At 43.2% G+C, this 461,819-nt stretch overlaps 1 protein-coding gene and 6 pseudogenes across 10 annotated transcripts; 4 read left to right on the forward strand and 3 right to left on the reverse strand.

The window, feature by feature from the left end:
• Positions 1-15,110: 15,110 nt before the first annotated feature.
• RAI2 (retinoic acid induced 2) lies at positions 15,111-412,757 on the reverse strand. 10 transcript variants are annotated; one of them, XM_041741693.1, is made up of 8 exons: positions 412,586-412,757; positions 405,942-406,004; positions 405,011-405,084; positions 244,538-244,630; positions 193,067-193,174; positions 162,549-162,723; positions 159,399-159,478; positions 15,111-17,086 (listed from the first exon to the last, which is right to left on the reverse strand). In XM_041741693.1, exon 8 carries the CDS (start codon positions 17,060-17,062, stop codon positions 15,485-15,487), a length of 1,578 nt encoding a protein of 525 aa, XP_041597627.1. In that variant the 5' UTR covers positions 17,063-17,086; positions 159,399-159,478; positions 162,549-162,723; positions 193,067-193,174; positions 244,538-244,630; positions 405,011-405,084; positions 405,942-406,004; positions 412,586-412,757; the 3' UTR covers positions 15,111-15,484. The 10 variants fall into 10 exon arrangements, with proteins under 10 accessions (XP_041597627.1, XP_041597625.1, XP_041597623.1 ...); XM_041741691.1 differs by lacking the exons at positions 405,011-405,084; positions 405,942-406,004 and adding an exon at positions 364,178-364,213; XM_041741689.1 differs by lacking the exons at positions 405,011-405,084; positions 405,942-406,004.
• LOC121482433 lies at positions 149,947-168,990 on the forward strand (annotated as a pseudogene).
• Positions 224,103-225,090, forward strand: LOC121483292 (annotated as a pseudogene).
• LOC121483743 lies at positions 275,248-275,374 on the reverse strand (annotated as a pseudogene).
• On the forward strand, positions 345,717-346,050 carry LOC121483290 (annotated as a pseudogene).
• On the reverse strand, positions 355,674-355,998 carry LOC121483291 (annotated as a pseudogene).
• On the forward strand, positions 383,937-397,908 carry LOC121482434 (annotated as a pseudogene).
• Positions 412,758-461,819: the final 49,062 nt, after the last annotated feature.

The following is a 461,819-nucleotide window of genomic DNA, read 5'->3' on the forward strand; positions in this document are numbered from 1 at the left end:
TTTTGTGTCCTCTCTTTAAAGCTCGGTGTGTATCTTGCACTGAGAGCACATCCCAGTTCAGCCTGGCTCGTTCTCATGCTCAGTAGCCACGTGTGGCTGCAGCGGGGAAAGGCCCCATCGCCTAGCGGACCCGCCGGGCCTCTCTATGCCCCAGACCAGCAGCAGCAGTTTCACCTGGGAACCTGCTGGCCAAGCAAATCCTCAAGCCCGCCCCAGGCCTGTCGAAGGAGAAACTGGGAGTGGGCCTCCCGTCTTCACTCTTTTCTTTTGGAACTTTTCAGAACCTGGGAGCAGGGAAAGGAGGGGTGATATTTATGGGAGTTGACTCAGAAATCTCAATATGCAGCATAAAGTTGGCATCTAACATCCCCCCCAGACACACAGAATTAGTTATTAGGTGCTGTTGCTTCCTTCTGTGCACACAGCTCATTCTATCCCTTTGGCATCACCTCTTGCTGTCCTATTTTAGAAACACTAGTCGCCCGGGTTCATGGTCAATATTTCCTGTCCTCTTTAGGATGTTATTCACTATGGACCTACAGAAAGTTAGGTCAACTGAATACATACTCAGAATCGTGGCCCTTGGAGCTCTAATGTGATTCTCTCCTACCCGGCTGATCTCATTTCTTGCCAGATCCTGTCCCCCACACTGCATGGCCATTAAGTCATCTTCATACTATTTCCATTTTGTCCCTTCTCAGGTCATGAAACTCATAAACCCCATTAGGAATATTTAATGCAGCTCTTTTCTCCTCACCAGTGAAAATGTCCCCATGACCCTTTTTCCTGGTTTCCACACCTTTGTGTCATCTCACATCGAGTGTGGTTGGACTTCCTCCTCTTCTCGAGTGAATAGATACAGGAGAAGTGATGAGATGTCGATTTTGAGACCAGACTGAAGAGACGGTGGCTTCCGTCGTAGGCGCTCTCAGATCGCTTGCTCGGGGGGGAGCCAGCTCCCCTAGCACCAGGCAGCCCTTTAAGGGTCTCAGCTGTGTGGCCCAAGGACTACTAACTACTTTGTGAGTGAGCTTGGGGGTGGATCTCAACTCCACCAGCCATCGAGCCTTCCGATGAGATCCCAGCCCCACTGACAGCTTGACTGCCGCCTAATGACAGGCCTGGAGATGCGGGCAACCGGCTAAGTCACTGCTAAACTCCAGCCCCACAGACAATGTGAGAAAACACAGGTTTGTTGTTTCACGACCGTCTGTAGCTAAAACAACGGTTTCTACTCAATCTGTACTGTTTGAAAGGAAAACTTTGGGTGGATCATTAATCTGTTCCCCTCAGACCTCACTGCCCAACCATTTCCCCGATTCCCTCCCTCCATGGACGCAAGCACAGAATCTGGTGGAAAGCTGTCAGTCGCCCACGGGTGCATGGGATTTCTTGTTAGCTGGTTTCTGTTTAACATTCTACTGTCTCAAATCTGACCTGGGAACGCCTTTGCCCCACATCCCACTGCTGTTCCTTGAAAAAGAAAATATGCAAAATGTCTTTGTGGTGCATGAAGTGCTTGATGTGCGTGACCTGCTCTGGTGGTGGTTTGTAGATCTTCCCTGTGATGGAGCCCGGGCCTTGCTTTCACTTGTCTTTCAATGTGTCTGTGTGACACGATGAGGTCAGCTCCCCAGAAGAAGGCGTTATGAGGAACGTACGTGCGGTCATGCCGATTTAGTTCTTCTTTTTTGTTTTCCCTTTTATTCTTTTAAAAATATTTCGTTGTTGTTGCTTTTCCCATATGAGGATATATCTCATTTCTATATGGGAAATTATAATGTGTCCTCAGCATGTGAGTGTCGCCATTTGGAAAGAGTCACAGAGTGACAATCACTGGTTTCTAATTTGTGCCTCTATTACTTCACGTCCTAATATACTTCAGAAGTCAGCATGGATGCTGGCAAAATCCACAGCGCTCTTTCTGTGTGAAAAAGTGCAGGTACCCAAATGACCCTGGTCAGGGCGTGCTCCGGTACAGTCCCTTCCCGGAATGGCCCATGTCGTCGGTGGCCCAGGAGCCTCGTCCCGCAGCTGAGCGCGGGGAGGCCCGGGCGGCCTGGGGGTGCGGGCCGCCGGCGGGAGTTCCACTCTGGACGCGGCGGGTGCGCCACCCGCCCGCTACCCGCATATACTCAGGACGCAGCGCAAGCCCTTCTGAGCTCTGGCATCACGCGACAGGAAGGAAGGCGCCCGGTGAGCAGGTGCTTTTGGGCGCGTGGCGCACCTTGACCGGGCTACCCTGGGCCACCTGCCGTAACGGAGTCCCCGAGCTCTCCGTGGCTTTGCTCGGTCTCCCAGGCAACGTCCGATGCCGCCCGGCCGCTGCGCCTCTCCCGTGGCCCTGCTCAGGCAACACGTGGCCCCCGAGGACCCGCTCATCGCCTCAGCCCGGGGCCGCCCCCCCCCCACGGGGCTTCTCCGCGGGGCCCGCCCGTAGAACGAGCTCGTGGCCGCGCAGGTGCAGGAGCGCCGGGCTCAGTGGCTCCCCCGAGAGGACGGAGACGGACCTGGGGAACACACAGCATCGTTTGCACAACGAGGTTGTAAACATTGTCCCGGCTGAGGGACGGCAGACGAGCTTCTGGCTGGGCCGGGCTGGTGGCCTCCCCGTGCGCAGCCGGCGGGGCGGGCCTAGACTGCACAGGCGACGGGCCGGGCTGCGTCGGGCTGGGGTTCTCCTGCTCCCGGGGGAGTAGTGATCCTTGCACGGGTTGCCTTGCAAAATTTTGAGTCTAATGCTACAAACCTTCCAGTTTTTCCAAAGCACGTCGAAATGCAGATTTTACCGTGAAATCTCCCAGCGTTAAGATGTAGGCATAAGTACGTGCGAACACAGGTCAAAGAACACGTGCACGCGGGCTCCATGTGACCCTGTGTTGTCAGCGTAAGACCTTAGCCTGTGGCCTAGAGACTTGGGATGTCGGGGGCTCTTTGTTTATCTGTGGGGTGAAGCTAAGCCCTCGGCGCTAGGAAGTCTTGGCTCTGCTGTGAGGTGGCGTCCCTCTGGGTCCAGCTTCAAATCCTTCATGTTCGCAGTAAGCCCTGCTCCGCTGAGCCCTGGAGCCCCAGGGGCCACCCTTAAAGGGGGACAGATGCCCTGCGTTCAGGCCACCGCCGGCTGTGTCATCCCGAGGCGCTCGGTAAACCACGGAGTGTTGAGAGAGTGAAATGTGGGCTGGGTCCTGGGGCGTCCCTGGGAACTGGGGTGGCCCAACAGGCCTCGACCGGGAAGGCCCGAGGTCACCTTCGGGTAGCATGTTCGGGCCCGTGGGAAGCAGTGAAGGAATTACCAACGGGGGCGGGCGTCACACAGGCAGACCAGCATTCTGGAAATTTCGGGCAGAGCATTCCGGCAGCCGCTGGGGGCGGGGGCCGGGCTCTCAGCAACCAGGACCCATCAGCCGCGTGCACAGCGCCCCTGGTGGAATCCCACCCGGCGGCTTTCCCTGGGCTGTCCTCGGAGGAGGGCCCCAGGGTGGCCTGAGCCGTGGGGTTGCTGGCAGCCAGCCGCCCGTCGGGCGCAGCTGGCCCAGTCCCTACAGCGGGAGGAGGAATTAGGGCCAAGACCGTGGGCTCCGGGCCCTCGGCAGGGAGACCCCGTGCGGCGGGCGCGGCTCCCTGAAGGGCCGGGAGGGCACAGGTGCTGGCCGGTGCGCCGGAGGCCGGCCGTGGCCTCCGGGGGCCGCGGGGTCAGCCCGGAGCCGAGGGGGCTCCCAGAGCTGGGCCAGCCTGCAGCCCCACGGCTCCCGGGGAGGCCTCCCGGGGCCCCGACGGCCCACGGCCCGGTCCCTGCCACGGCCCTGCGGAGGCGCAGCTTGTAGTCGCCGAGTCCTGGCGAGTCGTCCCTGATCTCTGCCCCGGAAGCCCCGGCCCACAGCTGTGTCCGTGCCCCGCGCCCGCTCGCACCCACACCCGGCCCTGACCGCCCACCCGGGAGCGGCACCCTGACTAGTGGCGCCGCGGGCGCCTCGAGGGGCTGCCCGAGGCCCCCCCCGCTCTGCGCGCTGCACCCCTCGGCTCGGGGGCCGCATCGCCGGCCCCTCGGCGCCCCCTTCCCAAGGCCCCGCCCGCCAACCACGTTGGTAGCGTGACCCGCCGGGGTGCCGGGAGCCCTGCGTGCCCCGATCCCGTGACCGGCCCCCCAGAGCGTCCGGGCGGGGCCCCTAGCCTGGTGCCCGGGAGAACCCCTGGACCCGCTCAGGCCTGGGCCCCGGGGGGTTTCCGGCGCCCCCGGTGGCCGCGCCGGCAGCCAGGGTGACGACCCCGCGTTGAGAAGGGCGACCTGGGCCGCTGCACCCCAGGCGGGCCCCCTGCCCACCCTCCTCCGCCGCAGAGGCTCGGCTGTGCGGCCCTGCGCTCTGGGAGGCCTTCCCGGCGCCCCGGCGCCCTGCACCTGCTGGGTCTCCCCCCCTCGCCCCCCGAGGTGGGGGCTGATGCTGGGGCTCCATGCTGGGAGCACGAGGTGTCCCCCGCAGGGAGCTTGGCCTCGCTCCGCCCTGGGCCGGGACAAGGCTTTCCGTGCGTCGCTGCCGGGCGAGGAGGCGCCTTCCTGTAGACTTGGCCCCTGGGGTTTTCGATCTGGATCCCTCGCTCGGAGGGCCGCAGATGCCCCCAGGCTGGCTGCTTCCCGAGGGCGAAGTCATTAGCAAGGTGGCGGTGTCAGGATCACCGGGCGGGCGGGCGCCGGGGGGTGTGGCGGCGGCTGCCAGCAGGGGGCACTGTGCCCCCAGCGCACACGGCGTGGATACCGGGCGGTTCTCCCCAGCAGGCCAGCGGAGAGGCGGCGGCGGGTCTGACTTCTTGAAAATTCCCTACTGCAGACGGTCCTATTTCGGTGGCGGAGAGGTCAGTAACTCTTACAAGGATGAGCAAGGGATTCCTTTCCTGCGCTAACCTCACAAACCTTCTCCTGTAGTTATTTCTAATACAGTTGCCCTCAATTTGTATAGTAGCTGTGTTCCTGAGACGCTGCCCACATGCTAGAGCTTGTTTAAAGGGCACCCAAGAAAGCTTTCTTGCTGAAAAAAAAGAAACTGCTGTTATTCTTGTTAAGAGAATTTATATATATATAAAAGATTTTATTTATTTATTCATGAGGGACACACAGAGAGAGGCAGAGACACAGGCAGAGGGAGAAGCAGGCTCCATGCAGGGAGCCGGAAGCAGGACTTGATCACAGAACCCGGGGACCACCACCTGATCTGAAGGCAGATGCTCAATCACTGAGCCACCCAGGTGCCCCAAGACAATTTATATTTTTAATTCAAATAAAAGTTTATCTGCTCTAAGACATGAGATGTTTTATAGGAAGCATTTGATAAAAGAGAGAACAGCTCTATATATTTACACTGGAGGAAGGCCCCCTGGCCCCCTGGCCCACCCGACTGCAGGTTTCTGGGACTGCACAGCCCCACAGGGCCAATACAGAGTCCCTCCCCCAAGGGCTTGGCCTTCAAGGGGGGGCGGGGCTGAGCCACAGCCTCTGGACAGGACTGGCCCTGGGGGCCAATCTGTGGCAGGAGAGGAAGGCAGGCCCCGGGCACATACCCTATGTCATCGATCCCCACAATGAGGCAACTGAGTCATGGTGCCCCAGATGAGGAATCCAAAGGACAGTGAAGTTTAAGCACATGCCCCACTCTGATTCCATGGCCAATCTTGCCTTTGAAGTTTTTTCTCCCCGCCCCGTCTCTCGATCTCCTCTTCTAATTAGTCCCTTTTCCTCTTCATGGCCAAGTGATGGATCAGGCCAGGACGGAAAATGAGATGGCATATCAGTTGCCTTAACAATGAGTCAGTAGTCTGCAGTAGGGCATGAAAGTGCTTGCCTAGCAACCCACCTTTGTGGGCTAAAGTGGAACCCAAAAATATGGCAGCTGCAATGAAAGGCTTTATAACCTCAGGAATTTCCGTGACATTTGTTGGCCTTGGTCTCTATCGCTGACCCGTAAGCAAAGCATAGTACTAATTTACTGAGCACTCCATCCTTGGTGCCTCAAATGTGTTACCTCATGGACTCACACGTATTTTGTCACTCCCATGTTACAGATGAGGAAATGGGAGCAGAGAGACAAAGTGAAGTGCCTGAAGTCACACAGCTAGAAAGAAGTGGCCACTGAATCCAGACCCTGTAGCTCTGAAGCCATCACGCCTCACTTCTACCCAGAGTCCCTGCCCCCCCCACCCCGTCCTGCTTACACTACGTTGAGGGCCCCCTGAATGCCATGCAGTGTGCTAGGTGTGAGAGATGCAATAACCTTGACCTTGGCCCTAGAGCAGTTTATGATATAGGTGTGCACGCTGCCACGCGAGGGCTGGACCCAGCTCTTGGCTTCTGCTGGAGTAGTCACAGAAACCTTTCTGGAGGAGGTGTTATTTTGAGCTAAATCTTGCAGAATGAGTCAGAATGAGAAGGTGAGGAGGGAGTGTCAGGGACCCAGAGAAGCTTATGCTGGAAACCGTTAACCTTCTGTATTCCCGGAGCTTGTACGTGGGGGTGAGGCGGGGAGCTCCAGTCACAGACGTGGTCCAGAGTCTGATCTCAGAAGGCCGGAGATGGGCCACCTCTTCACGGTGTAAGGCTATATCCAACACCAGAAGCTTTTGTAGAGCAGAACATGGGAAGACTTGGCTTTTACCAAAACTGTTCTGGTGGAAGAATAGAAAAGTGGATCAAAGGGGCTGGATACAAATGGAGCTGTGGTCTCCACCCAGTTCTGAGGCCATTTTAAAAGTCTGGGCAAAGGATGATGTGGGCTGGTCAAGGACAGTCAGTGTGGAGGAAAGGAATGGTGCATTCGGGGAATCTCAAGGAGGCGAAGCAAGCAAGATGGGATGTGGGAGGCAAAGGAGAGGACAGAGTCACGGAGGGCAGCCTCACATTTCTCACTTGGGCAGTGGGGAAGGGGGCAGGAACAGAGGGTGTGCAACGTGGCTGGATTTGGGGCAGGGGTGAGAAAGGGAGATGTGCTGTTAAGTTTTAGAGATGGTGAGTCTGAAGCACCTACGGGACCACCCTGTCAGGAGAGCAGGTGGGATCTTGGGTGTTTGAGGCTGAAGGGCTGGAGACTCAGAGGAATCGACACAGTGAAGATCTTGGTAGCAGCTAGGAGAGCGGCGGAGGCCACTGCGAGAGGACACATGGGCGGGAAGCAGAAGTGTGGGCACAGGGGCCTGCGGTGTGGCATCAGCATCACTGTCTGGAGACGGCGGAGGAAGACACAGGACACAGAAGAATGTGGTGAGAGGCGTGCAGGAAAGTTAAGAAGGGATGGGGGTAAAAGCACCCTGAGAGGGCAGTGACGTGGGGCCCGAGAGGTACCATGGCTCCCTAGGTAATTGTTGTCACTTGTAACATGAAACAGAAGCAGCACTTCTAGTTGTTACAAAAAAGAAAAAGAAAGAGAGGTAGGGAGGGAAGGGGGCAGGAGGAAGGAAGGAAGGGGCTTCAGTAAAATACTGATTAAAATTTCATTAATTTGGAAATTTGCAGTGGCTCCAATGGATTCTGCTGGATTTTAACCTTCATGGTGGCAACGAGGGGTCTGGAGAGTAAATAAACAGGACAGGCAAGGTCCAAGTGAAATGTCCAAAATACAGTGTCCTGTTCATCTGGCTTGCACAGATCACTCATGACCAAGATCCAGAACACGCCCAAAGCACAAGGGCCCGACAGTGGCCGAGTCCAGGGCAGGGGCCAGTACAGCCAAGAGGTGATGGATAAGAAAGTCAAGGCGGCTCTCCATGCTCCCCTTGAATGAGCGGCAGTCAGGGCTTTCCCAGCTACTCTGCACCGTGGGCCCCGCGCCGAGCAGTCACCCCTACAACGCGGGCCTGTCTCAGGGAGCTTCCAACACAAGGGCCAGAACATGGTTCCCTCATTCAGATGGGAGGGAGAGGCCTTCCCTCGAGTCTCACTCCCCTGCAGCGGTCTCAGGCAAGTGTGCAGAGGAAAGGAGCTGCAGAGGATCGTCCAGGACGGGGCACTGGGGCTGGGCCTCTCTGGGTGGTGCGGAGGCATGTGCCAGGGGACGGGGGACCACTTCATGCTGTGGGCCAGGTTATGGCTGAGAGCCAGTTGGCCAGAGATGGCCAGGCCTGCCCTGCTGTCACAGAAGAAAAGAAGGGACATGATTGGAAGAGATTTTCAAAAAATGCAAAAGAAGGGAAGCACCAGTGCACACTCGTGGGGACTGGGACCGGAGAGCCAACGCCAGCCCTCAACCCTGGCCGCCCTGCAGGGCATCATGCCACTCCAGCTCAGGCCAGTCAGCAGTGGCCGGAACAATGACAGAGTCAAGGAGGGGTCGTCCCTGCCAGGTGCTTGATGCACTTTGAAAAGATTCCATTGAAAACAGTTGCAGTAAAAAGGTCTCAGATCTTAAAGAATGAGCCCTCCATTCCATTGGCTCTCCCACGGCCTGCCTAGTGTCATTCCGTGGCCACACAGGGAAAACACACGGTTCTCATGCCCCCTCAAGTACCTGGGAGCACCTGTTCACTTACAAATAGTAGCTATGCTCTTTACCAGTAATGTTATCCCTGCATGAACAAGATTCTCCTGAGGACTCCTGCCAGGCAAGACCCCGTTAGCTGGTTGCCATTAGTCTGGTACTCGAAATCATAAAGCTGCATTCAAAAAACATCACTTGTTAACAGCAAACTTTTCTTTTTTAAAAAGATTTTATTTCTTTATTCATGAGAGATACAGAGAGAGGCAGAGAGAGAGAGGCAGAGGCAGGAGAAACAGGCTCCCTACAGGGAGCCCGATGTGGGACTCGATCCCAGGACCCCAGGATCATGCCCTGAGCCGAAGGCAGACGCTCAACTGCTGAGCCACCCAGGCACCCCAACAGCAAACTTTTCACTCCATTTTCTGGCCTTGTCTCAAGGAAGACTGAATTCCTAAAGGCTTTTCCATGGTCTCCATTGCCATTGTGGCCACCTTGGGGACTGGTAACTGCTGACGGCCTATATCGGGGGTGAGTCTTGGCTTTGTGAGGACAGTGCTTGGGTCTGGGACTGTTTCTCCAGCACTGGTACCCAGCCCCACTTCTAGAACCTGGTCTCCTCATTCTGAGCTCCCGGGTCACTGAACCCCATGTGCCTTCGATGTTTCCTCTACTCATGGAGAAGATGTGAGATGAAATAGTAGAAGGCACACGGCCCTGTCATCCAGAGTCGTGGTGGAGAAAGTTCCATGGGGGACGGGGGGTGGCAACAGCTGCAGGCCAGGGCCTGTACAGCACCACCGCCTTGTAGCAGCTTTTCCTCAACTACACAGGCAGGCCTTCCAGGGCCAGGGGGCAGCCAGGTGGGAGCGGCTGCTATTGCATGATTTTTTTATACACTGGTCTTCTTTGTGTGATTTTGCTTGAATTAAGAGGCTATGGCCAGGGGCACCTGGGTGGCTCAGTGGTTGAGCATCTGCCTTTGGCTTAGGTCGTGATCCCAGGGTCCTGGGATCGAGTCCTGCATCGGGCTGCCTGCAGGGAGCCTGCTTCTTCCTCTGCCTTTGTCTCTGCTTCTCTCTGTCTCTCATAATTAATAAATAAAAATCTTTAAAAAAAAGAAATGAGGGTGTAGCCAAATATAGTTTGAACCCTGGAAAAGAAATTGTGAGGACCAAGCCAAAGGCCTGGGAAGGCCCAATCAGGGCAAATTACTCAGAAGAAGGGATTCTAGATTCAAAGAAATGAGACATGGGTTGATGGTGGTCCAAGGAAAGTTCTGACTGTAAAGAGAAGCCTGGGAGAGTCAGATAGGTCGGGTCCAAAGGGAAAAGAGGATGTATAAACAGGAAATAATGAATCAAAGACATCAGGGCCCGATAGGAAGTAGAGATATGTTACCAGACACTAACTGACCAAAGATGGGAAGGAGCCATTGGGTTCTAGGAGGTTTGGCTGGAACCCACAGTCAGTTCCCAATTTCTATCTGGGATTCTTTTATTATTTTTAAAAAGATAACAGCATAAGGGTCAAGAAATGAGCCATAATTCACATACCACACAATTCACTCATTTAAAGTGTACAATTCCACTTTTTAGGTATAGTCACAGGGTTGGACAACCATCACCGCAGTCGATTTGAGAACATTTCCATCACCTACCTGGAGTTCTTGACTCTCCAGAAGAGATGGAGGTACTGGGGGAAGGGCAACCAAGATGGCATAAGGGCTACCTGGTAGGATCTCAGAGAGCCTGAGAGGAGACGGGGCTCAAGTCTAAGGGAAGGAGGCTGCGGAAAGATCTGGTGTTTAAAGAGGGAACTGCTAGGAGGAGGAGGTTTGGCCTTTGTTTCCATTAAGGACAAGCAAAAACCGAGGCTCGAGCGCATCGAGAAGGATTGAGGTAAAACACAACGAAGAAAAACCACACCCAACTCCCTGGCAACGTTTGCCCATCCCTGGGTTATGCTGCCCTTGGGAATAAGACTGGTGAACGTCATCACAGGGTGAGGTTTGAGTAAGGGTCCTTCCAGCTTCACGGTGTTGGTAAAACGTGAGGCATGCCTTCAGAACTGGCCGAGGGCCTGCCCTCTCTGTGAGGTGGAGCAGTTTTGCAGAATCCCGCTTCCTAGGGAGAAGTTTCTAGAGGGCCGTGCTACAAGCTGGATGAGTGAGGTCCCTTTGGAGGGATGAATGGAGTTTCCAAACGGTGGCTTCCCAGTCAGATCAGGCACGTGGTGGTTAGCCAGAAAGTAGGAGTGGGGTACCAGAGACCACAGCTACAGACCTCTCTTCCTGATTGTCTCTTGATTAAATTCATTCCTCAAAGAGATTTTGACCTCCTGCTGGGGACCAGGTATAAGAAGACAAACCCTGGGGATAAGGCAGTGGTTCTCAACCAGGTTCTCAACTTTGCTCCCCAGGGGACTCTTGGCAACACCTGCAGACATTTCTGTTGTCCCAACTGGGGCGATGGGGGGCAGGCGGGAGGGGTGCTACTGGCATCTCATGGGAGAGACCAGAAGTGCCGCTAAACATCCTACGGCGCCCAGGACAGTGCCTTACAACAGAGAGTCATCCAGTCCCAAATGTTGGTAGTGCCAAAGTGGAGAAACCCTGAGGTAAAGAAGGAAGATTCAATCCTGCTTTCACAGAATTTCATCTGTTCATCATGGTATTTCTTCATATGGCTTGAAATGTGCCCTAACGAAAATGTCTGCGTTGAAAAAAACCCTTATTTGAAGCGATTCTGACTCAAACGGAATTCCCAGTGCCCCTCGGGACTGACGGGATAGGTCTAGTGATGGAAAGGGGTTCGTAACATTCTTCCTGACTGGTGATCAGACTTTTGACTTAATTAGTTAGCAAGAGGGAGGGCAGCTTCCAGGTGACTTACCATCTTTGTCAGCAGAGTGAGCCTACACCTGTGAGTGTGTTTCTAGAACATAGGTGGATGGAAAACAACCTACAAGTTGGGTTAATATAGTCAAGCTCAACGGTTCACCTCCTTTAACGTGCACGCTTTCGTAATTTCGGCAAGGCACACAGCTACAATCTCACTTTGCTCAGAAATCCTCAGGTCTAATGGCAGTTGCAGATGGATTATTTGCAGCATTTTGGAACTAGTCCTTTCCAGCACTCATATATACTACTTACTTTAAAATCAACCAATATGTTAATTAAAATAAATACCAATTTATTAAAATGGCACCCTAAGGACCTCAAGTACACCCTATTTTGTTTCGCTGATGTGGGAGGTCAGTTATTTGACCTGGTGGTAGTGAGCTGTTCTGGAAAATTGCCTTTCTTATTTAATGAGGAGTAAAGTCGGCCAGAATGACCTCTAATGCTTTTTTCCCTGCTGTTAAAGTTTTCAGCTTAGCAGCTTTTGAGTGTGGCTGTTAGAGGCTTGGCATCGCCAGTCTTCAGCTTGAAATCTCCCCTTTACGATTGTACCAAGTGCTCTGGGCATTCCAGTTAATTGGAATGGTTTCGAAAATAATTGAAAAAAAAAATCTGTAATTCAGACTCTTCGCTAATTCCTACTGGTTTTTGCCCCCAACGAGTCCAAATTCCTGTGGGTTCACCGGGCTTCAAACCCAATATTTAAGAATCATTGCAAAGTACATATTTTTAAGTTGTTGATACTTAAAAACTGAAAGCAGAAAACTCTTCTGAGCCTCAATTTCCTCACTTGTAAAATGGAATCTAAATCCTTTCCTGCTCTATTAATTATGGTATTTATGAAGATAATCACTGTATTGACATACTCTCTCAGTAATTGGCTACCTTTCCCTCCTTCCCTCCCTCCGTCCCATTTATCTCTCCTCCCTTCCTCCCTCCCTCCATCCCTTCCTTCCTCCCATCTATCCCTCCCTCCCTCCTTCCTTTTGTTTGGAGTTTTCACCCTTGCAGACAAACTTTTTCCTGCTTAAAGTATGAGAGTTTTGCATTTGAATCTAAACAAATCTTTGACCTCACTTTAGAATTTTCTACTCATTGTCAAGGGCTTCCTTGGTTAGGATAGTAACTGTATCGTCTTTAAGTCTCTCATTTTCCGTCTAGTTTTTATTTTGCCAGGAGGATAACTACCCCCAAATATGGATCTTTGTAACTCGTTCCAATTTTTTATCATTTCTGAACTGAAGCCAGCCGAAGCCATCTTGACAAGTCTGAGCAAATATCAACATTCCTGGGGACTAATCCTATTTCCTAAAAGACTCTAAAAAGCTATTCTTTAGGCTAGTTGGTCCAAACATTTTTTTTAAGGAGAAATGAGAAATTAAGTCACGAGAGTCTGACACAAATCCTTCTGGAACCTGAAAGGAGGTTAGCTGGAGATGGCTGTGAGGGGTGGGGGAATAAGTGAGCACGGCTCTCTGAGTCAGACAGAAAAACCGTGGGGCCGGAGTTTGCCAGTGGCCCCCTCTGTGACCCTCGTGGGGATCACATGCCTCAGGCTAGGAACCAGGGTTCTGGGCTGATAATTCTTACACAAGGTTTTGCAGGAGAGGCCGTAGGCCTCTGCCCGGGGAGGGAGCGCAGAACTGAACCACCAGGGAACCCCAGGCTCACCCTGGCCACAGCGACAAGCCCTTTGTTCTCCTTATTCCCTGGCCTGTAGGCAGCCAACTGGATGCCAGTTTCCATCAAAGGCTGGCAAGAGGGGCAGGCAGAGTGGGTCACGGCCCCAATAGCACGAGCCTGAGCCTCGTCACTAGATATCACTCCGTGTAGACCTCACACGCCTCGCTGGGTAAGTCTCCCCAATGCCACAGCGGCCTCTCCCCAAAGGCCCCCGGCCACAAACGGCAGGCCCTGGGCTGGGTGCAGAAGGGTGGTGGGAGACCTGTTCCAGGGACCTGTCCCAGGGCGAGGGGACAGGCCCTACCGACTCAACACCCCGCGGGGCTGTGGAGCCAACAATTCGCACCCAACCAGCACCGAAGTACGGGGCACCTCCAGACACATCAAAGAGAAATTTGTGGCTTGAGGTTTATAATGTAATTACAGGCCGCAAATGCCTTCCTTTCCACCTATACGTCACTCAGCTTGCAGCACCTGCTTCTCCTACCGGCCAGACCGAGAATTCTGCTCCCTGGAGCCAGGTAAGCAGCAGCTCTGGCCGGTATGCTGGGAGGGCAGGGGCGGCACAGGTCACCGCACACGGGCACCAGAGGCATCAGCAAGGCCCCGGGCACATCTGTGTCATCTCCGAGCCCGGAACGTGTGTGCCACGCTCGGGAAACAGGGCCACCGACCCAGTTTGGGCATGAAACTGGAAAAAGAGCGCCCGGTGTGGAGGCTGAGGGACGGAGTGCAGCCGGGCCGTGGAACAGGACAGCCCGGCGAGCGACTGCTGCCTGCCTGTTAGCACCGCGGCGCACTTGGCCAAAGAAGGTTTAACAGCCCAGGACACGGGCAGGAGAGAGAGAGAATCCATCCGGGGTGCACAGGACGGGACCAGCTGAGACGGTAACCCTATCCACAGAGAGCCTGGTAATAAAAGAACAGTCTCGCAACTGCTTTTCCTCCTGTTCATGTTCACAGTAACAGCTGGATACGTGCTAATTGCAAGACGTGAAGGAAAGAGCTCGGAGCTGAAAAGCGGGCCTGCCGTAGTCAGTCTCTCGCCAACACAGTTTCAGACACGAGTGTGACGGGCCACCTAGCAGCTCTATTTTCACTGTGCGCTCACGGTTCCTGATTTGAGTGGGCGGCTCCGTGCTGTTCCCTTCTGCCGGATGCCTCGCTTCCGCCCAACGAGAAACGGCTGAGCCCCGGGTTCTCGGCCTGGCACCACTGGTGCTCGGGCTGGATCACCCGCTGCAGCCGGGGGCGGGGGGGCAGAGGTGTATTGGGGGGGAATGCCTGTGGGATGTTTAGCAAAGTCCCGGGTGTCTACCCACCAGATGCCAGTAGCATCCCCTCCCTGCTCCCCTCTGCTGCCTGTGACAACCAAATGTGTCTCCAGGCATTGCCAGATGTCCCCTGGGGAGGCACCATCACCCCAGTTGAGAAGCACTGGGCTGCACTGACAAGGAGCAAAGACTTTCTCTTCCCTTCCCGGCCCCACTCCCAACTATCTCTACCCCAGGCCAGGAACATCCACGAGACATCTCCTGCTCCACCGGCAAAGGACTTACCTCTGGTCGCGAGCGGTCTTCAGTAATACCTTTGAGTTGCAAGCCCTTCAGTCATTCAGACCAATGCTCTTACTGCCTTTGAAAAGAAGGTCCTTTGCAGCTAAATTCTGGGAGGGGGTGGGGAGGAAGCAGGTAAATTTTCCTTTTAGACACATTTGTCTGTTTTAGTCTACAGCAGGCTCAGACACAGAATTCTCCACACCCACGGTCTATGGTGACCTGGAAGGGGCCTCGGGGACTGGCAACTCACCTCCCCACCCCTTCTCTGTGCCACATTTTTACGAATGAAGAAAGCAAGGTTTAGAGGGGGAAGTGACTCGCTCCAGGCCATACATATTCCAAGTCTTCCTTTAATGGGGGCAGAGGCCAATATAATCCTTCTCTGCCCGATGCGCCCGAAGAGCTTAGGTCTCAAAACACGGAGAACTTGCAGTGCTTTACTAGCAACAGTTTTGGCCAAACCACACCAGTTAAGGAATGCAAATTTAAAAAATGATAGAATGCTGCAACCAATTAGTGCAAACAAACATTTATTGTGAAATATTCATCCTACCCTTTATTAGGTATTACATCATCAAAGCACTTTGTGGCAATGAAAATAGCTTTTTTTTTTTTACCCCTCTGATTCACCCAATATTCCATTAAAGCTGCAAAAAATGTGCAATCTGCTTGAAAAATAGGTTGCTCTTATTTACTCATTTGTGAAAAGTCAAAAATTAAAAAAGAAAACGATCCTAGCTTACAGGGCCTCTAGAGCCAATTCGCCTTCCCGCTTCCCAACTACTCCCCCAAATAATTAACAAAGATAATTTGTCTTAAATGCCTTTTTATAAAACCAATGCACCTTTCCCCATATTATAATCATAAAAATTTTAAAAAGCCATTATTTACTTTCTTGGAAAAAAGGTGGCCAGCCGTTGTTTTTTGATCGGGAGCATGTGTATTTCCTGGGAGTTCACTTTCTTTAACTTTATGCTCCGGTTTTTGACGGGTTTCCTAAGGGGCTCTGTGCTGCCCACGGGCTCTTCTCCTTGGCTGTTGATGTCGTAGCCCTGAAGCACGGAGTCTTCTCTTTTGAAGGAGAAGTTTTTGGTGGACACCCCCGAGAGGCCCTTGATCTTGCCGCAGAAGACGGTGGGCACGGCGTCTTCCACCGAGACGATCACCTTGGCCGCCTGGGACTCGCTCACCACGTCAGGGTGATTTTCGGCCTTGACGTCCCCGCCGGGCTGGCCGGGTGGCTGGGCAGGGTTGCTGCCCCCCACGTGGCTCTCCGTGGCCGAGGCCCCGGGGGCCGTGGCAGGGGCAAAGGGCGCGTCCCCGCCCCCGGGAAGTTTCTCCAGCGCCCCGTGAGCCGGGCGGTCCGCTGACCCGCTGCCGTCGAACAGGGTCTCCACGGGAGGCTCAGATTTTCGGTGGGCCGCCAGCGACAGGTCTAGGGCCGCATCTTCCTGGCAGACGGGGGGACTGGCTTGGCCAGCCTTCAGCCAGGGCACCGACTTCATGGACAGATCCAGGGCCTCGTTCTCACTGCCCATCTTGATGACCGTGTGGCGGCTCAGCTGGAAGTACTCCCTCGGCTGGAGGAGATCGAAGGGCTTCAGTTCCTCCTTCTCCAGGGGGGGCTGGCCTCCTTTAAAGGGGTGCAGGCCGAAGGAAGACGGCGGCTTGGGGAAACTGGAGCCGAGCTTGGATTCAGGACTCTGAGGCACCGGGATGGGGATGGGGATGGGGACCGGCACGGGCAAGGGCACGATCACAGGGTAGGGCACCAAGAGGGTGGCCGGGGGCACCAGGGGGGACAGCGGGGAGTTAAAGGGCTGGGGGGGCACCGGGGCGTATCCAGGAGGAGGCTGACAGGGTGGGGGGCCGAGAGCGCCCTGTGAGGGGAACAAATTCTGGAGCACGGCTTCAAATGGCAACGTGGGCTCCTGCGGCTGGCTGGGGATCCGCAGGTCCAGGAGCTGGGGTGGGGCCTCGGGGTCCTCGGCTCCCTGGAACAGGTTGTTGTGGATGGCACTGGAGGAGCATGGGGCCTCCTGCGGCAGGACCAGAGGGGAGTTGAGGTGCTGGAAGACGTGCTGCTCCAGCACCACGGGCAGCTGCACAGGGCCCTGCGTGGTCATGACATAGGTGGCATTGCCATTAGGGTTGAGCTCGGGCGCCGAGCTTCCCTCCACCTGCATGTGAATGGGCATCACCACCGGGCTCTCCCCGAGGCACAGGGGTTGCAGCACGGTGGCCGCCACCTTCAGAGCCACTCCGCTCTGAGACTCGGCCGGGGGGTTCAGGATGGACGGGGCCGGCACGGTCACCAGGGCCTTCTTTACCAGGTCAGTGGAGTTGATGTTCCAGGCTTCGGTGGTGATCAGCTGGGCCATGCCATTCTCCAGTCTGTTATTGGCCAAGGCGGGAGAGGAGTCGGTCATGTCCATGGAGAGGTTCTGGGACCGCAGGTCATCCATCACTCGGCTCTGATGCCACCGGGCCTGCAACACGGAACGCACAATGTGAATCTTCTGGCAGAGACTATTTATGACCCTCCCCTCCGAACTGCTCGCTCTCTCCGCGTCTCCTAAAAGTTTCCGTATCTTAGTGAACCGGGGAGCACACCCATCTCTCTCTGTATACATACATGTTATAGATATTTCCTAATATATACAAACACACCCAAATGATCAGCTGTGCGCGGAGAGGCCCAATTTAACAGACGATTAAGCTATAAACACAGATGATGTAATGACTAAACAGCCAAGAGAGGTTAAACAGAGTATTTTTAAGCCTAATACTCGGCTTATATGTTTAGCTTTCGCCAAACACAAAGTTCCGTCCCACGGTGCTCTACTGGACGGTCAAGATGTGTGCAGATTTGACTCGTCCACATGCAAATGGGCAGCGAAGACTTACTTCACTTCGAGAACAAAATAAAATCCTGTCAACGTTAGAACGTTCTAAGAGAACCGAAGAGGGCCACCCGGCTTACAGAAAGCATCTTAAAGACTCTTTGTAGCAATGCTTCCTCCCGGGGAGGCTTGACGAAAGGGACGGCGGTGCATTTCCACAGGGATCGTGGCAGCTGTGTCACGACTCCCTCCGACCGGTGCCATCCCCTGTCCCCCCCATAACGGAGAAGCCACTCCGCAGAGCCGGTGGACGTGGACGTGGACGTGGGACAACGGCATGAGTGCTCATCGGGCCCAGGGGCGCTTTCCGCAGTCAGCTCATGTCTGTGACCCGGGACCTCTCCTAACTTCTAGCTGGTCGAGCGGGGATGCTGCTGTTCTAGGGCCGGGGAGATGGAAGACTTGCTGGAAACAAACATCCCGGGCACCTCTGGCCGCCTCCTGAGAGGCCGAAGGAACGCAGTGCGGGTGCTTCCTGGAGGAAGCAGGGCTGCAACTGCGAGATGGCTCTCCATGGAAACGCGTCCATATTTAGCCTGGTTGCCATGGAGAAGGCAGGCACCATGTCTAACTCGGGGATCTGTGCAGCCCTGGAGTCTGGTTGGGCTCAATAATAATTCAATAATCCTCAGGCTCGCCAGGCAGGCCTTGGGCAACTCAGATTCTTGACCTCACCTGTTGGAGCCGTCTGGACTCTAGTCCCGGGGTCACCTCGCGTCCTCCTCTGGTCACCCCCAAATACCGACACAACCTCCACCACGAGGAGGAGAGGCAGCCCAGCAGCCCGCGAGGGTGCAAAGAAACACAGTAGGCCTCACTACGGGAAGGCCGTGTTAACAAATGAACAACTGTGTGGTATTCCCAGACCATCAAAATGTGTCAAGTGCACAGGACAAGGAATTTCTCTGAAGCAGGAGGAGGCGAGGGCCCCGGAAGGATGCCTTGTAAACAACTTTGTGGGGGACGCCCCTCGGCAGAGCGAGCCCTGGTGCCTCTGAGGGAGGGCTCCAGAGCCTGACTCCCTAGACGCAGGGGGTCCTCTGGAAACCAGGAGGTGACCCAGCGGGCTGGCCGATGATACCTTTAGGGCAGGGTAGGGAGGCAGCCCACCCCGGGGAAGCTGAGGGGGCTTGCCCCCAACCGAAGGGGCCTGCTTTTCCCGGCGAGGCATGCCGCCTGACTTAGACCACAAAGTATCATGCCTCCAACGCACCACTGGCTCCCCCATTCCCGGATGCACACATGCACGCATTCATTCGCTCGTGCAAGCACTCCATGTGCTCAATGCCTACTGCACACCAGCGCTTTGCTGGGGGCTGGGGATGCCGGCAGGAGCCAGTCCCACAAGGTTCCTGCTTTAGCGCACATCAGAGGCCAGTGGGGCGCACATCTCTGAGCGAGAGATCTGCTGGCACGAGAGAGAAGGCATCAAGGAGGCAGGAGACAGTGACCCGAACTCCCAGGGAGGGGTGGGAAAAGGTTACAGGGAAGCTGAGATGGGGCCGGTGAGGGCGAGGACAGCAGCAGTGAGAGAAGGCACCCATGGCCACCCATCTGAGGTGGCTTCTGGTGGCCTTTGAGGCAACTCACTGGGAGAGGTCAAGACATGCTCTGTGCCATCTTCGGGCTTCCTGTGAGTTTAGGATTACCCAGCTGTAAGGCTGCTTTCTTGTAACAGCTGCACCTACCTGCCCTTCCCAGCGAGACGGCCTCCCTCCGTCTCTGTCTCCTTCACGCACCCCCGTCCCCTCCCACACAGAGAAAGCCGACTTCTCGATGCTTCTTCCCCCTGCTCCTGGCACACATCTTCAGTTCGGGTGCTAGCGCTCACCTCTTCCCATGAAACCTCACTCCTCTCCCCACCTGGCTCCAGTTCTAGGCCCCCTACTCCCCCAGAACCTTCCTGTTCAGAGTGTGAGGAGGGGACCTTGCCAGGACAGAGGGCCCCTGCTCCTTTCACAGATGGCTGGAGCCAAAACTCACTGGGCATTTGATACATGCTAGGTCTCTGCCAAGAATGCTGAGAACTTTCCATGCATTACTTCATTTAATCCTCAGAACACTATGAGAGGGGCCCTAGAATTATGCCCATTTTACTGATGAGGAAACTGATTCCCTAGGAATGTTAGATGACCATTAGGGACACTAAGGCTGGGATTAGATCCCCGGCTTCTTCTCCCAGTGGGAGCTGTGAGGGCCACACTCCTTCGTGTATTGGGTTTCTTGGCAAGGACAGTCCTCTACAGCCTTCAACCTCAAGTGCATGTGCCTGCAGAGCTGTGTAAATACAGCACTCGAGCCTAAGATTTCCTCAAAGTGGTGGGCAGGTCCTTTCCAGAAAAATCACTGAACTATTTGCTTATTCTCTTTTGTCCACCAGGGCCCTCCTCTGTCCTGCTCAGGGGAAGGAGCTGAAGGGTCACCAGAGTTCCCATCTTTGGGAAACGCAGCCCAAAGCCATGTTACTGGAGGGCAAGAAGGCCGGCATCCTCTACACCTCAGCCTTCCTGGGACAGATGCCATGTGGGCGGGAGGGCACCTCAGAACCTAGGAGTTACAGGGAGGCGCTGAGATCTCCTGCTGGGGACTCAAATCTCTGGAAGCAGGCCTGGGGCAAAGGGGAAAGGAAGCTTGGGCCTAACCTCACTTCACCTCCTTCCACATGACACCTTTGGGCCTGCCTGATTACTCAGCCAAAGTAGGCCCTGTGAGCACCCCCAGACCCCAGTTCCTTCCCTAGAGAGCCACTGGGCTCGTGGAGATGAGGCTTGTATTTGGCTACGCTGGCAAAACACACAGTAGCCCTGCCTTCGGCATGCACCCTCCTGCCTCCCAGAAAGTCTCTAGTCTTTCTCTCTGCTCCTCTTCCCCTGTCGTTCATCCTGCCAGTGGGTGCCCCACCGGTGGGTCAGCTGCTGGGAGCCCTGGCGATGCTCTGTGAGTAACAACCAGCTCATAAGATGAGGGTTCAAAGGGCTAGTCTCTAGCCTCCCGACCCCAGGATGAGTGAGAATCAAGCTGACAGGAGAGAAGGTGTCCTCCCTGCTGGGTAGCATGGGGAGGCGGGCGTGCTAGGGACCTCTTCAAATCATGAGGAATCACAGGAGCCACCAACTAACGTTCAAGTGGAAGGGCATGACATCTTCAGAGATGACGGAATATTTTGTTCAGGTTTTTCAGAACATCTTTTGCAAATGGGTTTAAATGAGGCCATCCATCTGTCCTGCCTACACCATCATGGGCCAGGGGTAGGGGGGGTGGTGGGGGGATGGCCAGGGGTCGGCCAATACAGCGTGGCCAGATGGGAAGTGGGGAGTTGGGACCTGTGGGTCACTCTCAATCTCTTGGCCCCTGGGCAGCTGCTGGACCTGGAAGGTTGGGGTCTACTCCATTAGAGGCCACACGCCCCCCAGATGGAGAGTCTGGGGAAAGGCCTCAGGGCCCAGGACAAATGAGGTGAGGAGAGGCTGTCTGGAGCAATAGTCAGGTTCAGAGACCTATGGGGTCACAGAATTGTTATCTGAACCCCTCACTTAGCTATCACCTAAGTATACCAGAGGCAGGCTCCCCCTAGGATCTGTGCCTCAGCCTGGAGGCCTCTTGGGCCTCTGCCCTCACCCACCCAGCCAACTCCTGCTCATCCGTCAGAGTTCGGGGTCCCAGCCCCTGAGATCTCACCACCACCTCACTGAGCTCCTATGGCACCCCAACTTGCGCTTGTCTGACCCTGAGCCCCCGCTTCGTACTGGGATTGCCTAGTCACTCATTTCTTCAGGAGCGAGGGACTGCCTCATCTTTCTCTCTGTATCTGGTGAATAGTAGGTGCCCAGGAAACACTTTCTGAGGGAAGGGGTGCATGACTGCGCGTCTAGGCCTTCCTGAGTCTGGTTCCTCCTGCCCAGCCTCTGGTCGCAGGCTCACCATTTATAGAACCGTGGCGTGGCCAGGCTGGCAGGGGCGTTCAGGCTCTCCAGACTCTTCCTGACCCTTTTTACAGATGAGGACACTGCGACCCAGAAAGTCTGACGAAAACTGGCCCAAGGCCAGTTATTATAAAAGTCACTGTGCTCTCCCTGTGACAAAAGCAAAGGATCAGGCCCCGTGGGCACCATGGGGGGTCACAGGACAGCTACCCACCTTCAGCAGCCAGCAGCAAGCCTCGGAGAATAAAATGGTAACAATAGCTACATGCCAGCTGTTTTTCTAAGCAGTTTACGTGTATTAACTCATTTACATAATAATCTGATGACTTAGGTACTTTTTTTTTTTAAGATTTTATTTATTTACTTGAAAGAGAGAGAGCACAAGCAGAGGGAAGAGCAGATCCACCCTGGGTCCCCGGGTTCATCTGGCTCCCCCAGGGAAAGAAAGCCAAAGTGAAGCTGCCTGTGTGCTGTTTGCGTCAGCCGGAGGTCCATGCGGGAGGGAGCCGACCTGGGGCCTTCTCCAGGGCAGCCAGTTAGGGACCCACCCCCCATGTGCGCCCCACCAGGTGCAGCTGCCAGCCATGCCTGCCTCCCAGGCTTCCCGCTTCCAGACGGCTGCACAGAGCACTCGCGTCACCCTCCGGGCCTCCTTACAGACTGACATTTTTATAATGAGGATTCGTTTATGGCTTAATATAAAAAGCAAAAAACACTCAAACACTCAGATAATTGAGACTAGCCTCCAGGTCTTAGAGTCCTTCTATTTCCTCATTACGGGCATTTATCACTAAGTCAGTGTCTCCGTCTCCCTCTCTCCCTGTCCCTCCCTCCCTCTCTCACACACACAATCACACTCCCAGACATCCCAATCCCCTCAGCCCAATGCCCTCTGCCAGGGCCCCAGTGAAGCCCCCTGAGGAGCCTGCTGCACCAGCTCTACTCCACCCTGCCCCAACTGAGTCCCCAAGACCAGCTCGCGTACAGTGGGCTCTCTGAGCAGGGAATTTGGAAAAAGCCCCGGAGCGTGCCAGGAGTCCCTCTCGGAGGCCCAGATCGTCTTCCAGGGAGGGCGTGCTGTTATTTTGTGAGGTTAGAGCATTTTCACCACAGACAGCTACCAAGATGATCGCAGGGCCCTGGTGTGCAGAGCCCAGTGCCCCCCAGCAAGCACTCTCCGGCCGGGCCCAGGCTCTGGGGAGCAGAGCTTATTCCAGGGGGCAACCCCAGCCAGGGACACCGTCTGCGGCCCTGGAGGGCCAGCCCAGCCTCAGGGGAAGTGATCTTAGTGCCCCTGGGCTGGCTGGGCCGACTGCCCCCAGGCCCTGCTCCTGAACAGCCCCCCTTCGGCCCCAAACAGCAGGCAGATGTGACCCGCTCTCCTCTCCCGCCGAAACAAGCCCCAATGAGATTTTTCTATCCGGATCAACTTCTTCCTCTAAAACATTCATTTCAAAAATATACCTTGATAATTGTCTGAAGATACATGTTTTCTAACTGTGAGAGCTTTGATTTGTAGGGAGCCTGTAGGCAGCTGTCAATTATTTGGGGTCAAAATTGGATCGTCTCTGTCCTCGTTGCTCACAGTGGGGTCCTTGAAGCAGCTGCAGCAGCATCTCCTGGGAGCTTGCTACAAATGCAGGCTCTTGGGCCCCACCCCAGGCCTCCTGAATCAGAATCTGCACCTTAACAGGCTGCCCCCGGGGGGTTTGTGTGCACACACGTTCCGTTAAAGTCTGACAAGTTCTGGCTTAGCGCTGGTTCTCAAACTTGGCTGCACATTAGAATCTCTTGGGAGCTTTTAAAAACTACTGATGTCTGGGTCTCTCCCTTCCCCCCCAGACTCTGATTTAATCGGTCCGGGGCACAACTGGGGCACTGGGGTTTTACAAGTTTCCCTAGGTGATTCTAATGTGCAGCCAGGTTGGGAACTCTTAAGCTAGAGGCCAGGGGATGAGGAAACCGCCGGCCAACCTTCTGAGTGACTGATCTGGATTCATGCTTCACAGAAAAGAATAAAAGCATCTGCCCAAGCTCCCTCAACTTCTCCCCAGCTCTCACGGCATCTCCCTGAGTTCCTCTGCCCCTGGGAAAAGGTGACACGTCTGACTTCGCAGAGACCTCTGCTGAGAATCCTGCCTCGCCGAGCACTCTCTATTCTGAGTCGATTTTGTTTTTTTTTTATATATACAATTTATTTTTTTAAGATTTATTTATTTATTTATTCATGGAGACACAGAGAGAGAGAAGGGGGCAGAGACACAGGCAGAGGGAGAAGCAGGCTCCATGCTGGGAGCCCAACGTGGGACTTGAACCTGGGTCTCCAGGATCATGCCCTGGACTGAAGGCGGCGCTAAACCGCTGAGCCACCCGGGCTGCCCGATTTTCCGGTTTTTTAAAAAAGATTTTATTTATTTATTCATGAGAGACACAGAGAGAGAGAGACAGAGACACAGGCAGAGGGAGAAGCAGGCTCCATGCAGGGAGTCCGAGGTGGGACTCAATCCCGGGACCCCAGGATCACACCCTGGGCCGAAGGCAGGTGCTCAACCGCTGAGCCACCCAGGTGCCCCCTGAGTCGATTTTCTGCTTTTGATCCAGTACTTCGACTACACCCTGGATGACTGCCTTAATTCTGTATAAAAATCACCTGCCACTTACGAGGAGTCACGTGAGCAATGCGTCTTTGTCCTTTAATACAACGTGGATGATTTCACCAGTCAGGACCCGATCTGCACTCGGTATCTAAGAAGTCATTCCAGCTGGGTAAAACATGGTTTTGCTCTCCCCACAGGGTGTAATAATTGTTACTTACTTGCCCCAGTGATTCCGTTTTCTGAGCTTTAAACACCAGCACAGAGCCGTTCTGCTGGTGCTGTGAACATAATTACCCCATGAATGCGTTCCCAAATTAGTGAAAATACGGAGAATACACAAAATAGTTGCCTGCCTTACAGCTGACTGCCTTTTATATCCAGAGACAGACACAGCCCTCCAAAAGGAATACGGCCACCCAGGTGAGCTTTGGAAATGAGTTCCCCGACACGTTACCCCATTTATGGAAACCGTGGTGGCCTCGTGGTTCAGGACTGAGTCTCTCCTTCAGTGAGATGGCCAGTGGCCCTGGGCAGTTCTGCAGGGTACAGACTGCATATCTCAGCTCTGATGTGATGCTGGTGAAACATGGTGGAGGTGGTGAGTCAGGAGGAGCGAGCAGGGCCCCGAGCATTATGGACACCAGAGGACTTCGAGGTCTTCCTGGGAACAAGGGGAGGTTACCATAAAGCTCATTTATGCTCATTTTGCCCTCTCATCCTTTTTATTCCCATTTTCCTATTTTATAGCATACGTAATAAAAAAAATACAGGAAGACATATAATTGTGTGTGTGTGTGTGTGTGTTAGGGAACTGTGCAATTTTTTTTTCTGATAGGAGCGCAAGAATGAAAATGTTGCAACTCAGCAGGAGAGATGATGATGTTATCGAGGCCCAGTGAAACTTCCAGGTCCCCCTGCCTGAACAAGTCTTGGGGTCACTGGCCCAGTTCACCTCTCCATTGTGCCAAGCAGGAAGCTGAGGTTCAGAGGATGAGTGAGGCTCAGAGGTTGTAGAGCGCACCTACTCCCAGATCTGTGCTCTTCCAAAAGCACAGCCCTTCACCCACTGCTTTGGTTTCAAAGTTCACTTGAGTCGAAGAGGTCCCTTGCTACCTCTCCAACATAACCAGCACTGAACACCGAAGTCCGTGGGATGGTCTGATTCAACCATCAAAATGTCAAGTATCGTTTGATGGGTAAGGAGCTAAATAAAAAGATGGAATAAACTCCTGAGTCCATGAAACCTAATAGACCAGTGATTGAAATAGAACAGATGAGATTCAAGACACAGACACACAGGGGTATCTGGGTGGCTCAGCTGGTTAAGCATCCGTCTGCCTTCAGCTCGGGTCATGATCTTGGCATCCCAGGATCAAGCCCCGCATTAGTCTCTCTGCTTAGTGAGGAGTCTGCTTCTTCCTCTCCCTCTGCCCCTTACCCCCGGCTTGTCCTCTCTCTCTCTCTCAAATACAATCTTAAAAAAAAAAAAAAGAAAAGAAGGGTGGCTCAGTGGCTCAGTGGTTAAGCATCTGCCTTTGGCTCAGGACGTGGTCCTGGAGTCCCCAGATCAAGTCCCACATCAGGCTCTTTGCGTGGAGTCTGCTTCTCCCTCTGCCTGTGTCTGCCTCTCTCTCTCTTTCTCTCTCATGAATAAATAAAAATCTTTAAAAAAAGAAGACACAGAGCTTTTCATGACTGTGGGGAAGTCATTTTATGTCCCTGGAACTCAGTTTCCTCTATTATGACATGGGGTACTGCCCTGCTCTCACAGTGGGGAGGAAAGTTTACTCGGGCCTCCTGTGAATGAGTGGTGTCTGCTAGGAAGGAGTCAAACTTGGCCTCCTGGGAATTGCTGCAGGTCCACGGGAGATGGGGAAGTGTGAAGGAGAAGTGGAAAGAAGGGAAGTGCACAAAGGAGTGGGGGTAGGTCTTTCTGGGCCACTCCCAGGACCACTGAGAAGACTCACTCCCCATCCACCCAACTGCAAAGCCTATGGGGGGATGCGGGGTACAGCCTGTGGGGAGGGACCACGAATGGTGAAGTTCCAGTTTACCTTTTTTTAAAGATTTATTTATTTATTGAGGGAGTGTGTGAGCGTGCAAGCAAGAGGAGGGGTGGGGAGGGGAGGGTGAGAAGCAGACTCCCCGCTCAGGAGCTCAATCCCACGACTCGGAGACCATGACCTGAGCCGAAATCAAGAGTCGGTTGCTTAGCCGACTGAGCCACCCAGGCGTCCCTCCAGTTCACCTGTAAACCAGGCCAGGGAAGAAGCGAAGACTGAAGGGAAGGGGGAAGGTAGGAAGCTTTTCTCAGCTTCAGTCCCAGTGTGCTTTGTCTCTCCCGGGACTCAGTTGCCCACAGTGAGGCAGCGTCTGGGCTGAAGACATCACAGCACTGGCAAAGAACCTGCCCTGTGCCAAACACACCTACTCTGTGCTCTCGGCAGGGTCTCAGGTTAAGGCTGGGCATCGCCAGGTAAACAGTCAGTTGAAAAGGGAAATACTAAAGCTGGACAGATCTGAAGATCACAGGGAAAACTGCACGACTAGAGCCCACAGCTCACAGGCCCGGTCTCCTGTCGATGGCCTTTGCTGGGTTCCCCTAGAGCACAGGAGGGATCTAGGGGACTGGCCAGGCAGGGCACGGGGTGTCCGGCCTCCTTTCTTGCCCAGGTGGAGAATGTCAGAGGTCTTTGCATTTACCATCTCGTTCCAGACTCCCAATTATAGGCTGCCCACAGGGGCAGATGGCAGCCCCTGGGCCATGCAGGACTGGGCGGGGGCTAGGCTAGGAACTAAGTTCCCCTCCATTCATTTATGGATGCTCACAAAACCTATCTGAGCACCTCCTGCGTGCCGGGCATGTATTTCCTATTTCTCTACCTTGGTACTGTTTTCTCCCCAGCCTTGTCACCTTCTCTCGTGCTCCATTCCCAAAGTATTCACCAATTGGTGTTCTCCCAGGGTTATCTGCTTCTATCGGGGCTCTCTCAAGGACCACATTTCCTGCAAAGGGAAAGGAGGAAGTCTCTACAGGAAGAACGCCAGTCCCGAGACAGCAGTGGGAAGAGATGTTAAGGCAAGGACCTCTCTAAAGAAGAGAAGAAATGTTGATTTTCCAGAAACTACAAGGCCAGAAGTGCCCTCCTCAAGTCTTGGGGAACCTCACAATCACGAGGAGAAAAGTCCTGAAGAAGTGCTGTTGGTGGCAGGGGACACCACCTGGACAGTGGGCTGTGAGAGTCAGTGAGTGTGTGTCCCTGCATTTGGTTGAGGTCACACAACCTTCAGCTGGACACACAGAACCCCACACATGCTCAGGTGCTGTCGGAGCGGCCAGCTCATCCAGGAGCACAGGTCACATCTAAGGTCTTGGGCCAGCAGCTGTCATCTTAAAAGGCTATGGTGTTTGGAGATTTTTTTTTTTTTTTTTTTTTTTTGGCAATGAAGAAACCTCTTAGCTACAGAACAAAGAGGGGGAAAAACCTGCCTCTGGAAGAGAAAATACTTCTAATTAGATTGAGATACAAAGGTTAAATTTTTGTTCTGGGAAAAGGACTGTTTATAATCCCGTGTCATTAGCAGGACATTTTCCAGAGACTAGTGTGCCAGAAATAGACCCTTTGAGGGGTCACTGGAAGGAAGGGGTGTAGATTTGTAGAAGTCAAAGGACTGGAGTTCAGATTTTCCCTTCTCCTAATGCATGTGAGCCCCTCACCAACTATCGGCATAGAAAAAGTACCAGCCTCACCTTGGGTGCTGGGCCTCCCAGGAGACTGGTCAGAAGCACAAGTATTGAACTCAGACAGGCCTAGGTTCCAATTTCAGCTCTGCCTAGCTTTGCGAGCTGTGTGGCCTTGGGCAAGTTAGTTCAAAACCTCAATTTCCCTCTCTGCAAAATGGGGATTACAGACCTGCGGTGGTTGTAATGACTGAAGGAAACAGTCCGTGTAGAGTACTTGGCACCATGCTTGGCACATGGAAAGTACGCCACAAAGCATGGCCATCACCACCACCATCATCATCAGCATCATTGACCCCATCTTCATCATCATTCTCATAGTCAAAGCTGTCATCATCATCATCCTCGCTGTCATCTTGTCACCAGTGTTACTGTCATCATGGTCAGATCCACGGCTCATATTTCCTCTGAGCATCTTAAATAGCATTACAAATGGTCCCATTGGGTTTGTACATTAAGCTCCCAAGTTAAAACCCTGTCTGTTCGAAGGTTTATTTTTAAATCAGCTGCAAGGGCCTGGGAAGGCATTTGACATAGAATTAATGTTAACACCTGATGGTGAGGTCTCCATAAAAATTCACTTAGCCCCCACCGTAGCTGAAATACTGAACAGGTGCAGTGAAAACAGAAAGCAACACTGTGGCGCTACTGGAAATGAAAGGCAATGGCAAAACGACAAAATACAAAAATCTAGTTGTCATTCAGGCTGATAGGCTGGGAGGGAAAGAGGCGGTGGCCAGAGCCTTCTGCATCTTGAATATGGACTCAGGAGCATTTACTGCTGATTGGCTACGAAGCATCATTTCACTTTAGGTCCTACAGGCCTCTTTCTCCTTGGCACAAGGGCCCACGTGGCTCTCCTCCCAGCTTATCGACTGCATTCGGGTCATTTCCTCACTCGCCAGAGGAACAAAAACAAAGTAGGGGTGGAGGAGCAGAGGAAGAGGGTAAGGACAAGAGGGACAGAGAAAGTAGAGGGGTTTTCTGAGATCATCGGGCGAGAACTGAAGGAAAGAAGGGGAGAGACTGATTCAAAGGAGGTGTAGGTCCAAACGAGAGGACGGTCGCTCGGCTGCAGGAGAGGAGACACCAAGAGAGAGACGGGGGAAGCCAGGAGAAGACCACCAACTGAGTGCCACTCGTCTGGCCATGAAGGGACACCAGGAGCCACAGCTCAGTCACTGCGCAGCGTGGTGGAGGGAGAGGTGGTGCTGGAGCTCCTCGGTAGGATGAGGACGTGGAAAGGTAAGAAACTGTTCACCAGCGCTAAAGGTACAGAAGAAAGGTGACCCAAGTTTGGGGCAACCTTGTCCCATGCTTCTAAAGCCGCCAAGCACATTCACTTGTGACTCGGCTGGGCTGTCGGCTCTAGAAAAAAACAAACATAGATTTATCTTCTTTTGACACCTGATCGTCTTTTTTCTACCCCTCACTGCTCCTTGGGCAGTCAGTCAGATTTGGGTTCCTCCATCAAAACTGGGTTTTCCAGAAAGAGGCTGATAAAGTCATTCTCACTGAGGTCCATGACTGCTAGGTTCAAGGATTATGTTTCCTTTATTGGTATAGTAAGGATAATCCAATCAGTGGACAAAGTTACGGACAAAGAAATAAAACTCTAATCTAGGGGTTTCAGATACCAATCATGGGAAGGGGTCTTCTGATCTTGAAATCTCTCCGTAGAAACAGGAACCTACAACTATGACCAAGGTTTCTGGCTCCACTAAAAGGCATCTGAAGTTCAACAAGGGGGTGGGATGTGCCCTCTACCTCTAAGCACTCAGAACTAAGAGAGGAAGTGAATGTGAGTCAATTATTCATTTCTTTATAGACTCAGTCTGCAAACACGTATTGTTCACTCACTGGAACCTCAGTAGTATGTGCTTCCCGGATACTGAGATTTTGGCAGCGTCCAAAGTTGCCATTATGTCCTAGTCCAGGGCCCTGCTGCAGAACTGGCTACCCCTTGAAACTCTGTTTCTGTCTTACCAAGTTTCCATACAGAAGTCAGGAGCTCTCAAGGGCCACATGCCCACGTACAACACGCTACTGCAGGGCCCCAGCCAGTGTCAACTTTCTATCACCAATGGTGATGGTGACGGTGTGGGGAGGGCTGTTGGGTTTTCGTGAACCCAACTGGCTAGTTATCTGAGTTTGTGCTGCTCCATGAACAGGCTGATTTGCCTGGAAGTAGTTTATTTGGGAGAAGATCTCAGAAAATACCCGTAGAGGAGTGAAGCAAGGAGACATGGAAAAGAAGGAAGCCAATTTGTCAACTAAGTTGCCATCGTGGGTAACTAGGGCTCGATTCCACTGGGGGATTCTGGAAGGCGGTGTAGAACACATGCTTCCAATTTGGGGTGTCTATTTACCAAACCCCAACCATCACAGGTCAAGGGCTGCTCCTGAATGATGTGTTAAGTCCCTGGCCCCTTGAACTAGCCGGGCAGGTGGCCTAGTGCAATCCTGAGGGGGTAAAAGGTCCTCAAGAACAGTCGCAGCTATTTGCAGTAAGCAGTCTTCAGGGAACAGAGGCTGATCTGAGGGGACACGGGGGCAGGGGACAAACCATGTCTGCTACACCAGCCATGCCCTGGGAAGTGCTTATTATGTGAAGACCCAAATGTCACCTATTCAGGCCACTATGGCCAGGTGTCTCCCCAATGGGTGACACTTTCAATGACTCCGTGAAGAAGACCCTGTGTTATGATGACAATCTCCAAGCCACAGAGGAATCAGCTCATGAAAAGTGTGCTTCCAGGTCTCATAAAGAGCCTAGCACATAAGAAGGCCCCAGACAGCTCTCTTCCCAGAAGCAAAATGGTCCAGAGATGGTCAACTTGGCTAATGTGTTCCTTTGTTAGAATATAACCGGGGCTCTCGGGAAAGTTGTTTTAATCATATTTATGCTGGCTGGAATGCTAGATGTTCCTGCAATGAGTCACAGAGGGAGTTTCTCTTCTGGCGATCTCGTGTTCCAACTTGGGGGCCGAAAACCAATAAATAAACAAACGCCACTTCATCAGCTGCATCTCGCCTAAAAATAAAAATAATAGCAGCCTCGACCTGAGAAGTCCACAGACAATGCAGGAAGAAGAGGGTGGAGGATGCTCATCTTTTAAACAGGGAGCCTTCTTGCTGGCATTCTGCTGGGTCAGAAGCATCCCTCTGCCTGGAGGTGAGCTCTTAGAGCAGAACACCACACACAGTTCAGAATCTTAGGGTTGGCGAGCCTTTTGGAGTTCTATAAATTCGCTATATTTATCTGAAAGCAAATATTGTAATTGCAACTAATAGAGCATAAACAATGCAAGGTTAGGATAAGGGGAGGAAAAAGCGGCTGTGTAACATCTGGCTAGTTGGCAATGAAGATTATAGGTGTTATTTCCTATTTTCTTACAGGGAAGAGCTCTTTTGGAATGCATGTGTTCTCACTCACACACACACAGGCCACACAGCAGGTGAGCAGGAATGGGGCCACCTGTTGTCCTTGTAACTCTGAAACCAGAATTCACGTGGAGTCTACTTTGTCCTCACTTATTCTGGTCATCAAACCTCTAGTGCTGGAGGCGCCGTGTGAACTGTGCCTTGCCACACGCTCCAGATTTCAACACAGAAGATAGTGGAATGGAGTGGGGGTGTTCCAGAAGTGCAGGGGGAAAGGTACAAGAGAAAGGGGGGTGGGGCCTGGCCAGGGCTGGAGCCCAGGGCTGGTGAGGGCCTGACGGAGAGACCGGGCGATGTGAACTTGAGAGGGTATCTGGCTCCTCCACGAGGTGTGAGAAGCGGCCTTATGTCCCCAAAGGACTGCCAACAGGACCGACACAGTTGTGACGTCTTCACAGGTCCTGACGAACAGAACGCCATGATTCAGTAGGGAGACCATTAGGTTGGAAGGAAAAGAGAAAGTAGATGGATTTGCAGGGCTTTGCTACCTCCCTCTCTGTCTCTGTCTCTCTGCCTCTCCCTCTCTCTCTCCCCCTGCCTCCGCCCCGTACACACAGGCTCACAACATGATACTAATAAACTATTTACTGAGTGTTTACTTATGTGCCAGGCACCCTGCCAGGTATTTGACGGTCACTTGCTCATCTCAGTGTCTCAGAAACCCCAGCAGATCAGTATCACCTTGGTGTGAATTGGTTCATTGAGTTTTTTTTTTTCCTTCCAGGAACTGAGCTGTGAATCCCCAGGGAATGACTATTTTGATGGGAAGGAGGGCCAGAGCTTTCCAGAACGTGAACAACACTTAGTACAGAGAAGGCAGGTCTGAGGGGGAGGTTGGGAAAAGAGAGGGCAGAGGTTCCTGGCATCATGGGTAGGGGCAGATGGGGCCAGTGTCTTCTCACCTCTGGCTGGAGCCTAGAATTCCTTGGCCTGCTTCTGCACCTGGGACAGGCCCAGGCCTGAGCTCCTCCCTTCACCAATACCACTGTAGCCTGCCGTTGCTGGCCCCCGAAGGACACGGGAGCTCCCATCTCTTTTGGTTTTTTTTTAAGATTTTTATTTATTTATTCATGAGAGACACACACACAGAGAGAGAGAGAGAGAGAGGGAGGCAGAGACACAGGCAGAGGGAGAAGCAGGCTCCATGCAGGGAGCCCGATGTGGGACTCGATCCCGGGACTCCAGGATCATGCCCTGGGCTGAAGGCAGCGCTAAACCGCTGAGCCACCCGGGCTGCCCTCCTATCTCTTTTGTGACCCAAAACTTCCTTCCTACACCTCTGGACAAGCATGCATCCCAGGCAGGGATTCATTCCCATCCTTCCCAGGAATATCGTCCATCTGTGGCTGACTGGCCAGCTGTTCACCACACCTAGTTCTGCTTGGGCTACATTTCCCAGCCTCCCTTGCAGGTAGGGGTGGCCAAGTGCCCGAGTTCTACCTGACAGAATGTGGGGGGTGATGTGCGCCACTTCCAGGGCTGGCTCCTACAAACCTTCCACTTGCGATGCTCCAATCTCTTCCTTCGTACCTCGGCTCGATGCGCAGGGACCTCTTGGAGGCTACCTGTTGGAGATAGTGGAGCCCCAAGACAGAAGGGCCTGCATGCCTGCATCATAGTTTGGAGGAAGGCCACCTGCCATCGGGAACATCCATTTGGGGGGTCTTGTAGACGAAAAGAATAAACTTACATTGTGTTGGAGCCGTGACACACTTCCGACTTCTGTGAAACGGCGGCTAGCATTACTTTAATTGACACAGTCAATGCTTCCTGGGCCCTGCGCTGCACAGTAAGCGTTATGGGCAGACTGGCTTGCAGCCTTAGAGCACCCTGAAGCCCCACAAGCTGAAAACCAGAACTGCAAGAGTAGCCCAAATGCTCAGAGCACAATCCTGAGCTTCCGCGTGCTAACTTTCCTGCACTAAAAGCACGGACGCCTTTGGCTGTCCTTTCTGACTTGAATCAATTTATTAACGTAGGTTCAGGACAGTTTTTTGCTGGGCTCCTGCATAAATATCCACTGAAAGAGCCCATTTAATAGGCATTCACAGAGCTGGCAGGGTTGAGAGAGAGCAGGAGGTTGTAACTGCCATCACAGAGCAAGAGGAACAGGCCTTTCGGCAGCCTTCCTCCCTGCAGCTCCACAGGTGGCCCTAGCCTGCGTGAGTTGGTGTGGGTGCGGGAGGGAGAAGCAGCAGGGCCCTGGCACCACACAGGCCAAGAGACCTGGGAAGCTGGTGTACCTGGCAGGTGGCCAGAGGAAACTGCTAGCGCTCCAACACCCCTTCTCTCTTTGTACCCTTGAATGTTTTGTTGGTTTGTGGAGCAGGAAGGCCTGGGATTTCTGCCATTTCCCCAGTCACACCAGATTCTTTATTGGAAAGGTCTCTGTGGCTGTGGGTTTTCCTTTAAGGGAACCCACCATGTATGGCTCGAGGGTCTGGGCCAGCTTTCCCTTCGTGCCCTTCATAATTGATTTTCTAGGCAAAGACTGCCCACTCAATGGTAGCCTCCCCTCGCCGGCCACTGAAGTTTCACTGCTAGCAAGCTCTTGCCTTGTGTTCAACACTACTGACCTCTTTCTGGGTTCTTCTCCAAAATACCGGCCTGTCTAAAGACTTTGCCCCTTTGGAGAGAACTGATCACAATATTTTCTACACAGAAGAGGCACCAGTACCTACAGTGGGACATTTCCTGTCCAAGACTCAGGTGAAACCCTAACCCGGTCAACTGGCGTTGTCATCAAGCCCAGCCACCTTGGGGGGGGGGGGAGTGGCAAGGAGGATGTAGGTCAGTTCAAGTTCTAATCAGCGAGACCCATTCCCAGAGTGCTACCGGAGTTCTGGTTATCTCTTCACCTCCACCAATACTTGAGGCTCGTCTACAGAGCACAGGGAATATTGGAATTCACAGGTGGTAAAATGGGTAGCTTGCTAATTAGCATGAGGACTGTAAGAAATGGGTAAAATAGTGACATTTGAGGTATCTGGATTAGCTACAACATTTTAGAGGTGCTCCCTACCTTGTGTGGATAGGGTCAGAGAAGCCAGGCACGCCCATAGCCAGCACCCCGGCATGGTTCTGATGCTTGCCACCAAGCTGGCCCTGCGCCTGGCGACTGGTTTTGGAGGATTTCCAGTCGTCTTGCCAAAATTCTGCCTTGGAAATACTGTCATATCCGCATCGCGTGGAGCTTTCAAGGCGTGTGTGGTCACCGGAGCAGAAAAGACAGCCGGCTAGGACTCCCTAGAACAGGCTTACGAACTGGTCTGTGCCTGCTGGCTACTTACACGTTACTCTCTCACCAGCGGTGTGTGCCCACACATGCGCAGAGCACAATTTGCCCAGAGGCTGGTCCTAGGCTGTCACAGTGTGGTTCTGAGCTCTCGGTGCAGGAGCCCCTCCCTTCTCCACTCTGGCTCTCTTGCCTGCCCCCTTCTCCCGCCCTGCCTTGCCTCTCCGGGGCTCTGGCCTTCAGCTTGCCCTGTGGCAGCCCGTAGACAATGCCCTCAGGGCTGGAGCCTGGGGTACAGGTACAGGGATGATGAGCAGAAACCTCCTGTCCATAGTAACACTTGGCTTCCCCTCTCACAGGATCCTTTCAGTGTCTGAGCTGGCATTGACTGACATGCTTGAAAATTCTTAAAACTGTCCTTTAAAACAAAAAGCTAAGGGATCATACCACATCCATTAGAACAACTAAAATAAAAAAGGCTAACACCGAAAGCTGGCGAGGCTATGGAGCAACTGGACCGCTCGTATACACTGCTGACTGAATGGCACAGTCACTTTGGAGAACCGTCTGGCAGTTTCCAATGAAGTTAAACAACTGTCCACCCTCTGGCTCAGCAATTTCACTCTTAGGGATCCTCCCCGAAGACATGAAAACATATATTCACAAGAGGAGTTGCACACAGATGTCTGGGCATAAGAGGCACGAACTGGAAACTCAAAAGTCTATCGACAGATAAATGAATAAACACACTGCGCAACACCCACACAGTGGACCTCTCCTCAGCAGTGAAAAGCAGTGAGCTCCTGCCACACGCAACAGCGAGTCTCAGAAACACCGTGTGGAGTGAAAGAAGCCAGATACAAAAGTGTACATGCTGCAAGATCTCATTGACACAATATCCAAAAACAGGCCCCAAAAATCTATGCTAGAACTCAGATAGTGCTCGCTCTGGGGAGGAGGGAGGGAGGAAGACTTTTCTGGGGTGATGGGAATGTTTTACAGCCTCTTTCAGACAGTGGTTACCCAGGTACACTAAATTCTCAAAACTGAATCATCTGACCACTTAAGACTCATTTGATTTTATATTAATTACCCGTGATTTAAGGGGGAAAAGCCCACTGAAAATACTATCGAACTGCAAAAAGGGAAAACCACCACCCAGAATGGTAGTGTGCGTGTGCACTGTGAGTTTCCACCAACTCTGAGTGGGGTGGCGGGAGCAGAGCTGGAGCAGAGGCGGGCTGGTGGGGAGGGGGCACCTGCCAGGGGCCCTTTACCTCAGGTATGAACAAAGGAGGCAGCAACGACAGCTCCCAAACAAATGCTCAATGAAATAAAAGAACAGAGGCCCCAAGGAAAACTGGCCTAAGAGTGTGGGATAGCTATCAGGCTTTGGGCCAAAACCACTTTCCAGGAAATGCCAATATTTTTGTGTTTGGGAAAGGGGAGGGAGCATTAAGGCAGGCAAAAGCCAAAACGTGTTGGTCTCTGGACAACACTGCTGCCCAATTGAGGGGCCCTGTGGGAGAGGCTTCAAGATGCTGCTACTGAGATTTCCCTCTGTGGCTCTCTGGGGTGGGGCGCAGAAAAATCCCCGCTGGAGCAGAAACTGGAAGTTCCTTAAGGGCAAAGATCTCCTATTTTGCACAGTGGAGAGGACTCTTCTATTTCCCTAGTAAGAGGCTGCGGCAACGCTCCCATTCCCTGTGTTCAGCCCTCAAACAGCCCCGGGAGGCTTTCTGCTGTGCTGACACAGGCGCGTGCTCGTGAATCAGGCCTGCCCCACATCCTCGCTCTGCCCCTCCCGAACGGTGTGGCCTGGAGAAAGGGACTCAGGCTCTCTGAGCTGCGGTTTCCTTGCCTGTGAAGTGAGGTGGGGCGCCCACTGCTGGTGAAACACAAAGGGCCTGATACCCAGGCAGCGCTCCGCCTAGAATCTTGTCTGGGCTCCAAAGGTCTTTCAGGTCATCTGTGCTGATCTCTCAGCTGGAGTGGGAGTCCCCTCCAGCTGAGTTAGCATTCACTGTAAAATTTCTGGATCTCAGGTGCACAGAATCGGTTTAATCACACTTTTCAGTCCATGACACTATTCCAGGCATGGCTCCCCCTTTTAAAAATTTTCATCTGGAAAAGTGTTTTATTTTTAAGATTAGACAATTTAAAATAAAATAAATACCTACGAAGACATCACCCAACTCAACATGTGGGTCTGTTGGACTTTCTACTGCATTCGGTGAGTTCCTTCACCTATCTACCCCTGCACCAGCATCCCAGTCTTATCCTTTCTGACGGTGCTAAGCACCAACAGGAAAGTAAATCAGGGCCAGTGACAAGGGGAAACTAGGTGGGAAAGAAACTACTTTAGGGAGAGCCAGTGGGTTAAACCTCTCTGAGGTAGAGTCAGTTGAGTAAAGCCCCCGGAGAACAGGAGGCACCACAGTCGGGCGCATTCCAGTGTTCCAAGAAGACCTGCGTGTGCCTGTGAGTGTGTGTGTGTGTGTGTGTGTGTGCGCATGTGCACGTGCATGCCCTTGCATTAAAAAGAGGGAGGGAGTAAGTTTGAGTGGTAGGAAAGAAAAGCAAGGGACCAGATCATACACAGCCATCTAATTTTCATTTTACGAAGACTATCTAGTGCAACACATTTTACAGATGAGGAAACAGAGGTTCATAGAAGGTGACTTGCCTCAGGCCAGGCATCTAGTCAGGGGCAAGACTGCGGTTAGAATTCTAAGTCTTCTCTGTTCAGGGCTGTGTGCATCTTCCATGACGATGTGCTGCCCCTCTGGGCCTTAAAATGGTTTGAATTCCACAAAATGCCTCCAAGTGGCTTTCAGGTAATGAGGTGACAAATAGTATATTGAAATGGTGTTCTTCCAAGCAGAAGTTCTTTGCCACAAAACAGATTATTTGAAGACTAATTAGGATTCTGACATTCTTTTATGGCCCGGGGCCATGTCAAAATCCATGTGACTATTTCCAAGTTCTTTTTTTTTTTTTTTTACCATAGGGGATATTTATTCTCAAGAGAAAAATCAAGGATATGCTAGTGATGTTCTCTGAAATTTAAGTTGGGTGCTACTATGATCATAGAAGCAGAAGCCAGAAGTTTTCTTAATAACCTACAAATAACAGAAATAGACAAGTCATCAATTAATAATTTTCCACATATTTTAATGCCATCCCTTCAGTTCGATAAATGACAAGAGTTCTTATTCTTAATCATGTGGATGGAAATATGAAGTCCAGGGTTTAAAGGCTCACATACCGCCCCCTCCCCTCCTTCTTTTGAAAGTCTGAGCTCGGTCCAAGATAAAACCAGGAGACAGAGCCGTGACTAAAGACATTACAGTAAGTCTGACCTGCATTCCCTACTAAACCTTCAGGGTAAATGGATTTCTCAAATCTGTTTTCCACTTTGACCGGCTAATCCCTTCCTTCCAGGAGGAGATTTCAGCCGCTCCACTCTGCGCCTCGTCTATGGCAACAGACCCACGTGCTGTTTCCATCTCGGGTCCCCACGCCGGGCTCCGTTACAACAGCAGAAATGATGACTCAAGAGCTCACAATCACTGACTTCCGAGAGCCTCTGACTTCCCCCGGGAGAATAAGCAGATGAGAAGGTCTCCGTATTTTCAAAGAGATGAATTCAGGCTGTTTCTGAATCCCACCCTGGCTTCTCTCCGCCGGGAGGACAATTCTGAAAGTATGCAGACGGCAGAGTGCTAATGGCAGTGCTTGGCGCAGGTAAGAACCATCTGCTTCCAGTTACTTCAGCTGTGTCTCACCAGACCAAAACAGCTCTGTCCAGTGGATGCAACCGGAGTGACTCAAACTGTTGGCTGAGAAGCCAGGGGATGACTCCTTGCTAAGCTCTCTGTCCCAAGTCGCTGCTCGCCGTTGTGAAAGTGTCGGGGCCGCTGGGAGACCTCACAGGTGTACCCTCACCCAGCCGCCCTACTTCTCACACGGGAAAGAAAATACAGGGCAGAGGCCCAACAGATCCAAACCCTTCTGACTTGCAGAGAGGAGCCCTACTTGATGAAACAGGAGGGAGATGCCCCCATGGACCGGCTGTGGGGCAGGAGCCAGTTTCCTAACCACTCTATGCCTCAGTGTTCCCATCTATGCCATGGGGATGCTAACAGTATCTATGCCGCAGGGTTGTCAGAAGGAGTAAGAGCTACCATGAGAGACATTTAGAATAGTTCCTGGCACACAGTAAACACTCAATAGCAGTTGGTAGTTACTACAATGATAAAGACAGGGAAGGCGGCCTGGGCGGCTCATTTGGTTAAACGTCTGCTTTTGGCTCAGGTCATGGTCCCAGGGTCCTGGGATGGAGCCCAGTGTCGGGCTCCCTGCTCAGTGGGGAGTCTGCTTCTCCCTTTCCTTCTGCCCCTCTCCCTGCTCCTACACTTTGTCTCAAAAAAAATATTACTTTTAATCTTAAAAAAAAATGATAGGGAGCCAAAGGACCCTCACTGTGGAAGACTAAATAAATAAGGTGAGAATTGTGTTTTTTAATATTTCTTTTTTTTAAGATTATTTATTTATTTATTCATAGAGACACAGAGAGAGAATGAGAGACAGAGACACAGGCAGAGGGAGAAGCAGGCTCCATGCAGGGAGCCCGACACAGGACTCCATCCGGGGTCTCCAGGATCACGTCCTGGGCTGCAGGCGGCGCTAAACCGCTGCGCCACCGGGGCTGCCCGAGAATTGTGTTTTAAACTGTAGATAATAAATAAGATGAAAAGAAGGTGGCTTTTCTTCTCAGCAATTTTAAGCCTGGCATGGTGCTGGTCTTCCATGGCCCATGGTGGCCAAAATGTGCAGGGGAATAGTAGCTGCCATCAAATCTGAAGTGACAAGTATAAGATCAACAGCAGAGGCAGTGGGACTTGATGGAGGGTTTTCATTAGGCCAGACTTCCCAGGATAAAGGATTGTGGAGGGACAATCAACCCAGGCTGCACAGGAGTCTTGAATGGGGAGCTTTGAAAGATCTGGATACCCAGGCCATACCTAGACCAATAAAATTAGAATCTTCCACAGTTTGCTTGGGCATCAGGAGTTGCTAGAGCTCCTTAGGTGATTCTAATGTGTAGCCGGGGCTGAGAACCCCACTTTCGGGTCTGGATCCCCTTCCTCCCAACACAAATGAGTGCTTATTCTCATCAGTCCTCAAGGGGCCCAAACACACAGCCTCAATTCTCTTCCCAGAGACAGGGAAAATCCACCGAGCCCCGTCCAGGGCAGGCATTGATTAGTATTTGTGTATGAGTCCACAGTGCCTGGCATACAGTCTTGGCGCTGGATCAGTAAGTGAATGAATAGATAAATGGATGGATGGATGGATGGATGGACGAGTAAAAACAGCACCATAGCAAATGTCTGCTGATACGGAAGTAAAATTAGTTAAAAACTTTCTGAAGGGCAATTTAAAAGCATTCATACCCACTGACCCAGAAAACCTACTGCCTGGAATCACCCCAAGACAATGCAGGCCCTGGCTGGAGTGCCTGCAGTTCTGATTGGAGAGAGGTCCGTGGGCAAAAGAAGCAGAAGAGTGGACTCTTCAGGGCGACTGTGCCCTTGCGAGTCCTCTGCCGTGGGGAGGTGGGAGGAGGGCACTCTCAGACAAGGCCGACAATCATTTTCTTTCATGTGGGTTCAGCATTTGCATAGACCTTCAGAGAAGAACTCATCTTAGACCCCAGAGATCAGTGGCCTAAGCACAAAGGACGCTCTTGTAGATAGGAGCAAGATCCTGGGAAGGTGCCAGCCAGCACCTAAGCTATTAAAAACAAGTCACAGTAAGGCAGTGCCCGATGCCTGATGTCACACTTTGAGCCCTCTTCTGGCCCCCACCTCCTCAGGAGGAGTGGACTGCAAAATGTGCCTCCCTCCCACCCCCGCACCCGGCTAATGACCAGACTCAATCCCGCCAGCCACTAAGAACAAAGGTGCGAGCGTTTTGGAGCTTTGTCCAACACACTAAACATGGGTATTTAACTTGGGGGAGTTAAAAACCTTCCCTTTCTGAAAATGGGATGGATCTGCCTTTGAGTCCATCCTGAAGACACAATACATTAGGGCAAATCCACTGGTCAGGAGCCAAGGCCCGCCTCTCTCAGGACAGGGTCTCTAACATGCAGGTCACAGGCAGGGGGTGGGGGCCCTTCCTCACTGTGCCTGCAACAGCGTTAAAACGACGGGGCTCTGAAGAAGGGGCTGGCATTAAGAGGAGCAAAAATTTCCAATATGCCTTTAAAAATGAGTCCATCTATCTCGTCTGAAGCTATTAAGCGTGTTTGTATGTGTGTGGACTTCTTGGTACTTAAGAGAAAAATAGAATCATCTTTACATTTTAAACCATTCCCTGGGTAAGACCACTTATAAGAAGCTTAGTCCAGAAAAAATATTATTCTTGTGTTACAAAATCAAAGCAGTGTAGGGAAAAAAAAAATCAAAGGGAACGATCAGTCAGGAAAAATGTCAGGGTTCCAAAGTGCCGCGGGAGACCGCAGAAAAAGCACGGTAAATTTAAGCCTGTGCTGAACATACTTTTTTCTACAGTCACTTTTCACCAAGTGTAAGTTTATATATGCTTTGTCAAATGCCTCTTTAAGGATTTATTCTGAGGGATTTTCTGCCATTCTTGGGCTTAAAAGTTCAGGCCAGGTTAAGGAGATGGGTGGACTTTGGAAGTGCAAGGCCACACAGAGGTCAGCCATCAGAACAGGGCACGGAGGAGGTGGAGGCCACCCCTCTGAGCCCTGCGTGGCTCACGGGCTGCGTGTGGCGGGGCTGGTGCTGTCCCACAACTGGAAAATCACCAAAGCGACTGATGGTGGGCACACAGTGGTGGGTGACATCACCACCACCACCATCACAGGACCACTGCACTAAGTCTTTTAGTAAGAGAGAATAAAACCAAGTAATTCCCTGAAGACCGACAAAGCAGTGTTAAGAAATGTGATCGGAGGGGCACCTGGGTGGCTCAGTGGTTGAGCATTTGCCTCCAGATCTGGTCATGGTCCCAGGGCCCCGGGATCGAGTCCTGCATCGGGCTCACCACGGGGAGCCTGCTTCTCCCTCTGCCTGTGTCTCTCATGAATAAATAAATAAAATCTTAAAAAAAAAAGGGAATGTGATTAGATTATTATTCTCTTCAAATGAAAATGCCTATTCCTTGGAAAGACTGTATGTTCTAAAACCAAAAGCCAGGGAGCGCAGCTGTTGCCCACTCCTCTACTACAGCTGCTCTCACGGGGTCACATCGACCCCCACGCAGCCAGATCCACGGAGAGAGTCTCTTGGCCCTCATCTTACTCATACCAGCAGCATTCCACACAGCTGACCACTCCTTCCTTCTTTTTAGACATAACGCAGACTGCTTTACTCAGCTGCATAAAACGGGCCGATGGCTTCTCATCATACTTTAGAGGTAAAAGCCAAGCCCTACAACGCCCCATCTGACCTGGCCCCACTTTAACCCTTTTCAACCTTGTCTCCTACCATTTTCCACCTCCAGCAGAATATTTCTTTTCCCAGAAGCTACTAAACTCTTTCCTGCCTCAGGGCCTTTGCATTGGCTGTTTCCTCAGCTTGGAACAATCTTCCCACAGCTGGTTGCTTCTCAGCCTTTGAGTCTCAAATCAAAATAGTGTCCTTAGAGAAGATTCCATGACCATCTGGAATCTAAGCCCTCACCTCATCCAGTGATTCTCTCTCACATCAATCTCTGTGTGTCTTTCCTTCAGCATCTATCCCATTTGCAAATTATCTTTTTCTCCCCCTTTGTTTACTGTTTATAGTCTGTCTCCCTCCATCCTATCTGGAATGTAAGCTCCTCCTCTGCCATGCTCATCCCCAACACCCAGGATAATAGTCCATAGACAGTGCTCAATGAATATTCATTTGTAGGAAGGGAGGGAGGTGCGAAGGGAGGGAGGGAGGGAGGACAGTGTTCCTGACTAGTGTTCCCAAAGACCGATATACCACAAACTCCTCACAGAGGTGACCCTAAATTTTGGATGATGGGTTCCATTGATTTTGGCCATAGCTGAGGCTCCATAGAGTTAAGTCACTGTCAAACGGAATGTTGAGTTGATGGTAAGGTAAAGTCACCTTCAATGGATGACAAGTAAGAAAGCACTGCATGGGCGCTAAGGCTGGATGGTGTGTCCCCTGGGGTGAGAGCTTTCCTTCGGGACTACCTATGAGAGCCCGGCCAGGGAGCTGTTCCTTACTAACCCACCTACTAACTTACACACCTAAGTTACTGTGGGCTCGTGGCCAAACTCTGAGCACCTGGAAGGTAGGGATGGGGCTTTGGTCAGCACCCGATAACATCTGGTGAATGGCTGTATTTAACGGAGGTTCTTCATCCAGATTATTTATGCTTTATTTGTGAAATAAAAACTTGTCATGTGCTGGTAGGCTTTCAAATGTTTACAGATATGCAATCTTCACAGACAACTCTGCAAGGGAGATGCTATTATTATTGCTACTTTATAGACAAGGAAACTGAGGCATCAGAAGAGTAGGCAACTTGCTACTTGGTGGCAGAGCTGGGGTCTGAACGAGGCCTCGGCACTACATGCCAAGGACAGGTGGAGGGAGGCCGCACGAAAACAGGGTAAATGGGAACACTGGGGACTTACTCCTTAACAGAACTCTGGGTGGTGAAGACTCACACTTGACCGGCCTGAGGGAGGGTGGGGGAGTGGGGACTATGGGGGTCCTGCCAGCATTTCCAACCCAGGGCTCCTCTCCCAGCCACACATCTCTCCTTCCTTTCCTATTGCTACTATACATCTCAACTGGTGCTATTCTGTCCCTGCTGCAAAGGGGACATCTGGCAGTGCTTGGGGACATTTTTGGTTGTCACACTCGGGGAAGGGGTTTTCTATTGGCAGCTAGTGGGTGGAGGCCATGGATCCTGTTAAACATCCTGCAATGCATGGGACAGTCCCAATGACCAAGAACGATCTCCTTCCAAATGCCAGAAGTGCTCAGGGTGGGTAACCTTGGTGGTCCAGAAACCACCTTTCAGAAAGGGAATGAAAATGGCAGTGAGGCCAGTAAAGGCAGGCCCATCTGGGAATCCCTGAGAAATGTCAGCCTGGACCCTGCTTTACCTCTTCAAGATCTCAAGGGCAGAAGGCTAGAGCCTTCCCTCCCACTGCTTCTTACTCCTGTCTCCAGGCACCATGGCCACTCCCTCCTGCTAAGAAGCTAAGAGCAGCCCTGGCCCACATGGCACACAGCAGAAGCTGCTAATACCCAATTCCTCTGGCAGCTTCTTAAGATTCTTGGCTCAGAATTTGGTATTCCTCGAGCCCTTTTTCTTAATTATGTTCTAGAGATGAAGGGAAACCCATGTATAATTCAGAAATGAGCGGTCTTACCTTTGATTGCTTTCAAGCATGCCAAATCAGAGCAGAACTGTGCTATTCCTCCAAAAAGATTATGGGGGTCTCTGGAGAAGTGAGTGGACCTTATGAGCCCAGCTGGAGCTGAACCAGGTCTCCAAGCTGGACCCCACGGCAGAGCCAAAGAAAATTTAAAATGCTCTTGATAGATGATAAAAAGAAGAAAACTCAGGGTCAGATTCAGGGTGGAAGAGAGTGGGGCAACTGAGTGGCAGAGAACATTCTGAAGGCCTGACTGAATGCTGGCTCTGCAACCTGGGATGATCACCCCATCCCTCTCTTTCGTGAAATAGGGTTTGCAACATCCCCGCAAAGATGCTGTGAGGGTCAGCTGGGGATGTTGTGAAAGGGCCTCTCACTGTGTGTAGATGATAGTGGAGCCTTGTCCAGTTTCTGTTTGCTCACCCACTGACCTTCATCCGTTTATTCTCTTTTCGCCATTCATCCTTTTAACCATCCTGACACCCGGGGGATCCAAAAGCTATTTGTGGCTCCAGCCCACCAACCCAGGAGAGCAGTCAGATGTCCTTAGCACTCAGTAGAATAATAAGAAACAAAATCAACCTTAAGAAGCACTGTATGTGACTTGATTTGAAGTCATTTGAAGGAATCATACTTTACTGGATTTTAAAATTGGGCTTCAGCTAATGAATAAACCTACAATCCAGAGTCAATGGCATTTGCCAAGACACTGTTTCATGGCCATCTGTGTGCAGAAAATTGTCTGGGATGCTATGGATAGGATCCTGTCCAGAGAAATGGACCCGGCCAGCAGTTCTCAGACTGGGCTAATCATCAAAATCCCCAGAAGGAAGGTCACTTTCTGAGAGTTAAACTATGAAATGAGCTCAGAGCAGAACAGAACCGGGCATTGCCACCCTAGAGAGACAGATGGACCCTCAAAAAGACCAAGCATAACCTGATTACAAGTACTAATAATGTGTCCGAAGACAGAATGACTCTTGTCACAGGGGGTGGTCGGCTCTGAAAGCACAGGAAAGGGGGAATCAGCAACAGACACAGACCATGCCCTCCTAAGCAGTGTCCTCTGTTGCTGTCTGCCCAACACCCAAGAGCCTGACCCGACGCATCTAACGGCGTCCAAGGCTATACAGGTCCCAGACTCCCCCCAGGTAATTCTCAGGTCAGTGGACTCGGATTTAGGAGCCTCTTGGCAAGATTTCTCAACTGTGTGGAGCAATTTACCAAGTGCCAGGCACTAACCCATGATCCTTAAATCATTTCCAAAATCCTTAACCAAGATATTTCCCGAGCATTGTTTGAAGCTGCATTTGCTTTTACATCGGAGAGAATATTTTGAGATGCAAGATTTGTTTTCCTTCCAGCAAGATGCTCTACATCACTACTCCCAATTAGGCAAGTTCATCTAAAAGCTTTGAATCCATACTTGAGAAATTCCCCCTTTGCCCATCCAATTTTATGTCCACACAGTGCAGCGGATGGCCGTACAGTTCCTTTTATGAATTCCACTCTTGTGAATGTATTTCCAAAATTGTTTCAGAATCTCTTTGTCTGGGAAAGCCAGGACTGCTGGTTTTAATAAGAACATGGTTTAAACATAGTTATCCAGGTCACTGGGATTTCATGGCTTCCCAGAACACAGCACACAGCACCCAGAGTACCTTTTCTTTTTAAAACAAAGACTGCCCCACCCAACTCCACCCTTTCCTCTTACAAAAAGACTCCCTCCCCGCTGCTTTCTGCACAAATGTTTCTTTAGAAAGAGAAACCTGGCTTAGGAGAATGAAAATGATGTTAAACCAAATGAAAAGCAAGTCCTGCCTCTGGCTAAAGCATCACAAAGTGACCCACAGCAGCAGCTGGCAAAGTGGTGGGCACCTACTAGGTGCTCAATCACTAACCCAATCAACCCCATTATTTCAGAGAACGCCTGCACCACCATTTAAGAAAACCCAAACAAGAATTCTCCAAACAACTGAGACATTCCATAAAGTTCACATCTGAGAACTGTGTTCTATTATGTAATCAGCAAAGTAAAAAGAACTTTATTTTTAGCTACTGAACTTCACAGGGAAGATCCGAGTCCTATTTAAACCTCTCTTTCATCCCTAACCTTCAAATGACACTCATATGATTTGCTTTTTTAATTTGTATTTTTTTAAGAGAAGACTCAAAGATGGCCTCGAGCATATTTAAAACAATACAAAACAACAAGAGAAATAAACCAGATGGCCAAAAAAAAAATCATAAATCTGGACAAGCGTGTTGAACGAGCTACAAAGGAAGGCATTGTCAAACTGTAAAGGGAAGAGGCACTTCTTTCCTCATGGCTAGGTCTCCATTACTGCTTCCTTGCTTGCGAAAGAAAGCTCGGAGGTCATCTAGGGGAGGGTGTCACTGTACCGCCTTAACCTGTCACAAGCAAGACTAGAAACTGCTGCTTGATAATTGGGAACACCCAAAGAGTCAGTCCTCAGAGTAGGTGGGCAGTGCATTGCTTCCCATGCAATAGAAAAAGAATATTCTGGATGGATCTCTGTCATAACTGCACAATGGCAAAGGTAGGGAAAGAAGAAAACCTGACCCAATGTATCCACGTTGTTTCTAACACATAATGAAAACCTTTCTCTAGAAAAAATCTTCCACCCTTATCTTTTCTACAGACATCAGTGAGAGGTTACACCTCATAGAAAGGCCATTGGCACCCTCTAGGCTGAGGAATACAAGAAAGAGACTAAAATTCAAGACTTGTCCTGCTTGGCACCTGCTTTGACACCCGGCTAAATGTTTGGATCTGCCCCTAGAGTGAAGGGCTTTAGTTTCGGGGGAGGGGGTTGTTTTGTTTTGTTGGGTCTATGTGACAGCTAGGTGGAAAGTAAAATATTTAGGGGCATTAACATCACCAGGTATCTGTGGAATGAATCAGTGAATGGAACTGTTTTGGGCTAGCCTTTCAGACCTTACAACAGCTGCCATATACTTCTAATGCATTGAAAAGTTTTTTTTTGTTTTTTTTTTTAACCAACAATAACTGGGCCTCTTAGGCAAGAGCACATGTCCATTAGTTTTAGATACTTAGAGAAGTACATGCTGTTCTGTTGTGACACGACACACAGAGAATCTGGTGCAAACTTTTCGCTCCTACAGCCCTATTTATAAACACACTGCGTTATCAACCCCGGCTCATCATCCCTCCCCGCTCCCCCATTTCATCTACATGACCCCAATACCCAAAAAGATGCAGAAGGTTTGCCAGGGCATGCCTGTCGATGCGAACTCCTGGGGATGGACAACTCCAAGATCTCCTGCTCACCACACAACTTGGCTTCCTTGCACCACCCCAAGAGGTGCCCGGTGCGTGGGAGGAGATAGGCGGCCAGGGGACGCCCGAGGCCTGAGCAGTACCAGGGATCACATGGGTGGACTTACATCTGGCTACTTTCTTGTCACCCCCATCCCTACCTTCTTTGTTCCACAGCCATTTTGAATGCATCAGAGCTTGCTGTAAATTGCTTTTCTGAGCAGCTCTAGAACTCTGTGGAAATGCTAAGGGGCTAAAGGACCGGCGGCGGATTGTCTAGCCCACCTGCTTCCGCAACCTCGAGTATTTTCCCAATTAAGCGCTCATGGCCTTATTATCTCTATCAAAGCCAGCACTGCCCAGGCTTGTAATCACTTCCTTAAATCCCACCTTCCTCTCTAGAGGGAGCAAGTACTCTGGCAGCAGGGCCGATCGCACTTCTAACCCCGCAACCTTGCAAGGTGCCTGGTGTGTAATACGAGGTCATTAGTATTTGTTAAGTGAATGCACAGGTAAGCGAGTGTGGAAAGGTGACCAGCCCTTAGCGCGACCGACCACCCTGGACTGAGGGGCCTTCCAGAACCTGAGGCTTCCAGTGCTCAGCCGGCAACGGGCCCAGGCCGACTCCCGGCGGGTTAAAGGGCTCACCCTCTCCCTTCATTTCCACACCACCCTAAGCGGCTTGCAGACCTGCCCTTCCCAGAGGTCCCCTGCCCTGCTACACCTGGATGTCCAGTTAGTTACTTGCCCTACCCAGCAGCTGGAAGGAGGAGGTGGCCTTCTACGATGACAACCCTTTGAGCCCCGTTTCTTCCCAGTGACAAATGCCTCCCCGAGCCGCACTGCCTGGTCAGCTTCTTTGCAAGAGATAATAATGGTTTGCTTTATTTCCCCCGACTCGGAAAATGGGAAGGTGTCAGAATGATCAGGAAGGATGCCCATATTTAAGCTGTGTCCCTGAGTCCGCTCAGACGTGGGCACGGTGCCAGACACACAGGCATTCCCGAGGGGAACTGCTGCTTCCCCTTCCCCGTTGCCTTGAACCCACCCCAGGCCCACCCTCCCATCTGTTTGCTAAGCTACCTCGACATGACATGACCCATGACCGGCTGCAGGCTCACCTCTCTCTCCTCCATCTCAGGGTTAAAGGAGGCGAGGCGATGAAGCAGCCTTCTCGCCCCACAATTCTGTGGGGAATGGGGTGTGGGAACATGCGACTGGCTTCATTCTCAGCGGAAGAGGGCCCAAGACAGTCCCCTCATTCAGGATACAGAACACTTGCTTATGAGTGAGTGCATTTTGCCTCCAGTTTGGGACAAGTTCCCCTGGGGGTGCGTATCGTTCTTGCTTATTTCTAGGATGCCCTTCTAAAGACTTTTAGAAATGGAAGTTAAAACTGAAGGCAAATAGAGACGGCCCAAACATCCATCAATAATACATAAACTGCGCTATACTTCTATCATGGAATATTACAGAGCAATAACAGAATGAAATACTGATATGTGCGGCAACATGGACAGATTTCCCATTAAGTGAAGGAGAACGGACACAAAGGACATACTGCATGATACACTTTCTATGAAGTTCAAAAACAGGCAACAAAAACTGTTAAGAAGTCGTGGTAGTGGTTACCTTGAGAGCAGGAGAGGGGTGTTACACTCACTGGGAAATGGACTTTTTTGCAGGAAGGAAATGTCCGATGTCTTGATTTAGATGGTGGCTACACACATGTTCGTACTGGCAAAAACTGATTCAATTGCACATTTAAGACAATTTAAGCTTTTAAGTGACATATAAAGTACGTCAAGTGAGTAGATGTGCTTTATGTGTCAGTTAGAAAGTAAAACAATATTGTATGACAACCCTACTTCAGTTAAAAATTAAAAGATAAAAAAAAATAAAATTTCACGTGTGAATGGCAAAACAAAAACAAAAATACAAAAGCAACAGAGGAGATAACTCACTTAAGCTGGATCCGGCAGGCCCCGTCATTTCACCCCGGGACAGCGCTCCTACCTCCTCTGTAAGTACATTACCCTACCTACCTGCTTTGGCTGTCAAATTAAATTAGATGAAACTGAGTGGGGTAGTTGTTCAATCTCATTTGTTAAATGTATGCTCGACAAAGGCAATGCTGTCAATCTCAATGAAATTAGGGTCTGTCAAATGAAGGATCTGATTTTTTTCTTCCTTTTTTTTTTTTTTTTTTTTTTTTTTTTTTTTTTTTTTTTTATAAAAGACAGCTTTCTGCATTTAGGACTCACTCTCAAATATCTTTCCAGCAGCTGTATCTCCCAGCCTACTAGTCAAGGGCAGGCACTCAGCCAGCTAGCTGTTTGCTGGATTCGACTTCCCTGTACATGATCATTTCAAAGGTCGTGTATATGTTAATTTACTACCTGGTTGTTATTTAAGAGGATTTTATGACATCATTTTGTGTTGATTTATTCTTTCTCCTCCTCTAGGATATTCCAATAGTGGGGTAGCTCTGGGTGAGAGTAGGAGACTTCAAAGAAATCACTGTTGTCATTTTTCAAATTAAACATGAACACATACAAGCAATACGTTTTGGCCCGACATGATTATGATTGCCATTGTCTGCAGCTGGAAGAAGGAAGTGGTCTAAACAGAAATTGTTCATCTTAAAAATTGAAGGAAAAAGAATAAAGGAGAGACAGCATGCAAGAGAGACCCCCACAGCATGCCCTATCTAAATAATTACTTGACAGTAGTGATGCCATTTGGTGAACTTGACAGCGTCTAGGTCTCAATAATCGGATTCCATTTGCTTTTTCCCCAGGGGCAACCTAAAGGCTTAACTGTTTCACTGGGAGGCTGTGCAGTTTCATGGGCCACGGCCAACAGCACCCTGAAGGTGAAGTGACAGGGGAAGGGGTGCAAGAGCAAGAGGAGGAAGAGGGCAGTTTGGGAGCAGGTGCGGCCAAGCGGAGGCCTCTCCGGGCGGGGACTGGGCAGCTCGGGATGCTGTGGGCGCGGCTCTCCCGCGGGAGAAGGGACGACAGAGGGGACGGGGACGCGCAAGGGCAGAGGGCCTCGGGGAGGAGAGGGGACCCGGAGGGATCAGGCACTGGACTCGGGGCTCGGTGGCGCGGGGCTCCCGGTGCAGCAGCACCTGTAGTCTCTGGCACCTCGGCCGCGTGTGCTCCCGGAGGATGACTCAGGCCCCAGAGCGGCAGTGAGTGATCACCATTGTTCCCCTGCTCAGATGTCACATGCGGGCGCCCCGCACGCTGCCATTCAGAAATCTATTAGCCGCCTCGGAAGTCAGGAACTTCCCTGACCTACTTTTACCAGACAGGGGAGGCTGCTAATTCCGCAATCAGTGGAACAGCAGAACGATTGGAAAATGCGCGTGGTGGTGTGCTGATGAACCCAGGCAAATACAGCCCCGGGGGAAGATGAATAGAACGCAACTAAAACAGCTCGTGTGCTGCTAAATACGCGGGGTGGTGAGGACAACCAGACAAAAGGGATTCCTCAGCACCCGAAATGCCGGCTCCTCCGCCAGCCCCACCGACCCTGGCGGAGCAAGCTGACCTGTGCCCTCACCCCCCCCCAACACACCTGTGCTGCTCCAACTGCACCCGCCCCAGGGACCAACGGCCACCTGCAGCTGCAGGTTGACACCCTGTCCTCCCTCGATGCTGTGGGCCTGCGGCCGCCCCAGCCCCCGAACACAGGTCCATGTGTTTATCCTTCCAGAACCGAAAATTCAAACCCAAGTCATCAAACGCTCCATCTAATGACAGCCCTCCGCCCCAAGCCCCACCTTCCTATGTTCCCTTGCTTAACCCAAGTGGAAAAAAACACCCCTCCGAGAAAAGATTAGAAAGAAACTGGACAAAGTGCTTTGTGCGTTCATTTTTCTCCCCAAAAGGATTCATTTTAGAATTCTTTTAAAAATGTTCACACCTCCAACACAACCACATTTGGGAAAATCAAAAGCAGAAGGGAATATTCATTCAGGAATTGCATGCTCCCAACAAATCAAAAATATTTATTTGGTTTTATTGTTTTATTTTTTTTTCCCCAGGAAACAACCTATCGTGGTAGAGATAAAATTATTGCCATTTCTTTTTCACTTTCTATTTTATGATAAGCCATTTTCCTCAGGGCTACAGAATAGCTTGGAAGCTCCTTAAAGAGCAGTACCCACCCCCCCACCCCACTCCCCCACCCGTATATTCAACCGACCCCCGGTGGGTGTCTTAAATGATTTCATTAACCCACACTTTTCTGCAGCGTCACATCCATCGTACGCGGTATTGGGAGTGACACTGACAGGGAGCAATGGGACGAAGGCTGTCTGCCTTCACTGCAGCTTGAAAATTAAATACTATTTGTTACTGTCCTCCCTTGGGTCAGCCACTGATCTCAAACTTCTCCACAGCAAATACAGCTGGCCGTGGCCTGGGCTGAACCCCTGAGTGGATGATGCAAAAGGTGCCGTGGAATTTGCAAAATTCCCAGACAAAATCAACATATGTGCCAAAGAACATTTTTCTTGGGGAGGAGGGTGGCTTCATTTGGGAAACCCACAACGGCAGGCCCTGAGACAGAGACTCAAGTGCAGGCAGTTTGTGCAGGAGAGGGTCCCAGGTAGCCCCAGTGCCGGGGTGCAGAAGTGAGCCCGGAAGGGCAGGTAGCCATTCAAAGGAGCTGTAATGAGTGGGTGCCTGCTGCAGGCAGCCAGGGCTCAGTTCTTCTGGGAGTTAACCTCAGAGCTATCCCTGCTAAGGCCAGGGAAGGTTTGCTGGGGTGCCCACCTCCTGACTCCACTGTGGCACTGCTTAGGGGCAGAAACACCAGTGCCTTGGGCAGGCAACAGTCAGGACAGAAATCTTGTGGCAGAGAAGCAAAGAGAGTGGCAGGGAGCGTGCAGGCAGGTGGAACGAGTGCAGGGACACAGGGGTCAGTCCCTAGAGCTTCCTTAGAGAGGAGGGCAAGGGTTTAGGTGCCACAGACACCAGAGTCTGCAAAGGACCACCATGCAGGTGCAAGCCTGTCAGTTCCTCTTTCTTCACTCCCTGGAATCCATCCTGGTGTCCCAGGGTCAGGCAACAGGCCAGAGTTCCCCAAAGTCTGAGCTCCCTCAAAGTCAACTGGGCATCTTTCCAAGTTGTGTACACCCAGCCTTACTGGGACTCCCAATGGGAAGGTCTTGGCTTTGGAGTCCAAATCACAAGCCATAGAGTGCAGTAGCCAATGGCCCTCCCAAAGGCCCCGGTTTACCCCCCAAGGAGTCATTTTTACACTGGGAAACCTCATAAATAAATACTGCAATCCTCACAGATGATGGCTGTTTTGCTGGAGGGCTCCAAGTCCCAGAGAGCCTACCACTGTCCCCCATGTGATGCACTTTTCTCCCAAAGGAAGGGAGATATTCGGATTAAGACAAGCCACTTCAAGTCAACTGCTTCATTCTTCTGGGCAACTTGCTGGAGTAAGTTGGGGTTTTGTTGTTGTATGATTTTTGCAAGCTCTATCTTTGTCAAATGCTATCATAGGCAACATTAAGACAGCTCTACATATGGCCACCAAAAGACATGTTCAAGAATGTTCGTAGCAGCTTTATTTGCAATAGCCCCAAACTGGAAACCACCCAGATGTCCGTCAGCAGGAGAATGGATAAACAAACTGTGATACATCCATACAATAAGATACCACACAGCAGCAGGAAGACACGAACTGCTGATACACGCGGCAACATGGACGGATCTCAAAAGCATTGTGCTAAGTGAAAGCGGCCAGGCACAAAAGACCATATACTGCATGGTTCCATTTATATGAAATTCTAGAACAGACAAAATTAATCTATGGAGACAGAAGTCAGAATTGTGGTTGTCTCTGGGGGATAACGACTGGGAAAGGGCTCAAGGGAGCTTTATGGGGTGCTGGAAATGGATTCTATTTTGAACTGAGAGGTGGTTACATGGGTGTATCAGCACTTAAGATTTGTACGCTCCCTGCACCTTTACTGTGTGCGTTATATACACCTCAATAAAAAGGAAAATAGAATAATAAGTAAAAAGAATAATAAGCTAAAATAAGATGGCTCTGGAGACCACTGCTGCCCTCTCTCTAAGTCTGCCGGGTAATGAGGTGATCAGCGGAAACTTAAGTGTTTCCCTCGAGCTTGGCTCCCCAGGGGACAAAATGGTCAGGAGCATTCTCTTGGGCGAAGCTGGCATTTTTGCCACAGGAAACAGGAGGAAAAACTCAAAGTGAGCAGCCTAAGGCCTCTGGTAGGCCACATGAAGCCCCCAGGGGATTGAATCAGCCTCCCCCCACCCGTTCAAACATATCCCACCTGTCACACACACACAGCACTGCACACATCACACATTCAGTGCACACCACATATATACTTAACATTCACATACACAACCACATCACGCTGTGTGTGTGTGTGCGCGCGCGTGCCCACCCACACGGAAGGCAGCTCTTCTCGTGGGTTCAGCTTTCAGTGTTCCAGCCCGTCTGGGTAGGTAATCATCTCCCTCTTCCCGCTGCCAACCACAGCACTGTCATCATCATTATCATCATCGCCATCATTCCACGAGCATCCCTCATGGACAGGGACATCTCAGAGCTCACACAGCTGTGCCTACGGACAAAGACATCTGCCTGGAATCTCCTGCTTGCCCCCAAAGCTGTCCAGGCACATCAGGTTTATGCCCGGTTCTGAGGAGTGAGTGTCCTGCAGCAGGAACCTTGAGGGACATCCATACACCTTCCTCCTCTTTCTCTCTGGCCTCCTGGCCACTGCCCCCTCCTCTGAAAGGAAGCCACTCCTTAGTGGGTGACAGTGTCTTCCCTGGGGCTCAGATCAGCCCTGGCCTTCCAGACAACACTGCCCTCGTTGCCAGGTGGCTGCAGAGAAACCAGCCAAGGGTGTGAAGGAACCACCTCTTCCCGCTGCGACGTCACGGCCTCCTTACTGTTAATCTTCGCCACGGCGTGGAGCCTTATCTGCAACACTCTGAACGAGATTCTAGAAACCCTTTCTTCCACTGCTCTTTGTCATCTTAACTTGAAGAACTAAACTCATGGAGTCCATTTCAGTATCTGTTGACCATCTGGACTTTCTGCAACAATAGGTCCCCATATGTGGAGGACAGTGACACGTGCCTGTTGGCGGGCTCACGACTGCGCTCTTAGGATTCTACCCTAGAGCTACACACAAGCATGTTGATCACAGCTCTTTTGTGTTACAAAGGCTGGAAACAACCTAAATGACAACCAAGAGGAAACTGGTTAATTATTGCAGATTGTTACACAGAATAGTACTAGTCATCGCAAAGGATGACACAGAATGGTATGTCCTGACATGGAAATAGTGTCCACGGAAATTGTTTAAGAAGAAAATAAATAACAAAATCATGCGGTGGGGAGAAAATATGAATTTTCTATACACAAAGTGAAGTAATTTTTGTTGTATGTGTGTATATGTTAAGAACTTACAGAATAAAGCCAAGCTTGTACCAGTTTTCTCTGATAAGCTTACAGAGAGTTGTCTTTGTTTTGGAAATGTCAATGTTTTCATTTTTAATATGTTACTCTTTCCATTCAGAAATGCAAGATGAGGGACTACAATGTTTTTTCTAAGCCCCATCGATGGCTCCTCACCCATTCTTTTTAAAATCTCAGGTTACGGACACTCAGAGGCAGCTGGACTTTGAAGCCAGGTGGACTTGGGTGAAATAGTGGGTCCTGCATTTTCCAGCTGTGGGCCCTGGGAATGGGACCACCCTATTGGGCCTTCTTTTCCTCCATCATCAAGCCTCATCAACTCAATTCCAACCTCTGTACCAACCCCGGAGCCACCATGGCAGATAAAATACTCACCCCCTTCCCACTTGGGGTTGTGGGAAGTTACAGTTATCTATAGCTGTAAGATGAGGGCAACTTTGTAGGTCTACTGAGGGGATTATAATTAACATAAACAATTCCTGGCACATAAAAGGCCTTTGAAAACTGTCCAGCTACTTTTTTTTAAACATCTAAGGAGTATGATTTTGTTAAGGTAGGATAGGCTGCCTAACTAACTGCTTCACACTTGTACTAGCTCACTAATGGAGGCGTAGTTCTTACTCCCTTAACAGCGTAAGGTAGGGGTTCTTCCATTTCATGCAACCCGGTCACATGGCCACAGGTAAAACTGCAAGGGAGGCTGGGAAATGTAGTCTGGGGGGGGTGGTCTGGGACGATGAATAAAACAGGTGCGGGGGACTAACCAGCAGCTGCTGCTATGCTGAATTAGACGAAACACACCTCAGCGACTATGTGTGTGTGTGTCTTTGCTTGTGTGCAGCCTACAAAAAGTCAATGTTCAAGGAAACCTTTGCTCTGAGACGTCCTGAAGCTCTTCTTTGCTGAGCTTTTAGTTTTCTGGAAGAACTCTAAGAAGACATCTTTTTGAACCTTTCTTTTTTACTATCAAGGTTATCCTGCCATCATCTGAGATATTACTAAAAAACACCACCAGCCCCCAGCTCTGACTTTCACAAGATTTGAGATGCTGTCAAAAATAAATGCCAACTCATCAGATTCTGTGTGAAAGAGATGCCAACACACATATAACTCAAACTAAAAGCTGCAGACAGGAGCTTTACTGCGCACACATTGTCACTCCCCCTCTCCTCAGGAACCTGATCTGCCAGCCAAGGAACTAAGAGGGAATATTTTCCCCCTTAAGCTGGCACTTTCCAGAACCAGTACTTATGGGTCTATCAGAAGCTTACATTTTAATGTAGACATTCAGAAGGCTAGAGATTTAATTTTCTGGTTTGGTTTGCTTTTGTCATCTGGGGATGGCAGAAAGCCCATGGATATGGTGCAGATAAGGCAAGATGTGTAGAAAATGATACTACTCAGTCATTCATTCATTGAACAAATACATACTGAACGACTCCTCAGTCCCAGTGCTGGGGGTCTCTGGTGGAGGATGCCAAGACGGAATGTGCATTCACTGTGTAGTGAGAGAGTCAGCTCTGCGGACACACAACTACAATGCGACAAGGCCTGCGCTGCTGGGGAAGCACACAGGATGGCAGTGGAGGCACAGATGGTAAGAAAGGCCACCCGACTGTTTGCCACTTCTGACTTACTTGGCACAGAAGCATAAAATAACCCATTAGGAACTCTCCTGGACCCATCAGATGGGGCAACTGGAAACGCGAAAGGAAATGTCCAGGGCCTCCAAAGGCTCCTTATTTGTGCTGTCATTGGGAAGAGAAGCAGGAATAACACTAGTGTCTACAGTATACGGGTGGCATCTCTGCCGTGCAGAGAGATGAAGACACATGCCCCATTCTGTAGCAATCTGAAGACCTGGGAATTTGGTCTATTTGAGTGAAGACCGGGTGCTCACCCCTCCCTACCTCCCCACATGGGAATTCAGGGAAAGCAGAGCCAGCAGGCAGCAGTGGGACCCGTGGCTTGCTTCATCGGACTTGTCGGGAGAGGCAGCAAACGAAGGGGGGAAGAGGCTGGCCTCAGGAGTCAGTGCTCACCTCCTGGACGTCATGTGAGGATAAACTCTCAGCATTCATTCATTGCTTCTACGGTATTTCTGAAGCAATGGCTGGGTGCCAGGTGCTGTTCTAGGTGCTGGGGATATGGCAGTGAACGAGACTTGGTGGTGGGGAGCCTGGTGGGGACAGTGAAAGGGGGAGGAGTCAACATCCCAAAACTTGGCGTCACACATGAGAGGTAATAAAATACATACCTTTTCATTCTTGATGTTGATAATTACAGAAATGTATGTTAGCAGAAGTTTGGGGTGGGGGGGGACCAATTTGTGGAATATACCTTCCAAATTCCTGGAGAAGAGAGAGGATATATGTATAGGCAAAAAAGACTCAAGGATTGGAACCAAAGTCATTGATAGTGGTATCTCTGGGTGGCAGGATTACAAATGGTATTTATTCTCTTCTTGTTGCCTTTCTAACTGTATACATTTCCTCAAATAAATATGTACTTTTATTATAACAGAGAAATGAAATACTACAATGTTAAAGGACCTAAAGCCCCGAAGAACCAGAACCTTCCTCTCCTGGCATTTAGGCAGCAACTGACAAGTCAGCCAGACAGGGCGATGCCTCACTCCAACAGTCACGCCGAGTGATATCTTATTTCAACACACTGCCTGATTCTTTCAAAATTCGCTCATAGGGGTAGCCACAGGAGGAAATACGCAGTCATCAGTGAGATATTAAGGACTGAATCCTGAAGCTTCATTTTTCATTAGGGCATTGTGCCATTTTTCAATTAAGATAGGGGTTTTTTCTTGTTGTTTTTTTGAAAAGTGCTGATGTGTAAAACCTCATTTCCTTCCTTAGCACAACTGGCCTATGGATTTTATTTTTAATTGATTTCCACGTGCTCCTAAGAGTGGCAGAGAAACTGGGCTGGTGAGCTGTGTTTGCCACAGTGTTCCTGCTGCTGGAAAGGAAACTGCAGCTCTGCGAGAACAATGCTTTGGAAAATCTGTAAAACCCAGTCGAACACACCTAAGGTTTGTATGAAAGGGCAGGCATTACTCACGGCGGCTTTGACAGTGAGAACGGAGACTAAAAAGCTGGCCAGCCCTTCAGTAATGAATGTGCCCGGACGAATTGGCCAGGTCTAATTTAGAAGCCAAGGAAGAATTGTCTAGTAATGTCTCCATACCGTGGATTCATTGAATTATCTTTTTATTCAAAGTGTTTTCTGTGTTTTTGAAGAAAAGAAGATCCCCCCCCCACCACCTTCTCCCCCACCAAGTCTCAAATCTAGCAATAAAAATACCCTCACTCAAACTAACAGGGTCTGTGAGGGGCTTAGGTTCTTAACCTAAGATTCTGTTTCCGGCTAGAAATATTGTTTCAAAAAAAAAAAAAAAAAGCAGAAGCAATGATAGAAGGACCACAGGAAACATCTGTGTATACAAACAGGCTAGCTCACTAGGAATAAAAATGCATTATGCATCACGAAGGTCTAAATATTTTTATTAACATAGTTTGTTAAGCAAGAACCGAGAAATAAGGTTCCCTAAGAGTCCCCCATCAAAATGCTTTCTTCAATATTTCATTTTATTCTTAGGAGAGAAGTAACTCTGAAATCTTATCTTAGATTTTAGCAATGAGTTTTCTATTAAAAGTTATTTCTTTTCCATCTCAGGCTGAGCAAAGCTCTGGGCCAAGGGGGTTAGGGAATTTGTTTCATAAAACTGACAGCTTGGCGAGCATTCAATCACTCGGCACTACACAGCCCAGGAGAACAAATAAGTCCTTTTCTGATGCTGCTCCAGACACATTACGATGTATGTTCCATAGCTTTATTCCCGCACTCGTACTGCTTGCTTCCTGCAGCAAGAAAAGGGGGCAGAAAGCACGTCGAAAGCTTCGACGATGCCTGCGAAGAAGCGGAATTAATCCATCGCGCTCTCATTTGGAAGGTGGAAAAAACCCCAGCACGTTGGATGTGCTGTTGTAATGGTTGTGACTGACCTCCTTTTCCAGAAGGGCCAATACGTTCAGGGACCTCTCAGCCATTTGTTGTCCTGTCTTCAATGCTTCCAGACACGTGCCTTTGCAATATCTGACAGAGGCTTTCATGGGCCAGATAAGGCGGGCGTGGTGGCTGCCTTTGGCAGAGGTGATGCCAAGGGCAGGCTACTGGCTCACAGTCTGGGCATCGTCTTGGGCAGCAGAGACCAGCCTGCCCCAAACCCTGCACCAGCAGGGACCCAGCTCGGAAACTTCCTGTTGAACAGGCCTAATTCAGGGCAGCAGGAGAAAGGAAACCATTACAAAATTTCTGCCCTCCTCCCTAAAAAAACAAAAAAAAACAAAAAAAACAAGGACTTTTTTTTGGGGGAGTGGATAATCATACACAAGGCTATGACGGAAAAATTCCGTGTGAGACACAACTAATCTATGCTGTTGAAAGACACTGGATACTGTTGGTGAGAAGTAATGAAGAGGCTGTGGGGAGGGGCCCTCTGGGGGGCTGGTGTGGCCCCTGTCTCCATCGGGGTGCTGGTGACTTGGGTGTGCTGTTTGTGAAAATTCTTCAAGCTGTTCACTTAACAGCACCCATACTTTTCTGTATGTATGTTAGGATTTTAGATCAAAATCTGAAAGTAAAGGTCGGTGATGGGTAATTTTTAGGACTTCTCCCATCCATACAGCTGGTATAGCTGCCATGGACAGTCAAACATTACCGAGAAAAGAATAAACCGTACGCCCCCACTGTTTAAAAATTCTGACCTATTTAAAAATGTATGTGAAATAAAAAACCTTCTTAAAATGCTGATACTATTATTTAAGCTTTTACCCACTATGTCCTTTATGCTTGGGTAAGAATATACTGCAGGCGATTTTGCTAGAACTAATACCCACTCCTCATAAAGTGATACAGAAGGGCACAGAGAAATGACAAAGCTCATTTTCACTCTCGGACTCACCGGAGGACAGGGGACTATTGGAGGCTCTTTCCAAAGACCCAAGTCCCGTTTGGGGCCTTTCTGGCCCCTTCACTACCTGAGCCACATGGCCAGAAGAATCTAAACCTTACTTTTTTTCACATGTCCCTCTATTTTTTTCCCTTTCTCTTTTATTTCCCCACACTGAGCTCCTCCTTATTCCTGCTGCTGCCACTCACGAGAATGGACTCAGATGCTTTTCCCTGTCACTGGTGTCACTGGTGTCAGAGGAGTGTTGTCACCTCACCCTCTGTTTCCCTCTGCATTTCTGGATGGAGCTGGAGGCTTGTGCCAGGCCAGGCCTTCACAGGAAAAATCCATTTCGTTAGCTTTCTATTCCAAGTGTTCCTCTGTCCTACCATTTACAACATGTTGTCTGCTTATTTACTGAGGTTTATTTTGCAAGAGAAATACTTGTGGTGGGGGTGGGGAAGGGAAGCTTTTGAAGACAAAAAATTTGTCATTTGGTTTCAAAAGACTTATGAATAATGGAGGGCTATAGTTCCTTTGCAAATGAAGATCCAAATGGTCTACCGCTACAAATGATTTTGCATTTTGCTGCTCTTAAAATAAAAAAAGTCTTTTCTGACCACGATTTCAAGGATGTAGGATTGTATTAAGTAAAGAAACTGTTCTGCCCACCTCAGACCCAGTTTAAGATATTCCCACATCCGATTAAGGACCTGCGAGTCCCAAATGCTGGGTTGGTGGGGGCGGGGGGTGTGCAGCTACGAGGAGGAGGATGTGGCACAAACTAGATTCCAGAAAGGCAGAATGGAGTCTCCAGGCTCTTACTTTAAGATAAGACTTTCATTTGGACCCAGAGAAGATATCTGAGAGGGCTTGGGACACATTCTGGCCTCTTCCATTCCCAAGCTCCCCTTCTGCTCTGTGGTACCATCACCACACCGAGTCCCCAGGTAGAACTGAGTCGTCACTGCTCTGGCCCCAACCAGCCCAGCTGCCCGTGTTAAGACACGTCCCCTGGCGAATGGAACGACCAGCTCACCCCGGCTTGCCCAGGACTGCCCAGGTTTTAAAGCTGAATCTCATGTCTCCAGAACCCTCTCAATCCTGGGCAAACGAAGGACAGTTGGTCACCCTGGTGGCAGGCCATCAGCCAACTCTTCTCCTCCAGCTGGGCCCAGTCAAGGCGTGAACTGGCGGGATTACTCTGTGCCCCCCACCGCTTACAAATTCTGGCCTATTTAAAGTACATGAATTTGGAAAGTATATTTAAAGCTGCTGACTGAAGGTGCTCTGGCTGTTGACTGTATCTGTCAGGTTTTCCTTTTCTCCCCCATTTTTTGGCTCATTCACTGTTTTCAACACACTCTCTTCGGAATTTGGGGCTCAGATGATTACATGGGCCAATGCCAAGAGTGTCTGCTCACTCGCCTGACTGCAAAGGGAGGGAGGCCCCAGATGCCCAATCTCTCCCCTCTCCCAAGTTCCCTGGCCCGTCAAGGGGCCTAAACGACACAAACCAGTGTGTTACCATCATTTACTCTACCTACCAGCCATTACCCAATCCCATAGCCGGTCTCCTAAAAGCTTCTACAGTCCAAGCACTTGCCTCCACCGCTATGCTGCTTCAGTTCAAGGTCACTGCTCTCTGGGATTACTGCAACAGAGCCCTTTTTTGGGTCTTCCTTCCCTCCTGCCCCAGTTCATTCTCCACTAGGACAAAAAACCAAACACAGAGAGTAGATAAAGTCACTGGCCTCTATGAAAGTGTTCAGGATAAAGTTCAAGTTCTTTCTCAAGACTCACTACCATCTGGGCCCCACCCACCTTTTCTGCTCATCATCCACAAACTCCCTTTCCTCATCTACAAATTAAAGTAGCTATTCTGAAACATTCCTGTGTGGTTTAAGTGGGAACATGTGTATTAGATTCTTGGCCAGGTGCTTCAGCTCCATCGTGGACTTGGAAAACCTGAAGTTCTTCACACCATCCACGGCAAGTGGTAAAATGGAATAGGACAGGGGCACCTGGGTGGTGCCGTTGGTTGGACATCCAGCTCTTGGTTTCCGTTCAGGTTGTGAGCTCGGGATTGTGGTGAGATCGAGCCCTGTGTTGGGCTCTGCACTCAGTGTGGAGTCTGCTTGAGATTCCCGATCTCCCTCTCCCTCTGCCCCTCCTCCTGGCTCACAGGCTCTCTCTCTAAAATAAATAATCTTTTTTTTTTTTAAAGAAAGGAAAAGGGCATTTGGCATTGGTCACTACACAGATGGAGGCAAGCAACAGATTTCAAGGAAGGAAAGAAACATCCCATACAAATGAAGGATGAAGAGCTTCATGTTCTAAATGTCCCAAATAGAGTTGAGGATAGGTCCAGTTGACTGGAGGAAAGTGGGTCTTACCCCTGATGAGTGGTGATGACAGAGACAAGAGGGGTGGGGGTGGGGCCCACTGGGGAGCTCTGGTTTGCCGAACTCTTTCATGGGGAGATGGCACAGAGCTAAGTGAGATGACGGACGTACTCAAATCAGGAAATTGACATTTCACCACCGATTAACAGGACACAACCCCTATAATAGCAGAAATGGGCCTGGAGTTCACGCCTTTGAAGACTCGCTTTTGGAAAAAGATAAACTGGGAGAAATTTGTGTGTTTGTACTTTTTTGTATGAAACATATTACCAGCATCTAAGTGCTACAGAGCACATTGCCAGGAGCCAAGGAGGGCTGGGTTGTCAAACATGGTGATTAAAATGAACTTTAGGAAGTGCCGCCTGGCTCAAGAGAATGAAGGCTGGTTTGAGACCAAGCCACAAAAAAAGACACATGATTCCTACTCTCCAAAAATGAAACAACTACAACAACAAAACAAAGAGGGAAAACAGTGAGAGAAAAGAACAGGCTCCATGGGAGAAAACACAGAAGATCTGTGCACACTTAGACAAAAAGTGATTCCACATTGCTCTTTTATTTTATAAATATTCATAAGAAAAACAGCCTAACAGCTACTTTCATGAGTAATCTCAGCTACTTCTTTATACCTGCCTTTAAAAAAAAAAAATTCTCAGCACTGCTGAAAGCTACATCAAGAGCCAAGGTGGCCAACAGGACAGTCCCCTTTCTGGGGGCCTCTCCGGGCCCCCTGGCCGTTCACACCCCCTCACCTCCAATCCTGCCCCAGGGAAAACGGCCTTTGCCTTCCAACAGGGACACAGACTTTAGGATGAAGACACAAGGGCGGGGGGACCCGGGTCTGTTACCTGTCTGCTTCACCTGCCTTGTTTTTTTCGTTCCTAGTTAACTTTTTCCGCTGCGTTTAATTGCAGAGAACAGCAGACTGGACAACAAATGGGCTTATCTGTCCAGACTTATGTCACAGCAGATAATTCCTAGAGATCATGCCTCTTCCTTCACCACGCCTGGCGCTCCAGCCCCTCTCCCAAGGAGCCCCAAACTAAAATGAACGCATTCCAGAAGAATCGCCAAGGGAGTGATCAAACCTAACTGTGGCCCAAATAAAGCTGGGGCTGGTGGAGGGCCAGGTCTCCAGGGCAGCAGCAGGAAGAACGCTTCTCCCCACTCGCCTGAGCCAGCGACCACTGCTCTCCGTGTACCAGAAGCTAACAGTGAACCCCAGGCCACGCCCCTGGAGGATGCAGGAGTTAGTCCTTAAGCCCAGGCAGATAATGTTCAACCAAATGCCCTGGCACCAGCAGCACCAGGGAAATTGTTAGAAATGCAAATTCTTGGGCCCCGCTCCCGACCTGCTCCAGGGGTTGGTCCCAGGAATGTGTGGTTTAGCAAGCCCTCCAGGTGATCCGCATGCACACTGGTCCGCAGGCCTCTGAGAAAGGGAGGAGCTATGTTTGACTGGGAGGATGACGTCGGACAGCTGGGAGCAGAAGGGCAGAAGGGCAGAAGGGCGCGGTGGAATGAGCACGCTCTACAGCTGCGCTGCCCACTACAGTAGCCACTGGCCCTGTGTAAATTCTAAAATTTAGAATTTTAAAAAGGAAAGATAAACATTCATAATCTCACTTAAAATGTGGAATTAAAAAAAAAAAAAGCCAAACTCACAGGAACAGAGTAGAATGGTGGTTATCAGAGGCTCAGATGTGGGGGGAAAGGGGACACTTTTTTTTTAAAAGAAAGAAGAAAGAACGTAGCCTGGTGGTTGCCAGGGACTGAGGGGAGGGGACCTGGGGCATTACCCTTTAATGGGGTACAGAGACTCAGTTTGCAAGATGAAAAGAGTTCTGGTGATAGATGGTGGTGACAAATGCACAACATTATGAATATATTTAATACCACTTAACTATACACCTAAAATGCTAAAGAAAAAAATTAAAAAGAAAATGAGTTAAAAATTAAATTTAAAAGTCAGGTGTCAGCCACACTAGTCACACTTCTAGCACTCAACAGCAACCTCTAGCTAGTGGCTACCATATTGGACAGCCAGTGTCTTACCACATGGTATACGTCTAGTGTAGAATGGAAGTTCTATTGAGCCAGGCTGTAGAGAATCCTAGTTCTACCTCTATAGGCTGTGTGACCTTGTGTAAGCTACTAACCCTCTCTGAGCCCTGCCTGACTCCTCCTGTATGAATTGAAACTCATAGTATTTGTCTATCTTATTAAGGCTGTTACAAAGCTGGAAATATAATACATGTAAATCGCCTGGGACAACTGGCCAGCCTATAGCAGAAGCTTGATAAACGATAGGTAATGTTGTTGTTATTATGATTTTATGAGCAACCATGGAGATATTTCCTAATGGAATGGCCAGTCTGCGTTGGCTAGGATAGACTCTTTCCACTATGTTTCAACTGCAATTTTCAGAGCCTGTGGAAGTGGCTCTATTTTCAGCAGCAGAAGTCAGCAGTACCATCCTGAAGCAATACCCACTTGTCGGCAGGCCGGAAAAGTGGCCTCCTCATCCAGAAGCAGTATGTAAGGGATCCGCAGTCAGGCTACAATTCTTGAAGCTAGAGAGCCTCATTTTGTGTGGGACTTGCTTTGCTTGCTCTTTCCTTTCTCCCTTTCTCTCTTCCTTCTCTTCCCTTCCCTTCTGTAAACCATGAATGTCACGATCCCTGGGATGGTCCATTACATTAGACTCAAGGCTTCAGTGTTCTTCATCTAGAAAGATGCCCAAGAGACCTTGTAACCTTCTTGCAAATCTCTTACAAATATAAGAAAACAAATGAAACCCAGAGTAATTATACAACCCAGAGGCATTCTCCTGACTGAAGGCCAGTCACGACAGGGAGAATGGACTGGGAAAAAGGCAAGAGGGCTTCATATGTGGAGTTTTATTTTAAATAATCAGGAAATAGGGAGTCACTGAATGTTCTTAAGCTGGGGTGACAAGGCTAGAGAGTTTTATCGAGAGGGAGAGCAGCTGGGGGAGCGAGGACAGGAGTACAGCAGACCAGTAAAGAGACCAGGGCCACACCTGGGTGAGACCTGCTGAGGCCTGCTGGCTCATGGAGCAGTGGGCAGGGCTGAGGAGAGGAGGGAGGTGGGTGGAACCCATGTGAGCTGGCAGCAGAGTTGAAAACAGAATCAGGGATGAAAGGTCCAGGCTCCCAGAGCCCAGGCTGCACGCTCAGATGTTATGTCCAAGAGGCCAGTTTTCCCTTTCCAAGTCCTCTGGAGACAGGACTCTGCTTCACGTGGGCTCTGGACAAAGCCAGCTCCCTGCAGCTGATGGGTCGGAAGAGTCGAGTAAGGGAACTCAGAGCAGGGCTCTTGCTCAGGTTGGTTTTTCTGGCTTAGGAATCATAACAAAGGCTTCCCTTCATAAGCTACTTGGGCCTCCCGGGTGAATCCCAGACATTCTAACGTTCTGGATGAGTAACGTTCGAAAAAATGGAGGATCCAACATGAAATTGGACAACTTCTGACTTTGTCAAAAAAGACGTTAAGCTGCAAATGCCAGGTACTATCTTGACCATTCATAAAGAGACACTAACACCAAGAGAAGCAGGAAAGGCCATTTTAGAATAAAGGACAGTTCTGTGAAATGGAAAAGGTTTATTAGCTTTAAAAAAGAAACTCACTACATTTTCACTTTTCTTTCATTTCACCGAGAATGGGTAGAAATTTTGTCCCATGTCTGGTCTGTGGGGACCAATGGCTTATGGGACATTCCAGAACGGTCCCCTGTGTGGTTTGGGCTGTAAGAATCAGCCTGGATGACCCCAAATCCAGCTGCCCAGCTCCTAAGAGCAAAAATAAAGCTTGAGGTTTCTTGGTACGGGCGTGTCCAGCCTTCTTAACATGCAAGTGATAAGCCACAAAGGATCCTAGGACAAATGCTCTCAGATTGATATTTTCACATTCAGTGATTTCATATTTAGTCTAGCGGGTTAGTGATTTTCTTTTTCCTAAAGGGAAATTGTAGCCAGAGCTAATTGCTCAATCTGAAATATATCTGGACATTGTTTAGATGTTGGAAAGGAAACAGTGATGTTGGAGAGATTTAACAAAAAGAGGGGCATTAGTTTAGAAAGAAAAGCAAATGTAAATTAATAGAAAACGTAGCCCCGAATGATTTCCGAAGCTCTGATGTACGTAGCCAAAGAGAGGAGCACCCCTATTTTGAGCTTTCCTCGATATTTTCCCTATTTCTAAAATGCAAAAGGAAATTCAGCAGCACAGGCCCAATCCATTCCCATCCATTGATCTGTTGGCCAATCAATGGCCATCGTAATCTGAAAAAAAAAAAAAAAAAAAAAAAAAAAAAAACCAAACACCAGTTTCTATGAACCTTTCCAAGCGAGGCCGTGTTCAGCTAAGCTTAATAAAGAGAAAAACAGCAAGGACCATCTGGAAAACACTCTTCCGGAGTCGCGAAAGATAGTGGCAGCCTTTGCCCAACCTGCTATAAATAAGTGTCTCAGGAAAAAAAACACCCGATTTTCAAATCTGTTTCTACTTAATACAGCTGCAATGGAGTTTATTTAGCTTTTCCCTATAGCAGGAGGACTGTTTGCATTTTTATGACAAGGGTCTAAATGTGTTTCACAGCCACTGCCACTGCCATTATTTTGAGGAACAACACACCACTTGGACCTGTCTGTCTGCTTCTGCGGCACACGGCGGTGGCCCCGGTGGCCTCTGCGCCACCACCCTGGCCTCCGAAGCCCAGATTTACGGTCGTGTTTCCTCTCCCCGGGCCGCAGCCGCCCCCCGGGCCCGGCCACGAGGGCCGCGCGGGTCACCTGCGCCCAGCTCACTGCCCCCTCCGGCCGGCCGGGGTGCCCCGGGGCACAGCTGGCACGCGCCAGGGACGCCAGGGACGCCAGGCACGGCTGAGCCCGAGCCCCGGAGCTCCTTAGGCCGCCGCGGCCGCCGCGCCAGCCCCCGCGCCCAGCCCAGCCCAGACGCTGGCGGCCCACTGACCTGGGGCACCTGCCCGGCTCACAGCACCCACTTCTCCGGTCCCCCTCGGGGCCTCCCGGCCATCGCGCTTCCTTCTGGGCTTTACCCCCCCACCCCACCCCCCGCCTTCCCCTCTAGCCCTTCTGGGCTCCCCCAGAAAGGCGCTGGCTAAGGGCCTGTCCCCGCATCCCCACGGCGGCGTTGGCGGTGCACCTGCCGCCGTGCCCGCAGGCAGCACCGGGTCGGGCCGCCCGAGGGAGCCCTGCTGACTTCTGCTCCCCAAGCGGAACTGCTGCAAGGAAACAAATGTGTGTGCGAGGGAGAAAACTGGCAGGGATGGCGAGGACCACCTAAATTCGAAGGTCCCATAATCTTGAAAAATGCCCCATCTCCCCACCATTGACATTCTCTCTCTGAACAGGACTGGAAAGCACAGAAATTAGTGGCGGGTAAAGGGTGGCCCCAATCCGAAATGAGTCTATTCCAGTGCTACGCGCAGAGCTCTCCCAAGTACACCAAAGGGCTAAATTAATTGGCTCAGGCTTAAGATGCTACAGGAGAAATGACAGTGGAGAGGGGGTGGGGTAGACGCAGATGCCTGGTGGCTTTGAAGGCATGCCTGAATCGGGTGCATATGAAAAAGAAATTGGGGAGGAATAAACCGGCTCTCTTTATGAAAAGCCAGAAAAGCCCTCAGTTATTACAAGTGTACCCCCAATTACCTATACCTTATTCAGTTGCCTGCCTTAAAAAAAAAAAAGAGCTCTTGTGCTTATACAATCTTACAGACTTTTCCACCAACCTTAGAGTGAAATCAGGCACATGACCCACTTCCAACTGTTAATTCGTTGCCCGCCCCCCGAACAATATACATAAAAATCGGGGGGACAAATTGTGTCTTTTATTATTTCAAGTTCAAGTTGCCAAAACCCACAAATTACTTATTAAACCTTGGCCTAGACCAATGTTTCTCAACCAGGGGCGATCTTGTCCCAGAGAGGACATTTGGTGAGGTCTGCAGACATTTTTGGTTGTCACAACTGTGGTGGCAAGGAGTGATGCTACTGGCATCTAGTGGGTAGAGGCCAGAGAGGCTACTAACATCCTACAGTGCACAGGTCCCCTGACCCCAACAAAAAGAAATCTGGCCTAAAATGTCAACAAGGTGGAGAAACAAGGCCAAGCTGGAGAAACTGTGCTCTATATAAAGCCAAATATGCCTAGCCTTTAATATTCCTATCACTGGCAGTCATCAAAGGGAGAAGACGTGGTTTTCTTTGAAATCTAAGGTTGGTTTACATATTTGTTAGCTTAGGACATGTTTGTTCCTTTTCAAATAAATGCCATAGGTTCTCAGTCTGAACCTAAGAACCTTAAATACTGTGAAGATGGGCACCCGGGTGGCTCAGTTGATTCAGTGACCGACTCATTCTTCAAAAATATTTATTTTTTTGAGGGGGAGGGACAGAGGGAGAGAATATTCAAGCAGAACCCTCCCCACTGAGCATGGAGTCTGACTGACATGGGGCTTAATCCCACCAGCCATGAGATCATGACCTGGGCTGAAACCAAGAATCAGACGCTCAAGCTACTGAGCCATGTAGGCGCCCCTAAGCGTCTGACTCTTGGTTTCAGCTCAGGTCATGATCTCGGGGTTGTGAGATTGAGCCCCGTGTCGGACTCCATGCTGGGCATGGAGGCTGCTTGGGATTCTCTTTCTCCCTCACTGCCCCTCCACTTCCCCTCCCCACCTTGCTCTCTCTTCCTAAAAAAAAAAGAGAGAAAGAGAGAGAGAGAGAGAGAGAGAGAGACCATGATGATGGCAGGGGTAGACAGGGTGCATTTGAAATGCATATTTCATCAGGCTAAATGGATGGAAATTAATATCCCATAAAATAAAATGATTATCTAGTTATGTCCCATACAAAACCAAGATCAATACATCGTATCTTACTTAACCTGCAATTAGAGTTTAAAAAAAAAAAAACAAAAATAAGGAAATGCCACTCTTTTCCATTTCTTGCTAGCTGGGTATGCATTTCTGAACATGAGGCATTAAAAAACAAACAAGCAGACAAAAACCTTTTTTTAAAGCAGATTTTTTTTTCCCACAGCATAAAAAGCTTCCTGAATCATTTCATTTTATTTACTGTAGATTCCATCCTTCTCGGTGAGCAAAACATGCAGCCCATTCTCTTGGCTACGCCTGCCTGGCTTTCCAAATGCCCTCAAAACTGGGATGATGAATCATATACTTTGGCCCCACTGTGTCAATTAATAGTAAGCAAAGAATCCCATACAGCCAAGACAGGACTTTCGGCCTGCTGTTGTGTGCCTGTGGGAGGGCGGGGCTGGGGGTGGGGGTCCCTCAGCCAATTGCTTCCAGAGGGTCTTGAGAGCAGGTGTTGAGATCCTCTGAAATTCCTGCAGGTCTAGAATACTCTGTGTGGCTCTACAAGGCCGCTGGCACAGGGTGGGCTTTGGTCAGGAGGGACGCGTGGTCCTGGGGTCGGCCTAGGGCTTCCAGGCTTGAGCCATGAAGGACATAACGGTGACAGCTACACCACTTCGACCCCCGGCGGCCACCATGCCTTCCCCTGAATTATAAGGCAGAAGTGGCCATACGCACAAAAGCAAAAATAACAACAACGACAAAAACGCCCAAGCACAGCCAGTCTTGGCTGCCAGCGAGGCCCGAATCTGCTGCTGAAAAAGAACAGTTGCTACAGTGCAGCTGGAGGAGCTTTTCCAGGGAACTGGTAATACCCTGGCTGTTAATGAATTATTTTTCGCCAGAATGTCGGATTCTTCCTGTGCTCCAGTAAACAGTCTGCTTCTGCCATGGGAAACAAAACCAGCTCCTTCCGAGGCACTCAAGGGGGTCAGCCAAGGGTCCCCTGTGGGGGCAGCCCCCTCAGGAGCCAGAGCCACGGGGCCTGACCCATAAATCACCGCAGCCCCAAGTTCACTGTTCCAGCTCTTTCCGCCTACTTGGGCCATGCCCGGCTCCCAGGGAAGGGCCCAGGAGGTCCGTGGTGCCTGCTGAGCCCTGGCCGTCCCCAGGAACTGTCCGTCCGTCAGGTTTCCTCATCTGCAGCACCGGGGTGTGTGAGGTGGGGCTTGGCTTCCCTGCATTTACTCTGTCTCTCTCACAGAAACGGTATCTGTCTCCTCGCTCTTGTTTCCATCAAGCTGTCAGGAAACAACTACGTGCATCCTCGTTTTCCTTTCTCCTTCTGAGACTGGCTCCAGCCCCAAATAACCCACTGTTGCCATTGGGGTATCTACTTGGGACACTGTTCTCACAGCACAAATCCCCAGGAAGGATATTCTTAGACCAGGCGTCGAGAAAAGCAGGTGCTCGGGCGAGACACAGCTCTCCGGTGGACCAGGACACCAGCCTGGTGTGGGGAGAGGTGGAGGGGAGGAGAGGCAAGGGCTCATTGTGTTCAAGCCGGCCCTGCCCATCCCCACGCCTGCCTTGCTCTCTCACCTCCATCAAGTCTGGGGAACCCACATTCCTCAGGGGAGCTTGACTGAGCGAACATGCTCGCGGATAGGCTTGGCCAGGCACCCCCCTCCAAGAGACACCTTAGCCACCGAAAATCAAAGTTGCCTGATGCCAGGCTGTTGTGGCCACTGAGTCGGCCCATGCCTCTCACCTGCCATGGAGACAAAGGGTGCTTATGCCCCCTAAAACATCTAGAGGTACTATGAGGCTGAAGGCACAGGCTGGTGCTTAGTTTGCTCTAGACAAGCGCTGCCTAATAGAAATAAACGTGCCACTTAAAAGTTTCGGGTAGACACATTAAAAAGATTAAAAGAAAGAGGTGACATTCATTTTAATATTGTAGCTTATTTGACCAACATATTGAAAATATTATCATTGCACTGTGTGATCGATATGAAAATTATTAATGAGCTGTTTTGCATTCTTTTTTTCTGTGTGCTAATAAGTCTTAGAAAGCACGCACGAATGTCATCCTTATGCACATCCTACTTTGGACTGGCCACCTTCCGATTACTAATAGCCACATGTGACTTGTGGCTACTGTATGGGATGGTGCAGATAATGGGACATTTCCATCCTCATAAAAGGCTCTGTTAGACAATGCAGCGTGAGACCAAAAACCTGTGGGAAGAAAGAGTGACAGGTGAGAGCAGGGTGAGCCATCAAATTATTGGAGCAAAGAATTAGAGCAGAAATCGGAATCGCAAGGATTGGGATATTCTAGAAGCCCAATGGGCTTTCATGAGAGGCCCAGGGCCCATGCTTACATTGTGGGGGGCTGCCCCACAGCAGCGGGCAGGCCAGCGAGTATAATCATTACTCAAGGCATCTGCTGGTTGAGCCACCTCCATCTTAGCTTTTCTGGTCTGTCCAAGGCAGGGGCTGGGACAGAAGATCACCAAAGTCACGTACGTTCTTTCAATAACAATTCTGGGTTTGCAATCTAATTTGGTGAAGCAGATAAAGAAACATGATCAAATTACATGCGCCTGCGTTTGCGCACGTATGTGTGTCTGTGCGTGTGTTCTTGGCTGGAGGGAGAAGGAGGGTCATGTGCAAAATCCAGAAGTACAAATGCAACCACCAAAATCACCTCCTCACCGGCCGCCATCAGAACACAGGAGAGCAGTAGGCTCAAGAGGCTCATGAAAAAATTTGGAGCTACAGAGGAGATGCCTTGAGTCTAGAAAGAACGAGATGATGGGGATCCAGGCAGATGAACAGGTGGGAGGGAGAAGTGGTAATCAGAGGCATCCTCCAAAGACAAGAGCAGCCAACTCTATAGCAAGGATGGCGCCCTGATCCCCGTACCAGGCTTAATTCAGAATCCCACACAGGCTTTTGTGCAGGGGAGAGAGAGTACAATTAGCCATCTTTCCCCTTCCTTGAGAGCCTCATTCTCTGAGGTTCCCCCGCATATTCTGATCAGGGAGGCAAGAGAATCATACGTGGATTCAAATCCTGGTTCTTCCAGCGGCTCCAGAGTTTCTAGCGGGTTAAAGGCTACCATCTGGTTGGAAAGGGGCTAAGGCACTTGCTTACAGGATGCATTTGTGTGGGAAGACGTCATCTCATTTTTATTGAGAGTGTATTTATGCTAGAGATAGTTAAGGGTCAGATATACTTTAGCCATCCTTTGGTCCTACCACAGACCTCGGGCTAATTATTTAACCTGTCTTAGCTCAGTTTCCTCATCTATAAAAACGGGAATGCTCTCGCCCATATCACATGAACTTGTCGCCTTGGACCTACCCCAAGCTAGAAACAGAGCATGACACCAGGAACTCCAAATCTCCAAGAAAATACAAAAATCTCTGGATTTCTCCCTGCCGAGCATCCCTTGACAATGACTTACAGCTGCCGCCCTACCACCATTCACTCCATCAGCTCCATCACTTAGTCACTCATCTCTTATTTATCAAGCAACAGTTGGGTGTTGGAAATCCCAAGATGACGAGGCATTGTGGTTCCATCTGAAATAGTCTGCGACTACCTGGGGTCTATCTACTTGGCACATAAGCATGTACCCTGGGTGACTAGGCTGCCTCACCGGTAGGCTCCCCGCCTCCCCAAGTTAGGGACCATATTTTGTGAATGTGTAGGGGCTGAGGGCTCTGGCCTTTGGGAGAAATAAATAAGAGACTTGGAAGAGGGGTTAGAGGGACAGGTTGCCCCTTTAATTCATAACCACCGAAGTCTGGACTCAGACACGCGACTGGAAGATTCCTTATCTATAAAATAATGCCTCCATCACATCGTGGTTTCCCACATGTGAAGTGTTTGGCAGACAGAGGGCAACGACAAATGGTAATTCCTTTCCCAATTTATGTCCCTCCACTATTCTCTTCTCCCCCGAATCGAAGGTTAGGGAAGGAGCCAGAGAACACACACTTGCTATTTTCTTATTGTAGATTGAGAGCATGCCACGTGTGGAGCTTGCCACGTACAGGATACCTCCATTCAGGATGGGAGGGACGTGGGGAGGCCAGTCCTATCTAGCTTTTCGGGGGGCTGTAGCTAGAGCCGAATCTGTTCTCCTAGTGCTACAGCACTCCCAGCAACACTTCGTCACACACCTCTTACATCTTCTTTTTCTTGCTTGCTTTTCAGAGGCCCTGTCTCAGAGGCTGTTTTCTGGCTACAAGACTTTTTATTTATTTTACAGTTCCTACCCAACTGCCCACCAACCAAGTTCTTACACTGGCAACTGGCCTCACCTGGAAAGCTGTTTCCTCATTTTTTCCTGAGATGGGCAGGTTCTCCTGAGGCCAAACCTCAACAGCTGGAAGTGTGGTGCTTCTTTGCATGATAAAGGACCCCCCATGGTTCCATGGGCTCGTGCCAAAGCGGCCAAGTACCCCAAGTTCAGTCTGACTTGGCTCCCCGTGCCTGGGCTGCCTTGGAATGCCTCTAGTGGGCATCAGTCACGATGAGACACAAGTGGCCATTTGTAGGATATTTCTGGGGGGGAGGGGATTCCGGGATGGGTGGGTGGCCTCCGAGGGCTTCTAAGGAGCAGAGAAATTGGGATGCCACCCGGTTTATGATTCCGTGCCTTCCAGCCCACCCCCGACTTCTGAAAGTGGCACAGCTGCCCGTGTTCCTCTTTGAGAAGAAAACGCAAATGATGAAACAGCGGGTGGGGGCATAATGGTGCCCTGGCCAGTGGCTCCCACACACTAGCCTCTCCACTAGCGCCCTCCCACACCGCCACCCCTCCCCTGTAACAAAAGCACATCACAACACATTTTCAAAGTTACCGTTAAGTAAGTCTCTTGATCAATCAACAAACGATCCTGAAGACTCAAAAGGGGGAAGAGAGCCACCTAGACAACACTGGGAAAGGTTCCCTGGGAAAAGCACAAAAAAAAAAAAACAACCTTGCGAGATGCATGCAAGGCTAAGAATTGTTTTCTCCCTGCTGGCTGCTTTTCTCTGTGTTCTAAAGAGAAGCTTCCAAAAGCAGCTAAATAAAGGGATCACACCAGAGGATGAGAGATAATGCTAAAGCAACAAAAACAAAGACCCAAATGAAACAGAGCGAGCCATGAGAACCCGCGGTTATCAAAACTTTGTTTGGCCGTATCTATTTATCATCGCTGCACACCCGGGCTCTGCGGAATATCATTCTGTTGATGTCACTTATGCTCAGCAAAATATTTACACATCCTTAAAAACGCCAGATGAGGGGGGCCGGCCGCAAGGCGCCCCTCGAGCCCCACCGCCAGGGGCTGGGTAGAGCGTGAGATGGGGGCACGATGGGGGGTTGGGCGGCTGCAGCGGGCTCAGGTGAGAGCTACGGACAGTTCCCCGAACTCGGCCACCCAGGAGCTGCGCTCGGCCCTGCCCACCTCTCCCCTACCTGAGTCTGCGAGAAGCAGCCACATCCCCGACATGGTGTCAGCTCCTCCTCCTCCTCCTCCTCCTCCTCCTCCTCCTCCTCCTCCTCCTCCTCCCCTGCCTTTCTCATTGATTAAGTTCTCAAAGCATTGTTAAAGCCGGGTTGCTTCTCCCTGGAAAACTGGGCTGAATTCATTACGCTTTCCCCTGCCACAAAAGGAATATTCATAAAAGTTTGGCAGGCCGCAAGGGAGGCCGACCGCCCGCCACCGGGTGGGTGACAATCCGCTCGTCCCGAGCCACCTTCCTCGTCCGTGCCCCGCCGCCCGGTGCATCCGTCCGCCGTGCCCCAAACCCACTCCGGGGACTCCTGATAGGGAGACACAAAGCAGCAGCTGTTTGGCAACATCTCGACCCCTCGCCGGCAAGTGTGGGGGTGCCATTTCCCCACCCAGGCGGGGCTTCCGAACAATAGTCGGGCTTTCACGGCGAACAGGCAAACACGCAGAGCACAACCCCAACCCCGAAAACGCCGGCGCGGAGCGAAGCGGGAAGTCCCTCCGCAGCGAAGGGCGCCGCCGAAGCGCACGCCAGAAGCTGCGAGAACGGCGCCCGGTGCCTAACATGGCAGAAAGCCCGAGCCGGTGCGGCCGGGCCGGCTCGGGCGCCGGGGGGCTCGGAGGCTCCGGGACGCCGACGCACACTCACCCGGCTTCGGGGCGATGCGGGGCCGGCCGAGCGTCACAAAGACGAGCCCGGCGCGATCTGGCAAAACCCAACTTTCCACCCGGCTCGCCAGGGCCGCCGGATACGTCAACAGAATCCATCTTTCGAAGGGCCTGGAAGGCGCCGGCTTCTCCGGGCCGGGGCAGAGCGGCAGAGCCGCGGGCGGCCCGGTGCGGTGCCCGGGCGCGGAGTCCGCCGCGCGCCGCCCTCTGTGCCGGTGCCAGCGCCCGTGGCGGCCCGAAACCCACTTCGGGGCCCCCGCCCCGCCGGCCGGCGCCGCCTCTCCGGCCCCGCCAGCCAGTGCGCGGCGCCGGGAGCGGGAGCGGGGCCCGGGGACGCCGCACGGGTGGCGGCCGCGGCCCGCGTCCCCGCCCCCGCCCGGCCCTCCCAGCTGGCCCCGGCCTCCGGGCGCCGTCCTGCCCACGGGAGCAGGCCCCTCCCCGGGCGCCGGGCCCCGCCAGGCGCGCCCAGCCCGGCGCGCCCCCTGCGTCCCGGCGGCAGGTCCGCGCGGGGCGGGCGGGCGGGGGGACCCCGGCCCGCACTGGGGCGCCGCGGCGGCTACCTCGCAATCGCGGCCGCCGCCTCCAGGAAGCCACGGGGTGGTCGCGGGTGCGGGAACTCTCCGGCCTGGCCTCGCCGCCCGCCGCCTGAAGGGGGTGCGCAGCGGTGGGAGCCGCCGTCGCCGCTGTCACCGAGCCGCTGTCGCCGCTGCTGCCGGTTGTGCGTGAGTGTGTGCGCGCCTGTGTCCGGGCGAGTGTGTGTCTGCGTGCGGCGCCCGGCCTTTACTATATACACCAAGGGGTGGGAGGAGGCGGGGAAGGGGAGGGCTTGGGGGAGGTGGCGGAGGAGGGGGAGCAGGAGGGGGGCGAGAGGGTACCCGAGGAGGCGGCGGCGGAGGAGGGACAGGTGATCGCGCCCACGGGGAGGGCGTGGCTGGGGGCGGTGCACGGTGGCAGGAGGAAGGGGCGCCCGAGGCGCGGGCCGGGGAGGGGGTGCTGGACCCCGGGGGGGGGGGGCTGGGGATCCTGCTGCCCACCGGCAGGCCGGGGACCCTTCCACGCCCCAGGATGAAGAAGAGCGAGACCAGAGCCCAGGAGGGAGGAAGTGGCTGGCTGATGGAGGCGGGAGGGCCGGAGAGGGCTCGCGATCACCCCCTAAAATGCCACTGTGATACAGGCACAAGGTCCTTCTCACGAGGTGTCACATTATTAAAGACAAAACGAGCCCACAGACGTAATCTAATTTCCACAAACTTGCCTGAGAGGTGTTTTTGTTTATTAATCTAACATTTCTTAAGCACCTGGTGTTTGCCAGACACCGAGGCTAAAACCTGCAGTTGCAGAGATGACTGAATACATGGTTGCTAGCCAGTAAATACGGAATAGGTATTAGCAGCACTAGTGACCGTTTGAAAATAAAATAAAAACCCTAAATCCTATAAATATTTTAAGAGAGCAAAAGAAGCAACTGCACTGGGTTAAGGAATCCCTACAGATGTAGTTTTTTTTTTTTTTCTGGAAATAAAAACAGGACGAACATATTTGAGAGAACGGCAGAGCTGAAGTTACTTCAATCAGAGCAGAGAGCAGTCTAATTCTAGGTCTCCTTTGCATGATCAATCCTCCATCCCAACACCACGACTAGTAACCATGACTTCCCTCTTGTAGAATTTGGGGTGGGGGATCCCTGGGTGGCACAGCGGTTTGGCGCCTGCCTTTGGCCCAGGGCGCGATGCTGAAGACCCGGGATCAAATCCCACGTCAGGCTCCCGGTGCATGGAACCTGCTTCTCCCTCTGCCTGTGTCTCTGCCTCTCTCTCTCTGTGTGTGACTATCATAAATAAATAAAAATTTATTTAAAAAAAAGAATTTGGGGTGGCCACACACAATGTGAAAGACATAGAGGGCAGCCTGGCAAGTTTATAATTGCTATGGGAACCTGAACTGGTGGCTCAGAGGTTCTATTCTAACTTTGTTGTGTTGCAAGCATGATGTGGTAGAGACCAGGGCCACATATGACTTGTGTGGACGCTTTTGCCTTTGTGGGTTCCCTCCTCCATTAAAAAAAAAAAACCTACAAGTTACATTTTACGATTGCATTGGTGTAAAGACAAATATATTAATATTACACGCTAATACATTTTCTTCGACCTAGAAGATCATCTTTTCTTTTGATTTTAAAAGAAATGAAAACATTTCTATGGGCTCCTAAAAGTATTGTGGGCTCCGGGCACTGTGCCTACTGTTCCTAAGAAAGACACAATCTTGAAGGTACCATTCCTTGATACTGAATTTCCTCTTTTGGGGAAAAAAAACCCCAGTTAAATTAAGAAGTACCGAGTTGACATAGAGGCAGAAAGACACACAGTACAAGTTTAAGAGTTGATAATAATGAATATCAGCAGAAAGTACCGGTTCCTACTTGTTTTGGTCAGGCTCTTGAGGTCTTAAATCAGCTTCGAGTCATTAATGATACCTGTGGAAATATGTCTGTGAATGTGTCTTCAGCCCTTCCAGTAGCCAAAGACTTCCTCTAGAGATCTCATGACGGTCCCGAATCCTTGGAACAGGTATGTGAGGTCTCTGTTGCCAGGACCTAGCCAGAATACAACTAAAGACACAGCTGGGCAATTATAATTGGGCAAGTTCATGGATGAAAGATCCATAAAGGTTTTGTGTGTGCTGAGGGGGTATGTGTGTATAAGGTAGGGATTGATATCCTGGAAGGCAATTACTAGCCTATTTCTTTTGTTGGCCTCATCACAACCCTGGGTTAATGTTTGATCCTCGCTGGCAGTTGTGATTCATATTTGCTGCCCTTTGAGGAGCTTATGTTTTCAGGAAAGACTATATTGATTCAGATTAATGCATAATAAACAGGCATTATGGTCCCACAGAAGTGTACAGTGGCACCCTTCTGTATTTTCATCGCGACTGCCCTTGCAGAGAGACGGAAAAAAGAGAAGTCCATAATTATAGAGCAGGTCTGGAGTGGGGAGGAGATGTCTGGGACAGAACTAAGACATTAATATGGAAGAATTGTATTCATACGGTTAAAGGGATGCCCAAGAAAATGGAGGGAAGAAAGGATATGCCCAAATAGCAGGAAAGAGCCCAAAAAATCTTCCAGGGCTGCCCACGGTGATTTTTGAGACCTCTGATTTTAAGGATTGGGGATTTTAAGTAAGGACTCGAGAAACTTCCCAGGTCAGATCTGATTCTTTTATCTATATCTTGCTTTTCTAATACAGCATCTCCTCATAATCTAGTTTTCACATACTTGCCAGATGGATGATTCCTTTATTTATCCAATCAACATCTATTAAGCACCTGTTGTATGCCAGTCACTGAGCTAAGGGCTGCAGTTAGAGAGATGGTTAACATAGGGTTGCTGACCCCAAGGAGCTCAGAGGCTAATAAATGAACTGTTAATGATGCACTGTGACACTATACGGTGCATGAGAAGTTGTCACATGGACTTAGTGAACCCCCAAAGGAGTGGGGCTAGCCTCATGATGGAAAGAGTCGAGAATGGCTTGGGGCAGAGCAGTCAGAAAGGACTGCACGGAGATGGTGACAAGAGCAGAGCATTGAGAAATAAATAGGAGTTTTTCAAAGTAAGGGAAAGACATTACAAATGAAAGGAACAGCAGGCACCAAAGCTCAGATGCACAGCACATTCTGGAGGCTGCAGATATTTTGTGGGACTGGAACAGAGGCTGTGAAGAATAGCAGGGGTGGAGGTGGAGGAGGCTGGGGGGCAGCCGAGGTCCCCGATCTGTCGTTTAAAGGAGCTTTTTTTTGGTAGTCAACGGGGAGCCAATGAAGACTTTAAGCAAGGGGGTGAACCAAGAAAGAGTTGGGTTGAGGAATGCACACTCTGCTGGTGGGTGTGAAGGGCCAACTGGAGGGAGTAAGGTCGGTAGCAGGAAGACCAGGTGAGAGAGGCTGTGGCAATTATCAGAGTTTGACTCAAGGTAGTACCAGCAGAGATGAAGAGTAAGAACTTGAGTCAAGTTCTACTCAGGCTGCAGAACTGAAAGGATTCAATGATGGAGGAAACAGGAGGAGTTAGGGTCCCTGGCACCAGGCTTTCAGAATTGGTGACAGCGTGGGCTGGGGTGTGGTCACTGCAATAGAGGTCCTAGGGAGAGAAGCAGATTTGGGACTGGCGATGATGAATGCTGTATGTTCCCCCAGAAGCAGATCCTGAGACAAGGATTCAAGTGCAGAAAGTTGATTTGGAAGGTGAAGGGAGACACTGGTAGGGGAGTGGGGGAGGCAGACAGAGGGATGGCAGCCAATGGGGATACGTTATCAAGGCCAGTTACCACTGTGGAGGTTAATTCCATGGGCAAACTCTTGGATATGATACAAAACACCCACTTCAGAACAGTCCCACAAAGAGGAAGCTGGTTGAGGGCTGCCCAGGGAATGCTGGTTTTCTGGCAGTTCTGGCCTGCCACCTAGCATAGGCAGAGAGTCTTTCTCAGGTAGAGAGAGAAGATACCGGCAGCTGGATGTCTGTGGAACACACTAGGATGGTAGCGTCCAGGGGACGTGGGTGGAGCACCATCTGTGTCTGCTCCAGGGAGTTCTGGTTAGGGCCTCCTGAGTGGGAAGTGCCCTCTGGGTAACCACATAGACAAGTCCAGTAGGTATGTGCAGGAGCAGAAGGTCAAGATCTAAGCTGAAGACCTAAATTTGGGAGTTGTTGGGTCCCGTATGCTGGCTGAACCACTGAGTATTAAGCTCTGTGGAAGACATATGTGACTTGAGTCGGTGGCTGAGTCCATCACCCTGTAGTAATGCCGATATGATTTGACATGATCTGCATAAACATCACGGTGGGTTTCTCTAAGGAGTGCCAGGAAGCCCTGGGGTTGTGACTCATGGGTGTGAATGTGTCTGGGGAAAAGGGCCCATTGCTTTCAAAAAATTCTTAGGGAATCTATATCTTACTAAATTTGAATCATGTATTTAAAATTGAGAGCCTTTAAAAAAAATTAGTGGTCAATAGTATTTACCACTATAAGTGATCGAGTGAGGCAGGCATCTGAAAACATGATCACAATGCAAGGGGGCAAATGCTGAAGAAAAAAAATGTGCAAGGGGTAATTAAAGCAGAGGATTGAAATGAAACCCAGGCTTGGGGGAAGAAGATGGAAAGCATTCAGAGAAACAGTCCAGTAAGAAAGACTTTTCTACCTGAGGAACATTCAAAGGCCACGGGGTAAGACAAAGGTTGCCACTATTTGATAGAACCGAGACCTTTAACGTGGTCTGCATGGAAACTTCACTTGAAGATTTTATATGAATTGTATTATGTCTTGATTTTATCCGAAGGGTACAGTACATTCATATGAAGTCTCTGCCAATTTTAGCGAAGACCAGATCAAAGGATATGCCAGCTGGTTCTTCAGATAGGTATCCCACAAGCACATGGCAAACAGTTGTGACTTCGCAGGAGGAAAAGTACACGCTGAAACACACAGAGTAATAAAGTACTGTCCTTGCTCTGCACTGAAGTCTCTCATAATCTAGCCTCACAATCAGGAGAGCATTTGACCTCAGAGGATTTTGAGAAACTGTCAGGAATAAGAAGCAGGCCCATTTTAAAGGATTTTGCTTGTGGCCGCTCCAGTCTGCATTCCTCTTTCCGAAGAGAACCCTAATGTTGTTCAGGTGTCCATCCCTCTCCATGGAACGATATGCCTTGGATCTGAGCCTAGCTTTAGGGTGGGGACCACTTGATCCGAGGCAAATGGCATCCCTCCTTCTATAATGTGGACCAAACAGACGAGAGGAGAGATCTGCTTGGGGCCCTATGGGTGAGTTCTGACTCTTCCAGGAAAGCCACTCTCCCTGACCCAATGGACTGTAGATAATGGAACCACATTTGCAAGTGGCAACAAAAACATAATGCAGGTGATCATATATCTGATCATCCACCCTGGGACACTGCCGAGAGTGAATGGGTTGCCATGACTCATGGTCAGGGCAAAAGGCATAAACTGGGTCTTCCCACCGGAGCAGGATGAATGGTCATGATGATGCTAGGAGCCAGGCCTAGGAGGCAGCTGGTGCTCAAGGTGGCACAACAAAGGCAGAGAAAGAGCCTAAAACTCTGATGATGTTACTGAACAGCTGGAGCAACTAACCACTTCTGGAGCCGCCTGAACTCGCAGTCCCGGTTGTATAGGTTACTACACTGTCTCATAGCCTCAGCTTCTTGGAGTCAGATCTCCATTGCTTGCGATTGAAAGCATCCTAAGACATACGTGCAGTTACAGAATTGTTTTAATTTTGTTTTGTTTTGCTTCGTCCCAGATGGGGTAGGGGCCATCCTGGAATCAAGAGGTGTGACAAAAACAAGCGGAGAGAGGAAGTAGGTGAGCAATTGATATTGTCATCTGACTTTAAGGACAAGTATAAATAAGAAGACAGTTGAAGCCCACAGCTCTGCCCAAGTTGGAAGGGCTGCCCCGTACGTGGTGGTTCTCATCCCAGCAGCGCCTCCCAGGCCCGCTCCTGCCTCAACGAAGGGCTCAGAGTCCTGTGCCCAGGGGCCAGGGGCAGGAGAGCTTAGTTCTATCTCTGGCTCTCTCAGTGCTCTGAGTGGTTTTGCTCTGCTCTCTCTAGCTGTCTTCCCCATGAAGTCCCAACTTTGTGACCTGACTGTCATCATGGGGAGGGGGGCATGGCCTACATCTCCCACAGAACCCACCTTCCTTCTCTCTAGGTAAGACGCCTTCAGTAAGCGATGGCTAATCACGATTCCCTCCCCTCACATTGTGCTTTGGTCTCTTATGCCCAAGGGGCTTCAATACCCCTTACCTAGTACGAGCCTTACAACCTTCCTTTTCCATGTGGAGGAAGCAGGTGGCCAGACTGGGTTTGGAGCCATGTGACTGTCACCTGAGGCTATCAGGGTTTGTCCACATTAGTGGGGAGCTCCGTACAAGCTAAAGGAGGAGCCGGGCTGCATGAGACAAAGAAGAGTGCATGTTTATCAGCAAAAGGGGACCAGAAACAAAAATTAAAGCTGGGAAAGAGACCTGGAGTCATGGGGCATGAATTAATAGGTAGTGGATTTTGATTAAGAGGAAAATAGACTCAGATTTGGTTTTGGAGAGCTAAATTATTTTGCTGGATGGGAAAACAATGCCAAGTATAACACGAGGGTGTTTGAAATACCGGCACGTGAAGGACCAAGAACAGGCAGGCTCAGAGATGACCCCACACGACCCAGCCTTCCGACGGGGAAAATGATGTTCAGCACACACACACACACACACACACACACACACACACACAGCTTTACACAAGCCAAGTCCTCTTCTCTCTCCAGGTGTCAGACTTACCTTTCCTTTCTTAAAAATGTATTCAAATAATGAACCAGATCGATCTCTCAGTAAGAAGGGGAAACTCTTCAAGTTGCCCTGGGTGACGGACATCGACAATCAGACTATCGTCCAAAGCAATCATAACAAATAACTGCGGAGACACTCCACGGCGGCAGTGTTCATGTTAAAGGAGACAGCAAGCAGCCACCCCTAAATATCCCCGCTGGCCTGAAACCACCGTCCCCTGTCCCGGCGCTGTGGTGACAGCAAGGGTCTATCTCTGCCATTGTCTCTTGGAAGAAGAGCTACGGAGGGCTTTCTCAGCCAGCAAACCCGTGGGTTGTTGGGAGTGATTACCTCCCTCCTAGATCCAACCTACCCGACCCAGCTAGCACGCTGTTTACAAACAAACCAGAAGGTGGCCGGCAATGTCACAAATGGTCCCCGCCCCCAGGTGATCGCCCGCTCCCGTAACCCTCCAGTGGGGGCGGCCTGTTGGGTGTGTCCAGTTCACATATGGCAAGTCTCTCCAACATCACTGACAAAGTTTCTGTTGCTATAAGTTCAAGAGGTGAAACAGGTTGACGAGGTCCTTCATTTGGGAACAGGGCAGCGTGTATAATATAGAAGGGGCTTTAATCATGCTGTCTTCAGCAGCTAGAATTTCTCAAAATCTAGAATTTTATGAGCAGAACAATTTCAGAGAAGGAGGAAAAGAGAACAAGAGTGAAATCTCTCTTGCCAGGATGGCTGGCAGCTTTCCTTGCTGTCCTTTGCATTTGTGGCCTCTCTGTGCCAGGTCCACATCCAGGCTCCTGGGAGATTGCTCAGTGTCAGCCCCTGCCCACCTCGGCCCCTCGCAGGTGACTCCTCTCATGCTCTTCAACCCTACAATTATGCCTGCCCAATTTCGGAACCAGACCAGCAGTGTGTCGGGTGGGACATGACACAGGATCTCCCGTCCAAGCTCCTTGTGTTCCCAAGGCGTCGCTCAGCCACCAAGTTGAGTCACAGCACTCCCCAGTCATCCTCTCCGTGACCCCCTCCCACACTGGCCTCAGCCCTAGGATCAGACTTCAGGGTCTGCTTCTCTGCTTGGCTCTCATGCCTTCCACCGAACATTCAGCTCCACCACCTGGTCCCACTCACTAAAGAATTTCCCACCAGTCTGTGATGGCCACGTTGCTGTCTGCATGGGACAGAGCTGGTTTCTCAGTCACGGACATTCCACCTTACAGGGAATGCCCCCAAACTTGGCAAGAGCATTTGCATAAGTTGCAGACTACCACCATCCTCCACTACCTCCTTCACTCCTTCTCCTTAGATGTATCTTCATTAGAGATTTATAGTGATTGTTTTTGCTTTTTTGAAGAACATTTTACAAATAAGGTGACCTTTTGAAAATGACAGTATTGCTTTAGAAAAAAATCATAATACAGAAATACTTTAGGTTACATATACTTTATTCTTTTAAAATGATTTTTTCATTGTAACATTCATTAAAAATTATATATAAGTGTAACAGGCTATTCTATCGTCAGTATAAACATTCACTCATAACCCCTCTCGATGATCTGTATATTCCCTTCAAGTTTTTCTCTTTACAGCACTTACCCATCAGAAATAATATTACATATGATTTTACTCCCGCTCTTGTTTCTTAATATCTTCAACCAATAAGCATTTCCCATAGCATTCTGATAATATTTCATAATCAAAACAGACATTTTCAATGGTTCAGTGAACGGTTTTATCAAGTACATTCATCACCATATACTTAGCTTTTCCCCTACTATTGGAAGTGTGGGCTACTTCCAAATTCTGCTATTGTAACGAGCACTGCAATTAGTTTCTTTGTGTATATCAATGTTCCCATTAATAATTATTTCTCAGAATAAATACACAGCTGTAATATTTCTGGGGCAGACACAGAAACATTTACATGCTGCCAAACTGATTTTAAAAACGATATTCCACTAAGTATGAGCTCTGAGAGTACTTGCTTTACGAGTAAATCATTTGGGCCCAGCATAGGCCAAAATATTTGTCTTATTTTGTTTTAAACTAGATTTCACTGATTACTAGAGAGGTAGTCCATTTTTGTGCTTTCTACTTGTATACCTAAGGTATACTTGTATACCTCATCCGTTTATTGCTTTCACACACTTATTAATTAAATAATAGTATTTGCATCTTATTTGTGTGTATGTGTCCTTTATTTAATACAATGTAAATGCAAGTCACAACAGCAACAAACAAATCCCAAAAGTAGGACTCCTGGATTATATGGGAGCTCTATTTTTAATTATTTTTTTTAAAGTAGGCTCCATGTCCAGCATGGAGCCCAATGAGGGGCCTGAACCTATGACCCTGAGATCAAGACCTGAGCTAAGATCGAGTCAGATGCTTAACTGACTGAGCCACCCAGGTGCCCCTCTACTTTTAATTTTTTGGAGGAGCCTCCATATTGTTTTCCATGAGGGCTGTACCAGTTTACATTCCCACCAGCAGCACACAAAGGGTCTCTCCTCACACTCTCAACATTTTTTATTCTTGTCTTTTTCATAATAGCTGTCTTAATAGGTGAAATGATATCTCATTCTGCTTTTGATTTGCATTTCCCTGATGATTAGTTCTGTTGACCACTTTTTCATGTACCTGTTGGCTACTTGTATGTCTTCTTTGGAAAAATATCTATTCAGGTCCTTTGCCCATTTTTAATTGTATTATTTGTGTTTTTTTGCTATTGACTTATAATGAGTTCCTTATATATTTTGGATATTAGCCTCTTCTATACCTCAGATACATGGTTTGCAAATATTTTTTCTCATTCTCTATGTTGCCTTTTCATTTTGTTCATTGTTTCCTTTGCTGCCTAAAAACTTTTTAGTTAGATGCAGTCCCACTTGTTTATGTTTGCTTTTGTTGCTTGTGCTTTCAATGTCATATAAAAAAATCATGGCCAAGACCAATGTCAAGGAGCTTTTTCTCCATGTTTTCTTTTAGGAGTTTTAGCTTCAGGTCTTGCATTTAAATTTTTAATCCATTTTGAGTTACTTTTTGTGTATGGCATAAAATAAGGGTCCAATTTCATTCTTTTATGTGTGTATATCCAGTTTTCCCAACACCATTTATTGAAGAGACTATTCTTCCCCTATTGTGTATTCTAGGTGCCCTTGTCAAAAAGATTAGTTGACTATATATGTGTGTGGGTTTATTTTGGAGCCATCTGTATGTTCCACTGATCTATGTGTCTGTTTTTATGCCAGTATCATAGTGTTTTGATTACTATAGCTTTGAAATATAATTTGAAACTAGGAAGTGTGATGCCTCCAGTTTTGTTCTTCTTGCTCAAGATTGTTTTGGCTATTTGGGGTCTTTTGTGATTTCATTTATCTCTTGGGTGCAAAGATGATTCAACATACAGAAATCAATAAGCATGATGCACCACATTATCAGAATGAAGGCTAAAAACCATATGATCATCTCAGTAGATGTAGAAAAAAGCATTTGAAAAAATTCAACATCCTTTCACGATAAAAATCTCTCAATAGATGAGGTATAGAAAGAATACACCTTAACATAATAAAGGCCATAAATGACAAGTCCATAGCTAATATCATACACAACAGTAAAAAGCTAAGAGTTTTTCCTCTAAGACTAGAAATAACACAAGGGTGCCTACTCTCTTCACTTATATTCAACAGAGTACTGGAAGTCCTAACTAGAGCAATTGGGTAAGAAAAAGAAATAAAAGGCATCACAACTCAAAAAGAAGATACTAGATTGTCTCTTTGCAGATGACATGATGTTATATAGAAAAAAACCCTAGGGACTCCTGGGTGGCACAGTTGGTGAAGCATCCAACTCTTGATTTCAGCTCAGGTGATGATCTCATGGTTGTGGGGTCAGGCCCCATGTCGGGCCTATGCTCAGCAGAGTCTGCTTGAGATTCTCTCTCTTTCTCTGCCCTTCCCCCTGCTCATGTTCTCTCCCTCTTTCTAAAATAAATAAAATCGGTATGCCTGGGTGGCTCAGTGGTTGAGTGTCTGCCTTTGGCTCAGGACGTGATCCCAGGGCCCTAGGATTGAGTCTTATATCAGGCTCCCCACAAGGACCCTGCTTCTCCCTCTGCCTATGTTTCTGCCCAGCCTCTCTGTCTCTCATTAATAAATAAATAGAATCTTTTAAAAAATAAAAATACAGTAAATAAAATCTATTTTTTAAAAAACCTTTAAAAAAACAAAAAAAAATAAATATAAAAAAATAAAAAAAACTTTAAAAAAGAAAAAACTCTAGACTCCACCAAAAACTGTTAGAACTAATAAACAAATTTAGTCAAGTCATAAGATACGAAATCAATATACACAAACCAGCTGTGTTTCTGTAAAGTAACAATACACTATCTGAAAAAGAAGCTGGTAGGGGGGCATCCCAGTTCCAATAGTATCAAAAGGAATAAAATACTTTGGAGTAAATTTCACCAAGGAGGTGAAAGTTCTGTACATTGAAAACTGTAATACAACAATGAAAATAAATCAATGAAGATACAAGTTAATGGAGAGATCTCCTGTGTTCTTGCACTGGAAGAGCTAATATTATTAAAATGTCCAATACTACCTAAAGTAAATTAAAAATTCAATGTAATCCCTATCAAAATTCCAATGGCGTTTCTCATAGAAATAGAAGAAATCATCCTCATATTCTTATACAACTGCAGAAGCCCCCGAATAGCCAAAGCAATCTTAGGAAAGAAGAAAACACTGAGAGTTCTTTTTGATCATGAATGAGTGTTTAATCTTGTTAAATGTGTTTTCTGGGACGCCTGGGTGGCTCAGGGGTTGAGCGTCTGCCTTTGGCTCAGGGTCTGATCCCGGGATCCAGGTTCGAGTCCCATATTGGGCTCCTTCCGGGAGGCCTGCTCCCTCTGCCTGTGTCTCTGCCTCTGTGTGTGTCATGAATAAATAAATAAAAATCTTTTAGAAATGTGTTTTCTGTATCAATTGCTAGTGATTAACTGAGTTTTTTCTTTAGTCTGTTGATATGATATATTACATTGATTTATTTTTTAAAAGACTATTTTTTTTAGAGCAGTTTTAGGTTCACAGAAAAATTGAGAGGAAGGTATAGATTTCCCATATAGCTGCAACCCCTCCACCTGCATAGCCTCCTCCCCCATTATCAATATCATTCATAAGACTGGTACATTTGTACTGAAGTACAGTACAGTACATTTGTACTGGTACAGTTGTAACTGAAGAACCTACACTGATACATCATAATCACCCAAAGTCTTTGATTTCATTCTTAGTGTTGCACCTTCTATAGATTTTGACAAATGTATAATGACATATCTCCATCATTATAACACCATACAGAGTACTCTAACTACCCTAAAGATCCTACGTGCTTCAGCTATTCATCCCTCCTCTCTCCCCTAACCCCTGCAACCACTGATCTCTTTACTGTCTCCATAGTTTTGTCTTTTCCAGAATGTCATATATTGGAATCATAAGTATGTAGACTTTGGGATTGGCTTCTTTCACTTAGTAATATGCATTTAAGGTTCTTCCATGTTTTTCCATGGCCTTATAGGTCACTTCTTTTAAGTGCTGAATAATATTCCATTGTCTGCACGTAGCATGGTTTATTTATCCATTCGCTTACTGATGGGCATCTCAGTTGCTCTGAGGTTTTGGCAATGATGAATAAAGCTGCTCCAACTATCCATCTGTGGGTTTTTGTGTGGACATGCTTTCCGCTCCTTTGGGTAAATACCAAGAAGTGCGATTGCTGAATCCTAAGGTAAGAGCATGTTCAGTTTTATAAGAAACTACCCAACTGTCCTCCAAAGTAGCTGGACCATTTTTAATTCCCACCAGCAATGTATGAGAGTTCCTGTTGCCCCACATCCTCACTAGCATTTGGTGTTGTCAGTGTTTCAGATTTTGGCATTCTAATAGGTGTGTAGTGGGATCTCACTGTTGTTTTAACTTGCCTTTCCCTTATAACATATAATATGAAGCACCTTTTTATATGTTTATTTGCCATCTGTACATCTTCTTTGGTGAGGGGTTTGTTAAGGTCTTTGGCCATTTTTTAATTTGGTTGTTTCTTATGGTTGAATTTTAAGAGTTCTTTGTATTTTTGGATAACAGTCCTTCATCAGATGTGTCTTTTGAGAATCTTTTCTCCCAGCCTTGTCTTCCGATTCTCTTGGCACTGTCTTTTGCAGAGCAGAACTTTTAATTCTAAAAAAGTCCAGCTTACCAATTATTTCTCTCTTTGGTTTATCTAAAAAGTCACTGCCATTCCCAAGTTCATCTAGGTTTTCTCCTATGTTATCTTCTGGAAGTTTTATAGTTGCATTTTATGTTAAGGTCTATGATCTACTTTGAGCGAATTTTTGTGAAAGGTGTGAGGTCTGTGCCTAGGTTAATTTTTTTGTTTGTGAATGTCCAGTTGTTCCAGCATCATATGCTGAAGAGACTGTCTTTACTCCATTGTATTGCGTTTGCTCTTTTGTCAAACATCAGCATTAGTATGTTTTTGAATGTTGAACCAGACTTGCATATCTGGAATAAATTCCACTTGGTCATGGTGTACTCTTTTTATACATTGTTTAATTTGATCTGCTAATATTTTGTGGAGGACTTCTGTGTCTAAGTTCATGAACAATATTGGTGAGTAGTTTTTTTGGTTTTGTTTTTGTTTTCGGGTTTTGGGGGGTACTGGCTGTTCTAGTTTTGGTGTCAGAGTAACATTTGCTTCATAAAATAAATTGGAAAATTTTCCTCCTCTTCTATTGTCTGGAAAAGATTTGTATAATTGGTGTTAAGTCTTCTTTAAATGTGTGGTGAGATTCTCTTATGAAACTGGGCCTGAGGGGTGCCTGGGTGGCTCAGTCGGTTAAGCATCTGTCTTTAACTCAGGACATGATCCCACAGTCCCAGGATAAGCCCCACATTGGGCTCCCTGCTCCTTGGGGAGCCTGCTTCTCCCTCTTCCTCTCCCTCTGCCTGCTGCTCCCCCTGTTTGTACACACTCTCTCTCTGTGTCAAATGAATAAATAAAATATTTTTTAAAATTTTTTTTAAATTATTTTTTTTAAAAAAGAAACTGGGCCCAAAGAATTCTATTGTAGGGGGTTTAAAATTACAAATTCAGTTTCTTTAGTCATCAGAGGACTATTCAGAATATCTATTTTGTTTTGGTAGCTTGTGATTTTAGAAGGATCAGTCTATGTCTTCTAAGTTGTTAAATGTATTGGTATAAATTGCTTGTAGTATTCCTTCATTAATTTTTAAATGATTAATAAGATCTGTAGTTATATTAATTTACTGATATTGGTGACTTATTTCTTTTCTATTTCCATTCGTATCAGCTGTATTAGAACTTTATCAACATTATTTTTTGAACCAAAATTTTAATTCACTAATTTTTACTGTTATTTTCCTCTTTTCAATTTCATTTCATCTTGCTATTGTTTATTTTGTTCTTTTCCTAGTTTCTTGAGATAGAAACTTTGGTTATTGATTTTTGATCTTACCTTTTTTCTGCTATAAATTTCCCTCTCAGCACTGCTTTAGCTGCATCCCATATGTTTTCTTCTGTTGTGTTTTTATTTTCACTTTTTTTTCTGTAGTTTTTTATTTCATTGGAAATATCCTCTTTGACACTTGAATTATTTAGGAGTGCTTAATTTTCAGATGTTTAGACATTTTCTTGTTCTTTTTTTTCCTGTTATTGGTTACTAGTTTGATTCCATATGGTCAGAAAACATGCTAAGTATGATCACAATGCTTTCAAATTTGTTGAATTTTGTTTTACGGCTCTAGATATTGTCTATTTTGGTGACTGTTACATGGATGCTATTGTTGAGTAGAGTGTTTTATATATGCCAATTAGATACTGTTGGTTGATTATGTTGTTCAGATTTTCTATATCCTCTTTGATTTTCTGACTAACAATTAATTCTTCAATTGCTGAGAGGCAAATGTTGAAGTCCCTGACTCTAATTGTGAACTGGTCTATTTCAATTTTCAGGTCTATTAGTTTTGCTTCATTCATTTTAAGGCTCTGCTGTTTGATGCATACATAGCTAGAGTCATTATAGCTAATAAATGTTTTGACCCTTTCATTATTATATAATGCCCCTCTCTGTCTTTGCTAATTTGCTTTCATCTGATATTTTGCTTTCATCTGTCTACTTTATCTGATATTAATATAGCCTCTCCTAATTGTTTTAATTAATGCTTATATAGATCTGTTTCCCTCTTTTTACTTTCAACCTCCTATAACATAAAATTTGAAGTGATTTTTTTGATAAACTGCATATATTTGGTCCTGTTTTTTAAGTCATTCACAGAGTCTGCATTTTTATTGGTGTATTGAGACAATTTACATTTAAGATAATTACTGATAGAGCTTAAGTCTGCCACTTTATTATTTTTTTATTCTTTCTTCTTTCTCTTTTTGTTATCCTGTGGATTACATGAACATTTTTAAGGAATCCATCTTGCATTCTTCATAGTGTTTTTAAATGTCTCTTTGTATAGCGTTCTTAGTGGTTGCTCTGGATAGTATATCATAAATAGGTGGTGTAGCACAGTCTAACACATCAACATTTTGTCACTTCAAGTTAGGTCCCTTTACTCTCATTACTTTCAGCCATTATTTTCTTGAGTATCAGATGGTGTTATAACTTTTGTTTCAATCATAAAATACAATTTGTAAAATTTGGGAGTAGAAGGATAGTCTACTGTATTCACCCATATGGCTGCTCTTTCTATTGTTCAAGAAAGTAAATAATAAAGTTAAGGGCAGAAATAAATGAGATAAAGACTAGATAAACAATAAAAAAGATCAATGGGATTGAGGTTTTTTTCTTGAAAAGATAAAATTGATGAAGCTTTAGACCAAGAAAAGATTCAAATAAATACATTATAAATGAAAGAGGAGACATCACAATTGATACCACAAAAATAAAAAGGATCACAAGAGACTACTATGAAAAATTATGTGCCAAAAAATTGGATATCCTAGAAGAAATGGATAGATTGCTAGAAAGGTACAACCTACTGAGACTAAATCATGAAGAAACAGGAAATCTGAACAGACTAATAATGAGTAAGGAGATTGAATCAGTAATGAAAAAAACCTCCCAACAAAGAAAAGCCTAGGACCAGATGGCTTCACTGGTGAATTCTACCAAACATTTAAAGAAGAACTAGTGCCAATCCTTCTCAAACTCTTCCAAAAAATTGAAGAGGAGGGAACATTTCCAAACTCATTTTACTATGCCAGCATTACCCTGATACCAAAGCCAGACAAGCACACTATAAGAAAGTCACAGGCCTATATCTTTGATGAACATAGATGCAAGAATCCTCAACAAAATACTAGCAACTGAACTCAACAGCACATTAAAAGGATTATACACCATGGTCAAGTGGAATTTAACCCTGGGATGCAAGGTGGTTGAACATATACAAATCAATAAGCAGGATACATCACATTAACAGCACAAATTATAAAAGCCACTATCATCTCAATAAACATAGAACAATTCAACATCCTTTCATGATAGAAAAGACTCTTAGCAAATTAGGTATAGAAAGAATGTATCTCAATATGGCAAAGGCCATATATGACAAACTCATAGTTAACTCATGCTCAAGGGTGAAAAGGTAAAAGTTTTTCCTGTAATATTGGGAACAAGACAAGGATGCTTACCTTCACTTCTAGTCAGCATAATACTGGAAGTTCTATTGAGAGCAATTGGGCAAAAATAAATAAATAAATAAATAAATAAATAAATAACCGCCTAAATTGGAAAGGAAGAAATATAATTGTCTCTGTAGATGACGTGATCTTATATAGAAAATCCTAAAGACTCCATCAAAAAAACCCACTAGAACTAATAAACAAATTCAGCTAAGTTGCAGGATACAAAATTAACTTTCTTCCTTCTTGATGCTTCAAGATTCCTTGTCTTATAACTTCCTTTCTGCTTGAAGAACTTCCTGTAGCCATTATTTAAGTGTAGGTCTGGTAGCAACAAATTCTTTTGATTTTTCTTTATCTGCAAATGTTTTGATTCCCCTTCACACCTAAAGGGTATTCTTTCCTTCCAGAACTTGAAAAGTATCATACCACTTCCTTCTGTCTTCCATGGTTTCAGATAAGAAATCCACTGTTCTTCAAATTGGTGTTCCCTTATAGGTAATGTGTCATTTCTGCTGCTTTCGAGATTTTATCTTTGTCTTTAGTTTTTAGAGGTTTACTTATGCTGTTTTTACATGATTAAAAAAAAATTTAGCCTGTTGGGGCTTGCTCAGATTCTTGTATCTGTGTGTTTTCCTTTGCTAAACTGGCAGTGTTTTAAGTCATTATTTTTTCTAATATTCTTTCAGCCCATGCTCTTACTCCTTTTCTTCTGGGACTCCAATGCTATGAATGCTCTCTTTGTCATTCCACAGGCTCCTGATATTCTATTTTTTTTCCAATCTATTTTCTTTTTCAGACTGGGTAAATTTTATTAATTTGTCTTAAATTCAATGATTCTATCTGCTGACACATTTACTCTAGTATTGAGTTCATTTAGCAAGTTTTAAATTTTTGGGTACTGTATTTTTCAGCTAGAAGATTTCCATTTCAATCTTTTTCATAACTTTATTTCTTTTCTGAGATTTTCTATTTTTTCATTGATTTCACAAGAATTTGTTATTGCCTGTTGATGCTTTTTGTGATGGCTACTTTAAACTTGTGAGATAATTCTAACATCTGAGTCATCTCTGTGTTGGCATCAGTTGATTGTCTTTTTTTCATTCAAGTTGTGATTTTCTGGCTCTTAATAAAATGAGTGATTTTCTATTTCTTTCTTTCTTTCTTTCTTTCTTTCTTTCTTTCTTTCTTTCTTTCTTTCTTTCTTTTTTACAATGGCTGACTTTCAATTGTATCCTGGACATTTTTAATATTATATTGTGAGACTCGAGGTCCTATTTAAATCTTTTATTTCAGCAGGTAGTTATCTGTTTAGGATTAGCATGCAGGTCTTGACCTATTTTTTTAGTGTGGCTTGATTGACAGCTTAATTTTCAGAGCCTTTGCAGTATTTTTTGGAGTACTTTGTTTATCTGGTGCTGCAGGACCTCCCACTGGTCCCTTGTGGTGCTGCTTGAGGGGAACAGAGGGGTTGCCCCAGTCAGACATCCTGATGTCTCTAGGTTGAAGAAGGGAATCTCTGACCCATTGGGATGAAGAATGTTTCCTGAGCCAGGCAGCTTGTTGTACAAAGCAGAATCTCTCTTAGGTTGACCAGTGTCAACCTAGTACTTGGTGTCTCTTGGCAAGGGAGGAGTCTCAGGTCTGGCAAGGAAGGAGAGCACTTCCTTTAGCTGCTTGCTTTTAGTGGGGCTCCTAATCAATCCCCCCTGCCAGCACTGTCAGGATCACCTGGTGTTGTCAGAAGGCCTACTCTTTGATCTAGTGAAGAAACGAGCCCACCTGGGCTGCCCTGTGTTGCTAGGTTGAGGGTCTGAAAGTTCTAGGCCTGGGCTGCCTTCTTCTCTTGGGTGGGAAGGGGAGAGGGAGATGTAAGTCATTTCTGCTGCTGTATTGTTCCTACAGTCCTAGGATCCCCAAACAGCTTGCCTTTATCTTTCCACCTTCTAGAGTGTTCCTTTGATTACCTCTTGAGTTCTTTCTAGGGTTTATAGTTGTACTTAGCAGGGGGAAGTAGGGAGAAATGGGTCTAACCCATCTTGTCCAGAACAAAATTTCTTTTTTTTTTCAAAATTTCTTTTTAATTTTTAATCATTTATTTTAAAACTAAAGAACAACTGAAGAAAGTATAATTCTGATTATTATATGATTGCTACTAAAAATAATTTTGGATTGGAAATAAAGGACATTAAAAAAAATGATCTGCTCCAGGTATCTAATATACTAGCTATGCTACTGAGAGTGAGCAAAGTTAAAGAGAGATCAGAAAGATTGTGAAGAACAGCCTTGAAGTCAAGGGTGGAAAGAGTGTTAAGAAGCTAAGAGAGGTTATTATTATATTTGCTTTATGATGGGATTAGAAACCAGAGGATCTGAAGCATTAGGTTGCTTGCCCAAAATTGCTTTGGCATTTGGCTGCAGGATGGTTGCAGAATTCGGGATTATGACATTCCAAGACCATGGTAACAGCAAACTGTTTCCCAGGGTGCCACTTTCAAACTCCAAACACAACATTTTCTAGAAGATATACTACAATAGCTAAGTACCTTTTGCCTATCTGGCAAATGAACAGAAAGTTTCAAAAGAAACAAATGTTTACTAAATTTGATTAGTATTGAATGTCTGTTATTAATTGTCACATAATCATCCTGTATGTAGGGGGCTTAATTAATGTGCAAGAATTCATTTCAAGATAATAATTATCAATGGAGTGCTTACTCTTGTAGAGTATTAAATTAGAATTGGCATTTGGATAAGTCTGGAAAACCGTTTCCTATGTCTTTCTTTAAGCGTCTGATTCTCAAGTTTATCTGTGACAATTTCTAATATTTCACATTTCTTCAAGTTTCTCTTGCCCATGATCTCTTTCATATAAGCTAAACCTTTGTTTCCAACAGTACATGCAGGATTCCAGATAAAGCCTAACCACTTCCTGATTAAATATGTTTCAGTCTTTCATTAGATCTCACTATATAGCAGTATCTATATCCCTGCCTTTTTCAGGGTCAATTTTTAGAAATCTAATGGAATCTAATATATATATATATATATATATTATATATATATATAAATTTATAATATTTAGAAGTTTTTTTCCAAAGAGAAATTTGTTTTTAAAGAAACTTAAGATAAGAGGCTTCCTTACCCCAAAAAATCCTCCAGGAAAACTATCTCCAAGTGAAACCAAACTGCAGATAGCATTCTGGATGAAATTCACTACCCAATACAAAAAGTTTATGTATTTTGGCAAGTGCAATTGGGCTGTGATTATTTGTTATATTGAGCCATGGGAAACTACTCACTGGAAATAGATTAAGGTATCTTTGGAAAATCTCTTTAACACTTTCAAGATGTTGGGATGCCATCTCACCTAACCCAAATTTCCTCCAGCATGTGAAATGGCCTCCCAGCATCCGGAAAAAGTGAACCAAGCTTCCAAAAGTGTCTTGCAATTAACTGACACTCCTGCCTGAGGTACAACTGGTTTCAGGGGTCTTAACTTCCTCCCACATGTCTTATACTATTTGTGGTAAAAGTTACAATGCTTTGGTAATTTGAGACCTCAACTCACAGCTGAGCTATTAAATCATGACTCTATGAGCAGGTGAGATGGCAAGGATTTGAGTACAAATGATCAGGTTTATTAATTACAGGTGCAAGAATCCATCCACTAGTGTAGCTATTACTCAGTTTGGAAGAAGCTAAAGGTCAGAGCCACAAAATACGGTGTACAAATGATTTCACCAAGATTTTCACCTATAAATGCACTAATTTATAGGGCAGGTTCTAACATCTATACTCCTGCAACTTGGGGCAACTAGAAGCAAGTCTGCCCCTGCAAACCTGCCTAGAAGCACTAATATTATTAGTTCTCCTCCTCATTTGGTTTTCAATATAAGATCATCAACTAATGCTTTGGAATATTCCCCTGCACCAAAAACTGCCCTCATGTGAAGCGAACAGGTAAAAGGCATTGCTGTTTTATCTGCAGTGTGTCTGGCTTTGTAGTGCCAAGGAAAACTGGAGAAATAGTTATTTGATGTTAAATAATAATTTGCTTATTTGAGAACTAAAAAATCCCAAATTATTATTGTAACCCAAATGTCTCCTGGGGGAAAAGCATGAGGTCAAATTAATCCAAACTCCCTGGATCTTAACTCTACCTGCTTATTCAGAGTCATCAGTGCTATGGTCTGAATATTTATGCCCTTCCTCAATTCATATATTGAAATCCTACCCCCCAAGATGATAGTATTAGGAGGTGGTGGCCTATGGGAGGTGATTAGGTCATAAAGGTGGAGCCCTCATGACTGGGATCAGTGCCCTTATAAAAGAGACCTCACAGAGTTCCTTGCCCCTTCTAGCATGTGAGGCTACAACAAGGAGTCAGCAGTCTGCAACGTGGAAGTGGGCCTTCAGAACCCAATCGTGTTGGCATTCTGATCTTGGACTTCCAGCCTCCAGAATTGTGAGAAATAAATGTTTGTTTATAACCCACCCAGTTTATGGTATTTTTGTTATAGTAGCCTGAACAGACAGCTTTCTGGAAAAGCCCCCTCCCAACCAAGTATTTCTGGAGGGGTTTCACAGGGAGCTCGTGAACCAGTATGGCAGCTGTAGCCCGCACACATCCACTATGATCACATTTTTCTCCTCTCCTGCAATGGCTTCCCCTTGTCAGTGTCATCTACTCAAAAGTGGAGTGAGCGTCCCTTCCCAGTGCTGCTGCTGAGGGTTAAGAACTTCATTTTCCCAGTGAGTGCGCTCTTTTGTCATGCTCTCTAAATGGTCCATGATGCAGTAGCAGAGAGATATTCATTTGGGGGCAGCAGCCTAGAGAATGTCTCTCTTCTCTGTTGTGTGATATTCTTTGTCACCTGAGCCCCAAAGCAAAACTATGTGTGTTCAGTCTCATCAGAGCACCTCATAATAGAGTTCCTTCCATGTTAGATCTCAATAATGGCTTTCTCCATTGAGGCTCAAAACCATTGTACCCAACCAGCAAGAACAACAATCTTGCCTTTTACTCTCTTGTCCTCATTTCCAATCCTCCACACCTCTCTACCTTTGCACTACATGCATCAAACTCCTTTCTTCCTTCAGATGCAAAAGTCAAGAACTCAAGGGCTCATAGGCATCAATTCGGAGAAATGTTGCCCACCCTACCAAACCCCTCTGTTGCCAGTGATGATTTTCTGTGAGATAATACATTCTTCATTGCCTTCAATCCTCCACTTGGCCTTGGCTGTTTCAACATGACCTTGGATTCTCTACAGCAGTGGTCTCCAAAATGGGGTGGTCACACCCCAGGGGTGAGTGAGATAATACACTGGGGTGGAGGAAGCAAATGTCAGAATCAGTAGATAGATGTTCAGTTTTACTATTATTTACTATATAGATCTCTGCCAGTGTCCTCCATCGGTCTGTATGAGAGGGCCCAATGTTTTTCAAGGTATGCTGGGGAAGGAGTGAATGTTCAGGACACCTGGGTGGCTCAGCAGTTGAGCATCTGCCTTTGGCTCAGGGCATGATCCTAGAGTCCCAGGATCGAGTCTCGCATTGGGCTCCCTGCATGGACCCTGCTTCTCCCTCTGCCTATGTGTCTGCCTCTCTCTGGGTGTCTCTCATGAATAAATAAATAAAATCTTCTTTAAAAAAAGTAGTGAATGTTCCATACTAGGAATAGTTGACAATGGAGCCCTCATGTGATCATTTCTTTCAACATATTGGAAAGTATTACCATTGATGTGTTCCTGGTTAGGTGGTCAATTATGCTACCCAGTTTTAACTAATAACTCTCTCGAATTTGGCAAGTAGCTTAAAGAATCCCTGCAAAGAAACACAGATCAAGATATGACAATTAACCCAAGCTCACAAAAGTATAAGAGAAATGGCAGCACTAACACTTCTTCCACCCTGGTAGTAGCTCAGCATCAGCCATATTATATAAAATAATGAATTCAAATCAAATTACTTAAAAATGGAAGTTATCAAGAAATATGTTACTAATAATTATTTTAGTTTGGAATCCCCCCCAAAACAGACCCCAAGACAAGGATTTAGATACAAGTATCTTATTTGGGGAGATGATTCCAGGAAGCACAGTGAGGTAGAGGGAAGTGATGTACAAAGGCAGGAAAACCAATAAAGCATATACTGATAAATGGATTACTACTACAGGTACCCAGGACCCTCTGAGGGATGGTGTAGAACAAAACTGTCCCTCCGAGGTACAAAGAAGTTGGAGTATTTATCCACTGACTCTTGTGGCTAGGAGTCATTTCTGGGGTGTGTTAGGTCCCTAGCACTCTGGTTTCTCCCATTTATACTGGCTACACTTTAATAGTCTAAGAATGCTTTCATGAGGAGAGACCCATTTTGCAGATGTCTGCTAGGATGGGCCAAGGGGATCTGGGTTGGACACTGATAGTGTCTGCCACCACAGTTAAACTTTTTGTGACTGCTTATGATTTCTTGAGCTATTAGATAATTATAGTAGGAAGCCATCACAGATGGAAAAACTTTAAAAAATATTACTCATTTTATCTTTTTCCTACCCTTTCAAAATGTATTTCTTTCCCCAATTTGAACAAGGGTTGATTGACTACCTGTAAAATTTGTTCAAACGTTCCTCTTGTAAGGAAATATAGTAATCTTAAGTTGCAAAAAAATGTATTTTTTGTATGTGATTCATTATATACACAATACATCAGAGCAATCATACACAAATGTAATTTAGAAACAAATATATCTACGTCCGTGATTCATGCCCCAACTATTTTCATTGATACAGGTGCCTGGATCAAATAAAGCCTTGGAGCTCTCTCCTCCTCTAAGGGAAGTTGGAATCTCAGAATGGTTTATGAGCACTAACTACAAATCCTGTTGAAATACCCCAGGCCAAAGGAGAGTCATAGGATAAAAATCATTAAACCTCTTTTTTGCCCAGAAGTATCTTACAAAGGAATGTCTCCCTCTGTTCTCACAAGATTCCTAGCAACTTGGATGCTTAACTTCTCTTTTGGCATCATGACATTTAAGAGCAGTTTGTTTTGTAGATGAAAATGTCAAAATATGGGGTTCATGGTGGGCAGGAAAGGAAGAAAATTATAAAGGAGGATGGTATTGAAAGGATGGGGTTCTCACATTACCAGTGGACCCTAAGAGAGGATGAGCTACCTCTCATGACATTTGACCATGCTGCCTTCTATGTTGAGAAGGGTCACTTCCCCTGAGGAGTAGGGTGGGGGTGGGTGAAGAGCCACAAGGTCCTACAGGTTGATCAGGTTGATCTTTCTGCCTTACCATTTAGGGCCCCTCAGTCTTAAGTAGCCTGCACTGGACCAACAAAGTTTACTAAATCTAGATTTTTCTGTTGTTGGCTTTAGTCATTGGTACTTGACTGATTTTTAGTGTCTCCAGATTACTAAGCTTCACGAAGTACTAGAAGAGTTCTGGCCATGAACTATCTGCCCTAGTATTCTGTTTATGTCAGGGGAACAAAAGGACAAGTTTTGGAGGGATACATCTTTCTTGCAGACTAAGCTAGAAAGATACTACCAAGACATATGAACTCTGCTTAGCCATCCAACCTCAGCCAGTCAGCAACTGCTGACTCAATGTCTGTGCTAGGGCCTGTAGTAGATGAGAAAGGAAGGAAAAGAAGGAAGGAGGAAGGAAGGAATGGGAATCATCCTAGGCTTCCTTACAAAGTAGCTAACCTTAGACAAGGCTGTACATGATAATTACCAAATGAAGTAGACAAACATGGAAACATCGCAAAAGCTTCAATCAAAGGTATGATGATCAGGGAAGCATCCAGAAAGAGTAGAGATCTGAGCTAAAAAGTATCCTCAAACTTGAATACACACCAGAACCACATGAGCTGTTAAATCAAACTGTAGGTCCTCATTCCCCAGAAATTCAGAGTCCCTAGGTCTGTGGGTGAGGTGTAAGCATTTGCATTTATAATAAGTTACCAGGTGATGTGGATGGTACTGGTCTAGAGACCACATTTGAGAATCACTTCTCGGGGCACCTGGGGGGCTCAGTTGGCTAAGCATCTGCCTTTGGCTCAGGTCGTGATCCCGTTGTCCTGGGATCGAGCCCTGTATTGGGGGCTCCCTGCTCAATGGGGAGTCTGCTTCTTTTTCTCCCTCTGTTCATGCTCTTTTTCTCTCACGCACTCTCTCTCTCAAATAAATAAATAAAATCTTTAAAAAAAAAAAAAAAGAATGTAGAGGCCTGTCTGAAGATTTTGAAATTTATCCTGTAGGCAACTAGAAGTCATTGAATATGTTTGAGTAGTGACATGACATGATGGAAACTTCATTTTAGAACTGTTTGTTTACAGTATATTCCATTGTGTGAGTAAGGGAAGGGATCAGATGGGCAGAAAATGTAAAAGCTTGTGAATTTAAGTTGTTTAAAAATCTATTTTGTAGGGCGTCTGGGTGACACAATCCCTTGAACATCCAACTCCTGTTTTTGGCTCAGGTTGTGATCTTGGGGTCGTGGGATCAAGCCCTGCATCAGGCTCCACTCAGCATGGAGTCTGCTTGAGATTCTCCCTCCTTCTTCTGCCCCTCTCGCTCATGTTTGCGCGCTCTCTCTCTCTCTCTCTCTCTCTCTCTCAAATAAATAAATCTTTAAAAGTCTATATTGTATACCATTCTTTCTAAACAGAGGTGAGAAAAGAAGTATTTCTTTGGGGAATCTTTTCTTTCTTTCTTTTCTTTCTTTCTTTCTTTCTTTCTTTCTTTCTTTCTTTCTTTCTTCTATCTTTCTATGAGAGACACAGAGAGAGAGGCAGAGACACAAGCAGAGGGAGAAGCAGGATCCCTGCAGCTGATGCGGGGCTCAATCTCAGGACCCTGGAATCACAACCTAAGCCAAAGGCAGATGCTCATCAACTACTGAACCACAGAGGTGCCCCTGGGGGATTACATTTTGATGAGAAGCCTGGGCCAGCATTCCTCTCAGAAAAGAAGACAGAGGCAAACAAATGGCATTTGAGTCTTGGTCTTCCATTATTCAAACTTTCCTTAAAAATGACAGCATGGAAATCTTCAAGTCTGCTCAGAATCTGAGCCAATTTGATGGGAGAATCTGCAGATTTTCAAGCAGTAAGTTGATCTGTGGTGGCCTTCAACCCAGGAGTGAGGAATATTCTGTTTATAGTCTTGACTCAAAAGAGATCCAAATTTGCCCCACCCTGGAAGTGTATCACTAAGGGGGAATTTTCGGTGTTTAAAATGGCTTGTAATAAAACCACATTGAAATGTTCTTTTTTTTTCTTCCTCTGTGAAGATAAATGTGATGTGTGTGATGCTGATTCTACATCACGCTAGAGAATTGTGCTCTGAGGGCATATGCACATACATGCCTCCCTCCTCCGTGGTATTGGCCAAGAGGTCTGTACTGAAGGAGATGCTCAGGCATATTTCTACATGAAGCAAAATCAATATGGGTGAACCTGAAAACCATCTGCTGGGAACTTTTGGAAAGGCAGATGAAAGAGGAGGTGAGAGACAAGGGTGAAGACTTGGGAAACAGTCCAAGGAAGCTCTTTTGACAGCTCAAGTCATTACTTAACATTGATGTAGACATCTGGGAGGCCCTAAGGTAAGCCCACATGCCCTGCCTGAAGGAGCCTAGAGCCAACATGGGGTGGGTTCAGTTCAAAACAAACCTCCAGCATCTCAAAGTTTCTGCACCTTTGTTCTCTTGGGTTCCACCTTGCTCAGCAACCTTCTTCTCTCCTATTTTCTGCTTTTCTCATTCTTTAGCCACCACCCAGCTCCCTATGGGTAGAATAATAATTTAGTACAAGTTCAGTTTTTTTTGAAAATGTTTTGCAATAAAGTCTTACTGCTTTTGTTCTCTGTGGCTAGAGGGGTGGTGGCCTGGTATGACTGCCCCAATTTTAAAGGCAGGGAAAATAAGGATAATGAATCAAATGATTTGCCAGAGATGAAATGAATGAGATTAGCACTCATTACTTTTTATCCCAGCAACTGAAATAAATACAGGAACTGGATTGTAGCAATTATTTAGGAAAGCCCTGGAAAACATCATTCTTTTGTGATTCTTGTGTAATGAATGTGGTAACAGAGAAGGTGGCTTTGCCAGTTTTTAATTCAGTGAAGGTTATGAACATATTTCTAATTCCTTTGACACATCCCCAGTTTTCTCATGCATAAAATGGAGTTAATACAATAATTAGTATCTATCTTATAGGGTGGTTGTAAGGATTAAATGACTTAAAACATGTCAAGCGCTTAGAACAGTACATGGCATCTAATAAGCACTCAATAAATTTATTGGTATTATGATTGTTGCAATAGCAACAAGTTTATCTTAAAGTGACAACCTTAATATTCAAACCTTCCAAAAAATGTATACCAGACAATGCCTAGCAGCAAAGGAATTGTACTGGTTTGCCTAAGAACCTTATTAGAATGAGAAAATAAGGGGTAGAGATTGAGTTAGTGAGTGGTCCATCAGTCTTCCAGAACATTTTGGAAATTACACTCTGCATTTTAGGGTTTATTTGTATCAGGGCTGGCTGTGCCTTTGAGAAAATGGAACCCAAATGTTGCAGGTGCCATTACTGCCCTTATCTACCTGCTCCCCACTGTAGCACCCCATTTCCCAGCCACTAAGAGTATACTATTATCAGGTTCTGATGTAACACCAAATTTATCTGTGACTGCTAAAGCAGTCAACCCTGCTTGTCACACCTGTGTCACTTTTCAAATATAAACCCCACAGGTCATCTGTCCCCTCCTCTATTCTCAGCCAAGGGTTTCTTTGCTTTCCTTTTCACCTCTCTTGTTCTTTCTGTCCCTCCCAATCCTTTACGCAGTGTCCACTGGAATTCTGATGCCCCCTTCCATGGCAAGCAATCCCTGTAGATGTCTCTTCCTTCACCATCTAGTGGTAATTGAAGCCTGGCTCTCCCGTGAAGCTCTCTATTTCCTCAAGCTCTTTTAGGCAGATGTTGTTTATTCTACTGCATTTCATGAAGATGATGATGATCAGCATTCACCTGTCCTCCCCTCATCTTTATGAAAACTTTTATATTAAAAAAAATCTCGGGGACTTCCACTTTTAGGAAGATGGACTGGATGTACTTTTCCTCATTTGTCCTACTAAATACAACTAACAACCCTAGACATTATATGTAAAACAAACAGAAAAAGACTCTGAAAGGTGGAAAAAGGAAGGTGGACTAGCTAGGGACCTCAGGATCTGAAAAACAAGGTTGTGAATTCCATGTATTTTCTTTTTGCCTCATATATCACGGAATTAGAGCTGAAGAAGCAGAAAATCTGGAACACAAACATGTGGAGACAAAAAAAAAAGCCCAAACAAAAGCCTGCTATTCCCAGCCAAAGTACCAGAAAAGGGACAGCCTCACAAGACACAACCTTTAGAAAATAATTACTTTACTCTGGCCAAACACCACAGAAAACACTGTAGTCTAGACTTCCACCATTGCATGGCTGTCACAAGGCTCACCTCTCACCAGAGTGCTCAGAGGAAGCTGAGTAGGGAGCCATGTCTTTCATTCCTGCTCAGGGGTAACAAACACACATCCCTTGCAGTGTTGGTAGAGACCATATGGGAAGCCTGGATCTCCAACTCCACCTACCCAGAATGAGGCACCTCTCCCTCCTCTTCCCCACTAGGAGACCTAATGGAGAGTCAGGACTTTCACCATCATCCAGTAGTAATGAGACAACTACCCCAAGTGTCAGTGAAGGCTTTGTGGGAATTAAAACTCCCCTAGGATGACAACAGAAGCTCAGTGGGGAACCTAGGCTTCTATGCTCACCTAGCAGGAACAAAGTGGCACTCCTACTTCTGTCAGAGCAGTGTCAGGAAGCCAGCTAAAACAAAAGGTTTATATAAGAGCCAGAGTATCATAGCATAAGTGTCCAGGTCTCAATTAAAAAAATCATTCATCGTACAAAGATCCAGGAAAATCTCAATTTGAATTAAAAAGACAATCAATAGATGCCAACACTTGATGGAAGAGCTGTTAGAATTATATGACAAAGACAAAAGCAGCCATCATAAAAATGCTTCAATGAGCAATTATAAACAAGACTGAAACAATGAAAAAGCAGACAGTATCAGCAAGGAAATAGGAAGTCTCAGCAAATAAAGAGAAGATATAAAGAAGAACCAAATGGAAAATGTAGAACTGAAAATATAGTAACCAAAATTAAAAACACAATAGCAGGATGGAAAGGAGGATAGAGGACAGAGCTGGTGAACCTGAAGAAAGAATAATAAAGATTACCAAATCTGAATAACAGAGGGAAAAATAGACTGAGAAATATGAACAGAGCCTCAAGGAACTGTGGGACTATAACAAAAGATCTAACATCCAGGTCCCTGGGTTCCAGATGAAGAGGAGAAAGAGGATGGAAAAGTGCTTAAAGAAACAATAGTTGAAAACTCTCCAAATATGTGAACTATATAAATCTATAGATTACAGAGCAAGCCTCAAACAGGATAAAACCAAAGAAATCCACACCAAGTCATATAATAGTCAAACTCCTGAAAGCTAAAGCTGAAGATAGATCTTGAAAGCAGTGAAAGAGAGACCACACATTACCTATGGGGGAAATTAATTCAAATAACAACAGGTTTCTCATCAGAAACCATGGAGACTAAAATAAAATGGTACAACATTTTTCATGAGCTGAAAGAAAAAAATAATTGTCAATCCAGAATTCTATATCCAGGGAAAATATCCATCAGGAATGAAGAGGAAAGAGGACATCGAGACATTTTCAAATGAGGAAAAACTAAGAGGAAATTGTCACCAGCAGACCTATCTTAAAAAATGGCTAAAATAAGTTTTTTTTTTTTTAACAGAAAGCTGATAGATGGAGTTAGAACAGCAGGAAGGAAGGAAGTACAATGGAAAGAGTAAAAATGTGGGTAAATATGTTTTCCTTCTCTTTAGTCTTCTAAATTATGTTTCATGATGGAGGCAAAAATTATAACACTATCTGATGTGTTTCTAAATATATGCAGAGAAAATAATTAAAACAATTATACTCTAAACAAAGGACAGCAAAGGGAGCTAAGGTTTCTGTACTTCACAAGAACTGGTAAAATGGCTAGCAGACTGTGATAAGCTATGTATACATAATGTGATGTCTAGAGCAACTACTAAAAGGCTATACAGGGATATGCCTGAAGGTACTATAGATACCCCAAAATCGAATTCTAAAAAATGTTCAAGTAACCCACAGGAGGGTAGGAAAAACAAAACAGACATAAACACAAAGAACAAATAGAAAACAAAATCATGCAATGGAGACTTAAGCCCTAACAGGTCAATAATGATGTTAAATGTAATTGGTCTAAACATACCAATTAAAAGACATGGCACAGTGGATTAAAAAACATGACACAGTTATAACGAACTTTAAATATAATGACGTAGGTAGGTTGAGAAGTAAAAGATGGAAAAAGATATATCATGTAAATAGTCAAAAGAGAACAGAAGTGGTTACATTAATATTAGATAAAGTGAGACATAAATAAAATTACCAGACACAGAGGAGGACATAACAGAACAATAAAAGAATCAATCCACCAGGCAAACATAGCAATTTTAAATGTGTAGGCATCAAATGACAGAGCTGACAAATCTGTGAAGCAATAAAATGATATTACTGAAAGGAGAAATAGACAAATCTACCATCATATTTAGAAGCTACAGTACCCCTCGCTCAGCAATTGATAGAACATCTAAACAGGAGATCAGGAAGGATGTCAAAGAACCTATCACCACTACCAACCATCAGGATCTAATAGATACTTATATAATACTCTGTCCAGGGGCAGTCTGGGTGGCTCAGCGGTTTACTGCCACCTTCAGTCCAGGGCATGATCCTGGAGACCTGGGATCGAGTCCCATGTAGGGCCTCCTGCATGAAGCCTGCTTCTCCCTGTGTCTCTGCCTCTCTCTCTCTCTCTCTCTCTCTCTCTCTCTCTCTCTCTGTGTGTGTGTGTGTGTGTGTGTCTCATGAATAAATAAATAAAATCTTTTTAAAAAATCTTTAAAAAATACTCTGTCCAATAATGGAAAATACATATTATTTTCAAGTGGCCATGGATAATATATGAAGATAGACCATATCCTGGCCATTAAAAAAAACTCAACTTATTTAAAAGAATTGAAATAACACAAAGTATGTTCTCCAACTATAATGGATTCAAACTAGAAATCAATAACTATAAGATAACAGGAAAATCTCCAAACAGTTAGAAATTAAACACACTTCTAAATAATCTGTATTAAAGAGAAAGTATCAAGGGAAAATTTTTAAAATACAACAAACTGAATAAAAATGAAAATATACATATCAAAATATATGAGGCTCAGCTAAAGCTGGGAGGGAAATTTATAGCATGAAATGTTTACATTAGAAAAGATGAAAAGTCTCAAATCGGTAGTATCAGTACCCACCTCAAGAACCTAGAAAAGGAGCAAAATAAACCCAAAACAAGAAGGTAAGAACAACAACAAATCAATGAAACTGACAACATAAAAACAATAGAGAAAATTAATGAAACAAAAAGCTGGTCCTATGAAAAAAATGGTGTAAAAACAGCTCAAAAGAAGGACAGGGGCACCCGGGTGGCTCAGTGGTTAAGGGTCCGGCTCTTGATTTCAGGGCAGGTCATGATCTTGGGGTCGTTAGATCAAGTCCCACATCAGGCTCTGCTCTGGGCATGGAGCTTGCCTGGGATTATCTCTCTCCCTCCCCCCAACCTTGATGCTCTCTCTCTCTTTCTCTCTTAAAGAAAAAAAACCCTGATAAATTGGACTTAGTCAAAATTATGAACTTTTGCACTGTGAAAGGATGCAGAGGCAAGCTAAAGACTGGGAAAAATATTTGCAGAACATATATTCAACAAAGTACAGCATCTAGAATATATTTTTCAAAAACTCTCAAAACAGGGATGCCTGGGTGGCTCAGCGATTGTCTGTCTTCGGCCCAGGGCATGATCCTGGGGACCCGGGATCGAGTCCCACATCGGGCTCCCTGCATGGAGCCTGCTTCTCCCTCTGCCTGTGTCTTTGCCTCTCTCTCTGTGTGTCTCTCATAAATAAATAAATAAAATATTTAAAATAAATAAATAAATACTCTCAAAACCAAGTAAAATACAATCTGATTAAAAATGGGCAAAAGACATGAACAGACATTTCACAGAGGAGGATATACAGATGGTAAGTAAGCATAAGAAAAAGTGTTCAAGATCATGAACCCTTAGGAAATGCAAATTAAAACCACAATGAGATATCACTGCCTCTATCAGAATGGCTAAAATTAAAAACAGTGACAGCACCAAAGGCTGGCAAGGATGCAGAGAACCTGGTTGACTCAAACTATTGCTGTGAATGTAAAATAGCATAGCCTCTCTGGAAAATAGTTTGGCAATTATTTAAAAAGATGAAACATCCAAGTATCATATGATTCAACAATTATACTGCTGGGCATTTATCCCAGAAAAAATGAAAGCTTATGTTCATGCAAAAACCTGTACATGAATGTCCATATCTGCTTTATTCAGAATAGCCCCAAACTGGAAACAACTCAGATGTCCTACCACAGGTGAGTGGTTACACAAGCTATCGTACTACTCAGTAATAAAAGGAATAAACTATTGAGACACAATAAACTATTGAGATACATTCATCTCAGATGAATCTACAGGGAATTATGCTGAGTGGGAAAAAAGCCAATCCCAAAAGATTATAAACTGTATGATAACATTTATGTAACATTTTTGAAATGACCAAAAATTCTAGAGATGAACAAAGTGATGGTTGCCAGTGGTTACGGATGGGGTAGAGGGGTGGAAGAAAAGTAGGTGTGGTTACCAAAGGGCAAAAGAGGGATTCTCGTGGTGATGGCAATGTTCTGTATCTCTACTGTATAAATGTCAATATCTTTGTTGTAATGTTGTACTATAGTTTTGCAAGATGTTACCACTGGGAGAAACCCCAAACCTCTCTATATTATTTCTTAACTGCTTGAGAATCTACAATTATCTTAAATAAAAAGTTTAATTAAAAAATTTTAACTCTCCTGTTTTGAGTTATTATTTTCTGGCTGTTCTACTATCTCTCTTCATCGCCTTCATCTACCAGATGGGAATTGATGGTGACTTGGGAGTACAGAGGAAGTGGTAAAAATGATAAGTGGACGGTTTCTGGGTGTATTTTGAAGGTAGAACCAGAAGAATTTGCTGATGGATCAAATATGTGAAATAAATGGAGGGATCCAAACATGACTCCAAATTTTTCCTGGGCCATTTGAATGATGGATTCATTATTTACTGAAATGGGGAAGACTGAAAGAGGCGCATGTTCAGGGGAAAATTAAGAGTTTGGCTTTAGATATGTTGAGTTTGAGATTCCCAATAGATTTCCAAGTGGAGATGTACAGCAGGCAGCTGGATACATATGTCTGGAGTTAAGAAGAGAGGTTAGATCTGGAGAATCAAAGGGAGGAGCCATCAGCACTTGGGTAATTTTTAGTCATGAGTTTGGGTAAGATTCCCTAGGTAATATGTATAATAGAGAAGCAGCCTGGTCTGAGGCCTAGAACTCCAAAGTTTAGAGGCCAGACAAATGAGGAGAAAGCAGCAAAGACACTGAGAAGCAATGGCCACTGAGATAGAGGAAAGTCACGAGAAAGTGGAGTTTGGGAAACCAAGGCTTAACTCTCTGACTGTCCCTCCTTGATCTTTTTCATGGATGCACTGGCCTCTGGTTTCATATTCAGCCTCTTTTAATCACCATATATGTTCAGGTTCTCCCCTAAATTGTTGTCTTCAGCATTGAGCCCTCCCTTGAAGCTCCAACTCATAAAATCCATTGACTATTGGACACTCTGTTGAGATAGCATATGAGTACCTGTTCTAGTTATTCATTAATGCCTACCAAATCACCCATCAACTTAGTAGCTTCAAACAGTAACAATAATTTATTATCTCTCACAGCTTTTATGGGTCAGGAACTTGAAATTGGCTTGGTCGGGCAGGTTTTGGCCCAGGATCTCTCAGATGAATGCAGATGGCTGGGGTTGAAATCATCTGAAAGTTCATTCATTCACCCTGAGTCTGGCACCTGGGCTGGGAAGACTCAAAGCATTGGTCCAGGTACACCTCATCAATCTTGGAATTATACAATACACAATGCAATTGCAGGGTATGGCATTTTTTAAGCATAAATAAGGTGGTATCCATCACCATCCAAGTCTCCAGGCTGGCACAGTCTAAGTACATACCAGGATTCAGTGGTTTGGAACCAGAACCAGATGTTCGTTTTCCAGATATGGAACAGAATCTTACCAGATAGGATCATATTATCCCTGTGTGTCTATCCCAGGCAGTCTATCTTTCTGGAATGCTATTGTACCACAGCCAAAATGGTTTATCTCAATCCCTAAAATCACTGCATCACCCGTATGACATATAATAAGCAAAATTCACCATGCTGACAATCCCTACAAGCCTTTCTGTGAACTTTGGAGATTACCTTTGCATGAGCATCTATGTATCAGGGTTATCAGATGTTTCACTTTACCAAGACAAAACATCTCATTTTTTACACTTATGGTCCCATCCTAGTTTTTAATAGTGCTCCCTTTACTCACTCTCAAAAGTGTCCAGTTAGTTGATATATAATATTTTATATATTTATAATATTTTATTCTATCTATCAAATGTATTCCTCTTGCAGTCATATCATTTCAGAATTGGGCTGAAGGTGCAAATTATTTCTCAGGAGGGCAATGGACTGATGTGTCAACAAAGGGCTCTGGTAGAGAAAAGAACCAGCCTTTCCCTGAGTGTGGGGGTGGGAGACACATAAGAGTCCAATGTCTTTAACATCAAAAGGGAATCCAGGTAGACACTAAATGTAAAGTCATCACTCTCATTTGACTAATAAGTAAGTCACAGAAGTTCTCTTAACCCATCTCTGCTTATTTGACTCGTCTTATTAACCAATACTCGCCACCGGAAGCAATACTGATGCCCATGGCCTGAAACTGCTCAGGGCTAGAAGGCTACTCTGTAAAATGCCACAGTTCTTCTGTTGCCACTGGTTGAGTTGTATATTTAGCCAAGAGTAAGGTAAATTTGTTCTCAAACCTTTTTTCGCTTATAGCTATTATTAGAACTCTGTAACCTAATTAGATGTGACCTAAATTGATATATAAAAAGACTATAAAAGCTTGAATTATTGGACAGACTTGATTAAAGCAAACTGCTAGAGGTAAAAAAATAAAAATAAAAATAAAAAAGCTAGTGGTCTGGATGGAGTTGCTTCAGATATAAAATATTAGGTGAACATCAGAAAACTCTAGAGAGTTAGTATTCAGATTTCCATACAAAATATGAGGAAATTTTAAGTTGTGGCTACTCAGCATCTTTTTTTTTTAATTTTTATTTATTTATGATAGTCACAGAGAGAGAGAGAGAGAGAGAGAGAGAGAGGCAGAGACACAGGCAGAGGGAGAAGCAGGCTCCATGCACCGGGAGCCCGACGTGGGATTCGATCCCGGGTCTCCAGGATCGCGCCCTGGGCCAAAGGCAGGCGCCAAACCGCTGCGCCACCCAGGGATCCCTCAGCATCTTTTTTTTTTTTTTAAATTGTTTATTTATTTTAGCAGGAGAAAGGCAGAGGAAGAGGGAGAGAATCTCCAGCAGACTCCTTGCTGAGTGTGGTGCCTGACACAGGGCTCGATCTCATGACCCTGTGATCAGGACCTGAGTCAAAATCAAGAGTTGGATGCTTAATCAACTGAGCCACCCAGGTGTCCTGCTACTCAGTGTCTTTGAAAACTCTTCCTATGTTTGGGGAATTTCCCTTCTCAAGGTCAAAGTCAGAAATCTCCCAGCCTCCCTGTGGCTGGGGAGCAGGCCCATGACCTAGGCTAGGCCAATCAGAATTTAAAGTGGAAGTGAGTAAGCTCCATGGGGAGTCAATTTAGGGGTAGGTGGTGGTAGAAGGATCTACCTTTCTGTGAGGCAGTGGTAGCAGAGCTTTTGGTGCTCACTGAGAGGAAGAAGTCTGCAGGGCAGAAGGTTTGTGAGAGATATCAGCAGCTCTGTTTTAGATATGTTAAGTGGAGATGTGTATTAGACCTCCTAATCAAGACGTCCAGTAGGCAGGCAAGTGGATATCTGAGTATGGAGTTTAGAAGAGAGGCCTGAGCTAGAGATACAAATTTGGGGAGCATTAGTATGCAGGTGGTAGTTTAGGCCATGGGCTTGGATAAAATCACCTAGGGAGTAAGAAGGAATGAGAAGAAACATGAAGGCCAAGTCTGGGGTACTCCAAAGCTTAGACGTTGGGAAGATAAGGAAGTACAGGACAGGTGGGTAGGAAGGAGAAGCCAGTAAGAAAGAGGCCAACCAAGACATGGCGGCATCTCAGAGACCAAATGAAGAGTTAACAAAGAGATGGTGATCAACACTGTCACTGTTGCCGATGAGTCAAGTAGGATGAGGCCTAAGAACTAACCATGGGATCTGGCAACATAGAAGGTCTCATCCTTCATGAGAGCAGTTTCAGTGTTTTCTCTTTGGCCACCTGCAGTTCAGACCATTGTGGTTTTCCCATTCAGGGGCTGGTGGGGGCTGTTAGGACAGCTCTATTAGCTCCCACCTCAGTTGGATGGGCCTGTTTTTGAAGCTCATCCCCCAAACTGGACAACTGTGGTCAAGGCTGGCTCCAACATCCTGTTTATTGGGTGGAATGGAAGTCCTTTTAGCCAGTTGACCCTCTCAGACCCTCTAAACACAGTGCCCCACAAGAGGGCCCATGAATCATCCCAGATGTTGGGAAGGACGCAACCAGTCCACCCTCATAGACTCCTTATCTTGTTTCTTCAAACCACAAACACTTCTCCCTCTTCCTCACTCTCACCTGATGGCCCTGTTTCTCACTCCACTGGAAACATATTAGCAGTCAGGGTATAGTCCCTCAGGTTCCCACCACAACATCCTACCTGTGACCGTGCCTTCCCCTCCTCTACTACAAATGAATTATCGGCTCTTAGCTAAGGCTGACCCCTTACTTGTGCACTGGTTCCGATCCCCACTTATAGGACCAGCTACATAATTTGGGAGCCTAGTACAGAATGAAAATGTAGCATCCCTTATTCAAAAATTATTAAGAATCCCAAGACACCAACAGCAGAGCATTAAAGCAAGTAAGATGCCCTTCTGATGCCATGGTCCTGAGTGCACAGGTCATATGTCCATGAAAGTGGCCCTCATCCCTGATCCGAGTAAGGATGCCTTAGTCCTTGGGCCACCTTCTCCCACAGAGAGAGTCCTATGCTGAGTGGGCCCCTCAATGAGGTAATCTGAGGAGATACTTTGGAGAACAGGCATTGTCTTTCAGAGAAGCAGGGAGCAACCCAGGAAACCATGGCTATGCAGCCAGCAGGGAGCCACTTCTGTCTAGGATCTTGAGACACTGCTTGGTAACTACAGCCACACTCTGTGAGTGTGAGAGCAGGAGTTCCTTTGCTCTCAGCCCTACATGCATGCCTTAGGACAACCCACGAAGGACACCGAAGGACTCCAAGGGCACATCTGCCGGCCTGTCTTACTCTTTCCATGTGGTCAGCACTCCAGTATGGCTCCCAGGCTTCTCCCCAGGACCACTGTCTGGTTCGGGGATATCTGGTTTCTCCTGGAGCCTCTTTCCTGCTTGGGGTCTGACAAAACCAGCCTCAGGGCTTCTGGGTCACCCTTTTTTGAAGACTACGTGCTGATGGCAGTTGACACTCTGGCTCCAGCCTCTCATTTGGAGGAATCAGAGGATCTTACTGTCCAGATTTCCAGATTGGCAGGGGTGTCTCTGTAGTTTAGGACAGGGGGAAATGCCATGGCTCTGTTCCCCCTAGACAGGTCACTTCTTCTTGTTCTGGCTACTTTCTCCTTCTTCTTGGGAGACTCAGTCACCAAGGAGACTTCTTGGGCTGGCTGACTTTCCTGAAGCCCCATCTTCCCCAAAAGAAATGGTCTCAGGAGGGAAAATGCCATCACACAAACAGGGGTCCTCCTGTCCCTGGGTTGGGCTGCACCCACTTGCCTCACTGCTTTTTCCTGTAGAGGCGGGTCCAGCTATACCCCACAATCCAGTGTCTCCTCCCTCCTCTTCTTGCCTCCATGGTGGCAGCTTTTCATTTCCTAGTGGGTGCTCTTGAACACCTTATTCCCATACACTTGCTACTTCTCCAGGGAATACACCTTCAGCTACTTCTGGCCGCACTTTTTTTTTTTTAAAACTGGATGATACACATTGGCCAGCAGCCTCCTCCCCTGTGGTATTTCTCTTTCCACCTGGGCCCTCTGTGGTGGTTAGCATATCTCCATCACGTTAAAAGGCAGGCCCTCCATGGCAGCATGGGCTCAAGGGTGACTGTCGGGAACACCTACTAAGGTCAGCTCCAAGCTGGAGCCCCATTGAGCCAGGTAGGGTTTGGGGCTCAGAAGCTTCTACAGGGTCTGGCCCTCTTCTTACTGTGCTGTGACGCTCTTAATAAGAAGGAGCAAGTTGTTCCTGATGCTCAGCATACATTTTGAGGTGGCAGGGAACTGAGTAGAAACAGAGTAAAAGAAGAGGGACCTAGATTTGTCAGGAGTGAAGGTAGAAGGGGCTGAGGGAAGGGTGGTGTGATTCCTCCACTGGGCTCAGTACCCAGATGTCAAAATGGAAGGAGTCCTTGTAGGCACAGGGTACTGGCGGGGAGGCGGGGGGCAGATCTAAGAGTAACTTTGAGCTGTTGGTGAGGGACACGTAGCCTGGGCCTGGGCTCTCACCCTTTCTCAGCCTACCCTCAGAGGCCTTGGTGTTCTGGGACCGCTCCGAGGTGGGTGCCCGCCATCACTGCAGTAGCTCAGCTTGCTGGCAGCTGGAGACTTGGACTCTGGCATCTTATGCCAGTAGCAACCCAGGGAAAGCCATGTTTTGGAGTCCAAAGGGGCTTCCCTGTTGGCAGTCCCTAAATGTGGACCTGGACAGGAAACAGCTCCTGATTCATGTCTAGGCTCTCGGCAGCAAGGGATAGACGTGCAGTGGACTTTGGGTACTGCCCAGTACCCTGGGTATCTGGAGAAGGAAATCCTTTGATGCCCTGTCACCTTCCCTCTGTTCTGAGACTCTCTCCAGGCTCACCTCCCTCTTCTAGGAGACTGCCCACCCCCCATCAGACTCAGAGGATGGTGGGGAGCTGCTGAGATGTGTCTGGATACGCCTGTGCTTATATGCCTGTGCTCTGGGTCATGAAGGCCGAGCCAAAGGTGGCACGCAGGAAGGTCTCCCATGTGCATAGAACTGGATGTGCTTTTCCAGAAAGCTGGGCTTCGTGCGTCCTGGTCACAGTGCCTGGCACAGTATGTGCTGGATTTTTCATCTTCCCTGGGATTCCCAGGCCTGGCACCAGGACAGGAAGAGTACCGCGGTGTTTGTGCTCAGCACTGCGGCCGCTGGCTTTCCCAGTTGGACGGGGCTGGGCCTCTTGGGCCATAGCAGGGGGTGAAGGACAAAGGGCATGCTGCCCCAACCAGGCTGCCTGTCTCTAGGGAAGTATGTGTCTGAACACCTCCAGCTGGCACTGTGTGGTCAAGGCGAATGGGCCTGTGCCAGGCCCTGCTCCAGTACTAAGGTGATGGGGCCCAGAGTTAGGCAGAGGAGGATGGACCACCTTAGGCCCAGGGGAAGCTGGGAGCAGGAGCTATCAGTCCCTGGCAGGCATAGCAAGGCAAGTCAGTTCCAGCACCTCCCTCCCGGGCAGTCCAGGGTGGCCCAGGGTGCTGGGCAAACTGTAACAACAACCAAACGTTCCCGTGGGCGCCTCTCTTCTCTCAACATGCAGTAAACTCTGACCTCGGGCCAGGCACATACATCCCCCTGTCAGAGTCTTACAACAAGCCCTCCAGAAAAGCACAATTTTCTCTACATAAGAAACAAGGACAGAGGCTCTGAGAACTGCAGTGACTGGTCATGCAGCTAGTAAATGGCAGAGCTGAGATGCAGACCTAAGGCTGCTTAGATCCAGCCCCCTATTAACATGCCCCAAAGTGGACCCCTGCCCCTTGCCTCCTGCACAGGCTCCACGGCAGCCTTGTCGCTGGCGAGTCTCCAGCACCTGGCATGCTGCCTGCTCTACAATCAACACTTAAAAGCTGTCTTGACCACGGGGTGGGGGAAAAGACATTCAGCATGTCCAAGATCCCCCTGGAGGCCCACGGGTATCTAGCGGACTGAGGGCAAGCCCCTTGCATTCTCTGGGACTCCATTTCCAGATCTGTAAAATGGGCAGGGACCCAGCAGCCCTTCCCACTCTGGGGTTCTGTCTCTGCCCTGAGATGAGCATAACAAGAAGGGAAATTTGGCTCAAGGGACAGGACGCCTTCCTCAGCCCTGGGATCAGGCTCAGGGCTCTTCTGAAGCCACTCCAGCTATAGGCAGGGAAGAACTGGTTCTCTCTGGCCTGGGGCAGGGCAGCTGGGCAAAAGCTGGAGAAATGAGCAGGAAAGATCCAGCAGGCTCTCCAGATCAACTGGAAAGGAAAATGGGTGCAATGGGTATACATGAGACAGGCCTGGCTAAAGCTCTGAAACGGGGATCTCCACACCCTACTTCCTTGGGCACCTACACCGCAGAAACTCACATGAAAACACCCCCCACCCTTCACCCTACTCAGCTCCTCAGAAGCATTGGTGTGCTAGAGCTGGCCCGTACTGCTTCACACCACTTGGTATCAGCCCGCACTGCTTATACCAGCCCACACTGGCTCACGAGAGCTGCTTGTTAAATTTTCAGGGATTGTGTGAACTGGTTGATTTAAATATGGCTGTTGTTAATTAAATATATTAAGAATTAATTAAATATATTAAGGAGGGTTCTTGTGATGAGCACTGGGTGTTACATGAAAGTGATTAACCACTAAATTCTACTCCTGAAACCAATATTATACTATATGTTAACTAAATAGAATTTATTTTTATTATGTTTTTTTAGAGTTGAGGAGAGAAGAGAGGGGAGGGCAGAGGGAGAGAGAGAGAATCTTAAGCAGGCTCCAGACCCAGCGTGGAGCCCGACACGCAGGTCGATCTCACAACCCTGAGATCATGACCTGAGCCAAAATCAAGAGTCAGACACTTAACCAAGCGCCCCCCCCAACCAGAATTTAAATAAAAACTTGAAAAATGAAAATAAAGAATGAAATTAAATAAACACACAATTACACAAATTATATTAAAAACAAAATAAATTTTTGTATTGTATTTTATATTATCTATGATCTTGAGGGATTTTTGCATCTTACATCTTTATATCTAATGGAAATGCCATATAATGCTAGGCTGCCATGCACCTCCCCCCAACTCATCACACTGGGAGCCTGAAATCAGCCGTGGTGGGAGGACTTACACCAGGAAGACTGGCAAATTACAAATGAGGCTTTTAATTTTGACTAAGAACTGGTGTTTACCATTTACCAGCATCCCACTGGAGAGAAGGGAGGGCAAATAAAGCCATCTTGTCCATCTTCTCTCCAACCAGAAACACCTACCATTCCGGATCTTGCAGTACTGGCCACCTGCAAAGCCCCCTCACTTCTCAAAAACTCTGAGCCCTTATATGTTTTTGAAGGAAAGAGTTAAAAATAAAATTATTTAGAGATTAGTAGGTAGCTACTAAAGATGATAGGCACTACTGATATTAAGATAAAGTCTTTAAAAAAAAAAAAGATAAAGGCTTATCTCAAGACACTGCGTCATTTCTGCTGGCTGGAGAATTTCAGAGTGCTTCCCAGGAAAAGAACAGACAGACCCGAGTTCCCATCCCTCCTGAACCACCGTGCTTGCTCAAGGATGCCCTTCCCTGGCACTAAGAACAGTGCCATTAGGGCAGAATTACCAGGAAAGTCAGATGAGATAATTTATGTAAAAACACCTAGGGGATCCCTGGGTGGCTCAGTGGTTTGGCACCTGCCGTCGGCCCAGGGCGTGATCCTGGAGAACCAGGATCGAGTCCCACGTTGGGCTCCCTGCATGGAGCCTGCTTCTCCCTCTGCCTGGGTCTCTGCCTCTCTCTCTCTCTCTCTCTCTTGAATAAATAAATGAAATCTTAAAAAAAAAAAAAAAAAAACCACCTAGCACAGTGCCTGGCCTAGAGTACATATTCAATACATAATTTGCGGGGCCTGGTGCAAAATAAAAATGTGGGGCACCTTGTTTAAAGAGCCGAGGAAATGGTACTCAAATATAAAGCTTTTTCCTTTCTTTCTCAGTCTGTCTCTTGACTTGTCATGGGGCTTTTATTTGCTATTTAATGTCAGGCTAGATAAGGAAAAATGAAAGGTTTAAATTATTAGCATACATTTTCCTGCACACGCTGAGGCCTGCCGGCTGCTGGTTCCTCCTCCCACCAGCCACCTCGCCAAGCCGCCGCACCCACACTGGGCTGAGCTATGACCAAGTCGAGTCCCACCTCTCACGGGGGTGTCTCCCCAGTCCACAGCAGATGGATGACCCTCCGGGATCTTTGAACCTGTGCACCAGAGCACACTAGGTACCTGGATTGGGGGTGCATAAGAGGCTTGTCTCCACCAGGGTACAGCCTCTGCTAGGCCCTGCGTGGGCCATGGCAATGCCAACCCCGGGCCAAGGTGGCTACCACCACAGCCCCCCCTGAACCTCCCCAGGGTGCGCACACCTGAGCTCACAGAGCCCCTCTGGGCGTGGATGCTGACAGCACAAATCAGGCCTCTCCTCCCCCTCTCCCCCTACTGCCACCAGGCTGCTCTCTGGGTAGAGGGCCAGGGCAGGGGGGTCGGGGCCAGGGGAGGCCAGGTGGGTCCTGGGGCACCAGCGGCTGGGAAGCAGGTGGCGAAGAACGTGTCCTGGGGAGGTGGAGAAGGCAGGACTGTGTGTGAGCCCCTGGCACCTGCTCCCGAGTTCCCCTGGACTTTATCTGCAGAGGTAACATTACCAAGAATCTCCCGAGGGCAACGACGGAGCATTAAACCATGCACAGGGCCTTTCAGACCACCTGTCCCACCCGCCCACTTGCCTCCTCAACCCCTGGGCCAGCCACCCGCTCCTCAATTTCCCTGTCTGTACTAGAAAAGCTGCCCCAGCTTACAAACACATGGTCCATAAAAGCTCCAAAACTTCAAAACACACAGACATCCCCGAATTCCGCATCCGATGCCTCAGGTGGCCCTAACATATTTACTCCCTTTTGCACCTCAAATCGCCGTCCTCTTTTTTGACCCCACTCTGATCAGATTTTATCTATGACTCCATGGAAACCACTACTGTCACTCGGTCTGGAGTGTCCACTTACCTTTCCTCTTACAGACGGGCGGGCAGCTGGGACACCCTGCAGAGCATCCCTGCGAGGGTCACTCGGTGCCACTGTGCCTCGGCGGGCACCTGTGGCCCTGGCCCGGGCTGTTGCCATCTCTCTCTCTCTCTCTCTCTCTCTCTCTAAGCCTGAGAGTGGGATTTGAAACAATCTCTCCAGGACCTGTCTAGCCTCAGGCCTCTCTTCTCGGAGAACATCTCAGCCATGGCAGATTCAAGGGAAGCATCGAGACGTGTTCCCTTTGGGCACTTGCTTGCTTTTCCCCTCCTTTACGCTTCTCCTCAAAGCGAATGCCATGCAGTCACCGTATGACCACGTTCAAACTCTCCGAACTCAGAACATTCTCAAGTTATCGTGACAATGAGATGTTTATCTGGAGACAATAATTTGAGTTCCACATTTTTCTATTGCTGTTTTCTACTTTAAACATTTGCCCTCAAATTCAAATTAGGGCCAAGAGTGTGATACTGTTAGTTATGAAACACCTGGCTTCGTGGATACTAAAATAGCTATCCTCTAATCATGCCACCAGTTACAGTATTTAAAAACCAGAACTATGTCTTCTTTAAGGGTTTTCTTTTTGAGATCACAGCATCATCTTGTTCTTTAAAAAGGAGCTGGTTGGCAAATTGGCTACATGCATTGGCAGCTGGTCTCACTTTAAGGAAGTCCAGGGGGAAAGCCCATTTGATTTGAAATTCTTCTGGAGTGTTAGCCATATGTAGCGCATCACAGCTCTGTTCACACTAGACTTCTATGTGAAAAAAAAGAAATGAGAAAACTATCTTACTTATTTTTCTGTGTGTGACCTAATCGTCTTCGTGTTCCCTCCTGCTTACTGGCAGAGCAAATTCAACTTTTCAATCAATCATGTCTTCATGTCTCCCAGTTTTAAAACTTCTCTTGTAGTCTAAAAAGGCCCCTTTCTGGGCCAATCTCCCTCACATATAGAAAGAGCTCTTAAGAATCAAGAAGAAAAAGACCAAAAGCAAAATTTTAAAATGGCCAAATATAAATAGTCTGGAGAAAAAGATGAACAAATGATTCTTTCTTGATGGGGGGGAGGGAAGAGGGAGAGAAAGAATCATAAACAGGCTCCACATCCAGCAGGGAGCCCGATGCAGGGCTCAGTCTTAACCCTGAGATTGTGACCTGAGCCCAAATCAAGAGTCCGAGCATAACTGACTGAGCCATACAGGTGCCCCCAAAGGATTCTTAAGTATAAGAAAATATGCTCAACTTCACTCATAATAAGTTAAAACTATACTGAGGCTACATTTCTCATCCATCCGTTGGGCAAAAACCCACAGACTTGACGAAACCCTTTGCTGGCAAGGCTGTGGGAAAACAGGCACTCTCCCACACTGCTGGTGAAAGCGAAAACTGCCATAGCCACTGTGGAGGGGGGTTGGCACTACGTAACAGAATTATACCCTCTCTCTTTTTACTGCTGGAAACAGAGTCATTAGCATCTTGAAATCTAATCAGGTTAAAGAGCCAATTCCAGAAGCCCAGAACCATCTCAGAAAATTCACCCTTAAAATTCTGTTCCCCTAGAACTACTCTTGGTACCAAAATGCATATTAGGCAGGGTTCTCCAGAGAAACAGAACTAATAGGATAGATAGATAGATAGACGAAAGAGAGAGAGAGAGAGAAAATTTATTATAGGAATTGGCTCACACAGTTATGAAGATCAAGAAACCCCATACCTATGTCTCCAAGCTGGACACCCAGGAAAGCTGGTGTAGGTCAGTTCTAGTGTGAAGGCTGAGAACCAGGGAGGCCCAATGGAGTAAGTACTGGTCTGAGTCTAAAAGGCCAGAACCAGGAGCACTAATGTCTGAGGGCAGGAGAATATGGATGTCTCACCTCAAACAGAGACAGCAAATACCCTTCTTCAGCCTTTTTGTTCTCTTCAGGTCCTCAGGGGATTGGATGATACCCAGCCACAGTAGTGAGGACAGCTCTTCTTCATTCAATCTACTGATTCAAATGCTAATCCCTTCCAGAAACACCTTCACAAACACACCCAGAAATAATGTTTTACCAGCTGTCTGGACATCCCTTAGCCCAGTCAAGTTGACACATAAAATTAAGCATCACAAAGATTAACGAGAGGAGTGGATTATAACACACATTATGCTGCTTAACTTGCAAAGGTTTTAGCAAAAGGAGGGAGGGAGGGAGACGGAGAGGGAGGGAGGGAGAGAGAGGAGAAGGGAACAGAGTCGAAAGAGAGAGGGAGAATGATGCATAATGTTAGAAATCTTAGATGGAGAAATGTTAGGTGAGTCTTGGTGAAGAGTTTACAGGGGTTGCCTATATCACTTTTTCAACTTTTCTTAATGTGAAACAAGTTTAAAAATAAAAACTTAGGGGAATATCTGAGAAAAGTCCCTCTCTGAGCTCTAGCCAGCATCCTCAAGGGACAGGGGTGTGGGCAGAAAGTCAGAGACCTGCTGTGCCCCCACGACATTCTTTGGGCCCTTGCACGCCTCAGTAGCAATGATGTCCCTGTCCGTTTGCCCCCGTTCACCCTGCTGTCTCTGCTGCTGGCGTATCCGGTTGGCACCTCCCAGAGCTGTGGCGCTCCGCTACTCAGGGCCCTGTTGCCTCCCTCCTGGCTCTTACACATGCTGTGTGTCCTCCTCAAGTCCCGCTGTGACTCTGTACAGCCTCCAGCCTCAGGTTCAGCTTGCAGCCCTCAGCCCTGAGGTCACTCTGCCCCCCGCCCCCCTCTGCTGGTGGGCTCACTAGCCAGCATTATGGTTCCTGTTGGCTTCCCTCAACAGGGCCCTTCTGGATGCCCTTTCTGCTACTCCAGTGTCAGGCCAGCCAGGAAGAGGGCCTGCGTCATTTCCTCCCACATTTCATGGGCCAGCGCTTTGTCACATGGCCCTCAAGCGAACGGCAAGAGAGGCTGCGAAAGGTGATTCCTGTGTACCCAAGAAGAAAAGGTCTGATAAGTGTTTATAGACGGGCTGTATCACCATCCCTGAGAGAGGCCAGGGGAGGCCAGGACTCCCCGGGGGTTCAGGTAACAAGATGCTCAGCAGCAGCCCTGGCCTCCATTTACTAGATGCTAGCAGCACACACTCCCTTGTTGTTGCAACCAAAAATATCTCCAGACATTGCCAAATACCCCCAAGGGGGGTGGGGAGCAAAATCATGCTCATCTGAGAACCAGTGTTTCAGTAGGTGTCAGCATCTCATGGAGACCTTTTTCAAGATGTTTCCCAGGCTCAGCTGTGGGGGAAAGGGGCTGATCTGCAAAAGCTGAGGAGGGTCTGCCCCGTGAGTGAGGCACAAAGCAAGGGGCTTTGCCCTCGCATTAAATTCTAATTTAACTGTAATCTGATAAAATGGGATTTGCAGAGAATGTCTCAGGGCCATCTGCTGCAGCAATGGTTCTCAATGGGAACAGTACTTGTCCCCTGACAACAAGCCTAGGGGAAATGTGGAGATGTTTGAGGATGCTTCTAATCGTCAAAGACTAGAGCCTGTTGCTGGCATCTAGTGGGTGGGGGCCAGGGATGCCAAACAGTCTGTGGTGCACGGGACCATCTGGAATAGCAAATTTCTGTTCCGCCCAAGATGCCATTCGAACTGCTGTGTAGGAAGCACAAGAAGCACAAGCAAATTTAGAGTTGTTTTCACTGCCTCATGAAAATCCTGTTGGTGCAGGATAGCTGTAAATCTAGAGATTACTGGGTTCACTTATGATACAAACTTCCAGAGGGCTTAACTTTCCCGGAGACTTCTGAAAATCATGCAGTGAACAGATGCTGATGCAAAATTCCCTTGCAGTCAGTTTTTCAGGCCCAAAGACAGACCAGGCTTTGTGAGGCCTGAAGCTTTGCAGAATTTCGTGGGAGGGAGCTCTCTGAAAAATCAGACAAAACAGGGGCATCTGGCTGGCTCAGTTGGTTAAGCATCCGACTCTTGATCTCGGCTCAGGTCATGATTTCAGGGTCATGAGTTCAAGCCCTGAATTGGGTTCCACTCTGGGCATGAAGCCTACTTTTTAAAAAAATAAATCATACAAAATGACAAAATTAACAAAAGAGCAAAACTTGCAGCAAACTTTAAATTTCTTTTTTTAAAAAAGATTTTATTTATTCATGAGAGACAGAGAGAGAGAGAGAGGCAGAGACCCAGGCAGAGGGAGAAGCAGGCTCCATGCAGAAGCCCGATGTGGGACTCAATCCCGGTACTCCAGGATCACGCCCTGGGCCAAAGGCAAGCACTAAACCGCTGAGCCACCCAGGGATCCCCCAAACTTTAAATTTCAAATAAAAAGAATGACAAAGCTCCCAAACAAAAATCATAAAATGACAGTATTTTGTATGAATTAGCTTCCTGAAATATATTTATAATACTTTTTCCTTTTTTCTGGCTAGATAATCTGATAACATTTCATGTGACAATAATTTTACAATATTGAGACACCTGTGTGGCTCAGCAGTTGAGCATCTCCCTTTGGCTCAGGGTGTGATCCTGGAGTCTCGGGATCAAGTCCCACATCGGGCTCCCTGCACAGAACCTGCTTCTCCCTCTGCCTGTGTCTCTGCCTCTCTCTCTCTGTCTCTCATGAATAAATAAATAAAATCTTATTAAAGATTTTAAAAATATAATTTCACAATATAATTTTCTACAGAAACAATAGAAATAATTCAACCTCACCTCCATCATGGCTGATCAAAATTTGTCTTTTTACTCCAACAATGAGACTGAAGAAAGAGAAATTAAGGAATCAATCCCATTTACAATTGCACCCAAAAGCATAAGATACCTAGGAATAAACCTAACCAAAGAGGTAAAACATCTATACCCTCAAAACTACAGAACACTTCTGAAAGAAATTGAGGAAGACACAAAGAGTTGGAAAAATATTCCATGCTCATGGATTGGAAGAATTAATATTGTGAAAATGTCAATGTTACCCAGGGCAATTTACACGTTCGATGCAATCCCTATCAAAATACCATGGGCTTTCTTCAGAGAGTTGGAACAAATCATCTTAAGATTTGTGTGGAATCAGAAAAGACCCCAAATAGCTGGGGGAATATTAAAAAAGAAAACCATAGCTGGGGGCATCACAATGCCAGATTTCAGGTTGTACTACAAAGCTGTGGTCATCAAGACAGTGTGGTACTGGCACAAAAACAGACACATAGATCAATGGAACAGAATAGAGAATCCAGAAGTGGACCCTGAACTTTATGGTCAACTAATATTCCACAAAGGAGGAAAGTCTATCCACTGGAAAAAAGACAGTCTCTTCAATAAATGGTGCTGGGAAAATTGGACATCCACATGCAGAAGAATGAAACTGGACCACTCTCTTTCACCATACACAAAGATAAACTCAAAATGGATGAAAGATCTAAATGTGAGACAAGATTCCATCAAAATCCTACAGGAGAACACAGGCAACACCCTCTTTGAACTCAGCCACAGTAACTTCTTGCAAGATGCATCTATGAAGACAAGGGAAACAAAAGTAAAAATGAACTATTGGGACTTCAAGATAAGAAGCTTTTGCACAGCAAAAGAAACAGTCCACAAAACTCAAAGACAACCTACAGAATGGGAGGAGATATTTGCAAATGACCTATCAGATAAAGGGCTAGTATCCAAGATCTATAAAGAACTTATTCAACTCAACACCCAAGAAACAAACAATCCAATCATGAAATGGGCAAAAGACATGAACAGAAATCTCACAGAGGAAGACATACACATGGCCAACAAGCACATGAGAAAATGCTCTGCATCACTGGCCATCAGGGAAATACAAATCAAAACCACAATGAGATACCACCTCACACCAGTGAGAATGGGGAAAATGAACAAGGCAGGAAACCACAAATGTTGGAGAGGATGCAGAGAAAAGGGGAACCCTCTGACACTGTTGGTGGGAATGTGAACTGGTGCAGCCACTCTGGAAAACTGTGTGGAGGTTCCTCAAAGAGTTAAAAATAGATCTGCCCTATGACCCAGCAATTGCACTGCTGGGGATTTACCCCAAAGATACAGGTGCAGTGAAACGCTGGGACACCTGCACCCCGATGTTTCTAGCAGCAATGTCCACAATAGCCAAACTGTGGAAGGAGCCTCTGTGTCCATCGAAAGATGAATGGATAAAGAAGCTGTGGTCTATGTATACAATGGAATATTCCTCAGCCATTAGAAACGACGAATGCCCACCATTGGCTTCAACGTGGATGGAACTGGAGGGTATGATGCTGAGTGAAGTAAGTCAATCAGAGAAGGACAAACATTATATGGTCTCATTCATTTGGGGAATATAAAAAATAGCGAAAGGGAATGAAGGGGAAAGGAGACAAAATGAGTGGGAAATATCAGAGAGGGAGACAGAACAGGAGAGACTCCTAACTCTGGGAAATGAACAGGGGGTGGTGGAAGGGGAGGTGGGCAGGGGGTTGGGGTGACTGGGTGACAGGCACTGAGGGGGGCACTTGACGGGATGAGCACTGGGTGTTATGCTATATGTTGGCAAATCAAACTCCAATAAAAAAAATAAACAAAAAATAAAATAAAATAATAAAACTTTTATCCCCCCCCCAAATTGTCTTTTTATTATTGCTAGCTGGGATGCCTACAGCATATAATGTCACACACATGCTCTTACTGCTTAGAGTATTGCTGTAAGTCTGTGTACACAGTCAGGGGACTTCTATTTCTATTCCAGTTAATGAAAAAAACATAGTATATGCTTGTAATTATAAATGCTGGATTTATTAAGTGTATCAGTTTCCTATTGCTGCCATAGCAAATGACCACAAACTGGGTGGCCTGATATGAGAGAAGTGTATTCTCTCACAGTTCCGGAGGCCAGAAGTCCCAAATCGAGGTGTCAGCAGGACTGTGCTCCCTCCAAAGGTTGGAGGGGAAAATCCTTCCTTGCCTCTTCCAGCTCTTCAGGGCTCCTAGCATTTCTTGGCCTGTGGCAGCATCACTCCGGCCTCTGCCTCGATCCTCACATGGCCTTCCCTGTGTCTCCGTGTGCCCTCTCCTCTGTAAGGACACCAGCCCTTGGATCAGGGCCCACCTTAATCCAGTATGACTTCATCTTAACTTGATTACATCTTCCAGGACCTATTTCCAAATAAGATAGGTGTTATGAGGCTGCAGGTGGACATGAGTTTTGGGGGACACTATTCAACCCAGCACACCAAGTGTATCCCTGCCAGGAGAACTTCCATTTTGATTAGGCATCAATGAGAACTGAATCTTCCACTTGTGTCTGTCAAGTGTCTTGATGGAAGAATTTTCCACAACATCACGCTGTATACTTTCCAGACCTTCTTCCTCCTCCACTACCCACATGTCTTTGGTACGTGGTGATGTCAGCCCAGTTGGTATCCCAGTATGGCTAGGGGAGCCTTTGTCCCCACGCCACCATGTGTTGACACAGAAAATAAGCAGGATTCCAGAGCCACTCTTGTATCGGGATGGCTAACAATAAATTAACTATACACACAAGTCACTGTGAGCCACATAAATACTTCCCACTGAGAGTAGATTAAGTGCACCCTCAACTCTGATCTCAAAAATGTCTGTGACCACTTCAGTGCCACCAGATTTGAAGGAGGCTCTGCTGCCCACAGCACAGAGCTTCCAAAGTTGCTCTGGGTGTCAACATCAAGTCAGTAAGTGGGAGAAAAGAAAAAAATGGAATATCGTTGAAGAGGTTTCTCTGGTCTGTGGGGCAGGGCTGGAAATGGAGTAATCATTTTCACCGGCATTCACCCGGCCCAAACTCAGCCAGGTGGAGGGTAGATGTATGACAGAGGAGAAATCGAACTTGACACAGGGAACTTAACCGAATGTGGTTAGAATGCCTTAGTTTTGCAAATTTTGCAAAAACACATGACACATGAACATGTTGCCAGGGCCACTTCCTGGGGCTTGTTAGGGGTCTCTGCATGTGAGACCTCCAAGCTTAAGCCTTATTAGCTCATGCCAGGTAAATTTTTTGATAGGGCCATCAAACTATTAAGCCTGTGTAAGTGGGTTTGAGCAAAGGACTTAGCCAAGATCTTCATCATTTCTTTAGAAACAAATTATGGCCAGTTGAATGGAAGTGAACAACCACACTTCAAGAGAGAACCTGAAAAGATACCCCTGGGATATCCTACGTCCCCTCCCTATTCCTATTCCAGCCACAGTGCCCCCCTTGATTTTCCTCCTCTATGCCAGATACACTCTGGTCTCAGGGCCTTTGTATTTGCTAAACTCTTCTCCCCTGCCCCCATATCGCATGCTGGCTCCCTCAGTTCTTTGAGGGAGCTGTTACTATGGCAGGCAGCCGCCCACCAAATTTATGCCCCCATCCATTGTGCGGAATTATTGGCAGTGCAATAGGTGCATCTAGGTAAGCATATGTGCTAAGATGGCCAAGTCATCCCGGGATGCCTGGAACTTCCCTGGTTTGGGGACTTTTAAAAGCCCCACATCTCAGGAAATCCCTCAGTACTGGCAAACTAGCTCAGCCACCTGCACCTGGCTGAGCTTGGGGAAGTGAATGTCCGTGAACATGATTACCCCATTTCCAGGCCTACCCACAAGACCAGAGAAACCTCTTCAAGGATGCTCCATTTATTTCTTTTCTCCGACCTGCTGACTTGATGTTCACGGCCAGAGCAGCTTTGGAAGCTCTGTGCTGTGGGCAGCAGAGTCTCAGTTAGCCTATGGCCCCAAATGACCACATAGAACAGATTCCACCTAATGATTCTATGCTCCCTCCTCACAACCCAGGGATTGGAGCAAGGAATAAACTCTTGGGTTTAGTCACTGAGATCTGAGGGCTTATTTGTTATATCAGCATTACGTGAACGAACACAGTCATCCTTTCAGAGAGACCTTCCTAGACCACCGTATTTTAAAACCGCAACTACTTCCCCCCCACTCCCCCACTCCCACTCCCCGTTTTGCACTCTTGCTTAACTTTTCTCCATGAGCTTATCACCATCTGACATGGCATTTAGGCTTCATGGAGATGGGAAGTGTGTCTGTTGTGTTCACTACTGTACTTTCAACAGAACTTTCTGTGACAATGGAAAGACTCTATACCTGTGCTGTGGCAGGTATAGAGTGTGGCAGCCACTAGCCACATGTTTCTACCGAGCACTTGAAATGTGGCCAGTGTGACTGAAGATCGAATTTCTAATTTTAGTTATTTTAAATTTAAATAGCCACATGTGACTAATGGCTATTCCATTGGACAGCGCAGATCTAGAACAATGGTTCAATGTAGCCATCTAATAAATGTTTGTTGAGTGCAAGAATCAGTGAATGGATTCAACCGGCTTTTGCTGAATTTCTGTTAAGTGTCACATGCAAATGAGACCTTCGTGACTCAATGCATTGGTCAGGGGCTAACCTGGGCTATTCACTGAGATCTTCTTAAGTTTATTATTCTATGAGTGCCTAGCTCAGTGTTTGAGAAACAATCCCAAATGATGACTCTTCTCTGTGAGTTTAAGTTGGACAAGACTCATTTCTGGAACATGTTATATTCGATCGAGACGGGGGGGGGGTTCCTTTCCCTGCCATTTACAATAGTAAAGCCGAGATAATATCAGAGAAGAAAGTTCCAGTGCTTTGTGTAGTGTGATTGGAGAATAGTTAGAAGGGCTTCATCTCCCAAGAGCGTCCTTCTTCTTCCATAGGTCTGAGCTCAGAAGGTGATAATTACGCTGTGCCAGAGATGGCATCTGGTCTCTGAAAGCCATGTTGCCATCTTCTCGGACACATGGCCTGACTGCATTTCCCAGCTGTGTTTGCAGTTAGGTTTGGTCATGTGACTGAATTATAACCTGTATGGTTCCTTTGCAGGCTACTTTTTTTTTTTTCCTTTCCCCTCTGGCTTTGAGATTTTCTCCTTTACTGGAGTGCTCTGTAGATTTACCACATTTTTCTAGGTGTGGATTTACTTTAAGTGATCTTGCTTGGGACAAGATAGGCTTTGTTTAGTCTAAAAACCCATGTCTTTTTCCAGCCCCCAGAAAGTGTTCAGTCACTGTCTCTTGGGATATTGCTTCTCCCCCGTTTCCCTTTGATTTTACATTCTGCAACTTTGATTAGACATATGTTGGAACTTGCTCCGAACTACTTTCATAGTTCATTTCTCTTTACTTCTCTCTCTCTCCCACTCTGCCATCTGTGGGGTAATTTCCTCACATGTACCATCTAACTCACTAAGTTTCTTTTGCCGTTGTCTACACTGCTGTTCAACCTGTCCACTAATTTCTGACTCTATTTTTCATCAGTAGAAACTCTATTTGATTTTCAAATTTCTCCGGTCTTTTTTCCCAGTATTTTGGGTTTTCACTTTGGTTCTCTCTTTTATATCTTCAACTATTTAAAATAGACTTATAGTGTCTTTAAGATTATTCTACAATATCCAACTTGGGGTGCTTATTCTCTTGTCTGCTGAATTGTCTAAGTGTCCCTCACAACGAGTGCATTTTTCTATACAATTGTAATCTTTTTTTTGTGAATTCTTCTTTGGCCAGGCTTGTTTCCCTAGCAAGCTTGCCATGCCCCCTTTTTAGAGCCCATCTGAGATGAAATCTTCATGCTCCCGGAGTAACTGTTTGGTCTTAGTGCTCTGACTTTGATTCCTTTCTTCCGGTCTGGCACTTGGGGATTTCTCTTATCCTTTTCTGAGCCCATGTGTGTATTTAAATTCTGGAGATAAATTATTTCAGCATTTCTACATATTAGTAATAGAAGAGAGGTCTTATCATGAGCTCAGTCTGTTTTATTGCTGGAAGAAGTCCTCTGTTGATTCTTTTCAGAATGTCTCAGAAGAACTCTCCAACTTCTCTTTCCTCTGATTTACTTCCAACATTTTTGTGATGGCAGGGGGCTAGTCTATGTGACATTCCTAATATAGACCGAAGACCCCATTATGCAAACAAATCACAGAGACACATAATTTATGTAAAATTAGTTTCAAAAAGACATGATATACTTGTGTATGCTCTTAATGATATACAATGTAAATGTCAGACAGAAGCTTGAAAATTAGGGTCAAAAAACAGTGACCTTTGCATTCTGCCAAATATGTCCTTGGGATAAATTGCATTTTTATCGCATTATATTATATTACACCACTGCAATTATACGAGATTCTTGTCGGAATTTTGAATGCTTCGCTCTATCATTTTAAATATGCATGTATATTATACATGGCAATTTGAGAGTTCTATAAACAAAATTCATCGCCTAAAAATGAAGTTGAAAAATGTGATAACTCAATAATGCATAGAAATAAGTTGCAAAATAATTGTTAGGATATAAAAGAAACTATATGGCTTTTAAAAATAAATATCTACAGCAAATAACACCATAATATTGGGCCTTGGACGAAGGACCACTTTTGTTCAATACATCAATATTCCAAGAGAAAAATAAAAAGAAGAAATTCTCAGAATGATTTTTGAAGGCTTTCACATTTCTACCAAGCAATTTCAATAGTATATAGAAATCATGGCATGAAGCTACTCAGAGTTTTTGCAAACAATAATTAAGGCATAACAGAAGGTTTTATTTTTCACGTTGGATGGTTCTGAAAAAAAAATGGCAAAAAGGATCCTTTTGGCTTTTGTGAGATCCCTTGAGAAAAATGTTGATAAGAAAGAAAGATGGAGAAAAAAAATGCTGGAATTTTATAACACAAACAAGACACACAAGCCATTTTCCTAACTTCACACTGTTCCGGAGAGTGACAAAACACCAATTTCCACAAGATGGTCTGTCTTACAAATATGGAACACTTCCCATTCAAATAGGTATCTGGGGCATTCTGGGTAAGCCAGCCAAAACGGGTAGCAATAGCATGTAAATTAAAATAGCAACCTTCCCCATCCTGAGTATTCACCCGTGCCACTGACACGCTGCAGAAAGGCTGCCAGACCTTCCAATGACATAAATCTCACGTCGGCAGCCTGCTGCAGGATCTCTGAAAGGCATCACTTCCAGCATGTAGGGTTCTTTTGTTGGTGACATGCAGTCGAGAGGAGGAAATAACATAGCATTTGGTGTCCTCTGGGCAGGTCTGTGAACAGACTTCTGCTAGGTCTCTGGACTGCTTTTCCAACATGTTCAAGATCCGCATGTGCTCTGTGCTGCAACACGCAAGTGGCGGATAAACAAACCTGTGCTGATTTCCAGGAAAACGTAATCACCATTTTAGGAGAACCATTATCATCAACCCAAATGATTTGCAAAATGACTAAGTGCAGGTTGTCAGGATGGCTTGTAAGACGAGCACCCGATCTCCGGAAGCGTGGACATAGCCACATCTTGGGGGGAGGCCCGGGTTGGGGTAGCAGGCTCTGTCGGGGTTTTGCCCGCCTCTCCCGGTCCCTAGCGCTTCAGGGGACCCCAGCCTGACTTCACTTGCCAGAACTTGCATTTCTGGACCTTTTCTGGCCCCGGAAATCCACACGGCCCTCTTACGTGGCAGGCCAGAAGTGCCGGGGGTCGGACGCTGGCTGCCCAGGGCGACCAGCGCCTGGAACCCACTCTACTGGCTGCCCTCCCTTCGTGTTTCACTTGCTTGCTCCCCTCCGAGGGTTCCTCAGGTTCCCAGATCAGCTCTCTGTACCCGAGACCTTGTTTCTGAGTCAGCCTCCGGGTGCTCCCAGAGGTCCCCACAACTAAACGTTTGGGCAGGCTCCAAGGTGGCAGGGCTTCCGGTGAGGAGGGCACGTATTAGAATGCTGTGCCGGGGAGATCCTTGGGGAGCTCAGTGGTTTAGCACCTGCCTTCGGCCCAGGGCATGATCCCGGAGTCCCGGGATCGAATCCCACATCAGGCTCCCTGCATAGAGCCTGCCTCTCTCTCTACCTGTGTCTCTGCCTCTTTCTCTCTCTCTCATGAATAAATAAATAAAATATTTTTAAAAAAAGAATGCTGTGCCGGCTGAGCACACATTTTCCAGTTTACCATTCGTCTTAAGAGTTACTTTTGCATTCCAAGTTCACGTCGGCATACTTAGCATGCCTTCCTTCCTTACTGCTTGGGTCAGGCTTGCTGCAAGGTTCCTAATGCTTCTAGATTACCGTGATTTCTCTAGTGCCTAAAACATCCACAGGTTCCCTTCAGATGACAGTGATGCCACTAATAGCAATGACAGGAAACACCTCTTTTAGAGCACAGCCCCAAGAGAGGAAACCAGACTGTGTTCCGAAGCCAAGTTATGAGTAGAGGGAAGGCCAGAATTGAATTAATATTGATCTGCATACTTTGGAATTAAAAATACCAGTTAAAATAATCAGGCCTTTGGCATGAGGGTAACAGAGTCACTCTGATGCCTTGGGTCTTGTGGGCTTAAGATTGCATGTGAAAATCATCAACATTTTCACCATGAATGTCACTAATGTTTCTCGAGCACCTGGTATGTGAGAAGCACCATGCTAAGTGTTTTACATGAATCCACTGATTTAAACTCCATAAAATGCTGAGAAGTAGGCATTATTATGCCTACTGTACGGATGTGGGAACTGAGAGACTCAACAACGGTGACGGCAATCTCGCTCTTGTGCTTACACCAAGAAGCAAGAGCAAGAGGGGCAGTACCCGTGGTCTCAAGGTGGCCTGAGTGGAGATGTGGGGCCTCCTCACGGGGGCTCAGGCTTCACGGCTGCCTTCTCTGGGCTCTGCGTCCTCCTCCTTGGGATTTCTGTGCCTGCTCCTGCCAATCAGCCGCCTCACCTTCTAGCTTGCTCATCTCTTGGCTTCTGCCTATGCCAAGCTTGTTCATGGTCACGGTCGCTCGGGACTCTTCCTCCTCAAGGCTTTTCTGCCTACCTTCTCTTGGGCACCTTTCCTCTTCTGCTCTTACCCACCTGCCCGACTCTGTATCTGTAACACATCCAAGCTCCCCAGGATGATCGGGTTTTGCCAGTTAATCTCCGTCATCTCTATTTATGTGGAACTTTAACGCCAGCCTACCTCTTGGCTTCTGGTCACCTATAGATTTGCTGCTCCTTGGACATGTGTCCACCGCTGACCAGTCTGGTGTGGTCTGAAGATGAGGTCGCGTGGTGGCAGAAGGATGACCTCTGACTAAAGAACTGCCTGAAGACATAGACCATTCAGAGGGGCCTTCAACGTGTGGCTGATGGCCACAGATGTGATGTGTCCAGCACTCAGGGGGACCTGCTAAAGATCCTACCAAGAGTCACTGAAAAGCAGCCAGTGGGCTTAAAGATTATGGCCACGTTTCACCTTTTTCCTCCTTCCCTGGACTTCATGTCTATGAGAATCAGGGATTCTAGAAAAGTCTGAGTGCATTTGAAGTAGGTAGTTGTCTTTCCCCCATCCAGAGACACTGAGTGCAGGGGGGAAAGATCTTGGGGACATGCCCAGCAAAGGATATCGCCATCCTGTGCACGTCTCATGGCCTGAATTGGACTTTGAAAACCATGTTATGCTCCTTATTTGAAGAGGGGTAGATAAAGTGACAAGGGCTTTTTTTTTCCTTTGTAAACTTTTAAAATGGAAGGACAACATCCATAAAGACAAGTGCACAAATCATAAGTGTACAGCTCAGTGAGTGTTTACAAAGTAAACACAACTGTGTAACCATCAGCCAGATCAAGATATGTAACAGGAGGCTCTTCTCAGGGCTCTGGAAGTGCTTGTTACCATTCTATAGTTCATAGGTCAGAGGATCACAGAAGATGCTTTGGAAACAATCCGGCCGCATCATCATTTTTGCATAAACTAAGCCCCAGAGTGGCCAAATGTCAGGCACAAGGCCACGCAGTTAGAGAGCATCTGGCTCTTTTGGTTTTGTTTTGTTCTATAACATCAGGCAGTTTCTCTGTTCCTTAACTAAGTTCATGTCCATGGATAAACCACCCCACAGCCCCGCCTCCACTCCTTTGTTCCACGTGCCTCGTTACTTTTCTTATTTCGTGCTCACTTTAGAGTCAAACCATCAAGGACTGTGATTTCCCCAGGATCTCTGCGTCCAGTGCTCAGAAAGACAGCTCTCCTTGCACTTCAGTAGCCAGTGACAGCCCAGGGCCATGTGGCACAGCTCCGCAGAGAGTGTGGGGTCGGTGCTCTACCCTTCCACAGAGCATCCTCCTCCACCTTTCCTGCTGGCTTTAGCATCCTGAGGACCCAGAACTCATCCCATCTAGGGTTCTCATGACAGAGCTGATGAGCTAGCCACCAGGACTGGCCTTTGCCTCCGTGACATTGAGGTGTGGCTGGAAGCAGCTGCCTAGCCAGGGAGGCCATCTCTCACTCTCGAGGGTGGCCCTTTGACTGCTGGTTACAGGAAGAATATGAGTGCAAATGCACTTTGCACCTCTGGGCTGAGGTGGTGAAGAAGCAAGGGTGACTTCTGCAGGCTCTCTTTCCTCATCCGCTGATGCTCTGGACCTAGCTAAAGATGGGGGAGACCTTGGGCCCCCGAGGGAGGCAATGGAAGGCCACTTGCTGAGCAAGAGCCCTGGCAATGGTCTTGACATTAGTGAGAAATAAACGGCTAGTGGTTCCTTCTACTGACATTCTAGTATTAGCATAACTAACACAGTTAGGGCAGGGATGGTGGAGGGAATCTTAACCTTTTCAAAAGCCATCTTTAAAATCATCTCTTTTGCATTTTCCAGCTATTGAATACCACTACAACCAGATCCCTTTACTTCTTTTTTTTTTTTAAGATTTATTTATTTATTCATGAGAGACACCAAAAGAGAGGCAGAGACATAGGTAGAGGGAGAAGTAGGCTCCCTCCAGGGAGCCTGATGCAGGACTGGATCCCAGGACCCCGGGATCACAACCGGAGCCAAAGGCAAACGCTCAATCACTGAGCCACCCAGGTGCCCCCAGATCCCCTTACTTGTATAGGAAGGACAACTCCTAGACATTATATGTAGAAATATAAGGAACTGATCTTTTTTTATAAACAAGAAAACACTTTCTAGAGTCATGCACCTTTTTTGGGATTGTTTCTAGGAATCCCCGAGGTGGTGGGGAGAGACTGGTCCCTGAAGAGCAAGGAAAGCCCGGAGTTAGTTGCTGAGCTCAGCCTGGCACCCTGGACTTCCTTATTTGCTAGAACACTGAACCATCACCTGTATCTGTGATAGAGTTTTAATCAGCAGAAATGCAAATTTCTCTTTTGGAAAGCTCGTCAATAAAGAAAGTGACCTTTATTCATAGTGTTCTTTGACCCATTTAAATAAGACAAGTTTTTCTATAATGGAAACTAAAAAAAAAAAAAGACACATAGAATATGACAAGGGAGTACCCTTTATAGGGCTGGTATTAGGAGCAAGAAAATAATACACAGCACTGAGGCTACTGTTTTGTTTTGTTTTTTTGAGATTTTATTATTTGAGAGAAAGAGCAGGTGCAGGGAGAGGGGGAGAGGGAGAAGCAGGCTCCCCACTGAGCAGGGAGCCTGATGTGGGGCCCAATCTCTGGACCCTGAGATCATGACCTGAGCTGAAGGCAGACACTCAACCAACAGAGCCACCCAGGCACCCCTGAGGTGACTGTTTTATGAAGAGTTTTCATCTCACACAGTCACAGCAGAAGCACTAAGAGAATGACTTCTGGCCTTAGAGTGCCTGAGTTCAGATCCTGTCTCTACCACGTACAAACCAAATGACCTGGGCAAGTTCTTTAATTTCTCTTATGCCTCAGTATCTGCAACTGTAAAATGGAGACCAATAGATATTACCTCTTAATGGGTTTTTTTCTTAGATATTTTATTTGACGGGATGAGCACTGGGTGTTATACTACATGTTGGCAAATTGAATTTCAATAAAAAATACACATATAAAAATAAAATAAATATTTTATTTATTTATTCATGAGAGAGAGAGAGAGAGAAAGAGAGAGAGGCAGAGACACAGGCAGAGGGAGAAGCAGGCTCCATGCAGGGAGCCCGATGCAGGACTCGATCCCCAGACCCGGGATTATGCCCTCAATCGCTGAGCCACCCAGGCATTCCCCATCTTAGTGTTATGAGAACAGCATTATCTAACACCAGTGAAACTGTCAGAAGAGTGTCTGTCACCCAGGAAGCCCTCAATAAATGTCAACTATTGTAACTACAATGTCTTAAGGCCCTGATTTGTCCATAGTATATCTGGATTCATGTCATAATATAAAAAGAAAACCAAACAATTGCTTCACTGATCTGGGGGTCCTTTCTGTTTCTCCTAAGAATACCTAAGAATACCCAGAGGCATCCCGATGAGGCTAGGGACTGGAAACCTGAGGCCTTGTCTTTTGACACTAACCCTGAGTTAAATGAGTACCGTACATGTTTAAGAATTGAACACCAATAAAAATTAATTTATTTAAAAAATTAAAAAAAATAAAAATGCCAACTGATGAACTTAAAAAAAAAAGAAATTTACTAACATCCATTGAAAATTTCAAATGCTCGATTTCATAACTCAGTTCCGGGGGGTGACTCTAAATATATTCTAATGTGTCTTATTTGTTCTAAATACAGAAAAGGCTATAAGGTTCTAAGGTGTCATTTCCAGGTGACTTACAATAGCTGGAAATTGGGACTGCTCACATTTCTAATAGGATATGTTTTTTTTTTTTAAAAAAAGGTAAATCCTGTTGATGAAACTGACATTGGAAAATGGTGATCAAGGAAACTGTAATAACATGGAATACATTTATGACAGAATATTAAGATGAAAAAAGTAATATTCCAAATCATATCTTAAACATGACTACAACTATGAAAAATGAACCAAAAGTAGGAAAGAGACTGGAAACAGGACTAGGCTGGGGTTGGGTCTTGGGGCATGGGGGCTAGGTACTAGAGCCTGAGACAAATCATTATCTCATTTCAAGAGGTGAAGCAAGGCTATGCTGGTGTCCCTGAGAGGGCCGACAGCCAAATTGAGAAAGGCCAAGGAAAGCATCAAGTCCAAAGGCTGTAAGCAGCTCAGCTTCTGGATGTGGAGACTGGTGCTAGAGACCATGCAGGCAGAGTAGGAAGGTCCTGAGAGATGGCCACTAGCAGTTTTAGGGGGTGTGAGGAGGGTTTGGCTGATTTAAAGGGCCAGTGAGAAGGCAGGGGGGAGGAAATAACCTTAAATATCAGCACGGGTTGTATTTGGGCGATGGGGCCTACCTTTGAAGCTCTTTCTCTATTTGCATCTAGTTTTCCTATTTTCTTTGTTAAACGTATGTCAGCTTTATGACAGAAATAAATTTACTTTATAAAAGCCTATGGTACTCCTGTATAGCTAATACCTCTATACATGTACACTGGAATTGAACAATTAAGTAAATGGATGGCAGATGGTGGGAGGCAGGTTTCTCACTGTTAGAGTGGAAATTTACAGATCAGTAAGGGGAGGAGGCTAGAATGATCCATGTGGTAATGGATTAGTTGGAGACATCAATATGAATTTAGTCTTAGCTTAATATAGATAATACAGATGGATATATACAGAAATATTCATAGAGATGTATGAATGTATGGATTAGTATACACACCTATATTTCTTTGCTATGTCAGCTGAGAGGTCCTAAAAGAAACAACACCTCAATAATAATGAGCAAACCTACTTCCCAGATACTGGTTTCCAATACTACTCTCCAAAAAAGGAATCATGGCTCCTTGGAGAAATGGTTGATTCTATGATTGGAGCAGGAAATACACAAAATGAGCCTGGAGTATCTTGTAGTGCCAGAAAGTAAGGAAATGCTCTCTATCCCTTCTTCTCTCTCTCTCTCCCTCCCTCCCTCTCTCTCTCTCTCTCTTCCTCTCTCTCTCTCTCTCTCTCTCTCTCTCTTCCTCCCTCTCTCTCTCTCTCTGTTTCATACACACACACAATAATGGTCACAAGAATCAACTGAAAAAGTTCCCAATCACTAAAGCTGGAACAACTCGAGCTACAAAATATATAAAGTAGTATTAGATTCTAACACAAAGAATAAAATAAATATCCCTGAGTCCCTACTGATATAAATAAATGATTGAATATCTTAACAAATGAAGGAGAAGAGACAGTCTCCCATGCAGAAGAACCCTAAATAAATTATGTAGATACACACCCCCCAGGACGTGGAGCACAACTCCCTACTCATTAGGTGTGGGCTACCCATAATGACTTCCTTCCAGAGAGGGCAGTATGGAAAGGGGGAAAAAGACTAACTTTACAGTGGAAAAATCTGGCAAACTACTCCAGCCAGGTGACCAAGGTCAATATCATCAGTCATGCTGATAGTATGTACCCTCCATATGAGGCGATAAAAATGGCACTTTATGCTGTGATCTTCCTCCCCAGAGCCATAACTCTAGCTCAACCATGAGAAGAAGATCAGACAAATCCCAGTATGGGAGCATTCTACAACATACCTAACCAGTACTCCTCAAATCATCGAGTCATCGAAAAGAAGGGACATCTGAGAAACTGTCACAGCCAAAAAGAGCCTAAGGAGATATGACAACTAAATGTCATGTGGTATCTTGATATCTGGAAGAGTGGCATTAAGTAGAATAAACTATGGACTTTACTTAGTAATAATGTATAGATATTGGTTCACTAATTGTAATGAATGAACCACACTAATGTGACATGTCAATGACGGGGAAAACTGGGTTCAGGAGGTGGGTATACAGAAAATCTTTATACTAGCTGTTCGATGTTCTTATAAATCTAAAACTATTCTAAAAAATCAAAGCACAGTTGATTCTCATTATTCATGGTAATTATGTTCTATAAAGTCTCCACAAACACGGAACGGGTGAGTACTGAGCCATTACCCCTAGGTGTGAACCTCTGGTCACAACATTTTTGGATCAATACATAACCTTGTTTCATGTGTGTTTCTGTTTAAAGACACTTCATTTAATATATAGTTGACTCATTAACATTGAACTGATGGCGAATGGCACTCTAACTCATGCCCGAAAGAAGCTTATCTAACATACATATTTTTTCCATAAGGCACAGCTCAGCCTTTTTGCGCTACAAAGCACTTCAGCGCTATGCTTGGGGGCCTTTTTGTTTTTTTTTTTTTATTGGAGTTCAATTTGCCAACATATAGAATAACACCCAGTGCTCATCCCATCAAGTGCCCCCCTCAGTGCCCGTCACCCAGTCACCCCCACCCCCCGCCCACCTCCCTTTCCACCACCCCTTGTTCATTTCCCAGAGTTAGGAGTCTCTCATGCTCTGTCTCCCTCTCTGATATTTCCCACTCATTTTCTCTCCTTTTGGGCCATTTTGAACAGCGACATCACCCACAAAAGGCACAAAAAATGCAAAAACCATGGCACTAAACAGACCACAGAAAGGACCTTCTGCTAGTATGAGAGCTGACACAAGAAGGCAAAGCACCACCTTATTCCATCCCAGGTGGGAACATGTGCATTGGACAGCTCAAATGTTTCACCTGGTGCACACGTCTTGTTCACAAATGACCACAAAAGTGCCACATATTTCGATTCTGAGGGTTACAAATAAATTTTAGCAAGTAGGTGAGTTGACAAATATGGAATCCATAAATAAGAAGGATCAACTGTATATTAATTTTAATTTTTAGTTTTTGTATATTAATTTTAAAGTCTTATGAATATGTTCCCCAATAGCCTAAGTTCTCTAAATAACCCACTACAGATTTCTCACTTTTGAATTTGTCTAATTCTCTAAAACTTACTTATTTATCTATCTATTTAGTTATTTAGTTAACCAATACCTGTGCTGTATAATAGCCACATGTGGCTACTGGTACTTTCAATGTGGCTAGTCCAAATTGAGCTGTGCCATAAGGCTCCAAAGCAGATTTTGAAGACTTAGTACACAGAAAGAATGTAATCTCATTAGTGATTTTTATACTGATGACATATATCGAAATGACAATATGTTAATATAACTGGTTAAATAAAGTATATTATTAAAGTTAATTTCACCTGCTTCTTTTGACTTTTATAATGTGGCTACTTAGAAAATCTAAAACCACACATGCGGCTTGTGGTTTATTTCTACTGGACAGCACCAACCTACATCATCTCTGGAGAAACTGAAATCTAACATAATATTTGTGGCATGAGGAAGAACACAGGACTATAAAATCATGTTATCCTTACAGGGACCATTTAATCCCCTCCTTTTAGGACACTAGGGCTGAGACAGGAGAAGTGCCTTGTCCAACGTCACACGGCCAGTTGTTAGTACAGGACTCAGAGCTCGGTCTCCTGCCTTCCAGTCCAGTCTCTTTCCCCTTGATCTCCTCTGCATGCCCCCACCCCACCAAAATAGACAAACAAACAGCCTGCACCATCTTCCAAGGGGAAAACAGCATTGGCTATTCAGAATTGAGAGAGACTATTTCATAAAATCTTGTTATATTTCTACAAGTAGGGCTGTCAGATTTACCAAATAAAAATACAGGATGCCCTGTTAAAATCTGCACTTCTGAAATGCAAGCTTAACTGGGTGTCCTGTATCTATGAGTAGAAGTATATTCCATTTAATAGTTAGGACACACTTATCCTAAAAAAAGTATTTGTTGTTTTTCTGAAATGCACGTTTAACTGGTGTCCTGTCTTTAATCTGGCAACCGTACTATAAAGCCTTTGAGGAAAGAACCTTTTGCTGATTTCTGCCAGGCATTTAGGCATTTATCTTTCTCTGTTCCTCCAAGGAAGAGCACAGCCCAGCGAGTCATTCAGCAGCCCCATAATAAATAAGGGAGTCTCTAGACTTGCCTTCCCCTCTGCACGCTGTTTCGGCTGTCAATGCTATCTTTCTAAACAGCCAACTTACCGGGAATCAAGGCGCAGATCTTCACTGTCCCTCCCAACCTTTATAATCAATTTGAGTTGGGCAAGATGCCAGCTCAAAAAAAAAAAAATGCACAGAACCAACTCTTGTAACTATGGAGATAAGAGCGAGGGAAAACCCCAAGGAAACAGACAAGCTTTCCTTTTCTTTACAGAAGCTCTTATAAACCTAACGGGCGAAAACTGGTACAAACATCCCAGCCATTTCCTGGACATGTATACACATCCAAGAGAGCAAGGCAAGAGGTCGTTGGATTTTACATTTTATGATTTTGCTTTCTCTCGTTACTACCATTTTGTAGCATACCAATGGGGGGGGGGGGACAGAAATGGTCCGTCCAAGGCACAGGCAAAAAGAGGGTACAGGTAATGTGGGGTTCAGTGCCTGTAGAGAATTTTAAAACAATAATAAAACTGACTAAAAGTTGTTCTGCTTTTTATTACCCCATGTGCTGGCAATTCTAAACAGTGTCGTTGATAAAATATTCCTCCTTCTGCAACTCCTCCTCCCCACCCACCCTTGAAAGTTCTGATATTAAGCAAGGCCATCGATCTTTTTTTTTTTTTTTTGAAAAAACCGTGCTCTACTGAGCTTTGCATCTTTGTTGTTTGTGGGGTGAGGGGTCGGAAAGAGGTGGAAAGGAGAGGACATGAGCTAGATGGGGATGCTTAAGCCATCTTCAATGGATGCAGATCTCTCTCTCACGAACATGTAGGGCTAGGTCTCAAGGTTTTCAAGGACGAAGAGGCAATATTATGGTAAAAGGAGCACTGGAATCAGAGTCAGAATGCCTGGGTTCAGGATATGGCTCCATGTCCACAAAGGTATGCGACTGAGCAAAAAACATCTGGCTTCTCTGAACTCCAGCCTCCTCCCTATCAAATAGACACTCTAACCACTCCCGCACCTGTCTACTTCACCTGCTTGGCTTGTGCACTTAGAAGATAAAACCCACAAAACCCTATATAGGTGTTATCCTTATCTTTAAGACTGAAACTGGACTATCACCTATCACAACTTCACTTTTACCCACAAGAAGGGGAAAAGAACAAGTGGAGGATGAACCGTTTCCTTTAAAAGCATGACCCAGACATTACACACATCACTTTTGCTTTCTTATTGCTTAAAAATGGAGTCACGTGGTCTCACACTCCTGCCTCAGAGGCTGAGAAACATAGTCTCTGGCTAGACAGCCAGGTATCCAGGTACAACCACGTCCTTTTTCTAAAAGTTGATAATGGCTATCGTGTAATAATATGCAATTCAGTTCAATAACAGTTCTTGTCCTTATTTTTCAAGCTAGCGGACAAAAATGTATTTGTTGTTTATTGCTCTGATGAATGACACGAGATGAAAAGCCCCATCTTTCCACTGTGGCTGATGAGTTTTAGGTGCATATCAATGTAAATTATCCTCATTTCAAAGGAGAATGAATTCTTAGAGCGGTGGATTTCCAAGCACTTCCGTCTGGGGCCTGTGACTGTTCTCCCAGGAGACATTGTCAGTGTGAATTCAGACCCATCTTCTGAATATAGTCCTGTGCCTCTCAAGGACTGAGCCCAAATCCCAGGAGGAACATGGAATTTAGACCACCGTGCCGCTGGACTGACCCTATGCAGCGAGCTCATAACTGCAAAAGTGGTACATCATCTGGTTAGTGCCTTATCATCCTCGAGGTCTTGTGTCACTGCCTCCATAATTAAACACAGACCATTAGCTCTAACCCACTGCACCCACATCAATTATGCCAGTTTGGATAACGGCTGCAGAAACCCTCCTTTCCTGTCTCTGCCTCTCTGGAAACAATCCTGCTTGTATCACACAGGTATGGTTGGAACTGCCTTGGTTTTTATAAGATATCAAATTAGCAAGGCTGCAGTGCCGCGATGGAACAGAGCTTTGTTCTCCCATATGCTGATTAAAAGGTAATTTAACCTCTTCCAAAGGTGGTCTAGCCAATCCCCAGCAGTATTGACATTGTGTTAATGAGAAATTGCTCTCCAGAGTGATAAATTAGCCCTCTGAGACAAGTGTGCAAACCCATCTTCAGTGAGTGGCCCGGGCTTAAAAAGCAAACTTGGTAGGCCCATCACCCTCTGCCTGCCTCAGTTAAAGCCGCAGGGACTCATGCACCATATCTGAAATCCTGGAGCTGCACAGATTGAAAAGCACACTTGTGGCCTCCTCAGTAATGCAAGCTCTCCCACCCTGCTGGTTTCCTCACATGCACTGGGCAAAGGTGATGGCAGCTCAGCAGCGAGAGAGCTGCTTAATCCACCTCATCGCTTAGAGATAAGAAACTCAGTTTACCACAAGCCAAAGACTCTCAGAATGTGGGAGGACCCTGAGCATTCACTTAATCTAATACTTTGCTTTTACATATGAGATAACTGAGGCCTGGAGAGATGAAGTACCTTGGCCAAAATCGCGGGAAGCTCAAGCAGCAGAGATGAATGAGAACCCATTTTCTCTGACAATGGGGTCACCGTATTTTACCCCCCTCTAGACACCCCACCACACTAACTACAACTTAGACACCAGCTGTCACATCATCTGGAGACCCTCAGGTGAAGAAAACATTCACCTCTCTTGAGGATACGAGCCTCGCTTCCCCTAGCACAGCAGATATAAATCTCAATCCACAAAGTTAGGTGAGCAAGACACACTGCTTTGTTTTCTTTGTTTTCTTTGTTTTCTATAAAGCACAGGCCCATCCTGCCAAGCTGGAAATTCAGTCCCAGGCATTCCTGGGTCCTCTCCCCGACTCTTCTGAGCACTCCAAGGCTCTAGATCTCAGGCAGTGCTATGATATCAGGGTGACCCTCTGGGCCTCAGGCAGGGCCAGAGATATCATTGAGATGGCACAGATCCAGCCCACAGGGTCCCCTCAGCTCCCCAGGCTACTGGTTTGGAAGCCCTGGCTGGCTGAGAGCCTAGGCGTTGGTCCTCCTTCCTTCAGCTTCATTGTCTAAAACCTGCCTCTTCTCCTGGTCCTGTCAGGATAAAGGATGTAGGGAACTGAGGCCTTCCAGGCTCTCAGACTTATCTCTCTTGTCCTGAGCCAGAGGAATTTCTTCCTAGTCTTAGAGAAATCCTTTTTGTGTTCCTCAAAAATGTTCTTTCTCTTGCCTCACACTCTAGGACACCATTACAATTCCCTGGAGGGATCGAGGCTTTGGGAAATAAAAGCCAGGAAGGGAACTGTTTTGTAGGTAACTTGTACTCTTTATCCAATCCCAAACCTTCACCATGACAAGAAAACAGAGTAGGGGAAAGAAAGGGAACTGTGGAGGGAGGGGAAGAATGAATTACTTCTCAAAACATTGTACTGCACAGGGTGACTTAAGGTTCCATGAAAGAATGAACAACCCCAATTCCAGTTCATCCTTTCTGGGAGAAGGAATGCTGGGGGAAATTGTCCCAGCTTCGTCTTGAAAGCAACATGAAGGCAAGGAGTCATTCGTCTACAATGGGAGAGGCCACCAAGTAACCTCAGAATGCAGCAATGACTGCACCAGCTCTTTGGCCTTCCTCATCACTTGATTGTTTCTTTCTTTTTTTTTTTTTTTTTTTGCTTGATTGTTTCTTAACCCTTGCTGCCTACAGATGTCACCACTCTCCAAAACAACTCTGTGGAAGGTCCCTGCTGACCCATTTGTCCAGTCCAGTGGCCGACGCTTCATCCTCATCCTCCCTGATGTTCTCTTCTTCCCTGAAGCTCTTTCCTCCACGGGATGATTGGTAGCACTGGACCTTATTGGTTCATACTCTAACTTTCTGACCATGCCCTCTTATTCCTTTGCTGGCTTTTCTTCCTTTCCTTTCCACTAATCAATGGAATTCTCTAGGGAGCTAATCTTAGCCACCTTCTCTTCTATCTCGATTCCATCTTCCTCCTCATTTCATCCACTCTTACAACTTCTACTGTCTTTGAATCTACATCTTTACCCCACTCAATTTCTGGAATTCTAGACCTAGAATCCCAATCGCCTTTTTGTTGTTTCCCACTGGATGTGCCACCATACCTCAAACTTGCCATGTTCAAAACCAACTCATCTTTCTTCCCTAAATCAGCTTCTCTCTGTGACTTCCTTGCTCCATAAACGAATCACCATTCTTCCAAACTTTGAATCCACTTCTGACTCCTTCTCTCCATTGTCTTTTTACCCCATATTGTTTGAATCTAAATAGATTTGACCTCCTCAAATGGTATACTCCAGGTATTTTATGACAAGTACTGGATAAAGTGGAACTATGCACATGCACATTTATGTTGCTAATGCCATATAACATTAAATTAACCATGGCTGGGATCCCTGGGTGGCACAGCGGTTTGGCGCCTGCCTTTGGCCCAGGGCGCGATCCTGGAGACCCGGGATCGAATCCCACATCAGGCTCCCGGTGCATGGAGCCTGCTTCTCCCTCTGCCTGTGTCTCTGCCTCTCTCTCTCTCTCTCTCTCTCTCTCTGTGACTGACTATCATAAATAATAAAATAAAAAAAAATTAACCATGGCTATAATTTTGGCCTTTATCACTCCATAATTTCTTCTATACAGTTATGTATTTTTACATAAAAGGGATCATCTTGTTTGGAACTTGTTTGTCACCATACCATGAACACTTTCCTATGGCATTAAATGTTCTTTTATAAAGTAATTCTCAAATTTTAAGAGTATATCAGAATAATCTGCAGATGCTTGTTAAAAATAGTATTCCCCTGGACCCTCCCCTAGAAATACTCATTCCATCTTCTGGGGAGGGTCTATGAACCTACATGTCAACTAGCACCCCAGAAAATTCTAATGCATAAGGTTTTCAGATTCCCAGTTTGAGAAACATTGTTAGCACAATTTTAAGGATTTCTTCGTTTTCTTTTATTTACATTTATCATGATTTATTACCAATCCCCACTGACATATATTTAGGCTGTTCTCTACTTTTTATTTTTTTTAACATTTTATTTATTTATTCATGAGAGACACAGAGAGAGGCAGAGACATAGGCAGAGGGAGAAACAGGCTCCATGCAGGAAGCCTGATGTGGGACTCAATCCCTGAATTTGGATCACGCCCTGAGCCAAAGGCAGACGCTCAACTGCTGAGCCACCCAGGGGTCCCTGTTCTCTACTTTTTAAATATCATTTTAGTTCTGCACTGACTTTAATTTCTAGGCTCTCCCTTTATCATTCCCTCCACCCACCCAAACATACAATTTTTCTTTAGGATAAATTCCTAGAAGTAGAATTTCTGGGTCCAAAGAATATATAAAATTATAAGCTATATATATATATATATATATATATATATATATATATATATATATATAGTGATATTGCTATTATAGTATTCATTATATAATTATATGTATTCATAGTATAATTTTTTTTATTTTAGAGGGAGAGAGAGAGATGGGAGGGCAGGGCAGAGGGAGAGGGAAAGAGAGAGAACCTTAAGCAGATTCCATGTTGGGCCTGGAGCCTGAATCTCACAACCCTAAGATCATGGCTTGGGCTGAAATCAAGAGTCAGATGCTTAAACGACTAGGCCACTCAGGCACCCCTATTAATATAATATTAATATATTATATGCCCATATTAGTATAATATAATAAATAACAAAAATTAATGTATTAATATGACATAATAATATATATTCATTTATATATGTTCAGGTGGGGTTTTATTTGGACTCTTGCACACGATTTACATTTATCCATGTTAATTTCATCTGGTGATATTTCACCCATTGCTTCAAGAGTCATGTTATTTTATATCCCTACTCTCCATTGAAATTATTTTGTTATTTTTCTAATCTCCTGTATATCTGATATGTGGCTTCTATACTTTCTTCCAAATTATGGATGAGAAATAGTGAATGGGATAAGGTTGAGAAATGCCTTCCTGCTCCACCAGAAAGCTATATTACTCAGCACATCTGTTTATTTTTTTAAACAGCAACAACTTAATTTTAATAGTGATTGGCATATCATTCCCAATATCATCTTTAAGGTTCTAAGAACAGAACTTACACATCCACTGCCCTCTATCTCTTGGCTCTGATCTACCAATCAAAGGAGAAAAATAAGTGTATTGGTCTCTTATACCCACATTAATGCTATTTAACACATAGCATTATGATTCATAATGCTGTCACAGCATACAATATAAGGCATTTATATTCAGTTCGTGTGTCTGAGGGTGGACCGGGGGCTCTGTCTATCTAAGCCGGGTAAAATTGTTGATGGCCCCTCTGGTGGGGGAGGAAGAGAGCAGGGAAAGGAAACAGAAAGTCGGATGCAGAGGGCTCACAGCAAAGGGAAGAGGCTGGGAGGTAAAAAAGAAAGAGAAGCAGAAGAGGGATGTCGGTAGTCTCAATAATGATAGCAATAATAATAATCGCTAATATCAATCAAATTTCTTATGTGTCTAGCACTCTGCTAAATGTTTCACATGTATAAACTCATCTATTCTCCTGACAACTTTGAAAGGTGAGTGCTATTATCATCTCCACTCTGCAGATGGAGAAACTGATGCACAAAGAGACTAAAAAACATGTCCAACATCATAAAACTATTAAGTGAGATAACCAGGATTTGAACCAGGCCATCTGATGCTCCCCCTTAAGCATGCAAACTGTTCATCATAGTGCATATCATGTGCCACTGTTACTACATTCTACCTACCGTTATTACTGATGCATACATGTGCACATATGTGTGGACATACACACACATGCACCATGGCCAGGAAGTGAAGGGCCATTGCCTTTGTTAGGTGCACATAAAGGGGTTAACTGTGGGAGTCTTTCTTTGTGCTTACTTGGAAACAGTACCTTGAGGAAATGGACATTTGGGTGGTGCCCATACTTGGGGTTACCAACTTGTCCCAGTTTTCTTGGGACTTCTCTGGTTTGGGCACTGAAAGTCCCACGTCCTGACCGCATGTTTTGTTATTTCTTCCCACTGAATACACAAGGGGGCATTGTAACCATTCAGTCGTGCATTCTTCAAACATTTATTGAGCGCCTAATCAGAGGTGTGATTGCTGCCCAAGAACCTAGCACTGAAAATGGGGTGGAGTGACAGAAAAGTGAAGAACTTTCCATCATACCCCCATCAGAAGGAGTAAAATATGTATTTCAATGTATAAACACTTACATGGCACTGACTATGTGCCAAGCACTATAATGAGAACCATCCATTTTAGCTCACTTAACCCTCATAAACACCCTGTACCATAGTTACTATCATTATTGTCCCCACTGCAAAGAAGTGGAGGCAAAGAGAGGCTAAGTACCCTGCATATGGCACAGCTGGCAAATGGCACAAAGCCAGACTTGAAGCCAGGCAAGGCCCTCATTGCTCCAGAGTTCATGCCTTGAACTGCTGTGGTAGGCTGCAAGAAAAGGACCTGAACCCCCTCTAGAACTCTGTGAGCCTTCAGTCTCTTTCCAGCCCTGCTTAGAGGCTTGTCCCTAACTCAGCAGTTCTCAACCCTGAGAGCACATTACAATCACCCAGGGAGCTGAAAACGTAATACTGATTTCCTAGGACCCCGCTTGCATAGATTTTGATGCAACTGAGCCACTTTGACCTGGACATCAGGATTTCTTTTTAGATTCTTTCTTTCTTTCTCTCTTTCTTTCAGGGAGGGAAGGAGGGAGTGGGAGGGAGGGAGGGAGGGAGGAAGAGAGAGAGAGAGAGAGAGACAGGAAAGTGCAAGAGTGAGCAGAGGGAGGAGTAGAGGGAGACAGAGAATCCCAAACAGACTCCACGTTAAGAGCAGAACCCAATGAGGGGCTCCATCTCACCACCCCAAGATCACAACCCCAGCCGAAATCAAGAGCTAGAATCTTAACCAACTGAGCCACCCAGGCACTCCATGGACATCAGGGTTTTTTAAAGCTACCCTCAAGGATCTAATGTACAGTTGGGTCTGAGAACAAAGTGCCCCCCCCCCAACAACAAGCTGGGCTGAGTCTTCTAATCCAGAGCTTCTTAGTGCCAAAGTGCATCTTGGTCAGCTAAGAACTTGATTAAAATGCAGATTCTGATTCAGTAGGCTTAGGGTGGGAGGACCAGAGATTCAGCATTTCTAACCAGCTGTTTGGGTGCTGATGTTGGTTTTTAAAATCACACTTGGGGTAGAAAGAATTCTGAGGTAAAGTGTAGTCCATAGACCTATTCAGTCAGAATCTGCATTTTAATGCCCATTTGAGTTTGAGAAGTCCTACTCAAACCCTGAGCTCCCCATAGGTTCTGGGAATGGGTTTCAGATGTACCAAGGTATTGCCTTCCCTCAGCTCTTCGAAGCTGGGTTGGTGACCCCCAGGGTGCAAATGCAAACAGCCTCACTGACCCCACGTGTATGCAAATATTACATTTCCCAGATGACCATTATGGAGAGAAGAGTGGGGAGTCCTACTCTAAAAGACTCTTGCTACCCCTCTCTTCCCTCACACCTCCAGCAAGCCTTTGCTCACAGTGTTTCTCCCACCCCGGTGGCCTTTGACCAGGCTTACCCAATTTCTGAAGGTCAAGCTCCTGTCCTAATTCCTCCTCTATGGAATCTATTCCCAGTTCCACATGGCCATTTCAAACCAACAGACTTTTTTTCATATAACAGACACCGAATAATATTTCCTATGTGCCAGGTACTGTTCTAAGCCCTTTACATGATTCATTCATTTGTTCATTCATTTAATCCCCATTTTACAGGAAGGGAAACTGAGGCACAGAGCAGTGGAATAAGTTGCTCAGTCACACAGCTAATAAGCAGCAGGGTCAAGATTCCAACCCAAGTAGTCTGGTTTCAGAATCACTACACTGAACCACAACGCTGAGATTCTTCTCATTGGTGCGGGACTTACAGAAGAATTTGTAAATGATGGAGTGTGGACAGAGAAAGAAGATGTATGAATTTCCCGTGGCTGCCGTGACAGACTACTACACACTGGGTGGCTTAAAACAACAGAAATGTATTATTTCACAGTTCTAGAGGCGAGAAGTCCAAGCTCACATTGTTGGCAGAGTCGTGCTCCTTCTGAAGGCTCTAGGGAAAGATCCTTCTTTGCCTCTTCCTGGCTTCTGGTGGTGGCCAGCAATCCTTGGTATCCCTTGGCTCGTAGACACATCACCCTAATCTCTGCCTCCATCATCACATGGACTTCTCTGTGTGTCTCTCTGTGTCCTCTCTTCTGCTTGTAACGACACCGGACATTCCATTAGGGCCCATCCTAATTCAGAATGGCCCCATCTTAACTGATTATATCTGCAAAGACCCTATTTCCAAATAAGGGCACATTCCGAGATCCCAGGTGGACATGTATTTGGAGGGGCGGGGCAGACACTATTCCACAGAGTATGGAAGAGCACAAAGATGGTTTCAGGACAGAAAGTGTCTCTTAACAATCCTCAGCTACTATTTGTTCCAAAATGCTGCTGAAGCTTTAGGACCTGTGCCCAACAATTTGCAAATTCAGCTGCGATGTAGCAAGCCATGGAATTGCTGTAGGTTTTGGTCAACAGATGGCAATTTCTTCAGTGTCAAAAGGACATCATTTAAAAACTTCTGCCCACTGTTCAATATCTGATTGTGCCTGTGGGTTCTCCCCAGACCAAATCAATCTAGATTGATTTTATGTACACAACAGGTACTGTCGTACGCGAAATTGAAGATTTTGCAAGTGGCAGGTGCAAAGGTGAAATGTGCACTGTTGGAGTGGCCATGCATTATCTAGGCTAGCATATAATGGTGAAGCAGCCTTTGCTAGCCTGTGGTGATCTTTCGGGTGAGCTACTTGGACATCGGAGCTTCCCTGTGGACTATCCAAGCCTTCTCTATGATAAGCTAAGAAGGAATCTAGTCATCAGCACTCCAGGGCCACAGCATAGACGTTCCAAGCCAAGACCAACTGAAGCAACACTCAGAGGAAAGTTCCAGCTCTAGGGAAAGAGCCAAAGAAGATGGTATCCATACTGTCCACATCATCACATCAGTGCCAAACTCCCAGAGAAAGAGCTAAGTCCTGCCATTGTTTCAGGCACCCGGCAGGACATGTGGGGTTTAAATGAGGAAGTATTAGAGCAGGTAGGTGCTGGGGTAAAAGTAAAACAAGTGAAAAAAATCGGGAACCAAGTGACAGAAAGGTGATCGAAGTGGGAAAAAATGACCCTGAGGACTCTATCTCCTGAAGTAATGACAGTGGTGGTGAAGCTGCTTCTGAGGATGAATGGTGGTATCACTGAGTACACGAAAATGAACCCTCCAAGCCACAGGTGTTGCTGTTGCTGGGCCCTGGACAATAGTATTCAGACTGTTCTAAGTGAGCCCATCCTTCCTTCATTTCTGTTATCACTGCCACACCTGCAAAGAAGGCAAACGAAGGAACTAACGTCCCTTACTGCCAAGGCGCCATTTTGGCTACCGTCATTAGAGTGGAAAATCTATAAGAAAAGGAAGAAAAATCCAAATTTCCCAATGCCTGCAGCTCAGTGGAATCCTCATATTTGGCTGCCAGTTCTGAAAGCCCAGAGACCATCTCAAGCACAAGAGAACAATCAGATGGCCTTACAGAGCAGAGACCAGATACACAAAATGGGAAGAACTGACAAAATGTCTTGATGCCCTGTAGCATGTGCGAGAAGTGGCTTCAAGAAAGAAATATTCCTGGAAGAACAGGCCACCTTGTCACTTATTTCCACTGCACCAGAAGATTAAAGAAGCCTGGGGCTTCATGCCCTCTTTGCAAGAGCATTCAGCTGTTATTAAGGTTTTTATGGCCTAGCTGGATGGGCGAGTTGCAGAGAAATGATAACCAGAGCCAGGTCAGGGATAAAATTGCCACTTCTGAGCATCTCCACTCAGTGAGGCCCACTGCATCCATTCATTGATTCATGCAAACGTCTACGTGCCAGGGCATTTTCCCTTCTAAGTTCATACGAGATTTGAGAGCAATGCCTTAAAACCAGGTCATCAATCTGGGGGCTCCATTTACACGAAAAGTTACTTTAGTTACTACATTCATTCTTCCTCTAAAAAAGAGGTTCTGAGAGGGAGCAGTTACGGAGACAAACCGGAAAATACATCCATTCACCACATTTTCTGAAGATTAACTTTCTCCCTAGTTAATTTGCTTCCCCACCTTTCTCTTTTATTCTGTTGGAAGATGCTCTTTGGCATAAAAATCCAAGGTGGCTGTGAGAAAAACACTAAAACTAACGATAAAAAACACAAATAATATGACATGTTATTGATCATTTACCTTACAGTCAAGCTACATGGATCTGAGAAGTCAAAAGAAAAGATAAGAAGCTTGAAAAACAAGAGATTTGTTCCATGTATATCCCAGAACAATGGCTATCAAGTTTTTTGCTAACATACCCCTCAAAGAACTTTGAAAAACTGTATACTCTTTTCCACATTAAAACAAAAACCTGAGCTATAATAAATATACAATAAAACCCACAGATCTTAAAGGCTCCTTTCCAAGTTCTAGGCATTTGAGTACCCACTAACCCAAAACAAGCTATAGAACATTTCCATCACCTGAAAATTGTCCCTCTGGTCCCTTTGCAGGTTACCTCCCATTTCCTGACTCTCACTCAGGATTAGTCTCCCTTCAGCACATCTTTATGTTGATATCTAAATTTTCAAAATATACTTTATTGCTTACAAAGGAAAAACTAATCAGCCAAAGTTTTCCACAGTTCTTTCATGAGGAATGATTGACAGGAATGATTGATACAAAATCACTGTGTGTATTATTTGTAGTCTGCAATATGCAGAATTTTACCTAAAGATGGCTACTTCTCACACTTTGGGCCCAAGTATTCTCTCAGTCTTTTCCATGTTCTTTATTTATTATGTCCTGAATGACATAACCTCGTCAGTATCAGTTAGAACACGCGCAACTATGAGTTTAGCGCTCTGAGTGAGCCAGTCAGGCCAGCAGTGCCCTTTCGAGAATGCCATCTTTCTAGAATGCTGTTTCTCCTGACAATAGTTAGTAAGGGGAGGTAGAAAAGTTTGCTCCCTGCTGCATTTGATCATTCAGTTGGCATCTGTCAACACCTGCCCTGAACCATTGGATAACTGTGGGTGAGATGTTTTATGGCCCAGCTAGACTGAGGTATAATGACAAAGGAACACAACTTGGAAGACCTGGATAAAAGACTCAATTCTGCCATTATTATGTGGTCAGGGACAGATTCTTCCAACTTTCTTTTTTTTTAATTTTTTTATTTCTTCATGACAGACAGAGAGAGAGAGACAGAGAGACAGAGAGACAGACACAAGCAGGCTCCATGCAGAGAGCCTGACGTGGGACTCGATCCTGGGTCCCCAGGATCACGCCCTGGGCTGAAGGCAGCACTAAACCGCTGAGCCACCCGGGCTACCCCCTACTTCAAACTTTCTGAGCCTCTGTAGACTGTCAAACAGGACTAAAACTCACCTCACTGGGACACTGTGAGAATTTAGGTGAGAAGAGTAAAAGTGCTTTGTAAAATGTCAAGTCCTCATCAGTGAACTCTATCACTATTCTTTTAAACAGGAGCTAATTCTTTTTTTTTTTTTTTTTCAGGAGCTAATTCTTATACCTCTTAGCATCCTTGTTGAACATTGCATGCAGGAGGTCTTAACAAGTATGTGTTAACTGAGTGATATATTTGTTTATAGTCAATAAGAATAAAGGGTTGTAAACGTTATTGCTTAGGGAATCAAAATTTTACAAATTAAATTCTCAATGCACACATATAAATATAGATTTTTTTTACCTCAGCTTAATATGCATACATAAGATATAAGAAATAAGCCAAGTTCAGTTTTTAAAAAAGCGATCTGCAAAATTGCATCCCTTAGTAATCTGTACATTTGTATGCAAAATTATCACTACTCATTCTTTTCCCACCAGGAAAGTTAAGCAATAGCACATGGTGTAACCTCTCTTTGGAGCATCCATTTGCTATCCTTACTCACATTTGCAGTTCTCCCAAGAACCGTTTCAAACATTTTCACACTTACATAAATTGTAAAGCTGAGAACAAGAAATACTATTCTGGTAAAGAAGAGGCCATAGTTGATTTTATGAATCTAGATAATTAATTAGTGCACTTAGCAAACCAGTGTAAAGTCCCACTATGAGCCAGGTATTCGGGAACAGGATATAAAAACAAGGTGATGGTGGGGGTTGCTAGCCAAGATGGATCAGCCCCCACTGATTACATCTAAGAACTCCAGACAAAATATAAAAACAACAACAGCAACAACTGACAGAAGACTAATGGAAAGCAAATAATAGCAGGCAAATGGGGGAGGCAAGTCAAAGAAGTCATTACGGTGGTGAATTTCCTGGGATTTTACCCCCTCTTTTATTTCCCAGTTTTGACCCCTTGGTGGTCCAAGTTGCAGAGCTGTACAGCGGCTCTACAGATCGTGGCTCCTGCCTCCTGTATACCCTAAGTCCTCTCTACTCAACTGAGGGGAAAAAGAGGGAGAACCATATGTGAGAGGTTTTAAAGGGCCAGGCCTGGAAGTGAGGCAAATCAGTTCTGCCCACATTCCATTGGTCAAGACTCAGTCACATGGTCATTCCTAACTGCAAAGGAGGCTGGGAAATGTAGTCTAGCCATCTGCCAGAGGAAAGTAAAATATAGATACTACTCAGCACTAAAATAGCACTGAGGGGGGCACTTGACGGGATGAGCACTGGGTGTTATACTATATGTTGGCAAATCGAACTCCAATAAAATTTTTTTTAATTTAAAAAAAAAAAATAAAGGGCAGCCCGGGTGGCTCAGTGGTTTAGTGCTGCCTTCAGCCCAGGGCATGATTCTGGAGACCCGGGATCGAGTCCCACGTCGGGCTCCCTGCATGGAGCCTGCCTCTCTCTCTGTGTATCTCTCATGAAAGAATAAATAAAATCTTAAAAATAAATAAATAAAATAAAATAGCCTGTCATAACTGCCCCAGCACACAAAGGGGTGTGCAGGGATCTTTGTGGACACGGCGGGGACTTCCAAACAGAATGGGGAGACAGAGACCAGAAAAGGCTTTCTGAAGGATGGGACATGAGTTTTGCAAGGTAATCAGGAAGGTGAAAGGAGGGGCATGGGAGGAGACCACAGCATGTGCAGAGATGCAGAGGCAAGAAACATACTGATGAATTTGAGAGACCTCAAGTGATTCCCTCTTCCTTGGGCAAGAGCTGAATGGAAAGAGAGCCAGGAGATGAGCCTCAAGAGGGAGGGGGGAGCCAGGATTTGAGCCAGAAAACTCTGTAACATCATTGATATATTTTAAGCAAAGGTGTAATAGAAACTGGTTCCCAATTTAGAAAGAGCCTGGTAATTGTGTAGAGGGTAGCTGGAAGCAGTATAGGAGTTAGGAGACTTTTGTCATGGTCCAGGCACAAAGCAATTTGGGCTTGAAGTTAGCAGTGGGATACTGTGACGGGATCACATATAAGATCTGAGACATCCATGAGTCAAAACTCTTAAGACTTAGTAACTGATTGAATATGATGGTATTTGATATTACAAAAAGAGCCGAGGAAATTCATTTGTTTCATTCATTTAACGTATTTACTGGACATCTACTGTCTGTGTTCCTCTAGGTGCTGGAGATACAAGAATGAATAAACAAGCAAAGTTCCTGTCCTCACAGAGTTTACATTCTGGTGGAAACTTTTAAAACATCAACAAGTAAATATAAATTTATACCATGATTATGTTTAGCAAATAACCTGTTGTGTTTGAGATGTCCTTGTGGAACATTTGTGTGGGGGTTGTTTAACTGCAGGTTATTTCTATGAGTCTGTTGCTCAGGAGGGAAGCCTTGGCCATGGATGAGGATTTGGGAGTCACCAGCACAGGACAAGAAAACCAATACAAACTAGTACAGGGAATTCATGGCTCAAGACAGCAAAAAGCCCCGGGTTGTTTCTTCAGCTTCAGGCATAGCTAGGTACAGGCTTTTAAATGACAGTATTGGACTTCTTTTAATTAATTTCTTGGAGTCCTGGGGCATGGTGGCCTCTGGCAACCCCAAAGTCCCCAGCTCACATCTATTCATTCAACGACTCAGCCGAGATTTGTTTTGGTTTTTGTTTTCTGATAGCTTAAGCAGAAAAATCTCCGTAAAGTCTATGATTGATGCATTGGGGATTACATGTCCATTCTGGAACCAAGCCCTGTAACCTGGAGTTGGAAGATTCTGCTTGAACATGCCTGAGTCATGAACCCAGACCTGTGGCAATGGGTGGGACAGGGTCAGCTCCATAAAACCCACAAGTGTATTCCTCCAGGAAAGAGAAATTCTGGTACTAGCTGGTAGGGAAAGAGCTGCTGAGGAGGCAAAGACCAGAATGTTCTCTATAGGTGGAAACTGAGGGTTGGGTATTAGTAAGGTCACCCTGGGAGAACATACAGAATGAGAAGCCAGAACTGATGTCAAAATCCTGGGAAGTATGACACTTATTAGCTAAATAGGAAAAAAAAAAAAAAGATGATCCTGCAAAAGAGATGCAGAAGAAGAGGCCAGAGCTGTAGGAGGAGATCCTGAAGCCAGGTGATGTCCCAGGCACCAACAGAGTGAGTCTCAAAAAGGACGGAGTCAACAGTCACAGAGGAGCCAATGAAAATGAGGACAGGAGGAGATATGACCTGATACTTTGACCATAAAAGCCCATGAGTTAAAGCTAGGCAGTGCTCCTTGGAGAACAGAAGGTGCTATTAAGGAGAAATACAGTAGACTGTCTGGGAGGAAGATCTGGGAAGTTCACTAAATCAAATGGCTCTAACTGTCTCAGCCTCTTGAACTGAGAGGCATATCCAGAGGATCAGGAAAGCTGTGGGATGAACACGAAACACCTGTCTTGACCCTCAATTCTACACAAAAAAAATTATGAGGTGGATCACATTATTTCTATGATAGAACAAACATATCTATATTATGGTGCAGGATGCAAAATCTGTGGGATTTTTTTTAAAGATTTATTTATTCATGATAGAAAGAGAGAGGCAGAGACACAGGCAGAGGGAGAAGCAGGCTCCATGCCGGGAGCCCAATGCGGGACTCAATCCCGGGACTCCAGGATTGCGCCCTGGGCCAAAGGCAGGCGCCAAACCGCTGAGCCACCCAGGGATCCCGTCTGTGGGATTTTTAAGTTAAAATATTAAGCTTTAAAGAGATTTGTACTTGCAAAGGATCCCTTCAGACTATACTCCCAGAGTTGTTCCTTGCAGGGAACATCCCTTCCCCTCTGGTTAAGGGGGGGGGGGTAGGTCTTCAAGTAGAAAAGAATGGGAATCATGACTATTTGTCATCTGTACATTTGCCTGCTGCCCCATTGGTAAGTAGGATGTTTTAGGGCAGATCTGCTCACAAATAATGATAATAAGGACTATAAACACTATTCTAAGGGCTTGACCTCGGTTATGCCTCACAATAACCCCCTGAGATGGAGTATTATTATAATTGCTCCTGTTTTAAAGATGGGGAAGCTGACACACACAGAGGTTAAATAACTTACCAAAGGTCACACAGCTCCAGATTTAGACCCAGAGGTTCTGGCTACTACTACTACGCATACTGCAGTGCTCAACCCCATGGTTTCCACGTGGTACGCTTGTCACACCATACATTCTTTTTTTTAAAGATTTTATTTATTTCCTCCTGAGAGATGCACAGAGAGAGAGGCAGAGACACAGACAGAGGGAGAAGCAGACTCCCTGCAGGGAGCCTGATGCAGGACTCGATCCCAGGACCCTGGGATCACTCTCTGAGCCAAAGGCAGATGCCCAACTACTGAGCCTCCCAGGCACCCCCGCACTATACATTCTAACCCTTGTATGATGGTCTGTAAGTGCTTAGAAGAGGCAGGGCTGGGGAAGCTGTGTCCCCCCCCTGCCCTAGCCAGCTCACTGACTGGTGATACGATCGACATGCCACAGAGGCACAGAAGCCCTGCTCCCCACACACCTTTGTACTGGTAACCTTGGAACCATGGGAATATTTTAGTCCACTGGGTGACATTTATCTGAACCCCACGATTACCTTTCTGTTTGGACTTGCACTTTTAATCTTTATTGGTGTCAATGCATTCCCCACATGAAAGAATAATTTCAAAGGTGCTTTATACGATAGCTGGGTTCATAAACATATTGTAATTTAAGCTTTTCATACCCTGAATATGAAGAGAAAAATCTGCAATCACCTGGTACTAATCTGTTTTCCTTGAACGTATATGCATAAATTACTTTTTGCATTATTTCTGAATAATAAAAAGATAGCTCGAGCAGTATATGAACCCCCCATAGTTCCGTCATCCAGCAACAACCATTTACCCATGACCAATCTCACTCATTTCCTAAGTAAAAGCCAACTATCATATCATTTCATCTATAAATACTTCTGGGCATATCTCTAAAAGATAAGATGGATTATTATTTTTTTTTAATTTTTTTTATTTATTTATGATAGTCACACACACACAGAGAGAGAGGCAGAGACACAGGCAGAGGGAGGAGAAACAGGCTCCATGCACCGGGAGCCCGACGTGGGATTCGATCCCGGGTCTCCAGGATCGCGCCCTGGGCCAAAGGCAGGCGCCAAACCGCTGCGCCACCTAGGGATCCCAAGATGGATTATTTTTTAAACATAACAATATCAGTCCACATTCATATTTCCATAAATTATTTTGAAAATTTTGCTCGTTCTATAGCTCCATACCCCTTAATTATTAATTTGGTTGCTTTTGTTATTGTTGATATGATTTTGAAATTTTTTTATTATGAAAAAACAAACTCCAAAATGTAGAGAAAAGAGAACCCCTGCACCTATCACTCAGCTTCAACAATTATCTATATTTGGTCAATCTTGCTTCATTTACTTTCCCCTTTTTATATCCTCCTTTCACTGGCTGTTCATTAAGCAATCCCCCGATGACATTTCCTGTCATTGGGCATGCATTCTTAGCTTGGTTGGTGGCAAGAAAATGTCGAGGTGTTCTCTGGTAGGCATTTATATATTTACTTAATTTCTAAATCCTTGAAGAAGGATTAGATTAAATGCAATGTTTTCAGTGGATCAGATAAACTGCCACTTGGTGTTTAGCTGTTTCCTTTTTTTCTTTTTTGAGTAATGTTTAAAATAAAACCAAATTATAAACAAATGGCACTAATAGTCTATGACATGAATACCAAACAAAATATTTGTGTCATACACCCTCTGTCAGCTGTGCCCAGATCTTTAAAGGTACACATTTTTCCAAGACTAATTGAATAAAAACCGAAACGAGAAATTTTAAGCTTGATTATAATTTTGAAAAAGAAAGAAAAAATATAAAGAGACACCATCAGCTGGTTTAGATTGGAAATGGGGCCTGAATGATGACACTCCTATTGGCAAAACCCCTGGCTTCCTCTCACACTCCTAGGTTTTAAAATCCACTCGTTTCCAAACAGCTCTTGGAAGCCCTTTGAGAATGGTGCGTTTCCTTGCCTAGGAGGCAGAAAAAGTAGTTCAGGCTTTGGGGTCTCAGAAGGTAATCACACAGGTCATGATTTGTTGAGACTTACCAAGGTGACCTTGTTTTATCTTGTGGAGACTTACCATGAAATCCACGGCAACACCCACGATAACTGTGAAATCATAGTGTGTTACCATATTGCTCCTTCTGTGGTTGCCACCACAAGCAAATGACAAATGACAGCCATACTGGCTTATACACCACTAAAACCCCAGGGGGGTAATGAAAACTTGTCATGGGTTAGGTCAAGCACCAGCAAGAGAAGAGCTGTCGAGCATTTTTAGCGCCAACAACAGAAAATCTGGGCAAACAAAAAGTAATTGGCTAGGATTATAAATGGGTTCAACTCTTTTGCAGAAGGTTTGGCAGTACCTATTAAAATTAAACACGCACATACCCTATAACCCAGCAATTCCACTTCATGGCGCTAGAGGTCAGGACAGTGCTTACCCTGGGGCAGTGGCTAAGGGGGGCAGGAGTGAGCCTTCTGGGGCTCTGGAAATATTCTGTCTTGATCTGATGGAAGTCACCTGGGTGGAGACAGAGGTAAACATTCATCTTTAAACTGTACACTCCATATTTGTGCACTGTCCTGTGAGCTATACCTCCCCCCCCCCAAAAAAAAAGTAATTCATAAAAATTCCAAATAAAGAGGCTTTTGCAAAGTGCTGGCAATTTAAGAGGACCTGTCTCTGAATCATGACAAAAGCCTGTGTTCGCCAGGAACTCATTATAGCTCTCCAGGTAGAGAACCTCCAATCAAATAGTGGAGGTCGAGGTGTCATCTCTACTTTCCCCTAAGACAGTAGGTCTCATCCCTTTCTCCACGAAGCAGGGTCCCAATGAGACAAAGACCCACCGTTCCTAGAAGGGCATTGCTGTATTTATGGGCACTGATGTACGCTGTACCTCTGGCACTTGTGAACAATTCAAATGGCCTTTCTTTGACGAAATGATTCCAATGGTTGATGATTGGGTTGCTTTTGAATCACCCCTTCTCAGCAAAGCCAAAACTGTCATATCATATGCCAAGTTACTTTCTAAAATTAAATTAAATGGCAGGCTCTGCTGGTGTTGCTTAATATTCGCTCTTAATTATATTGTAGCCTCTGCCATTTCACAAGGCGTTTGAACACCCTTTGATTATTCATTGTCTGTTCAGTTCCTCAGGTGCACCCATTCAGCAGTAAATCACTGAGAAACCACCAGAAATTTCTATGCTGATATGTTAGTAGCCAAGCAGGGTAATTCTCCCGGGTGCTTATGCCTGGTAAGCACTGCTTGCACCGAGCTCCTCTCAGTTCAGGGATTTGAGAGAAACGTTAGTTAAGGGAGGCAGATCTGTACCCCAGGTCTTAGACCTGGGAAACTCTAATGGGCTCCTGGTGAGCCCAGCATCAAGAGACAGGCTCTCTTAAATTGCCAGCCCCTTGAAACGGAGGCAGACCTATCGTAAGGGCATGAGGCTGTCAGTGGATGTGGTTTCCAGTTTAGGATGAGAAAATGGGTGAGAACAACAACAACAACAAAAACCCACCAAAGTTTAAAGAGCACAAAAAAGCATGGGATCAAAATATGGATAAATCCAAATGCATTTTCTAGGTTAAAGTGGTTTTTATGTTTGTTCATGTGGAGGCTTACAAAATGTGATAGTATTAATGCAAGAATATGGCCACGATTTAGAGGGAATTGATACTAAATTGGGAAACAAAATGACGTTACATGTACCAAAACTGAACACTACTTTATTATTCATGACTTGGTATCACAACCTTATGGCAGCTTTTAAATATGAAAAAACCTGTGAAGATATAATGAATTAAAGCTGTGGAAGTTTTATAGAGACAAAAAAAATGTTCTGTATTTCAAGGCATTACATCCCCTGGATATTTTTATGATTTTAATTCAAGGGTCAGATTTTTATGGTTGGGTAAACAGTCGAGAAAGATTCCATCAGCTGCTTTTCAATTATTATAATAGGGGGAAACACAGTATACCTTTGCTATTTAAAAGATTTTTTTTTTTTTAAGATCAGAACATGTGTTCCACTTCATGGTATCAACCACAGAGCAAAATGGCTCTAATTGGGAACATACTTGGGGCGAATGACTGGATTAAAATGACTGAGTTATAAATGTCTGAAATGTCTATTTCAGGCACAAGCAGGGGGAATTGGCATTAATTTCTAGAGTGTGCACATAATGATTACATTAGCCCACAGAGATGAAGAGTATATCAGCGTGTACCCTGGAGAAGAAATACCATATGAATAAGGAATGAGCCAATCAATTCTTTAGTGGGCGGCAATCACCGTGAGAAAGGCCTTGGCTGACTCTGCCTCTACCCTCCACCCCACCACCACTTAGCCAGCCCATTTGTCCAGAAGCCCAGTATGTTCCTCTGTAATATCCACCAAACCAAATAAAATGCTTATATTGGTACAGTGGAAAATGCCAACTAACCTTTGACTTTTGACTTAACCCCTGGCCCACTGGACACCTCACGTTGCTTTTGGAATAAGTTGCTGGATCATAACAACTGAGATGCACAAAGAGATACAGATGTGCACACATCTAGGATCCACGTACACACATGCACGTAAGCCTTTTTTCCTGCTCTTTCTCTCTCAGATGCTGACTCCTGGCCCCAACAGGCAAGATAAGAACAGCCCTCCCTCCCTTGCTCCGACCAATCTGTATGTGTGTGCGCACCGGTGCTTGGAGAGTATTCTAGGATGCGAGGAAACAATCTGAGTGGCAAAAAGCTTAGAGTGTGGGTGCTAGAATAAAGAGACAGTCACTGTCGGTGGGGACCCTGTCCTCATCCCCTGTGCATTAACCTTTCCAGTGTATGCTGACAGCGTCCTACTTCAAGCAGTGTCTTCAATTCTCTGCCTGAGGTTTTCTCTTGGCCTGAGAATGGAGTCACCTAGAGGAGCCACGGAATGAGCACCCTAGGAGCACTGCCTTCACTGGATATAGGATGGATGGAGAGGTGTCCTCACCCCTTAGTCGGGTCTAACTCCAAGGCATGATCTAGTTCACCTCCCAGAGCTCCCCAGCAGGAGTGCACCCCTGCTGCCCACACAGGCAGTAGGCTCCATCATATATTCTCCCTGCCGAGCTTCCCTGCTCCCCTACTGGAGCTTCAGATCACCTCCCAAATAAGCTTCTTGCCCTTAAATCCTCATCTCAGAGTCTGTGTCTGTGTGACCCAAGGTAGACCAGATGGATTTGGACTCAGGGAATCGTGGCATTTGGAACTCAAAGACGTGAGTTTGACCCTTGCCTTGGCAATCTGCTCTCTGTGACCACACGTGAGTTACTTTGTCTCTCTGAGCCTCAGTTTCTTCATCTATAAAATAGGGATAATAGTACACCTTTGCTATGTAACAGTGCCCTCGGGAGGTGCAAATGAGAGAATGTATGTGAAAATGTTAAACACTGTAAAGAGCCACACAAATACTCATTATAGCTCATGAGGATTGTCCTCACCCTCTGCCTCTACCCTCCACCCCACCACCCCTTGGATGGTGAAGCCAAGGCCAGAAGAGAGGAACTGTGTCGTGCAGGGTCACGCAGGGAGAAGAGGCAGAAATACCTTGACTCCCCAGCCGGTGCTCTTCCCACAGATCCGTTGCTTAGTATCAACGCCGTTACCAAGGTGCTGCCACCCAGTTTGGGGTTCTGGAGTTTGCTGATTTTTCTCAGCTGCTTCTCGGTTGAGGGACTCTGCACCTCACCTCTGGGCAGTGGGCACTGGCAGGTCCTAGAAGCTAAAGGTACCGGTTCTTAAAGGAAGCAAAGGAATGTGTCCCTTCCTGCTTGGGTCTCTCAGCTGAACTGAGCCCTTCCTTGATTGGCATCTCACGTGTTCCTGCTTTTAATCCCTGTGCAGTGAGGGCTGGTGTTCCCATTTTACAGATGAGGAAACAGGAGCTCAGAGAAGTGAAATGATTGGTCAAAGGTCACACAGCAAGCGTTCAATCCTGTCAGGCTCCACAATGAATCCTCAGTCATCATTTGGGATGATTATCTGAGTTTAAAGTGAAAATGTACATCAGGGTGAGGGTCTTCTCTTGACTTTGAAAGAACTAAGCCTGGTATGGGTACCCAGGCACCCAGGGTAGGGGTGCTCTAAAAAGCCAAGCAGGGAAGGCATGTTGCTCTGAAAGGAAGATTGAAGGTTGACAACACCATGGGGTGGGAGTTGGGGGTGAGTAGTTTTGATGGGGGCAGAGCTTGGTTTGAGGTGAGCCAAGAGCTGGGACCAGAAGAGGGACAGGAAAAGAGGTTTGGGGGTGCCGTGGCCCAGCTGGGGGCATTCCACACATGCCCCACTGCATGGGCTATCTGCCCAAGCCTGACCAAGCTGAACGCCAAGAGGTAGACTCCACTAACATCCAGTAACTGAAGGAACACCAGAGGGGTACCGAGACTGCTCTTGTGCAGAAGTGAAGAAAGAGCAAGAGGTTGGTGTCAGACTCCCCGGAGCACCTAATTAGCACTCCAGGTGGACAAACACATTCACAGGTGCCCAGGCCAGCGTGGAGAGTTGAGGGGCGGCAGGCCAAAGCAGAGAGAGAATATATATATATACATAAGCTAGGAATGAGAATCTCAAGGTCTTTCCAATGCAGACCTTCAAAGCTAAAACTCTTGAGTGGTGCCCTCCTTAGCCTGGCATTAAGACCTTCCTCAGGCTGGCCTCAACTCACCTCTTTAGTATCATTTCCCATCCTCCCCTCCACCCTTCCACTTTCTGTCTCCTCTAACCCTTACTATTTGTTTTTTTCCAAACATGGAACTTTACATGCTCTTTACATGTAAAGCACTTTACAGCTCTTCCACATGCTATTTTCTCTGCATGGGTGTCATCTCTTTCATCCATACCCCCACCTGGCAAACTCCTACTCACCCTTCAAAACCCTGCTTAAATGTACCCAGAAGCCTCCTCCATCTTTCTGGGATAACTTTTGTCTGTGTTCCTGACCCCTTGTCTACAACTTTAGTAAACTATTGATTCTAGTCCACTGTCAGAGACCCTGTCCAGTGATCTCCCTGGATTCCCAGGACCCAGTGGAGAGCTGGCATTTGAAAATTACTCAGTCATTTGATAAAGCAGTGCAGCCTGAATGGCTATAATTTGAAAACATGTGCCACAGGATCACTGTGCGTCAGACCTGGAAGAAAATATGCAGTTGATCCAAGTGAACCATTTCTCTGATGTTCAAACCCCTCATCTGTGTTCCTAGTTTGATGTAATGTACACAAACCACCTAATCTAGTAACTGGCATATATTAGATGCTCAATGAATGGTAGCTGTTGTTGTTTTTCAGGGACTCAAAATAGACCTAGGAGGGTCCATAGAATACAGGCTCTGGAGTCAGGGCTACAGCTCTGTGTCTAAGACCCCAAATACTTTGGACAAGTCATTTCAGCCTTTTGAGACTTCAGTTTGCTCATATAAAAAATGAGATATATAACAAGGGGCGCCTAGGGCTCAGTTGTTTGAATGTCCAACTTTTGGTTTCTGCTCAGGTCATGATCTTAGGGTCATGGGACTGAGTCCTGAGTTGGGTTCCAATAGGAAGTCTGCTTGAGATTCTTTCTCCCTCCCCCTCTGCTCCACCCTCTGCTGATGCATGCATGCTGGGGAGATGTGTGTGTGTGTATGCACATGCCCATGCACTCTCTCACATAAAGAAAAAATGCTTTTTTAAGATAAAAAAAAATCATATATTCTCCCTGCCGAGCTTCCCTGCTCCCCTACTGGAGCTTCAGATCACCTCCCAAATAAGCTTCTTGCCCTTAAATCCTCATCTCAGGGTCTGTGTCTGTGTGACCCAAGGTAGACCAGATGGATTTGGACTCAGGGAATCGTGGCATTTGGAACTCAAAGACGTGAGTTTGACCCTTGCCTTGGCAATCTGCTCTCTGTGACCACACGTGAGTTACTTTGTCTCTCTGAGCCTCAGTTTCTTCATCTATAAAATAGGGATAATAGTACACCTTTGCTATGTAACAGTGCCCTCGGGAGGTGCAAATGAGAGAATGTATGTGAAAATGTTAAACACTGTAAAGAGCCACACAAATACTCATTATAGCTCATGAGGATTGTCCTCACCTCCCCCACCACATGCCTTCTTTCATACATTTTTATTTGAAATTATAGACTCACAGGAAGCTGCAATAATAGTACATAGAGCCCCATGTACCCTTCACGCAGCTTCTCCCAGTGGTGACATCTAATGTCATGGTAGCAGGATAGCAAAATCAGGAAGCTGCTATCGGTACAGTACTGTTAACTAGACTACTGACCTCATTCAGTTTTATGCTTTTTAAGGACTCCCCAATCTGCCATTCTGTTTCTCCTCGGTGCTCTGGCCTCCACTCACCCTACTTCTAGTGATCTTTGAAGAGTCTCAACCAGCCACTTGGATCACTATATCTTAGTGTCCACCACATTAGACCAGGTTCTGACTTAACGCTTTCAATCACTGTCTTAAACACACTTCAAAACTGTGAGACGAAATTCTATTCCTTTTCGTCTAACTCTTTCTGTTACTGCCTCTTGACCGACAACAGGTAGGCATTGTAGACGAAATCCCAAGAGCTTGGATCCCACTAAGCAACTTCCTGAAATGGTGAATGAATGCAACAGTTACCCAAAGAGGTGTTTCCAGTGATGAATTGGATAACAGTATTTTCATTAGAAGGTTAATACATTTTCTTTAGTTGTTTTAGAAGTCTTGGATAAATGCCTCCTTGTTTATTTGATTCATATCCTTCTTAATTTTTCAAGTTGTCCTGTCATCCCTTCCTTAGTACTCCTAGGACTTCACCTTTAATTCCTGGAGAAAAAGTGGGGAGAGCCTTTTCTCCATCAATCCTCCAATGAAGAGAAGGGTCGTGGGGTCGTTCACAGTAGCGCCTCAGTAATCTCCTATACCCTCTTTGAATGCAACTGCTACTTCTCTCTGAGCAGATCATTTATCTCCTCCCTGACTGCCTTCTTGGTTAAAGGTTAACAAAAATGACATCCCCTTCAAGTTCAAACCCTTGGAATGCACAGACCCCTGCTGCCAACAAAGTCTTTCAAACCAAGGAGACAGAAAATGTACCAGGGCCAAGGCTCTGAAACTGCTGCCATTTCTGTCTTCCTGATGCCTATGGGTCTTGCTGACCATCCTTATCTTCTGAAAATGCTTTAGGATATATATTTTCAAGGACCAAGACTGTATGTCTTGTAGTAGTACCAATCTGTATGTGTGGAGGACCTGTTGTCTAAGTGCTGGAGGCAAGCCTCTGTTCTTTTCTTGTAAGTTCTCTCATGGGGCTCTCACTCTCCTTCCTGGTTTCAAGGCATTAGCTCTACAGATATTATTCCCAAACTACCTCTCATTCCCAATCTCTCTCAAAAAATCTGATCCCATATTCCACTTACCTGCAAGTCCCATCCTCACTGGTGTGATCACCATTCTCATAGTTGCCTGGACTCGAACTCTCAGGCTTATTTTACTCCTTATCAAGAAGCTTCTGGAACCGCCTGGTCCCAGTCTGTCATTCCTGTCCCACACAGCCAACACACACCAAGAACTCATGTGTCTAAGAAATGGGTTTTAGTGATCTTCTACCTTTGGACAAACCCAATAGAGCTCATAGGCCAATGCACAAGGACAATAGCCTGGTTCTGCTGAGCCCAAACCAGAAATGAAACACTCCGACACTCCATGCCCAATCCCAGATCACTGGTTTTTGCTCCAGTTACTCTTCTTGACCAAAATTATGCCCCTGACTCTTTTCTCCACCTGTGAAATTCCACCTATGTTAAAAGGATCTGGACACTTCTATCCATGTTTGTAACCATTTGTTGACAGTAGTGCTACACGACCTGCTATCGCTTGCTAATTTTCTATATCCCTTATCTTCCTCAACTACATTGCAAGTTCCTTGGGAGCAGAGACTGGGTCTTACTTTTCTGCAATCTCCACGGCATCTAGAAGTCTGCCTCATCCAGAGAAGTAGCACCACGTATTTCTCATGATGGGTTGATATTCATGTGTCCAGCGGTCCCGACAAAATAAAAGGAAGGTCGATGAAACCAATTCTTATTGAGCAGCTATGATGTGCCACAGCCTTCTCTAACCACCTAATCTAATCTAAGTGCCCCCCCATCTATCACATTATTCAGTTTTGTTGTCATTGTAGCATCTCTCGCTACCTGAAATTATCCTGTTCAGTTATTTATTCATGTAACAAATGCTTTGTTGTGCTCTCCAGATCCTTCTTTTTTTTTTTTTTTTCTCTCCAGATCCTTCTTTCAGGACTATGGTTCTCATTCCCCCAGGTAGTGGGAGTGATGGCTGCTGAGTGTTCTCAGCTAAGCATCCTTTCAAGAACTGTCCATTGATCACACACACACCCCGCCCCCACGCCGGGGCAGCCTGTATTTCGTGACTGTTAAAATGGGGGTAGAAAGGCCCACAAACCTGCCTCTGCTGGGGCAACTCTGGGGGCTATGCTGGTCCCAGAGCTTCTGTGGGGTGGGTTGAAGCTTCTGTAACACCTACCAGTCTTTGCTCAGTCCCTCTTCCCTCACTTGCCTACTGGTGGCATCCCTAAGAGCATCCATAATAAGCTTTCTATATGCAGGTCTCCATCACAATCTGTTTCCAGGGAACCTGACTTAAGATGCCTTACTTGTCCATTGTCTGTTCCCACTAGAATGTTCCATGAGAGGAGGGACCTTACCTATCTCATTTACTGCTGGGCCAAGAATTTACTGCTAAATACATGACAGGTGCTAAAAAAATATTTGTGGACTATGAATGAATAAACAAATGGCTTCTATCTAAATCCCAGAGCTCTACCCTTCATTTTCCACATGAGAAATCAAGCACAGAGAGGCAAGTTAAATCTCCCAAGGATACACAGTTAGTCAGTTGTAGAACCAGGACCATACTTGTATGAATCCAACATCCACACTCTTTTAAAAACCAAGCACAGCCTCTTGATGTCTTCATCACTGAGGGTTGTACCTTCTGCTTTGGCTCCTGTGGTCTGGCTGACTTCTTGGTGTACTTGGCTTGGAAATCTTGATATAGCCTTTAGCTCTGCTCCTTATCTCTTCTTTCTCTTAGCCACACCACTGGCATCCTCCATGCCTTTCTGTACAACTATCCTCCTTTGTGTCCTTTCTCCTCTGATCTCCCTGACAATGTGTTTGTTCAGAGGCTACTCTCCAGTTCAATCACTACAGTCCTTACATGGGGACCATGGCCCTGTGATCTCATCAACTTCAGTCACCCTCAACATTCTCTTCCTTACCATCTTCTCCACCACGATCAGGGGCCAAGCAGGACATAGAATTCATACTAGATAATTTAAATGAAAACCAAAGAAAGATCAACAAGCTGAAGTATGGGCAGTGCTAGGGGAACAAACCTAAATGGCGAGGCCCTCAGGAACCAGCAAGAGTGGGGAGCTATTGCCAGTCCTAGGGTTGAAGGAATGAGGGAAGGAAACAGTGTTACAAGAGCCTGGTGAGAGCTGGAGCCATGGAGGAGGGTTTTCCCCATGGGAGCTGTCATCCTGGAGGGGTGCAGACACTACCAGAGACAGGATGCCAAAGCAGGGAAAGAGCAAAGAAGAAATCCCCTGGATTTCTCTCCTGCCACTCAGAGCTCTTGATGGTGTTTTCCATTGGCCAACCCCAGCTGGATGCCAGGTGGCCATGGGGACCATGGGGCAGAGATTGGATCTGGGGGTCACAGGGGGAGGCAAAAGAGGGATCAATACACCTTAACTTACCAACAGAACAGCTAATTTTCATGTCCCACTAACACCATCCCATGCCTTTCCGTTTGTAAAGGTGTCTCAGGAGCCATATCGCATCTGTCCGTTGGGGAGACCCCGGCTGTGGCACAGCCTTTTGTCCTCAGAAGAACGGAAGGAGCCGTGGGAACAGGGCCAGGCTGATTACACGGGAGCAGATTCCTTTGACAACATCAAGAGGAAACTTGACACTTACCTCCAGTAGAAACACTGCCATTCTCCCGTGGACACATCCACTTCACGGGCACTTGTTCCTGATACTTAGCATCTAGAGCTGGGTTAGGAAAGGTCTGTTACAGTTGCTAGAAGCTTTGCTAAAATTCATCAGATGAGGGGATTTGGCAGGACAACAGGTGAGAACTGGGCAGAAGTCGCAAAGTAGCAGCAGCTCTGTTACGTGCACAGTGTTCTGCTTTTTAATCCTAGGCTTATTCAGCTCGTGTGTCGGAAATTCTTACTTTTGCTCATGGCCAACAAATGTGGTAAGGGAAACCCAGGCTATTAAAACGGCTACTTTGCCGCCGAGAAACGTGCCAGTGCAGGCCCTGAATCAGCCTCCCTCCGATGGGACAGGGTATCTCTCGCTTGCTTGCTTGTCGTCCCTCTCACCAGACTTGCGTTTTAGAGTTGCTCAGAGACTGCCAGAGTGATCGTGATTCTGCTTTCAGGTAAAGGCCACCCGCGGCACTGCTGAGTGATCCGTGAACCTCTGGACAGGTGGCGTTGGCCCATTCTGTTTCCTAATTGCAGTGTCTGAAACCGTTCACCAGTGTCCCATGTGTACAGTAAGGCCGCATGCTAACACGCTCTTGTTCGGTTCTGTGTATCTGTAAACAGCAGTGTGTTCTCTGATGGTCACCTGCCGGGGCACCTTGTATGAAAACAAAGACTTGTTGCCATAAAACAAGTCCTCTATTGGTACAACCAGAGCACGCTGCCCAGCCTGCGGGCTCCAGCAGAGGATTGCAGGGCGGCTGGGGCTGGGTGTGGTGTGGGCTGCAGTCATGGGTGGGGGATGGAGATAGGCTGGGAAATAGGAAAAAGAGACTGGAAACCATCTGGATAACTCTTCTTGCCTGAGCCTCAAGACCTCCTTGCACTGGGAGCCAGCTGATGCCTGACCAAATACCTAGGAGGCTCCCAAGGTAGGAGGGTTCATTGCTGCCAAGAGCGCCAGCAAAGATTATGAAGCCCTTTGAAACACAAATATCCTTTGATCCTTGCAATGTCCCCATGAGGTAAGTACTAGGACTTACCAACCCATTTTACAGATGAGGAAACAAGCTTAGAGGATTTGCGCCTCACCCAAGATCATTAGATAGCTAAGAAATGGCACAGTTGAAACATAAACCCAGATTTGTGAGTTCAAGCTTTTTAACCAAAATCCAGGGTTCAGTTTCAGCACATGGTTAAGATGTATATTCTCTGGAACATCTCTCCATTCCTACCTTCTCCTCTTTCTGCACGTGCATGCACACACACGCACACACACACCCACTACCCCATATTTTCTTAATCCTTCTCATTAACTTTCTTTTGTCTTTGACCTTCTCTTGCGCTTCACTAATTCTCTCATCATCTCTCCTCCTTCCCCATTAACTCAGGCCCATCAGCTTCTTTGTCAGTACCTCACCTCCTCGCCAGCTGCCTCTTGCCTCAAATACTGAAGTGTGGTGATGTCTAGTGCTGCACCATCCAATACAAGCCACTAGAAATATGGTTTGAATGACTAAAGAACTAATTTTTAATTTAATTTTAGTAAATTTAAATTTAAAAAAATATTTTTTTTATTTATTTGACAGAGAGAGAAAGCACAAGTAGGGGGCGAGGCAGGCAGGGAAAGAGGGAGAAGCAGGCTCCCCTCCAAGCAGAGAGCCCAAAGGGGGACTCAATCCCAGGACCCTGGGATCATGACCTGAGCTAAAGGCAGATGCTTAACCAACTGAGCCCACCCAGGCACCTCATAAATTTAAATTTAAAACTGTACTTGGAGCTTATTCTACACCCTGTCCCCAATGATCTTTAAGTGTAGGCTGTGCTCAGTGACTTGTTTCCAAGGAAAAGACTATAGAAAGGGAGAAAAAAGTAACTTGGGGTACAGAAATCTGGCAAACATGACCTCAGCCAGATGATCAAGGCCCACATCACCAGTCATAAGTCATGTTGATAGCACAAGCCATTGATACGATGTGATGAGAAAGGTACTTCACCTTCACTTCTGTGGTGTTCCTCCCCCCAAACTATCACCCCAGTCTCACCATGAGGAAAATATCAGCCACACCCCAATCGGGGAACATTCTTCAAAATACCCAACCAGTACTCCTCAAAACTGTCAAAGTCACAAGAAATAAGGAAAGCGTAAGAAGCTATTGCAGACCAGAAGAGACTAAGGATCCACGAATAAATATAATGAAGTGTCCTGGATTGGATCCTGGAACAAAAATAGGATATTCATGGAAAAACTGGTGAAGTGCAAAGAAAAACTGGAGTTAGTTAATAGCACTGTATCTATGTTGTCTTCTGAGTTGTGACAAATGTCCCACAGTAACCTAAGATACTAACAATAGGGATATATGTATTTTTTGTATGGTAACCTCTGTACCACCTTTGCAACTTTTCTGTAAATGTAAAATTACTCTAATGTAAAAAGCTCATTAAGAATTAAAAAAATTAAAGATCGCTATTCAATTCAGTTATCAGAAAACTTTTAGATATGTTGGAATGACTTCAGTATGTTAACTTACGTTTTCAACTGTAAGTTTTATGAAGTCTAAATACAGATCAAATGGGGCACCTGGGTGGCTCAGTTGGTTAAGCATCTGCCTTCAGCTTGGGTCATGGTTCCCAGGGTCCTGGGATTAAGCCCCATGTCGGTCCCCCTACTCAGTAAGAAGTCTGCTTCTCTCTCTCCCTCCACCCCTCCTCCCTGCTTGTGCTTTCTCTCTCTCTCTCTCTCTCTCTCTCTCTCTCTCTCTCTCTCATAAATTAATTAAATCCTTGGACAGCCCCGGTGGTGCAGCAGTTTAGTGCTGCCTGCAGCCCGGGGTGTGATCCTGGAGACCTGGGATGGAGACCCACATCGAGCTCCCTGCATGGAGCCTGCTTCTCCCTCTGCCTGTGACTCTGCCTCTTTCTCTCTCTCTCTCTCTGTCTGAATAAATAAAAAATAAAATTTTTTTAAAAAATAATTAAATCCTTAACAAAAAAGAAATCGAAAAAAATACAGATCAAGTATTTCCAATGGACCTTCAGTGTCTGAAATGAGATGTGTTAGAAGTACAAAGTACACACCGATTTTAAAAGACTTCATACCAAAATAAAGAATGCAAAATATCTTCATTTCTGAAATATTTGAGTACACGTTGAAATGATGTTTTGGATATACTGGGTTTATAAAAATATATTACTAAAATTAATTTTACTTGTTTCATTTCTCATTTTCTAATAGGGCTAGAAGAAAAATTACATATATTCTGGCTTCTATTAGAACTTCAGAATACAGACTCTTGAGCCAAACAGCCTGGGTTGAAACCCCAGCTCTGCACCTAGTAACTGATGGACTCTGAGCAAGTTAGTTAACCTTTCTGTGTCACAGTTATCCATCTGTAAATAGCGTACCTACCTCATGGGGTTGTTAGGAGGCTTCAGCAAGCTCACCTATATAATGTGCTGGGTTCTAGCAAGCACCGGAACATAGTAAGCACTCAATCAATGCTAGCCATTATCATTAAGGTAGAGTTGTTTATAGCCAAAGGGTCTTTGGAGCTTCAAGAGTCCTGAAGGGATGCACTGCCGAAGCCGAGAGGGAGCAGGGAAGAAAGACCTTCACTGCTTTCTCTTCCTACTCCACCTTACCGCCCGGGTCTCCCATTGCTCAGTCTCTGTGGAAGCTGGCCAGCAAGTGAGCCCAGATGATGCCATCCACAAGGCCCAGCTTCCCAGGTGCACAGCAAGGCAGAGCGAGGTGGGGCATAGATCTGGGCCAGGGGGTGGAGGGCCAAAGGAAGAGAACCAGGACACCTCACTACTCCTATAGCAACCAAAAGCCTAAAGCACCCTACTTTCCACACCCACTCAGCCCCACATCTCTGTCCCCTCCTCCATAATTCAGGACAGCTATGTTTAGTGAGTTTCCCTTAGCCTCCCCAGACCCCCTATTTCATAGCGGACTCAGCCCTTGCCATGCTCAGAGCTCTGAGCCTTCCTCAGTCCTGAACTCAGCTTTGTCAGAGATTAGTCAGGATATGAAGAGATGGGCATTTTTTTGTCTTTTCACTGATTTCTTGCCTTTATTCTATAAAGGGAATGGCTGATCTTTGAAGGGAAAGAGCAGGTATTCTCAGTATTATGTACACCCCACTGCAGCCCGAACTGATTGATGGAGATGAAGAGAATGATGATTAATGACCTCAGAATTATGTTTTGAGTGGTTTTCTCCCTACAGGATTCCTCCCAGTGTTCCTGATGTCTACCTAAGCTGGTCAGTCACTGTTCTCTGAAATGAATGAAGCTAGGATGGATCTCCTTTGTGTGTAGGGCAAGCATTACCTTCGTGAACCGATCACACTAGTTTTCTTCTTCTGCTGGCCATATGGTCTCTCCCCTCTGCTCAGTTTTTCCAGGGCACATGTGCAGGGAATCTAATAATGGATTCCAGCCAGCCTCTGGGCTATTATGTAAATAGGAATCCTCTAGCACTCCCCCCATACACACACACATCCCTTTGGGAATTCCTCTAATTAATTAAGTTTAAAACACACACACGTACACACTCCTTTTCATGGTGTTAGGTGGTCTTAACACTACCCTATTTTGGGGTGTGGCTCTATATTTAAGGATAGGAAGCACATGATTTTATGACTCTGGTTGCTTAAGTGCTCAATCTCATTAAGCTCCTAAAGTCATCACCTACTCCCAGCATCTCCCAAAGGACTGTTCCCCTGCCAATATTTATGCATTTTAGTCTATTTTATTAGGTGCATACAAGTTTAGAATTGTTTTATCTTCCTGAGGAATTGAATCCTTTATAGTGATCTAGTGAGCCCTTCTAACCCTGATAATGCTTTTTATCTTAAAGTCTGTATTCCCCAATGTAGCTTTCTTTGGGTTAATAATTGCCTGGTGTGTCTTTTTTTTTTTATTCTGTTACTTTCTGCCTTTCTGCATTCTTATGCCTTAAATGTGACTTTTGTAATGGACATATAGCTACATTTTTTAAAAATCCCATCTGATAATTTCTGCTTTTTAAATTGGCTAGTTAAGGGCAGCCCAGGTGGCTTAGCAGTTTAGCACCGCCTTCAGCCCAGGTCCTGATCCAGGAAACCCAAGAGTCCCGTGTCGGGCTCCCTGCATGGAGCTTGCTTCTCCCTCTGCCTGTGCCTCTGCCTTTCTCTCTCTCTCTCTCTGTGTCTCTCATGAATAAATAAATAAAATCTTTAAAAAATAAATAAATAAATGAGCTAGTTAATTCACTTGCATATTCAGTGAGTAATAGCAATTATTATATTTGGACTTGGTTTGCTACCTTATTTTTTACTTGCTTTTTCTGTGATTCTTTTTCTTTCCTGTTTCTTGCTATTTGAATTGTTTGTGGTTTATTGTCTGGTTTTGGGTGTATTTCTTTCCTTATTTCATTGTTCCTTTTTACTTATTTGGACTTCATCGACTCTATTTTTTTTTTAAAGATTTTATTTATTTATTCATGAGAGACACAGAGAGAGAGAGAGAGAGAGAGAGAGAGAGAGAGAGGCAGAGACACAGACAGAGGAGAAGCAGGCTCCATGCAGGAAGCCTGATATGGGACTTGATCCCAAGACCCCAGGATCACATCCTGGGCTGAAGGCAGGCGCCAAACTGCTGAGCCACCCAGAGATCCCCATCGACTCTATTTTACTCACTTATGATCACCCTTGAAATTTTTATCATGTATACTCACCTTACAAAGTAAAAAATTTAATAATATTTAACTTTCCTCTAGAAAGAGGATTGGCAAACTATGGCCCAATCAATCAAATCTGCCCACCACCTGTCTTTGTAAATAAAGTTTTGCTGGACCATGGGCTTCTTTCATTTATGTACCAACTATGGCTACTTTCACCCTATGATGGTAGAGTTTCATATTCATGACAGGGACTGTATGGTCTGCAAAACCTAGAATATTTGCTAGCTGCTCCTTTATAGAAAATGTTTTCCTAACACTTGTTCTCTAACAATACTCTTAAGGATCTTAAGAGACTTTTTAAAGATCTTATTTATTTATTTATTTGAGAGAGAGGAAGAGTGCAAGTGCAGGGAAGAGCAGAGGGAGAGGGATAAGCAGACTCCGTGCTAAGCACAGAGCCTGACATGGGGCTCAATGTGGGGCTTGATCTCAAAACCCTGAGATCATGACCTGAGCTGAAACCAAGAGTCAGATACTTAACCAACTGAAACGACCCAGGTGCCTCAAGGATCTTAGGAGATTTTAACTCTGATTTCCTCTCCTGACTTGCATGTGATTCTTGGCCAATATTTTATTTTTGTCATTTTTCTTAATTCTATAATTCAACATTAGTATTCCTTTTCCCCAAAAAATATTATTTGATCATATGTGTATGATTTTGCATTTTTACATATTTGCTCATATGTATATATGGTTACATATGGTTTTTTAAAGTTAATTTTTTTAGTAATCACTATACTCAACGTGGAGCTGGAACTCACAACCCCAAGATCAAGAGTCACATGTTCCTCCGACTGAGCCAGACAGGTACCCCCGTATATGTTGTTTTTATTGTTCGCCATTCCTTTTCACATCTCAGATCATCCTTCTGACATCATTTTCCTTCTTCCTGAGGCTCATCTTTTAGAAGATGTTCTTTTAGTGAGGATCTTTTGGTAGTAAATTCCTCCATTTTTGTGTATTTATAAACATTAATTTTACCCTCCTTCCTGAAAGATGATTTTCTGAGTACACAATTCTAAGCTCTAAGTTATTTTCTCTTGATAATTGAAAAATATTATTCCATAGTCTTCTGATTTCCATTGCTATTGAAGGCAACTGTTAGTCTAATTGTCATTCCTTTAAGGATGATCCATCTTTTCTCTCTGGTCCCTTTTAAGATCTCTTGGCATTTAGTGTTCTGCAATTGAATTATGATCTGTTTAGATATGAATTTCCTCCTTTGAAAATATCCTTCTTGGTATATGTTTTGATTCCTGGATATGCATTATGTTTTCCATCAGTCGTCTAAGAGTCATGCCACTATGTCTTTAAATCTCTCTCTCTTTCTCCTCTTATTCTGAAACTCCAATCAGATTTATGTTTGACCTTCTCATTCTAGCCCCCAATCACTTGATCTCTCTTGTTCATAGTTTCTATCTCCTTCTCTCTTTGTGCTGCATTTTGGGTAATTTCTAATCCTCTCTTCAGCTGGATTTAATCTACTGTTTAAACAGTCCATTTGGGTTTTTTGTTTCAATAATTGTATTTTTATTTATTGAAGTTCTATTTAAAAAATCTTTCTAGTTATTTCTGCCAGCCTATTGTTACCTGCTCATTTGTATGACCACATCTTTTATATCATCAAACATTTCACACATAGTTGTTCTGTATTCTGTAACTGAAAATTCCTATATTTCCAATCATTGTGGAGATCTGAATCTATTTTTTATAAGGTTTTATTTATTCGAGACAGAGAGATACAGAGAGAAAGAGAGAGAGCATGAGCAGGGGGAGATGCGGAGGGAGAAGCAGACTCCCTGCTGAGCCAGAAGCCCGATGTGGGGCTCCATCCCAGGACCCCAAAAGCATGACCTGAGCCGAAGGGAGATGCTTAACCATCTGCGCATCAAACCAAGATCTGAATCTATTGTATGTTATTTATGCTGCCTCTGGCTCATGGTGGCTTGTCTTACTGTATTGCAAGCTGACTGTGTTTTTAATCTGTGGGAACCCTGTAGATCTAAATTAGAAGAGCTTTTTTCTGAAGAGGAGTTACTTCAGCAGAAAGTCAGAGACACCTCTGATCTAAGACCACTTCAGCCACTGTAAAGATCTTGGCTTAATAAATGGGTCCTCGACCAGCATTCCTACCTCAAAGCTGGCCCATTTCTCAGTATTATTATGTGTTGCTATTGGTATCTACCCTCAGGGCATTTCCCTACTTACCTATTGCTTATAATTTAAGCCTTCCTGCTCTGGTCTGGGCCTGGATTATTTTTTTATTTTAGAAACTGCTGTTGTGGAAGCCTTTGGAAATCTCTCCAACCACTTGACCAGAAATGCCTTGAAAGGCATTTCATATTTTTTATCCAGGACATAGCTGCTATGCAGTGGGAAAGTCACTCAGAGTACTCATTCTACGCCCAACACACACACACACACACACACACACACACACACACACCAATTGTTAAACTTTGAAACATACTGTTTTAGGTAGAAATCTGGTTGGAAAAAAATGTCCTTACTCATTGTTTCATTTACTACACCAAATATAAAGCTTTTGGGGATCCCTGGGTGGCTCAGCGGTTTAGCGCCTGCCTTCGGCCTAGGGTGTAATCCTGGAGACCCAAGATTGAGTCCCACATCGGGCTCCCTGCATGGAGACTGCTTCTCCCTCTGCCTGTTTCTCTGCCCCTCTCTCTGTGTCTCTCATGAATAAATAAATAAAATCTTTTTTTAAAAAGAAAACTAGCTTTCTTATTTAGTCACTATTTTATCATCTCTAATGTTGAAAATAGCTATAGGCCTCAAGCAAAATGCTTGCTTCTTGTATACAAAGCTGATATTTTGGCACATGGTACCTAAAGATAGGTCCTGTACCATAAGTTAGTTTGCCTTTAGAAGTAGGCACTGATGATCTTGGCTACTTGCCTTGATCTCACATACACATGGAAACTGTTGTTACTTCAACACTACACAAAGACATTATTTAGCCTTTGTAACTTGCTGTTTATTTGCCACAGGCTTCACAATCCCTGTTTTTGGTAAGTAATTTCTCATGACCACTCAAAGAGAAATTTGAGGGGATGCCTGGGTGGCTCAGTGGTTGAGCATCTGCCTTTGGCTCAGGGCATGATCCTGGGGTTCAGGGATCGAGTCCCACGTCAGGCTCCCTGCATGGAGCCTGCTTCTCCCTCTGCCTGTGTCTCTGCCTTTCTCTGTGTGTCTCTCATGAATAAATAAATAAAATCTTTAAAAAAGAGAGAGAGAAAATTGGGTGATCTATTCTAGGTCCATCTGCCTGTCACCCACTATCAATCTTTGTGAGATGACTCAAACCCTCCAAACCTCCATACCTCTACATTCACTGAATAAGTGGATCAACTAAAGTGAAAAACTGGCTGCCACATCCTCCTCTTTCCCAACATCACTTCTTTCTAAATTAGGCATCAGGAAAGGGGGCTGATCTGACATATATGAAAATGATCACCAGTACACCGATCTTTCTTTGAACTCCTGCTCTGGTGCAAGGGGAAAGGCTTTGCATCTTTTTTTTTTTTAAGATTTTATTCATTTATTCATGACAGACAGACAGAGAGAGAGAGAGAGGCAGAGACCCAGGCAGAGGGAGAAGCAGGCTCCCTGAGGGGAGCCTGATGTGGGACCCAATCCCTGAACCCCAGGATCATGCCCTGAGCGGAAAGCAGTTTCATGGCTGAGCCACCCAGGCATCCCATGGCTTTGCATCTTATATCAGTGATATGGACAAGCATTCTCTTTCTGAGGCTCCTCCCATTATTGGGCAAACTACTCTTTGTATTCAAAGGACCCCACAGATACAGAGAGTGTGCCGTCACAGAAAGGGCAGGAAGCCTGGAAGCAGGTAGCCTTGGGAAAAGTGGGGCAGGTTGGCTGGGAAAAGTATGGGAAGCATTCTAGCCATTTTGAGATGACTATAAGGTCCCTAAGATTATGAGAGAAAAAAAGAAACTCACATTTATTGAATTCCTGTTATGGACATGGTACTTTTCTTTCTTAATAAATCATTTTTTTAATGTCAGAAATAAGACAGAATAAGAATAATGTCCATTTACCTATTGTCTAGATTTAACAATGCACATTTTGTCATAGTTCTGTCATCTATTTTTTATATTTAGAATTCTAGACACAATAATATTTTATCCTTAAAAACTCTTAGCCAGGATATAGGGTCCTATATCATCACAATGCCATCATCGCACCTAACAAAATTAACAATAATTTTCTAATATTATCTAACCCTTATTCTATATTAAAATTTCCCCCAATTGTCTCCCAAATGGCTTTTGCAGCTGGTTGTTCAAAGCAGAGTCCAATCATAGACCATGCACTGCATTTGGTTATTATTATATCTGAGACTCCATTAATGCAGATGGTCCTGGTAATTTTCATATCTTATCTTTTTATCTCCATAACAATCCTAAGAGGCAGTTATCATTATTTCTATTGTACAGATGCAAAAAAATTGAGGCTAGAAAAGTAGTTAGCCCAAGATCACACTGCCAGTAAGTGTGCAGAGGACATTTCCTGCTTTTTTAGCTGCCAGGCATCCACACCTCCTCCCTATTGTGAGCAAGTTCTGTTGTACTGTGGTGTGGGGTGTACTCCTGATGGCCAAGAGGTAGGCACATAATAGTTTATGGCTAGCCCTTGGCAGATTGGATGCCTTGGTCAAGGACTTTGAGTCTAGACTAGCACTGTCCAAAGAAATTTTCTGCAATGATGGAAATGTTCTGTATCTGCACTGTACTATACGGTACCACTAACCACATGCACTAGCTACCATATTTAACAGCACAGTTCTAGAAAGAATGATGTCAAGCTGTAGGGACATTTGAGAAAGTATACATAGCATCAGTGGCATCATTTAGAGTCTGGTAGTGATGGCAGCTCTGAGGGTTGGGTTGATGATGGTGTTCTGGATAGATCATTTGCTCCCTTTCAGAGCTTGACCCTCGACTCAGCCTATCAAATATCTGAATCACCCAATAGTCATCCAGTAAATTCCCTTTTTGCTTAAATCTTCCAAAGTCAGTTTCTATTGTTTGAAATCAAAAGCCCATTGCCAGACACTGCTAGTTGTCACCCGATTCCTCTTTTTCCTCAGGAATAGAATCTCCATTTTTATCTGGGAGCAAGTTTTAGCTGGTTGTGGCTACATAACTAAGTTTTGGTCAGTGAGGTAGATTTTCATGTTCCCATAGCCTATAGTTTGTAGGACTCATCTGTCATCTTGTGTGGACACAGTGGTATTCTTTGATCCCATTAAGAGGGGCCCTATCCTTGGCCTTGACTATTAGAGAACCCCACTCTGGCTGGGCCCCTTCCTACAGGGTGAGGAGCCAGCAAGGCCAAAACCTTCTAGACCATGGTTTAGATAAAAGGAACCTTGGAATTCCCTGACCAAATGACCCAAGCTAGCTTCTAGAGACTGCATGGGCTTCTTCCCTGGGTCCCTCTTCCAAAGGGCAGATGATGTACTCAGTATGAATACGATATACTAGAGGGAAGCCAAAGGAGTAGCTGTTTTCAGAGAGATGTGAATAGAATTTAGAGAGAGACTCCAGCGCACTGGTCCATTCACCCATGGGGCTCCTTATAGTGGGAGATGGAACAAGGGGGAAGGGAAGGGTAGCTGGGCCATAGGCTAGGAACCCAAGCTTACTCTCCCCATGTCATTATGGTCCAGTGTGGAACTCCAAGGAATCCAGTAATTTTAAATTCAAACCTGGTCTTTCAGGTCTTACAAAAATGTATTTGTCAAGATAGAGGGATAGACATATTTTGATTAACAGTTTCTGAGCTTATTTATAACTTTTAAGTATTTGGAGATACACACACACACGTTTCCATTTGTACTATGGTTACAGGTCTTACAAATATGAGGGGTGAGGGGCACCTGGGTGGCTCAGTGGTTGAGCATCTGCCTTTGGCTCAGGTCCTGATCCTGGGGTCCTGGGATGGAGTCCTGCATCGGGCTCCCTGCAAGGAGCCTGCTTCTCTGTCTGCCTATGTTTATGTCTTTCTCTCTGTGTCTCTCATGAATAAATAAAATCTTAAAAAAAAGCCAAATATTAGAGGTGAGCCTACTTGTGCAAAAGCTTAAATACTACTTACAACCTCTGAAACAGTAAATGTAACAGAGTTCGATGGCCTTCTTTCTGGGTTGTTCCCTCACTTTATTATTTTCGTGTTCTCTCCCTACAGTTCTCTGGTTGCAATAAATCATTTGTAGGCAGGGACCTGGCTCTCTCTCTCTCTTTCATAGTCTCCTGGCCCTTTAGTACGAAGTGTTCTGAATACATGGGCTCTATGTCCAGGAAGTCTTAACCTAAGATGAGCATTAAAATTGTGAGGAGAATGCTATAAGAATATGGAGTCCCTAGCTCCATCTTAGTAATTCTGATTCTGAAACTGGGCAAATGTTTTGTTTTGTTTTGTTTTGTTTTAAGTTCGATTCTGAAGGAGAGCCATGGCTGAGATGCTCACTGCAGTGACTGGCTTAATCACTCACTCCTGCCTAGAGACTGATGTCTTCAGAGATAGAAGAACAAAGGTAAGGAGGTGAGAATGGAGTGAATTAAAAAATCAAATCCCCTAGGCCTCTCAAGCCCTACTTCCAATCTCTAGGGTACCACATCTGCATCTCATTTCTACTGGCCTCTTGGCCTTGGATGGCTGTCATTAGCACTTCCATAGCTCAAAGCTTGCGCATGGATTTCAAAATCAGGTGATAGCTGGTGTTCTCAACATGTATCCATACCTCCTTACAGCTTTGGGATTTTTGAGGATATACTCCTAATCTCCCACCACAGCAACTGGCATATAGTAGATATTTATGAAATGTTATCTAAGAAAAATATCTTGCCTGAGTTTTCAAGGAGCATGGCTACTTGATTCTGGGAAAATATTCAGGACCACTGGAGTTTTAATATTCAACTCCCTTCAAAGAAATTGGGCGAAGTGGGATGCCTGGCTGGCTCAGCAGATTAAGTGTCTGCCTTTGGCTCAGGGTGTGGATCCTGGAGGTCCCGGGATCGAGTCCGACATCGGGCTCCCCACATTGAGCCTTCACAAAGCTGATATTTTGGCACATGGTACCTAAAGATAGGTCCTGTACCATAAGTTAGTTTGCCTTTAGAAGTAGGCACTGATGATCTTGGCTACTTGCCTTGATCTCACATACACATTGAACTGTTGTTACTTCAACACTACACAAAGACATTATTTAGCCTTTGTAACTTGCTGTTTATTTGCCACAGGCTTCACAATCCCTGTGTTTGGTAAGTAATTTCTCATGACCACTCAAAGAGAATTTGAGGGAATCCTGGGTGGCTCAGTGGTTGAGCATCTGCCTTTGGCTCAGGGTGTGATCCTGGAGTCCCGGGATCGAGTCCCCACATCGGGCTCCCTGCAAGGAGCCTGCTTCTCCTCTGCCTGTGTCTCTGCCTTTCTCTGTGTGTCTCTCATGAATAAATAAATAAAATCTTTAAAAAAGAGAGAGAGAAAATTGGGTGATCTATCTAGTCCATCTGCCTGTCAAACCCTATCAATCTATTGTGAGATGACTCAAACCCTCCAAACCTCCATACCTCTACATTCACTGAATAAGTGGATCAACTAAAGTGAAAAAACTGGCTGCCACATCCTCCTCTTTCCCAACATCACTTCTTTCTAAATTAGGCATCGAGGAAAGGGGGCTGATCTGACATATATGAAAATGATCACCAGTACACCGATCTTTCTTTGAACACCTGCTCTGGTGCAAGGGGAAAAGGCTTTGCATCTTTTTTTTTTTTAAGATTTTATTCATTTATTCATGACAGACAGACAGAGAGAGAGAGAGAGGCAGAGACCCAGGCAGAGGGAGAAGCAGGCTCCTGAGGGGAGCTGATGTGGGACCCAATCCCTGAACCCCAGGATCATGCCCTGAGCGGAAAGCAGTTTCATGGCTGAGCCACCCAGGCATCCATGGCTTTGCATCTTATATCAGTGATTTTGGACAAGCATTCTCTTTCTGAGGCTCCTCCCATTATTGGGCAAACTACTCTTTGAATACAAATGAACCCCACAGATCCCGAGAGATGAGTCCGTCACAGAAAGGGCAGGAAGCCTGGAAGCAGGTAGCCTTGGAAAAGTGGGGCAGGTTGGCTGGGAAAAGTATGGAAGCATTCTAGCCATTTTGAGATGACTATAAGGTCCTAAGATTATGAGAGAAAAAAAGAAACTCACATTTATTGAATTCCTGTTATGGACATGGTACTTTTCTTTCTTAATAAATCATTTTTTTAATGTCAGAAATAAGACAGAATAAGAATAATGTCCATTTACCTATTGTCTAATTTACAATGCACATTTTGTCATAGTTCTGTCATCTATTTTTTATATTTAGAATTCTAGACACAATAATATTTTATCCTTAAAAACTCTTAGCCAGGTTATAGGGTCCTATATCATCACAATGCCATCATCGCACCTAACAAAATTAACAATAATTTTCTAATATTATCTAACCCTTATCCTATATTAAAATTTCCCCCAATTGTCTCCCAAATGGCTTTTGCAGCTGGTTGTTCAAAGCAGAGTCCAATCATAGACCATGCACTGCATTTGGTTATTATTATATCTGAGACTCCATTAATGCAGATGGTCCTGGTAATTTTCATATCTTATCTTTTTATCTCCATAACAATCCTAAGAGGCAGTTATCATTATTTCTATTGTACAGATGCAAAAAAATTGAGGCTAGAAAAGTAGTTAGCCCAAGATCACACTGCCAGTAAGTGTGCAGAGGACATTTCCTGCGTTTTTAGCTGCCAGGCATCCACACCTCCTCCCTATTGTGAGCAAGTTTCTGTTGTACTGTGGTGTGGGGTGTACTCCTGATGGCCAAGAGGTAGGCACATAATAGTTTATGGCTAGCCCTTGGCAGATTGGATGCCTTGGTCAAGGACTTTGAGTCTAGACTAGCACTGTCCAAAGAAATTTTCTGCAATGATGGAAATGTTCTGTATCTGCACTGTACTATACGGTACCACTAACCACATGCACTAGCTACCATATTTAACAGCACAGTTCTAGAAAGAATGATGTCAAGCTGTAGGGACATTTGAGAAAGTATACATAGCATCAGTGGCATCATTTAGAGTCTGGTAGTGATGGCAGCTCTGAGGGTTGGGTTGATGATGGTGTTCTGGATAGATCATTTGCTCCCTTTCAGAGCTTGACCCTCGACTCAGCCTATCAAATATCTGAATCACCCAATAGTCATCCAGTAAATTCCCTTTTTGCTTAAATCTTCCAAAGTCAGTTTCTATTGTTTGAAATCAAAAGCCATTGCCAGACACTGCTAGTTGTCACCCGATTCCTTTTTTTTTCCTCAGGAAAAGAATCTCCATTTTTATCTGGAGCAAGTTTTAGCTGGTTTGTGGCTACATAACTAAGTTTTGGTCAGTGAGGTAGATTTTCATGTTCCCATAGCCTATAGTTTGTAGGACTCATCTGTCATCTTGTGTGGACACAGTGGTATTCTTTGATCCCATTAAGAGGGGCCCTATCCTTGGCCTTGACTATTAGAGAACCCCACTCTGGCTGGGCCCCTTCCTACAGGGTGAGGAGCCAGCAAGGCCAAAACCTTCTAGACCATGGTTTAGATAAAAGGAACCTTGGAATTCCCCGACCAAATGACCAAGCTAACTTCTAGAGACTGCATGGGCTTCTTCCCTGGGTCCCTCTTCCAAAGGCAGAATGATGTACTCAGTATGAATACGATATACTAGAGGGAAGCCAAAGGAGTAGCTGTTTTCAGAGAGATGTGAATAGAATTTAGAGAGAGACTCCAGCGCACTGGTCCATTCAACCCATGGGGCTCCTTATAGTGGGAGATGGAACAAGGGGGAAGGGAAGGGTAGCTGGGCCATAGGCTAGGAACCCAGCTTACTCTCCCCATGTCATTATGGTCCAGTGTGGAACTCCAAGGAATCCAGTAATTTTAAATTCAAACCTGGTCTTTCAGGTCTTACAAAAATGTATTTGTCAAGTAGAGGATAGACCATATTTGATTAACATTTCTGAGCTTATTTATAACTTTAAGTATTTGGAATACACACACACACGTTTCCATTTGTACTATGTTTACAAGTCTTACAAAATATGAGGGGTGAGGGGCACCTGGGTGGCTCAGTGGTTGAGCATCTGCCTTTGGCTCAGGGTGTGATCCTGGAGTCCCGGGATCGAGTCCCACGTCAGGCTCCTGCATGGAGCCTGCTTCTTTCTTTCGTCTCCCCTCCTCCTGTGTCTCTGCCTTTCTCTGTGTGTCTCTCATGAATAAATAAATAAAATCTTTAAAAAAGAGAGAGAGAAAATTGGGTATCTGATTCTAGGTACATCTGCCTGACACCCACTATCAATCTTTGTGAGATGACTCAAACCCTCCAAACCTCCATACCTCTACATTCACTGAATAAGTGGATCAACTAAAGTGAAAAAACTGGCTGCCACATCCTCCTCTTTCCCAACATCACTTCTTTCTAAATTAGGCATCGAGGAAAGGGGGCTGATCTGACATATATGAAAATGATCACCAGTACACCGATCTTTCTTTGAACTCCTGCTCTGGTGCAAGGGGAAAGGCTTTGCATCTTTTTTTTTTTTAAGATTTTATTCATTTATTCATGACAGACAGACAGAGAGAGAGAGAGAGGCAGAGACCCAGGCAGAGGGAGAAGCAGGCTCCCTGAGGGGAGCCTGATGTGGGACCCAATCCCTGAACCCCAGGATCATGCCCTGAGCGGAAAGCAGTTTCATGGCTGAGCCACCCAGGCATCCCATGGCTTTGCATCTTATATCAGTGATATGGACAAGCATTCTCTTTCTGAGGCTCCTCCCATTATTGGGCAAACTACTCTTTGTATTCAAAGGACCCCACAGATACAGAGAGTGTGCCGTCACAGAAAGGGCAGGAAGCCTGGAAGCAGGTAGCCTTGGGAAAAGTGGGGCAGGTTGGCTGGGAAAAGTATGGGAAGCATTCTAGCCATTTTGAGATGACTATAAGGTCCCTAAGATTATGAGAGAAAAAAAGAAACTCACATTTATTGAATTCCTGTTATGGACATGGTACTTTTCTTTCTTAATAAATCATTTTTTTAATGTCAGAAATAAGACAGAATAAGAATAATGTCCATTTACCTATTGTCTAGATTTAACAATGCACATTTTGTCATAGTTCTGTCATCTATTTTTTATATTTAGAATTCTAGACACAATAATATTTTATCCTTAAAAACTCTTAGCCAGGATATAGGGTCCTATATCATCACAATGCCATCATCGCACCTAACAAAATTAACAATAATTTTCTAATATTATCTAACCCTTATTCTATATTAAAATTTCCCCCAATTGTCTCCCAAATGGCTTTTGCAGCTGGTTGTTCAAAGCAGAGTCCAATCATAGACCATGCACTGCATTTGGTTATTATTATATCTGAGACTCCATTAATGCAGATGGTCCTGGTAATTTTCATATCTTATCTTTTTATCTCCATAACAATCCTAAGAGGCAGTTATCATTATTTCTATTGTACAGATGCAAAAAAATTGAGGCTAGAAAAGTAGTTAGCCCAAGATCACACTGCCAGTAAGTGTGCAGAGGACATTTCCTGCTTTTTTAGCTGCCAGGCATCCACACCTCCTCCCTATTGTGAGCAAGTTCTGTTGTACTGTGGTGTGGGGTGTACTCCTGATGGCCAAGAGGTAGGCACATAATAGTTTATGGCTAGCCCTTGGCAGATTGGATGCCTTGGTCAAGGACTTTGAGTCTAGACTAGCACTGTCCAAAGAAATTTTCTGCAATGATGGAAATGTTCTGTATCTGCACTGTACTATACGGTACCACTAACCACATGCACTAGCTACCATATTTAACAGCACAGTTCTAGAAAGAATGATGTCAAGCTGTAGGGACATTTGAGAAAGTATACATAGCATCAGTGGCATCATTTAGAGTCTGGTAGTGATGGCAGCTCTGAGGGTTGGGTTGATGATGGTGTTCTGGATAGATCATTTGCTCCCTTTCAGAGCTTGACCCTCGACTCAGCCTATCAAATATCTGAATCACCCAATAGTCATCCAGTAAATTCCCTTTTTGCTTAAATCTTCCAAAGTCAGTTTCTATTGTTTGAAATCAAAAGCCCATTGCCAGACACTGCTAGTTGTCACCCGATTCCTCTTTTTCCTCAGGAATAGAATCTCCATTTTTATCTGGGAGCAAGTTTTAGCTGGTTGTGGCTACATAACTAAGTTTTGGTCAGTGAGGTAGATTTTCATGTTCCCATAGCCTATAGTTTGTAGGACTCATCTGTCATCTTGTGTGGACACAGTGGTATTCTTTGATCCCATTAAGAGGGGCCCTATCCTTGGCCTTGACTATTAGAGAACCCCACTCTGGCTGGGCCCCTTCCTACAGGGTGAGGAGCCAGCAAGGCCAAAACCTTCTAGACCATGGTTTAGATAAAAGGAACCTTGGAATTCCCTGACCAAATGACCCAAGCTAGCTTCTAGAGACTGCATGGGCTTCTTCCCTGGGTCCCTCTTCCAAAGGGCAGATGATGTACTCAGTATGAATACGATATACTAGAGGGAAGCCAAAGGAGTAGCTGTTTTCAGAGAGATGTGAATAGAATTTAGAGAGAGACTCCAGCGCACTGGTCCATTCACCCATGGGGCTCCTTATAGTGGGAGATGGAACAAGGGGGAAGGGAAGGGTAGCTGGGCCATAGGCTAGGAACCCAAGCTTACTCTCCCCATGTCATTATGGTCCAGTGTGGAACTCCAAGGAATCCAGTAATTTTAAATTCAAACCTGGTCTTTCAGGTCTTACAAAAATGTATTTGTCAAGATAGAGGGATAGACATATTTTGATTAACAGTTTCTGAGCTTATTTATAACTTTTAAGTATTTGGAGATACACACACACACGTTTCCATTTGTACTATGGTTACAGGTCTTACAAATATGAGGGGTGAGGGGCACCTGGGTGGCTCAGTGGTTGAGCATCTGCCTTTGGCTCAGGTCCTGATCCTGGGGTCCTGGGATGGAGTCCTGCATCGGGCTCCCTGCAAGGAGCCTGCTTCTCTGTCTGCCTATGTTTATGTCTTTCTCTCTGTGTCTCTCATGAATAAATAAAATCTTAAAAAAAAGCCAAATATTAGAGGTGAGCCTACTTGTGCAAAAGCTTAAATACTACTTACAACCTCTGAAACAGTAAATGTAACAGAGTTCGATGGCCTTCTTTCTGGGTTGTTCCCTCACTTTATTATTTTCGTGTTCTCTCCCTACAGTTCTCTGGTTGCAATAAATCATTTGTAGGCAGGGACCTGGCTCTCTCTCTCTCTTTCATAGTCTCCTGGCCCTTTAGTACGAAGTGTTCTGAATACATGGGCTCTATGTCCAGGAAGTCTTAACCTAAGATGAGCATTAAAATTGTGAGGAGAATGCTATAAGAATATGGAGTCCCTAGCTCCATCTTAGTAATTCTGATTCTGAAACTGGGCAAATGTTTTGTTTTGTTTTGTTTTGTTTTAAGTTCGATTCTGAAGGAGAGCCATGGCTGAGATGCTCACTGCAGTGACTGGCTTAATCACTCACTCCTGCCTAGAGACTGATGTCTTCAGAGATAGAAGAACAAAGGTAAGGAGGTGAGAATGGAGTGAATTAAAAAATCAAATCCCCTAGGCCTCTCAAGCCCTACTTCCAATCTCTAGGGTACCACATCTGCATCTCATTTCTACTGGCCTCTTGGCCTTGGATGGCTGTCATTAGCACTTCCATAGCTCAAAGCTTGCGCATGGATTTCAAAATCAGGTGATAGCTGGTGGTTCTCAAACATGTATCCATACCTCCTTACAGCTTTGGGATTTTTGAGGATATACTCCTAATCTCCCACCACAGCAACTGGCATATAGTAGATATTTATGAAATGTTTATCTAAGAAAAATATCTTGCCTGAGTTCAAGGAGCATGGCACTTGATTCTGGGAAAATATCAGGACCACTGGAGTTTAATATTCACCTCCCTTCAAAGAAATGGGCTAAGTGGGATGCCTGGCTGGCTCAGCAGATAAGTGTCTGCCTTTGGCTCAGGGTGTGATCCTGGAGTCCCGGGATCGAGTCCCACATCGGGCTCCCCACATGGAGCCTGCTTCTCCCTCTGCCTATGTCTCTGCCTCTCTCTCTCTCTGTGTCTCTCATGAATAAATAAATAAAATATATTTTTTAAATGGGCTGATTTTTTTTTAGTTTGACCTAATGGTGAACAAATGAACTTCTTTAGTAGCCAATTAGTAGACTTGAACCACCCATATCACCTTAAAGAAATACCTGTCAACCCCTCCTGTTTCATCTTTCATGGACATTTTAACCAAGACTTCTGATACTCATATTTTTTGTGTTCCCATTATTTAAAATACAGTCAGGTACAATAATATGCAATTATAACCTGCTTCAAGCCCTTAAGGGATCATTCATTTCATGCTGTTTTTTAAGATAAAGGTAAATTCTTTTAGAAAACCGAAAACACGTAGCAAAGCTGAAACCCAACAAACATTTAGATAACACAAAACAGGAAAACTTCAGAGCTGGGGGCCAGATGTCTTGAAGAATTTTTCTAAGGAAAAGTCTTTGAGATGAACTGTCTCTGCTGGTTTGCTGCCCAGCATTTTTTCATTGGAGCCGCTATTGCGCAAGATTGCAACAACAGTTTGATCTTTGTCTTGATCTTGGTTCTTTTTGGCCCCAATAGGTTGGGATTATTTTCAATAACTGCGCTGGAAACAGCTCTGTCAAGTGCCTTCTTTGTTTCATGCCACAGATCTTGACTGAAAATAGTACAATAGCTTCGTTAGGGACTATAAAAGGCTCAGGCCAGGAATCCTCGGGAAGCCACAATAGAAAGATACCAAGGCTGTTTAGGAGAATAAAATAAGAACAACTATCTATCAATGGGTCAATTAAACATGCTCTTCCTCCTTTGCTGGAACAAGCAAGTGACTGAGCCTCACAGTTTGGGGTCTGCTTCTTGCAATAGCTTCACTGACCCCACAAAGCACTGAGCAGACTTGCCTCGGGGTCATCGGACTTGATGCTTCATCTAAACCACACTGGGAGAGGAGTACCACTGCTAGGTTCCCTTAAAGGAAAATGTTAAATTGAAACCAACCCCATTGCTAGTGTTTCTCAGAATAAAAGGAGCATGCTAAGTGAGACAATTGTAAAGTATCATCTCCTCCACTCTGCTTTTTGCCAGAATATTCTATTAACTTAGCAACATTCAGAGCCTTGTCAGGATTCCATATTACAGTCCACAGACTTAATTGGGACCATACAGAGAGAATGGCAAGCATGGGCTAAGTTTCCCAAGGGTTTAGATTATTGAAAAGAGTCACACAATATGCGTTGGGATTGAGGGGGCCCAGCAGGGGGGTACAAGGGGCTCAAAAGCAAGATCTACTGTATTTTGGTCTGTTTGACTTTTTTTCATATGTTAGAATTTTTTAAGATTTAGAATCTTTAGCCAGAAAAATATCTTTAACATTGCTAATCCTCTTGGTTTCTTTTAATAAATTGCCTGAGACTTAGGAGAGGTATAGCAACTAGATTTGAAACTATAAGTCACAGATCCCTGGGTGGCTCAGCGGTTTAGCGCCTGCTTTTGGCCCCAGGCATGATCCCGGAGTCCTGGGATCGAGTCCCACATCGGGCTCCCCGGATGGACCCTGCTTCTCCCTCTGCCTGTGTCTCTGCCTCTCTCTCTCTCTCTCTCTCTCTCTCTCATGAATAAATATTTATTTATTTATTCATGAGAATAATGAAAATAAATATTTATTTATTCATGAGAGAAAGAGAAAGAGAGGCAGAGACACAACACAGGCAGAGGGAGAAGCAGGCTCCACGCAGGGAACCTGATGTGGGACTCGATCCCGGGACTCCAGGATCACACCCTGGGCCGAAAGCAGGCGCTAAACTGCCAAGCCACTGGGGCTGCCCAATAAAATCTTAAAAAAAAAAAAAAAAAGAAACTGCAAGTCACAAAACTATCTGGGTTGTGGCTGACTCATGCCCCTTTGTTCATACTCAGCTACGAGAATATTTTTGAAAGCTAATGGTTGCCGCTGTAAAGGCTGGAATGAATGAGGGTTAACTACTCCACTGCAGCCTCAGGACGAGGTTATGGGGAAAGCAAGCCTCAGCCCATATTCTATCACCTTGCAAAAAAAGGTTCACTCAAAAAAGTATATAACAACCACAAAGCATGACAGTAATTCATTATAGCCAGCATCAGGCAATCAGAAATCCTCCTAAACCAATGGTTGGACAAAGGCCCACATAGGGTTCAATTCTTGGGTATTATCCCTAAGAGTACCAGCTGCGGATATCACTGGGTTCTTAAACCTCGCTCATGCAGGAATAAGAAATATTGCTAAAATATTTGGGCAGATCCACTTACCTTGAATTCATGCAATTTCATCAATGAGAGCTCATTTCAACCTTCATCTCGCTAATTAACAAGTCATTTATTTATTCCAATAATAAAACCTTGTTCTGACATTTGTTATGCTCATTAGCAAAAGCTAGATAATCTAGATAGCAGAAATGGGTATAGCAGCAGCCTGTGGAGGGTGGGTGCTGTGCTTGGAGTGCCCACACACCAGCCCTGGGGTGTACATGATCGATCTGCATCTGGCTTATTGCTTAACCTAAATTTGCAGCATGTAATATCACTATAATTGGTGAGAAATTTTTAAAAGATTTATTTATTTATTTTTAGAGAGAGAGAGAGAGCACACACATGTGTGTGAGCAAGGGGAGAGGCAGAGGGAGAGGGAAGAGGAAGAGCATCTCAAGCAGATTCTCCATTAAGGATGGAGCCTGACGTGGGGGGCTCGATCCCACAACCCTGAGATCATGACCTGAGCCAAAATCAAGAGTCGGATGCTTAACCCACTGAGCCATGCAGGTACCCCAAATTGATGGGGAATTTTAAAGTAAATTTCAGAAATTATAACAAACTGCCTAGTGGTAAAATAAGAACTCAAACCTCGTTCTTCTGGCTTCCAAAATATTTTCTGAAGGGCTACTTGCCTCTCTTTAATTAAAAAAAATCAGAAAGTTTGCTAAACATATGCCATATTTCATATGTCAAAATATGAAATCATGCATGCCCATGAAACTGGGATTCTCTGCAACTAGTTCTTAGGAACCCTGATCAGTGTGTCCTGCAACTTCTACAACGGGGTGTGTTTCTGAGTCCCATAGGGCCATCAGCAGACACACAGGGTGACCTCTCAGCATTATGGTGAAGGGAACTCTACAGGGAACTCGCTCTTGTCCACAAGGTGATTTTGGCTTCTTGGCTTGTCTCGGTGGACCTGTGGGCCATGATGAGATGGACCCATAAGAGGCACTAAAGAAATACTTGTCAGGTTAAGTTGTGCTGAAAATCCTGTTGGTTTCCAGGGAGCTTGGGTAAAAGGATTTTGAAAATGTCCATAGGACACTGATTTAGGCTTAGAACTGTTTGTTTTGAATCCTGCTCTAAGACTCTGTATAGTCCTGTGATTCTTGCCCTTGGCTGCATGTTAGATCATGTGAGCAGGTGGTAAAAATTCTCAATGCCTGGTTCTATGCTAGAGCAATTAGATCAGAATCTCTGGGCTTCGGGTCCAGGCATTAGTGGTTTGTTGGGTTGTTTTTTTTTTTAAGGTTTTCAGATGATTTGAATGTGCAGCCAGGGTTGAGACCCAATTCAGTGCTTCTAAGACTGCAATTTTCAAGCCACCTGGGGATCTCGTTATAATGCAGATTCTGAGATTGTGGCTTCGTCTCAGGTGACGATCATGCTGATGCATGCTGATGCACCGTGGACCACGCTTTGAGTGGCAAGGTCTAATCTCTTACCACCAAAAGGTTTGGGGGGCAAAACCACTTAAGCCAAACCTGAGATGGGCCAAAATAATCCAACTCAATCCTACCCGAGGATATGAGGAATACAGCCTCAGTGTGAATATGAAGCAAATCAAAACGATTAAACACCTAAACGTTTCCTAAAAACTGAACTTTGGTTTCCCACTTGTCTTAAATGCTTAGAGTATTTTTCAACTCACAAAAATGGCATAGCTCTAGTACTAAAGAGCTAATCATCTAATGCAAAAAAAAAAAAAAAAAGCCATCTCCCCATCCTGATCATTATGCCCTTCGTATTTACTGATTGTCTCGGCTCTCCCTGCCCCTGTAGTTGGCCTGCCACAGGGTGATGCCTACCTGTGTTTGCTGTTCTTTCCACAGCTAGAGTTTATTCATTGCAGGATCCAGGGAGGGTGTGGAGGAAGCTCGTCACACAGCCGGCGGGTCTGCAAACAGCGGAGGCGGCTGGAAAGGAAAGGGCAATCTTTAAATGTAAACAAAGGAGCAGGCTGGGGCTCACTGAGTGGCCTTTTCGCTACATCTGCATAAGCAGATAGTCCCTGACATCAAGCGCAGCGGCTTGAATCTGAAAGAGCGAGAGAATTCTGCAAACTCGGAAAGCACAGAAAACCCAAGCCCCTACCCACGGAGCCCAAGGTGTGCGCCTGTGAATTATGTTATCAGCCGCGCAGCAGGACTGTGGAAAGCACTAACTATGAACAATATATAAATTACAGAGGTCATTCAATGTGCAGATCAAGTGCAATTAAAATGCAAAAGACTTTTCTTTTTACCTGACTCAGAAAAAAATTTGTGCAACACAAGGGTGCCTCAAATTGTCCAGTAGAGCGGGGATAGCGGTGGGGGGGGGCGGAGAGGTGTGTATGTGGGGGGGAACCTGATTACTGGACTCAAAAAGGCTAACGTGCAATTTGTGTTCTTTTTATGTAGATTAAATGCATTGACTGCAGCTTGTACCGCTTAGATACGCAGCAGGGAGTCAAAAGCTTGGGTATCAGTCAACCACAGCCAGCAGCTAAAGCCTGGGCCAGATCTGTTATTGTGCCTCAAATGAGACACTTAATCTAATCTAATGGGAGCAAACCCCCCTGGACAAATAAAAGGGTATTACCAGCAGCAATGGCAGCTGTAATGTTAAAAAAAAAAAACAAAAAAAAAGCACGAAATATTTTTTTTTGTGATAACATAATTAATGACTCTTCCAGCCTCCTTAAAAAATCTTGCTTCCAGCTCACAGTGGCTTGTGAAGAGTCTCAGGAGGTAAAGAGCAGGAGCAAGCAGCCGGCCTTGTCCCCTTCTCAGGAAGCCATGTGTGCTAGGTATACCACAATCAGAGAAATGTGGGGTTTTTTTTCTCCCTGGAGCCAAATCTACACCCTCAAGTAGCAGGAAAACATCACTGGGGTTTTGATGAATTTGCCTTATTAAAGCCAACAAGAGCGACGCAAGGGGTAGGAAGAAAGAAGACCGTGAAGCCCAGGGCCTGGGCTCCCAGGACAGGTCCAGTAACCATCTGAGACACAATGAAACCGGAACCGAGGATCACAGAACAGATCAACAGAATGCTGAAAACTCAAGTTCATCTTGAAGGACATGAAATCCAACCTCTCCTAACTCAGGAAGTGATTCCGTAGTGTTCCTGTTGGTTAGGGATTTTAACTCCAGAAAAAGAAAACCCTTTCTAGAAGCTCTGCCTTCAGAATGTGTTCCCTTCAATTCCCAAGTCACTGCACGAATAGTCCTTTGGTTAGGTGCTCCCCAGACTTTAAAGTGCATATAAATCCCCTGGGGATCTCGTTAAAATGCAGATTAAGATTCAGTATGCCCCCACCACGTGGGGCGCAGCATGCTAAACTTCCAGCAAGCTCCAGGGTGATGCCAATGCTGCTGTTCCATGCACTACGCTTGGAATAAAGCTTTGGTTATCTGACCACTCCCGAAATCAAGCTAAACCCTGGTAGCTTGGTGCTAAGGCCAAGATTTCTAGATTTAGCTTCACGTGGTCCATTCTCCTTCATGATCCCAACCTTATTTTATCCCTGTTCAACCATCCCTGTTCAACAGTCTGTGGCCACCACTCCAAAAGGTCGATGCAGCTAGGGCAGTTTCCTGTACATTGGACACCCCATTACTGCAGAAGCTTCTCTAAATGGCAGACACGAAACCATCTTGCCAAATATATTCATTGTCTATTACTGTGTAACAAATCATCTTAACGCTTGGTGGCTTAAAACAATAAACACTCATTGTCTTCCAAAACTTCCATTGGTCAGAAACTCAAGAGCAGCTTGGTCAGGTGGTTCTGGCTTGGGGTCTCTCCTGAGAGTACAGTTCTGTTGGCCGAGGTGACAGCTATCAGCAGGGCCTGACTGGGACTGGCCAGTCTGTTGCTTCCGAGGCAGCAGGTTGGTGCTGAGTGTTGGTGGGAGAACTCAGGTTCATTCCATGTGGGTTTCTCACCATCCGGCTGCTTGAATGTCTGTGGCATGATGACCACTTCTCCCAAAGCGAGTGATCTAAGACACCAAGACAGAAGTCCCAACACACTTTAGACCTACCCTCAGAAGCCATGCAACAGAAACTTGTGCCGTGTTCTCTTGGTCACACAGACCAGCCATGAATTCACTGTGAGAGGAGACGACATAAAGGTGTGGATACCAAAGGCAAGGATCACTGGAGGCTGGCTCCACACCAAATAAGCCAAAGCTCCCTACTCCCTCTGCAAAACACGCCAACTGAGGTCCATGGCCCACTGAATGCTCAGAGCCACACTCTGATACCACGCACACTTCTCTTCCCACTGTTTACACTTACTAAGAGTTGATTGTGTTTGCTCCCAAACCTGTTTAGGACAATTGTTCCCATTGTACTTGTTATTATAATTAAGTAATTTATACATGTGAATTATGAAATATGAATGCAAAAAGGAGTTGTTTTTATGAGAACAAAATTGCAATTTCGGAAGATATAATAGTAGCAGGTAGCTAAAAATGCTGTTGAATTATGTGTCTGCCAAACAATTATAAGAAGAGTGAAAAATCATTTAAAAACTGGGAGGATTATGCACTAAGCTCACCTCACAAGTGTCTTAAATTCTTGCTCCACTTCCAAAACTGGAAATCAGAGACAGTGCATTTTAGATACGGCTCGTGCAAGAAGGAAAGCCTGCAACTCCCATCAGCTGATTTTTATTCAAAGAAAATGACTTGGCTGTACATCAAAAGTTTAGTGAATGAATGTTTATTTACATGTTTTAAGTTAAATAAAATGTTTATAGTTTGCACATACCATTTTTAAAAAATGATTCCTGGTTTTGTTTTTTTCAATTAACCAACCAAATTCTGGTTCAGATGGACAGATGAAAGCATCCATTATAAACAGGAAGCTGCTCCTGGAAATAGCATTTTTGTTTAGAAGGAAGAGGAAGGGTGGGGGCGCCTGGGTGGCTCAGTCAGTTAAGCATCTAACTCTTGACTTCAGCTCAGGTCCCGTTCTCAGAGTTGTGAAATCGAGCCCTGAGTCACATTCTGTGCTGGGTGTGGAGACTGCTTAAGGTTCTCTCTCTCTTCCTCTCTCTCTCTCCACCTCCCTCCTCCAAAAAGAAAGAAAGAAAGAAAGAGAGAGAGAGAGAGAGAGAAAGAAAGAAAGAAAGAAAGAAAGAAAGAAAGAAAGAAAGGAAGGAAGAAAGAAAGAAAGAAAGAAAGAAAAAGAAAGAAAGAAAGAAGAAAGAAAGAAGAAAGAAAGAAAGAAAGAAAGAAAGAAAGAAAGAAAGAGAAGTAGGAGGAAAGAAAGAGCTAGAGAGAAGAAGGAACTTGACCATCTGGTTCTAGAAAATTCTGAGACTAGAGGATGATTTGTCTGTAACCTCAACTACTTGCTACTAACAAGGTAGAGTCACAAATGCCCTACTACACATGCCTGGAGCTTCATAATACCTTCTGGTGGCTTCTTAGAATGGTTCTTCCTAACAGTTTGGGGGCTCCTAGACCCCTATGAGAAGCCCACAAAATCAATGGACCCCCTTCCCAGAAAAACGCACTGATGGATAGTATTCCACATATAATTGTATAGACACCTCAGGTTAAGAATCCACAGTACATAGCAGAAAAGAATAATCCCAATGGAAGAGAAGAGACCCAGGTGGGGGAGGAGGAAGAGGGCAGAACAGTCCAGAAGGGCAAGTCTCAGGGTGAGCAGCCCCTCTGTTAGTTCAAGTGACATAACACCGGCTATTATAACAAACAACTCTCCAAATTTAAGTGTGTTGACACGTAACAGTCCTTTGTAGGTGTTCCTGGTCAGCAAGTGAGTATTGCCAGAACTCAGGCTTCTTCTTCCTCATGGCTCCGCTGTGCCAGAATCCCAGAGTCCTTTGCAGACAGCCAGCCAAAGGAGAAAGACCACAGATGCGGCTCATACACTTCTTCAAAACCCCAGCCTGGAGGTGCTGCAGATCACTTCCAGTCATATTTCACTGATGAGGACTGGTTCCAGGGCCACATCCGGAGGTGGGGCTGTAGAACGTATTCCCCGGCCGGGTAACCATTTCTTAGCAGCAACTCCAGAGGGGAATATGAGCTTTTGGTGGTCACAAAGCTCTATCTTTTCCTAGTCATTGCATGCATGTAAAATCAGGTTAAAATAAAAGGCGAGCACTGCCTGGAGAGGGAAAAGAAGTCACCAGAAGATATTATGAAGCTCCAGGCATGTATAGTAGGGCATTTGTGGCTCTACCTTGTTAGTAGCAAGTAATTGAGGTTACAGACAAATCATCTTCTAGTCTCAGAATTTTCTAGAACCAGATGGGTCAAGTTCCTCCTTCCTCCAAGAAGGAAAGCATGCAGATAGCAGGTAAAAATGTTCACCTAAGGTAAGGAGGTGTTCATCTTGGAGGCTCTCTCCACTATGTTTTTAACTAGGGTCTGCTGATACCTTCTCCCCTTGCCCAGTTTTTAGACAAAGCTTCATATCTCGGTTCCTTGGACATTCCAGACCTTGCTCTAAACCTTAGACCGTGGTCTAACCCAGTGGTTCTCAAAGTATGACCCCCAGACCAGCAGCAGCAGCAGCAGCAGCAGCAAATCCTCGGGCCCCACCCCAGCCCTAGTGAATCAGACACTCGACCTAGGCCCCACGGTGCGTTTTAACAAGTCCTCTTGGCCACTCGGATGCAGTCAAGCGTGAGAACCGCCGGACCAATCTACCAGAAGTCTGCCCTTCACTTGCCTAAACTTCACTCATGTGGTCTCTCAGTGGGTCCACATTAATTTTCCTCCCAGACAGAAGTGGCGTAAGCACTTCTGAAGGCACTTCAGTTTTGTTTGTTTGGGTTTTAGCTCATTTTTGTTTCCGCTGTCTCGAAGATGAGGCTGTGTTCTCAGCCCCCCTAAGAACCATACAGCAGAAAGAAACCAACCTTTTGGAAAATGAATGCTTTTGTAACCATGCACAGTCCAGTCAGGCATTTCCAGGTCTTCTTTCTCCCCAGGTGTTTCTCAGATGTCGGTTCCCTCCCAGTCGCAACGTGTGGGGAGTCCTGCTGGGTACACACGACCCGCGTGGCCCTGATCTAGCACTGCGGAGAGGTTTCTCCCAGCCCAAAGATCTCCCGGGTAAGCTCTCTCACTTCAGTCTACTCCCTTAGATCATGGAGCTTCAAACGCTCATGTTTGCTTTCAGAGTTTAGTGGGAGGAAGCCTGCTTCTTAGCATTCGGGACTTGAAGGCAACTATTTGAGACAGGAGGCCCCCGCCGCCTCACACTCCGAGCCACGCACCCCACTGGAAGTTTTCACACGTGTCTTCTTCCTTTCATCCCCGTGTATGTACCTCCTCATTCTCTGCCTCTTTACTGCCTCCTCTTCTTTTCCTCTGTCTGTGCCCAGTAGGTTCTCAGATGGCGCTTCTCGACACTAGTTTTGAATCATCTGGGAGTCTGGTCTAAAATGCAGATAACCAGCTCCCACTCCAGACCCCCTGAATTGGTGTCTCAGGAGCCCAGCCCAGTAATATGACCTTTAAACAGGTGCCACAGGGGATTCTAAGCGTCACTGGTTCACCCACAACCGGTCCAAGGGCTCTGAGGAGCGGCGGCTCTGGAACTTCTTAGGCCTTGGGAGAGCAATCTGTTCTACGTACGGGCTCTGAGGTGGGCTGGGTGCCTTGTCTGGCTGCATTTGCTAACAGTCACCTGGCTTCTTTGTGGTCTTGGTGTTTATTCAAAGTGGCTCTGGAGGGATCCCTGGGTGGCGCAGCGGTTTGGCGCCTGCCTTTGGCCCGGGGCGCGATCCTGGAGACCCGGGATCGAATCCCACGTCGGGCTCCCGGTGCATGGAGCCTGCTTCTCCCTCTGCCTATGTCTCTGCTTCTCTCTCTCTCACTGTGTGCCTATCATAAATAAATAAAAAATTAAAAAAAAAACAAAAACAAAAAAAAACAAAGTGGCTCTGGAGAAAGGCTGATGGAAACTCTAGGGATGCTAAAGCCTACCCCTAGCCGGGCCATGCCACGTAACAGTACTACTTTCCAGTCTACCCGTTCACAGGCTGGAAAAGATGCCACAGCCCAAGTGATCATCTGATTTGTGCTATCAGTGAGACACAAAGATAATGTTTTTTTTAGTCCGGGCTCCTAACATGTGCACCTCAGTACCCCATATGAAAACAGTGATGCATTTCCACTAAACCTCAGTGTTTATCCTGCCCACTTTCGTCCCTGAACTCGGGACTAAAGAATCTCCCCAGGGTGGCCTTGGATGCCCTCCCTGTGCTTATAAGTGCCTGTAACAGATCCTGTTGTCATCCCGTACATGTCCTTCTCCCTCTACACACCCAAGGCTGCTTAGTGCAAACATCTTTAGAAGAATGTCTCTAGGAGAACATGCTTAGCAGGTGCTCAGGGCGAGATGGAAGTGCTGGAGCGTTAATGCCCCTGGAAACAGCCCTCGAACACTGACAGATGGGAGTCGGTGGAGAAATAACCCCAGCTTTCTCATCTGCCTGGTAGGATAAGTCTGGAATGTCTCCAACACTACCCTTGAGAGTTCCCTCCCTGAGAGAGTGGGATTGATCTCCAGGAGCTCACATGCTAACTTGCTTATTGTCACATGCAGTTGTGGCTTCCTTCTCTTCCCTTCTCAGGCCTCCACTTTCCAAGCAGGGTTTCCTGGGACCACCTTCCACATAAAGGACTTGCATTTGAGTCTTTGTCTCTGGATCTGCTCCTAGGGGGCAGCCAAGCCAAGATCCCCCCGCCCCCCTGGACTTAACAGACACAAATGTGAGCTAACAGCTCACAGTGGGTGCTGGAACTATAAGAGACAAGAGTGGAAGACGGAAAATACTTGGTCCGTAGCATTTTTCCCTCACGGTGAAAATCACCTGACTGATTTCTGCTTCCTCCTCTTTGACCTCCATGGAAAATCTGCAGATACCAGGGAAACTTCATGGTCTGATTCCACTGCCCCTACTAAATAATGAGCCAGACCAGCCAGGCTAGAATGACCAGGGCAGAGCAACAGGCCTGGTTTGCCCTGCTGCAGACTGAAGCCTCCATATTCTACATCAGAAGCTCCAGATCCAAGGACAATTTGGGGTCTTCCAAAGTCTCTGATCCACATCGTGAGAGTTCTTGGAAGGTAAAACGTTCCACATTTGCTCAATCCTTTAACAAATGTTTGTGGAGCACTTACTGTTAGCCGAGGTCTGGAGGATACAGAGAGAATGTGCATAAGTTAAATCTGATCAGGCTGTTGCCACATGGAACTCCACCAGCCTCTTGTCCTCTGGGTCTCCGCCACATGTCCCATCCCCTCCTGCCTGGATTAAGCCAGAGCCTGCTGAACGGTCTCCTTGCATTTAATTCAGACCCATCTGCTTCACCCTCTGCCCTGGAAGCAGCATTATCCTTCTGAAATACAAAACTGCGTGTCATACTCCTGCTCAAACCTTCAGAAGCTCCACTTTGCGATGGAATGAAGTATAACCTCTAGATCATATATGCAGCCAAGGGCTCTCAAATCTGGCCCTTTTCCTAACCTCTTTTCCCACCACCTCATTCCCTTCCCACCAGGCGGTTTGTGCTCCCCCAAACACTCCAAGTTCTTCCAGGCTGCTGTCCTTTTTGCACATGCTGGTCCCTAGACTGGTCCCCGGGGTCACACTTTCTACTTCCAAGCCCTGCTCTTCACTGAGCACCTGTTAGATGCCACTTCCGCTATGAAGACTTCCTAACCCCTCCCTCAACCTCTGACAGCACCATCAGCCACATCCTCCATGTCCCTTGCTATTGTCACACATATGGCAAATTCAATATTGATCACACTATGTGGTCGTTGTTTCTTTTAATTTTTTATTTTATTTATTTTTTATTGGAGTTCAATTTGCCATCATATAGCATAACACCCAGTGCTCATTCCATCAAGTGCCCCCCTCAGTGCCCGTCACCTAGTCACCCCCACCCCCTGCCCACCTCCCCTTCCACCACCCCTAGTTCGTTTCCCAGAGTTAGGGGTCTCTCATGTTCTGTCTCCCTTTCTGATATTTCCCACTCATTTTTTCTCCTTTCCCCTTTATTCCCTTTCACTATTTTTTATATTCCCCAAATGAATGAGACCACATAATGTTTGTGCTTCTCCGATTGGTGGTCGTTGTTTCTGAATCTGGCTTCTCCCTGAAGACTATGAGCTCGTAGAAAGGAGATCTGCTGCCATTTTGCTCATCTTTGTACCCTACTTGTGGGCTAAAGATAATGCCTGGAAAGTACATTTGTAAGAAATGTTCATGAATGACTGCATGGCCCTCAGAGAGCCAAAAGGAAATTCAGCCCGTTTTCTCTGATAATTGGCACCATTCCTGGCATAAGAGCCATTCCACACGCCTGGATGGGAATGTTAGCTTGGGCTGTCCTCTCAACTTCCTTCTGTTCGGGGCCCCCCGGCAGCTCTCTCCCTTGCTTGATAGCTGAACTCTGGAGGTTGCTCCAGGATCTGAGGTCACCGGGGTGCTCTGAAGTACCAGGAGCCAGAGCAGAGTAGCTGGATTTTTATTTCCCCAAGGGTGCATTGTGTTGCTCCCCTGGGACTCCACTGGCAGGAGGAGGCAGGAAGCTAGTCACACTGCAGCCCCTGACAGACTTCTACAGGGAGCCCTCAAGTCTGAAGGGTGACAAGGAGGGTGAAGGCAGTGGGGGAGGAATTAGATCGAGGTGCTTCGGGCCTAGAGGAGTTGAAATGTCACTCACAGGTGGAGGGGAATGTCTTGAAGGAACAAGCCAGTGAGCTCTCTGGCCCCATCCAGGAACAGAGGTGGCAATACGGCGATCTCACCAGCACTCAGCTGAAGCCAGTCACCACTTCCTTCTCCCGGAAGGCTGGCAGCAGTGCTGGCCCGAGTCCCCTTTGATCACCCTCAAACTAGAAAAAAAATAAACCAAACTTTCTCATTCAGCCCAAAGACCACTTCTTCAAGGTATCATCCAAAAAAGTTTTCATTCTAGAGTAATCTGGGCTTTCTAGGTGCTCACTAGACCAGACCAGGCGTGAAGTTATGTGCTTCCTGCGCATCATCTCAATGAACTCCCACAAGGAATCCTGGTTGGTAAAGTGTTGCACTTACCCCTCCTTTTACAGATGAGAAATCGGAGGCTCGATGAAAGTAAGCAACTGGGCCAGTTTCACATAGCTAGTGAGTAGCAGAACTGAGCTTCTTCCCAGTTTTCTTAGGACCCATGATATGTGCTCGGAATTTCCACATGATGCCACCTTGAGGACAACGCCTTCCCTGATGTGCAGGGTAAGGGAGGCTGTAGAGAAACGAGGTAGGGGCCCTGAGTCCTGGCACACGGCCACCAGCTGGCTGTGTGGCTCTGGATAAGGCACCCAATTTTCTGGACCTCAATAATTTCCTCAATGGGCAGGTATGTGTGGATTGGACCAGAGGATCTGTAAACCTCCTTTAGATTTAGCATTGTATGAGTCTATGGTAGACGCACATCTTCTTCAATGCATGGCTTTCATGGGTTGGTATCTGCGCCCTAAGAAAAGACAGACTGGTGGCAAATTAAACTGACTTCAAGTAGTTTGCATATCCCTGAATCATGGCCTAAGGAAGGGCTTTAGTTGTCAATTTTGGCTGTTGCATTGATAAAGGTTCTTGAGGGATCAGATTTTTGGCCCCCTTGACACCTTCTGGTCATTAAGTGTTAAGCCCCGTGGGTTGGATCTGCCCATGTCAGGCTATCACCTTTCTGAGGACAGTAACTCTTCAAATTGCTGTGACTCCCAGCGAGTATCCCAAATGGGCAAATGAATAACACCTCTGGGGACGATAACCATAGTGGTATTTTAATAACTGTTTTCATGGTTGTTTGGGATTTTAACGATCGCTAGAAAGTGTTCCAATTAATACTACTGTATAACAAATCATCCTAAAACCTAGTGACATAAATCAGCACTTATTATGTCCATGGATGAACCCTGTGAGTCAACAATTCAAACAGAGCAACAGCAGGAATGGCTTGCCTCTGCGTCATGTTGTTTAGGATCTAAATTAGGAAGACCCAGTGGTTGAAGGTAACTGAGTGACTGGGGGCTGGAATGACCTGGAGAATCTTCACTCATATCTGTAAGTTGATCCCAGCTGTTGGCTGGGACATGAGCCAGGTCTATTAATCAGAACCATGGCCTCTTCACGTAGCTGTTTGGAATTCCTCACACCATGGTAGCCTCAGGGCAATCAGATTTCTTTCAGGGCAGTTCAAGGCTCTAAGTGTGAATTAGAGGCTCTAAGTTCCAAAAAGCAAAGCAGAAGCTGTACCAACTTTTATGACCTAACCTTATATGTTACTTCTACTTCACTCTATAGGTTACAGGTGAGTCATAAAGGCCAGATAAGATTCAAGGGGAAGGGGGATCCCTGGGTGGCGCAGCGGTTTGGCGCCTGCCCTTGGCCCAGGGCACGATCCTAGAGACCCGGGATCGAATCCCACATCGGGCTCCCGGTGCATGGAGCCTGCTTCTCCCTCTGCCTGTGTCTCTGCCTCTCTCTCTCTCTCTGTGACTATCATAAATAAAAAATTAAAAAAAAAATATTCAAGGGGAAGGGATATGGTTCTCCACATCTGGATGGGAGGCATGCCCTAACTGGCACTGTATTTTCATTCTTCCACAGGGCAGGAAATGTGACTTAGTTATCTCTGAATCCCCACCATCTACCATAAGGGCATGGCACAGAATAGGTGCCCAATGAGTGACTGGCAAGTAAAGAAATGAATAAGTGAATCAAGGAAGGCAAATTCATCCCACTGAAGAGTATCTCTCTGAGAAGTGTAGACATTTAGTCTTTTCCACCTATTTTTTTTGTTTGCATTGCATTTGGTTATGCATTTCAACAGTAAATAAATCACAGCTTGGGAGTGACTCTGCAGAGTGGAAAAGAGGTCAATGGCATTATGATAATTTGGTTTTTAAAGATTTACTTATTTATTTGAGAGGGAAGAGTGCATGATGGGGAGGAAGGGGCAGGGGGAGAGGGGGAGAGAGTACCTCAAGCAGATGCCCCGTTGAGCACAGAACCTGATGCTGGCCCATTCCCCAGGACCCTGAGATCACGACCCGAGCTGAAATCAAGAGTCGAGCACTTAACTGACTGAACCACCCAGGCACCCTGATAGTTTGGCTTTTAAGGAACATTCTATGGTCATTGATTTTTCCTCAACCCAATTATGGTCTCCTAGTTTTGAGTCTGTTCCCTGGTTTCCAACAGTACAGTTCAGAAATCCACTTCTACTGTAACAACATTTCATGGCAAGGTCTGAGCTGACTTCCCCAACTGGCTTGCCCAGTCCCTCCTGGCCCATGGCCTAGGTGAGTCCTAGCCTTTTCCTCTCTTTTTCCTCCTCTCCTCTTCCTTCTTCTGTCCCCTGACCCCTGCCCACTCTGACTCTCCTGTCACCCCTCCTTCCTTTGTTTCACCCTCCTCCTCCTCTGGTTTTTCCTCGCCCCTCCCCTGCTTCTTCACCCTCTGCCATCCCCCAGTGCCGCCACTGCTAGCTTGGGGATAGGAGTGTCTCCAGCATTGTCAGAGGAGTCAAGGACCTAGGAAGCCAAGCCACCCACCCCCCACCAGAGAGAGAAGGCCTAGATTTGGATTAGAACCATTGGCCCCTGGAATTCTCTTCCTCGCTGGTTTGGTATATAGCATTTCATCACTTTTATGGGCACTAACTTATGATGTCATGTGAAAGGCTTAAAGCTCCTCTGGCTGCAAACTAGCACAAAAAGCCCAATCTTATGGAGACACAACAGAAAATAATTCTTTAAAAAGAAAAACCATGACAGTGGGAATTTGCCATTCCCAAATTAGCATTTGGAAAATACTAGTCACACAAACATATGCCAGCAGAGACCTCAGAGAGCATCTTGCCCAGCTCCTCATTTTACACACAAGGAGCTGAGAGCCAAAAATAAATAAATAAATAAACAAAAAAAAATAAACAAAAAAACCCCTATAACAACCAGCATTTACTGGGTGCTGAATCTGCCCCAGGCACTTTATTACTTTATTCCAGTTGTGCAACAACCTGATGAATTAGAATCATTAACCCCATTTCCAAGATGAAGAAACAGAAGTTCAGAGAGGGTCAGTAACTTCTACAAGGTCACGTAGCCAGAAAATGGCAGAGCGGAAATTAAAACCCAGTATCTGAGAGGGGTCCAAAAGCTATGCTCTTAACCACTAGACTACGCTGTGTCTGTGAGTGACCTTTTATCCTCCCCACACCCAGGGTCACACATACTAGTAGCTAATAGTTAGACCAATTTCAGAAAGATAACATCGAGCAGTACCTGGAATTCAACAAGTGATATTACAATTCAAGTCAAAGTCAAAGTCAAAGTCAGGCTTTGTTAAACTGAATTCTGAAAGAAGAGACTCAGAGCAGGGCTCCCAAGAGACTTCGAGGACGGCCCTTTGTAGGAACAGCTGGGAGTGCAGAGTGAGCAGGACACAGCAGTATGGTTTAATGAGTTTAAGACTCGGACTTGAAGCCAGTATCCCAAGGTTCAACACTAGCTCTGCTTCTTCCTCGCATAACTGCTCTGTGTCTCGTCTGTAAAATAGGAAATAATAATAGTTCTCTGCCTGACGGGGTAGATATGAAGAACAAATAAGATTAATAAGCATAAAGTTCTTAGAACAGAGTCTGACACATAGTAAGCTCTTCAGAAGAATTTGCTCTGTTATTAGTCAAGGTTGTATCTCCAGAGCCTAACATAGTTCTCAGCACACGGAAGGTGTTCAATATTTGTTGAATACATGGAGAGAAATATATTACTAGTTCTAATGGTACTCAACTGTTCTCCATCCTCTGAAAACAGAAAACAAGAAGAAATTAGTTTCTCCTTGATTTTACCTTATACTTTTTCCAGATGTCAAAGGCCTGATTCTTCAGTGATTGGAACCACTTTTCCTCGGCAAATCAGCTGTTTTCTACTTTAATCCTTTTCTCAGGCCCGTTTTACCAAGGAAATGACATCTTAAAGATGTGGAAGACCAGAGCCTCAGGTCTCTTTCAGTTACAGCTGTCAAAACCCCAACCCAATCTAGAAGAAGCCAATTGCTGAATTTATACACTCAATCAAAATCTATAGGGATGACTTCAGGCATGGCTAGATCCAGTGGTTCGAACCGTGTCATCAGGACTTTGTCTTGTTTAATCTCTAGCTCTGCCTTCATCAGTGATGGTTCTATTCCCAGGCGAGTTCTCCCCTGTGACAGCAAGACGGCCACCTACAGTTTACATCCCCAAAGATTTAAATCCCCAAAACTCTAAAACCAGGAGGAGAAAGGAAACACTTCCTTTTATGGTCACTCCAGTCAAAGTCCCAATTTCAGCTCTCAGTAGAACCAACTCGGCTCATGTGTGCATCCTTGAATCATCTCTGAGACTCTCCAGAATGGATTACTTTGATTGACCAGGCTTCATACACATCTCCTTGACCCTGATTTCAAGGGGGTAAAGCCAGCCCACATACGCTATCAGACTAAGACTGAGGGGTACCTGGCTGGCTTAGTCAGTAGCGCACATGACTCTTGACCTTGGGGTTGTGAGTTTAAGCCTCACAGTGGGCATAGAGCTTACTTAAAAAAAAAAAAGCCTAAGATATTATCCCCAATGGAAGAGAACGTGGACTGGGCAGGCACAATGAATACATTTTCACTATGACCAGCCATTAGCAGGGGTGCCTAGCAAATCTATACTTAAAAAGGTCCTGGGTATACAATCCGTATCTGTCCTAAAACTTTTTCTTTTCACGTCTTCCTCCAGAAAAAAAAATTATATTGAGAAGTAGTATACATACGAACTGAGACAAATGCTTCACCAAACAAATTTACATGTTATTACCTGTAATGCACCCTGAGAGTTTCTATTCTATTCTATTGTCATTTATTCCATTATTCCTTCCTTTCCACTTCATTCCATTTTATTCTCCTCTTTTTATTAGGGCAATGCTTACTAGGTGCCGAAACAAACAGCCCTTAAATCTCAGTGGCTTAACAAAGTACAAGTTTAATTTCGCGTCCACGTCCCAGCCCAGTGCACGTCGGGCAGCTCCCCTTAGTGGCTTCCTCCCCACTCCAGAGATCTGGATTCTTTCCATGTTATGACACCACCACCTTCAACACAGGATCACGGCAGAAAGGAAAAAGGAGGGGGGCACGGGTGGAGCCGGGCAGGGAGTGGGCGTGGGGGGAGTCACGGAGAACATTTTACGATTAGGCTCCTAAGTGGCTTGTATCACTTTTGCCCACACTCCACGGCCAGAACTCAGTCACACGGCTCCAACCGAAGTGTCAGGGCCACAGGGAAAACAGTCTGAGCACCCAGGGAGAGGAAATGGGATCGATGAGCATCTAGGCAATCTGTACCACTCTATTCTAAGTTTGTTAAGAAAAAGGAAATGCTGGTTCTGACTCGCTCTGTGGAATTCGGGACTCTGTGACGGTTGCAAGTGTCTGGCTTGGAAAAACCTGGCCTTAGCAGCCTGCCTTGATTTTTCGGCCTTGTGGACTCTGAGTCTTTCTTTGCTTCTGCCTTCCTATTCTTAGCTGTCATGGGATCTGACTTCTTTGTCCCTGCTGGGGAGACTGACTACCTCCTAAGCGCCTTCTTCCCTGCCCATCGAAATCTGTCCCTGACTCTGATTCTCTGCCTGAGAATCTTCTACCTTGGATGCTAACCTCCTGAAGCAGGCGGTGGCAGTTCCTGTGCCTGCCTCACGTTGTCCCTGTCCATGCCTCCCATCCTGTCTGTCTGCTTTCTGACTCTGTCCAGCCCTGGGGCCTGTGCTGAGCACTCTTTGCTTCCATTTCCTGTCCTGACACAGTAAATGACCTGGTTCTTTGGGGCAGCTAATGGCCCCTCCAACTATAGGGCTCTGCCCTGAGCTGACTCGAGCATCTGCCTAGGTCAGGCCTGAAGTAAGTGAGCCAGCCAGGCATGTAATAAGATCGCTCCCCACCCCCACACCCCACTACTACGGTGAGTGGTCACAGAATCTGATTCCAGCAGCATCTTTATCTCCCCACTAGGCCTCAGGGTTCATTATCTAAAAAACACTGGCTGTTAGCACAGTGGCAAATCTGTTACCGTAGAGAGGAGCTGTCTCTTTAAAACCAAGTTAGGGGCAGGGGAGTGGAGGCTAAGATCTTGGGCTTCCCAGTTAAAAGGCCTCCTAGTTTTGGAAGAATTGCAGGCTAACTGCTGTTCACATTGATAAACAATTTTAATCAATACTGAAAAGGTACTTACCATGGGCTAGACACTGTTCTAGGCACTTTTCAATGTTAACCGAGCCTCTTGGAAACTCTACAGATGAGGAAACTGAGGCTCAGAGAGGGCAAGGATCTGCCCAAGGTCACACAGCTAAAAACAAGAAGGCCAGGATTCAAATTTGGGCAGGCCGGCTCTAGATACTGCCTGCCGGACCACTAGGTTATCCTGTTCCCGTGAGAATAATATTTATTTGTATATAATATTTATACGCTGCTTACAGTTCTTGAAATGCTTCCACATACTTCTCTGATCCTCATAAGAAGCCTGTGATCTAGATATGAGGAGGAGGATGAGTATTTTGATGATGCTTTGGAGCCAGCTTCCAAAGGCCAATTGTTAAATCTTCAAGAATTTGGCGCCCCAGTTGTAAACGATGGTCATTATTTAAAATGAAATTCTAGTGGGACGCCTGGGTGGCTCAGCTGTTGAGTGTCTGCCTTCTGCTCAGGGCGTGATCCCAGGATCCGGGATCAAGTCCCGCATCGGGTTCCCTGCGAAGAGCCTGCTTCTCCCTCTGCCTATGTCTCTGCCTCTCTCTCTGTGTGTGTGTGTGTGTCTCTCATGAATAAATAAATAAATCTTAAAAAAAATGAAATGAAATTCTAGAAATTTACAATTAAATAAATTAGACTAAGGTAATAAAAACACAAAACTAGTTACTTCCTAATTCTTTTGCTACATTTTACTATTACCCAGGCACTTGAGGTTATCTGAATCCCTACTGCACATGTACGAGTGGAAATCCTCTGTGACTGGGGCCAAGGGGCAGCTCTCCCCAGCTCCGCTTTGGGTGATAGCACACTGGTAGCTTGCAGTCAGCCCCAGCAGTTGTGTTCCCACTAGGATATCAGCAAATGCTGTGAACCAAACGCCCTCCCTGCCTGCCCTCCCAAAGGGGCCGGTGTTAAATATTTACCAGCACGTCCCTGCTCCCATGAGTCTGACCCTTTCTGCTCTGTGCTCATCTCAGGTATATGCTTAACGTGGTTTGTATTCTGGCCCTTCTCAGTGTGGTATCTCCAAAGCCTAACCTGGTCTCCTTGCTCTCAAATCCCCCATCAAGACCCTATCCCGGTCTCCTGAGCACCCCCCCCTCCCCAATTCCCTTTCTTTGTGTCCCACTTCCCAGAAGGCCCTTCCCAAGCAGCCCAGAGCTGCCTGCACTTGGCCCGAGTCCACTGACATCCAGCCAGCCCCATGGCCCTCATTCTCACCAGGGCCAAGTTCTCGCTTCATTTTTGCAACTTCTAAGCAGAAAGACCCACCCACCCTCCTGTTTTCCTTCTCAGACATGGGAGTCAGTGAGGCCCGAAAATGTTCCTGCTCCAGACTTCTCTCCCACGGTCTGACCTAGCCGGGTGGGCAAGGGGATGGTTAGCGTCTCTGTGTGTGTTCTCTGGGAGCCGGTTGCAGATCAAAGAATGAGAACGGTCCTTCCCTAGTCTTAATGCAGAACACCCTTAACCATGCCAAACATTCCTAACCATGCCAAATGCTCCTGTTGGCAGCCTGGGGCTTGACTTATGGGCATCCAAGGGCTGCAACGATGTTACTGAACCATCTGACCACCTATTAAGTACAGAATATACATTCATCTTCATTCTCTCTGAAATGCAGTTATAGAGGATCCCTGGGTGGCTCAGCGGTTTAGCGCCTGCCTTTGGCCCAGGGCCTGATCCTGGAGTCACGGGATCGAGTCCCACGTTGGGCTCCCTGCATGGAGCCTGCTTCTCCCTCTGCCTGTGTCTCCGCCTCTGTGTGTGTGTGTGTGTGTGTGTGTGTGCGTGTGTGTGTCTCTAATGAATAAATAAAATCTTAAAAAAATGAAATGCAGTTATATTTTGTTAAAGTTAAGGATTCCCTTTCATTCACTATTTCCTTTACAGCCCCATGGACTTGTGGGAATTCTCAAACATTATCACTATATGTGAACATATGTAGGGTTCATTACATGTCAGGCACTGTCCTAATTGTTTGAATAATCCAAAGAGGTAGGTACTATTACCACCTCCATTTGAAGGAAGAGAAGCTAAGGCACAGAGCTTAAGTAACTTGCTCCAGGTCACACAGCTAGTAAGGGTGAAGCCAAGCCTTGAAACTAAGTGGTCTGGCTTCAAAGCCTATACTCTTAATGGATGTGCAGAAGTGATCTTAAGTCTAACTGGCTGTCCTCTGGGCTTTGACAGTACTCTGTTTATTCCAGGGTTAAGAACTTACCACATTCTGGGGCACCTAGGTAGCTCAGTTGGTTAAACAACCAACTCTTGATTTTCGCTCAGGTCATGATCTCAGGTCCAGGGATTGAGCCCCACATCTGGCTCTGTGGTCAGTGGGGAGTCTGCTTCTCTCCCTCTCCCTCTGGTCCTCCCTGTGCTCACAAGTGCAATCTCTCTCTCTCTCTCTCTCTCTCTCTCTCAAATAAATAGATAAATAAATCTTTTTTTAAAAAAAGAACTTGCCGCATTTTATTATCATTATCACTGTCTACAAGTTTGTCTATACCTCTCCCTCGTCTATGCCCCTTCCCTATACCCTTCTACCTTGAATCCCTTAAGAAAAGGAATGTCTTAGTTTTACTTTTGTCCCACTACGTGCTAAGTGCTCACCACACGTTAGTTCAAATGAATGGTACTTCTCACTTTCGGGATGAGAAAACATCATTTCAACTGAGGCCCAGAGATCTGATAGAAAAGATGACAGAGGCCAGGCAAGAACCCAGGTCTCGTGTCCCTATTCTGGCACTTGTTTTGCCCTGCCTCACTGTTCTTGTTAGCTTAGAGGGCTGGGGGCCAGCTTATGGGGACCCAGAACAGGTCCACTCACCCTTCTGGAATCCTGGTCAGTGGCTTCTCCCAGAAAAGAGCGTGCTTGTCCCAAACCCACCCCCAGAAGAGACCGAGAAACGACAAATGGCCATCGCTGTGCTAATCGCGGACTGCCCGCACAGGTGGGCGCAGCTTGGGTAGGAGGCCAGCCTCCAGCCTCACCTGGTAAGACTTAAAGATGTACAAATACACAAGAACGGAATCTAGAGACTCCTCATTCACTCTTTCTGTGCCTCAGGATTGTTCTGATCCAAATCCTATCAAGAAAGAGGCAGAAGGGTCTGAAATCACAAATCTGCCCCTTAGCACACACACATTTTGTCAGTCTCCTGAGCAGATTAGCTGAATCTTATCCACCTTTTCTTTAAGCCTTGGGCTGCAAATGGCTGATTTCATCCCTACGCTTAAGGGCACAGAGGAAGAAACTCCTGTTAAACCTAAATGCAAATAGCCAGAAAAGGAAAAGTGTATGTGTGTGTGTGTGTGTGTGTTTATGAGAGAGTGAGAGAGAGAGAGAGAGAGAGAGAGGCTCTGTGATATTTTATAAAGCATAAACAAATGACAAGTAAACAAAATAATACCAGGGATTTTAAAAATTCAATTAACCTCTGTGATATCACAAGGTCTGCGTAATTCATAGGAACTATACAATGAAATGTTGATAGTGTCTTTAAGGCCCTGGCAAAGCTTGAAGTACCTTTGACAGATCAAAGAAAAAATAAAACATTACTCCATTTAGGTGCAGTGTTATGGATAGCTTGGCATTATAGTTCTTTGGAAATGATTAACTCCATGTGGTATTGATGGTAACGATCCATTTTCTGGCATAATGAATTAGGCATTCCCCCATTGTTCTGCAGCTTGGCTGCATTCTGCGTGTATATATCAATGGCAACTTTTTCAAAATACCTTTCAGTTTCACACACACACACACACACACACACACACACACAAGAAATAAAAACACACCCTACAGACTGCCAGAGGAGAGAACACGAGCCTCAAAGCTGATTTATTTCTATCACCTCCAGTAACCTATTTCCTACCTGAGACATGAAACCACAGCAAGGGGGGGGGGCAATGATTTCCCTCCTATGAGCTGGGAGGGAAATCGCTCCTCTTCAAGCTGGGAGCTCAGAAACCTTTGCTGCAAAGTGCCCATTTTTATCTATCACTTTCTCCTTCTGAAAAAACCCTTGTTTTTAAGGAATAATTCTTCCAACAAAGACTCGCCCATCAGGCATCCCACTCATGATTAGTTACTCTGTGAAAATGAGAAACAACCTCTAAGTGGCTGAAAGACTTTAGCAGCAAGAGATAATCACAGCCTCTAATTTCTGAAACTCACAATTGTCCTGTGACTGTGGGATTTTTAAGCTGTAGAAACACCAATAGAAATGAAGTCAAATGAAAAGTCAGCTAGTGTGATCTCTTGATTAAATTCCTCTCTTAGGTTTGTTTTGTTTTGTTTGTTTGTCTTTTAATGAGGAGCTGCCTCTGAGAGTGCTAATCTGTCTTTAATATCATTGCATCGCCTTATATTATGCTGCGCCATCTCCGTGGCATTTAAAAGTGAAATATTTGCTTCAGAAATAAAAAAGATAGGCAATAAAATGTAGCTGTAAACAAGCCTTCACGGCTTTATTTTTCATAGATAAATACACAATAAGTTCAAAGTCGAATTGAATTCCTAAAGCAATACTCCACTAATCTGTATTCGGGGGTCTCAAGCGTATTATCTGTAATTTACAACCAATTTAAATGGCATTAACAGTCTTCCCCTTCTGGGAATTTAAATTTGCATCCTACCATTGAATTAAACAGTGATTGCATATTTTCTATAGGGGACGGAATGCTCTTTGATGCTTGTTTTGAATAATGAAGCATCTATTCATGCACGGGGTGCAATGTGCTCCTTTGTCCTCACCGTAATTGAAGCAAAATGTGAGTTAAAGAGATTTTTCCCCTTAGCCAAAGGTTTGTTGATTGGTGTCTATTTTCATCTATTCAAAATTAAGAAAACAGTCATCTCTCATTGCACTGGAAAATCATTTACCCAAAAAGGCCCTGAATGAAGGGAGGTCAAGTTTTGCCTTATTTGATCTTTTTAAAAATGGAGCAGGATGTCAGAAAATATTGCAAACTAACCTTTTGGAGAATGCTATTGTGGAATACTTTGCATTTCTTTTCTAGGACCAAGAGAATGAGAAGTAAAACACAGAGGGGAAACATAGCCTGTTTCTAAAGTAAAAAACTTCAATTACCTCACCCTCCCATGCCAAACTATCCTGAGATGGGAGGGTAGATTGCTTGCAAAATCATAGAATCCAAAGCCTTAGAAATCCAGGGACGGCATACTCATTAGGGTACCATCCGTTTCCTATAACGTACCATGCGAGACCTCAGTAATCAATTATAGCTGTCTCTGCCACTGAGTGAAGATAGAACCTCATAATCAAGTAGTCTGGGCAGCCCATAGCAGTTGATGTGAGTTGGCACCACAGGCGAAACCTATTTGTCATTTCAGTTAATCCACCTATCTCATTTAAGAGATGGTCCTACAAAGATGAAGTGACCGTCTAAAGCTCCCAGAGCTGGCCTCTGGCAGAGCCAGACCTAAGAGGTTGCCACTACTGATTGCTCCATACACCACCAGCATGCTCCCTGAGCCTGTCACATGCATCATTACATCCCCAGGGCAGAGTACCCAGGAGGCAGGCACTCAAGAATTACTCTTTGAGGGCAGCCCGGGTGGCTCAGTGGTTTAGCACCGCCTTCAGCCCAGGGCCTGATCCTGGAGACCCAGGATCAAGACCCATGTCAGGCTCCCTGCATGGAGCCTGCTTCTGCCTCTCTCTCTCTGTCTCTCACGAATAAATAAATACAATCTTAAAAAAAAAAAGAATTACTTTTTGAAACCGAACGAGTGAATAAGAGAAATACACATTGTTAAGCCTTCACCCTTATGGAAAAGAAGTTCCTCCTTTGCAAATGATCATCCCTCTGACCTGGTTGAACGTAATTAGACAAAGTCCAAACCAAATTTTAGCAGCTGTTTACCAAAGCCTTCCTTCGGAGATAGGGAAAATCACACACATGGATAACATCAACAAGAACAAAGCATTTACGAGAAGAAATTGTTTTCAAAGACCTTAAAACCTTTTGAAAATACCTATTAATATACAACTGATACACAATTGCAAGCCATTATGCAGTAGAGGTGACTGAAGAACTTACTCTGCTGCATTTGAAATAAAATCATATTGAAAAATTAAGTAATTCAGACATTTCAAGAATTGAAACGGGATTTTCTGTTTATTACTCCGCATTAGCATTCTAGCGTATTTCCCTTAAAGAAGCAAAAGACTAAGTGTTCCTGACACTTATCTAGAGAGTATCCAAGTTCCTTGATATGAAATGTTAGCCTTTTTTGCTGTATAATAGGACCCATCTCCAGGATTTAAAAGGAGGGAAAATACAAACATTCAACCGTCCCACATTTTTAACATTAAGCACATCCCAGTGGTTCAGCTAGGGACAATTTTGTCCCCCAAGGGACATCTGGCAATGTATGGAGACGTTTTTGGCTGTCACAAATGGGAGGTAGGCGGTGCTAAGGACATCACTGGGTAGAAGCCAGGGAAGTTGCTGAACATCCTACGAGGCCCAGGACGCTCCTGACAGCCGAGATGAACCAACCCAAGACTCAGCAGCACAGAGGTTGAGAAACCCTGGTCTGTTCCCTCCACCCACGACTGTTCATATCAGTTCAGCCCTATGTTGAATTTAGAACGCATCGATCCGTGGCAAACAGGGCATTTAGCTGTGGTCACCAGAATATTTTCTTTCTCTCTTTTTGGTTAAGCTATCTAGTCTCCAGGTGTGGAGGGAAAGGTAGCTACTGAGGGTCCTCTTGTTTGCCTTCTCCCAGAGACAAACCAGGGATCAGCTCGGGGAGCTCAATCCCGGGATTTTCAAGAGCACAGAGAAGGGCTTCAGGACCTCATATACTGGTCGAACGGAGGCGAGCGGGGGCACGAAGTGCCTGCAACTGCATAAACCCGAGCATGGCTTCCCTTCGAAGGCTCATGTCTCCGTTGTAGAGAGAAAAGAGGGGAATTTTGTTGTTGCTGTCGTTGTCTTCATCTTTATCTGCTGCTGCTGTTCCTCTACTTAGTCTAGGCCTGTTGCTAACCTGCTCCGTGGTCCTGGAACTTACCAGCACATTGCTTTTATTTTCTGGGATCCTGGAACTTAGGAGCACATTGCCTATATTTTCTGCCCCTCAGCCCTTCAATCAGTTATGTGGCATTCACACTGTTGCACCTGCTGAGTGAAAGCCCAGAGGTTTCAGGTGCTATCCAGCAAGGGAGACATTCCTAACTCCGCAGGGTAGGGACTGTGTCCTGTTTAGCCTCTAGCTCCAGAACCCCTAGGTCCCGTGCTTACCACAAAATAGGTGCTTAATAAATAAGCATTGGCAATAATTTGGAATCTATTTGGCAATATCTACTGACGCTGAACAGTGATCTAGGGATTTCACTCCAAGGTTAGGTACCCAAAAGAAATGGGTGTGTATGTCCCGCAAAGAACAAGGACAAAATGCTTCACAGCAGCTTTGTTAAAAATAGCCCCCCCCCCCAAACCCCCAAAGAACTCACATGTCCATCAACGGGAGAATGAACTAATAAATAGTGTTCATACAATGGAATGATTAGAGCAATAAAAAAGATTCAACTACTACAAATAAAACTGAGCAGAGTGCCTGGTAGTACTCAGTACTCAGTACTGAGGGCTGCGCAGTAAGGATAAGGATGATGATAGTGATAGTGATAATTATTGAGCATTCACCATCTGCCAGGCACTTTTAAGGGGGTTACACACGAATTCCTTTCACTCTCAGAACAACCCGACGGAGCAGTTTCTACTTCTATTGCCATTTTACAGAAGAGAATAGTGAGGTACAGAGGAGTTAAGTAAAATTTTGTTGAACTAATCTGAAATACAGATACATTCTGACCCTTTTTAGAAAGTGCCATATATAAAGCAATATTGGGGAAATGAAAAAGCAATGGTTTGCCTTGCAGTTAGTATGGACATACCTTTGATTCCCTGTGTTTTAGTGCTCTGTCCTAGGCCTTTCTGTCTTGTACTTTTCAGCCAATATTATTTTTCAAAATCCAAAGCCCATGCAGATGCTGCTCTTCAGACCACAGGCTACCATCTGAAATGCTCCAGTTAGTGGAAACCTGATGGGACATTTTGCTTTCGATTTGCCTCTCCTGCCCAGCAACAGCGCCGCCTCTGGACTCCTGGAAGGCAGTCAGTCAGTCTATGAAAACCTGAGGGTGAAGTTTTGAGGCAGGCCAGGGGGAGGGAGCTTGGGGACCCCTGTCCAATAATGAAGGCCACACCCCTCCAGGGGCCCAGAGCAGAGGGGTGACAGAAAGGCTGCCCCTCCCACAAGGCAGTTTCAAGATCTCCACGGTTAATATGGTGTCTCTGCTTTACGGTGGATCATGGAAATATGGTTTAGACTTGTATCTTGTTTGCTGTGATGGTACTGAGGAAATTGGGGGGCGGGGTTGTCACGAGAGTAATGAACACTGAGGTCATGTCTCAGTTGTTCACATCAAATGCTTCTGCACATTACTTTGGACTCACAAAAACGTCTTCATCAGGAAAGGAAATAAATACAGGTGACAAAGGAATACTCACTCCCTCATCCAGCCCCCTTCCCACCCTGTCATATTGGAAAAAGCTGCCATTGGTAATGACAAATTCGTGTGCACGTGAGTGCATGTGTGTACGTGTGTGTGTGTGTGTGTGTGTGTCTGTGTGAGCACGGAGAGTTACAATCACATCCTAGCCACAAGTTTATTTATGGTTTCCTCAAGGTTTATTCTCCACCCCCATCCCTGCATCCGCAATGAGAGGGTGCTGAGAGGGCAGAGATGGGACTATTAAACCCCCTCATCTATAGCTCATCTCAGCCCTGGCAGCAGCTGGGGCCTCCCTCCTCAGAGATGCCATTACTCGGGGAGCCAGGGGCTCTGGCCAAGTGATGAGTAGTGCCAACCCTGCTTTCTGGGGGGCTATTCTGGACACTCGTTGAGAGCAGCTCAAAAATTCAGTAGGTCCAATGCTTTTAACTGGAATTAACTGGCTGTATTTTGTGCGGTCCAAAAAGAATAAATTGCCCAAAAAATGTTTTAAAGAATCCATTTGAGGGCAAATGGTAAGAACTTAATTTCAGAATTCTCAGGACATTGAGTAAAAAGTCTGTTTCTTAAGGAAAGCTCCTAGAACTTTTCAAATTAAAAATATTTTTATATAAGCATGAATTTTTTAATTAATTGACTTAAAGTTATGCAAGTGATGGTCACTGTAGAACTTATAAAATAGAGAAAAAAATAAATTAAAACAACACAAACCAAAATTTGACATACAACTTTCCAGTTTTCCCGTAAGTACATGTGTATGTTTCTATAATTATTTTTTAAATGGAATACTAATGCACTTAGTGATGTGCAACTTGCCTTTTTTTTTTTTTTTCATTAAATGGCATTGCTTGAACAGCTTTTCAGGTTAGGAAATAGACTGCTACACTATTATTTAACACAGTTGCCTAGTATTCCATTGTGTGATGTACTAGAATTGATTTAATCAATCCCCTTTTATGGACGTGTTTCTGAAACTGGTTGATTCCAGTTTTCCACCCGCATAAATAAAACTGTGATGAGTAATCCTGTAGGCAAATCTTTGTTTCCTTGTATGTATGTTCTCCTAGGAAAATTTGCTAAAATTGTCATCGATGGGGCAAGGGTATTTTTAAGGCTTTTATGACTGAATTGCTTCCAGAAAGGTAATACTGGCCCACTCATCCGCCAGGGGTGTGTGAGAGTAGCCTTACTCCCCAAATGTTTGTTTCAACATTTGAAAAGCCTGTGATTAACTTCCTATTGCTTTTTGTCTCATCCTATAATTTCCTTGGCTTCTCTCTGTTCTCTACCCACTGCTCTGATACTTTCAGAAAGCCAACAGAGAGGATAGAACCCTGAGCAGAACCCATTAAAGGGACTGGTTTTGGCAAACTCTCAAGGAATTTCAGTTCCATGCTGGAAAAAGACAACACAAAGAGAGAGCTACCCATTCATTCTGTGCGAGAGGGTATTTACATTACATTTTATAACAGTCATAAATAAAAATGGCATTAATCTGCCAAGTTGTTGTTTTTAAAAGAGAAAAAGGGAGGAGGTGGTTGACCTACCAGAAAAAGCCCTATGTCTGCCAGAGCTTTGCTATGAGTACGATTTTAAATAGCAGGGCAAAGGTGATGAAGCCCGTTCAACATCCCTGTCTCCATGGCAACAGCATCCCCGCTCTGAGGCTGACAAGGCGGCAGGGACCAAAATACACTCCTTGCGCACAATTACACTGCAAGTTAGGAGTTTCTTTTTATTCCTTGTAAATGCACAATTTAAAAATACAAGCAAGGACAGAAAAAGAGCAAGTCACGCACAGCTAGAAAAAAAACGACTTTAAAATGACTAAGTGAAGAAAATTAAAATTGAAAGGGCACGATGAAGTCTGCAGCCTACACTCACTATGTACAGAGATTGAAATTCTTTCTTGTGTGTGAGTAGAGAAAATAACTATGCATGCATATAAGTGCGTGCATTAACTTTTTTAAATGTCTGTTCCCTAAATTTTTAATACAGGTCAACCTTGCTTTCAGCATATCCACTTAGCTCAGGTTATGACTTAATCAATTAAAGCAGCCACCCAATTTACACAAGTGGAAGCTCCTCATATGCTAAACCTAACGAAACTTAAAAAAAAAAAACTGCATTAGCCATGAGTTGTAGAGGGCCTAAGTGGCCCCTTTTAGGTCAGTGAAAACCTACAAGTGGTCACTAATGCATCCTTGAATCCTCTTGAGGTATAAACCTTTCTGTTTATTTTTAAAAGAACTTGAAAATAAAGAAGTGCAGAATTGTGATATGAACTGTTGGGTTTCTTTCTGCCCTGGTATCTCTGCTCGGTGAGTGAATAACGTTCAAGAAACCTGGAGGGATGGTATAACAAGCAAAGCTACTTAACATTTAGTTCTCAGAGAAGGCACCTCAATAAATGTCAAGGAAATAAATGAATGAATGAGAACTACCAAGGGAATATGAAATAGGCACGTGATAGGTTCACTATCTGGCTACTTCTATTGAATATGCCAGGACCATCTAGTGGATCTCAACCAGGGGTGATTTTGCCTCCCAGGGGGCATTTGGCAGTGTCTAGAGACAATTTCATTTGCCACAACTTGGGAAGGGGGGTTGCTGGCATCTAGTGGGTGGAGGCCAGGGATGTCGCTCAACATCCTATAGTGCACAGGACAGACACAACAACAAAGAATGATCCAGCACAAAATGTCAGTAGTGCCAAGGATGAGAAACTCTGAGCTAGTCTGGTTGTCCAGGTCGCTCCTTTTGGTTCAGAGGGTTCTGTGAGTAGATTACATGGCTTTAGGTTCTGTATTTGGTATAAAAGGCTAAATTCTCCTTGTGTTGAGTATTAGCATTTTCTCCATTGTTTTTATTATCACATGATTTTCCCTTGCTTTAAACACAATATGTTCTATTTTATTTTAGGTAAACACTCCTGAAAGTAAAAAACAGTAGGCAGAAAATGAGAGGTGGAGCATTAAAAATAAAAGCATGGGATTCATTCCATCAAAGCATCTGCAAAGTGGCTGACACAGAGGAATGTTCAATAAACATTAGCTCTTTTATTTTTCCCTACATTTTTAAGCATGAAAAAACTCACCCATACAAAACAATGCATTGTGTGTTCACTGTTGAAATAATAATAAAGTACTTAAACACACATTGCCCTGCACCTTTGAACTCTCCGTGTGTCTCCTCCCTGCTGTATGCTGTCCCTCACCTCAGAAAACCATTATGCTAGTTTTGTTCATCATTTCCTTGATAGAGGTAGAAACATATAAATACATAAATTATCTGGCTTCCCTTGTCCTTGAACTTTAGACAAATGGAATCAGACTGTACCTTTATTTCTGCGAATTGCTTATTTCACTCAATATTATGCTTTGGAATGGTTCCTCCACATTTATGTGTCCAGCTATATACTTTATACATTTTCCCTGTTGTACAGTATTTCACTGTATGGTTGTATCATGATTTATCCATTTTACTGGTGCTGGACATTTGCTTTTTCAGTTTTTGCCTATTATAAATAAGGATGCTGTGTATATTGCTGTATACCTCTCCGGGGGCATATGCACAAGGGTTTCCACTGTTTATGGGTCATTTGTGTTTCTCTGGCTATGAAATATTTGTTAATATAAATTAATAATAATTTGTTAATATGCAAAATATTTGCATAATTTTCTATTAGGTTGATATATATATATATTTTTAAGATTTATTTATTTATTTTAGAAGGGGGAAAGAGAGGGGAAGAGGGAGAGAGAAACTCTAAGCAGACTCTGCACTGAGCATGGAGCCCGACATGGGGATCGATCTCAAGACCCTGAGATTAGGACTTGAGCTAAAACCAAGAGTTGGAGACTCAACCAACTGCACCATTCAGGTGTCCCTAGATTGATATATATTGTAATAGACTTCTACCGTGACCAACAATGATCCCTACTTCCTCGTATTCATAGTCTTAGGTAATCCACTCCCCTTGAATGTGGACTGGACCTAGTAACGTGCTTCTAACAAATGGAATATGGCAAAAGTGATGAGATATCACTTCTGAGATTAGATTACAAAACATCATGACTTGTGTCTTGCTAGCAGGTTCTCTTCTGGTACCCTCTCCTGCCCTCCTGCTTGCTCCCCACAAGGAGGCCAGCTGCCATGTGTTAGATGTTCTGTGGAGAGGCCCATGTGGCAAGGAACTGAGAGAGGCCTCCTGCCAAAAACCACATGAGTTGAAGCTTGGAAGAAGATCCTTCCCAGCTGGGGCCTGAAGATGAGTGTAGCCAATGAGACCTTGAAGCAGAGGATTCGGCTAAGCCACACCCAGATTCCTGACCTATAGAAACTGTGAGATCATAAATGTGTGTCATTTTAAATTTGTAAGTATCAGGGTAATTTGTTACACAGCAATAGACATGTGTGTGTGTGTGTGTGTGTGTGTGTGTGTGTGTGTGTGTATAAAATAGATAACATACACATACATTTTGGATAAGAATTATTTTGTTAGTTATCTGTATTACAAAAATCTTCACTCAAATTGTGGCTATATTTTTTCATTCTCTTAATGAAGATCTTTTATGTAAAGAAGTCCTGAAGTTTATATAATCAAATCTTTTTCTTTAAAGTTTAAACTTTTTCTCTCTTCTTAAAGAAATCATTGCCTACCCCCTGAGCTGTCACAGAAATATTTCCTTATGTTTTCTTCCAAAAGTTTCTAGGTTTTGTCTTTCACATTTAAGTTTTTAACCCATCTGGACTGGGTATATGTGTATAATAAGTAGTAGTTCATTTTGTAGTATATGGTGAGGTAGGGATTCATTTTTATTCTGTTCCCTTAGAGATAGCCAATTTTCCCAGTAGTATATATTGAATAGTTCTTTTTTTTCCTTCTCAGTTGTAATTATAACTGTCATATATCAGGTTTTCATATATGTATGAGTCTGTGTCTGGGGTGTCTTTTCTGTTCCATTGTCTAGCCCTTATCAGGAGTATACTGTCTTTACTACAGTTATATAATATTTGGGGAGTCCAATTCCACCACCTACTTTCTCTTCTTTGGGAGCATCTTGGCTACCCTTGAATGTTATTCTTCATATATATTTTAGAAACAGCATGCCAAGATTAAGGTTGTTGGGACTGCATTGAATTTATACATCAATTTGGGGAAAGTGAACTATTTACAGTATTGAATCCCTCTATCTATGAACATAACATGTTCATAGACTTGACTTTAGATTTTCTTTAACATCTGTCAGTACAATTTTAAAATTTATTCCATGGAATTCTTGTGCATTTTTGTTAGGTGTATTCCTAGATAGCTTGTGTACTCTTGTTACCATTTTAATTGGTATCTTTTAAAAAGTTCCTTTCCTGATGTGCAAAAATGCTAACATATAAAAATGCAGTTGATACTCATGGATTGTAAGAACAAATGTTGTTAAAATGCCCATACTACTCAAAACAATTTACGGATTTAATGCAATCTCTATCAAAGTACCAACAGTATTTTTCACAGACCTAGAACAATAATCCTAAAATTCGTATGGAATCACAAAAAACCCTAAATAGCCAAAGCAATCTTGAAAAAGAACAGCAAACCTGGATGTATCACAACCCCAGATTTCAAAATATACTACAAAGCTACAGTCATCAAAACAGTATGGTACTGGCACAAACACAGACACATAGATCAATAGAACAGAATAGAGAGCCCAGAAATAAACCCATGATTATATGATCAATTAATCTTCAACTAAGGAGAAAGAATATGCAATGGAGAAAAGTCTCCTAAGCAAATGGTGCTGGGAAAATGGACAGCTACATGCAAAAGAATTAAACTGGACCCCTTTGTTACACCATACACAAGAATAAACTCAAAAAGGATTAAAGACTTAAAGGATTAAAGACTTAAAAGTTGAAACCATAAAAATCCTAGAAGAGCACAGGCAGTAATCTCTCTGGCATTGGCCATAGGAACTTTTTCTAAATAGGTCCTCTGAGATAAGGGAAACAAAAGCAAAAATAAACTATTGAGACTACATCAAAATAAAAAAGCTTCTGCACAGCAAAGGAAACAATCAACAAAACTTAAAGATATCCTACTGAATGGAAAACGATATTTGCAAATGGCATGCCCAATAAGGACTTAGTACCAAAATATATAAAGAACTTATACAACTCAACACCCAAAAAACAAAAAATCCAATTAAAACTGGGCAGAAGACATGAACAGATATTGCTCCAAAGAAGACCTACAGATCACCAACAGACAGATGAAAAAATGCTCGACATCACTCATCATCAAGGAAATGCAAATCAAAACTACAATGAAGGGATCCCTGGGTGGTGCAGCGGTTTGGCGCCTGCCTTTGGCCCACGGCGCGATCCTGGAGACCCGGGATCGAATCCCACATCGGGCTCCCGGTGCATGGAGCCCGCTTCTCCCTCTGCCTGTGTCTCTGCCTCTCTCTCTCTCTCTCTCTCTCTCTCTGCGACTATCATAAATAAATAAAAATTAAAAAAAAAACAAAACTACAATGAAATATCACCTCACACCTGTCAGAATGGCTAAAATCAGAAAGACAAGAAATAAATGTTTGTGAGGATGTGGAAAGAAAGGAAACTTCATGCAGCACTGTTGGTGGGAATGCAAACTGGTGCAGCCACTATGAAAAAGAGTATAGAGGTTCCTTAAGAATTTTAAATAGAATTACCAGATGATCCAGTAAATAACCTACTGGGTATTTACCCAAAGAATACAAAAACACTAATTTGAAAAGATAGTGAAGATGCAAAGACTGAGTGGTTGCCACTGCACTGCTGACCTGCAGTAGTCGCTTCTCCATGTAGAACCTGGGAGTAGGAGATTCAGAATCAAATCTCTTTTCCCTCTCCTATCCTGATTACAAATCACTCAAAATATATAAGTTAGTGGAACTTTACTTGAGCGAGATTTTTTTATCTTCAGCTGCGATTTTTGGCTTTGTGAGAAACCATATCATCAAAGACAATGGCCAGCAATGTTACCAACAAGACAGATCCTTGCTCCATGAACTCCCATGAATACACTGGGAATCTTGATACTCTTGTGGTCAAGAAATCTGATGTGGAGGCTATTTTCTCAAAATATAGCAAAATTGTGGGTTGCTCAGTTCATAAGGGCCTTGCCTTTGTTCAGTATGCTAATGAGAGAAATGCTCAAGCTGCTGTGGCAGGAAAGGCTGGCAGAGTGATAGCTGGCCAGGTTTTAAATATTAATCTGACTCTAGAGCCAAAAGCAAACTGAGGAAAAGCAGGTGCAAAACAATCTGCAGTGGAGCTTATGGCTCCTCTTTTGACTCAGACTATGACATTCAATAGGCTTGTTATGACAAGATGTAGTTACCCAACAAGTGTTCCTCCTCCTTTCGCTCCAGCTGTAGTTCCCTCAAAATGCCACTATGTATCAGGAAACACCTCATGACGGGGCAAAAGTGGCTTCAGTTCTAAGAGTGGACAGTGAGGATCTTCTTCCAAGTCTGGGAAGTTAAAAGAAGATGACCTTCAGGTCATTAAGGGGGAGTTGACCCAGATAAAACAAAAAGGAGTTGGAAAATCTGGGGAAAAAATGGAAAAAGAAGAGAGTAAGTAAGGAAAAGAGATGAATGATAACTCAGGAAAGGATCAGAATAGCAGCTCCCTGAAGAAAGATGAGACTAATGTGAAGATGGAGTCTGAGGGGGTGCAGATGACCCTGCTATGGAGGCAGACGTACTGGATGATGAGGAGGAGGAGGACTGGGGGGATCTGCTGTGGAGGGGGATGTACTGGATGATGATTACAATGAAGACTGGAGGGATCTGGTGCAGAGGGGGATACATACAGGATGATGGTGATAATGAAGACTGGGGAGATGAGCAGCTGGAGTTGAGTGAAGAATGATAAAAAAGAAGCTGTGGAAAGAGGATGACAGAGACAGCCCCACTGGCAAGGATGACTCTTAAGTACACAGTGGGGTTTGGAAATTTTCTCCCATTATTTTACTTAGACACTTGTCTAAGATCAAAATTCTCACCAGATCCCCTCTCTTACTATCTTCTCCAGCACATGCTCACTTTTGTCCTCATCCTTGTCCTTCTCATATTCATTAATTCATATTGCCCTGTGCCTAGTCCCATTTTCATTTCCTTTGACACTCCTAGGCATTATGTTAAGTCTTACCCTATACTTTTTGCTTTTCATTTTGATTCCTCTTTATGAATTTTTTGTCTTTATGACTTAACAATAAAAAGGATGTGTGGTTTTTATCAACTGTTTCCAAAATAATCTCTTATTATGCAAGGAGAACAGTTCTTTCCATTCATACTTGAGCTCAGTAGTTGCTTCCCTAACTGCAATCACATTAGTTGAGGAGCACCTAAGAGCAGCTTTGAATTTGAGGTATGCATGTTATACCCCACATAAAAGTGCTATGTGGGGCTGTTCAACACAAATGTAATAATGCATTTTTGTGAATGAGAGTTGTCATGTCACATGCATCCTCTAGAAAAATAGTGCAAAAGTCTTAAGATTTGTTTTCTTTCTTTTTTTTAAGATTTGTTTTCTAATCTGATACTGTGAGTTATTTTTGTGAACAGCCTGATGTTTGAGACCTTTTTTCTCAAAATAAACAAGTCCCTTTTAAACCAAACCTTGGAGGGAAAAAAGATACATACACCCCTATGTTTACTACATCATTATTTATAATAGCCAAATTATAGAAGCAGCCTAAGTGTCCATCAATAGATGAATGGACAGAGAAGATGTGATATGTATAACACACATAACACACACACACACACACACACACACACACATACACACAATGAGATATTACTCAGCCATGAAAGAATGAAAGTTTGCAACAACATGGATGGATGGATCTAGAGGGTATAATGCTAAGGGAAATAAGTCAGTCCAAGAAAGACAAATACCATGTGATTTCATTTATATGTGGATTTAAAGAAACAAAACAAAGAAAGTAAAAAAAAAAAGTGACAAACCAAAATACAGACTCTTAACTACAGAGAACTGGAGAGGAGGTATGGGGGAGGGGGCTGAAATAGGTGATGGGGATTAAAGAGCACACTTATCATGATGAGCACTGAGTAATGTATAGATATTGTACACCTGAAAATAATATTATACTGTATGTTAACTACACTAGAATTAAAATAAAACATGCAGTTTCTGAAAAAAATAAAAATAAATAGGAGTGCCTGACTGGATCAGTTGGCAGAGCATGACTCTTGATCTTATGGTCGTGAGTTTGAGCTCCATATGTGGCACAGAGTTTACTTAATAAATTAAATTAAATATAAATTCAGTGTATTGATGGAAGCTCCAAAACTCATAATTGTACTCAAGAAAAAAAATTGGATAGATTTTTAACTTTCCAGGAATGTATCTGAAACGTTAAGTGAAACAAAACTACAATTAAACTATAATCATTTAAAAATATAATTTCTATATTCCTACTCTAGAGCTAATTTAGACATTTTTCATTTATTGGTAAGAAAAAGTGTATATTTAAAACTAGATATTTTTTTCTTTATTTCTTCACATGTAGTTCAAATTTTCTGTTTGCTGCTTTTATATTTACTTTGGTCCAACCAAATCTCTTACCAATGTGGGTAGTTATGATCATTAATGGCTGCTCCAGACATTATTTCCAGAAGGAAAACTTTTTCTTCCTGCTTCATTTTCCCAATATTCATCAGCTGTTAACATTTCCGAAATTTTATCATGAACATTCTCTGTCAATTCTACTTTACTATGGGCTACTGGTTTGTTTGTTTGTTTTTTTTGATAAATATAAGAAACCGTATCAGGAAAATCCTTATGTATAAATCACAATAATGGAAAGATGAGGTTTAAATTACCCAGCTAGCTTCCTTAGTTCTTAACACATTTTAACATGTACAGAAAGATTTAAAAACTGTGGGTACTCTGCACATGTACCCTTATTTTATGTATGTGTATATATACCCATATACATATATATATATTTCTCCCCTATATATAAATGAAACAAAATTGATCTTCAAGTAAAATTCTTGAGAAATGTTTCTATCTTTATTTCAAGGTGGAATCCAAAAGAAGTCTTTGTTAGAATCCTTACCTACTCCAGGTGAGGCTGGGGTATACCCAGCTCGAAGGTGGGTTGCTAAAGAGGCTGGTGATGGGAGGCTGGCTGAGTTGGAGTTGAAATTTTTCACCCAGGGGAACTAAAGACACCAAGATGAGGAAAGTTGAAAACCATAAGGGAGTTCTGAGATCCAAAAAGCTGAGAAGGAAAGCCAGAAGGTCATTAAAACCAAAGGGCCCAACCTGGGTCTCAGAGCCAGGAACAAAGCCAGTGGTCCATGCCTGGAGGAGCAAGAGCCTGTGTGTCTGTCAGATAAAATAGGAACATGCAAACCCCAAGCCAAGCTCTTTAGCATGGCTGCTAGAGAGGTCTGGGTTCTTACTGGCTGAATATTCCAAGGCATCTGGCAAGCCGAGAACCAGTCTGGGAGTTGGAACTCTGAGCACAGAAAGGGGCCCCTGGTCCCCCAGGCTCTGCCATCCTCTATCACTCACCTTTCCCTGACCTTGCCCCCTAGTGCCCTAGTGTGTGGTCCTGACCAGACTCAGCCCCTGGCTTCCTGAACTTGCTGGGTCTGCGCTCCAACTTTCCTGCCCCGACTGCTCACCATCACTGTTGGCTCCTTAGTCTGGTGGGCTGAGGTGCTTTGGATTCTTTCTCCTGTCCATATATGCTTTCCTTAGATATATTTCTTAACCCCTCTTGAGGAATTCGCCCATAATAGTTAAGTGAACTATAGATACTAGAAGGGAACTAAGGTACTATAACAAGGAGACCCCCAAAATTCAGTGGCTTAAAAAAATCAAAGAACTTCCTTTTACTCTTAATATTAGTCCAGAGTAAAGGGTTCTAGATTCATGGGCAGCTCTGCCTCCTGGAGTCATTCAGGGACTCAGGTCCTTCCACTCCGTAGCTCTCCAAACTGCTAGGATAAAGGTTATTTAATCCGGGGATCCCTGGGTGGCTCAGCGGTTTAGCACCGCCTTCGGCCCAGGGCTCGATCCTGGAGTCCCGAGATCAAATCCCATGTCAGGCTCCCGGAATGGAGCCTGCTTCTCCCTCTGCCTGTGTCTCTGCCTCTGTGTGTGTGTGTGTGTGTGTGTGTGTGTGTGTGTGTGTCTATCATGAATAAATAAATAAATAAATAAATAAATAAATCTTAAAGAAAAAGGTTCTTTAATCCATGGATAGCATCCTCTAACCAATGGATAGAATTCAGGAGGTTCATCAACTGGAATCTGGGGGGAGAAATCACCACTACTTTAACTAAACTTGTTTTAGTTTTCTACTGCTGCTATAACAAATGATCACAAACATAGTGGCTTGAATCAACACAAATCTATTCTCTCGCAGTTTTGGAAGTTAGAAATCCTAAATCAGTTTCACTGGGCTACAGTCCAGGTGTCAGCAGGGCTGTGTTCCTTCTGGAGGCTCTAGGGGAAGGTCCATTTCCTTGCCTTCTCTTATATCTGGAGGCCACTTGCATTCCTTGGCTTGTGGCCCCTCCTCCCTTTTCAAAGTCTGCAGCATAGATCCATCGTCACACTGCCTCACCTCATCCTCTTCTGCTGTCTAGCCACCTCCTACTGCCCTCTTACAAGGATATTTCTAATTATATTTAAGGCTCATCTGACCAATCCAGGATGATCTCCCTATGTCAATACCCTAACTTAATCATATCTGCTGTGAAGTCCCTTTTACCATGTAGGGTTAGTGTTACAGGTGCTAAAGATTAGAACACGGATATCCTGGGCCACTATTCAGTCTACCATAAGTCTCTAATGGAAACTCAGCATTCCTTACATTATGAATGTAGACAACAACCCATAGTAATATCAGCAGTACCTGGAACTGTGTTACCAGTAGAGACCACAAATACTTTCCACATTATAATACAGTTATTGCAGATATCTTGAATTTATGGAGGTCATTAGACACACTATCAGATCTTGTTAGCTAATGTATTACTTAAAATGTACATATAGTACTATTTCATGTGTCTGGTTTTGTGAAGAATATTGTATAATACAAATGGTTTTCGTTTCAATCATATGCAATTTTACTTCATGCATTTAAAACTTAAAACTGAGGAGTGCCTGGGTGGTTTAGTCGGTTAATTGATCTCAGCTTAGGTCTTTTTTTTTTTTAAGATTTTACTTATTTATTCATGAGAGGCACACAGAGAGAAGTAGATACATAAGCAGAAGGAGAAGCAGGCTCCCTGTGGGGAGCCTGGTGTGGGACTCGATCCCAGGACTCCGGGATCACGACCTGAGCCAAAGGCAGACGCTCAACCACTGAGCCACCCAGGTGCCCCTCAGCTCAGTTCTTGATCTCAGGGTCATGAGTTCAAGCCCTGAATTGAGCTCCACACTTATTTACTTAAAAAATAAAATAAAATAAATATAAAACTTAAATCTAAAAGATTCTTTAGCCTCAAATTGGCATAAAACTTCTGCTCTAAAGCACTGTCACCTTGTGCATGGTTGAGGCTTTGTCTGGTTCTAGCCTGAAGGAAGTAGGAGACAGCGTAGAAGAGGCATATTCAATGTCTTTGGGTCCAGTCACAGAAGGGACACACATTATTTCTACTCACTCTATTCTCAAGAACATTTGCCTGCCTCAGAATCCGCTGGAGGGCTTGTTAAAACACAAACTGTAGGCTGCACCCTCAGAGTTTCTGTCTCACTAGGTCAGGGGTGGGGCCTGAGAATTTGCATTTCTAACAAGCTGTCAGATGATGATGATGCTCTGAGAACCACCGGTATAGAGCATAGTCACCTGGCCACAAAACACCACAAGGGATGCTAAGTAATGCTGTATAGCCAGGCAGTCAGGTTTAAATACAGTGTGGCTGTACAGAGGAATTTACATGGGAGAACATGGGTAGGTATTCAGGGTGCCTGGCAACAACTCTATTATTACGGAAAAGGGAGAGGATTGATTTTGATGATCAGCTTTTAGCCTCCACCACAATCCCCTTCTAGAGTTTTATCTATGGCCTTGACTTGATTCTCCCATGAGCTATGTAGAAATCTGGAGTCTTTCCCAGACACAGATGCCCAGGGTGAAGGAAAAGGCACCCAAGTAAAGGGAAAGTTGCCCATATCCTGTTCTGAGAACTGAGTATAGTTGGGAATAGTTAGGAACATCTCCCTTGAGGCTTATTGGGTACATGTTTATTCTCTGTGCTGGGGTCCCAAGAATGGTGTAAAAACACAGCTCTTGATGCCAGATTCAGTTATTCTCACTGAGTGTCACGCCTATATAGCTCAGGAGGGAAACTGGAACCCCACATTGCTGTCTTGAATATGGGAAACCTCAGTAATGAGCTAGTACAATGAAATAGTAAAGATGAACGGTTGTAGGTCACCGATAAGACAGCGTAGCGTAACCAAGTTGGCTGATGTCATAGTGGGGAGGATTCCAAGTAAAGCTCTAACCTGAAGCTATCCTTTACATTAAGTATAAAGTGACTTTTGATACGTTCTACAATCAAGCTGGAGCTTCTCTTAAACAGCCCATACACTGTCCGGGCAACATCTGATTCAGCCTAATTATCTGTCTTGAGTCGCTATGCCAAGTGGCTTGGTACAGTAAACGGGTTTCCAGCGACATCAACCGGGCAAGGATTATGATGGGAACCTGAGAAAGTGAAAAACCTCCTTAGCCTTTACATCATCATCTGTCAAATGGAGATTGCATCATCCGTCCCGAACAAGATGCAGTTTGCCACAGGCGTGGCTACTGAGGTCAGACTACCCGGGTTCACACAGTTGAAACTTGGGAGAAAGCCTGAATCTCCTCGAAAAGGGAGCCTCAGTTTCTTCATCCATTAAATAAGGATGCTTATCCTAGCCTTACAGCACATGGGTGGAGGCTTAAATCACACTGGTAAAAAGGTCTAGCCGGGTGCCCAACCTACTGTAGACACGCAACTGGTTGCAGGTGCCTTACCCCCCCCCCCAACTCCTGTGAATGTCTTGCTGGGTGAGAATTTGCGTAGACCATTTGCTGTAGCTGAAACAGAGGAGTAAGACGCTGTTGAAATATGCAGCAAAATAAAAGATGTATTTAGAGCAGCAAGGGATTGGCTCTGACAAGAATAATCGGCATATGGGAATTAAGCCTCAAACGATGGGGAAAAAGAGAGAGATTCGGGCTACATTTTAAAAAAGACATGCTTACTAAGGAGGAAAAAGACATTTTTCTTCACCCCACTCCCCCACGCAAGCTATTTTTCTCAAGAACTTCAACGAGGAGGGTAAAGCTGAGGTTCTTTGAAATCAGGCTGGAGTTCTCAGTGCTCCTTTTCTCAAACCAATTCTCCTAGCTGGGCCTTGTCAGAGAAACTTCATGAACCGTAATTGTGATTTCAAGAATCACTACACTGAGAGCCCTTAAACCACTAATGGAGAGAAATTTGGGCCTTTTCATACATCCTGCTATTTCCTTTCAGATCATTAAAGTTCCTTATAGGAATGGCAAACAGTTGTTTTGATTCTGGTTGCAATGGCCCTGGACCAAGGGCGAGAAAGCATTCCTCTGTTTGCAGCCCGGCTAGAAATACCCGGTCATACAAGAAAGGAAGTTTTCCCCAACAGCCTCGTTCAGCCGCCTCTGCTGGACCTGATTAATTCAGGAGGGCAGCGTCCAGGAAAATGCTTTTCATTCCAGCTAAGCTCTTTCTGGCTCTGTCTCTTTTCCTTCCTCAATTCAAGGAGTCTGAAGACGCACTTTCTAAAGCATCCTAGTCTCTTACGTAGGAGAAGAACATTCAGTCCCACAAAAGGAATAAAGAAATGATTTCCCCTGGATGGCTTTTGACTCAAGGGATTTCTTTCAGTGCCTTCCAAAGGTGAAGGCAATTCTGATTTCTATGGCATTGGAGGGAGGTAGGGCAGACAGCCGCTCAGGGTGGGGAACCGGAATAACGAGGCCAGTAATGGCCAGGAAACATGTCTGGGGCCACACCGTTGCCTGTCTGTACATCTCTCCTCATGTCCCCCTTCAGCACCCCGTTTGAGTAATGACAAGCCCTTGGTGCTGAGCAAAGCAGGTTGATTTCATCCATTCTGCTCTCTGCGTTCCTCTTAGGAGGAGAGCAAGACTGTAAAACGATGGTGAAGATAGTAAATTTTTGTTATTTATTGGCAGGACTTTCTATGCCCTTTGCTAAAAGCTCTCATTGGGAGAAGCAGCAGCAAGGAGGAAAGTATTTCTTTAGCATAGTTGTCATTTTTCAGTGAATGGAATGTACTTAGTTACAAAGGTCATAAATGCTGCCTCTATGTAGTCACAGAGTGGTATCATCAGAAATGCCAATATTTCATACTGAAGTGAAAATCAATTAATTCATTAAAATTTCCTGTTTTCGAGGAAGTAGCTAAAGCGGGACTGCCTTTCAGGGTTATACTAACTATAGTATCTGCAATCTCCAGGGCTCATTTCAAAATAAGCACCCTGAGGATCATAAGAGGTGGCACGTGCTTCCCAAATTATTGAAAGCTGGTTTCATATCTGGCTGTAAAAATACAAATCTGCCTCTTTCACTCTGTGTCGGCTCAGAGAGCAGCTGCTTATGATATAAAAAATACCGCGGCTGGCTGGTTTACAGCATCCACTATAAATACAGGGGTATTTTATTCATCTGAAGAAAACCATGAATTGGATCAAGACAAGTTAGGAGAAAAAGCCAGAGTTTAGATTTTAGTGAGTGTCACAAAACACATCCCAGGTGGAGGATTTGAGCTCTGGGCTGCTTTTCTGGCAGAAGCCGCTCTCCCTCTCCAAAACTCCCCCCATGTCAACATGTGAGATCCCCCAAGGCCATCATCTCCCCCAAAGAATTCATCTGCTTCAATAGATATTGGGGCTGGTGGAGAAAGCCCACCATGTCTATAGAACTAAAATCATGGAAATTTGTCCTCAGTCCAATTATTGAAAGGCATTGAGGTATTATCCAGTCCTGTGACCCTTCGTGACAGGAAGTACATCAAAATTCCCCAAACCAGGTGAGCTGCCAATATCGGTGTCAGAAAAGCCCCTATATTATAAGGTGAATCAATTCATTTCAGGACATTAGACTATTTGTATATGAGGCTAAAGTTTAACTCCCTGCAACTTTACTGCATTGGCTTTAGCTCCGATTTCTCCAGCTCCACATATTTAATGAGCTATCTATATCCCGCCTCATTCCGCAGGGGATTTGAGGCAGCTTACGACAAATAAAATGCACATGGTATACAAAAGAAAAATAAAGGGTTGGGAGAATCCGGGAAAGAGAAAAATGAGAGTTGGAAAATCATACAACCAGGAGCCAGATTCAAACCAGAACCATCTTTTGTCGGGTCTTTTAGAGTTGTTGGAGGCAGCCTCCAAAGTGGCTCCCTATTTCCTAACAATCACAGGGAAGAGCCCCCGGGAAATAGGTCCCATGAGAGCGGGGCATCTGTGTCTGTTTTGTTCCCCACTATGCCCCAACCCCGCTGGTGCTTGGAGCCCAGCAGGTGCTCAATCGTTCTGTGCTGGATGAACGTTGAGTGAGAGAGGAAAGCTCATTCAACCATGAGATTCAGGGCGTTGGTAAGATCAAAAAGAATAAAGTGTTCAGAAGAAGCAATTCCTGGAAATAAAACTTAAGAAAAAGTCCCCCTGAGCCCTCAGACAGAGAACAGAATGTAACAGAGTGGATGACGTCCTTGACATTTCCCTGCAATGGGTCACAGGATAGACTTCCTCTGCTGTTGTCTGTAATGACACTCAGTATGGGCAGATGGGATGGGGTCCAAGCGCTCTACAGCAAAAAGGAATTCTACAAGAGGGCAGAAAATGCAACGCCAGTAAGTCTACAAAGTTTCAACTCCAAGCTTTTTGGGGGTGCATCTGTATACCCCCCAAGGGCTTGCTCTCTGTGGGGAACAGAGATTAAACACCCATGCCACAAACCCTATCACTCCGGTGCTGAGTGAACTAGAAGATGGAGTTGGGGGAAGAGAAGGCAGGTAAAGGCATTTGAACGCCCCCTACCCAAAGGATGCCTAAACCAGCACCTCTGGCAGCACCTGCGGCCTTGCCGCAAATTCTGAACTTCAGCCTCCTGTCCAGAATTACTCCATGCGAATTTGCATGTTAACAGGTTCCCCAGGTGATTCAGACATAGAAAAATTTGAGAAGTGCCTCTTTAAATGGACTGAGGGGGGCACTTGATGGGATGAGCACTGGGTGTTATGCTATATGTTGGAGAATTGAACTCCAATTAAAAATAAATAAATAAATAAATAAATAAATAAATAAATAAATAAACAAACAAATAAATAAACAAATAAATAAAATGGGTTGTTGTTGTTTTAAATATTTTATTTTTATTTATTCATGAGAGACACAGAGAGAGAGAGGAAGAGACACAGGCAGAGGGAGACGCAGGCAACCTGCATGGGGCCCCGTGTAAGACTTGATCCAGGACCCCGGGACCACGACCCTAGCCAACGGATTATTTTTATACTCAGAGAGATATAGATCCTTTATGAAGTAAAATGCAAAATGTGCATAACTTTGGGGCGCCTGGGTGGCTCTGTGGTTGAGCATCTGCCTTCCGTTCCCCGGGATTGAGTCCTGCATTGGGCTCCCCACAGGGAGCCTGTGTCTCTCTCTGCCGGTGTCTCTGCCTCTCTCTGTGAGTCTCATAAGTAAATAAATTTTCTAAAAATCTGAAAAATAAAAAAAAAAACAAATGTGCATGACTTTTAAGGGCAATATGTGAAACTTCAAAGGAGTTTCTCATCAGTGACCAGCAGTCTGGGGCTATACCATAGTCGCCCCCCCTGGGCAGGGGCCACTGTGGGAGCTGTTCTGTCCTTAGAGGAAAACGGAACTGTTGGTGAGGCATGGCTCTTGTTTGCTGAAAAGGAAAATCTAAACTCTTCAACTATTTAAAGATAGCTCTGAAATCCTCATCCTCTCTGCCCGAGTTTTTTTTCTTTTTGATTGAATGTAACAACCTCTCGGTCTTTGATCATTCTTCATATCATAGGGTTGGTGACAATGGTGTCCTGATACACCCACTTTCTAGAAAATAAAAAGTCCTGATTTCTAGCATTTGCCAATTACCATGGTGTAAATTCCCCACCATGGTCCATTTCAAGCTGCCAAGGGCTTAATCGGCAGCTCAAAAATTCCTGAATATCTACCAATTTTAAGAAGTGAGTACCAGCTGGCTCCAGCATACCATTAGTTCCAGACCCTTTTCCCCCCTGGCTGCCTGTCTCAGATCCTTTGTAATTTGTCAGCCTGCCATGATCTGAGTACAATAATACAGACAGAGTCTGGCAGGTACCAAGTACAATGGAATTAGCCTTCCCATTATACTATAATTAATGTAGTCCAAGATCACATTCAATACTTGGCAGCCATGTACACCTCTGGCTCATGATGAGTTTATAATAAATTAAAGGTCCTAAGACTCCATGCCCATCACCACCATACTAATGTTAGCCCATGCCCCTTTCATATGGTTTTTGTACAGTTTGATTTTTAAAAATCCCATGTATTTACATGCATTCTTATTGCATTTTATCTTGTTCATTTGGGCCCTTCATTCGAGCTTGTAGAGAACCCTCTGACTTAGGAGTATGCCATTGGCCATGGGATCTATTTGTCTCTCTTCTGCATCTTCTACACATTTGCTGGGCTTTCCTCATAAGTGTTTATTAGAGTATTTAATAAAAAGTAGGAAAGACCAGGATTAAGAGCGTAGGAGCCAAGGCTCAGATGCCTCAAAATGTGCCACTTTGGCATGTAGATCCTTTTGAGCTGAAAACCATCAAGGCCCAAAAGACTCTGGAAGAAATTTTGACCTTCCGTCTAACTGCCCAAAAGAATTTCGATAAAGAACCTACTCCAGGAAGAGAGCTATGCCATAGATCACTACATTATAATATAAATTAGGGGTGGTAGACAGGGAGGAATTTAGCAGAGTTTGTTGGTTAAAATTCCTCTTTCTGTCCTGTTGTTTTTAAATGGCCCAGCAAACATTTGTTTACCAAACATTTACTCTTTTTTTTTAAGTATTTTTTTAAATTTTTTTTTTTTATTCATAGAGACAGAGAGAGAGAGAGAGAGAGAGAGAGAGAGGCAGAGACACAGGCAGAGGGAGAAGCAGGCTCCATGCAGGGAGCCCGACGTGGGACTTGATCCCGGGACTCCAGGATCACGCCCTGGGCTGCAGGCGGTGCTAAACAGCTGCGCCACCGGGGCTGCCCCCAAACATTTACTCTTTTTCAGCTTTCTGTGAATTGCTTTCCTTCCCTTTGAAGTCCCAGACCCCTACTCCCTTCTTAGTTCAAGATGACTTACAGACCTCATAGTGCTTGAAATCTCATGAATGTAGGGATGTAATCAAATTTTATTTTCTCCTGCTAATCTGCCTCATGTCAATTTAATTCTTAGATAAACTGGAAGAATCTTGAAGGACAGAGAAAAAATTTTTTCTCCTCAACAAGAGGAAGACGCTTACAACAGTATTGGAGACCTAGCTCAAAATTGACATTCAAGACCAGACATGAATTTACACATCTATTCTATCGTCCAGACCACACTCTTTGCTTCTCATCCACAAAAATATCATGATAGCCCTGTTAAGTAAATAGCTTGATGAGATCCAGATATACTATATCTAAGGCATTCTTCGTGTTGGCAATTTTAATAACACTATCCAAAAAGGGGAAAAGGTGACTGAGTTTGGATTTGGAAGGATTTCTTAATAATCATCACTTTTCATTTTAAGTACTTCTAAATCAACGGTTTAATAATACACTTACAATTTTTCCAAGGACCAAAGCCCAACTCAAAGACTTGGCACTATGGTATTTCACTCATAACTGGAAGGTTTTACCAATACAGAAAGTCATGCAAACTAGGAGGGGAGGGGCTTGATCTTGGAATTAGACTCAGTTGCTGGGATGGATGGGCAATTGGGGGCAATTTGATGACAGGAAGGTCTGACCAATAGGTGGAACACGGTGGGTGGGGAGTATAATCCTTCTCAGTGTTTTGGCAAAAGCAATTGGTGTCATGGAGGTCTCTCAAGAGGTAATAAAAAATAGAACTGACAGGTAAGTAGTACCAAAGAGAAATTTCTGTACAATGACCTGAGGAGACTGGGGTATCAGGATCTCTTGTCCAAAAGTTGCAAACGGGTCCAAGAACAGACTCCAATACCTAAATTAGGGATGGATAATGCAAGGAAGTCCAGAACCGAGGTACCAGGTCAGGGTGCAGATGGTAGCCCTTAAAATGTGATGGTATGCTACTGGGACTTCTTTTACCAAAGTCACCTCTTGCCCCAGAGCCTGGCTTGGGTTGAACTTTTAAGTGGATATCAGATGATTCCCAGCTATGGGGAAAGGGAGTATAAAAGGGCAGAGAACTAGGCAAATACTGAAATTTCCATTTTCTTTTTAAGTAGGCTCCATATCCAGCATGGAGCCCAACGCAGGGCTCGAACTTACAACACTGAGATCGATAGAATCAGTTACTAAACTGACTGAGCCACTCAGGTACCCTTGAAATTTTCATTTGCAAAAAGCATAATGTAATATCCATTTAAAAAATTAGACTCCAGGGACACCTGGGGTGGCTCAGTGGTTGAGCATCTACCTTTAGTTGAGGGAGTGATCCTGGGGTCCCGGGATCAAGTCCCACATCAGGTTCCCAGAAGGGAGCCTGCTTCTCCCTCTGCCTGTGTCTCTGTCTCTCTCTCTCTGTGTCTCTCATGAATAAGTAAATAAAATCTTAAAAAAAAAAATTAGACTCCGGAGTCATACTCCTGGCTCTGCCATCTACTGGCGATGTATCTTGGACAGATACATAACTTCTCTGTCTCAGTTTTCTTTCTTTTTTTTTTCTGTCTCAGTTTTCTCATCTGAAAAGTGAAGATAGTATGAATACTTATCAGTTTCTTGTGAGGAAATGATGAATCAACACATCTAAAGCACTCAGAGCCTGAACCTGGCACCTAGTAGGTACTACTATGGACACATTTGCTACCAGTATCATTTGCCTTTTCCAGCTGGAAAATCTGGATATGTACCAAATCTCTAGCATTTCTTCCTCTCTCCATCATTTTCCTGGTAACCACCAGTAGCTCTGTTGTCTCATTTACATATTCTTTCAGTGACCCCAGATATAATTTGCCCAGGCTTAGAAATTCTTTAACTCATTTAAAGCAGACAGAGGCTATTCAAATATTATTTAATATCTCTTCACTTCCTTCTTTTTTTCCATGCTTGTAGGGAAGTGTTTAAGATTACTTCCTTTTTTTTTTTTAACTTAAGTGTAGTTGACATACAATATTGTATTCATTTCAGGTTCATCTTCACTCCCTTCTTGACCAGGTGAGGGTCCCTAGGACATCATTATTGAAGTCTCACATAAGAATCTGTCTTTTCCTCTTGTTCCTGTTTTAAGATTATTTTTCCTTTTTTAAGATTTTATTTATTCATGAGAGACACACAGAGAGAGGCAGAGACACAGGCAGAGGGAGAAGCAGGCTCCCTGCAGGGAGCCCGATGTGGGACTCCATCCCAGGACCCCGGGATCACACCCTGAGCTGAAGGCAGATGTTCAATCACTGAGCCACCCAGGTGACCCTAAAGATGATTTTTCTTGATGAAAACTATAGAAGCAAAATAAAATTGAGATTTGGTGGGGGATAGTCAATAAGATTTCAGGCCAAAAGAACCTCTTGAAACAGCAGAAATTGGCCCTGAGGGGTGATTAGAAAGTCTGCCTTTCCAGTCTTGCTTTCTGATGCAATAGTGTGAGTGTGGCAAGGAGTGTGCTCTCTCTGGTTCCTGAGACTTTATTTGTCAGAGAGAGAGAGAGAGAGTACTGGATGAGGTAGTCTCCATGCCTGCTGTGTCCACTGTGGTAGTCACTCACCGGCTGTGGCTACTGAAAGCTTGAAATACAGCAAGTCCAAATTAAGATATGCTGGATGTGTACAGTACATTCCACATTTTGAAGACATATGCCAAAAAGAATATAAAATATCTCATTAATATTTCTATCTTCACATATTGAAAAGTGAATATCATGGATATATCATGTTAAATTAAATGTTATTACAATTACATTAATTCACATTATACTTCCTTTGGACAGCACTGCTCTGTAATATTCTGACTGCTTATGTTGCATTGGTGGTATTTTCCAAAATCTGGGATGACAGTAAATAGGATTAGATATGAAAAGCACGATTTCTAGTAGCATTCTTGGCTGATTACCCTTCTTCTCCCTAGCCTTGGAGGTAAGAATGGCCCTGAAAGTTCCTGCAGGTGAATTACTAAACACAGCATAGAAAAATCACCACTGTCTTTTGCACTGCACAGAAATGTCAGCTGTCCATTAATATAACTCACTCCTGCCCCAACTTTCAAAAGAATGCAGTGAAGGCATTTACAACCTACATTCCTGGTAGGGAATCATTCAAATTACTTGAAAAATATCTTGCAGTTCATATCCTGACTTTCATTCTGGACCACTTATGTGAAGATGAAAAATTTGAACTTTGGTTTCAGGAGCTTGAAAGCATTACAATGGAAAAAAAAATCCCTTCTCAAACCAGTGAGGAAATTAGTGGAGGGGATTAGTAACATCAGACTAATTAACAAGAGTGAAAATGAGCATGAGAAGAAGGACAAGAGCACTTGAGTGAGAAAGAAACTATATTTTAAAAAGCATTAAATAAAAGTTTCAAATTAAACCAAAAATATACTCCAAATAATTCAGACTGGCACAAGCCTTGTTAAAAACAAGACAGCAGGTCCAAAATGGAGTCACTTATGCTAAGCCCCACGTCACCAAACCAAGACTTAACTTGATTATAGTTTTAACCTGTTCCAGAAAAAAGAACCTTAAACCAGTCAATCAGTAATTTCCTGGTCAGCACTAGGTAGATAAGCTGCCTGACAGACCCTTGTTGTCCCCTAAAGGAAAGTGCCCTGGCCACAACCAATCTGCTCTCTGCCTAGCATAACTTCCTTGTCCCAGCTCCCTTTCCCCTACAACAGTCTTTCATCTTATACAGCTCCTTGAAGCTTCTTTCTATCTGCAGCTAGATACGGTCTGATTCATGAATCACTGAATAAAGCCAATACAATCCTTAACATTTACTTCGATGAATTTTGTTTTTCAGCAACATGAATTCTCAGGGGGGCTAATCCAGTATCAATGATTTATAGTCCCAACGAAATAATATGTCAGAATGAGAAATCCCACAGTCAGCTTCCATGCCTGATGTCACAGGACTTGAGACTTTGGGTTTATCATTGACATTATGGATATGAAATCAAGATGTTTTACTTCCTGACTCTTATGAAAATAAATGCTTTTTCCTTAATTTACTCTAAGTCTATCGCCAAAATTTGTTAGGTCCAGACCATGATAAATAAAGTGGGACTATATTGCAAAGAAATGACACTTCCAAGAAGAGAGAAATAAAAACAACACACATGCACATACTTTAAAAGAAATCCTAGGCATTAAAAATAGTCTACAATGAACCTATAAGTTTCTATTAAATCACCATCTTGACAACTAAATTTATGCATCTAAATGTGTAACAGACATTACATACCATTTTGGACTATTTTCACCCCTGTAGCTATGAATGATGAGTGAGGAGGGGGAAATAACACTGTGGCAGCCAGTAATATATAGGTTTGGGTCATAAAACAAAATATCAAAATAATTTCTTGGTTTTCCCAAATAGAAGGCATTTTGTTTTTGCTTCTGGGTTGGAGTGAATGCTCAAATAGGGAAAGGAATAGAAATAGGAAGCAAGGGCCCTGAGATGGACTTTTTAAACTTGAAAATGTTGACTTGAGTAGCTTAAGGTCCTGCACATAAAATAAATAAGATAAAATGGTTACATTCTTTTAATTGACAGAGACTTGGCGAAGGTTGTCCTGCTTTCTGGGATTCAAATTCAATAAAACCTTCCCAAGGAGCTGCAATCCTCTGAACATTCACCACATAAAATGTTAACCAGGCCTTCCAACTTGCTGCTCAATACACAGGAGTTCCATTTGCTAGAGGTCAGAGAACACATATCAGATCAGCGGGTGCCCTGGGGGAAGGAGCATTCTGGGTCCTGTTTATCCTTTGAGGACTGTTTGCCTTGCATTATTTGCATGGGTGACTATCTTTGTCATAAAACCTGTTCTGTTTGCTTTCTAGAATCACTTCATCACCAGTGACAAATGTTACAAAGCATTTTATGTTGGTTAGGATATCGTCCTAGGAACAGGAGCTATAAAGAGAAAGGAGACACAGTCTCAGCATCCAAGAAGCTTATATTGTAGTTGGGGAGAGAATCAATCAAGGGCCAAAAAAATATAAACAGTAATATAAGTGTGGTAGGAGGCTAGACTTGTATTTCAGTGGGATTGGGATGTGAATGGGCATGATCAGCAGACTGGTTGGGTGGGCTCACCAGAAGACTCTGCATGAGTATTGAACAGTTGCTTTTTAAAAGTCCCTCCCTAACAGGACAGAAAATGCCAGGAATAACATGCTTTTACCAGTAACAAAGCATAAGGGAATACTGTTCTGAGTAAAATCCAACAGTTAAACTGTCTCTAACCCAGCCCTAAGGAAACACTGCTTGGATTCTAGGAAGAATGAAAGCTGTAAGTAAACATTTACTTTCACTAAGACTCTGTAGAACATTAGAGAAAGAACATGCTTTGAGACCCCTTTAACAAATGGAGACTGTGGTAGTGATTACTACTATTCTCCAAATATTTCCTCCTCCCTGTTTTCTGAGCATATAAATTGGAATACATTTCTTGGCCCCCTTGTGTTTGAGTGAGCCTGATGACTAATCCCAGCATGTGATGGATATATGGAAATGGGTACAAAGTATCAAGATCTGTGATTCTCATGTTAACACCTACCAAAAAAGCATCCACCATGGATGAGCACTGACCAATCACGTAGACAAAATGACCTAGCTAATTGATGGCATCCAGAGTTTGTCATCGGCCACCACAAAAATGGCACAATGGAAAGAAGAGAGTAACTACAGGGGCAGAGATGGAGGTCACATATGGGTCCAACCAGAATCTATTACTGCCACCTCATGATGTCCAACCTATTAGCACCATAGACAGATGTTGAGTCTCCAATATGGTACTTCTCCTTGAGGAGATTGATGGACCACTTCGTAACAGTTGACTTCATTTGGGTCATTTCCACCCTGGAAAATCCAGCAGTTCATTCTCACAGAAATATTTATTCCAAGTATAGGTTTGCCTTTTATGTCCGCAGAGCCTCGGCCAGCTCTGCTATTCAAGGGTTTACAAAATGCCTGATACACAAACATACAATCTCAAATAACATAGCATCTTACCAGAATGCTTCACTTCACAGCGCCGGAGGTAAGGGAGTGAGCCCATGATCATGGGATCCAGTGGTTGTATTACATACTGTACTAATCAGAATGCACTGGCCATCACAGAGCAATGGGATTGCCTCCTAATGGTACAGCTGAAGTGCCAGCTCAGAGGCAAGACTCTGTGAGGATGGAATGCCATCCTCTAGGATTCCGTATACACACTGATTCAGAGACCTCTGTGTGGTACTGTGTCCCCCACAGGGAGAGTACATGGGTCTCTGAACCAACAAGTGGAAGGAGGAGTGATCTCACCTGACATTATTCCCAGTGACCTACTGGGGAACTTTGTGCTTTCCCTCCCTTCAACTCTGGGCTCTCCTTGATTAGGATGTCCCAAAGGGGACACACTCTTGCCACCCAAGACCCCTTCATAGGACACAGCAAGATGCCACTTGGACACTCTGCACTTCCTGTGTCTTGGGTTCAGCAGGCAAATAGAGGAGTCACCATCTTACAGGAGTGATTGACCCCGTTCAGCCAGGAAGAGGTGAGGCTGCTTTTACATGGCGGGGAGGGGGATGGGGGCTAGGGAGACATGAAACCCAAGTGATCTGCTTGGGCACCTCGTGGTACTCCCTCGTTAAAAGGAGACTGAATGGATGAGTGCATTAACCTCAGTCTGCAAGAGGCTCAGATGCCTCAGGAATGAGGGTTTAGGTCATATCACAGGGCAAACCACTGAGGCCAGAAGAGACAGTAGCTGAGGTTGAAGGGAATTTAGAGACGATAGTGGAAGAGAACGACGACAAGGACCATTTGCAGCCCCAAATCCCACTGCAGAAACAGGCTATAGTTCACCACATTAAACTCTCTACTGCAAGCTTTCCCTCAAGAAGGAAGATCCACTGGAACCCCTGAATAACTGCTCCCTGAACCTGTATGGAGAAGTAAATTTGTATCAACCATGGAGAGAAAGTCCTTAACTACCCAGAACCACTTCTCCATCAACTCCACCCAAGTCCTTTCGATCAAGATCACAGAGACTTGATTCTGACCTGAGGTCTTCATGGTCAAGGACATCAAGAACCTATCTTCTATATATCTCTACTCTTACTCCCATAGAAATAAAGTTCTCATCTCCTAATTTGCTTTGGCTTAGTCTCCTTAATATCACCCTCGGCAGAGAATTGCTCTCTTGCCATCTACTTTAGCAATCCTGTTTTTCTTTTCTTTTTTCTTTTTTTTTTTCTGTCTTTCTTTTCTAATGATTCTCTTCAGCACTGACTAATAGTTTGTGCCTGTTTTGCCCCAAATTATTCTGATTGTGGAACACATACCTGGAGTGAAAGCTGCTCTGTTATAGCATTCAGAGTTAGGAGAGCTAACTATTTAGTAGGCATTACTGTTTAGATAGATCCATATAGAACAGCAAAGGACTGAGGAGTGTCATACATATTTTTAAAGCGTCAACATACATACCCTCTCTCCTACTATTCACAGATTCACAATATCACAGCTAGGATCCACCTTTATTCTTGTTTATCTTCAGGTTTCAATGTAACAACCACCCAGAGGCACTTGAAACAACCGTGTGGCTGCTGCCATGTATGGTTCATCTTGCATATGTGGCAATGATATATGGGCCAGAGCCCAGGTTCCCCAAGCCCACCCTCTCCATGGCCATTTGTGACACCTGCCACCTGCTCCCAGACAGAAACTGTATCCATGTGTACAAGTGTGTTTTTATCAAGAAAGAGGATATTTATTTGGATCGCCCTCTGTGGAAGTGAAGCAGGTTCTCATGGTCTTGCTTCACTTCTAGGTCTGAATACTAAGGCTAATTCTTCCTGGTACAGAGTGACCAACCCTAATTGCCTCCCAAGAAGCAGAGAAAAGGCACTGGCTGTCCAAATTCCACACAACTCACCGGCATGTTGGTAAAGAGGCGTTCAGTGGCCTTGGTGTTGGATGTGGGGGAGCACTCAACAGGAAGTCCCATTACAGGATACAATGCTAGAGTCTGAAAAGAGGGAAGAGGCAAAACAATAACAAAATATGGAGAGAGGCTCAAAACAGGAGGCAGTCCCCAACAATAACAGAACACACATTCTCTTTCAAATGCATAAGAACATTTACCAAAACTTGTCATACACTGGTTCACCCAATCTCCACAAATTTCAAAGGGCAGAGATCTCAGATCACAGTATCAGTAAAAAAAAAAAAAAAAAAAGAAAGTCCACAACTGGTTGAATATTAAGCAATACACTTTTAAATAATTCATGAGTCAAAGAAATCACAATGAAAATTATAAAACATTTTGAACTGATGATAAGGAAAGACACTGCATATCAAAACTCATGGGTGCCGCTAGAGCAGTGGATAGAGGGGATATTATAGCTTTAAATACACATATTAGGAAAGGCCAAAAAACAATGATCTATGTTTCCATTTCAGAGTTAAAGAACAACAAATCAAATCCAGAGAAACTAGAAGGAAGAAAGTACTAAAGCTGAGAATAGAAATCAGAGAATAGAAAATATTAGAGCATAGTCAACAAAGCCAAAAGTTGGTTCTTTGAAAAAATTAATACAAATTATACAATAGAGGTTGTCACACAGCTTTCCAAGCCCAGGGGCCAGAGAAGAACATCAAAGTTTGGGCAATGCTAAGCTCACAAAAGGGAGCTGAATGGATACTGAATGGGGCCCAAACTAGTCCATCAGTACATGTTAGCTGCTAACTTGTATAGCTAGTCAGACTGTGGTCCGTGGGTGGTCAAGCCACGTTACTCAGGTGTGAACAGGAGGTCAGCAGTCAGCAGGCAATCAGCTTCTGAGCTGAACAAGCATCTCACAGGAAGAGCAGAATCTGTGAGGGTGTCTGTAACAGACTCCTCCCTCATCTATGCTTGGGAAGTAGGGTTTTTTGGTATATGCAAATTTATTATTGTCATGTTTTCACCATCAAAACTTAGTCTTGGTCTTTCCTTCTTTCCTTTGAAGAAGGCCAAAAGGGAGATGCTGGCTACTTTGACAATCTTAAAGCCAAGTCCTGGAATGTCACCAACAGCATGACTTTTGCAACCAAAACCAGCAACCAGAACCTCATCATTTTCCTCAATAAAATTCAAGCAACCATCATTAAATACAAAGGCGGTGACTTTTTTTTTTTTTTTTTTTTGCCATTCTTGATCAGCTGGACTCTGACACACTTCCTGATGGCAGACTTCGGCTGTCTGGCTTCAACCCATACTTTAAGAAAAAAAGATTTTTAAATCTATGTATTTATTTGGGAGAGAAAGAGAGAGAGAGAGAATGTGTGTAAAAGTGGGCAGAGGAGGGCAGGGGGGGAAAGTAGAGGGGGAGGGAGAGGGACAAGCAAATTCCATGCTAAGCATGAAGCTCAATGTGGGACTTGATCTTATCACTCTCAGATCATGACCTGAGCGGAAACTAAGAGTCAGATGCTTAACTGAGCCACCCAGATGCCCCAACCCCTACTTTTTCCAACACAATTCTTTTTGCATGGGAAGCACTTCCAAAAGGCAGGCCTTCGGGGCTGTGCCCACATGGGCTTTCCTGTACCATTTATCATGCTACTTCTGGTTTCATCAGTGGCTGCGGAGCTACATGGCAGGACGACGACCATGACATGTGTCCATCCTGCTGACGCCATGGGCCTAAATAAAAGAGGTATGCTTGCAAAGTATTATGTACCCAGCATCAGAGGAAAACGTTCTTATTAATTTCGTGAGTAGTAATCAAGCTTGTGCTCATGTTCTCCATACATGTTATGAGTAGAACTGCTGCACTTTGACTTCCCTCACCAGGACTCAAAGGCTGGGGTAAACAACCCACAGCATTAGAGTCAACGTGTGTACCATCTAGCTAGCAGCTGTCCAGGCATTTACCAAGAGAAGATCATAGCATATTCATGCTCCGACTGCATAATGACAGTGTAATTGTGTCCTGGGGTTTCAAGCAGACACAATAAGAAGTCAGATACTTTTGGACAGCATAGTCGAAATCAAAGAGCAGGACTTAAATAAGGCAATCCACCTTTCTGTGTTCATATCTATGTATCAGTAAGGATGCACTAGACTGCAAGTAACAGAAAATTGGTCTCAAATTGATTTAAACAATGAGAAAAGATATTAGTCCAATTATAAGTGTCAGGAGGCAGAGCAGACTCCAAGCACATGATGCTGCATCTCCAGTTCCATTTGGCTCTGTTCTCCTCTGTGAGATGGCCATCGCGACTCCAGGTGCAACCGGCAGACACAACAAAGGGCAAACCAAGAGGGGCTTCTCTCTCCAAGTCTCCTCTCCAATCCCCCTGGCAAGATTTCCTCTCTTGTTTTAAAGATTTATTCATTTATTTGAGAAAGAGAGAGAGGAGGGGGAGAACATCTCCAGCAGACTCCTTGCTGAGCAGAGCCCAACCTGGGATTCAGTCTCACAACCCTGAGATCATGACCTGAGCCAAAATCAAGAGTCAGATGCTTAACTGACTGAGCCATCCAGGCACCTCAGCAGAATTTCCTCTTAAACCTCATTGGCCCAGATTGCGACATACACCTTTTAGTAAATTAATTACTGACATGGAATTGCCATGATTGGTTTAGACCAATTTTAAAAAATTTTTATTTAAGTATAATATACTTAAAAATATGAAAAAAAGAATAAATAAATAAAAATCTTTAAAAAAATAAATAAAAATAAAAATATGTACATTCCTTGATGCATTTTTACAAACTGGATCCACCTTTGTAACTTGCACTAGATAAGGGTTTTTAACCTTGTTTGTGCCGGGGACTCCTTTGGCAATGTGGTAAAGCCTAGGGACCCCTTCTAGGAATGTTTTTAAATGTACAAACTAATATATGGAGGATCACAAAGGAGTCCAGTTACTTGGAAATAACATTATTAAAGTTTTCATGTATTCATTTAGGTTAATTAAGATTAATTTGGTCATTCAATAAATTTATGGCATAGTAGTATGTGTGCTTCTTTATTAACACATTAAATAACAAAATCTAGTGGCACATGTAATTACTACAATAATTCCAAATTGCTGACAAGTGTAAAGGATTCAACTGGTGACAAAATCACAGATCCTACTAATATACTACTGTTGTTTGTTGCCCACATTAATTATTGAAGGAAAAACTATATTTCAGTTAAAGGTTAGTGGAGATAAAGAGGTATATTTTCCATGCCCAGTCACAGACACCCTAAATTCTACCTGTGGACCAACTAAGTGTCAATGGATCTGAGGTTAAGAACACTTGAGCTTTGGGCTCATCAGTTGAATCGGTCTGGATGTTGGACAGTTGAAACCATGACCCACCACAGTAGATGAAGGAAAATGGAGCTTGGGGTCCTGCAGATTCATTCTTCATTTATTCACTCAGCAATTATGTATCACATACACAGTATGTGTTAGGCACCATGTTATGTACAGGTATACAGTAGCAAATTAAGAGACATAGTCTCTCCCCTCATATAGTTTTTAGACCAGTGGAGAAGAGAGAGAATAAAGGAAAGAGAGATAAAGTGAAGATTCGGAGACAGGGCAAGTTGACCATTTGAGCTGGAATCCAGAGGGTTCCGGATTGAGCTGAATCCTTTGGTTCAAACCAAAGGATGAGCAAGTCTCTAGCTGAATTCTTCAGATAATTGCTAAGAATTTCTCCAGAGTAAAGCAGACTTTTCAGCGGGGACACTCTGGACCCCTGGTCAGCCCTTCCCTGGAGTAGTCCTGACTGTCCTGACTGTCTTCAGTGTGGTGGCTAATCCCATTTAATTTCATATTGTTCAATAAAGAGCCCTATGACTTGCCTTGCAACCAAAGCTTTATGCCAAAGCTAGAAGTTCATCTATCAGTGATTTGCCTTAAGACGCTATCTCGAAGAACACATTATGTCTCCAACCTGCAGCTTACAGTATTAGTAACAGCATTTCGGGAAACACCATGATGCCCTGAGAAAACAAAGCTTTGCTTCTTCCTTCCTTCTTTCATCATAAAATATTTATTGAGCACTTGCTGGATAATAAGCATGATGCTGGGAGCAAGGGCCACAGAGATGAATAAGACATGGCCCTACCCCCGAACAAACAACACTCTAGTGGAGGAAGACAGGCATGTAAACCAGTAAATAAATGCCAACTGGTGTCCCAGCTGCCGCAGGAAAAGCCCGTGGGAGTTGTGGGGGGTACAAAGGCTGGAGGGGACAGTTCTACCAGATGTGGAGCGAGGAGGGGGGCAGGCAGAAAGGATTTCATAAGAAGTCAATTCTTAAGCTTCATCTTCAAAGAGGGGTAAGTAGAAAGAATGTTGCTAGGTGGTCCAGAAAAAAGGGACTTCTGGGACACCTGGATGGCTCAGTTGCTTAAGCGTCCAACTTTTGATTTCAGCCCAGGTCATGATCTCAGGATTGTGGGATGAAGCCCTGTGTGGGGCTCTGTGCTCAGTGGGGAGTCTGCTTGACATTCTCTTTGTCTCCCTCTACTCCTTCCTCCCATCTCCCTCCCTCTTTCAAATAAATAAATAAAATATTTTTTAAAAAAGAAGGGACTTTCTCAGCTATGAATTCACTAACTACCATGGCCTTCTCCACCCACAGGAGCCATGAATTCTTAATCGAGGTCCCAAGGAGGTGGTACTAAAATTAGAAGCAACCATCATTCAACCATGCTTCCCTTACTTTTCTTCAATGGTGCTTAGAAACATGTGTGCCAAAAAGACATTCAGATAGGGAAAAGACATGAAATCAGAATTAGGCAAGCAAGCAAGAATCAGAAACAGCTTGAAAAGAGCAACGAAAGGAAATGAAGTTAGTATTTCCATGTTGTGTAGGGAGCACATATTTTTTTAGGTCCTCAAATCATCATGAGCGAATCAAGTTTTACATCTCCTTATACTGGCTAATGTAACTCTAAACCTTGGCTACAAAGGAGAACCACCTAGAGTTTTTTAAATGACCAATTCCTAGGATACACTCCAAACAATTAGATCAGTATCTTTAGGGGCAGGACACATGCATCTGTATTTTTTTTTACAGTTCCCCAAGATGTAGCTCAAGTTGAGAACCAGTGCCCTATGATCAGGGGGTTAGTAAGTTTTGTCTATAAAGCCTAACATATTTTGGCCATCACAGGCCATACCATCTGTTGTGACCACTCAACTCTGCCATTGTGGTGTGAAAGTAGCCCCAGACAATACATAAATGAATGGTGTAGCTGTGTGCCAAGGAAACTTGATTTATGGACACTGAAATTTGAATTTCATAGAGTTTTTAGGAGTCCTGAGGTATTTGTCTTTTGAGGGTTTTTTCCAACCGTTTAAAAATATAAAAACCATTGTTAGCTTTACTGACCATACGAAAACAGGAGGCTGGTGGATTTGGCTCACCAGCCTCGCTGGCTGTTTCCTGCTATCAGAAACATGAGATACCGGAACAAGGAGCGCAAAATGGGAGGCTTCCATTGCCCTCTTGCTGAAATGTCAACTTGAAAATAAAGCGCATTCCCACAGGCTGAGCATTTCTATCTTCATCCCAAATATTCTCTCTAAAACTTCAAGCTTAATACTATACATACATTGCTAAAATCACGTCACGTTGTTCTTTGAAAACATACAGGTAAGGTGGACAAGATATACAAAAACAGGTTTTCAAAATATGAGTCTATAACCCTATGCAATATCCACTTTCAAATTGCCAATACTGCAACCCGCTCTGCAATTTCATCAAACTGGCAGAAACAATTGGATGGGGTTGGAAAGCGATGACTTGCCAAATGTCGCTTGAGCCAGCAGGGGCTGGAAACAGCCTTGCTGACGAGGCTTCGGCTTGGTGAGTGCACACACAGCTATAACCAACCTGTTCTCGACCAAGTAATTACCTTCTCCTGGGGAGAGAGAGTGGTATTAAAAAATTGCGGAAAGACAGCACACTGTGCAGGGGGAGGAAGAAGGGGACAGAGAAAGAGAAAGGGAGGGAAAGAAGAGGGGGGCTACAGCGGAAATAAACGCGTGCAAGATAAAGAAGAGGGATGCGGAGAGAATCACTAAAATCCCATCTGGGAAAATCCTCCAGGAGATGGGAAAGGAAGCTAAAGGGCTGGCAGGTGAACAAGCCTGGCTTTTAATGGCTTAATAATAGGGATGTTTGGTAACCAATGAGGTTAATGCGCAAGTGACATAAACCAGCGGGGGGTCTTGCAGGGGACCCGCAGCACATACTAATTGAAGGACATTTAATACGGGACAGTGGCAGAAAGATAGGGCTGCCACTGAACCCGCTTCCCTTCATTCACAAAGGATGCGCTGGCAGCATTTCATAGCTTGGCACCGGCCGTATTGATGGAAAAAAGTCTTCTTTTTAATGTGGGAACCAGTCAAGGGAAGGAAGCAAGAAAGGAAGGAAGGAAATGAGGAAGGGAGGGAGGGAAGAGAGAGAGAGGGAAGTTAACAAATGAAGTGTTTAATGAGAGACCCTGCGGTTGTGATTTCAGGGTTAGGGAGCTATTATCCACCATTCATTAGAAAATATCCTCTCCGGGCAGTTGATCGCTAGGTCGGCTTCTCAAACTTTGATGTGCAAACAAATCACTCCAGGAGCTCTTTAAGGGCAGACTTTGATTCAGTAGGGGTGAGGTGGGGCCTGAGAGTCTGAGATTTCCAACAAACTTCCGGCTGGGATGCTGGGATGCTGCGTTGCAAGGACCACACTGTGAGTTAGGAAGACTCCTGGTGCAGTAGTCACTAGTCACAGGTGGCTGTTGAGCACTTGAATATGCCCGACCTGGGGCACCTGGCTGGCTTAGTCGATGACGCATGGGACTCTTGATCGTGGGGCTGTGGGTTCAAGCTCTGTGTTGGGTGCACAGATAACTTAAAAATACAATCTTTTAAAAAGAAATATATGCCTGGGGCGCCTGGGTGGTGCAGCCAGTTAAGCATCCGACTCCTGATTTCCATTCAGGTCGTGATCTCAGGGTCCTGGGATCAAGCCCGGCGTTGGGCTCCACACTCCGTGCAGAGTCTGCTGAAGTCTTTCTCCTTCTCCCTCTGCCCCTTGCCCCTACCCCCAGTGTGTGCATTCTCTCTCTCTCTCAAATAAAGAAATAAAATCTTTAAAAAAAAATATACGCCTGGATGGCACAGTCAGCTGAGCCTCTAACCCTTGGTTTCAGCTCAGGTCATGATCTCAGGGTCCTGAGATTGAGACCCACGTCTGGCTCTGTGCTCCGCCTGAAGTCAGCTTGGGTTTCTCTCTCCCTCTCCCTCTGCCCCTCCCCCCATACTTTTTCTCTCTCTCTCTCAAATAAATAAATAAATCTTTTAAAAAATATGCCTGATCCAAGTTAAGAAGTGTCATAGATTCCAAAGACCAAGTAAGAAAGAATCTAAGATATGTCTTCAATAATTCTTACATTGATCACATGTCATAATGATACTGTTTTGGATATCTTGGATGAAATAAAATACATAATCACAGTTAGTTTCCCTGTTTCTTTTTCACTTTTGTAAATGCGGCTTCTTGAAAATTAAAATCACACATGTGTCTCATACTATGTTTCTATTGGACAGCATAGCTTTAGGCTCTTGCTTTTTAAAAAGATTTATTTATTTATTTAAGAGAGAAAATGCAAGCAGAGGGAGGTACAGAGGGAGAGAAAATCATCAAACAGACTCCCTGTTGAGCACAGAGCTGGATACGGGGCTCCATCTCATGACCCTGAGATCATGACCTGAGCTGAAACCAAGAGTTGGATGCCCAACCAACTGAGCCACCCGGGCACCCCACTTTAGGCTCTTTCTATCCACTCTCTCCTCTGGTTTAAGTTATAAAAACTGTTCTGAGCGGTTTGTATGATTAAAGTGCAAGCGATGGACAACACATCCTACCTTTTCTTCCATTTCCTCCTTCCCTTCCTGTCTCCTTGCAGATCCTGCTCTCCCAGTCCTCACCAGGAAAATACAGGGAGATCTTAAGTACTTTAAGAAAAGGTGCCCATGAGCTCATTGCCCTATACTAACTCATTCCTCATGCAAACACTTAACTTACAGCAAAGCCCCTGGCTCATTCACTAAAGCAACATTGGTAAAAATGAGATACAGATGCTGTGCTCAAGCTCATAGTCTAGAAGAACAGAAAGGTAAATAAAGACATATACTACAGTTTCTGGGTGCTGTAATAGAAGCATATACAAAAGACACAATAAAGAACATGATCTAAGCCAGTTCCATTGGCCAGAACGTTCTTCTTTTCTAGATATTAGCTATGTGACCTTAGGCAAGCACCCTGAGCTCCTGGGTCTGTTTAATGTGAGTAATAATAGTGACCTACCTTAAGTGTTGGTATGAAAGTCAAGTGAGTTCATATTTATAAAGTACTTAGGTCAGGGTTTGACACACACAATCTCCATACACATGTTAGCTCAAGAGACTTGATTAAACATTGTCAATCAGCTGATCCATGTTTTTAGGCATAAATAATCTAAATATAATTATGATCCCATCACAGCCCAGTGAAATTCAGTACTAAGATGCTGCAAATGACCCAAAGGATAGATCACTTGTTGATTCATACAACTGAATACTATACAGCAATGAAAAAAGAAATAAATTACTGCTATTCACAACACTGTAGAAAAGCTTCACACAACTAACTTGAACAAAAGAAGCCAGACACAAAAAAAGTGTAAGTTGTGTGACTCCATCTGCATAAAGTTTTAAAATATGCAAAACTAATCTATGGTGAAAGATTATCTTTACCTTTGGAATGTTGGTAATGACTGGGAGGAGATATGAAGTAGGCTTCTGGGTGCTGGGAATGCACACCTTAATCTAGGTGGTAGTTACATGGCTGTGCTCACTTTGTTAAAGTTTAGTGCGCTACACACCTGAAATTTTTAGACTTTACCTTATGCATATTATTTTGCTATTCAAGCAAAAGAAAGAAGCTGCAGAAGAGTTTTCTAAAGAGTTTCAGTTGGAAAATCCAGCCATGAGTCTCTGGGTACAAAGATATCAAAACCTACATAACAGTGAGAGGCAAATTTGAACACGTTCATAAAATTATGACATTCACTTTGCTCCTGCTCCAATTCTTTTGATCTCTGACCCAGAATTAAGAAGAGAAGAAGAAGAAATGGGTAAGTCAGATAAGAAGATTAAAGGTAGGAAAATCAGAACAGAGCAGAGACCCAGAAGAACCCTAGGAGCCCCCCTCCCCCCCACACACAATGTGTGAAGTGCAGCCTTTAGGTCAGAGACTAAAGCATCTGGAAAGAAACACTGGCCAAGTGGTTCACTTCAGACCTCCTTGTGAAGCTGAGCCTTCTTCCCTAAGGTTTCTCTAAACACTCTCGTATCTTAGAGCTTCACCTGCAGAGTTTTTTCAGTTCCCTGTGGGACTAGGAAGCCTTGCAAATTCCTTCCTTGTTGCATTTTTAAGAAGCACTGGGGGTGTTGCAAGAGGATGGGGCTGGTGACATCACATGATGTCTTGTATTTAAAAGTCAAATTGACTTAAAGAGAAGACCTCAGAGATTATCCAAAGTGCATAGCAGAAGGAACCAGAACTGAAGATAGCCTTGCTTCACAGCTGTGGGAAGATCATGATTATTTTTACTTTGCCCCACAACCAATTTGTTAATTTGAACAATTGTATTTTCTTAATATTCACACACTATTACTAACACAAAAATTATTTTCTAGATTTTATGACTATAATCTTTTATTATTTTAGGTGTCCCCCTGGTTTGGTAATAACATGGCAGGGATGAAAGACTCTAAGATGAAAAGGTGAAAGGACTGGGCTGTCACTGCAGCCCAGCCACTGTGTAGGTATGAGACTTTACCTGCCTGGACCACAGTTACTTTGATTATAAAATGGGAGGAGGAAGAACAGAGAGTTCTGGATTTAATGACATTTAAGATCTCCCTCAGGTCTAACCTTTTATTCTAAGAAACCTGCATCCCCTTACCTCCCCACTTCCAATGCCAACACCTACATTTCTTGGTCTGAGAGCTATCTCTACCCATTGAGGCCCATTTTTGGCTATCCTCCAAAAATACTGGGGAGTGGTGTATAAATACCTCATTCCTCTCACCTTCAAGTGGAAGAACCCTGAAGCATGTATTTTATACTCTCTCCCCCAGAATTTCCCAGTGAGATCAAGTTCCACTCAACCAACATGGTGATTTACTGGATAATACACTCTTTGTTCACTGCCTTCCCTTCCCTGTCTCGGTACCCTCTCACTCCTCTACCAGAGTTTCATCACCCAAAGAAACTACATTTCCCAGAATCCTTATCTTCACATCTTCTTCTGGGTGAACTTAAACTAGGACCAAACCCTAGAAACCAAATACTGTGGTGACAGGTTTCTTGAAAGCTACAGAAAAAAATTGTTTCCCTCCACCCAGACATGAATTTTAAGGAGTTTAGTAGATAATGTGAACAGGGGAAGGATCATTGCCACCCAGACACAAAGCTGAGGGCAAGACCACTTAACCAACTGCTCTTCTCCTCCTACCAGAATGGCACTCCCTTTAGGCATTTAAACTGCTAAAAATGCATGAGAAATAGTAGGAGATGGGAAAACTTGCACCATCTGGCTAAATCTCGCCTAGTGTCGGGGAAACACACTAAATTTGATGTATACTCCATTAAGGAAGATAATGAAATGGTCATTTTTCAAAGATTCAAATTAAGCCATTGGTTAAGAGGCCATCCCTTCAATTTGATGGGAGAGACTTTTAAATCTGCAGTTTCAAACAGTTTTCACTATCTGTTCTCTTCTACACTCTCTTCTGAAGGGATCAGTGTGAGGCTGTGTGTGTGTGCATGTGTGTGTGTGTGATCTAGTGAAAAATAGTAATTGGCTACCTCTGATCTCAAAGAAGGCTTTCCCTTCACTTCTATTCCTCTTGTCCTCTCTCAATGTAGGAGTGTGGTTGTGGGACTGTGTAGCAGGCACTGTTGAGAGATACCCAGTGTTCATTCTCATCCCTTCTTCCTTTTCCACCGTAGCCCAAAGAGGCTGGAAAAATCAGAGACTCACTTTCTGGTTTCCTTATACAAAGGTGGCCATTTTACCTCAGTCTCAGCCATGAGACTAATGGGAAGTCTGCTGGGAGGCTTTGCAAATGGAGAGGGGAGAAGTACGTGAAGAGACCTCCTTTACCATCCATCCCTTCCTATGCAGGTGTGGTAGTTGGAGGCTCAGTAGCCATCTCATGACCATGACCAGAACACTGAAAAAAGTAATTTTTTTAAAGTAATTTTTTAAATTGAAGTATAACACACATACAGAAATATGTACAAATTATAAATATTGATGAATTTTCACAGAATGCTTTTTGTTTTTAAACGTCCATTACCCAAATACTTTTGAAACAGGCAGGGGCCCCTGGGTGGCTCAGTCGGTTAAGGGTCTGCCTTCAGCTCAGGTCATGATCCCAGGGTCCTGGGATTGAGCCCTACATGGGGCTCCCTTCTCAGCAGGGATTCTGTTTCTCTCTCCCCCTGCTCTTGTGCTCTCACTTGTTCTCTCTCTTTCTCCCTCTCAAATAAATAAAATCTTAAAAAAAAAAAAAACAGGCATACTGCTTAACAGCACAGACTCCAGAGCCAGACTGATAACTCTAAACCCAGATGTGCCATTCACTAATTTGACTATTTAACCTTCCTGTGCCTTGGTTTTCTCATCTGCAATACAGGAATGACAATGTTAGTTATGTCATGAGCTTTTTGTAAGTATTAAATACAATTAGTTTTTAAAATTCATGTGTCCATGGGATGCCTGGGTGGCTCAGTGGTTGAGCATCTGCCTTTGGCTCAGGGTGCGATCCTGGGGTCTGGGATCGAGTCCCACACTGGGCTCCCTGCAAGGAGCTCGCTTCTCCCTCTGCCTGTGTCTCTGCCTCTCTCTATGTCTCTCATGAATAAATAAATATAATAAAGTTTATGTGTCCAGTGCATAGTATGTGCTAATACGTATTTGTGATTATAAATAATGTAACTGGCATGTGACTCAGGAGGAAGGTAAAGTGGGAAAGACCTTGGAGAGAAGGTGAATAGGTGTTTTGAGGGCTGTCCCTCACCTCTGGCCTGAGATGATCTGGGAAGCTAAAGTGCCCAATAAACTAGTAAACTCTAAAATGATTTCATAGCCTAGAGCTGTATGATGGAGCTACAGAATATTAGCGCTTCAGTGAGGCCTTAAAATCTCTTATCTGGTGCTTCTTAACTGGAGTCTGGAAACCTGCCACCCTTGGAGCACCACACAATGTGAGCATACACAGGCATGTGTGTGTTTTACTGAGTAGAGAATCCAGAATTTTCATCAGATTCTCAGAGGAACCTGTGATCCACAAAAGGTTAAAACTACTCACTAGCTCATCCCCTTGACATCATATTCGAGTCCCAGAGAGAGACCATCTGAATTGTCACATTTAACTTTATTTACATCTCCCCAGAAGAAAAACTAGGTCAACGAAAATGTTTTTCTACTCCAAAATCCTAGAATAATTCCAACGTAAGGAACTTAGTAGCTCTTTAAATAGAATCCTGCTGCATTTACAGATGAGGACTTCAAGTTATATCGAGGTTACTATGACCCACTCGGCATCCCAGAGAGAAACAGAGCCGTGGCTGACCAGTTGTCCTGGCTCAGCATTGAGTTTTTCCCCACAGAAATACTTTGGTGGCCAAAAATCCCACTAGCTCATTTCATGGGCTGGCCCTGGTCACAGTTGTCAAATGCTCCACACTGGAGCCCTTTAAGTGTGGTTGCTAAGGGCAGCCAGGACCAAGGGGCTTCAAACATTCTGTCCCTTTCATTGCCATCAGCTTCGGAGTGATTATAATTAGCTACACATCTCATGTGTATCATAGGGCAAAAATGGGAAAATAAAGCTAAGACTCTTCTACCAACCCAATTTATCATCTTGGTGGGAAGCTGTTTTACCATTTTCTTTGTGCCTCTTCCTCTGCTTTGATGAATCTTTAAGAACTCCTTTCTGAGTGCCATGTGTGTCCCCAATTATGAGTACAAGAGGCACAGAAATAGCAAACGTAAATATATGAAATGGAAGTTATATATAATCTGTATAAACTAAACAGTTTCTAAATCCAGATTGCTCTTTCCAGGGTGGGGATGGTCAGGGCGGTGAGTGACACTGATGCCAAACACGACTTAATATATTTACCCATGAGGATGGGCCTGGGTCTGGTATTAGGTTCTGATTAAACAAGGTTTTCTGTTTTCATGTTAGTTTAGAGGCAAACTTGGACGTCCTGGCTCACAGCTCTAAGACTTGCCTGCCACTGGAATGATTTTCTCATTTCCACGGGGTTTTTGATTAATGTCGTACCTGAATTGGCAGGAGATCTGGACCACCTTCTTTCTGCGGGAAGGTAGGGGAACAAGAAGAGAAGGAGAACCGGCTTGTACAACTGGGGCTGTGTTAGTCTGGCTGCAATTTAAGACCCAAAGGGCACCCAGACATTTTATGAAATGTAATGCAGAAAAAAAAGAAAGTATTTCTCCCAGCAGTGATCGACAATCACATTTTTATTTACCAGAGGAGGAAGGTTTTAGCTGTGGTTTCTGATTGTAGCACATAAAAATAACAAATCTAATTATAGTTTTTATTCCATATTTATTTTTGTTTTTTGGTGGTATCATTTTTCGCCTTAAACCCTCATCCCACCCCTACCCCTCTGCCTCCCCAAAGGACGGAACACACAGCTTTCTGACTCAGCCTCAGGCTACCAGCGATGCCTTTCGTTCATAAGACACAGGGTGAAGGCAAAGCCAGGGGACGCACCCCAAATGGAGAGCCAAGGGCCCGCTCATAGGGAGACCTCTGGCGGAGGCCCTGACTAATCTCTCTTCCTGGCGCACAAAGCTGGGTGGGTGACCTTTCTGCCCGAGGCAGAGAGAACACACAACAGGAGTGAATTGAAAGTGGGTCACTCCCAGGCAGGCAGGCCGGGGGAAGGGACACTTAGAGCCAAGAAATTAACTGTCTTCTTGGAGCTTCCCGGCCTGGGAGGGAAGACAGCTCCTTCTCCCCATTGCCTCACCCACGACTCCATCTACCTGCCCTTTTTTTTTTTTTCATTTATGGTTTGGGCTCACCCATTTCCAACAGATTTAGATCAATTGGAAGGGATGGGAGAGGAGAGAGAAGGGCAAGGGAACCAGATGAAGAAAAATAGACTCACCAGCACTGCCCCCTCAGCCATGGCTTCACTGCCCAGGGTTGCAGCCCGCCATGGCCACCCACGTCAACTGCGGTCAACTGAGGAAGCAGACAATCCTTCTAACCTGTGCTCAGAAGGTCAGTAGCAGCCTAACACTGTGTCACAGTGTCGATGCCCCTCACCTCACCTCATCTCATCAGGTAGAGGTTTTATCACTTCCCATCAGCACTACGAGAAGGATGAGTACAGATATTCTGAGAGAGAGGCCACATTCACTAACTTTTATTTTAGGAATTGTCACAACTGTTCTCTTTTATTAGTTATCACTGTGCATCCCTTACTGTGCCTAATTTATAAATTAAACGCATCATGGGTCGGTATGGATAGGAAAAAAACATAGTATGCAGAGGGTTCAATACCACCCATGGTTTCAGGTATCTGCTGGGGGTCCTGGAAAATATCCCGTTGGTAAGGGGGTCTGTTGTCAATTTTTCTGGAGGAAAAAAAGAATCATATATTTTGGGAATTCCCTAAAGAGCAGTATCGGTAGCTAGATGCAGGCTACTGTCATTTCCCCTCCTCCAAGTTGGTCAGGCTACTTCCACATAAATATTTGCCTTAATTCATAGGAGTTTTTTTAGAGGTAGATTATATTAAAGGCGGTAGAAACTCCAAGTACGTTAATTAAATTACTTAATCACTGAAACTTATACCAACGGCAGCCAAGCCCAATTCCCAGAGGGTGTACTGGCTTCCTCAAAATGAGGGATGGTTTAGGGGCTGGCACTGCCAAACATGGAAGAAAGCAAATGGTGACTGAGCCCCACAGGCCTCAAAGTGCACAGCGGGCTTGTATGTCTCAGTAAGACATGGTGAACCTTCTCATTCTGTTGATCTTCCCTTTTAAGTATGTTTGTAGATTCTCAGGGTCTGGACACCCATAAGCAGCTTTTTAAAATACCCAAGTGCAGGGGGGAAAGAAGCAACTCTTCAAAGCTTGGCAAAGCCTCCTTGCATTTCCCTTAAATATTATTCCCATCTGACCACTTCAAGCCCACAAGTCTTCCAGCCAAAGGCTATTTGTTGGGAGCCTCTCCAAAGCGCTATTTTTCTCTCCTGGCCTCTGTTTCCAGAGCCCTGAAGTGAGCTCTCGGGGACCCCAGGCCTGTCCCCAGCAGGCACTGGTTCCTGGAGCGCAACAGGCCTGCATCGGGTGGGCCGCCAGAGGTGCAAAGGCAGGTTCTGCAAGTCCAGCTCCAGGAGACAAATGTCCCCAACACCAGGGGGGCAGGTGTGTCCTGGCCTCTGCGGAGGACAGCTCCGTCAGGAAGCTTCCACACGTGCACAGAACAAAGGATTTCTTTCCCTACCTCTCAGCCAACCATACGGATTTAAGTTGTGACCAAACCCTGACCTCTAACGATGGCCATTCCATCTCGCCGCCCCCCTGCCCTGGTTTTTGAAGGCACCAAAAGGCAAAATGGGAACAAAAGACATTTTTCTTTCTATTTTTAAGACAGTGTATATTAGCAATAAATTAACACTCCCCTTCCAGCACCTTTTAAGCACCAGCAGGGGCCAATTCTTTTTACTATATTGTCTTGCACCGAGCAGCCAATGGATCATGCTGTCACAGAACGCAGCCCCGTAAAATAGCCCTTGCAGGCAGTGTTCTCCAGCCCCACCAGAGCAGGTCTTCTGGAAGCTGCTTTATGGCGGGGAAGTGAGAATCCATGGCCATGACATCTAGCATGTCCTAGGGTTATGGGGAACGGATGTCACTGCTCCCCCGTGTTTGGGAAAGAGCGAGGAGGTGAGATGAACACGAAAGATGGTGACTGGCACAAGAAAACAGCTACCTTGGTCTGGATTTTTTGGTGTTTAGAAGGAGAGTAAAAGAAGAGCGACCACAGACTACCTGGCAAAGCCCAAATTAACTCTTCACTGGCCGCATCTTTTGGCTGAAATCATGCTCCATGCCCTACTCAGTAGCAGTCATTCTCTGGGTCTCGCATCTATTTCAGAGACTGACAATCAAAATAAAAACTGTCCTATGTTTGTCTCACAGGTCCAAGCACCTAGGTCATTTCTTACAAGACCATTCATTTATTTACATGTTGGCATCTACTTAGGCTGTTGATGGAAGAAGTGGAAGTCTTTCCCCAAATATTTACATTTTAAACCATGGGAGTAGTGGGAATGTGATGAGATTTCAAAGTCAGATGTCTGGAGAATTTCTTGAACGAGCAGAATAATTCCATGCGAACAATCAAGAACATTCTAGGGCTTCCAGATCTGTCCAGACCATTTTAATGCCAATTCAGTTAATTGGCTGGGCAGATCTGGAAGCCCTAGAATAGTCTTGATCTTTACATGGACTTAACCTACCTTTTACAGGGAAAGCCTTAACAGGAAGTGCACAAGGCAACGGATTTTGAAATCTCACCATTTTGCCAGTATTCTAGTGCTGAACCATATGCAGTATGGAGCCGGATACCTGCATTTGAATTCCAACTCTATCAATTACTAAGCTATGTGACTTTGAGCAAATGAACTGACCTCTCTGCTTCTCATTATCTTCATTTGTAAAATGGGGATATTAATAGCAACTACCTGATAAGGTTGTTTTGAAGATTATGTGAATTCATATTTATATAAAGTGCATAAAACAGTTTTGCCCCACAATAAGTGCCACATAAGAGTTTGGGAGGCAAATAAATAGAAATCCAGGATTATGTGGTGTCTCAGAACCTGTTTTTCACCAACCACTTGAATTTCTGCATCGCTTACCGAAGAGGCTTCGGCCCCTTCCCCAAGGACTTGGAGGGTCCCTCTCAGATCACAGCCCCAGGGAGTTGAACCCCATGTGAGCAACACTATACTTGTCACTATGACTCCTGTGCCCAAGGTTTGTGCAAAAATTCAGATGCTCTTGGTGAAAATGACCAGTGACAGCTTGTGCGGAGGCCAACTCTACTCCACAATGGAATTTGTGACTGTTGGACTTGGAGCTTGTATCTCTTTCTCTGCTGGACTGTGGAACTAATAATGGCCTTGACCTTCTTAGATAAGGGGCAGCCGTCCCAGATGGATTTTTGGTTCTGGGTTGGCTGTTCTAAGGAAAAACCCATGGGAGACAGTGAACTGAAGCATGTAGAATCTCTAAAATGTTCAACGTTCAATGTTCAATCTCTAAAATGTTCAATGTTCAATGTTTCTAAAAGAAAACATTGAAGAGAAATACATTGCTGCCTCCCCAATGGTACTAGAAACGATCAAGGGTTGGTTTGGCCTGGGGGCATTTCCTCCCTTTCCTTCATTGTGAAAAAGTAGGAAGATATTCACTGGAAGGAAACTACCAGGAAGTCGAACATGCTCCCATTTTCATCCCCAAATTTAGTGAGAGAATTATAGATCACAATTCCCACTGCCTCCCTCCCCAGCACTGGTTAGATGATCTTTCAGTCTGTGGTGGGGACAAGTTATCTTTCTATTAAAAATATTTATTTTTAAATGATGGATGCACATGATCTCACTTTTTCTAAGTATAAAAGGGTATCCAGTGAACACTTCTTCCCACTCCTAACCCCAGCCATATAGTTCATACGGTTTCTTTCCCTGTAGGCAATTGGTATTACCCATTCCTTATGTTACCTTTCAGGGATATTTTCTTACACACACACACACACACACACATACACACACACATTCATATACACGTTCCCTCTCCAAGTGTCTTGCCAACTTGTACAAACAGGACAAATCCTACTCTACCTTTTTCTATGCTTCACAATATGTCTTGGGGAGCTTTTCACATTCATGCATGAGTTTTTAAATTCCTTTTCCATGGCTGTATAGAACCCCATTGTATAGAGGTACTATTTACTTATATTCCCTCTGGAGCATCCTTTAAGTTGCTTCAAATATTGTGCTAGTACCAACAGTGTTGGAGTCCACACACCACTTTGCACAAATATGGAAAAGTGTATTTGTAGAAGGGAAATTATTGGTCCAAAGGATATCCCCATTTCTAATTTTGATAGATTTTGCCAAGTTGCCCTGTAGAAGAGTTGTACCAATTTTATGCTCCCACCACCTGTGAGCGTGCCTATTTCTGATGGGGAGGGTTTGACGCCAGAAACTACACTCTCAGAGTATCCAAGATGCTGCCCTCTGCTCAAGAATGCAATTCAGTGAACCCTTGTTTTCTGATTCTTGCTGTCAAGGGCAGGTAAGAGTCAGATCATCTCAGATCATCCACTTACATCTTAATGGGAGTGCTGGAGACCAGGGGTGCAAGACGGGGTGGTGGGTGGAAAGTGCCTTCCACTGGTGTCTTCCTTCCAACCAGGCAGAAGAAGAGGTGTACAAACTAGATGATCCTACAGGACTCCACAGCTGATCCTTGAAAAGATTCTCCCAGCAGCTGGAGGGCAAGTCAAGCCTTCCTCTTCACTTCAAATTCAAACTATCCAGCTTTTAATGGGGCTAACAAGGAAAGTTCTTGCTTGCAACCAGGCATCTTTGTTTTAGGACAGCTGATTGGTCATCATGCGGCCCAATCACAGCTCCCTTACCTCATTTGAAGTGGGTTCACTGGACTAGTTCTTCAGCAGTCATCTCAAACAGCAAGCTGGCGTGATTTCTGGACAGAGATTTCTCCCAGAACCACTGCAAGGAGTACATGTCCCATGTGTTGCAATAATGTAACTTTCATCTTTCCGAGAAAGGTGGCTAAGGGCAAGGACTCCAGAGCCAGACTTCCTGGGTTTGAATCCTGGCTCTGTCACTTGCTGTCTGTGTGATCTTGGGCAAGTTGCTTCACTTCTCTGTGTAGGTTGCCAGATAAAATACAGGATGCCCAGTTAAATTTGAATTTCAGATACATGACAAATAACTTTTTTTTGTATCTTTTTTATTGGAGTTTGATTTTCCAAACATATAGCATAACACCCAGTGCTCATCCCGTCAAGTGCCCCCCTCAGTGTCCGTCACCCAGTCACCCCATCCCCCTGCCCACCTCCCTTTCCACCACCCCTTGTTTGTTTCCTGGAGTTAGGAGTCTCTCACGCTCTGTCTCCCTCACTGATATTTCCCACTCATTTTCTCTCCTTTCCCCTTTATTCCCTTTCACTATTTTTTATATTCCCCAAATGAATGAGACCATATAATGATTGTCCTTCTCCAATTGACTTATTTCACTCAGCATAATACCCTCTAGTTCTATCCAAACAATTGCACTGCTGGGGATTTACCCCAAAAAGACAAATAACTTTTAATATAACTATGCTCCAAATGTTTCATGGGACATACTAAATAAACAAGTTACTGGGGCAGCCTGGGTGGCCCAGCGGTTTAGCGCCATCTTCGGCCCAGGGCCTGATCCTGGAGACCCGGGATCGAGTCCCATGTCAGGCTCCCTGCATGGAGTCTGCTTCTCTCTCTGCCTCTCTCTCTCTCTCTCTCTCTCTCTCTCTCTCTCTCTCTCTCTGTGTGTGTGTGTGTGTGTCTCATGAATAAATAAATAAAATCTTTTAAAAAAAAGTTACTATCTGGAATTCAAATTTAGGAACATTTGGGTGGCTCAGTGGTTGAGCATCTGTCTTCGGCTCAGGTTGTGATCTGGGGTCCTGGGATCAAGTCCCGCATCAGGCTCTTTGCAGGGAGCCTGCTTCTGCCTCTGCCTCTGTCTCTGTTTCTCTCTCTTTCTCATGAATAAATAAATAAAATTTTTCAAAAAATGAAATTCAGATTTAACTGGGCATCCTGTATATTTACTTGCTGAATCTCGCAATCTTACCCTGTTCCTAGTCTCCTCTTCTATACCCACCTCATAGGGTTGTTACAAGGATTCAATGAAACACTGTTTGTAAAGTATATAGAACAGCTCCTGAACATCATAAGTGCTAAAATAAATAAATGCCATCTTGATTCAACATACATGAGGACTCTATTATTTCCACTTTTTTCTCCAAGATGAGGGGGGGAATTATTAAACAGATGGTGAGTGTTAAGAAGACTCTGGGTTAAAAAAATGAATTGGCCAAGAATATTCTGGAACAGGTAGATCTGGAGTTTACTGGTTCTTCGGTCCAAGGATGATTGATAGAACCCTCTGTGGGGCAGCAGGCCAAGCTGGGGATTGAGCATAAGTGGCAAGGGAGAGGTACAAAGGGACCCATGGTGGGTGGTGCGGGGCTTTAAGGGGAGCAGCTCATTGCACATCAGACATCAGTCGGTCCCACACAGATGACAGCAATGGCAGGAACAGGGCTACCAAGGACCACGTCCATGACCATGAGGAAGGGAAAAGGAGAGGAAGGGCATCTTCAGGGAGAGAAGCCAGAGCTCCAGTCCTCTAGGAGAAGAGGCAAATTTCTAGCCTAAGAAAGTCTTGAGGAGCCCCAGGAGCCCCCAGAGGTGTTTCCAATCTGGGTCCACACATCCCCAAAGGGTCTGTGAACCTGGATGGGAAAAAAGTACAACTTCACCTCAACTCACTTCTCCATGAAATTGAGTGTTTCCTTCAATTAGGAACAGAGGCCACACATCTCAGTAGTATTAACTACACCTGTGACTTTGTCACCACTAGAAATCGCAGGCTTTTTCCACATCACATTACACTTGTTGCAAATATCCTAAAGTATTGCTTCTTAAGCTCACCACCACGTAGAAATCATAGTAGTCTTCTTATTCGAAGCATTAACAATGATGCAGACATAATAGTATATCGTGAGTTTGTTTTTAATATTTTGACAATTGTATTCAATATAATTGGTTTCCTTCATAAACTTCGCACTGTGTTTAATGCATTTTTTAAAATACTTTCCTGAGAAGAGATTTAAAGTCTTCCTCAGGCTGCCAAAGAGTTCCACATCTCAAAACAAGGCTAAGTCAACGTTTGTCAGTCTTATGGGGAATGGCCCCAAATCTCAGGAGGCCTCAAACTGATTTCCAGGAGTGTGAGTTCTTAGGTATGGCTTTTGTTGTGCTTCATTGGTTTGTTTATTTAGGCTAATATTATAAAAGCAACTGCATTTTGAGCATACCCAAGGGGGGAAATGCCTGTGTGGTGGGTGTGAGTGTTGGGGGTAAGGTCTCGATCTTGTATGGCTCCGTTAATATGGGAGAAATGTCTGCACTGTGCATCCTGCCCCCCGACAAGAGAATGAATGAAGGAGCCTATTTTGCAAGTTACTTAAAAGTAAATTATACCTGAGACACCTGGGTGGCTCAGCGGTTGAGCGTCTGCCTTTGGCTCAGGGCATGATACCGGGATCCAGGATCAAGTCCCACATCGGGCTCCTTGCAGGAAGCCTGCTTCTCTCTCTCTCTCTCTCTCTCTCTCTCTCTCTCTCTCTCTCTCTCTGTCTTTCATGAATAAATAAATCAAATCTTTTTTTTTAAAAAAAGTACATTATACCATTACCCAGGTAACCCCCTTTCACCTCTAAGCACAGATGGAAACGGAACGTCCCTCTCTTCCTCTATGTGTCACACTCCATCCTGTCAGCTTGTTTAGCTACAAATGGGACAGGTAGTTGAAGGGCCTTGGGGTAAAAAAGTGGGTTGCAGATCAAAGTAAGTAACAGAGTCAGACTGGCAAGGCAGCTGAAAGAGAGGATCTGGCCAAGAAGTCTTCTTCAGCAACCCTGGACACACTGGGGAGTTCCTGCCCTTTCATCTCCCTATGGTGGGTGAGCTCTGCAGTCAGGAGAGCAGCTCAGAATACGTATGTGGTTGCTGCAGCCAGCCAGGAGAGGAAGGATGAGAGAAGACGACCAGGAGAGAAATGGCAGCAAGGTAACTAGAACTCTTCTGCCTTTTGGGCCAGTGGAATTGGGTGGAGAAGGACAGAGACAGATAAAAATGAGGGAGGTTCCGAAGCCCTCTCCTAATCCTGCTGCTGATCAAATATCCATGCCACACAGAAACTGCATTCAATGTCAAGTCGCACAGTTACCAAAATGTTACAGGTCTGGTTAAAACTCCAAGACTTGGGGAGTTTTGAGTAAAAATTCTCAAACTAGGGATGCCTGGGTGGCTCAGTGGTTTAGAACTTGTCTTCAGGGGATCCCTGGGTGGCGCAGTGGTTTGGCGCCTGCCTTTGGCCCAGGGCGCGATCCTGGAGACCCGGGATCGAATCCCACATCGGGCTCCTGGTGCATGGAGCCTGCTTCTCCCTCTGCCTGTGTCTCTGCCTCTCTCTCTCTGTGACTATCATAAAAAAAAAAAAATCTTTAAAAAAAAAAAAAAAAAAAGAACTTGTCTTCAGCCCAGGGTGTGATCCTGGAGACCTGTGTTTGAGTCCCACATTGGGCTCCTTGCATGGAGCCTGCTTCTCCCTCTGCCTGTGTCTTTGCCTCTCTCTCTCTCTCTCTCTCTCTCTCTCTCTCTCTCTCTGTGTGTGTGTGTGTGTGTGTGTCTCTCTCATGAATAAATAATCTTTTTAAAAAAATTCTCAAACTCGAAGTCTGTCCTAAGCTCCCTTGCATTTGTGGCTAGGGCACAAATTTCAACAAAGGTGCAGCTTGTGAACTTCAGTCTAGGCCTGGAGAGGCCAGCTGTTTCCCCTGGCTCACCTATTTCCTGACCGCCATCAGCACGGAAGCTGTGAGCATGTGTTAAGAGTGGAGTATGTTGGGTAGCCCCGGGTGGCTCAGCGGCTTAGTGCCACCTTCAGCCCCGGGCCTGATCCTGGAGTCCCGGGATCGAGTCCTGCATTGGGCTCCCTGCATGGAGCCTGCTTGTGTGTGTGTGTGTGTGTGTGTGTGTGTGTGTGTGTGTGTGTCTTTCTCTCTGTCATGAATAAATAGATAAAATCTTTAAAAAAAAAAAAAGTGTTGAGTATGTTTGGGGCACCTGGATGGCTCAGGTGGTCAAGCATCTGTCTCTTGATTTTAGGTCAGGGTTGTGAGATCAAGCCATGTTGGGTTCTGCACTGGGCATGGAGCCTGCTTAAGATTCTCTCTCCCTTACCCTCTGCCCTTCTCCTCTCTCTCCCTGTCTAAAAAAAAAAAAAAGTATATTCATTAGAAAAAAAAAATTCCTTTTCTTCAGTGGTGTTATGGGTTGAACAGTGGCCCTCTGGAAGACAACTTGAAGTCTTAACCCTCAGTACCTCAGAAAGCAACCTGATTTGGAGAGTCATTGCAGATATAATTGGCAATGGTAAGATGAGGCCATACTACAGTCAGGTGGACTCTAATCCAATATGACCAGGGTCCGTACAAGAAGAGGAAAATCTGGGCATAGGCGGAGGGAAGGCAGCCATATGAAGGTGGGGGCAGAAGCTGGAATTGTGTTGCCGCAAGCCAAGGAACACATGGAGCTACCAGAACCTGAGAGAGGCAAGGGAAGGCCCTCCAAGCCACCCAGTTTGTCGTACTTGGTGACTGCAGCCCAAACTAATGAGTGCAATTGGCTTTAACCTTTTCCTTGGCTTACTTGCCTCCTGCCTCCATTTCCAATACCCCCAAACATCAGAGGTTCAGAGGCTAAGGGTAAGAATCCCAGAGAGCAAGCTTGACGTATAGGAGCATAAGTAGCATGAGAGGGGGAAATATAACGTCCACCTTCCTGATGCCAAATTTAGCTGAAACAAGACCAATATGTCTTCCTGGTAAAATTCCCCAGGGCCTGAAGCCACACCCCTGCAGGTCACACTGATTGCACAACCGAAACCAAGAGCTCCAAGCGACCAGTCTCTCCTTCTGTTCCCAATAGGCCCTGACCAAGCCAGCTCAGCATTTTAAGGGAGGGCACAGTTGTGCAGGGCTTAGCAGCCCAGCCTTACATCTGAGGCCCAGAAGCCAGAGGGGGAAGGGAAACCAGGAGGCCAGAAGCTGGGGTCCAGGGCTCCTGTTTTCTCTCACGCTGTCCACAGGGCCACTGCTGTGTAGAGGAAAGATTAAAACTAAGATCGTTGCACTTTGGGGGTTAAATATTACAAATCTTTTAAGCAATCCAACTGGACCTCATAATTGTGTGGCAAAGGCTGCAAAATGTAAAGTGGGGAGTCTTGGCTCAAATGAGAGCTCTCTCTGAATAACAATTTATTTTAATTTGAGATTTCTCATACTGTCCATATGGCGGGTCTTCATGGGAAAGCAACTGTCTCACAGTTGATGGGGACATCTGAAGTATGCTTTTTTGGCATTCAGGGGGATTTTTTCTTTCATTTAAATCAGTGCCTTGGTTGAAGGGAGTTTGAAAACATTTCCCTAATGTTTCCAGCTTTTTCACTCCTGGAAATTTATCATCAATCCTTGGAAGTTACAAACTGAAACCCATTTCCCAACCAAATTACTGCTCTTTTAGGCCAACACCAGTTTGTAATTGTGGAGTTCTGTGGGCATTCCCTTGAAAATGGAAAATCCTATTTGCAGGCATTTTTTTAAGACAACAACCCTGAAAGCATGTGGAGAATGTTACAACCTGAAGCAGGACGGTCTTGCCAAGTATCCCAGGCTCATTGTGGAGTGACTCCTAGAATAATGGATAATCTATTTCTGGGAGACACATGAGATTTTCAGCCAGCTCCAGGTCAGACTCTGGTGCCCCCACAGATATGGTGGTAGTTTTTACCCCTATAGGGCTTTCCAACCACATGTAGGTTCCAGGGGTGTGATGTGCAAAAGGGAGCATGTTTGTTCTCTCTTTTCAACTTTTTCCTCCGAGGTGCCTCATCAGCTGCTCCTCTGAGGGAGAGAGAGAAGGGATGTCAGAAGCTCAACTTCACCCACAGGTGCAGCTCTGCAGGGAGAAGGGGAACTGCGTGAGGCATCCTGAGGTCACTACACATGCTGATAAAACAGCCAGATCTTTCTATAGAAACCTCACTATGCAAACGTCACACCCTCAGAGAGACTTCCTCTGACTGAAGCCTCAAAAATAGCATCCCCGGCACCCTCAGTCTCCTAAACCTGCTCTGCGTCTTCTCCACAGCACTGTACACACCTCTTCCCAGCTCTGTGTTCAGTGACTTTGTGTTTGTGGCTTAAAATAATCTGTGCCCAGAGTATTTACACCATGGAAAGTGGCAAATGCTATCTATCTGGGCTCTCCCCATCCCGAAAGCCAGCGATTAACCCCTTATTGGCACAGCACTACTTCTCACTATCTGGTATTACTTTCTATATGTGGTTTTTACAGTCTATAAGCTACACGTACGTGTGTTTCTGTACAGCATGCGTAGATAATACACTATCTTCTATCATTAGTTTCTTAATGGCTTATCCTGCTCTCCACCAGAATGTCAGGCCCCAGGCCCCCAGTTTGGTTCACTACTTCATCGTACCTAGAACAGTACCCAGGCCTAGAAGATGCTCCATAAGTATTTGTTGAATGGATAGAGGGTGACTGAAATCTTCAGAGGCTCCCTTTATCGTCCTGTTCTAGCATTAACTCCTCTGTAGGTTTCCCAATCCCCCTCCATTTTGCTTCCACCCTCTTCCCCGTGTCTTCCTGCCTCTTATCACCCTCATACCAGTGGAAAAAAAATCCAGCAACCTTATTTACTAGTGATTCCTGAGTTCCTGTTTAGGCAGCTCCTCTGGGCATCCGAGACCCTTCCTCTAAACCTCTCCATTTCACATCGTCCCCACAAAAGCATTTCCTATGTGTTTAGCCAAGGTAAGGTAATTAAAAGGTGCCCAGAACAAGTATATTTATTCAAGACCTTCTCTTCTTCTCAGTCACTTATAATCTAGTTGAGTGGTTAAGACTAGCCTTGGCTTGAGAAATTATGAGCAAGTAAGACAATTATTCAACTAACTGCTAAATTGGGGGAGTAGAAACCATAAAATCTCACACCAGAGAGAGAAGCAGTGGGTCTTGAGCCCGTCCTGACTGAGAGGTTGGGTTTAATTAGATCAGGGTTCTAACCTCAGGACGCTTGACAGTGTGGGCGGACACTTCTTTGTCATGGCGACTGTCCTGTGCGCTGTACAATCTCAGCTGCAGCCCTGGCCTCCACCCTACTAGATGCCAGTAGTACCCCCTCCCTAACTATCACAATAAAAAATATCCCTGAGCATTGCTAAGTGTCCACCCCCAGGGGGTGGGCAAAATCACCCCCAGTTGGGAACCAATGTGCTAGATGGAAGAGAAAGAGGACCTCAGAACTTAGAGCAATGAGAAAGGAGCTTGCTCACTTAACTCAGAATCCTGACTTGATCCACAAATGCATCCAGTCACAAACCTGACCTCTTTTGGCACGTTCATCGGCTTTTCATGCACTCTTTATACATGTTCTCTTAAACGTATACGCTGCAGCGTATTTGGATTGAACTACTGATGTGGTTTCCAAATGGTTTTGTAGTGGAACCCTTTGTCCCAACAAAACCTTAGCCAGAAACACAGAACAAATACCAGGGACATAAGCAGCATGGTTTTTATTGACATTTGAATCAAGAACCATCCCCTCCCCACATGCACCCCAGCCCTGTCCAATGGCCCAAGAGCACAACAATTCCCGGGTGTTTCACTATACCATTGAACATGCTGAAGGCAAAGGTGACATGGAGCCTTACAATAATAGCTATAATGTTGTGATATAAATCAGGGAGCGATGGGTTAGAAGTGGCAAAATCTGAGACTTTTTACTAACTGCAACTTTTTCCTGGCTGATGTCATTTGACCTCTCTGAACTTGTGATTCTTCATCATAATCTCTAAGGCCCCTTTCAACTTCAAAGTGTTATGAATACATAAGCACAACTGTGTCACATGATCCGTGAGCCCAGAATAATGATGCTGGTGGATATGGAGAAGCTGATTATATATATCGTCCCCCTAAATTCCCTTTTGGAGTCAAGGGGGAACGAGAAAGTGAACCTGACCTCTAAAATCCTCTCTGAATAGCACTTTGGCCCCTGCTTGATTTATTCATGCTTGAAATTCACTAGTGCTCAGTCTGGCTGGCCTTTATTCAAAAGATCATGCTAAATGGGGTCACGACTGGAGGTGCGAATGGGTATTTTTAAAAATTAAGAATGAAAGTGACAAATCTGGGACACTTGCTGCCAAGTCCATAAAGTTTAGAATAAGACATTAAAAAAATGCAATGCAATAGGTTCTGTAATGGACAAGCATGTGCCCAGAATGAAGGTCTAAACACTGCAATAACAAGAGACATATGAGTTCCAGAGCCTGGAATCATCTCTTTCCTACCTCAGTGGTATCACTAGCCTGCTCTCAGGATGAGAGTCTCATACAGAGCTAGAGAACATTCCCATCCCCCACCCTGGACCGACTTTATGGCTTTCCCGAGTACAGGGCACACGATGGGTGGGAATTTGTGCCTTTACTTTCTGTTTTTGCTCCTTCTTTGTAAAAGAATTGAAACCTCCCTGCAACCATTCAATACCGCAGAGAAATAGCACAAAACCGCAGCTACCAAACAATGATGCCGAAATCCACAGCTATGTGTCTATCAAAATATGATACTGTGTTTACAGATTCCCGATTTGGAGGAGTCATCCTGCTCTTCTATTTCAAACATAAATGAGATGTTATGCTAGTCACAGATAAATGATGATTTTTAATTGGAATGGAAAAATGTTTTTCAAATATCCAGTAACCTGATTCTTAGAACATGACAGACATATGAACTACTTTGGTGGTTGAAAAAAATCATAGCTGTGTGTGTGTGTGTGTGTGTGTGTGTGTGTGTTGGAAGAGACGTCTCTGGTCAGTGAAGACAATTCAAAGTTATCCACAGCTATTCCGTATTTAACTGGCAGGGGAAATGAAAGGTTCATCTCATGGAGTTGCTCTTTCCAGGAACAATTTCTCTTTGTACTAGGAACTGCTGCAACTAAGGATATTATTGCTAATTCTTCACATTTTTATTCATTCATTTTGAAGAAATAATATAGACATAGTGAAAAATAATTCAAACAATGCAGCTTATACACAGTGAAAATTAAATCAACCTCCCAGCTTAGTCTCTTAGTCCATTACCTGTTTCTTAGTCTAAAGAGATTTATTCCATGTAGTATACACACATGCATGGTCATATACTCACATGTATATGTTGTAGACATATGTTGCTTTAGGTATGTCATTTTATATAAATATATATATATACATGTACATAGATACATATAAAAGCTCCACTGTTACATAAATGGGAACATAGCTACACTCCCTGCACATTGCCCCCCCTTCTCCTTAACAATATGTGATGGATTAAAAATGCTTACAAATTCTTTGCCATTCTTCCCATTGAGAGTTGGAGGTTAAAAAAGAAAAAGAGAGAGAGAGAGTTGGAGGTTTTTCCCTCTCCCATTGAATCTGAGCCTGCACGTGACTTGCTGTGACCAATAAAATGTGGTAGAAATGATTGTAACTTCCAAGGCTGGCTCTTAGGAGCTTTGCAGCTTCTACCTTCATACACTTGGAACACTCCCTTCTGGCCCCCAGATGCCATGCTATAAGAATCCCAAGCCCTATAAAGAGGATGTCTGAGGTGCTCTGGACAATAATCCTAACCAGCAGCAGTAGCTAACTATGCGAGCCAGTCATTCTGGATGTTCCAGCCTCGGGTGACACCACACCGAGCAGAAGAACAGCCTAGCTGATCCCAGTCAACCCTCAGAATCATGAGAAATAATGAATGGTGGCTGCTTTAAGCCACTAAGTTTTGGGGCGATTATCCCATTTCAGTAGAGTACATAAATCTAAATGTATAAAGTAGACATATAAATATATAGCTATATAAATACAGAAAAATATATAAACTATATGGCTAACAGATATATTCATGTGCTTACTATCTAACAAGCATTGTTCTAAATGCCTTCTATTTTTTCAGATTTATTCATTTATTTATTTATTTATTTATTTATTTATTTATTTATTTATTTATCTATTCATAAGAGACACAGAGAAAGAGGCAGAGAAACAAGCAGGCTCCCCATAGGGAGCCCGATGTGGGACCTGATCCTGGAACTTCAGGATCACCCCTTGAGCTGAAGGCAGATGCCCAACGGCTGAGCCACCCAGGCATCCCTCTAAGTGCCTTCTATATGTTGGCTCATTTAGTTCCCACTAACCCTAAATATTTTTAAAGATTTTTTTAAAGTAATCTCTACAACTCAACATGGGGCTCGAACTGAGATCAAGAATCCATGCTCAAAAAAAAAAAAAAGAGGAGTCACGTGCTCCACTGACTGAGCCACCCAGGCGCCCCCCCCAAGTATTTTTTATAGAGGTATACTATCCCCATTTTACAGATAGAGAACTGAAACTTAGAGAAATCACATGACTTGCTCAGTACCACAAGTGAGTAACCAACACGACTGGGATTTGAACTCAGGTCTTTCACCTCAGATACTTTGATTTTAAGCACTATCCTAGACCACTTCAGTGGCTACTTTATTTAACTAGTCCTCAAATGATGGACATTCCAGTCATATCTAATCTTTTGCTTGTGAAAATAAGATTACCATGTCCCTCTTTATACTTTTATCCATGTGTGCAAGAAGAAACCATTCTTTTTAATTTTTTTAACTAGTGTAATGATTATTTTTATTTATTGAGGTACAATTGACATACAATATTATATTAGTTTCAGGTGTACAACACAGTGATCTGACATTTGTATTCATTGTGAAGTGGTCACCACAGTAAGTCTAGTTACCATCTGTCACTCACAAAGTTAATACAACACTATTGACTGTATTCCCCATGCTATACATTAGAGCCCCATGACTTCTTCATTTTATAGCTGGAAGTCTGTACTTCTTATTCCTTTTCACCCATTTCACCCCCACCCCCACTTCACCCCGCCTATTTCACTTCCCTTCTGGCAACCATCAATCTATTCTCTGTACCTGTGAGTCTGGGTTTTGTTTTGTTTTGCTTTTTAGATTCCACAGATAAGTAAAATCATTTATGCATGTGTGAAAAAGAGACCATTCTTTTTAATCAACTGAGAGGATGACTAGACTCAGTTTATTTATTTTATTTTATTTTATTTTTTTAGACTCAGTTTATTTTGCTGCATAAGTGTCAGAAGAAATATGTTGGGTACAGAATATCGGGTGCATCCACTCCAGTCAGAATAGAGTTCCAGCCCATCTGGCCCTTGGCAGTTGATGCCAAACACCTTATCAGGAAACATGAGGGGGGAGAAAAAGGAAACATGAGGACCTGGAGACCCCAGAAAGAATATTTATCTTGTTTTCATCCGGGCCCCAAGTGGAGCAAGTAACTAACTTTCTTCAGGGTATATATTGTTCCATAATGTATATTTTTCTTTTTTTTTTCTTTTTTTTAAATTTTTATTTATTTATGATAGTCACACAGAGAGAGAAAGAGAGAGAAGCAGAGACATAGGCAGAGGGAAAAGCAGGCTCCATGCACTGGGAGCCCGACGTGGGATTCGATCCCGGGTCTCCAAGATCGTGCCCTGGGCCAAAGGCAGGCGCTAAACTGCTGCGCCACCCAGGGATCCCAATGTATATTTTTCAATTAGCAATAATCGAGCCTCGGATAAACCTCATTGGCTACGATACTGCCACTGTGCAAAGCTCATAATGTATATTTTTACAGGAATTCTCAGACATCTGAAAAGGGTATTTGGAAAGTAACCTATGACCTCTGGTCCATACAATAAGTCTGCCGCCACAATCACTGCCAGTTCTGAGGACCCAATGACCAAATGTATGAGGCACATGTGTACCTGTGTACATTCCACAGCTGCATACTTCCTTGGACCTCCCTCCAATAACAAGTACGTTTGGAAAGGGGGTGGATGGACATAGCCTCTTTTCACAACTGCTTGGATGGCTCCACTACCCCTGACGTCAGACTTCTGGCTCTCCCAAGCCGGAAGCTGAATGAAAGTCACCTGCTGCCACTTCACCCTACCTTCTGAGTGGCCAGGAGGGCCACAGGACCAGCCCCTGCTAGCTGTGGGGAAGGGACTAGTAAAGAAAGGTTTTGGTATAATGAAATCTGCTTCTACTCATTAAAATATGAAAATGAATTAATACCACAAAGCTAAAAATGATCATGACATAGTTGCCTAATTATCATATTTAAAAGAATCTCACTTAAGAGCCCCTCTTCTACTCCTGCATATGGATTCCTTCCCTAGGAACTCAGGGCCTTGGGAAGAAAACAGTAATACAGCTCACCTCTGTCGCCAGGATAGCTAATGGGGCTTTAGAGTAACTTGTTCAATGCCTTCATTGCACAGAGAAGTAAACTGAATTCCAGAGATTTGCTGAAGGTACTCATGGTTGACACATCGGTCAGCTATTACCAAAATAATGTGTGCAACAAACTACCGCAAAGCTCAGTGCTTTAAAACATTCCCTCAAAACAAAAACAAAAACAAAAGCAAAGCAAAGCAAAGCAAAGCAAAACAAAACAAAACAAAACAAAACAAAAAAAGCAACATTCCTTCTTCCCTGGCTAGGGATTGACTGATTCAGGCTGTACGGAGTTCCAAGCTGCAGGTTGAATTCAGGCCTTCTCCACGTGTCTCTCATCCCTCAGACCAGGGGGCTGGCCAGAGTTCGTTCTTCTAATGGACAACGTAAGGCACACAGAACAAGCCTACTGATGGAAGCGTACTTCAAGCCCTGCCTGCAATCTATCTGCTAATGGCTCATGCCTCAAAGCCAGTCATGAGGCCAAGTCCAACACTGATGGGACCAGGATATATTCTCTGCTTCTAGTGAAGAACTACAAACACACATGATAAAGGGCATGGGTACATGGAGGAGTGGAGAATTAGGACTATGAAGAAATCTACTACAGTTGGCAAGTAACTGATTGAAAATTAGAACCAGGGCCCTTGACTCCCTGCTCATTTCCACCATTGTGTTTGCAAGCACTTTTTATTATTATTATTTATTATTTTTATTTTTTGCAAGCACTTTTTGTTTATCTGTCTCAGGAGCTGTTTTTTCAAGCTCATGAAGGGTTTGTAAAGTTCCAAAAGGAACTGAAGGCAGGCAGTGAGGAAAGGAGATTGTAGTGATGGTGGCAGCAGTCGTGGTGATGCCTGGGGGGACCAGCGAAGGTGTCCAATATCTACTTCCTTGTTCAGGGCACATTCTCCACTTTACCCTGTAGGGTGAAGCCAGTGTAACTGCTGGTCAGATCCTTCTCCATTTTCTCATGGCAAGTGGCCAACTGCGTATCCATTTCTGGAGGTAGTTCAGTACTGTGCACAGCAAACTGAGCTCCCTAACACTGAGCTTATATTCTGTGCAGATGATATGGGCTCCAGAACCAGACAGAGCTGAGTGGGAGCCTCAGAGCCACCAGGACCTAACTGCATGACCTCTGAGCCTCAGGTTCCTTCCATACATCATCTTCCATGCTCTTTCCTCTTTTAGCTCGATGTAGACAAGCTCAGTGACTTTGAAAGTCATTCTAAGGAGATATAAAGGGGCTTTGCATTCCTGAAACCCTGCTCGGAATATCCAATTTTTGCTTCACATCATATGTGAGCTATAACACCCATTTGACTTTGCTTGATACAAGCTAGCATTAGTAAAGAAAGGTTTTGGTATAATGAAATCTGCTTCTACTCATTAAAATATGAAAATGAATTAATACCACAAAGCTAAAAATGATCATGACATAGTTGCCTAATTATCATATTTAAAAGAATCTCACTTAAGAGCCCCTCTTCTACTCCTGCATATGGATTCCTTCCTAGGAACTCAGGGCCAAGGGAAGAAAACAGTAATACAGCTCACCTCTGTCGCCAGGATAGCTAATGGGCTTTAGAGTAACTTGTTCAATGCCTTCATTGCACAGAGAAGTAAACTGAATTCCAGAGATTTGCTGAGGTACTCATGGTTGACACATCGTCAGCTATTACCAAAATAATGTGTGCAACAAACTACCGCAAAGCTCAGTGCTTTAAAACATTCCCTCAAAACAAAACAAAACAAAACAAAAAAAGCAACATTCCTTCTTCCCTGGCTAGGGATTGACTGATTCAGGCTGTACGGAGTTCCAAGCTGCAGTTGAATTCAGGCCTTCTCCTCGTGTCTCTCATCCCTCAGACCAGGGGGCTGGCCAGAGTTCGTTCTTCTAATGGACAACGTAAGGCACACAGAACAAGCCTACTGATGGAAGCGTACTTCAAGCCCTGCCTGCAATCTATCTGCTAATGGCTCATGCCTCAAAGCCAGTCATGAGGCCAAGTCCAACACTGATGGGACCAGGATATATTCTCTGCTTCTAGTGAAGAACTACAAACACACATGATAAAGGGCATGGGTACATGGAGGAGTGAGAATTAGGACTATGAAGAAATCTACTACAGTTGGCAAGTAACTGATTGAAAATTAGAACCAGGGCCCTTGACTCCCTGCTCATTTCCACCATTGTGTTTGCAAGCACTTTATATTATTTTTATTTATTGAGGTACATATTGACATACAATATTATATTAGTTTCAGGTGTACAACACACAGTGATCTGACATTTGTATTCATTGTGAAGTGGTCACCACAGTAAGTCTAGTTACCATCTGTCCACTCACAAAGTTAATACAACACTAATTGACTGTATTCCCCATGCTATACAATAGATCCCCATTGACTTCTTCATTTTATAGCTGGAAGTCTGTACTTCTTATTCCTTTTCACCATTTCACCCCCCACCCCCACTTCACCCCGCCTATTTCACTTCCCTTCTGGCAACCATCAATCTATTCTCTGTACCTGTGAGTCTGGGTTTTGTTTTGTTTTGCTTTTTAGATTCCACAGATAAGTAAAATCATTTATGCATGTGTGAAAAAGAGACCATTCTTTTTAATCAACTGAGAGGATGACTAGACTCAGTTTATTTATTTTATTTTATTTTATTTTATTTTATTTTATTTTATTTTATTTTATTTTATTTTATTTTATTTTATTTTTTTAGACTCAGTTTATTTTGCTGCATAAGTGTCAGAAGAAATATGTTGGGTACAGAATATCGGTGCATCCACTCCAGTCAGAATAGAGTTCCAGCCCATCTGGCCCTTGGCAGTTGATCAAGAAAACAAAAGACCCAGTTTCAAGGTCCTTTTAGGCTACCTGACTTACAATGGTTTTTATCAGAGTCATAGCACTAAACTCTCCCAAAGCCTGACCTGGTAATCTTAGAATATGGTTTTACCACAGTGCCTCACTTATCCAGCATTGCTGAAGATGAAGTTTTCCATATATACAAATTATCCAGATAATTGAAGTGTGCCGATAAATTCCAGCATATACAAGAATTTTTGAGGGAAGTCTTTCTAAAATATGGCCTGCATTCCCCCCACACACACTTTCTTAAACAGACTATTCAGAACATATTTAATTCTTGCTTCATGACTTAGGGTCATTGTTTACACCTATTGGGGTATGCACATTTAGAAATTACCGAGTCGGGGATCCCTGGGTGGCTCAGCAGTTTAGCACCTGCCTTCGGCCCAGGGCATGATCCTGGAGACCCGTGATCAAGTCCCACATCAGGCTCCCTACATAGAGCCTGCTTCTCCCTCTGCCTGTGTCTCTGCCTCTCTCTCTCCGTCTCTCTCTGTGTCTCTCAATAAATAAATAAAATCTTAAAAAAAAAGAAATTACTGAGTCATATGGTGTTGTTAGCACATATAATTATTTCAGTATGATGATATTTTATTTACATAAGCATTTTGAAAGCATTTTCATGTGTCCAGTCACCTCATTATGTAAGTGCATCCCATTTTACAGATAAGTAAACTGAGCCTTAGAGAAGTGAAAAGACTTGTCCATCAAGTCTCTAGCTATTAGATTTCTATATAGCTCTAGATAAAGATGTATTAACTTTGGTACTCCTTTCTTTTTTGCTTCCCATAGCTTAGACTCCTGCTTTTTGCTAACTCATGAATATTTATTGTTCCCAAGTTCCTGATTCATTTTGTACCTAATTATCTGAGAAAAGGTTTGAGGATCTGTCCTCCTCCTCTAGAATCACGTGACAGGTTTCTGCCACTTGGAACATTTTCACACACTCCAAAGTCTGGCGTTCTGTTCTAAACAGCTGAGGCTGTGAAATGTCTGATCATTGGCAGGAGACACCAAACTCTCTCTCCTCCCAGAAGACTCTTTAGGCCTGAATGACATAATCCATGTAAAAAGCTTGACCAGAGAGAGGGAAATACCTGACAAGTGGCAAATAAATGTGTACAGAGCTGGGGGGGGGCCTGTACCCCACATTCAATGCCTCAGGTAACCACAGTGTAATGACAAACCCACAGGAGATAAGTCCTACTGCCTGTTGGCCACTGAGCCGCACAATAAACTGCGCCAGGAGTAACCATAGGCTAGAGTAAGCATCAAACTCACATCTTTCAGTGCCAAATTTCCCTCACTGGGTACTACTGATCAGAGGAACGAGGAAGAAGGTGCATTTCAGCACATCTAAGGTGCCAGTGATTTTAAGATATGCTACTACTTCATGTACCATCGAGAAACAAAAACATCCCCAGCTACACTATGACATAATACTTCCTGAGCACTTAAACAATTTGTATTTTATGTTTATTGAATGACCCATTTTAACTTCATTGATGTGAATTTTTTAATGTACTATTCTAGAACACAGTAAAAAGCAGAGCCTGAGACCTCTGAATCAATTTTCAACTTGAAATCAAAGATACCCAGGACGCCTGGGTGGCTCAGTGGTAGAGCATCTGCCTCTGGCTCAGGCTGTGATCCTAGGGTCCTGGGATTGAGTCCCACATCGGGCTCCTCGCAAGGAGCCTGCTTTTCCCTCTGCTTATGTCTCTGACTCTCTGTGTCTCTCATGAATAAATAAATAAAATTCTAAAACAAAAAGAAATCAAAGATACCCATGCCTTTCCACAGAATATCATCCTCTGCGTCATGAAAAGAGTTGTTGACACAGCCTGGCATAAAAGTGGGCTCCACTATCACGTCTAGGGTTTTTTCCAAACTGCTGATGCTCATTCTACAATTTGAGACACTTGTGTGCTTTCTAATTTGTACTTGGAGGAAGCACAGAAGGCTTTCAGTCTAAGTCTGCATGAAAGGCAGACAGTGCCCGTTGCTCGACTGACAACAATGATGGGCACCACCGAAATGTATCTGGATATCAGAGGTGCTAAAATGTGAAGAAAGTTATCTCCTAGAACTGATGAATGAGCAAGTCTGGCCTATGTAGATCTCTATAGGCTTGCTGTCAAAATCTCAGAGTAATTGGGGGGGTGCCTTTTAAAAATAGTAAGTAGGTATAATTGGACATGTCTTCATGAGGTCTACATAGTTTTTTATTTTGTTTTGACTTCGTTGAAAGCTTGTGGACACAAGCATGAGAAACAGGCTTTCACTTGAAAGGAATGAGAAACATGGTTAAAACTTAGCAGTTTTTCCCTAAATTGCTGAGTAATACCCCCAGCCTATAATACACAGCTGACCCCTGAACAACAACACAGGTTTCAATTGCACGGGTCAGCTTATATGTAGATTTTTTTTTCAATAAATACAGGCCAGTGCTGTAAATGTATTTTCTCTTCCTTATGATTTTATTAATTACATTTTCTCTTCTTTTGCTGACTTTCCTGTGAGGACACAGTCTATGATACATATTACATACATATAAAACATGTGTTTTTTTTTTTTACTGTTTATGGTTATTGGCAAAGTTTCTGGTCAATAGTAGGTTATTAGTACTTGAGTTTTTAGGTAATCAAAAGTTGTACGTGGATTTTCAACCCCACAGACCTTTGCCCTTGTGTTGCTCAAGGGTCAACTCCACATCACACAACATTTCAGTCTAATTTTATTCTGGTCAATAAATATTGCTCTCCCATTTTGCAAGGATTTGGCAACATTCATCATTTCTGAGATATGGTGAAAGAAGGGATTGATATTTTAAATAGCCTGTTTTAAAAAAAATAGTCTGTGCATTTTTACAAAATGTCTTCTAAGAACTCAAACTTTGATATCTTGATATAAGGTTATGGTAACAATGAGAGGTTCAGAGGCGAAGGCTCTAGATACACAGGAAAATTTTTCAGTCGAAATTCCATAAAAATGTATGTCACTTACCCTGTCACTGTGTGCCTGACACCCAGCTTTAGCTAAGAACAAACCATTTTCAAGTCTCAGGAGCCAGGCACCCAATAAATCTCCCATTTAATTTTGATTTGTCATTAAACTTTAACATTATCAGGTTTCTCTCATGGACATACATGCTTCATCTTCTGAAAGGAAGAAATCAGAAGCCTGAGATGGGTAAGAGAGGGCACAAGGAAATGAAAGGATCAAATGGAAACCAAGAATGTGCTCCCTTCCTACTAAAAACAGGAGCCTGTTTTAGTGGGCTGTCAAATTGAACTGCTGATTTAAAGGGATACGTAGCACTGGAAGGCAAACTCAGAACAGATTTTCCCAGAGCACACATGGTTAATCTTCACCTAGGGATGGAAACTGGGGCAAGGGAGACAGAGGCAGCCGCCTGGCCTTTGAAGTGCTGCGGAGGCCAGTCCATTACAGTCAGAAGCAAACACCCCTTCCTTCAGGTGCCGATTGGAGTTTATTAGCTGTGATTTTTATGAGATACTGAAAGAAGCTGAAATACTGCTGTGTAGCCACAGAAATGCCAAGTGTGAGAGCCAAGAGTCATTACCAGTTGTTGAGAAGTTGACAATGGGGGCTTCCTGAAAGATCCCTGCAGTCTGTGTAGAACCGTAACACAGAAGCCATTTTGCCTCTACAAACGGAAAAGCTTTGCTTTTAGAAGTCATGAATTATATTTTTCGAGATATTGCACATTATCCCTCCCTAGTGAGTCCACGGCTCCCGAAATACTTTCAGGACCTCTTGGGGAGAAGGTGATATTTAAAGAGGTTAGTTTTCTAGAGGCAGCTTTTGTGCCCACTGTGGAAAGAAGGAAGTGAGAGTTTCATGACAAAGACATTTAATTTAAAAAAAAAAAAAAAAGAAGTTTAATTCTGTCCCATAGGCCTTAGACTGAATTTCTAACAAGGGAGAAACCATTTATGGTCTTGGAAGGTCTATAGCACATGAACTGATTTTTCATCTACTGTCTTTTCTCAACAAGGGCATTCATGTTACAGGTGACATGACAAAGTAGGTCACTGTTAAGCAGTATCAGGAATGGCCGGAGCATGGTCCACAATGATTGGATCATGCCCATCGTCTCTAACACAAACCTTGAATTCACTTCCTTAGGAGAGGAAGGTATGGCCCCTGGAAGAAAACAGATCCAGACGTGGATGTTGTCTCTACTTCATACTGGATAAAATATGATGACAGATTTTCATATGCTATAGGGCCCTATCAGTTAGCCATTGCTGCATAACAAACCACACAAAAACTCAAGGGTTTAAGACAACAAGAATTTATCATCACTCAGCCATCCACAGATTGACTGGGATTCACCTTATTAGGTGGGCCAGCTTCAGGCTGGGGAGATCTGCTTCTCACTGCAGGTCTATGAGTTGCCTGAGGTGGTTCTGCCCCATGTGCCCAGCACCCCCCTTTAACCAGAGGGCCAGCCAAGGTGCATTCTCCCCAGCTCAGGGAAGAGGAGCAAGAGAAAACATGGAAACCCGTGAGGCCTACTAAGGCCCAGGCTCAGAACCCATTCATACCACTCCTGCTGACAGCCCATTGGTCAAAGCAAGGCCCATGGTTAAGTCCAAAGTTAAGGAGCCTTTAGAAGAACCGAAAAGTCACATGATAAAAGCTGTAGCTACAAAGGAAAGGTGAAAAACTGGGGCCAAGATAGGAACCTACCCTAAAGGCCAACCCTCTACTTATTAGTCTTCTTTTTCAAAATTATCACAGCTGTTTTTACTCATTTATATTTCACATAAAATTTAAAATAATTAAATTATCAGTAATGTTCCATGGGAATTTTGATTGGGATTGTGTTAAAGTTACCAATTAATTTGGGTAGAACTAATATTTTTTTAGTATTAAGTCTTCTGTCCAAGAACATAGTATGTCTGTATAATTCAGTCAGGTCTTATTTTATATCCCACGGTAAAAATCGTGTATTATTTCAAATAAGTCCTCTACACTTCTGAATGAGAGTATTTCCAGGCATTGACCAGTATGACCTTAAGTTCCCTTCTGGCCACAGAGTATTAGTTCCTGGCCACTGATATTTTCGTATTACCAACACAAAGTATTTAAAACTCATTCCCTCTCGTGACCATTCTAGATGATGAACTTCAGGTCTATTCTCTTTGAAATATACACAAACAAATAAGCCTTTCTTTATTCAACTGACAACTACCCATTTAAGAAGAACCAAATATCATCCATTTTAAAAACAAAGAAAATATGAAGACATAATTTGATTTTAACATCTTATTTGCAGAGCATCTTGGAGTTTACAAAGCACTTTCCATATGGCATCTAATTCGGTCCCCATTACAACCCTATAAAGGAAGCAGAGTGGATAAACACTATCCTGATTTTTCAAGGAAAGACAAAGAGACCCAGAGAAATTAAATGACCTGCCTAGGGTCTCAAGGCCAATGATAAAGAATTCAACATTTGGCCTATAGTCCTCTACTCTCTCTTCCTTTTCTCCTAGGCTTTACTGAGTTCCTCTTTGTCCTTGATCCTTGGCGCTCAACCCTTCCACTCTGAGGACGAATCTAGAACAGAACCAAACCCCCACAGCAGACCCAAATTCAGTTTACACATAAAATTTTTGGCTCTGGAACAATTCTTACTCCATGTTTGAAAAGGAGGCAATGGAGTCTGGAAGAAATAACTCAGACTTTGGAGCTAGAAAGATTTGTTTTCAACTCCCCAGTCCAGCCACTATTGAGTAGCTTTGAGGCCTTGGGCAAGTTGCACAAGCATTTGAGCCTCAGTTTCTTCATTTTTAAAAAGGGATGAAAATACTTACTTTGCAAAAATATGGTAAGAAATAGAGCTTATGTAAATCGAGTACCCAACATGCAGGAGGTAGTCAGCAACTGCTGAAAATGCAGCATAGTAATTGGATCCAAATACACACGGGTATCACTCAGAAATCTCAGCAGCAGGTTTTTTTTTTCTTTAATAAGAGATTTACACCTTATAAGCCCTAATAAAAGAAATCTGGACTCTTTCAGATAGTGTGGATAGGAAAATGGATTTGAAATAAGATATATCAACCAGGATTCTACCAAAAGTTTGCTACCTTTTCCAAATTCAGTTGACTTAGGTCCAAAATTTCCAAATAAAATATCCATATTCATATTACAGATGTTACCATGTAATAACAAAATGGTCTAACAATTTTCTCAAATAGTTGAATGTCTTCGACAATGTGATTTGTTCCATGGAGACTAACAGTACACATGGGTACGATCATGCCACCATAAGTGGAGGTTTGGGTAGGAGCAGTCGAGGGGGTTTCATTGCACTTTGCCTCGAGCCACCTAGAAAGTATGCCACTGCAAAACCTGTTTCTTAAATGCACATACCCCTCCCCACCCCATCACCACCAGACCTTCCCAGAGAAAACCAGACCGGCAGTTTAACTGGCTGCCAAGCAGATAAAACATTCACAAGAATGATGAGTTTCTGGTTGTCACAGCTGGCCATTTATGCATCATGCTGGCATTCCTTATATCTAAATCAGCACTGTCCAAAAAAATACCATACAGGCCACATAGATAATTTAGAATTTTCTAGTTAACCACATTGTAAGAGGTAAAAAGGAACAGGTAAAAATCGCCTTAATAATGTAACCTATTGGGAAGCCTAGGTGGCTCGGCGGTTCAGTGCCACCCTTGGCCCAGGGCCTGATCCTGGAGACCCAGGTTCGAGTCCCGCGTTGGGCTCCTTGCATGGAGCCTGCTTCTCCCTCTGCCTGTGTCTCTGCCTCTGTGTGTGTGTGTGTGTGTGTGTGTGTCTCATGAATAAATAAATTTTAAAAATCTTTTTAAAAAATGAAAAGAAAAAAGCTTGAATTATCTTTAAAATAATAATGTAACTTATTTAACCCAATATATCTAACATACCATTTCAATATGAAATCAATACTTATAAGTTATTAATCAGATAGATATCCTACATTATTTTTTCATACTAAGTCCATGCAATCCAGTGTGTGTTTTGTTCTCACGGAGTATCTCAGTTTGGACTAATCACATTTCAAGTGCTCAACAGCCACCTATGGCTGCTGCATTTGACACAATACCAACTGAATTGACCACTTCTATATGGAACAAGGTAACACATAGCATTCCTCCAGTCTCCTGGCATGAAAATTCTATACCAAGGTAGACAGAGGTACAGAACTTCAGCAAGTTCTTTGGCACACAGAACTACTATCTTTTTGTTAATTTGAAAAGGAAGGGAGGGGGATCTAGCCTTCTCAAATTGCAAATGTGTCATTCAACATATTTTAGGGTTTTTCATGCACGCAATGGATTTTCCTCCAATTGGAAAATTTTGAAAAAAAAATTCAGGGGACAGAACAAGTGTAACATATCTACATATTTTCAACCTACTTAGGGGCTTTCATATGTCTGAAAAATCCCAACTATTTCCATGACAACAGACATTATAATGACATCTACTTCTTGACAGGAAGTGAATTTATAAACCCTGGATTTATTATCTATGTATCATTTTTTAGAAATGCATCAGAATAAGACAGACATACCATACTTTTATGAAATAATTCACATAGTTGGCTGTCAGTAGAATCGGGAACTTTGTAAAATACAGTGCTTTATATTCATAACACTATCGTCTCACTAACTGTTCCTCACACACAGTTGGATTCTGACAAATGAATAGCAGATATCTGTCACAAATCACATGCCATTTCTCACCTTTGCATTTTAGTGGTTTCACTGAATTACTTGTGTTTGGGGGCAGGCAACATAAATTGCACAGAATTAAAACAGTCAGGAAAACACCCTGATCAGATAGCCACCCGCAGGGCTACCATGTACAGTTGCAGAGGTTGTTTACCACAAAGGTGAATACTTGATTGAAGGGGCAAAAAGGGTCTGAAATCCAACTCTGATCTGCACACCAAGCCATGCACCCTGATACAGGCTTGCTCTGTCTGGAGCAAGGCATGACTTTCTCTAAATCACAGAGACAGCATATGGGCTAGGAGCAGTTTTGGCCACCCACCCCCTTAGTGGCCTGTCTGGTAAATATCAGAGGTAAGTCACTGAAGTGAGAAAAATCCAGGTCACTTCTTGCAAAGAAAAACAAAAGAAAATGCTTTCCACATATTTTGAGACATAAATAAGGAACTGGTTCGAATGAAGGCAAAAGCAGCATTAAAATAATCCAAAAGCTTTAAGATGGACCAAGTCCCCGTAAAGCAGAACTCCATTCTATAACATCTTTGCATCCGTGTTCACACAGACTGACGTGGACACAGCCTGTATTGGGAGCTCTGTCAGGAGGGAGGCCCCATAGGGCCTTTCTGACTGTTGCCCCTTCCCCAAAACGCTAGCTCCCAGAATCTTGTCGGTATGGTTCACTTCAAAATGCACATAGTAGGGGCTCAGTAAACATTTATCCACCAATTCGGCAACCAACAAGGTTCTTACTTTCTTCTGAAATGGTTTACGCTATTCACAGACAGCCCTAAGGGTTCATGTTGTAAGATTTTTAAGGTGTGATAATCGTATTGTGGTTATTTTTTTTAACAGAATCCTCATCTCTTAGGGATACATACTGAAACACTTATTATTTGTAGATGAAGTGATGTGATGTCTTGGATTGCTTCAAAATACTTCAGCGGGGGGCTGGCTGGGGACAGAGGTCAAGCAAGATATGCCATGAGTTGAAAATTGCTGAAGCAGTTTGGGATTTCTGATCTCTATCAGGCATTCCTTTGATACTCTCATTCAATTAATCACCAAATGTCTTCTCCAGTGATATCCTCCCTACTGCCTCCTGATTGGTGCCTCCTAGTCCCTACTTTGATTGGGATCTTCTCCTGGACTTCACAGCAATCCCCCTAACCAGCCCCACACCATATGAAGAACATTTCCAGAAAGACCTTGTTACTCAGGGCTTTTGGTAGGCAATTCACTAGTGACAGCCCCTGCCAACCCCAACTATTATCTTGTGGCTGGAGGCACAGCCTCCCAGCTGATACCTGATGGTTAAACCATATCCCCTGGGTACCTGGGATCCCTCCCAGTCTCAAGTCAGGTGCAGGAGCGGCCCCAGTGGCCAGCCCTTTGGCTACACACTAGTGACTTCTCTGAGGGTTGATATTTCTTGATGAAGCAACAGTCTTAGACTGTCTTATAGGGTAACAAGGATTTATCCTACCTAGGATGGAATTTCTATTCAAAAATATTTATATTGTACACATTTAAGTAGACTAAATTCAAGATACATTCATTTAATTGCAAATAATAATAGAATGAATTTTGAATTTATTTTGTATAGATTTTGATCAAAAGATTCACTCCAAAATTTCAAAAAATACACACAAAACATGAAATCCTAATGCTTCAGTCTTTCCAAAACTCACTCTAAAATGTATTGCCTAAGGATCCCTGGGTGGCGCAGCGGTTTGGCGCCTGCCTTTGGCCCAGGGCGCGATCCTGGAGACCCGGGATTGAATCCCACATCGGGCTCCCGGTGCATGGAGCCTGCTTCTCCCTCTGCCTGTGTCTCTGCCTCTCTCTCTCTCTCTCTTTGACTATCATAAATAAATAAAAATTTAAAAAAATAATAAAATGTATTGCCTAGGAATGCCTCACTGGCTCAGTCGGTAGGAGTGCACAAACTCTTGACCTTGGGGTTGTGAGTTTGAGCCCCACGTTGGGTATAGAGATTACTCAAAAAATAAACTTTTTTAAAAAGCAAAATTTATTGTCTATCTCCATTGAAGATGTAAGTACCAGGTGGTGGCTAAAATATAAGGATTATCTTACTCTCCTTTATGTTTTATGACTTTTCCCCTCAAGGGAAAAAAAATCAAGGAAATCTATACATTAAGGGTGAGCCAACAACATGCTGATTGAAAAACATGAGTAAAGCAACGAGATCTTGAAAAAATATTTAACGTGAGCTTTGAATGAATTCTTCAAGTGCTAAAGGCTTGAAGGAAGCAGAACAAAGTATCACTTTGTGATCTGATAATGAGGGGGATTATAATTAGAAACAAACACGATGGTAGGTATACAATCTTGGAATTCAGAAGGGGAGAAATAAAATGATTATCATATAGAATTGCTGAAAAGCAAGAGCAAAAGAACAGGCAAATAGTGTTTCCTAAATACTTGTTTCCTGAGGAAATGTGCTGGAAGGTAGAGACAGGCTGACAGACTATTCAGATGTTCAATAAATGTGGGAAAGGTAGCTGTTGATTGCTTTATATTGCCAATCGTGTTTAATAGGGCTTTATAATGTGATCTCAGTGAGGTCATTTTCAACTGAGTTGGAAAACGCTAATGCCTATCAGAATACTAAAAGATAAGTAAGGATCTGCTGGCCTGTTGGGAGAGATTATGACTGAATTTGATGCTGAGAAGCATATTTAAGTCTATGGGGAAAGTCAGACACGACAGAAAAAATTTTTCTAAGAGAAAGACATCAAGGAATTGTCCATATTTTAATTCCTCCACAGTACTGAAGTGTCAATAATGTAGCTCCTTCACTTGTCTCATTTGCTGGGATGACTTTAAGTGGATTGGGAGAGAAGCTAGGGATTGCGGAAATGCCAAATTCTTGACCAGGAAGCTATATTTCTATCAGATTACATTAGATTCCAACTAGAAATTTCTCAACCTTTAGTTTTTGATCAGAAGTCAGCAAACTTTCCGTAAAGGGTTAGTGTGCTATGCTAGATAGAATAATGGCCCACAAAAATGTCCACATCCTAATTCTCAGAACCTATGAATATGTTACCCTACATGGTAGAAAAGACTTTGAAGATGTGATTAAATTAAGGATCTTTGGTGTGTGTGTGTGTGGTAGGGGAGGTTGAAGGGGTATCCTGGACTATCTGATTAGGCCTAATCTAATCACATGGGTCCTTAAAATCAGAAAAGTTTTCCTAGCAGTGGTCAGATGGAGATGTGACTATGGAAGAAAGGCACACAGAGATGCAACATTGCTGGCTTTGAGGACAGAGGAAGGAGCCAGGAGCCAAGGAATGCAGGCAGCCTCTAGAAGCTGGAAGAGGCAAGGAAATGGATTTTCCCTCAGAGGTGTCAGAAGAGAATATCAACCCTGCCAATTCCTTGATTTTGGCCCGTGTGAGACCCTGTCAGACTTCTGACCTACAGAACTATAAAATAAATTTGTGTTGTTTTAAGCCACTATATTAGTGGTAATTTGTCATGGCACCAGTAGCCAGGTAGTAAATGTTTTGGGCTTTATGGGCTATAGAGTCTTGGCCATAATCAGTCAACTTTGCTGCTGTAGCACACAAGTAGCCATATGTAAATGAATGGGTATGGCTATGTGCCAATAAAACTTTATTTACAAAAACAGATTGTGAGGCTTTAGTTTGCTAGCTCCTGTTCTAGATGTCTAGGAGACAATAGCAGCCACCTTTCTGTGTCCTATGGGTCATTGCTCATGCATGGAAACCTTGCTTACAAATGGGGGGGTCTACATGTACCCAAGAACAGAACAAAAGTTTGATACAATCCCTAAAAAATGAAGTTATCTTTTAGAAGCAGTTTTAAAATAAAATTCAAAACCAGAATCTAACTTAATAGGTTCTCTTACTATTTTCACAGTAACACAATCCAAGTCAACTAAGGCTAAAAGTACACATCCCTATAAGTCAGCAATTCCAATTGCTGAGTATAGGAAGTAGAGTATAGGAAGTATAAAGGAGTATAGGAGTATATAGGAGTACAGGAAGTAGAAATGTGTGCATCAGAGGCATGTGCCAAAATGTTCATAGTGGAACCATTGGTAGTAGTGGCCCCAAATTATAAACAACTCACAGAAACATCAAAAATGAAATTGATAAATTATAGCATATTCTTACAATGGGACAGACCTAAAAAATGAATGAACTACAGCTACATGCATCAACATGAATATACCTCACCAACAAAATTTAGCTGAAACAAGTCAGACACAAAAGAGTACAGACTATATTATTCTATTTATATGAACCGTATGATCCAGCAATTCTACTTCTGAGTATATACCCAGAAGAATTAAAGGCAGGGCTCAAACCAGTTCTTTTATACTGATCTTTATAGCAGCATTAATCACCATCACTAAGAAGTGGAAACAGTCCAAATGTCCATCAACAGATGAATGGATAAACAAAATGTGGTCTCTCCATAGAATAGAATATTATCCAGACTTTAAAAGGAAGGAAATTCCTCAAAATGCTGCAACATGGATGAACCTCCAGGACATCATGTTAAGTGAAATAAGCCAATTACAAAAAGACAGATACTGTATGATTCCACTTAATATGAAGTACTCAGAGTAGTCAAATCATCAAGACAGAAGATTGAACAGTGGTTACCAGGGGCTAGGAGGAGAGGAGAATGGGGAGTTATTGTTTAACAGATAGAGAGTTTCAATTTTACAAGATGAAAATAGTTCTAGAGATAGAACGGTGGTAATGGTTGCATAACAATGAGAATGTATTTAATATCACTGAACTGTATACTTAAAAATGATTAACGTTGTAAATTTTATGTTATATAAATTTTACCACAATAAAAAAGAGTACAGACTATATTGTTCTATCTACATCAAGTTTAAAAACAGGCAAGCCTAAGATAGAATGTTTAAGGTTGTGATATATAAAAAGTCAAAGTATAAAGAATACGAAGGACTGAATACTGGGAAAAAAGTAGGATAGTGACTGCTTTGTGAGGAAGGAGGGACATATCAAGAGCTTTCTGAAATATTATAAATGCTCTATTTCTTCACCTGGGTTGTGGTTCATGTGTATTCATTTCATAATAATTGATTAAGCTATGCATTCTTGTTTTATGCCCTTTTCTATGTGGAAGTGTTGTATTTCACAATTTAAACATTTTAAAAGAAAAGGATTGAATTGTACACAGCAGAAAGTTCAGGCAATGTTACTTGGATTTACAGCACTAGAGACTATGGTCAGAGCAAATGTTTGAATGTTGAGCACTTTAAGTACCAAGTTAAGTTTCTAAGTACATCACTTCCTACTGTGCTGCGGGGACACAGGAACTTAAACACATAGCTGGGGGTGGGACAGTAGGGGAATACACATGGTACAACTCTAATGGAAAGCAAATTGAAAAAAAAAAAAAAGAAAGCAAATTGACAGTATCTATCGAAATTGCAATGTATTTATCCATTGACCAAATAATTTCACTTCCGGAATTTAGTCTATGGATACACTCTCACAGATATAAAATAAAATGTATACAACTCCTTCATTGCAGTATTGCTTATAACAGCAAAAAGATTAGGACAATCCCATGACAATTAATAGGAAACTGGCTAAATAAACTCCAAGAGAACCATGCAAGGAATACTATGCAAATGCAAAAAAAAAAAAAAAAAAAAGAAGAAGAAGATCGCTCAGTGCAGATCTGGTACTAACTCCAGATTGCATGCCCCTGGGGTAGAGGGCCACATATATGCTATCTTTTGTGTAAGAAAAAGAATATGTTTTTATATTTTCTTGCATATTAGAGAATATATAAGAAATTAATAAAAGTGATTACCTCTAAAGGATAAAGGAACAGGTAACAGGAACATAGGGAAGAAATAGAAGTGAGACCTCTCAACATAGATTTTTATGTTATTCTGATTTGCAAATCATATGAATGTATTATTACCTATTTATAAAACAAAATTAAATAGTAAAGAACAAAAAAGAAAAAAGAAAAATACATTTTCTACCAACAAGGGCTCAAGATTACTTTCCAATGTCATTTGAAACACAACCCCCCCCAATAAAAAGAAAGACAATCCAAAGGGATGACAAAAAATTGGTGCAATGGATGAACAAATAAATGTCATTGTGTTGATTTGAGCTTTGCGTTAAGTTGGACAACTTTGAATCGGATTGCCTAGGACAGAAAGAAGGACAGGCAAATGATACATAACATAGAGGTGAGGATAGAAGACTCACTGGAAAAAGTCTTCTGTTCTGTGTATCTGTATTTGGTGCCCGTCTGTTGAGGAAACCCTATCTAATTCAATGTTATTGAAAAATGCCCAGCAACTTTAAGAAAAGTTTTTCTTCTAGAGAGATATTCTTAAAGTGTTAGCATAAGTGCCTCACTCAAAACTCAGCATCTATGATAAAAGTCATCAAATAGGAAAAGCGAAAGAAATGCATATGTACATAAAGGATAAGTAAATGAGTGAATAAATAGAAGCCACCCTTGCCTGCCATGCATGGTACTTGCTGGTCTGTAGCATTGCTCTAGGCTGTTAGCATTATTTCAGTTCATTTTCCAATTCAATCTGGATCCATTTCATTGAAAATCTGTATAATTTGCTTGAAAATCAGAAGAGTGCTGCTACCCCTACGAACTAGCAATTGTGCTAGTAGGTATTTACCCAAAGAATACAAAAATAGTGATTCGAAGGGGCATCTGCACCCCAATGTTTATAGCAGCATTGTCCACAGTAGCCAAAATATGGAAAGAGCCCAGATATCCATCGACAGATGAATGGATAAAGAAGATGTAGCATATATGTACAATGGAATATCACTCAGCCATCAGAAAGAATCTTACCATTTGCAATGACGTGGCTGGAACTAGAGGGTATTATGCTAAGAGAAATAAGTCAGAGAAAGACAAATACCATATGATTTCACTCATATGTAAAATTTAAGAAACATAACTGATGAACATAAGGGAAGGGAAGAAAATAAAATAAGATAAAAACAAAGAGGAGGCAAGCCATAAGAGACCCCTAACTATAGGGAACTAACTGAAGGTTGCTGGAGGGGAGGGGGTGGGAGGATGGGGTAACTGGGTGTTGGGGATCAAGGAGGACACTTGCTGTGTTGAGTACTGGGTGTTATATGTAAGTGATGAATCACTAAGTCCTATGCCTGAAACTAATAATACACTATATATTAACTAACTACAATTTAAATAAAATCTTGAAAGAAAAAAGAGTATTGCTACATCTTTCCTGCCTTTTCTAAACCCCCACCCCCACCCCACCTCCCACCACCAAGAATAGGAAGGAAATAAAAGCTTTTCAGCGTTCACTTGAATCCTGATGCTTGACATTTGTAAATTACATAATAAAAAAGAGAGATTTATTTTGCAAATAGGGATCTTGCCATCCTATCTACACTCCCCACTTCATTAACTCCCAAGTTTCAAGAGTAGAAAGCACAGCGAATTTTAAAATGAGAGGAAACAGCCAAAAAAGGTTTAAAAGTCTGTGATAGTACAGTTGTGCTTCCTTTGCTTTTAAATGGTTACTACTGCCTTTGTATATTGGATGCATTAACACTAATTTCATTACTAGAAAATCCATTACTAGCCCCTAATCCACTGAAAGGAGAATTTCTCCTTAAAATTAAGGAAGAAGCTATCATCTTTAAGCCACACAGATTACATCTTTCCTAAGTAAACAATAAAGCATATTACTAATCATATTAATGGATCCAACCATTTCTCTTCTGGTGACTTTTGGTAAAGTTTGCCACCAGCTTCATGAATTTAAATTATAAAGGGGCCTTTTGTCGCCAATAGTTTTGGATTTTGTTGTTTTACAAAGAATGAGGCCACCAGGCTTCTTGACTTGTAGGCAGAGCTATCTACTCAGGTTGGGGGCTTCCTGTACCTTTCCACTAGGAATATTCATGCTATAGACTAAAATTTCCCCTCTCAAAATGACAAACTCTACTGCTGACAGGTAATTTTTGTAGGGGTGACTAAGACTAAAGTGACCAGAACACTTGGCCTGAATTGTATTGATTTTGAGGTCAGCAGGATTAACATATGCAGACCCCTATTGCCAAATGCAGATTGATTTCTCTCTTATATTTCCTTTGACTTATTTCACTAATAAGCAACCTCAGGTGGCCTTAGGCAGTGAAAAATCCCAGGTATCTGTCACAAGAGAACTTTATTCCAGTATTTATTCTATAGCTGCTCTCTCAAGTTGGTCTAATTCACCTAACAGCCTTATTTGGACTCCTCCCACTTCCCTTGTCCCTGGATTCTTCATCTTGTAATGACCAATTCAGTAAATTCCCCTATAAAGTACTTTGAGCTACTTAAAAGATAATGCCTCTTATAAGCTGAATTAAGTCCACCCAAAATTTAAATGCTGAAATCCTAACCCCCAGTAGCTCAGAAAATGACTCTGTATTTGGAGACAGGGCATTTAAAGAGGTGATTAAGTTAAAATGAGGCCATTAGGGTGGATTCTAATATGACTTTTGTCCTTATAAGCAGAGATTACAACACACAGAGTGACATCAGGGATGTATGTGCACAGGGAAGAGACCATAGGAGGACATAACAAGAAGGTGGCCATCTGTAAGTCTCAGAAGAAACCCATACCTTGATCTTGTTCTTCTAGCCTCCAGAACTATGAGACAACAAACTTGAGTTACCCAGGGTGTGGTATTCTGTTATGGAGGCCCTAGCAAGCTAACAGGATTCCTTTGAGTCATTCCCTACACAAAGCCACTCTCTCTGTCTTCCAGTTCTGGCCAATTGTGTTAATACTTTGAATATTTCACTCTTCCAAGTACCCATGACCTTTGCCATCAATGTGGCTTTGCAGCTCCGCAAGAGGGGAAGTACATGTTCCTACCCATTGATGTTGGTCTTGGCAGTATGATTTGCTTCACCAATAGAATATAGGCAAAAGGGATGGGATGCCAATTCTAGGCCCTAAGAGATGTCACATGTTTCTGCTTGCCTCTTTTGTAGATCTGTCATCAAAAATGGAAAAACACGCCTCAGGTAGCCCATTAGCCCAAAGAGGATGAGACACATGTGCACCAGTACTGGAGCCAAACTATTCACAGACCCAAACTTGTCTAGGTCTGCGCTCTGAAGAAGAATTGTCCAACTGAGCCCAAGCTAGACCAGCCAATCCTCATTCAACTTACACATCTGTGAGAATGAGAATAAACACTTATTGTAAGCAACCAAAGAGTTGGAGAACATATAAGAGGATATTATTGAGGTATTAGGTAATTAATACAAACTCTAAGGTCTGAGCATAATAGGATCCTACTATAGGAAGATCTAAAATCCAGATGTAAAATTTATACATGCAGAGGTCCATGGCTGGCTCAGTCATTAGTGCATGTGACTCTTGATCTTGGGGTCATGACTTCAAGCCCCATGTGGGCATGAAGCCCTCTTCAAATAAAAAAAATTTAATTAAAAAAAATTACACATGCACATACAGAATAAGGAAGATTATTCATTTGCTATAAAGGCTCCTTCAACTAGCAAACATTATTTCTTCATTTGCAATATTACTTGATTTTTACACTGTATAGGGGTTTTGGGGGGGTAGATTTTTATTGAGATAGCTGCAGATGCAGTAAGAGGATTAGTTTTGTTTTGCTTTATTTTGTTCTGTTTTGCTTCGTCCCAGATGGGGTAGGGGCCATCCTGGAATCAAGAGGTGTGACAAAAACAAGCGGAGAGAGGAAGTAGGTGAGCAATTGATATTGTCATCTGACTTTAAGGACAAGTATAAATAAGAAGACGGTTGAAGCCCACAGCTCTGCCCAAGTTGGAAGGGCTGCCCCGTACGTGGTGGTTCTCATCCCAGCAACGCCTCCCAGGCCCGCTCCTGCCTCAATGAAGGGCTCAGAGTCCTGTGCCCAGGGGCCAGGGGCAGGAGAGCTTAGTTCTATCTCTGGCTCTCTCAGTGCTCTGAGTGGTTTCGCTCTGCTCTCTCTAGCCGTCTTCCCCATGAAGTCCCAACTTTGTGACCTGTCATCATGGGGAGGGGGGCATGGCCTACATCTCCCACAGAACCCACCTTCCTTCTCTCTAGGTAAGACACCTTCAGTAAGCGATGGCTAATCACGATTCCCTCCCCTCACATTGTGCTTTGGTCTCTTATTCCCAAGGGGCTTCAATACCCCTTACCTAGTACGAGCCTTACAACCTTCCTTTTCCATGTGGAGGAAGCAGGTGGCCAGACTGGGTTTGGAGCCATGTGACTGTCACCTGAGGCTATCAGGGTTTGTCCACATTAGTGGGGAGCTCCGTACAAGCTAAGCGAGGAGCCGGGCTGCATGAGACAAAGAAGAGTGCATGTTTATCAGCAAAAGGGGACCAGAAACAAAAATTAAAGCCGGGAAAGAGACCTGGAGTCATGGGGCATGAATTAATAGGTAGTGGATTTTGATTAAGAGGAAAATAGAGGGATCCCTGGGTGGCGCAGCGGTTTGGCACCTGCCTTTGGCCCAGGGCGCGATCCTGGAGACCCGGGATCGAATCCCACATCGGGCTCCCGGTGCATGGAGCCTGCTTCTCCCTCTGCCTGTGTCTCTGCCTCTCTCTCTCTGTGTGTGTGTGTGTGTGACTATCATAAATAAATTTAAAAAAATAAAAATAAATTAAAAAAAAATAAAAAAAAGAGGAAAATAGACTCAGATTTGGTTTTGGAGAGCTAAATTATTTTGCTGGATGGGAAAACAATGCCAAGTATAACACGAGGGTGTTTGAAATACCGGCACGTGAAGGACCAAGAACAGGCAGGCTCAGAGATGACCCCACACGACCCAGCCTTCCAATGGGGAAAATGATGTTCAGCACACACACACACACACACACACACACACATACACACACACACAGCTTTACACAAGGCAAGTCCTCTTCTCTCTCCAGGTGTCAGACTTACCTTTCCTTTCTTTCTTTTTTTTTAAGATTTATTTATTTATTCATGATAGAGACACAGAGAGAGGCAGAGACACAGGCAGAGGGAGAAGCAGGCTCCATGCAGGGAGCCCAATGCAGGACTTGATCCCGGGACTCCAGGATCAGGCCGGGGCTGAAGGCAGGCGCCAAACCGCTGAGCCACCCGGGGATCCCCTAGAAGGGGCTTTAATCATGCTGTTTTCAGCTGCTAGAATTTCTCAAATTCTAGAATTTTATGAGCAGAACAATTTCAGAGAAGGAGGAGAAGAGAACAAGAGTGAAATCTCTCTTGCCAGGACGGCTGGCAGCTTTCCTTGCTGTCCTTTGCATTTGTGGCCTCTCTGTGCCAGGTCCACATCCAGGCTCCTGGGAGATTGCTCAGTGTCAGCCCCTGCCCACCTCGGCCCCTCGCAGGTGACTCCTCTCATGCTCTTCAACCCTACGATTATGCCTGCCCAATTTCTGAACCAGACCAGCAGTGTGTCGGGTGGGACATGACACAGGATCTCCCGTCCAAGCTCCTTGTGTTCCCAAGGCGTCGCTCAGCCACCAAGCTGAGTACAGCACTCCCCAGTCATCCTCTCCGTGACCCCCTCCCACACTGGCCTCAGCCCTAGGATCAGACTTCGGGGTCTGCTTCTCTGCTTGGCTCTCGTGCCTTCCGCCGAACATACAGCTCCACCACCTGGTCCCACTCACTAAAGAATTTCCCACCAGTCTGTGATGGCCACGTTGCTGTCTGCATGGGACAGAGCTGGTTTCTCAGTCACGGACATTCCACCTTACAGGGAATGCCCCAAACTTGGCAAGAGCATTTGCAAAAGTTGCAGACTACCACCATCCTCGACTACCTCCTTCACTCCTTCTATCAGTTGGTTCCTTGGTAGAGACTCATAGTGAAAACTGGATGTCCAATGCTCTGGTACTGTGTTGAATAGGCTATCTTTCACTGAATTGTTTTTATTCCTTTATCAAAAATCATTTGGCCACACTTGTGCGGGTCTCTCTCTGGTTTCTCTATTCTGTTCCAATGATTGAAGTCTAACCCTCTGTTGGTACCAATCTGTCTTGATTTCTGTAGCTACGAAGTGAGCCTTAATATTGATTATATGGATTCTTTCTGGTTTTTTTCCTCCTTTCTCAAAACTGTTTTAACAATTTTAGGTTCCCTTCTTTTCCATATAAATTTTAGAATAAGCCTTTCTAGGGCCATAAAAATTGCTCAGATGTTTATCAGAATTCCATTAAACCTACAGATCCACTTATAAAGAATTGGCATTTTACTATGTTGAATATTCTAACTCATGAATGTGCTGTGCTTTTTTTTAAAGAAACGTTGACCTCTTAATTACCATTTTTAAAAGAGATTTTATTTATTTATTCATGAGAGACACAGAGAGAGAGAGAGAGAGAGAGAGAGGTAGAGGCACAGGCAGAGGGAGAAGCAAGCTCCATGCAGGGAGCCCGATACAGGACTCGATCCCAGGTCTCCAGGATCACACCCCGGGCTGCAGGCGGTGCCAAACCGCTGTGCCACCAGGGCTGCCCTGTGCTATGCTTTTGGTTTATTTAAGGTTTCTTTGATTTCTTCATCAGCACTTTGTAATTTTCAGCATACAGAGTCTATAAATTAGACTCATAATAAAGATTTAATTTTTTTGGAGTGACCATAAAGTGTTTTTAATTTGTTTCCTCATGTTCATTGTTAGTATATAGAAAAGCAATTGATTTTTACATGTTGATCTTGTTTCCAGGAACTGTGTTGAACTTATTAGTTAGTTCTAGGAGGTTTTTGTAGATTCTCTGGAATTTTCTATGTAGGCAGCCATACCCTCTGTAAACTGGGACAGTTAATTTCCTCCTTTCCAATATGTGCGCCTTTTATTTGTTTTCTTCTTTTCTTATTGCAGTGGCTCAAACTTCTGGTACTTTTTGGAATGAGTGGTGAAAGCAGACATGACTGCCTTGTTCTGATCATCAGGAGAAAGTATACAGTCTCTCCCTATCAAGTATGATGTTAGCTGTGGTTTCTTTTCGTACATGCCCTATATTAGGTTGAGGAAATTCCCTTGTATTCTTTTTACCATCTTTCAGAGATCTTTGGCCGCCTCTTGTTCCAGGGTTTATAGTTGTACTTATCAGGAAGGCACAAGAAGATATGGGTCTATATCATCTTGTCTGAACGAAAAGTGCTCCTTGTATTTTGCATCTATATATGTTGCATAATTTGCCACTCCCCACTGTTAAAGAATAGACAGTTGAACAATTTTACTTTTCCTTAAATTGTGGGAATCTGTGGTGGTAGCCTGCAGGAGGAACAGCTAGCCTAAAGAAGAGATATCACAATGAAGTCAGCAATTTTGTCAATACATTAAGGCTCCTAGGGAGGCTAGTAACTGGATTTTGTTTGTAGGTATAGATGGTAAGATAAATGGAAAAAGAAACCTATATGTTGTGGGAAAGATGCCACCAATTCAAACCACCAGCTTCTCATCCTTGAGAATTTGGGTAGTTAAATCAATGAAAGAGGACTCAAAACCCTAGTATCACAATACTCACATTATCTTGTGCCATGACCCTGATGGAATATAACAAGAGTCACTTTTCTTTAAGTAGCTAAAGGAATATTCTCTAAAAAGCGGGCCTAAATGGAACATGAGAAGCATTTTATCCTCTTTTAAGAAGCTCTCTTCATTTCTCAGCAAGCTTTGAAAAATGCTATTTAGAAACAACTATATGTGGTATTTGACACATTTTGTTTTTCCCTCTTTTCTTACTATTAAGCAGTAGGGGAATAAGCTGGAGTACATTCATCTTGACTTCTATAGCATGCTAGCTAACTTTTGTGCCTGGAGCAACCTGTAGCCAACTCCTATCTCATGAGCATCATCACTACATACCTAGGTGTGATGGGCATGGACATGCACTGGCCCAGATTTCCCTTCAAGAGGATCTGCTTGCTGGGAGTATGTTTGACTGACAGCCTCAAATTGTTGCACCTCTAAATTCACCATTGTATTTAAGCCAAGGCCACACATCCTCTGGGCTGCACCCAGCCAAGACTAAGCAGGGCAAGGATACTAGAAAACACTATTTCTGCCTAGTGCAATATTCCTGCACTGAGCAGTATGTGCTCAAAACATCCCATCAAACTGGCCAAGATTTTCTTAGGACCATGCTATGGTCTGAAGGTCTTCCTATTCAATCTTCTATCCTCCCCTCTCTCCTTACCAAGGTGTTAAATCTGTATTTTGGCCTAAAAGATCTTTCCATGTTTCCTTCCCCTTTATATCTCAAATAAATTTCTTCAGATAAATCTCTTGCACATCTAATCCCATCTTAGCATATGCTTCTCAAAAGACCCAAACCGACATTAAGATTATTCTGACCAGCATATAAAGTTGAAGAATTTGCAGTTCCAGAAAAGATAAAATTTTTATGGGTGAAGCAGTTAGAAATAAACTCTGAAGTTAGATATTTTGGATTTGTTTCTCTTTTAAAAAGTTGATCTCTGTTTATAGATAAAACCTTTATTTTATTAGCTTTTTCTTGAATACAACATGTATACAGAAAAGTGCTCAAATCGATGGATAGTCAAACTGAACACACCCACATAACTAGCACCCAGATAAAAAAAAAACAGAACATGATCAGCACCCCTGAAATCTGTGTCTCTTCCCAATCACTACACCCCAAAGATAATTGTAATACCTGACTTTTAACACATAGATGAATTTGACCACTTCTGGACTTTTAAATGAATGAAATCATACCATATGCATCTTTGTGTCTAGCTTTTTCACTTAACATTTTACTTAATGAGATTTCCATGTTTTCCATGAGTGAGATTTATCCATGTTTTCCATGCAGCAATATCTTGTTCATTCTTATGGCTATAGTTCAAAATCTTTCTTAAATCTAAGTCTTGTCAAATGCATCTTCAAGAACTAGATTGGAGATGCCCAGCTGGAGTGTTTTATCATGTTCAATTTTCACTTGACTTTCCATGATTCAGTGAAGACAGTTTCTGCCTCTTCTCTTGGAACACTATTTCACAAGTCCTGACATGCAGAAAATATTCCTGAGAGTCTGAATTCTCCTTCTCAAGAATCCTCTTTATGTTATCTAATTACTCTCCTTGGGACCATTATATTCTTCCTATGATGGAGGACTATTATTTTTCCCTCTTAGTCATCTTTTGGCTGTAGTCCCTTTCTTCTTGCTTTTGTAGAACAATTTCTAAATATCTTGCTATCTTCCACCATCATTTTGAAATTTAGGGATCAAACTCATCAGCAAAATTCCAAAGACCATGTCCAGCCAATGGACACACTGGGCTACATACAATCTTCATCTTAGGGAAGAATTTGTTCTTCCCTGAAGTCTCTTCCCTTGTGTCCCTAGGTTAGAACCAGCATCATCTTGTCTGAAAACACAAGGCTGCCTTTGAGAACAGGATGCTAAGAAGAGATAAAATCAACTAATCCATTATGACCATCTTGGTACCTGAAAGCACTTAAATCCACTCTTCAGGACTTTATCAGCCTCCTAGTTTTCCTATAACTCTTCATATGGGTCAGAAAACAACTGTGTTTTAGATTACTTTCTTTCATATCTAAAGATGCAATGTTTCCCAGGCAGTTTTTTCTAAAAAGAATTTTGTTCTGAGCTTTTTCTAGCCACTGGTAATTATGTCTTCAGATACTATTTCTGATAATAAGCTTTGATTTGGGGTTAGGACATCAGTACTTTGATGATTCCTGACCTTTTCCTTTGCAATATACTAACATTTAGTAATGACTACCATAACTGAGGATCTATGCTGCACAGATCAGTTTATAAACCTTATCTGTAATCTACAAACCTGCAATATAGGTGTTATTATTTTCATTTATTGATAGGGAAACCAAAGCCCTGAGAGGTTAAATGCCCTGCCTAAAATCATGTAGTTAACAAATGGCAGAAGTCAGATTCACACTTTAGTCTTGGTTCCAAAATTCATTCTTGTTTTGGTATCCCATCACACTCTTCTTCCCCCAGGCTCACCCATCTACCGGTTTCTTCAGTTCTCCATCTGCTCCCCACATTGCTAACACTCATGTGTGCAAGCACGCACAGTCATACACATACACACTGTGCTTCATTCTTTTTTGAAGTAGTTATTTCCCTCCCTCCCTTCCATCCTGGGGCCAAATGATCTAAGAGAATACTCGGTGTCCCAAAGCATTATGGCCTAATACGTAAGAACCTAGACTCAGAGTCAGACCATTTGTATGTGAATCCTGATTTCTTCACTTAAAGCTGTGAAATCTCAGGCAAGTTACCTAATTTCTCTGAGTTTCAGTTTCCTCAAAATGAGAATAATAGTACCTTTCTCATAGGGCTATTGTGAGGGCTAAATTAGACTGCATGTAAAGCTCTTAGCACTGTGCATATAATAAGTGCTTAATATACTTTAAGTTATTATGATTTGTTCTCTGTATCCCATAAAGTCAAAGGATAGTGATTGGTTAGTAATGGTGAAAAGCATGGTTCTCAAACCTGGAGCTTAGTCTAAGCTACCCACTGGACTCTGAGGGGAGACTTTTTCCTTGGACCTTCCCCTAAAAGTTCTGCTTCAATAAGATTAGGATGGAACCCTGGAATCTGCATTTTTAAAGCTTCTGCAGGTGATTCAGATGTTTAGCTGGACTTGGACATCTTTGACCTACAGAGCAAGTCTTTAAAGGCAATGGTTTCAGAAGTTACGAATGGGTCATCTCAGGAAGATGCCTGGCATCCCCCAATGTCTCTTCTAAGGCTCTGTTCTCTCTCATGTCGAACAATACCCCATTCCCACTCATACATAAACACAAGATACACATACATTCTACCCACACACACAGTCTGGATTGAGCCATGACCAGGATTGGACTCCTGAAAGGGAAGAATACTCTACCGTTGATGCACACTTTGGCCCCAACAGAGCCCCACTCTGGTTATGAGTGGTTATTTTGGGGGTGGAGGTAGCTGGCCATAAGGCTGATCATGACCTCCAGCTATCAAGTAATCTCTAAACCACCTTTATGAGCAAAGACATGCCTATTTCTCCATCTGTAAGTCAGGTCTCAAAACTAGCTCCACTTCTGTAGTCATTAGTCAACAGGGTGAACACTGGAGACAGTGTGGAAATCATGGGATTCCACGGAACTATCATTTTCACAAAGGCTCAAATGTTTTGGTTTTCTTCCCCACAGGAAGGACCTGCTCTCCTGGCCTTTTGACGACACCTCCAATTTTCAGTGTGTACATAGTCACTTTCCATCCTAGCATACAGTAGGTTCTGAGCCCATGAACTGTAGTTTTAGAAACTTGGGGGAAGTCTGGAAGTCCTGAGGTGGTATAATGAGCAAAGGGCTCTGAGGCCTCCATATTTTCTCAGGAGTGACCTTGAGGGCTCACTCATTTGAGACCAAAGACAGTACTTGGAAATGCAGGAGTTAACTTTCATTCAAACATGGTGTAGTTCATTTCAATAAATCTGAGGAGCAACCAAAGCTGGAAAAAGAGCTGCTCCATCCCAGCTGATCCACAGCCCCAGGTGCTTTGATTCAGATTGCAGCTGGGATTTGTTTTCCTGTGAAGAGGCTGTAGCAACTGCTTTTATCATCTACTGTAAGTACAATAACAGCAGGGAATCAGGCAATGCAGGCGAAATTAAGCTCTGTGACAAATGATTTGGTTTCTTTCCATTAACAATCATGATTTGACCTGAACTGCCTCAATTAAGGTCTGGGGGGGGGGTGCCCTCGGTTCGTTCGTTATACATGCAAGAGAAAGAGACAAAGTGAGACAGAGAAATAGAGATGAGAGAGAGATGAAACAGAAAAGATGACAGGATGTTAATTTGGTGTGGCATATGTAAGTATGTTTTAGACTAAGTAGATGGGGGACCGCGTGATTTCACTCTTTCCACCCCCTCTCCTTCTTCTAATAACCCAAGAAAGATCACAAACACTGCATTTATGAGAGCTCATTATGCCAGTGTGTCCATTTGATGAATGGTGTCACTGATTAATAAAGACTTGAAACAATTGGATTCTGACTCCAAAGAAGTACACAGCTTTTAAGGAAAAAAAAATCAAATAATTGGCAGTCCTCATGCCTTAAAATCTCTCTTCCATGTTTCAGCCTTTAAAAAAAAATATATCTTTTTACATCATTGGCATTTCCCTGTTCACAGACGCATTTCTCACAAGTAATAAAGCTTGTGAAACCAAATTGGAGAGGCTCTTCTCAATTTTATCCTTTTAGTCCTGAAACATGAAATATCATTTTCCTAGGCTACCCACGAGACTGAGATGAGCTGCACAAGTTACAACTTGTAGAAATTAAACACAGAATGTGGAGAAAGATAATTACGCACCCCCATCTGGTTCAGTGAGGCACTGAGGTACTTGGTAGGGCAATATTATGCTGCTAGGTGGTTGCTGGGGCTTTTTCCAGGAAACTTATCTTTTAACTTTTTATTCTGAAACAAGTTTAGACTTACAGAAAAGTTGCAGATTTGTACAGATAATTCACGTATACACTTTACCCAGGTTTCCCTAATGTTAGCATCCTCTATAATACAGCACGATCACCAAGACCAGAAAATTAATGTCAGCACAGTACTATTTTTTTAAAGATTTATTTATTCACTTTAGAGAGAGAGAAAGAGCGCATGCAAGGGGGGGAGGGGCAGAGGGAGAGAATCTCAAGCAGACTCACAGGGAAGTGTGGAGCCTGACTCCGGGCTCCACACAGGGCTAGATCCCACAACCCCGAGACCATGACCGTCACCAGAGCAGAAACCAAGAGTCAGATATCCAACCAACTGAGTGATCCAGGCACCCCTTTTAGCCCAGTACTATTAACTAAACTACAGACCTAATTCAGACTTCACCAGTCTTTTCACCGATGTCCTTTTCCTGTTCTAGAATCTACTCCTCCTTGGGCACTTTCAACCTGTGATATTCCACAGACTTTCCTTATCTTTTCTGACCTTGAGACTTTTGAAGAGTACTAGTCGGTTACCTTGTAGATTGTCCCTCAATTTGGGTTTGTCTGATATTTTCTCCTAATTAGATTGAAGTTATGCACTTTAGGCAAGAATACTATTAGAAGTGATAATGTACCCTTCTCAGGGCATATGACAGGGCACATGATGTTGACATGCCTAATTATTAGTGGTATTAATCTTGATTGATGGGTTAAAGCATTTCTGTTATGATGCTCCACATTAGGTTACTGTTTTCCCCCTCTGTAATTAATAAATACCTTCAGAAAGAGCCTGTTTTTCCTCAAATGTTCACCCACTAATTTATTTATTTATTTATTTATTTATTTATTTATTTATTTTTAAAGATTTTTATTTATTTATTCATGAGAGACACACACAGAGAGAGAGAGGTAAAGACACAGGCAGAGGGAGAAGCAGGCTCCATGCAGGGAGCTCAATGTGGGACTCAATCCCAGTACTCCAGGATCACACCCTGGGCTGAAGGCAGGCACCAAACCACTGAGCCCCCAGGGATCCCCTCACCCACTAATTTTAGCACCCATTGGTGGATCTTGCTTTTCAGATAATTTCTAAAGAACCAGTAGTTATCCAAAGAGGCTTTTCAGAAAGTTTCTAAAGAACCAGTAGTTATCCAAAGAGGCTGACGAAGACCCTGGAAGGGTCAAACATGCTACAGGACTATCAGTTCACACAGTTGTGTGCAGGAGGCAATTATCTCAACGGACAAATCTAAGAGCTAGGCCTTTGGACACCAGGAATGTATGTTGTTCTATTTCCTGGCTTGAGATTGTTTGAAGAAGATACTTCTAAGCTTTTAGGGAATGTGGAGAGGCTTAGCTTTTACTGGAGAAAATCTTCTTGTCCTTTTATCCCCCCAAAAGAAATAAAACATCCCATGGAGTTTCTCCATATGGTTCTGACCTCAGTCACACCCTAAATGACTTCTCAACTTGACTTATGTCCTTTTGTTTGCAGGTGACAAACCCCTCCCCTCCATTACTACCACCAGCCCCATATGGGAAAACTTGAATATTCTTTTATCCTTCTAAGACTTTGAGCTATTCCAAGGTGCACTTCTTCCTATTTAAACAAATTGCCAATCTCAGCTATGAACCATCACCCATCTCATGAGGAATTCATAACCAGCTTCTTTGAATGGCTTGTGGCTTTTTCTGGGCAGACTAAAGCTACCTGAAAGCCAGAGATGTTTCTGAAAACTGTTGCTTAATTGGGAAATAAACTCCTCTATTAAAATAATCCTACAGAATTAAATTGGTGCCAGAATGAAAAGGAAATTCTGATAAGCCCCTACACTGAATGAAAAATTCCTTCCAAGTGGAGTGAACACAATGTTGTTGTGTTCTAAAGGGCAGAAATAAAGAAGAATTTGAAATATAGAATAATGAGACTGAAGTCTTGGGCTTTCTTTCATGATCTTCTATTAAATGTATCTATGACCTTGGAGTATCATCCACTGGACAGTGGCAATATCTTTATAGTGTGCAACCCTATGTACAAGCTGCCCCCTCAATAACTCCTTCCTAGATGACCCAAGTCACAATTTGCCTCTTACGACCCCAGAGGCAAAGGTAGTTCAATGGAAGGAGGTTGTTGTAGAATATCTGAGATGTTGAGATGTTCTAATGTTCTCACTCACTCTCAGACTTACGACTGCCCGTGAGCATTCAGTCAAATCTTCAGAGCAGAGGCTCCCCCACAGGTACTTCCTACCACATGGACTGTTCTTGCTAAGCAAAGATAATGCTGTTGGCCATTGATATGCACTTCAAGTTGTCATTTTAGGGATAGTGGATAGAAAAAGACCCTCACCCAGCCTCTCATCTATGCCCACTTGTAACCATAAATACTCATCTGTGATAGGACTGGCCGAAATGGCCTGAGTAGCACTACCTAACATCAAAGAACATTGCTTCTTCTACTAGCCTATTGGGAAATCAAGGCTTTGACTGCCTAACTCCAACCAACTGAGTTCACTGGCCCAAGCCACCTGTCAAATTCCAACATCAGCATTTTATAAAGGACACTTTGTTGATCTGATCAGGGGATGCCTGAAAGGGAGATTATGAATTACTATTTCCCTGGTGAGTTGTTTTTTGAAAAAACCCAAGCCCCCCAGAAGATATTAACCACCTTGGTCCATTTGTTCTGAATGCCAGCCATTAAAGACCATGTGTGCTCTGGAAAGTGAAAAGTGCAGACTTTCTATAGGAAAAAAGGGAAGAGGTGGGAAGGTTAATAACTTTCACTAGGCACCCTGATCTGCACTCATTAATTTTACTTATCGAACTGTTTAATCTTCATGGCAGCCCTGCAAGTCCAATAGTACTGGTTCATTTTATAAATGAGAACTGAGACTCAAAGTGATTGAGAAATATGAAATAGTCAAGTGAAATTCAAACCCAGTTTGGTTTGGCTCTAAAGCCTGTCCCTTTTAGATAACCACATCCTGCTTTTTTAAAAAAAAGATTTTATTTATTTATTCATGAGAGACACACAGAGAGAGGCAGAGACATAGGCAGAGGGAGAAGCAGGCTTCATGCAAGGAGCCTGATGTGGGACTCGATCCCAGGACTCCAGGATCACACCCTGAGCCAAAGGTAGATAGATGCTCAACTGCTGAGCCACCCAGGCATCCTGCATCCTGCTTTTATGGAGCTCTTCTACATCTTCCCCATGACTTCAACAGTGGTGGACCAAGACTGAGTTTAGAAAACACTCTTTCTCTACATGTTGACCCAGCTGGGGGCATCCTCGTAGACCATGATCCTGGTTGGAGGCCCCACTGTTGGAAATTGCCTCTGGTCCCTATGGGCTCCTCAATCCTTATTTCAGGCAGAAGTATAAATGCACCTCTTGGTTGTATCCACACATTCTCTGAATAGTAAAAATGACTTGTCCAGCAACCCTTCTGGCCTTCTGTGCGCCTCCTGACAGCTTTAGGTGGGACTGAACACTCCATGAATTTTTCTGAGAGCCAATACATAAAATCAACACCCAGAGAATTTTCTTGAAATGGTTGAGAACTCAGCAGACCCAAACCACTTAAAACCTCATTGAAAAGCTGAGAATTTGTGTTTTTCCTTCTCTCCTTTTACTGCTAATTTTCCTCCTCTCAAGTGGATAAACAAAATCTTTTATTTTCTCATCAAAACACACATCATTAACTGCTAATCAACTCAAGGCTCAGAAATCCCTGAGCAACCTCTAAGTTTTCAGAAATGCCAAGCAAGAAATAAAGTACCGTTGATCCAGCCTTGGCTAATGGGACCAGGTCAGTCTCACGGGGCTCCAGGTGCCAGGGACAGTGTCATAAAGTTAGGTCAACAAGTAGGCCTTCTGTCTGTGGGTCATGAAAGACAGACAGAATTCTCTGGATCCTAGGTGTTAATGCCTCCCACTTGCCAGGGTCATGAGGGTTGGGACTGCTAAGAAAACAGGGTGAGGAGACCAGAGCTCCCAGCCCAGGTCAGCTGGAGGCCAGCGAGTCTGGGAAAGGAGACACAGGTGGTCTGGGAAGAACAAATGAGGTCCCTGGAAAAAGTCAGAGAAGGCTGATTGCAGGTATGACACAAGTTCAGGTCTAGCTCTGGCCTAAATAGAACTCACTCCCCCAAACAGAGAGCTCTGCTTTCCCTAACATTCAAGAAGGCAACAGGCCTGGGGGTAGTTATGTAGCCCTCTCTGGGCTGGAGCAGGTGTGGTAGGTTTATGGAGGAAGGAGCCACAGGACAAAGAAAATGTAGGAGGGAAATGGAGCTATCCCAAGGCCATCCAACGGGTCTGGAATTAAGTAGAGGGCGAGACAGGAAGACCTATCCAAGTTGCCCACAGAATGTCCAAGGGTCTTGGCAATTCTATTTAGTTTAATTCAGCAAGTGTAAGTCAATCACTGCTATATAAAAGTGTAAGGGACACGGGGACTCAGCAGTCCTAGAATTATCATCCACAGATATCAAGGATCATATCATTGATCCTAATGAGAACCCTGACAGTCCCTGACATGTGGCAAGGTGCGATCTTGCTAAGAGCTGAAATGGAATTATGGCCATTTGAGGCTGGTGTTGAGAGTGAGACATCTGACTAGTGACTAAGTCTAGCTGTCCTTCAGACATGACAGCATCTCTGCTGTCTCCTAGTGACAGCCTGGAGGCACCGTGGTACTGTGGCTAAGAGCAGGAACACTGGGATCACACTGCCTGAGTTTAAAATCCCAGTTTTGCCACTTACAAGCCATGTAACATTAGGCAAATGAACCTCCCAGGGCCTTTCTTTCCCCATCCACGACATGCAGTGAGTACCTACATGAACTACCTTACATGTTAAGGTTGTTAAGATTAAATGGGTTAACCCAGGATGATCTGAAAGTGTTAGTGACATTGGAAGCTCTGATAACTTGAGAAGCATAAATGCTACAAACTCACAAAAACCATCACTGAAAAGTGAAATTATTTCAATGCATTTTACACCACTTCTTTAGTTTTGAGAATTCATCCTGTGTATGTGCAAAGCACATGGAACAGTGCTGGAAACATAGTAAAATGTCTGCTGTTATCCTCACATGCGTTAACGCCCGGAAAGCTCTGCTTTACTTTCTTCCATGGAGAACACGAAAGGTGTGGGAACGCCTCCTTGGCAAATGTTAAAAATTTGCTATATTTCTACCAAAGTCGGAATTCCAGTGCATGAGGATAAGGCAACATAAGAAACATTTCTACATCTCGACAAGGCAGCAATCTATGGTTGAAGTTCATTCAGTAGTTCGAAGAAGGCGCGGATGTATGTGGCCCTGAACAAAACTTTTCTTGGGACTAGGAGAGCTCTAAGACCTCTTGTTATCCATTTAAAGCCTAGGAAGAGAGGCCTGAGACAACATGTCATTTTATGAAATTCTTTTATACCAGCTCCTCTGACATCTACACGTGGGGCCACTTGAGCAGCATCAAAGCACACCAAAAATTATACCCTACCCCCTCAGCCTGTCGCACCACCCAAAATTCCACCATGACAGGCTCCCCACAGAACGTTAAGTGCTTTTAGTCTTCAACAGAGGAGTGTGACTTTGTTTAATCAGCTGCTTTCTCCTAAAAGCCCGCTGAGTAGCTTGGAGAAAATAACAATTCTGATGGTGGCAGAGGAAAGGTGACTTCGCCATCCTGGGGCGCTGCCCTGGAGAGGGTAGAGGTGCCAGTCTGAGGGGCCACTCCAATGAAGGCTCGGGAAGGACTGGGTCTCTGGGAGAGGGGAGGAGAAACTTCAGAGAAGATGGTAGGCCTGGAAAGGGAAGGCAAGCAGCCTTGAACCAGCACAAGCTTCCTGCCTTTTTATCTCCCCCACAAATTGCAGCAAAAATGCTTCATGAATGATTAAATTATCGATTACAATATTCTTGTATAAAGGCCTTTTAAAAGAGTTACAACCAGACAGAAATTTTAAACTTCACTATTGAATGTTGCTGAATTCTAATTTGCTTGTTTGTTTGCTTCCCCAAGGATTACTAGTCCCTCACCATAAAATTGCAAAGTAATTTATATTCTTCACAATTAGGTTCCCTCAAGAAGAATCACTCAGTAATGTAATTAAAAATGAAAACCTTAACTCCTCATCTTTAAAATGCAATAGTAACAACATTTCCTGGATAGAATATAACATTTCAAGCTTCTTTTTAATTTCGTCTTATGCGTAAGATGGTGCTTTAGTGGTAGACGTTAATTGCACTAAAATGGTAATGCAAAACCACCAGCAACTTGCGGCCATATATCTTATACTTGCTCAGATCAATGCTATGATTATAATTAAGAATGCATGCTTGTGTCTGAGATAAATCTTCATATTGTGACACATAAAATAAGATTTAAGATAATTATTTTCTTTCTAGTCCACCCCTAAATCAAAGGAGAATGTGCGGAGAGAGATTTTGTGGAAGCTAAGTATATGGTGACCTGCCCTTTACTAGAAGTCACTTATCTGGCTCATATAAACTTGGGGAGAACTGCCAAGAATGTAGATCTGACATAGCCAAAATGTACTTTTTCAATTACATGTGTAAGAAGGAGGCTAGAAGAGTGCTTAAACACCTGGCTCTAGGAATTAGGGGTGCTCATGACTACCCTCAAATGGGAGTGTGCAGCTAAGTGGAGAACATTGGGAAAGACAGAAGTGCTTAGTGGTGGTGTGGGGGGGAGAGCTCATGTTAGGATGGAAGGCTCTGGCAGCACCTATATATGTTCCCCCTGGGGGCTGGGATTAGGGTGGCACTGACAGAGGAAACTAGAAGGTGGAAAACCTACCCCTTGCCTGAGAAGTCCCCTACGAGAGCAGGACTATGTCCCTTCCACGCGACACCTTCAGGGCCTAGCCCGTGCTCGGCACTCCACAAATATTCATTGACCAACTGAATGACACTCCCTTCACTTGGGTCCCAAGGCTCTGAGATTTGGGAGATGGGGCAGATGTTCTCCTACCAAAGCAGCCTCCTCGGTTCTGGAAACATGCGTAGGAAACCTAGCGGGGCATGTATGACTCTCTCATAAATAACCTCTGAGATGTTCACGTCGCCAAAATGAAAGAGGAAAATGGAGTATTTTTTACTCTCTGAAGCTGAGAGGAAGAGGGAAAAACCAGAGGGCCCCATTAGACTGAGATGAGAGGGACAGGGTGGGCAGGTTTGGGGTTTTTTAAAGATTTTATTTATTTATTCATAAGACAGAGAGAGAGAGAGAGGCAGAGACACAGGCAGAGGAAGAAGCAGGCACCCTGGGGGAAGCCCGATGCGGGACTCAATCCCGGACCACAGGATCACACCCTGAACCAAAGGCAGATGCTCAACCACTGAGCCACCCAGGTGTCACCAGGGTGGGCAGTTTTTAAATAAGGCATGACTTTAGGGGTGTCTGGCTGGCTCAGTCATGTGACTCTTGGTCTTGGGGTTGTAAGTTTGAGCCCCACATTTGATATAGAGATACTCAAAAAATAAAATCTTTTAAAAAATTAAAATAAGTAAATAAAGGAAGGTAGCATTTTAGGGCCAGTTCTCTGACCCTTCAAGCAGAAAAGAGATACTGTTAAAAAAAAAAAAGAGAGAGATACTGTTAGAGGGTAGGACTGTATGAAGCAATTGTGTAGGCTGCAAAAGGCCAAGGGTGACGCTTTTTAATGTAGGACTAAAATGGTGGAAGAAAACATGGGAACCACCAAAGTTCATTTGAAACCTGGAGCCTGTGAGGAGGTGTCTGACCACCATATTGAACATCTGAATTCTTAGTGAAGGCTCTGCTTTGCCTCTTCCCCATATGGTTCAGATTATGAAGGGTTGGATCTTTCTTTCCTGCTTTCCTTTTAGAAAGAATTAATAAGCAGAGGGATATGTGCACATGGGTAAAACCTCCCCAGGCTGGTCAGTGAACAAAGAATGGGGCATCTCATTTTAGTTTTTACAAGATGGCATCCTTGCCAGTCCTCTGCTCTTCGCCCAGGCCAGGACTAAGCTGTATGCCATCTGAAACACAGCAGGCACAGTTTTTAAAATCTTCTACTCAACCTCCAGCCTTAGAATTTTAGAACCAACCTTGTTCCTCTGCTTTTAACCCTATGTTCCATGGAAGTTTCCAGAAAAGCTCAGCAACAGAACCAAAAACTGGAAATGTCCACAAGATTTCTAAACAACAGTAACAATAAATCTAATATATTAAAAAACAACCCTCACCCAAACATTATAAAGTTAAAAATGCCAGTGTTTTCCTCAGCTTGAGGCAAAAATGACTTTTTTATTACATGGAGAAAAGGAGCATGAAATCTCACAGGCCTTTGCCAAAGCTGAAACTCTCTGGGTACGCTTTGAGAAGGAGCAGGACGATGAGTGGGCCACGGAAGGCATGCTGTTTAATTGGAAGTGCATGGGTCTCTTTGGCTCCATCTTCCCAATATTCACCAAGATCTCCCCTGCTTGGTCCTCTTTCATTCCCTGGTGGGGAGGCCTTTGGCGTCAGCAGAAGTTCTTCTGTGGGGAATGCACAGTGAAGAGGGCAGGCTCGCCACATACTGACCAGAAAGGCTCCAACAAAGCAGGCCTTCTGTTTCTTGCTTCCCGGGCTTCATGACAACTTCCTATGGATGTTTAGATTACAGGAATTCCTTATTCAGGAAACAGATGTGTTCCAAGCAGAGGGGTCATTGGGTATGGGCCGTGAGGTCAAGATTGCCTGGTTTCAGAATTAAGATATGCCACTTGTTGGTTGTGCGTCTTGGGCCGGTTAGTTAGGTCCTGCTTAGTTTAGCTTCTTCATCTGTAAGACAAAGAAGGCCTACCCTGTGAAGTGGCTGGGAAATTAGAAGAGATATTTGTGGAGTACTGGCCAATCAAATACTGCTTTCCTTTTGACTTCAATGATGAAGTCGCTGATATCGTCCCATGGGAAGGGTCTCTTCACTCATGAATTGAAACTTTTGATGATAGCAACAAAGATGTCAAGATGAGATTCAGCCTCCAAATTTGAGAGGAACTTAAATATTGTGAAATTTCAAGAGTTCAACTAAGAGCTAGCTTACTCCTGACTTTATGCATTTTATAAGAGCAAGATGTCACATACAGCCTTTCCTTAACACAGGACATATCTGCTTAGCAACTAAATGCTTCAGCTTCTATAGGAGATGGGGCAAAAGCTGGGAATCAGTATAGAAAGATTCCATGGGATGTTGATTCAGTACAAAGAGACACATCATCTGGAATGTTAAGCCCAGTCAGATATCAAACAAAATAACCCAAGACTTCATCTTTTATTTGTCAGACAGTTACAGCTAGCAGAGTGGGAAATGTTCTGGGCATCCCCTCCATGTACTACGCTGACAAGCCCAACAAGGAACGCACTGAAGGCAGCCAGCCATATAAAAATAGGAAGGCCATCCACCTTTCTCTCAGATGCTAAACGTTGGTGCTATACTGTTGCTGTGCATTTGCCCCCAGAGAATGCTTTCTAACATTTCAAAACTCACATTAGTAAAACCTGCAAGCAAGTTAAAGTGTAGGGAATAAGATAAATAAATAATAAGTGTGGAAGAAAGTGTACAGGAATGCTAATATCCATCAGAAACATCTGAAGGGTTAACTGTTGCTGGCTCCTTTAAAAAAGTAACATCCTTTTCTCCTGCAAGGAGTCTTGGCCTTCTCAGCAATGAGACTCTTAGAAGGGAATGGGTGATGCTGAGCTGTGAAACAGTTAACCATTGGCTACACGGAGGTTAAGAGCATAGGTGTTTTAGAGACACAAGTTTGGATTTGTCTACACTGAGTGATTTCCAGTGAATTTCTGAGCCTCTCTATGCTTCAGTTTTCTTATCTGGAAAATGAGGATGAGAAAGTATCTCCTTCCCTAGGTGGTTGTGAAGACCATCCCTGTGGTGATGCATTTGGAAGCAGAATATCGTGAGCACTCAATATGCTGTCTGCTATTTTAAGACCTTTAGGGATCGAGGAAAGGCTCCAAAAACTCATAGTTCTGACACCTATGATTGGGCCCTGGATGATCATAGGAGTTAGTTGGTCAGGAGGTCATGTTCTAGAACATCGCCTAGGAAGTCAGGAGCCATTAGTGGCCTGACTGAGGTAGGCATGGTCTGCAGACTGACATGTCAGAGGGAGTCGGCACGGTCTGAGTGCTCCTCTGCCTTGATTTATACAGCCAAACAGTACAGGTGCTCCAGAGCCCCAGATCTACATTCAGCAGGAAATGTCACTAGGTTAGGGAAGGAACTGAGGCACCTGATCAGAAAGCAGTTGAGTAGCTACCTAGGGAGCAAGATCCAATAGTAATAGCACCACCTTATATCTGTATAATTTTCTATAAAATATCTTTGCGAATGTTGCTTCATTTAATCCTTTTTTCTGTAAAATGGGGCCAGCAATGCCTACTTTATTATCCCCATTGACAGAGGAGGTTATAGAGACTCTGGGACCTTAACTGACTCGCCCAAGGGTAGACAGAAGGTAAGACCATGAGCCAAAGGTACTGGCATGACACGGTATTTGTTAAGGTAAGAGTAGCTACTCTAAGAGACACCAAAATCTCAGGGATTTAATACACAGGCATGTATTTCTTGGTTCCAGAATAATCCAGCATGGGTATCCCGTTCAGTGATTTAAGGATCAGGTACCTGGCACCTTGTGGCTCTACCACCCACATGTGGCTTGTCTGTGCAAAGGGAAAAGAACATAGCAGAACACATGTGACAGGTGTCTATGAGTCAGGACCAGAAGCCATACATCATTTCTGCTCATACTCTACTGTCTAGAACTCAATGACATGGTAACACCTAACTCCAAAAGAGCCTGGAAAACAAAGATTAGCTGTGTGCCCAAGAAGAGGAGCACATAGGTGTGATGAACAACAATGGTTCATCTCTGCCGGGCCAAGAATCCACAACACCTGAGTCCAAGTCCAGTGTCATTTCTGTTATGCTAGGTTTGCACTGGAGTGAACTTCTAATGAGTTGATTGATCTACCTGGCACAATCCAAGGCATAATGGACCCCTCGGCAGACCTTAATACAGAGAGGCATTGAGGGCCATCAAAAGTTGGGAGAACGCAGGCTAAAAGGGTTAGTGGCAAGTTAAGGACACAGTAATGACATGTGCCAACCCTGAAAGAAGGCTTCTTAGCTCTTGGGAAGGTTTGAGAACATGCCTATATATGATGCCAGCAGTGCTGGGCCAATCACAAAATCACATGGGAACCTCTCTACCTTATCACCACTTAAATTAGGACAGCTGTGAAGTGATGCCATTAAGCAAGAAGAAAACTTGGGCTCTGGCTTTTGGGTCCAACTATTAGTTCTAATAAGAGCTCCTTAAGGTTAAAGACTAGGTCTTTAATCTCTAAAACTTTAACACTTTGAATAGAGCTTAACATGAAGTACCTTCTCAATTGCATTTTGTTGAGTGAATGAAAGAAGAAAAGATGAAGAACACATTTGGGCTTATTTTGTTTCCATATCTCATCTTATGGGGGCCCAAAACTCCACACTTGAATCAGTGAAAGCTCTTGAACCGTTACTAGTGTCAGTGAGTGGATACCATCCATGTCCATTTAATGAATAATTGAGAATTAACAATGATTCAAGTCAATGATGCTATATTGCAAAATGAACTTTTCATGTTCTGATAAGTGCAGTTTAATGTGAATTATTTATTATATTTTGTGGTGCATTTTGTAAAAGTAATAAAGATTTAGTAATGTGAGGCACTGCCAGCTGCTTGCTGGTAAACGTCGTTCTGTATCTGCACACTCCCTCCATCACTGGCTTTCAGATGCTTTACTGAGAGACAACAGGGTGGTGAGGTGAAAGGAAAATACTGTAGCACAAAGACTCCATGGACAGACCAGCAATGTCAGAAGAAAGTGACCCAACAGGAGGACTATTTGCTATGTCGACTTTCTACTCCACATCAGCAACCTGGGAAGTGATGTTCATAATCTGTGCTAATAAAGATGCAGGGGGAAAATTCCACTAAAATGAGTCTCCTTGGAACTCAACTGTGATATTTTGTGGCAGGAGATTTTTTTTGATAATGACTATATGGTTTGAAAATCACATTCTTAATTAACAAGAGTAGAAAATGAAAATCCAAGTTCTAACCCAAAATGCATAACTTGAATCCAACCACGAGGAAGCATCAGACAAACCCAAATCAAGTGACATTCTATGAAACAATGGGACTGTACTCTTCAAAATAAGTCAGTGCCATGAAACTTCACAAAGACAGAGAAACTATTCCAAATTAAAAGGGACTAAAGACATGACTACTGAAAGCAATGCTTGATCCTGGATTGACTGTTTAAAAAAAAAAAAAAAGACGGTATTGAAACAATCAGCAAAATTTGAATGTGGACTCTATACTAGCTAATGGTAGTGTATCAATTCTCAATTTCCTGAATTGGGTAATTGTACTGTGGTTTTGCAAGAGAATGTCATTACATACTGAAATATTTAGAGGTAAAGGGTCATGATGTCTACAAGTTAGTCTCAAATGGTTTAGTAAATAAATCACACACACCACTATATATATATATGTGTGTATGTATATAGTGGTTGGGGGGGAAAGGTTTGGAGGCCTGTTAGGGTAGCTAGTATTACCTCAGTAATACTGTCTTAACAATTACTTGGCTTTATTGTCTTATCTACTGAGAAATGTTAAGTAAATCTAGGTGAAAGTTTATGGAAGTTCATTTTACTATTTTCACCATTTTTATGTAGGTTTAAAGTTTTTTCCAAAAATAAAGGTTAAAAAAGACACACACGTGCGAACACCTAAGGACCACGTCCCCATGCAGTATCAGCAAGTGTTAAGGAGCCGAATAGGTCTTTAACATTCCAAAGATATTAAGCACAAAACCTTCTTGAATTCTCAAGCTGGTTAATATCCATAGAACATAGCATCCCTCATCAAATGCAGTAAAACATAACATCTTGAGCAAGAATGTGTATGTGACAAGCAGAGAAAACAAAGCCACCTTCAGATGTGGATGCTAGCAACTGGCTGGACTTCCCTTAGTAAGAGGCTTGCTGCAGTGCTTGAAACTCACAACCCACCAAAAATAGAAATGACTGTCAGGGTCACTCACAAATGGTTGGAATGGCAGTTGTTGAATCTTCAGATGCCAAGAATCCACCTTATTTGGAAATCAGCGGGGGTTCCTTTTTGAGCTCCATATATTTGGGGTTAGAGTGTTTTGTTTGGGAAGTTGGGTGGGTGGTTTGGGAGTCTCAATGAGCTTTCTGGATGAAGGGATTGGAATGTTTGTGGGGGAGATGGTAAAGGGAGTCAAGGAATGGTTGGGGATTGATAGATAGTTGAAGAGAAAAACTAGACGGAGTTCAGCTACAGTTCAACTCAGCCTCCTCTTCCTGCCTGTGGTCCAGCAACAGTTGCTTTCCCTGTAAAAGGGGATGGTTATGAGCACAGGGAACAAAGATAGAATTTATTGCACTGGGTTAGCCATTGTATATAAGTTATTGTGACTAGATAAAAAGAATACGAGGTTTCTAAGCCATCTGCCTAGAGAGAGAAATGGCTGTGTTATCAGGCAGTCTTTATAAGGTTTTTATCGTAACGGGATTTCCTTTCTTATGAGTGGTCAGAGGTCAGGTGATCTACCAGCTTTCCTACTGAATTCTGGATTTCTCCTTCCATAGGTCATTTTTCTAAAGAGATTGGACCACCTGAGTTATGTTTACTAGTTGACATGTGTCCAGCAAGTTGAATTTGAATTTGAATACAATTTATTAATTTGGGAAAAGAATCACTCCATCCTGCCAGAACCCATTCTGTTTTCTTTTTGTCTGCAATATTTAGCTTGAAGTACTTAAAATGTCATTTACAGTTTTTTGAAACCTCACTTCTAGAATATACTTGCAGTCCATATCCCCCCGAACCCTGCTACCACCCAATCCCACTCCCACACTGTAGTCATTAGGATACTTAAAGTGCTCCAAACACATCATAACCTTGTGACTAGGTCCTTGCAGTTTCCTATTTGGTCTTTTGGAAATGCTCCCCACCTGCCATCTCTACCTTATGAGCTTTTTTTTCATCCTTCAAAGCTCAGCTCAAATATCACCCTTCTGGAATACCTTCCAAGACCCTTCCTCTTTCCTTGATCCCAGGCACGATGAATCGCTTCCTATTCTGTCCTCCAATGGTACCTCATTCAACCTTCTGTCATTGTCACTGACAGTCTTCTGGAATTAACTTCCCAGCTAGATTTTTAACAACTTAGGGAGAGACCCCTGTTTTATACATCTGCATTCTCTGTACCCAGAATAACTGATGCTACATAGTAGGTTTTCAAAAACGTGGCCTGAAGGAATGAGACGATCAACGAAGCAATCAACGGCTGAAGAACTTACAACTATATGCGCTGTCTCACTCACAAGCTAAACACTCAACATGCATGAACACAGCATAATAACAGCCTCTGTTTACTGAGTACCTACTTTCTGCTGGCATGATGCAGACATTTTATCTCACATCAACTCTACTGCATGATTATTATTATTATGTTCATTTTACAAATAAATAAACCCAAGTTATGTAGGAATCCCTTGTGGCAGGGGTCCTCTCCTTTGTGCCCGTTTGGATGATACCCCTCAACACCTTTGGGGCAAGATGACTAGAATAAGGAAGAAATCTTCCAGCCCCTCTCAGCCTATTCCCATGGCTCTTTCTAGCATTTTCCTGCTGACCAGTGGCCACTGTTGGCTACTAGAGGTAGCTTTGACACAAATAACAGTGGTATTTGTTGCATTCTCCTGGTATTGATAGTTCTTGGAATCATAGTTTCTCCTCCCCATCACATTCTGAGCCTCTGAGCTAGCCAGATTTGGGAACATTTCTAGAATGTGCTACAGGCCATTCTGGAAGGCCTGGACATCAGACCTTGGAGTCTACCTCAGGAATAAACTATGCAGTGATTCTCCACAAACACTGGGGAATGGTTTGGACTTTTCAGTAATATAGCCTTTCCTATTGAGTGTATTAGGGCCATACTTCAAAGCCCTAGGAGATATGTTGGCTCCCATTCATCACCCCTTCTCCATTATCCCTAATGCCATTTGCTCTACATACTATCCCACTAATGGTCTAATGCTACTTGCTAGTCAGCAATGTATTCTTACTTACTACGTGCCATCTATATTCCTCACCCAAGAAAGTGGCAGGGCCCTTTTTAGTGGCATCATTTGTTAATCAGATTCACACAAATGAAAAATGCTTGGAATTTGCCAATTCACTTGGTGATGTGGGCATTTAGAATATAAAGGAAAACAAGGCATAAATAGAAAACAATTGAAATCTCCATCTTCTAAAATATGCAGTTATCTTAATAACAACTAAATAAATCCAGGCTAAGCTTGGTGATTTTTTCCCCCCACAGAACGTTAACTTGCTTTAAGAAAATAAATAAGAATAAGAAGAGGAAAAATATAATTCACAGAAAGAAAATCAAGCATTTATTTTAACCAACACACTATTCTTCTAGTTCAACAGTTTATAGAAGTGCTCCCTAATCCTTAGGTGAAAAGGTTTTAAGTGACTGATAAAACAACTAGTCTCCTAGAAACCTTAGCCTACCACCAATATGAGGGATCCAGACTCACTATGGAAAGAGTCTTTCTGTCTGGGTGCCCAGGCGCAGGGTGAGGTGTTAGCCACTTCATATCAACCTTTACAACAAAAATTCTATAGATATGAATAGACATTTTCACAAAGAAGATATATGAATGGCCAATAAGCACATGAAAAGATGCTCAACATGATTAGTCAGCAGGGAAATCCAAATCGACTCCACAATGAGACACATTTCATACCTATTAAAATGGCTATAATCAAAAACACAGACAAATATCAAACACCAATAAGGAGTGGAGAAACTGAAACCTTCACTACATGGTTGGTGAGAATGTAAAATGGTAGAGCCAATTTATAAAACAGTTCATCGATTTCTTTAAACTTGAAATCTAAATTTACCCCCACAACTCAACAATTCCACTCCTAGAGAAATTCACTCAAGATAAATGAAAACGTATGTCCACACAAAGGTGTGCATGCAAACGTTCATAGAGGCATTATTCACAATGGCCAAGTTGTGGAAACAACCCAAATGTCCATCAATTGGTGAATGGATAGATAAAACGTGGCACAGGCAAACAACAGAACACTATTCAGCAATAAGAGGGAATGAAATAATGATACAATATACAATATGAACAAACCTCAGAAGTATGAGGCTAAGTAAAAGAAGTCAGTTGCAAAAGGCCACTCCAGTTATACAAAATGTCCAGAAAGGGCAGCCCCGGTGGCGCAGCGGTTTGGCGCCGCCTGCAGCCGGGGTGTGATCCTGGAGACCTGGGATCGAGTCCCACGTCGGGCTCCCTGTGTGGAGCCTGCTTCTCTCTCTGCCTGTGTCTCTGTCTCTGTCTCTGTCTCTCTCTCTCTCTCTGTGTCTATGAATAAATAAATAAAATCTTTTTAAAAAATGTCCAGAAAGTAGAGACAGAAAGTAGATTAGTGGTTGCCTGGGGCTGGGAGTGAGAAGACAGATGAACTATAAATGGGCACAAAGGATCTTATGGGGGTGCTAGAGATGTTCTAAAACTGGATTATGACGATAGTTGTACAACTTGGTACATTTATGGAAATATCATTAAATCATACACTTACAATGGGTGAATTTTACAGTGTGTAAAGTGTACCTCTATATGGTTATTTTAAAAATACATAATAAAATATTTAAAATAATAATAAAGTAAGAAGTAAAGAAATGTTAAAGAGTCACATTTTATACAACGCCAGCCCCTCCTTGTGGGGGATGCACTCCGTTCTCCGGGGGAGTGGCAGGGGTACCATCAGCCTCACTGGCCAGGTTCCCACCGCTCTTGAACCTGAACAGACCCTTTGCAGCGATGCCAGGCCTTCCAGGGGGCTCTTTCCACCACCTGCTGAATCCCACCATAGCAGACAGACAGCTCTTCCACATCTCTAGGTGGCACTAGGACAGCACCCTGGGGTGGGGATGGGACTCACATGGGAAGTGGGGAGGGGGTTTCTCTTGGTCTCAAGCAGTTGCCATCCTGTTCTTATTTCAAGAATACTGATTCCCTGGGGTCCTCCTACTGTCCTTTAGTTCCAGTTGTTCCATTTTCTTTCTTAAACTAAAGATATTTTCTGAGCAGTCACTGTACACACCAAGTCCTGCATACACTGTTGCTGTTCTTGTTATTTAACAAACACTTCTTTGACACTTAATACTGGATACCCTTCCACGTGCTTTACAAAAGTTAACTCATTTAACAATGCGAGGTAGGTATACTGTTATCGTCCCCATGTTAACAGAAGGTGTCCAAGCTAATCATTGCAGAGCTGGGATTTAAACACAGATCAGGCTCTAGAGTCTGTGCTCTTAACTGATATATAATAACAAAAATATCAATGTGCTTAATTCTGCAAAGTATTTAGTGAAGACTGCCGATTTTTCAATTTCCAGGTGAAGGCTTTCATTCCATCATAAAATAACTGCCTCTTTCCAGGCTTTTTCTTCCACACCAGTGTTCTCAAACTTGAGCCTGCATTAGAATCTCGTGGAGAAATCCTCAGGATCCCTGGGCCCCACTCTCAGAGTCCCTGATTCAGCACCTCTGTGGCAGGGCCTGAGAATCTGGCAAGATTGTTCTAACAAGTTCCCAGGTGATGCTGATGCTTCTAGCCCATGTACTGCACTTTGAGAACCTCTGCTCTACACCAATCTAATGAAATTAACCCCATCCCAGGATATTCTGGAAAGTGATAGAAATAGAACAAAACAAGGTTTTATTATTAAATTAGCTGTGGGCTGTCCGGGCTGATGCCATGGGCTGAAAAGATTGGGTCCACACATTTTTTTTTGTTTTTCCTCCTGTACTTTCAGGTAGACATGGAATAATCCCCAAGAGAATCCTGTGCACCTACAAGTTTGAGATTCCTTACTCTGGTTCATCTCTGAGAGCCTAAATTTCCATTTGGCTTCTTCTCACTATTACAGTCAACCCTTGAAAATGAAAAGGAAGAGAAAATACAGTACAATAAGTACTATACAATTAAAAAATCCACATATAAGGGGGCCCATGCTATTCAAACCCATGTTTTTCAAAGGTCAACTGTATATCTTTAACAAAACTACAAAATGCCTAAATTTGTATCAGCTACTGTAAGGCTTAATGCAGAAAGGCCAGAGATGTGGGATCACACAGTCATGGGTGAAATCTTAGATCCTTTCGTTGACACCTGAGATTCATCAAGGCTTCAGAGTGTTGTGATCTGAAATATGTAAAAGTGTCTACAATATACAGGCATTCAGGTAGGGTTATGGCATGACTAAAACTCTGTTAGGGAAGAAATGAGTTCAACAGCATGGGAAAGAGACCCTAAATGACAGTGGCTTAAACAAGACACAGAAGTTTATTTCTGACTCACATAGAAGTCATCACAGGACCCAGGCTTCATCTCCCCTCCTCACCCATCTCCAAGATGTCTCCTCACCAGTCCCACACTCTAGCAACTGGGAAGAGGAACACATCACTTCTGTTCACATCCCATTTGCCAGAACTTGCTCATATGGCCACACTTAGCTCTATGGTAGGTTGTGAAAGGTACCTACCTAAAAATCAAGAGTTGCCTAATTACAGAAGAAAAGGAGAATGGCTACTGGGGACAATTTGCAGTTTCTATACATATATTTCATGTGGGAAGGAGGTAAAGAAACTGAGAGAAGGACAAGCACAAGCAAGGCACAGCTCTTGTTCTCAGAGGCAACACAAGTCCTGAGCAGGATTCATTCAGCATGTTGAAAGCCAGAAATAAGACAGAAGGACAAAAGAAAGACATCAAGTCAAGGATGGATGGCAAGCCACAAGGCTGGTCTGCCACTTAGCCACAGAGTACTGAGGGCCAAGCACTCATGTTGTCTCCTGGCCTTCCTGCGCTGCACCAGCCAGTGGGGTCCAGCCAAACAATGGAGAGGAAGGAGGCGAGACAGGGCCTGGATGGGACAAGGCCCTGACCTTCCCATGAGCCAGATCTCCTGGGCCACCACCCTAGCCCAATCACCATCATCTCTGGCCTGAACCTCAGCAATGAGCCTCCCAACTCATTTCACTGCCTCCCCTCTGAACCATCCCCCAACGTTTTGTGACAGTAGTAATGGCAGGCTTCCGACTGGTTCTGATCAGGTCCCCCTTCGGTCAGAGAAAAGGCTTTCTGGAACCTCATGGCCCATACCCAGCCAACGTGGCCAAAATCCAAGACCTGCCATTTAGGGACAACAATGGCCCAAGAGCCTCGGTCAGTGGGTCGGTGCAGTGTGTTCACTTTTGAAGACTGACCCTTCTTCACAGAACCCCTGAGCTGCAGGATCCTTTAACTGCCGGCCACTCTGAGGCCTCAGGAACCTTCATTTCTCCCTTTCACAGAGAGAGCCCTCTGCTAAACCTTCTCTTCCCTCTTCCCCCAGTTCCCAGGTCTCCAGTAGGCTACATACTAGAATTATGTGAGAAGTTTTTAGAATTCTCTTTTAATGTTTATTTATTTATTTATTCATTAGAGGGAGAGGCAGAGACATAGGCAGAGGGAGAAGTAGGCTCCCTGTGGGGGACTTGATCCCCAGACCCAGGATCAAGCCCTGAGCCAAAGGCAGACGCTCAATTGCTGAGCCACCCAGACATCCCCTTTCAGAACTCTTGATGCCTGGGCCCCACCCCAGACCAAGTGAATCAGAATTTCATCCCAGCCCCTCAATCAAATTCAAAAGGCCCAAGGTAGAGCATAGGCATCTGTATTTTAAGAAGTTCTTCAAGTTACTCTAATGGGCAGCAAAGGTTGAGAACCACTGTCCTGAGTGCCTGGGTGGCTCAGTCAATTAAGCGTCTGCCTTCAGCTCAGGTCATGATCTTGGGGTTCTGGGATTGAGCCCCATGCTGGGCTCCCTGCTCAGTGGGGAGCCTGTTTCTCCCTCTCCTTCTGCCTCTCCCCTCCTCCACTCATGCTTTTTCTTGCTCTCTTGTGCTCTCTCAAATAAATAAATAAAATCTTAAAAAAAAAAAAAAAGAACCGCTGCCCTATAATTCACTCTCAAGAGCCAGGAACCAGACCGAGGGTTCCACAAATAGACAATTGTTGAGAGACAGGATTGCAAATTCAGATCTCTAGGATGCCCATGTGCTAAACAATAAGCTAGCACTTCCCTAACTTTGAAGTGCATCGGAGTAACTGCAGCTGGGGGCTTCTGTTAAAACACAGATCCTGCTGTACCTGGTCTGAGTGGAACCTGAGATCCTGCATTTCCCCCAAGCTGCGAGGGGTGCTGGTGCTGCCATCCTCCACTATACTTTGAGTAGCAAGGCAATAAGCTATGTGGCGTTCAGAATCAGAGGAGACACAGAGTGACCGTGAGTGACACCGCTGTCATCCCCAGAGCATAACTAGCTTTCTATGTTCAGCACCCCTGGGCTCGTCATTCCCTCCCAGGAATTTGGCAATCCCTAACACTCTGCGGGTGCAGGGCCTCTGATGCAAGGTGGTGCAGGAATTCTGCTCTTGTCCATTTGGTTCTGGGCTCCATGTACCTCCGCTTCCTCCAGCTGCCTCTGCTCCTGGGTGTCCTGGAACCAGACTCAAGCAGCCTTTCTTTCTGCCTTTGGCCCTGCTCACGCTGAACTGAGTCAGGTTTTTGGCCCAACCTCCCTCGCCTTGTCCTCAATGCTGTGTAGCCTCGTTTACACGCATCTGTTTCTACCTGACTCTGTTGAGCTCACTCCTCTCCTGGTTTTTCAAGCTGCCATCAACTCTGACCCATCACATTCAGATTCTCGCATCCCAAACTCACCTTTTAATTGAACGACAAAGTCAAGTTTGGAGTAAGGCCACCGGAGATCATTCAGAGCCTTCAAAGGAGAATCCACCTAAAACCAAAAACTGTATACTCAAATTTACTGGGATGGCCCTGTTAATTCCTTCTCTCCCATCTCCATCCACGTCAATGCTGATTTCAGATTTTGTCCCAAAGACCTTGCTTCTCTCACATTCCAACTTAAGGTTCCTCATTTATGCTTATCTAGGGTTCAGTGACTTGGCTTGGCCTTCCTGTCACTCCAGCTCTGGTGTCAGGCCTCAGCCCATTCCCTATGTCCAGGCCCATTACCCTGCCCTTGGCACTGACCATTTGAAGACCTATGATAGGACCCACAAAGGGACAACTACACAACACCAGCACCCAACACCCTGTTAGCAATGCTGTCTCCCCTTGAAACTGGCAGCACCATCTCCTTTAGCTACAGAATCCCACCAGGTCGAACAAGACATGAAAGTGGCCCACAACCCAATGAAGCACCACCTGCTGTACTACCTCTCAGCAAGTAAACATAACAGTTTTTGCAGTCTTATAAAGAAGTGATGCAGTATTACAGTTACGTACGATGTAACCATTGGGGGAAACTGAGCGAAGAGTCTAATGGGACCTTTCTATACCACCTTTGCAAATTCCTATAAATCTGTAATTATTTCCAAATAAAAAGGTTTTCAAAAGCAAAAAAAGAGAGAGGAGGACAGAGGAGGGGAGAAAGGAAGGGGAGAGGCAAGGGGTGGAGGAGAGGAATCAGGAGAGGGAGAGCTAACACCCAAACTTTAATGTGCATATAAATCACCTGGGAGATTTATTACAATGCAGAATCAGATTCAGTAGGGCTAGGGCAGGGACTGAGACTGCACTTTCTAACAAGCTCCCAGGGGAGGCTTATATTTCTCATGAACCTTCTTTGAGTAACAAGGTCACAGAACATGCTTTTCTAATGAAATATTTCAGCCAGCCTAAAATTAACATCCTTTTAAAATATGTATCTCTAGGTCAATTCGATACTCTTTTCAAAATTCCTAGCTGGGTGCAGTTACTGCATAAAAATATCCTGCCCATCCCAGTTTATCTCCATCATCAAGTATCATAGTTCTTTCACATTTGCCCTGAAGTCTTCTTTTAAAAAAAAAAAAATCATCTTATTTATTTTTTAAAGTAGGCTCCACACCCAATGTGGGGCTTGAACTCACAACTCCAAGATCAACTCCACCAACTGAGCCACCCAGGTGCCCCTTTAAATATTTTATTTATTTTTTTAAAGTACACACTTGCCCTGACGTCTTACAATGGAGTCAGGTACCTCCCAGATCTGAATCCTTCTCTCTCAAGCAGACACAGCCCAGGCCCTCTCCCTGACTGTTTTGGCCCCTAAATGGGTTATCCTGTTAGTCCCTTGAGTCTTGGCCTCTTGAATATGGGTCTGCCATATTCAAGTAGCCTCGGCCCTTATGACCTAAAATTGTCCTGGCAGCTTATTCTTTTGGGAAAAGAGCTATGCCCCTGTCCTACATTAAGTGAGGCACTAGCCAAGAGACTGGTGCAGGCCTGACACGAAGAACGAGACCTAGGCTCAGTTTCCTACTGTGACAGATGATATGAGGGGTAACAATCTGGAGGGAAACTCCAACAAGGATCAGGACCTGTGTCAAGCTTCAGGTTTGGCAAACTCAGAAACAGGTGAAAAGGACCCAGAAAAAGGATTGCAAATAGTCTCTGATGGGTCTTTATCTACAAGTGGGTGATGGGTGTGTTGGGTGGGAATAATGAGCCGGAGGCAGAATAGACACTCACTGCCCTCAACTTTTCCATCTTCTTCCTAGATTTTGTATGAACTATAATGTACATCCAGTGCCCCCATAGGAAACTAACCCTGTGATAATTTGCTACCAACATAAAGTCTAAAATTTAAAAAAATCTCAGCCCCCTAAGAGTTTGTCAACAGATAAAAAAGGATAAAAAAGATGTGGCATCTCAGCTATACAATAAATAAGCCCTGGGGATGAAATATAGCACATGGGAACTATAGTTAATAATACTGTGTTGCATATTTGAAAGTTGCTGAGAGATTAGACCTTGACGTTTTCATCACAAGGAAAAAAGAAGAAATTTTGTAACTATGCATGGTGATGGATATGAACCAAATTTATTGTGATGATCATTCACAAAATATACAAATGTCAAATATTATAGTGTACATGTGAATCTAATATAATGTTGCATGTGATTATATCTAGATTTCTTTAAAAGAGATGAATAAATAGATAAAAAATAGATAAGCAATGTATGTGAAATGCCTGGCACATATTCTTAGGTGCACAATTCAATGATTTTTAGTATATTGGCATTTTTCATGTTCAGTAATATTAGATGTTATTGTTATTATTATTAGAGTCACATAATCACTATATTGTGAGCTTCCTAAGCTTGTGTTTATTCATCTCTGAAACTTCATAACACCTAGTTTTCCTTTGCACATTGGAGGTGCTAAATAAAGGAAGTCATCAGAACAAAGAAAAATAGATGTGGTATGTATATTATACATATGTATATATATTATATACATAATGTTTATAATGTACATATAATACACATACAATTAGAATATTATTCAGCCATGAAAAAGAAGGAAATCCTGCCTTTTGTGACAACATGGATGGACCTTGAGGACATTTTGCTAAGTGGAATTAGTCAGAGAAAGACAAATAAATATTGCATGGTATCACTTACATGCAGAATAAAAAAAAAAGTCAAATTCACAAAACAGTACACAAGTGGTTGCCACGAGCTGGGGGTGGGAGAAATAGGGAGAGGGTGGTAAAAGGATACGAACTTTCGACTATAAAAATGAACAAGGTCTGAGGAGCTAATATACAGCAGGGTGATTATAGTTGATGACACTGTACTGCATGATTGAAATTAGAATTCAAATGTTCTCTCTCACACACACACAAAAACATTTAAAGAGATAAATATGTGAGGTGATAGATGTAGTAATTAACTAAATGAGGGGGGACCATTTCACAATGTATGCATATATCAAATCATCCAGATTTACACTTTAAATATGATACAATTTTGTCAATTACACCTCAATAAAGCTGACAAATAATCTCAGCTCAAACTTGAATTTTTTAAAGCTGCCAAATTCATAGCAACCATTTATAAAGTACATTTAACTAGAGACTAAAAGAGAAAGTTTAAAGGTAATTTCTCGGCAATCATATAAACACAGAATTTATATGCATACAAATTAAAAATCATGAGGGCTTATTCAATAACCTCTCATTTTACTACCATGTCTGGAAAGAAGAGCCTGAAATTAAAACCCAGGCAACTCATTAGAAGATTTTGAGAAGAAAAACCCTTCCAATTCCAAGACCTCAGCGGACACTAGATGGTGACATAAAGAAATGAACCTACAAATGAACCCAGTCATTGGCAGGCCTGTAGTCAAAATCCGGAGCAGGAAAAGCAATTCTAAGAGTTTTAGAATACAAGTGAGAAAATAAAACACGGAGGGGTGGAGATGATCAGGGATCAAGCTTCTTTTAGCAGTTGAGATGAGATTAATGGGTAAAAATTGTACAGGATCCCAAATGCGCCACATTAGCTACAATTTGAAATGGGGGGAAATCGAGCTCTCAGATCATCACCACATAAAACACCCCATCTCCTCGAAAACCCAAAGTAAAATAAAAAACCTCAGTGAGAAAATAGCTTGATGCTGAAACACAGGCTGACAGAGGAGATTCAAGCAGCAATTAGCTGGAGTTGGAGAGGCCTGGGCTGGCCACAGAGCCGTGTTTACATTTTCCCACATTGCACCACGCTGTGAGTTATGGTTAAACTCCAGGTGGGGGGGGAGGCACGACTTTCCCCTTCCCCTGCTTCGGTATGAGTGAAGGCCCCCAAAACAGAGCCAAGCATCGAGGGGCTCTCGCTGACTTGCCCGTCACCTCCTCCCTGGTACCCACCTTCCAGATGCCCTGAGGGCAAAATCTCCAGTCTCTGTTATTGAAAAATTCACTTCACTACCAATCAGAAGAAAGAGACTGTAATGGAAAAACAGCTCCTTTATCCTTGCCGGCTCTTAGCTTTTACAAGAGTTTGTTTATAGTGGAGTATAAATTAACCCAAGAAATTGAAATCGGATATAGCTCAGGCCTCCACAGGCGACCCATGTGGGTGGTGATCTGGGGAAGGCTGCCCCACCTCGTCAGAATTGTCAGAATTCGGGGAGGCCTCGTGTGCAGGGGCAGACTAACCCCAAAGCAGCAGCCCCCAGCCTCCTCGGGGCCTCTGGCATCTCCACACCGGGGCCCGGCCACAGTCTAGATGAAAGGGTGCTCCTGCCCGGGCTGCCACCCTCCGGGCCCCCAGGCAGCTTGCAGCTGCTAAAATCAGGACTCTCCTTCGGAATTGCTAAGGCCAAACTTCTTCCTTCAAAGAGAGATCCAATTCAGAGGCTGCCACAGGCAAAACTGCCAAGTACACAGAATTGTCTCTTTCCACCCCTCTCCCCCTTTTCCAGATAGCATTTGCTTTCTAATGGCTGCTCCTAAAGCCTCAGCTTCACCTTCCCCCCCAGGAACTCCCCTCGCACCAGGGGAGCACTCCCTCCTCAGCCTCCACATGGGGCCAGCCCCAGAGAAGTGATTGCTGATTGCTGTGAAGCCGGTGCGGGGAAGTCCCGCTGAGCACAAATATAGTCCATGCACTTTCTCAAATGGACAGCAGCCCTCTGAAATGAAATCCTCGGGCACGATCGAGTGAATACATTCATTCAGAGATTAAACCCCCAAAATGCAAAGGCAAAATAAATTTTGCCTGATAGGAGAACAGATATACTTTCTGGGACACAAACTATTTCATCAACCCCAGGAGCCCTTCCAAAGAGATACCAGCTAAAGTGAAAAGTGAAAATCTGCTTGGCAGACAACAGCACAGGCTTTTACTGCTGTGCCTTCTCCTCGCTTTGAGGGGATCAGGAAGGAACAAAGAACCCCAATCAAAGCTATTTAGGAATGAGGAAATCATCAGACCCTTTAACTGAAGCCTACTGATTCTAACTCAGCCCTTGGAGCTGAAGGCTGCGACCTTGTTCCTTTTTCCTTCCTCCAATGCTGGTGGGGGGACTAGTATTTGTCACATGCTATGCTACTTCTGGGATGGAGCGTCCAACAAGTCGGACTCGGTGCCTGCCCTCAGGGAGGTCACATCCAAGCAGAAAAGACAGGCAAGAGAGAGAAACCTCAGGAGAGGTTCAGGGTGTCAGGAGGCCCGCCCTCAAACCAGGGCCCTCTTGAGGTAGGGCCTTGCACCTGTATTTTAATAAGACCTTCAGGATTCTTTTTTTTTTTTTTTAAGATTTATTTATTCATTCATGATAGACACAGAGAGAGAGAGAGGCAGAGACACAGGCAGAGGAAGAAGCAGGCTCCATGCCGGGAGCCTGATGCAGGACTCGATCCCAGGACTGCAGCATTGCGCCCTGGGCCAAAGGCAGGCGCTAATCCGCTGAGCCACCCAGGGATCCCCAACCTTCAGGATTCTGATGCACGCTCCAGTTGAGAACCACTGCTCTAGGCAGAAAAGTTCATGACTTTCCAGTCTCTGAGTCCCTTAGTCCCTTAACATGGCCTTTACACACATTTTTTCAATTTACAGTCCCAGGGGATAATAGTAGGCTGCAAAGTAGACGTATTGCTGAAGACAATGCTAGCTGTTGTAATGAACAAACCTAAAATTTCAGTAGCTTAACATCATTTATTCCTGGCCTGCATTACAGTCCCAGACAGTTGTCTATCTTGGCAGTTACAGGAGGAGAGACTCTGTTCCATGCAGCTACTGAGGGACCCAGGCTACTGGGAGCTTTACCATCTTCACTACTAGGCTTCCAAGGTCACCTGGGAATCAACATGGAGCCAGCAGGTGAGAGAGGAGAGCATGGAGAAGACACCTCTTCTTCACAGGTACCCCAGCCAGGAAGTGACACACAGTACTTCCACTCACGTTCCACTGGTAGTTGCATGGGTCTCACCTAGACGCAACTGGTACCAAGAAATGTAGTCCTTGACTGGAAAGTTGCTTCCTACTCACAACTGCATATTCTGGAAGGGCTATATAAATTTTTGATGGGCAGCTGTCATCTCTACCGCAGCAGAGGTTACAGTTTTGCAGATGAAGGAAGGTTTACCCAGATTAAGACATTCACTGGACGTCACACAGCTTATAAAACTGGGTGGGGAAGTCAAACCACAGTCTGTTTAATCCATATGCCTCTCTTTAGAACACTTCATCATCATCATGTCCACAGTCACCCTCTGTGTTAGGCTGTCCACATTCCAATCCCTGGACCTGTGACCATGTTATTTTACGTGGCAAAAGGAACTTTGCAGATGTGATTAAGGATCTTTTTTAAAAAGATTTATTTTTTTATTTGAGAGAGAGAGTGTGCATGAGTGGGGGGTAGGGGCAGAAGGGGGGGTAGAGGGAGAGAGAGAAAAAGAGAATCTCTAGCAGACTCCCCACTGAGTAGGAATCCTGATGCAGGGCTCTATCCAACAACTCCGAAATCATGACCTGAGGTGAGGTCATAGGCTTAACCAACTGAGCCACCCTAAGTGAAGGATCTTAAGGAGAGTAGCCTATATTATCCAGGTGAGCCCAATGTAATCACATGGGTCCTTAAAGGAGGCAGTAGAGTTAATGTCCAAGAGACAGAAGGAGATGTAGTAATGGAATGAGAGGGTGGAGTGATGTGCTTCAAAGATGGAGAAATGTAGGCAGCTTCTAGAAGATGGAAAAGGTAGAGAAATAGATTCTCCTCTAAATCCTCTAGAAGGAACACAACCCTGCTAACACCTTGATTTTAGATTTCTGACATCAAGAGTTGCAAGAGAATAAAGTTTTGTTGTTGTAAGCCCTAAATTTGTGGTAATTTGTTATGAACCTTCTCAGCACCATAGTTTGTGGTTGGATGACTTGGTAATAGCCTTCCCCACCCCCAGCAGGGCCCCAAGATCTCTTCTCTCCATATTCCTCAGTCCCACACAGCAAAAAGTCCTACCCTCAGCTGGGTCCTCCTACCCACCCAGGACAGATAGAGTTGACAGGGAGAATGATGTATCCTCATATTAGAACTTCATACAGAGACAAAGTGTCAATTAAGTATTGTGGTATCTAAATGGGGTATCTGTCCGATCAGATGGGGGCCCCCCAAATGTGGGGCAATAAGCAGGTAGAAGCCAGTGGTGCAGGCGCAGGTGCAGGAGGTGAAAGGATTCAGCTGAGGCAGAACAGAAGGCATAGAAGTTTACTGAACACAGCTTGAGGGAGCAGCGGGCAGGACAGCAGAGGAGCGGCGTCTGCAGTGAGGCAGTGGGTGGGGGCTGTTTTTAAAAGGGGGAGAACGAGGGATCCCTGGGTGGCGCAGCGGTTTAGCGCCTGCCTTTGGCTCAGGGCACGATCCTGGAGACCCGGGATCGAATCCCACGTCGGGCTCCCAGTGCATGGAGCCTGCTTCTCCCTCTGCCTGTGTCTCTGCCTCTGTCTCTCTCTGTGTGTCTATCATGAATAAATAAATAAATAATTAAAAAAAATAAAAGGGGAGAACGAGACAGTATGGTGACATATGGAATATTCCCCGTTTTTTGGTAACTGTGCCTGGTTGTAAGTAGCCCATTGGTCAGTTAGGGCCTACAGATATTTTGAGGTGGGTCACCTGATGGGTCTGTCTGTATTCAGCCAGGGGGGTCACTGTGAGTCTTTCTACATTGCATTGCTCAGCCATGTTTACCTAGAAGTGGCCTCTATAAGTAGTATTTTAAAATACTACTGAAAGAAACTAACCAACATTTCTTTCACAAACTGAAAGAAAATAACCAACATTTTAAAAGTTCTTGAAAACTCACGTTGATTTTTTTTAAATTTTTATTTATTTATTCATGATAGACACGGAGACAGAGGTAGAGACACAGGCAGAGGGAGAAGCAGGCTCCCCTAGACTGATGCAGGACTCAATCCCAGGACCCTGGCATCACATCCTGAGCCAATAGCAGACGCTTAACAATTGAGCCACCCAGGGATCCCTCATGATTGTTTTTTTAGGCTCAAAAAACTAGGACTAAAAGAAAAAGGTCATCAACCTGATCAAGAACATTTACAAAAATCTTGCAATTAACATCATCCTTAATGGTGAAATGCTTTCCCTTGAAGATCAGGAACAAGACAAGGATGCCCATTCTTATTCAACATAGTACCAGGAGTCCCACTAAGCACAATAAGGTAAGAAAAGGAAATAAGATACATACAGCTTGGAAAGAAAGAGAGAAAACCAGCACCGGTTTGCAGATGACATGATTGTATAAAAAGAAAATTCCAAGGAAGTCTACAAAAAAACCCCTCTAGAATTAATAAGTGAATTCAACAAGGTTGCACATACAGGATAAACACACAAAAATAATCATACCACTTATATAAACTAACAATAAACACACAGAAACCAAAATTTAAAACACAATACCATTTACACTCTCTACAAAGAAAATGAAATACTTAAGTACAATCTTTGCAAAACATGTTCAGAATCTGTATCCTGAAAATTACAAAATGCTGATGAAAAAAAAAATCAAAAAACACCTGAATAAATGGAGACACATCATGCTCAGATTTGAATACTAAACATAGTAAAGATATAAATTCCCCCCAAACATAAATTTATGGTCTTAGTGCAATTACAATCAAAATCCCAGCAAGGTTTTTTTGTAGACATAAATAAGACTATTATACAAATTTATATGAAAAGTCAAAGGACCTGGAATAGCTAAAACAATTTTTAAAAAGAATAAAATGGGAGGAATCATTGTACCTGATATTAAGACTTCCTATATGGTTATAGTAATCAAGACAGCATGACACTGGCAGAGGGAGAGACACATAGATCAATAGAACAAAAAAGAAAACCCAGAAATAGAGCCACACAAATGTGCCAAATGACTTCTGACAAAGGTGCAAAAGCAATTCAATGGAGAAAGATAGACTTTTCAACACATCATGTTAGAGAAATAAGATATCCATAGGCAGGAAAAAACTGAACCTCAACCTAAGTTTCACATCATAGACAAAAATTAACTCAAAATGGATCATGGACTTAAATGTAAAAAATAAAGCTATAAAACTTTCAGGAAAAAAAAATTAGAAGAAAATCTTTGGGATCCAGGCTGAGGCAAAGATCTGCACACTTGGCAACAAAAGCACAATCCATAAAACAAAAAATATATAAACTGGACCTCATAAAATTAAAAACTTCTGCAAAAACTTTTGCTCTGTGAAAGACTACCGAAAAGATAAAAAAGGGGGTACCTGGGCAGTTCAGTTGGTTAAGTGTCCAGCTCTGGGTTTCGGCTCAGGTCATGATCTCATGGGTTGTGGGATGGAGCCCCACATTGGGCTCCATGCTCACCAGAGAATCTGCTTGAAGTTCTCTCCCTCTCCCCCTCTCCCCACTCATGTTCACATTCTCTCTCTCTCTCTCTCTCTCTGTAAAATAAATCTATCTTTTTTAAAAAGGATAAAAAGACAAATTACACACTGGGAGGAAATATTTGCAAACCACAGATCCAACGAAAGATTTATATCTAGAATATATAAAGAACTTCCACAACTCAACATTAAAAAAACAAACAACCCAATTAGAAAATGGACGAAAGACATGATCAGACATTTCACCAAAGAGGGTTTACATGTGACACATATACACATGTAAGGATGTTCAACATCATTAGCTGCTAGAGAAATGTAAATTAAAACCACAATGAGACATCATTCCACATCTATCAGAGTATCGAAAATAAAAAATAGTGAAAACACTAAACACTAATGAGGATACAGAGAAAATTGAGCACTCATACATTACTGGTGGAAATGGAAAATGGAAAACAGTTTGGCAATTTCTTATAAATATAGATAGGCATTTACCATACAACCCAGAATTGCCCATATCCCAAAGAAATGGAAACTCATGTTTACTTAAAAACCTGTACACAAATGTTCACAGCAGCTCAAATTCATATTGTACCCATAGAATATTGCTCAGCAGTGAGGAGGAATGAACTGTTGATACAGTTAACAACTTAGATGGACCTCAAGAGAATTACATGAAGTGAAAAAGGCAATCTCAAAAGCTACATACCGTGGTTTGATGTATCTAACACTCTCCAAATAAGAAAACAACAGAGATAAAGAACAGAGTGGTTGCCAGAGGTTAGGGATTGTGAGGGAAGGGCTTGTGGCTATAAAGAGGTAACACGAGGGAGCCTAGTGATGAAGAGTTCGGTATCATTATTGTGATGGTAGTTACACAAAGCTACACACAGAAGTTTAACCTGCAATATCCGAATAAGCTCTGGTTTTGCTATTGTGCTGTAGTTGAGCTTGGATGATGGAGGCAGAGTGTAGGATGCATAGGATCTTCTGGTACATGTATTTGCAACTTGCTGTGAATCTAGAATTATTTCCAAAGAAAAAGTTTACAAATAAAAATAAGAAAGAGTTCTTGACACTTTACAAAATGATGTCACAAGCATCATTTGATTTCACACGAGCCTCACAATAACACAGAGGGATACACAGGACAGATTTCAACCCCACTGTACACATGGACAATGAGATGCAGAGGACCAGCTCCCCTAGGTCACCCAGTTGCTGAGAGATGGTGAAAACAGGCAGCTGACCTCACCCTTGATGATCACCCAATCCAATGCTCTCTTTCCCCTCTGCCCACATAGCAGGCATGAATCTTAGTGTCAGGAATTCAACTATACCAAAAATGCCTCATTTCCTTGTATTCTTTGAATCAAAATAAATCAGGCTCTAAGTACCCATTCTGTCATGGTTTTAGGAAGTCTAATCTTTGACATTATAGGGGTCCCTATCCTGCCCTGGAGCTACACAAAAATCTGGGGGCTTCTGGATACCCAGGAAATAAGCAAAGAGCATCTCCAATTTACCATGATATCAGCCACCATCATTACATCTTAGTACACATGGCACATAGAAGTCTGGGTACCCAAGACTCCAAACCCTACCAGGGCACGTTGCCCTAGGATGTAAAAATCTCCAAGATGCTAAGGGAAGGAACAATTCAGGATACCAGTGCTGGCCAAGTTTTTTTAATGGAGGTATCATAACCCACCTTCCCTACTGCATCCACCTATTGAGAGATGCTTTTCTTTCTTTTTTTTTTTAAAGATTTTATTTATTCATGAGAGACACAGAGAGAGAGAGAGAGAGAGGCAGAGACACAGGCAGAGGGAGAAGCAGGCTCCTTGCAGGGAGCCCGACGTGGGACTCGATCCCCGGTCTCCAGGATCAGGCCCTGGGCTGAAGGCAGCGCTAAACCGCTGAGCCACCCGGGCTGCCCAAGAAATGCTTTTCTAATAAAATGTTACTTCTTATATTTAATATAGTTACTATTATTTATGGTAATAGAAGACAAATTTTAAATTTGTATACATACTTTGTTGCTGAGATATTTGATAAGAGTGATCAATAAAAGACCATCAAGCATAAAAATACATTATATCAGGATAAAACTCTGTAGGAGAAGTAGGATGGAAATATAATTTCCAAGAGTAAAAGAAATGATGTAAAATTCCTGACAGCTAAAGAGCTTGTCTTATATGTTTAAAATGGATGATGGTGGCTGTCATATAAGAATGCTATTTCTATTCTAGTAGGTGCCATATAAGAGTTTTATTTTTAAATATCAATATTTATAATACACTGGCAATTACATCCTTTGGAATGACAATATTTAAACTTATGAAGGATTTTAGATACCAACTTTAAAAGTGTAAAAGAGTATGTAGTTTTTCAAAATCCTCCTAGGAAATACACAAGCAAAAAAGATTTGGAAGACCACCGATTTAGAGCCAAGCTTCCTGCAGTGTGGTCCTGAGACATCTCTTCACATGGAAAACGAGGTAAGTTTATATAACACAATCATGGGCCTCCAACTTCACTTGCCCAACATTTACCCTGCCTGCTTCTACACCACCGTCTAGCTTTCACCCTGTCTTGAAAGTGAATCTCCTCAGCATTCACTCTGCTCCTTCCACCACAGCCTCCCATCTCTACCCCATGCCCTGTCCACTCATGGTCCTTAGCAATGCCTTCCAGTGGCTTCCTTCTCAGCACCTTCTTTACCCAGTACTGTGCTTTTATTCCAGCCCAGCCCTCTGCCTCCTCTAGCCTTCCCTTCCCCCCTACACAGCTCCTGCTGAGCTTCTTCTCCCAGCATTCTAAAGTCCTTTATGATTCACAACCAGTCATGGTGGCATCAGCCTGCCTAAAGTCTCTCACTCCCTCAACCCTCTTACTTGCACGTGGAAATGGACAAACCTCCTGAAGATGGTCCAGAAGTGACTGGACCTCAAAAACCGCGGCTTTTAACACAACACATGTGGATCTCAACCAGATGCTTGACCAAATCCTTCACTATAACCACATGGACAAAACACAGATATGTGGTTAGATAAAAATACACGGAGGTGGATCCATTTATCTGGAAAGAACTGGAACTAGGCCACTTTAAATGTGATGGCATATGATCAGAGAAAAAGGAGAAATACAGGCAATAAGTGCAGAGAGTAGAGAATAAAAGGTCTCTGTGGGCTTGGCCACTTAGGGAAGCCACCTGGAAAAGATAAGCTATGAGCTGGTGTCAGTCACTGCCCCATTAGGGCTCTGTCCCAGCTATCTCCAAAGGTCACCAAGATGCAGTAGGTTATTCTACCATCCTCAGAACTTGCAGACACCAGTCTGGAATTTGCAGATGTTCTCTTGATACTCTTTATTGAAACACCTGAAACAATAACACCCTGGGTATTCAGTGACAGTCCCTGTATGCATATCAGTCAGCTATCAATCACAAAAATTTCAGGGTTCATAATAAACATTTATTTCCCACACATCATCAGGTTGCCTGGAGCTCAGATATATTAGCTTGAAGTCAGCTAGGAGACCCTCTTTCAAGCTGTATAGGACCCAGCTGGGAGTGTTTCCTTACAATGGGTTGGACCCTAGTCCCTTTCACCCGGGTTAATTCTTGGACCTAGGCTGACTGAGCAGTGCTACCCAGGGGAAGCTCTTCTCACAAAGATGGCAAAAGCATAAGAGGGAAAACAGAAACAGGTGAGGACTTTTAAGGCTTTGGCTCAAAATTGGACTTGTGATACTTTTTCTCCCATTCATTGTTTAAAGTAAGTCTCAAGGCCAAACCCAAATCAAGGAGTAGGGAAGTCCATTTTGCCTTTTATAAGAGAAGATGCAAAGTTAAGAAGTCAGAGGGCATGGATACAGGATGGGATACAGAATTGGGGCTAATAAACTAATCTCTCACAGTCCCTTATCTGCTTCCTTGGGCCCAAAAAAGTCCATCCAATCCCGCCTCATTCTGTTTGGTCTTGTCAGGACTTGGGGATTCCTGCCATACCTTTGCCTAAACTCCATTCCACAGTTCTTTTCATGCCAGAGAAGTTAGCTGCCAGAGACCTGACCGCCCCTCATCAGCTCTCTCCAAGGACTATACCTTTGTTTCTGATTCACTCCACCTCTCGTCTAATTGAAATCCCAGATAATTATGTTGTGTGCATTTAACAATGAATATCAGCAATCCCCATATATCAAAATCCAACCCACTTCCCCAGCTGGGGTACAGTCTCCTTATCTTCTGCATGTTGCTAAAAATCAGAGCATGGCTAATTCTGTGATGAACAATCTCTTCCCTGAAGAGACTCTACCATACTTTGTGTTTTACCCATTTTTTTGCCTCAGACCCTGCTGAAATTAGCCACCCCCAGCTGGGCCCCGTGCCTGCTCTAAGGCCAGTGCCATTTTATAAGGTGTGTGTGTTAGATATGGTCTCTTGGTACTCAGCATCCAGTCCTACGTCCTTCCATTGTGTCTTCCTGTATTAATAAATCTGGAAAACTAAATACTATATTCCTCAGACTCCCTTGCAGCTAGGCTTCTGTACATGAAGAGCATTCACCAGTGTGGAGGCATACGTAAGGCAAAGACCATCTTCTTGCTGCTTTTCTGCCTTGAGCAGAGATGTGGAGTACTTGTGAAGTGTATTCCCAATGCTTAATTTGCCCCTCTGGAATGTTAAAAGATATACCAATGGTGACTCCCTGGTCCACAGATGGTATATTCCAGTGGCAGCCTCTGGTTGCCCACCTTGCGAGTTGTAACAGAGGTAGGATTTCTTTGAGTTGGTCAGTTCTGTGATGTTCTGGGCAATCATTCCTGTCTGCCCAGCCCTTCCAACAATACGGTAAGCACCTTGATTCTCTGAATTCAAGACCTTTCCACTTTAATACCTAAAGGGGTTTCTGTCTCCAGCACTGAACTCCAACAGATATAACACGATGTCCCTCCTGGGCTTGAACTACAGTTGCACCAAGATAGGTAGTACCCATTTTAAAAAAAATGATACTTGGTGTATCCCTGTGAGCAGAGGTTTTCTGATGAATGTTGCCCAGGCAGCACTCTTCACTCAGCTGGGCCAGGGACAAAACAAGCAAATCCTTTCAGAGCTTCACTCCTCAAAGAAGGAAGAATGTATCACCACCAGGCCTACAAGAGCGAGCATCAGGCTGCTCCCGTACCGACATCTTTGCTTCCTTCTGCTTGGCTGCACCTTGCCAATGGGGCCTCCTCTGATACCCTTGAACTCTCCAGGCTGATGCTAGGAGACTCTAGAGCAATCCTGTCAAACCACATGGACAAGGCCAAAGGTTAGCCACCACCCACAGATACTCCTCAGAAATGACAAGAACAGCTTCTATGTAATAAAGACAGGGGAAAGATGGGAGGATGGAGAATGATTAATGGCCCTTTCAGCATTGACGGAGAGCAAGTGCAACGTGCATTTTCAGTGCTGATATTTTCTCACACCACAGCATTCTCACGTGGTAGCAACCTGGAACATAAAAACAATAGCCTTGCTTGGGGGAAAGCAGGGGGGTTTGTGTTCTTTAGTTGCTTTGGAAGACAGCATGCATTTCAGGAAGTGTTGCCATGGGGGGGCGGGTCATGGGCTCCTGTGGTGTTTGGCAAAGTTAGGCTCTCTGGAAAGTCCAAAGGTGATATATTTAATAGGCGGCTTCTTTTCTTTCATCTTCATGGTAAGCGTCTAATCCCAAAGGCAGTACTTAAAGCAAGACACAGCAGGTAAGAGGAGATGAAGCCCCCGGCAGACTCTGCTGCTGAAACTGAGTGGGGAGAAATGCTGAAAACCAGCAGCATGGGCTTCTGCTTCTATAAGAAGAATTGAAAGGAACACAATGAAGGAGGAGCTGATGGAGAGGAAGGGAACAAAGGAATAGAAGCCACAAAGCAGCAATCTATGAGCAGGATGCAGACGAGGGACCCATGTCCATGGGATGCCCATGGGGAGAAGGGTAGTGCTCCAGTGGAGCGAGATAAAGATGCAGAGTGGGGAGCAGGACCATGAGGGAAGGCATTTCCAAATGTACCCTCCACACAGTCACAATGACTGCAAGGCTTCTGAACATTTGGACCCTTGTTTGAAACAGTATGATTTTTTTCCAAGACTAAAGCACACATAAATATGTGAATACCTCCCCAGCATTTATCAAAATGCCTTAGAGGTAAAAAAAAATTAGACAAAAGAATTGTTAGGCTTTTTTCTGATTATAAAAGTAACACATGTCCATTGTAGAAAATACAAGCATATAAAAAGGAACAAATATTTCATGCAATCCCATCACGCAGATATAACTGCTGCTTTGCTATATTTTCTTGTGTGTGGGTCTTTCAGGAAAATGAGACCTTCCAGTATATGAACTTGTGTATCCTTATCTTGTCACTAAATATTGTATTTTCACAATCACCAAATAGTCTTTAAAAACATATCTTTGATTAAATTAGTATTCCTTGCATATAAATCTTTTACAATTTTCCAAATTTTTTCTTAGAATAACGAACGCCCTAAAAGCTGAAGTACTATATCAATGTGAATGTTTACTTCTAGGGCTCTTAATGCTTCCAATTGTTTTTACAAAAACTTTGCACCAATATACATTCCTACCACTTTGCATAAGGGTACACTCAAAAAACACATTTTGGCTTTTGCTTTTTTTAAAAAAAAAAAAAACAGCCATTCACAGTCAATGCAGTGCTATTGTGGAAATAGATGAAGAAGGCTGAAGTCTTATTCTTGCTTTGTGTCTTTAGGAAAGTTAGTTCACCTTTGCATGCCTTAGTTATCTTTAAGAACACTTCAAGCTCTAGCATTCTTTGAAGCTGTTTTCTTAACTAAGAAAGATAACAAAAAGAGTGTCATATTTTATCCAGTTAGTACAATATCAAAGATACAATAGCACCAAATGAATGCATATACTACTGAAAATCTTTTTTTCTTTTTAAGATTTATTTATTTATTTATGATAGACAGAGAGAGAGAGAGAGAGAGAGAGAGGCAGAGACACAGGAGGAGGGAGAAGCAGGCTCCATGCTGGGAGCCCGACGTGGGACTCGATCCCTGGACTCCAGGATCGCGCCCTGGGCCAAAGGCAGGCACTAAACCGCTGAGCCACCCAGGGATCCCCACTACTGAAAATCTAATAAGCATTTGCTATTAGTAGAATTTAACACTCCTGAGAATAGTCACTAGAATAAGCTATGAAGGGAGGGCTTTGCATCTGTTTTATTCACTGTTATATCACCATGCCAAAATGCATGCTGGGAACATACTGGGAGCTTTATAAATACATGTTGAATGCAAGAAATAACTCAGGAGGAGATTTTTATTAACTGAGTATGGGCAACCAAGGTAACTGTTGGTGCCCTGCTAATATCCTTTTGGCTGACCTTAAGATCATCCACAGCTTTGACGGACAGGAGATAAATGTAGCTCTAAGTAAGAGAAGAATCACCATCTATTCTCCTCTGCCCTGGGGAAGACAGTGGCTCCCGGATGCTAATTGCCACACATCTCTGTGAGTTAGTAGAATAAGGCAACCAAGGCTCATATTTTTCTGAATCCCTCTGTTATCACGGTGCTGAACACAAAGTGGGTCTTCAAAAGCAAGTGTCCATGTCTGCTTGAAACACTGGGTATTTGGGGACTACTATATAGCAAGTTTAGAAAACCCTGTATGGCAGTCAGGATTTTAGTTGCAGATGATAGGATGCATTTTAGCTAGAAAAAAAATTGAAGAATATAGAGAATCTCTGAAAGTCCAGAAAACCAGTTTAAGACTATGCAGTGAAGAATAATGCCCTACAAACCTCAAGAACTGGTCTGGTATAGACACACCCTTGCCACCTCCTGGGAATCATCACAATAGCTGGTACCCCCCCTTCTCATTAATGCTGAACCTCTGCTTCTCACTGCGGCTGGAAGCTGGTGCTGCCACCCACAGCCTCATGGATTCCAAACAGTAACAATGGCTACTTCTGTGTCAAACACTAACTTCTGTGTGTTCGATTGGCTGAGCTCTGATCTCTACCTGCAAAGAAGGTTGGGAAAATCAGAATCTTTCCCCCACTGTGGGGCGTTCTCCAAATATAAAAAAGTTGCTCAGAGGTGCTAGCTCAAAAAGGATCTCCACTGTACTTCTTCACCTGTCACTTTCCGGCACCTTCCCCCACTGCCATAATGCCAGGTTCCATCCCTGCCTGTGAGCTCTGACATACATCTGCCTAGTTGGAACCTCTTGACACAAGTTACCCAGTCAGACAGCAGAGGTTTGAGGAAGAGCCTCGATGGGTGATGAAATTCCCCGGGGGCTCTGTGATTAGGGCCCCTGCATGAGTTCAAGTACATATCCCTGCTACCACATATACTAGGGCTGTCCAATGAAATACAATTTGAGCCACAAATACAAACCACACATGTAATTTTAAATTTCCTTGTCACTACAATTAAAAAAGGACAAAAGAAACCAGTAAAATTCATTTTCATATTTTATTCAATCTAATGTATCCAAAATATCATCAACAGAAATCAATATAAACAAATTTTGAATATATGACCTTTTATTTCATACTATTTCTTCAAAATCCATTATGGGGGATCCCTGGGTGGCTCAGTGGTTTGGCGCCTGTCTTTGGCCCAGGGCGCAATCCTGGAGTCCTGGCATGGAGCCTGCTTCTCCCTCCTCCTGTGTCTCTGCCTCTCTCTTTTCTCTCTATATATCTATCATGAATAAATAAATAAATAAATCTTTTTAAAAATCCATTATGAACTTTACACTTACAGTGCATCAAGTTTGAACTGACCATGGTTTAGGTGCTTATGGTGGCTCCCATACTGGACAGTGCAGAAACTCCCTTTGGGATGGTAATACTCATGCTGTGTCCTCCTCCTCTTCAGCTGCAAGCCTCCTGCCACACATGCGGCTGCAGCAGCCCTTTAGGGGACATAGGCTTCTACACCACACTGTAATTAAGAAGCACTGTACAACTCTGTTTAGGAGTTGTGAAGTTTCTTACTCATGGTCCTCCATCATCCTGGCTCTCTGAGCAGTCTAGGATCCTCTTTCCTTTCTACTCTCACCTGCTGCTAATGAGCTAGGGACAAGCAGGAGGCAAGTGAGGCACTCACTTCAGGTATAAAATTTGAAGGATGTGAAAAAACTCAGTACTCAAAATAAATATTTTAGCGCAATATTTTTCAAATTAAAATTAAAGCAAAAATGTCTATATGGGCCCTCTGCTCATTTTTCATTGGATTATTTTATTTTGGTGTTGAGTTGTATGAGTTCTTAACATATTTTAGATACCAACCCATTATTCCATGCTCATGGATTGGAAGATCAAATATTGTTAAAATGTCTGTGTTACCCAAGCAATCTACACATTCAATGCAATATTTACCAAAACAACACCAGCATTTTTCACAGAACTGCAACAAACCTCAGTATCAGAGAAATATAAATCCACAAGGAGATACCACCTCACACGGGTCAGAATGGCTACAATGAACAACTCAGGAAACAACAGATGTTGCCAAGAATGTGGAAAGAGGGGAATCCTCTTATACTGTGGGTGGGGATGCAAGCTGGTGCAGCCACTCTGGAGAACAGTATGGAGGGTCCTCAAAAAGTTAAAAATAGAACCACCCTACGACCTGGCAACTGTACTACTGGTTACTTAGCCAAAGGATACAAAAATAGTGATTCGAAGGGGCACATGTACCCCAATGTTTATAGCAGCAAGGTCCACAATAGCCAAACTGTGGAAAGAGCTGAGATGTCCATCCACACATGAACGGATAAAGAAGAAGTGGTGTATATATGCAATGGAATACTACTCAGCCATCAAAAAGAAGGAAACCTGGCAAATAAGTGCATGAGCTCAACCATATGTCTTGGCAGGGCACTGGTGTGGCTCAGAGGCTGAGCCAGCAGGGGATTTCTATGGATTCCAGCAATGAGGAGGGCAGGACTGAGGGGATGTGGGACTGATGGTGCTGGCCCCTGGACTCCCAGAGAACGGGCACTCCCATAATTGGCCTGCTGGGAACAGGACTCCTAAAACAACAAATATGTCCGGAAGGCTGTGGTCCAAGGCCATTTTTGCCAGCTATCAGCAGGGTCTCCAGAACCAGAGAGAGCACACAGCTTTACTGGGGATCAAAGGTGTTTATGCTCGAGATGAAACTGAATTCTGTCTAGGCAAGTGATGTGCTTATGTGTACAAAGCAAAGAACAACACAGTGACTCCTGTTTGGCAAACCAAACAAAACCAGAGTAATCTGGGGAAAAGTAACTCATGCTCATGGAAACAGTGGCATGGTTTGTGCCAAATTCCGAAGCAACCTTCCTGCTAAAGCCATTGGCCATCGCATCCATGTGATGCTGTACCCCTCAAGGATTTAAACTTATGAAAAGCAAACAAATAAAGGTGTAGATTTGTTCTTGTTAAAAAGAAAAGAGAGAGAGAGAGAATGAAATCTCGCCATGTGCCACGATATGGATGGGACTAGAGGATGTTATGCTAAGTGAAATAAGTCAATCAGAGAAAGACAGATACCATATGCTTTCACTCATGTGGAATTTAAGAAACCAAACAGATGTATATAGGGGAAGGGAAGGAAAAATAAAATAAGATAAAAACGGAGGGAAGCAAACCATAAGAGACTCTTAACTCTAGAAACAAACAGGGTTGCTGGAAGGGAGGTGGGTAGAGGAAAGAGGTAATTGAGTGAAGGGCATTAAGAGGGACACTTGATGTAATGAGCACTGGATGTTATTTGCAACTGATGAATCAGTAAATTCTAACCCTGAAACTAATAATATACTCTAAATTAAGGAAATTGTATTTACATTTAAAAAAAGGCAACTCCAGAAGTTTGGAAGACTTGAGGAAATGTAAGGGCAGGCATCAGTGTTTATGCATATCAGTTAACAATGTGTATTTATTCCCACTGCTGTAAAACTATGTATCTTAAATAATTACAATTTCATAAAAACATTAGCAAAATCATCAAGTCGCTCAACAGTCCTGAGTTCTGTGCAGTCTCCCTAAGGCTTCAGCATCTCGGTTAGACACCTAAGAGTGTAGGTAGCTAGCTATAAGGCAGTGTGCACCATACTTCCCCATGGCTGATTCTGATAATGCTGACCAGTACATTCTTTTCCAAAGCAGGAGCCAGAAGAGATTTTTTTTTATTTTGGTTGCCTTTCACAGAAGTTGAAGAATGAGATTAAGGGACTCATTCAGCCATATGCAGATAATAAACTAAGTCAACTGAGTGGCAGATGTTAGAGGCCAAACATCCAGATGTTTAATCCTTCCCATTAATTAGAATAAAAATCCTGTGGAATGTGAAGGGTTGGAGGTCACAGGGTTAAATTAATCCTTAGTTTTTCTTAGACTACTTAAGAGAATTTGAGGTTGCTGCCTTTAAAAATGCAAAACTGCATTGTACTATTTACATATTGTATGTGGGAAGTGGCAGGTTTTAATTTTAACAGCATACTACCTTCTCAATTGTTCCCTGAACAGAGTAGAAACTTAGAGAAAATTACATGAAGAAAAAAAAAAACGATAATAAAACTGGGGACTGAAATGAGTTTAAAGTTCAAACAAAGTGCATTCCATAGCTGGCACATTCTATAATCCTTGCACATTTGATCAGGAAAAACTATATATGGTCTATTATATTGTTTTTGACTGTCTGAATAGATACAACACAAGGAAAATTCATTCTAGAAGAAAAAATGGGTAAACTTATGATATACACAAAAAGATAGCTCTATGGTTTTAAGAATTTCTTTCCAATCTAATATAAAATTATTTAAGAAAAAAAGAAAAACTGGTTTTATGCTTTGACTTTTTTGATTTTGTGTTTTAGAATAGCAGTTGCCTTTTACTTAAATCATGTGAAAGAATGTTAAATGACAAATGACAGATAAACTTAAATCTTCAACTACATAGAAAAAAAAAAGCCTGAAAGGAAGGACTTTCTTTCTCCTTTTTTTGGTCAAGTTCCTCTGTGCGTAGCTTCATAAATTGAGGTACTTGACTTTGAGCGGAGGACATACTGTTAGAAAACCTACCTCATCACTTTAGAGAACACTTTTTTTAGTCCACATTTTTTTTTCTGACATTTGTTTCTGTTTCCATTAGGCTCTTTGTTCTCTATCACCAGATATTTTATGAGTCAAGATGGGATAGGCGGTACTGCAGTGACAAAACTGCCCTTCTCTTTTTATCAGGATATTTTTCTCTCAACCAATCCTGCTTTCACCTTCAAAATGATTGCTGTTGTTTTTTTGCTTGTGGGTTTCAAGGTCTTATTTTGGACACTAAAATCTGAACATCCTCTCTTTGCATTCTGCCTCCAATAATCCTCAAGGCAACATGGATGCCCCTGGCTGTCCAGACAAGAGTCACCTATAAGGAAATACAGAAAAAAAAAAAAAAAACCACGGTGGAAATTTCCAGTGACTATTCCTATAACATGCTGCCTCACTTCCTGGTGTTCACCTGTAATCTTGTGACAGGCTCTTGAGTGCCTAGCACCCAAGCTCAGCTCTGCCCCGCTGGGCATGTGAATATGAACAGCAGCTGTGTGCAGGATTGGAGGTTTGGGTTTTTTTAAAGATTTTATTTATTCATGAGAGACAGAGAGAGAGACAGACGCAGGCAGAGGGAGAAGCAGGCTCCCTATGGGGAGTCTGCTGTGAGACTCATCCCAGGACCCCAGGATCATGACCTGAGCCAAAGGCAGATGCTCAACCACTGAGCCACTCAGGCATCCCAGGCTTGGAGGTTTTTTAAAGATTTTCACTAGGCGCTCCCTTTCTGATCAAGGGCTCATTCACAAGAAGCTCAAAAAAAAAATACTTTCAGAGATAAACAGAAACATTTTATTCCAAAGTTTGGCAACATTCACCTGCATATTAATTGTGGTGCCATTTTTTCAACTATTGAAGCATAATAGATTTTTAAAATAATGTATACATTTTATATATAGGCAAGAAACATTAAATCTTCAGACAGATCAGCTGGAAAATTACCGCTTTATTAATTAGCTGATAGGGCACTGTCAATCCTGATGATATGAACACATCATGGGTCAGCTTTGATGGAACAGGGAAGGATTAACCAAGGGGTCAGAAACTTCTTGGTTCTGGAAAGTTTCAGTTGTCTTTGGAGAAAAGGAAGATGATGGAAGACAGATCCTATCAGACCAAGAAGACCCATTTAACAGGTTAGTTGATATTTTCTTCCCAGAAAGTGCAGAACTCCTTCCATAATCATAGGAGTATGTTAACTAGCAATTATTCTTGGATCAGCTTTCCCTTTATAAATGTTGCCTTGGCTATGGGTGATGCAGGAAGGCACCCAGATTCCTCAAGGCTCTGTCCTAGAGTCTGGCACTAGGAGAATATGAATGCGGGAAGAATGGGTAGAGGATGAAGGGGGGTTGAAATGAAGCAGCACGGCAGTAGCTTGGGCCCAGACATTGACACAGGACCTCATTCCCAAGGTCACTGTCACTGAGGTCAACGAAGGCCCAAGCTGCAACCATGAACCTCTGTATCTTTGGGCCAGAACTACTTTCTGGGGAGAAGCCAGATTACAGAGTACAGTTTCAAAGGCCAGAAAGCTGAAAACCAGAGGTCATCACTAAAGGACAAGCTTCTTTACCCCAAGGGGAGAAAGGAAGGAAATGCCTACCTACCTGCTATGGTCTGAATGTCTTTGTCTCCCCCAAACCTATATGTTGAAACCTAACCCTCAAAGTGATGGTAGAAGGAAGGTAGGGCCTTTGAGAGGTACTTAAGTCATGAGTGAGGGGCTCTCATGAATGGGATTAGTGGCTTAGTGGCCCCATAAAAGAGACAACAAAGAGTTCCCTCACCCCTCCTGCCATGTGAGGACACAGTGAGAAGACGGCCATCTATATCAACCAGGAAACTGGTTTTCACCATACACTGTATCTGCTGGTACCTTTATTTTGGACTTCTAGCCTCTAGAACTGTGAGAAATAAATTTCTGTTGTTTATCAGCTACCCAATCTATGGTGTTTTGTTATAGCAGCTCAAACAGACTTAGACACCATTCTAGAGGAGAGTGTCTAGCTCTTTGTCTCCTGTCCTATTTCTACCTCTGGTGCTGGAGGAAATGAGGGTATGGTGTGACATTGGGACACTGGAACATGGCCTTCCACTGACAGAAGTGGTACCGAATTTCTGATCTTAAAGTTCTGCTGGGTAGATTCCCACAGCCCCTTTTTTGTTGCTCAAATCCCTTGACACTTAGTGTCACTGGGGCCACCTAGCATCAACTCACTGACACAATCCAAGGATGCATATGGCTCTCAGCAGCTGAGAGGGTTCCACCAAGCAGCCATCCAAGGTGGCTTTTGCTCTCCACAACCTTCCCACACAGCTGCAGACAGTCTAGTTCATTAAGCTTGTAACCGTTCTCAGCCTCAGGCCCTCCACCCCAGGCTTTCGTCGGCAGGAATGGGGCCCTGCAGTGAAGAGCTTTGACAAACGCATTTTTGTGAATGCAGATGCATCATGGGTGATGGGAGAGGGAGAAAGAGGAACAAGTAGATTGTCTGGGACAGATAGACCAAGAAAGAGGAGAATAGGGGTGTGTGTGTATGCGTCTGTCTGTCTGTCTGTGACTGAGAGAAAGCAAGAGATATGAGGGAGAGGATAGGGCATGAAAGGTGGAGAAAAGCATGAGTAATAGGGTTAGACCAAGCAGAGTGCCATCCTTGGCTTGGATTTTGAGGTCCACTCAGCGCAGGCAGCCAGAAATGGTCAAGAGATGGGAGAAATAGCAGTGCACCAATATATGCTGCTCGAAGAGAGGCGGGTGCAAGGTGGCCAGGCCCTGGGGATGGGGTGGAGGGTAGGAGTGAGGGATTAAAAAGGTCTCTTGAGTGGAGACTGCTGGCATTTACCTCCCTGATTTGAGAAACTTCTCAGGGCATTGGCTACAACCTAGGAACATTATTTTCCTTCTTTCCCTTTTCATAGCCCTTGCTGACAGTTTAACCACTTCTTACCTGCTAAGACCAGTTCTGGGAGGGTAAAGGGATCCCTCACATGATGATTTGCACCATCACCACCCCACTGAGAACTGCTACTGGGGCATGACTGTGTGGGATGGCTGAGGGCTGCTAGACTATAAAAAGACCTCTTTCTTTCATGTTCTTGTTCGCTATTCTCATCTATTTATTCTTCAATGTAAATGCTAGAAACAATTTGTCAAGTTAAAGTTCTAATAGGATTTTGACTGCCATTGTGTCAAACCAGTATATTACTGCTTTTAATTAAAACCAAATTTGAGACTAAATACTAAAGAACCAGTCAGAAAGGACTTCTTTGTTTGCTCCTTCATTTATTCATTTACTCAGCAGTATAAATTCAGCACTTAGGAGAGCAATAGGATGGGACGCCTGGGTGGCTCAGCGGTTGAGCATCTGCCTTTGGCTCAGGGTGTGATCCTGGGATCTCCCTGCATGGAGCCTGCTTCTCCCTCTGCCTGTGTCTCTGCCTCTGTGTGTGTGTGTGTGTGTGTCTTTCATGAATAAATAGATAAAAATCTTAAAAAAAAGGAAAGAAATAGGAAATTGGTTCCACTGTCTAAAGATGCTGAGAGACACTTAAGGCAAAGAGAAGGGAAAGTACCATCCTAGTATTTTTATGACCCATCCCCCTTACTTTGCCCTAATCCCGGCCTTGGTGGATCCTGTTATCATTTAAAAGTTTGATATAATCTTCATCCTGAATTTTGGCATTAATTTTTTAAATTAATTTTTAAATTTTATTTTATTTTTATTTTTTTAAAGATTTTATTTATTTATTCATGAGAGACACAGAGAGAGAGAGAGTGGCAGAGACACAGGCAGAGGGAGAAGCAGGCTCCATGCAGGGAGCCTGATGTGGGACTCGATCCTGGGACTCCAGGATCATGCCCTGGGCCGAAGGCAGGCGCTAAACCACTGAACCACCCAGGGATTCCCATTAATTTTATTTTTTAAATTGAAGTATAGTTGACATCAGTTTCAGGTGTGCAACATAGTGATTTGACAATTGTATACATTATGAAATGTTTACCACATAAATGTAGTTACCGTCTGTCATCATACAAAATTATTACAATATTATTGACCATATTCCTTATACCATACTTGTCATTCTCATGACTTATTTTATAACTGGAAGTTTGTATCTCTTAATCTCCTTCACCTATTTTGCCTATCCCTCCACCCCCTTCCCCACATGGAAGTAGAATCATATGGTATTTGTCTTTCTCTCATTTATTTTTTGATTGAATCATATTTACATGTATTTTTTGCTATTTTTATTTAAATTCAATTAGCCAACATATAGTATACTATTAGTTTCAGATGTAGAGTTTAGTAATTCATCGGTTGTGTATAACATCCAGTGCTCATCATATCATATGCCCTCCTTAATGCCCATCACCCAGTTATCCCAGGCCCCAATGACCACCCCTCCAGCAACCCTCAGTTTCTTTCCCATAGTTATGAATCTCTCATGGTTTGTCTCCCTCTCTGATTTCTTCCCATTCCATTTTTTCCTCCCTTCCCCATGATCCTCTGTGTTGTTTTTTACATTCCTTATATGAGTGAAACCATATAATTGTCTTTCTTTGATTGTCTTATTTCACTTAGTATAATACCTTCCAGTTCCATCCACATCAATGTAAATGGTAAGATTTCACCCTTTCTGATGGCTGAGTAATATTCCATAGTATATAAATATACCATATCTTCTTTATCCAATCATCTGATTTGGCTTTATTTATTTGTTTGGTTGGTTTTAGAGAGGGAGTGTGTGCGAGTGAACAGCAGAGGGAGAGAGAGAATCTTAAGCAGATTCCTTGCCCAGTGCAGAGTCCAACATGGGGCTCTATTTCACGACTGTGAGATCATGACCTGAGCGAAAATCAAGAGTCAGGTGCTTAGCCAACTGAGCCCACCCAGGCACCCGTCTGATTTATTTCACTTAGCTTACTACCATCCAGGTCCATCCACGTTGTCACGAATGGCAAGATTTCATTCTTTTTTAGACTGCATTCCACTGTATACATGTGTATGTGTGTGTGTGTGTGTGTGTGTGTGTGTATACACATCTTCTTTTTTTCATCCATCAATCAATAAACACTTAGGTTGCTTCTATATCTTGGCAATTGTAAATAATGCTATGAAAAATGGTGCATATATCTTTTCTAATTAGTGTTTTCATTTGGGGGGGGTAAATACCCAGAAGCAGAATTAGTGGATTATATGGTACTTCTCTTTTTAGTTTACTGAGGAATCTCCATGTTTTTCACAGTGATTGCACCAATTCACATTCTCACCAACAGTGCACAAGGGCTCCTTTCATCCACATCCTCACCAACACTTTTTATTTCTTTTCTTCTTGATACTAGCCATTCTCACTGATGTGTGGTTCAGTTTCAACTTGCATTTCCATGATAATTAGCATTTTTTATGTGTCTGTCGGCTATTTGCAGATGACGTGATACTATATATAGAAAATCTTAAAGACTTTGCCAAAAAACTATAGAATAAATGAATTCAGTAAAGTGGCAAGGTGCAAAGTCAGTATACAAAAATTAGTTGCATTTCTATACACCACTAAGGAAACAGCAGAAAGAAAATTTTAAAAACAACCCATTTACAGTAGTATCAAAGAGAACAAAATAGGTATAAATTTAACCAAAGAGGTGAAAGACTCCTACTTTGAAAACTATAAGACACTGATGAAAGAAACAGAATATGACACAAAAAAATGGAAAGATATACCATGCTCATGGGTTGGAAGAATTAAAATTGTTAAAATGTCTATACTCCCTAGAGCAATCTACAGATTCATTGCAATCCCTATCAAAATACTCAATAGTATTTTTCACAGAACTAGAAAAAAATCCTAAAATTTGTATAGAACCACAAAAGACCCCAAATAGCCAAAGCAATCCTGAGAAAGAAGAACAAAGCTGGAGGTATCACAAACTCAGAATTCAAGACATACTACAAAGCCATAGTAATCAAGGGGTACCTGGGTGGCTCAGTCAGTTAAGCATCTGCCTTCAGCTCAGGTCATGATCCCAGGGTCATGGGATTGAGCCCCGAGTTGGGCTCCCTACTCAGCAGGGAGTCTACTTCTTCCTTTCCCTCTCCCCTGACCCCACTCAGCTCTCTCTCGTGCACTTTCTCTAATATTTTTTAAAAAGCTATAGTAATCAAAACAGTATGGTAGTAGCACAAAAAATAAACACACAGGTGAATGGAACAGATTAGAAAGCCCAGAAATAAACCCATGCTTATATGGCCAATTAATCTATGACAAAGGAGGCAAGAATATGCAATGGGGAGAAGAGAGTCTCTTCAATAAATGGTGCTGTGGAAACTGGAAAGGTACATACAAAAGAATGAAACTGGACCATTTTTAAATATCATACACAAGGGATGCCTGGGTGGCTCAGCAGTTGAGCATCTGCTTTTGACTTGGCATAATCCTGGGGTCCAGGGATCGAGTCCCGCATCAGGCTCCCTGGAAGGAGTGTGCTTCTTCCTCTGCTTGTGTCTCTGCCTCTCTCTCTGTCTCTCTCATGAATAAATAAATAAAATATTTTTAAAAATCATACACAAAAAAAGTCAAAATGGATTAAAGACCTAAATGTAGGACAACTGGTGGCTCATTTGGTTAAGCATCTGCCTTTGGCTCAGATCATGATCTCAGGGTCCTGGGATCAAGTTCTGCTTTGGTCTCTCTGCTTAGCAGGAAGTCTGCTTCTCCCTCTCCCTCTGCCCCCCCCCCCACCATGCTCTCTCTCTCAAATAAATAAAAATCTTTAAAAAAGACCTAAATACAAGACCTGAAACCATAAAGCTCCGAAAAGAAAACACAGATGTAATCTCTTGGACATCAACGTTTGCAATATTTTTTTTGCATCTGTCTCCTCAGGCAAGGGAAACAAAAGCAAACAAAACTTAATAATTGGGATTACATCAAGCCAAAAAGTTTTTTTTTTTTATTTATTTATTTATGATAGTCACAGAGAGAGAGAGAGGCAGAGACACAGGCGGAGGGAGAAGCAGGCTCCATGCACTGGGAGCCTGATGTGGGATTCGATCCCGGGTCTCCAGGATCGCGCCCTGGGCCAAAGGCAGGCGCCAAACCGCTGCGCCACCCAGGGATCCCCTTTTTTTTTTTTTTTTTTTTTTTTTTTATTTAAAGCCAAAAAGTTTTTATAGTGAAGGAAGCCATCAACAAAGCAAAAAGATAACCTACTGAACGGGGAGAAATATTTGCAAATGATATATCTTGATAATGTTTTTAAAATTTTTTATTTAATTTCAATGTTGTTAAGACATAGTATATTATTTGTTTCAGGGTTAGAATTTACTGATTCATCAGTTGCAAATAACATCCAGTGCTCATTACATCAAGTGTCCCTCTTAATGCCCTTCAATTACCTCTTTCCTCTACCCACCTCCCTTCCAGCAACCCTGTTTGTTTCTAGAGTTAAGAGTCTCTTATGGTTTGCCTCCCTCCGTTTTTATCTTATTTTATTTTTCCTTCCCTTCCCCTATATACATCTGTTTGGTTTCTTAAATTCCACATGAGTGAAAGCATATGGTATTTGTCTTTCTCTGATTGACTTATTTCACTTAGCATAACATCCTCTAGTCCCATCCATATCGTGGCACATGGCAAGATTTCATTCTCTCTCTTTTTTTTTTTTAACAAGAACAAATATACACCTTTATTTATTTGCTTTTCAGAAGTTTAAATCCTTGAGGGGGGGGGATCCCTGGGTGGCTCAGTGGTTTAGCGCCTGCCTTTGGCCCAGGGTGCAATCCTGGAGTCCCGGGATCAAGTCCCACGTTGGGCTCCCGGCATGGGGCCTGCTTATTCCTCTGCCTGTGTGTCACTGCCTCTCTCTCTATGTCTATCATAAATAAATAAATCTTTTTAAAAATAAATAAATAAATCCTTGAGGGGTACAGCATCACATGGATGCCATGGCCAATGGCTTTAGCAGGAAGGTTGCTTCGGAATTTGGCACAAACCATGCCACTGTTTCCATGAGCATGAGTTACTTTTCCCCAGATTACTCTGGTTTTGTTTGGTTTGCCAAACAGGAGTCACTGTGTTGTTCTTTGCTTTGTACACATAAGCACATCACTTGCCTAGACAGAATTCAGTTTCATCTCGAGCATAAACACCTTTGATCCCCAGTAAAGCTGTGTGCTCTCTCTGGTTCTGGAGACCCTGCTGATAGCTGGCAAAAATGGCCTTGGACCACAGCCTTCCGGACATATTTGTTGTTTTAGGAGTCCTGTTCCCAGCAGGCCAATTATGGGAGTGCCCGTTCTCTGGGAGTCCAGGGGCCAGCACCATCAGTCCCACATCCCCTCAGTCCTGCCCTCCTCATTGCTGGAATCCATAGAAATCCCCTGCTGGCTCAGCCTCTGAGCCACACCAGTGCCCTGCCAAGACATATGGTTGAGCTCATGCACTTATTTGCCAGGTTTCCTTCTTTTTGATGGCTGAGTAGTATTCCATTGCATATATACACCACTTCTTCTTTATCCGTTCATGTGTGGATGGACATCTCAGCTCTTTCCACAGTTTGGCTATTGTGGACCTTGCTGCTATAAACATTGGGGTACATGTGCCCCTTCGAATCACTATTTTTGTATCCTTTGGCTAAGTAACCAGTAGTACAGTTGCCAGGTCGTAGGGTGGTTCTATTTTTAACTTTTTGAGGACCCTCCATACTGTTCTCCAGAGTGGCTGCACCAGCTTGCATCCCCACCCACAGTATAAGAGGATTCCCCTCTTTCCACATTCTTGGCAACATCTGTTGTTTCCTGAGTTGTTCATTGTAGCCATTCTGACCCGTGTGAGGTGGTATCTCCTTGTGGATTTATATTTCCCTGATTCTGAGTGATGCTGAGCATTTTTTTCATATGTCTGTTAGCCATTTGCATGTCTTTCTTAGAAGAAATGTCTGTTCATGTCTTCTGTCCATTTCTTGACTGGGTTTTTTGTTTTTTTGGGGGGGTGTTGAGTTTGAGAAGTTCCTTATGGATTTTGGATAGCAGCCCTTTATCCCCTTTATCCAATATGTCACTTACAAATACCTTCTCCCATTCTGTAGGTTGCCTTTTAGCTTTGTTGATTGTTTCCTCTGCTGTGCAAAAGCTTTTTATCTAGATGATGTCCCAATAGTTCATTTTTGCTTTTGTTTCCCTTGCCTCTAGAGACATGTCTAGCAAGAAGTTGCTGTGGCTGAGGTCAAAGAGGCTGCTGCCTCTAGGATTTTAATGGATTCTGTCTCACATTTAGGTCTTTCATCCATTTTGAATTTATTTTGTGTATGGTGTAAGAAACTGGTCCAGTTTCATTCTTCTGCATGTGGCTGTCCAATATTCCCAACACCATTTGTTGAAGAGACTGTCTTTTTTCCGTTGAATTTTCTTTCATGCTTGTCAAAGATGAGTTGACCACAGAGTTGAGGGTCCATGTATAGGTTCTCTATTCTATTCCATTGATCTATGTGTCTGTTTTTGTGCCAATACCATATTGTCTTGACAACTACAGCTTTGTAGTAGAGCTTGAAGTCTGCAATTATGATGCTTCCAGCTTTGGTTTTCTCTTTCAATGTTACTTTAGCTATTTGGGGTCTTTTCTGGTTCCATACAAATTTGAGAATTGCTTGTTCCAGCTCTGTGAAAAATGCTGGTGTTATTTTGATAGAGATTGCATTGAAGGTATAGATTGCTTTGGGTAGCATAGACATTTTAACAATATTTGTTCTTCCAATCCATGATCATGGAATGTTTTTCCATTTCTTTGTACGTTCCTCAATTTCTTTCATAGGTGTTCTATAGTTTTCAGAATACATATCTTTTATCTCTTTGGTTAAGTTTATTCCTAGGAGGAAAAAAGGTTTATTCCTAGGTACCTTATGAGTTTTGGTACAATTGTAAATGAGATTGATTCCCTGATTTCTCTGTTAATTCATTACTGGTGTATGAAAATGCAACAGACTTCTGTGCATTGGTTTTATATCCTGAGACTTTGCTGAATTCTTGCATCAGTTCTAGCAATTTCTGTGTGTGTGTGGGGGGGGAGTCTTTCAGGTTTCCTACATAGAGTATCACATCATCTGCAAAGAATGAAAGTTTCACTTCTTCTTTGCTGACTTGGATGCCTTTTATTTCTTTTCATTGTCTGACTGCTGAGACTAGGACTTCCAGTACTATGTTGAACAACAGTTGGAGTTGCCTTATTTTTCAGTATCGAATGTTCTGAGCCTCTGAACTAGTCAGGTTAAGCTGCAATAATTCATAATTCCAAACTCCAACATATATACTTCTCACACAAAATCCAGCATGGGTGTTCTAGTTGGCAGGCTGTCACAAGTGGCTTTTCTTCAAGCAGTGATTCAGAGGTCCAAACTCTTATCTTATAAGCCTGTCCTCCCCTACATGCCTGGGGTCCTCTGAATTTGGCTGGCTGATGAATAAAGTGACTGAATACAGATTATCACGTGCTATGATTTAGGGGCCAGACTTAGAAGTAATGTGCAGCACTTCTACTCACACTCAATTAGCCAGAACTGATTACATGGCCCCACCTAGAGATGAGAGAGTTGAAAAATGCAGTTACCTGAGTGCCCAAGAGGAGAAAATGGGTTGGATGAGCATCTAGTCAATCTCTGTCACAGCCCCATGCCAGGCACAAAGAGAAACCACAGTGCTCTCTCGCACCAAGATATATTATTAATTTTCATTATATGTAGTATCCCACATAGTGTTATAGAAATGATTCACAACTGAGGGTGATCTGACTTCTCTCCAGAAAAAAACCTGGCAGTTTTGTTGTCACAAGTGGGAGAATAGCAAACTTCTGGTTTCTATCCAGCATGCAAGGATCTTGGAAGACATTACTTTCATCCTCACAATAAAAGAAAAGCTGAAGAAACTGAAAATCGACAACTTTTCTTAGGTCCATCTGAGAATTGAGGTCACAGTGAAAAACCTAAAAATTTAGAGACAAACTGACAGATACAAAGAATCACAGCTTACTATCAGGAGCAGAAACCACTCTGGAACTAGTACCAGGGCAGGAAAATGTACATTCGCTTTAATTGATAAAATGCTTATGGCAAAGCATGGATAAGCTTGTGAAAATTAAAATGTCAAGGAGGCCCAGCCCTAAGGTGAACCTGCAGTTTTGTGGGTTTCACCTCCAGGAGCCCTATTAGGTTCTCATAATTAAGACTGGGGAAAAGTCTCCTCTTGCTTCTGGCAGGGGAAGGAGAAAGTTGCCATTTAAAAAATATGCCCAGAGCATTCTGTTTTTCTTAACAAGGCCCACCCTCAAGAAAAACTATTTTGCCAGACTATAACCAATTGGAGTTTTACTAGAGCCTATGTGACCTGGAGGAAGGGAAACACCCAAGTTCAACTCCCTCTACCCTTCCTGTCTCACCTGTGGGGTTGGGGGTAGGGGTTAAGCATTTGTGGAGGTCACAGCCCAGGGGCACAGGCTCTCTAAAAGACTAAGACCTAATCATAGGATTATAAAATGTGTCTCACCCCCACAACTTACCACCACATCAGTAAGATTCTTGTGTAATAACAGAGAAAATCAATTGAGAGAACTGCACATCTCAGAGCTTATTTAAGAAGTCTCTAGGGAGGGATCCCTGGATGGCTCAGCGGTTTAGTGCCTGCCTTCTGCCCAGGGCGTGGTCCCGGAGTCCTGGGATCGAGTCCCACATCAGGCTCCCTGCATGGAGCCTGCTTCTATCTCTGCCTATGTGTCTGCCTCTCTCTCTCTGTGTGTCTCTCATGAATAAATAAGTAGAATCTTTAAAAAAAAAAAAAAGCCTCTAGGGAAACCCAAAGGCAACAGTGGTACAAAAACAAGAACATTAGAGAAAATTTTAGCCTTTTCATTCATCTATAGCTACAGCAAACAGTAAACACAATCTAACTCCTATTCAGATAAAACATAAAACCTATGGGATGCCTGGGTAGCTCAGTAGTTGAGTGTCTGCCTTTGGCTCAGGGCAGGATCCCGGGTGCAGGGATCAAGTGCTACATTGGGCTCCCTGTGAGGAGCCTGCTTCTTCCTCTGTGTCTCTGCCTCTCTGTGTCTCTCATGAATAAATACATAAAATCTTTTTTTAAAAAAACATAAAACCTTACATTAGTGGCCTGTTCACCTCAGTTCCTTTTACCCGTTATATCATGTCTGGCTTTCTTCAAAAAATTACAAGGCATACCAAACGGCAAAAATCACAGTCTGAAGAGACAAAACAAGCATCAGAACCAGACTCAGATATGGCAAAGATTTTGTAATTATTAGACTGGGAATTTCTTTCTTTCTTTTTTCTTTTTTAAAGATTTATTTATATATTCATGAGAGACACAGAGAGAGAAAGGCAGAGACATAGGCAGAGGGAGAAGCAAGCTCTTTGCAGGAGCCTGATGCAGGACTTGATCCCAGGACCCCGGAATCATGACCTGAACTGAAGGCAGCCGCCCAGCCACTGAGTCACCCCAGGTGTCCCTAATGGAACAGTAGACAACATAAAGAAGTAGATGGATAATGTAAGCAGAGACATGGTAATTCTAAGAATCAAAAGGAAATGCCAGAAATAAAAAACACTAACAGAAATGAAGAACACCTCTGATGGGGTCAGCAACAGATTAGACATGGTTAAAGAAGGAATCAGTGAGCTTGAAAATATATCAACAGAAACTTCTAAAACTGAAATGCAAAGAGAAAAAAATGAAAAGACAGACAGAACTGTGGGATAATTACAAAAGTGTCACATATATATACTGAAGGAGAAGAGAGGAAAAGACAAAAGAAATATCTGAAATAATAATGACTGAGAAATTTCTAAACTTAATGACAGACACCAAATCACAGATCCAGGTGTTCACAGAACACCAAGCAAGATAAATATTTTAACCTCAGAAAATCAAAGACAAAGAAAAATATTGAAAGAAGACAAAGAAAAAAACACCTTACTTATAGAGGAGCGAAGATAAGAATTACATCTGACTTCTCTTCAGAAATCATGCAAGTAAGAAGAAAGTGAAATGAAATATTTAATGTGTTGAAAGAAAAAAAACCACCAACCTAGATTTCAATATCCAGTAAAATTATCTTTCAAAAGTGAAGGAGGAAAAATGGTTTTCTCAGACAAACAAAAGTAAGAATATGTGGCCAGTAGACCTGTCTTGCAAGAACTGTTACAAGAAATTCTTCAGAGAGAAGGAAAATGATATAGGTCAGAAAGTCAGATCTACATAAGGAAAGGAAGGATGCTAGAGAAGGAATAAAGGTAAAATAAAACCTTTTGTTTTTCTAGTTCTCAATTGACCTAACAGAAAACACTGTTCAAAATAAAAATAGCAACAATAGCAACAATATTCAGCAAATATAGCTTATGGATATGTGAAATAAATGAGAGCAATGCTATAAGGTATTGGGTAGATGAAATGGGAATACTCTGCTATAAGGTACTCTCACTATCCATGAAGCAGTATAGTGTTATTTGAAAGTTGACTAGAAATAGTTATAAATGTATACTGAAAGCTCTAGAGCATCAAAGATGCCACTAAACATCTTCAAATGCACAAGACAAGCCCCCACAACAAAGAATCATTCAATCCAAAATGTCGATAGTGCAGAGGTTAAGACACTGTATTATAACAATTCCTCATCTACCCCACAGATTACATACCTGAAATTTTACTTAGTAAATGTGACAGAGACAACTAATTGTACAATAAAAATTATGTATTTCCTTTCATAGTATAGAACTGTGCTAGGAAATGGCTTCTCAGTCAGGTACTATATTTCCAGCATCTAGGTAGAGCAATATATAGCTAGTTTTTGACAAAGGAATATGAGCAGAAGTGATATGTGCCCCCTTCTGAACCCAGGGGATTAGGAGCAGGTATGAATTCTCTACCTCCTTTTCTTCCATTTGGCTATTAGCTAAATGCAAAATATTGTACACTGAAGTCTGATGCCCTAGGGACAGAAAAAACACAAGATGGAAGGAGCCTGGGTCCTTGAATGACTGCATGGAATACCATCTGCTTCCCAGGAGCTTTCCCTTGAATAGTTATGAAGGCAAGAACAAATTCTAGTGTGTTAAGCCACTAAAATTTGGGGGCATACTTGTTACAGAACCTAGAATCTCCCTAGGTAATACAACAAAAGCTTTGTTTTTGTTTCTGTTTCTGTTTTAGAGAGGGAGAGAGAGAAAATCCTAAGCAGGCTCATGCCCAATGCAGAGCCCAATGTGGGGCTAGATCTCACAACCCTGAGATCATGATCTGAGCCTAAATCAAGAGTCAGATGCTTAACTGACTGAGCCACCCACATGCCCCCAGCAAAAGTTTTAAAAGGCATTTACTTCCAAAAGAATTCTGGATCACCAACATTAAAAACTCACTATTGAGGTAATACATTGAATCACCTTCTTCAATTGCCCTAAGACACTGCAGATTTTGTCATGAGGGCTACATTATCAAGATGCCACATCTTAAGCTTTCAAATGAGACTTTGTTATCTTGAAATAATGACTTTTGCATACCATTCCCTTTTATCCTACTCCCTCTTCGCCACATTAGTGAGATAAGCAGTATCTTTTTATTGTAACATCCCTAATTAAATTGCCTGGGAACTCCAGAAGCCTATAAGCCAATCCAGCTTCCATGCCTCCCGCAAAGGGAACTGTAGGTACCATCTCACTTGCTAGTAGAAAACTAATTCTGTTTCTGTTCTCTAGAGTACACGGAGTCCAGTAGATTGGACTACTTGCTTACATAAAATATATTAATATTTTTCATATTAAAAGAAGTGAGACCTTATCTATATCTAAACATACCCCATCTCAAGCTACAGTGAACTAAGATAGACAAATACATATAAGAATCTAGTATGTAACAAAGGTCATCATACCAATCAGTGGTATACTAAAGGGTTATTAAATAAACTATCCAAGTCAACTGGTTGACTAAATCAGAGAAACAAAGCCCCAAAGTTAAATTCTTATCTCCTCTCACACCACAAAATAAATTCTTGGTGGGTGAATGATTTAAAAAAAAACACAAATTTTAAAACAAATGCTTAAACCATACTGATATGGTAACAAATTTTCCCAAGTATAAAAGCAGAGAAACAGATACTTGCAAGGAAGAGGGTAGAGTAGGAGGACCCTAATCCACCTTATCCCACGGATACAAATAGATAACACTCATATCCATGTAAATAACCCAGAAAACAACACAAAGACTAGCAGAACAAACTCTACAATTAAATGTACAGAAGAGGCTACATCTAAGAGGGTAAGAAGGGTGGAGATGTGGTGGGGAGCTAAACTCCATGGGACTGGCTACTGGAGGGAGGGAGCCCCAGGCATGGAGAGGGATAAGAAACAGACTATCACACTGGGGATCCTGCTTGGGAAAGATAAATCCCCAAAGCATTTCTTTTTGAAAATCAGACAGGCCAAAGTTTGTGAGTTCAGTGGGACTTAAAGCCCAGAACTTTCAAAATTAGAAAGCTCAGCTCTGTGAGAGTCCTGAGGGCAATAGGACATTGAGTCCCTACCTTTAAAGACACAGCACAATAAACAGCCTGTGGAGATACAGCAGAGAAGCAGCCATTTGAAAAAACACCTGGGGTATAGGGGAGAGAGAGCTATTTACTTATCTAAGAATTCCCTGAGGGACTTCTCTAGGAACAAAGTTGCTGCCAGGCACCATTTCCTGCCCCAACCCTCAGCAAAACCCCCACCACCTGCAGGAAACAGCATGGAACCAGTATTCACTACCTAACTTGCTTACATTGCACTGCACCCTAACCCCTCCAACCTCAGTCCTGGCACTGTGGGTACTCTCCTCCAGAAGACTGTTGCAAACCTCACCAACACTGTGTCTCCCAACCATATGCTCTGCAGGGCCTTCGTACCAGTAGAAGTGGCTGGTCACCTCCCTCAGAGGACACTCAAACATTATTAAAATGGCACTCACTCTCTCTCACCCCACATACTTTGTGGAGCAGCCTGGTCCAGCTGTGGTTTCCATAGCAGCTGTGCATCCTAGGGGAAGAGAGTTAGCACACAGTGCTTGCAGTGGTTATACCCCAGCCCATGTGTGCTTTGTGGAGTGGCCCCAGCCAGCCCTGTTCTCAGCAGCTGTGTGTCCCCTGTAGAAGAGGACCAGCACCACCTCACTAAAAATGCATGCCCTGCCCAATACTTTTAAGAGCAAGAGATGGAGCTGACTTTCCTAACACAGAGAAACAAAGAAAGAGAATTAGACAAAATGAGAACACAGAGTAATATGTCCCAAGTGAAAGAACAGGGCAAACAGGACAGCAAGAGACCTAAGCTAAGTGGAGGTAAGTAATATGCTGATAGACAATTTAAAGTAATAATCATAAAGATACTCACTGGACTTGAGAAAAAAGTGGAGGCCATCAGTGCGACCTTTAATGAAGAGATAAAAAAAACAATCAGAGATGAAGAACACAATAATTGAAATTAAAAATACACTAGATGGAATAAACAGCAGGCTAGAAGAAGCAGAAGAACAAGTCAGCAACTTGGAGGGCAGAGTAATAGAAAGTAATCAAGCTGAGAAGGTGAAAGAAAAAAATTATGCCAAATAAGAACAGACTTAGGAAACTCAGTAACTCCAAAAGCACAACAACATTTGCATTATGGGGATCATAGAAGAAAAAGAGAGAGAAAAGGGAGCAGAAATGTATTTGAAGAAATAATAGCTGAAATCTTCCTAAATCTGGGAAAGGAAAAAGAAATTCAGATCCAAAAGTCACAGAAAAGCCCAACAAATTCAAACCAAGGAAGTCCACACCAAGATACATGGTAATTAAAATGTCAAAGAGCAGTAATAAAGAATTTTAAAAGCAGCAAAAGAAAGATTACAAGGGAAATCTCATAGGGCTATCATCTGATTTTTCAACAGAAACTTTGCAAGTCAGAAGAAAGTGGCATGATATATTCAAAGTGTTCAAAGAAAAGAAAACCCACAGCCAAGATTATGCTATTCAGCAAGGCTACCATTCAGAATAGGAAGAGAGATAAAGAGTTTCCTAGATAAAAGTTAAAAGAGTACATGGCCACTAAAGTCATGGTACATGACTAAAGTTAAAAGAGTACATGGCCACTAAAGTTAAAAGAGTACATGGCCACTAAAGTCCTACAAGAAATGTTAAAAGGGAATCTATGAGTGGAAAGGAAAGACCATAAGTAAAAGTAAGAAAAGTAGGAAGCACCAAACCAGTTAAAATAAGTATGTCTATAAAAATCAGTAAAGGGATTCACAGAATAAAAGGAAATAAAGTATAATGCCATACACCCACAACATGGGAAAGAGAGGAGTAAAAATGGGTTCAAATTTAAGTGACCATCAACTTACGATAGACTGCTATATGCAGAAGATGCCATATACAAACCTAATGGTAACCATGAATCAAAAACCAGTAATAGATATGCAAAAAAATAAAGGAAAAGGAATCCAAGTATATCACTAAAGAAAGCCAACTTATGATGAGAGAAGACAGCAAGGAAATAAAGGAACAGAGAAGATCCACACAAACAAGTAGAAAACAAATAAAATGGCAATAAATACATACCTATCAACAATTACTTTGAATGTAAATGGACAAAACACTTAAATCAAAATACATAAGGTAACAGAATGGATAAAAAAAACAAGACTCATCTATATGCTGCCTACAAGAGACTCACTTCAGACATAAAGACACATGCAGATTGAAAGTGAGGGGATGGAGAAATATTTATCACACAAATGGATGTGAAAAAGAAAGCTGGAATGGCAATACATATATCAGACAAAATTGACTTTAAAACAAAGACTGTAGGGACCCCTGGGTGGCTCAGTGGAATAAGTGTCTGGATTCTTGATCTCAGCTTAGGTCTTGACCTCAGTGTCATGAGTTCAAGCCCTGTAGTGGAGCCTACATTTAAAAAACAATTAATTAATTAATTAATTAAAATAAAATAAAGACTGTAGGCTGGCTCACTTGGAAGAGCACACAACTCTTGATCTCAGGCTCATGAATTTGAGTCCCATATAGGGTGTAGAGGTATCTTAACTATATTTTTAAAAACTTTTTAAAAAATAAAACAAAGACTGTACCAAGAGACAAAGAAGGACACTATATAATCATTAATCAACAAGAAGACATACAATTGTAAATATTTATGCATCTAACACAAGAGTACTCAAATACATAAAAAGTTAATAATAAATATATAAGAACTAATTGATAGTAACAAAATAATAGTAGGGGACTCATATCAATGAACAGATCATTTAAACAGAATATCAAGTAAACAGTGGCTTTGAGTGACACATTGGACCAAATGGATTTAATAGAGTCAGAACATTCCTCCTAAAACAGAAGAATACACATTCTTTTCAAGTGTACACAGAACATTCTCCAGAATAGATCACATATTTGCCCACAAAACAAACCTTGACAAATTCAAGAAGATCAAAGTCATACCATGCATCTTTTCTAACCACAATTCTATGAAACAAGAAGGAAACCATAAGAAAAAATTTGGAAAGAACACAAATACATGGAGGTTAAATAACACGCTACTAAACAATGAGTGGATCAATCAAAAAACCAAAGAAGAAATTAAAAAGTACATAGAAACAAATGAAAATGAAAACATGATGGTCCAAAACCTTTGGGATGCAGCAAAAGTAGTTCTAAGAGGGAAGTTTATAGCAATACAGGCCTATCTCAAAAAGCAAGAAAAATCACAAATAAGGAACCTAATCTTACATCTAAAGGAGCTAGTAAAGAACAACAAACACATAAAACCTCAGAATGAAGGAAATAACAAAGATTAGACCAGAAACAAAGTTAATAGAAACTAAAAACAACTGCAGAACAGATTAATGAAACCAGGAGCTAGATCTTCAAAAACACTAATAGAATTAATAAGCCTCTAGCCAGACATATCAAGAAAAAAAGAGAAAGGACTAAAAAAATTAAATCACAAATGAGAGAGGAGAAACAACTAACACCACAGAAATACAAACCATCCTAAGAGAATATTATTTAATATATATATGGATCTCTGGTGGCTCAGCGGTTTAGCACCTGCCTTCGGCCCTGGGTGTGATCCTGGAGACCAGGGATCATGTCCCACATCAGGCTCCCTACATGGAGCCTGCTTCTCCCTCTGATTGTGTCTCTGCCTCTCTCTCTCTCTCTCTCTCTCTGTGTGTGTGTGTGTATGTCTCTCATGAATAAATAAATAAAATATTTTTTTAAAAAACTATATGCCAACAAACTGGACAACCTAGAAAAAATGGATAAATTCCTAGAAACATATAACCTACCAAAACTGAATCAGAAAGAAACAGAAAATCTGAATACACCAGTTACCAGCAATAAAATTGAATTAATAATAAAAAAAAGTCCCAACAAACAAAAGTTTAGGATCAGACAGCTTTACAGATGAATTCTACCAAACATTTAAAGAAGAGTTAATACCTATTCTTCTCATACTATTCCAAAAACCAGAAGAGGAAGGAAAACTTCTGAATTCATTTCATGAGGCCAGCATTACCCTGATATCAAAACCTGATAAAGACACTACAAGAAAAGAGAACTGCAGGCCAGTATCGCAGTTGGACATAGATGCCAAAATCCTCAACAAAATATCAGCAAACCGAATCCAACAATACATTAAAAGAATCATCCTCCATGATCAAGTGGGATTTATTCTTGGGATGCAAGGTGGTTCAATGTTTGCAAATCAATCAATGTGACACATCACATCAATAAGAGAAAGTATAAGAAACATATGATCATTTCAACAGATGCAGAAAAAGCATTTGAGAAACTACAACATCCATTTATGATAAAAACTCTTCAACAAAGTAGGTTTAGACAGAACATATCTTAACATAATAAACGCCATATATGAAAACCCCACAGCTAACATTATCCTTAATGGGGGAAAAAGTGAAAGCTATTCCCCTAAGGTCAGGAACAAGACAAGGATGGCTACTCTCAACATTTTTATTCAACATAGTTCTAGAAGTCCTAGACACAGCAATCAGATAACAACAAAATAGATAAAAAGTATCTGAATTGGTAAGGAAGAAGTAAAACTTTCCCTATTTGCAGATGACATGATACTCTATGTAGAAAATCAGAAAGACTCCATGAAAAAACTGCTAGAACTAATAAATGAATTCAGTAAGGTCACAGGATACAAAATCAATGTACAGAAATCCACTGAATTTCTGTACACCAATAATGAAGCAGCGGAAAGAGAAATTAAGAAAACAATCCATTTACAACTGCACCAAAAATAAGATACCTAGGAATAAACCTAACTCAAAGGCAATCTACAAAATGGGAGAAGATATTTGCAAATGGCATAACTGAGAAAGGGTTAGTATCCCTCTTATAGAGAGAACTTATCCAACTCAACACCCAAAAAAACAAATAATTCCAGTTAAAAAATGGGCAGAAGACATATAAAGAGACATTTCTCCAAAGACGACATACAGATGGTCAACACGCACAAAAAGATGCTCAACATCACTCATCATCAGAAAAATGCAAATCAAAGGCACAATCAGATATCACCTCACACCGGACAGAATGGCTAAAATCAACAGCACAAGAAACAAGTGTTGGTGAGGATATGGAGAAATACAAACACTCATGCACTATTGGTGGGAATGGTGTGACCACTGTGGAAGACAGTATGGAGGTTCCTCAAAAAATTAAAAATAGAATTACTATATGATCCAGTAATTCACTACTGGGTATTTACCCAAAGAATGAAAACACTAATTCAAAGGGTTACACGCACCCCTATGTTTATTGCAGCATTATTTGCAATAGCCAAATTATGGAAGCAACTTAAGTGTCCATCAACAGATGAATGGATAAAGAATATGTGGAGATACACACACACACACACACACACACACTGGAATGTTACTCAGCCATTTGAAAAGAATGAAATCTTGCCATTTGCAATGATATGGATGGAGCTAAGAGTATAATGCTAAGTGAAATAAGTCAGTCAGAGAAAGACAATTATCATATGATCTCACTCATAGGTGAAATTTAAGAAACCAAACAAATGAACAAAGGAAAAAAAGAGAAAGACAAACCAAGAAACACTCAACCATAGAGAACAAACTGATGGTTGTCAGAGGGGAGGTGTGTGGGGGGATGGGTGAAATAGGTGAAGGGGATTAAGAGTACACTTAGCATGATAAGCACTGAGAAATGCATAGAATTGCTGAATCGCTGTATGGTACACCTGGAACTAATATAACATTGTGTATTAATTACACTGGCATTACAACTTCAAAAAGTAGAGAAAGAGATCAATATGATCATCTAAAAACTCTATAAATAAAATTAAAAGGCTACTGAGCAAGCAGGGAAAACATTAGTACTATATTGAATATTATTAATATAGATATTTTAAAATCAGTTTTATTTATTTTTTTAAAGATTTTATTTATTTATTCATGAGAGACACAGAGAGAGAGAGGCAGAGACACAGGCAGAGGGAGAAGCAGGCTCCATGCAGGGAGCCCGACATGGGACTCGATCCCAGGTCTCCAGGATCATGGCCTAGGCCGAAGGCAGGCGCTAAACCGCAGAGCCACCCAGGGATCCCCAAATCAGTTTCTTTTAAAAGATGAAATCCTAATGGAAAAAATAGGTGAAGGTTATAATAGACACTTCACAAAAGAAGAAATGCAGATGGTTAATAAATGTGTGAGAGAATGGTCAGCTTCCAACTAATAAAAGAATGCTAATGAAAACAAGATATAATTTTTACCTTTCAAACTGATAATAATTTACAAATTATAATCTATAAATTGTAATAGACTGTGCACTCTTGTAATAAATGTGCAATGACATAAACAGTTTCACAGCCTTCTTCAAGCACTATAAATTGGTAAGACTTCATGAAGGGCAACCTGGCAATATGGATCGATGACTTTAGAAAGTCACCATAAACTTGACCTAATAATTCTACTTCTGGAATTACACTAAGGAGATAAGCAGACAAGTGGGCAATGATGAATATATAAAAACTGTCGCCCAAGCTTTGTCTGTAATAGAAAAAATTGGACCAATTTAGAAGAATGGCTAAGTAAACGATGGCACACTTATTTTATAAAACCTTAAGCATTAAATAACAGGTTCTCAAGGAATATTTAACCACATGAAAAATGCACAGAAGATAATGGAAAAAACAGCACATAAAACTCTATTTTTCATATCATGATTTTATAGTGAAATGCATAGAGGGGGGAAATGATGAACAAATGTTCATAGTAGTTGCTTTAGTTAGATTATGGGTAGTTTCTAGTTTCTTCTTTTCAGCATTTATCCCCCCACGTATTCTATAATAAAAAAGTTTTTTCCTTTATAATCAGGAAAAAGGTAAATGAGATGTCATAATCCTTTACAGCTTTATCATATTCCCAGAGAGAAATTCTATCTTTATTATTTGTAAACTTGAACGTGTTTTTTCTGATTTAGTAGAGCCCAAATGCATTAAGGACTGACTCTAAACTATCTGGATAGACCCAGGAAACTTCCCAGTTTGTTACTCTCGCAAGCTCCCAGGGCAGTGCCTTCTGTACTAGTCTTGTCTGCGGCACAACTTAGAAATTCCAAAGTTTTGAGGAAATTTCTCAGAAAATATATTTGGTTGGTAGCCACATACTCAACAAAGTGGTGGAAGAAATGGGGGGCATGGGTGAAGGTAGGGAATTTTCTGTAAAGCACTCATTTCATTTTGAAATATTTAGGAAGAAAAGGGAAAGGAGGAGGGAAGCCCCTTGGATCTAAAAACTAAATAGAATTGGTGTGGTTTCCATTGAAGGTCAGTACTCTAGTTGTATCATGTTGTGTACCAAATCACTCCAAAGCTTAGTGACTTAAACCAAGAACCATTTATCATCCCTCATGGTTTTCTGAAGTTCAGTTTGTGAGCTGAGTGGCCCTGGTTCAGGGCCTCTTCTGAGGTTGCAGTAAGATGTTGGCTTGCCTAGAACTGGATGAGGATTCGCTTCCAAGATGGCTCACACTCGTGGCTGGCAGACGGGTGCAGGCTGCTGTGCGAAGGCCTCAGCTCCTCTCCCTGTGCTCCTCTGCACAGAGCTACAGAGTGCATGGTGCCCGGCTGCCCCCAGAGGGCATGGCCCAAGGCAGAAGCCCCAATGCTTGTTAGGACTAGCCTCCAAAGCCACATACTATCACTTCTGCAATACCCTGTTGGTGATATAGGTCAGCCTAATTCAGTGTAGGGAGGCGAGATTACCAGGAGGCAAAAATCAGTAGAGGCCATCATGGAGGCTAATTTCCCAGTTACCTATCTAGCATCCTGACAATGCCCACTCCCTGACAACACCGTAGACTTTCATTTCAGTGTCTTTCCTCCCACTCCACCTGCACCTGTGAAAGGAAGTTGACTCATCCCCAGTACTACTGGTGGGGCTAACTGGGCTCACTGTAATTACAGTGATTGCACAGGCTCCCAGGCCTAAGCCTACTAGCACACGGCATTCTCCCAGTTTCTTGGATTATTCAGAGGTTGGTGTATGACCAGATTTGGGCAAGTGAGGCACAAAGGATACTTTGGGGGCACTTCTTTTTTTTGAAGATGTTATTTATTTATTCATGAGAGACACAGAGAGAGGGGGGGCAGAGACACAGGCAGAAGAAGAAGCAGGCTCCTCGCAGGGAGCCCGATGCAGGACTCGATCCCGGGACCCCGGGATCATGCCCTCAGCAGAAGACAGATGCTCAAGCACTGAGCCACCCAGGTGTCCCTTGGGGCACTTCTCAAAAGAGAGACAGTCCCTCTCTTCCTTGGGTGTTTCAGGGTGTGGATCTGAGCTCCCAAGGGCACTGCAGTACCCTCCACCAGCCTGAGAATCAAGTCACCCCATGGAGGGGAGCTGACAGGTTCTCAAGAGAAAATAAGTCAGAGCCTTGATAGACCCAGTGCTAATCACTGCCCTGCCACTGGGCTCTTCCTTTATGTGGGGCTATTAATTTCCCATATTTCTGAAGCTACCTTAACATAGGTTTCCTAGTATATGAAACCAAAACTGATTCTTCCCACTTGCAAAATGGAGCTATCATGAAGCCAAAAGAAATAAAGACAAATGCTTTGAAAACTAAATGAAATTTTGCTCTTTAACATTAGGGATAATTAGGGCACCTGAGTGGCTCAGTTGGTTAAGCATCTGCCTTCAGCTCAGGTCACAATCCCGGGAGTCTGCTTCTTCCTCTCCCTCTGCCCCCCCCCCCCCCAACTCATTCTCACTCTCTCTCTCTCTCTCTCTCTCTCTCTCTCTCTCTCTCTCTCTCTCCCCCCCCCCCTCTGTGAAATAAATAAATAAAATCTAAATACAACAACAACATTAGGGATAATTATATCTACTTGAACTGAACCAAAATTTAGGACAGCTCTCCTGTAATGTGGACGAGAGTATCACCAAGCAGGTCTGGTCCAATATGCCCAGAACCAATAATGATTATACCCATAGGCCAAACAGACAACTGCTTTGGGGAGTCCCTGAACAGGATGTGGTAGTGTGGGTGTGGGTTCCCAGATGGAAGAACCAAAAGTTCTGGAATTCTGAGCTGTGGTGAGGAGCAACCAGAAAGTCCACACAAAACTGGTCGTCAAACTGGGTATGAAGTGGCACTGGGAGGTCCACCACTTCAGGCCAGCGCCTGAGATGCCATGAGCCCCTGATTTAGGCTAAGAGGAGAAACATGATGAAGTTTATGAGTCACTAGCATCTCACCACAAATTGAGGTTTTGAGCCCCTACTGAGATTTGTGTAGAGTATTTGTATGGAATAAGAGAACAGTGGGATGGGAGTCCCCATGCTACCAAGGTGAAGGGAGAAAGAGATCCCAAAATCTAGAGGGCATTGAAGACCAACTGATGAATCACACTTTTGTAGATGGCAGAAAAATGTGGCTGACAAAGTTTTGCTGATCTCGGGCCATTTATGTTGTTTAAGAGCTCTATAAATAGACCTGCTATATACCAGGTACGGTTCTGAGTGCTTTACAAACATTTATTTATTCCCCTCAACAACCCCATGAAATAGGTTCTTATCATCCTTATTTCAAAGATTAGCAAACTGAGGCACAGAGAGGTTAAGCAACTTGCCTGGGTTTGCACAGCTAGAAACCAAGGCACAGAGAGATTAAGAAACTTGCTCAAGGTCACACAGCTAGACAGTGAGGTACAGCTGGTTACACAGCTGGCAAGTAGTAGAGTCAGGATTCGACCATAGGATTTACAGCCCGGGCCCACGCTCCTAACCACCGTGCTCGGCTGCATATGCTATCACATCTCAGTGTCTTTGCCGACTTGCTGCAAAATATCCCCTGATAGGGATGTTCCTCTCTGCATGACAGTTCCCCCTAGGGCCTTAGTGAAGCTACGATAGATTTAAGCACATGTGATAGCTGTGGGTGGTTTTTCTGTCAGGTCTGGCCTTTAATCCTGGGACCTCACGTTGCAACAAACTCTGGTTGTGTCACCTTTAACAAGCCTGAAAAACAGCCATAACTTGGGGCTTGTTAGAAATGCAGCTGATCAGGAGGGTCAGGCCAACCATTTCCCTCTTTACCCAAGCTTCCTGATCATTCCAGGCCTCTGCCCACCACACACCCTCCTTCTTAAATACTATCATCAGTGCCAGGGTCGTTAGGGAGAAAACCAATGAAGAGGAAATGATTATAAAAGTTACATCTGCTGTTCAGGCAGCTGTTCTCTTTCCTCATTAGGACAATCAATCATTTTTCAACATCATTTTTGTAACTAGGAAAAGGCTTCATTTATTCTAAGACTAAGGAGCAGGAATGGGGGAATTAAATCCCATAGGTCTTTAGCTGATGGGATTTTTTTTTAATATTCTGTCCTCACCAATGACCTAATTAAGCTTTCAGAGAGTGATAAACTCCCAGCTCCTCCATCGCGTTTCCATCTGTGCCTGTGCAGAAGGGGAGCTCCACACCCCTGGGAGTCCATGCCTTCTCTTCTGGCTTTCTCTTTAGCTTCATCTTCATAGATTCAGCCCAACTTTCTCTGACTTTCTGCAAGGGCTTCTTGGAAAGGTGCTGTCATCACTGAAACCTTACCATTAAGCCGCGGATTTTCACAGAGACATTAAGTCATATTTCCATGAAATCACAGAATAGTAGGGCAGGAAGATCACCCCTCGTAATGATCATGAGCCCCAACTACAGGGGGAAACTGCCCAGGCTCATATATCAAGTTTGTCCCTTATAGTTATTTGACCTTGGGCACATTATTTAGCAGCCTTTTGGTGCTTGGTGTCTTCATTTGTAAAATGGAGAGTAAAAGTATACACCTAGCTCCTAGGGTTGTCATGAAGATTAAGTTAACCATATATGTAAAGCACTTACACCAGTGCCCATAAACACAAAATCGTAGGTCCCTCTATTATCATCGTGGCTATCGCTATTGCTGCTACTGTTGGTATTATCTGGACCACCTGGCTCTGATGCTTATATGCCCTCTTGCACATCCTCCTCTTCAAACCATTAAGGTTGGATCACCCCAAACACATGCCTTCTCCATACCTAGGCCCTGGCTCTCGAGAAGCTTGGGGAGAACCAAACAGGTATGTGAACTGCAAACTCATGGTCTCCCAGCTAAGCCACTCCCCAGATACTCTGTCACCTGTGCCGCTCTGCATCAGTCATGGTCCAGGGAGAAAGACAGGCAGCACAGTTAGTTCTGCAGAGGTAAGCAGGGACTGGAGGTGAAACTGCTGAAATGAGTATTGGAGGACTCAAAAGGTAAACAGGGGATGCTGAGATAACACAGAAATGGGAGTGCAGGAATCAGAGGTCACCCCAGGGATGTGGGGGAATGGAAGGGAGAGACTGAAGTTACCAGAACCTAGAGTCCTGGAAGGGGGATGTCACAGGGATGTGACCCAGATCCCCAAAGAGGGACATCACCCATGTCTGAAGGGACACAGTAAGGCTGATTACAAGTGTTGGGAAGAGCACAAATTGGATGGTTTGAACCGCCACTGCCAGGCTGACGCTCACAGCGATAGGAAATAGACACAAACCCACAGGAAGCAAATGGGAAGGAGTAGCTACCTATTCTGGTTACATAGCCACGCTGAACTTTCTAAAAAGCAAGCATGTCTGGGTCACAAGCCTTCTTAAAGCCTTTGTGTGACTCTCTCTGCATCTCTAGCAAGTCTGGCATGTAGTTTGGCTAAGCAGGGTGCTGGAGCTGGCCCTCACCTACACCTAGTACTTTCCCACACCTGACACTCTCCCCTATGACACCAGTTCCGGGCATATTAAATTCATTGCATTCTTCCAAACACTCCAGGTCTTTGTTCCAGCCTGGAAAGCTCTTCTCTCTGAAGTCTTCGATCATCACCTAAGGTAGGAATGGCTAACCCTGTGTGCACTCACTGTAAACCCAACATACTTCCTCTAGCAGATGCTGCTGGGGTCCTTCCCACATCTCTTTGGTCTTTGCCTCTACACGGAAGGCTGCTTACTATGAACACCAGTGGCTCCACTTGGGGCTGTGTATCTGCCCATCAGAGTGCACCTGCCCAGGTGGTCAGTAGTGGCGCTAGGGAGTTCATCTCCCCTGAGGCAGTCTTCAAACACTGATGAAGAGAGATGTGATGGCTAAGTGGCCTAGCTGTGTGGCCCCTTGGTGGAGAGAACAAGGCATGTTTTATGTTGTCTCACAGAGCTCCCTGGAGAGGTTGAACTCCAGTTGCCTATAGTAGTAACTACCTGGATAGGCTTTCTTTTGTTCCCTTCCTCAATTCCCTGATCTTTTCTACCAGTGCTTCCTGGGATCACTTCCCCCCAAAAAAACTACTTAAACTGAAATCTTTTTTCCACAACCTGTTTTGGGAGAAAACCAAATGAAGTCACTTTTCTGATAGCCCATAGTATAGTGTTGTACTAATTTGCTTAAAGGTCCCTATCAATAAGGACTCCAATTCTCTGAGGGCCAGGACCTTATATCATTCTCTTTTGTAACCTCAGATCCTAACACCAATTCCGGGCACATAATATGCCCTCTATCTGTGCTTATTGGACTGAGGGGATATATCTGAAAACCAGAACAGTGACACTGTAGAATGTGATGGGTGATGAGTAGGGATTACTGAAGGAAGCTGGCATGGGGCTTTGAGATTACAATTCACATTTTTGGAGGTAGGACTACTTGAGCAGCCAAAGCAAGAGAGTAGAATTGCTACTTTTAATCTCTCTGTTTCTTCAGAGGAAAATGAAAGAGCAGCACCAGAACTGCAGACACATACATATATCTATACACACACATAATGAAATGTGAGTCACAGGAATTGGGCCCCCTTTACCATATCCCATAGGTCTGGTCCCCCAGAGAGCTGTCACCTCTGATTTAAACATGCACAGATCCCTTTACCTAGCCCTAAGAAATGTCATGCCAAAGTCATACCAGTGGGGCAACCCTTTTAACTCTGAGAAGCTCAGAGAATAGGCAGTCCTAATATTGTCCAACACCGCTGATGTCCAGATTAAAGGCCATCTGCTCCCTCTTTAATCAGGACCAATCATGTTAGGAATACTCCCTTCAACTTACTCCTTCCTCTGAATGAGACTGACCATAAATAAGAGCCCTGTCACAATGCCCAAGAGTGTCCCAGTTCTATTATGATTGCCACCATTAGAGATAACACTTCCACGTACCAGAGTCATCTCAGCTTCTTACCCGGGAAGACTTCTGCACAGCACAAGGGCTGGGTTCTATGATGTAAGTTAGTGTGACCTCTTCTAGCCAAGTTCCATATCAGGAGTTTCCTACCATATGGCCTCCTGCCTGGACTCTCAGTCTCTAAATCCAAAGCATTTCATGACTTTTTCCAATACTATAACTATTAGACAAGATTTTTAAATTAAAATTATTTTATTATCTAACTTTTTTGAGCACCTAAAATATGCCAGTACCAGTCACAAAGCACTGTGCAAAACGTTTTACACACAGTAGCCCATTCAGTCCTCAGAACAACTCCATAGGAAAGGTAGGTGAATTAGCCTCGTGTCACAGCAGGGGAAACAGGGTGTGACACAGGCTTTCCAACTCCTAAGCCTGTATGCTTTACCACAGTATTATTCTGGCATTATTTCAAACTTCATACAATAGTGTTTTAGTTCTGGAAAGGACCAGAGAGATTAACTAAAATCCAACCACCTTCTGAGGTGCTGTTCCTTGGTAATTTAAGGCATGGTCTTGGCAGCCAGATAGGCCTCAGTAGGAGTTACAGATCTGCTACTTAACAATCTGTGTGATCATAGACAAGCCTCAATCTCCCCATCTGTAAAATGGGGGGTAATAATAGGTACCTCCTGATGATAGGGTTGCTGTGAGGGAAAAATGAGATCCTGTATGATAAGCACTTAGCCCATTGCTTAGCAAGTATCTATTAAATACTAGCTAACACTTACATAGTACTAGCTACATTCCAGGTACTCTTCTAAGTGCTTGTCACACATTGAATTAATTTTAATCCACACAACATGAAATAGCTATTATAATACCTACTTTACAGATGGATCAACTGAGGCACATGTTGGCCACCAAACCACAGATCCAGGAAACTCAGAGAACACCAAGCAGGATAATGCCCAAAAAATCTCCCACTACACCTAAGCATACCGCAGAAAATCAAAGATAAAGAAAAATCTCAAAAGAAACCAGTAGAGAAACAAGGATAAGAATTATATCTGACTTCTCATAGACCATGCAAGCAAGAAGAGAGTGGAATATATAAAGTATGAAGAGAAAAACACCCACCAACCTAAAACTCTGTATCATTTGAAATTATCCTTCAAAAGTGAAAGAGAGAGAGAAAAAAAAGTGAAAGAGAAATAAAGTCTTTCTAAGACAAAAATGAAGGGAACTTGTTGCCAGTAGGCCCACCTTGCAAGAAATGTTAAAAGAAGCACTTCCAGTTATAGAATGAGTAATTCATAGAAATAAAATTCACAACATAGGGAATATAGTCAATGATGTTGAAATACTGATATACTGAGAGAGATAGTAGCTATACTTGTGGTGAACACAGCATACTATGTAAATTTGTTGTACACTTGAAACTAGTATAATGCTGGGTGTCAACTACACTAAAAAAAAAAGTTCCTCAGAGAGAAGGAAAATCATATAGATCAGAAACTTAGACCTACATAAAGAAAGAACATCAAAAAATAAATGAGAAGGTAAAATAAAAAGTTTTATTTTTCTTATTCTTAATTGCTCTGATTATTTGTTCAAAAAAGTAATGGCAACAGTGTATGCAATTATGTATGCTTATGTGCTTATATTTATGCTTAATTATGTGTATTATAAGTGAAATGGATGACAGTAATGATTCAAGAGATGAAAGAGAGGAATTGGGATTCTTTTGTTATTATAAGGTACCTGCACTATCTATGAAGTGGTTTATTGTTAAGTAGACTTAGGGGCGCCTGGCTGGCTCAGTCAGTGGAGTGCCTGACTCTTGATTTCAAGGTTGTGAGTTCAAGCCCCATGTTGGGTATAGAGACTAGTTAAAAATAAAAACTTTAAAAATAAAATTAAATTAAAAAATAAAGTGGGCATAGATTCACTGTACTTGCATACTGCAAGTTCTAGAGCAGCCACTCTAAAAGTAAATTAAGAAGTATAGTAGATAAACTAAAAATTGAGACAAAATAAAATCACATAAAATACTCTGTTAAAACTTCTTTTCTTCCACAAAAGGCAGAAAATGTGTAGAAGACAAAAATAAGAACAAAAATAAAGAGGGCAACAGAGTAACAAATATTGTAGATAGCAATCCAACTATATCAATAATCATTTTAAACATCAATGGTCTAAATACATCAATTAAAAGACAGAGATTGGGGCGCCTGGGTGGCTCAGTGGTTAAGGGTCTGCCTTTGACTCAGGTCATGATCCTGGGGTCCTGGGATCGAGTCCCACATCCTGCTCCCTATGGGGAACCTGCCTCTCCCTCTGCCTATGTCTCTGCCAACAAGATTCAATTATATGTCATCTACAAGAAACTCACTTTAAAAATAACACAGGGACACCTGGGTGGCTCAGTCAGTTAAGCATCCAACTCTTGATTTTGGCTCAGGTCACAATCTCAGGGTCATGGGATAGTACCCCACATCAGGCTCTGAGCTGGGCATGAAGCCTGCTTAAGATTCTCTCTCTCTCTCTTGCCCACTGCGCCTCCCCCAACCACTCACACACATGGTCCCTCTCTCTTTCAAAAATAAATAAATACATACATACATATTAAATATTAATAATAATGGATTGATATATTAATGGATATTAATATATTGGTATAATTTAAAGTATTAAATAAATTTATATTTATGTAAATTACATATAGACAAAATATAAAGGAATGGAGAAAGATATACATGCTAACAGTACTCGAAAGAAAGCAGGAGTAGCTGTATTAATTTGAGACAAAGCAGACTTTAGAGCAAGGAAAGTTATCAGAGATAAAGAGGGGCATTACATAATGATTAAAAGGTCAGTACTCTAAGAAGACAATGTGTATGCACCTAACATGTGCATCAAAACATGTGAGGCAAAACAGATAAAATCTCAAGGAAAAATAGATAAATCCACTATTGTAGGTGGAGACTTCAACATCCCTCTATCAGAAACAGATACAGCAGGCAGAAAATCAGTAAAGATAGGTGAACTCAACAACACCATCAGTCAACTGGATTTCATTGACATCTATAGATGACTTTATTCAACAATAGCAGAGTACAAATTCTTCTCTAGCTCACATGCAACGTTCTCTAAGATAGACCACTTTCTGTGCCATAAAATACACCTTGATAAATTTAAAATATATCTTAGCTTAAAAGAATAGAAAGCATATAATGTGTACTCTCAGACCACAATGGAATTAAAGTAGAAATCAATAACAGGAAGATAGCTGGAAAATACCAAAATACTTGGAGATTAACAATACACTTCTAATTAACACATAGGTCAAAGAAGAAACCCAGAGAAATTTAAAAATATTTTGAATTAAATAAAAGTGAAAATACAACTTATCAAAGTTTGTGGGACACAGTGAACACAGTGCTTTGAGGGTTATTTAGAGCATTGAATGCATATATTGCAAAAGCAGAAAGATCTAAAATCAATAATCTAATCTCCTACCTTAGAAAACTAGAGAAAAAAATCAAATTAAATCCAAAGTAAGTAAAAGAAATAACAAAAATTCAAGTAGAAATCGATGAAACTGAGATCAATAGAGAAAATCAATAAAATCAAAAGCTGTTTCTTTGAAAAGATCAATAAAATCGATAAGCCTCTAGCCAGGCTAAGAAAAAAAGAGAGTAAATACAAAATACTAGTATAGAAATAAAAGAGACATCACTCAAAGGACATTTAAAGATCTCATAGACATTAAAAAGAAGATAATGAAATATTATGAACAACTCTATACTCTATACTCTATGCCAGGATCTGATAACCTAGATGAAACAAACCAATCCCTTAAAAGATAAAATCTGCTAAAACCCACACTCAATAAACTATTTTAAAAATAGCTAAAAATACTCTTAATGTATGATTATTGGTCCTCGGTATTTATCCAAATGAATTAGAAACTTATATCCACACAAAAACCTGCACATGGATGTTTGTGGCAGCTTTATTAATAATTGCCAGAACTTGAAGCAATCAAAATGTCCTTCAAAAGGTAAATGGATAAACTGTAGTATGATCAGACAATAGAATCTAATTATTCAGTGCTAAAGGAAAAAACGAGCTATCGAGCCATGAAAAGACATGGAGGAAACTTAATGCATATTACTAAGTGAAAGAAGCCAATCTGAAAAGGCTACATACCATATGATTCCAAATATACAACATTCTGGAAAAGGCAAAATTATGGAGACATCAAAAACATCAGTGGTTGCCAGGGGTTAGCAGGGAAACAGGGATAAATAGAGCAAAGGGAAGTTTTAGGGCAGTGAAACTATCCTGTATGACACTATAATGGTAGATACATATCATTATACGTTTGTCCAAACCCACAGACTGTACAATATCAAAAGTGAACCCCTAATGTAAACTGTGGCCTTTGGGTGATTATGATATGTTGATAAAGTTTTAGTGATTGTAACAAATGTCCCAGTCTGGTGGGGAATATTGTTAGTGGAGCAGGCTGAGCATGTGCACGTATGGGCCCAGGGGGTAAATGGGAACCCTGTACTTCCGCTCAATTTTGCCATGAACCTAAAACTTCTCTAAAAAATAAAGTTCATTAATTTTTTAAAAAGTAAAATGGTACATTATACAACCAGTAATAGAGTTCAAGCTTCAGCTAGATGTTAAAAAAAAAAAAAGTAGCTGAGGTACAGACTGTTATAGGTAATAGCAGCAGAGCCAGAATTTGAACCGTGGCAACCTTTCTCTGGAATGTGTATACTTGCCCACTATACCACCTTGCCTCTCAATTGTTTGTTACTATTACTTTGCAAATAGGAAAATTGAGGCTCAGAGGGATCAACCACTTTCTAGAGTCCTAGATTCAGTGAGAAACAGTCTAAAATTCTGGGTTTCCTGAACCCCTGAATATCAGTCCTCCATCCACTCTCTCATATTGCCTCTACATTTCCCCATCTCCCCCACCACCACCACCACCACCACACATACACATAATATCTGGAAAGATCCATGTGTATTGTCCTAGAACTGCGGGAAACTTTTGTTCCAAGCACATTTCAATACCCGAATCCCTTTTGAAAGCAAAACGGTCTCCTAAATTTCAACCGGCTTTTACCATCAAACTGTGAAGAGGATATCTGCCAATGCAAGTCATCAGTGAAGGGCCAATCTGCTTCAGGACTCCAGCACTTTTAGCATGCCTAGTTTGGGCACCAATTTGCATGGATACATGAGATACATAGCATGAGTAGAACACAGAGCAGAAAAATATTCAAGTACATATATAGCTGGGAAAGGGCTGGTAGACGCAGATTTTAAAAAAGAAAAGGATACCCACTAAGAGGCACTAAAAAAGAGCAGGAGACTGTTTTTTGTTTTTTCTCTTAAAGCTTGTCCAGCTGAAAGAGATCTGCTTTGGTATAATTCCCTGACCTTTTTTTTCCCTGATAAGAGATAGATAGCCAAGATACCCAGATGTGAAGGACAGTCTACTGTAGAAGGCTCTTATTTGATTAGACATTGCTTTCATTTTATAGCAATTCATATTTCCAAGGGCATCTCCTTCTTTGCTTCATTTTACATCCCAACTTCTATTTCTTTCCACAAAACTCAAAGCTCTATATTTTCAAGTTAATACCACAGTGCACCAGAATGCATGATTATGTGCAGTCTAATTTCCTTTAGGTCATGCTCGCATTCAGTTATTTTATACATATTGAGAATAGAGCTATCTTTGCTTTGAATTTTTAAGCTGTGAGTTCCGTCTGCTCTAAGATAAATTAGACATAATTCCTGAAGCTTAGTGTGCTCTGGTGAACTACCCTAAGGCCCTAGAGTTTCAAACAAATGTCTTTCTTTTTCTCCTTTCAGAAAACTAAGCTGGGACTCAGAGTATGTCCCTTGCTATTGTGATTTCTTATTATTTTCTTTCATCCTTACAAGAAAACTTGCAGTTCAGTATGATCCAGTGCCTTGGTCACAATTGGCTGAGTGATGTTTGTTTAAATAATAGCCCTTCCCAGATGGCTGATATTAGCTTTAGGTCAAAACATCATGTAACCAGAGTGACCAGCATTTAGAAATCATTGGCATGTTGCTGGGTGTATAGGCATAAAGCAATTCTAACAGACTCTGTGATTCATAGCAAACCCGAGAAGGAGAAGCTGAAGGAGGCAATTTTGGGAGCTTTGTTTACTTGGGGAATTAGTGGTAAGAGGAGTTTCTCACTGCTGAGGATGAAGGGCCCTAGAAAAATGACAAGGGAGCTATGTGCGTGTGTGAGTTTGGGTATGTCCATAATTAGATGTCATGCACAATAATCATAATAGATATCTCATTTACAATACCCAGTCCAGGGAAGGCTGTCAAAGAGGAAAGAATGTACCACCTGTTATCAAACCTATGGTAGGTTTTATTGTCTGGGAGGTTAGAAGCATTTTCAGGAGCCTGGCAAAAAATTAGGCTTGAACACAAAATGGTACTTCCCCTTAATTCCATCCTAGTATATACTTCCACCAAGGCATTCAAATTATGGAATGTCAAAGGTTCATTTACAATCTCTATTTTTGCCCCATATCAGAAAATATAATACTCCATTAAATATACTTATATTGGTATATACTGTGACCAACTATAAGGAGTCCTACCAAAGACAGAACATCTTTTTTTCACTCCTAAAATTAACATTCAAAGGTACGCAAGCCAAGCAATAATGATTCCCTTCCTGTATATCCATTATACATTGATTTACAGTTTTTTTAAATTTATTCTTGAGAGACAGAGAGAGAGAGAGAGAGAGAGAGAGAAAGAAAGAGAGGCAGAAACACAGGCAGAGGGAGAAGCAGGCTCCATGCAGGGAGCCCGACGCGGGACTCGATCCTGGGTCTCCAGGATCACACCCGGGCTGAAGGCAGCACTAAACCGCTGAGCCACCCAGGCTGCCCATGATTTACAGTTTTTAACACATTTTCACACAGGTAATCTCCTCTGACCTTTACAATAACTCTATGGAGAAAAAAGAGCAAATATTATTTGCATCATTTTACCATTGAAGAAACCAAAACCTAGAGAGTAAGGCCAGTTATTTACCAAACTGTGTCCCTTTTCCTTTTTAGCATACATTAAGACTACATTTTCCAAGATCCTTTACAATTAGGTGTGAACTTTTGGTGGGTCCTGTCCAACAGAAGGTAGGTAGAAGTTATTTGTACCACTTTAAGGCCTAACCCATAAAACCCTCTAAAATATAAGCTCCTCCCCATTCTTTTTTTTAACACCAGTTTAGTAAATATTTATTGAGTATTAGCAAGACCAGGCAAAAGAAGCTGGAGAACAAAATGTCAGGGAGTAACTAGAGAGAGAATGTCATTCCAAGGTGATGGCGACCAGCTCCTATGAAAAGCTGGGAGAGAACTGGGTGCAAGAGAACAGATTGCCCAAAACAGGCTGCAGCAGGAGCCCACTGAAGAAGAACCAAAGGGCTAGAACACTGAATGGTCTTGACTGTCCCCTAAAGAATTGGACAGTGGTCCCAGTAAGAATTATAGATTGGCACAGGGAGAGCACACACCCCATTTTTTTCCTCGATGACCAGCTGAATGAAGATAACTCCAAAACTTACAGAATAGCAAGGCTATAATATGGAAGAAGTCTGCGACACCACTTGAGAGAAAAGTTGTCCAAGAAAGCCAGTCAACCAGGAAAATATATTAGATTGTTGTATGAGTGAGAAAGCAGCTTACATTGTTTTAAGTGACTGCAATTTGGGGGTTGTTTGTTGCAGCAGTTACCTTACATTCATACAGAGAAGTTAAATGATTTGCTCAATGTTATATAATTAATTTGTTTAAAAAAACAGTCTAGAACTGTGTTCTTCTAGTGCCTTGCTTAATATTCACTTGTTTACCAACTCCAATCATATGTAAGGCACCTTGCTGTACCCTGTTGCTAATCCAGTAATTGCAGGATTTAAAAGTATGACAAGGGGCACCTGGGTGGCTCAGATGGTTAAGCATCTACCTTCAGCTTAGGTCATGATCTCTCAGGGTTCTGGGATTGAGCCCCACATTGGGCTCCCTGCTCAGTGGGGAGTCCGCCTCTCCCCTCTGCTTGTGCTCTCCCTCTCTCTTCTCTCAAATGAATAAATAAAATCTTAAGAAAAGTATGACAAATAAGTCACATGTAGGCTCTTTGTATCTCTCAACTCTCTGACGGTGTTTTCTGTTTCTTCCATGTGTTCTTCTAGTAGTTACTTTCTCACAGATCTCAGCAACAACCAAATGTAGTGACAGATACCAGGCTTTACTAACCTAAGAGGACCCATATTTGAAAATTATCTCTCTTGAGTCCCTTTCTTTCCTGATAGTACAACCAAAAGTTAATAAAACATATATTCTCTCCTACTGAGATAACCTCAAATAGACTTCCTTTAGAAGGACACTGATAAATGAAGCTGCCAGTACATGCAGATAAAATGCAGTGACTGAAGTCCCCCTAGGCAAGGGTCACAGACAGATTGTGTCAAGGGGTTAGAGGCCAGAGGGCAAGTGTCAAGGCAAGCTGAGGTAGTGAATCCTTTAGGTAAGAGACATTAGTGAGATGAAGATTCATCGGCTTGGAGAGAGGTGCAAGCAGTTTTTCAGGACCTTGGAGAGCTCCCAGGGAGCTACAGGGCTCTGAGAACGTTGATTCTCAGACCCAATCTTTGCCCATTCTTCAGAACTCTCTAGCTGATAACAGGGGTCTTGTCTTTTCTGTGAAAGTCTTCATGTGTATAGAATGAGAGATTTATTCTCATTCTTTCTGAGTTCAAGGCCTGTGTCCAGTAGATAAGTTGGAACTGCTTCATCCAGCCTTCCTGAAAACCACATGATACGCTCACACCCATGGAAAACTAGAAAAGTGCATTCTCAGGAGACTTCGGCCTCTCTATGTTTTAGAAACTCTCTTCTGGGTTAGTCTGGTGCTTAGGTGTGCCTGGGCTCCAAACATTTCATCCAACCAAAACCATATTACTATATGAACTACATCAGAGCCCTAGAATCTCAAAGGATGATTATCAAAATTATGGGCCCCTTTCTTCTTGAAGGCATGTTCTCAAGCTTCTTAATACATAGTCTATGAAAAAAATCTATAGAAAAATTAATTTAAGAAAACTTGGATTAAAATATTTAATATTTACGGTGCTTTCATATATATTTTCTCTCTATAAAATACAATGTGGTGAACATCTTCAGGCATAAAAGTTTTATTTCCTCTCTTGGGATTTTTTTTTTCCCCTTTGGCGATATGTTCCCTGAAGTAGAATTCCTAAGTTAAAGGATTTAAACAATGTTATCAATTGACGGGTATGGCCAAATTCAAATTGGATTGTGTAATTTTACTTTCAGCAGCAGCATATAAAAGTATCAGTTTTGGGGTGCGTGAGTGGCACAGTCAGTTAAGCATCTGACTCTTGGTTTTGACTGAGGTCGTGATCTCAGGGTCATGAGATCAAGCCCTATGTTGGGTTCCACGCTTGGCATGGCTTGAGATTCCCCCTGTCCCTCTGCCCCTCCTGCTCATGCTCTCTCTCTTATGCTCTAAAATAAATAAATCTAAAATATATATATATATATATACACACACACATACCAGTTTCACTAGTATCTGATTAGTAATTTGATTTGTATTCTTTGGTGTCTGTACCTAGAACTCCTTTGATAGAGGGCCTGTGTCTGGCCTATTGTAGATGCTCAATAAGTATTTAAGATTGAAGTGAAAGGTTCAACACTTTCCCATTTATCTGTTTACTTAGCACAATTCCTCATTTGGAATTGCCTTATCTTTTTCTTCTTTGTATTGTGATATTAACGTTTTCTTTTTAATTTGCCTAAGATATTAAGCCTCTGTTTACCATATTTGTTAGGAAGTATTTTCTCTGTTTTTAAAATTTTTTATATATAAAGTTTTAAGTTTTTATGTAGTCATATTCGTCACTTGTAACATTTATCACTTCAAAGCTTATAAACTTTATAGAGAACCCCACAGACCTCATAAAATTCAGTGTTTTTATGAATTAAATTTTTATATATATTTTATTCGACCACCATTATGGGATAAGGTGTGGGTCTAAAATGATTTTTTCTCTAAATTAGTAACAAATATACCAATATAATTTATAGTTGAAGCTTCTTTTTCCACAGTGTCTTTTGACTTTTACCAATGGCTCTTGACTAGACATGTGGGTTGAAATGACTTTGCTCTCAAAGGGATTATAATCTTGTTGTCAAAGGTCAGATTCTGTTTACTTCATTTATATGTTCTAATATAACAATCTAGTAGTCTTAAAGTGTTTCAAAGTGGGAACTGAAAATTTACTTATACAATTCAGATGCACAGTATAAATATAGTTTCTCTATTTCCTAAAAACCTGATATATTACTCTTCACAAATTCTTATGGCACATATTTCTGACCCCTGGACACTTCTCAAAGCTAGGTGATGGGAATAGAACTGGTCTTAGAGAAAATGTATCCTTGTATTCTCTAGTGCTATGCCCCAACTAGTCTTGAGGTCAGGGTCCACAGCTGATGAACTTGTTTGTTTCTCTCTTGGGTTTTTTTTTTTTTTGGCTCAGTCACTATTCTAGGAGAGTACTGGCTCTCTCCCTGTAGCTACTTCAATCTCATCTCTAGAAATCCCCAATTCCTTGTCACAACTTCCTTCTCTTCCATGGAAATAGAGTTCACCCTTTATTCTCTGCTCCAGGGTCACAGTTTCCTTTGGTGGCCAGCCTTGTGGCAGGCTTCCAGGCTCCAACACAGGATCCATACTACATGAGAACTAAGGTTGACTCAGATGTGTTAACCAAGTCCTCACTGAAGAGGACACTATTGGTGTTCCACAATGATCCCCTTTACCAATCAATTCAACAATCCTCCCAGATGTTGTGTGTTGGTTGCTAATAGCTTACAAATGTCCCTTTCTTTAAAGAATGTCATCCAGCTTAGTAGGGGCCCCTTTTACCCAGGAAACTATGCTCACCCCCACCTTTGAGGCACAGCCCACAGCTAAGAACTAAATGCTACATTAGGGTATGGAATTCTGGACCCCTTGCCTCAAGGGGAAACAACTCTATGGTACAATTCATACTATAGAATTCCCTATGAATTCTGGGAAATGAACAGGGGGTAGTGGAAGGGGAAAAGGGCAGGGGGATGGGGTGACTGGATGGTGGGTACTGAGGGGGGCACTTGATGGGATGAGCACTGGGTGTTATACTATATGTTGGCAAATCGAACTCCAATTTAAAAATTTACAAAAAAGGGGATCCCTGGGTGGCGCAGCGGTTTAGCGCCTGCCTTTGGCCCAGGGCACGATCCTGGAGACCCGGGATCGAGTCCCACGTCGGGCTCCCGGTGCATGGAGCCTGCTTCTGTCTCTGCGCCTCTCTCTCTCTCTCTCTCTCTCTCTCTCTGTGTGTGTGACTATCATAAATAAATAAAAATTTAAAAAAAATAAAGGCTTTGCCCCTATGGCAAAATTTTAAAAAAAATTTACAAAAAAAAAAAAAAAAAAAGAACTCCCTATGGGATCAGGCTATAGCTAAGAATATGCTTGGCACCTTCTCCTGCCCTGTCCCACTTTCTTCACTCCTGAGAGTATTCCTCCAATGAACAGCACGCACCAGAATCAAAATACTAGTTTTCTGTTGTGTGAATTGAAAACATCTCCCCTTACTCTGTGGTTTATCTTTTCACTCTTTGTATTGTTTTTTGATGAACAGAGGTCCCTTTTTCTTATAGTTAGGGTATCTTTTGCGTCTTGTTTATGCAATTCTTTCCTACTCACTACTCACTAGTTCATGAAAATCTTTTCCTTGTTGGGAAATATCAGGAAGGGAGACAACATAATGACTCCTAACTCTGGGAAACGAACTAGGGGTGGTGGAAGGGGAGGAGGGCGGGGGGTGGAAGGGAATGGGTGACAGGCACTGAGGCGGACACTTGACGGGATGAGCACTGGGTGTTTCTCTGTATGTTGGTAAATTGAACACCAATAAAAATTAATTAAAAAAATAAAAATAAGAATTAAAAAAAAGAAAAAAGAAAATCTTTTCCTATATTATTTTCTAGAAGCTTTTTCTTTTTCTTTTTTTTTTATTTTATTTTTTATTTTTTTTAGCTTTTTCTTTTTCCTTTCACATTTAGGCTTTTAATACACCTGGAATATATTTGGGGGTATAGTGTGAGGCAGAGGTTTAATTTAAGTATAGCCACTCATCTCAGTACTATTTATACTAAGGATTGACATTTTTCCTCTGTTCTCAGTACAACATATGTCAAATACTGAACTTACGCATGGATATGTTTCTGGGTTCTTCATTCTATTCCACTAGTCTATTTTAATATCTCTGAAAAAAAAATATATATATACTGTCTTGATTACTAAAGCTTTATAATACTCTTCTTATCCAGTGGATAAAGTCTTCCTCTTTATTTTTCTACTCTAAAAGGGTAATGGCTACCCTTAGCTTTTTGTATTTCTATATGAATTTTAAAATCAGTTTGTCAAGTTCCACCAAAACACATTTATTGGAATTGCACTGAATTTAGAATTAAATTTGGGAAGAATTGGCATCTTTTTTGCTCATATTTACTATGGCATATCTTCCCTTTTGTATATTTCTTTAATGTCTCAGAATAAGGTTTTATCATTTTTCTGTATATGTCTTGCACATCTTTTATTAGATTCATTCCTCAGTATTTTATATTAATTTCATTTTCTGTTTGTTGCTGGTATGGAGAAATACATTGGATTTTTGGATATTGAGCTTTTAAATCCGGACACTGGGCTAAATTCTCTTATTACTTCCAATAGTTTATCTGCCAAAGCATTCAGATTTTCTATGAATATAATTATATCATATGCAAATAATGGCAGTTTTTTGTTTCTTTCTAATTCTTATGCCTTTTTCTTGTTTTGTGCACTGGCCAGAACACTGAAAGAATAGCAGTGATTATTAGGGGCATCCTTGTCTTGTTTCTGACCTCCAGGGAAAATTTTTCAACATTTTATCATTTAGTATATTTGCAGTAGGCTTTTTTAAAAGATTTTATTTATTTATTCATGAGAGACAGAGAGAGACAGAGAGAGAGAGAGAGAGGCAGAGACACAGGCAGAGGGAGAAGCAGGCTTCCCACAAGGAGCCAGATGTGGGACTCAATCCCAGATCCCAGGATCATGCCCTGAGCCAAAGGCAGATGCTCAACTGCTGAGCCATCCAGGCGTCCCTGCAGTAGGCTTTTTAGAGATTAAGAATATTCTCTTCTGAGGACTTCCAGGGAAGACGGCAGAGTAGGAGGATCCTAGGCTCACCTCGTCCCACAAATACACCTAGATAACATCCATATCAGTGAAAATAACACAGAAAACAGCCTAAAGACTGGCAGAACAGACTCTCCACAGCTAAATGTAGAATAGAGGCCATATCTATGGGGTAGAAGAGGGTAGGAAGGGCAGAGACATGGTCAGGAAACAAGCTGACCTGTAGGACTGTCCATGGGAAGGAGGGGTGCTGCAGGTACAGACGAAAGAGGAACAGACCCCACCCAGGCACCCCAGGCATGGGGGACAAGCACTGGGAAGACAAATCCCCATAACATTTGGCTTTGAAAACTAGAGGCTTACCTGCATGAGTTCTTATAATCAGTGGGACTTAACAAACGGAACTTTAAAAATCAGTGGGCTTAGACCTTGGAGAGCCAAAGGGTGACAGGAAACTGAGTATCTACCCTTAAAGAGACAACACAACAAACAGCCCCACAGAGACACAGTATAGAAGCAACAGTTTCAAAAATGCCTGAGAGATACAGGATGGGGATTTATTTACTAATCTTAGAGTGTGCTGGAGGGGCAGGGATCTTTTAGAAACTTCTCCAGGAACAAAAGAGCTTCTGGGCACCATTTCCCTTCCCCACCCCCCAGCCTAGATACACAGACATCTCTGGGATCAAGCAGAGTGTGAACACTCTCCACCTAGCTTTTTAATAGTGCACCTACCCCTGCACTCTTCTACAGACCCACTCCCTCCAACCCAGCCATGGCAGGAGTTTTCCAAAGCTGTTACAAGCCCTCTCCCAGAACAAACTAGTCCAGACCTTGCTAACACCACACATCCCACCCCTGTGTTCTCCTGCAGACCCTCCCCCTCCAACATCACCCCAACAGGGTCCATCCAAAGTGGTACCACAAGCAGCAGTGTGCAAATAGCCCTGACAGTGGTTAGCACCATCCCAAAGTGACTCCTGCCCTAGGGAAAGAGGAGAAGAAAGCCCACACAACAGTTCAACTGAGGCCCTAGCAGTGGGCTACGGACAGACATCTGGTCTGACAATAGGCACCATCCACCAATGAAAGCTTTTCAGAGAACAACACAGGGAAAGCACCCTGCAGTTCACTGCTACTGCAGCTCTAGCAAACACCTGGTCTGACTCAACTCAAGCCGAAGGTGGCCCCAGACTGGTCCACTAACAACACCATGACCAAACCCTGCCCATAACAGGCAAAGAAAGCCATTGCAGATGACTAGACTGAAGGCAAATGCGGCTCATCCATAACAGTAGGGCACATGCAACACACATAGATATCTCTGAAGCACCAGGTTCTGATGAACAAGGTACATTGCACTGCAGGGCACTACAGTACTTCTTCCTCATAAGACCACTACTTTCAAGAGCAGGAGATGTAGCTGACTTTCATAACACAGAGAAACAGACACAGAGAGTTAAACAAAATGGGGAGACAGGGAAATATGTCCTGAATGAAAGAACAGGACAAGATCATAGCAAGAGAGCTAAGTGAAACAGAGATGAGTAAGCCTGATAGAGAATTTAAAGTAACTGTCATAATTGTCACTGGACTTCAGAAAAGAATGGAGGATCTCAGTGAGACCGTCAACAAAGACATATAAAACATAAAAAAGAGCCAACAAGAGATAAAGAACTCAATAACTGAAATTAAAAATACACTAAAGAGAATAAATAACAGACTAGAGGAAGTAGAAGAAAGGATCAGATCAGTGACCTATAGGACAGAGTAATAGAAAGCAATAAAGTTGAACAGGAGAGAGAAAAAAGAAGAACAAAAAATGAAAATGGACTACAGGAACTCAGTGACGCCATCAAGTGTAGTAACACTAACATTGGGAATCCCAGAGGAAGAGAGAAGGGAGGGGGAACAGAAAAATGTATTTGAAGAAATAATAGCTGAAAACTTCCCAAACCTGGAGAAGGAAATAGAAATCCAGATCCAGGAGGCACAGAGAGGTCCCAAAAAAATCAACCTAAGGAGGTCCACACCAAGACACACAGTAATTAAAATGGCAAAAAGTAGTGATAGAGAATTTAAAGGCAGCAAGAAAAAAAGAAAACCGTTATGTACAAGAGATACTCCATAAGCTATTGGCTGATTTTTCAGCAGACACTTTGCAGGCCAGAAGAAAGTGGCACGATATATTCAAAATGTTGAAAAAAATCTGCAGCCAAGAATACTGTATCCAGCAAAGGCATCATTCAGAATAGAAGGAGAGATAAAGAATTTACCAGGGAAACAAAAGTTAAAGGAGTTCTAACCACTAAACGAGCCCTATGAGAAATATTAAAGGGGACTCTTTGAGTAGAAAGGAAAGACCATAAGCAGAAGTAAGAAAAATAAGAGACACAAAAGCAGTAAAATTAAGTATATGCATAAAAATCATCAAGGTATTCACAAAATACCAAGATGTGAAGTACCACACAATATACCTAAAAAGTAGGGGAGGAGTAAAAATGTAGTGCTTTTGGAATGGGAACTTAAGCAACCATCAACTTAATATAAAATGCTATGTGCAGAAAATGTTATACATAAACCTATTGGTCACTATATATAAATCAGGAACTCATAATAGATAAGTATAAAATAAAAAGGAATGCAAGCCTATCACTAAAGAAAGCAGCAAGTTATAAGAGAGCAAGAAAAGAAAGGAACAGAGAAAAGCTACAAAAACAACCATAAAACAAGTAAGTGGCAATAAGTACATACTTACCAATAGTTACTTTGAGTGTAAATGGGCTAAATGCATCAATCAAAAGACAAAGGGTGACAGAATGGATAAAAAAAGCAAGACCCATCTATATGCTGCATCCAAGTATTCATTTCACACGTAAAGACACATGCAGATTAAAAGTGAAGGGATGGAAAAAGCATTTATTATGCAAATAGAAGTGAAAGAAAGCCAGAGTAGTAATATCAGACAAAATAGACTTTGAAATAAAGACTGTAACAAGAGACAGGGATACTATATAATCATAAAGGGAACAATTCAACAAGGAGATAAAACAATTATAAATATTTATGCACCCAACATGGGAGCATCCAAATACATAATGCAACTAATAACAAACATAAAGGCAGTAATCAATAGTAGTAAAAAATGGTAGGAGATTTTAACACCTCACTCACATCAACAGATAGATCATCCAAACAGAAAATTAACATGGAAACAGTGGCTTTGAAAGACACATTGGACCAGAAGGATCTAATAGATAATATTCAGAACATTCTACTCTTAAACAGCAGAATACATTTCATTTCAAGTGCATATGGAATACTCTCCAGAACTGACTACATGTTAAGCCACAAAACCAGTCTCAACAAATTCAAAAAGATTGAAGTCAAATCATGCATCTTTTCCAACCATAATACTATGAAAGTAGAAATCAATCACAAGAAAAAATCTGGAAAGAATACACATACATGGAGGCTAAATAACATGCGATTAAACAGTGATTGGGTCAATCAAGAAGTCAAAGAGGAAATTAAAAAATACATGGAGACAAATAACAATACAACAGCCCAAAATCTTTGGGATGCATAAAATGCTGTTCTAAGAGGGAAGTTCATAGCAATACAAACATATCTCACAAAGCAAGAAAATTCCCAAATCATAACTTTATACCTAAAGGAGCTAGAAAAAGAAGAAAACCCAAAACTAGTAGAAAGAAATAATAATGATTAGAGTAGAAATAAATATAACAGAAACCAAAAAATAGAACAGATCAATGAAACTAGGAGCTGTTTCTTTGAAAAGATAAACAAAAGTCATAAACCTCTAGTCAGACTCATCAAAAGAGAGAGAGGACTCAAAAAAACAAAATCAGAAATGAAGAAAAAAGAAATAACAACTGACACCACAGAAATATAATTATGATAGAATATTATGGAAAATTATATGCCAACAAATTGGACAACCCAGAAGAAATGGATAAATTCCTAAAAGCCTACAATCTACTAAAACTGAATCAAAAAGAAATAGAATATTGAACAGACTGATTACCAGCAATGAAATGAATCAGTAATCAAAAAATCCCCAACATACTATGCTGAGTGAAATAAGTCAATCGGAGAAGGACAATAATCACATGGTTTCACTCATACGTGGAATATAAGAAATAGTGAAAGGGATTATAAGGGAAAGGAGGGGAACTGAGCGGGGAAAATAAGAAAGGAAGACAAACCACGAGAGATTCCTAACTCTGGGAAACAAACAAAGGGTTGCAAAAGGGGAGGTGGGTGGGGGATGGGGTGACTGGGTGACAGGCACTAAGGTGGGCACTTGATGGGATGAGACTGGGTTTTATACTATATGATGGCAAATTGAATTTAAATTTTTAAAAAAATTCCCAACACACAAAAGTCCAGGACTAGATGGCTTCATATAAATTCTACCAAACATTCAAGAAAGAGTTAATACCTATTCCTCTCAAACTATTCCAAAAAATAGAAGAGGAAGGAAAACTCAAATTCATTCTATGAGGCCAGCATTATCCTGATACCAAAACCAGATAAAGACACCACAAAAAAAGAGAACTATAGGCCAATATCTCTGATGGACATAGATGCCAAAATTCTGAACAAAACATTACCAAACCAAATCCAACAATATATTAAAGAATCATTCGCCATGATCAAGTAGGGACTTATTCTTGGGATGCACGGGTTGCAAATCAATCAACATGATACATCATATCAATAAGAGAAAGGATAAGAACCATATGATCATTTCAATAGATGCAGAAAAAGCATTTGACAAAATACAACATCCATTCCATGACAAAAAATTCTCAACAAAATAGGTTTAGATGGAACATATCTTAACATAATAAAGGCCACATATGAAGAACCCACAGTTAACATCATCCTCAATGGTGAAAAACTGTTTTTCCCTTAAGGTCAGGAACAAGACAAGGATGTCCATTCTCACCACTTCTACACAACACAGTACTGGAAGTCCTAGCCTCAGCAATCAGAGAACAAAAAGAAGTAAAAGGCATCCAAATTGATAAGGAAGAAGTAAAACTTCCATTATTTACAGAGGACATGATATCATGTATAGAAAATCTGGAGTGCCTGGTTGGCTCAGTTGGTTGAGCATCCAACTCTTGATTTCAGCTCAGATCATGATCTCAGGGTTGTGAGATCAGGCCACACATCAGGCTCCACACTGGGCCGGAGCCTGCTTGGGATTCTTCCTTCCCTCTCCTTCTGCCTCTCCCCCCTACAAAACAAACAAACAAACAAACAAACTGAAAAACTCCACAAAAAAACTACTAGAACTGATAAATGAATTCAGTAAGTTTGCAGAATACACAATCAATATACAGAAATTCACTGTATTTGTATTCACTAATAATGAAGTAGCAGAAACAGAAATTAAGAAAACAATCCCATTTAGAATTGCACAAAAAATAATTAAATACTTAGGAATAAACCTAACCAAGGAAGTAAAAGACTTATACCCTGAAAACTATAAAACACTGATGAAAGAAATTGAAGAGGACACAAAGAAATGGAAAGACATGCCATGTTCATAGATCAGAAGAACAAATACTGTTAAAATGTCTATAGTACCCAAAGTAATATACACATTTAATGTAATCCCTATTCAAATACCAACAGTATTTTTCACAGAGCTAGAACAAACAATCCTAAATTTAGTATGGAACCACAAAACACTCCAAATAGCCAAAGCAACCTTGAAGAAGAAAAACAAAGCTAGAGGTATCACAACGTCTCACACTTCAAGATATATTATAAAGCTCTGATGATCAAAACAGTATGGTACTAGCACAAATATAGACACATAGATCAGTAGAACAGAAAATAAAACCCAGAAATAAGCTCATAATTATACAGGCAAATAATCTTCGGCAAAGAAGAAAAGAATATACAATGGGAAAAAGACAGTCTCTTCAACAAATGGTGTTGGGAAAACTGGACAGTGACATGCAAAAGAATGACACTGGGCCACTTTCTTATACAAAAATAAATTCAAAATGGATTAAAGATCTAAATGTGAAACCTGAAACCATAAAAATCCTAGAAGAGAGCACAGGCAGTAATTTCTCTGGTATTGGCCATAGTAACATTTTTCAAGATAGGTCTCTGGAGGCAAGGAAAACAAAAGCCAAAATAAACTATGGGGACTACATCAAAATAAAAAGCTTCTGCACAGTAGAGGAAACAATCAGCAAAACTAAAAGGCAACCTAGGGAATGGGAGAAGACATTTGCAAATGACATATATGATAAGGGGTTAGCATTGAAAATATATAAAGAACTTATACAATTCAACGCCCAAAAATAAGTAATCCAATTTAAGAACGGGCAGAACAGGACGCCTGGGGCGCTCAGTGGTTGAGCATCTGCCTTTGGCTCAGGGTGTGATCCTGGGGTCCTGGGATTGAGTCCCACATCGGGCTCCCTGCAAGGAGCCTGCTTCTTCCTCTGCCTATGTCTCTGCCTCTCTCTGTCTCTCATGAATAAATAAATAAAATCTTTTTTTAAAAATTGGCAGAAGACATGAGGAGACCTTTCTCCAAAGAAGACATCCAGATGGCCAATGGGCACATGAAAAGATGCTCAACATCACTTATTATCAGGGAAATATATATCAAAACCACAATGAGATATCATCTCACACCTGTTAGAATGGTTAGTATTAAAAACACCAAAAATAACAAATGCTGGTGGGAATGTGGAGAAAAAGGAACCCTCCTCCACCACTGGTGGAAATGCAAACTGGTGCAGTCACTGTGGAAGACAGTACAGAGGTTCCTTAAAAAAAAAAGTAAAAATAGCATTACCATAGGATCCAGTAATTCCACTACTATTTGCCCAAAAAATACAAAAACACAAATTTGAAAAGATATACGCACCCCTGCTTATTGCAGCATTACTTACAATAGCCAAATTATGGAAGAAACTCAAATGTCCATCAATAGATGACAGGTGTTAAGACATGGCAGTGGTGTGAAGATATATATAGATATATATGTATGGAATGGAATATTACCGAGCCATAAAAAAGAATGAAATCCTGCCATTTGCAACAATATGGATAAATCTAGAGTATAATACTAAGTGAAATAAGTCAGTCAGAGAAAGACAAACACATAATTTCACTCATATGTGGAATTTAAGAAACAAAGAAAAAAAGAAAGAAAAATCACTCTGAAATACAGAGAATAATCTAGTCGTAACCAGAAGAGAAGTGGGGGAGATGGGTGAAATAGGTGAAGGGATTAAGAGTACACTTATCATGATGAGCACCAAGTTGAATCATGAGTGGGGGAAGATGGCAGCAGCCATCACACAGTGGATCTATCTAGACTGTGTAGAAGCAAGCAGTTCCCAAGAAGGACATAATCAAGCTTTTACAGAACCACAGTTCAGACTTGTTTCTTGCAGAACATAAGTTATTAAGAAACATTGAAAATGTGGTCAAAACAGCTAACAAAGACCATTTGGTTACATCCTATAATTATTTTTCTGAAAGTAAACATTTCGAGGGTACTGAAAGTATAAGTACAGTGTCTGGGCAGGTGAAAAATGTGAAGTTTAATGAAGACAAACCCAAAGAAACCAAGCCTGAAGAGACTCTGGATGAGGGTCCACCAAAATATATAAATTGTGCTCTTAAAGAAGGAGATAAAATCAACTTTCCCAAAAAGGGAGATGTTGTTCAATGCTGGTATACAGGAACACTACAGGATGGGACTGATTTTGATACTAATATTCAAATGAATTCAAAGAAGAAAAATGTCACGCCCTTAAGTTTTAAAGTTGGAAAAGGCAAAGTTATCAGAGGATGGGATGAAGCATTCTTGACTATGAGTAAAGAGAAAAGGCTCGACAGAGATTGAACCAGAATGGGTTCATGGAAAGAAAGGACAGCCTGATGCCCAAATTCCACCAAATGCAAAATTCAGTTTTCAAGTGGAATTAGTGGATATTGATCCAAAAAGCAATGCTTCAGATATAAAGACATAAGCAAGAATAAAACATGGCCTTGAAGAATCTTATGTAACTAATTAAAGCTGTTTACCATCGTAAGGGAAGAGTCAACTTGAAAATTCAAGAAGCCAAATATTGTTTACTCAATCCCTAACTTTTAAGGTATGTAATCCAGTATAATTCCCTAAGGTTTGAAATATATTACTACAACTGTGTAAAATAATGGTTAAGGAGAACTGACTTTCCTTTTACTTCATGTTGTAAACTAAAAGGCTCAATAAAAATGTGTCCAGTGTCAAAAAAGAAAAAAAGAATTGTTGAGTCACTATATTGTATACCCGAAACTGAATATAACACTACATGTTAATTATACTGGATTTAAAATTTAAAGGAAAGAATATTCTCTTCTCCTACTTTGCTAAGAGTTTTTATCATGAAAAGATGTTTAATATTGCCACATGAACTTTCTCTATTGAAATAATCACATGATTTCCCTCCTTATTCTGATAATGTGATGAATTAAACTGTTTGATTTTTAAATTTTAACCCAACTTTGCATTCCTGGGTGAAGCTGCATTTGGTCATGATATGTCATGCCCTATGAACATTCTTTTGATGCACTAGGCACACATTTCTTTAAGCAATATATAAAGGACTGGAAATGCAGGGTCATAAAGTACGGAAGTTGGTTTTAAGGAAAAAGTAAGGCTTTAGGTGTACTGAGTCAAGGCTTCAGGAGGAACTCTAGGGGTAAATGTCCAGCAGGCAATTAAAAATGTGGGAGTGGAGTTTGGGTAGAAGCCAGAGGTGTGGATTTGTGAGTCACCAACATAAAGCTTATATTTGAAACCACTGGGATAGAATGCTCTGTGTGAGGGAGGATCAGGGAAGAGAGAAGAGGACTTCAGATCAACACTTGAGCAACACCTGTAGCTAGGAGACAGGATGACAAAGAGCCAGGAGAGAGAGGCATGACTTCAAATGGGTGGGATAAAAACAAACAATATCAAGTTTTCAACAGTATGGAGAAAAAAAGGGTAAGGAGCCCTTAGTTTGGGTGATCAAGAGCCCTCCATACTATTCTCTCCCTTGCTGTATCTACTGGATGCTCTCCTGTTTACTTTTCATCTCTATGAAGTTCTTTGGTTACTTCTGGAGTCATGCCAATTTGCAGGACTGTTATCACCCTGGCAGCTGTGAAGAACATTCTCTACCATCCCACAGAAATACTCAGGACAGAGTACTTAATGAGCACTTACTAATTATAGGCCTATCAGTCAAAATTATGACCTCCAAAATAGCAGGCTTTCCAAAGTAGCTGAAGGTGCATGTGTCACAGGACAAAGCAGTCACACAAATGGAGAAAGAAGTTCTCTTCAAAAAAACTATTAACTTCACAGAATTGGGTAGCTGAGATTTCACGACTTGATATACTAAACTTTCCCTCATGCTAGCTCTCGCAACTTCCCATCATATTATTTAAGGCACCTTTCCAAAGGCTACCAGGAAAAAATCCTGAGAAAAGATAAAGGAGAAGAGGAGGACAGGTCAGCTGAGTTCTGTGGATAGAAATATTAGAGAAAGTTTGGGAAGACTTCAGTAGTTTGCCCCTATGCTCTCTGTGAGCCAAAAGTAAAGCAACATATACACTATATGTCATTAGGTTCACAGCAACATCCCTCAATATGCAGTGAATGTTGTTCCACAAAATAAGGATTTATCATGTGTTTATTCCAAGCAAAAGAAAGAAATTAACCTTGCAGTAAATATCTTATCAGTAACATAAAATATTAAAAGGCAATGGAAAGTGAGAGCAGGGGTGCCTGGGTGGCTCAGTAGGTTAAGCATCCAACTCTTGGTTTTGGCTCAGGTCATGATCTCAGGGTCATGAGATCAAGCCCTGCATCAGGCTCCATACTCAGTGCACAATCTTCTTAAGACTCTCTCCCTCTCCCTTTGCCCCTCCCTGCCCCCACTCTTTCTCTTTCTTTTTTTTTTTTTAATGATAGTCACACAGAGAGAAGAGAGGGAGGCAGAGACACAGGCAGAGGGAGAAACAGGCTCCATGCACCGGGAGCCCGACGCGGGACTCGATCCCGGGTCCCCAGGATCATGCCCTGGGCCAAAGGCAGGCGCCAAACCGCTGTGCCACCCAGGGATCCCTCTTTCTTTTCCTCTCTCTAAAATCAATAAATAAATCTTAAAAACAAGAGGATAAAACAAGTGTTACAGAAAAATAATGGATAACTTCCAAACCAGAAGAAGAAAACAAAAATAAAAAAAACAGGAACAATAAAGCAAAAAAATTAAACTCAAATATATCCATAATCTATGTTTTTAATCACTATCTTTAATAGATAAATCTCTTTATATTGGGTGGGGTGAAAACAAAAGCTAGAGATGGATACACCTAAAACACAACAACATACATAAGCTAAAATAAAAGGAATGAGAAAAATATACTAGACAAATAACAAAAAAATCCAACAAAATTAGCATCAGGTGAAACCAAATTTAAAGGGGAACACTTAAAGCAGGACCTTGCTTGATGACAAAAAAAAAAAATCTACAAAGATGCTATAATAATTTTGAATTTCCATGCATTAATAACATAGTTTCAAAATATACAAAGCAACACTTTTACAAAATCCACCATTATAGAAGATTTTAGTTCATTTCTTTCAAAAAGTTATCAATAAAGTGAGCCAAAAATATATATATTAAGAATACCAAAAATTTAATCATGTCAGAATCCAAGAAGGCTTTCTGATGAATCAGAAAACAGGACATAAACGAAATCACTGGAAACTCCACATTTTGGGGTTCAGAAGCAAAACCAGCTTAAAACTCAATAAAATGAAGGACACCTGGGTGGCTCAGTGTGTGACCATCTGCCTTTGGCTCAGGACGTGATCCCAGGGTCCAGGGATCGAGTCCTGTATCAGGCTCCCCTCAGGGAACCTGCTTATCCTTCTGCCTGTGTCTCTGCCTTTCTCTCTCTCTGTCTCTCATGAATAAATAAAATCTTTAAAAAAATAAAACTCAATAAAATGAGAAATGACCACTGATAGTTTTATTTTACAGTTTACTGCTTTGCTTTGCTTTACTTTTCTATCCAGTTGCAAACAGTCAAATCATTTTAACTGCCATCTTCTATTTCTGTTATACTTTCACGGATATTAATTCACTTAATTCTCACAAGCCTGTGAGGTTGAAAAAGTATTATTCTTCTCTATTAAACTCAAGTAAATGAAAACTGCCTCCTGTCCATTACCAGAAAAAAAAATTCTTTGGTGGTAGAAGTACCAAAGCTTGTTGAAAATTATCTGAATAGTATTCTGGATATCTGATAGCATCTTTGTAGCACCCATCCATATCCCTATCCCACCAGCATTGTTTTAAAGATGTGATTGATTAATTATTTATTTATGGCTGCAGGGTGGGGTTGGGGGGAGGAAAGAGAGAGAGAGAAATAGAGAGAGTGCACGCATGTGCAAGAGCCTTAAGCAGACTCCATGCTGAGAGCTGAATATTTTTTTATTTTATTTTATTTTATTTTATTTTATTTTATTTTATTTTATTTTATTTTATTTTATTTTATTTTATTTTATTTTATTTTATTTTTGAGCGCTGAATCTAACACAGGGCTCAAACTCACGACCCTGAGATCATGACCTAGGCCAAAACCAAGAGTTGGTCTCTCACCAACTGCGCCACCCAGGTGCCCCACCAACCCACCAGCATTTTATTTTTTTTATTTATTATTTATTTATTTATTTATTCATGAGAGACACAGAGAGAGGGAGGCAGAGACATAGAGGGAGAAGCAGGCTCCATGCACGAAGCCCGATGCAGGACTCAATCCCAGGACTCCAGGATCACACCCTGAGGCGAAGGCGGACAGAGGCTCGAGGCTCAACCGCTGAGCCACCCAGGCATCCCCCCACCAGCATTATAAAGCTAATTTGCCACCAGGGTAGCAGGCTGAACGTGCTGGGAAATTAAGGCTCCCCCAACAGTCCTCAACCCAGAACTGAGAGGATTTGATATATAAATGCTTCAGCTTCCTCACCCTCAGGTGTGAAAACTCTGAGGCACATTTTCAGCACCCCTCCCAGAGATCCCTAGTAGGCTTAAGCTCCAGTAGCACCCTATAATGGCTCTTTCCCTTGCCTATCACATTTCCCCACCCCTCTCCAGCACTTCCTTCCCCTCTCAAGTCAATGATTTACACTTGAATCCTTGGCTCAGGTCTATTTCTACAGGAACCCAAACTAAGACAATCTTTCATTCTAAATATATATATATGTATATAAATATTATATAAATATAAATACATAAATATATATATGCTTTCCACAATTTCTGCTTTTTGTTTAATGTCAGAGATAACTGAGCCATTAACACTTGTTTCTGATCTCCTGAAACACAGAGAATTCACAATAAAATGCAGTGAGCACCCTAGTGTGCATAGCTGGAACTAATGGCCTTATTTACAACAGAACATCACAAAGTAAGCACCATACTGGGCTACTGTAGAGGGAGAAGGGAGAGTAGAACATTAAGGAATTTATTTTTTTAAAGATTTATTTATTTATTTATTTATTCATTCATTCAGAGAGAGAGAGAGAGAGAGGCAGAGACACAGGCAGAGGAAGAAGCAGGCGCCATGCAGGAAGCCCCACATGGGACTCGATCCCAGGTCTCCAGGATCACACCTGGGCTGCAGGCGGCACTAAACCACTGCGCCACCAGGGCTGCCCCATTAAGGAATTTATTAAAGATGTGAGGTCAGGGAGAGGTTAACAGTTCTTCATGCTATGGGTATCACAAATGATCTGCCTGTGTGTGTTCTAAAAAGCTGCACAGTCAACTCTCCAAAGGCTCCTTGAGATTGCAATGGGGGTTCACATGGCTCTGATCCCAAGTAGGAACTGCTACATTCAATATCACCTGCCACTGGTCTTTACCTGGAGGCCTTCCATGAAAGTGGAGACATTGTCTGGGCAAACCTGCCCGCTCTCTGTAAGATCAGAGAGAAGCCTGGCTCCAGACTGCCAACTTTATAGTTCATACCACTTCTGGAGTAAATTACTAAGGAACATTTCTTCTGCTCTTAATGCTTTACAAGAAGATTTGCAACCATTCATCCCTCATTCCTTACAATGGTTCTATGAGGAAATACAGGGAAAGCTGGGAGATTTGTGGATGAGTTACTTGGTTCAAATTACACTTTCTAGCGTCCTTCCAGCCTTCCTTGGACAGAAGAAAGTCTCTAAAGATCATGCCAAATCATCCTTTGAAGTGATAGGTAAGACAGTGAAAAATAGTTCAAAAAGATCTTTCATATTCTGAAAGAATTTAAGATCTTGCTTCACCACTCTGCAGTTTAAATAGCTTTTTAGAGATTTGGAGGTTATATTTACATTCCCCCTCCTGCTTTGTATCCATGTTTTAAAGGCCAAATCCATTCTAAGATAAATAAAGCTTTATCCCCAGGAAAAAGTGACTGAATTCTTTGCAATGCATAGCTTCTGCTTCTGGAACTATTGTTTTTCTTCTCCAGAGGGATAATGTTGTCCCCTTGTCTGAATAAATGAAGCACATATTAAAAACCATGGCAAAGGGGGGGGGGGAGAAAATCAGAAGGAAACAATTGTTTAAAATAACAACCAGAAGAGAATTCCCCTTGTTCATTCTTGTCCTTGTTCCAGAAAGCGGCTAGTGCAAGCAGAAAGGGCAAAGTGTTCTTGCTCAGTTATGATCAGGACGGAGAGGCTCAGCAGAGTCAGATGCCGGTTATGCTTAGCATCACAAACCTTTCCTTTTTATCTTTCATTGTTTTCAAACTTCACATTCATATTTGGAAGTCCAGAACTGTCTCATCTTGGCTAGAGATGGGAGAGGAACTGTAGATCAATGGTTTTCAAGGGGCAAAGTCCTTCTTAAGCAAAATAATCTTATTTGAATCTTCGACATAAAAAGCGGCTTTAAAAGTGGCATTTTGTCTAAATTTATTTTATAAGTTCTAAGTCAGATAAGAAGCACTCAAGGCTTATCAAAAAAAAAGGAAATGAAAAAACGGAAAGAAAAAAAACTAAAAACCTACAACTCTATGTAATATGATACTGACATAATGAAAGCTATTAAAAAGTTTCCTTTTGCAGGACAATGACATTTAACTGAGTGTCATACACATGAGTTGAAAAGGTTTTACATGAGCACCAATCCATAGGCCTGAATTATGGAAACAAAACAAAAACACTTGACAAAGCTGTAACCTTGCAAATAATGATACATCTTTAAGAATGTGACTCCAATAAGCAAATTAAAATGCCACAAAGAAAAGCTGGGTACTGGATGCTGTGGCAAGCCACCCAGAACCCCCTTCAAGACACATCCATCCCCCCAATGCTGTGAGTGCTGTGTTCTCCTCCACTTAACCCTCAACCCCTCCACACGCCCCTACCTCCCCATCCCCAGGGTAGCTCGCATCCAATGACTGGTGGGTGAGGAGGCATAAAGCCCGGGCCCCCTTGCCTCAAGGAGAACCAGGAAGGGCCAGCCCAGCTGCTGAGCTCCCTTGATTCGGCAGAGGCCTGGGTTAGTACCGCATCACAGCTCAGCTCCTCCCCCTGCTGAATCCCGCTGCCTTCCCCAGCAAGAGCATTCCATGAACTTCTGCACATAAACAGCTGTCTTAGGGTCTCAGGCGAAAGTGCAACCAATGCCCATTGAGCCTCCACGGGGATCCAATAAGCACTCCCACTTTGCTCTATTTACTTTAACTGTCTCTCCACATATACATATTTATAACATGTACATACATATTTCCCCTAATTTTTATTTTGAAAATTGTCAAGCCAACCGAAAGAATACCACAAACACTCATATACTCTCCCTGGGATTCAACAATTCTTAGCATTTTATCTTTCCATATCTACGTTTTCTTTTGCTATACCCTGTGAAAGGATTATTGAAGACACATCATACCCCTTGTCTCCTAAATACTCCCACGTGCATCTCCCCCCAAAAAAGCACAATCTACACCACCACAATATTATCATCATACCTGAGAAAATCAACAATTCCATTAATCACAGGCTTAAAATATTTTTAATGCTGTTTTTAACGATACCTTAATCGCACATTCATGAAACCCATGAAGTTTCTTATAATGAAGTTTGAAAAAACACTTTTCTAGAGTAATACCTAGGAAGAACAGGTAGGGAAAAAAACAGATCAGTCTTCAATTTCATCCGTGACCCGGTTAGTATAGAAAGGGTGACTAACAAAGCTTGACTCCCACTGCCCCCAACAGACTTAGTGTTCTATAGCCTTGTGTGTCAGATCCATCACACAGTAGAATACCTACCTGCATAACAGGTACGCGCTAAGGTCTATGAATTGGTTAATATCTTTTAATAAGTGACAAGCTGGCAAGTGTGCCTATGTGAACACTTCTGTTCTCAAACCCACAGTCTGTAAATTTGGTAACGGCTTTTTTTATTAGGCTGGTATTCTTAGGCAGATCAAAAGGGTGTTTAAGCAATAATTACCCTAGGAACCCAGCAAGTACAAGTACAGAATACTGCACTACCAGGCACCACAAAAACATATCAAGGTGTTATACTGTCCTTAAATAAACATCAATCATCATTTAAGTAAATCAACAATTAGGTTGAAAACACAAGTGCTAAGAGAGAAAAGTGATATCCACTAAAATGTACATTTTATTTCAGGAACATCACTTCTGAGAAAGTGACTTACTTGGAAACTCACTTAAGTGGTGCCATTAAAAACTTGGAAGTATCAACATTCTTAGGAAATGGAATATATTAGCAATACAATTGTACAAGTGCCTCCTCAGGCTGGGCTTGGATGGTCTGGTTGTCAGAGGTCTCAGTTAGGCAGGGCCCTTATCTGGTCATTTGGGGATAAGGAAAATATATTGGACCATAAGTATGAATATGTATGTTTCTCTCTCTCCTCCCCACTCCCATCCACTCCCCCAACACACACTCCACTCTTCCTGTGTTTGAGAAGGGAAAAAAAAAAAAGAAACCTACCATCGCCTATACCTTGAAGGCTGGTGGCTGGCATTTCCTTTAAACAGACATCTGAAATAGCTTCTGTTTAAAATAACAACAAGGATTTCAAAGATTAAAAAGCAAGTATTTCAAGGGTCAGATGATGGGTGGAATGTAAAAAGTTTACTCCACTAAATACAACCCACTATGGTCCAATCCTGCTTCCTAAGCCTGATCTGGATGCCAAAGGCCAGCTAAAGGAGTCACTTGTGGCTCTGCGGAAAGGAAAGCTCGTGTTCTCCTTGTTCATTCCCTTCCCCCATCCCCCAAATCTCTCTAAATTACAGGGCAAGGGAAAACCAGTCACCCTACACTTGTCAACACAGTGCACTAAGCGAGCCAGTGGCTTTCAAATATTTTTGAATTGTGACCCAAATAAGAAATGCATTTTACATGGCAGTCCAGTTCCTAGACAGTAGGAATACAAAACTAAGACATTTTCCAAAATCATACTGTCCTCTGATGATTTCTATCCTATTTCTTAGAAATGCTAGTCCCAACTCATTAAACTGATTTTATCACTCACTGACAGGAAATGCCCTGTAGTGTGAAAGATATGCCAGAAGGCCAAGACCAAAACTGTATTTTTGTGCTAGACCGGATTCATAGAAGATCTTTGGCTATGGCTTTATTTCGAGCTTGCTAAAATCCCACAGTTTAACCATACATTCACATTGTAAATAATTCAAACAATAATGCCTCTCCATGCCTATTCCTATTCACTGCCCGGGATAGGCACAGTAAATAACCAGACAAGTATCTTCCATCTTTTGTGATGCATTCACATATGACACATAACCCACCCATGCTTTTTAATAATGTAAATGGAATTGTATAACATTTACTGTTCTGTAGCTCACTGAACTTAAGAGATAAGTCTTTTTGAGTCAGGACATGATTTTCAAATCAGTTTATCTAGATTGACTACATTCTTTTTGTCAATAGTACTTTGTTGAGGTATAATTTATACAGTGAATGCACATAAGTACAGCTTGAGGACTTTTTACATATGTATATCCCCATGTGACCACCATCCAAATCAATATAAAGAACATTTCCATTATCCCAGAAAGGCTCTCTCATGCCCTTTCCAGTCAATACCAACCCCACAGAGGTATCCACTACTCTGCCTTCTGACACTACACCTTAGTTTTGCCTGTTAAACTTCATATTCATGGAATCATAGAGTAGCAATTCTTCTGTGTCTGGATTCTTTCATGCAACCTAATATTTTTGAGGTTCATTTCTGTTTTTGCAGGTATTAGTTTTGTGGGGGTGGTTTTGTTGTGAAGTGGTATTCCCAATCACAATTTGGGCTGTCTTCAGTTTGGGGCTCTTGTGAATGAAGCTACTATGAACATTCTTTTAGAAATCTTTCTGTGGGCATATGCACTAATTTCTCCTGGGAATATACTTATAATCTCTGGGTCATAGGTGGTGTGTAGCTTTATTAGAGACTCCAAACATTTTTGCCACAGTTACTATGCCATTTTACATTCCCACCAGCAGTGTAGACCTACAAGTTGTCCAATCCTCATCAGCACTTTGCCTTGTCAGTCTTTACAGTGTTAGCCATTCTGGTGGGTGTACGCTGGTACCTTGTTATAATTTTAATTTGCATTTTCCTGACAACCAACGATGTTGAGCCCTTTTTCATGTGCTTATTGGCCATTCCAATATTTTCTTTTATGAAATACCCATTTGAGAATTTCCCCCAATTTTTTAATTGGGTTGTACATCTTTTTGTGATTGGTTTATAAACATTTTTGAATATATAATGGATACAAGTCCCCTATCAGACAAATGTATGGTGATTATTTTCGGTCTCTCATTTGCCTTTCATTTTAGTATCCGCTACATTCTTTGCAATGGATGCTTCTTTTCCCAATATAGTTGTAATTTCTTAATGTTACCAGTTCTCTGTTAATGAATATTTGTACTCATGGGTAAAAATCTGTGCTTCTGTGGAAAACCAGACATTGTTTGGAGTACATCATTCTTGGTCACCTGGTTCTGATTTTCCATTCTGTAAGCTATATATAACTGATAGCAATGGAAAATAAATCTTAGCTATAGACACACAAATAAATTCTACAGTGGAGATTCAATTAATTGCCTTCTCCAACTGTGGGAGAAGCCAGTTTTGCCTTGGTTTGCACTAATCTAATAAAAATGTGTTGTTTGGTTGAAATAGTCCTAACATCACCGGTTCCCTAATTAGTAATGAGTTAAATAAAATCTCTAACATATGTTCATTTTATATATACATGAGAGCCATAATTTTAGTTTTAAAAGATATTCTTTAACAAATTGTTTCCAATGTTTTATCCTATTACAGAGAATGCTGCAACCCTCTTGTACATTTATCTGTGTGTAGAAGTCTCTCTCAAAACTAAGAAGTCCTCATGCTCTCATGTTCCAAACTGAACCAACTTCGAGGAGTGGATTTAACAAGTTCAACTCCAAGAAGGCATAGAGCATGAATATACAGAACTTAGATTGTTACAGGAGAAAAGGTCAAATTAGGCTCAAGCCAAAGAAATCAAACTAATGATGAAATTTCAGGCAGGTTAAGGCAGAGTGAATGAGGAATGCTTGTTTACTGGGCACCTACCACTCCCAAACCATTGAGTTAGGCACTGAAGACAGGAAGGTCAGGCTAGAGGGGGAGACAAATACTTGAGCAATTGAGTAATGTGAAGACAGACTCTATGTGCTCTAATACTCCAACTGGAGGAAAGGGAATTAATTTATCTCTAGTCCTCAGGTTATGGTTTCTGAAAGCTTTCAGAGTACCTGGAAATGCTTTCATATGTAAACAGTCTTTTACATTTGAAAAAGAAAAAGAAAAAAAATTGTCATTTGAGTTTTATTATTGAAATATAACTGACATACAATGTTATATTAGTTTCAGGTGTACAACATATTGATTCAACAATTCTATACATTGTCAATGCCCACAATAAATGCAGTTACCATCTGTCACCATACAATGTTATTATAATACCACTGACTATATTCCATAGGCTATACTTTTCATTTCTATGACATTTATTTTATAACTGGAAGTTTATATCTCTTAACCCCCTTCACCTGTTTTACCTATACACACACTTCCCTTCTAGCTGGTGGTTACCAGTTCTCTGTATTTAAGAGTCTGTTTTTAGTCTGTTTAGTTGTTTGTTAATTCACTTTTTTAGATTCCACATATAAGTGGGATCATATGGTATTTGTCATTGTCTTATTTCACTTAGCATAATACTCTCTAGGTTCATCCATGTTGTCAGAAATAGCAAAATCACATCCATTTTTATAGCTAAGTAACATCCCACTGTATATGTAACACATCTTCATTATCATCAACTGATGGACGCTTGAGTTGCTTCCGTGTCTTGAATATTGTAAACAATGCTGCGATAAACATAGGCATGCATGTATCTTTTCAAGTTAGTGTTTTAATTTTCTTTGGGTAGATACCCAGTAATGTAATTACTGGATCATATGGTAGTTCTGTTCTTAATTTTTTGAGTCACATCCATACTGTTTTCCACAGTGGTTGCACCAATTTACATTCCCATCAAAATGCATGAGTGTTCCTTTTTCTTCATACCCTCATCAGCACTTATTTCTTGTCTTTTTGGTGATAGCCATTCTGACAGGTGTGAGGTGATATCTCATTGTGGTTTGGATTTGCGTTTCTCTGATGATTAGTGATGTTGAGCACCTTTTCCTGTGTTAAGAAATTAAGTCTCAATTATCACTCTTTTCATGTAGGAACATCCATTCTGACAACCCATTGTGATAACAAAGATTTTCAGTTTTATTGCTAAGAACTACCTGAACTAGTCATTAAACTGCTCGTGGGTGGATATTGGAGTGGCACAATGACTTGTGAGTTTCCCCATTTCTACTGGCACCTTCCTCCTGGGCAGTGAGAGGATTAAATGCATGAATACATGTTGTACTATATCAGGGGTCGGATAAGAAAGGAGGAATAAAGGGTATTAGAATAGGAACTAGTAGTTTACAGGACTATTAAGTGAGGTAGGAAAGACAAGGTCAAAGAAGGTGTTACCAAAGATCAAGAAAGCAAACACTGTAGACCTCAGCTTGAAGCATCACAGAAAATTCTTGAAAGATTACTGGATAGCTGCTGAAGAGTCTCTGAAAATCCCTTCACATGCAGCAGTGAAGCATGTGATCCTCATCAATTCTTAACTTCTGTAAATCTCACATCCGCCCATGTGTCCTTGTGGCACAAAACAGCTCTCCTTTTCTTCTGCCTTCAAATTTCATGCAAGTTCCTCTCATCAACAACTCTAAACTGGTAACCATATTGATACAGGGATGATGGGAAATGTGGCTCTCAGCTTCTCTTTTGTAAAGCAGAAATTCTAGAAGTGGGAGGTGATGATGCTGAGTTGAGACCTGGCACACAGCCAGGGCTCACTAAATTGTGACCATAATCACCACCGTCCATGAAGCAGCAGGGGCACTGGGCAAGAGCTTAACTTCACAGTGTCTGGAGTACTATTTTTCTCTTATGTTATCTGCCCATTGTTCAGCCTCCCCTTTCCCCTACTTCACTGTGCAGGGACCAAACAACAACTCGATGCTCACAATCCTAAAAGTCAAATGCTGAATAAGTCAGTAGTTTGGAAAAACATACAAAAAGATTTAAAGGTTTGTGTTAACAACCCTAGTATCAAAGTGAGCCTTGAGGTCTAGTCCTGGCTTTGGTGCTAACAGGTCTAGGACTTGGGGCAAACTGCTGAACCTTCTAGTAACTGTTCTATTGAAAAATTCAAGAGGCTGCAATGCTTTGAGAAAAGCACATCATTCCCAAGAGTGCGTAACCACTGACTCATCAAGGGAACACTAGACAAACCCAAATTGAGGTACATGCTACAAAATGTCTGACTAGTACTCTTCAAAAGTGTCAAGGTCAAAAAGAACAAGGAAAGAGTAAGAACTGCCATAGACTGGAGGAGATTAGGAGACGTGAGAATTAAATGCAATATAGGATCTTAGATTGAATCCTGGAAGTGAGAAAGAGCTTTCTTTAGTGGAAAACCTGGCAAACTACAAATAAAGCCTGGAGTTAATAGTATTGTACCACGTTAATTTCTGAATTTTGATAATCGTACCATGATTATGAGAGCTGTTAACATTAGGAGAAGCTGGGTAAAGGGTGCACAGGAACTCTCTGTACTATTTTTACAACTCTTTTAGAAGTCCAAAATTCTCCCTCCCAAAATGTTAAAATATAAAACTGCTGCTCAATGTCCACAATAGCCAAACTGTGGAAGGCCTCAGTGTCCATCAAAAGATGAATGAATAAAGATGATGTGGTCTATGTATACAATGGAATATTACTCAGCCATTAGAAATGACAAATATCCACCATTTCCTTCCACGTGGATGGACCTGGAGGGTATTATGCTGAGTGAAATGAGTCAATTGGAGAAGGACAAACATTATATGGTCTCATTCATTTGGGGAATATAGAAATTAGTGAAAGGGAATAAAGGGAAAGGAGAGAGGATGAGTGAAAATATCAGTGAGGGTGACAAAACATGAGAGACTCCTAACTCTGGGAAATGAACAAGGTGTAGAGGAAGGGGAGGTGGGTGGGGTGTTGGGGTGACTGGGTGACAGGCACTGAGGGGGGAGCGCTTGGCCGGATGAGCACTGGGTGTTATGCTAAATGTTGGCAAATTGAACTCCAATAAAAATTTTTAAAAAATAAAATAAATAAAACTGTGCTGCTTAAATAGTATCAAATTTTAATTCATTTTCATTGGGCCCTGCAAATTATGTAGCCAGTCCTACATGGAAGTCTACCGGAGAACTGGATAAAATCCTTCCCGTGACAAAAAATAAGGAAGCGGCAGCACAATTAATCGCAGGAGCTTGAGGGGAACCTAGAGCACAGATGGGAGGGATCGGAACCCCTTGCGGATAGGAACAGGACAGGGGTAAGAAAGGCCCTAGGCCAATGATGACACAAATTGATACCTCAGCCGATGATGGTTAAGAGAAACGACAAGAACCTGGTCCTGCACCCTCTGCTCAGCCTTGGCGCTGTAGAGGACCCCTAGACCCGAGACTCCACTCGCATTCCAGGATGCACCTGCCCGCCCATCGCTAGCCCCTCGGCCCTACCGCCATTCGCGTCCTGGGCTCTTCACCTGCATTCCTGGGAACTCAAAAGCCTTGAATGACCGAGGCTAAGTTTCTACTCCCGGCGCCTGAAGGCTCGAAGCACAAATTAAGACTGGCCTCACCAAGGTGGTGACGCACAGGTCCCCGATTCCGCTCCCCCGCCCCGGGACCAACGACCCCGGAAGCACCCCCGGCGCCGCACACGCCAAGACAGGGCGCCTCAGAGGTGAGCGCGTGACCCCACCAGGGCCAGCACAGCGCCCCAGGGAGAGCCCCCCCCGGGCCCAGGGAACCCGGGCGACGAGCAGCGCCCCAGCATGTGCGCGGCCCCGCGGGGGCTGCAGGGGAGCCGGCGTCCGCCTGAGAAGGGCCGGGGCCGCAGCAAGTGGCGCGGGGGCTGCCACGCCGGCTCGGACCCGCAGCGCCCAGCGGCCGTCCCAACCCCGAGTTTCGCTCACCTGCAGAACCACCGAACCTGGCAGGGTGACGTCCGCCAGCGCCGGGTCCTCAAGCACGGAGTCGTGCCCCGGCCCGCCCGGGCCTCCGCCGGGGGCTCACAGCCGCCCCCGCGGCGGGGAGAACGTCCCCGGACCGACCGCCGCGGGAGGAGCCGGCGGGAGCCGCTCGCAGCCTGCGCGTGCGCGTGCGCCGCTCCCCGGCCGCGGAGCTCGGGGTCCCGGCGCCTCTCCCAGCCCGGCCGCTGCCCCCCCGCCCCCCAAAGCCTGTGTGAGACCCCGAGACTCCTAAGCTGGGGGATGAACAAGGGGAAGGGCGGTGGGCGACGGGCACTGCGGGGGGCACTGGACGGGATGAGCCCTCCGTGTGATACTAGATGTTGGCAAAGCGAACTCCAATAAAAAAATCAATACAAAAATATATACAAAAAAAAAGAAAAGAAAGCCTGTTTGAAAACTTGGGAGCCGGGGCGCCTGGGTGGCTCAGCGGTGGGGCGCCTGCCTTCGGCTCAGGGCGTGATCCCGGGATCCAGGATCGAGTCCCGCACCGGGCACCCCGCGGGGAGCCTGCTTCTCCCTCTGCCTGTGTCTCTGCCTCTCTCTCTCTGTGTCTCATGAATAAATAAATAAATTTAAAAAAAAAAAAGAAAAGAAAAGAAAACTTGGGAGCTTCCAGGAGGAGGGGCTCCACGCGTCACACCAAGGCCCGGCAGCTGAAACACAGCCGCCCCCCACCGTGGGTCCCAGACCCACCTAACCCAGAGGTCTAGTGGGAACACCTGGAGGCCCTGTAATCAAAACAAATTAGTTATCGAAAAATAAAGGAGTATTTCTTGCCCAACTAGGTTGGTGTAGACATTTGCACCTGTCACTTGTCGATCTTACAAATTAATCTTACTAAGTGAGATCACCAAATATTCCAGCTCAAAGAGGACAAGCAGGATTTTTAACATGGTGAAAAAAGTCACCGCAAGCTTAACGTATTGCGAGTTAAAATAAATTAGGCTGGGAGGAGGTGGCCGGGGAAATGTTTTAAAAGTAAGTTAGGGTAAAGTTAGCAGTCAGCATGAATGTGGTTAGATCACCACTGTTGCAGAATGCTGCAGAGATAGTCCTCTACTAGATGCGGAAATGGTCTGTAAAGAAAACTGAAAAACAGGGCTGACTAGCTAAGCCTTGCTGGCCAAAATAAAAATGTTACCATATATTTAAATAAATATTAAAGTCTAAAATGACATTATGCTTTAATAACACCAATATTTTACCCAGGAAGGATAAAACAAGTTTCCAAAGTTTTCAATATCCTTCTAACTATACCCACAATAGTAAATTACTGTCGCTGGGTACAACTATTCTATTTGGCTTATTAAGCAAGAAAGCAAACATTCTAAGTGTGCCACATTTATGGAACTGAATGAAAATATGTTAATTTTTTTTTTTTTTACAAAACGCTGTGGATTGCATTACTAAAAGTCCTGTAAAATTACTCTATTGGAAAAAACAACTTAAGCATCTGTATTAAGAATATTTTAAGGGACGCCTGGGTGGCTCAGTGGTTGAGCATCTGCCTGCCTTTGGCTCAGGTCCTGATTCCGGGATCTGGGATCAAGTCCCACATCAGGACCCTTGCAAGGAGCCGGCTTCTCCCTCTGCCTATGTCTCTGCCTCTCTCTGTGTGTCTCTCATGAATAAATAAATAAGATCTTTAAAAAATAGGTATTTTAAATGTTTATTCATTGTATTTATTTGTAAAACAAGGCAACATCAAAAACAAGTCTTATGAACACATTTAAAATCTTTAACATTGGATTAATACAATAATGGAATGACCCTGTGAAATGCTGAAGGTAGAAGAGACCTAATTTAGTTTGTGAAATTTATTTTGCTCAGTGTGATTGTAAAGCTGTGTGTAAGAAAAATACTAAAGTTGTGTACATATTATTATTCAGACCATGGGAATGATTTTAAGCACTTTCTTAAAATAATGGTTATTATAAACTGTGCTAGCCAATACAAGCAGCTACTATCCACATGTGGCTACTTAAATTTAATTTTTAATTAGCTAAAATGATGTAAAATTTAAAATCTGGTTCCTGTAATTAGCCACATCACAAGTGCTTAAGAGTCACATGTGGCTAGTGACTACCACGCTGGACAACATAGAATTTTAGAACATTACCAACATAATGGTACTGGACAGGACCAGTCTAATATATAAGCAGCCATCATAATAAAGTTAACCATGTAAATCTTGAAAAATTTTTGTAAATATGAAGTTTTTGTTTCTGTAATTTTGCTTCTAATCCAGGGAATATTTCAGCACAAAATACAAATCAATCAAATTTGAAATCTGCATATATCGTTTGAAATTTAATCTGGCCTTGAATATAATTTTACTTTTCCACATTATATTACCAGCAGTTTATAAATTCTTAGATGAATTAATCTGAATAACTCTGGTTATAATCCTTTTGTTCTCTAGGGAAGATTTTTTGGCTTGAATTATTTACTTTTTAAGGTGACATAGGCATAGCCTAAACATATAAAGGTATGCATAGATATATTATGATTTTATTAACCTAAAGGCAACTAACAGCAAATTATTTATTTGGAGAACAGAGTCATAAAATTCTTTCTAAAATGAAATATACCATATTTCACTTAAAATACTCTAAAAGTTGAATTTAAGTTTCAAGATATATCATTTGAAAAATATATCTGATCTACAAACTGACCATATAAAACCATTCTAAACTACAAGTCACAAAAATAACAAGACTTGTCAACTTTCACACACAAATTATATTGACTGACCTACTTATTACTTTCTATTGAATTTCTTCTTTGCCTTATCAAAATACCAAAGCTAATTAATGTCAACTATCTAAGAAAATCTATGGGTCATAAGCAAATGGCCACAACTAAAGACTGAACTCTCACAAGGAAAAAATGTGTGTTTTGAACAATAACTAAGAATGTAATAAAGGGAATGTTCCATTGGTTGAAAGCTGAAAGATGGCATTATAACCAACAAAATGTTTCTCTTTTTTTGAAAAAAGGTTTCCTTAACACAAATGATCAATGAAATTATATAGTATTTTCTATGGCTAAAACATTCAAGAACTTTAAAGTTCTTACATTAAATATAAAACCCTACTCGTGAGCAAAATGGAATTATTTTTTCATTTGCCAACATTCTTGCCAATATCTTTCAAGATCACTTTTTTCTAATTGTATTTCTGATCAATTTTTTTTTCATTTAAACATTATAAGATTTAAATTTGTATGCATTTCGACTAGTAGAATCAATCAGAAAAAAAAACAGTAAACATATTAATAAACCTTTACCCAGACATTTCAGAAATAAGAAAAAACATTAGCATCTGAATCTGGGCAGATTATTTTTATTCAGAGAGATACATTCTTAAATTTGAATTACTTCAATGGAACAAAAAGCCTCCTGATGTGATTTTCTATGTTGACTCTTAGAAAACTGCTGTGATAAAATATTATCAGGAAGTCATTAAAAGGATGCTGTTTTTATCAGGAGTAAATAAAAAAAAAACAACATAGGTCTCATCCTGGAAAGCTTGCATCAAACAATAGGATGTCAATCCTATGAATCCCTTACTGATGGATATATAAGAAAGCCAACATGGGCATTTGGGTTACGTGTAAACCACACTTCCCTTCTGTATCAGTGGGGCTTAGATCTTAGATCTGCAGTGACAATTCACTTGACAAATATTGAATGTCTCCTATCTCCAAATTCCTACACTTGGCATTATGGTTTTCCTATCCAACCAACTATGTCTACCTATATCTGTGTCACTGGTGCTCAGATTCCATCTGTCATTAGGAGCTAAATGTGCTATTAAAATTAAATTAAATGTGCTCTACATTAAAATAGCAATGTAAACAACCTTTAGGAGTTAACTACCATTCCTTTAATCAGAGGTTCTTATGGGTGTACTGCCCATAATTTTGTTCATTGGATGAAAAGTTACACATCTTCCTAATGCAATTGTGTGCTCTGTGGGCAGAAAAAGAACATTGGCTATTTCTTGAGTCGCGAACACAGAAGTACACTGCCCACTACTGCTACAAACTAATTGTGGAATGACAACTTGAAAAACATACAGGATGAGACAACAGTAAAAAAAAAAAAAGAAAAGAAAAAAAAAAAAAGAAACATAGGGTGGCTGGAAGTACTTGAACGAGGGGCTGTTGCCGGAAGCTTCTATGCTTTGTTTAAGGACTTCTTGAGGTCATATCTTAGACTACGGATAGAGCCATTGATAGCTGTCACACACAACTTCCAGTCATGTCCAGTTTCTGACAGGCTGCAATTCGGGAAGATGTCTTGGAGAAACTCTGGTGGTAAAATCCAAAAACATAAGTTACTTAGAAGTCACTTCTCAGAGAAATGAATTTATTCAACCTCAGTACTATTGCTGTGTCTATGAAAGGGTCATTAAAACTTTAATTAAAACACATGGACTATAACTATGATTACATCAGCTGAACAAATCTTTTCATCTAAAAGGATAATATGAAATAGTACCATTCTTAAGTCACAGTAACATAACCATATCCCATGACCTTGCTACATAACCAGAATGGAAATCCTTTCCTGCCTCTGATACCCAACGTAAACTTTCCTCATTCTTAAATTTATCAAACATGCATGTTTTTCATTATATCAAGACTTGCTAAGGCTTTGAAACACACGAGAGGCTGCAATGTCTTTTATACTTTGAGGCAAGAAGCTACATAACTGCTAAATATTTTGGTATTGCTTGGTTTATCTCAGACAAGAAAGAAGGAGAGTCTAGATCTTGCAGTTATAGGAAAAGGTCTGTAAGGGAAGGTAACAGAGCAACATGGCTCAAGGAGCATACCTAGGAAAGTGGGTGGACAGACAAGGGGAAAGGTGGAAAAGAGAGTTTTTTAACTAGAAGAGCAGAACTGTCCTCAGATAGTTTTTTGGGTAACTTCCAAAGTACCTTTGAGGCTTTAGAAAGGAATCTGATGAGTACTACAGGCCAGCATTAGTTGGCTACATTAATCTCATTTGCTTTTCCATCAAGAAGATTAAGAAGATGGAAAATTAGCACAATGCCATAAACACAGCAGAGGTCCCAAATTTTTAGCAAGGCATGTGACAAAGTTAAAAAGCTTTTATTCTCCAAGGACCACTTAATACATCAGTAGGAGCCCGGAAAGAGGCTTTCAGTGGTATGTCCCTGGATTCAGTAGCAGGCAGTGTTTTTTATGGTGCCAGACATTTTTAAAATTATTTTTAAATTTTTATTATTACAATTTTTTGCTGCTGGACATTTTTATTAACAAAAAAGGAAATTATGGAAAGCAGGCTTGTCCCATCTGCCCTGGACAGAGAAGCTGAGATGGATAACTAAGAAACTGGAAGATAAATTCAGTACCTGCAAAGTTTTCAACAGACTCTAACAAGGAGCCTAAAGTGGTTGGTGTTTCCCAAAAAGTACTCTCTGAAATGCTAATCATGAAAAAGTTTCCTGGGGAAAAAGATTCCGGTTGTGCAAATGAGAAACACTACACTCCAGAGTTAGTTCCCACCAAAAAAAAATCCCACAGTAAAGAGACCTGCTGATTCAAAGGTGAGGGATGCAGATGCATTGGTTGGGCTTATAAATAAGGAAGGTCAGCACTGGGGAGTCCTGGACGGGCTTCAGACCCGAAGGTGTTCAAAACATGTTTTAAAACAGAGTCAAATGAAACGTACCTCTGGACTAAGGCCCCCAGGAGCGCCAAAGTAAGAGCTTCCCTAGCCAATTGACTAAAAAGCACCTTAATCATGAAGCACCTGTTAACAGCTGTCTTTAAGAAACAGTTTAGGGAATGTTGCTCTACATGAACAGGATAAAATGCCAGGAGGGATAAATATAAAATCCTACTCTTACAATAAAAAATACTAACAGTATAAACAGGAATAGCCTCAACACTAACAAGGTAAGTACTAGATAAACATCAGTATACAGAAGATTTAGGGGCTTTAGTTGACCATAAAATTAAAAATGGCAAGTGCCATTTTAGTCTGTATTAACACTGACATTGGTCTTGGCAAGATTTTTTTAATCTGATGCCAAAAGCAAAAGCAACAAAAGCAAAAATAAACAAGACTACGTGAAACTAAACAGCTTCTGCACAGTGAAGGAAGCCAGCAACAAAATGAAATGGGAACCCATTGAATGGGAGAAAATATGCACAAATCATATATCTGTTAATGGGTTAATATCCAAAAAATAAAAAGAACTCATAGAACTTAACAGCACAAAAACCAAGCATATGGTTTAAAATATTGGCAAAATATCTGAACAGATATTTTGCCAAAGAAGACAGAGATGACTAACAGGTATCTGAAAAGACACTAAACAAAAGTAATCATCAGGGAAAAGCAAATCCAAACCACAATGAGAGATCACCTCACCCCTGTCAGAATGGCTACTATCAAAAAGACCAAGTGCTAGAGAAGATGCACTGTTGGTAGGAATGTTGGTAGGAATGTAACACTGGTACAGCCACTGTGGAAAACAGTTTGGAGGTTCCTCAAAAAATTAAAAATATAACTACCATGCCATCCAGCAAGTCTACCTCTGGGTATTGATCCAAAGAAAACAAAGATGATAACTCCAAAAGATATAGGCACCCCCCTATTCTCTGTAGCATTATTTGCAATAGCCAAGATATAGAAACAATCTAAGTGTCCAAGTGTTCATCGATGGATGAATGAATAAAGAAATTGTGGTGCAGGGACGCCTGGGTGGCTCAGTGATTGAGCATCTGCCTTTGGCTTGGGTTATGGTCCCAGGGTCCTGGGATTGAATCCCACAACAGGCTCCCTATGGAGCCTCTGCCTATGTCTCTGCCTCTCTCTCTGTATCTCTCATGAATAAATAAATAAAATCTTTTTTTAAAAAAAATCTGTGGTGTATACACACATACACACACACACACACACACACAAGAATATTACTCAGCCATAAAAAAGAATGCAATCTTTGCCATTTGTGACAACATGGATGGAGCTTGAGGGCATTATACTAAGCAAAATAAGCCAGGCAGACAAAGACAATTACTATATGATCTCACTTATGTGTGGAATCTAAAAAACAATGACAGCAACAATAGACAGGTAGTTGCCAGAGGCAGGAGATAGGGAGAGGAAGAAATGGGTGAAGAGAGTCAAAAAGTAAAAAGAATAAATAAATAAATAAATAAATAAATAAATAAATAAATAAATAAAATGACTACATGGTACCACATGTATATACACAGAAAGGAAGGAAGGGAGAGAGGGTGGGAAGAAGACAAGAAGGAAGGAAGAGAAAGAATGATGACCTCTTTGCAGGAACAATTTTCAGAGACAGCTTGTTTACCAAAAAAATTAAATTTAAAAATTAAATTAAAAATTAAAATGGCAAGTGCCATTTTAGACTGTTAACAGCCTAATAGGTAATAGTACTCTTGTATTCTGGGTTAATTTGAGAACATCTGAAGTTAGTCACTAAATCAGATCATGAAAGATTAGGAAATACTTCTTTGAGGAGTTACTGAAGGAAATGGAGATACTTACCTGTAAAAGTATTAGACTTAGTAGGGAAAAGTTGTGAATAACACTTATTTTCTCAAAATCCCATGCTTCCATGTAGAGGGATGTCCAAATTGGAACGTTTGGAAGAACTGGGCACACATGATTTAAAAATAAAGCTGAGGGCACCTGGATGGCTCAGTTGGTTAAAAAAGTCTGTCTTTGGCTCAGGTCATGATCCTGGGGTCCTGGGATCGAGCCCCACGTCAGGTCTCCCTGTTCAGCAGAGACTCTGCTTCTCTTTCTCCCTCTGCTTGTGTTCTCTCTCCATTTCTCTTTCTCTCTCTCAAATATTTTTTAAAAAAATAAAAAAATAAAGCTGAGGGGCGCCTGGGTGGCTAAGTCAGTTAAGCATCTGCATTCAGCTCAGGTCATGATCCTGGGGTCCTGGGATCAAGCCCTGCATTGGGCTTTCTGCTCAGTCTGCCTCTCCTTCTCCTTCTGCCCTTCCCCACTCATGCCTACTCTCTCTCACACACTCTAATAAATAAATAAATAAAATAAAATCTTTAAAAAATAAAAATAAAGCTGGTATTTTTGTCTCCACCTGCCAGATTCTAGCTGCTCTCACTTGGTTCTGAGCTTGAAGGTGGGGGGAAGAGGGTGTATTTACTATCTCCTAATGCTCCAGCAAGGACATAATAGTTGTCTCTAGATACCTGAAGGCCTATTATGTGAAAAGTAATTGGATTTACCCTATTTAGCTGTGGAAGGGATAAGTAGAACAAATGTGTATTAGTGCAGGGAAGTCAATTTTGAGTCACTTGGAGGAAAAACTCCCATGAATTAGAGCCCTCTTTAAACTGGTGGATTGCTGGAGGGGAGAGAAGATGGTGACAGAGTAGGAGGACCCTGGGCTTGTCTCCTCCCATGAACACAACTAGATAGCTATCAAATCATGCTAAATATCCCAGAAAGCAACCTGAAGAATGACAGAACGAACTCCACAAAGAAGGGAAGAGAAGAGGCCATGTGGAAGAAGGGAGGAAGTGTGGGGAGATGGGTTAGGGGAGAAAGGGATTGCAGGTACTGTGGAGGGAAGGAGTTGTGGTTACAAGAGAGAGAAGTGGGGAGCACAACAGGGAATGGGGCACAAGAAGAACGAGAGGGGCTGAATTTCCTGATTTCTTGCAGTCAGCAGAGATTAAAGCCTGCAATATCAAAGGTCAGCAGGCTTGGCTGATGGATCCCAGAGGGCACTGCCCTGCTCCTGCAGAGAAGGCAGGCAAACAACTCCGGGGCCAGATGCTGTGGAAACAATGATTTGAAGACTGCCTGAGGCACAAGGGGTAGATTATTCACTCTTCTTGGAGCACCCCCCTGAAAGGCAGCATTCAGGGAGACACCTCTCCAGAACGAAGGAGCCATTTCCCTTCCCCACCATCAGCATAAACATAAACACAAACACGGAGCCACCTGTGAGAAGCAGCACAGGAAGGCTGCCTAACTGCTGACACCAGACCCCACCCTGCCACACTCTGGCAGGACTGCCCTTCTTGGTCAAGCCTACCTCAGGCCCAGAAGACCAGTAGGAACCCCGCCCTACCACGTCTCCTGACCAGAGTTCTGTGGGGCTTCAGTTCTAGCAGATGTAGGATCAGGTCTCATTGAGTAAGCAGGTCATAGCACACCCATTTAAAACTCACCACAGTCTGGCCAAAGACCAAACACTGCCCACTGCAAGCTAGGAGAGCTTCTGGAGATGACTGGCCTGAATGATGGAGCAGCCAAAACACAAGAGCAGAGTGCATGCAGCACACCAGAGACACTCCGTGAAGTGCTAGCCCCTGGACACATGACCTCTTCTTCATAAAGCCATACTCTCAGATGTAGAACGTACATAACTGGCTTTTCTAACACAAAGAAGAAGACAGAGACTTGGACAAAATGTCAAGATGGAGGAATTCATCCCAGATCAGAGAACAAGATGAGGCCATAGCCAGAGATCTAAGTGAAAGAGATATAAGTAACATGCCTGATGAAGAATTTAAAGCAACAATCATAAGGATACTCCCTGGGCTTGAGAAAAGAATAGAAGACATTGGGGAGACCCTTACCACAGAGATAAAAGAGTTAAAAAAGAATCAGTCAGAAATGAAGAATGCAGGATGCCTGAGTGGCTCAGCAGTTGAGCATCTTCCTTCAGCTCAGGGCATGATCCTGGAGTCCGGGGATTGAGTCCCTCATGGGGCTCCTTGCATGGAACCTGCTTCTCCCTCTGCCTATGTCTCTGCCTCTCTCTCTCTCTCTCTCTGTCTCTCATGAATAAATAAATAAAATCTTTAAAAAAAAGAAATGAAGAATGCAATAAACAAGACTGGAAACAGGCTTGATGCAATGAACAGCAGGCTGGAAAAAGTGATAAAGTGACAAAGACAAGAAACGATCAGAGAAGACCTCCAAAAACATGACAAAACAAGTAATAAAGTGGCACTAAATACATATCCATCAATAATCACTCTGAATGTAAATGGACTAAATGTTCCAAACAAAAGACATAGGGTGTCAGAATGGATAAATAAACGAGACCCATATATATGCTACCTGCAAGAAACCCACTTTAGACCTATAACAAGAGATGAAGAAGGGCCCTGTATCATAATAAAGAGGACAATCCAGCAAGAAGATACAATAACTTTAAGTATTTATGCACCCAACATGGGAGCACCCAAATGTATAAAACAATTAACAAACATAAAGGAACTCATTTATAATAATACATTAGTAGTAGGGTACTTTAACACCCCATTTATATCAATGGACAGATCTTCTAAACAGAAAATCAACAAGGAAACAAGGGCTTTGGATGACATACTAAACCAGATCGACTTAACATATATATTCAAAACATTCCATTCTAAAAGAGCAGAATACACATTTTTTTTTTCAAATGCTCATGGGACATTCTCCAGAATAGATCACATATTAGATCACAAATCAGGCCTTAACAATACAAAAAGACTGAGATCATACAATGCATATTTTCTGACCACGACACTATGAAACTAGAAGTCAGCCATAAGAAAAATCTGGAAGAAGAATGAAACGAGACCATTCTCTTACACCATACACAAAGATAAACTCAAAATGGATGAAAGATCTAAATGTGAGACGAGATTCCATCAAAATCCTAGAGGAGAACACAGGCAACATCCTTTTTGAACTTGGCTACAGTAACTTCTTGCAAGATACATCCATGAAGGCAAGGGAAACAAAAGCAAAAATGAATTATTGGGACTTCGTCAAGATAAAAAACTTCTGCACAGCACAGTCAACAAAACTAAAAAACAACCTACAGAATGGGAGAAGATATTTGCAAATGACATATCACATAAAGGTCTAGTATCCAGGATCTATAAAGAACTTATCAAACTCAACATCCAAGAAACAAACAATCCAATCATGAAATGGGCAAAAGACATGAACAGAAATTTCACCAAGGAAGACATAGACATGGCCAACAAGCACATGAGAAAATGCTCCGCATCACCGGCCATCAGGGAAATACAAATCAAAACACAATGAGATACCACCTCACACCAGTGAGAATGGGGAAAATGAACAAGACAGGAAACAACAAATGTTGGAGAGGATGTGGAGAAAGGGGAACCCTCTTGCACTGTTGGTGGGAATGTGAGCTGGTGCAGCCACTCTGGAAAACAGTGTGGAGGTTCCTCCAAGAGTTAAAAATAGATCTGCCCTACGACCCAGCAATTGCACTACTGGGGATTTACCCCAAAAATACAGATGCAGTGAAACAACAGGACACCTGTACCCCAATGTTTATAGCAGCAATATCCACAATAGCCAAACTGTGGAAGGAGCCTCAGTGTCCATCGAAAGATGAATGGATAAAGAAGCTGTGGTCTATGTATACAATGGAATATTCCTCAGCCATCAGAAATGACAAATACCCACCATTTGCTTCCACGTGGATGGAACTGGAGGGTATTATGCTGAGTGAAGTAAGTCAACTGGAGAAGGACAAACATTATATGGTTTCATTCATTTGGGGAATATAAAAAATAGTGGAAGGGATTAAAGGGGAGAGAAAATGAGTGGGAAATATCAGTGAGGGAGACAGAACAGGAGAGACTCCTAACTCTGGGAAATGAACAAGGAGTAGTGGAAGGGGAGGTGGGTGGGGGGGACGGGGTGACTGGATATTGATACGGTGGTTCAATATTCCCAAATCAATCAATGTGAGTGAAACACCATATTAATAAGAGAACGGATGGGCACTGAGGGGGGCACTTGACGGGCTGAGCACTGGGTGTTATACTATATGTTGGCAAATCAAACTCCAATAAAAAAATATACAAAAAAAAGAAAAGAAAAATCTGAAAAAACCATAAATACATGGAGGTTAAATAACATGCTGCTAAAGAATGAATGGGTCAACCGGGAAACCAAAGAAGAAATTTTTTAAAATACATGGAAACAAATGAAAATGAAAACACCATGATTCAAAACCTCCGGGATGTAGCAAAAGTAGTTATAAGAGGGAAGTTTATAGCAACACAGGCCTACCTCAAGAAGCAAGAAAAGTCTCAAATATACAATCTAACCCTACAACTAAAGGAGCTAGGAAAAAAACAATAAACAAAGCCTAAAGCCAACATAAGGAAGGAAACAGTAAATACTAGGCCAAAATAAATTATATAGAAACTAAAAAAAAACAATAGATCAATAAAGGCAGAAGCTGATTCTTTGAAAAAAAGTAATAAAATTGATAAACTTCTAGCTAGACTCATCAAAAAAGAAAGAGAAAGGACTCAAATAAATAAAATCACAAACGAGGAGAAATAACAATGTCACAGAAATACAAACTATCATAAGAAAATATGATGAAAAACTATATGCCAACAAATTGGACAACCTGAAAGAAATGGATAAATTCGTAGAAATATATAAATTACCAAACCAAAACAGTAAGAAATAGAAAACTTAAACAGATCAATAACAATACTTTTTTACTGTTATCAGTAATAAAATGTGTTATCAGTAATAAAAAATTTCCCAACAAACAAAAATCCAGGACCAGATGGCTTCACAGGTGAATTCTACAAATATTTAAAGAAGAGTTAACATGTATTCTTCTCCAATTATTCCAAAACACAGAAAAGGAAGGGAAACTTCCAAATTCATTCTGAGGCCAGCATTACCTTATACCAAAACCAGATAAAGACTTCACTAAAAAGGAGAACTACAGGTCAATATTCCTGATGAACCTGGAGGCAAAAGTTCTCAATGAAATACTAGCAAACTTAATCCAACTGTACAGTGAAAGAATAATTCACCTTGATCAAGTGAGATTTATTCCAGGGTTGCAAGGGTGGTTCAATATTCCCAAATCAATCAATGTGATACACCATACTAATAAGAGAAAGGATAAGAACCATATGATCATTTCAATAGATGCAGAGAAAATATTTGACACTGTACAACATCCACTCATGATAAAAATCCTCAACAAAGTAGAGATAGAAAGAACATACCTCAACATAATAAAGGCCATCTATGAAAAATCCACAGCTAATATCATCTTCAATGGGGATCAACTGAGATCTTTTCCTCTATAGTCAGGAATAAAAGAGGGATGTCCACTCTCAACACTGTTATTTTTTAAAGTTTATTTGTTTTTTTAGTAATCTCTATACCCAATGTGGGGCTTAAACTCATGACCCCAAGATCAAGAGTTGCATGCTCTTCCAACTGAGTCAGCCAGGCGCCCCTCACCACTGTTATTTTTTTTTTAATTTTATTTATTTATTTATTTATTTATTTATTTATTTATTTATTTATGATAGGAACACAGTGAGAGAGAGAGAGGCAGAGACACAGGCAGAGGGAGAAGCAGGCTCCATGCACCGGGAGCCTGATGTGGGATTCGATCCCGGATCTCCAGGATCGCGCCCTGGGCCAAAGGCAGGCGCCAAACCACTGCGCCACCCAGGGATCCCTCACCACTGTTATTTAACATAGTACTGGAAGTCCTAGACACAACAATTGAACAACAAAAAGAAATAAAAGGCATCCAAATCATCAAGGAGGAAGTAAAACTTTCACTATTTGCAGATGACATGATAGAAAACCAAAAAGACTCCAGCAAAAAATTGCTGGAACTGATGCGTGAATTCAGTAAAGTCGCAGGATACAAAATCAACGTACAGAAATCTGTTGTATGTCTATACATCAATAATGAAGCAAAAGAAGGAGAAATTAAGGAATCAATCCCATTTATAATTGCACCAAAAACCATAAGATACCTAGGAATAAACCTAACCAAAGAGGTGAAAGATCTGTACCTTGAAAACTACAAAACACTGATGAAAGAAATTGAAGAGGACACAAAGAAATGGAAAGACATTCCATGCTCATGGATCAGAAGAACAAATACTGTTAAAATGTCTATAGTAACCAAAGTAATATACACATTTAATGCAATCCCTATCAAAATACCAACAGTATTTTTCACAGAGCTAGAACAAACAATTCTAAACTTAGAATAGGGGGATCCCTGGGTGGCGCAGCGGTTTGGCGCCTGCCTTTGGCCCAGGGCGCGATCCGGGATCGAATCCCACATCAGGCTCCTGGTGCATGGAGCCTGCTTCTTCCTCTGCCTGTGTCTCTGCCCCTCTCTCTCTCTCTCTCTGTGACTATCATAAATAAATAAAAATTTTAAAAAATATATTAAAAAAAATAAAATAAACTTAGAATGGAACCACAAAACACCCCAATAACCAAAGCAGCCTTGAAAAAGAAAAACAAACCTGAATGCATCACAATTCTGTAGTTCAAAATATATTATAAAGCTCCAGTGATCAAAACAGTATGGTACTGGCACAAAAATAGACACATAGATCAATAGAACAGAATATAAAACCCAGAAATAAGCCCATACTTATATGGTCAAATAATCTTTAGCAAAGGAGGAAAGAATATATAATGGCAAAAAGTCTCTTCAACAAATAGTGTTGGGAAAACTGGTCAGCTACATGCAGAAGAATGAAACTGGGCCACTTTCTTACACAAAAATAAATTCAAAATGGATTAAAGACCTAAGTGTGAGACATGAAACCATAAAAGTCCTAAAGGAGAACACAGGAGCAACCTGTTTAACTTCAGCCATAGTCACATTTTTTAGATAGGTCTCCTGAAGCAATAGTAAAAATTAACTATTGGGACTTCCTTAAGGAAACAATCAACAAAACTAAAAGGCTACCTATGGAATGGGAGAAGGTATTTGCAAATGACATATCTGATAAAGGGTTAATATCCAAAATATCTAAAGAACTTATAAAGCCCAACACCCAAAAAATGAATAATCCATTTAAAAAATGGACAGAGCACATGAGCAGACATTTATTTCTCCAAAGAAGACATCCAGATGGCCAACAGACACGTGAAAAGATGTTCAACTTCACTATCTGGAAAATTCAAATCAAAACTACAATGACATATCACTTCACACCTGTCAGAATGGTTAAAATCAACAACACAAGAAAAAAACATGTGTTGGCGAGGATGCAAAGAAAGGGAAACCTTCCTGCACCACCAGTGGAAATGCAAACTGGTGAAGCCACCACGGAAGCCGATATGGAGTTTCCTCAAAAAGTTCTTTAAAAATGTTAAAAATAGAACTACCCTATGATGAGCAATTGCACTACTGACTGTTTACCCAAAGAACATAAAAATACTAATTCTAAGGGGTACACGCATCCCAATGTTTACAGCAGTATTATCTATAATACTCAAATTATGGAACTGGCCCACCTGTCCATCAACTGATGAATGGACAAAGAAGTGGCGAGATATATTGGAATATCACTTGGCCATCAAAAAGAATGAGATCTTGTCATTTGCAAGGACATGAATAGAACTAGAAAGTATTATACTAAGCAAAATAAATCAGTCCAAGAAGGACAAATACCGTATGATTTCACTCATAAGTGTAATGTAATAAGCAGAGGAAAAACAGAGAGGCAAACTGAGAAACAGACTCTTATCTATAGAGAAATAAAGGCTACCAAAGAGGAGGTGTGTGTGTGGGGGGGGGGAATGGCTGAAATAGGTGATGGGGATGAAGAAGCACACTTGTGAAGAGCAACAGGTACTGTATATAAGTGTTGAATCACTATATTGTACACCTGAAATTAATATTACACTGTATTTAACTAACTGGAATTTAAATAAAAACTTAAAGAAATACAAACAAATTTTTAAAATATATAGTGGATTGCCATTAATGGAAGCATTCAAGCTGAGAGGAGGCAACTATATGTCAAAGGTGAGATCAAATTCCTGCTCTGGGGGAAAAGTTGTACTAGAGGTTGTATAACATACTTCCTATTGCTAAGATTTTACAGTTCTGTAATATGCAGAGATGGATGGGAAGATACAGGAGTAAGAGTTGTTCACTGATTGCAAATCTGTAGCCCACTAACTTTCTCCATGTAAACCATTCTCTAAAGAGCCTTTAAGTGATACTGAAATCTCATCAGAGAGCTTCAAATAATAGTTTCTTCTGTGAAATCAATACCTTTGGCTAGTAGGCATATATACTTTTGACTACTAATTTCCATAAGAGTTCCTCCCAAATAATAAAATCTTAGAATAAGAAATTATATAAGAATAGAAGAATGAACTGGCTTGCTCAGTCAGTGGGATACCAATCAGCAGTTAAAATGCATGAACTAGATCTCAACAACATAATGTTGAGTGATAAAAATTTGCAAACGGATACATACTATATGTCCACATTTACATATATTAAAACAACTATAGAATGATATTATATATTATTTATGGACCTATCAACATAGCAAAAGTCTAAATATGTGTGGGTATGATACATCTAACTCCAAGATTGTGGTTATTTGGGGGGAAAAAGGGGAAAGGGATGATGGCATGGAGTTTTAATTATATTAGTAATGCTTTACTATTTTTTTTAAATATTTTATTTATTTATTTATGAGAATACACAGAGAGGAGAGAGAGAGAGAGAGAGGCAGAGACACAGGCAGAGGGAGAAGCAGGCTCCATGCAGGGAGCCCGACATGGGACTCGATCCTGGGTCTCCGACTGAAGGCGGCGCTAAACCGCTGAGCCACCCAGGCTGCCCAGTAATGCTTTATTATTAAAAAAAAAAAAAAAACCTGCAGCACAAAAAGCAAAATATCTGTATCTGTACTGGATTGACAGGTGCTTATTATATTACTATATCATTTTCTATACATTTTTGTGTTTTAAATTATACTGAACCAATACTTCTAAAGAAATTATGTTAGAAGCCATAAAGTCCAGTCCTTCTATGAGTGCAGGAATCACCTCTCATCTCTGGCCACTCAGCTTTTGTTCTGACTCTTCATTTTCCAAGTCCATTTTATCCTTATATTAAAGTAAAAAATGTTTTCTGGTCGGATTCTCCTCCTTGGGCCTGGCTCTGCCCACACCCCTAGGACAATGATGATTCGACTGCATTCTCTCTGCTGAAATAACACACACGGCTGCCCTTCTACACAGGAATAGAACTTTGAGTCTTATGGGAAATGTGTTAAAATATGCCCCATGTGTATAGTGTGTCAAACTCGTACTGAATATTTTTTTTACTACAAAAGACATTTTCTCAATTTGTAATATAACTCAATATGGGATAAAACAAAATGAAATACATAGAGTAATATCATTAGTCCACTTTTAAGGAACTAATATATTCCAGATATTTAAAGAAATATAAAAGTCACCTTTTCTCCCTCACTTAAAAATTTTTTTGATTACATTGGGGTGCCTCGGTGGCTCAGACAGTTAAGGACCCAGCTCTTGTTTTTGGCTCAGGTCCTGATTTCAGGATGATAACATGGGAACCCTGTATTGGGCTCCACCCTCAGTGGGGAGTCTGTTTCTCTCCTTCTCCCTCTCCCTCTGCCCCTACCTCCTCATTGCATATGTGCATGCACACACACTCTCTCTCTCCCTCTTTCTCTCTAAAAATTAAATAAATCTGGAATTCCTGGGTGGCTCAGCAGTTGAGCATCTGCCTTTGGCTCAGGGTGTGATCCCAATCCGGGGATCGAATCCCGCATCAGGCTCCCTGTGAGGAGCCTGCTTCTCCCTCTGCTTGTGTCTCTGCCTCTCTCTCTCTCTCTCTTTCTCTCTCTCTGTGTCTCTCACGAATAAATCAATAAAATCTTTTTAAAAAATTAAATCTTTCAAAGTATTTTTTAATTAGAAAGTTAATGTTTCTTCTATAAACACCTTCATTTCCAACGTGGTTACAAAGTCTGTGTTCTCTTTTTACCATAATCTAAGAGGAATTCGGTTTTGGTTTTTTGCCGAGTGGATTAGCTCGGTGATGTCCAAATTGCAAACTGTGACCAATTACTAGATCATGATATCGGTGATGGCAGCACTTTTAAAAAATGTAATAGAATAGAAACCACTGGAATGTAAGTCTCATAGAAATAATAAGGATTGTTGGTGAAGCTTTTGCTTGCATTTTTAAACTCAGGCACACATGTACTGAGTCACAACATGAACCGAATTTTTTACTATGAGTTGCAGTAAAAAAAACTACACAAGTTTGAAAACAAGTGGATTAGATGATAGCAAATGCTTACAGAAAAGGCTTCTTTAGTCTGAAACAAAGTCTTCCAATTTGCTGGGTATGTGTGATATGAAGGCATGAACCAAAGAAGAACCAACTAAGATCAGTCTGGGGCTCAGAACTCTCTCTTTGCTGGGGGCCAGTGACACAAGTAAGAAATATTCGGCTCCCTGCTTTGTCCAAATTTAAATGTTCACAGAATTACTTTTGGAAGCTGTTGTTACTTGATCTATAGACATCACAGATAAAGACAGCACCTTGCTCACATGCACGAGAAAAATCTAGCAAATTAACTTGCTGTGTATTGTTGACACTTTGGCAAACTGACAAAGCCCAGCAGCTTCGACCCTGATCCTCAGTAAACAAAGGTGTTTGAGTTTCCATACACCTGGCAAGACAGAGCAATTAGCCTGGAGAAGCCAAATGCAGAAGAAACACAATTCATGAAACAGTTCCTTGTTATACCCGCAGGACAGAGTTAGTAAGAGCTCCATCTCTCCTTAGAACACACACAAACCCAATGGATTGTCATTTCTGCCCTTCTGTAATGTAATTTGCTTTTCATTATTCTCACATACTCAACATGTAACCAACCTCGAAGAGCGCTGATCCTACTGGGGTTAAGGGCACGCATGCCATGGCCCAGGTTGCCATAGACATTACTTTTTACCAAGACTTTCTCTGAGAACAGATTGCGAATAAGGTATCTGGCTGCCAGCTCTGGGCGAGACTTCCTTTTGGCTATATCCAGCATTGAATGTGGCAACCGTACATTTCTACCTGGATTTCCAAGATATTCTAGAAGCAAAAGAGAAAGATGTCAGTTTTCATGGCAGATGTTAGGCGCAAGGTTTTTTAAAAGCCTTTAACAGAAAGGTTGATTCTTCTGAATTTCTAGGCTCCAGAATTTGAGAAGTTAAAAAATTAAACCCTTAAGTTTTTAGCGTATCATGACACAGCATGAGAAATGAAACAGGAATTACTACTGATGTGATTATACATGCTCTGATTGTTCAGGAGAACCATTCAGTGTTCTGTTACCTTTCCGGATAGAATCAGTTTTAACTTTACATTTAGGAACGAATTCTAAGTAATTTCAATGCACCGTTGTCCTCTTTATAAGAAAGGCTTTTTTTAAAAAAAAAAAAAACCAACAAGATTCTTATGGAAATATTTATAATTTTTTAAGTGTAGGTTTTCTATTGGGTGTTAAAGTTATCATTTAAAAATCAGCAAACTCAGCTATCATATTTTAGATAACTTATTTGAACTGAAAAATAAATTTTAAGTCTATTCTCATTCTTCAACTCTGCAACTTAATCATCCTCAGTCCTAGTGATTCAAATTAACCACACTTAAAAATATTCTATTTTACATGCAATGTAGAATTACTTGTTGGAGAAAGTATGTTTCAGAAATACAATATGATTCATACAAGTCATTAAGCATATGTTTCATCTTGGAACATTCATCATTTAATGGGTGACCATATGAATTACTGAATCCTCCAGATCCAACATTTACCAAGAGACACTGATTTATTTAAAAGTTCACTTAGTGGGTCCAAAGACTTCGCTCTGAGAGATTAACCTAGCAATATTTATCCAGGTCAGAAAAAAAAGATTAATATTCTTTAACTTGGTAATTTGAATTCTGAGAACCTAACTTAAGAATCCAAGGGGTACCTGGGTGGTTCAGTCAGCTATGTGTCCAACTCCTGATTTCAAGCTCAGGTCATGATCTCAATATCAAGAGATTGAGGCCCATATCAGGCTCCATGCTCCCTGGGGACTCTGCTGGAGAATCTCCCTCCCTCTGCCCCTCCCCCTCCCCCCGTTGACTCATGCACATGTACTCTTCTCTCTCTAAAATAAATAAATAAGTCTTAAAAAAAGAAAAGAACCCAAAATATGTACAAAGTTATACAAATGGATTTTTTGGCAGCATGCTCTGTATGACTGATAATACCCTCCCAAAAATCCTCAAAAAAAAAAAAAAAAAGGAAGGTAGTTAAATAAATTAGGATATACTTACTCAATGGATTATTATAGACCTGTTAAAAGCAATGATCATAAATAATGGAGATTCTTGAGGAAAAACATACACATATGTTTAAAAAGAAGAGTATGTAGAGAGACCATAATGTTTTAAAAGGTAAGAAAAAGACTAGAAGAAACTTAAAATGTGCACAATCGTTTTTTTATGGTATCTTGATTGTGGGAGCTCTTCTTCCCTGCTGAATATTTTCTACTTTTTCAAAATAAAATGGTATAATAGACTCTACACAAACCGGGCAGCTGTCTGGCTCACAATTCCCTTAGTTGGCCCCATCCCCTGGTTCTAGACCTGTGACCTAAGCGCTCCAAATCAGATTCTTTTCTCCTAGGAATCTGAACAGTGATGAGAGGAAACCAGAACCTAGAGATCATGGAAGACGCCAATAGAGCCCCACAGACTTGAGATGGCCCCCAGATGCCACAATCTTGGGATTGGTGGTTTGGCTTCTGCCTGTGGCTTGGTTTGTTCTTCGCTTTCTTTAAATCTAGGAGCTATATGTCCACTGATTATTGTTATGGTTTAATTGGGCCAGATTTTGTTTCTATGGCATACAACCTGAACAAATATAGTAGTAATATTACTTTTATTATGGAAAAAATATAAATAATTTTGTTTGAACAGGCTCACAGGTAATATTCTACTTAGAGCTGACATGGGGGCAAGGGAGAGACAGAAAGTTGTTTTGCTACCTCAGGTGCCACAAAACCCCAGCATACTGAGGAGGAGGCATTGGGGAGCACAAGTGGCAGGTGGCGCAGTCACCTACAGAACTCAGTCACTTGGCACGAATGAAGGAGGATGTGCCTCCAGCAGACAGCTAGCAGTGGGGGCAAAATGTTCTGAGGAACGGGATTCATTAATTCATACAAAAACCCTTTAAGGAGCACCTGCCAAGTGCCGGGCACAGAGAGAGCAAGACCCTAAATTGGTTCTGGCTTATCCAGCTGTAGCCCCTTCTCACGCCTAACCTGAGAGTTCATACTGGTTGAGGGAAACGACCGATAACTGCTTTCCGAAGGAAAAATAACAGATTTAGCTTAATGTCAAAAACTATCAGTCTCAGGGTGCCTGGGTGGTGCAGTCCGTTAAGTGTCTGACTCTTGGTTTCGGTTCAGATCATCATCTCAGGGTCATGGGATTGAGCCCCGCACTGGGCCCCTCACTCAGCACGGAGTCAGCTTGAGGATTCTCTCTCCCTCTGCCTCTCTCCCTCCCGCTGTACGTGTGTGCTCTCTCTCACAAATAAATCCTCAAAAAGAAAACAAAAACTACCAGTCCCAGAACTAGGTATCTATACTTCATTAACTCATTAATATAAGAAACTAAGTTGTTTAGATTTCTCATTATGAAAATTTCAAAGATACATGTAGGCAGAACAGGACAATGAGCCTGATAAATGCATCACCCATATTCAACATTTATCATCAAGAGAACTTATTTTAACAACTCACCCAATGTTTCATGAGATACCACTGAGTTAAAGGTGGAAGGTCTTCTAATTCCTTGAGGGCAAGCACTGCTGTTCTGAGAATCCCCATTTTCTCTTGTCTCTGAGGCAGCGGTTTGTGGAAAGAACTGGAAACTGCTTTTACTGCCTTCACCATCCCTTCTACCATTCAGATCCGCAAATCTTTGTGCATCAGGATTGGCACAGGGTTTCTTATTGCCACCAGTTGTCTGCTGAAACACAATACTGTATCTGTAAACAAAGTCCCCTCAGTGAGAAAATATGGACATGCTCCATCATCTACCAGGGCCCCCCAGGTTGGTAGGGAAGCAACTGTCTCTGCATTGCTCTGTGTTGCAGCAAAAGCCTACAAAGACAGTGCACCGTGATGAAAGAAGCAGAGGTGCGTCTTGCTCCTCAAGCTGCCATGACGGGCTGCTGCTTGGAGGGCTCGGCAGCTTTGTCTAATGATAATTGCTGGCACAAAATAAGTGCTTAGTGAACAGATCATGAATAATGAATAAAGGAGTTTCTCGGAGATGACAACTTTGAGATTTTCTTTAAAATGTTTTTGTTTTCTCTTTCCCCAGGGGCTACAGCCTCTAAGGATCTCCAAAGACTTGGATTTCTTTTTTTTAAAGCTGTGCTTAAGACCCACTTTCTTGGCATATTCAACCAGAATCTCTGGTGGAAGGAGTAGGAGAGCTCAGGCATTAGTTACTTTCTTTACATGATTCTAATATATACCCAGGGTTGGCAACCACTGTTCTAGGTCAGGGCTTCTCAAACTGCTATGTGCACAGCAATCACCTGGGGATCTTGCTAAAATGCATATTCTATATTCTGCCTCAGAGAGTCTCGTGTGGAACTCTAGACTCTGCATTTCTCACAAGCTTTCCTGTGGTGCTGCTGCGGTTGCTGGTCCGCGGACCCACTTTGAGTGGCAAAGACCCAGCCCTCTCCTAGTCAAGTACACAGCAGGCGTTTGGCAGATGCCGCTTCTCTTCTGACGCCTAAGCAAATATGCAAATTACCATTTTCCAGGCAGTGTCATAATTTTACATTCAAATGTTTAGGGTGCAATTTTTGTAGGATATAAAAGGGAATGTGAAAAATAAGCAGATTTGGTTTCAGACAGATGGTGCTTGAGCTATCGCTGAAATCAAGCCGTTCACCAGGAAAACATAAGCTCAGCTACAAATATTCTTGGCAAATAGTTTCCATAAACTTACTCCAGAGACGCGGGGCTGACTAGACATGGCGAGAATAACATGAGGTTTTTAGAGAGGTGGGTAGAAATGAGAAATTGTTAAGTTAAACGCTTCAACAGGAGAAGGCAACAGACATGACGCCCTCCCCTGCTGGCCCATTCGTGTTAAAAAACCTCTAATGCACTTTCAAGACCGAATAGATGCGAGAAAAGACAGGCTACTGTTTACCATGTAACCATAGAAAGTATAAAATATCTGTGCTAGCTGAGCCTCATGGCCAGCGTGATTTCCAACATTTCCAAGCAAACAAGTACTGAAGCACCTTCCTTTGCTCCTGTACCACAGTCGGCCCTTCGTGGTATCAGCGGGATACTGAGAAAGATTTGCCAAGTATCTTTGTACCTGAAACCTTTTCCCGGTCTACCCCCGTGGCTTCAAATATACTGACTGAAACACTCCATCTGATTTATTTTCTCCTTAGGATATTTGCATGAAGCATAAATATCAAACAGTGAAATAAACAGGCAGAGACCATACATTGCCCCTAAATTAAATAAACAAGATTTTGAGCACATGGCCTAAAGATCCTGTGTATAAGGCTCTCCATTTGGGAACTGGATACAGTATGCACTTCCACAGCAGTGACCACCTTGAAATAAAAAGTAACTTACTGGTATTGTGTTGGCTTCAGAATATGAACAGTAGATCATAGAATTGATGTCGGCGATACAGGTTTTCCAGTCTCTTCCACGTTCACGCAAATCATGGTTGGGAAAAATTGTCGCCAGATATTCTGCAAAGAGCAGAAAGTATTCATGACGATTTTTTAAGAAACCAAAACCCAAAGAATTGACAACATTATTTTATTTCAAATACTAAAATTTTCTATTTGGAATTACTGTTCTCTTCTCTCTTTCTGAGAGTTCAGAAATCCCACCCAAAGAAGATGCTTTGCTAAATATCTCACTTCTTCTAATGTGCAAGTGCCCTATACAACATTGATGTAGGGAGCCACTAATGAAGTTTTGGTGCTTTTATTAAACTGATAAGAACAAAAAAAAGCGGGGGGGATCCCTGGGTGGCTCAGCGGTTTGGTGCCTGCCTTTGGCCCAGGGCGCGATCCTGGAGTCCCGGGATCGAGTCCCGCGTCAGGCTCCCGGCATGGAGCCTGCTTCTCCCTCCTCCTGTGTCTCTGCCTCTCTCTCTCTCTCTCTGTGTGTGTGTGTGTGTGTCTATCATGAATAATAAATAAATAAATCTTTAAAAAAATAAAAAATAAACTGATAAGAACAGATACTATAACTTAGCCAAAAGGCAAGAAGCAATGAGGTTGTGGTGCTTTTTTAAAAAATGTGTAATGGAGAGGCAACTATTTCTGGGGGATAATGCCATTGAATAACCCTATGAATAAGCTAAAACTAACAAAGAAAACTGTAAAGAGAAAAGAGTGTTACTGCCAACATTATTACACCATGGTGTATTGATTTGTGCACACTACATGTCTACCTTCCCCATGAGCTATTCCTTCTGCCTAGAATACCCTTCCTATTCATCTAGCTAAGGACTGAATCCTTCTGAATCCAGCTCAAGTGTTTTGTCCTTAATAAGCCTTCCCTAATGCCCTCAAAATAGTTCTCTGCTCTCTGAGCTTCTCCAACATTCCCGCCCTGGTTTGGGATTGATCAGTTTCCTTCAATGGTCCCTTTCTAGACTGTGAACTCCTTGAGGGCAGAAATCCTTATTTGTTGTGGTCTCAGTGCCTATGTGTTCCACAACCTTCATCTAAATCGCTGGACAGAAGGCTAAGATGTGTTAATGATGACACTCTAATTCTGTGTTGCATGTTACTAGCACTGAAGTACAATTTATTCTCCTGTGTTTTTAGGGCTTTTTCCTTATTTTTAGTACCAAGCTTCAACACTGAAGAACTGACTTAGTTCTAGCCATAAGCAGCAAGAATCAATAAAGCTTGTCTTTTACCATTAGTCTATGGACAAGTTTTATTCTTTACAAGTTATTACCCATTACATAATATTAAATTGTAAAATCAGGGTCAGACGGGTGAAGAACAGTTAGTTCTAAGATTTATCCAGACTCCATCATTGTCTCTTAAACTACCAATAACATTCATCAGATGACCAAATGATAAAAACAAGATTCCGTAATGACTTTACATACCTCTTATTGCAGCCATTTTGTTCGGATCTAGGGGTTGACGGCCTTGGGAATTGACACCTACCCAGCCGTGCATCAGAATTTCCTTAGAGAACAAAATAGGAACCAAGTAGCGGGCTGCGTGCCTAGGATGGGCCTTCTTTTGTGCAGTCGCCAAATGAGTATCAAGCACCATGACATTCCTTCTGGGATCACCAAGATATCCTTTTAATACACGGGGAAAAAGTAAAATCTTTTGTTTTCTGAGGCAAGGCTACCATGAAAGAACCCAAGAAAATTAAACTAATTGATTTCTAATTTGCTAATTTCTACTTGGATGAATTTTTTTTCTATACTTATCTCTTCCTTAAATGAGTCTCTTTGATGCCATCTGTATAACTCTAATTAGCATTTTTCACCTTTGCTAGTCTTGAATTTTCTGTACTTGAAATAACCGTTTCATTATCTTGAATAAATTCGATTCTTAGGCCAAAGATGCGTATGTAAACATGCTGCTCTGAGATCGCATTGCTCCCTTTTTACAGTCTAAAAGCACACTCAGAGCTATATTATTGAGTGAGTATATGGTCCCTGAAGATAATCTGGAAAGTATGGGTGGCCATAATGAAGGATATTGTAAAACAGCTACCATTTATTGAGTAACTACTATATATCTAGCACTATGCTAAATGTTTTGCATCTAAAAACTCGATTTCATCATCCTACCAACTTATTCCCACTTTGAAGAGGAAACAGGCCCACAGAAAGTAAAGCATTTGAACAAGATCACCGAGCCAGTTCTTAAATGTCTGTATATTATCAGCCAAGTGCTCTGAACCATTAATCTGGTGGTGCCTTCCATTCTTTTTGCCATTTTTTTAAATCACAAAATTGAAATCATGCTTTATATATAGTCTGAATCCTGCTTTTTCAGTTACCATTCTATTTCGAGCATTTCTCCATTTTCTTTAGTCCCTTTTCAAGTCAGCATTCCTATCTTCATGATTTGCCTGACAGGTGACATTTATGTTGTACTTAGGTTCTAAGCATTGTGTTAAGAGCTTTAAATGAATTATTCCATTTGATCCTCCCAATTCTATGCAATAGGTACCATGATTTTTGTCACTTCACAGAGGAAAAAAACTAATACTTAGGTTAGAAAAGCAATGAGGTTTTGATGCTTTTAAAAAAAAGGGTGTAACAGGGATGCCTGGGTGGCTCAGCGGTTAAGCGTCTGCCTACAGCTCAGAGCATGATCCTGGAATCCTGGGATCAAGTCCCACATCGGGCTCCCCGCATGGAGACTGCTTCTCCCTCTGCCTGTGTCTCTGCCTCTCTCTCTCTCTCTCATGAATAAATAAATAAAATCTAAAAAAAATTGTGTGTAACAGAAAGTCAACTTTATGTAGCTGAAGATCACATGGTCAGTAAAACACAGAGCTGAGATGTGAATCCTGACAGTGGGACTCAGGAGCCCATGCTCTTCCCCATTATGCTTTACTGCTTTATACATCATGGGTATCCCAGGAGTTACTGAACAAATTCCCTATGGTTGTGTATTTGGCAGTTTCCAATATTTTATGATTGTGTAAAGAACATTCCTGTACCAAAATTTAAATAAAAATCTTTTGTATTAATTAAATCTTCATATATTAGTGGGATTACTGAGTCAGGCAGCACAAATACTTTTACGGATTTCTGTACAAATTGCCCTTCAGGAAGCTTTCACCAGTGCATACTTCGAACAAGAGCATGTCACAGTGCCCATGTAGTAACAAAGAACACAATGTTTGAAGTTTCTTCCACTTTGGCTAATGGAATGCTTGAAAAGAAAAGCATCTCCTCTAGGACGGGAGTCAGCAAACTCCAGTCCCCAGGCGGATCCCAACGCCAGTTTTTATAAATCAAGTTGTACTGGCACACAGCCACACCCATTCATCTACCTACATCTGTGGCTGCTTTCATGCTACAGCAGCAGACTTGAGTCGTGGTGACACACACCAGATGGCCCACAGAGCCTAAAATAGTTACTATCTAGTCCCTTTACAGAACAAGTTTGCTGAGCCCTGTGCTAGAATATTAATAAGAGATTAGCTACTTAAAGGTAGAGACACAAAGGAACTATAAAAGATTAGGAAGGCTTGCCCTTAGAAAGCACGGAACTTAGGGTCACCTCATTTCTGCCACTGTGTCTTGGCAGGCAATACGGGAGACTGTTTAGAAACATGAGCTTTAAGTCACAGAGGACAGGGACGCCTCGGTGGCTCAGTGGTTGAGTGTCTGCCTTTGGCTCAGGTCGTGATCCCGGGTGATCCCAGGGTGCTGGGATCAAGTTCCACACCAGGCTCCCCACGGGAAGCCTGCTTCTCCCTCTGCTTCTCTCTCTGCCTATGTCTCTGCCTCTCTCTGTGTGATTCTCATGAATAAATAAATAAAATCTTTAAAAAAAAGTCACAGAGGACTGAGATTTCCAGAACTTCCACTCACCAGCTCTGCGACTTTGAGAATGGGGGTAGTAAAAATACCTAAATATGGACTCATCTGAATATTAATAGAGAAGAGAGCTGTCATTGATTAACACAGTGCCTTGTACATAATACACACTCAATAAATGTCAGCCATTATGATTAATATAACCTAAATCCAACCCTTAAAATAGGAAATAAAAAGCTTCCATTAGCCTGTATCAAGAGTGTTGAAGAATATAGGTTAAATGGTGCTACTTGTAATATGTGTCATTTCGCACTCACCAAAACTGGAAGGAGGGCAGCAAGATGATGAGATAGAATCTTGGCCGTTGTCATTTTCCAACACAACTGGGTAATTCATTGTTTCGTTTTCCGTGCCGCTTTCTGCTCTTACCAATATTTCTATAGGTAAGAGTGCTGAAAGAAAAGGACTCTCAACTGCAAATTCACTATCCAGCAAACTATCCTTCAAGTGTGAAGGTGAAATAAACATATTCTCAGACAAGGAAAACTAAAAGCATTTGTCACTAACAGACCTACTCTTAAGAAAGAGTGGCTAAAGGAAGATCATCAAACAGAAAGGTTATGATGACAGAAGGAATCTTGGAGCATCAGGAAGGAAAAGAAAGCAACAGAAAGAGCAGAAGAAGTATGCGTGAAGAGAAACTTGATCATTTGTTCAATAAAAAAATCAAACAGCTACACTGGAAAATAGTCTGGCAGCTCCTTATAAAACTAAGTCTTCAATTATCACATGACACAGCAATTTCACTCTTGGGCATTTATCCCAGAGAAATAAAAGCCCATGATATGACACAAAAACCTGCACAATAAAGCTAAGTGTTCTTAGCTTTATTCATAGCAGCCAAAATGGTGAACAACCCAGATGTCCTTCAACTGTTGAGTGGTTAAACAAACCGTGGTAAATCCAATACCACAGACTACTATTCAATAATAAAAAGAAAGAAAGAACAGAAGAGGCAGAAATATGGATGAATATAATACAATCATGAGTTTTATAAATCATACGTGATGACTGAAACAAAAATGAAAACACCATCTGATATCCAAGACAATATATTTAAAGTGAGGAGGGCAAAGGAAACTAAGTGGAATTAAAGTTTCAACACTTCATTCCAAGTGGCAAAATGCTGATACCAGTACACTGTGATAAGACACATACATATATAACCATATCCAGAGTGACCACTAGGAAAACTATACAAAGCAATGTACTCAAAAACATAAATAAATCAAGACGGAACACTAGAAAATGTTCAGGTAACCCACAGGAAGGCAAAAAAAGATAAACAAAAAAAGAATGAGTAGGGGAGTGCCTGGCCGGCTCAGTCAGTAGAGCATGAAACTCTCAATCTCAGGGTGTGAGTTCAAGTCCCATACTGGGGGTAGAGTTTACTTAAACAAATAAATTAAATAAACTTTAAAAAAATAATGAGAAAAATAGGAAACAAAAAGAAATATAATAAAATGGTAGACTTAGGCCTAGGCCTACATTATCTTAAATGTAAATAACCTAACTATATCAATTAAATGGCAGCAAGTGATAAAGTATATTTAAAAAGATCAATTATGTGCTGTTTACAAAAAACTCTACAAGTTCAATTACATAGGTAGATTGAAAGTAAAAGGATGAAAAGGCATATACCATGCAAACATTAGTCCCCCCAAAAAACAGAGTAGCTGTGTTGACATCAGATACTTCAGGGCAAAGAAACAAATAAAGATGAAAAGATCAACCCTGAGGAAGACAATGATTCTCAATACACCAAATGACAAATTCTCAAAATACATTAAGTAAAAACTGAAAAAGTTGAAAGGAGAAATAATCAAATCCATAATTAAAGTTGAGGACCTCATACCTCCCTATCTCAGAAACTGATCAAACAACCAGACCAAAAATCAGCAAGGATACAGAATATCTGAAGAACACAATCAACTAACAGGATTCTCATTACAGAACATTCCACCCAACAAAACCAGAATACATATTTTTTTTCAAATGCCTGTGGATCATTCACCAAGACAAACCACATCCTAGGCCAGAGGAAAAAAATCTCAACAGATTGAAAAGAAAAGAAATCATACAGAGTCTATTTTCTGGGCAGCCTGGGTGGCTCAGCAGTTTAGCACCTACCTTCAGCCCAGGGTGTGATCCTGGAGACCCACGATCGAGTCCCACATCGGGCTCCCTGCATGTAGCCTGCTTCTCCCTCTGCCTGTGTCTCTGCCTCGCTCTCCCTCTCTGTATCTCTCATGAATAAATAAATAAAATCTTAAAAAAAGGTCTATTTTCTGATCATAATAGAATCAAATCAGAAATCAATAATAGAATGACAGGATGAAGTTTCCAAAGAAATAATAAAATACATACGACTTGGGCAGCCCGGGTGACTCAGCGGTTTAGCGCCACCTTCAGCTCAGGGCATGATCCTGGAGTCCCGGGATCAAGTCCCGCATCGGGCTCCCTGCATGGAGCCTGCTTCTCCCTCTGCCTGTCTCTCTCCTCTCTCTCTCTCTCTCTCTCTCTCTCTCTCTCTCTCCTCTCTCTCCCTGTATCTCTCATGAGTAAATAAATAAAATCTTAAAAAAATACATACGACTTAATGAAAATACAGCACATCAAAATATATGGGGTATAACTAAGGAAGTACTGTAAGTGAAATTTACAACACTAAATGCTTATATTAGAAAAGAGAACAGTTCTAAATCTATAATTTAAGTTCCTACACCAAGAACTTAGAAGAGTAAAATAAACCCCATATAAGCAAAAAGCATGAAATAATAAAGAACAGAAATCAATGAAACTGAAAATATGGAAACAACAGGAAATCAATAAAACAAAAAGGTTGGTGCCTCAAAAAGATTAATAAAGCTAATAAACCTCTAAAAAGAATTACAAAAAGAAAAAGAGATAACACAAATCATTAATACCAGGAATGAAATAAGTTATCCAGCAGCCATCAAAAGGTTAATAGGGAATACTACAAACCACTTTACATTCATAAATCTGATAACTTAGCAGAGCTGAATCAATTCCTCCAAAATTACAAAGACCAAAACTCAACCAAGATGACACAGATATCTAAATAGTCCTATAACCATTAAATTTGCAATTAAAAGCCTTCTGAAAAGGAATCAGGCCCAGATTATTTTTTTTTCCAGATTATTTTACTAGAGAGTTTTACCAAACATTTAAAAAATTAATACCAATTTCTCATATACTCTTCCATAAAATAATATAAAATTATTAAAAAAGACAGAACACATTAGCCCTTGAATGGGTTAGAGACCAAGCCAGAGAAGCAATGACATACGATATGATTATAAATAGGCAACAAGAGGGTTCCTGGAAATAATGGGACAGTTCTGTATCATGACTGTAGTGGTGAATACCTGAACATAAACATATCACAAGTGCAGAGAATTAAACACACACACACATACACACACACAAATGAATGCAAGTAAAGCTGGGGACATCTGAATAGATGTGTAGATGGTATTGATGTCAAAATCTTAGTAGTGATATTTTACTATATTTTTGCACAATATTAGCATTGGGAGAAATCTGGTTAAGGGTACATAAGATCTCTCTATATTATTTCATGCATGTACATGTGATTCTGAAGTATCTCCAAATGAACATTTTAATTTTGAAAAAGCTATCAGTAAGAATTCATATTAAGAATGTTGAACCTAAATTAGAGAGTGCTACTTATAATATGTATCATTTCAAACTCACCAAAACCAGGAGTGACAAAGAAAGATTCTGAATCAATATCTTGGTTGCTGTCATTTGTCATTAAAGTTGGGGGATTCATTGTCTCAGAAGTCATTTCAGCGTTGAATTCTGTTTGAACAACATTTTGATAAGTAAAACATCTTTCAGGTGCTGAAAGACAAGAAATCTCAACAGTGATTTTTATATCAAGTAAAACTATCTTTTAAGAATGAAGCAGAAATAAAGACATCCCCAGACAAAGGAAAACTAAAAAAAAATATATATATATATATATATTTAATTTAAAATTTTTTTTAAAAATTGTTGCTGGCTGACTTAGTCTTAAAACATGACTAAAGGAAAATCTTCTGACCAAAAGGATATGATGAAGGAAGGAGGCTTGGAGCATAAAGAAGGAAGAAAGACTAATAGGAAGAGTAGAAGTATGCATGCAGAAAAACTAGATCACTCATAAAACTCTGGCAGGAATGGAAATGGTACAGCTGCACTGGAAAGCAGTTCAGTAGTATTTTACAAAACTCAACTTACCATTACCATCGGACCCAGCAAGTGTGCTCTGGGGCGTTATGTCAGAGAAATGAAAACTGATGCTCACAAGAAACCTGTACGCGAGTGTACACAGCAGCTTTACTCTTAATGGCCAGAAACTAGAAACAACCCAGACATCCTTCAACCAGTGAACAGATAAACTACGGTACACCCATACCATGGAATAGTCAGCAATAAAAAAAGGAGGAACTACTGATATTACACAGCAACTCAGATGAAGTTGCAGGGAATTATGCTGAAGGAAAAAAAAAAGCCATCCTGAAAAATGATATAACCATGTTAGTCTATTTACATAAAACTCTCTAAATGACAAAATTATAAAGAGAAAGAGCAGATCAGTGGCTGCTAAGGACAGGGACAGGGCAGACTAGGGCTAGGAGGGTAGGAAGAGAAAAGCAGTCATGGGTTTAAAGGGCAATAGGCGATAGGAGGTATGGAACATCATGAAATTACATAATATAAAACCGAATACACATACACACACAAACATAAACCCATGCACAAGTACAAATAAAACTGAGAACATCTCAATAAAATCTATGGATGTCTATACACTGGTTGTGACATTGTACTATAGTTCTGATGGATGGTATCATTGGGGGAAGCTGGATGAAGTGTACATAAGATCTCTTACAATTACACGTGTAGCTAAAATTTTCTCGATATAAAACTTCTACTCCTGACTTAAATAATTTTAATTATTTTTTTATTAAAAAGGAAAAAACCCTACTAGGTCACATTCAGGGTATTAATGAATCTAGATTAAACAGTGCTACCTGTAATAGGTTTCATTTCAACTCACCCCAACTGGAAGGCATGAAGAAATATTCTGAAGTTTCTTGACCACTGTCCTTCTCCAAGAAAGGTGAGTTATTTCCCAGCTGAGTGCTATTTCCCAGGCAGGTTTCTGCCTTGAACAGCATTCCTACAAGGACAACATTTTTTAAATGCCATAAGAAAAGACTACTAGCCTCATGTTCTATAGCCAAATAGCCAATGAAACTATCCTTCTGCACTGCAGCAAAAATAAAGATATTTACAGACAAAGGAAAACCAAAAGTACTTACCACTAACTGATTTATGCTTAAAAAATGGCTAAAGGAAAATCTTACAGAAAACATATAAAAGAAAGAATTCTGGAGCATCATAGAGAAACAGCAATGTAAAGAACAGCAACATGAACAAATCCCCGGGGAATTGCACTGAGGGAAAGGAGCCAATCTTAGACACCTTGCGATTCCATTTATACAACAATGCTGGATGGACGAATTATAGATCTGGAGAGCAGATTCCAGATTGCCAATCATTAGAGACAGGGCAGAGGATGGAACTGGGGAGAAAGTCCTCTGGAAAGAGATGGTTGTGGTTACAAGAGAGCAATTATGAGGGAAAATGGTGATGCTGGAACTGTTTCAGGGCTTGCCTGTGGCAGAGGATACACGAACCTCTTGATATGATAAAATTGTATAGAACTAAATACACACATACACACAAACAAATACAAGTGAAACTGGGGACATCTCAATTGTATCTGTGGGGGGTATTACACCAATTTCTTGGTTGTGATCATTTTCTCCGGTTTTTGCAAGATGTTACCAGTGGGGAAAACTGAAGAATGGGAACACAGGATCTGTATTATTTTTCACAACTCCATGTGCAGCTAAATTTTTCTGAAAATAAAAAGTTCAATCAGAAAAAAACGACCACTATCGGGGCGCCTGGGTGGCTCAGGCGGCTCAGCATCTGACTTCAGCTCAGATCATGATCCCAGGTCCTGGGATGGAGCCCAGAGTCAGGCTCAGGCTCCTTGCTCAGCGGGGAGCCTGCTTCTCCCTCTCCCTCTGCCTCTGCCTCTCCCCCCGCCCCTGCTTGTGCTCACTCTCTCTTGCTCTCTCATTTTCAAATAAATATATAAAATCTTTTTTTTTAAATTAAATAAAAGGTTACCACTATCTTACACTAAGGATGTTGATGAATCTAGATTAAATATGCTACATGTCAAATGTATCTGTCATTTCAATCTCACCAAAACTGGGAGGAATGCTGCAACACACTGGAGAAACGTCTTGGTCACTGCTATCCTCCAATAAAAGTGGATAGCTTGTCATCTTAGTGTTCTTTTCTGGGCTGGTCTGAGCCTTTACCAACATGTCTACAAATACAATATTTTCAAATACTGAAAGACAGGAAATCTCAAACCATATGATTGTGTCTGGCCAAATTGTCCTTCAATAGATAATAGAGCAGACTTGTGACCACATTAACAAATGGACCTGGAGGGCAGTATGCTAAGTGCAATAAACCAGAGAGTGAAATAGACAAATACTGCATGGTATCACTTATACGTGGAATCTAAAAGGAAAAAAAAAAGTCAAACTCATAAAAAAAAGGGGATAGAATAAATGAATGGCAGTTTCCAGGGGCCAGGCGGAAAGGGAAGTCGGGAGAGGCTGGTAAAAAAAGGTATCAACTTAAAAAAAAAAAAAAAAGGTATCAACTTTCAGTCATAAGTAAGGCCCGAGGCTCTAGTGCACAACACCGTGACTAGAGCTGATAATAGTGTACTGTATCATCGAATAGAACTTAAGCATTCTCCCCACCAAAGTATAAAAGGTAAATATGTGAGATGGTGGATATGTTAGTGAACTCAATGGCAGGAATCGTTTCACTATGTACATGTACATCAAGTCATCACACTGTACATTCTCTAAATATATTACAACTTTGTCAGTTATACCTCAATGATTGCTGAAAACAAGAAATGAATATCCAAACTATTAAAAACAACAACAAAGAATGAATGAAGGGGAAATCATGACATCCTCATACAAAGGAATGCCAAAAGTATTTGTCGCTAGCAGACTTACATTTGAAAACGGTTAAATGAAAATCTTCTATCAGAAAAGAATGATGAAAAAACACATTTTGGAGCATTAAGAAGGAAGAAAGAACAACGAATGAAAGCAGCAGAAATCTGGATGCAGAAAAACTGGATCAATCATATGTTGCTGGTAGAAAAGTTAAATGGTACCACCTCTCTGGAAAACCATGGGGCAGTTTCTCATAAAACTAAACATGCAATTATCATACAACCAAGCATTTGCACCCTTGGGCATTCATCTAAGAGAAGTAACAATTTATGTGTACACAAAAACCTGTAAATAAACGGTCATAGCAACTTTACTTGTAATATTGAAAACCAGAAAAAGTTCAGACGTTCTTCAACAGTGAACCAATACACAAACTGTGAACACCCACACCACGGAATAGTACAGAGCAATAAAAAAAGAAGGAAATGCTGATACAGGCAACAAGTCAGATGACTCTCCAGGGAATTATACTCAAATGAGTGTGGTTACAAAAGACAAGATGAGGCATCCTCATGATGCTGATGGATATGTTCTGTATCCTGACTGTGGTGGTGGACATCAAACCCACTCATGTGATAAAATCAAATAGAACTAAACACATACACCAAAATCAATACAATTAAACTGGGGACATCTCAGTAAGATCTGTGGAAGGTATCAATGTCAGTACTCTGGTTGTGATGGCCTATCATAGTTTTGCAAGATGTTATTGTTGGCAGAAATGGGTAAAGCATAAATGAGATCCCTCTGTATGATTTCTTACAACTACACGGGTATCTCAAATTACCACAATATCAAAACTTTAATTTAAAAAAAAAGCTATCATTAGCTGACACGAAGGATGTTGACACTTCTAGTTTAAACAGTGCTACTTAAAAAAAAATAAAAAAAAAATAAACAGTGCTACTTGAAACAAGTATCATTTATTTCAAACTCACTGGAATTGGGTGGGATGGAGACAGATGAAGAGACAGGATTTGGGCCACGGCCATTTCCTGATGAAGTTTGGTAATTGATTGTCTGATCAATCAATTGGCTGTTTTCCAGGCTGGTTTCAGCTTCTTCCGGCATTTCAACGGGTACAGTTTTTTCAGCTGCAAAAGACAAGAATGCCCAACTATGAATTCTACATTGAGTGAGATTATCTTTCAGGAAGAGGAGGGAAATAAATATACTCTCCCACAACAGAACAATTTTTAAAAATTGTTTCTAGCAGATTATTAAAAGATAGCTAAAGGAAAATCTTCTAACAGAAAGGATAGTATGAAAGAAGGAATCTTGGGGCATCGGTAAGGAAGAAATATAATAGAAAGATCAGAAATATACATGGGGAGAAACTAGATCACCCATACATTGCTACTGGGAATGTAGAATAGTCCAGCCTCTCCAGAAAACTGTTTTGGCAGTTTTTATAAAACTAAACATGCTATTACCATAAGACCTAGCAATTGCACTCTCGGCATTCATGACAGAGAAATGAAAACTTGTATTTACACAAAAATCAGTACATGAATATTCACAGCAGATCAGCTTTACTTCTAGTATCCAGAAACTTGGAAAGAAAAAAAACAGATGTCCTTCAATGTGTGAATGTTAAAAAAAAAAAAAACTGTTGTGTATCTATACCATGGGAAACTCTCCATCAACAGGTGAGAAATGAAAACTCATATTTACCCAAAAATGTGTACACAGATATTTATAGCCATTTTACTCCTAATAGCAAAACACTGAAAAAACAATCCAGATCTCCTTCAACAGGTGAACAATCAGACAAAATGTAACATGTCCATAGCACGGAATACTATTTTCAGGAATAATAGTAATAAACTATTGATACATGCAACAAACTGGATGAGACTCCAGGCAATTAAACTGGGTGGGAAAAAAAGCTAACCCCAAAAGGTTTTATCATATGTGACTCCACTTATATAACAATCTGAAGAGACAAAATTATAGAAATGGAGAAAATATCAGGTATAGCCAGGTGTTGAGGATGGGTCTTCGAGGCAGGGAAGGTAGGTGTGGTTGTAAAAAGACATAACAAGGGATCCTTGAGTGATGGAAATGATCTCTACCTCAACTGTGGCGGTAGACATGTGAACCCACTCATACAATAAAATTCCATATTGCTAAATACACACAAGCACAGGTACACATATATACATACACAGATGCAAGTAAAACTGGAGGTATTTCAGTAACACCTGTGAATTACATCAATGCCAATGTCTGGGTTGTAACACTGTACTATGGTTCTGCAAGGTGGTATCACTAGGTAAAATATGAAAAGCATAAACAGGATCTCTCTGTATTATTTCTTACAACTGCATTGAACCTTAAATTACATCAAAATTAAAAGTTTCAAAAAGAGCTATAGCTGGCTTGTATTAAGGATGTTGATGGATCTAGATTAAACAGCACTGCAAGTAATATGTATCATTTCAAACTCACCAAAATTGGGTGGGACCGAAGCAGATGAAGAGTCAGTATCTGGGCCACTGATATTTCCCAATAAAGCTGGGTAATAGACTGTCTCAGAACTGTTTTCCTGGCTGGTTTTGGATTTTTCCGGCATTTCTATAAGTATGAATTTTTCAACAGCTGAAAGACAAGAACCCTCAACTGTGAATTCTACATGAGGCAAAACTATCCTTCAGGGGAAAAAGTAAAAGAAACAAAGACATTTTGCAAAAGAAAGTCCAAAAGAATCTGTCCCCAGCAGACTTACCTGTAGAGAAAGATGAAAGGAAAATCTTCAAACAGAAAGGACAGGATGAAAGAAGGAAATGTGGAACATCAGGAAGAAAGAACAATGGGAAGAAGAGAAATGTGGATGGGGAGAAATGTGATCACTCATACATTGCTGGTGAGAATGAAAACTGGTACAGTCTCTCTGGAAAGCTGTTTCACAGTTTCTTATAAAACTAAACACGCTATTACCATAAGATTCAACAACTGCACTCTTGGCATTCATGACAGAAACAAAAACATACCTACGTAAAAACCTGGACGTGGATGTTCATGGCAACTTTACTACTAATACCAAAAACTGGAAGAAAAACAAAACCAACAACAACAACCAATGTCCTTCAGTGGGTGAATGGTTACAAACAACTATTGTGCACTGCAACCATAGAAAAGGGAGAAAGTGCTGATATATGCAACCACCTGGATGAATCTTCAGGGTATTATGCTGACTGAAAAAACTAAATGATCTTCAAAGGTTACATACCTTAAGATTCCCTTTAGAGAACACTCTTGGAGTGACAAAATTATAGAGAGTAGTGTTTGCCAGGGGCTAGGGAAATGGGCAATGGGAAAGAAAGGGCAGCCTGGAAGAGGTGGGTGTGGCTCTAAAAATGCAGGACGAGGGGTGCCTGGGTGGTTCAGTCAGTTAAGTCTGTGATTATTGATTTCGATTCAGGTCATGAGCTCAGGGTCGCAATCTCAAGGTTGTGGGATGGAGCCCTGTGTCAGGCTCCGCACTCAGTGAGGAGTCTCTGCTTGAGATTCTCTCTCTCTCTCTCCCTCTCCCCCTGCTCGTGCACTCTCTCTCTCTCAAATAATAAATAAATAAAATCTTTAAAGGGGCAAGATGAAGCATCCTCACCGCAATGGAACCATTCTGTATCCTAGCTGTGGTGATGGACATCAAACCTACTCGTGTGATAAAATGAGATAGAAATAAATACAAATGCACACAAATCACTACAAATAGAACTGAGCACATTTTAATAATATCTGTGTATTGTATCAATGTCAATACCCTGGTTGTGATATTTTACTGCAGTTTTGCAAGATGTTAACAGTGGGAGAAATGGGTAAAGTGTAAAATGTACGACTTGATGTTATTTCTTACAAATATACATGCATTGAAAACTGTTTCAAAATAAAAAGTTTAATTTTAAAAATGAGCTACCACTAGCTTCTATTAAGGATATTGATATATCTAGATTAAACAGTGCTACTTGTAACACACACTTTTCGAAACTCACCAAAATTGGGTGGAAGGCTGACAGATGAAGGACATTGGTCACTGCCATTTCTCAGTGAAGTTCCAGAATTTCTTGTCCCAGGGTTGTTTTCCAAGTTGGTTTCTGTTACCACTGGCATTTGTACAGAAAGAACATTTTTCAAGTACTTAAGAACTCTCAACTGTTAATTCTATAGGTAGCAAAACTATCCTTCATTACTGTACAGGAAATAAAGACATTGTCACACGAAGAAAAACCAGAAGAACTTGTCCCTTGCAGACTTGCCCTTAAAGAAAGGCCAAAGGAAAATATTCAACAGAAAAGAGATGATCAAAGAATGGATCTTTGAGCATCAAGAAGAAAAAATAATGGAAAGAGAAGAAATAGGCATAAAGAGAAATTATATCTTTTATATATTACATGTGGAAAGGTGAATGGCCTGAAAAACATTTTAGCAGTTTCTTATAAAACTAAACATGAAATTTTCACATGACCCAGAATTGTCCTCTTGGGCATTCACCTCAAAAAATATACACATAAACTTAAGTGGACACAAAAAACAGTATATAACTGTTCACAGAGTTAAACTTCTGAGAGCCAAAAATTGGAAATATCCCAGATATTCTTCCATGAGTGAAGAAACAGAAACAGTTGTACATCCATAGCATGGGAGAGCTTTCAACAATAAAAAGGAAGAAACTGTTGATACATGCAACTATTGGTATGAATTTCCAGAAAATTATGTTTAGAGAAAAAGCTATGCCCCAAAGGCTATATATATATATATATATATATATATATATATATATATAGCATTTTATATATATGGCATTATTCCATTTAAATAACAATATTCGAGTGGAAAAATTATAGAAAGGGAGATCAGTTCACTCTTCGCTAGTGTAAGAGAAAAGGATGGAGGTGGTTGAGGTCCTAAAAGGCAATATGCGGTGATGATGGAAGTGTGCTGGATCACAGCTGTGATGATCAATAAAACTGCATAAAGCTGAATACACATACACATACACACACACACACACCTACAAATGTGGATTTAATCAATGCCAGTACTCAGTTGTACCAACTTTTAGAAGACATTATCATTGGGGGAAATGGGTAAAACATAAACGAGATCACTACCTAATTTCCAACAACTACACATGAATCTACAATTATTTCAAAATAAAAAGCTTCATTAAAAAACAAGCTGGCACTGACTTGCATTAAGGATGTTGGTGAATCTATAGGCCCAACTTGTAATATGTATCATTTTAAACTCACCAAAATTGGGAAGGATGAAAACAGATGAAGAGACATTATGTTGGCCATTGTCATCTCCCAATGAAGTTGGGTAATGTATTGACTCAGTGCTGTTTCCAAGGCTGGCTTCTGCTTTCCCTGGCATTTCTATAAATAAAAAGTTTTCAGGGGCTGTAATACAAGAACTGACACCCATGAATCCTATACTAGATGAAACTATCCTTCCACAAAGAAGGGGAAATAAAAACACCTCACAAAAAGATTTTGTCTCCAGCAGGCTTACTCTTACCGAAAGGTCAAAGAAAAATCTTCTATCAGAAAGGATATGAGGAAAGAAGGATTCATGAGGCATCAGAAGAAGGAACAATGGAAGGAACAGGTCAACTAATATTCGACAAAGGAGGAAAGACCATCCGCTGGAAAAAAGACAGTCTCTTCAATAAATGGTGCTGGGAAAATTGGACATCCACATGCAGAAGAATGAAACTGGACCACTCTCTTGCACCAGACACAAAGATAAACTCAAAATGGATGAAAGATCTAAATGTGAGACGAGATTCCATCAAAATCCTAGAGGAGAACACAGGCAACACCCTTTTTGAACTCGGCCACAGCAACTTCTTGCAAGATACATCCATGAAGGCAAGAGAAACAAAAGCAAAAATGAACTATTGGGACTTCATCAAGATAAAAAGCTTCTGCACAGCAAAAGAAACAGTCCACAAAACTCAAAGACAACCTACAGAATGGGAGAAGCTATTTGCAAATGACCTATTAGATAACGGGCTAGTATCCAAGATCTATAGAGAACTTATCAAACTCAACACCAAAGAAACAAACAATCCAATCATGAAATGGGCAAAAGACATGAAGAGAAATCTCACAGAGGAAGACATAGACATGGCCAACAAGCACATGAGAAAATGCTCCGCATCACTGGCCATCAGGGAAATGCAAATCAAAACCACCATGAGATACCACCTCACACCAGTGAGAATGGGGAAAATGAACAAGGCAGGAAACGACAAATGTTGGAGAGGATGCGGAGAAAGGGGAACCCTCCTGCACTGTTGGTGGGAATGTGAACTGGTGCAGCCCCTCTGGAAAACTGTGTGGAGGTTCCTCCAAGAGTTAAAAATAGATCTGCCCTACGACCCAGCAATTGCACTGCTGGGGATTTACCCCAAAGATACAGATGCAGTGAAACGCCGGGACACCTGCACCCCGATGCTTCTAGCAGCAAAGTCCACAATAGCCAAACTGTGGAAGGAGCCTCAGTATCCATAGAAAGATGAATGGAGGGCAGCCCAGGTGGCTCAGCGGTTTAGCCTCGCCTTCGGCCCAGGGCGTGATACTGGAGACCCGGGATCAAGTCCCACATCAGGCTCCCTGTGTGGAGCTTGCTTCTCCCTCTGCCTGTGTCTCTGCCCCTCTCTGTATCTCTCATGAATAAATAAAATCTTTAAAAAAAAAGATGAATGGATAAAGAAGATGTGGTCTATGTATACAATGGAATATCACTCAGCCATTAGAAACGACAAATACCCACCATTTGCTTCGATGTGGATGGAACTGGAGGGTATTATGCTGAGTGAAATAAGTCAATCGGAAAAAGACAAACATTATACGGTCTCATTCATTTGGGGAATATAAAAATTAGTGAAGGGGAATAAAGGGAAAGGAGAGAAAATGAGTGAAAATATCAGTGAGGGTGAGAAAACATGAGAGACTCCTCTAACTGGGAAATGAACAAGGGGTAGTGGAAGGGGAGGTGGGTGGGGGTGGGGGGGTGGGGTGACTGGGTGATGGGCACTGAGGGGGGCACTTGGCTGCATGAGCACTGGGTGTTATGCTATATGTTGGCAAACTGAACTCCAATAAAAAAAAATTTAAGAAAAAAAAACAATGGAAGGAACGGAAATGTGGATTCAGAGAAACTGGATCACTCCTACGTAGCTGGCCTCAACATAAAATGGCACGTCTAGTTTCTCCTAAAACTAAACATTCAATTAACATCTAACTAGAAATTGCACTCCCGGGCATTCATGTCTGAGAAATGAAACTTCTATTTACACAAAAACCTGTACATGAATATTACAGGAGCCTTACTTCTCTAATAGTCAAACACCGGAGGGGGCAGGGGGAGAAAAACGAAAATCTGCTTTGACAGATGAACTTTTTTTTTTTTTTTTTTGATAGATGAACTGTTAAAGTACAGCATACCTTACGGTGAAACAGCACTGACCAATAAAAAGGAAGGAACTAGTGAAACATGCAACAACTTGGTTTTATCTCCAGGGACTTACCTGGAGTGGAAAAAAGGCAATATCAAAAGGTTACATACAGTATGCATCCAACTATATAACAATTTTGAAGTGACAACATTTTAGAGAGCTAGGATAGATTGGTGGTTGCCAAGGGTTAGAGAAAGGGGAACAGGGAGAACAAGGCCACCAGAGGGTGATGGGTACAGTGTAAAGGGGCAACACAAGTCACCATCCTGGTGACAGAGATGTTCTGTACCTTGACTATAGTGGGGGACATGCAAACCTCACGTGATAAAACTGCATGGAACTAAATGCACAGACACATAGTGAAACAAGTCAAACTGGGGACAGCTGAATAATATCTGTGGCTTATATTAACATCGATATCCTGCTTGTGGAGCAGCCCGGGTGGCTCAGCAGTTTAACGCCACCTTCAGCCCTGATCCTGGAGACCCGGGATCGAGTCCCACATTGGGCTCCCTGCATGGAGCCTGCTTCTCCCTCTGCCTGTGTCTCTCTCTCTCTCGCTCTTGCTTTCTCTCTGTGTGTGTGTGTGTGTGTGTGTGTCTCATGAATAAATAAATAAAATATTTTTAAAAATATCCTGCTTGCGATATTTTACTGGAGTTTTACAAGATGTTACCTTTGAGGAAAATTGGGTAAGAGGTATCAATTATTTCTTAAAACTACATAGGAAACCACAATGAGATACCACCTCACACCAGTGAGAATGGGGAAAATTAACAAGGCAGGAAACCACAAATGTTGGAGAGGATGCGGAGAAAAGGGAACCCTCTTGCTCTGTTGGTGGGAATGGGAACTGGTGCAGCCACTCTGGAAAACTGTGTGGAGGTTCCTCCAAGAGTTAAAAATAGACCTGCCCTACGACCCAGCAATTGCACTGCTGGGGATTTACCCCAAAGATAAAGATGCAGTGAAACGCCGGGACACCTGCATGTTTCTAGCAGCAAAGTCCACAATAGCCAAACTGTGGAAGGAGCCTCGGTGTCCATCGAAAGATGAATGGATAAAGAAGATGTGGTCTATGTATACAATGGAATATTCCTCAGCCATTAGAAATTACAAATACCCACCATTTGCTTCGACGTGGATGGAACTGGAGGGTATTATGTTGAGTGAAATAAGTCAATCAGAGAAGGACAAACATTATATGGTCTCATCCATTTGGGGAATATAAATAATAGTGAAAGGAAATAGAGGGGAAGGGAGAAGAAATGGGTAGGAAATATCAGAAAGGGGGACAGAACATGGAAGACTCCTAACTCTGGGGAATGAACTAGGGGTGGTGGAAGGGGCGGTGGGTGGGGGGTGGGGTGACTGGGTGACGGGCACTGAGGGGGGCACTTGACAGGATGAGCACTGGGTGTTATTCTGTATGTTGGCAAATTGAACACCAATAAAAAATAAATTTATTATTTAAAAAAACTACATAGGAATCTACAATTATTTCATAAAACTTTTAATTTTAAAAAAAAAACCTCTATGGGCACCTGGGTGACTCAGTGGGTTAAGTGTCTGCCTTCAGCTCAGGTCATGATCCTGGAATCCCTGGATCAAGCCCCCTGCTCAGTAGGGAATCTGGCTATTATCCCTCTGCCCCTCACCGCTCATTCTCTCTCTCTCTCTCTCTCTCTCTCTCTCTCTCTCAAATAGAATCTTCCCCAAGAATAGCTGTAGCCAACCATACATCAACTTAAAAACCAGCTATTGCTAGTTTGCATTAAGAATGCTTTTTAATCCAGATGAAAGGATGCTATTATAGTATGTGTCCCTTCAAACTCACCAAGATTGGAAGGGAGGCAGAAAGTCAACGAGCCCGGGTCTGGGCCTGAGCACCTACCTTCCCATAGGGTGGAGCCACGGGCCGAGTGTGCCACACGGAGCACTCCTTGCGGCTGAACAGCTGTAGGTGCTGCCGGAGGAGGCTGGCCGGCCAAGCAATTGTGGGCACCTTCCACTCCTCCACTGACAAAGCAGGACATGGCAAGAGGAGCAACTGAGCTCTCTGGTGAGAGACTGTGCTGTAATGAATATGTGGAGACAATTTTGGGAAGTGGTGGACTTTCCCTGAGCACCTGCTCCTGCAGTTCAGAGAGCACTGCTGGCTGAAGAGCTGTTCCTACAGGGTCGGCCCTGGCCTGGTCTCCCCACCTCTGCACTGCTACAGATGGGCCTCCGGCTCCCTGTCCAGGGTAAGAGAACACAATGGGTTACGCTCTCCTCTTTGCTTCCTGGACTTACTTTCTATCTGAGGTATACAACTAAAACTCTTTTGTGTAAATCCAAGTGACCTCTAAACTAACACAAACATGTCATAAATTTGCACCCATAAGAATTAAAAAGTCGTTAGGGGATCCCTAGGTGGCTCGGCGGTTTAGTGCCTGCCTTCAGTCCAAGTTGTGATCCTGAAGACCTGGGATTGAGTCCCACGTCGGGCTCCCTGCGTGGAGCCTGCTTCTCCCTCTGCCTGTGTCTCTGCGCCTCTCTCTCTGTTGTCTCTCATGAATAAATAAATATAATCTTTTATTTTTTAATATAATCTTTAAAAAAAGAATTAAAAAGTTGATAAAAGCACAAATACCTAGTTGATTTGCAACGTCATTTTCCACGGTTAAGGCTAAATGCTGAACTTTTATTGTATGATTTTTATTCCTCTTCGACCCGACATTTTGATTGCATTTTATACATCACGGTTACAAACGTAAAAATATTCAGCATCATGATTTCTCAGACCTAAACTTCAGTATTCCTCCAAGAGAGGTTTAAGGTCCTATGTGCTGCTAACGTAAGTGTACACCAGCCTTGCTAATCTCAGAGGCATTAGTTCTCTCTCACTTCTAAGTGATTGGTACCTTTAGGAACGAGAGGTTTATCGAAGTAGAAGTGGTTTGATAATACTTACAGGACTTGGCAACAGTGGTTTCTCCCAAGGAGGTTGCATTTCTGAAACAATTCCACAAAGGTTGTCTACCTGCTTATTTGTGTTTTGAATAAGTTCTTGCAAAGCCTATTATAATAAAAACAACTATTTTAGCAATTCCTATTTCAAAAGAAAAGTAACGTATAAGAAAATATCATTAGGCCAAATTTTAATTGCTAGAAACAAAGAAAGCTCTCAGGCCCTCAGAAAATCTCGTTTGCCACTTGATCCCAGGTTTTGGTGACACCGAGCCGAGCAAGCTGAGATAAAGAGCCCCAGCCTCCTACTCAACTACTCCATGCCATACAGGCATTTAATGAAGCTCTAAACCAGAAAGTAAGCGTTCCATCATTCTTAAAGCCACCACATTTATGATGGAGACCTTTTAGATCAACAAAAGAGCTATTTTAGGAAAGAAATCTTCAAATCTGCTAAAAGGCCAAAGAATCTCTTTCCATCTAATCACGGTGTGAATTCACAGGCAATGAGCATTCCACTCTGCAAAGAACAGTGAGCCAAATATAACAGATGTGACTTTTGACTTCAAAGTATTTTGAAATCAGGCAATCAACAACCTTACAAAACCTTCCAGGACATGTCCCCTCGCGGCCAACCAGGTATATGACTAATAAAACCCAAGAATTCTTCAAATACTCAGAAATTTCAAAATACTCAGAAAAAAATACACTTACACAGGAGGCCAGAACCATTTCCTCATTCATTCATTCAAATAAATAAACATGTACCGAGGGCCTACTTCCTATCAGAATGGCTTTGCTAGGTGCCGGGACTATGGACAGAAAAGGAAAAAAAGGAAACAAGACAACCAACAGTTCCTGCCCTAAGGAGCTCCCCGTGTTAGCTGGGGAGAGATTTCAATAAAGTGATGGGCAGCCCGGAGCCATGGTTTTCAGAGTGTGGTCTCAGACCAGTAGCACGAGTCACCCACTGGCTTGTCGGAAACACATGAGCTCCTGCCCTCCACTTACTGAATTGGGGAACTCTGAGTGGGGGCAGCTGTCTGCCCTCCAGGTGGTTCTGATGCATGATCAAGCGAGACCCTCCAGCCAACAGCACTGAGGTGAACAGTGCAGGCTCTCGGGGAACACAGGGGTGCAAAGACCAGAGTTCTGCTGCTTCTCAGCTGTGTGACCTTGGGCACGTTCCTTAACTTCTCTGTGCTTCAATTTCCTCATGTAGAGAATCGAGATGAGAAATCTCTCCCCCAGTTCCCTTGAGGACAACGTGAGGTGCAGTGGTATGGTTATTAATATTAACGTCATGACAAGAGTACTACACAACCCCTGGTCCAGTAATGCTCAATCATCCAGTAATATTCCTACTATTCTTATGCCTCTGATGGCTCTGACACAGGTAGGAATGGGAGGCTAAGTGTGCGTAGAAGAGCAAGACCTAAGCCAGGCTGGCAGTGGTGGCAGGCTTTTCAATGGAGACGTCTACACTGAGGATTAAAAGACAAGATGGTGTTCACTAGGTAAAGACGCAGGGAAGGGCAGAGAAGGCAGAAGGACAGTAGATTCAAAATTACCCAAACAGAGAGAACACCGGAAGTCAGATGTTTAGCCAGTGCACATAAATGATGTTCAAAGAGCTGGATTTTTAAGGGAAGGAGAGAGAATGCACGACAGGAAGAGAGATGGGAGGCCCAAAGAGGAGGCGGCCTTAAGCTGTGGAGGGTAGGCAGAGCAATGGAGCCAGAGGCAGAAGGTGCAGGAGCGGGCCACTCACAAACGGAGGTGTCCCAGCCCATGGAAGAGGCTCAGAGGCAGAGCAGTGCCAGCTAACTTAGCCTTAGAGAGGGAGAGGCCCGAAGGCCAGATCCCAGCCCAGTGGCTGGCTGTAGGGCCAGGAATCAGGACATGGAGGGATTTGAGCCTCACTCCCCCCCTCTCCTGAAATAAGCAGCGACGGCTGGGCTGTCTGGAGCTTGAGGGGGACAGAGAGGGAGCTGCCTTGAGCCCTGTGGACAGGCCACAGGGCAGTGGACGGGTCCCAGCAGGGCCCCCTCTGTTTCCCAGCCTGTATAGGGCTGGGGTCTCCCTAAAGAGAACTCTGGGCAAGGACAGAAAAAGAAAAGCTGGAAGTGTGCAGCAACAGGTCTAGCCCGCTGAGGACAGGGGCTGAAGAAAGGAGAGAGCTCACACACTGGAAGAAACGGGGAGGCTCCCTGCTGATCTGTTTCAGAGCTGTGACTTAGGGCCCCCAGCATCTCTCCTCCCCCACGCTCTAGCCCACCACATCTCACACAGTCGCTCAGAGAGAAGGCCCTGGCAGAGCCGTCCCAGCCAGGGGCGTAGTGGATGCTCACGGGAGGCAGGCCAGAGAGGGCCCTGCCTGAAATCAGAACCGTCCCCCCAACTCTGGACATCCTTCCCCAAAGACTTGACGTGTTCCCTCGAAGCCATCCACCTCTGTTCTCAAGAAGAGTGATAAAGACTCAGGAAAAGATTCTTAGTTAGGCACCATAGCTTATTTTAATCAACAAACTTTGGATCTTAACACCTACTTTTTAAAAAATAAACTTTCACTACCTCTAGAGGATGCAGCTAGCAATGTCCTTGATAATTATACTTATCAATCTCTTTTTTTAAAGATTTTTATTTATTTATTCATTCATAGAGACACAGAGAGAGGCAGAGACACAGGCAGAGGGAGAAGCAGGCTCCATGCAGGGAGCCCGACATGGGACTCGATCCAGGGTCTCCAGGATCATGCCCTGGGCTGCAGGCAGTGCTAAACCGCTGCACCACCAGGGCTGCCCATACTTATCAATCTCTACCAACATGCTAACTTGTACAAAATCTCCTCATAACGATGTAAGGTATACTCTTTAAAAAAAAAATGATGAGCTGCCATTTTCTTTCAGCTGAGATAACTTAATATGCATTTAGGCACATACTGAATTTTATTGAAATCAGCCAATTTCCTTAAGAGAGTAAATTGGAGAAATTAAATATTGAACAACCTAGATGAAAGAGAGTTAACTACATTTGACCAGTAATGGGCTATTGGGTTTTAAGCTACAAAAACCATATTTTTATTTCAAATTTTTCCCCTAGGGATACTGTTCTAACTAGAAAATTTTGAAATGTATCACAATGGAGTGATAATCATACAGAATTTAACATGATAAAATTTCTATTAATAGCACAATGACAATGAATGAGGTAAAGAAAAAAACTTTTACTCAAAATTCTGGAAAACAATATTTAAAAGACAGAAATTTGATACCTCATAGTGGTGTTGGAGTTTCATAGGTTGGTTTTGAGGATTCGCGTCAGAGAAACCTCCAGATGCACGGCTCTCCTATTAATATTATAAAAATAATAAGTAGTCAATGCTTAATATCACTAGGACCCAAACTAAGCATTAGAAAAAGCCATACTTTATATATTTATTTGTTTTAATTATTTTCTTTTTCATCTACATTCCAAAAGCATTCCAAAAGTCTTATAATATAAAGCAGAGATAAAAGTAAAACCAAAACCCATATTCACAAGAGAATGAAACGATTAAGAGGTGACTAAATACGGGGAGAGGAAAGAAGTTATCATATAAGAACCTAGGTTCAAGAAAAGTTATTAAATATGAGTATGAACACATAGTTTATAATATATATAAAGACAGATATAGAAAAAAAGATTTATATTTATGCATGGAATAGTATCCACATATTTCCTAGCTCTGTCCACTGGGAGAGCCTAAGATCAATGACACAAGACTAGCAATGAACATATCCAGTGTCCAGGCACCATATCTAAAGGCACCAGGGCTCCTTGGAGAGAAGTAATTGCAGGGCTAGGTCAGGAAAAGTATGAATGAGCCTAGAACATCTTGTGATGTCAGAAAATTTGGAAGAGCTAAAAAACAAAGTGGGGGCATATGAAAAGGCCACAGGACCCAACTGGAAGGAGCTCCCAATAACCAAAGCTGAAAAATTTGATCAATAATATTGGATTATAAAAAACTCATACAATACAATGAATGCCCAGGAGCCCACATAGATATAAAATATGTA

Source organism: Vulpes lagopus, chromosome X (assembly GCF_018345385.1).
Source record: "Vulpes lagopus strain Blue_001 chromosome X, ASM1834538v1, whole genome shotgun sequence".
NCBI classification, from domain to species: domain Eukaryota; kingdom Metazoa; phylum Chordata; class Mammalia; order Carnivora; family Canidae; genus Vulpes; species Vulpes lagopus.

Excerpts from the sequence above, each read along its gene's own strand:
- RAI2 (XM_041741690.1), bottom strand. The coding sequence starts at position 17,062 with ATGGATGACCTGCGGTCCCAGAACCTCTCCATGGACATGACCGACTCC.